The sequence below is a fragment of the Labeo rohita genome, chromosome 5 (assembly GCF_022985175.1).
Source record: "Labeo rohita strain BAU-BD-2019 chromosome 5, IGBB_LRoh.1.0, whole genome shotgun sequence".
Taxonomy (NCBI): domain Eukaryota; kingdom Metazoa; phylum Chordata; class Actinopteri; order Cypriniformes; family Cyprinidae; genus Labeo; species Labeo rohita.
Window position 1 is genome coordinate 13,219,557 of NC_066873.1, and position 576,716 is coordinate 13,796,272.

Here is a 576,716-nt window from a genome sequence, read left to right on the forward strand (position 1 = left end):
CATAATCTATTATTACCCCTCATTTTAATTATAAAAACACTTTTAATTGCTTTTAGTTTTGTTTACATTTTTTTATTTTTAATCATGAAGCTACAGGACGACAGAGCAGTGTTTAGAAATAATGAAGACTAGGGCTAGATAAAAAAAAATACATTTTTCGATTTTAATAGATTCTCGTTTTAATGAGCCAAGATCGATTCTTAAATCACAATCGCTCTTTTGCAATAGGCTGAGCTATGTGCTTTGTTACTTTTGATATGAAAGTATCAGATTTACATCATGTGTGTTATATATCTGAGAGAGAAAACACAAAAAAAAATCACAAATTTAACCACTGTGTGCACCAGCAGTTTTGCTAGCATATAATTGGGAAAAATTTGATTCCGCGTCCAAACAAAATATTATTGAAAGCTCATTTTTTGAGATATCAACCTTAAATTTGAAAAACAATTTGTTTAGATTTGTGGCTTTGATTTTCTAGCAGGTTTAGAGTTCAACATGTTTCATAAAATATTTACTTTATATAAAATATTGTTCATAAATGATTTTCATAAAACTAAACCTCTCTAACTTTATTTCACTTTTTAAACTTTTTTTTTATTTCAAAAATTAAAATGAGAACAGACTCCCAAGCTTCAAATTTTTATGGGTTTTTGTCCACTATGGACCTATGAGTAACTGTTTTTTATTGACGCACAATATACATACATTTATATATATATATATATATATACTGTATGCGTATTTATATATACATAATAAATATACACAGTATACACATATATTAAGTGAATAACTTTTATTTTGGATGTACTCTGAATGACTAATTTGCTGTTTAAAACTACTCATATGTATGTCTGCAGATATAAGTAAGTTTAGATAGTTTTCATGAATGTTTAGTGTTCGTGGTATGAGAATGATTGCTGCGAGACGCTGGTGGAGTGAACGAGTGAATGACTCCGACCTCTGTCTTGTTGCCAGATCAAGCTATTATAAGCAGCTTTGGACTTGTCTTTTACACTTAATTTGATACTTTAGAAAATGAATAAAGTGGAAAGTTGCATTTTAGGGTTAGCGATATCTTCACCCTATCTTATTTGCAAAATATATGAACTTTTTTTGTTTGTTTGTTTGTTTGTTTTTCAGTTTTTATTTGTTTTCATAGCAATATCTGGCAACACTACATCACCGGGACTTAAACTGACAGTAATCAAAAAATCCCATGGACAGGATATTGCTGACAGGATTCCACATTTGTTTAGGCGAACACAAAAATAACATCATGATATTTTCTGTCAGAAATGTTATCAACACTACAGTAGCAAATACTGCACATTTAACACTAGTGCTCAGATCTGTATAACAAGAAGGTTACAGAATGAAATGAAATATACAAACACTAGCAATGAAGAAGTCTATGCTATTTTATTTAGTATAGTAATTCAATTGTCACAAAGTCATGCTAAAAACATTGATAAGAGCACTAGACAAAATGATCATTTACATGGTCTATTCTACAGAACTGGTCCAAACTCAGAGTTCGAAACGTAGTGAAAACACTTTTTCCACAGATTTTGTATTTATGTAAAATGGTATAATATTCAAGGTACACATTTCTAGTAATTGTGCAATTAATTCTCATATTGTATTTTCCCGAAAGTTTTGCAATATTTGTCTTCTCCCCAAATTTCTCACTACTGAAACACAGTAATACATCATGTAATAAGAAGGGTTATATCGACCTATTAAGATTTTGCTTACATCGATCTTGTAAATATTTTTTTCTATTCTATTAAGAAGTTTTCAGAGGTAAATCAACAACAGTTTCAATTTTAACAATATTTCAAGTGTGATTTATGAGATTTGTTGTATTTTGAATCCAATTTTTCTTTGTAAAAGGCAAAAAGTTGATCATATCGATTTCAAACCTAAGGGTTCATTAGTTTGAGTATACACTGAACCAGAAAATATCATAACATCTTAGTTGAGAATTCAGCATACTTTATTTTTGACAAAACATCCCATGTTTCCCATACATATATACACACACACACACACACACACACACACACATATATATATATATATATATGAAGAGTTCAGATGCAAAACCAGCTAAATCCATCTGATGTCGTTCTTTAAAAAATGCATTTTTATCATGCTCAGATGTATAGGTTTCTATGCAAGTACCGGTACTTCTAATTGGGCTGAGGCTGGTATTTTAGCAACTTTGATGAAAAAGTATTTGATAGATACGATAGCAAAAATTTTATTTTCATAAGTTGATATTTAGGAGTTAGTGTTCGGGACAGCCACCTCCCATTTGCAAGTACCCACTAAATGATGAGTTTATACATATTAAACTTACTGATGTTTTAAATATTATTGTGGGTTTCAATAAATAATAAAAGGCTCTTAGTAAACATTTAAGATTTGAATACTTAACTCCTTTTTAAATGTGTTTTTGGTTGTGGGACATCAGTTTGCACCAGTTCTGTAGAATGGCCCATACAGCAATGGTAATTAATGAAAACTATAATAGTATAATGTTTTGTTGCATGAATAATAAACAACTGATTAAATAATCCATCAGTCTGTCTCTTTTAAAGTGTTTAGTTCATATAATGAGTTGTAATTGTAGGGGTTATTATAGCACAAATCTTAACTCCACCCAAGATGTATGATATATGAAATATATATATGAATATATGAAAAGGTTGTACACCTAAAAATCCCCAGAGGGCAGCAAAGCTCTAGAAAAAAAAAAATGCAACGATGCAAGTAATCCAAATCCTTCACTATTCAGAGTTCACTTATTTAAGAAAAAAAAGTAATTTCTTTAAATAAAAAATATTAAAATACAAAAAAAAATAAATAAATAGGGTTAAAAAATGATGCATAAAATGTATATAGAAAATTACAAAACAAAAAAAACTAAAACATAGCTAAATGACAGTCTGTTTTATTCGCTGTCTCTGTTCCATGAAAGCAGTGATGGAGGTAAATACTAGCGTGTGGGAGCACAGTGCTTCCTCTTACTTTCATCTGGGTTTGACCTCTCATGCAGCTGTTAAAGGTGTGGCACACACTCCTTTAAACTTGAAGCTTATGTTGTATGAAAACAAATTAAAGGAAATTATCCATGTGTAAGAAAACAGCATCATAATTAGAGGAAAGTGAAAACCATGTTTTGCCTAATATATAATGAAAGCTTTTGATTTCACACTGCCTCTGATCTAGACGTTTCTATGATCCACGCAGCTGTGTCAGCACAAGAACAACTATTCACTGTGTGCATACTTTTATGACACAGTGCACCGGTGTGTTTACGCCACAACATGTTTACTCAGTAATGCGTCTACAATTACTTTTAAGAGTTATTTCCCCGGGACGGCTCTGTAGGTATGACACAGACACCGCAAAACATTCACTTGGTACAGGATCTACTGTTGTGTTTTTATACATTTACTTTACATTCCAATTAGTAAGGCAGTCAATAAGAAAGCCAATGAGCTTCCAAAAGCAGATGTTCAGTGAACACAAATGATCTGCGCTGATGAGTCACACAGCTTCGTGAATGAGCGTGTAGGTGAAGGAAAGGACTCGCATAGGAGCCGCTGTCTCAGACGCAGACAGGCAATAGGTCAAGTGGGTGATGGTGATGACGCACACAATCCAGATGTCTTTACTATGAGGAGGATGTTTGCACACGGAGGTTGTCGTGTAAAAGGAAACTTTAAGTCCATTTAAAGACGCAGAACATCCTGAAATATGAAAAAAAAGGCACTAAAAAATTATCAAAAATAATAATACAAGTAAAAAAAATACTGAAATATGTTTAGATAAAACGTTTTGACAAAATAGACATTTTCCGTACTGTCAGTTTACATCTGTTTTGATAAATTAAGCTAAATGCTAGAAAATAAAATATTCCAAATTAGTATCAAAATCACATAAAAATGCCGTATCTAAATAAATAAACAAACATAAAGCTAAAAACAGACATTTCCAATATTGTTTTCTCAAAATAAATTAAATGTAAAATAATCCTGAAATATGCATCGAAGCTTTATCATATCTCAATAAATAAATGCAATGTTTAGATAAAATAGACATTATTCCATACTGTCAGTTTAAATCTGTCTGTTTTATTAAATTAAATTAAGTGATTTCAAATTAATATAAAAATCATATCTTTATGTCTACATAAATTTATATTATATTTATATATACATTTGTATTATATATATATATATATATATATCAAAAAATTTGACATTTCCCATATTGTTTTCTCAATAAAATAATCCTGAAATATGAATCAAAGCATTATCATATCTAAATAAATAAATATACATAACGTTTTTTTTTTATTTATTTTAATAAATAAATAAAAAATATACATTTCAGTTTTTTATACTGTCAGTTTAAAGGTTTTATTAAAATTAATTCAAATTAAATTCAATTAAATGTTCAAAATTAGTATCAGAATCATAATATAAAAATCTTAAATCATAAATCTAAATGAATACATAAAAAAATATACATTTTCCATATTGTTAAAGTAATTCTGTTTTCTCAAATTAAATTAAATTAAATGTGAAACATTATATTAAATGTATCCTTAATTATGTTGATTTATCAAACATTGCCTGAATTAACACTGTCAAATACATAAATGAATAGATAGATAGATAGATAGATAGATAGACAGATAGATAGACCGTTTCCATATTGTCAGTTTTAATGTCTGTTTCCTCAAATTAAATTAAATTAAATTAAATTAAATTAAATTAAATTAAATTAAATTAAATTAACTTAAATGATAAAAAATAAATTTAATTATTTATTTATTTAAAATAAATATTAAACATTATAATATATGTATCCTGAATTATGTTGATTTATCAAACATTGCCTAAACTATCAAACATTGTCAAAAAATAATTAAATAGACCTTTTCCATATTGTTTTAATGTTTGCTTCCTCAAATGAAATGCAAAGAAATTAAAATTCTGAAATATGCATCACTATCATATCTAAACAAATAACTAAAATGTACAGTTAAAAATATACAGTACATGTTCCATATCAACAGATAAAATCTGTTTTCTTGAATTAGAATAAAATAAAATAATGTGGTATTTTCTAATTTTCACTTTTAGCAGATATTTTGTGACTTTCAGGTTCTTTCTCGTAAACTTTACATAAATAATTAAAAAAAAAAAAAAAAACCTGTAAATTACTAAAGAAATACATGCACTACTTTACTGACATCAAATTGCTCATATTAGCTATTTGAGATCTTCAGGATGCTTTCATTCACACCCATAGATGGTGCTACAATCACACTGTTTAGCAGTTATTAAAGAGCTGCACCGTCTGACCAAACAGTCTACATTTGGACAGATAGAGGGATGGTAGGGAAATGATGGGGATGTGTTTCTGCAGTTGTGTGAGTTTGAGGGGTGGGAGAGCACTCTCAGTATGAAGGGAATGTGAGGACAGGAATCACCCTCCGCTAACTTCGCCCTGGCTCATACGCAAACATCAATAAAGCCTTGACCTTCTTAGAAAAGAGCCGTACTACACCTGTAATGACGCAGACAGGCAAATGCCTCTTAAAACTGTGACAACAAACAGATTTTCAGTGTGAAATCTGCGTGAGTCTGAGTTTTCTTTGACGTGGAATGTTTGTTTTCACTGTAAATGAATCATGCAGAAATGCACAAACTTGTGTATTTTGGAGGACAAACATCAAGTGTTTTGTTTTTGTTTGGATTTATTATTATTATTATATATTTTGATACGCCTTAAAACGGTATGTACACAGAAATGTGAATTTTATGTGCACAGATTCCTTGGCTCATGATTTAGACATCCCGCATACCTTCATTTATTTCTCCCTGGAAAAGTTTTGTGCCATTTTGGATTTTTTAAAAAACACATTTTTTTGCAGACAAGTCCTAGTTTTGTTTTGCCAGATCTGCACCAAATTTGGCATCCATTAAATCTGGAGTGCCTGTATAAACACAATCATGAAAAACACACCGAACTTTGAATTCAGCATGTCTGCCAGACACCAATAAATAATGTTGGTTGTTGCTTATTTTGTTAAAACTGATAATTAAAAAGTATCTCATGAAATCTGGTGCATGTACAGTACAAATGAACAAAAGTATAATTTATCAGTCAATTGGATAAACATTAAAACGTCTGTAACTGGAACTATTAGTTCAGTTACCTTGACATTTTGTATGCCATCATCTATCAAGATCCCAGATGAGGGCAATCCAAAACAAAACCTGACTCTATTTAAGGACAACTTTCATCTTATTTGGACAGAAGGCGGCGCTATAACAGTGGACAAGAGGAAATAACATGATTGTGATTAATGTTAATGAATTGGTTTCAACATTAAGGCCTGGTTTCACAGACAGGGCTTAGACTAAACCAGGATTAGGCCATAGTTCAATTAGGACATTTATGTATTTTTGATAAATGTGCCTTAGAAAAAAAAAAAAAAAAAAACATGTGCATCTTGAAACAAAACAAAGGCACTGATATATTTTAAGATCAGTCAGTTGAAACAGCTCAGACTTACATTTTAGTCTGGGACTAGACTTAAGCCTTGTCTGTGAAACTGAGGGTATATGTCAGTAAAAAAAAGACTATAGCTTTAGAATATGAACATTACTGAGCTTTTAGGCTGAAGGGGATCGTATTCAGATCATGGTAATTATTTCTCACAGTGTTATTTTATTATTAAGCTCATTATCAAAACCAAGCCTTGGTTTTTTCATTCAGAAATGCAACAGGCGACGTTTCTGGAAGAGGTTCACATTCAGAAACGCATTAAACTTTCAGCATTCCTCACTGTTCCCTAAGGTCCGTCATTATTTTAATTAAGTATGTGTTCGTTCTTGATTGATGGCTAAATTCAGATAAGTGCAGATGCGACGTGCTGTCAGGTGCCAGCAGACAGAACGTCAGGAGCACACGGACTGCACTTTTTATGGCTGCGCTCTTTCTCTTTTTTTCCTGCCGTAAAGGATGAACTCATCGCTAAAAATGGATCCCGGTTCCTTCCTCATCACAGGCCTCATCATCAGCAGATTGGAGAACGGGCGACGAGCCAGGAGTCTTCATCTCTTAAAGGCACCCAGCCTTTTTCTTTTTTGCCACTCTCTCTTTCTTTCTCCATTCACTGTTCTTTTATGTACAGATATAGGCTACTCACATACAGGAGCGTCTGTAGCCATCAGTATCTGGCACAGGCCTCCCATCAGTGGTTCCCATATTTTGATTGATATATAGACATAAATAAATAGCCTAGCTGTACAGAATCGCTCACAACCTCTGTGCAGAATAAACTTGCTGACAAACTGATCTGAAAATTGTTTCTTACATAGATCGTAGGTAAATACTGAGAAACTGTTCCAAACGATTCAGTGCATGAGTCAACTGAATGAATCAAACTGAATCGCAAACTATTTCTGACCCTTTTACAAACTAGTTTGACTGTTAAGATTTATTCATTTGCAATTTGGAATAGCTAATTGCTTGATGCTACAAAGCTGATAGAAAACACACATGACATAACTGCTAAAATATTATCTTCAGGTCGCTATATAATCTCCACTGTCAGACAACCATTCATCAATAATAATTTTCATTGGGGCTCGTGCCCCAGTAAAAGGGATCTAGCCCTGCTCAAATTTTCACATACGAAGGTTCAGCAGACTGAGGCGTATTTTATTCAAGCATAGAGCATTTCCATCTTATTCTTCAACATGGAAGTAAGTGTGTGGGTGAGACGTCCGGTTCATTAGCCGCTATAGGGAAGTAAAGAGAAGAATAACAACGTGTGGTAAACAGTAAAACTGTTTCCACTACAAACCAGTGTGTTCATAATTAAAATAATATGGTAAAACACACCAGTTTGCAATATCAAGCAGCAAAACTAGCTTTTTTGTACAGCTAAAAATAGCTAGACGCCAATGAGACCAGAAGCCAAACCCATCAAATTTACAAATGGGGAAAAATAAGATGAATACATTTGAAGTCAAAAGTTTACATACACCTTGCAGAATCTGCAAAATGTTAATTATTTTACCAAAATAAGAGAGATCATAGAAAATGCATGTTATTTTTTATTAAGTATTAACCTGAATAAGATATTTCACATAAAGGATGTTTACATATAGTCCAAAAGAGAAAACAATAGTTGAATTTATAAAACTTACATACACATGAATCTTAATACTGCGTTGTTACCGGAATGATTTTTTGTTTAGTGATAGCTGTTCATGAGTCCCTTGTTTGTCCTGACAGTTAAACTGATTGCTGTTCTTCAGAAAAATCCTTCAGGTCCCACAAATTCTGTTTTCAGCATTTTGTGTGTTTGAACCCTTTCCATCAATGACTGTATGATTTTTGAGATCCATCTTTTCACACTGAGGACACTGAGGGACTCATATGCAACTATTACAGAAGGTTCAAACACTCACTGATGCTCCAGAAGGAAGATCGTTCCTGGAGATTGACTTTCCTGCAGAGTTTAGGTCCAACCCTAATCAAACACACCTGTCTGTAATTATCAAGTGCTCCTTCAGATCCCAGTTAGCTGGTTCAGGTGTGTTTGGTCAGGGTTGGAGCTGAACTCTGAGCACCCCCGCATTAAGAGCTGGGGGTATAAAACGTTCAGAATTTGAAGATCAGGATAAATTTAACTTCTTTTGTCTTCTGGAAAACAAGTAAGTATCTTCTGTAGCTTCTGAAGGGCAGTACTAAATGAAAAAACAATGATATTAAGGCAGTATAAGAAAAATCTTCATTCTGTTCAAAACTGTCACCCCTGGCTCTTAATGCATTGTTTTTTCTTCTGGAGCATCAGTGAGCATTTGAACTTTCTGTAATAGTTGCACATGAGTCACTCAGTTGTTCTCAGTGTGAAAAGATGGATCTCAAAATCATACAGTCATTGTTGGAAAGGGTTCAAATACACAAAAATGCTAAAAAAACAAACAACAAACAAACCAGGAATTTGTGGGACCTGAAGGATTTTTTCTGAAGAACAGCAGGCAGTTTAACTGTTCAGGACAAACAAGGGACTCATAAACTATCACTAAACAAAAAAAAAAAAAAAAACACAGCTGTGGATCGTTTAGTAACACAGTATTAAGAATCAAGTGTGTGTAAACTTTTGAACGAGGTCATTTTTATAAATTCAACTACTATTTTCTCTTGTGGACTATATGCAAACATCTTTTATGTGAAATATCTTATTCAGGTCAGTACTGAATAAAAAATAACATGCATTTTGTATGATCCCTCTTATTTTGGTAAAATTAACATTTTGCACATTCTGCAAGGTGTATGTAAACTTTTGACTTCAACTGTAAGTATGAAATTAATGTCCCTAAAAAGTCAAATTTCAAATCTCTTGTATACGCTACTGGTCTGAATGCCACAAACAAGCGGAGGGATACGATAGGGAAACATCCCAGTGTCACTGTACTAAATGTCGGCAGATCGAATTAGAAGACTGAACTGAAAATTAATTGACAATGAATATTTCTCTCTTTCAATAACAAGAGAGAGAGGGTTATATACTGTAGGACAGACTGTTACTGCCAATGCTGAGCTCTAAAAGAGAACAGGGTTTACGCCATCATTTCATGACTCCATCATCCAGAGAAAAGTCCATCAATAGATAATTTTGGGGTCATTTGGCCGCTGTCCAAATCAGTGGGTCAGAACTCATATTATGTTTGACAGTGATCTACTGCTGCTGACGACACTGAGAACGTTCACAGCCCACACAGAATAACGGTGTAAAGTTTACAACGTGTAAATTAAGTTGTTAGGCTGTTATTTACTTCACTGTCACAGAGACTCACCGAAGATCATATGAAAAGCAACCTGGTCCATTTCTAAACTATAATGGTTTAAACATATGGGCGGCCCTTCAGGTTCTGTGTATAGCAGAATCATTCAGTTCTTTTTGCTGTGTTTGCCTGCCTTCTTTCAGAGCCTCAAATGTTTCCTATTATGTCTTTCATTTTTCCCGCTGTAAATACTCCACTCTCAAAAGCCTCTGCCAATGTTTGAAATACTCCAAAGTTTTCATTTTGCATCATTCACCCCCAAAGTATGCTTAAGTCAGTCTCCTTTAAACAGTGCCATGAACTGATTAGAAAAATATGGACAATTATAGACAGCTTAACCTCTTTTCGAAAAAAACGGAGGCTGGTTTGTATTTCCTCAGTCTCTAACCTGAGTCCAGAGAAGAGCCAAGGAAAATAAATGTTAATGGTGTATTCCACAGTGTGGGTTTTATATTATTAACATTAAGGGAGCTTCCAAAAAATATATGTGGCAAAAAACATAAAAACAGTCTCGTCGACCATGCTGGCATATCCCTGGTGCCTCCAAAGGTCATTTTAGGCTGACTCCACTGCAGATTTGCAAGCTTTGGAAGGCAGGAGACCAAGATATGGTAAGGCAGCAGGCTCCAAATATAAGTTTTATTGAAATATTTACTGGGCTTTTGGCGTAAGGAGAGAGCAGAGAGAACAAGAACAACAAACAAATAACAGAAACAAACATTCATTGCTAAGAACACAAAACAATTTAGCTGCTGCTGGTTACTTGACGGTTTATACAAATTTCCTTTACCTGCTCAGTGACTTTTAATGATATTATTATTTTAGTCAGAATTTTAAAAAGTCTGTTATGTTTTGTGCAGTTCATGGTTAATCAGTTTCGTATTTTTAAATGTGTATTGGTTAAGACAGTAATATTGTGAAATATTTTTACAATTTAATTTTAAAATTTTCTATTTTAACACACTACCAGTCAAAAGTCTGGTACAGTGAGATTTTTAATGTTTTTTTTTAAGAATTCTCCTAACCAAGCCTGCATTTATTTGATCTAAAATACAGAAAAAAAACAGTAATATTGTGAAATATTTTTACCATTTAAAATAACTGCTTTCTATTTAAATATATTTTAAAATGTCATTTTTTCCTACATTTTCAGCATCATTACTCCTGTCTCACATGATCCTTCAGAAATCATTCCAATATGCTGATTTGCTGTTAAATAAACATTTATTATAATTATTACTATTATTATTATTATTATCAATATTTAATGCAGTGTTTTCCAGGATTCTTTGAAGAATAGAAAGATCCAAAGATCAGCATTTATCTGAAATAAAAGCTTTACTAACATTACACACTATACCATACAAAGGCTTAGAGTCAGTATCGTTTTTATGATTCATTATTTTTGTTTTTATGATCGTTTTTTCTATTCATTAAAGAAACCTGAAAAAAAAAAAAAAACTGAAAAAAATCTACTCAAAATGTTACTGTTTTTGCTGTACTTTGGATCAAATAAATGCAGGCTTGGTGAGCAGAAGAGACTTCTTTAAAAAACATTACAAATCTTACTGTTCAAAAACTTTGGACTGGTAGTGTATTTTACAATATCTGTATATATGACCGCATAAATATCTGTATATCTGTAAATATATTATAATTTCTGTTATAACAAAGCTGAAATTTTAGAAGCTATTACTCCAGTCATCAGTGTCACATAATTCTTTAGAAATCATTCTAATATGCTGTTCTGGTGCTTCAAACAGTTCTTATTATCACTGTTGAGAACATTAATTTGAAATGAAGTGTTTTGTAATATCATAAAGTTTTTTACTGTAACTTTTAATCGTTTTAATGCACCTTTGCTGGATAAAAGTATTAATTTCTTTAAAAATAAATAAATAAATAAAAATAAACCTTACTGACCCCAAACTTTTTTGTGTATCATCAAATATATACTGAAATATATCAAATGAACCAGAAGTTGTTTGTGATATTTAGAATATGTATGGAAATATCTTAAAGGGGTCATTGGATGCCCATTTTCCACAAGTTGATATGATTCTTTAGGGTCTTAATGAAAAGTCTATAACATGTTTTGATTAAAATTTCTCAATAGTAGTGTAAAACAACTCCATTTTTACCTTGACAAAATCAGCTCTGTTCACAGCAACCCGTTTTGTTGCATGTCTCTTTAAATGCTAAAGAGCTCTGCTCACTCCGCCCCTCTCTTCCATGGGGTAACGAGCAGTACTGTTTACTTTAGCCGCATTTCGCTGCGGAACTTGCTAACTAGCACATTATTAGCAAAGGTGATTTGCAAAAATTTATACTAGAACCTTACACTCACTTCTTCTGAAGGTGAAGCTGCATCACAAATGATTTATGTGAACATATACACATTTAGGTAGATCGGGGCGCATTCCCCTCAAAAACAAAACTAATCCTCTGTGTCTTCAGCGGCTCAGATGTCAAGAGTAAATGACGACTACTATGTTCATTATTACATCTAACAACAGAACACCTCAATCGCTTTGGGAGACATTCTTGTCTTCCCCTGCACTGGAGTCAACAAAATGGCCTGTTTACAGCTCACTCAGGATGGGTCTAAGGCAGGGGTGTCAAACTCGGTCCTGGAGGGCCGCAGCCCTGCAGAGCTTAGATGCAACCCTAATTAAACACACCTGATCCAACTAATCAAGTCATTCAGGCTTAATTGAAAACTGCATAGTATGTGTGCTGGAGCAAGGTTGGAACAAAACTCTGCAGGGCTACGGCCCTCCAGGAACTGAGTTTGACACCCCTGGTCTAAGGTAAGACAGCCCTTGTCAACAAACACTAACTATGAGAATGTAGCAAAAGTTTTTTTCTTTCATGTGCCCAGTACATACAGTAAGTTATCATGCTCAGTGTTTGAATTTATACTATTTCGAAATCGTGCATACTTTAAGGTGATTAGAAGTCTCGAGTCACCTCTAGATTTTTCATAAGAGGATAACCATGAGGTTTCCAATGAGAAGCAAAACAAGAATTTCCTGCTTTCGAGAACATTTTTCTCTCCCAAACAAAATTCCATGCTAATTCTAAACAGCTGTGTATCGCACCTCTGATACTGACAGCATGCGTGAGTTCACAAAACTATGTTCTGCACTGGCCCTGACCCAATGCCCTACTTGAGTGAGTCACCTGATCCAAATATTACCCAGCCGCCAGGCTTTTGTTGCTTCTTTACTGAGTAATGAAACTGGTGCAGCAGCAGTTCACTTCTCTGCTCAATCTTCACCCAGCTGACCTTAGATCCGCACAGTCATATTTCCTCTATTGTGTGATGTCATGGTGCAGATAAGAATGACAGTCAGGCAGCATTCAAGAGCTTTTTTGGCAGCACATGCTGTCAGAGTGCTCTCAGGGGAATGGACTCGGCCCAAGTACTGGGAAAGCAAACTTGCAAAACAAAGCTGCCAATTCCTATCCCTTTCTTTCATCTGTGATCTAGGAGATGCAGACAGATTTGTGTAGGAAAACACAGATGCACAGACACACGCAGCAGGGTGACTCCAAATATTGTGGATACAATAGTCTGGACTAGTTAAAATGGACTAAATTACATATTGGACGCAATATTGCCAGTTGCTTTGCCTGTTTGTGCTCCCCCCCCCAAAAAATGAAACCAAAACAGATTCAGCCATTACAAGTCTCTAAGCATATGTTAGCATATATATGCATATATAGGGCTGCACGATAAATCGCATGTGATTGTCATGCACAGCTCCTCAGTAAAACTGGTTCTATGAGTAGTAGTAAATCTCCATCACATGCGTTCAGCTGGGGGCGGCAATGAATACACAGAGCCGTAAATCACTGACAAGCTACGCAATATCGCGTTCATAATCGCAGATTAATCGCATTCGATTATAAGCATGATTTTGCATAGTTTGCCAGTGATTTGCGGCTCTGTGTGTTCATTGCCGCTCCAGCTGAACGCACGTGATGGAGATTTACTACTAATCACAGAACCGGCTTTACTGAGGAGATGTGCGCGACAATCGCATGCGATTGCGACATGTCATATATATATATAGACATACATATATATAATGTCAGCTAAGGTTAAAACGTAGATATATTGTTGTCCTGACATGTATCCTACCTCGTGTGTCTTGAGAACATCTGCTGTCTCTTCTTTTCAGGTAGCAATAGATCTGCCGGGATCATAGTTTGAATGATTTCAATGCCTTTATCATCCTTGAAGACAAACACAAAATTAGAATAATTTTACTCTCAATTAAGCAACACTTATGGACAGCTTTTTTTTTAATGATTCATGATGAGACAACTTTTACTACTACAAACCTAGTATTAGCTATTACCTGACAAAAAACCCCACTGAAACTTCAAAATAAGTTCAAGTGGAAATATAACTGTGTTATTTTTCATTTGGGCTGTGTATGCATGATTTGATCAATGTTTAGATTTAAATTTAAGTCCAATAATCAAAAAATGTATTGTATTGCCTCAGAATAAAAAAATGCATGTATATATATGAGAGTTTTGATAATTTTGTAAAGTTTTTGCTGGCAATTTGGTGATTGGAAATAGGCTAATTTATTTAACCTCAACAACATACACTGTACTGTTAACCAGTGACATCACTTGGAGCAAGAAAATCGTCTAAAAAACAAGTTCAAACGCGCGTTTTGATCTTTCATGGCAAACATATTTTGTTAAAAATTGTTCTGTGATTTCAGGAGGAACAGACAAAAACTGTCTACAACAGAGGCAACAGGGAAAGTTACGATTTCTGATAGGAGCTGCTCACATTAGGAAGTACAGGGTGAACTGAAGAAGTTTATTAAATACTGTAGATTCATCTGCATTTTTTCACAATATATTTCACCTATATCACTATGGGATTATTTTTGTGCCAATAAGAATGAACGTAACTTTATAAAACTGAACGTAACTTTCCAAGAAACGATCAAAAATATGCCACTGCAAAAGAAGAAAAACACAATGAAAATGAAAAAATGAACTCAGTCGCACGAATTTAACATGCTCTTCAAATATGCTTCATTCTTTGTTAATGATTTTCAAAGAATCGTTTTCGCGAATCATGGATTCTGAATGCGTTGCCACAGCTTTCGCTTACGCTTCGCAAATTTTCGTTTGCTGTTTTGGCACAAACCTCTCGTGGGGGGCGGGCTTAACAGCGATCTACTCTGATTGGCTAATGAGCTTTTGATGGACAGTTGCTCTCTGACCTGGAAGCACGGACGGTGACGTCAGTGGCGCAATACGTCGTGCTTTGTTTATAGAAACTATCAGAACTGTTGCACACTGTACATGAATAAAACTTTTATCGATGTTATTGATTAACGTTACTTTAGCAACACGAACTTACTTCAAGCTGCCCTGAGGGACAAGCTGAGGTGGAAGATGATGCTGCTCCGTGTCTGTCCTGGGAGCTCATCTTCAGAAACTAAGAGAGGACCGTAGGTGAAATACTAATAACATTAATACTTAATATAAACAAAGCACACCGCAACAACTTTCCAATATGCGCGCCACTGACGTCACCGTCCGTGCTTCCAGGTCAGAGAGCAACTGTCCATCAAAAGCTCATTAGCCAATCAGAGTAGATCGCTGTTAAGCCCGCCCCCACGAGAGGTTTGTGCCAAAACAGCAAACGAAAATTTGCGAAGCGTAAGCGAAAGCTGTGGCAACGCATTCAGAATCCATGATTCGCGAAAACGATTCTTTGAAAATCATTAACAAAGAATGAAGCATATTTGAAGAGCATGTTAAATTCGTGCGACTGAGTTCATTTTTTCATTTTCATTGTGTTTTTCTTCTTTTGCAGTGGCATATTTTTGATCGTTTCTTGGAAAGTTACGTTCAGTTTTATAAAGTTACGTTCATTCTTATTGGCACAAAAATAATCCCATATATCACCATGCATCTGTTATTTTCTTTTGGCAAAGTGTTTTTTATTTATTTATTTATTTATTTATTCCAGTTATTTTAAGAAGGCTTTGACATCAAAACATAAGTGACACTCTTTTAATATTAAGTAAAGCTAAAAACATAAATTGTTATCTTAAGAAATAATTTTTGTATGTTCTGTATAACATTATTATTTTATTTTATTATTATTATAATTATTTATTTATTTATTTACTTTTTGCATTTTACCTCTGCCATAGCTTGTTTCCTTCTAATAAAACTGGAACTGCATACTAAATATTGTTGGCTGTGACAAATTGCTTGTTTCTGTCATAGATTTATCCATGCCCATGGCCAGAAGTTTCAGCGGACCTCTTATCAGACAACATCTCCAAAGCACTATAAACCATATGACTAGTAAGTAAAAGCTCAAAAAAACATATACCACTGATAAAAAGTTTGAGGTTGGTACCATTTTTTGTTTTTGAAATAAGTCTCTTCTCCTCACCATAGCAGCATTTATTTGACAAAAATGCAGTAAAACAGTAATGTTTTGAAATTTTACTACAATTTAATTTTAAATTTAATTGCTTTCTATATGAATATATTGTAAAATGTAATTTATTCCTGTGATCAAAGCTACATTTTAACCATCATTACTCATCTTCAGTGTCACATGATCCTTCAGAAATCATTCTTTTATACTAATATGCTGCTCAAGAAACATTTCTAATTATTAGCAATATTGAAAACTGTTGTGCTGCTTCTTTTTTTAATACCCAGCTTGTCAAAGTGTACTAAAGGAAGAAGAGCTTTTTTTGTATAAACTTTGGAATAGCCTTCCTGATAATGTTTGGGGCTCAAAAAGCATTCGCACAACACATCTCATAATCTTGCACTCCAGTTATATGTGATGAAATAGTAAAAAAGTGCACATGATTATCTTTTGTCTTAAATAATTTGAACAACAGCTATGCTAAACTTTTTCCTTTTGTATTCTATCTCAGGATGCCCATCCCAAGGTTCTGCAGCAGTTCTAGTTTGGATCCAGCCTCACTTCTGAAGACTTCAGGAGACACCAGTACTCACAAAGACTTCAGATGATGGCAACTACAGCTGGACATACAAAACTGTCAAATATTATCCTTACATTGTAATCACTGCCTTTAAAGGTAAGTTCACAGATTTTCAATCTGCTTTGTGTTGTTACAATGTCTGTAATATTTGTAAATGAACAACAACTACTCTTTCTCTGTTACATGTATCTAGATAACACTATTTATAAGCAAAACTTTGCGTGATGACGAAAATGATGTGACTTGCTTTGTGTCATCAAAATGATAAAGTGACATGTGTTGCATCATCAAAATGACAAAAAAATTTAGTTGTGTCACCTGGTCAATAACTGCTTACAAATAAACTGGGTATGTCGGAGAGAGAATAAACATTGTTCATATTCATACATTACCAACATCATTACAATACAAAGTGGGCTGAAAATCGGCGAACTTACACTGTAATAATGTTGAAGAATAGCATTATTTTGTGTATTTAACTGAACACATGCTTTATACTGGTATAAATTTTGAGCTTTTGGCAAATGGACATTACTTTGTCACCTCGGGCTGATTAAAGAATTTTTTTACAGTTGTAACCTTGAAACATGCATGTTCTATAAAGCTGTATTGAAATGATAATTACCGTGAGAAGCTCTACACATATGACAATTAACCATGGCTTGACTATAGTAAAACTATACAACAATGTCTTTTTGGTTCAAAACATGGTTTTAATGCCATACTATAATAATGTTTTAGAGTAAAACCGTGTTAACCATAGTTTATGAAATCTTGTAAATTCTGGTAAATTTTGCTATGTTTTGTTACTATGGTTTTACTGCAAATGCTGTAGTAAGACCATGGTTATTTTTGTATTTACTATGATTTTACTGCAACAGTCATAATTCATCCATGGTTACTGTAGTAAAACTATGTTTGATTTTGTTTTTACTATAGTTTTACTGCAAATGCTGTGGTAAAAGCATGGTTAATGTAAAGGTACAAACAACTGTGATCTGAATGCTCCTCATTTGTAAGCCACAGTGGATAAAAGCACCTGATAAATGTAAATGTATTCATATATTTAATATTTTCATTTAAAATATTATTACATTTGCAACTTTTTGAGAGTGGTGTATATGTTTTCAATTTGTTATTGTGTGGAAGGACATGAGGCATTGATTATTAGCCACCGTGGGCTGCCAGCAAAAATTTATTATAAACCAGCGGCCCATAGCGGACCACTGAGTGACAAGCGGCGGCTCCCACCGGTGATCCGCTAGAAATACGATGAGCAAAACGCCGGTGAACCGCGGGCGGTATCGGCCACTGGCCCGCTGGGCCCATATTTGTTGGGGTAAAACCATTACAAATTCTGTGAGGGTTTCCACTGTCTGGAACTATTTGGCAATAATATTTTTATTTGAAAATATGCACACATTCACTCTTAATCATGCACAGACCTGCCTTTCTTGTCACATTCAACTACGATTTTCAAATCAAAGCAGCGAAATCTGACAAACCCAGCGTGGTTGCATGATGATTTCGACCACTTAACATTTGAATTACATATTAAATGTTTAGCTTCTTACCTCGTACTCTTTCACAATTAAAACGAGCGTCACAACGGAATTCTCAATCGGCTTCTGTGAACAGTAAAGCCCACCTTTGATTTGATTGGCCATCTTAATTATTTTTGATAATAATAATAATAATTCTGTACCGACAGAGGGCATCACTGACTGACAACCTTGACCTAAAATCAGCCGGTTTGCAGCATATCGGTAGCACAGGATTGGTTTGTAGAACAGGTGTATGTAAATGAACTGTTGCTTCAGATGTTAACTGTAATAATGCTTATGGTCTTTTCGAGCTAATAGGGCTATATTGAAGTGGTTAATATTCTGTATTCTGACGAGACAACTGATCTAACACAAAATATTTCATTTCTTTATGTAATTATGCAGGAAATATTAAACAGTATACCTGGTGTTCATAGCAGAAACTGATTCAAATACACAATACATATTACAATACAAGCCATATTGCACTATATTTAATGTATCATCTATAATAAAGCTTCATGTTTAAGTCCTTATAGTCAGCATTGTTTCTCTGAATAATGTTATGATGAGTATTTCCTTTCACCCACAGAGGCCGCTTCCACGATAGTTGATTGACATGAGCGTCTTTACCTCAGATCAGCTGTAACAGTCCAACTTCCATGTTTTGATGCCGGAGCAGGGATGTAAGTTAGACAAGAATTGAGCGATTGAGGTGTTGTGTTGCTTAATGTAATAATGAATGTAGTGGTCGTCTTTTAATCTCGACATCTGAGCCGCTGAAGATGCAGTGGATTACGTTTGTTTGTGAAGGGAATGCACCTCCCGATCTACATATATCCGTCTGTGTTTGCGCGAATCATTCGTGATCCAGCTTCACTTACAGCAGAAGTGAGTATAAGGTTTTTTTTTATGAATCTTTGCGATCGCCTTTCATAATAATGTGCTAGTTAGCAAGTTTAGCGGCTAAATGCGGCTAAAGTAAACATGCTTGTCACTCCACAGTTCCAAGAGAGGGGCGGGGCGAGCAGAGCTCATTTGCATTTAAAGGAACAACCCCTTAGAATCAGATGATTTTTCCAGAGCTCATTTTGACAAGGTAAAAAGGGTGTTGTTTTACAAAACCATTGAGAATTTTTAATCAAAGTATATTAGAGACTTTTCATTAAGACCCTAAAGAATCATATCAACTTGTGGAAAATTAGGCATCCGATGATTCATCATGTGGAGTGGATTTGACTGATGGCACTCTAAAAAGTGTGCAGACATATTCGCCAAATTAGAGATGGTAAAAGTGGGTGGGTCCGATATCATTGGTCTTCAAAAGTGGGTGGGTCCTGTCCCACCCACATTCAGTGGTTCTGACACCCATGTGTCAGAAAGTGGTAATACAGATTTTGCCTTCTTAGATATTGCTTTGGTCTCTGTTGCTATGGTTACTTGTAAGGAACATGGGCTTAACTCCCCTTGCACGTTCATACAGACAATATTTGAAAAGCGACTGTAAGCTGCTGTGTGAACGGGACATTTCGAGAAAATGTGGTTGTCAATCCCAAAAACTGACAGTCTGAACGTGGCCTGCCTTTATGTAATAAAAGCTTGTGTATGGATCCGCCCGCTTCTCATCTTGTTCGCTCCATAACATTCACCTATATCATGCATCTGTTATTTTATTATCTGTTAATGCAAAATTATGTTTTTTTTTATTAGTTATTTTACGAAGACTTTGACATCCACACGTAAGTGACACTCTAAGTGACATAAATTCTGTGATCTTAAGAAATTATTTTTTGTATTCTGTATATTATTCTTGGGTTTAAACGTGTTTGCATTTCACCACTACTCTAGATTGTTTCCTTCTAATAATCCTGTTGTTGGCTCTGTGACTAATTACTTGTTATTGTCCTAGACTCATTCATGCTGATGTCCTGGAGCTGGAGCGAACCTCCTATCAGACAACATCTCCAAGGCACCATGAACCATTTGACTAGTAAGTAAAATGCTAAAATGTTTGAGGTGAGGCTCATTTTATAAAAATGCAGTAAAACAGCAATATTGTGAAATATTACTACAATGTTAAATAACTGTTTTCTGTGTGAATATATTGTAAAATGTAATTTGTTGCTGTGATCAAAGCTGAATTTTCAGCATCATTACTCCAGTCTTTCCAGTCATTCTAACACACTGCTCAATAAATATTTCTACTAATCAGCATATTAGAATGATTTCTGAAGGATCACGTGACACCAAAGACTGGAGTAATGATGTTTCACAGGAATAAATTTCATTTTACAATATATTCACACAGAAAGGTTAATTTAAACAGTAATAACATTTCACACTATTACTGTTTTTACTTCATTTTTGTTCAGATAAATGCAGGCTTGTGAGCATAAGAGACTTCTTTCAAATATGTGTTAAACTTTTTACAGACCCCAAACTTTTGAACAGTATTGAACAGTTATGATGATGGCCTATGTTCCTCTCACTTAAATGATACTGTGGCATATGTAATCAGTTCTATAGAGACTGTGTCTCTACCCCAAATAATGAGGATGAATAATAGCAAAATAAACAAACATTTGAGCACCTGCAACAATGGTGCTTGGCCCTTTGAACTAATAATCGCTGGACTATTGATAATACCCAGCATACCAAAGTTCACTAAAGAAATTTCTTTCTTGTATTTTACTTCTAAACTTTGGAATATCCTTGCTGATAATGTTTGGGGCTCAGACACACATTTTAGCCAAGCATTCACACAATGCATATCATAATCTCGCACTCCACTTATATGTCATGAAATAGTACCAGTACCAGAAATAGATGCCAGTACTCACAAAGACTTCAGATGATGGCAACTACAGCTGGACATACAAAAGTGACAAATATTATCCTTATATTGTATTCACTCACACTCACAGTTTAAGGGTAAGTTCACAGATTTTCTGCTTTGTATTGTTACAATGTCTGTAATATTTGTAAATGAACAATATTTACTCTTTCTCCAAGTTACTTGTATCTAGGTAACTCCATTTGTAAGCAAAACTTTAATAGACCTATATGTATGGGCACTTACTATGTACTTTCTCAGACCTTCCAGAATTTGGTAACCGCGCCCATATGATTTAGATTTTACTCATCAAATGTTGATATTCAAATTAAGTACTGTTATAACAACATATCAAACACTTTACAGTTTTAACTGCATGAATTATGAATTAAATATAGACTAAACCATATTATAGCTACAACTGTCTCTGTTACCTTTGTTCTTTGATTGATTACATTTGCTGCTGTGACTTTAAGACCTGCCTCTGCTGCACACGACATGGATCTGACATGCATCTCATTCTCTCACAACTCCTTAAGTCCATTTACAACATTATTTAACTCATTTGAGACTTTGACATCCACACGTAAGTGACACTCTAAGTGACATAAATTCTGTGATCTTAAGAAATTATTTTTTGTATTCTGTATATTATTCTTGGGTTTAAACGTGTTTGCATTTCACCACTACTCTAGATTGTTTCCTTCTAATAATCCTGTTGTTGGCTCTGTGACTAATTACTTGTTATTGTCCTAGACTCATTCATGCTGATGTCCTGGAGCTGGAGCGAACCTCCTATCAGACAACATCTCCAAGGCACCATGAACCATTTGACTAGTAAGTAAAATGCTAAAATGTTTGAGGTGAGGCTCATTTTATAAAAATGCAGTAAAACAGCAATATTGTGAAATATTACTACAATGTTAAATAACTGTTTTCTGTGTGAATATATTGTAAAATGTAATTTGTTGCTGTGATCAAAGCTGAATTTTCAGCATCATTACTCCAGTCTTTCCAGTCATTCTAACACACTGCTCAATAAATATTTCTACTAATCAGCATATTAGAATGATTTCTGAAGGATCACGTGACACCAAAGACTGGAGTAATGATGTTTCACAGGAATAAATTTCATTTTACAATATATTCACACAGAAAGGTTAATTTAAACAGTAATAACATTTCACACTATTACTGTTTTTACTTCATTTTTGTTCAGATAAATGCAGGCTTGTGAGCATAAGAGACTTCTTTCAAATATGTGTTAAACTTTTTACAGACCCCAAACTTTTGAACAGTATTGAACAGTTATGATGATGGCCTATGTTCCTCTCACTTAAATGATACTGTGGCATATGTAATCAGTTCTATAGAGACTGTGTCTCTACCCCAAATAATGAGGATGAATAATAGCAAAATAAACAAACATTTGAGCACCTGCAACAATGGTGCTTGGCCCTTTGAACTAATAATCGCTGGACTATTGATAATACCCAGCATACCAAAGTTCACTAAAGAAATTTCTTTCTTGTATTTTACTTCTAAACTTTGGAATATCCTTGCTGATAATGTTTGGGGCTCAGACACACATTTTAGCCAAGCATTCACACAATGCATATCATAATCTCGCACTCCACTTATATGTCATGAAATAGTACCAGTACCAGAAATAGATGCCAGTACTCACAAAGACTTCAGATGATGGCAACTACAGCTGGACATACAAAAGTGACAAATATTATCCTTATATTGTATTCACTCACACTCACAGTTTAAGGGTAAGTTCACAGATTTTCTGCTTTGTATTGTTACAATGTCTGTAATATTTGTAAATGAACAATATTTACTCTTTCTCCAAGTTACTTGTATCTAGGTAACTCCATTTGTAAGCAAAACTTTAATAGACCTATATGTATGGGCACTTACTATGTACTTTCTCAGACCTTCCAGAATTTGGTAACCGCGCCCATATGATTTAGATTTTACTCATCAAATGTTGATATTCAAATTAAGTACTGTTATAACAACATATCAAACACTTTACAGTTTTAACTGCATGAATTATGAATTAAATATAGACTAAACCATATTATAGCTACAACTGTCTCTGTTACCTTTGTTCTTTGATTGATTACATTTGCTGCTGTGACTTTAAGACCTGCCTCTGCTGCACACGACATGGATCTGACATGCATCTCATTCTCTCACAACTCCTTAAGTCCATTTACAACATTATTTAACTCATTTGAGACATCATTAAATATTTTTATATTTAATAGAAAAAACTTTTTTCTTCCTCCAAGCCAGAGACCTGGGAGCTTAAGGGTGTGAGCATAATTTGGTGTGAGCATAAGTACTGGGACAGCTGAACTTAAGGCAGATGTAAAAGACTAAAGCTATTATTTTGTTGCAGATCCTTGCGTGCAATCAGAGCAGTGAGCCTGCGACACATAGACATCATCAGACTCTTGGTCTCATCCTTTGAAATGTTTTTCCCAGCCTTTAATGCAGCCAATTCCAACTGTTGCTTATTTTGGGGAGTTTCTGCCTTCAGTCTCCTCCTTTAGTCTTTAGTCTCCTCCTGGAGATTGATTTGGGTATTCTAAGACTTTAAATTGAAAGTAGCAGTGTGGCATCCCTGCCATTCCTCTTCCTCTTCCTATCTCTGTCTGGTCCCTTGATGGTCAGCTTATCACCTCTACTACTTACTCCACTCCCAGTGTAAGTCTAAGTGTCTCCAGCAATCACCATGAGGTTACCAAGCTGTACCTCTGTGACTTTCTGAGTGCCCCAATAGTTTTGGGGCACCTGTGGCTGGTACAGCATGGCCCTCATGTGGATTGGTCCAGGAATTCTTTGTTGGCCTGGAGTCAGTCCTGTCTAGTGTCATGTCTGGGTGCTGCCTCTACTCCTGGTTCCGTGTTCCCTGTTTTGCAGGTCGAGGCAGCAGATTTGACCGGTGTCCCAATGGAGTACCATCTTTGTCAGGTCTGCAGCAAGGCCCCAGCCATGTCCCTGCCTCCTCACCAGCCATATGACTGTGCAATCGACCTCCTCCCAGACACTTCTCCGCCCAAGGGTCATCTTTATTCCCTGTGGGGTCCTGAAAGCATCCCCATACCTCTCATGTCATCTGCCTTTGAACTATTGCAGGGTGCTAAGGTTTTCACCAAGTTAGGCCTTCACAATGTCTGCCACTTAGTATGGATTTGTGAGGGGGATATAAACAATGAACACATTGTGGAAGACAGTGTTCAACACAGCTACGGGACAATACGAGTACCTGGTCCTTCCTTTTGGTCTGACCAATTCCCCAGCTGTCTTCCAGGCTCTCGTTAATGATGTGCTGAGAGACATGTTAAATAAATTTGTCTTTGTGTACCTGGATGATATCCTTATTTTCTCTCCATTCTTACAGGTACACACTCAACACGTCCGCTAGGTCTTGCAATGGCTGCTGGAGAACCAGCTCTTTGTCAAGGCGGAGAAATGTGAGTTCCACGCCAAGTCAGTCACATTCCTGGGGTATGTAATTTCAGTCAACAGGGTTAAAGCCGATCCCGCTAAGGTAAGGGCTGTTGCCGAGTGGCCAGTTCCCAACACCCGTAAGGCTCTGCAGCGGTTCCTGGGTTTCATTAATTTCTACAGGTGATTCATTAGGCACTTCAGTCAGTTTTCTGCACCCTTAACGGCTCTCACCTCAACTAAGTTACTGTTCTGCTAGAACACCCAGGCTCAGACGGCCTTTGATGAATTCTTGTTTCATCTCTGCCCCTGTTCTCTCCATTCCAGATCCATTGTTAAGGTGGATGCCTCAGATGTTGGTGTAGGCATGGTCCTGTCTCAGCGGTCCCCTAAAGATTGGAAGGTGCATGCCTGTGCCTTTTTCTCCCATCGACTGAGCCCAGCAGAGCATAATTATGATACTGGCAACAGGGAGTTGTTGGCAGTAAGGTTGGCCTTGGGGGAGTTGCGCCACTGGTTGGAGGGATCAGCGCAGCTCTTCTTGGTCTGGACAGACCACAAGAACCTGTAATATATCCGTTTGGCCAAGAGGGTGAATTCACACTAGGCCCACTGGGCACTCTTCCTTGGCAGGTTTAACTTCACTCTCTCATATCGGCCTGGGTCTAAAAATGTCAAACCCGCCGTGCTCTCTTGACAGTTTGCTACCCCCGGGGAAGAGACTCCCACTGAGACCATCCTCTCCAGAGGGGTGGTGGGGGGCCCTATCCTGGAGAATTGACTAACACGTGAAGGAGGCCGGCCGAGAGAGTGAAGTGCCAAGGGGGTGTCCTGGGGGTCGGTTGTTTGTGCCGGCTGCGCTGCGCCCTGAAGTCCTCCACTGGGGACTGGCTACTCCCTTGCAGCCATTTTGATAGCATCCTCCAGCAATCTGTCTGCGGCCTTGTCAGGTTTGGGCATCCTGCGACTCCCTGTCGCCCCTGCTGGATTGATGTGAACTCTTCAGATTATCTGCCTGCCTGTGTTAAGTGCTGATTATTTTCAATAAAGAATTGTTTGTTCCTGCAAAGTGAAACCCGTCCCAGTTCCTGACAGGGACAGCCATGCATGCCCATGCCACTACACCCCCTCCACCATGCTTTACAGATGAGGTTGTGCCCAGCAAGCAATAGCCGTAATTTCACCGTCTCAGTTAACTATAGACCTGATCTAGTCCGGCTATGTGTAACCCCCTTCTAGCCCAAAAAACCCTGAATTTGGATACTTGTTGTTTTTTGCCAAAATAACATGTGAGATGTATGATATTCCATCATGTAAGCAAAGTCAACAGCGTTTACAAGGTGTTTAGTTTCATGTCTTTGACATGTTCTATGCCTAGCCTGAGCGTAGCCTCTGCTTAGCTCATAGTCAGACTGGCTATTTGTAGCCCACTGATAGTCAAAACTGATTTGTTGTAGTTTTTGTAATCACAGAGCATGGAATGTTGGGAGATGTCATTGTCACAAATCATGCTCACGGATGAGTTAATGTATTACTTTTTTATTAACTTACCTGTACATTTAATAACAGTATTTTATGTCATCATAATGAATTATCTGCAAAGAACAGGAAATTTGATTCAATATTAGCCTTTTACTGATATGTGACTATTTGTCAAGATTTAAGCAAACATGCCCGCGCAGGCCCGCTGCGGGTTAACTGTGGGACAGTGCGGGCAGAGCAAGCCCACACTAAACCCGCTGTGGGCCCCCTGTGGGTTAGCCCATGCGGGGCCCATAGCAGTTTGCTCAATTGGGGCCCAATGGGGATTTTCTGTGGGTAAGCCCACAAGAAAACCCAGAACAGTGCATTAAGAGCCAGGGGGTATAAACTTTTGAACAGAATGATGATGTGTAAATTATATTTATTAAGTATATTTTATTTACAGATTTTGTTTTTCCATTTAGTATTGCACTTCAGACTACAGAAATATTTACATGTCTCACAGAAGACAATATAAGTGCAATTTACCCTGATCATCCAATTCAAAAAGTTTACACCCCCTGGCTCTTAATGCATTGTGTTGCTTTCTTGAGAATCAGTGAATGTTTCCATCTTTTATAAAAGTTACTGTATGTATGAGTTCAACTGTCCAATTGAAAAGATGGATTTCAAAATCTTACATTTACTTCTGAAAATGGTTCAAATATGCAGATGCTGCTGAAAAACCAAATAATGTGCAGGAGCTGGAGGATTTTTCTGAAGACCAGCAGGCAGCTAAACTGCTCAGGACAAACAAAGGACTCATAAAAAACTATCACAAAACGTAAAAACAGTTGTGGATTATTCAGGAAACAACACACAGAATTAAGATTCAAGGGTATGTAAACTTTTGAATGGAGTCATTTTTATAAATTCAATTATTATTTTGTCTTGTGGAGTATATATAAACAGCTGGTATGTGAAATAGTTTATAATCAGGTCAGTACTAAATAAAAAAAAATAATATGCAATTTCCATGATCCCTCTTATTTTGTTAAAATTATTAACATTTTGAAGTAGTTCAAAAATCCAAAAAACCAACCTCAACAGGACACCCAATATATATATATATATACATGCAGTTTTTGTTGTAATAATGTATTTATATTTGTAAATAAATACATTGTAGGCTATCATTAAATGAAATTTATTTGAGACAAACCATGTGAATAATCAGATCATTGACTGATTTGTTAATTTATTCATTGTTATTGCTGGTTTTGATTAGTGACATAATCATGTATTAAATATTTCTAAAAGGAAAAAGAAATATTTAATGATATAATACATTAAATGGCGCGTCAGCTCTTCAGCACGTGATTAATTCTAGCCAATGAGAACTGGAACTGCTGGAACTCTGCATCGTTAATGAGCGGTCATTCAAGCTTCGACTGGTACCACCCAAGCTCTACTCAATCAGGTAATGCAAGATTTTTAATTTCTTGGTTTATTTCTGAATTTTCTATTAAAATTCGTCAAGGTGGTCGTGAATGAATTAATAGGAATTAAATTACACCCGTTTTAGTGGTAAATTTGATTACAAGTGAATTGTTTAAACGACGAACGGTCATAACGGCCGAAAAGCCGTTTTCTGAGGTAATGTTAACGTTAATCTCTGAGGTAATATATCCTTTAAAATTGCACTTGAATTCACTGAATTAAATAAGTTTACGTCCATTTTGGTGTTAATTTGGATTATTGTCGTTTTCCGTTGCTGTTTACGCGATGAATTAATAATAGCGGAGCAAGATGGAGCTAATATCTGTTTTAAAGTCTTAAAATAGCAACACAAACGGGGATTTATATATAGCACAATACAATACCTCGGCTACATGCTTATAAAATCTTGTTAGATATCATTAATGTATCTGTTTATAACAGATAGACATCAGTAAATTCTCCGCGCTGACCGGTAACGTTAACTGTTAACGTTAGGACAGTTTCACAAATAATATACAGTAACTTACTGTGCAAAAGTCTTAGGCCACTAGTATTTTCACCAGCTAAAAAATGGTTTAAAGTAAGTTATTTCTATCTTTTGCTGTAGTGTGTCAGTAAAAAATATCGGTTTACATTTCCAAACATTATGTTTGCTATTAATTGTAATAATCTGGTGAGATTTTTGTTTGCACAAGGAGTCTGACAACAGCCAGTGCTCCACACTGATCTAATCTCATCATCATCCAGTCTTCCTGGAATGACATGAAGAAACAGAACAAACTGAAACAGAGTAAATCCAGAAGAACTGTGGCAACGTTTCCAAGATGCTTAAAGAGACCTACCTGCAAAGCTACCTGAAAAATTTTGCACAAGTGCACCTAGGGCAAAAGCTGCTGTAAACGCAAAGAATGGTCGCACCAAATGTTGATTTCATTTAGTTAATAGAAGGTAAATGATAAAGAAAATCTATTCATGACAGCATCCTCATTTTACAGCATTTTTACACAAGTGCCTAAAACTTTTAACAGTGCTGCAGCTTTGCAGGTAGGTTTCTTGAAGCATCCTGGAGACTTTGTCACAGTTCTTCTGGATTTAGTCTGTCTGAGTTTGTTCTGGTTTCTTCATGTCATTCCAGAGACAGACTGGATGATGATGAGATCAGATCTCTGTGCAGAGCACTCGCTGTTGTCAGACTCCTTGTGCAAACAAAAATATCACTGGATTATTACGATTAATGGCAAAATGAATGTTTGGAAATGTAATCTGATATTTCCTACTGATACACTACAGCAAAAGACAAACTTTAACTGACTTTAAACCATTGTTTAGCTGATAAAAATACTAGTGGCCTAAGACTTTTGCACAGTACTGTACATTTGGTTAAAGATTATTACAAAGATACAGCCATATTACTGTCATGTTATTGTTACTTAAAAATTGATATATCATACGATTATATCAGTACTATCTTTTGTAGGAGTCTTAAACAAGTTGTGGTGTGCACCGAGAGAGAGAGAGAGACTCTCGTTAGAGTACAGTACAGGTGCCTCTCAAACAAAGCTATATATAGCCCAGGAAATAATATTAAGGTAGCATATTCATGTATTATGATTTCTCCTGGCTGTTTAACTGTAACCTGTGTAATGCTTGACTTATTTTTATTTATTTTTTCTTCCTTTTACATTCTCAGATATTATTGTACATAGTGTTATTTATTTATTTATTTATTTGTTTGTTTGTTTGTTTTATACCATTAATGTAATGTTTGTCTTCTTTCTCTTTTGAGTACTGATTTCCATCTAGTCTTGAGTGCAAAGTTTAGCTCCAGCCCCAATCATGTACAGCTGAACCAGCTGATTTAGGTCTTCAGGATTACCATAGACTTCCAAGCAGGTGTGTGGACAGGTTGGAGCTGAACTCTGCCAGATGTTGGTCCTTCAGGACACCACTGTTGTAAGTGATCACTTGATTAGTCAAAACAACTAACTTTTTAAGTTGTATTGTTTTATTTCACTAATATTCTTTTTTTCTCTCTCTCTCTTTTTCTCCCTTTGGCTGGTCAACTTCAGCTAAACAAAGAGCCACCAGGTTGCTGCATCTGTAATGTAAGTACATTTAAGTTTATGTAAAGCTGCACATTCATGCATCAAGTTAAAGTCATTAGTAATTTCTTAAAGTGCACCTTCCTCCAAAAATTAAAGTTCTGTCATCATTTACTCACTCTGTTGTTGAGTATTGCTTACTTTTGCAAAAAAAAAGAAAAAAAAAATTAGAGAGATTTAGAAGAACATTTCAACTATTTTTGTCTGTACAATGAAAACAACATTGGATGCCATTGACTTTCGTAGTATTGCCAAAAAACACTGAGACAATGTTGTATTATTTAGGTTTTTTTATATATATATATTTACATTTTATTCGTTCTTTTCTTTCTCACTTAGATGATGGAACAAAAAGTAGGCTGGCCACAGCATCTGAAATGGAAGGAGCAGAAGAACAGCAATCAGGCAGAGCTCTACTGTTGCCCCTTAGAGAATTGATTTATAATTTACTTAACGTTCTGATTTAGTTATAATTGATCATTGCTCTGTCCTATAAAATTATTTAATACATTCCACTGTTCAGTAGTTTGGGGTCAGTATTTTATTATTATTATTTTTTTTTAAATCTAAGAAATAAACGTTTACTTTTTAAAATGTTTAAGAAATTATTTTTATTCAGCAAGGATGCATTAAATTGCTAAAAACTTCTACATCGTTGCACAAAAATCCTATTTCAAATAAATGCTGCCCTTTTAAAACCATTATTCAAAGGATCCTGAAAAAATATAGACCATTTCGCTAGATGTAAACATACTGGTCCCGATACACTTCCTGTTTCTTTTTTTTTTTTTACTTTACACAAACATCACAAAAAAGTACAACCAACATAACATTTGACTGGATGAAAATGTTACATTAGCACCTTTAAGATGTATTTGTATATGTGAAATAAAATAAAAAACAAAAAAACAGGAAGCGCTTCTGGACCAGTGTTGTTTACATCTAGCGAAATGGTCTATATCATGGTTTCCTCAGAAATATAAAGCAGCACAACAGTTTTCAAGACTGCTGATGATAAGAAATGTAGTTTTGGTAAGCATAAGAGAGTTCTTTCAAAAACACTGACAAATCTTACCGACCCTAAACTTTTATGCATGAAATATATAACACTGTGCAAGTGGTTTTTGGACATGTTATTACAAAAATCTTACATATTGTGCCTTTAAATTAGCATTATTGTATATTTTTTTATAGCATTATTTAATATGCCAAAAAATAATGCTAATTTAAATGTTTCAAAAGTTTACTTGCATTTCATAATATGATGCATCCCACAAGCTGTTAAATATAACATTCATACACATTACACAATATTATTTGACTGTCTTCCAAATGCAATTACAATTCGTAATCATAGCCCTACTGAGACATGACTACTGGCAACGCGAGACCTGAAAGTTAGTAGAGATCGCTGCTGCAAGATCCCGTGATAATCATTTCTGCTGTTTGAATTTTGTTTTTACACGCGAGAGCACTAAGTTTACCTATCAGAGAGCAACGGGCAAACAAACAATAAAGGACATTCCTACTTGGTCTTGTAAGTATTTGTGTTTTCATTTTGACGTGTTCATTGTTTATACATATTATTTGTTATCATGTGCACAAACTGTACATTTTACGGTTGGAAAATGAGGAGATCCAGGCAACAATGGTAAAAAAAAGAAAGAAAAAGGAAAAAAAAAAACTCTCTCCAAAACAACATTTCCTCTCTAAAGCTCTCATTTTTGACAGTCAATAACTTATTTTAACTATGATATTGAATTTATGACAATGGCTTGTTACAGAGAGAGCATGAGCTCACTGGATAGAATATCTTTGTCAAATCTATGTCAAAAAAGCTTTGCTTAAACAATTTTTTTTTTTCGCTTCCCAGCAGCAACAGAGTTGGATTTGAGGAACTGCCATTAGGAAGCATTTTATACGAGAAATAAAGCCAATAATTAATAATTTCTTTTGAGTTCACTGTTGGTTGTTTTTGTAAACCAACAAAAAGGGTTCATCTTTTTTGTTTTTGTTTTTTTGTTTTACATTGTCATTTATCTGTAATGTTTTAATGTTAAGTGTGATGACATACTCTTGATTTGTATTAGATTTATATCTTAAAAATCTTTTTTTTTTTTCATTTTTATATTTTTATTATCTTAAGCTGTTAAATTCCACATTTTTATCGTAATATTTATATTTAAGTGTATTGTATTTATAATATTTTATTTTGTCATTTTTTTTTTTTTTTTTGATTTTTTATAATTTTGTATTGCTGTTAAAGTTAAAAATGTTAGTTTTCTTAATAAAAGCTGTATATTTAATTTGTTTGGATGGATGGCCATTTTGGTGTCTATTAGATGTGTATGTAGGCATTCATTAGCTGTCTGTTTGATGACTAGTCTATTTTTGGGCTAGTTAGATGTCTATTAAATTTTCCCTGACAGCCCAAATTCAATCTTGTTTTAGCCTAGACCCATATTCACTGTCTATTAGACTATACTTGTAGTCGTTCAATAATGTCTAGTCTATTAAATTTTCACTGACAGCCCAAATTTTGCCTTGTTTTAGCCTAGACGTCAGGGCTGTGTTTGAACGGCTAATAGACGTCTTTTAAATGCAAAATTGCTTGCTGGTATAGTTTAATAATAGCAGGGCACACTGTATGTTGTAGAATTAATTATGAATTTAAACGTTTAAATCATAACTGTTTCAAAATGCGTGCAGTGCTGAAATCATTGTTGAAACATTTGCAGTTAGCCTACTGTACAAATAAAAACAATTACAACACAACATAATGAGCCTAAATAAACATTGCAGAACTTTTTACGACGAATTAAAGTATATGGGCATAATTTACAAAGCATAAGTCTTTATTCGGATTTCAGAATGCGCACATCACTATTGCAATGAATACGAACTATAAACTTTTTAATTCCGGACGTTAACAAATAATAATTTACATGCTCAGGGCGAATATGTTGTAAGAATGTACAGGAGACAAAACAGTGCATTAAGAGCCAGGGGTATAAACTTTTGAACAGAATGATGATGTGTAAATTATATTTATTAAGTATATTTTATTTACAGATTTTGTTTTTCCATTTAGTATTGCACTTCAGACTACAGAAATATTTACATGTCTCACAGAAGACAATATAAGTGCAATTTACCCTGATCATCCAATTCAAAAGTTTACACCCCCTGGCTCTTAATGCATTGTGTTGCTTTCTTGAGAATCAGTGAATGTTTCCATCTTTTATAAAAGTTACTGTATGTATGAGTTCAACTGTCCAATTGAAAAGATGGATTTCAAAATCTTACATTTACTTCTGAAAATGGTTCAAATATGCAGATGCTGCTGAAAAACCAAATAATGTGCAGGAGCTGGAGGATTTTTCTGAAGACCAGCAGGCAGCTAAACTGCTCAGGACAAACAAAGGACTCATAAAAAACTATCACAAAACGTAAAAACAGTTGTGGATTATTCAGGAAACAACACACAGAATTAAGATTCAAGGGTATGTAAACTTTTGAATGGAGTCATTTTTATAAATTCAATTATTATTTTGTCTTGTGGAGTATATATAAACAGCTGGTATGTGAAATAGTTTATAATCAGGTCAGTACTAAATAAAAAAAAAATAATATGCAATTTCCATGATCCCTCTTATTTTGTTAAAATTATTAACATTTTGAAGTAGTTCAAAAATCCAAAAAACCAACCTCAACAGGACACCCAATATATATATATATATACATGCAGTTTTTGTTGTAATAATGTATTTATATTTGTAAATAAATACATTGTAGGCTATCATTAAATGAAATTTATTTGAGACAAACCATGTGAATAATCAGATCATTGACTGATTTGTTAATTTATTCATTGTTATTGCTGGTTTTGATTAGTGACATAATCATGTATTAAATATTTCTAAAAGGAAAAAGAAATATTTAATGATATAATACATTAAATGGCGCGTCAGCTCTTCAGCACGTGATTAATTCTAGCCAATGAGAACTGGAACTGCTGGAACTCTGCATCGTTAATGAGCGGTCATTCAAGCTTCGACTGGTACCACCCAAGCTCTACTCAATCAGGTAATGCAAGATTTTTAATTTCTTGGTTTATTTCTGAATTTTCTATTAAAATTCGTCAAGGTGGTCGTGAATGAATTAATAGGAATTAAATTACACCCGTTTTAGTGGTAAATTTGATTACAAGTGAATTGTTTAAACGACGAACGGTCATAACGGCCGAAAAGCCGTTTTCTGAGGTAATGTTAACGTTAATCTCTGAGGTAATATATCCTTTAAAATTGCACTTGAATTCACTGAATTAAATAAGTTTACGTCCATTTTGGTGTTAATTTGGATTATTGTCGTTTTCCGTTGCTGTTTACGCGATGAATTAATAATAGCGGAGCAAGATGGAGCTAATATCTGTTTTAAAGTCTTAAAATAGCAACACAAACGGGGATTTATATATAGCACAATACAATACCTCGGCTACATGCTTATAAAATCTTGTTAGATATCATTAATGTATCTGTTTATAACAGATAGACATCAGTAAATTCTCCGCGCTGACCGGTAACGTTAACTGTTAACGTTAGGACAGTTTCACAAATAATATACAGTAACTTACTGTGCAAAAGTCTTAGGCCACTAGTATTTTCACCAGCTAAAAAATGGTTTAAAGTAAGTTATTTCTATCTTTTGCTGTAGTGTGTCAGTAAAAAATATCGGTTTACATTTCCAAACATTATGTTTGCTATTAATTGTAATAATCTGGTGAGATTTTTGTTTGCACAAGGAGTCTGACAACAGCCAGTGCTCCACACTGATCTAATCTCATCATCATCCAGTCTTCCTGGAATGACATGAAGAAACAGAACAAACTGAAACAGAGTAAATCCAGAAGAACTGTGGCAACGTTTCCAAGATGCTTAAAGAGACCTACCTGCAAAGCTACCTGAAAAATTTTGCACAAGTGCACCTAGGGCAAAAGCTGCTGTAAACGCAAAGAATGGTCGCACCAAATGTTGATTTCATTTAGTTAATAGAAGGTAAATGATAAAGAAAATCTATTCATGACAGCATCCTCATTTTACAGCATTTTTACACAAGTGCCTAAAACTTTTAACAGTGCTGCAGCTTTGCAGGTAGGTTTCTTGAAGCATCCTGGAGACTTTGTCACAGTTCTTCTGGATTTAGTCTGTCTGAGTTTGTTCTGGTTTCTTCATGTCATTCCAGAGACAGACTGGATGATGATGAGATCAGATCTCTGTGCAGAGCACTCGCTGTTGTCAGACTCCTTGTGCAAACAAAAATATCACTGGATTATTACGATTAATGGCAAAATGAATGTTTGGAAATGTAATCTGATATTTCCTACTGATACACTACAGCAAAAGACAAACTTTAACTGACTTTAAACCATTGTTTAGCTGATAAAAATACTAGTGGCCTAAGACTTTTGCACAGTACTGTACATTTGGTTAAAGATTATTACAAAGATACAGCCATATTACTGTCATGTTATTGTTACTTAAAAATTGATATATCATACGATTATATCAGTACTATCTTTTGTAGGAGTCTTAAACAAGTTGTGGTGTGCACCGAGAGAGAGAGAGAGACTCTCGTTAGAGTACAGTACAGGTGCCTCTCAAACAAAGCTATATATAGCCCAGGAAATAATATTAAGGTAGCATATTCATGTATTATGATTTCTCCTGGCTGTTTAACTGTAACCTGTGTAATGCTTGACTTATTTTTATTTATTTTTCTTCTTCCTTTTACATTCTCAGATATTATTGTACATAGTGTTATTTATTTATTTATTTATTTGTTTGTTTGTTTGTTTTATACCATTAATGTAATGTTTGTCTTCTTTCTCTTTTGAGTACTGATTTCCATCTAGTCTTGAGTGCAAAGTTTAGCTCCAGCCCCAATCATGTACAGCTGAACCAGCTGATTTAGGTCTTCAGGATTACCATAGACTTCCAAGCAGGTGTGTGGACAGGTTGGAGCTGAACTCTGCCAGATGTTGGTCCTTCAGGACACCACTGTTGTAAGTGATCACTTGATTAGTCAAAACAACTAACTTTTTAAGTTGTATTGTTTTATTTCACTAATATTCTTTTTTTCTCTCTCTCTCTTTTTCTCCCTTTGGCTGGTCAACTTCAGCTAAACAAAGAGCCACCAGGTTGCTGCATCTGTAATGTAAGTACATTTAAGTTTATGTAAAGCTGCACATTCATGCATCAAGTTAAAGTCATTAGTAATTTCTTAAAGTGCACCTTCCTCCAAAAATTAAAGTTCTGTCATCATTTACTCACTCTGTTGTTGAGTATTGCTTACTTTTGCAAAAAAAAAAGAAAAAAAAAATTAGAGAGATTTAGAAGAACATTTCAACTATTTTTGTCTGTACAATGAAAACAACATTGGATGCCATTGACTTTCGTAGTATTGCCAAAAAACACTGAGACAATGTTGTATTATTTAGTTTTTTTTTATATATATATATTTACATTTTATTCGTTCTTTTCTTTCTCACTTAGATGATGGAACAAAAAGTAGGCTGGCCACAGCATCTGAAATGGAAGGAGCAGAAGAACAGCAATCAGGCAGAGCTCTACTGTTGCCCCTTAGAGAATTGATTTATAATTTACTTAACGTTCTGATTTAGTTATAATTGATCATTGCTCTGTCCTATAAAATTATTTAATACATTCCACTGTTCAGTAGTTTGGGGTCAGTATTTTATTATTATTATTTTTTTTTAAATCTAAGAAATAAACGTTTACTTTTTAAAATGTTTAAGAAATTATTTTTATTCAGCAAGGATGCATTAAATTGCTAAAAACTTCTACATCGTTGCACAAAAATCCTATTTCAAATAAATGCTGCCCTTTTAAAACCATTATTCAAAGGATCCTGAAAAAATATAGACCATTTCGCTAGATGTAAACATACTGGTCCCGATACACTTCCTGTTTCTTTTTTTTTTTTTACTTTACACAAACATCACAAAAAAGTACAACCAACATAACATTTGACTGGATGAAAATGTTACATTAGCACCTTTAAGATGTATTTGTATATGTGAAATAAAATAAAAAAAAAAAAAAACAGGAAGCGCTTCTGGACCAGTGTTGTTTACATCTAGCGAAATGGTCTATATCATGGTTTCCTCAGAAATATAAAGCAGCACAACAGTTTTCAAGACTGCTGATGATAAGAAATGTAGTTTTGGTAAGCATAAGAGAGTTCTTTCAAAAACACTGACAAATCTTACCGACCCTAAACTTTTATGCATGAAATATATAACACTGTGCAAGTGGTTTTTGGACATGTTATTACAAAAATCTTACATATTGTGCCTTTAAATTAGCATTATTGTATATTTTTTTATAGCATTATTTAATATGCCAAAAAATAATGCTAATTTAAATGTTTCAAAAGTTTACTTGCATTTCATAATATGATGCATCCCACAAGCTGTTAAATATAACATTCATACACATTACACAATATTATTTGACTGTCTTCCAAATGCAATTACAATTCGTAATCATAGCCCTACTGAGACATGACTACTGGCAACGCGAGACCTGAAAGTTAGTAGAGATCGCTGCTGCAAGATCCCGTGATAATCATTTCTGCTGTTTGAATTTTGTTTTTACACGCGAGAGCACTAAGTTTACCTATCAGAGAGCAACGGGCAAACAAACAATAAAGGACATTCCTACTTGGTCTTGTAAGTATTTGTGTTTTCATTTTGACGTGTTCATTGTTTATACATATTATTTGTTATCATGTGCACAAACTGTACATTTTACGGTTGGAAAATGAGGAGATCCAGGCAACAATGGTAAAAAAAAGAAAGAAAAAGGAAAAAAAAAAACTCTCTCCAAAACAACATTTCCTCTCTAAAGCTCTCATTTTTGACAGTCAATAACTTATTTTAACTATGATATTGAATTTATGACAATGGCTTGTTACAGAGAGAGCATGAGCTCACTGGATAGAATATCTTTGTCAAATCTATGTCAAAAAAGCTTTGCTTAAACAATTTTTTTTTTTCGCTTCCCAGCAGCAACAGAGTTGGATTTGAGGAACTGCCATTAGGAAGCATTTTATACGAGAAATAAAGCCAATAATTAATAATTTCTTTTGAGTTCACTGTTGGTTGTTTTTGTAAACCAACAAAAAGGGTTCATCTTTTTTGTTTTTGTTTTTTTGTTTTACATTGTCATTTATCTGTAATGTTTTAATGTTAAGTGTGATGACATACTCTTGATTTGTATTAGATTTATATCTTAAAAATCTTTTTTTTTTTTTTTCATTTTTATATTTTTATTATCTTAAGCTGTTAAATTCCACATTTTTATCGTAATATTTATATTTAAGTGTATTGTATTTATAATATTTTATTTTGTCATTTTTTTTTTTTTTTTTGATTTTTTATAATTTTGTATTGCTGTTAAAGTTAAAAATGTTAGTTTTCTTAATAAAAGCTGTATATTTAATTTGTTTGGATGGATGGCCATTTTGGTGTCTATTAGATGTGTATGTAGGCATTCATTAGCTGTCTGTTTGATGACTAGTCTATTTTTGGGCTAGTTAGATGTCTATTAAATTTTCCCTGACAGCCCAAATTCAATCTTGTTTTAGCCTAGACCCATATTCACTGTCTATTAGACTATACTTGTAGTCGTTCAATAATGTCTAGTCTATTAAATTTTCACTGACAGCCCAAATTTTGCCTTGTTTAGCCTAGACGTCAGGGCTGTGTTTGAACGGCTAATAGACGTCTTTTAAATGCAAAATTGCTTGCTGGTATAGTTTAATAATAGCAGGGCACACTGTATGTTGTAGAATTAATTATGAATTTAAACGTTTAAATCATAACTGTTTCAAAATGCGTGCAGTGCTGAAATCATTGTTGAAACATTTGCAGTTAGCCTACTGTACAAATAAAAACAATTACAACACAACATAATGAGCCTAAATAAACATTGCAGAACTTTTTACAGGATGAATTAAAGTATATGGGCATAATTTACAAAGCATAAGTCTTTATTCGGATTTCAGAATGCGCACATCACTATTGCAATGAATACGAACTATAAACTTTTTAATTCCGGACATTAACAAATAATAATTTACATGCTCAGGGCGAATATGTTGTAAGAATGTACAGGGAGACAAAAAAACATATATAAAAACGCTGACATGTTGGGTAATGTTTTTTTTTTTTTAAATATTTATATATTAATTCAATTAAATGAATGAGGATACTAGGGAATAGCAATATGGTGTCCTTATCCCCTCACTCGGGAACGCGCTCACGTGGTCGTCACAGTCATTAATTCCATTAGAATGTTCGGATCATACAAATACTCTAAAATTCCATAGCGCATTTATAACGTGTTATCAGCGAGTGAGTGTAAGTATGGTTTCCTTCCACAGTTTCTCCTAATTTTTCATGAATTGGAAAAAAATAATATTTTCTCAGTGTACATTTAGACTAAAATACACTTTATAATGAGACTGAAGATAAATAAAATCAGCAAAAAGAAACGTTCTCTCACATTCAACTGCTTTTAATTAGCAGCAAATTTCTTAACTTGTAAATATTTGTATTAGCATAAAAAGTTGAACAACTGAGACATAAATGCTGTTAGTCAGTCATACAAATTTGTCACACTGAACAATCCAAAGCTGCTTAGTTTGAATGTTTCTATGTGAGCTGTGTTTCATACATTTCTACACTAGTGACAGTGAACCTGTTTTTTCATGCAAAATTTGGCTGAAATTTCTTTAAAATGACTGCACTTTAAGGGCTGGTTCAAGCGTGATTTGAATTCAATTTAGATACGTTTTGTCCCATAGTAGATGGTTTATGAACAGAGATGATAACACCAGTGATGACTTCTCATAAAAATGTTACTTATTTTTCATTTTTTTCTCACATGCTTTTAAAAAGATGGTGTCAGGGACTACAGAAGAAATTCAGCTTTGTAGCTAATTCTGGGGCTGTCATTGACTGTCCATGTTCCCTTACAGATAAATAAATAAATAATCATCTCAACATACTTAACCATCATCCCATAATCATATGATCAGACTATATAATCAATAAGTCATGACATTAAAAACAACATTAAAATTGCATACAAAATAATTATAAGGGTCTCAGGCCAAACTCAACTTTTTTTATAACTCAAAGTCAATGCTTGTTTTGTTTTCAACTATGCTCATTGTTTTTCTGTGTTAACATATGGTATATTGTGTTAACATATTGAATATATTTTTATCACTGCACTGCTTCACCCTGCTTTTAATATGTCTTATACATGAGTGCCACATTTTTAAAATACCATGTCAAGTTCACAAAAGGCCCCTAATGCAACCTGTTGTGGGATTTTGTGTTTTTACTCAACTTAGCTCTTTTTCTCTTTCTCTCACAGTGTTTCACAGATAGTGTTGCAGACACAAGCAGACTAGCACAATTCCAGATTTTATAGATTGACCATCTTACATCCTTTGAAGCAGCCAATCCATGTCTGCCTATTTCCGACAAGGAGCAACAACAGTAGCACCCATGTCAGACAACTGTTCCCAGCAGGAAGCACCCATGGCCAGATTGTTCACTCTGGGATTGTCTGTACCTGCCTTCTTCCATGAGGAAGAGGCAGGTACAGAAAGGGCGATCACAGGCTTGTCTGTTTCAGGAGCACTGGGAGTATAAGCCTCAGACCCGCTTGAGACAGAGAGCACCCAAGTCTGTTAAGCCTCCACAGACATCACCTGTGCTTGAGTATTCCCCACAGGAGCCCATATCAAAGGGAGATCCAGATTGTTCACTAGGGGATTATGTTCCCCACAGGTGAACCTGTGCCTGCAAATTTCCCCACATGGGGGAGCTTTTGTGTCCATTGAAAGGGCACCCCCTTTGCCTCAAAGCAGCGCTCATGTCTGTCATGTCTGTTTCAGGAGCGCCGGGGCTATAAGCCTCAAGCCTCCTTGAGACAAAGAGAACCCAAGCCTGTTAAGCTCCCTCAGAGATCACCTGTGCCTGAGGATTTCCCACAGGAGTGTTCCTCAGAGGGAGCACCTATGCTTGAGCGTTTCTCTCAGGGAACACCAGCTGAGACCCCACAGGAAGAACCTATGGTTGCAAATGTCCCAGAGGAAGGGCCACATGGAGCACCCATGCCCAAGTTGTTCACCCTGGGAATATCTATACCCGCCTTGTCCACAAGGAACTTTCATGTTCGGAAAGGGCGATCACAGTGTCGGGACTATAAGCCTCAAGCCTCCAAGAGACAAAGAAACCCAAGCCTGTTAAGCTCCCTCAGAGATCACCTGTGCCTGAGGATTTCCCACAGGAGTGTTTCTCAGAAAGAGCACCTGTGCTGGAGTGTTTCTCTCAGGGAACACCAGCTGAGACCCCACAGGAAGAACCTGTGCTTGCGGATTTCCTGGAGGGAGGGCCACATGAAGCACCCATTCCCAAGTTGTTCACCCTGGGAGTATCTATACCCGTCCTATCCACAAAGAAGTACCGACTGCATAAGCATCAAGCCTCCTTGACACACAGAACACGTCTGCCTGTCATCACTGCAGAGAAATCACCAGTGCCAGAGGAGGGAGGGCCACATGAAGCACCCATTCCCAAGTTGTTCACCCTGGGAATATCTATACCCGTCTTATCAACAAAGAAGTATCGGCTGCATAAGCATCAAGCCTCCTTGACGCACAGAACACGTCTGCCTGTCATCACTGCAGAGAAATCACCTGTCATCAACGCAAAGAAATCACCTGTGCCAGAAAGTTCTTCACTTGACGAAGCAACGGAAGAGGCAATGGAACCCTACAGCTCCCCATCTAATAAGGCTGCCAAGGCTCAGAAAGAAGCACCCATGCCTGAGTGTTCTCCAGAGGAAGGACCCATGGTTATGTGTTCCCCAGAGGTCGAACCCAACCCAGAGGTCGAACCTTGTGTGTGTTCCCCAGAGGTCGAACCCATGCTTGTGTGTTCCCCAGAGGTCGAACCCATGCTTGTGTGTTCCCCAGAGGTCGAACCCATGCTTGTGTGTTCCCCAGAGGTCGAACCCATGCTTGTGTGTTCCCCAGAGGTCGAACCCATGCTTGTGTGTTCCCCAGAGGTCGAACCCATGCTTGTGTGTTCCCCAGAGGTCGAACCCATGCATGTGTGTTCCCCAGAGGTCGAACCCATGCTTGTGTGTTCCCCAGAGGTCGAACCCATGCTTGTGTGTTCCCCAGAGGTCGAACCCATGCTTGTGTGTTCCCCAGAGGGAGGTTCCCCAGAGGTGAACCCATGCATGTATGTTCCCCAGAGGTTGAACCCATGCTTGTGTGTTCCCCGGAGGTTGAACCCATGCATGTGTGTTCCCCGGAGGTTGAACCCATGCATGTGTGTTCCCCGGAGGTTGAGCCCATGCATGTGTGTTCCCCAGAGGTTGAACCCATGCTTGTGTGTTCCCCAGAGGACAAACCTGAGCAGAGGCCTCAAAGAAGGAGAAAAAAGAGGAACCAAAAGCAGCAAGTAAGATTTTGCTCATATTATAGATCTCTTAACCCTACCCCAAACCTGAACATAACTACTAAAATTACCTTACTTACTATTAATTAAGTAGTAATTAAGTAAATAGTAGTAATTAAAAATTTTTTAGATGAAAATCTTAGTTAACAATGAATATGTGTTCCCTAATTTTAAAGTATTACCAAACTCTTTCAAATTCAATTCATACTTATTCTGTGACTGGTATCATAGCCTTTTAATTCATAGACCACTCATGTTGAAATGGTTAAAGCATTGCATGACTTTGTCTTTTTTTTTAACAGGTCAACTCTGATGTATATCGGCTTCCAAGGAGAAGTCAGCAGTGGAGACCACAAAATGCAGACCAAATGCAGAGAGCTCATTGGAACCCTTACCCAAGATCCTGTCCATGGTCCCAGCCCAGATTTTGGAGACAGCAGAGCCATCATGCACCTCAAATAGGACCATGGCATCTGTGGCAAAGAGCTCAGAGGGTTCACCCAGGAGCACAACGGTGGTTCCAGCCCCATCCATGGAGGCAGCAGAATGCTTATGTCCCTCACTCAAAACCATGGCATCCGGGGCAAAGAACTCTGAGGGTTCACCCAAGAGCACATCCATCGTTCCAACCCGGATTGTGGAAGCAGCAGAACCCTCATGCCCCTCAATCACGGCCATGGCATCTGGGGCAAAGAGCTCAGAGGGTTCACCCAAGAGGACATCCATCGTTCCAACCCGGATTGTGGAAGCAGCAGAACCCTCATGCCCCTCGATCACAGCCATCACATCTGGGGCAAAGAGCTCAGAGGCCTCACCCAAGAGTGCATTTACATTTTCAGTCTCCTTTGTGGAGGCAGCAGAATGCTTATGCTCCTCACTCACAACCATGGAATCCAGGGCAAACAGTTCAGAGGGTTCCCCCAAGAGCACATCCATGGTTCCAGCCCCCTTTGTGGAGGCAGCAGAACCCTCATGCCCCTCAATCACGACCATGGCATCTGGGGCAAAGAGCTCAGAGGGTTCACTGAAGAGAAAATCCATGGTTCCAAACCGGATTGTGGAGGCAGCAGAACCCTCATGCCCCTCGACTATAACCATCACATCTGGGGCAAAGAGCTTTGAGGCATCATTTGAGGCAACTTAGTCACCTAATTTGTATATGACCATTAGTAAGAGATTATCTGTGTATTAGTAAGAAAAAAAAAATGTGTGCATTTGTAAACAAACAAACAAACAAAAAAAAAATCTGTGCATTTGTAAATAAACAAATAAATAAAAAAATGAAAAAAAGTAGAAAAAGTTCTATTTATTTATTCGTCTATTCATTTATTAAGGACAAAAATACATAAATGATGTCATTGCTATATAAATTTTTCACTGAGCCGTTTTCAGATCACGTCACAATTTTTACAATTAAAAAACCATGCATTTGTCATCAATGCTTAGTATCATAAACACACTACTTACCATTCATAGGTAATGATAAAAGGGATAAAATTAGTCTGTATTGACTTAGGTCTAGTCAATAACCCCTACTGTTCACTGCTGTACACTAACAAGGGGTATGTATGTATTGTGCAAATATGTTAACCCAAACACCCCTCAACACATATCTCATTTCAGAAAAATTATTAAAAGCATTACAGTCTTTTTATTGGATCAGAAAATATTTTGCAGTGAGAAAGGACCTAAATCCAGATGTCTTTGGTTCACTCAAAGCCGCCCCAGACAGAGCGCTAACTTTTACAGTATCATAACATGAGACAAAACAGTGTTGTAAAATATAATGACCAAAATTCTAGAGCTTGTCTCATTAGTAAATGGAAGCAAAGTCTTAATTTAAGGTATGCTGTTTCTGTCACTTTGCCACTGTTTCATGTTTGTGACTTTAAAGATGTGTAAAGTAAGGCAAATGGACGTTTGAAAAACTAACTGCTGTAAGTGATCCCCATACAGATCAGCTCTGAAAAGTTTCATGGATGTTTCAATAATTCACCAATGAAAACTTTAAAGGGACAGTACCCAAAAATGTGTCCTTTTGACAGTACCTGGCCTGCTTTACACAGTAAGATAGCAGTTCAGACATTCTGCTTATCGTCTCCTTACAGTGTGTGTCCTACAGAATAAAGTCATAAATGTTTAGAACAGCATAACAGTCAACATCTTTCAGCATAAACAGATGGTGCAGGTTATGTCGTTTGTAGCTGCTGCTGTTGCCTCACAAAAAAATAGGATGACATTTGAAATTCATGACTGCTTGGGTGTGATGGTTTCTACTATTTGCCTTTTTTTGAAAAGTCTCACAAGGTTGAACATGTCTATGGGGATTAGAGAGAGCAGAGAGTGATGAGGTGGTCATGACGTTGGAGAAAATATGAGCTGGTAGGGCTCATTTTTGCTTTAACATTAATGCTGAAATTATACGGGGAGAACTATTTAAGCAACTATGCGAGGATAATGGCCCTGTGTCTTCATCGAGTGCCAGGAGAATTCTGGAAAGTAACACAATCCGCTGGAATCCCAGCAGCAGACCTGCATTGTATTTGGGCTATTTTTCAGCAGCAGTGAATTCTGCGGGTCTAAGCATAGGCCCATAAAAATATCACATATAGGCCCTGGGTACATTCTGTACCACAAACATCACATTTCACTCATACACAAAATGGGGCTGAACTGGTGCTACAGAGTTTTTACTTGCTTTTAATTTTCAAAGCTTCCTACCAATGCACATTTAGACTTTATATTTTTATCAGGGAATGTGCATTAATATAAAAGTCAGCCTCAAATTATTACTGTTTACATTTATTATAAGTATCACAAGTATCTAACATGCTGTTCATAAAGCTCTCTCTCTCTAAGCATCTCACATGTAAAAATGTTATTTATAATTTTCTTTTTATTTATATCAAACAATTCTCATAATTTAATTTTAGATCTGGGCCATGGGTAAAACAATATACATACAAAGGCATTTGAAAAGTAGCAAAAAGTATGATGAAACCATGGTTTAAAAAAACTAAAGTATTTGTTTTGCGTCCTTTAAGATAAGGGAAAATGAGGCAGAGGTACAATGTTCAGGATGTTTCCTATCATTTTAAATGATCTGAACGTATCTATGACAAAGGGTTCTGAAATGATGGCTTCTTATAAAAAAGTGTTCCTGTGGCTCAATTTGCCCCACGTTAGGGGTAAGTTGACCCGAGTCAGTGGGTAAGATACACCATCTGGGTTTAAACTATCGGACTGAATCTGAACCCAAGAATTTTTAAAGATGAGTTATCTCTTTTAAAAATGAATTTAATAATCAAATGTAATTTTTCAGTCATAGTTCTCTTCTTAATCTTGAAATGAAACCAATCAGCTGAGGTTTCATTTTCAATCTGTTATTTTTTGCGTTTCTGAAACAATATGTTGAACACCAAAGTTTTAACATTCCCAGAAACAACTAAACAGAGAGTTTGTTTAGTAAAATTAAATAAAAACTGAACTAGAATGAAGGAATAAACTTCACTGAAATTACTAAACTTTTTAGACAAAAGATTCTTGGCATGGTATAGCTTTTCTGCAATGTTGAACAGGACTATAGGCGGAAAGATATATATGATTATAAAGTGAGATCTTCTGGGTCTCAGAGACGGATTTGGTGCACTTGTACACTGTTCCTATTAAATAAACTACAAATAATATGTATAAACTAAACCAGTTGTATAATATCACATTAAAATACCGTCAGAGATTTAACAACTTCAGTGCCTTATGGTGGGGTAAGTTAAAGTGCTGGCTCAACTTACCCCACAGCATTTGGCTCACTTTGCCCCATAGCTGGCATCTTGGAAAAAACTAGCTTACCAATTCAGACTAATATTTAGCTAAATCATTTGCATAGTTTTATATGTTGCTAAATCACCTATATGCATCAGAAATATTAGACCTGGATAAATTTGCTTTGATGTAACAGTCATTACATCTCTTATGCTAAAATTTTAAAGTTTTTAAAGTAAATTGGTGCTCTCCTTTTCACAGTCTGAAATCAGAAATGATGTGTGATTCCAAAATACATGATCGCATGACAGTAAAAGTGTACAGCTGCCAAGATACAGGACGGTGGGTCAACTTACCCACTGGCTCAACTTACCCCCGGCTTGGAAAATAGGTTAATTTGACTAGAAACACCAAAGACCGGAAATGTAAAACATCGTTCCTGTCGGGTGGACTTGCAAGTTCAGGAAAAAAGGTGGAAATCCATTTCTCAACTAACGTCGTACTGACAAATAATTGGTATAGAAACAATTTTCATTCAGAATTGTTCGATTATTCACTTTAATAGAAATATCAAAAGCATTCAGTGTCAAATGAAATAATGCCTCCGTTACGCAGCGGCCGTAAAGTGGACTACATGTATACGATCCTCATAAGTTTCCATTTAAATAAACCACCTGATACAAATAAAGAAACAGCTATTTCTTCTCATATCCTGTAGGCTTGTTTACAGCACTTGTATTTTCACACTAACCACCAGTCTTTAGCAGTTGCGTTTTCTTTCACCAGTTTCCACAACTGAACCCGGAATAGAGCTGAAAAATAACAAGCTCCGCTGCTCTGTATAATTGTTCCCCGCCATTGCCTGAGGTCAAGTGCATTTCCAAAACTGATTTGCTTTTCAGTTTTTCCTCTCTTGTGGAAGACGGGGGAAAATCCCTCCGTGAAAGAGGGACACCCGCTCTGATTTCAGCCGTCCTCTCAGCTGCAGTCGGGCCTCTGGGTGACCTCGTGAGGCTGGGACTAAACTGGCTGCTCTTAAAACCACAAAGCCACAGTTGTCTCGCTCAAGCCAATTTTACTGCCTACTCAGAGTGGCCTCCGATTGCAGGAAAACACAAACACAGTTGGCTGATGTGGCCGGGGCAAATGTGTTTAGCTGACTTAAAACGGCCAATGGAAAAAGGATGCGTTGCAGTTTGACTGTTAATTCAAGCGCAATGTAAAAGCTCTCTCTTTCTCTATCTAAAGCATTAGCTGAGCTCACATTTGTCAAAACAAATAACCTCTAGTATCAGTTCTGTTGGGATCTTAGTAGCTCCACTGATGAATGGGAACATTACGGCACAACACGACACTCTGAAGAGAACAAGAACAAGAAACAAAAAACAGAACAAGATTAGTGGATGTCACAATAAGAGCAAATCCATGCTGGAATATCCTCATGTCACTATCCTGAGCCTGTAACTCTTGCAATGGTCAGTGTTTCTGGTTAAATCATCACCTGTTGCTACATCCCAGTTCACACGTTCCATTGCAAATAGTATGTGAGACTACAGTGTCCCAAATCAGAGTACACTGTAAAAAAAAAATTCCATTCATTTTACAGATATTTCTGTTAACCCTAAAACACAATGCAGTAAAGTGTAAGATTCAAATAAAGGTAAAACCCCTGTAAAAAAAAAAAAAAAAAAAAAAAAAAAATCAGTATGTGACCCTGGAGCACAAAACCAGTCATAAGGGTCAGTTATTTTTTATTTAAATGCATACATACTCTAAAAAGTCAATAAATAAGCTTTCCATTGATGTATGGTTTGTTAAGATAGGACAATATTTGACCGAGACACATCTGTTTGAAAATCTGAGGAATCTGACCTCACCTTTGAAGTTGTGTGAATTAAGTTCTTAGCAATGCATATTATAAAAATTAGGTTTTTGATATATTTAAAGTAGGAAATTTACCAAATATCTTCATGGAACATGAACTTTACTTAATAACCTAATGATTTTTGACATAAAAGAAAAATCTATAATTTCGACCCATACAATGTATTGTTGCCATTTTTTTTCCCTTTTTTTTGTTTTACATACACTGATGTTCAAGTTTGGGTTTAGTAAGATTTTTTGTAGTATTTTTTTTTATTTTTTATTTTAAGTTTCTTGTGCTCACCAAGGCTAATTTGACCAATAAATGTTACTACTTTAAAATGTTATTTAAAAATTTAATAGTAATGATATTACATTTTGTATATGAAACATGCATAAATAAATCATTTACAAAAGATCAACAACGTTCTAACATCCTTTTAAAAAATTAAAATGTTCATTTGTTTGTGGAAACATTTTTTTTTTTTTTTCAGAATACTGTGATGGATAGACAGTTTGAAACCATTTACTTATAAATTTATTTTCTGTAACAATGTAAAAGTCCTTACTTTCACATTTTTGAATAATTACGTGTTGATGAATAATAATTAGAAAAATTACTGACCTCAAACTTTTGAACAGTAGTGTGTGCACAAGTCTTTTTCAGTTGATGTTACGCACAAACCTATGTGCAATATGATAATAATGTTTTTTTTTTTTTTTTTTTTTTTTTTTTTTTTAGACTTTTATGGATGTAGAAATGTCAAGAAGCAGGCAAAGCTTAAGTTGACACACCAGAATTCACCTGCATGAACCTAAAGGCAGTAAGAATTCTGCTTATTAATTCGGCTAGGCATTAGAGTTAACATGTAAACACAAGAAATGTGCAACAAAGGGGTTAGTGATGTTATATCAAAGTTTCATTATATGTCCAAAATATACATATATAAATATAAACAACAGCGCAAACTGAGACATATGTGATACTCCCTGAGACAAACAGGCAGGAATATTTTATACATTTATAAATTTTTAGCTTGTGAAAGAGGACGGTTACATTTTTCAATTACCTTAATTCCGGTCTCTTCCACTTCAACACTTTTTCCCTGTGTTAAGAGAGCTTAAAGGGATAGTTCACCCAAAAATGAAAATTCTGTCACCAATTACTCACCTTCACGTCGTTCCAAACCTAAAAGACCTTCAGAACACAAATTAAAAGGGTCATCAGATTCCCATTTTCCACAAGTTGATATGATTCTTTAGGGTCTTAATAAAAATTCTATAATATACTTTGGTTAAAAATTCTCAATGGTTGTGTAAAACAACACCCTTTTTATCTTGTCAAAATGAGCTCTGCAAAAATCATCCCATTCGGATGGATTGTTCCTTTAAATGCAAACGAGCTCTGCTCGCCCTGCCCCTCTCTTCTCTCTGTGGAGTGACGAGCCTGTTTACTTTAGCCGCATTTAGCGTGAAACTTGCTAACTAGCATGTTATTAGGAAAGGTTAATTTCAATGCAACTAAAATAAGTTTATTCAACTTGAAATGTTAAGTTGTACTAAGTAACAATTTAGATATTTATGTTTGCTAAACTTAACAGATGGGTAAGTAACCCAGCTGCCTTCAAATTTGAAGTTGATTCAACTCAAATATCTAAGTTGTCACTTAGTATAATTTAACATTTCAAGTTGAATAAACTTTTTTTTAAGTTGACTGAACTTAAAATTTTAAGGCAGCCAGGTTAAATTATTTTAAGTTGACTCAACAAATTGTTTTTTTACAGTGCATGTGCCACATTATGTACACATACCTGTACAATATACTGTACATATTTTTCATTTTCTGTAACATTTATCACATATCATTTTTACAATTATGCAGCAGTGCGCACCTCTTGTGTTGGTGCATGTCCAGCATTGAAGAATCAGTCTGAATGAACAATACAGTGGCGTTCATGGGAGGACTAATAAAAAAAGTAAAACAACCCACACACTTAGATATAACCACTTAGTTTCATCAAAATAAGACTTAAAATGGCCTGAAAACAGCAGATATTTTTAGTTGAACAATCAAATTTGTTGAAATTAAAGACATGTCAAGTTTATTATGAAAAACATCAATTCATGAACAAAATATATAATTGTTTAAATAAAATGTATCGTTTAAATCATTACTGCCTTGAGTTACTATTTTGGAATATATAAAAATAAAATACCTAAAAACACTAAACCGATGAGATTTACAGTGGGTACGGAAAGTATTCAGACCCCCTTAAATTTTTCACTCTTTGTTATATTGCAGCCATTTGCTAAAATCATTTAAGTTAATTTTTTTTCCTCATTAATGTACACACAGCACCCCATATTGACAGAAAAACACAGAATTGTTGACATTTTTGCAGATTTATTAAAAAAGAAAAACTGAAATATCACATGGTCCTAAGTATTCAGACCCTTTGCTGTGACACTGTCGGTTTGCTGTCTATTTCTTCTGATCATCCTTGAGATGGTTCTACACCTTCATTTGAGTCCAGCTGTGTTTGATTATACTGATTGGACTTGATTAGGAAAGCCACACACCTGTCTATATAAGACCGTACAGCTCACAGTGCATGTCAGAGCAAATGAGAATCATGAGGTCAAAGGAACTGCCTGAGGAGCTCAGAGACAGAATTGTGGCAAGGCACAGATCTGGCCAAGGTTACAAAAAAATTCTGCTGCACTTAAGGTTCCTAAGAGCACAGTGGCCTCCATAATCCTTAAATGGAAGACGTTTGGGACGACCAGAACCCTTCCTAGAGCTGGCCGTCCGGCCAAACTGAGCCAAGTACAGGGATATCCTGGACAAAAACCTTCTCCAGAGTGCTCAGGACCTCAGACTGGGCTGAAGGTTTACCTTCCAACAAGACAATGACCCTAAGCACACAGCTAAAATAACGAAGGAGTGGCTTCACAACAACTCTGTGACTGTTCTTGAATGGCCCAGCCAAAGCCCCGACTTAAACCCAATTGAGCATCTCTGGAGAGACCTAAAAATGGCTGTCCACCAATGTTTACCATCTAACCTGACAGAACTGGAGAGGATCTGCAAGGAGGAATGGCAGAGGATCCCCAAATCCAGGTGTGAAAAACTTGTTGCACCTTCCCAAAAAGACTCATGGCTGTATTAGATCAAAAGGGTGCTTCTACTAAATACTGAGCAAAGGGTCTGAATACTTAGGACCATGTGATATTTCAGTTTTTCTTTTTTAATAAATCTGCAAAAATGTCAACAATTCTGTGTTTTTCTGTCAATATGGGGTGCTGTGTGTACATTAATGAGGAAAAAAAATTAACTTAAATGATTTTAGCAAATGGCTGCAATATAACAAAGAGTGAAAAATTTAAGGGGGTCTGAATACTTTCCGTACCCACTGTATACTTAGTTTTAATAAACAGAATAGCCTATTAATTGCATTGTCAATGTAAAAATACAATATACATTTTTATTCTGGTAGTGTAAGTAATGTTTATTTAATCAAGAAAATGCGACTGGGACATGAATTTACATTTAATTTAAATGAAAAAATAAATCCTTATTTCAGAACACCACTGCATGCCACAAAAAATGTATACACTATATACATTTTACACTATAAATTGAACTGACAATGTAACAACTAAAGATGCTTGAGGTATCCTGCTCTTTAATATTTCCCATATTTAGAGGTCATTTCAAAAATATACTTACAGGTGGAGCAGTATTATGGACATCGGGTTTCACAAAGCAATGAAACACAAGCAGTACAATTCCATTTCATTAACCAGTGTTTATTTTCTAAATAATACATATCAGGAAAAATAACATTGATGTACTTACTGTTAATAATGTTTGAGGAGTTCATGAAAATATACAGTACACTAGTCTGCTCTGTGACAAATAATATCACAATATTATATATATATATATATATATATATATATATAAACAAACAAACGAATGAACGAACAAACAACAGTGGCAAACTGCTCACATCAGAGATACTCATGAAAAATGACAAATGGTACAAATCAATTGGATATTAAAATAATATTGTGGTAAGTGCCCAAAACAGTGCATTAAGTATTTATACTGAACAAAGTGGGTTATTTATTGATTCTAACCAGTGCTTACGGAGACCGTCAGTGTATGAGGTCAAGCCTTTTAGGGTCATATTTGAACAGGTTTGTCATTATATCTGGTCTTGATTTGTATGTCAGTGCAGTCACAGAAGAATTTGCAAATTTGGAGACCAAACAATGACACAAAATGGAGCAGGGCATCGAAAAGAGAAACATATTTGATTTTGATATAAAGGTTTTGAAAAGAACAACAAAAACAGCACAAAGAACGAATATTCAAACGACACACAATGGGGTAAATTATCTCTTGTAGGATAAATACATCAGAATCAAATTTTTACATCTCGGACTTTGGGAACACGGTTCTGATCATGCAACTGTAATCTTCAGGGAATGGGATTGAAGAAAAACATGCTGAACTGGCATAATACTGACGTCCAGTCATGTACAAAACAGAAATACAGAAGCTATAAAGTAAAATCCCAGGATGTGAAGTGACCTTCAGGCTATTCTTCAAGCAAACACAGCACAAAAATAAAGGTTCTTTTAAAGGTTCTTCACACTGATGCCATAGAAGAACCATTTTTGGTTCCACAAAGAACCATCTCTTTCTTACCTTTTTATAATCTGAAGAACCTTCTTTTGCCACAAAGAACCTTTTGTGTGACAGAAAGGTGTTTTAGATGTTTAAGGTTCTTTACGGAACCACTTAGACAAAAAAGGTTCTTCCATGGCATTGCGAAGCACCTTTATTTTAAAAAAGTATAGGGAAATCTGTAATGGGTTTAGATCACAAAACAGGACATCAATTTGCTGAGGTACAACTTCATCTGCATGTACGGACATGTGGATGAAAACGTAGGGAATCTATACATGAGGCTTTCTATATGTGGCCAAACATCAGCAGCTGAGCCACCACAAGCAGTCTTTCAGTTTCTCTCACCTATTCTACTATTTACACAAAACCACATGAGCCCCACGGCTCCAGACCGGTTCAATGTATCTACTCAGCAATTGGAAACGGAACCTCTCCGACCAATTTCCCCAGAATATACAAACATATGGAATCTAAAACACGGCTGGAAGTCAATCCGGCAAAGGAACGCTTTGTAGGATTTTCCGAAGGTGACATTTCTAGAACGTTTTCCTTGTGCATTACAGGCTTTTAGTTATTACTCCCACAAAATGAGTGGCTGGGAAAACGGGGCATTTCTTACGCCAGACCTTCGCTTTCTAAGCGGAACAGAGGAAACAAACAGTAAGGAAAGACTTTCGATCACACCAAGTAACACTGGAGACATATAAAAATAACTTAGATGAACTGTGTAAATATAAATAAAAAAGACAACATTCTTAATAATAAATAATTCTATTATTTACAACATTGTATATTGCTAAGAGATTTAAATTACTAAAATACTGAATAAGTAAGCAGCAAACATTACAGGCATGAGGTACAGCAAAATAAAAGATCCTGTTAAGTTTACAGTAGACTGTTTCACCAAACTTCATTTGATTTGATCTTGTTTTTCATGGCTTCAGAAGAAGAATGCATTCAGCTTTTTTAAACATTTCCAGGAAATAAAAAAAAAGGACAGAAAAGGTTGATCACTGTTTGAGTAAAGAACTGTACTGTAAAGCTCAGTAATGATCCATTTTCAGTGATATCTGAAAGATATCGGTAAGATTGCACATATACTGGTATTTGTTCTAGGCACTCTTTCCAAGTGATAGTTGAATAAAAGCAGCAGTATTTTAGCATTTACTATGCAATAATAGCATACAGTATAATACTAGAGACTAAATATGACATGATCTTTTACATCGAAAGAAATGACGACAGAGCTGCTGTGTACATGAATAAATAAGTCATCAGTGACTGTCACCACCTACTCTGTCACCTCACCGTTTTCTCCTTTGGATATCCTTTAATGATTTTAACATATGTATTTGCAATCGGACTACACACATCTCTCGCCGTTTTAACCAAAGGTAGTGAGAAGAAAGAGAAGAAAATAAACACACACTATAAAGTACTATTCAATGATGTCATACACTAAACGACTATTTCATTTAACAATTATGATAACCTGTCTGACCATAGCAGCTTTTTTATGGTAAACTTTTTCTTTTCTTTTCTTCTTTTTTTTTTTTTCGTTTTCATCAACAAACTGTACAAAGACAAGTGCAGCAACTGTGGTCAAAGATAAAAATATTGATTGACGGAGATACGGAAACAAAACCACCAGACATAAATATACACAAAAAGCTCTTCCTACCTTAAACTCTTCACTTATTGTTAGACACTAATGCCATAGAAATAACCTCTTATCGCTGGCTGGGCCGACAACGCAACCTGTTGGGATATCCTGGTTTGATAAGTAGCCTCACTTCTGCTATCACAATAGTTGTTGTTTCTATGCTACACTGCTGATGTAATGTTAAAGACGTTTTTTTTTATAAGAGCTCAGGGAGATGGTGAGGGTGGCTGATAAATGCTATTTGATGTTGTTTCTAAAAGTGGTTTGTATACTAATGTGTAGATATTAACTATCACACCACCATAGACTATCATCTCCAGTTACACTGGTGTACATATAAATAGAAATCTTAACAACGCCTGTTATTACACTTACTACAATATAGCATATTTGCTATAGTGTTGAACTTCAAGCCAGTTGTTACATACACTGCTGCTACGCGCTAATGTTATCGTTAGTTATTTTTCACAAAAATAATGAGCACCACAATAAGGGAGCACCGATGGCATATCTGCCAATGAGATATTTCTGTTACAAAATGTCAGATGAAAATTTAAGCCTAAAATGATACCTAGTTTAACTGCTATTTTCTTTACAAATATAATGCTACATTAGATTGCGCTAGCACAAACACTGTGAGGCTAAATGCTTATTATATTCAACAACGAAGCCTAAATTACATTCTTTGTGTCAATATTTAACTCATTTTTTGGATAATTTGGCATGAATGGACACATGGCTTCTAATAAAATATGTTATTGTCCTGAATGAAAAGCTGTTCTTCATCAACAAGCAAACGCTGACTGGCTGACGCTGACTCCATTCTATTTGTATTATTAATTGACCCTTCGCAGGGAGTTTGATTGACAGGCGATCTGACCAATCATAACGCAGAATCTGGCATTTTTGTCCGACAAGCAGTCAACTAGAAAAAAGTGTGTGTTGACATCTTTCCAAAGTTGAAACAAGATACCTTCTGATGTTCATTCATGTTTATTTCACGCTATATAACTAGTTAAGAGTAATAGATGATCGGCGTTACAGCGATTTGTCAAGCAAGAGCCACAAAATGCTATTCATTGTTTGATATTTGTTTTAAATGACAAGATGTGAAAGCTACTACTTTGTTTCATACCTAAAGTACCTTGGTCTGTATTTTTCACTGCGTGAGAATGTATGGCGTGAGAGCGGATGGCTTGACGGACATAAGAACCGTAACGGAGGGGGCGGGTCTTTGCGAAGGGTCAATTATGTCTGGTATATGCTGTGTCAGTGTGTATATAATTGTTTTTCTCTTTTAGTCAATCATCTCAGTGGCCGCTGAGTCTCTAATAGGGCTGTCGATCTATTAAAATGATTAAAGAGCAGGTCATATGGGTTTTTGAAAAATATCTTTTTTGCAGTTTGTAACAGTTGTTAATCAAAAAGTGCATTATACATTAAGATATTGTCTCTCAAAAGAAAGAGTTGACTCAGAAACAGCTTAACGAGTTGCCATATTTATGAATCTTCTACGTTACTGTTTTATGTCAATAGGTAACACATTCACATAATCCCAGCCTGTCTGCAAAATACGAACACACTGCCGTGCCCACAAACATTTCCGCTAGTTAGTGTGTTTACATCATGTGGAGAAGACGTTGTGTTCTGCTCTGTCAAAGCAAGTTTGTTTTGTTTTCATTGCCAAAAGATGATAATGTGAAGAATCATTGATTAAAGTTCATTTTTTCCACGATACCACAGCAATACAATTTGAAAATGTTGTTGTGTGCTCGTCATTTTACAGAGGATTTCTTCTCTAATCTTGGCTTTTATCTTCTTTGGCTTGTAATCTTCTTTATTTAGACTAACAAGCATCTCTGAACCACAACCTGTAAGTACAATTGATACATTATGTGTACATTCTCAGTTGAGTGCTCAAAATATCTTTTTTTGTGACGTATACCTAGAGCAGCTTTAGGTTTCCAGGTAAACCACGGTATTACTCTATTACTGAAATAGTTCTGATAATTCGCTGTGAACTATTTCCTAACAATGTGTTGATTAATGTAGACCGTCATTCTAATAACTACGTTTAACAATAAAGAATGTAGCTTAGACATATTTTGGTTTACAAACTGTGTTGGTTCATCAGTTAGTCACATTAGCACGCGGCTAACATATCCACCATTATTGTTTTGTTTTGTGTTTACAGTTTAGCAGCTAAACTTTAGCTGTGGGCATGATTCGCTTGCATAAGTGTTAAACAAAATGTTTTTATGTCATTATTTTAAGGATGGATTGGAGCATGATATTATTGTTTTATGTAAAGGTGCATCAGGGTTGCCAGATTTTCACAACAAAATCTGCCCAATTGCTACTGCAAACTAGCCCAATCACGTTTCGAGGGGTTAAAATACACACTTTTTGTCGGGGTTCCCCTGGTAAATTAGCTTTCTAGGAGCTAAATATGACATTACTCGGGTCGCTTCAACCTGCGCACATCGAAAACAACCACAGACTTGGCAACACAGATGGAAGCGCTTGCAAACTTGCTCAGGTACTCCTCTATGTGCCAATCACAACAGCCTTGGCCAGCTGACCAATCAGAGCAGAGTAGGCATATGGAAGGGAGGGGTTTACAGACATTATGCTCAAAGCTGAGTATGTTCTGAGTAAATTACGTTTTCTGACCTTAGATGCATTTAAAACTGTTGTAGGGGACTCCAACACAATATTACGCCACTTTAAAAAAACATATGACCTGCTCTTTGATTACATAATCAAATTTGTTTCATAGTTATAATGCGTAGCATTGACGCATTCAGTTCCAAAGAATATGTGTATTTGAGTTTGGCAATTTATGTGGATGATTTGTTAATATAACGATGCCAGACAGAGCTAGAGAAATTCTATAGTCAATCTAATTATTAATATTAATTATATTTATCAAATTGCACCAAACATGCAAGACAGGAAATGCGAATTGAATAGCACTTTATGGAGGTAATCTTACTTAAGTAATAGATGAATTTCACCGAAAATGCAAATGACTTTTGTTAAACATTAAACAACTGATTTATAAATAAATTACCCATGAAGAACATCCTTCTTCATTTACTGAATTTCAATTAGCTTTGAATGTCAGCTTTAGAAAATAACACAAAACAGAATGAAAGCATTCTGTCAATTAGTACGTGAACAGCTGAAGGGTCGATACAAAACCGCCTTTTTCTGCAGAGAGGAACTTGTTAGTAGATCTACATGTATAAAGCTGTTTGCATGTGTATGAATGTGTGATATAACTGCATTTTGACCAGAGGTAAAATCTATGGCTGTCCATAGACTGAATTGGCTGCATGGCCACAGCAGCAAAAACTAGCAGCAACAGCTGTGCTAACACAACTTCTTTCACAAGCTCTCTCTCTCTCTGGATGTAACTCACTGGATCAACACCTCCTCTGATGATTTTTCGGCATCAGATTTGTGCATTTCTTGCTGATATACAGGATTTTGTGATTTAGGGCCACAGCAGCTGCACTCGTACATCTTCCTATACACTGTGAAACATTCCCATCATCCCTCAATGTTTCATACAGGCGCTGAGGTCGTCAGCCAGATTTGTACGTTTCGTAGTGAGTACGAGCAGCTCAAACATTCAGAGGAGTGCAAGCCATTCGTGTGACACAAATTTGGATTTGACGTTAAGGTCCATCTTTGATATCAGAATTGATAAATACAAGAACACGGAGAACAGCTGATACGAGAGGACGCAGCGAATGACTAAACTTTCATTGAGACAGTCTCGGAGGTCAGGTGTTATGGGGCGTCGTGAAAACATCAGAGGTCCTCTCATTCATCAGTTGGCTTTAGTTTGGTGGTCTTGATTCGACTCGACTGGAATTATCCCAATCATCTGACTACAGTCAAACATTAACAGCTGCATTTTTTTCCTTCCCCCCCCTTCTTTCTCTGGCTCTACATAAAAACAACATTGCCATGGTTGCGTTTTACAAATAATGATCAATGAAAGCAAACATAAAACAACAAAACTGTCAGCCCAGGCTTGTTTGAGCTTTAGTTTGATGACATCTACGGTTGCTATTGCCATAAGTCATTCATATAAACTTCCACTTCTTGTCCTTTTGCGAAACCTGTTGTTGATGTGTTCGGTTGGTTGTTTGTTTTTGAGTGTCATACCCTCTTAAGTTGTTGCTGTTTGATGAGGAAACGAGGGCATGTTGGAGTGCGGTGTGAGTGGAAAGGCCCTCTTATAAGCAGCATGTAGAGAAGAATGGTTTCCCAGCAGGCCCCCTGGGTGCCACGAGGGGTGCCGAGCTCAGCCAATGGACCTGTGGCGGACTCCTTTGCTGTTCTCCTGGGCGTCGGGGTCTCGACACGCACAGTCTTCTCGCATGTCACATGACATAGGGAATGGAATCACCTGGCACAGAAAAAATATCAAAGAGAGTTAAGTTCAAGAGTTTGAAGTGATGATCTCACTATTTTACATCAGTGTTAGGACAGCAGACAAGGTTCAGTGTGTTTTATTAATCATATTTTGGAGATTCTGATCTAACGGATACTTCACCCAAAAATCAAAAGTTTTCCATAATGTACTCAACCTCATGCCTGTATGACTTTCTTTCTTCTGTGGAACATAAAAAACTGAAGAACATTGGGATCCAAACAACATTGGACACTGAACAAAAAAAAAAAAAAAAAAAAAAAAAAAAAGTAAAAGCACGTTGTGTGTTCCACAAGTCAGGTTCATTTTAAATGGTGAGGGTGAGTAAATGATGACAGAATTTTCATTTTTATGAGATCTATTATGTTGTTTAAGATGTTCATGACTTTCTTTTCTCAGTCGAAAAAAGAAAGGAAAACATTCCAAGATTTTTCTCCATATAGTTTCAGTGCAGCTTCAAAGGGCTCTACATGATCCCAGCTGAGGAATATGGGTCTTATATAGCGAAACTATTGGCCATTTTCTAAAAAACAAAAAAAAAAAGAAAGAAAATGTATATACGTTTTAACCACAAATGCTCATCTTGCACTAGCTCTGCAATGTGCGTCTTCGACTTCACATATTATGTAATCACGTTGGAAAAGTCACATGCGGTTAGTTCTTTGTCTTTGTACTTCGGTTCAAAAATGAAGGGTAGGGTGAAAAATCTCATTATTGTCCTCCAATTTCAAAATCGTTCAACATTGATGTTTTACCTGTTTTTGCAAAGAACGTTTGACTTTCTATGAATGTTCGGCACTTCTGCCTACATCACGTGTGACCTTTCCAATGTGATTTTGTAATGCGTGAGGTCAAGCTAGTGCAAGACGAGCATTTGTGGTTAAAACGTATATAAATTTAGATTTGTTTTAGAAAATGATCATTTTGCTAGATAAGACCCTTATTCCTCGGCTGGGATCGTGAAAAGCCCTTTGAAGCTGCACTGAAACTGCAATTTGGACCTTCAACCTGTTGGCTCCCATTGAAGTCCACTATATGGAACAAAACATCCTGGAATGTTTTCCTCAAAAACCTTATGTTCTTTTCGACTGAAGAAAAAAATTGGGGTGAGTAAATTATTAGGAATTTTTTATTCTGGAAGTGAACTAATCCTTGAAGTTATTAAGAAAGAGCAATTACTTAAAATGACTATTTTCCTCCCTAAATCTGATATAAATATGAATTGCAATTTTTCATTTACTTTGGATAAGTGCATCTGTTACACTAAAAAATGTCTTTACATTATACAAATAATTTCAAAGAAACTTCATGAAACAATGAATTAAACAATATTTTAAAGTAGAAAGACTGAAATAGTATTTTCTTGTAAAAAGTACTCCAATAATTTTTTTACATTTACAAGCTGATTTTTTTTAACAGTGCAGATGAATAAATGTAAATGTCACAAGTTCAAAGAATGAAAAAAAAAAAAGGAAACAAACTAAGTTTTTTTTTTCAAGAACATAATTGAAAAATGGTAGGAAAATTCCTTACAATTGACCATTGTGGTGAGATGTGATTTATCAAATATCGATCAAAATTATTCTTGCACTTTTGTCAAATTAGATACGGTAAGAGCTGAATGCGTGTGTGGGTTTAATGAAGTCTCTGACCAAAGCACGATGTGCTCTCATTTTATAAATAACATTATTATCCTTTTATGTAGTTCTAACTGTTTTACCATTTGGGAAAAAAAGGATGCGGAACACTGCGTTTTTCAAATCACTGTTTGTCAGCGAAAACAATTCCATAGAACCATTGGTCTCCACGGAATGGAATTCACTTTTTGAGAATATGATCCACACCTGCACTTCTACTTTACATTAATGCGACGGTATGCTCATCTGAGCTTGTTTGTCCTTTTGATGTCAAACAGAAAGAGGTATATTTTCAGTCCCTGTGAGCTATACTGTATGCGCGCACTGTCAGATCGGTGCAAGCGCGCTTGGATCCGTGTGAGCGCGGAGTGAAAAAAGAGGGAACGCAAGAGCGTATATGTATACAGAGGAACAAGGGATCTCTTGTGTTCGGAGCGTTGAGGGAAGGAATGCCCTCTCCTTGCCCTGTGAAATACACAGGCCTTTCCTTTTGGTGTCCCCATCCACTGTAGGGGATTTTCCCAACTGTAAATCTAGTCCATTCATAGTGCCCACAAACTCTGGCTGACAACATTCCCTCCATTGCCACACTCCTCATTACAACCGACCAACACTTCTCCAGTTGTTAAGTGTGCGTGTGTATGTGTGTCTTCGAAATGTTTTCGTTGCCCTCAGCCATCCCTGAATTGTTTCCAGGGAAAACAAACAAAACACTGCAAAACAAAAATCTTTCATGAAAAAATACTGGCCGCTTTTTTTCTTGAAGTTTCGACAACAGTACAGTGCAAAGGCGAATGCGAACATTTCATCAAAACATTGAGTTGCATCTGAAATCAAGTGTCTTAGATCAGAGGTTTTTAAATATTTTGAAGCCAAGTACCCAGACTTATTGTTGTTAACCATGAAAAAGAATGAAAGAAAGTAAAAAGGCCAAATAAACACACAAATCCCCCAGTGGTGAAAACTACAAATTTTATGTTGTTTATTTGTCTATGTGGTGTTTTTAATATGCTTTTAGACAAACCAGTCCATTAACCAACACCATTGCTGAGTATTTTCTCCTTAAAACTGTAGTCTCCCAAAGGCTGTCACAGAAATGCAGTTTGAAACTGCCCTTTTTTGCTACATTACAAACTTAAGTAACAAATCACGTCAAAGGACAGATTCCTATCATTAGCACGCAAAATATACCAATAGGATTATCAGCACAAAACCAAATATTAAATAGAGCATATAATAGAGCATATAAAGCAATAAATAGAGAACAACCGCTAACTTGAAAAATAACCCGCGGCAACAGTGTAAAAGTAGCCCGGAGTCAGACGCACCTCTCCCGCATTGCCGTCTGCACTTTACTCGCATATGCTCGTGGGCGCGAACTGGAATCACAAACTAAGCTGCATTTGAGCCTTCAAGGCATTTTGAGAGCACAACATTGTCAAGTAAATAACTTTAACAAATGTTACAGTATCTGCTGTAGTTGTCCGCTAGTAAAAACATAGTTTTATCAGTCATCATCCGTGTTTCGCCATTATATCGCGTTCACTACAGTTCAGTTAGTGGATCACGGGCCTCTGGCTGGTGTGACTGCGTGGGGAAAATATGCTAATTTGCATATTCATAGATCCACGTATAGTAAATGAGGCAAAGGGTGTAGATTACATTAAAGTTGTTTTAAAACATGAGAAAATTATTTTCACAAGAAAAAAACATTTAAATATGTCATTCTGATGATCAAAGATCAGTTTTAAGGGATAAAAATTTTGACTACGGGGGACTTTAACTAAAATGAAATATAAAAACTTTTTTTAACCTAATTGCTATCAAGTTTAACTTGATGTGCTAAAATAACTAAAACTGAAATCAAATGAATAAAAAACTATACAGACATTAATAATAATCATAAAAGTAGTAGTAGTAGTAGTAATGGCAACTAAATGACTAAAATTTAACTAAAATGTAAATATGAAAATATCATAAACATAAAATATGCACCTTAAAACTAATTTATAAAACTATAAATGTATATCAATGATACTAAAATAACACTAAGAAAAAAAGCAGTAACACTTTACAATAAGGTTCCATTAGTTAATGTTAATGTGTTAACGAACACGAACAATGAACAATACATTTATTACAGTATTTATTTGTTAATGCTAGTTAAGAAAAACAGCCATTCATTGTTAGTTCATGTTAGTTCACAGTGCATTAACTTATGTTCACAAACATGTCTTTTGATTTTAATAATGCATTAACAAACACTGAAATTAACATTAAAACATTTAATTTCATTTAAAGACACACTATAGGCCTATGTGCAAAAGCAAAAAATGCTTTTGGAAAAAAAAGAAAAAAAAAATGTTATTGTACCAAAGCCAAAAGGAATGATTAAAATAATATCTGAAAAACGTTATTTTTATTATATTTTATTTTACATTTGTTTTACACTATTTTCCTTTTTACACTATTTTTTTTTACTTCTACAATGGAAATGTTAAGCAAGGATTATATGAAGTCTAATTATCTGTGGCACAAACACCACATGATGAGTTACCCACCCGAAGTTTAATACTCAAGGTATTAGAGCATGAATTTGTCCAGCTACAGCTAATATGCTGTTTGCTTCCAAATAAATGACTTCTGAACTGACGTTAGGTGACGCCAATGCAAGCAAGCTTACTTTTAATGTTCGGTTCATGCCCCTGAGACCATGACATCTGGATAGTATAAATATCAGCATTTCACAAGGGTCAGACAAACTCTGACATAAGCTTGAAAGAAGTGAGGTTGAGAAGTCTGCAGGAAGCTTATGACAGTAAGCTGAGCTGTCAGTGCACTTTTCCTTCAGCAAACCTTGCAACCGCTGAATGTTCTCACAACATCTGACCTTTTCTGTATTGCTGTCATTAGGACGGTGGTAGAGGAACTGTGATTCCTCAGTAGCCTCTGTAGATTTGAACAAATGTAATAAAGCTCATTCAGAAATGATTTAATATTGTTTGTTTTTGTCACACAAAAATAAGTTTAGTTGAGTCAAAACTCAAATTTTACAGACTGAAATGAACAACTGGCAACCCAACACAGTACCAAGACTGTTTGAGACACAAAAATAAACAGAAAATGTCCTTAAAAACAAACTCTAAACTATAGTCATATTTAGCAGCACATTGTCTTTATAGTTTGAATGTTTGGTTTGTAAATGTCTCTTGAAATTTGACGGTAACCAATAATTTACTGCACAAACAAACCATTTTTAGCTAGTTAATGTACTCTGCATTTGGGTTGGATGCACCAGTTGAGATCCTACAACTGACATACGACAATTTTCCTGAAATGTCATTTCTATATCGCTCCTCAGTGCTCTCTACACAATGGAAGGCAATGTAGTTTCATATATAGGGTGCAATTCCACGTTTAAGCTACACTGGTGCACAGAAATCTGGAGGACTTTGGTAGAAAATTGTTTAGCGGCACCATTAGACACATCAACTGGAAGCAAATTAAGTTCTCCCGTCATGACCTCACCACTAAAATGGAAGACCTCATCATTACAAGGCATGGATTCAAATCCTGGTCATCCTCAAGTCCAGCAAACTAATAGGATGCTTTGTGTCAATGTTGCTTTTCTGTCTGCTCGTAGCACGTCAGAGGCCCGGGTTAGTTTTTCCTAATTGCTCTGTGGGGCTTGTGAGGGCAGTTATCCGCTATTGATGGTGCATTTGGGAGGAAAAGACCTTGGCTGACAAGAGCCCTGACAAATACAAGCAATGTATACTGTCAGTTATTGGAACACTGGATTGAAAAATATACAGTCCTTCCAAAGAAACAATGAAAACAGCCCACCGAAGACCACCGAAAACGACACAAGCCCACAGAGCTCCGGGGGAAGCCACCAAATTCTGTTTACTAAATCCAATAAACCATCAAATGGGGAGAGAAATCAAAACATCACTGCAGTGCTGTCTGTTAGGACCTGATATGACCCCAATCTACCTTTTTCAGGTCACTGTGGATAATGACATCTTTGTAGCTCCCATACAAAATAAAAGTACACTCTAAAAAATGCTGGCTTATTTTTTTAACCCAAATGCTGGCTTCAGCCTGTTGGGACATTTTATTGGGTTGTTTTTAATATTTTTACCCAGGTGCTGGGTTATTTTTTTTTTTTTACCCAAATGCCGGGTTGAGCCTGTCTCTGACGAAACATCCCAGATGCTGAGTTACAGTCAGAGCGCGGGTTTTTCAGTCTTCTACGGGAGAGAGCGGTTCTCAGCGCTGCTGATTTGGTGCACTTCTTTAGTGAAATAAAGGTTTGTATACATTTTATATCATTTATACAGTCTTTTCTGTGCTGTAAATTGTATTATTTTACGCAACGCAACATAAGGACGAGATGCCAGTCAGCTGCGTCACTTCGCATGATGGACTTTTGGCTTGCATAAAATAAATGGATTTTATTCGTTATAGTACTGAGTTTAATTTAATTTGATGTTGAAATATGTTCTCTAATGTCAGTATGTTTGTTTATGGGGAGGTTTTGGAGCCAGTCACGGCATCTTTCAGCTGCGAGTGAAACGTGAGGCCGTGGTCTGAAGTTTGCAGTTACACCAGCGAACAGCAGCCCTTCACCGGCTCAAATTTCGACAACACACGTGCGTGAGAAATAGCGCTATTTCGGTAAAAAGCGATTACAGAGAATGGTTGAATACAATAAAATGAAAATGCTACTTTTAAATGTTACATTTTTTATGTCTGAAATGCTTGTTAAACAAGTTTAAATATATGTAATATTGTAAACTATGCTGTTTTCAACCAAATAAATTCAATTTGTTTTGTATTTTGTCCATGTGTTCTTGCTTAATAATAAATGTTAATCTTTTGATTATTGCTGTTGCCTCTAGTAATTCTGTGTGTTTTTGTAAGTTCCAGACCATTTCAAGCCAGCAATATAATCATTTTTAAACAATGGCTCACTTAAATAAAATAACCCAGCATGTTTGGTAAAAACATTTAACCCAATCAGCTGGGTCAAAATAACTCAGCGTGTGTTCTGTCCAATATTTACCCAGCGCTGGGTTGCCAAATAACCCAAGTTGCATTGTTTTTAACCCAGCATTTTTTAGAGTGTATATATATGTCACAAGTAAATGACAACTTTAGCACACTATAAACATGGTTTATTGGGAGGTTGAAATATTACTCTTAAAAATGCTACTGACCAGTCATACCATGTTCTCAGGCAAGCTTAACTTTGATCTTTCCTAATGTGCACAACTGTTTAAAATTGTAAAACGTTTTCAAATGTTTTTAATATAAATCTTATGCTCACCAATATGGAAGCCCATTTCCTCTACTGAATAAAAAGTAAAAAAATTCTGACTTTTTTTTCCATAGAATTGTGTTATAAAAACTCACTGTGAGAAATAAATGTTCTCAGAGCAGCGACTTCATATCTCACAATTCTGACTTAACTCACAATTGTGTGTTATAAAATCAGAATTAGAGAATCAGAGATATAAACTTGCAATTCTGAGAAAAAGAGTCACATTTGACCCTTTGCAAACAGCTTGACTGACAGGCGATTTGACCAATCATAGCGCAGAATCCACCATTCTGTCCAAACAAATAAATCAGACAGGAGAGTACATTAACTTCGGTGCACTTAAAGTTTTTGTTGGAATTTCTTAAAAAAATGACAACATTTTAAAGCTGAGACATTGTTTCATAACAGAAGTAACCTGCTCTGTCTTGTTTGTTGGCGTGTTGTCAGTTTTCTCTTTGCTGCGCAATATACTGTATTTTTCATTGTGTGTTTGTCAGACTAAGCAACTGACTAAGGAGGGCAGGTATTTGGGAAGGATCAGTTGCGAGCAATTCTGAGAAAAAAGTAGACTTGTGAGTTTATATCTTGCAGTTCTGACTTCATTTCACAGAACTGTGACTTTATTTCTTCTGAATTAATAAATCACAATCATGAGTTTATATCTCACAATTCTGAGAAAAAATGTCAGAATTCCGAGATAAAAGTCTAAAGTCGAAAGTCTAAAGTAAACTAAAGTCGCAGTTACCTTTTATTTTTTATTCAGTGGCGGAAACGGACTTCCATACGCCAAGGCTGCATTTATTTAAAAATACTGTAAGAACAGCAATATTGTAAAACTGAAATACATTTTAACATATTTTAAAAGCTGAATTTTCAACAGCCATTTCTCCAGTCTTCAGTGTTATATAATCCTTCAGAAATCAAAGTTCAAATGAACAGATTTTATTTGAAATAGAAATCCTTTGTAATATTATAAAAGTCTTTACTGTCACTTTTGATCAATTTATTGTGCCCTTGCTGAATCATTAAAATCTCTACTAAAATGTTACTGACCCTAAAGTTTTGAACAGTAGTGTAAGTTTATGTGTGTTGGGGTAGTTTTACCCGCTAAGTTAAAAAAAAAAGAAAAAAAAAAAAACAAAAAAAAGATAATTATAATAAATTGTATATATAACATATATAAATAATAATCATTTAATTAATCCATTAATTAAAAAAAAACCCTTCTGGGTAAAACCGGTTTGTGGTTTAGTTAATTTTTATGATGACCCTTTTTAATTACACTTACTGTATATTATGAACACTAAAAGCACTGGGGTCAGTTCCAGATGGTTCCTTTTCTGGTTCATTTGAACCAAACAAGGTTAATTTGAAGTGAAAGCTTTAAACCTTTTAGCACAATTTTAACACAGAAACTCTACAAAAATACAGCACCTAACCCACCCAGTGATGAAACCATTATTGTTTTGCTTTTTAAATCTTCATCTTAAGTTGATGTTAATGAATTATGTCACCCTCAATGCCAAATGAAAAATATCAGTGCAAACAATTATTATTTTTTCAAGAGAAACATCAACATGTTTTCGTTTATGAAATGCTCAAGATCACTGTAGTGTGGATGGTAATTAGTTCACAGCACCATACTGAATGTATTGTAGAAATGTTAGGAACAGTTCTGTTTACTTACGGTAATCACTTTCAAATGAGTCCTTGCTCTTTTCAGCTGACTCTGAGAAGTGTTTGCCTCAATTCTGATGTGAAATTGCTACAGTTCAATCATGTTACTTGCATAGTTTTACAAAAAAAGTCAGATAAAAAGGCCTGAAATGTCACAAATCATTCCCGCTCACATTTTACACGAAAATGACGTTATTCACAGAAATCTTTAAATAAAGCTTATCTGAGATAGAGAACGCAGCCAAGAGAGGTGGAGCTCAGCACAGGGTCAACTGGGTGAACACGATAGCCATTACATAATGAAAGTAATAAAATGCATTATTACTCCTTAAAATGCCACGGCAAAGATGAAAATTAAGCATTTATTGGCTTCTCCGAGTGCAAAAATTACACTGGGCAGACGCGCTTACCCTGCGGTGGAGCAATTTGCTCAATTATTTGCTTTTGGCAGCAAGCTTTCTGAATTCATATGTGAATATTGTAAAACTTTTGTTTGTTCTAAACTTACAAAGAAAGTCAAACTCCTTACTCCCAGCCACTTATTAGCACAATTTCAAGACTGACAATGCATCGGCCGGCTTCTGAGAGGAGGAGGATGTGCAGTTAGTTTTATTATTTGCTTGGGTAATCCTCTGCCGTGACAAAGCAAACGGCCCCCTGAGTTTACACGTTTCTATATGATTTACAGCTGCCTTTAAATGTTAAGGGTCCAGTTCCAACTGCCGTTTCTAGACCTTTCACAACAAGTTGTGTACTCTGCCGGGAAATGCGTCATCACACATGCCAACTTTTTTTGTTCTGGCACCACGCGCGGGTAGAGCGATCCAGTGTGCTTCCAGAGTTCGCTGTTGTAACTTTGGAGAAGTTACTTCATTCTTTGTCTGTCAAAAGAGAAGTTCACTTTCTCTGGCAGCCAGGAAAACTTGCTCAAGGAAAAAGCAAGGGAGGATCAAGTGAAAGAGGATGACAAGTCCATTGGAAAAAGAACAGTACACAAGCGTGCAGAAAAAGCCTTTCTAGGGCTATTTACCACCCTCGGGATTAAGCTCACGGATCTTTCTCTTTGTTGGAAAGCGAGGTGAGCGTCCATATGGAAATGCTATATGCAACCGTTTGTTGCCATGGCTTTGGAAAAACACCCAAACATATATGTGCGTGCTTCATCTACAACGTCTACAATGCATTGTGGGTAGGGTTCAGAGAGTTTCCCCCGCTTCTGTGGGTGTCCTTAAAAATTTCCTCTCCAAGAAGATAATTATTACAACGCAAGACATATTAGCCTGTCTGAATCTGCAGTAACGGCGCAGATTATGCCCTTTACAGCTGTTTATTTACCGCTTCTTGAAGCGTAAACAAGGAATTTGACTAATTAAACCTCTAAAGAATAAAAAAAAAACGTACCTTTTTGGTTTTAACAGTAGAATGGCAGCAGTCTCCTCCGTCGTAGTTGCAGAACGCTCGGTTGTTGATGGCGTCGCAGTAATTATCACCCATGAACGGCTGGTGAGAAACAGATAAAACTGCTCTGTGACATACAATTACCAAACACATAAACACAAATAACATAAAATAAACTCTTCTTGTGGTTCATTGTCAAATGATAATGTGTTCCCCCATAAACTCCATCAATAAACTCACATAAAACCAGAAGGCACGAAATAAAGAGACAGCCATTCACACTTGCGTACATCCACAACTGTGTAAAAATAGACACACAGACTTGAGTCTGTTGCAATTATGTTGCCCTGGAAAAATTGAGTTAGTATTCCCGGGCTTGTGGATGGTGGAGGCCGCTTTTAATGGGGAAACCGAAGCCCTATTAAACTTATATGTGTCTCCCTTGGGAGTTACTACACATTTCCATCTTGACAGGCACAAAAGGTTGCCCAACACACCTGTGACCTTTTCCAGTTTGAAATCATCTCTCTGGCCCGACCCAAAAGCTTTCAGAGGTCTGCTAATTACCACCCACTGAAACTGGGTCAGGATGAGTTGGGTTCAAAAGTCTGCCGCTCTGGCCCGAAAATAAAAAATGGACTGGTCATCTCACCGCCACAGCAAGACTTGTTATAAATGAGAGAGAGGTGCAGATTAATCGCACTTTCAGAATAGCAGCGCAGTGTCTTTGGCAAGAAAAGTCGCGTGGGTTTTGAAGAAATGACGTTTCTTCAAAGAGCAACGTGCAGTAAATGTAAAAACGTCAGTTTAGCCTTTTCAGAGGCAAATGATTTTTCAAAAGCTCCTTCTAGGAGAAGGTAGCCGTTTTTTTTTTTTATTCTCACTTGAGGAAGTTGGGAATGTGATACCCGCTAAATGAGGTTTCCAGGTTCGTCTAAAATGCAAAAAGAAAACAAATTGCTCTTAAAAACAAAGGTGGTAACAAATCCCACTTGTCTGCTTTTGTTGGCCCTGTTAAACCTGACTCAGATTAGGCTAGACTGGCCCAAAGAGCAAAGGAGAGGAAGACACTAAGCACAGCATGTTTATTTATGTATTAGACTTCAAAGAGCGTGAGAAGATGGCAGAAACAACTGTTCAAGGTCAGGCTCCAGAGAACAGACCTCCATGATTGTATAGAGCTTCAAGCTATGGCTGGGAGATTACCTTGAAACCGCTATCAGGGGCATAATGTTGTTCTCATGCAAACTTACAATGGGAGTTCAGATATAGTGAACAGACACTTAACTGAATAATAAAAATAAATCCATTCAAATTCATTAAATAAATACAATGAGGTTAAATAATAGATAATACAAATTAAATAATACAAATTAAATAAAAATAGCTGATAAATATATCAACATATAAGTATAATAAAATAAAAACAATCTGAATAATTTCTTTATTAAATTTAATTATGAAGAAAATAAATAATATATATAAATATATTAGAAATATGCAAGGCAGGTCTTACTTCGCATCCCTTTATGCAACGAAGGGCCTCTGGGCTAGGGTACCACTTTAGTCCCATGGTGCATACAATGTTCTGTATGAGAGAAGATGACAGAATAACAAATTTAATATTTAGAGTTAACAATGTACAAGGTCTTCAGATAATACAGTTCTATTAAATAAACAAACAGCAATGTGAGGGTTTTTCAACAACACTTAAAAAAAGGATTTAAATAAAATAAAACAAAGATTACTGGACTATATCTTACAAGAAAATACTACCCGAGTCTTTCCACTTCAAAATTTCCTGTTTAATTTGATGCATTATTTGTTTTTTATTTGTAATTAATTGTGAAATTCCTGAGGGAAATTGTTTCAGCTGTTTTTTTTAGATAAATTGACAAGAAAATGTATGTGATACATTTTGCCTACACAAAACTCAATAACTGATCAGTTGCAGTGGTAGGCGGTCAAATGTAAAATCATGTCCCTGCCACATTTTCTTGGTTAAATAAACATTACTTACAGAAAGAAAGTATGAACAATTTCATTATATATTTTTACATTAACAGTCTAATCAATCTTCTATTTAGTAAAGCCAAGTATGAATCTCATCAAGATTTCTTTAAGCATTTTCTTTAAGCATTTTATATTTATTCCAAAATAATAACTTAAGGAAGTAACAATTTAAACAATATATTTTTCTAAAGAAACACTGTCCTCCCTTGCTCCCTTGCTTTCTCTGAGGAAACACCACTGGTTAGTTGCAATACAGGTGCAGAGGTAATGTGGACATTTTTAGCATTTTTCTTTAGTGCTCTGTGTAGTTGCTTACATGTCAGACCTCAAAGCCTCTGTAATATTCTGATCCCTACATTTTAAAGCGCATTTAAACCCTTACCTGGCAACCCAAAACCTTGAGTTTGTTTACCTAAAAAGTAACAGCACAGCTTCCCTCAAAAGGACTCATGATTTGAGGCATCACTGATATCTACCGCACACCACAGGATGAGTTACCCGCTGAGGTTCAGCACACAGGGTCAGGGGTTTGTTTAAACCCTTAGCAAGAATCGCTAATAAGCCTTCAGGCTGGCAGGGATCTCAGTCTGAATGTGGAGAACGTTTGCTCTGTTTGTTGACAGATTTCTTAGCCTAACACATAGAACACAAACAAATAAAATCCTCTATGAGCTCAGTGTTCCGGTGGCGATGCTTAAATCAGCTAGGAATCAATGAAAGAGCTCGGCTTGAAGGATTACAGTCTTAAGAGCTTGGCTAAGTAGGGGACTCATTAAACTCCAGGAGTGCTACAAAGCTCCCACCCCTGCTGAGGAAAGCAAAAGGGGAGCGGCGGACCTCGGCGGCTCAGCCTCCTGGGTTAGCGCAGGTAGAGAGGATGTTTGGAGAGGTGAAATGACGCGGTCTGGGGGAACTCCAGATGCAATGAGGAATGGAAAGGCTGAGCGTAAACAGAACATTTCCAAGAAAGCAGGCCTTCGCCCTGCTGGCCAACTGTGGCCGTCCACGCACACATACACACACGTTTAGTATTCAGTGTCACACCAAGGACCCAAGCGGCTTGTTTACTCAAGGCCTAATTTAAACCGTCTGCTCCTGAACTTGTGCTTGTTTTTATAGTTGCTCCGCAGGCTTGCGCTGCACCAGTGCTACCTGCCTTCTATTAAATAGACTTTTATACTATCTGCATCAGAGACCGCTTTACACTTTTTAAGGCCTTTCGTATTTTCCGTCCTATACGGTCAAGGCACAACATTTCCTGTTGGCTTCCAAGCTCATACCGCCTGATTTATGGAGAACCAGATGCGTACATACAGCAGGATGTTTCCCTCCAAGTCTCGGCATTTGAACGCTATCAATAAAAATGACAGAAATAAACGGCGCAGATTCGATCTCCAACAAATTCTGTGAAGAAACTCCAAGGACCTTGTTGGGTCAATCCCCTTGCAAGGTTGATTTATCCCGGAGAAAACCTACGATATGGAGGATTAGGCCTGGAGGAAACTATAGCAGGGCGGTAAATTTGTTTGTGCTTCCTAAAGCTCCGCTGCAGCTTAAACAATCAAGTAAAGAACCACATGGCGCAGACCACATAGAAAAAGAACGAAAAGCACGACCACACCAAAGAACGTCCACAACAGCACAGAGAAGGAAATGCAAATATGGAATGAATAATCCAGACAACCTCATAACCGCTGGCGGGCATGACGTCACCCAAAAACGTCATTCAGTAGTCCATATATAAATGAATGACATGGTAAATGCGGAAATGGATATTCCTTGAGACCTGTCTGGCCTCTGTGACCCTAGCCACAGCTATTGATATACTGTCATATGAAAATCACTAGTTTCCACAAAGATACTGAAAAACCAGCCACACTTTTGTCTCCTTCCATGAGTTTCTACGAATCACAGGCTGTTTTTGAGGTTGGCATCTGTCAGCAGGACACAAAGCAAAAACCTCACCGTTGAGATAACATCACTTGTTTCTCATCTTACAGACTCAAGGACTGTAAAAGTGAGTGTTGGTGAGAGGAAAGACCCATTTGAATGCTACATCTGGAATACGACAATGGTTTTAACAGTCACCATGTCGTCATTGCAAAGGTTTAGCATTCTTTGGTCATCAGTGACCGCAGATTGAGGTGAGGAGAAAACATTTGGTTTGCCTATTCATCATACTCATTGTTTCTGAAGCAATCCAGGTCTAGTCTGTGACTCTCTCAGGAAATATGAAAAGGAAATATGCGTTATTACTGTCTCAAGCTTTTGTTTGTGTCTACTACATATTTTGTGACAAAAGCTTCCTGAGGGGAAGTGCCCGAGTATTGGCCATGTCCAAACATATTAATGCAGCCACATCTTCATTCTGTTATTGTACAGATGGAATGATTGTTTGTGGGTCTGACAATTATTTGCTTTGGAGCAAAACCTCCGTCTTGTGTTTCTTTCACCTTCCTCCAGTCATGCTCCTCTGGGGTATTCCAGAAAGCAGGTTGCGTGACATACCCAGGATAAGAAAACGGATAACCTCAACTAGGGCTGGGCGATAAATCCACAAAGATAATTATTGCACAATATAAATGTCCTTGATAAAGGATAACAAGAGTTCGATATAAAACGAAAGAACAACACAAATTCAGCCAAGAACACAAATGATGAAACAGACAATCAGGAGAAACACTGTGTGTAACAATATAGTCAGAAGGCTTTTTAATCTACAAATTGCCATGATTTACCATAGATTTACTGTAGTAGCACTAACTGCACAGCGGTACTGTGTCAGAAATGTGGGTATATTTGTGCCGAACGTAGACATGTATTAAATGTACTGAATGAGAGTAATGGAATATAAGTACAGTATTTTTTTGTGATTAAGCTATAGCGTTTATGCATTTATACTAAATGTATTTAAACTACTGTTTTTCATACAAATACTTAGAAACCATATTACATTTTTACCATGGTATTGAGGTGTTATATTTGTGGTTTTAACTGTTGTTATCATGTTCTAAATGTACGCTACTATGGAAGAGCAGTGGTTAATTTAAAAAAAAAAAAAAAAAAAAAAAATTTGAATAATTAGTTTGAATAATTAAATTTCACCATATAAAACTGAGGTTGCTACAATTTTTTACAGATATTACTGATTTTGATAATGAACATAAATCTGCATCCGAAACTACTATCAAATGTGTATTTTTAAGAGACAAAAAGTGTTATATTATTATTATTATTATTATTATTATTATCAGGCAACACAAACCTGTTTCTTGATTTAAGTGTTTGAAATGTTCTGACCATAATAGTTTAAAGCCTTTAAAACTTTAAAATATTTTTAATAGTTTTACAACTTTCACATCATAGCAAAAAATCTGCCTTTAAACTTGAAATAAATAAAAATTAGACATTTATTGTGATAATTATTGATATCGACTGATATAAAAAAAATCTGTGATCATTTTTTTGGCTATATCACCCAGCCTTAACCTCAACCTTCAGTTCCAAAAACTGAGATAACTGAGGTTAATAAAATAATATATTTACCATCAAACAAACAATATAAGATTAAAATGTGAGATTAAAAATGACTGCACAACCAGCAAGTAGAAGTGCGCTCCAAAACAATGACAAAATTTGCATTTAGAAGATATTCAGAAGTATAACACACAGAAGTATATTCAGTCTCTAACTTCCACCAATATGGATAAATGATTTTGATGACATCACCCTGCACTTCAGCTTCTCGTCAAACTTTCTGTCCAATCAAATGCTCTCCAGAATCTGAAGCGTCCCGCCCTCTACACTATAAAATAGGTGCTGTGGCTGAAATCGGTCACTTGTTCACAGAGTTAGCATTGTCTGTATGGTGAATGGCAGTTAGTGCACTATATAGGGGATAGAGAACGATTCAGACAGTGTAAATATGCTTTCCATTGGGGCAAATTAAGTCTGGTTTTGTGTTGTGTCGCGCGAACTGCCGCAGAGCACACACAGTCTGCTCCGGTCCAGAGACACAATAGCACAAAGCAGATCACATGAGTCACAAAACGTATCAGACCCATTTGAATTCTACACATAATGGTGTATTTTATAGCGATATGGTTGAGATTAAAGGGGAAACGGTTAGACAAACAGCACTAATGAGTAGAAGAGATAACAATGGCGCCATGCACCAACATAAATGGCTACACATTTTGCTTTAGCAACAGTTTAATATTAAATGTAAAGGGGTAATCTATTAGACTGTGGCTGTCATAAGCTGTCAAATGTGGCTTTACTGAGCTCAACAGCTCAAGCCGTGGTAAAAACAAACCGCTACTGGCTGTTTAAAAAAGTGGGCGGGGCTGCTCGATAGGTCCCGCCCTGCATTTCTGTTTCAGTTCTTTAAGAATGTTAAATCACCATTAAACAAAAGAAGAAAGTTGAGAATGTCTTGTGTTATTCACCATGAATGTGCTGAGCTCACTGAATTTACCCCCAGATGCGTTTTTGGAACCAGTAACTGTGACTAAGAAACATTTGGGTTAGAGAGTTTGGGGTTTATGTGATGGTAAGTTAACCCTGCTTTCCTAAGAACGGGGAAAGGGCAAATGTCACCAGTGTGAATGAGCGTGTGTGTGTGGTCCAGTCTTTTTCAGTCAGGTAAACATAATGATGCATTGGATTTTGTAACAGCCTAGAGCACAAATTTATCATGCCCATTTTTGTTGTTAATGATCAATCTGAGCATTAATCTTTAAGCTTTAAGTAACAACTGTCGACTACTCTGGTGTGTTTACATCTTAAGGTGTTTATTTTGACTACTTTTAGTGCTTAGGTTACAACCTTTTGCTGAACTATCACACAGTAGATGATTTCTGAGAAGTTAAGTCATAATCATTTGTTAAAAATACTCCATGGTGTTAAATATAGGTACTGAATTACAGAAATGTTTGAAGGTTCAGCTTGTACTATAACCAGGTTCTCAAACATTTACTAAACAAATTCAGTGTAACATTTATCAAAATGATGGCAAAGTTTAGAATATGAGATAAAACTAAGAAGGCAAAACATTTATTATAGTAAAGCCCACCCAAATCCCACAATGTTTGTGCTCTCACCTTAACTTTGGGTGGGTTCCACCAGTGGTCTTTCATCACGGCTGTAACACTCATGTTATTGGGCAGGAGGACCACACTGCTGCTAGCATCTCTACAGGCCACCTCACACTCCTTCCCTGTTGGGCATCACAGGCAGGTGTTATTCATGAGCATGGTATATTGACATCTGCTTCAGGGCAAAATTAAGTTTTCTAAAAATATATGTTCCATTAAATACAGCGGAAGTCAAAAGTTTACATACACCTTGCAGAATCTGCAAAATGTTAATTATTTTACCAAAATAAGAGGGATCATATTTTTATTTAGTACTGACCTCAATAAGATATTTCACATAAAAAAACATTTACATGTAGTAGAGAAAATAACAGCTGAATTTATAAAAATGACCCCGTTCAAAAGTTTACATACATTGATTCTTAATACTGTGTTGTCACCTGAATGATCCACAGCTGTGTTTTTTTTTAGTCATAGTTGTTCATGAGTCCCTTGTTTGTCCTGAACACTTCTTCAGGTCCCACAAATTCTTTGGTTTTTCAGCATTTTTGTGTATTTGAACTCTTTCCAACAATGACTGTATGATTTTGAGATCCATCTTTTCACACTGAGCACAACTGAGAGACTCATACGCAACTATTACAGAAAGTTCAAACACTTACTGATGCTCCAGAAGGATAACATAAGACTTTGATAAGACTTACTTCATTTAAAAGTAGACATTTCAAGCTTTCTATAGATATATATCTCAAAGGACATATATTGAAAGGACACCCTGTATATTTTCTTTATTTAAAAGAAAAAACACAAAAGTCTGTTGATATGGTGAGTGTACACAAATAAAAGTAAACCCTTTACAGATTCAGGTGATGTATTACTTTTGAACAGAATGAAGATGTGTACATTTTTCTTATTTTGCCTAAATATCATATTCTTTTCATTTAGTACTGCCCTTCAGAAGCTACAGAAGATACTTACATGTTTCCCAGAAGACAAAATAAGTTACATTTACCCTGATCTTCAAATTCAAAAAGTTTTCACCCCCTGGCTCTTAATGCATCGAGCTTCCTTCTGGAGCATCAGTGAGTGTTTGAACCTTCTGTAATAGTTGCATATGAGTCCCTCAGTTGTCCTCAGTATGAAAAGATGCATCTCAAAACCTGAAGGATTTTTCTGAAGAACAGTGGGCAGTTTAACTGTTCAGGACAAACAAGGGACTCATGAACAACTACCACTAAACAAAACAAAGAAACAAAACAAAACAACACATTTGTGGATCATTCAGGAAACAACACAGTATTAAGAATTTAAGCATATGTAAACTTTTGAATAGGGTTATTTATAGAAATTCAACTATTATCTTATCTTGTGGACTATATGTAAACATCTTTTATGCGAAATATTTTATTCAGGTCAGTAATAAATAAAAAATAACATGCATTTTATATGATCCCTCTTACTTTGATCAAATAATTAACATTTTGCAGATTCTGCAAGGTGTATGTAAACTTTTGACTTCAACTGTAAATGTGATTCAGGTATGCTACCGTTTTAAATTAGGGATCGGTATGATTTGTTTATGTATTTTTTAATCAAAATTTATGTTTACGTTGTTTTTGTGAAAGGTTATGGAATTTAACATTTAAAAGTAAAAACTAGCTCAGATTCACTACAAACTGATATTTCACCTGACAGATAAAACTGACTATAAAAGAGAGACAGTTTATGTTAATGGTTACTATACTGCCCCACAAAGACAAGACACATTAACTACATATTTAGTCAAAATTGAGTTATTACCAAAAATCTGCTCTCCTATAAAATGTGACAGATGGGTTTGACTCGATCTCTGATTAAGACAGAACAGAGTATGAAAATTTGTGTGAAATAACTCACCACCCTTGTGGCAATGTTGCAAGTGCAGTGCATGCTTGTGTGTGTTTTGGGCTTAAGAAGTGAAAAGCAGATAGACAGAGACCTATGCCATGTCCATCCTTGCAGCTGAGATGGATAGTTGGGCTGAGATTCTGCGGAATGGAGCACTGGCCTGTCAGGTTGGGGCAAAGACGAAAAGAACCAGTCCAGTTCCCGTCCTTTCTGCATCGGATCACGTTGGTGGAAGGACCCTGGAAAGACACAGGCAACATTTCTATTAATCATCAGACAGGAAGCTCACTAAACATCACCACTTGGCAAAAAAACATATGTGGTTGGATATAAGGGTGAAGGTCAAAGATGGGCATGACCTTACGGTTCAGTTGTCTATATTACGTATTAGAAGCTGTGTAGCTGACAAATGAAATGAAGCACATGTAAGATCTGTCAGTCTACCAGCCATGCTGCTGATGAATAGCCAGAGGGACAGCACAGAACGATCGTGATGCTTAAAAGTGAGTGATAGGGTGCGCGTGATGAATGGAAAGCGCTGCAGACAGTAATGGGAGGTGATGGACTGAGATGTTGATGGAGGAAAAGAGAAAACGAGGAGAGGAGAGAGAGAACACGACAGACCTGCTTGCAGCGGCTGTGCTGTCTCACCGTGTGGTTAGCCCTGTTGCAGTCGATCCAGCAGTCACTGTTGAACTGAAAGCCGTTTGTGCACTTGTAGGTACCGTGGAAAATGGGAGGAGGCGGCTCACATGTGACGGCCACACACTCTCCCGACTGCCAGGTTCCATCCTCTGTACACTGACGCTTAAACGCACGCCTGTGGTATGTCACAGGCACTGACCTACAACACGTTCATTAAGACAAACAAAGACAGATTTAGTGGAATTCTCCATCATAGTTTTTGAATATGTAAAGCCTGGAATACACCGCATTACTTTTGCCCAGGTTTTTGCCCTGATTTGAGGTCTGAAAGAATTGACGCTAGTTGTCTGCTGATTCTGGGTTGTCAGAGTTTTTCAGTGTATGAAGTAGGGCTGCCCCCTAATAGTCAACTAACTGTTAGTCGACGAGAAACGTCTTGGTTGACCAAAATTTTATTAGTTGCTTAGTCGCAGAAAAAAATAATTCCACAGGAATGGCGTAGTCATGCAGTCTGTGACAGGCAGATCATTAACGGCTGTGTGATAATATAGTACATCAGGCAGGACATCCATGGCTTTTCATCTGAAAAAGGTAAGTAGTAACAACATTACATGGCAGCTCAATCGAATTTTAACCTAGAAAAAGTGTCTGTGCGGAGTGTGGAAGCTGCATAGTAGAGCGCTTACTGACAGATGGAGGCGCTGGTGCGGTCCCTTGCTTTTAAAATACTCTGTCATTTTTGGTCATACAGATAGAAGTAATACATCTTTCGAAACTGTAAAGACATTGCATTTATTTGTGTGCACTTTGTAAAATAATTCAAGCAAACAGGACACGCTTTCTGCCATCTCAGTCTCTGTGAACTTACATACAGGCACATCACAACTGCAGAGATGATCAGTGTCAGTGTCGACGACTTCATCTCTTTAGCCGAAAACAAAGAAAGCACTAGTTTATCAACAAATTATTAAAATGCAGTCTCCTTGCTGTTTTTTCCTGACACATTCATAATTATTATATCTGCCGGTGTGCTGTGGCAAGCTTCTTGTGTGCGCTTAAGCGCATATTAGGCTATGTAGACAATAGGCTTATTATTATGATTTATATGGTTTATTAATAAACGCGTGACTAATAGTATAAATAAAAATCTTTAGTCGAGGGCAACCCTAGTATGAAGCCTAGTTTTTCTTAAAGGAGACTTATGATGCCCTTTTTTTACAAGACCTAAGTCTCAGGTGTCCCCAGCATGTGTCTGTGAAATTTCAGCTCAAAATAGCCCACAGATCATTTATTATATCATTTTGAAAATGCCTATTTTAAGTGGGAGCTGAAACAAGTTGTTTTCGTGCAGGTCTCTTTAAATGCAAATGAGCTGCTGCTCCCCACCCGCTTTTGCGGAAGGGGAGGGGAAAACAATCCAATGCTTTCCACTGACTTTGTATAAGCTGCCTCCTTGTCATTTCTGATTTATAACAAAAAAGAGAACAATGTCTAAAAGCTGCTATGTGACAAGGTGTACAGTAAACAAGCTAAAAAACCCAGGACTACCTTTTTAAAAGCTGTTGACCCCTCCCAAAAAAAACGAGCGTTTAAGGATACACATAGTTGTGAATGTCAGGGTATTTCATGCTGAGCCATTAAGTTGGATAATTTCTCCAGCAAAAGGAAGGTAAGGAAAAGTAGCACTGACGTAGACCAATAAAATTTTGTTTCTCAAAATATCTCCTCTTCTTAGATTTACATAGGGTGGTCAAATAATCCTTTGACATGGTTAAAAATAATGATTGTTTCCTGACACGATTAAGTTTCCCTCCAGTGGACAGTATGACACTTTTGTGTCCTTAAACGCACAATTTTTGGGGTCAGCAGTGGATACAATCGTAGTTCTGGGTTTTTTAGCTTGTTTACTGTACACCTTGTCACATAGCAGCTTTTAGACATTGTTCTGCTTTTTGTTAAAAGTCAGAAATGACAAGGAAGCAGCTTTCCGCAATACAAAGTCAATGGAGAACGTTGGACTGTTTTTCCCCCGGTGTAGGCGTGGTCTCTACTGGTCTGTGACTTTCAAGCTTGTAACTCAGATACACTGCTAAAAAACATCTGTTTGGTGTTGATTATCATATCTATCGTGCTGAAATCAAGCATTTTAAACCCATTTTAGTTTAAACTTTTGATATACAGTTTTCTGAGCGTACACATCTGAAGCATGCACACAGAAAACGGCTGTCACACAGCATGTGAGTACAAAACTAAATTCTCTTTCATGTTTTATTGCGCTTAAACAAATACAAATACACACAAGTTTATGTAAAAAAAAATGAATACGTTACAAAAACAGTCGGTTATGTCTGTGAAGGTAAACAGCTGGGAAAAAATGTTTATGTTTATATTAGATCTGTGTGGCAGGCGTGTAATATACAGTAAATAAATCAATAAATCCACTGCTCTTTTGTCTCCTCTGAAGCTGGGACACTAAATAGTGTTCTGTGCTCGTCTGATGCTACCTTAACTTTTGCCATGACGTTAGAACTGGTTCACAGTTGTTGCTTGTGTAAAAGCAATGGCGGCGACATGGGTGGAAACATGCAGATTAAGAGGCGGTAATATTATAATAAGACCCCCTTTCTACGTCACGGGGGGGGAGCAAAATGTGAGCAGCTCGTTTTTTGTTTTTTTTTACAAGCTTGCAGAGAAAGACTTACCAAAACAATTTACAAGGTGGTTCTTTTTCACATTTTCTGGGTTGGTAGATGCACCAGTGAACCAATTTAAAAATCATATAGCGTATTCCAGCCTTAAAACAGCTTTTAATAATTGACTGCTCTCAGAATAAAAGGCTCATGGCCCACCCACAGTCTGCTCATGGACCATCTGATGAATACTGCACTTAAAACTGGCAAGCGCTTTCTAAAGTGACAAGCTCTAATCTGACTGGCTGCCTTTCCACAACTTCTGGGAGTCAGGCTGCACAGGATTTTATCAGTCAGCAAATTATCACCGAATAAATATCCATCCATCCTTCTATCCATTTTCCAAACCACTTGTCGTATGCAGGTCGCAGGCCAAGTAAATACCCTAAGTAGAATATAAAATTACTGTATATTGCACTTTTCCGAATTACGTTAAATATTTGCACAGAAATTCTGATAATAGTCACATTTCCGTTCATTTTGAGTTAAATGGCACATTAAAACCAATCTAACTGTGGCTGGTTTCTTTACATGTTGGTAACACAGTCGCTTCCTGCATAAATGGGTTGTTTTTGGCCAGAATAATCTAAATTTGACATTTAAAGTGGACCAGATTTATGACCATAGTCAAATGCCTGGCTACGCGTGGCTATGTGAGTAATTGACCAACAGGGTAAATAATGACTATGAATTTATCCAAGCTTTCAAACAACTGATACAGCCATGAATATTTAATCGCCACAACACGATTAGCTAAATCTGCAATGCAATAAATAAGAGGATGACACGGACTGAATACAGAACTCATTAAAGTTAATAAACGTAAGTTATAATTATGCATTCAAGTAGATGCTGTCTCACCTCTTGCGTTTGTCTATGTGGGGCACATGGTAGCCAGGCTTGCACTTGTACTTGCAGAAAGACCCAACTTTGAGGCCTGTGGCATTGCAGCGCTTAGTCTGCAGGACAGCATTGGGTACAGGAGGAGGGACCGGACAACGCAGCTCACACAGAGCCTCGGGGAAGGACCACATGCCATCCTCCATACACGTCAGCACGTTATTACTGCCTGCGGAGACAAAGAAGAAACAGGATGGACTGACTTCAGATCAAAAGTACTTCAATTTGAACCGTTTTCTCAGTGTGCATTGTTTTTTTGCAGTTGGTGTCAAAACCACATTTGGCATTTTACAGAGCTGACCTCTATCCCAAAGGCCTTTAGTTTTAGGATGTGTCAGGGTCTACCCACCCACAAGCTGAGCAGGCTCCCGGCACTGAAAAGTGCACTTCTTGCCGTAGGTGGTTCCTTCAGAGAACTCAAAGACAGCCGGGTGCACGTGGTACTTGTCAGGCCGCCCGCAGTCCACAGGTTCACAGGTCACCTGCTTGTTCCATTTCCCATCGGCGCAGGTGAGGGTCACCGTGGATTCAGACTGTTGAGGAGGAAAAAACATAAAGGCAATAGTTCAGAAAATGGGAAAAGAACATTTTGTTTTCTCTGGGTCAATTCACTGCAACCGCAACAATCCGTCAGTCCAGACCATATCAAATAATGCACAACTGGTTTAATAACACTGTATAGACTTATGGACCACAAAACCAGTCATAAGTGTTTCAAAATAGAGATTGATACATCTTCTGAAGTTGAATAAATAAGCTTTCCATTGATATATGGTATGTTAGAATAGGACAATACTTGGCCGAGATATAACTATTTGAAAATCTAGAATCTGAGGGTGCAAAAAAAATAAAAAAATCAAAATATTGAAAAAAAATCACCTTTAAAGTTCTCCAAATGAAGTTCTTAGCAATGCATATTACTAATCAAAAATTAAGCTTTCATATATTTACGGTAGGAAATTTACAAAATATCTTCATGGAACATGACTTAATATCCCAATGATTTTTGGCAATGAATTTTGCCCCATATAATGTATTTTTGGCTACTGCTACAAATATACCCATGCTACTTAAGACTGGCTTTGTGATCCAGGGTCACAAATGTAAATTAAATATATTTATGTATCTTTTAGTGAAAGGAAGCAGTGGGAAGCTAACAATCCGAGTTGGTGATAATAAATGGCTCAGGTATAGCATATAAAGCTGTCAGACCTGAGTCAGAGGTCATTTTTGCCGTTTTACTAAGTCATGTCTGACCTGTGCGATGTCTCCAAAGACATCCGCGCTAGTAGCAGAGCCACAAACCGCACACATCCCGGACCCCCCATTAGAACAAAACAATTAAACGTAGGGGGTCGCGTTTCGTTTCAAAAAAATTCTGTCAAATCACTGCCATGACATAATGCTTGTGTTTCATTAGTGATTTGAAACCGATTTTTCTGTTGGAAAACCCTGAAGTTCGCCAAGCCCAGTTCTGTGAAACTGAGACTGATGAAGCAGATCTTCATTTTTCACATGAGAGTAAAGTTACAAATTGTCACGAATTCATGATTGTTCATACACTTACAGTAAATTACAATAGCCTTTGTTCTGAGCGCTAACATTAATAACATACCAGCTGGTGTTTTTAAGGTAATGTTGACAGTAATACGTCAACAGGTAATTTTACTGGATTTGTTATAAAAAGGATAAATTAATTTATTCCAGCAATGAGAGTACAATTTATTCCTCTAACCAAAATAGACACTGCATATTTCAAAAAGTGCATGAGAACATGCTAAAAAAATCGTATGTGTTAAGTCCTTTCTCTTTCTCTCCTCACTCCAGACCAACAATGAAGACTGGTCTGCCTATAGTTTGTTTGGACTATTTAGTTGTCCTTGTCTCTTGAGTAATATGTGGGGACATTTACTGACCCATTATTGACTCAATACATAAATCACCGCTTTTATTAACACAAATCCCTTGCTGTGCCTGCAAAAAACCAACGAATCAAACTGTACTGTGTACGAAGCAGGAATAACAGTCGTGAATTTGTCACCAGCAGCACAACACTGCATTCTTCTACTAGTTTTTCAATGAGTCTTCAAATGTGTGAACCATGTAAAAAGTTTGTGCTTTTAACGCACGACAGCAAATTCTTAGCCAACAAAATTATTGTGAGCTAACATGATGTGGGTTATGGGATTGTTGTACTTTTTTTGTGTGTGGTATTAAGCATTAAGTAAAAAGTGATGTTTAACATAAACCATACCCAGCGGCTTGGACACGGGCCGTAGGTGGGCTTAGAGTCCAGACTGTTTTAATGAAGCACAGAGTAAAACATGCACTTCTCCACAGATTTCTCCTTTTGTTTATGACAAGTGATGAAAGCTGGCTGGTTCCAAAAAAAAAAAAAAAATGTCAGCTATGTTTATTGAAAAAAATTTCGTGAAGCCAAACAGTTTTTGCTGGCAAGGCACAGATTATTGTGGCAAATGTTCTTCAACTTGCATCCACAAAACAAAACATGTTTTAGATGTACGAACAACGCTTTTTGTTGCTGCTTTACTGTGACCTGGGCTATTTTTTTTTCTCTCTCTCTCGTCTCTTTTCTCTTTATTTGAAATTGCAGATTTAAATGGGCTGGAATGTGGTGAGCTTATCTAATGTTCTGTACCCTCTCAGGAAATGTACCAGCACCTAAAACTGAGCAAAGCAGCGGGAAGCATTTGAAATGCAATCCAGACACAGTTACAAAACACTTTTTTGCCCCCTTCTTTCCCTCTTCCTTTTCTTGCGCTGAAGCTCTCATTGAAAACAGCTCACCATGGAAGTGTGAGTCTTGAATATTTGAGGTGAATATCTGAAAAAAAAGTACCAAAGTAAGCACAACAATAAACTAAGCAAAGCAAAGCAAAACAAAGAAAAGTAAACAAAAACTAAGAGCCAAAAAGTTAAACTAAGCAAAACAAAATGAAAACAGAACAAAAAGTAAAAACAAAAATAAGACAAAAACAAGTTAAACTAAACTAAACTAAACAAATTAGGTGAAACAGGAAAATAAAAGTAAAATCAAAACTAAAAACAGCAAACAAAAATAACGAAACAAAGAAATGAAGCACAATTAAAGACAAAAGTAAAAACTACACAAAAATCAGACAAAAAACTAAAACCGAGACAAAAATAGCAAATAAAAATAAATGATGCAAAAGCTAAAAGTTAAATTAAACTGTAATATCAATAGGCAAAACAAAAAACGTAGTAAAGCAAATGCTAAAAACACTTAGTAAAACAAAAATAAAACAGAAGGAAATGATGCACAATTAAAGACATAAGTAAAAACTAAAAAAAAAAAAAAAACACTAAAAGCAAAAATTAAGGTGATTATAAAAACAATAAGGAAAAAATAGCGAACAAAAACGACGCAAAAGCTAAAAAGAAAAAACTAAGCAAAACAAAATGAAATTGAGTTAAATAAGTTAAATAAAATAAAATATAAATAAATATAAATAAATAATATAAATAAAAAGTTAAATAAAACAGAATTAAAACGCAAAACAAAAACAAACTTAGTCAAGCAAAGGCTAAAAAAAAAAAAAAATCAAACTAAAAAAAACAAAAAACAAAACAAGAAATGAAGCACAATTAAAGACAAAAGAAAAAAAAACAAAAAAACTGACAAAAAACAAAAACTAAGCAAAGCAATAACTAAACTGAGTATAAAAACAATAGCAAGCAAAAAATAAATGAGGCAAAAGCTAAAACTGAAAAACTAAGCAAAACAAAATAAAAACAGCAAAAAGTAAAAATAAAAGACAAAAACAAAAATAAGTTAAAATAAATGAAATAAAATGAATTAGGCAAAAACAAAGTAAAGCAAATGCTAAAAAAAAGCCGAACAAAAATAAAACGCTATAAAATGAAGCACAATTAAAGTAAAAAGTAAAAACGACAAAACAAAACTAAGCAAAGCTTAAAACTAAAATGATAATAAGAACTAATATGATTATAAAAATAAAAAAGACAAAAATAGCAAACAAATATAAATGATGCAAATGCTAAAAAAAAACTAAGAAAACTAAACAAAGCAAACAAAAAATAAATTAAACTAAGCAAAGCCAAAAGTTAAACAAAACAAAACAAAAAATGAAAACAGAGCTACAAAATTAAAGACAAAAACAAAACTAAGTTAAAATAAACTAAGCAAAACAAATTAGGCAAAACTAAAATAAACTAAGTGAAGCAAAAGCTAAAACTAAAAACAGAAAATCAAAACAAAACCAACGAAACAATAAAATCAAGCACAAAAACAAAATGAAAAAAAAAAGACAAAAAAAAGCATTAAAACATTAAGACAAAACAAAATGAAGCATAACTAAAACTAAACAATAAAAAAAAAAAAAAAAAAAAAAAAAAAAAAAAGAACAATAAAAACCTGAAACAGACGATAAGTAAATAAATAAATAAATAAATAAAAACAAAGACAAAAGCACAAGACAAAAGACAAAAAAGGGTAAAACTAAATTAGGTAAAGCAAAAGCCAAAAGTAAACGAAACAAAATGTTTATAAAAAAAGTCTATTTGACTTCTTCATGTGAGGGCAGCAATGTAATAAAAGAGCTCATATCACTGGCTCAATAAAATCCCAAACAGAACGGCAGTCTCAATCTACTCAACATCTCCCCCTAGGGTCAGAGAGGCCGGCGTCTATGTCATAACAATGCCAAAAAGCGTGTTAGTCCACATACCTGCCTTCTTTATAAAACTTGTGCGAGGCTACAGAAGTACATAAAAGTGTCATCTAACTTTCCCTGCCCAGACATCCCTGGCTCTCTCGAAGCCATTTCAAAGCTCAATGGCAGCTTAGACACGAGGTTTATTAGCCGGCACTGGCTGCATTACAGGAGCTGTAAAAGCAATGACCACAGTCACATGGGCTGTGTGGGACGAAAAGGAAAACATAAACTGTTGTGGTCGAACAGAAGAAACACACACATGCAGGGGGCTGTTTAAATGCCCACCTGTACGGTACGTAATCCGTGTCGCACGCACAAACCAAAACACACATAAACACACGCCACTCCTGCTTGCAAGTTATATCATGACGGCTCGTGACGGCTCGCTCCTTCTGGTGAACGCAGGGGAAGGGGACTGCCGTCACGTCGGGGGGTGGCAAGCTGCGGGCGGGGGGGCGAGAGGGGTGTCTGCGTGCGGAGTTTCCTTCTTTTAAAACTTTACAGCTGCTGATTCCTCCTCCACTGAGTATTTAACTACCACTGACTACTGTGCCTAATTCAACACAGATGCCTCTGTTGGCTTTTCTTCTACACCCCAACCCCATCCTGTGTTTCTCTCTCGGCGCACTCGCACACGAACGCATAGTAACACACGTAAGCAAACACGCTCGGCACACACACACAAACACGCATAAGCGCTAAAAAAAAAAAAAGAAGAAAGAAAGAAAGAAAGAAAGAAAAACAGGGGGTAAAACAAACCTCTAACTCTCCGCTTCCCTCTGCTCTGTTGAAATGTTGTTTGCCTAACAGTGATTTCAGGACATGCTCTGCTTTCAATAACACCTTGGCAAAAACAAGCGGCCGGCAGCCAGGAAGCTGCGGACACAAAGACATGACACTGTAGTGCTGCTTGTTGCTGTAGTTATCTGCTCCCAAAACTGTCCTCCGTTCATGATGGGTTGCGAGATCATAACCCTCCATTGCTTGGCTTGGCCCGTAACCTTATAAACACGCATTCATCTCTGTCTGTAACAGCTCCTAATGCTGGTTTTTTTTTCAATAGGACCATATTGGCACCCTCTCAATGATGTTACGGTAACAGGTTAATGATGAAATGGCTAATTTGTCTCTGACTAAAGCCTTTAGGAACACACATTATGAGCTCCCTGGAGATGGCTGATAAGCTGTAATGACTGTGCTGGGATCAGCACTTTCGCTCTGTAAAGGTACGAGGGCTCCCTCGCACTGCCGTCATCAGCTCACCCGCTCACACGCAAGTCTTGGAAATCCATCCACGCCAAATTTTTTTAGCCTTTATATGGTCACATTTTTGTAGGGTAAACTCTACAGCTGTCATAATCTCATGCCTGTTTACAATCACATGTATGTTTTGATATTATTTAATCTTCTGGACATACCCACATAATATGTCCAGATTTTATTTTATTTTATTTTATTTTATTTTATGTTGCTTGTCTATGAAATCAATCTAATAATTTTTATTTTAAAAATAAAATAAAATAAAATAAAATAAAATAAAATAAAATAAAATAAAATAAAATAAAATAATACATCTGGAGATATTGTGTGGGTGTGTCTAGCAAATTAAATAATATCAAAACATATACATGACTGTAAACTGGCATTTGTTGAAGTGATTTTACATCATAATGATAACAGAAGGAGACATAAAATATATTAAATATAATTAAAAGTTATCTAAAATATAAAAGATTATAGAAAAAATTAAACAAATAACAGAAATAAAAAATAATTAAAAAAAATTGACTAAAGGAGTCTAAAGAGTGATTTTTATTAAAAATATGGAGAAATGAATTAACAAATATGTTCTGTGTATTTTCGTACTGAATTTGTAGTACAATATATATACATATTAACTATAACTATAAATTATTTTCTTATTATTTTGGTCTTGTTTTCTAGTACAAATATCTAAACATTCTTGAATCAAGACACATTTACTTAAGAAGCAAAATGACATATTAAGTCTTGTGATATTAAGTCTCATTTTCAGAAAAATGTATCAAAATTTTCATTTTTACTTGAAACAAGAAAAAATGTCTGCCACTGGGGTAATAAAAAATATCTTAATCGAACGGGATAACAAGATTATTTTTCTTACCCCAGTAAATGTTTTGTTTTAAGCAAAAAATATTTATTTTAAGGTGTCCTTGTTACAGTGCAATTATACATTTATGTACTGGGTAATATTAATTAACTACATGCACTTACTATATGGGTAGGGTTAGGATTAGGGTTTGGTTTAGGGTTACTTGCATGTAATTATGCATAATTTACTGTAACTATAATAGTAAGTACATGTAACATGTAACAAGGACACCTTAAAATAAAGTGTTACTTTTTTTATAATCTTAACTTAATATCTTATGTCATTTTGCTTCTCATGTAAATGTATCTTGATTTAAGAATGCTTAAATGTACTAAAAACAAGATTAAAATACTAAGAAATCAATTTTTTGCAATTAAAGTCAAATAAAAGCTAATATAAATGATATGAATAAATTATATATACATAATACTAAAATAAAACAGCATCAAATGGGCCTGATTTAAAAACTACACCAAATGCTAAACAATCTCACAAATGCCAGTGAGGTTTAGAAACTGCACAATGTGTGATTGTGGGTGAAAGGAGGGTGATGTTATTTTAAAACAGGTATTTTTGTTTCACTTTTACAGTGCAGTGCTGTAAACATAGCGCTACTACAGTTACAGTTGGGGTAAAGGTCGTGGCCATCTTTATGAAAACTCTCCCCTCTTACCTTACATAACCGCACTAGACATCTCCCCAACGGCCCCTGAAGCCCCCAACCCGGACCCCAATGTGCACCGCTGTTAAATAAGCCGAGGCCTCCCAAAAGCAGAGAAAAACTGTCTGCTGCCTTTCCTTCCAAATGCGTAATAACTCACAGGCCAAGCTTCTCAGTCGACTGCGGCTGCTGGCAGAAACCCACCCAACATACAGTAGAGCCCAAGTGCTTACAAAGAACACACAGCACTTTCTCGTCTTTTCTTTTTTCACGTTTGCATTTTCCCTTTTCTTTCTTCCCCTTGTTCTCCTTCTGTCAATATCACAAGAGAACAAGCACTGGAAAACAGAGCAGAGTTGTTTTTGAAAGACCAGAGCTGCAAATGGCCCAAAACGTTCTTTGTGAATGGGCGGGGTGAAGGATGGCCGAGGGCTTGCTGAGTCGGTACAGCGCGAAACACTTGGCCAGGTGGATTGCCATTGCCACCACTGGCCCTTTTGTGTGGGGGACCGGGGTCAACGGGTTGCAGTAATCGCTGCTCGTCGCTTAGCGAGGCTGTTACTGGGCCGGCAGATCTGCAGTGCCGCTGATCCGTGCCTGTGCCTTAAACGGGGTCCTCGGGGAGTGCGGTGGCGGCTGAGCATGGTGCTCCACTGTTTTGAAGTTAAATAGACTCAAACAAATTGCATCCTGACCGGCTACACTCTGACACTTTCTTCACACGTTCAAGCAGCGGTGAACCAGAAAATGCAAGCGCAATTAGCAGATGTGCATGGCACACACACAAGCAGGCCCTCGTGAAAAACAAACAAAAATACAGTTAACTAGTGAACTGTTTGACTGCATCAGGTCTCGCAATCTGAACCCGAAAGGTGATTACAAGTAAAGTGAGCCACTTTTTGACATTTATCGCAATAATTTACCCAATTAGACACAAGTCAATGGTTGAATTCAAGCTGAATTCATTAAACTGACAGTCCATAAGTCACTGAATCACATTTCTATCATGTTTGACTGTTGATTTTTTTTATACTTTTATTCAGCAAGAACCCATTATTTGATCTAAAGAGACAGTAAATATATGTGATCCTGTACCACAAAAGCAGTCATAAGTAGCACAGGTATATTTGTAGCAATAGCCAACAATACACTGTATGTGTTAAAATGATCAAGTTTTCTTTTATGCCAAAAATCATTAGGATATTAAATAAAGATCGTGTTCCATTAAGATATTTTGTACATTTCCTACAGTAAATATATTAAAACTTAATTTTTGATTAGTAATATGCATTGCTCAGAACTTCATTTGGATTTTCTTAATATTTAGATTTTTTTGGACCCTCAGACCCTCAGAAATATTGTCCTATCCTAACAAACCATACATCAATTGAAAGCTTATTTATCCAGCTTGCAGATGATGTATAAATCTCAGTTTTAAAAAATTGACTGTTTTTGTGGTCCATGGTCACATATTTATAATGCTACAAAAGATTTCCGGGTAACACTTTACAATAAGGTTCATTAGTTAACATTAGTTAACTACCTTAACTAACGTGAAGTAGCGCGAACAATTAATTACAGTATTTTTATTAACCAACATTAACAAAGATTAATACATTAGTTAACGTGAAATAAGAATGAAAAATACTTCTACAGCATTTATTAATCTTAGTTCATTTCAGCATTTACTAATCCAAAATCACAAGTTGTGTTTGTTAACAGTTAAAGCACTGTGAACTAACGTGAACAAACAATGAAAGACTGTACTGATAACTAACATTAACAAAGATTAATGCGTAGTGCAATAAATGTATTGTTCATCGTTCGTCTATGTTAGTTAATACATTAACTAATGTTAACAAATAACACCTTATTGTAAAGTGCTACCAATTTATATTAACTAACATGAACAAACAACAAACAATACATTTATTACAGTATTTATTTATCATTGTTAATGTTAGTTAAAATAGTTAGTTCAATGTTAGTTCATGTTAGTTCACAGTGCATTAACTAAAGTTAACAAGCACAACTTGTAAACATTTGAATGATACTGCAGTAACACTTTACATTAAGGTCGAATTCTTGCTATAAACTAGTCGCTTATTAGCATCTATATTACTAGCATATTGGCTGTTAATTGGTATTTTTAAAGCACATATTAATACTTATTCTGCATGACCATATTTTTGATCCCTTAATCATAACACATACCTAAACTACCTTACTAACTATTAATAAGAAGCAAATTAGACGTTTATTGGGGGTAAAGTAGAAGTCAATAGTTAGTATTGAGAATTGGTCCCCAAACTTAAGGGATGCCCAGTACTGCAATTATTAGTACTACTACAGTATTTATAATAAAAAATGCCACACATATATGTGAATGTCACAATAAAGTAGCAGTAATTTTTTTCAGTAATTTGTTTGGAAATTTCCAAAAGCAGGACAAACTCACAGGATGCAGCCATATGCTGAGAGGGAAAAAAAGGAGCATGTTCGTGTTAGCCAGACAGTGATTTCTGGAAGGAAACTTCCTTTCCATCACTCACAGATGACTGTTGAGGTTGCTGTTCAGTCAAAGTGTTTTCTAGCCTATTACAATAACAACAACAACAACAACAACAAAAAAAGCCTTCCAGTCAGAAGGGAGGGCCAGAGTGAGAGTAATGTTTATGAAAAATCTACAGCTTCTCTTTTATTTGAGCCACATGGACCATTCCAGCAGTTCCAGGCAGAGAGAAAGACATAAAAACAACATCAAGCCAATAACAGAAAGCCCACTGGCCTGAGTGCCAGCTATTGTGACCATTCACTTACTGTCTCACAGTTTGGTTAGCAAACCCTACGTGAGCCATAAATCTTTACTGCTACTTTCTCTGTATGTGGTCAGGGCATGAGTCAATGATTATTGTTTAATGTAATATAAACCGCTGTGTGTGTGCGAGTGTGCCTGTGTATGTTTGTGTAGTGTGCTTCTCTATGAAACCTGGTCAAAATACTTGGCAAAAAATAGAAGACATTTTATTGCAGGAAAAAAGCACACACACAGAGTAAGCGCACGCTCATACGGTGAAACATCCACAAAAAGGCGATTAACAAAAGTGTGTTACCTGTGTTTTGATGATATCATCATCCCGTTGGATCTTCAGCGTATAGCCTCGGTTGCAGGTGATAGTGCAGCGAGCGCCATTGAAGTATCCAGGACTGCTGCACTTCATCTCTGCATTACTGACCATCGGCTTCTGACATTCAATGGCGTCACACGAATAATGAACGCAACTGAGGGATTACAGAAAGAACTTACGCTATGACAATGTAAAATTAACTTATCAATTCTACAATTTGTTTACTTTAACACTCTTGTATTATAGAAGCAAATCTGTGCGACAATGAAAAAAAGTCATCCAATTAATTACAGACTTTGCTTTACCACACAAAAAAATGCTGGGTTATTTTTTTTTAACCCACATGCTGGGTTCACCTTGTTTTCTTGTCATTTTTTTGGGTAATTTTTAATATTTTTTACCCAGGTGCTAGGTAGTTTTTCTGTCACTAGCCGCTGGGTTATTTTTTGCTACCCAACCGCTGGGTTGAGCCTGTGTCCGATGAAACATCCCAGTTGTTGAGTTACAGTCAAAGCAGTTCTCAGTGCCGCCATGCACTTCTTCAGCGAAATAATGGTTTGTATACATTTTATATTATTTATAAAGCATTTACTGTGCCGTAAATTATATTATTTTACACAACGCAACATACAAGGATGAGATGTCAATCAGCTACATCAGCAGCAGCAGTATTTTTGCATGATGGAAACGCCTTTTGCCTTGCATAACTAACTTATTTTATTCAATATAAAACTGAATTTAATTTGATGTAAAATATGGTTAAAATATTTTCTTCAATCTCACTATTGTTTGTTTATAGGCAGGTTATGGAGTCAGTCATGACAACATTCAGCTATGAGTGAAACGCAAGGCAAAGTTCCCCCTGAAACGCAAAGTTCCCCCTTCACCAGCTCAGATTTCAGCAACATACCGGCACAACAATTAGCGCTATTTCAGTGAAAAGTGATTAAAGAGAATGGGTGAATACACTTAATTTAAAATACTACTTTTAAATGTTACATTTTTTATTTCTAAAATGGATTGTTAACAGAGTTTAATGGTATGCAATATTGTAAATATTGCTTACAATATTATGCTGTATTCACCCAAATAAATTCAATTTGTTTTATATTTTTGTCTATGGGTGTTCTTCTGACATTCAATGGCGTCACACGAATAATGAACGCAACTGAGGGATTACAGAAAGAACTTACGCTATGACAATGTAAAATTAACTTATCAATTCTACAATTTGTTTACTTTAACACTCTTGTATTATAGAAGCAAATCTGTGCGACAATGAAAAAAAGTCAATCTCACTATTGCTTAATAATAAATATTCATCTTTTGATTATTGCTGTTGCCTCTATAATTTTGTGTGATTTTTAATTTCCAGCCCATTTTAAGCCAGCAATATAATACTTTTTAAAGAATAGTTGACTTAAATAAAACAACCCAGAATGTTTGGTAAAAACATTTAACCCAACCCAGCATGTGTTCTTTCCAGTATTTACCCAGCGCCGGGTTGCCAAATACCCCAAGTTGGGTTGTTTTTAACCCAGCAATTTTTAGAGTGTAACTGCTACATGACAGAATTTAGCAATGGCCCCTAGCCAGATAAACTCATTTTTAATGAGCATTGGGTAGTTGTTAAGTTTAGGGATGAAGAATAATTTCATGCAGAATATGTGCTCTCTAAGTACTAATATACAGCCAATATGCTAGTAATATGCATGCAAATAAGCAACTAGGTAATAGTGAGAATTGGTCCTTATACTAAAGTGTTACCGGTATTTAATTATTAATAATAATGATAAACAACACAATAATTAAATGCAAAACATACATCAGAATTTACTGTATAGTACACTATTGCTGGGTTAAATACAACCTAGCAGTGGGTGAAATATGGAAAAACTGAGTTGTTTTGACCCAGCAGTTGGTTTAAATGTTTAACCAAACCTTCTGGTAGTTTTATTTAACTCAGCTGTTGTTTAAAAATTACTATATGGCTGGCTTAAAATGAACTCAAATTTTTTAAAAAATCAGACACATAATTACTAGTGGCATCAACAATAATCTAAAAGTGAACATTTATTAATAAGCAATTTTTAAAAAGCGTTTATTATTTATTATTATTTAATATTATCTTCTTAATAAACGTTCATTTATTAAACATATTAATAAATGTTAATTTCCAACCAAATTTTGGGTTCATGTTAAGCAAGAAATATAGTCATTTTTTTAAGCAATAGTTGAGTTAAAAAAAACTACCTAGAAGGCTGGGTTAAACATTTAACCCAGTCGCTGGGTCAAAACTACTTAATCGCTGGATCTGTCCATAATTCACCTAGCGCTGGCTGGGTTGTTTTTAACCCAGCATTTTTTAGAATGTAGTGTATCTGTATCCGTTCTGCTGTTGCACAATTTTAACAAGAAAACAAATTTACGCAATCTCTCATAGCAAACAAATAATTTATATCACTATAAATGTGTTTAAATTAGAGCTTTAAAGTTTTCTTACAAGCAATTGTGAATCATATTTAATGGGTGAAAAACAAAAGCTTTGCTGATGACTCTGAAGATATAGCGTGACGGAGAAAAGGGTTTTATTGTTTTTTCTTTAAAGACATCCTCATTATTAATCATTTTATTGCCATCTTCTACGCATCATGTGCTTGTAAAGTGAAGAAAATTGATTTGTTAAATCACATTGTGCAATAGAGGATTAAACAAATGTGTCATCAACATATCTTCAAAACTTGTCACAACTGCAATAACATGATACCGAAAAAAATTCAAATGCTGTAATTACAGATCTAAGACCACATCTAAGCGCTAGTGGGCTGGCGAAACATTTAGTCTCTGCACTGACATGAGAGGGAGCGATGGTAGATTTATCTCCTCACCTTTGGCCCATGGGGTTGTAGATTTCATTGCTCTGGCAGCCGCTGATAGTGATGGGGTCAAAATATTGAAAGGAGCGCAGCCCAACACCTGAGATGGCCACCAGAGGAGAGCTGAAGCTCACTATAATAGCTTTTGTCCGGTAGAAAGCCACACTCAGGTCGTGACTCACGGGAATCACCAGTGGATTGTTCCGGCAGCTCAGCCTCCAGTCACCTACAAAAATACAAAAATTAACTTCCGCTTTCGTTTTCTACAAAACATACAGATTGGAGTAAAAAAAAAAAAAAAAAAGTGTTCAGAGGGTACTGAGATTGGGGTGAGACTGACCGAGAGGGTGGGTTTGATCCTTAGTGTCCACCAGCTGAACAGTAATGTTGTGTTGTCTCTGGTCGATGTCGGCTGTTCCGTCAGCGGCCAGATGGATAATGACCGCAGCAGCCACCATAGGATGGGCGTAATAGGCCTTTTGGGAGACGAAAAACAAATGCTCACTGACAGTCAGTTCTATCATTTAATTGCAAATTGTGACTGCTGAATCAAAATCTTTTTTACAGCAAAAAAGTATATTCACTAAAGAAATGTCCAATTTCAAGTTTTAAAATTCTCTAAAATCCATAGGTTTCCCACGACTCTTGGAAACCTGTAAATTGATAATAAAATGTTTTAACCTAAAATCTGATTGGTTTATGGGTCATTCCATGAAAACTGTGCATTTTCCACTTGGAAAAATGAAAAAAATAAATAAATTAGGTTTAATCGATATTTGTTAAATATCCATGAAACGAAGATACCTTAAAATGACAAGAAATTGTATTGTGTCATCTCAAGCTATGTAAATTATTATTTTATGACTATTTTTCTACCTCATGTTTTGGTATTTTTGTCAACCCTGTTACCGACACAAGGCAAGCGTTACTAGATACTATAGTTTAATTAGAACTCATATGCCACTGAATGATATAGGCATTAGCTCAATAATATACCGAGGGTGACTTTTAAAATGTTTGAATTTTACACAGACAATCTTTAAAAACAGGCTCAAACCTAGTCAGTGTCATCCCTGTTACCCACATGACAATTTCAAACAAATTTGCTAATTGCTAGTTAATAGTTAAGTTCACAAAAGCACATATTGTACATTTTGAAAGGATTTTACTTGTAGATATTGATTATACTAAAAGTAGGAAATGTTTAAATTTACATTTTAAAAATAGTAACAGGATTGACACTGCATGATGGCCACCACTCAGTCAAGCTTCATTAGTCATCAAAAACAGATCGTCATACAGGAGTGAGAGAACCATGCTTGTGTTTAAAGTGTTGGAATCCTGGTTGAGAGATGATGTAACCTCCCAGAAGTGATGTCACCTGGGTGTACATTATTTTACAAGGTGTTTCTGATGAGGGTAACAGGGCTGACATGAAATCAGAAGACACCAATAAAATGTTTTATATTTTGTAGAAAAGCATACTTCTGTCAAAAACATTGCTTAATAATGAGACTATATTTAGAACAATATGCAAATGTGATTTTTATATCATTTGGCCATCATTGTGCAAATTAAAAGTCCTGCTGAAAAAGAAAAATTATAGTGATGGACAGGCCAAAAACCAGCATAAATTTTATTTCAATTATTTCAATTAATATTTAATTGACTTTTTGTTTTATATAATATTGATGAAATCATACATAGCATTGTCATGTTTTTAAACTGCACATGTATTTGTTGTTATATTAAATCTATGTTTGATTATTTCTTAGGGACGCAAAAGGCACAGATTTCGTGGAATGACCCTTATGAGAATGTTGTTTCAGCAGTTTGTACTACTTGGTGAAATCATAAGTCACATGATTATGTAGATTTATGCACCTGATGATGACATGACCTCAGTCTGTTCAACTGAAACCAAAAAGACATTAGCATGGTAGCCATCTCTTACCTTCAGCCAATATTGTGAAGTCCAGCTGTGCTGCTGAGACTCCTCACAAGGAAACCAAGCGTACTGAGACACGCCATGTGACAGGTCAAACACCTTCGACTGACAACTCTGAGTGAACAAAGGAGGAGATATTTATTTTTTTGTGAGGAAACATACAAGATATTTTTTTATACTTGCTTTTTTATACTGACTTGATGTATGTATGTATATATAAATAAATTGATCAAGGTTTCTATTTCAAATGAATGCTCTTCTTTTGTTTCCAATAAACTAATAAAATAAAAAAATATATAAAAATTAAGAAATTTCTACAGTTATTTAGCAAGGTATTAAATTGATCAGGGTTTCTATTTTAAATGAATGCTGTTTTTAGTTTCCAAAAAATAAAATAAAATAAAATAAAAAATAAAATAAAATAAAATAAAATAAAATAAAATAAAATAAAATAAAATAAAATAAAATAAAATAAAATAAAATAAAAATTAAGCTGCACAACTATTTTTAACAATGATAAATATAGGAAGTTTCTTGAGCAGCAAATATATTAGCATAATAAAATGATTTCTGAAAGATCATGTGATCATGTGGCACTGAAGTCTGGAGTAATGAGGCTGAAAATTCAGCCTTGCCCTCACAGGAATAAATTACTTTTTAAAATATATTCAAATAGAAAACGGCTATTTTAAATTGTAATAATATTTCACAACGTTACTGTTTTTACTGTATTTTTCAAATAAATACAGCCTTGGTGAGCAGAAGAGACTTCCTTCAAACACAAAGAAATCTTACTAACCTCAAACTTTATAACATATTTTTGGACTACAAACACAAAGGCATAAAAACAGAGTAATGATGAGGCCACAAGCCTGCATGTCCACTATGAAAAGGTAATTTAGACCATCTGAAAGCTTACAATTAGCCTCACAAGCGGCCAGGTTAAAGTGCCACTCCAGATCCGTCTGAAAGCCAGTGAAATCCGGGTGAGCAGGGTGAACTGACCTACTACTCTTTTCTGAGAACTGTGAGCAAACCGCAATGAGATCAAAACTGGCCTGAACTCCAGCGACTGTTGAGTTTCAGAATTACTCCTGTGAAGACGTTTGACTCTCTGTGTGAGAGTGAAGATTACCAATCATACAAGTCTTCAGGAGGGCACCTATAGGACATTTTAATCAACTTTTTTTTTTTTTTTAAAGTAAATAAACACAGTGCTTTTCTATGCAGATTTTTATTTACTGTCCCGTTTTTATTTTTTTTTTTCCAAGTCCATATTTAGATGGAAATTTCACCCCGTTTTCAAGCAGAAGCCTGTTTTTAATAGACCATTTTTAATAAATGCTGATCTAAATGCCTTTCTAGTGGTATTTTTAACTGAACAGCTAACTCCTAGTCCAAGTCTTCTAAACTCATCGCCCTTGTTACACGGTGAATAGCACTGAGTGTATTTCATTTCACTGTAGAATAATGTGACAGAGAACCTCACTGAACCCCTTGAACCCAACTGTGGGGTGACAGCGTTGCAACGCTAGGTGACACTGGAGAGCTGCACCGAGTGAATGGCACTAATTATGTGTTCAGTGTTTGTGTATGTGTAACAGCAGCGGGAGCAGATCAGGGCAGCAGTGCTGTCGCTTAGGCTGGCTCCTATGTCTGCGCAATAGACGTCCCCAGGATTTTTGGGGTGGTACCGTATGCAGAGGGTGTTTTCTGCACGGTCAGCAGTACAGGTGTGCCGGTAACTGTCTGGCCTTTACGCTGACCTCATTCCCCTTCAAACATTTATCTCTCTTTTTAACATCTATTCACTAAGAGCTTTAAGGTGCTTCAAACCTACTTCAAGTTGAAAATCAGCATTTTAAAAATTCATTTTAACTTCATTTACTTTTTTAAAATGAGTCATGAATTTATTTAATAATTTAAGAAATCATTTTTGTACCTTATTAGCAAAAAAAATGTATCCCTGTCATCTTGCAAAATGACTTCCCAGAGTATTTGGATTCTGTTTTTGTTGCTTGACTTTTGGATCCAAATAAAATAACACAATGTGTCTGTGTGTGTTTGTGTGTGTGTCACTGGTTGAGATTTTTTAATTTTTTTGAAGTATTTATTTGAATTATTAATATAGTTATTATTGGGCCTATTCGGTTTCATTTTAATTTTATTTAAAGTTTTAGTTGTTGTGTGTTGTTTTATTTATCTCATTTCAGTTTAACTTTTAGTTATTTGAGGTTAAACTAAATAGAAATGACAAATGTTGTCATTTAAAATAAATAAAATATGTAAAATCTAAAACGTTTTTTCAGTTACTTCAGTTAGCATTTATTTTGTCAAGTAATAAACGCGTTTTTATGGTTTTAGTTAATTATAATAATGAAAAGGTTTGTGTATATATATAAACAATTAATCAATTAGTCAAACAATTAATTGCAAAATAAAAGTTTTTGTTTACACATTTATGTGTACTGTGTATATTTATTATGTATACGTAAATACACAAACATACAATGTATATTTTCAAAATATGTACATGTATATATTTTTATTCATTTTTAGTAATATTTTATATAAATATATTTAATACATAACCAATTTAGTTTCTTAAATATATACACATAATAAATATACAGATTACACACACATATGGTACGTAAACAAAAACTTTTTTTGGATGCAATTAATCGATTGCCAATACAGTCATGCCAATAAAGCAACTTTGAAAAAATGTGAAAAATTTGAAATTGAATAAATAAATTTTATATATATATATATATATATATATATATATATATATATATATATAAAACAATAAATAAGTAAAAAAAATGTATGTATATATATATATATATACACACATATACATATGCATAAACAAAAAGTTATATTTTGAATGCAATTAATCGATTGACATTTAATTAATAAATTAATATATATATATTTATATTTATATATATATATATATATATATATATATATATATATGTGTGCGTAAACTAAAAGTTTTATTTTGGATGCGATTAATCGATTGACAGCACTATACAGTCATGTCAATAAACCAATTTTGATTTTAAAAAATGTGAAATATTTGACATTTGGAAAAAAAAAACAAAAACTTTTCTTTTGGATGCGATTAATCGATTGACATGAAAGAATGTGAAAAAAATAAAAAAACCATTATATATATGTCTTAAATATCTAGAAAATATATAAAAATATATATATAAATAAATAAATTTAACTATATATATATATATATAAACAATAAATAATTAAATAAATAAATAAATAAATATATATATGTGTGTGTGTGTGTGTGTGTGACTTTCAAGTCGATTTGACAATTAGCTATTTTAATGGAAAACAAGTTAACATAATGATAAACAATGAGTTTTGCAGTGCAGTATAACGTCACGATCACGTAGTTCATTCTTGGCCAGTAATAGTTTTTTTTTTTTTTTAATTGAAAACATTTCAGCAGTTGTTCTTACTTTTCACATAGACATAATCTTTCTGGACAGAAATGAATTTGTCTCTCGAAGTGGAGTCATCTTACAGTTCACAGATCTAGAGGTGATGTAATATTACATGAATTAGCCTGAGAGACCGGCAGTTCACTTCATTCACTACTCTAAGACAGCTCTGCGGGGAGAGAGCTGACTGGAGCAGGGGGATTCATAACATCTTTTTCATCTCTAAATGCCTTATAAAATTTGAATGAAACCGTTACAAAATTAGCTGTGAAACTAGAGAATTCTGATGTAATGCTTAAAAGAGACTTAGAAAGGGAGAAATGGGGTGAAAAAAGAGAATGAGAGGATATTCGTTTCTGCACTCCTGGCTTAATCTCATGAGATTCCTCTCTCTCTCTCTTTATCGCTCTCTCACAGCACGCCACAGTAACCTCAGTGACACCGTTCCCCACTCCGTCAACCCCCCTCCATTGATTCAAGCACACTACTGTACGCAGACGGACCTGCAACTCCGCTGACCGCTGTGCCACACAATAAGCGAAGAAGCAATTAGTCATTCCGATACGCCGCTAACATTGATCACCGACCGGATTCACTTAAGCTTTAAGTCGAACGAGGCGTTGATTTACATTCATATAAAATACTAAAATCGAGAGTACAAACTCACAAAGGTGAATTGGCAAGACTAACTATTCAAAGTCATTGTAACCCACGTGCCACCATTTCCCATTATGAGCCACGATACGCATTTTCTAGCAACAATGAGGTTCAAGCTCAACTGTGAAAAATGGCCATTTCTCAGTGCCATAAATCCTTAGGTTGCGCACAGCGTGATAGGAATAGTTTTGTGACATGATTAATTCAGGAGCTTGCACGATTTCGGGCGCAGGAGACTCGCGCTCCACAAACATCACGAGAGGGGGAGAGGAGGAGGAGAAGTGGCCAATAAAACTGTAAAATTACAAATGTATCATGTTGAAATATCCAGGGAGTAAAACAACACAGTTTTTTTTTTTAGACGTCCCTCAGAAAGAGCCAATTCTTTACTACTTCCATGTGTGAAGGGTTAGAGCAATGTCTCAAATCTCTCCTTAACACAATCTGCTTCTCAGCCATTTATTGTGAAAAACTGCAGTTCAGTCTGACTTCATCATCAATATAAACATAATATTTTAGATTGGAGATTTTTCTGTGTTTTTAGTCAGAAGAGCCACTTGCGTTCATAAATAATAACTGCTTGTTTTAGTACGCCACTATTTCTCTTTAAAAGACCCCATGAAATTACTTGACAAGCAGTTTCCTTTCCTTTTTTCTTTTGAAATACAGCTAAAATAAAATAAAATAAAATAAATCGATGAAAACTAAATCGAATAAGTTTACGCTGAACCACCAAAATTGCTAACCGGGCATACATATAACTAAATCTAAAAGAAATGTAAATGAGACCTAAATAAAAATATTTTTCAAAAGAAATTAACTAATAAAAGAACATAACAAAATACTAAAAATTGTGTATACATACATACACTGCTGTTCAAAAGTTGAGGATGAATATGATTTTTTTTGTTTTTTAAAAAATTGATTAAAAATACATAAACAACGGTAATATTGTGAAATATTATTGTAATTTAAAATAGTGGTTTTCTATTTTAATATACTTTAAAATATTATTTATTCTTGTGATTTAAAAGTTAAATTTTCAATATTATTACTCCTGTCTTCAGTGTCACATGATCCTTTAGAAATCATTCTAATATGCTGCTTAATTTTTTATTTTTATTTTTTTTGGTGAATAAAACATTAAAAAGAACAGCATTTATTTACTATATAGACTGCCGTTCAAAGCTTGTGGTCAGTAAATTTTTTCTTTCTTTCTATGAAAGAAATTAATACTTTTATTCAGCAAGGATGTGTTAAATTGATAAAAAGTGTTAGTAAAGACTAATATTGTTAGAAAAGATTACTATTTTGAATAAATGCTGTTAACTTTTTATTCATCATAGAATCCTAAAAAAAGTATCACAGCTTGCAAAAAATATTAAGCAGCACAACTGTTTCCAACATTGATCATAAATCAAGATATTAGCATGATTTCTGAAGGATTGCGTGACACTGAAGATTGGAGTAATGGCTGATGAAAATTCAGCTTTGCATCACAGAAATAAATTATATCTTTATAAGTATATTAAAATAGAAAACTTGTTATTTTAAATTGCAATAATATTACATAATATTACATTTTCTGTTTTTTGATCAAATAAACGGAGCTTTGATGAGCATGAGACTTCTTTAAAAACATCAAAAATCTTACTGATCCCAAATTTTTAAACAGCAGTGTGTATATATTTACAATACTAAATGTCAATCAACATTTCATGGCGTCTTCAACACATCCCACACCGTATGTACGTGCAGATATGCCTGTAAAAGTGCCTTTTTAGGCATACTCACCTTTGTCACTGCAGGATATCCAACAGCCACCTCCGCTGGACAGTGTATCTTCTCCTCATTGGACACCTGCACCGCAGTGGCCCATTGATCCAGGAAGCCGCTCGGGGTATAGAGACCACAGTCCCTTACGCTCGTCTCCCGCTCAAAGTCCTCACACACACCATCACCGTCGTAGAAGTAACACAAGCTGGGCTCATCTTCAGAGGAGAGAGATAGAGATGAAGCAGTATGAGAGCAATACTGAAGCTCTGCATTAAAGTCCTATCTCAAATGCTGAGATCAGCAGACTGTTTGAGCTGCTAGCAGTTATTCATGTCCTTAACTTTATCCCAGGGGTTCTCAGACAGTTTCAGGAGGCAGACAACTTCAATAGTGAAACATAAATGGCAAACCACCTAAAATGCTTTACCTATCTACAGTATATATATATATATATATATATATATATATATATATATATAGATATTTCTATCATGACAACTCTCTGAAGAATTTAGCATGGTAATGGATATGACAGTGTTAATGTATTTGGTCTTGGCAGGATAGATCTTCTACTTTGCTGAAATGCTGTTGCTGTTGGCTATTGCTGTTGTTGTAGATTATTGCTGCTGCTGCTGCAAAGCAGGTACAGGAACTTGCTACTGCCAATACAGACACCGACAGACTGCTGTGAGTATTTGAAACATACTGCTGCTGCACAAATAGCGTATATGTTACCCTGGACCACAGTAGCACAGGTACATTTGTAGCAATAGCCAACAATACATTGTAAAGGTCAACATTATTGATATTTTTTTTATGCTAAAAATCATTAGGATATTAAGTAAAGATCATGTTTAATTAAGATATGTTGTACATTTCCTATCGTAAATATATCAAAATTTGTGCAGTGCTAAGAACTTCATTTGGACAACTTTAAATGGCGATTTTCTCAATACTTTGATTTTTTTGCACATTCAGATTCCAGATTTTCAAATAGTTGTATCTCAACCAAATATTGCCCTATCATAACAAACCATACATCAATGGAAAGCTTATTTATTCAGCTTATTTTAATTAAAAACTGACCCTTATGACTGGTTTTGTGGTCCAATGTCGCATATAATAACCTATAGCAGATCTACACAGGTGGAGCTGGGGAGGTGGATGGTTTCACAGGAACTCTGAAAGCATACTGGGAACTGCTCTAATGAATGCTAACCAGCCATTTAAGTGTAAAGCAAGAAGCTCATTGGCTGCATAAACAACAGCTTGTGCCAAGTAGTTTAACACTGTGAATATCATCAGTTTGTGTTAACGACTTATCAGCCTGCGCTATGTATAGTTTCATTTCTATAATTTGTAATTTGCTTGGTAACTTGCTATCTGTTAACTTTATAATTGTGTGGGTAAGTTAATGATGAGTGATCTCACTTTTCGTACATAAAAAAACAACAACGCTAATTTGAATATTCTCTAAATAAAAACCAGTTTATCAATCAGCCAAATGAATTACATTTACACAGTCTGTATAATATGCAAATAAATACATTTTTGTGGGCAGGTTGTAACTTGTTGGCATTTTAACGTTTAAAATTATAACAACACATCTTGCACTCACGTCTATGCACGTCTACGTCTATTCTTACATGTTGACAATATATATATATATATATATATATATATATATATATATCATGTTTTATGAAGATATTTTGTAAATTTCCTGCCATAAATATATCAACACTTAATGTTTGATTTGGACAACTTTAACTGTGATTTTTTCAATATTTGGATTTTTTTTGCACCCTTAGATTCCAGATTTTCAAATAGTTATAACATTGGCCAAATATTGCCCTACACTGTAAAAAACAATTTGTTGAGTCAACTTAAAATAATTTGTAACCTGGCTGCCTTAAAGTTTTTAAGTTCATTTTACTCAAAATAAAATGAAGTTCAGTCAACTCAAAAAAAAAAGTGTATTCAACTTGAAATGTTAAATTATACTAAGTGACCACTTAGATATTTGAGTTGAATCAACTTCAAATTTTAAGGCAGCTGGGTTACTTACCCATCTGTTAAGTTTAGCAAACACGAATATCTAAGTTGTTACTTAGTACAACTTAACATGTCAAGTTGAATAAACTTATTTTAGTTGACTGAACTTAAATTTTTAAGGCAGCAGGGTAACAAATTATTTTAAGCTGACTCAACAAATTGTGTTTTTTTATTTTTTACAGTGTATCCTAACAAACCAAACATCAATGAAAAGCTTATTTATTTACTTAATTTGAGCATTATGACTGGTTTTGTGGTCCAGGATCACATATATTTAAAAGAAAAAAAAAAATAAAAATTAAATAAATAAATTATATATATATATATATACACACACACACACACACACACATATACATATATATATATATATATATATATATATATATATATATATATAATACACACACACACACACACACATAATTTTATAATTTTTTAATATATATGTGATCCTGGACCACAAAACCAGTCACAAGGGTCATATATAAATGATAATAATATAATCTTCCAAGTGGTGTCAACCTCAGCTGATATTTAATTTAGCTGAGTACAGGACATTCTGTTTAGTTTGTCATAAAGGTTGTTTAGAGCACTCATTGTTTTACTTGGCATTACTTCACAGTGTTAATACATGGCCTATTTTTTTACTGGCTTTCAAACAAGGACAGTCATAAATCATCATTCATGATGACAGATTGATTATCTTTTATGACTGTACTCCATGTATCAGCAGCCCAGACGCGCTTCTAGCAAATTGATCACCTCAATTAAAATCCCACTATCGTTATCAGGTGAAGGACTTCAAGCTTCTTTTTAATAAGAGGTCTAGCCTTTTAAAATGTTGATTTGTGTTGTTTGTTCTTTGTTTTGTGCCCTGATGTGTCCCGTTCCTGTCTTCGCCCAGGCCCTGAGGTGTCAGCAAAATTTGAACGCGTATAGCTGACACCAAGGGAACATGCTTTGAATTGCAACGTTGTGTCACCTGTTCAGTCCAGCCATCCTGGTAATCAACAGCTACGAGGTGTCAATCATGGCAAACAGTGGTCAGGAAACAAGTTTGCAAGATGTGCACTTATCAAATCAAACACTCTTTCCCTGGCAAGCTACAAAACAATATTAACAAGGACAGACTATGTAAAGTTAGAGGCATCCTCAGGCGCACAGCAGCCGCAGTACATCATTCAGAGGAAGCTACTATGTATAAAGGGCAGCAGGATCCACGCTGCACCTTGTCACATCACTTCCTGTGCTAAAAAAGCAGGGGAAGTGTTTTATTAATACTGTGGTACCGCGTACGGTTCGCGTGACACGTTCAAAACAGACCGTTGGAAAATATCAAGAAGCACAGGGTTGATGTAACCGTAGATCTTTGCCCTTCTGCTTGATCAGAGGTTTGTCTTGGGGTTTGTTCAACATAAATGTAAGTTGCTCAAAAAACACTAAGCTGAGATAAGACATTTTATTTCTGTCCAGCATTCTACTGTTTTGGACAAAACAGCCGACCAAAAATTGAGATGTTGTTTAAAGTAACATAGAAAGCGCCAACTTTCCACACAAAGATGTACAAAAATGATGTAGCAAAGCAAATGGAATGTGCTCAATGTCAGTGACTATTATATTTAAAGGAATAGTTCTGCAAAGAAAATAAATATTCTGTCATTTACTCACCCTCATGTCGTTCCAGATCTAACTTTATTTTAATTATTTTTTCAGTGAAATGCAAAGGATGAATTTTGGAACACTGCACTGGTTGCTCTTTTCCATGCAATTTCAATGAAAAAATGAACAGAGACTAGGGGTGTGCTGTATTAACAAAAAATGACATTTTGAAATTATTTGAGCGTGTCTTACAAAACTTTACAAAAAGGGAATGATTCCTTTAAAAGTGGCAAATCAGCAGCTGCATCCAAAATTGGAAACTTCCCTACTATATAGTAGGCAAAAAGTATAGTTCATGACATATTATTTCTTGTGAGATTCTGAAGTACACATCCAGCTGACTTACTATCCCATGAGACCATGGGAGAGGAGTCATGAATGGTAGTGTGGCAATGTAGCACTAAAACCCTATTACAGTTGTCAGACTGGTCACGGATCAGCGAGAATCTCCACATAAACTGATCATAGAGAATTAAAACTTGGATGGATGGTAGTACTCACACCGCCTACAACATGACCAAGGCTTGTCCCAATCAGTCTGACAGGGCCGCTTCAGCGATCAAAAGTATGAAATTGCTCGTAACTCCTAAACTGTCAGTCGTAGGCTTAAGTGTCTTATGTTGCTGGAATTCTTAGCTCATGGCGGACAAAACACAAAATTTTCAGGTAAACTTGGTCCTTTTAATGAGATCGGACCAACAGTTAAAAAGGACTCAAAATCGTGAACGCGCATCCTAGAGCCTGTGCTACACAAGCTTTTGTGCTTAAAAAGTATACAAATTTTTATTTTTGGAAAAAAATGACAATGTTTTGCAAGATAAGACCCTTCTTCCTCGGCTGGGATCATTTAGAGCTCTTTGAAGCTGCATTTAAACTGCATTTTGGAAGTTCAAAATTGGGGCACCAGTGAAGTCCATTATATGGAGAAAAATCCTAAAATGCTTTCCTCAAAAAACAGAATTTCTTTACGACTGAAGACAGAAAGACATGAACATATTGGATAACTAGGGGGTGAGTAAATTATTTGTAAATTGCTGTTCTGGAAGTGGACGTCTCCTTTAAAGAACCATCTCTTTCTTACATTTTTATAATCTGAAGAATCTTCTTTCTCCACAAAGAACCTTTCGTGAAACAGGTTAAAGGTTCTTTATGGAACCATTTAGACAAAAAAGGTTCTTCTATGGCATTGTGAAGTATCTTTATTTTTAAGAGTGTAAGTAATTACTAATTCAAAAGCAGTGCTTTCAAATGAAGCCACTGTCTTAATGAGTGAGTCATTGTGTCATTCATGCAATTGACTGGTTCACACCGCTGATTCCTTCAGGAACAGAGCAAGTGTCATTATGAATGAGTCACTGAATCATTGACTCAACTGATTCATTTAAAACTGCAGATTCTTTCAGGAACCAAATACAAAACGCCACTGTGTTTTGCTCAAAAATTTACAACTGTTCTGCTGAGGCTTTGTTTAGAACAGCGGTTTTCGAACTGGGGTACGTGAGGTAACGGAGGAGGTGGGGAGTTTTGCCATTAATTTATTTCTACCCCAACTTAAAGTAATATTAAAATGAACATGTATTTCTGACAAGCAAAATGCCACGTCTAATGTAAAAACAGGAAAATGGGTGTGCCGTAAATAAATACATGATATCCAAACAGCTTACCTCATCTTTTGCGGTCAAAACTGACGGCATCCACACAAGCAGCGTGCATGTGATAGGATGCCCGCTCAATATGCTGCTCTAGCAAATCGCACTGCTGTTAAATGTATCTTAAAAAAGTAGATCTTCACTTAACAGCATGAAGAGCAAATACTGACATGGACTGTACACTGAGATCGATTTAAACTCTCTTCGATACAGATACAGTGCAAGTTATTGTTTTCATGTTTAAAATACGAGAATGCAAATTTCCCTGAATATCCAAATGATGGCAAATGTGACAATTTTTACAACAGTTCAACAAAAAAAATGAATATAGGTATTATTAAATTAACATTTACATTTTAAATGAAGTCTACATTTTAAACAGAATAAATATGCAACAAAATAATAATAGCTCCAACTAAATTTTTCCAACTGTGTTTCGTTAGTGAACGAATCTGCAGCTTTAAACGATTTGGAGAGTCAGTGATTATTATTAATATCCTATTCATAAGCATTTTGCTTCATTACTGAATAAATGAATGAATGACGCGATGCCTGGCTCATTAAGACAGTGACTTGCCGCCACCTATTGACGGTTTTATTTTTAAATCTGCACTAAGAATCACTTCGATTTGCCATAATTTATTACTTTATTTATTATATTAATAATACACTTAATGGAATGTTAAGAATATGACATAAAACATGATATACAATTAATAAGGATAGAAAATGCACCTGTAAATCAATTTAAGGGGGCAAATATTGTCCTTTAATAGAAAAGGTGTGACTGCAGTCTAAGTGGAGAGAGGGGGTACGCAGAAGAATGTTAAAATGCCCCAGGGGGTACGCTGCTGTAAAAAGTTTGACAGTTTCACATTTTCAGTTGTGCTAATATTTGAGAAAAACAGCATGCCTACTTGTATAATATTGCTTAACTACTCTCAAAAATAAAAGCTCTTTATTGGCAGTGATGGTTCCGTGAAGAACTTTAAGCATCCACGGAAACTTTCCATTTCACTAAAGGTTCTTTGTAGTAGAAAAATGTTCTTTAGATTATTAAAACATTCTTCAAAATAAGAAAAAAAGGTTATTTTAAGAACTGTTCACTAAAATGTTCTTTTGGGAACATAAAATGTTTTTATGGCTATCATATGAATTAAATACGAGACAAAAACTCATACATACTCATTTTATCCCAATATCTTGAATTTTGAGGACGCTGTAATAGTCACGTATTGAAAGCGTGCACTGTGATTTCAACATAGTTTCTCTGTGACGTTTATGCTTTCTCTCTTTTTTTGCATTTTTATAAGTGATAAATGTTCATTTTTGTGTGAACTGTTCCTTTAAGGCAGTGAAGGCTGAACTCATTGAACCTACTCCAAAAAAAGCGGAACTGCCAATTAAGCACTGTCGGGTACTAGTGCAACCTCAGACTTCCAGAGGTGTCCTAGAGGTCAGACAAGACTTCAGCTAGATGAATGTTGGCTACATTCAACAGCGAACTTCAAAAGCCCTTCTTATCTGTTCTTCTTTGCTGCCTCCTTTTCTTCTCTCTGTCTTTTTTTTTACTCCACTCCAGCTTTCCGTCCACACGTTTAGAAGAAAAGGGGATTGTTGCATTACTGCTAACAGGAAGAAGTGCCACAAAGCCTCGCTAGTGCTCGTTAGGCAGATCTGAGAGCTCTACAGCAAAGAGTAAAGTCCTTTGTGAGGGGACTTAAATGTCCGTAAGAGGGTCCAATTATGTGGCCAATTGTTTTGACAGAACTGATTAGCTCACAACTTAAAGCACTCCATTAACATCACAACCAGCTAACAAGTTTTGTGCTATAAAAGGATAGTACAACAGAACTTTCTTGGTCTTTCACACATTGTCAGTGTAGGACACTGTGTGACACTGATGACAGGCTGAAGCCATGAGATTGATGGCTGGGCAACCGGGCAGAACTGACATCAATAGAGCGCTGAGAAGTAATGAGCAATACAGCTAAATGCTGCTGGAGCACAACATCAATCAAACTGATGCTACACTTCATATACCTTTTGTTTATTGTACTTTCTTGTTGAAATAGCTCTAAAAATAAGCCAAAATGAAAATCCTGTCATTATTTATTCACTCCCGTGTCATTTCAAACGCATATGCTGTTATTATTATTATTTTTTTATTTTTTGCCATACACACAAACATACACAAATGATGGTCACATACCAACACAGTTGAACAGCGGCTCTTTCTTGCACTGGTTTGAACAGCCATCTCCATTAGCAAAGTTCATGTCATCACATTGTTCTCCGAGATATCTGAAAGGCATACATACTTAAGTCATTAAAAGAGTAACATTACACAAATCAACCTTACTGCAACACTGCTGCTTTTAAAGGGGTCATCGGATATAAACTTCACTTTTACATGTTGTTTGAACATTAATGTGTGTTGGCAGTGTATGTACAAATCTACCCTATAATGATAAAATCCATGCAGTGGTTTTTAATTAATCTGTAAAAATAATATCTCCTTTTTTAAATCGAGCCATTTTCAAATGCCTGTCAGTGTGGCGTCACACCAACAGAAGCCGCTCCCAGGATACTTGACTGACATGAGCGTCTTACCTCAGATCAGCTGTTACAGTCCGACCTCCATTGTTTTGATGCCGGAGCAGGGATGTAAGTTAGACAAGAATATCTCAAATTGAGTGATTAAGGTGTTGTGTTGCTGGATGTAATAATGAACATAGTGGTCGTCATTTACTCCCGACATCTGAGCCGCTGAAGATGCAGTGGATTACGTTATGTTATGCATTATGTTTGTGAAAGGAAAGCCCCTACATAAATGCGTCTATGTTCGCGCAAATCATTCGTGATCCAGCTTCACTTACAGCAGAAGTGAGTATAAGGTTTTTTTTTAAATTTCTGCAATCACCTTTCCTAATACTGTACTAGTTAGCAAGTTTCGTGGCTTAATGTGCTAATATCAACTTGTGGAAAATGGGCATCCGATGACCCTTTTAAATGAATCAAAAATGAACCTTTTGTCAGACACGGTTCAAAACAGCTTTTACCAAAATAAGAAATAAAGTAAGGTTTATACTTAAAATGAGAAAATTCTGCTAATGGAACAAGACAAATTGTATTTCAAGTTACAGCCTCTGTAAACAACCTCACACAGTAATTTTGCTAAAATTTTAATGAGCCATTTAATTCAATTCAATGACCCGTTTTGTTAAAGGATTAGTTCACTTCCAGGTTTCTGGAATAACGGTTTCTGAGGAAAACATTCCAGGATTTTTCTCCATATAGTGGACTTCAATGGGGATCAACAGGTTGAAGGTCCAAATTGTAGTTTCAATGCAGCATTTGTGGTCAAAAAAGTATATAAATTGTTAATTTTTTTTAAGAAAATGACTGATTGTTTTGCTAGATTAGACCATTGTTTCTCAACTGGGAACAAGTAGCAATTTGGACCCACTGGTTCCAATTTAAATTCACTACATGGAGAACAATAAATTCTTATTCTGGAAATAAACTAATCCTTTAATTATGTTAATTACAGATTGTTTTATACACAACTCTAGACCTATTTTTATAACATGGCTATAGCTATTGAAGCCCACAGTGGTTGCAATTATTCCACATGGGTATATAAGTTTTTTATTTCCATTAGTAAATGCAGTGAGAGTTTAAAGAGTGAACTCACTTTTGGATGAGTCCGTCTCCACAGTAGGGTGAGCCAAGCTGGTGAGAGAGAGGAGGAGATGGTTCACTTTCTGATCTTCTAGACACTGTCAGCACATGGTAGGTGTACGTCTCATCCGGCTTTAAGTCCCTGGAACACAAAAACAAGGGCTATTAGTATGTTTTTAAACTTTTGTGCAGGATGTAAATTATTGGGTGGTTTAGAGAAACCCAACTCCCCCAATGCTAGATATGAACTCGGAATTGCAACTTATAAAGTCAAATTTTGAGGGAGAAAAGTCTGATATGTTCTCAGAACTGCAAATTTATATCTCACAATTCTGATTTAATAACTCGTAATTGCATTTTATAAAGTTAGAATTGTGAGAATTACAAGATATAAACTTGGAAATCTGACTTTTTCTCAGAATTGTGAGATATAAACTTGCAATTGCAACTTATAAAGTCCAAATTTGATGGAAAAAAGTCTGATGTGTTCTCAGAATTGCAAATTTATATTTCACAATTCTGACTTAACTCGCAATTGCATGTTAGAATTGTGAGAAATAAACTTGGAATTCTGAGATAAAAAGTCACAACTGCGAGATACAAACTTATATCTCACAAATTTATATCACACAATTCTGACTTTATTTCTCAGAGTTTCAAGTTAATATTGTAGATTTGCAAGTTATGACTTTAAAACTCAGTCAGAAGAAGTCAGAATTGTGAGATAAAAAGTCACAATGACCTTTTTTTATTTTTTATTCAGTGGCAGAAATGGGCCTCCATAAAATAAAATAAAAAAACTAATAAAAGCGAAACAGCACAACTGCGTTCAACATTCATGATTTAAAAAAACATTAAAAAAATGAAGCCTTAGTGAACATAAGAGATTATTTAAAAAAAATAAAAATAAAAATCTTACCAACCCTGAAACTTTTAAACAATAAGGTGCATGTGTTTCAACAGGGTTTTCAAATGTTTTATTAGAGATAAAAGTTTGATTAAAAGTTAGAGTACTGCTGCCAAACAGACACTGTTGAACAGATATATTGCTCACATGCTTTCCATTAGTACTTTAAGAAAACATGACAAGAACTGTCATCATTTATCGCTTTATTATATATTAGCACTTAAATCCTGCACCTGTTCCCAGCTTAAGTTGAACATGCACACTTTTCTATAACATCTCCATATCACAAATATATATCGCAAAATCCTTTGGTATAAAGAAAAGTCTTTATACCTTCAAAAGCAATCTGCTTACCTCTACCTACGTTAACACTCTTCAAATATTTACAACCGAGAGATGGAAAATTACTCTGGAATGAGTGTTTATAAGACAGTTATAGTGTTTGCTATTATACAGGGCGATAAGCACTCAGCGCATTTAATTTAAGGGATTTCGTGCGAAACAAACTGTCCCCTTTCATCCTCAAGCACCAACAATTAGATGCTAAGAAAGGATGGCTATTGTAATGTGACTCTACGTAGAGTACAAAGCGTGCTGTACACACTCTGTTCTCTCGGCGCTCGTCATGACTGTAATACAACCCTTCAGGTACATGAAGCGCAAGACTCAGCGCAAAGGAAAGCTCTAGTCATCATCTGTGCTGGTATCAGGCCTCGGCGTAGGATACAGACCACCCAAATAAGCCAAGACCCCTCGTCCCATAAAATGCATTTCCTCTCTCGTTCTATTTGTCTTCAGCTCACAATGAAAAGCCAAGAATAGAGCGACGGAGAATGGAGCGCAGGATCAATTGGAGAGGCAGAGGGGGAGGTACGGTGCATTTCTCTCGGACAATACGCCCATCTGTCTGCGTTACTAGTCCTTAACTCCACTAAAAAAGAAAAAAAAAAAAATCTTCCTGTTATCGACCCGGCTGCTTATGGGGCTCGGGTTAACGAAAACATTTTAATCACGACTCAGATCAACCCCTAAACCTCTGTCTGCACATATGCTTCTCAGATCCTTTACACCGCTTTAACTTTCCGCCTGCAGGAACACAAAGTTGGAGGGATCGCGCAGTGTGCGGAAAGCCTCACAGCTGGTTCAGGTATACTCGACTCAATCAGCTCCACCATGAGGCTCTAAAACCCCACGAGCTCCTCCAGCTGCAGACTTCCCAAACAGTCAAATATGGGTCAGAGAGCCTCAGTGGTGTGAGAACCGCCGAGTGCCAGAGGACACTTTGCTAGAACTGCACGCGGAGTCTGAGCCAACCCCCAAAGGCAGGAGCTGGAAGATCTTGGCCCGCAATGTGGTCTTGTGGCTGTGTTTTTCTAAGACATGTTTGTTGTGGAGAGGCAGAGCAAAGCTAAAAGAGTACTGCTGCTATCCTTAACAGCCACAGTGACTCCTGAGGTAGACCGTTGGCTTGGCTTCCACAACGAGGAAAGGATATTTTGCCTGTTGAATCGAGTAAGTATCAATTTAGCCATCAATGTCTTGTGGCTGCATTACGAATTTGCGGCCAGGCTGTTTGTTTGTGAAATCATAATCATTTATTTGAGCAACTGGAGCTTTTGCACACTACTAAAAATGCTCACAGAAGATCATTCTTAAAAATAAACCCGCATGCAGATATAAAACTTTTTAGATATTCGCCAGCAGACGACGAGGTTCAAATGAAATTTTACTCGAGCTCAAACGCTGCAGTCTGTCACAGCACCTTCCTGGCTTCGTGTTTTCGGACGATAACAACATTTTTCAAGCCTCTGTGTTGGAATTTGTGGCAGCTCATGACATCATCGCTATTCCCGTGCGGGATACCCCGCAGTAGTGTGGGAAAACAGCGCAGCTCCCTTCGGTCTTAAGTCAATAGGGTGGGAGCGTGTAGCGCTGACAATGTTCAGGAAGCACAGGGGTAGTTAAACAAGACGGTAACCAGACACTAAATCTCTGGGTATAAATATGACCAGTTTCACTTCCTGAAATCATAATGGGTTGGTTTCTATCAACACTCATAGGTTTTTCATCTGTCCAGAGTTTCTTTTCATTCCCAAATTATCATATGGGTTAGTGACATATAAGGGGCCAGAATGAGACATGCTGTTTTTAAAAGCTAAACTTATGTTGTATTTTTAGAATGCTGTGTCATACACAAGATACACAAAAGACACGAGAAGTGAGCGCTATGGTTAAAAAAACAGCATGTTTACATGCAAAAAACTGGAAAAGGAATGCAGTGGAATGCAAAAACATGTTCTATGTAAAAAAAAAAAAAAAAAAAAGGAATTCTGTTTAGAAACAAAATTTTAGAAAAAAAAAATTGTATTCATGGAAGTTTAATTTTTGACACATTTATAGGATTTTCATGAAAAGTAAATTTTTTTTTACTTTAAAAAATGTGGTGTAATAAAGTAAAAATTATTAATTAATTATAAAAGATTAACATTTTGCATGCATATTGAGTACTTTATATCTAATTGCGAGTTTATATCTCATAATTCTGGAACAAAAAAATCAGAAAGTCGAGAAAAGATTTGTGGAAAAAAAAACTGTGCATACAAAATATGAATTATTCATTAATAAATATAAAATTTTTGGGGAAGTTGCACTATTACATCTTCCAACCTGAACCAACCGTAAATCATAAAGTCAGCATTGCGTAATATGAACTTGTGTTACATAAAGTCAGAATAGCAAGATATAAACTCCAAATTTGGAGAAAAAAAAACCCCTCAGAATTGAGTTTATATCATGCATTTTTGTTTAATTCTAAAAACAAAAAGTCACAAAAAAAAGGTCTGAATTGTGAGCTGTGGGAAAAAAAAAATGGACATACAAAAATATTTTTTTTTTTTTGACAAATATGAATTATACATTAATAAATAGCAATTTTTGGAGAAAATTGCACCATTACATCGTACAACCTGAACTAACTACAAATAATCTGATATTTCCAAAAGACTTTTGACACACAGACATGGGGGTCTGCAGAGGTCCTCTCTATGATGTCATTTCCTGTTTTTTCCCCCCAATGATATTTTTGCATGAAATTTTTGACTGTACCACATGACATGATTTTTTTTTACTTTTATTTTTATTTTATTACTATTATTTTGTAAAGATTTTTTTTTTTTTTTTTGCATTTTAGCCTTTACTTTGATAGGAAAGTAATGACAGGAAGTGAAGAGAGAGAGAAGGACGGGATCAGGAAAGGTCCACAGGCCAGGACTTGAACTCGGGGGCGCCTGGAGTCAGCATGCTGCCCACAAGGCTATTGGCACTGACACTGACACTGAATTTGATTTTTATCAGACACAAATTTCTCAAATATTTCTTTATGAAGATATAAGGACAGGTGTATTTAAAAAAATGTAAAAACTATTTTTTTATTCAAAAACATGTTCATCATAAAAGAGGTGTACTTTATTAAAGTTCTTTTTTATGCTTATTTGAAGTGTGAATTCATCTCTTTGTGCTGACTAAGAAAAGAAACGTTTAGAAACATGTATCTCATATGGAATGAAAACCTGTTTTTTTGTGCACTGTGGTCTGTACTTCAATGCAGCTGGACTTTGAAACAAACTAGCAGAAGAGAGAGATATACAGGATCGTCTTTTCTGGTGCTTGTAAATGAGCTCTATAGAGGAGCACACTCATCCTCCTTAGTCTTTCTGAAGGTACTCCTCTCTTTCAGCCCAGATGCTGGAAAAATCATATTATAGTATTCGCTGTATACCTTCAAAAGAAATCAAAGAGATGCATGTCATAATGCTAAGCCCTCTGTGCAGCTGCTCGCTGCTTGAAGTGTTTAGGAGAATGATGATCTAAAAACTTAATTACTTCAAAGGACTGGAAATAATTTGTCATTTAAAATCAAAATCAGATTTCATATGGCTAAATAAAACAACAACACAACCTCAATCGTATAATTTACCAAACCACAGATGTTTGGTCAGACCGCAACTCAACCCAAGAGATCCATCAAGTGCTGCTTACTATATGCTCGATGAATGAACGAGAAACACGCTGCTTGACAGCTCTGGGGAAATGTTGGACAAAATTCTTGCAATGTTGACCTTCAAGTAGGTAAGACGTAATCTCTTCAGATTACTACAGGAAAACAAAAAGACACTGCACAAACACAGATGTCTAACCCAGAATGTCTCACTTGTGAATAGACACTATTCTGAAGTCATTAATCGTGTGTATTTCACAGCTTTAAAGCAATTATCCATTATTTCGAGTAGACGTCACAGTGACGTCACTTGCAGCTGCGCGCGCACAGTGTTTGCAGAAAAACACTGGTAACAAGTGGAGGTAAATGGCTAAAATCCATGGAATAAGAGAAAAAAAAATATTTTTGTGCCTTTTGATGTCAAAATCGGAATGCAAATAATTTGTATAGAATACTGTCGTCAAAGACGCCATTTGAAGCTAAACGCAGATGTTTAAACGGACAGACTATGGATGAAAACTGCTATGATTACTCTACTTTTAAAGCATAAATTTGATTTAAACAATAGGTCTACATAATATTCACATACGCTGTTCCTAGGGGACATATTGTATCAACCCTACAGTTACAGCATTAAATATTATTTAAACCTATTACTGTTACAATTTTTACATAATATTTATTTATTTTATCTCACAATTCTGAATTTTTTTTTCTTGCAAATGCACGTTTATATCTCCTAATTCGGACTTTATAACTCAATTTAACTTAAAACTAGTGAGTTTGATCATTCTGAGGGGAAAAAAGGAAAGAAGTGTGGGATATAAACTTTTTTTGAGCCGAGGGGAAAAGGAGAGAATGACGAGTTGTTTTTCCTTATTAGACTTGTGAGATATAATCTCGGAATTGAGAGAATAAAGTCAGAATTTTGAAATATAAAATCAAATTTATCTTTTTTTATTTTATTCCATAGCTCCATAGACTGCCACTTGAACCGCCCACAAAAAACGTCATCCCTGTTTCGGATTTGTAAGACTATCCCGCTATCTAATGTCAATTTCGTTGAATAACAGTGGTTATCGCTGGGTGACAAGCTCTTGTACACACAAATTTTTCTATAAAAGTCAGTTTCCGCCTCTAGAGATAATTGAGACTTTTTATCTCACAATTCAGACTTTTTTTCTCACAATTGCGAGCTTACATCTCGCAGTTCTGACTTTTTGTCTCAGAATTATGAGATATAAACTCACGATTTGCAAGTTATGAAGGTTATGCAAGTTATAACTTGCAATTGCACAAAAATAAATTCACAATTCTGAGAAATAAACTCGCAATTCTGAGAAATAAAGTTGCAATTCTGAGGAATAAATTGCAATTCTGAAAAAAAACCTTGCAATTCTGATATATTGTCACAATTCTGAAAAATAATCTCACAATTCTGAGAAAAAGTTGCAGTTCTAAAAAATAAATACAATTCTGAGAAATACATTGCAATTCTGAAAAATAAACACGATTCTAAGAAATAAATCACAATTCTGAAAAAAGTCGCAACTCTGAGAAATAATGTCACAATTAGTAAAAATAGAGTCGCAATTCTGAGAAATAAACTCACAATTATGAGAAATAAACTCGCAATTCTAAGAAATAAAGTTAAAAATCCGAGAAATAAATCGCAATTCTGAGAAATAAACTCGCAATTCTAAAAAAAAGTCACAATTCTGAAAAATAAACTCACAATTCTGAGAAATGAATCACAATTCTGAGAAAGAAACTCGCAATTCTGAGAAATAAACTCAAAACTGAGAGAAAAAGTCAGAATTGTGAGATATAAACTCATTTGTGACCCTGGACCACAAAACCAGTCATATAGGTCATTTTTTCCAAATTGAGATTTACAAATAATCTGAAAGCTGAATAAATAAGCTTTCCATTGATGTGTGGTTTGCTGTGATAGGACAATATTTGGTTGAGATACAGCTATTTGAAATCTGGAATCTGAGGGTGCCAAAAAATTTAAATATTGAGAAAATCACCTTTAAAGTTGTCCAAATGAAGTTCTTAACATTGCATATTACTAATCAAAAATTAAGTTTTGATATATTTACAGTAGGAATTTTACAAAATATCTTCATGGAACACGATCTTTACTTAATTTCCTAATGATTTTTGGCATAAAACAAAAATCGATAATTTTGAATTTGTGAGATATAAACTTGCCATTCTGAGAACATCTTTTTTCTCCTTTCAAAATTGGACTCGTAATTGCAATATAAAAAAAGGGAGAATTGCAAATATTGCAAATAACTTTTACTCGCCTTTTTCCTTAACATTTTCCTCATCCTCATGTCTTTTTTTTTTTGCATAGATGTGGTCACTATGAATTTAATAAAAATTTTGCATAAAGAATGTTCAAAAACCTTTTCATTTTGCATTTTACAAACGATAATGTAGGTCAGTAAGTTACAAAATTTACATTTTTTGGGTGAACTTTAAAATGCACAAGACAAAGCTAAATTTGCACATCCTGTGCATGCATACAACATGCAGCATTGTGGATCATGTGTGTTCTTTTACAGCACTTGTCTTGTTGGCCTGTGACATAACCATATTGATAAGCCTGCAAATGAAAACACGGGTGTGTAAAGGAGTATGGCGGTTCTCGGAGGCCATGCTGTTTAATCACTCTCCATACTGTAGCAGCAGTGATCTATAGCGGCTGTGAGATCGGATATTACAGCACATTCCCCTGCTACACTGAAGAGCTCTCATTAGGAAGCCTGCCTCTTTTAGCCAGACACCACTTTGATTGGGGCTGCTTTCACTGGTCACAATGAGTGATTGCCTGCCTCTATTGGAGCCGAACTAGTCTTGCACCTGGAGGATGAAATGGCCATGTAATTTTGAGCCACTCTGGAGCTGACAAAACATTTTATGGCCCTTGTTTTCCTGGACGATATGAAAACGATCTCTAGTTAATTGTCACACCGCGATGAAGGATCAGCACTGTGTGGACTCAGAAAAGGCCACCCACATTGAGAACCGAAAGGGAGAAGATGCGAGAAAAACAGATAGTGGACAATAACAAAAACAATCGGACAAAATAACTGACAAGAATTTTGCCTGTAGTAATACTTTTCAATTCAGGTAGCAAACTCTTTAGTGATCAAGCAAATCTCATCAAATGATTCCTGTTAATTTAGTAACTTTTGTTTTACTAGTCTTTGGGAAACAACTCCATATCTATAACTTAATTACAGAAATCAGAACTTTATATATATTTTTGGCAACAATTTACAGTGAGGTGTCATTTGTTAACATTAGCAAATGTATTAACTAACATGAACAAACAATGAACAATACATTTATTACAGTATTTATTCATCTTTGTTAACATTAGGTAATAAAAATACAGTTGTTCAATGTTTGTTCATGTTAGTTCACAGTGCATTAACTAATGTTAACAAACAATTTTTGATTTTAAAATGCAAAATGCTAAAATTAATATAAACAAAGATTAATAAATGCTGTAGAAGTATTCATGTTAACTAAAGTATTTGAGTAATGTTAACTTATCAAACCGTATTGTAAAGTGTTATCATATTTTTAAAAAAAAAATGTTTACTTGCCCTGCAATCATTTTCACTTGTTCTTCAACAAAAAAATTATTTTTATAATGTACTATATGAAGTTGCATTAAATTGGTAAACTTATATAGACATTTACATTTATAATGTCACAAAAGATTACATTTAGATTACATTTTAAATACTAAAATAGTGTAATAGAATAGAATAATTCTATTTTAAATATCATGTTAGAATGATATTAACGTATTAGAATGACTTCTGAAGGATCGTGTGAAACTAATATTATAAAATATTAAACTGCAAAAATATTTCAATTATTCAATAATAAAAATAGTACTAATATTTCCCAATATTACTATTTCACTGTATTTTGATCAAATAGATCAATTTAACAGAATTACATTTATACTGTGGTTTTTAATTTCTATATATTTTTTCTCATTTATGTATATATATATATATAGAGAGAGAGAGAGAGAGAGAGAGAGAGAGAGAGAGAGAGAGAGAAATTATATTATTTAATTACATTGTGCAAGGACCCTTAAAGTCACCAAGTCAAACATGTACAGATGGTACTCATTTCCGCGACGGTAAGTATGGCGGTAATAGGCATTCTCGTTGGCTCCCGACTGTATGAGCAACATAACACCATTTATTCAACTCAGACAGACCCCAGTCCTTACTGTTATTCATATCCAATCCAACTTCTGCAGTAAATTCCTTTAGACTAGCCTCAGTGCGATAATAAAAAAAACAGTACTCAAAAAAGTCAGAGATCTAGAAGTTACTGTAAAATTCCCATAAGGAGCCTAACTCGAGGAATCGCTTGTGCCGATACTGAATAATGAATTTCCTGGATTGGGCTTTTAGCTGAAGTGGAAGTATTTCTAAAATATCCTGTATTACTCCTCACAACAGCTTTCTTAACAGCACTTTCGCTGTGCGTTTAAGAATTTCAGATGAGGGGTGTTTTTTTTCCGCTGATCCCAGAGCGGTACAGGCCTGCTGATACACTGATACATTTTCTCACCATCTGGTGAATACAGCTGTGCTGCATTAATATATAAAACAAACCGTTTCAATTAAAAACCACATTATCTGAGCAGATTAAGCTGTTGGCTGATGAATCTGGATACCTCGCTAACACAACTTGGACTGTGCTACTACAAACTAAACACAGCTTTAATATATGTTTGGATATGTCAGTATAAATACTACTTTAATTCTGTGAAGATCTGTTAAGACTCTTTTCAATTCTAAATATTATATATATAATAATATCTGGATATTTATTTGTTAAGATGAAAAGATCTGCACGTCTTTTCCTAACGTATTGCTGCTGCAGCTGTCACTGTATTTACTGTAGTTTCACTTGTCAGCCAACTTTCTGGAAACAAGAAAAAACACCCAAAACAGCCCAGTGTGAGGACGGTGAAGTTCAGCGAGTTCATGTTGGGTCTTGCTTATATGCACTGAGTAGATTTTTTGTGAAAGCTAATGTACATTATTGGCTGCCTGCCAACTGAGGTGTGGTCTTTTTCTGTTGGAGGGTCCAGCATTCAGAAGCTCTGAAAAAAAAAAAACCCAACACAATGCTTGCCTACTAAATGGTTAAATTCTTCATTAATGTCCTGTTAATAACAGGCATATTTCCTAGAAAGAAATGATGGATGCTAAATAGGCAATTTTTTCCCAGATTTTAAGAAGTAATTAGATAATAATTCTTTAAATTTCATGATTGTAACTTTTCAAAAAAGTATCCCGAAATTGTTGAATAAAATCGTAACTCTCAGATTTCTTCCGAAGTATCTTAATTTGTGTTGCGATGATGAATGAAGGTCTTACAAGCTTGGAATAACATGAGGGTCTTCCGAACTAATTCTTTTTCTTGAATCAAAAACATATAGCACAAGCAGTGTAGTGTAATTCACAAACAAATTACTTTTATATATTGATTATTTTTAGTGGATCAAAAACATAGCACATGCTGTGTAGTCCTACTCACAAAAATCTATCTATCTATCTATCTATCTATCTATCTATCTATCTATCTATCTATCTATCTATCTATCTAATCTATCTATCATCTATCTGTCTGTCCATCTATCTATCTATTTATCTATCTATCTGTCTGTCTGTCTGTCCATCTATCTATCTATCTATCTATCTATCTATCTATCTATCTATCTATCTATCTATCTATCTATCTATCTATCTATCTATCTATCTGTCTGTCTGTCTATCTATCTATCGATCTATCATCTATCTGTCTGTCCGTCTGTCTATCTATCTATCTATCTATCTATCTATCTATCATCTTTTCGTCTGTCCGTCTATCTATCTATCTATCTATCTATCTATCTATCTATCTATCTATCTGTCTGTCTGTCTATCTATCATCTATCTGTCTGTCTGTTTATCTGTCTGTCTATCTATCATCTCTGTCTGTCTGTTTATCTGTCTGTCTATCTATCATCTCTGTCTGTCTGTCTATCTATCTATCTTCTATCTATCTATCTATCTGTTTGTCTGTCTGTCTATCATCTATCTGTCTGTCTATCTATCATCTATCTGTCTGTCTGTCTGTTTATCTATCTATCTTCTATCTATCATCTGTCTGTCTATCTATCTATCTATCTATCTATCTATCTATCTGTCGATCTATCATCTATCTGTCTGTCTGTTTATCTGTCTGTCTATCTATCATCTCTGTCTGTCTGTCTATCTATCTATCTTCTATCTATCTATCTATCTATCTATCTGTTTGTCTGTCTGTCTATCATCTATCTGTCTGTCTATCTATCATCTATCTGTCTGTCTGTCTGTTTATCTATCTATCTTCTATCTATCATCTGTCTGTCTATCTATCTATCTATCTATCTATCTATCTATCTATCTATCTGTCGATCTATCATCTATCTGTCTGTCTGTCTGTCTATCTATCTATCTATCTGTCTATCTATCATCTATCTGTCTGTCTGTCTGTTTATCTATCCATCTTCTATCTATCATCTGTCTGTCTATCTATCTATCTATCTATCTATCTATCTATCTATCTGTCGATCTATCATCTATCTGTCTGTCTGTCTGTCTATCATCTATCTGTCTGTCTATCTATCATCTATCTGTCTGTCTGTTTATCTATCTATCTTCTATCTATCATCTGTCTGTCTATCTATCTATCTATCTATCTATCTATCTATCTATCTGTCGATCTATCATCTATCTGTCTGTCTGTCTATCTATCTATCATCTATCTGTCTGTCTGTCTATCTATCTATCATCTATCTGTCTGTCTATCTATCTGTCTCTCTGTCTATCAATCTCTCTGTCTATCTATCATCTATCTGTCTGTCTGTCTATCTATCTATCTTCTATCTATCTGTCCGTCTATCTATCTATCTATCTATCTATCTGTCTGTCTATCTATCATCTATCTGTTTGTCCGTCTATCTATCTATCTATCTATCTATCTATCTATCTATATCTATCATCTATCTGTCTGTCTGTCTATCTATCTATCATCTATCTGTCTATCTATCTGTCTCTCTGTCTATCAATCTCTCTGTCTATCTATCATCTATCTGTCTGTCTGTCTATCTATCTATCTTCTATCTATCTGTCTGTCCGTCTATCTATCTATCTATCTATCTGTCTGTCTATCTATCTATCTATCATCTATCTGTTTGTCCGTCTATCTATCTATCTATCTGTCTATCTGTCTATCTATCATCTATCTGTCTATCTTCTATCTATCATCTGTCTGTCTGTCTGTCTGTCTGTCTGTCTATCTATCTATCTATCTATTTATCATCTATCTGTCTGTCCGTCTATCTATCTATCTATCTATCTATCTATCTATCATCTATCTGTCTGTCCGTCTATCTATCTGTCCGTGTCTGTCTGTCTGTCTATCTATCTATCTGTCTATCTATCTATCTATCATCTATCTGTCTGTCTGTCTGTCTGTCTGTCTGTCTGTCTGTCTATCTATCTATCTGTCTATCTATCTATCTATCTATCATCTATCTGTCTGTCTGTCTGTCTGTCTATCTATCTATTTATCTATCTATCTATCTATCTTCTGTCTATCATCTATCTGTCTGTCTGTCTATCTATCTATCTCAGTTGGAGTATATCTATCTATCTATCTATCTATCTATCTATCTATCTGTCTGTCTGTCTGTCTGTCTCAGTTGGAGTCTATCTGTCAGCCTGTCAATCTGTCTGTATGTTTCTGCTGTCATCAAAGAGACAGAGGCTCTTCAAACACTGGGCCACTCAGAATTTATGAGTATCCCATGAAGTTAAACTGGCTGGGAGCACTTCAGCATGTATCTCTCAGATGACAACAAGCTGGCTGTGAAATTCTTTGAGCTGACCTGAACCCCTGGCCCAGAGAGTAAAGGATATGTTTGAAGACCTCACACATAGTACCTAAGAAAGGTTCATACAACGGCAAAACACATCAACACATGGCAAAGGCAAAGGCATCATGTGCCAGTATTCCTAGAAATGTCTTGAACAGTGTTAGTGCTATATAAATGGCGCATTCAGTCATTATTTGTTTATGTTGGCGGTCATGTTGACATGCAAAAGAAAACTTTTCAGAGCCTCTTTAAGAGTTCATATGTCTAAGCTTGCCAGTACAAATAATTTATAGTACAGGGATAAATATTTTATCCTTACTAGGGGTGTAACGATACACTGATCATCAATAAAACGACTAACAATACAAATGTATCAATGCAATGGCTAAAAATCTTGAAATTTCGCCCAGAATGCAATTTTTACCGGGCGACCCCCCTTGAAACGCGATTGGGCTTGTTTTGAGTAGCAATTGGGCAGGTTTTATTGTGAAAACCTGGCAAACCTGCTCACTGCACAAGTCAGTGATGAGCTGTTATCAAATGATTCATAATTTATTTTTCTGTATTATTTAAAAACTATTGCGTTTTTTTTTTTTTTTTTTTTGGTTGAGAATGTCCCAACTATCACTAAACAACAACAACAACAACAAAAAAAAACACCTGTGGATTATTCAGGTAACAACACAGTATTAAGAATCAAGTGTATGTAAACTTTTGAACGGGGTCGTTTTTATAAATTACTATTATTTACTTTTTTTTAATGTAAACTTCTTTTATGTGAAATAACTTATTTCGGTCAGTACTAAATAAAAAAATTAAAAACACACATTTTGTATGATCCTTCTTATTTTGGTAAAATAATTAACATTTTGCAGATTCTGCAAGTTGTATATAAACTTTTGACTTCAACTGTATATAGATGTCAAATCCAGGGTTATTACTGTTAACTAAAACTAGTACTAAACCTATTAAAACTTTTTTGATAAGTGAAATAAAGCTGAATTAAAACAAAATATGCATATTATATGAAAACTTAAAGTAATTTCAGTTGAAGCATTTAAAATACTAACAGGAAATAAAATAAATATAAAAACTAAAACTGAAACAAAAATAAATTAAACCTTAAAAGTAACATATTTAAAAACTAAAATTACTACAAATGTAACTAAAATGAAAGCTAATTAAAAAACAATAATAAAAACTACAGTAGTATAAATAATATATACACTCCTAATCCTTACCTGTCCACATATCTCAAAGTGGGCTCCTGAAGGATCAGCCCATGTGGTGAATGTGTGAACGGTGGCTGACGAATCAGTCTATAGCCTAGAGGATGACATGACTGGCACAAAGGATTGTCTGGCTTTGAGGCAAGCAATGTGGCATCGATTTCCAAGTGCTGCTCCATGGTGAAGAACTGCACCCCATACACCTCCTCCTTCACATCTAGCTTAAGCGTCAACGGTGCGTCACAGAACACATACTGTGGACCCAGCGAGATGTTGTTGCCACTGAGAGTCAGCAGAAGGATGTCATGGATTGCAGGGAGTCCAGTCTCCTCTGGAGAGAAGAAGGTGACCCAAACGGTAAGGGAGTCAGGCACCAGTGGATGGGTAAACTCAAGCTGCAGCATACAGCCCTGGGGTGGGCAAGATGCTGAGCCAACACTACTCGAGTCTAGGCCGGCGTTGGGGCTCCAAGTGCTGACGCTCGCTTCACAGGCCTGCTCTACGTCTGGTGGACCTAAAGAGGATGGCAAAGAATGAAACTAAGACTCTTTTTTTCAGTCAGCATGTTTCAAACTTGGTAGCACAAGTTAATGTCATTATTTCCCCTTATACATTTTGAGGTTATGAAAATGAGAGGGGTATATTGATGCTGCCAGGACGTTAGCGTGCTTGCCAGGGTATTGCTACGCTGTTGAATACCCTTAAACTCAAAGTATGAACAATAGCAATATTGCCAAAAAGAAAGAATGGATGTTCAATAGACCCACCATTTTTACAGCCTGTAAGTAGCCCTTTGAAATTCTTTAAGTTTCAAGATTGTCAAGAAGTTATCCTGAATTCATTACTAGGAAAAAAAGTTCACAACTAGGGTTTGGAGAAAGAAAACATGGAAAACATTCGCAGATTAATTGGAAATGTCTTTACATCACACACAAATGACTCTTATGAACTGTTGATGTTTGTTTTTAGTGAATCAGAAACATACAGCACAAGCCACAAACAAACAAATTACTCTAAATGAGTCAATCCTTATACTGAATCTTTCTGTCTAGTGAACCAAAGGAGGGCAGCAAAAGATGAAAAACTCTTTTTTCTAGGTGATTAATTGGAAATGTTTTTCCATCTAAATGTCTTTTCAGACTGCACACAACAAACACCACAACCAGTGTTGTCTGATTTACACACAAGTGACTCCTATAAACTGATTCTTTTTAGTGAATCAGAAACATACATCATAAGAACTGAACCTTTCTGTTTGGTGGACCTAAGGAGGACAGGAAAAGATGAAAATCAAAACTTTTTTCTCTTGCTGATTAATTGGAAATTAATCACAAATTAATTCACAAACAAGTGATTCTAAATGAGCCAATTCTTAAAAGGAATCTTTTTTTATGTTGGGTGGACCTCAGGAGGACAGCAAAAGATGAAAACCAAGACTCTTTTGTCTAGGCGTTTAATCGGAAATGTTTTTTCATCTAAAATTCCTTTCAGACTGCAGACAACATACAGCATGACCAGTGTTGTCTGATTCACACACAAATGACTCTTATGAATTGATTATTTTTAGTAACTCAAACACATACAGTGCAAGCAGTGTAGTCCAATTCACAAACAAATTACTCTAAATGAGTCAATCCTTCTACAGAATCCTTAAAAACCAAGACTGTATTCTCTAGTCAACATGTTTCAAACTTGGTAGCACAAGCTAATGTCATGTTATTTCCCCTTAAACACTGTGAGTTTATGAAAATGAGAGATTGATGTCGACAGGATGCTAGCGTGCTTGCCAGAGTATTGCAATGCGGTTAAACCCTTAAACCTAAGTATGACCAATAGTAATACCCATGTTTGCCTTAGCAAGCACTGCTAATTATTTACAGATGAACATAAAAACTGTAGATATGATCCTGAACGATATCAGTTGCAATGACTTCTGCTATTACATATGATTACTGGGTTCTTGGATTAATGAATGGCATTTCAAAAACAAACAAACAGTTTCTAAGAGGGCCAAATGATGTTCTTCAGTGAGGTGGCAGGAGGTCATGGGGAGAATTCTGGCCCTGGGCCCAGTTTTTCCTTTTTAGAAACTGTCAAGAGGTCATTGTGAGGCAGCTAAAGGGGGAGGGGCCCAAACAGGGGGTGAGCTTGACAGGGAGGCCCCACTGAAGCTCTGAAGGAAAATGTGCTTAAATGAGACCTACAGCAGTGGCCAACAGCTACAAGCCTTTGGCTATACTAAGTAAAGATAATTATACATTTATATGATACTGATGAGTTTCTGTAGAGGATTATTCATTTAATTCCATCCACCTTCGCTTAGATATCTCAAAACAAATATTTCTAAAATATTAAAAATATATATTTCTAAATAAGAATTATTTAAAACACCACTAAGAAGATGCAAACAATACAATTTGGACACTCATAAGCCTCACTTAAATATAGTGTCCGAATTGAGGGGGGGGCTGGGGGGTCCCGGACCTCCCATAAGCATTAAGGGACCCCCCATAAAACCCAAAAAGATATACCTGGGGGGGTCCCCTGGTGTTTCGATAAAACTATAATACTTAAAACATAAAACTACTGAAAATGAAATAAAAAGATTTGATTGCTGTATTAAATTTAGACCTGCTCATTAAATCGTATTTTATTTTTACGCGTTTTTACAGCGTTGCGCATTATAGCCAATCACACACGACTCTGTTGAGTTTAGAATGCAGTGGCCAATCAGAGGCGTTCAGAACAGTCATTGCTGAAACCTAGAGTTTTGTTCAGACTGAAACTCGCGAATTCCCCCATCATAAGTAACAAAGTGCAGATGTACGAACTATGTAAGTAAGAGATTCATTTATCATACAGTGTATGGACAGCTTCATTGATTATAAGAGGAGGTATGAGTGCTTAAATACTAGCTAGAGTCATTCTTTCACTTCTTCTTTGCTTAGTGATTGTTTGGTACACCTAATTCACTGATCAAAAATACGTTTTTATCTTAGAATTAGGCTCTCTCGATGATAACAAGGACAAAACCAAAATATTCATCATATTTATATAAGGTTTATTTATTTATTTTATTTATTTTTTTGAGCGGGGGGGTCTGGTTAGGGGGCTTTGACACAATTCGAACACTGCTTAAATATGTATGATTGCATTGGCCATGAAAATACCAAATTGCACCTGAAAATATACGCAGCTAGAATTTTTCTTAGAACGAGTCTTATTTTCCTGAACCTTTTTGGCAAAGACTTCTAACCAACTGGTATTGAAGTGATTTTAGTGTATGTATGAAGTCAGTTCTCCTGAAGTTCACACGTTTCCTAGGAAAGTAAGCACAGGTGTAGCTCATCACATTAACTATGAACATGTTACACTAAGGCTAAGGAACCACATCCAGAAAGTGTCCAATTATGTTTTTTATTTTAATTTTGAACGTTTTTGTTTGAAATAAAAACATACTAAATTAAATTGTGGATAAAGCATGCTTATATTCTTGCACTGGAAAAACTTCAATGCCCAGTGACTGCCATATTTGTATTTTAGATCTGCTCTGCTGTTTTATTTATTATTTATTTAGTTTTATTTTTTCCTGTCTAAAATGTGTGAGTGTATTACGTATGACTGTTTATGTTGTGATGAAAAAAAATGCATAATAAGATTTGCTTTGCAGTATCTTTCTTTTTGATATTTGTTAATTCTGTTTAATGTAAAGACATTTAAACAATTTAAGTGTAGCTTAATCATTCCTTTTTGAAGCTACTTTTGCTTTTACAGTGCTGGTTTTTGATCTGACTGGTTGTATGACGAATGGAAAAAAAGGTGAGGTAAAAGCTTCTTTCACGTTTATTTTGGTTGACCTCAGTCAAGCATCATTTGTAGTCTGACTACAAGTTAAATGACAAATGGAAAAAGCGTCGGGCAAAAGTTTTGTTAATGTTTATTTGGTTGACCTCAGCCAAGCATCTAGGTAACCTCCCTCGCACGTCTGACTCAGATATCACCGTTGTTCTAGGGTGGGTATTTGTTGCTCAATTAGATGGCCAAAACAAACGGGGATGTTCTGAAACAAGATGCATTTTTGCAGTATCAAATGCACAAATTTTTGCTAAGTGTCTCCCACATAGATCCCCCATGTACCTCAGCTGCTGATCAAGGGAATATTAGAAGAAATATTAGATGGAAAAGGGGGAAAGGACAAAGCCAGAAATAGTGCAAGCCATCAAGCAGAACTGGACTTTCCAAAACAAACCAATAAGTTATATCACACGCCTCACATCAAACTAACCAAAAAGTTCAGATCTAAATAAAAAAGGTTATTGATAGCCACACTGGAAAATCTTGCCGGTCAGCAAGGCTCGCTGACACAATCGGGATCTGGGCAACGGGGGCACGGCAGGCAAGCGAAGCGTTGAGGTAAGAGTGGGACGGAGACACAAGTCATTCCTAGCATTCCTGGTTTTGTGTCTCACATTCATTCTCGTCTTCTTCATGTTTTCAATCAACTGTGGGATCTTTCTCATGAGCACAAGAAACCACAGAGTAATTTGCTTAGCAAATCGGGTTGACTTTGCACAGCACTCTGCATCCATCTATTTGTTGTGCTCGTGTTGTTCTTTTATTGAATTCCAGCAACACGATAAGGGTATCGCTGCCATAACGCTCGCTTCCAAAAAGTCAACTAAGGACACTGGAACGGGAGGGGGAAAAAATGGCTTTTTAACCTAGATGATTGAGGACAGGGAGGGCAAGCACTGGATGAGGTGAGCACTGCAGGCAGGTGATTTTCTGAGAGCACCGAAGGGCAGAGGTTCAAGCCAGCTGCAGGTTGTCAAAGTCAGGTTTTGTATCCGATTGTAAACAGTGGAAAGATGGCCCGGGCAATGGAGTACATCGGGGAAGCCATCCAAGTGCAAAGCATAGTTAAGGCGTTGTGGCCATGGCAAGCCTGGGCATGCCTTCTCAGCTGACTGCGTGTAGCCACTGCTGGGCCAACTTGGCTTTGAGGGATACAAGCATGCACTTACGGCTCTGCCCGCCACAAGCCTGACTCACCCATTTTTAAAAGCAACCCAAATGAAGCGATTAAGTAATTAAACAGAAAAACAGCCAGCCTCTGGAATGTAGGTCTCTGAAGTTGTTTTCAACATTTCAATGTCAAGTCCAATTCACTTTTTCAAGAGTTTTTGCAGTAATATATGGCATATGCAATAGCGGGCATATGTCATGGCCGTCAGGGCCTAGTGCTTCTTGAGCACTTGGGCAAGTCATAAAGGCGCTTTGCGCTCACGAAATAAACTAAGAAAAAACGGATTCCTCGGAATTCCGGTAAGAATAGCCTGAGCGTGGCCGTTTGGCTTCGTTCTGTGATACCAGATCAAAGGTTGAACTACGAGGGCAAGATCATTGATACAGCGCAGGAAAACATGACTCATTCCCCGTGGTAAAAAACATTCATTTATGTGCGCAAAGCTCTATGGACCCATTCTTCCATATGTCCACATTTTTCTAGCCTTAAAATAAACACATGAGAAAATCGAAATTTACGACAACCCCTATGACTAATTTTTTCCACATTTTTAGTTCTGCTCCTCATAGATTACTTTGCTGTTCCATCCAATATTGGCCTCACTTGGCAACCTGCATTGGGTGCAATGCTTTAATCATTTATCCCACTCAATAAAACTGCACATTAATGGTTTTGAACGGCACTCACCAATTGAACACAATTTCCAAGTGTCAACAGAAACAGGTCCCTTTCAGTGTGCCAAAGCAGTCAGCTTAAATCCAAACAGGAAACCTCCTAAAATGATTCAAGTAGGCCACTAACAAAACCACTAAATTATCTGTAAGGCTCATCATACACAATGAGATTTATTATGACTTAATGTGTTTGTGAATTCAACCGTTAAAAGTTATAACGCTATTGTTATGTTCTAGAACATTTCGTGAACAGCACTGCAATAAAATTTTAAAAAGCTGTTAGAGTTAAATCAATTAAAAGAGCTTGTACCTTCGATTTTGGACTGGGGTGCGTTTACCGTAAAATTATGTAACTGAGTGATTAACTACCATAGTACAATGTATCATTAGAGACACTAACCAACCAGCTACGACAACAGTCGCACCTCCATCGTTTCAACGAGACAGGACTGCTGTTAATGACATCATGTGCAGGTGGTGGAATAAGAACTTCTACTAATTGATTGATTCAAGATTTCCAAGATGCTGCTGTAACAAACATGGCTACTTCTGAGGACTACTTCACTGTTTTTGGGAAATGCACCCTAGAAAAAAAAATTCTGACTTCAAAATGCATATCAGCCAAAGCTGGAATGCATCCATTGTGGGGTTTTGGATAACACTTTAATTTAGACTAAGGACTCAGTAGTGTTATTGAGTCTTACCTTCTGCTTCACGAGGGCTCCAGTGGCCAGAGGGAGCGCAGGGTCTCGGAGAAGAGGAGTTCGAGGCGTACTGCAGGAGCACTCCACCTTCAGTACATCGGTCACAAACTGATCCCACTTCTCTAGGAAATCAACAGACAGCCAAGATAGCAACTTAGACACAGTAACACCACAATAACCTCTTGATGGCTTTACAAATTGATAAAACCATTTTTTTTAACCAGTGGGTGCCATGTGCACTACTGCACTACATAAACTTTAAACGTCATTGACGTGATTGACCTTGACTTGCTTAGCATCTTGCCATTATTTTTTATTGGGGTACTTACATAATATAAGAATTTCTGGAATGAAGTAATAAAACCTAATTAAACATATAAAAATTAACTACTGAAACAAGCCTTGAGGACACTCAAAACATCACTACATCAATTTAGTGCATATTATTTTCTATCAGGTTTCTCTTTCATCATGTAGTTTGTACAAAATAGAGCCCATTTTTTTTTGTTATAAAAATTATATAAAAATTCTACACACAGTTTAAAACCATAATTTTCAAACTGTCCTAAAATAAAATTAAATAAAAAAAAATAAACCAGACTGGGTAGTAGGGTTCAAATGTTGTACAACATATCATTTGCTGAATATTTGCAAGATATTTTTTTCATTTAATACATTTTCTTTCTTCTGAATGACAACAGTACAAATAATGCTACTTCTAAGGATTCACTTAGATTACATTTTTTCATTATGGAGGAATTATTCTGGCAATACTGTTATTTTATTTGTTTTTAATAAATATTTTTAATAAACCATTTTGCAATTAATCTATCTAGGAACATCTTTGCCTCCTAGTTCTTTTCACCTGTCTAAGTAGTGGCCAGTGAGGGCAGGGAACCACTCTAGTGTAATCGAGTCTTGGTCCTGTGCGGTTACTCGAGGAGGCAGAGGAACAGGAGCTGGTTTACAGCCAGGTCTCCAAGACTGGTAGATCAGATCCAGGTAACAGTGCATCCGGGCCACCTGGTTCAGCGTGAAGGAATCTGTGCAGCCATCATCTTTATAGGAACAAAACGAACAAAGAAAACTCACTTTACACTGATTTTACATTTATTTCACAGATTTCCTGTCCAGAAAATGCTAAAACAAAAGTCTGCAAAAGTCTACTCAGCAGACAAGTTGATATATGTCTCACCAGCATAGCTCATGTAATTGTTGAAGGGGGTGTTTGTGAAATGACGTCTGCCGCAGGTGTCGTTGCCTGGCTCGGGATCTCTGCAGTACTTGTACTTGGGTGTGGGATTGGTATCCACACACAGATCTCCCGTCTCAAGAGACGGTTCAGTCTCCAAGCAGGCATCGTTACAGGACTCCACCTCTGAGATTCCCCTGAAGACGTGGTACAGTCCAAGGCTGTGGCCAATCTCATGGATCATAGTGTGAGTGTGGCCAAACGTACCATAAAATAAAGGGTTTAATACAATCCCACCTCAAAAAAGACAGAGCGAGAACAGGTACTGTAAGCATCATCCTTTTTGTATAGCTGTTAAAAGTATTTTTTAATGATGACATTAAAGTTTATACATTTATTTATTTACCTAAATGTGTTAAAGCTTCTTTATCCCAGGGCCAAGTTCCCACACCAGCCACATCTTCATCAGATGAGTTAGCAAAGAAGATGTTTAAGTGTGTAGATCCATCCAAATTTAAAACCTCTTTTAGCTCCTTCACGTTCATGTAAGCCCTATTGACCAAAAAAAGACTTATTAACACACAAAATATTCAAAATGTTTTCAAAATCATAAATGTATATTATACAGTAAATCAGACCTTATAATCACACATTGAATACTGTACAAAATCATTTTCAGAAAAGTTGACCGAGCTGCTACTTGTCCTTTTGTGCATATATTATGTTTCCAACCATCTAAAATATATAAAATGTAAAACGTATCTGATGTCTTTTACTGAAATATGTAGTAGAAAACCCATGAAAGATTTACGTTATTTTAAAAATCCACATCGTTTTAAATATATTTTGGACTATGGGAGGTGCCATTATTTAGATGAAATGAAATTAATGCACTATTTTAAATAGTTAATTAGTCACTATTTTTACCGCAACACAGCTCAGAAAATAAAATACTGACATGATATCACACTGTGTGGCATTTGGTTGTAATTTTCAGTCGAAGGGCAACAAGACAAATTATATAAGTCTTCACTGCTTTCTTAGCGATAAGAAGAGGAGAAAAAAATGGGAAGAAGCTTGTTAACGAATAAAACTTTCTAAAGACCTGCGTTTTTGTTTTCTCCACTTTAGCCCGGGCGCCTTTGAGGCTTTTAGTAGACCACAGTTATTGAAAGAGCTTACAAATGGCAGAGACAAGAAATGCTAGATGCCATCCTGGCAAGATGTAAACATGTTGACGCTTGTCATGACGCCGCGGCCACTGAAGGAGTTTCTCATTGCAGATTTCACTCGATATCAGGGGCGTTTAGACTCCTTGCTGGGAAAATCGATAGTACGGCATTTGGTTTAAGCCTACGCTTATATCCATCGCCACATATAAGCTCTTTCAGTAGCTGTGGTCATTGTATCAGTATTTTATTTTCCGAATTGCGCTGCGGTAAAAATAGCAACAGGTAGCACTAGGTAGTTCACGAGTGCATCATCGAAATAATGGCGCCCCCCATAGTCTAATACATGTATAAAACAATGTAATCTTTTAAATAACGTAAATCTTTCATAGGTTTTCTACTACATATTTCAGTAAGAGACATCATTTATGTTATATTAAGCCATATAAGTCTTAATACCCAGGGTTCCCTTTAAAATGTCAATATTGACCTTTTATGCTTATTTACAGTGGCTGCGTAATACTTATATGGGGCCGTATGTCCCGCAAATGTCACTGTGTTCTACTCAACTAACTGTCTGCATAGAAGACAGGAAGTCAAGAGATGTTTTTTTGTTAAGTTGTTCTAATGAGTTACATACAAAAATGACATGACCAGTATTGTCTGATACACCGACAAATGACTCTTGTGACCACATCAAGAGCCATGTGGTCATGGTCATGCAACTCACACTGTGTATTTTTGAGTCATAAAAATATAAACTCTCTCATAAAAGTGTGGTCACATTTACCACTTTTGGGCAATTTTTGGTGGGTGAAATTCAGTCATTTTAATTGAAAATCATACAATCTGGAATTTTGTGTGAGGATGAAAGATTTCCCTGCACAGATTTCACATCAGGTTTTTCAAAGATTTTTTGTGTTAACCAACAGAAAGCTGCTGTTTTGAAATTGACCTCTGTGTAAGCTGTGCTTAATACATCTCTTTGCTATTGGCAATATACAATGGAACATTTCTGCCCAAGATATTTCACAGAAATGTCACTTAAAATGTTTGTGGTTGCATGAAATATACCCAAATGAATTGGAATCAAACTGAGAGCTTGTGAGTCGAAACTGAATCAAATATATATGAAACACTGGTATATTTTTGTACTCATCTCTCTGAAATTCTAATTTAAAAGTGAATGTAATTACCCAATTTTGATGTCATTTTTATTAATGAAATGCATCAGTAAGGATAGATGGGAAAGTAAACACAGAAAGTAAACAGAGCATGCATGTGTAAATGTTTGTCAGGAAAAGCAGTGTTCTGTAATTTAACAGCTCTAGTGAGGCTGTCACACAGAGTTTGTATTTGGATGGAAATCTGAGCCCCGCTCTGCAGCCAGCGCTGAGGTCAGAGGTCACTGGCCCTGTCTAGTTAGGAATGCATTGTGTCATTTGGATAGTTCCAAACACGGCCCCCTTAAAATGCTTATTATTTCACCTCAAACACACTGGGCATGTTATTCCCATGCAAGCCATTCCCCTGCAGTGATAACTGTCATGCAAGTCAAACAAAGACAAGCCTCTCTGGAGTGATGAATGCTGGCTTGCTGGAGACATACATTTCCATAAGTACAACAGCATGTAACCATGCATATATTCATATTTGCGCAGACGTATAGTATTTCATATCGCCTCGCTGCTAACCTCCTCTGTCTTTATGGGAGGCCCTGCTTAATTCTCTCAAAACATTTCCCTTTCGAAAAATACTGGAACAAAAATGAACTCCAGTGCTTTCAAATGTAGTAAACACCCACCTCCACTATTCATTGAGAAAAAAAACCCCAGCCAGGTCTCATTCCTCATCTTGAGAGCAACATCTGTTAGCCAGTTCACCGTGAGGACCAATCAAACACGGTATCTGTTGTCATGCTGCTAAACCCTGGGTTAGCTGAGACATTATGAAAATGTATGTATTACTTTGTAGTTCTTCTTGATGTATTAACCTTCTAAGGAAGAGCCGGGTTTAGGAGACGGGATGACCATTTCCTGGTATTTATTTTCTCGTAAGCCTTATACTGTGGCACTATGTCTTGTAAAGTCATCACTCTCTGTCATAAAAGAGAAACACTAGAAGCCTCATGACAGTTCAAAAGAAGGAGAGTAAGTCTAGTAAACAGTCTTTTGCATTTAACTACTGGGCTACATTTCCAACCATATACCAAATCTTAAAGCATGATGGTTATTGTAAATCTCATTTTTAAAATAACACCAACAATCAGACACAATATGCTCAGTATCGACTACTTTTTGAGGGAATGCATTAAAATGTGTCCATGATAAAGAAAATAAATAGAAATTGATAACATATTTTTGGGAGGTTGCACCACAATTTCCACACCCTGAGCTTACGCAATGTTTTATTTTCATGCATTTTTGTTGGTTTGTGGATGATTGTTTTTCAAATATGCATGAGCAGTGACGCAGTCATATTGTTTATATACTACTCATCAAAAGTTTTGAATAGTTAAGATTTTAATGTTTCTTATAAATCATTTATTCCTGTGATGCCAAAGATAAATTTGCAGCACTCATTACTTTAGGCTTCAGTGTCACATGATTCTTCATTCTAATATTCTCATAATTGAATAATAAAAACACAAGAAGAAAATTTTTTTTTAAAACATTCTCATCATAGAAGATGTGCATTCAAATCTTATATGCGACCCTGGATCACAAAACCAGTCTTAAGTAGCACGGGTTTATTTGTAGCAATAGTTTTCAAACAGTTGTACTTCGGCCAAATATTGTCCTATCCTAATAAGACCATACATCAATGGAAATCTTATTTACTTCGCTTTCAGATGATGTATAAATCTCAATTTCAGAAAATTGACTCTTATGACTGGTTTTGTGGTCTAGGGTCACAAACGCATTTTTCAATAATGTATTTTCATTATATATTTTAAAATAAATTACTAGAAAAAAATATGGTTGTCATTCCATTAATCCATCTATAGAAACACAATAAAAACACTAATATAGTGAAATGTTAATGCAATTAAAAATAACTGTTTTCTTTTAATGTTTTTTTTTTTAATGTAATTTATGCCTGTAATGAAAAAGCTGAATTGTCAGCACTCATTACTCTAGCCTTCAGTGTCACATGATCCTTCAGAAATCATTCTAATATTCATAAAATTGAAGAATATAAACACAGTATTAAAAAATAAAACATATATTTGACAACTTAGATATTTGAGTTGAATCAACTTATAATTTTAAGGCAGCTGGGTTAAGTACCCATTTGTTAAGTTTAGCAAACACAAATATCTAAGTTGTTACTTAGTACAACTTAACATTTCAAGTTGAATAAACTTATTTTAGTTGACTGATTTTAAAATTTTAAGGCAGCAGGGTAACAAATTATTTTAAGCTGACTCAACAAATTGTTTTTTATTTTTTTACAGTCTATATGAAAATCTGCAAAGAAAAATTGAGAAAATCATCTTTAAAGTTGTAGAAATTAAGTTCTTAGCAATGCATATTACTAATCAAAAATTAAGTTTTAATATATTTACGGTAGGAAATTTACAAAATATCTAAATGGAACAACATCTTTATTTAATATGCTAATGACTTTTGGCATAAAAGAAAAATCTGTCATTTTAAACCAATTAATGTATTTTTGGCTACTGTTACAAATATACCCATGCTACTTACGACTGGTTTTGGTCCAGGGTCACAAATGCATTGTTCTATAGTGTATTTTCATTATATTTTTTTAAAACAAATCATTAGATCTGAAAAAATTATGGTTGCCATTTCACTGATCCATTGATCATTGAGAAATGCAATAAAAACAGTAATGTGAAATGTTAATGTAACATAAAATTGCTGTTTTCTATGAACATATTTTTAAAATTTATATTTAAAAAATGTATTCTTGTGACGCAAAGCTGAATTTTCAGCAGCCATTACTCCAGTCTTCAGTGTCACATGATCCTTCAAAAATCATTCCAATATTCTATTAACTGAAGATTAAAAACACAAGATTTAAAATTAAAGATTAAAGATTTCAAAAATGTAGAAACATTCTCATCACAGAAGAAGTGAAGTGAAGTCAGAATCTATTTTAATGATATATTTTGAATAAATTGCTAGATCTGGTTGTCATTTCATTGCCACATCTACCACTCCTCTGTGTGACTGAAAGCATACGACAGAGATGTGATAATGTTGCACAAATATGAACAAACATGGCAGAGGGTGTGATGTTCTCTAGGCAGAACATTGATGATTAGTTGTGGTGGTGACGTTACAAGCCAACACAGCTGCCAATGAGACGCAGCACAGCGTGGAAACATCTTGTGTGGTGCACATCTCAAATTACCTGCTTCATTCCACACATATTCAGAAAACAACTCAAAATAGAATAGATATTCTTGCAAGGAATATTACTGTGACGATCATAGTAAAATAACTATTTATTTTTTGACTTATAAGCATGCATGTTACAGGTTTATCTTGACTCAGACTAGTAAGACTGAAAGTACTGGCACCAAAGTAAAACTATATATTGAAATACTTGGAATGACATCATGTTTTCTTTAAAAAAAAAAAGAAAAAAAGGAAAATGGAAAAAGAAACCATATCAAAAGGCGACTGAGGCTCGCTTGTGAAACTGTGGAAGCCAGCTCAGGGGACAAATCTAAGGAGAACAGATGATATAAGGTTTCCCTCCTAATAATTTCAGGAATTTCATTATTTCCTATGAAAATATTTGGCTGGCTTTTTGGCTGTACAGAAGGGGAAAAAGGGGTCAGGGAGTTTCACGGTGAGATAAATAAGTCCGCTATAGAGTAAGTGCAAAAAGAGCTTGTTTTTTAAAACGTAGGCCTCTGCTTTAATAAAAGTTCCACTACTGTAGGTCAAAGCCACCTAATCTGAGTTCAATTAAGTTTAATCCACTGGCTCACTTGCAAAAACACAACACGAATCAGATGTGGACGTAGGCCTACTACAAAAACAGCAGGCCAAAGTATGCATATGTCCAGCCAAAGTATGCAGGCATCAGTGGTCATGTATTGCACAATGCTGCTGAGGATCATTTGAGGTTTTTTTTTTTCTTCCCTGATTCTGCTGAGTAGGAAAGTGGGTGACACTGGCAGTACAACGTATGAAGCCACATAATGAATCACTAGGCTCACATTCGGAGGTGATCACCTCCACGAATGCCAAAATAGTCTTCCAGGACAGCCAGTCCATTCACATCTACACATGTACAGTACAGGCTTGTGTCATGGGAAGGCTGTCCATTAAACGAGCAAGAAAAAAGGGGGGTTGGTACGGCAGACGTCACTGCTGATCAGTTCCGCCTGGCTGCACTCAGAGTGCTCCAAGTGGTGTGTTGACGCATTTATATTTAATGCCTATTAAATGCGTGATTATGGCTTCATCCATTTACACCCATGTATTATTCATCTGAATCAGTAAAGACGGCCTTACATCCAGATGTACCGAGTGTGGTTTTGCGTAGAGCTGCTCGGGGCGGGTTGGCATGGCAGTGTTCACCAGTTGGCTGAGAGGGCTATAATTTTCTCAGCCTTTCAGGGATCTTTTCATCAGCTCCAAGTACATAAGAGGAGTGATCAATCATCTATACAATTAGCATCATGCACAACCAGGCGTGAAGTTCACAGGCTCGTGGGATAATTTGTAGCTGACCTCTACAGGAATAATATAATTCACAGACAGTTACCATAAAAGGGGCTAGAAGAGAGGAGGATACGTTTACGCAAGGTTTACGGAAAATGAGGCCTGTTTGATACATGAAAAAAAAAAAACTGAAGTAGATAAAATGCAGGAAATACTGTGCTAAAAGAACACGGTAAACAATCACTTTCACGGTAGCCTCTCAAAAAAATGAACGCAATGTACAGCCTTAGTATGGATCTTCCTATGCACATCTGAGATTGTTTTCCACAGGAAACACCTGCCCAAAGTCATTTAAAACATTTATTTCTGAACTGTCTATTCCTGTGTCCTCCATCACTTCCATGTTTCTGTCATCTGTTATACCACAGTTTTCCCTGTGGCTAATATGGTACAAACAAAAGAAGTTTTTAATTGTTTTGAGGTTTACTTATTGCACCACATTTTTTGTTTCAGTAATTTAAGTCATTTCATTGCACCAGGTTTAAACAATATTTTTTTGTGCATTTCATACACATTCGAACTGTTTGTGAATCAGTTCAAACTGTTCAAAATGGATATTATCAATGCAAAAGGTTTTACAAAAACATAAATATTTCTATTCCTATGCAGAGTTTTACATATATATATTTCATATACTCCGTTATTTAAAATTTTCAAAAATCATGTTTTTTTTTTATCCTGCATTCCAAGTAATATTGGATTTTGATTAAATAATAGTACAGTAAATAAAAAAATACAACTAACTAACACAATAAAACAATGAAAACATGGTAACACAATAAAAAACATGATTATTAAAATGAATAAAAATCTGTTTTTGCAAATGAACTATATTTCATTTCAAAACTATAATATATATATTATTTAGGGGCGTGAAAATGTAAAGTGTAAAGAACCTTGCTGCCATATATATATATATATATATATATATATATATATATATATATATATATATATATATATATATATATATATATATATATAATTAAATAGCACATTTAATAGCATATTTTTAAACAGCATTTTTCCTTGTTATTTGCAAAATACCTTAAAAGGACCCATAAAGGGACATGGCCATGGTAAAAACAATCAACAAAAAAATAAAATAAAATAAAATAAAATAAAATAAAATAAAATAAAATAAAATAAAATAAAATAAAATAAAATAAAATAAAAATAAGTTGATGGGAGGAAAATTATTTAATATTTTATTACAATTATTAAAATGACTAAATTATTATTTAATTAAAATGAATAATCATTTCAATGCTTTTGCATTCTTGCAAATCTTTTGCTTTCCCCCATGAAATTTTGTGTTTTTGCTCGCAAAGGTTTTATGATGGAAATAATACTATATTATATTGTTGTTGTGAGTAAATGCAAAGTTTCATGTTCATGTAATGCAAATGTTTTGTGAGAGAACGCAAACTTCATAGGAACACAATAGACATTATAAGAGTTTTGCAACTAATTGCAAAAGCATTTCCTCCCATTTCATATTTTTTCCATCACCATTTTCCCTTAGGGGTTGTGTTAAACAGTCTGAAAACATGCCTTGATCATTTTTAACAATTTTTGTTTTATGCATCAAACAGTGTAAATGTATGTGGCAACAGTGGCTTTTTTGAAAATATTACCCTTAAAAAACTGATTAAGAAAAAAAAAAAAAAATCAGCCCTTTGAGCTATTTCAGATTCATAAATACAGAGATATACTGAAGATTAAAGGCGGAAAAACATTGAGAGCTGTTTCCCCAGGCCTAAATTCATGCTGACTCAACATGAGCTGTGTACAGTCACATTTGATGCGGACAGCCAGACACACAAACACTGACACTGCAACAAAGCATCAGCATTATTTGGTTCTCATAAATCTCTCACTTTATTTAAAAAGGCAAACATGTTTGAAATGCAATTAAAGCTCTGAAACTAGTTCAGTGCAAGTGAGTAAGTGTGTCCGGCGCTGTTAACGCTCTGGAGTGGAAGTCCCCAATGAAAAGGGCTCCGTGCACAAATGAATCAGCTGGCCTCACAGTGGCATGTTAAAGGACTATTTAATTGCTGCAGTTTAAAAAGAGGAAATCCTTCTGTCCCCAGGGCTTAACTCTTTATCCAAACCTACTCCTGAACACCAGGGGTTGGACCTTATGTGTGTGTGGCGTTGCGTGCGATGAAGAGGGAGATAGATCTCCATGGCTTTTTTTGGTTGCCACTTGTGTAGACAGGTTGTTTCTCAAGCCTCCAGAAGAAAAAAAAGGTGCGAAGAATGTGCTTTTCCTGTCTAAATTCCTGATAAGGTAACCGGCTATTAGCCAGCTTAGGTTACAAGCAGAGTGGCTTAGATTATGCCCAGTCTCACACTGGGCTAATAGAGATACTCTTATTATTTAAGTTGGATCTCTTCTTCAAGAGAGCCCTGGACAAAGCAGGAGGCAAAGACATTGCACAGCGGTACAACATACCTTTGACTATTCTGAGACAAACAAGTATGCACTTAAGATATGCTGTTAGGAAAGCAATGCATCATCTTTTCTCTCTGCAGCTAGTGTTGTGACCTTTGAATCATCAGTGATCAGTGAAAGCACTGCATCTAAGTTAAATACTTCCATTCAGTTGAATTTATTCCTGAAATTCATGTCAATTCAGGTAGAGACGACCATGTTTATGTAAAATCTGCATAATGTCTGAACTGAACAGCTAGTTTTTAAAGAAACGATGATGTCACTCTCTTTTTGACACTGAGAGCTCGTCTGAAGTGCTTGAAAATGAGCCAGATGTACGGGTCTTGACTCATGCAATTATACAGACTTTATACAGACTCATTTTTTATACTGTCTCGCTCTACCATCGTTTCTCTCACCAGCTCTGCAGTCTCGGGGTAACCCAACCATATCATTTAAATGCATCAGCTTAAAGTGCATATTGAAAATGATGTCTTCGTCATTGGTGGTTTACTAATAAGTGTCAGTGTTGTTACATTGATGCCAACCATTTTTTTGAGTTGGCAAAAGGTTTCTCTGCAGCAGGGGTGGGAATCTTTCGGTACCTCACGATTAGATTCAAACAGATTCTTAGGGTCATGATTGAATTAAAAATCGATTAACAATTTTTTTGATTTTTAATCATGATTCAAGATTTTTCATCTTTTTTTTTGTGCACACTGGACATCAAACGCACCAGTATTTTAATACAAATACACACCATTCTATAGTATAGGCAGTCCTGACTTAAGAAATCAGCGTTCCCTATTAACTATTAACTTCCTAATAAATCAAAAATACTTTAATCTTCCTATTAGGGATGTGTCCAAATCCGAACAGTGTTCAGAAAAGAAATAACATACTACGAAACCCCCAAATACACAAAGATGGTGTAAAAAAATACACCAATGCTTTCTCTCACAATTATATCATTGGGTAATTATACTGTAGATAAATTGTGGGCATCAGGGAGCCGGTATTAATATGCGGGGGATTGAAACTGCTTTTGAATGCGCGTTGGCTTTTTACTTTCACTTTCGGGATTCGCGATCACACGGAGCGTCAGTGGGCCTATTTATCACATATTTTACAAGATTAGATGTTTGTCAGTGTTGCTCAGGATCTGCAAATCATTCACCAATATCCTATCAATCATCTCTCCTTAGTCTTTAAGGAGATTTATGGTGGTTTAAAGGAAGGTTTATGTGGTAAGTGAAATATATATCATGTACTTTAATGTAACAGGCTACCACTAGCAAACAGCTAACCATGTCACTTCAATGGCTCCACAGAGCGTGTTGTTCATTTTCCGTGCCCTTCCAAATACGGATTCACTCTTTGAGCACATCCCTACTTCCCATAATTACAAAAGATCAACAATTAATATATTTTTCCAAACACTTGCCTTCGCTGAAACGGGCAGTATATATTTGTTTTTCCTCCTCCATTGCTTTTGCTATTTTGTACCGACAACATCATGCTATAATTATTATATTTATTAGAAAATTTATTAATAAAATTTGTAAATCGATGCAAATCTCTAGAAGACTAAATCGCGATTCATATGTGAATCAATTTTTTCCCCCACCCCTACTATGCAGTACTGTGCAAAAGTTTGCGGTCAGAAGGATTTTTTAAAAAGAAATTTATACTTTTATTTAGCAATGATGCATGAATTGATTAAAAGTTACAGTCAATACATTTATAATTTTACAAAAGATTTCTATTTCAAATAAATGCTAAAACAACAACAACAACAAAAAAAAAAACATAAATCAGCATAACTACTTTTAAACTGATAATTATTTTTTGAGCACCAAATCAGAATATTAGAATAATTTCTGAAGGATCATGTGACACTGAAGACTGGAGTAATGGCAGCTTTGTCAACACATTATTTAAAATGTAATTATATTAGAAAATAAACTGTTAAACTAGTACTGAACAGTTACTTTTTAAATTGCAAAAATGCGTCACAATTTTACTATTTTTACTGTATTTTTGGGCTTTTGGATGATAAAATGGGAAAACACTTCAGGAGTTTCACAGTCATCAACTGCCTGGTTGAATTTTAGAGGATTTCCATGAGACGTGTCACATTTTTTAAGGGATAGTTCATACAAAAATGAAAACTCTGTCATTAATTTCTCACCCTCATGTCGTTCCAAACCTGTAAGACCTTTTTTTTTTTATCTTCAAAAACACAAATTCATATATTTTCAAGGCCCAGAAAGGTAGTAAGGACATTGTTAAAATAGTCCATGTGACATCAGTCATTCAACAGTAATGTTATAAAGCTACAAGAATACTTTTTGTGCGCAAAGAAAACAAAAACAATGACTTTAACATTTTCTTCTCTTCCATGTCAGACTTTATTGCGCGTTCCCAAGAGTACCACACATGCAAACCACTGATGTCACATGGACTATTTCATTAATGTCCTTACTACCTTTCTGGGCTTTGAATGTGTCAATTGTGTTGCTGTCTATGCAGGGTCAGAAAACTTTTGGATTTCATCAAAAATATCTTAATTTGTATTCTGAATATGAACGAAGGTCTTACAGGTTTGGAAGAACATGAGGGTGAGTAATGAGTAAAGGTCTGCCTGGAAACAAAGCCATCATGAGCCAACCCCCCTCATGGCAGAATAAATCTGTCACGTTTACAGCAACGACAATAAGAGCTTATAAGAATCAACTAAATGCTAGGGACATTCATTCATACAAGAATGAAGATAGCATTCTTGAATGAATGATTTATTGGCTGCACAGTTCCTTACAGTTTACATTTTCACGGCTCTAAATATGACACAAAACAAAACAAACTGCAATTGGTTGCTTTGCATGCCTGTCAGACATCCTCTTGGTGGTTCTTGGCCAATTAAAGCTGCTATTTGCAAATAAAACTGAGCTATTTGCTTTAAAATAAAGGCAACTAAGTTATTATTCGCTAAAACCCAATTCAGTATACAGTATCACATACATTACCAAAAGAATACAGATGCGAAAAACAGGTTAATAAAACCCAGATGTTATGTGGACTTCTTAATAAAAAGGTCTGTTGAAAATTGCAGATTTTAAAGTTGACTGCAACATCTGCATGAGTCTTAGGCAAAAACAAATTCACCACAGCATTTGATTTCATTGTTCTGTTCTTGCACAACTCTTTGTTCATGCATTCTTGTACAATCAAAAAGGAATGTCAAATCACTTCGTTATGCAGCCTTCGGCAAAGCTCTCCAGACATACCATAATCAAATCAAAACAAGCAACAAGTTGGAGTGCTCTCCGCTTGACCACACGCTCTAGTCTCATCTCACACACGAACACACTCAAACGTCAACAGGGCAAACTGCAATTACGGCAACTAAAAAACAAATACAGTCAACTAAGGATTTGTAACCGCAGACGGACAGGAAGCAATATGATTGTGCAATTTGCGAGCAGTACCACAATGCAATGAGGTTATGAACCTGGAACCAATATTTTAATTTATATAACCCCTCAAAGGTAAGTGATGCCTTTTATATTTAATTCGTTCAGATTTACAGATATTGAATATGCAATCATTCAACAATATTCAGTTTCTGTTTCCTGAGAATAAAACTTTCATCTTGAACCTTCACATGCCTCTCTCTCTTTTTTTCTGGCACAGATCCCTAGTTGTCCTTAAATAGCCTTGTTTGTTCTGATTAAATACACTAAACTACACTAAATGATAATCAGCGCTTTTGCTTTCAAGAACCCGCTGCAGACGTACAGTGGGTTTCAAAAGTACACCTGTGAAAATGCTTCATGTAATACATTTGTTTTTTTTTTATTACAAACACATTTTCAGCACTACAATTTAAGTGATACGCTGGATTGGAAAAATGAACATGAATTTCATAATGCATGGACGCCTGTTTTTCTGCCATTTACTAAAAAAAACCTAAAAAGGTAGTTACGAAAACACTATAAATTTCAGTAAGTTAACGTTATATGTAAAAATCTTGTCTCCGAAAAATCTAGTTAAGGTTGCTCAATATATTTGAGTTTACTCAGAAGCCAGTTTATAAAAATTTGAATATAATACGTAACTTTAAGTAGATTTTTCTTGAGGCAATAAGTTAGCAAGATTTTTAGCAAGTAAAAAAGATAAAAGTTAAAAAAGAATTCGGAGTTTAAATCTTGCAAGACTTTTTATTTGAATTCTAAGTTTACATCTCGCAATTCTGTTTTTTTTTCAACACAACAAAAAGAAAAGATAATCGTGACTTCTCTCACAATTCTGTCTTGTACTCCTCAGAGCTGCAAGTTTATAAGTCACAATTCTGTTTAAATCTCGTTTACTTCTTGCAATTCTGTTATTTTCGACACAAAATAAAAGAAAAAAGGTAAATGTGAATTTTATCTCGCAATGCTGTCTTGTATTCCTTAGAATTGCAAGTTTATCGTACTTCTGAGTATGTAAGTATATATATATATATATATATATATATATATATATATATATATATATATATATAAATATAAAACAATTGACTTTTTTGGGAATTGCAAGAAAATTGTGAGATACAAAGTTGCGATTACCTTTTTTTATAGAAACAAGCTTCCATAAGTTTGTCCATTTTGCTTTAAAGGAGAACTCCACTTTCAGAATAACAATTTACAAAAAATTTACTCACCCCCTTATCATCCAAGATGTTTTAAACTTCCAAACTGCTCCGGGTGTGTGTTCACGGTGTGTGTGTGCGTGTTTGTTCACTACTCACTACTGTGTGTGTGCACTTGGATGGGTTAAATGCAGTGCACAAATTCCGAGTATGGGTCACCGTACTTGGCTACACGTCATGTCCTTTCCTTTCCTTTCCTTAAATGCAGCTTCAAAGAGCTCTAAATGATCCCAGCTGAGGAAGAAGGGTCTTATCTAGTGAAACAATCGGTTATTTTTTTCGGAAAATAAAAATTTGTTTACTTTTTAAGCACAAAAGCTTGTGTAGCACAAGCTCTGAGATGCACGTTCACGACACTATGTACTATTGAATCATGTCGAAAGGTCACACGGAACGTTGGCTGAACTACAGACCCAGTGTTTACAAAGCGAACACGCAAAGACTAAGGAAGTGCAAGTAAGTCAAACGCTGTTTGCAAACAAAAACGTACAACGATGTTGGACGATTCTGAAGTTGTAGAAGAAAATGAGATGGAGTTTTTCACCATACTCAGTACACAGACGATGAACTTAGACGTGATTTCGTAGTGTCGTGGACGCGCATCCCAGAGCTAGTTCTACACAAGCTTTTGTGCTTGAAAAGTATACAAATTTTTATTTTTCAGAAAAAAAAAAAAAAACAGATCGTTTTGCTAGATAAGACCCTTCTTCCTCGGCTGAGATCGTTTAGAGCCCTTTGAAGCTGCTTTTAAACTACATTTTGGAAGTTGAAAATTGGGGGAACCAATGAAGTCCATTATATGGAGAAAACTACTGAAATGCTTTCCTCAAAAATTATAATTTCGTCACGACTGAAGAGAGAAAGACATGAACATCTTGGATGACAATGGGGTGAGTAAATTATTTTTAAATTATTGTTCTGGAAGTGGATTTCTCCTTTAAGGACAGCAGCACTGGGTTTAGCTCGGTTCAAGCCCTTTCCAAAACTGTTTTTAATTTTGTCCATAGCTTGAATGAAACCAAAGTTATGGTTATCTTAAGTTGGCTGATAGCTATGATTTTCAGGAATAGAATTTTGAGAAAAACGGGTTTAAAGTGAGACGGCTTTCACTTTTTGAATTAGGTTAACGAGAGCTGTCTGTCAAGTCAGGAGTGCTATACTTCATCATTACACAAACAGACTAACATCTGTTTTCCGTTGTTTATCATGGGCATAGTCCAAACTTTTGATCACCCCTTATATGTTTCGATAGCACAAATAGTGTACCTTGTAGTTTAGAAAAGTGGGCGCAGCGTAACTGTTTGCACACTGTGCATAAAACAGACTGTCATGGGACTCCTCCTCTTTAGTAACTTCATTATCCGATCCTTCATCTCTGGATGTAAAATAGTCCATTATAACATCATTGGAACAGCAAGTGAACAGCTACAGTACTTCAGACTGCATTGTTGAGCTCCGCCATCTCATGATATCAAAAAAGTAAATAAATAAAACTGCGTGCTGTAGTTTACACAGGACCGGTGGAGAATACACCTTTATTAAAGGAGAAGTCCACTTCCAAAACAAAGATTCACATATAATGTACTCACCACCACTGTCATCCAAGATGTTCATGTCTTTCTTCAGTTGTAAAGAAATTATGTTTTTTGAGGAAAACATTTCAGCATTTTTCCCCTTATAATGGACTGATATGGTGCCCCGATTTTGAACTTCCAAAATGCAGTTTAAATGCGGCTTTAAACGATCCCAAATGCGGTTGTAAACGATCCCAGCCGAGGAAGAAGGGTCTTATTGAGCGAAACAATCGGTTATTTTCATTTAAAAAATACAATTTAAATACTTTTTAATCTCAAACGCTCGTCTTGCCTTTCTCTCCATGAACTCTGTGTATTCTGACTCAAGACAGTTAGGGTATGTTGAAAAACTCCAATCGTATTTTCTCCTTCAACTTCAAAAATCATTTCAAAATCATCCTACATCGCTGCAGAAGTACCGACCCAGTCTTTGCAAAGTGAATATGCAAAGAAGATCAAACACCCTTAACAAAAAAGGTAAAACAGCGATATAGGGTGATTTCGAAATTGAGGGAGAACATGAGATAGGAGTTTTGTCATGAACCTTATCAAAAACAGTTCAAGCAGAGTAAGACAAGATGAGCGTCTGTCATTAAAAAGTATATAAATTGTATTTTTTTAAATGAAAATAACCAATCATTTCGCTAGATAAGACCCTTCTTCCTCAGCTGGGATCATTCGGGATTGTTTAAAGCCGCATTTAAAATGCAATTTGGAAGTTCAAAATCGGGGCACCATATCAGTCCATTATATGGAGAAAAATGCTAAAATGTTTTCTTAAAAAACAATTTCTTTACGACTGAAGAAAGAAAGACATGGTGGTGAGTAAATTATTTGTAAATTGCTGTTCTGGAAGTGGAGTTCTCCTTTAAATATGTTATGTGGTTCATTTTGAGGTTAACTGTTTTTGTGGTGTTAAGAGAAAATACCTCACCAGCGTGTTCTTAACATAAGAGAATGACACAGTCATTTCTGCTTGCTGCAATAAATTGTTTTTTTCTGCACTAAACAAAGTGAATTTCGCCAAGATATTTTCAGAGATGATAGACAAGATATTATAGAATAATAACTGAATGAAAACCCCATTTTGACAAAAAATTTACGTTCAACCTACGTTCAACGTTTCTTTGCTTACTTTTTTTTCAAAATTCTAATTTTTTCAATTAAAATTCCCTTCTGAATCCAAGATTGTCAGTGTAATCTCAGACATCTGAAGCCCACCGTATGTCACAAAACTTACAGAGTGTGTAAGGTTACAAGAACTGTTGCTGAAAAGAGTGGAAAAGAGATCTTTGGTTTGTCCCACCATCCAGAGAACAAATACAGAGCTTTACCCCAACAGTATCCAGTGCCCCCACAACCTCAACATATTTCTGGAAGGTTCTTTTTCCTGAGCAGGACTCCCAGAAGAGTCTCTAATGCTGTAAGTAATAGTGTTGGAGATTCTGCTCTAAGCTGTGATTGGCTCCTCTGTTTGTCCAGGGGGACATAGTTTCCATTCCCACTTACTCTCTATCAAATCACTTTTATAAGCTTACAAAAAAGGAGAACTATGTCTAGCATCTCCTCAGTCTTCACATCTGGTCACCACGAGAGTAGTTCATTTCACCCACAGAGTAAAACGTGATTGGTTGCCGTGCTCTGATTCGGTGCCAAAACGGACTCCGGGGACACATGAAACACATAAGAACAGGCCTGAAACTCACTAGTAGAGACACACCAAACAGTGCGCACCAAACCATAAAGCCGAGACTCATCCTTCACCGTGTTTTATTGTCCCTCAAACTGCATCCATCCCAGTATACGTTAATTCATGCTCCAGAACTCCGACTCCAGTTCAGCAGTTAAGATATTTTCAGGATGTCACGTCATAATACATTAATGGAACGGAATTAAAATAGCTGAAAGCTTCACACATAGGAATGAAAATTATAGTGCCCTGGAGTTCACGTCTGGTACTTGCAAAATCTTTAAACAGCTATGAACTACTAACCCTTCAGCTTCAAAAGAAGAAGAAAAAACTGTTGTACATGGGTCAGTGTGAAATAAGAGTGTCCAAGATAAAGAAAGGTTTACATATCAGGTTATATCATTCATGTTGGATTTGTAGGGTATTGACTTTCATAACATTTACAACAAAAGTTTTAATGTAATGACTCTAAAAATATCATGTGGTGTAACCATCAAGTAAAAAGGGCATTTTGTACAAACATTTTGCTTATACATTGAATACACGTACACATTTAATGCATTAAGTTCATAAATATCATCATCAGTTTTGGGGAGATAATCTTGCCTTGCCATAAAAAAGTAATTTCAATGTCATTCTTTTAACAATGTCATTATGATATTAGGAGAGTATCATCACAAAATGTTTAACTTTATGGCTAAAAAAGCATTTAAAAGCATTTTAACTTGATTTCGAAGGTCTCCGTGACTTTTGTGTACACAATCTACTACATCCCTTCGGCTGTCTTGATTGTTTTCACAAAGGTCTTTTAGTGCCATTCCAAAAAAGAATTTTATCCAAGTAGTTTGCTACACTGTTATAAAGATTGATGTATGGCTCATTACACAAAATTGGTATCTTTTCCACTTGAAAAATAAGTTTAATCAATATTTTTTAAATATCCATGAAATTAAGACACATTAAATTTACAAGAAATCGTATTGTGCCATCTCAGGCTACGTAATTTATTATTTAATAACTATTTTTCTATCTCATATTTTGATATTTTCGTCAACACTGTTATTGACACAAGCATTAATAGTTACTTTTGTTTAATTGGAACTCATGTGCCACTGAATGATATAGGCATTAGCTCAATAATATACCGAGGATGACCTTTAAAATGTTTGAATTTGGATTGACACTGCATGATGGCCACCACTCAGTCAAGCCTCAAAAATCATCAAAAATAGATCATTATACAGGAGTGAGAGAAACATGCTTATGTTTTAAGTGTTGGAATCCTGGTTGAGAGATGATGTAACCTCCTAGAAGTGATGTCACTTGACTGTACATTATTTTACAAGGGTTTTTTGATGAGGGTAAACAGGGCTGACATGAAATCAGGGGACACCAATAAAATGATTTATATTTTATCGAAAAAATGCATACTTATGCCAAAAACATTGCTTAACAAATGAGTCTATATTTAGAACAATATTCAGATGTGATTTTTATATAATTTTGCCTTCACTTTGCTAACTAAAATTTATTTAAAATACACATATGCAATTTTTATATTAGATGTCGTCTAAAGGTTTAAATAAACTGTTCCCATTTAAAAAACAAAATTTTCTGATTATATTTCTGAGTATTGAGCAGCGTTATTTTTGCCACTTTATAGGCCTTGAACAAATAAATACACACACATGTATGTGTCAAAATGCCTGTCTTTGCAAGTATCCTCAAAAACATAGTAATTTAGGTCTTAAGGGAAAGCAAACAGCTGAGAAAGAAAACACATGTGTAACAGTATATTAGATCCTGGCAGCTTTTAAAGAGACAGCAGTCATTCATGTTAATCAAACAACAAAGGAGAGAAAATCTCTCAGTGCTTTTGACTAAATTACTTTTGTAACTTTAATAAGAAGAAATATACACTACTATACACTACTAATGTACGCTAAGTCTCTTCGGCTCACCAAGCCTGCATTTCTTTATCCAAAGCATAGCAAAAACAGTACATTTTGAAATATTTTTACTACTTAAAATAACTGTTTTCTATCTGAATATATTTTAAAATGTAATTTATTCCTGTGATTTCAGTGCTGAATTTTAAGCATCATGGTCCTTCAGAAATCATTCTAATATTTTTGATTTGCTGCTCAAAAAACATTTATTATTATTAATAGTAGTAGTAGTAGTGGTAGTAGTATGTTGAAAACAGCTAAGTAGAACATTTTCAGGTTTCTTTGATGAATACAAAGTACAGAAGAACAGCATTTATCTGAATAGAAATCTTCTGTAACATTATAAATGTCTTTATCATCACTTTTGTTCAATTTAAAGCATCTTTGCTAAATAAATGTATTAATTTCTATAATTTCCTTCAAAAAAAAATTATACAGAATCCAAGCTTGTGAATGGTATAACGTATAATGTTACAAAATGTTTTAATTTCAGACAAATGCTGATATTTGAATCTTTCTATTCATTAAAGAATCCTGAAAAAAAAAATGTACTCAACTGTTTTAAATATTGATAACAGTAATAAAATAAATGATAATAATAATAAAAAAATGTTTCTTGAACAGCAAATCAGTAGAATGATTTCTGAAGGATCATGTGACACTAAAGACTAGAGTAATGATGCTGAAAATGTAGCTTTGATTGCAGGAATAAATTACATTTTAAAATATATTCAAATAGAACGCAGTGCTTTTAAATAGTAAAATATTTCACAATATTACTGCTTTTGCTGTATTTTGGATCAAATAAATGCATTTTTTTTTTTAAAAAAGAAAATTCTTTAAAAAAGTTAAAAATGTTACTGTTCAAAAACTTTTGACTGGTAGTGTTTTACACTATTTAATTTACACAGTGAAGAATATGCAGTGTTTTTATAAATTTGATTAATTTATACAATGTAGGTACCATTTCTTATTTATTTGTTCTTATTTCTTTTTCTTACTCTAAGATTTTTTTTTTTTTAATTTAGGCTAGTATTAGTTTTTTGTGATACAGACAGTGGTGACAAGAATTATGACATTTCTAAGGTACCATTTTGATATTATAAAGACATTATTTAAAGAAAAAATAACTATATTGTGATATATAATGTTACTGTGAAATAAAATTAGAGAAAAAGATTTTGGTCGTATCGCCCACCCCGACTGAATATAGTCAGCTATTTGACTGTTTAATGAATAATTATCTAATTAATCAGTATTTAACATTCAGTGCATCTCTAAACTAGTTTGAAATAGCAGTTGAGAATTACCTGTAAGGTGACGCAGGATTGAAGCAGGTCTTGGTGACATCAGTGATGTTGGGGTTACAGCAGTCCCCATGATCATAATAGAAATTGTCCCAGTTACACTCTGGGTCGCAAACCCCGTTCCCCTGCTTGTATTCGGGACAGCGTGCGGTCTGTCTCTTACAGTACCCGGCATCGAAGCCAGTAAGAGTGTGGTTACATTCTGGATCGCACTCTTCATCGCCCACTTTGCTGATATCGCAGTTGGCCAGTATGAGGCGGTTACGTAAGGACGAGTTGTAAACGTTGTGAACGGTGCGCTCCCAGGAAATATTGTAGGCGCGGAAAGCGTTGTTCAAATGCTGGTGCTGAAGATTGATTTGGTGGTCTGTAATCGTGGGCCACTGTCCATCATCGTCGTAAACGTTTATCACTCGATAGCGCACCGTCTTGGGTTTCCGGAAGCTCCAGAGCTGGTAGTAGTTTGTAATCACCTCCACATTGTCACACACGGTCTGTCCGCAAGGTGGAGGCTTCAGCTCGGCGTCACTCAGGACAGCCACCAGGCTTCGGTCCGAGTACTCCAACCGGGGGAAGCTGCCATCTTTCACCGTCAACCACCTTCTTGACATGCTCTCGAAGTTCTCATGGATGACCAGCTGAGAGAGGTCACCAAACTGACTCAAACTGTGACCCATGTATCTAATGATCTCACGCTGGCTCAGGGCCCGATGCCACAAGCTCAAGTGTTCCATCGTACCCCTGTAGTTGTGGTTTAACGCGTTGCCACCGATCATTAGCACTTTGCACTTTTTGGTGAGTGGACTGAAAATCTCACCGGATTGGTCTCGACTTACAGCAACCTGCGCCCCGTTTACGTACAGCTTCATAAAGAAGCCATTGTAGGTGACGGCCACATGTGACCATTGATTGGGAGTGTAGGGTGCATTGGAGGTGATCGTGGTGAGCTTGTGGGCTCGGTCCGTCTTGAGGGAGAAGAAGAAGCGAGGGTCACGGTTGGCTTGGTCGCTGACTGCTTTGATGCCAAGTAACCATCCTCTATCGCTGGATGCGTAGAAGCATTTATCATAGAGACCTGCAGGAAGATGACATGTATTAGATACAAGAACAAGCAGAGAATTATGTAGTGTGGTCACACACACATACATTTTATGCAGCTTTTTTCACCAATTATATTACAATTTGAGTGAAAATGAATGAATTAACATGAATTTTAGGATTGTACAGTATTTGATGTTAATGTTGCTTTAATGACAGAAGTTTTCAAGCTCCATGAACTCCACTGGTTTGCAATAAACCTGATGATTAAGTTCTTCAGCATGATTTGAGATTCAGTAGACGGAAAAACATCTGACGTCATGGGATTAAAGTCACTAATTAGTGACAAAAACTACAGATTTTTATATATTTCTTATTCATTTTTCATCATATTGTTTATTTATTTATTTATTTCAAAATCTTAAAACTTTGTTTATTAAGGTTTACCATTCAAAATGTTTTTAAAGAAATCTCTTATGTGCATCAAGACTGTGATCTTATAGAGACTTTATCTTTATTAAAAAATACAGTAAAAACTGAAATATTGTGATATATTTTTACAACTTTTCTGTTTTAATATACTTGAAAATGTAATTTATTCCTGTGATAACAAAGCTGAATCTTCAGTCGTCAGAGTCAGTCATTTCTTTCATTATTATCATGTTGAAAACAACTGTTTAAATTTTTTTTTTGGAAAAACGTGATACATTTTAGGGTTTCGGTAAGTACAAAACTCATCTTGATCAATTTAATGCATCCTTGCTGAATAAAGCATCAATTTAATATTTTTTTTTATGTTAAATGATTCTTCAGAAATCAAAACATTTCTTTCATTATTATCTTGTTAAAAACAACCATTTAATATTTTTGTGGAAAAACGTGATACATTTTAGGGTTTTGATGACTACAAAGCTCATCTTGATCAATTATAGCATCCTTGCTGAATAAAAAGCATAATTTATTTTTTTTTGAATGTGTAAAGATGTCTTTTAAAATATTTCCCTGAATATTAAAATGATTCTTCAGAAATCAAAGCATTTCTTTCGTTATTATCTTGTTAAAAACGAGCGTTTAATATTTTGGTGGAAAAACATGTGATACATTTTAGGGTTTCGATGACTACAAAGCTCATCTTGATCAATTATAGCATTCTTGCTGAATAAAAGCATCATTTTTTATGTTTAAAGATGTTTTTTTAAATATTTTCCTGAATATTAAAATGATTCTTCAGAAATCAAAACATTTCTTTCATTATTCATTATGTTGAAAACAACCGTTTAAAATTGTTGTGGAAAAACATGTGATACATTTTAGGGTTTCTGTGAATGCAAAACTCATCTTGATCAATTTAATGCATAATTGCTGAATAATAGCATTAGTTTAATTTTTTAATGGTTTAAAAATGTTTTTAAAATGTTTTCCTGAATTTTAAAACGATTCTTCAGAAATCAAAACATTTCTTTCATTATTATCATGTAGAAAACAACGGTTTAATATTTTTGTGAAAATACATGTGATACATTTTCGGGTTTCGATGACTACAAAGCTCATCTTGATCAATTATAGCATCCTTGATGAATAAAAGCATCAATTTATTTTTTATGTTTAAAAAGGTTTTTTAAAATGTTTCCCTGAATATTAAAACGATTCTTCAGAAATCAAAACATTTCTTTCATTATCATCATGTTGAAAACAACTGTTTAAAATTTTTGGGAAAAAATGTGATACATTTTAGGGTTTTGATGACTACAAAGCTAATCTTGATCAATTTAAAGCATCCTTGCTAAATAAAAGCATCAATTGTTTTTTTTTTTTAACGTTTAAAAATGTTTTTGAAAAGGTTTCCCTGAATATTAAAATGAATCTTCAGAAATCGAAACGTTACTTTCATTATTATCCTGTTGAAAACAACTGCTTAAAATTTTTGTGAAAAAAATCATGTGATACATTTTGGGGTTTTCGATGAGTACAAAGCTCATCTTGATCAATCAAATGAGTCCTCGCTGAATAAAAGCATCAATTTATATTTTTTAATGTTTAAAAATGTTTTTAAAAGGTCTCCCTGAATTTTAAAACATTGTTTATACTTAAATTTGATTTAAAAAGCTTTCTATTTGACTCCACTGTATCGGAGTGAGGTTTTCTGCTCCAAAAATGCTAGACACACATAACACATATTGATTTGTCCAGAAGCATAATGAAAGGTGCACAGTAGTAGTTCGGCAAACTGACTGACGCAACACCACAGACGTAAGTTATCACAGCCTGATGCGGAGAGTGACGAAAAACTGTATGTGTTTGTCCAGAAAAGTGGGGAACACAACGTGGTTCCCATGATCAAATCATTGCAAGAGTCCAGTCCAAGGACTACAGGCCTACGAAAAAGCATCTGCTAGCAATCAGGCCCAGACAGTGTGGTCTTGTATCAACAGAGCAAAGGTTACTTGAATTTTCAGTCTATTTTCTTGAAATGTGCCTCAGCAGTAGGGATGTTTGAAATCAAAAATGGTCCTTTTTCGGCACAGTCCGTATTATGATAGGGGCTCTAAAACCCTTTCTTCCTGTTTCGTTTGGAAACCATGTGCTGAGCTCCAGAAGGAAACGTATTCTTACATTTAATGGGTACACGTCCTTCATAATCATCCAGAGTGTGTAAAAGCGGATTTCGTAGGAATCACTGTGCTGCAGAAATCAGATACAGGCCATATTCTACATGTTTAATTCCTACATTTCGTTTCAATTTAATCAAACAAGTCCTACAAATCCACACAAGCAGTGCTGCTTAATCCAGTAAATCGCTGAGCGATGAAACCCAAAGTCGAAGACAGAAAAGTAAGGATCTGCGACCCCCATTCTGTCCTCTGAATCAGGCAATCTCTCATCTCCCACAGCAGAGAGAAGTGTGTTTGTTAGAGGTAATTGGTGAATAAGCAGTAAAGCGTTACCAGGGTAGCAGAGGAAAATATGTACAATATGTAACGTAACTCCAAATTTACACATGCCTCTGCAACAGGGAAACGCATTTGGACTGAGCCGCTCAAATCCATTTAGTGAAGCCGAATGCACGAGGATCTTTCGACCGCTAGGATTGACCACTTTAAAGAGATCATTCATTCGGGAGCGCCTTACTAAAGAGCAGACAGGAGCATGTAGTTCCCTCTCACTTCTGGGCTGCCAGCAGAACCACTGCCAGCATCTATAAAAATAAATTGTGCCATAAAACTGAGGAAATTACAATCTGTGAAATCCTGGAATGAGACCACTAAGTGGGAAATAACAAACAGGTACATTTCTTGCCAGCACCGAACTTTAGACATGCAAGGGGCTCAGCTTAGGCAAAGGGAACGGGGTTCAACGAATGGACGGACGCACTAGAAAATGCTAATTTTATACTGATCGCAACTGAGATTACATTAAAACCATCAGTGCATAATAAATACTGTACAAGGCTTTAACTGGGACAATGCATTAAATACTAATGTACGATCAAGAGCGTGGAGAAGAAGTCGCGCACGCAAAAACAAATGCTGCTTGCTTTGCAAATTAACTTACTTTATGAAATCAATCCACTCATTAAACTAAGTACATGCTGAAGTTAAAATGTAATTTTGGAAATTAATGCAGCTGGCTTCGCGTGCCGAATACGCCGATCCCTGTAATCCTTTCCAATATTTCATGAAAGCATCCATTTTGAGTTCATTCAATCTCAGTATCCAGCACCATGGACAGAGCACTACAAAGTGAGCATTACGAAATGAAAGACAAGCGCAGCAGCTCTTTGGAAAAATTGATAGTCACCTGTAGTGTCTTTATACATTTATTAAAACATCTGTAAGTCTATATTGAATTTTTTAGACTAGCTACTTTTTAGACTTCATTTTATGGGTTCAATATACCTTTTAAAGTGCAGATGTAATTTTTTTTTGTTATATTTCTACTCACAGTATTATTATACTGTGTGAGTGGAAAACATTCAATTATATGAAATGTTATTTATCAGTACAATAGGTAATACTTTACAATAAGGCTCCATTTGTTGTGTGTGGACTAACATACAATGAAAATACATCTAAAACATTTATTAATTAGTTAATGTTAATTCTAATTATTAAAGCCAAAGTTGCATCTGTTAATATTATTTTATGAGCCTCAGCTAACATGAACTAAAAAGGAACAGCTGTATTTGTATTTACTAATCTTAACAGATTAACAGATACTGTACCAGATGCATTTGTCATTTTTAGTTAATGCATCAACTAATGTTAACTAATTAAACCTTGTTCTATACCATATGTATGAATTTATATGTGTGTGAATATATATTTTTTTTAATATTTTTGGTAACACTTTACAGTAAGGTCCCATTAGTTAATGTAAGTTAATGTATTAACTAACATGAACAAACAATGAACAATATATTTATTACAGCATTTATTCATCTTCGTAAATGTCAGTGTAACACTTTACAACAAAGTGTCATTGGTTAACATTAGTTAATGTATTAACTAATGTGAATTAATAATGAACAGTACTATTTATTAATCTTTGTTAATGTTAGTTAATAAAAAAGCAGCCTTTCATTGCTTGTTCATGTTAGTTCAAAGTGCATTAACTAATGTTAACAAACACAACTTGTCATATCAATAATACATCAGTAAATGCTGAAATTAATATGAACTAAGATTAATAAATGCTGTATTGTTCATTCTTAGTTCATGTTAACTAATGTAGTTAACTAATGAACCTTATTGTAAAGTGTTACCATGTTGGTTAATGTTGACAAGCATAACTTTTGATTTAAATAATGCATTAGTAAATGTTGCAATCAACATTAAGATTCATAAATGCTGTACTGTTCCGTCTTAGTTAATGTTAACTAAAGTGGTTAACTAATAAACATTATTGTAAAGTGTTACCATATTTTTATTAACCTGTATCACATCTTCATAAACCTCTCACAAAGTATGCATTACCTTTGTAGAAACATGAAATATGTGTTACTGACTACACTAATCAAGCATAAATCATCCTGTTTAGTAACATGATAACTGAATATTTACATTTTTATGGCCATCATTACAAAACTGTAAGTGGTGCTATTGACAGTTTTATGAGGTGCTTATTAATTTATTGCCATAATGTGCCATAAAACATTGCATCCTGTGTGACAACAATGCAAGAAAAAGCTAAATGTACATTTAAAATCAGACGGCGTACAATTTCGGATGAACAGTTGCCGCCTAACATCAGCAGACATGCTGTAAAACTTCTAATAAAAATGTCATTTGTCTGTGAACAGGCTCAGCAGCTCTCTGCGCACTCTGAGGATCTGACTGACTGAAAGCAGCAGTTCATTCCATGATGTTTTGTGGCAAGGACTGTAATATCTTTACAAGTAGAAGCAATAACAAAACCACTTGAAGAAAAGATGGACAAGGCACTAATTTTATAGCTTCCTCCATCTGGACTGACACTTAAAGCATTTCCTTCTCATAATCCCATACCTGAAGAGTCCTGACTCCCAAACAGCACATATTTGTGGGTTAAAAGCTGACAGCAGATATACGAGGGCCACAACTTACACGGACCGCAAACATTTAATGCTTTGCTTAAAATGAAATTTGCTGAACAACACTATTAGATGCGCAGTTGGAGAAGCTATATAAACTCTGCCAGCGCCCCCTCGTTGCTTCTTAACGTTACTGTGACTAAGGAGATCATTTTGAGGACAGAGCACTGGACTAATTTTAGATGACTCACTGACAAGATGTATTCAATCAATCCATTATCATGCAGCCCTCTGGAGATATAAAGCTTATTTAAAGACAATGTACCCAACTGTATATAACAACATTAATTTTCAATGTCCTGAGTCTATGATTTGCAATTTAAACCATGCATCTGGAAATCTATCAATGAATTGTATGTGCATGTCTCACTAATTATTTTCTTTATTATTTATATATTTTTTTAAATCTTGTATTATTTTAACTTAGATATGAAGTTAACTTTTTACATTTAATCTATATAAGACTTTCGTGTCTGTTTGTGAAAATAAAAACCTAAGCATGTGGCAGATTTCTAATGACATCGGAGGGAGTTTCTTTACATATATACATTTTCAACAGCTACATGTGGGTTTGCGTTTTATTTAGCCTTGTAGTGACCCCCAAGCATTTTAGAGAGATAATAAAAATGATTTGATTTGTATATCATTACAGTACATTTTCCTTTACGTTCCCACAAAACTGCGTGCTATAGGGGGTTCATGGGGTGCACGCAAGATTCATAAACCGACTCCACGGGTATTACGCTCTCTGTTGGCTGGAAAAGGGATGGGGGAGAAAAAGAAATCACATAGATTTGTTTGAAGAAGAAGAAAAAAAATACAACCGAGCAACTAACACGCCCACCTATGCTACTCCATCCCCATAAGAATAATGCGTAATGTGCGTAAGTAGAGATTTTTCAAGGAAAAAAAACGCACGGATTTTGTTATTCGATTAAAACTACAAGCGCTTCGTTAGTGGTACATGCATACTTCCAAAGCACATTTTAAAATCAAATATAACTATAAATAGGCGTACATCTTGAATAAAGAGGAATAAGCACCGCTGTAGGGTTCAGTTTGCTATATAGGGTGTATATGTAGTATTTAGTGCAGAGCAGAGCACGTAAGGAACACAGTAGCCTATGCATCAAAGGGATGACGTATTTGTTTAAGCGATTTCTGACACAGACACTTAATCATACAGCATCACACAGACAAATGTACAGACTGCGCCGCTATCATGATTTTTTTCTTGGCAGACACTTTTAAAGATGTAAAAAAAATATATATATATAAATATTAATAATAAACAAACAACATTCTTTAAACGCCACGACTTAAATGGCAAACCAACAAATACGATATTGGGGTATTGCAACTGCTTCACATAACATCACAACGAACCGTCCAAAGAATAACAAGTAGAAAAGCAATTTAAATAGGTAGCGTTAAAACTACAAGATGCTAGCAAAAGTTGGGTGGCGATAACCTGCCAACCGCATGCAAAACCCAAGAGAGTTTTTTGCTAGTAAACAACAAGAGCGAAGGCGCATCTCTATATGCCGTCCTAGGAGAGATCGGTTATTGGTGAACTATTCTCGGTACATTAGCTCATAAATAGTGAAAGTGATCTAAAGAAGTGTTAGTGGCAAGTGTTTATGCAACTATTCGCACGCTGGATGTGATTTATGAAGCACGGGCATGCTGCAGTTAGACTATGAAATGATTTCTGCAGTGAAGAATATAATGCAAGTCATAATTAAGCAAATCAAACCTCCGATAACAGCTGGAGAGCGCTGCCCACCCTCAGGTTTGATCCACATTTCCAGGGTGAAATTACCCCGTGGCACCTCTGCATTGGGTTTCAGACGCAGTTGGTCTCCTCGACCGGTAAAGTAAACAGCCCTCCGCCGACCTGGGCTGCTTTCCCCCGCCTGTGACAGGCGAGGGGAGCGCCGATCTATCCCGGGAAGTGAGCGTTTGCCCCGAGGCAGGCGTGTGGCACAAGGTCCTGGGAAGGTACTTCTGGCTTCCCTGATGCGTACCAAGTCTCTTTTAGACCTTACTGATCGCCGTGGAGTCCCACACTCAGATCCAAAGCACACGATAAAAAGCAAAAGGCATAGGAGCCAAGTGCAAATGGGCAAAAGTTTCATTTTCAAGTGGAGAGAAGAGATTTTGGTCAATGGATAGGGGATTGGATGACTTCAAAATACTAAATAGCGCTCGTCTTTGGAGATCTTTCCCGGTCTTTTGCTTTTACAAAAGCCTGTCAAGACGCGTATTCAACACCAACCAAGACGGCAATGCTGTCTTATTTTTTCCTTTATAATGTTAAGCCACGACCCCCTTTCCTTGCCCCTTTCAAAGACACTTCAACACAGATTGAGGGGGGAAAGGAATATGTTAATTCATCCAAGTGCTCCACCTTCCCAATTGAATGGATCCCATTAAACTGCAGGGATGACTGAGTAATCAATCAGTGTGGAGAGGTCAAAATCATTTCCCTTTCACTTTTTCTTCATCCGCATTTCAAATAAACTTGGCAAAAACGCGGTCCTCAAACACCACACGCACAACTCTACGCGGACATGTATGAGTATTTCAACGGGGCTTCAGTGCCGACACCGGCGTGTGTTTCTTCACAGGGATTCGCGTACGTTAAAGTTGAAATAACACACAATATCCCCGCTCTCAATCCAACAGTCCGAGTGGGAAGAAAAAGACAGGCTTTGTCAAACGCTACATGTTTCGGGCAACTCTCGTTCGTTACGTCACACTGTTTTTATTTGGCCGAAAGCATACAGTGCGAATAGCCGGGTTCATTCTGACAGGAGTCGCAGGTAACCTGCTTGCTGTTTTGTTTCTCAGTGCGTATCTGAACCGGGACGGTGTTTTTATTTTGCGCACCGCTGCGTTGAGAACCCTCTAGCGGCTACACCATGAACTCTCAATAAATACCACAAGAAAAAAAAACAAAAAAAACAAAAAACAAAATATGGTCAGGCACGTTAAATATTTTTATTGTTCTTTCCTTTGTCCACAACGACCTATTAACGTGCGCAGCGCTGGCTGAGAAGGCAGACTGACAGAAAGCCAAACGCAGGCTGCTGATGAGAAGAACGGGAAGGTACAGTAGAAAAGATGATCAAGATTTCAAGACAATTATCATTTTTTTGTGTGCGATTTTAAAGATGAAAAGCTGACACTAAGGAACAAAAATTCATTTAAAAAATAAAATAAAAAGGTATGTTTTAGTTTTCTTTCTCCACAAGGATGCATTTTTGATCTGCCCCCAGTTAAAATTTGTAACTTTTTTTCCTATATTTTTGGTGTACCATCTACAATTCTATAAATAAATAAATAAATGCACTCATAAATGACATCATCCTTTCAGGATGAACTCTAAAGCACAAGTAAATGTTTCTTTTTTTTATTATTATTATTACTTAATGTTATATTTATTTTTCTAATAAACACCTTGTCATGACCTTAAATACACAGATAATAATGGATAAATGAACCGTTTAACAATTTTTTTTTTTTTTTTTTTTTTGTCAGAATACATGTTTTAAAATCCTAAAGCACACATTTTGTGAAATGGCCCTCATACGAGTACTCAGATGAATTTAAGGAGCATATACTGTAAGCACTGATAAACAATAGGAAGCCTATACAGTAGTTACGGGTTGGATTACATATGTGACACCTAGCACTACAGTATCAAAGCATTTCCAGCCAGAGTCCTCTTATTGCTTTTCCTTATTGAATGTCAGCAGCAGAGGGAGCCTGGAAAATGACTGAACGCACTTCCTACATTGTCTGCTCCTGATCTCAGTGTTCTGGTTCTCACAGCTGCAGAGGGACTCCTTGCAAACATGTGACGTCAATACTGCTGAATATCAATGGGCACTGGTGCTAAAGGACCAGCGGGAAACCTGGGGTGAGCCACTATAGAGCCCCTCATTCGGCAGGTTCTTACCTCAAAAGTTACTTTCAACCATTCTTATTCAGCAGGATGTCCAAATCACTTTAAGCCCTTTACTCAGGAAGGTTTTACACTGATACGCTGAAGAAGCTCATCTCTTGTCACTTGGATGCAGTGGAAATGGATGCAGGCAAGTATTTGAAAAAAACATTTATTTTCCCTGCTACTGACCTTATACAAAGCAACTGATTTTTACTGGGCAGAAAGAAAGCTGCATTTTTATTTATTAAGAATGACAACAACAAATAAGTAAAGGACAGCAGGAATAAAGCATCCAAAATGTAAAGACTGACACAAGCACATAAAAATACAATATATAGGTACACATTGAATGCACCGTCACTTTAAATAAAAGCATATGCTTATGTATAGGTGAGGTCAGATCTGCAAAATGTTAATTATTTCACCAAAATAAGAGGGCTTATACATAATGCATGTTAGTTTTTTTATTTAGTACTGACCTGAACAAGATATTTCACATGAAAGATGTTTACATCCACTAGAGAAAATAATAGCTGACTAAATAAAAATGACCTCGTTCAAGTTTACATACGCTTGATTCCTAATACTGAAAGTACAGAAAAATCCTTCAGGTCCAACAAATTGGTTTTCAGCATTTTTACATATTTGAACCCTTTCCAACGATGACTATGATTTTGAGATCCATCTTTTCACACTGAGGACAACTGAGGGACTGATATGTAACTATTACAGAAGGTTCAAACGCTCTCTGATGCTTCAGAAAGACACAGCATGCATTGCTGGGGGTGAAAACTTTTGAACAGAATGAAGATGTGTTCATTTTTCTTATTTATATATTTTTTTCATTTAGTACTACCCTTCAGAAGCTACAGAAGATACATGTTTCCCAGAAGACAAAATAAGTTAAATTTACCCTGATCTTTAAATTCACAAAGTGTCCACCCCCTGCTTTTGATGCATTTCCTTCTAAAGCATCAGTAAGCATTTAAATTTTCTGTAACAGTTACATATGAGTCACTCAGTTGTCCTTAGTGTGAAAAGATGGATCTCAAAATCATACAGTCATTGTTGGAAAGAGTTCAAATACACAGAAATGCTGAAAAACCAAAGAATATATGGGACCTAAAGGATTTTTTAAGGACTTTAGTTTAATTGTTCAGGACAAAAAAAGTGACTCAAGAACGTGACTCAAGAACAACTATCACTAAATAAACAACACAATATTAAGAATAAAGTGTATGCAAAATTTTCTATTTTCTCTTTTGGACTATATGTAAATGCCTTTCATGTGAAATATCTTATTCAGGTCAGTACTGAATAAAAAAATAACATGCATTTTGTATGAGTCTTCTTGTATGAGTAATATCCAAAATATGTAAAAAAAAAAAAAAAAAAAAAAAAAAAAAAAAAAAAAGACAAACTTACATAATTAATACGTGTCGACATAATTTCAATGTTACAACTCCATATTATGAACATGTCTCTTTCAATGTAAACATTTTGTGCTACTAAGAAGGTACAAACAGTAGGTTTGTGGTAGTTTTTAAGTATTTGCAACTGGATTTATGCAGCCAGTTATTATTTTATCATATATCTGCTCTGGTTTTGCTATTGCACTGTAGAAGTCTGACTCACTGCTTTACATTCAGCATTTTTAGCGGGGGTACTCACTGCATTAAAGAAATTAAACTTTACAAATCATTCAGAGATAACGTTAAGAGAGCTCAGCGCTGGTCCTGTATTGTGATTAATAGCGGGTTGCGTAGACAGCTGAAGATGTCATCAATGACGTACATATCCTGGTTTTTACTCTCTGCCTGCTCCCTCATCTGCAATCAGGAAATGCAAGTCAGTTAATTTGAATTGATCCTGGCTTGTCTCCTACCTGGAGACCTACTACAACTAAAAGTCTAAGCGCAATTAACCAAACACTTAATCTTTCTGCTGATGCTGAGGCATAAGGATTTCGTAACGTATTTGATGCTCACTCTAGGCTAGAATTTTTTTTTACTTATTATTTTATACAAGACCATGACTTTCTCTTTTACACCAACACTGGCTTTGCCTTCACTGCAAATACAAATGAATAATCTTTGTGGAATTTTCCAGCACCTGCACACAGGGCTGGGTCGGAGAGAAGCTTCAACGCAGTATTGTGTAATAACAACGAAACAAACTCTCTCATTCCAGGAATTGTCATATTTCTACTCCAGGGCTATTAAGAGGTATAATACTTATTGGCAATAAAAGAACAGCTTGTCCACATAAAATCTAAATGCAAGTGAGCCCCCATTACAATTGTGAAATAAAACTTTTTATGATTTATCAGCAGATTTTACTGATGAATTGCAATTTGGGAGTACAGAGAGGAAATGCAGAACGTTATCCAGCAAATATCTTCCCACAGGAAATGTAATGCAGAATTACTGTGGTAATTCATGAATATGAAAAGGACTGTCGCTGATGATAATTTAAAAAAGTTTGCATCTTAATCTCTGAATCTTACGCAAGTCAAACGCATACACGTGTGGATGGGTGAACAAGCGCATGCGCGCACAAGCGTTTGTGCGTGTAGTAAGGGAAATTCCACCTGGTGTTTATTGTACCCATCTTTCAAAAAGATAACCATCACAAAAATGGAAAGGGATGCATGTTCTGACATCTATTGTATCTGATCCAATAGAAGAATATGGGCATTTCTCATTCATTCCAGAGATCAAGGTGTTACCCCAACGGAAAAGATCAATTTGTAGTTAGGGAGACTATGGAAAAACCCTGTACGCAGGCCAATGCAACATTTTGTAATGAGTGATGGAACAACGTATTCATTTAATTTCAGCTGCATGAAGTGCTTGTCATTAGGATGGTGTTGGCAAAATAACCACTCACGCAACTAGTCCACATATTTGTCGGCAAACTTCATATCAACCGAATGGAAGATCTTACTGGTGTATCAACAGCACCTGGTGGAAGATACTCACTACAACTTCTGATATAATGTTGATTTGAATATCTGCTAAAAAAGTATTCTTTGATAAATACAATGTTCAGGAGATCTTTACCATCACTTTTGATCAATTTAATGAATACTTGCTGAATAAAATATCGATTTTTCCAAACATTTGACCGTGTATGCACTGTAACAAGTAAATATTTTTGCAGTGTATATTTACCCTTGTCTGTAGAGAAAGAAAAGCAAGATATGAAATGAAGCACTCCTCAAAATCTTCTGATGAATTATTTGTTTTTCACACTAACAGCCCATCACACAGTTACCTAATTTCATTTACTTCAAGTTTAATTCAACAGAGATGGAGAAAGACCGCCACCTGTAACTCAGGCAATTGATGTAGATGAATATTTAACAGAGCCCAAGGCAAGAGCTCAGGTAAGAGTGTAGCGACAAACTGAAGCACTTAAAAAAAGCTTTCATAAAAGCAGCATGATCAGTCTAGACTTTTTCGTCACTGTAAGTTAAGCTAAAATTAGTCTGTCGATTCTGACTCTTAAAGGGGTAGTTCACTCAAAAATCATTAATTACTCACCCTCATGTTGTTTCAAACCTGTAAGACGTGTTCATCTTCTGAACACAAATTATGGTATTTTTTAAGAAATCCAAAAGCTTTCTGACCCTGCATAGACAGCAATGCAACTACTAGGTTCAATAGGGATGGGACGATAATTCGTTGCAACGCAAATCAAGAAATGATTCAGCATCAATTTGAGATTTTCCGAACACATTGCGATTCTTTCTCAAATCGATTCTGAGCTTAGTTTTAAACAGCAGATTGCACTGCTTGCTTTAGAAACAGCCGTGCTCTGCTTGTTTCCAAATCCTTACACGCACTTGAACCTAAAATAATCATTTATACAATTTAAAAAGGTTGAAGTGAATTACAAGGGTGTTCACAGTTGGGTTGTGTTTACAATAACCTCTCATCACAAAAGCGAGGTGAAATTACATGACTCAGCCAAACGCACAAGTTCTCTTCAGCACTCTTCTTCATGAGCATTTGAGTGTGCGGATAAAAACTAGATTAAAGCGCCATCTGCTGTTAAAATCTAAGCTCAGAATCGATTCCAAAGACAATGGCGATGCATTCGGAAGATCTCAGAATCGATCCATGAATCGATGTATTGTCCTATCTCTAACATCCAAGACCCAGAAAGGTAATAGAGACATTGAGAAAACAGTCCATGTGCCAACAGTGGTTCAGCTGTAATTTTATGAAGCTACAAGAATACTTTTTGTGCACAAAAACAACAGTCGTGTTCATGACAGTACTCCTACCAGGGACCAAAACTTGTTGCCACACTTTTTTTGCCCTTTGCCAATGGCCAGTGACCTGAGAAAATTGTCTACACAGGGTCAGAAAGCTCTCGGATCTTAATTTGTGTTCTGAAGATGAACAAAGGTCTTACTGGTTTGAAACAACAGAAGGATGAGTAATTAATGACAGAATTTTCATTTTTGGGTGAACTAACCCTTTAAATGAGACGTAAGTAAGCTTAGCAGAGGCAGCATACATTTGATAATCACATTCTCGTTATATAAGAAACAAAAACAAATTTCCCAGAGGACAGTGGCTTTGCTTGGGTCTCTAATTACTGCTGTAATTGATCTGTGTTTCTAAGCAACGAAAGCTTTTAATGAATCAAATAATTTCTCTCAACTTCTGAATCAATATTTCACCACTGAGCCATTCAGACAAACATCTGCTCCACCCATTTCCTTTTGCAAAGTTGGCAAGTTTGATGTCTATTTATTCTCTGGTTAGGGAAGGAGAGGAAGGAAAGAGAGAATAGTATATAACATCATTTTGTTACTAAAACACTTATGCGTTCTGGCAGCATTGATTGAGCAAAAGTAACACATTTTACAGGAGCGACTGGGGCCAGATGTCACACCAAGAAGTTTTTAAGTCAAACGTCCAATCACACAAACGCATGTTTGCTCTAGCATTGGTTTTGAATTGGTTTCCATACAATATCATCATATTGTTGTAATATTATATAATATATTGCTAATAATAACAAGAGAATACAATTTAAAAGAAAAAAAAAGTCTGAAAAAGTCAGATTTTAAAATGAAGATTGAACTGTATTCTTAGGGCAAGAGCATTTCAGTGTCAGGGCGGGGCAAGTTGTCACACCTATAATCAGTGTAGGTTTTATATGTTGAACTTTAAAGCTGCAGTTCGTTGTCACCATCTTTTTTTGAAACCTGCAATTGCAGTTATTTGCTTAAAAGAGAAGTTCTCTTCCAGAATAAAAAAATCTTGTTAATTTAGCCTACTCACCCCCATGTCATCCAAAATGCTGATGTCTTTCTTCAGTTACAAAGAAATTAAGGTCTTTGAGGAAAACATTCCAGGATTTTCTCCATACAGCTCTACATGATCCCAGCTGAGGAATAAGGGTCTTATCTATATAATTTTTAACAACAAATGCTTGTTTGCACCAGCCCGACCTCACGCATTACGTAATGAAGTTGGAAAGGTCTCACGTGACATAGGCGAAGTACCGACCCAGTGTTTACAAAGCAAACTTGCAAAGAAAGTCAAATGCTCCTTACAAAAAAAGGTAAAAATGACGATGTCAGATGATTTTGAAGTTGAAAGAGAAAATTAGATGGAAATTTTTGGCCCTACCCTACCTTTTTGAACTAGAGTACACAGACAAAGAACTAACTGCACATGACCTGTCCAACATGATTATGTAATGTGTGAAGTCATGCTTTGGCATCGCAGAGCTAGTGCAAGATGAGCATTTGTGGTTAAGATGGCCGATCGTTTCGCTAGATAAGACCCTTATTATGCAAAGTTAGCTCAGATCATGTCAAACCATGCAAATTATTTTTGTTAACAACACAAAACAATGTATTTGTGTATTAGTGTTATCTGTAGATTTCATTTTCTGTACGGTCTAACATCTAATTGTCATGCCATTCAAATGCCATCAAAATAAATGGTTAGTTTAACCTTAAAAAGCAATTTTTAAATTTCCTTTTTTTTTCTATTTTTGATTTCCATATACATGTTTGCTGTTTCATTAAATGTTTTGTGACGGGTCATCGAATGCAAAACTCACTTTTACATGTTGTTTGAACATAAATGTGTGTTGCCAGTGTTGTACACAACCACCGTATTATGATAAAAATCCTCCCAGTGGTATTTTTGTTATCTTTATAAGAGATATCCCCCTTTTTCAAATCATTCCATTCTCAGCTTCTAGTTGGTGTGACGTCACACAGACAAAGGCCGCTCCCAGGACAGTTGATTGACACGGCCATCTTATCTTAGACCCGCCCTGACTGAGCTGTTACAGTCCAACCGCCATTGTTTCAACGAGCAGGGAAAGACAAGAATGTCTCCGATTGAGCGATTGAGGTGTTTTGTTGTTGGATGTAATAATGATCACAGCAGTCATCATTTACTCCCGACATCTGAGCCACTGAAGACACAGAGGATAACATTACTTTCATTTTAGAAGGAAATGTGATTCATCTACATAAATGCAGATTCATTCATCATGCAGCTTCAGCTACAGCAGAAGTGAGTATAAGAGTTTTTATGCATCTTTGCAAATTTGCCTTTCTTAATAATGTGCTAGTTAGCAAGTTTCGCAGCTAAATGCGGCTAAAGTAAACAGACCGGCTCGTCACCCCACAGGGGCGGAGTGAGCAGAGCTCATTAGCATTTAAAAAAAACATGCAATAGAACGGCTCACTGAACAGGGCTGATTTTGACAGGAAAAAAGGGTGTTTTTTTTACACTACCACTGACAATTTTAACCAAAGTATATTATAGACTTCTCATTACGACCCTAAAGAATCATATCAACTTGTGGAAAATAGGCATCCGATGACCCCTTTAAATTTTGCTGAAAAACGTAGCATAGTTTCCAAAGTCTATTTTCGTGCTCCATGATCTTATTTTGAGCAATAATGGTAAAGATGTTAAACATATTTATTGTAGTCAAGATTTTAAGGTTTGTCTAAAATTAAGAATTTGATAAACCCACAAAAAGAAATAATTCGTAACAGTAAAGAGACTACATCATCCATTTTACTATTATACATTTTCCGATTTATGTTGAAGGTAATACTTTGTTTACAATTTAATGGAAGGAAAAATATCATTTTTTTGGTTCTGCCTTCTTATTATACTGTATACACATCAGGGATTCGGCAGCGAACAAAAACTTCCAAATAAAAGCCAACATAAAAAGTTAAGTTGTGGTGCGTTGACAGACGTGAAGTTCTCAAAGAGACAAAAAAAAAAAAAAAAAAAAAAAAAAAAAACCTCACCTCTGTACTGTGTCGTAGTTTGGACACCCATGTGGCCTTTCTAAAAACACTATCAACACTGATTCCCAGAACGAGATAATACAAACTTTGATAAAGCAGCAACACAAACCCTTCAAATTCACCAGGGACGCTTGATGGTAGTCATGGGTGTACGGCATTTGAATGCGTTTGTGTTTTACTCTGCTTTATGTCACAACCAGGTCAGTCAATCAGCCCTGAGGGAGGAAGGTTGATAAAGGAGACCACTAAGATTGTGACCAGTTCCTGGAAATCCCTCCTCATAGGGCCTGTTTCCTCTCCCTGCTGCCTCTAATGTACTACTCCCATTTTACTCACGCTGTACTATAGTAGGTGTACTATAGAATTTCTTACATCAATGAGTTTCAGACATGATAATAACTGCTGATAAGCCTCAAAGACACTGGATTTCACTAGTATGTTGAAAAGTGTGATAAAAGCATTTCACCAAGCAACAGATTATATAATAAGTGTGATCTTTGAACTGAACTGAATTGAATTTAAAATGTATTTTAATTTAATTTAAAAAGTTTAAAATATACTTAGTATAAAAATGTTAAGATTAAATATATATATTTGTGGCTTTTAATTTAAATTACATTTACAGTTAATTTTGTAGTCACAATTTTTTTTTTTTAATACAGTTTCCCAGTTTCGCTTTAAATACTTTAATTTTATTACTAATAATACACTGGCCACAACACCAGGTTTTGGCCTAAGAAATGTTTGTTTTTTTTTTGTTTTTTTTGACATAACAGCATGTACATCGGCTGACCTAGATTGTGTGTGCGCACAACTATAGTGACTTCTTCAGGTGTTTGGAGTGAAAAGCCCCCTCATGTGGACAAATGAATATTTCAGTTCTTTACATAAGACAATCCCTCCGAGGGCATTAGATGTCCCCACTTCAGAGACCTGTGTCCTTTGCTCTGAAAGACGTAAGGGAACACATGAGTCAGGACGTGTTCCTCTGTGTGACAGTTATACTGCTTGGGTACAACGTGGTGGGAACATTCAGAGCCCAACTCCCTCAGGTCACCCTGCGGCGCGGGTGACAGGTTATCCTTCCGTAAAGAGTGCATCCCTGTGATGTATAGTGCCAGCTCCGGCACTGAGCACAGCACAGATTCTGACTCAAAAAAAGTCAAGCCAGCACCTGAAGAAAAAGTGAGCTAAGTATCTTGTAGAAGAAGAGACAGGAAATGTTTCATACCATTTAGACTAAGAGAAAAATGTATACACAAACGGTTTATTCAAAAGTTTGGGGTCAGAAAGGTTGTTTACTAACTCTTTTGCTCACCAAGTCTGCATTTATTTGATTAAAAATACAATAAAAAAGGCAAAATTGTCAAATAACATTACAATTTAAAATATCTGTTATCTATTTGAATATATTTTAAAATAAAATTTATTCCTGTGATGGAAACGCTAAATTTTCAGCAGCCACTACTCTAGTCTTTAGTGTCACTCCAGAAAGTTTTACTAACACTTCCGAACAATTAAATAAATCCGTACTAAATTAAGGTATTTAGTTAGGATTGGGTTGTGAATTAAAATCTGACATAGAATATGTGCTAGTAGGACTAATTCAACACACAACCTTTACTATGAAGTTTCATCCACATTCATAACCTGCATTCCTGTCGTTTACATAATTCATATATAATTGTTGGTTCCAGATTTGTCCTGGTTTTGATCTACGATGCAGAGGAGCACAGGTGTGCTCATATGCTTGATGCACAGGTTTATGTATCTTCCACGCAACTAGTACCCTGGGGAACTGTTCTTCATGAACCATGAAGCTACAAAAAAATGCTCTTCATTGTTTTCATATGGCTTTTAAGTTTATGAGACTTTTTCACTTATAAGTCTCTTACTGGTTATGATTGATCCCTTTAAAGTACATTATTACGATACATTAGGCTGTCAAAGAGGCTGACGTCTTGCCATCACAATACCTCTCATTCATCATTCGCACTGTCTTTTCATCTCCCTCCTGAATTGACAGAACATCAGAGAAAGATAAAACAAAGTGGACAAAAAAAGAAGCTCCTTTAGGCAAGAAGTGCATACTTGTAAGAACTGGGTCAAGGACAAGGGAATGCTTCCCAGTGGTCAGATGGCAACACATGCAACGGTGTGTTAGTGCACAGGCCGATCAAACCAGTTTTTTTGTTTTTATTTGGCCATAGTTCAGCCTAGGATTAGACTGAAAAAAGACTGAGAAAAAAGAAAGAAAAATATAGCTGCAAGCAGCAATTATCAAAATTCAAGTGCTTTGAAGGCATTTAAGCAAAAAGACATTATGTAGCAAGCTTTTTTTTGTTGTTGCAAATACAGGCAATTTACCAATTTGCAATATTATGCTTTGTAATGTTTATGGCTGTTATTGCGCCAGCTGTGGTCCGATCTCCTTAAAACTTTGCATGCTTAAGAATCACCTGTCGCATGTGCTCACCAGGTTTCATGAAGTGTTGAGTTTTCCTTCAGACCAGTGGTCTCTAACTCAATTCCTGGAGGGCCACAGGTCTGCACATTTTCGCTCCAACCCTAATCAAACACACCTGATATAGCTAATCAAGGTCTTCTGGATTACTAGAAACTCCAAGCAGGTGTGAGTTGGAGCTGGTTGGAGCTAAACTCAGCAGAGCTGCGGCCCTCCAGGAATTGAGTTTGAGACCTCTGCTTTAGACTAAATTTGGACAGGCCCTTTTAAACAACTCTGTTATAGATTCCCAAAGGGAAAATTTCAACATTTTTTTTGATAATTATTGACCTAGAGAGTCCAGAGAATTGTACTGCAGTGGGTTTTTTCCAGATTGAGCAAAAAACCTAGGACTAGTTCGCAAAAGTAGTTTTTTACATCTTGTCAATCATTTAACAAACGATTTGACTGACAGCAGTGGTTCTACAGTCAAAGTTGTCCAGAATGAGTTGTTCTATCATATGATACAAATGTCGTGTGTATGTTTGAAAAACTGTTTATGCCCTTAAAAAACATGATAGGGACTGATTTCTTTCAAATTTCTTACAGAACTTTGTGGCAGTGAGTCAAACAGGCCCACTGATTTTTGTTCCGATCGGCCTCTGTTAACCATGTCTAATAGGTGCTCAAACTTCATCAGCCAATGACTGCTATGTTTTTTAGTGATACCAATTGGCCAAGCTCTGCGATTTTTGTCTTGTGACCTCAGATTGAGCTCTTACATAAGTGTTCTGAGTTTGGTGAAGATGTCTAATTCCGTTCAGACATTTTACTAAAAGTGGCCCTGCCACTTTCGAACATTTAAAGTCTCAAACCCAAAGAGATTTTTTTATAAAAAGTTAAGACTCAGCCACGCCTTCCCAAAACTGTGTTTTGTTGCAAAAGCATGAAAGTACTTTGTTTGGCCTTCCAAATTAGTACACTACCTGGGAGAGTAGCCTACAATGCCGGCTGTGCACAAAGGCTGTTTCTATAAAGTGGGGCAATTTCAACACTTGCCATTGTCTGGCACTTCTGACACACAGAGTACGTTTTCATATTTAAAGAATTTGTTACTCACTATTCAAACACAATTTTTTAGCAGTGTAGAGTAGTGCTTGTTTTTTGTCATTTCTATGATCACAAATGCAGACATGGTTTTATGTTTAGGCGGCGCGACGCAACGCATTGCGTAAAAAGACAGTGTAAGCCATTATAATCAGTAATTATGCCCCCACTGGATGCAACATAGTGTTGGGCGATATATTCAATTTTCATATCATCCTATCGTCAGAATGAGAGATAATCGATACATGATATTATCGTGGCAATTTATTTAATCATCTACTTACTTAGCTTCATTGCCGGCAAATGAACCAACACCAGCATAAGGCTAAAAGCAGCTTAATGTTTTCAATATGACTTAGTGTTTAACATGATGATAATTTAATAGAAATACTGGAAGTTAATAATGCTTACAATTCATTAGTTATTCAAAAAGCAGCTACAGAAAACGAGTAACATTTAGGTTATCAAAGAACATCATCACTGACTAGCCTAGTCTAGCCTAGCGTTGGGGGCCGTTCCCCCCCAAAACGAGTTACTGTGCCCCCCTTTTCCATCCTCTCCTCTCCTTGCTGAACGGGATCGTTTTCAAAAGTGAGGTAAAACCGGAAAAACAGCATGCATAAGAAAGCGATTGTATGCTTTCGCGATTGCACTGCATCAGTAAAGTTAGGCACCTAGTCTATTTCTGAAGGATAATCAAATCGTCTTGCTATCGTCAAAGGCATCAGCAACAGGCGATATCTCTGACTATTGTCGATACACGATACTATCATTTATCGGCACGACCCTAATGCAATAAATGCCTCATTTATAATGGGTTTTACTGTTTTTGTCTCATCACACCGGGACACGGCATCACAACATGGTAAGGGTGTAAGGTTTCTATCACACGCTTAAGTTATTCGGCATATCACAACGCGCCGGTTAGCTGGCTAATCAGAGCACAGCACGCTTTTCAGAACGATGAGCTTTGTAAAAATCGACGCATTTCAGAAAGGTGGGTTCGAGAGAAGAGAAACAATAAGGTACAGTATGTGGAAAATAATGTTTTTTTGAACCTCAAATTGAGTAAACACGTTGCATTACACCAAATACACACAATAATTTTTTTTTAGCAACATCATAAGACCCCTTAAAAAAAAAGGTTACATTACAATGCTGCTGATGAGAACCAATCTTTGAAAAATTGCGATCTGATCTAGATCATGATAACAATCTCAATGTGCTTCACCTGCAGAAAAAGAAAACAGAATTTGTTGCTTTCTGACAATCTGCATAATGAACTGCGTTTGTTCTTTAGTCTTTGAGAGGAGTCCATTGTACTGTTGGATACACCTCTTTCTTGCATTTACATTGTTTGCCCAGGTATCAAAATATTCATTTAGGAGGAATAACAAAGAATTTGCAAGTAAACTGCCATTGTCATGACATTTTGCCAAGTATGGTAACCCATACTCAAAATTTCTCCTCTGCATTTAACCCATCGATGTGCACACATACAGCAGTAAGTAGTGAACACTGCTCACACACACCATGAACACACACTCAGATCAGTGGGCAGCTATTTGCTCCAGCGCCAACTGGAGCAACTGGGGGTTCGGTACATCGTTCAAGGTACCTTAGTTGTGATATTGAAGGTTGTGTAATCTAATATCAGAAACAGCCAAAATTTTATCAGTGAACAAAAACTTCGCTAATATCACCAATCAACTCTTGAAATAAAAAGATACATTTTTTGAGCATACCCTTAATGACAAATTATCTGGACAGAATTTTGCATACATTACATACTTCTAGTGAGAAACTAATAAGGGGGTGAGAGGTTAACAATTCCTCCCTAAAAAAAAATAATAAATAAAATTTTTACCCCCACCCCAATCAGGGCCACCCTAATGTACATCCTAATGATTCAAATCGTTTGTCCGGTAGTGTATAGCGCAATAGTACAACTGATGTGTAGTCCAAACCTCAAGACAAGAAAAGATGAGACAGAAACACATTACAGTATAACTAAAATGTTAAAGTGTTAAAAAAAAAAAAAAGAAAAAAAAGTTTATTCTGTGGCACCTAAAAATAATTTGTCGCCTAGTTTTGTTTCTTATAGAAGCCAATGACTTCTTAGTTGATTTTTTTTTTTTTTTTTTTTTGTCTGGAGCCCTGTTACTGAATTAATCTGAACTACTTATTAAGGAACTAATAATTAAGAGGAACTGAATCTGAAACAGAATCATTAAAATTCTGTTTTCCATTTCTAGGGACATTTTAGGCCTCTGTTCGTTGCAATGGCATCACTATAAAACCTAATTGTACATCTAATCCACTCAAGAAGCAATTTTATTTTGGCATGAAAATTGAGTTTAGCAAATGCTGTCTGCATTTACTGAATCATACTGTTCTGTTTAACTTAGAACAGCAGAGTAGCATTAAGTAATGAGAAGCATCACATAACCAAGAACAAACCAATGAAATGCAGTTACACAAACAAACTTTTACTTTATCTGTTTTGTTTTTACTAATATTTCACATAACAGCTCATTTTTTTGTTGTTGTTGTTTTTCTCCACAAAGTCTGGATGTGATCTTTCTACCAGATCTGAGGCCTTTCCTCTCAGACAATGAACCAAGAGGTGGAAACTGGAGCTGTACAGTAGGAAAACTAGTATCTCTCCCTAACATTGGTGCTTTAGTTATGTATTTATTTGCTGAATGGAAAGTAGACTTTTAAAATCTGAAACCATGTTGTTTTAAAGTTGGGGTCCAGGTAGCTCACACCGAATCCATGAGAACTTAAGTGGCCGGTATTAATGAGGGTCATACTCAAACGTAACAAACAAGTGGTCCTTTTAGAGAGCAGCACAGACTTTGTCTGTTTCTCCAACCCTAAGAAGACGGCATGATGGACCTCGGCCAATTTACACAAAGTTAGTTCCCCCCTGTGGTCTGGAAAGTGTACCTATAGGAAACTGTAAAGACCTTAACCTAAGCCTCCAGCCTGAGCGCAGTGCAGGACAGCTCCTGATTTCGCAAATCAAACAGACCACATAAAAATGAAGGATATACCAGTTCCATATGGAACCCCAGGAATGACATTTAATTCAAATAAACAGTTTCCCCTTCACAGACAGGCGGATCTCGGCTCTGCAGCCCAAACAGGGCAATGTGAGGAAACATTTGTGCCTGCTGAGGGAAGAGATACTGTTACACTTTTGCCCTGGCTACTAACTTCACCTTTAAACCCCCTCCATTCCTTCTTCCCTGCTCCCTTTACTTAGTCCTCACGGCTTCAAATCTCTTATTGTTCTGTTTATGATAACCTCTAATCTTTAGATTTACACTCCTGTATTTTGGATTAATTGTTGCATATGGATAAAAAATGGTTTTTATTTCTATAGACAGCTTGTTTTATTGTGATTTATTCACTGATTCTTTAAAACGACATTACAAAGGCGCCAAATAAATGAAGTAAAACATTAAAAATAATATTATTAATAATTAAAATACTTTCACATACTACTACTAATTATTATTGTACGCATCACAAATAATAATAACAATAATGATCATAATAATAAATAGTAATAATAAATAGTGCTTTATTATTAGTAGTATTAATTATTTCACTAATAATAATAATTATATTATTATATATTACAAAATATACAATACGAGTTGACATGAGTTTTTGCAGGATGGGATGTCGGGATCACTGCATAAACATCTCAGAGAGCCACTTCTGGGACAGTTCAGAAACATGCTGGTATAAACACAAGCACTGACTAAAGTGGCTGCGATCAGCTCCGGTGACCGTGTCAGAGCTGGAATGCGCCGCAGCTCCTCTGTACTACTAGTTTGAACGCGAGTAAACATGAATGAGCAATCAGTGTTTCAACCACAGAAAGATGGAAATAAAACATCAAGTAGCATTTCATTTACCTCAGGCATGTCATCAGTGTCGACAGCTCGTTAGTTCACTAGAAAAATTAAGTCTAGAAAAGAGCATTTCACAAAATATTACACTAAATACTCATTATATTTTACTTTACCTGTTAGTGATGTCTTGTATGTTTGTATGTATGTTTACATTAATCTGTTATGAAGGCACTGTGTAATTTAATATATTTTGACAAACAGACATTTTAGAATTTATAAGTTAATTTAAAAACTGCATTATCTGCATTAAGTTAAGTGTTGATTATTATATTTAAAACTAAACTGTAATTACATTTAAGCTTGGGTTAAGCTGAGGTAGATTTTTATCACAAGAAAATTTTAATTGTAACTGAATGTATTTAAAGAAAGAGCAACTTATTCAGTAAAACACTATTTAAAAAAAAAAACAGCTTTTTAACAGTCTGTAAAAACATACCTCAGATTTCTTGTCAAATCTCTTTGTACAGTCAACCGCAAAGCTTTTTAGCATTTTAGATGCATTTTGTGTGTTCTGTCGTAGCATTTGTCACATGCATACCCTCTACCTCATTATAAACTTGCTCAGGTGCAAGCAGTCAACTTCTAGATTAAACACCAGGCTAACTGCCCCACCTGACATCAATAGTAGTGGTGCTGATTACTTCAGAATAAAACGAGCTGTTTCGTGAAGATTCCACTGTTAGTAGTGCATGGTATGGCAAAGAATTCACCATGGTTGGGAAAGTGCTTTCAAAAGTCCTCCACCATAAAGCTGTAGAAAGGCAAGGTTAGGAGAAGTTAGGAGAAGGCTTTAGCTAGGCCTTGGAGTACTGTTCAGAGCATCATTAAGAAGTGGAAAGCGTATTGCACCACCAGCACATTGCCTAGATCAGGCCGTCCTTCCAAAGTGGATGACTGAGCCAGGAGAACATTGATAAGAGAAGCTACCAGGAGGTCAAAGGCAACTTTGAAGGACTTACAAACCTTTATGGCTGGGTCTGTTCAGTCTGTGCATGTGACAACTATATCCCAAGCTTTACACAAAGCCTTTCTCATTTGCGCTATGCAAAAACACATTTGGAAGAGTCTGATACTTTCTAGCAAAAGGTGCTATGGTCTGATGAGACCAAAATTTTGGACCTTATTAGACTGAACTCCAAGCACTATGTTTGGCAAAAAGCAAACACAGCACACCACTGTGAAGCATAGTGGTGGCAGCATTATGTGGTGCGGGTGTTTCTCTTCAGCTGGGACTGGGCGAGTGGTCAGGATTGAAGGGAAAATGGATGCTGCCAAGTACATCCAAATTCTTCAGGGGTATGATGATTTTCTATAGGCACTGTATATCGTATATATGCTTACTTAGTATCATCATTATTATCAGTAGTAGTAGTAGTAGTATTATGCACAAACCCCATATTACAAAAAAATGCTGAAAAATAAAGAATATAATAAAGAGAGACAAAATGGCAAATATATGAAGAAACATAACCATATAACAGGGCATTTTACAGATGATGATGATGATGACAATAATAATAATAATAATAATATTATCGTACTACTACTACTGCTACTACTACTAATAATATTGTAATTATTATTATTGTACATTTCACAAACCATTTACATGACAGAAAACTGCTTAAAAAGAATATAAAAATGACAGACAAAATGGCAATGATACAAAGAAACACAAAAATATTGTGTGGATTTCACAAATAATAATAATAATAAATTATATAATATTATTATGGAAATTCACACATGATGGAAAATACTTAAAAAGAAAGAATATCAAAAACAAACAACAAAAAAAGGGGAGAAACAAGTGCAACCAATTCATTTAGTCACAAAAAAAAGAGGCAGAGCACAGTTTTGAAGGTGGGAAGAGATGAAATTTCAGAGATACTGCGGGAGAGAATTCCAGTGTCCAGGGGCCACTGAAAGACCTACCACCCATGGAGGACAATCTTGAACCGTTAATAAATTGGCTCCGGAGGAATTAAGTGTCTGAGCTGGAGAGTAGGATGAATAAGATCTGCTAGATATTGCGGTGCAGGACCATGAAGGGCTTTAAAAACTGTAATTAGAATTTTGTACTGTACACGATAAGCCAGAAGAACTGGCAGAGCATCTCTGTTAAAAAGGCCAGTCTGTTTTGGATCTTGGACTCCAGAATAAGATATTGTTGTGGTTAAAAAGACTGATCAAAAAGCTTAACAAGCCCACCAGCCAGAACAGAAACTGGAGTGGGAGTGATTTCCTGACTTTTTAATGACTCAGCTTTGTACGTATTGTATTATTTGAAGCAATTCAGATGGAAAACCAGTTGGAAGTGAGTCATAGCATCATGTCATGATTGAGTAGAAGCAAAAAAGACAGAATGAAGACAATATTGGTTTTCCCCATCTAACTACTGTAATAGTCCTGATGAAGATGGAGGTTTTTATAAATGGATTTTCTTCATCTTTAATTTGTGTATTGCATTAGAAGTCAGTGGGAGAGTGAATAGAGATATAAAGAGGATTCATATAGCTGTCTTTCAAACTGATGAAAGAGCACAGTCTGCCAACTGATCAATTGATGAATGAGCTCAAGGGACAGGTTGCTCTTTTACAGCGAAGCACAACCAGAGGCCTCGGCCAAATCCAGAACGAGAGAGAACAAGCTGCTCTAAGACTGTCATAAAAGGACAACTTTAACCTATTTTGATGGACAATGAACTGATCAGAGTAATCCTTTGGTGCTCTAGTTGCCTCACTGTGTCCGCGTCAACATGTAAACATGCTCCATATACTGTAGGTTCTCACAAATACCATAGAAATGACTCAAATCCGTTTCAATTAGAATCACAAGATTATTCCAGGGGAAAATTAAATCCGCTACAATATAAACAGCGGGAGACAGCGTCTGACAGATGTGAGTGAGAGGATATAGAGATCATAGCTTATCCACCCCGACAGAGGTCAATCAATGATCTCCCTCGCTCTTCCTGAAGGTATTGTGCATGAGGCTGACAAAGCCAATGGGTAGAGGTTGACATCAATAAATGAATTCATTTCACCGCAAATTGCATTTCAGGTCCCTTCTACTCCTCCTGAGTGCTTGTGTATCCCTGCATTATGTTGTTTGGATGCCAAATTGTGATATGTCATGCTTGTTCGAATGTCACTGACATTTTCTGGCTAGTATTGGTATATTTTGATTCATTATGTGCTTATCTGCAGAGTAAGGTCAGATGACTGCCATTTTCTGTACTTGTTCAGCTTCTTTAGTGTTCTTCACATTTGATATTTAGGGTATTTGGGGACAGTTGTTAAAGGGACAGTTTCAGTCCCATTGACAGTTGTTCCAAAAAAGTATGACTTGTTTATTTTTGTGCATACATAAAAGACATTCTTCAAAACATCTTAATTAGTCGATTTTCATTTGTCTTTTTGTGCAGTAAACATTTTCAAATATGCGACCCAGGACCACAAAACCAGTCATAAGGGTCAATTTTCTGAAATAGAGATTTATATGTCATCTGAAACCTCAATAAATAGGCTTTCCATTGATGTATGGTTTGATAGGATAGGATAATATTTGGTCAAGATACAACTATTTGAAAATCTGGAATCTTAGAGTGCAAAAAAATCTAAATATTGAGAAAATCGTCTTTAAAGTTGTCCAAATGAAGTTCTTAGTAATGCATATTACTAATCAAAAACTACGTTTTGACATATTTATCGTAGGAAATGTACTGTTTATAATATCTTCATGGAACATGATCTTTACTTAATAACCTAAGGATTTTCAGTCATTTTGACCCATACAATGTTTTTTTGCCTATTGCTACAAATTTACCCATTCTACCTAAGAGTTTTGTGGTCCAGGGTCACATATGGCTTTTCATGGCCAACAAAAACGATTCTCGAACTTCTTTGAGTACTTGACCCATGTCATACATCAAACTGTCTACAAAACCCCTCTATGGGCCACCTGATATAATCACAGTGGACGTATAATGTAAACTTTTATCTTTAGCTCTGCTTTTTAGGAAAAAGTTCTGTTTTCTTAATTCCAAACTGAAATGGGTTACTTGTCATGATTTATTGCGCTCATTATCCTATACTCATTTTCAACTACTGTATTTTTAGGGCCCTATGATTTCCAAATCAAACGTGGACAGAATAGTGGAATCTAGTTATAAAAATGGAATTTACTGTTTAACATGGAATGTCACGGAATTTGCCATATTTTGGTTGAATAAATCGAAAGTAGGTCAGTACACTTTAATCAAAACGTGAAATGGACTAGTGTCTGTGAATATTAAGCTGCTAAAATGCTATTAAAATATGAATCCTCCTTGAATTTTTACACTTGCATAAGATATGTGACTGCTTACACAAGCATTGACTACACAATTCCTCAATAATGTTTTTTTTTTCCTGCCATTAAAGCTTGGATAACGCCTTATTTACACTGCACAAGTCTGCAGCGCATTATGGCTCAAACACGACCACCGGAGCTGATAGCGGCCACTCTAGTCAATGCTTGTGTTTATACCAAGCACGCCACGGCATGTTTCAGAAGCGTCCCAGAAGTGGCTCTCAGTGCTGCTTCTGTAAAGACAGACGCCTACATCTCCTACAATTAAAATGAATGGCTACAACACACTTTTTACCTTGCCAAAGTAAGCTCTGCAAAAATCATCTCATTCTGGTTGAGGCTGCTTTAAATGTTAATGAGCTCTGCTCGCCCCGCCCCTCTCATTTAGCCGCTAAACTTGCTAACTAGCACATTATTGGGAAAGGCGATCACAAAGATTCATAAAAAACCCTTATACTCACTTCTGCTGTAAGTGAAGCTGGATCATGAATGATTCGCGTGAACATAGACAGATGTGTGTGATCGGGAGCAAATTCCCTTCACAAACAAACGTAATCTACTGCATCTTCAGCGGCTCAGATGTCGGGAGTGAATGACGACCACTACGTTCATTATTACATCCAGCAACACAACAACTCAATCGCTCAATTGGAGACATTCTTGTCTAACTTACATCCCTGCTCTGGCATCGAAACAAAGAGGGCGGACTGTTGCAGCTGATCTGAGGTAAAACGCTCATGTCAATCAACTATCGTGAGAGCGGCTTCTGTCAGTGTGACGCCACAATGACAGGCATCTGAGAATGACTCGATTTGAAAAAGGGGATATTATTTTTACAGATTAATTAAAAAGCACTGCATGGATTTTTATCATTATAAGGTAGATTTGTACATACACTGCCAACACACATTAATGTTCAAATAACTTGTAAAAGTGAACTTAGCATCCGATGACCCCTCTAAACTAAAACTGATCCCCTCAATATGTAAGTGTAGTTTTTCAGCTTCATTTCGCAACACTTTTTTAATCGACATTTATAAAATATCATAAAAGTTTTGCACAAATCTGTAATGGAAATGCACCTACTGAAGTGCGTGTGATGCACGCAGTGTTTTCAGCCTCTGCCACCTCAATACACGAGTAGATGCTCACATAATCTCTATACCTGCTCTGAGAGTCACATAATGAGCATTTTACCGTTTCTTGTGAGAAAGACTATCGTCATATCATATACAAACTAAAACTAAAGGTCTTCACAGCAACCCGTCAAAATAAAAGTTCAGTTTAAATTGAAGAAATTGTGACAGAAATAAATTAGTCAATGTAATGCTAATACTACTACTAATAATAAATTATTAAAACATTATTTTTTAAGGAATATTTACCAGAAAAATTATTTAACAGAATTTATTAACCCGAAAAATCTAAATACACAACACAGTCTTTGTGAAAAAAGATAATACAATAACACAATAAATTATTTTTTTTTAAATAAAATTAATTAATTAGGGATGCTTTTGATAATTAAAAGTTAATGAAATTGGAATCCAAAAACTTAATTTTAGACAAAAAATTAAACATTTTATAGGGCCTTAAAATGTCATTTTTGTTAAACATTTAATAAATTGCTGTTAAATTGTGTCATGATGATTTCAATTAATTAAACATGCTTTTTTATCAATAATTTTTACATTTTAACCATTAAAACAGAGTCTAGAAAAATAAAAACGGAAAAAAACAAAACCAGAAAAAACAATCTGGAGGGGGGAAAATTGAATTTGGGAAAAAAAATTGGGACTTCTTAGGGGCCTATATTTTTTGAATATGGGATGTGATTGAGTAAACGTTGTAACAACCATTTATCTCCCTCTAAAGCTTTAATTTAGCAACACCCAGAGATCCACTGGAGTGAAGAATGTGTGTTGTTGTCAATGTCGCTCCAGTGCGTATTCCAGCCATGTGTTGTTGTATCCATAGTTACTCCTAGATTGCATCCTAATTTGCCAGGCGTTCTCATGAGACCACCCACTTCAAACACCCCCCCACCCCATGTGTTTCTCTAGAGTACTGACCCCTGTGCCCCGCTCCACCGTGTTGGCCCCTGCTCTTTCCATACCCCCGTAACCTTCCGCTCAGACATGAGTCTTGACATGGGACGTCTCATTTTCAAATCAATGCTTTTTGGCCCTGCCCACCTTGAACGTTCAAAACAAATGCATTAAAACAGGGGTCCCCTCTCCCACACCCTATAGCCACTGACCAAAATCAGCACTTCAAAGTAGTTTAGCGCCGACACAGACCAAATGCCAACAAATGCCTGAAACGTTAGTAAACATTCAACTCTTGGCTTCACACCAAAGCACTGAATGTTGTGAGCCTTCCATTCAAATTAAGTTAGAAAAAACAAACAAAAAAAAAAAAAGCGATATCACATCCACACAGAAAAATCATTTTCACAGTGTATATGTATTTGTTTATACATTTTGAATCGTTTCCAATGTAATATCTGGAAATAGTTTGTTTTTTCAGTTTTTTTCAGCTTTTTAATCCCTTCAGCATCCTTCCAGTTTTATCGTTATTGCCACACCTTCTATGTTATTGGTTTCCTGCTTGTCAAAAAGCAAAAGAAATCTGACAGATGCTGAAATATGAAACTAAATAAACAACAAGAGAGAGAGAAGACAGATTTCTTAGAAGCTGTATTTCCATGTCCCTGTTAGAACTTGAGAGAATTACATGTAATGATTAATAGCAAGGACAAAGAACAAGATATTAGACCTTGGGGTAGAATAACAACTTGTAAGACAGAATGTAAAAAAATATAAAATTACAAAACCAACACGTCTGATAGGATGACTGACATCTATATTAATTAGAGTCCTAAAAGCTCTCAGCATACTAAACTTTCTGGCGAGCTGTCGGCTGGAAAGTATGGCTCATCTTTCTGGAATGAGCACTACCTAATTTAGTTAAGCTCACCCATAAATGAAAATTCTGTCATCATTTACTCACCCTCATGGCATTACAAACCCGTAAGACTTTCTTTCAACCATAAATGAAGATATTTTAATAATACCTGAGATTTTCTATGCCTCCATTAAAAGTCCGTTGCACCAAAACTTTGACGCTTCACTAATTTAATCCATATGAATCGGGCAGTTTAGTCAGAAGAACTGTTATTACTTTATATCAGGAGTGCTCAACCCTTTTCCTGTAGAGTTCAGCTCCAACCCTGATCAAACACAACTGAACCAACTAATTAGGATCTGAAGGAGCACTTGATAATTACAGACAGGTGTGTTTGATCGGGATTGGAACTAAACTCTGCAGGAAGGTAGATCTCCAGGAACAGGGTTGGGCACCCCTGCTTTATATGATGAACTTTAGTCTTCTGTTCACATATAAGCATCAACGCAAATGGTAAACAGAAGCTTAAACATGTTTAAGAAAAAAAAACTCATTGGTTCATGCATTAAAGGAGAAGTCCACTTCCAGAACAACAATTGACAGATAATGTACTCACCCCCTTGTCATCCAAGATGTTCACGTCTTTCTTTCTTCAGTCGTAAAGAAATTATGTTTTTTGAGGAAAACATTTCAGGATTTTTCTCCATACAATGGACTGCTATGGTGCCCTGAGTTTGAACTTCCAAAATGCAGTTTAAATGTGGCTTCAAACGATCCCAAATGTGGTTGTAAACGATCACAGCCGAGGAAGAAGGGTCTTATCCAGTGAAACGATTGGTTATTTTCATAAAAATAATAATATTCACACACTTTTTAATGTCAAACGCTTGTCTTTCGTCTCTGCGTGAACTGTTTTTTTCAGATTCATGACAGTTAGGGTATGTCGAAAAACTCCCATCTCATGTTCTCCCTCAACTTCAAAATCATCCTATATCGCTGTTTTTTTTTGTTAAGGGTGTTTGATCTTTTTGCATGTTGACTTTGCATAGACTTTGTTGGAAGGTTTGCAGCAATGTAGGATGATTTTGAAGTTGAGGGAGAAAATACGATTGGAGTTTTTTGTCATACCCTGTTTTGAACCAGAATACACAGAGTTCAGACAGAGCAAGACAAGACGAGCGTTTGAGATTAAAAAGTATTTAAATAGTATTTTTTTTAATGAAAATAACCGATCGTTTCACTAGATAAGACCCTTCTTCCTCGGCTGGGATCATTTACAATCGCATTTAAAGCCACATTCAACCTGCATTTTGGAAGTTCAAACTCGGGGCACCATATCAGTCCATTATATGGAGAAAAATCCTGAAAAGTTTTCCTCAAAAAAAATAATTTTTTAATTATGGAAGTAAACTAGTCCTTTAACTTTTGAAGCATTTTGATGAAATGGATTTTCAATGGAGGTTCAATAAAAAAAAAAAAAATTCTTAAATTGTGTTTCACAGTTGAACTCTTCTGAGGGTGAGTAGTAAACGACGACAACTTTCATTTTTGGGTGAACCACTGCTTTAAGCTAAAACAGCCCCTCAATATGGAAGTGTAGTTTTTCCAGCTCTTGCTACTGCTTTTACAACATCACAGTAAGTTATCAATCTGGCGCTGCCTGTGTGGGATGTTATGTCACAGAGGATACAACACCTACTAAACTGGAAGTCCACATATGGTTTGTCTTAGGGGGTAAAATAAACACTGCGTTCTGTTTTTGTTCTCCTGCGAACATTAATTCACTAAACTATATCCAAATAACCATACTCAGCTGGCATTTACAGTAGTTGGGGTCCTTGATCAAATAAAAGGTGATGAATTACTCCACAAAAACACTAAAATTGCTCCGAGTCCACATTGGAAGTACTTAAAACTGCCATACATGTCAGGCGAAAGAGATTTAACATAAACTTTATAATAAAACAAAGCTTGTTTATCCATCGTTCCCTATTCCCTCAAGCGCAGGAAGTTCTGCACCATCATATCTGTTTAAGAACTGACTTTGACCTCCACCCAAACCTGCTGAAATGGCACAGCAGGCTGGAGCAACCTGTTCCATCGTGGACGGTAACCTAACATATCGATTGTTCTAGGAGCAGAGTGCACTGGCGGTGAGCTGGAGGACCGTGTGTAGAGAAGCAGAGGAGACACCTGACTGGGGAAGATTTTAATGGACTCTGGCAGGTTCCTGTGGCCATGTCATTGTGCATAAAGTCAGCCTGCCGAACCGCTCATCTCCCCACAGGAGCAACACTAGCCTCCGAATCTGACTGACTTCCACCATCGCTCTGTGCCGCCTTCATACGCTTGATTCATTACGCTCGTGTGGCTTTTATCAATTGGCTGGCCATAATTTCTTCCGGGTTTGAATATAGCTTCTCAATCATCTCACAATGAGTCCTAGCGAGTTCCATATATATGACAGTGGATATATGTAGGTCATGACCAGACTGGTCTGCTAGGAAACTGTAAATCTCAACGGAAAGGCACTGAAGATGTGGTAGTCCAGCCTGACTAAACATCTTGGTTCAATAATTTTAATTCTGGTGACCAGATGCCTGAACTAATGCAGAAAACATGTGAACGTATGATTACCCAGACAAGTTACAAAATGGATATTGTCTGCACAAACCCAGATGTTATGTAGAAGCAGACATGGAAAATGTTGATATTAATGCCCCCTAGTGATGCTCTAACAAGTAACTGTCTGGTATTGACATTTTAGCATCTTTTTGAGTACTCGCCCTCAGTGCTGTACTTTCCTAGCTACTGGTTTAGAATCACGCATTCTATATTCTGCTGCACGTTGCTTTTATAAAGACGAGCACACATATGTACAGTAAGCATTGGGGCAATAATGCCCTCTAGTGCTATCCCATGCCATCACATCAAATTTAACACCGAATACGTGCGTTTTCAAAGTGCAAATGGGTGTTTGTTCTCGTTTGTGATATTAATTGTCGAATGCGGCTGCAAGTCAGTCCTCGCACAGTTATCGGAGACAGACTTCGTTCGTCCTTCTTACAAGACTGCAAAATCTCTGCAACACACAAGCACAGCACACAACTCCAGCCGATGATGTCATCTCTAACTGACCCATCCCCCATCAGAGAGGAAGATTCAGTGCAGATTTGAGGGCTTGTGCACTGAGATACCTCAATGGTACTGATTAAGGTATGCTGGGAACATCCTCTCCTCATTTTCTCAGTCAAAGGGGCCCAAAAGGCATTTATTTTAAAGACACTAAGGAGATATTTATGACGTTTATAAACACAGAGCTCTTAGAAATGACTTTTGACATTATATTTTGATTATTTATGTCAAACATGTTATATGTCATAAACAACAAGTCAAATACACTGTATTTAAATTTGAGATTTAATGTCAAAAGACATTTATGATTCTAAGAAGAAATCAAAGTCTAACTTTTCCTCAAAGCTTTCCACTGCATCCTATCTAACGATCTTCGGGAGTTAAACCAGCTTTAGAACAATATGAAATTCATTAACGATCAAAAGAATAAGAATTTGTTTTGTCTCACCACTGATGAATTTACTAAAAAATATTTTAAAATGACTGTTTTCTATTTTAATTTATATCAAAGCATAATTCCTGTGACGGCAAAGCTGAATTTTCAGCAGCTGTTTCTCCACTTTTCAGTTTTACATGATCCTTCAGACATCACTGTGATATGATTTGGTGCTCCAGAAACATTTCTTTGTATTAATAATGTATTATCAATTATAGTATATTCGATCAGTTGTACTACTTAAAATTTGTGTTGAAACAGTCCACAGAATCTTTATCATTAACCATTTTCCATATTTCAGCTAGTTACCAAGTTGCCATTTTTCATTTTCATTTAATTTGCAACTAAATAAATTAAAACGGATAAATAAATGATGAATTAATAAACACAACTTAAAAAAACTGTGAAAAATACACACAAAAAAAAAAAAAACTTTTCGAATAAAGTGCAAGCAAAACACATCAAACAAAAATCTAATTTAAAATATTAACAGTGGTGGTGTTCTGAAATGAGCAGTTATTTTCATATACTATAATAAATAATACAATTTATATACTTTTTTTATGTCAAATGCTCATCTTTTTTTATGTCAACCTGCTTTTTCTGGTTCATGACAGTTAGGGTATGTCGAAAAATTTCCATCTCACGTTATCCCTCAACTTTAAAGTCGTCTTATGTCGCTGTTTCACCCTTTTTGTTGAGGGAGTTTGATCTTCTTTGCATGTTCACTTTGCCTGGGTTGGTACTTCTGCAGCGATGTAGGATGATTTTGAAATAATTTTTGAAGTTGAAGGAGAAAATATGATTGGAGTTTTTCGACATACCCTAACTGTCTTGAGCCAGAATGCACAGAGTTCAGGGAGAGCAAGACAAGACGAGCATTTGAGATTTAAAAAGTATTTAAATTGTATTTTTTTAATGAAAATATCTGATCGCTTTGCTAGATAAGACCCTTCTTCCTCGGCTGGGATCGTTTACAACCGCATTTGGGATCGTTTGAAGCTCCATTTAAACTGCAATTTGGAAGTTCAAAATCGGGGCAGTCCATTACATGGAGAAAAATCCTAAAATGTTTAACTCAAAAAACATAATTTCTTTACGGCTGAAGAAAAAACACATGAACATCTTGGATGACAAGGGGTTGAGTACATTATATGTCAGTTTTGGTTCTGGAAGTATACTTCTCCTTTAACAAAACTCTAATAGCATAAAGCAACAGGGGTGTTCTGAAATGAGGAGATGAGGTTCTAAATGAGTTGTTGTTGTTGTTTTTTTAAATGTGAATTCATGTCCCAGTCACATTTTCTTGGTTAAACATTAACCAAGAAAAATGAAACAAAAACAAAATCCATTTTATATTTTTAAATTAACAATGTAATTAATATTCTATGATTTAAAGCCAAGTATGAATCTCATCAAGTAGTGTATTTTACTTTTTACATTCATTCCAAAACAATAACTTAAGACAGTAACAATTTAAACAATATATTTGTTTACGAACTTACGTTCAGCTATTCTTCTTAATAGTCCAAAGCTTGATAAGTATTGGTCACAGACATGGAGATTTAATTTAAATTTCACTAATCTGATTACTCACTATAAAAACTCCCACAGATCATGTTTTCATGCCTTTTTAAGCCTTATTTTGACTAACAAAGTGGTTATATCTAAGTTGTTTACTTACTTTTTAAAATGAGTCTTCCCCTTAATGCTATTTTATTATTTATTCAGACTGATTCGCGAACGTGGAACGTGCATGAACACAAGAGGCGGGATTTACCGCATTAATGAACCAATCATAGCCGATCATAACCAGTCATATCCAATCATATCACAATGGAGGCATTGCCTCCACTCACGTGACTACCTCCCATTTATTCTCAATTACCCCCCACCAAACTCACCGCATACTTTAGGATGTCTGTTAAAACTCAATGGGCTCAGGAGAGGCGAGACAGACGTGGACTCCTGCTGTCTCTTTGTTGGACAATTTTACGCTTTTTAATGTTAGATTTTGTAATATTGGCATTTTATTTTTGTACTACAATTTTTTCTTCCTCATTCAATATTTTGAGGAGACAATGCCTCCCTTGCCTCCTCAGAGGAAATGCCCCTGGTATAAAGAGAGACATTCATAGTTACATGATGAGCATTTAATGTATGAGTGAAATAAAATAAAGATTGATGACTAGAAAGGAAGACTCTTTTGAAATGCCTTATACCTTATATATCTTTTGATGTCCCTCTCCCACTGTAAGCTACAGAGATCAGTCTTCCTTAGCACTCTTAGTTCTCTGACATTTAGGATGATATTTGCACCGTGCTGAACGTAAGCCTATCACCTCATGTCTCTCCTCGGGCCGTCTGAGGAGAAAGTCTCGCCTTTGAGAGGTCTCTACTAAAGGATCCTTTTGTTATTTCTCAGTGAACCCGTGAGCGCCAGACTTAAAGAATAAAATATACGTCTGGACATCAATGAATAATAAACTGTTGTTTAAGATAATAAAGATGAGCGAGCTCAGTCTTTAAGGCCACGCTTCCTTGATCATGTGCCAAACGTTCTCTCGAGATCAACTACGGTTTCAAGTCCATAGGTTGCTTGTGAACTTCAACGCTTCTGCCATATGTACGTCCCGACGTGAACCTATAGCCACATGCATGCACAAAAAGAGTCATTAGCTGGGCAGACGTTGTCTTTGGATCCAAACTCAACTAAAACTGTTATCTCTGTCAGTGGTCTTTAAGTCCTGAAAGAATGTATAAAAACAACCATACATGTCTTTAAAATAAAACATACTTTGTCCTTTAGGGATGAAAAGAGAGAAAGATCAGTCCTGCCAAAGAAAACAGCCTTTGTGTGTGACAGATTCACTTTTGGGCTTAAGGAATCAAACTCTGATGCTTAAATCCGAGAGGCTTGTCAAAACGACATTTTCATCCGAACCATTCAGCAAATATAAGAATCAAACTGAGGTTTCGTCTCACACTTTGGAAAACTGGCCACCTAGAAGCGAAATGCACTAAATGACTCACAGGATATTTAACATGAGAGATGTGGCATATGAAAATGGAAAAGGACACATGCCTGATAGACATAATGTGTGTGGTGACAGGAATGAGTATCTGATTGATGGGTGGCTGCTTTTCCTAGGCTTGTTTGGGATGTAACAGAGGGGGAAGTACAGATGTGGTGTCAAGCGGGCTTGCCAGGGCATTACCTGTCACCATAAACAAACTCTCCTCTCATAAACAATGAAATAAAATCCTTCCTTGGACTTACCTGCGGTTCTGTTTTTGCTCTCCTGATTGAGCATAGATGGGGAAAATCCAGTGAGCTTCAAGCTGCCAAAGCTGCAAGCAAAAGAGGGTTGGTAAGCTGCCATCATAACTGCAAACAGATATAAATCGCACGAAAAGCGAATCTCGTGGACTCGTGAGCATTTAAATCCTGGCGAAACTTCTAAGGGCCTAAATTACTCATTTACTGCAGTTATAGATCACAAAGAATGTAGTTATGCAGAGAACATGACAAAAATGTCAGATATGGGAAGGCCGTGGAGGATTCCCGCCAAACATAATGTTATGATGTGAAAGACTTTTGTTTATTTTCACAGCACGGACATAATGAGGAAAAGGTGGATTTACAAGAACAAGATGCGTGACAACCACAAGGAAAAGGGTTCAGGTATTTCTCCGAGGTTCAAAGCTGCAAAATCAGCCTGCTTTATCCACTCTCATAAAGTTAGTAATATGACCCACCAGGAGCCCCCACCTCCCAGGAGTAATACACACTGATCTATACAGATTCAAGTACAACACGTACCCTACTTAACCAATCAATGTTATAGTCACTATGTCCTAACCTTAATTACAGTGAAATTGAATGCAGGGCCCAGAACAGCCTGGGTGCCTTTTTGAGGATGTGTACTGATGGTCTGCATTTTATAAATTTGATATGTATCATCTGAAAGAAAATAAGATTGCAAAAATTAATCACACGGTGCAGCGCTTCAAATAGACCGTTGTGTTTATGTACATTAGAATAATCAATAGCAGAAAATAGCTAGTACTGTACGGATAATACCTATTCAGAGTTCACATCGTTTTTAACTTCCAAGAAACGGGTAACTTACACCCGAACATTGCACAAAAGGTTATTTGTAGTGTTAAATACTTGTTTTTTTCAATAAAAAGGTTCTTGACACTGTCATAAAAACAAGCAATATCACACGAGCCACGAATATCGGTTAATTGTGTATGTGGTAATCACGGTTAGGCTATAAACGACTGTGATCCTGTTTTTAAACAACACTTCAAAAGATGTTAATATTTTGTAACATGAACGCACATTACCTTTGTTTGTTTTTGCTCCGCCACTGTGGACATTTCCAAACAATCCACTCCTGAACCGCTGGGCAACTCGGAAAAGCAGCATCAACTTCCCTAAATGATTAGGTGTTTTTTGAAGTAATTTGCTGAATGACTCATGACTAATTCATAAAAGCAATACACTGTTGAATGAATCGATGTTTCAATGGCTTATTCATTAAAAAAAAACATCGTCTCCACCTAATGGTTTAACGACGTAACAGCACTTGGACTGTTTACTGTTTGTATCACTCCGCTTGTATTTTTACGCACTGCGGAGCCCTTAACATTACATGCGAAAAAAAGATTATCGTGGTTGTAAATTGACTGTTCCTACGATGTAACTAAAATAAAAAGTGGGAACTAATTAATGGAGCACTAATTAAAAAGACGTGGGAACACTTAATTCGTGGCCATCAAGTTATGTGCGGGGGTCTGCACAAAAACAGACAAGTGCAGTGATGCCAACAGGGAAAAGTAGTGCTGTTGGACATGATGGCTGGGTCCGATATCGCATACTAGGCCTCAGCTCAAGACCTGAAATGGGTTGTTGGGGGCCTCCAGGAACTTGGTTGGGAACCACTGAAATAAGGTATGCATGAGATCTAATATTTTTTATAAATTATATATATATATATAATAATAATAATAAAAGACATGTATGTTTAATTGTTTTAAAATGATGAGAGTTAAGAGTATCAGCAAGTGCCTTCTTGAGCTACAGCACAACATTAAGGGCCGATATAAAAGGGGAACAATACGTCATTTGGGCTGATATCGTTTTATTTTTAACAGTATATTGACACTATTGTCTTCAGTGTGCCATAGCAACCACACTACAAATATTCATTAAACTGAAAGTTTAGCGAATATTTAATTAAACAATGCAATTAAAAATGAACTGATCATATTATATAGGTGTGTGTTTCTGTGCCTTTAGTGTGCATGTGTGTGCATGTATGTGTGTATGCTTGCAAAATATTTTTTTATAGATTATAACATTTACATGTTCGAGCACACACACACACACACACACACACACACACACACATAAAACTGCACCTTTCTTTCCCTTTCTCTCTTCTTGTCTCTCTGTTTCCTTTCTTTGCTTGTTCTCCTGCCATACTGCCTGCAATGCATTTTATTAAGACTGTTAAGATTTTGTAGGGACACATACTGTATCTAGGTCTATAAACCTATTTTCACCCTCAATTTCTGTGTGAAAGTGTGTGTATGCAGCCCATGTTACTATATTTTTCTTTTCTTTCTCTTTCTCTTCTCATTTCTCTGTTTCCTTTCTATGCTTGTCCTCCTGCCATATTATCTGCAATCCAATTTTTTAAAGACTGCTAACATTTTGTATGGATGCATATCTAGACCTATAAACCTATTTTCACCCTCAATTTCTGTGTGAAAGTATGTGTGTGTGTGTGTGTGTGCAGCCCATTTCGGCTGAAAACTGTGGCCCATTTTAGCTTAACCAGCCATCTTAAATGATTAAGGTTCTTTTTTAATTAAATTTTTTTATTTGAAAGAGCATGTCAAAACATTGGTCATAAACCTTTGCTTTGTTGGTAAGCTTACTTGTAATTGCTTTAGTACCCTTATTAGTGATTAGCTTCATGTAACACTCTGCCCTGCCTGCCTTACAAAACTCAGGCCAATCAGAATTATCATTACATGTCTACAAGTGTTGAAGCTGCTTTCTATATAGTGTGAATGTGTGTAGTAAGAATGTAATCCAGACAGCACAGGTATCTCCAGTATGTCTTTCAAAGAGGCTTTGTCTGGAAAGCATCTGCTGTGTACAAACATCTGATGAATGCTTTTTACATTATAAATCATTAACATCCTAAAGACATTTTTTTAAATTTCTATGTAACATCCGAGTGACGCATTGCAGGTATGGAAAAACTGTTAAAATGCTTTTTACAGATGAAAACACACCCATAAAATAGACATGTCCATTGACGAATCCTCTCCTGTAGCCTCATGGGATAATAAAATGTGTATGTATTGCAGAATCTTTCTGTATAAAGCCTAGTAGCCTTTTTTCAAACATACTACTCTATTCACATATGTTCTTTGCCTACTATGTAGTAGGGAAGTTTCGTATTTCGCCACACAGCCAAACTAGAACTAGAACAAACTGTTGCATAGGTTGTTTGTTGCACAAAGAAAAAAAAACTTAGGGGCGTCACTGGCAAAACTCCTTTTTGGTTTTTGCTGGCACCTTTATTTTTAAGAGTACATACTGTAGATCATGTTTTCCAATAGTTAAAGCAGTACCTTCCTTCTCTATGCACATCTGTGTTTTTGACATCTCAACAACAAGATTAACAGAACAAAAAATCTCAGACGAAACAAAATTTGGATGATTTTTATTTGATGCTTTCCAAGACATACAGACAAGACATATTTTCTTTCCAGTGTTTTGACAGTTGCCATTTAGAGTTCCAATTTCATTCGGCAATCTCTTCAGCTCCGGCTCACCCAGAGAGGATGTGCTTGATGAAGGACGTGTAGTTAATGCAGCCGTTGGCGTCTTCTTGTCCGGTCATCAGACGGTCCACCTCATCTTCTGTCATTTTCTCCCCAAGCGTTGCCAAGACATGACGGAGCTCAGCACCCATCACTGTTCCATTTCCCTCTTTGTCAAAGACTCTCAGACCCTCAACAAAGTCCTCAAATGTCCCCTGGTCTTTGGCTCTTGAGATATGCTGCAGCATGGGCAGGAACGTCTCAAAGTCCAGGTATTTGGTGTTCATGTCTTCAGCCTTGGGCTTCCCCAGCACAGTCAGGACATCAGCGTTGGTAGGGTTGTGACCCAGGGCCCTCATCACATCTCCACACTGGGCGTACCTTATCTTCATCTCGCCCGTTGGCGTCTCGTCAAAGAGTGTGAAGGCATCCTTGAACTCTTCGATCTGGTCAGCGGTAAATTCCAGCGGGATGCTTTTCAGGTCCAGCTCAGGCTCTTTGGGGGTCTCTGGAACTGGGGCAGGGGCTGGCGCTTCTTCTTTCTTCGGCTCTGGCTTTTTAGGCTCTGGTTTCTTGGGTTCAACTTTTTTTTGGTGCCATTATGCCTATGCTCAGAGTGGAGATGGGAAAAGCTGGGAAGTGTGTCGTAAGAGCCCCTGTTGGGCTTTTATATTGCCATGTCAGAGAGTGTGATAAGCCTTATCAGAACTGGAATAGCGGCAGACTATATAAGGAAATGAACTGGAACAGACTTGAGTGCTGCGCATGCCATATTGAAATGCTTCTGTCCAGTAGATAAAACCAGACCGACCACCCTGTTACCTCATCGAAATTAAGATGTTCATGTCTTTCTTTCTTCAGTCAAAAAGAAATGAAGGTTTTTGAGAAAAAACATTCCAGGATTTGTCTCCATGTAGTGGACTTCAATGGGTTGAAGGGATTCCTTCAATGGGATTCCTCGTCTGGGATTGTGTAGAACCCTTTGAAGCTGCATTAAACCTGCAATTTGGACCTTCAACCTGTTAATCCCCACTGAAGTCCTCTAAATGGAGAAAAATCCTGGAATGTTTTCCTCAAAAACCTTAATTACGTTTCCACTGAAGAAAGAAAGACATGAACATCTTGCATGACATAGGGGTGAGTAAATTATGAGTAAATTTTTTTTCTGGAAGTGAACTAATCCTTTCAATAGCCCAAGTCAGCTTTATCATAAGGAAAATTATGTTAGCATATACAGACCATAGAGTAATTGTTCACCTAAATGAAAATTTGAACTTAAGAACTGGATCACTTTGATTCATTAACTAATCCTTTTGTTCAGTTTTGTTAACTGGATCATCCGAAAAGATGTAAGAGCAATTATTTGTTGAATCAGACCGTGCTATTTCTCTCATAACCATGCCATGGAATGCAAATGTATAAAGAGAGTTTTGGGGAATACCAATTTAAAAGCTAACCAACCTTTCTTACATGACATGGAAGTGAGTAAATGATAACACAGTTTTCATTTGTTTGTGAACTATCCCTTTAACATACATGGGCTAGTTTATCCAAAAATGAAACTGTCATAACTTTCTCACTGTCATGTTGTTCCAAAACCATCTTCCATGGAACACAAAAGATGATATTGTGAAGAATGTTGGTAACATTCCACTTTCATTGATGGACAAAAATATCTTCTCAAAATATCTTTTTTTGTGTTCATCGGAAGAAAGAATATGTGGAAAAGAAAATAATTATTAAGAGTGGAAAAGCTCAAGAACATACAGCAGATCAGAGTTAAAGGATTAGTTCACTTCCATAACAAAAATGTATACTCACCCCCTTGTCATCCAAGAGGTTCATGTCTTTCTTTCTTCAGTCGTAAAGAAATTATGTTTTTTGAGAAAAACATTTCAGAAATTTTCTCCATATAATAGACTTCTACCCACGAATGTAAACTTCCAAAATGCAGTTTAAATGCAGCTTCAAAGTGCTCTAAACAGTCCAAGCCAAGGAAGAAGTGTTTTATCTAGCGAAATTATCGGCTATTTTCTTAAATAAATTAATATACACTTTTTAATCACAAATGCTCGTCTTGTCTAGCTCTGCGATGTGCCTGTGTCCAGTTCAAGACAGTTAGGGTATGTCGGAAAAACTCCCAACTCATTTTCTCTTCCAACTTCAAAGTCGTATTTCATTGCTACATTACATTACCAACCCAACCCCTTCACAAAGTAAACATGGAAAGAAAATCAAATGCCTTTAAAAAAACAACAACAATAATAATAATAATAATAATAATAATAATAATAATAAATAAAACAGCGAGGACGATTTTGAAGTTTTTCGACATACCCTAACTGTCTTGAACCGGACTCATACGTTATTAAACAAGACAACCATTTGTGGTTAAAAAGTGTACAAACATTAGTTTATTTAAAAAAATGACTGATCGTTTCGCTAGATAAGACCCTTCTTCCTTGGCTGGGATCGTTTAAGGACCTTTGAAGCTGCGTTTAAACTGCATTTTGGAAGTTAAAACTCGCGGGCACCATAGTCCACTATATGGAGAAAATTCCTGGAATGTTTTCCTCATAAAGCATAATTTCTTTACGACTGAAGAAAGAAAAACATGAACATATTGGATGACAAGGGCGTAAGTAAATTATCTGTAAATTTTTGTTCTGAAAGGGAACAAAAGCCCTTCAGAAAATTAAACAAAAATGTCCTGTGGTATTTCATATGATAATATATCAAAAGTACCACATACAGTTTGTGTGGTAATTGTGTAGTATTGTGTTGTTTTTTGGGACATTTTACTACAGGATTTTGTATCAGTATGTAATAATCCTGTATGTAATATTCCTGAAAAGTGGAAAAACTGCATTTATGTCACATGTAGATGCAGTAGCTCAATTTGTACATTTAAAAACCTGTAAAAAGTGTAGAGGAGTCTGCTATCGTACCATTAAGAGCTTCTAGGACTTTGCCAAACAGGTGATAAGGGTGAATCTATTCTGAGAGGCAGCACATACCAGCACTCCGTCACAGCGATGCTGTTTATAACACAGTATTTTAAGCACACTTAGCACAAAATGAAGATACTGTGGTCTTTTTATGGGAAATGTTATCTAGTGTAGTTAAAAGCATATTCAAAGCTCATATTTTTCTCATATTCTTCATTAAAGATTTTTCTTTATTAATTAATTTATAAGTTAGAAGTTAAGAATTCATAAGAATTCATTCTTAAAATGGCAGTAGTAGGTATAATTGTGAACGGCTATGAATGAACACTTTAAAACCTGGGAGGACATTGAACAAATTCTGTTTAAGGAATAGCCTGCCATCTAGTGGGTGATTTGTGAATTTGTACAAGCAATGATTACATGAAATATATACCAATGTTTAATTAACTTTACTACTTGTTTCCCCACATTTCTGTGTATCATCTTTCAATAAGTGTGTGTTACATTTCAGTACTCCTCAGCATTTAAAGTAGCAGCGTTTTGGCACTTGAGTGACTGGTCAAGGTCTGTCAGCAAGGGCAGAGAGTCTGTGTTCACTGACGTCCCACTGTGAAAAAGTGGCACAGCTGGAATGAACATCTATTAATGAGAACACAGCTCGAGGACACGTCTCTAGCACCTCTCTCTTTCTCTCTCTCTCTCAGCTCATATTGAGAAGTACAATAAAACCACAAAACATATGGAAATTAGTTATTAATTATTAATCATTTACTCCATTTAGTGTTTTGGCAGGAATAGATGAAGTAATTTGTTTGAAAACATTTTATGTTTATTGTATTTGACACTGTATTATACTTTGGTGAGTTTTTTAACAGCTCACATTATTTCTGGCTTGAGCTCCAAATATATATTAACATTATTCAAGTAAGCAACATTAAAATTCAGAAACAGAAAAGGTTCTGCTCTAAAAAGTCATTCTTATTAAATTACTGTAAAAGTTGTACAGAGAAGATTCACAGTGAAATACAAGGCAACAACAAGTGTAAATTATACAGTGTATTACATTACTTCCTGGACCCTTTTCCCTGATCCTCGATTCTGACCCGCAAGTTTATTGATGAAAAATCATGGTAAAACAAAATGTTTGGCAGGCTGCTTTTGACATTTTGGATTTAATGGCAGCAGCTGTTTGGATGTTTAGACGTCCCTCTAAAGATCTTCAGTACTGCTCTGCAGGGAAAAAAAAATAATGTTTATGAACCATGCAGCAAAAACAGATTCTTAAAACACAAATTGTGGCTTATAGTGTGACTTTTATTCAAAACCTACTGCATTTGGGTCGCTAGGAAACAATCTCTCCTTTACAATGGCACAAATGTCTGTGAAAATGTCGTCTTCTTCTCGATCGGCATCGATCTGAACAAGCACAGTGAGACAGAATTGTGTTTTTTAAACAAAGGCAGTGTCTGTACTCATCTACAGTACATCCCGTTCTGTTAAAACCAGCTGAATTCAACAGTTAAACAGATAAGAATAAGCAAAGAACAGCATCTTACCCTTACAATAAGTCCTCGCTCCTGGTAGTACTTGGCAATGAGTGTGATATTGTGTTTGAAAGTATCTAGTCTCTTCTCAATAGCATGAGTATTGTCGTCGGGACGGCCCTGCTGGGATGCTCTTTTCTCCAGACGCTGTCGGAGCTGCTGATTGGAGCAGGCAAGCAAAATCACCAAGTCTGGGGAGCCAATCTGACGAAATATGAGTGGCATTCACATTCACAAACGCTGCCATAACATACAAAGACACTGGTTATGTAAGTTATATACTGTATAGACCATCAAAACGCTAAATATCTGACCTGCTCCTCAAAGGTAAACGCCTGTGAGATCTCTCTGGGGAATCCATCCACAATGAATCCTTTAGCATCCTGCTTTTTGATAAACTGATGTTTTAGCTCTTCAATAGTTGTTTCCTAAAGGATATTAGGTTAGAACATGAGTAGGGTGACTACAGTTCCAAAGTACTAAAGACTACAGTACAATACTCAGATGTACTCGATTTGATTAAAAAAAAAATACAGCAAAACAGTAAAAGTGTAAAATATTTTTACAATTTCAAAGAACTGTTTTATATTTTAATATACTTTAAAATGTAATTTAATTCTATGATGGCAAAGATGGATTTTCAGCATCATTACTCCAGTCTTCAGTGTCACATGATCCTTCAGAAATGATTCTAATATACTTATTTGCTGTTCAAAAAACATTTATTATTATTATTATATATTTCAATCAATATTTAAAACAGTTGACATTTTTTTCAGGATTCTTTAATGAATAGAAAGATCCAAAGATCAGCATTTATCTCAAATAAAAAACTTTTGTAACATTATACACGATAACATTCAAAAGCTTGGAGTCAGTATATATATATATATATATATTTTTTTTTTTTGGGAAAGAAATGATAGAAATGAATACTTTTATTTAGCAAGTATGCTTTAAATTGATCAGAAGTGATGATAAAAACAATTATAATGTTACATTGTATATTTCTGATAAATGCTGTTTTTCTGATATTTCTATTCATCAAAGAAACCTGAAAAAAATCTACTAAGCTGTTTTCAACATAATAATAATAAATGTTTTTGAGCAGCAAATCAGAATATTATAATAATTTCTAAAGGATCATGTGACTGGAGTAATGATGCTAAAAATTCAGCTTTGAAATCACAGGAATAAATTACATTTCTAATTATATTTGAATAGAAAACAGTTATTTTAAATAGTAAAATTATTTAAAAATGTTATTGTTTTTTGCTGGTTGATCAAATAAATGCAGGCCTGGTGAGCAGAAGAGACTCCTTAAAAAAAAAACATTAAAAATCTTACTGTCCAAAAACTTTTGGCTGGTAGTGTATATGCCTTTACTCTAAATTTTCATGTGTTAATGTGTCCATTAAAACAAAAAAAACTTCCTGACCCCAAAATTTTGGTAGTTTAAGGTAAAATCAGTGTTGATAATCAATCATACATGTATCTGTGAAATTCACACAACTGAGGGTCAAATTGCCAAACCTGAGGTGCCAGTTCTCCGTTGGCAATGATCTGAGCAATCAGCTCCCATTTCCTGTCACTGGGGGCATGATGTAGCAACTGATTCCTTAAAATTTCCCCCACTGACACATGTTCGTAATCATAGCAGTGTGCAAGTTTAGCTGTCTGAGTGCCCTTCCCACTGCCCGGGCCACCTGGAAAATATTATAGCAAATCCCACTTTACATCACAGAAACAGTACAATGGAAATGCTAATTTCAAATTAATTAAGGTCAAGGTCTGCTGAATTTCATTTCATCCTGCTCAAAGAGTTGGAATTTAGAATAAGATGAATTCAGAAAAAGATTGAAACAGACTGAAAATGACCGGCTGATGAGCACTCACCTATGATGAATATGATGTGTGGTCGTGGTTTTGATGGGTCAAAGACATCATATTCCTGTATGAGCCCTGAGGACTCGGTCATATCTGAGTCACTTTCTATGGAGAACTGGGCCTGGATTGGTGGCAGCCTGTCATATCGACGGTAAGGTCCAGGGACTGGACCAGGACCACTGTCTGTGGAAGAAAATGAATTACAGTCATTGTTTCTACAGTTGAAGTCAAAAATGTACGTACACCTTGCAGAATTTGCAAAGTGTTAATTATTTTACCAAAATAAAGCGATCATACAAAATGCATGTTATTTTTTATTTAGTACTGACCTGAGTAAGATATTTCACATAAAAGACGTTTACATATAATCCATAAGAGAAGATAACAGTTGAATTTATAAATTTGACCCCGTTCAAAAGTCTACTTGATTCTTAATACTATATTGTTATCAGAATGATCCACAGCTGTGTTTTTTTTTTTTGTTTAGTGATTGTTGTTCATGAGTCCTAAACAGTTACACTGCCTGCTGTTCTTCAGAAAAATCTTTCCATCTTTTCACACTGAGGACAACTGAGGGACTCATATGCAACTATTACAGAAGGTTCAAATGCTCACTGATGCTCCAGATAGAAAAATGCTGCATTTAAAGCCAGGGATGTAAACTTTTGAACAAAATGAAGATGTGTACATTTTTCTTATTTTGCCTAAATATCTTTTTAATGTAGTACTGCCCTCTAGAAGCTACAGAAGATAGTTACATGTTTCCCAAAAGACAAAATAAGTAAAATTTATCCTGATCTTTAAATTCAAAAAGTTTTCACCCCCTGGCTCTTAATGCATCAAGTTTTTTTCTGAAGCATCAGTGAACGTTTGAACCTTCTGTAATAGTTGCATATGAGTCCCTCAGTTGTCCTCAGTGTGAAAAGTTGGATCTCAAAATTAAACAGTCATTGTTGGAAAGGGTTCAAATACACATAAATGCTGAAAAATCAAAGAATGTGTGGGACCTGACTTTTCTGAAGAACAGCAGGCAGTTTAACTGTTCAGGACAAACAAGGGACTCATGAACAACTATCACTAAACAAAAAACACAGCTGTGGTTCATTCAGGAAACAACACAGTATTGAGAATCAAGTGTATGTAAACTTGAACGGGGTCATTTTTATAAATTCAACTAATATTTTTTTTCTTGTGGACTACATGTAAACATCTTTTTTGTGAAATATCTTATTCAGGTCAGTACTAAATAAAAAATAACATGCATTTTGCATGATCTCTCTCATTTTGGTAAAATAACATTTTGCAGATTCTGCAAGGTGTATGCAAACCTTTGACTTCAACTGTATATGACCACAGATGCAATCTCAATTCACTTATTTGATAGAAACCCACACAAATCAGTGTGGTTAGAATTTTATTATTGAGATATCTGGGTAATTTTCAAACACTTGAACCATGTTTAACCTTCCTAAATGTCTTTGCAATGCTTTTAATTTTCATTTTCACAGCTGTCCTTCAGATTCACACTATGAATAATGGTTCCTTAGCTACTGGCTTTTTATCTAGCAAATGTGATTTTAAGTGGTTTTAAGTCATTTAAGTCATTTGAAAAGAGAGGTCAATGTAAAAAACACATTAATATAATTAATTTGGAGTTTTAATGCCTTAATTAAGCATAAAAGCTAAAAAGTATCACAAAAAATATGATGGTTTAGATTCAGTAAAATCCGTTTCCAGTGAATCTTTGCATGTTAGCAAACTTTCCAATTCCAACCTCAAGAGTAGCCATGCTATAAACCTAACAGAAATACTATTGCTAAGAAGTGTATTCCTTTAAAGTAAAAATTAAAGCTTACCATCTCAATACATACATGGTTAAAGAGACAGTTCACCCAAAAATGAAAATTCTGTCATTAATTACTCACCCTCATGTCGTTCCAAACCTGTAAGACCTTCATTCATCTTCAAAACACAAATGAAGATTTTTGATTAAATCCGAGAGCCTTTTGACCCTGCCTAGACCCTGTTCGAGGCCCAGAAAGCTAGTGAGGACATTGTTAAAATAGTCCATGTGACATCAGTCGTTCAACCTTAATTTTATGAAGCTACGTGAAAAAATTTTGGTGCACAAAGAAAACGAAAACAACAATTTTATTCAGCAATTTATTTTCTTCCCTTTGACGCCACATGATGTTTGTCTGCCACATGGACTATCTTAATTTGTGTACTGAAGATGAACGAACCCTTACGGGTTTGGAACAACATTAGAATGAATAATAAATGACAGAATTTTCATTTTTGGGCAAACTACACTATTAATGGAAATTAATAGTTGCATTCCCTTAGAGAAATTAACATATCAGTTAAGACTAAAATTTGGAATTCTATGAAAATTATTAAAGCTCTCTCGTTAACTTTTTATTCATTTTTGTTGTTGTTAATAGTTTCTTTATTTTCATTCGTATTGTTCGTTTTTCCATCCCTTTTTTCCTGTACACTGTAAAAAATAAAAAACACAATTTGTTGAGTCAGCTTAAAATAATTTGTTACCCTGCTGCCTTAAAATTTTAAGTTCAGTCAACTAAAATAAGTTTATTTAATTTGAAATGTTAAGTTGTACAAAGTAACAACTTAGATATTTGGGTAAGTAACCCAGCTGCCTTAAAATTTTAAGTTGATTCAACTCAAATATCTAAATCGTCACTTAGTATAATTTAACATTTCAAGTTGAATAAACTTTTTTGAGTTGACTGAACTTAAAATTTTAAGTTTTAAGTTGACTCAACAAATTGTTTTTTACAGTGTAATGTGATTTGTGTATTTTGTTGTTTGACGTTAATAAAAAGCTAAATAAAATGAAAATAAAAAAGTTACATTTTAATGCATATCCATCGTGCAAATAGATTTTTTGTAGCTTGCTAAGATAATTTGTCTTCAGACTGAGTGAATTACCGAGTTTGCAGGGGGCTTTCTTTCCCTGTGCCGGGGTGATTGGTGGTAGAGGTTTTCGATCAGGTGTAATAAAAGTGTCCCAGGCCACACATTCAGGACCCCCGAGGTCTCGTGTTTTCTGCAGGCAACTCTCCAAGAATGCCAAAGGGTCCTCAGGCCTGTGGTACATCAGCCCTGTTAACATACTCTGTGAACACACACAGAATTCATATGAAATGCTTATATATGCCTAATATGACTCTGTATTTCAGAGTGTAGAATTCCAGTGCATCTATCTGTGTAAATGACTTCTTACACCATATGCATCACTGACAATTGTGACAAAAGTCTTTTCTTGCATAAGAAAACATATTTTGTTTATGATCCACACAGAGCTAAACGATTTCTGAATGGCAAAAAGAGAAGCAATGAATAACATCCAGGGGGGAGAAAATGATACTTGCAAATTGTTGTTCTATTCATCCCACACGTGTTAGCAGTTCATACTCTGGGGCCATTCAGAGGGACATGGAATGGAAAATCTGAGCTCCAAATAATCAGCTGTTTGCTTCTTTTGATGCAAATAAAACTGCTCGAGAATTTACATCTCAATCCTCACGGGTATCAAACAGCTAAAGACACATTCAACCACTGAATAAAGGAACAGTGTCCGAACAGAAACAAAACAAAAGGTTGAATTTGTTAGAGGTATCAGTTTAATAACAGACCACAGCATTTTGAAGGACTAACGCAGTATCGATATGGAGAAAGAACATTAAAAACAAACTAAGCTTTAACTGTAAAAAGAAATAACCTGCTATTGTTACATAATCAAACCCTTAAATTTAGTCCAGAATTTCATCTTACTTTCTGGCCATAAATATCAGCAACTGCATCAAATAGCATGCATTTTTTCTTAGTTTGGGTTTTTTCCTCCTCGAGTTTGAGCCCTATTTTCTCCTATATCATGCTATATGAGATAGCTAAGAAAATAGTTATGATCTGAAATGAAGTGAACTACTTTAGATACACTTGTTTAAATATTTCTTATGCTGTTTTTTACACACAGTCACAGACGGAAGAGTTTCAGAGATGTATATCAAGAGGTATGCGCCTGAACCCAAACCTGCGTGTTTGCATTCCTCAGTGAACTGCGTGTTCGGGCACATGCGAGAATATTACTGTTTCAGAATATTACTGTTTCAGTCCTTCTCTCCCCCTTGCTCTCCATTGTCCACATTTCCTAAGATGAGTCACGTAAAGTAAATATAAAGTACACAGCTTGTTGCCTTGGTGACAGGCAAAGTGTTGATGTGCCGAAACTCATGTTTACAACCTTCACCATTTACGTCCTGACTGAACAGATGTCGTACACATGGTGATGACCTACAATATTGAGCTTCCTCATACATAGAGTCAGTCTGGAGATGGGAAGCCTGTCAGAAGTGTGTTGTGTGATCCTCCACGGACACAGTATTTTGTATGCAACTGCATATCTCCCACACAAGCACAAGCACTTGTTGACGCTGTCTGAGGAGAATCTTCCCTCTTGCTGACAAGCTTGAGACCCTCCGCTTTGCCATTACAGCACCCTACTTGAGAATCACCATAGAGACACCTTGAAGTATCTAATTTACCATGTAATTGTGCATGCTGAATAGACACAGACTTTTGATTAATTCATGCTATCAGCTCACATCTGATGTACAGCTCTAGTAAGCTCTTTCCCCTATAGATTCTTGATATAAAAACTGTTGACAGTAGAAACAGCGATCATTACCTATCATTTATCATTAACTCTTAAGAACTCTGAGGAGAAGAACTGGAAGGTGCATAATATGAAGGCACACATATGCTCACCTTGAAAACAGACTGCATAATCAGCTCTCAGAGTGCCAGATGTTTCCAGATGTGTTGTTCTCTAATTGTCGTTGGTATATTAATAGTAAAATATATGAAAAGGTGATTCTGGCGGTGATTCTTACCTCAAAAAGGTGAGGGATCTGTCGTTTGGAGAGGTAATCCTTCGCGTCGTTTGTGTTCATTCTTTCCGGTTATCCAGAGCAGCGTTTGTAAGTCAGTAGAGCAGCAGCTGTGTCTATCCGCTCATCTGTTGCGTTTCACCCTCAGAGCAGCTGTGCTGTCTTGCACCATCGCATTGGGTTGTTCTCCGCTGCTTTGACGCCGATGACCTCCGGGCGATGTTTCTATTCATCAGTTGTTATAGTCACGCTCATGAATCCTAAGCTCAAAGTGACCCGTAGTAACGTGTAGTCGCGAGTAATAGTCTAATTGACTAGTATCGAGTATCCTTGGTGTCAATAAAAAAAAAAAAAAAAAAAAATATATATATATATATATATATATATACATACATACATACATACATATATGTTTATTTATTTACCGCATTAACCATTTTTTATTTAGACTATTTATTAACCACTAATGTTTTTGTGATGTAAGTTTTTCTGTGTGCGGTTTTTCTATGTCACTATACAGAATTTATTATTGAGTGAAGAGACTTATTATTGAGTAAAGAAATAACTAAACAAATAAGGAGCGCTTCTTATGGCAAATAAATAGATAAATAAATAAATTCCGATTACTGATAATCCATTACAGGTTACAAATGACATAATTTGAATTACACATATTAGGTAATGTATTCCGACTTTTTAAAATTACTTTTAGATTACATTTGACCTAAGAAAATATTTTCCATTCTTTGTCATCAACATCATAAAGTGCATTAAACATTATAGTCTACGCTCTTAAAAATAAAGGTTCTTTATTGGCATCAATGGTTTTATGAAGAACCTTGAACATCCATGGAACGTTTCACATTTTTAAAAAGGTTCTTCAAAATGGTTCTTTTAGGAACTGTTCACTGAAAGGTTCTTTGGAGAACCAAAAATGGTTCTTCTATGGCATCACTGCAAAAACACCCTTTCGTTACCCTTATTTTTAAGAGTGTACATTATGCCAAGGATTTCCAAACTATGGTTTCTGGGGTGATGAAAAGCTAATAATTAATTAAATCATAAAAATGTCAAATTAAACTAATTGTGTGGCCTCTCCATTTTCCATGTACAGTAGTTAGTCATCTGTGCCGCTCCAAAAACTGAAAGACTTTCTAAACATATATAAGCAGTTGGATATTTTAAGGAAAATTTACTACCCAGCACGGATCATTTATGACTTCCTTCATTCTCTCATTTTACGTAAATTTTGGCCAAATTGTAGTAAGCTACTTTGTTCCCTCATTTTAGTTAAATGAGTTTAGAAATGCTAAATTAAACGGGGAATGATTTATTACAATGTGGCCACAAATAAATCACAAGACAAATTAATAAAACCTGGCCACAAATTAATAAGTCAAAGTCATGTGCATGTCATGTGTCTCTGTGTGATGACTGTTCTCAAGCAAGTCTTAAATGAAAAAAAATTCACCTCAAATTGATTGAGCCAAACTTGCTGTGTCTGCACAAACAAAATGAATCCATTTGATTTTTATGTGTGAAATTAGATCCCTTTTTGAACTTTAAAAATCTGACTTTATATTTATACTAAAGGAGAATATATATACAGTGCCCTCCACTAATATTGGCACCCTAAAATAAACGTGCATTGTTTATCCTTTTAATCTTTCATTCAAAAAATTCACAATATTCTAACCTATCATTGAAGTAAAACAATGGAAAGCAGGGGAGAAATCTCATTATGAATTAAATGTTTTTTCTCTAGTTCATGTTGACCACAATTATTGGCACCCATTTATTGCAACGTCCTTTATTCAAGATAACAGCTTTAAGTTTTCTCCTTTAATGCCTGAAGAGTTTGGAGAACACCTGACAAGAGATCAGAGACCTTTCCTTCATACAGAAACTCTTTAGATCCCTCAGTTTCCCAGCTCCATGCTGGTGCTTCTTCTTCTCAGTTCACCTCATGCATTTTCTATAGGGTTCAGGTCAGGCAACTGGGATGACCTTGGCAGAAGCTTCATTTTGTTCTCAGTGACACATTTTTGTGTTGATTTTGATGTTTGATTTGGATCATTGAGATATTTTAAAGAATTGTTGGTCCCCATTGACTTCCATAGTATGTAAAAAAATACTATACACATCAATAGTGAACAGAAACTGTTTGGTTACCCACATTTTTCAAAATATCTTAATTTGTGTTCAGCAGAATAAAGAAATTCATACAGGTTTGGAACAACTTGACTGTGACTAAAAGATGACGAAATCAAGTCTTTTTTACACTCTTTGATCGAGATCCCACACTCTGTCACACTTTTGTACCTAAAGAGTCCATATTAGTACTTTAAAGGTACATATTAGTATCTAAAGTGTACATATTAGTACCTAAGAGGTACAAAATTGTACCTTTTGAAAAGGTACTGCCCCAGTGACAGCTTTGGTACCTTTATTTCTGAGTGCATATTCATAAAATTTAGGAAAAACTAAATTGATCATACTATCATCCCCACTGAAAAATACCATTAAAGACATACTAAAACCATACTAAAACATCACTTTTATTCCAATGAAACAAAAAGCCATGTTAAACAGTGCACCTTGAAATGAGTCTATCCACTTTGCACAGACTAACAGTACGCACTTTTTAATGCTAAAGATGGATTTAGCCTTTCTTAAACCTTCTGAAAGAAGTCTGTTACTATTAGTATAACTTATATTACTTATCAGCAGAATTAGACAACCGAATGAACTGATCCATGAGCCATATAACTTCAGTGTCATGCCAAATACAATTGCGCCCATCTGTTGGGAATCAGTTCATTCATATTCAGTGTGTGCTGAAACACACTTTCCACTTGAGTTAAATGAACACGCACCTGCTTGGAGATTATGTGCCGCCGTTGTTTGTCACACCGATCTATATTGTGCTGTGTGACAGTAGTTAGTAATATTATCCTTGGAAAGCATCATGTTATTCATTTTCCATGGTATTGCTTTGCTTGAAATCTGCACAAACACTTTTGTCAAAGAACAATTGTTGGAACATACAAACAGGTGAGTGTTTCCATTCCCTCCGAATCACATCTGTCGGGTTTGGATTCACCTCAGGGTATCTCGACTGTAAAAATACGAAACGATTCGACATGATATAATCCTACTAATTAAAATAAACCTATATTACTCCCCCCTAACCCCAGCCTCGGAAGATCTCGCAAAATGTGCAGCCAGAGAGTCAGAGTTTGCAGAAGACTTTGTGGAAGTCGCATCAGAAGTGCCACAGTCTCTAGCTCGAGCCCTCAGAGGTTTCGGACTTATAATTTAAGTCTGTTTCATCCTTTTCATCAGAAGGAAAAGAAACCCGTTGTTCATCCATGCGTTTGGATTGCACTCTCTGAATTAGGCTGAAGAAGTCCTCATCTGGGTCTGGTGCTGGTGGCAAAGAGCACCTCTGATCGTTGATTCTGGAGGACTGGAGGGGGACAGAGGTGAGAAAGTTCACAATATGCAAACAGAGGAACTCTGAGTCTCGCATCTGATATTGAATTTCAATTTCTACTGTGTTACCTGATACTTTATGAGCATGTTGAAAAACTCATCACTAGGTTCCGGTGGACTACATGCCTCGCACAAGTGTCCCACATTGTTCTGTGCTATCCTGATGCCCAGCCGGTCCCCTATACTGGCTCTCTGGTCGTCCAGTCTGCGGCCCTGCGAACTGGCTATCAGGTCAAAGAACTCCTCTGTCTGGGTAAGGGAGATGAGGGAGGAGGCTCCAGACAGTAAAGGGGACTGGGGCATGGAGGACTGGGGCCCAGACGAGGCCTCTTGGGCCTGGGCGTTGGGCTGTTGAGGGTGCTGGCAGCGCCGGTTCTCCATGCCGCTGCTTCTAGGGTCTCTGAGCACAGTGAAAGGGCAGACCTCATTAGAGGTGACTGGGACTTACCCTTAAAAAAATACAGAGCAGAAAATTAAACATTCATGCAGTGGTTAATGAAATTGCTTGTTATGATTTTTGATTCTGAAGCACATGTTGAAACAGAATGTAAGTAACCATTTCAGAAAGTGTCAAACATAACAGACAGCGTTTTGTTTTCACAGAGTGATGCAAATATGACGTAAAAACTGTATTTAGATTATTAAACATGTTTAAACTTAGCAACTTTTTTTAAAGCAGACTTGCTTCTGTAAGTTTGCGAAATTTATCTGGCAAATTAACTTATTTTAGAGTTAGAGTGATGCATAAACTGCAGACCAGCAAAGTTTGAATGAACTGACAATTTTAAATACATTTTGTATTAAAAGTAGCACAAAAGAATAAGAGTAAATAATCTTAAGAAATTCTAATTTTAAAAATAAAAGTAACATCACATAAAACATGAGATATTTGACTAGAAATGCATGACATATTTTACATATGACAAAGTTTTAAAATGACTTACAGTTTTATCCTTTTCAAAAAATCCCAAAACAATAAAGTTCACAAAGGCGCTCTCTACAGGGACTTCATCTGAGAACAGCCATACAGCAATTGCCACAGACTCTGGCACTAAATGATTTTCTTGGCAGACATGACACGCAGACCTTTCTCTCCCAAGACTGAACCGTACATGTTAGTGAACGGCTTGCAAATCTTAAAAACATTAAAAAAAAGAAAATAAATAGAAGAAAAAAAGCCTTATATTCCAGCAGAAATGAGGATGACTTCCCTATCTTCCACACCCAGGTTTCCTGTGTGCTTGGCTGTCTGTTTTTCGAGGGGGAGAGGGAGAGAAAGGGAGAGTGAGGGGGGAGAGAGATAGAGAGAAATGGGGCGCAGTTGCCCCTCTCCGCTTACATCATGGTTGCTATAGGAACTGGAAATCGGCTTCCAAATCTCGCTCCCGTTGTTCGCTCAAACACAGACATATACACACCAACAAAAACACACACTGTCTGGTGCACACACACACTGGCTTGCATTCCTGCATTGTTGAGTTCCATTCATTGCCTCCTGGGGGATCAGTTGCCTCTCTCTTTCCACAGTCAGGAAAACTAGAGCACAATTATACCAGGATACAGTGGCCAAGATTACTGATGTATCTGTCATTTTCATGTCTTTGTTTCAAGCGATGCTGAGCCACTGTCAGCAAAGGACGAGGAGGAGGGGGGTCGCTTGGAAGCTACCATAAGGAGGAGGCAATAACCAATGATTCTGGGATAAACCAAAGCAACATAATGTTGCCTGGGGCCCTTCGTCTGAAATGAATGGATGAATGCCACTCCATTTAGAATTCCCCAGGGGGAATAGAGCAGTCTTTCTTGGGATTCCCTCCAGTCCAGCTCCATGTGCCAGCCAGCAGGCAGCTACGAGAACAGCTCCAGTTTATCAGTGCTCTCCACTACTCTCTACTTCAGTTCACTACATTGCATGTGCAGTAGCAGGCAGTTCATTGACAGAGTGTGTGTGTGTATATATATATGTATATATATATATATATATATATATATATATATATACACATATACATACAGGGGTGCACATAAGTTTTCCAGTCTGGTTGTCATGAAAGCACCTGGACATCTGGTTTGGTGCTCACACTGTTAAAAAAAAATAATAAATAAATAAAAATAAAATAATAACAATAATAATAATAATATATTTTTTTATAAAATAAACAAAATGTGTGTCTGTGAATGAAATGTCACAGTTTTGCATTTTGCTCTGATATTATAGTCAGTTGATCTAAAATGGTAACTGCATTAACAGCTGTCAACCATGAGTGGTCTGAACTTGTTTACCCAGTGCATTTTTTTATTTTGGTCATGTATGCACACTGGCACACACTTACACCCAGGTGCGTCTCAATAAAATAGAATATTGTGAAAAAGATTGTTTATTTCAGTAATTCAACTCAAATTGTGAAACTTGTGTATTAATCAGCGTGACTGATCAGCGGTTACAAAATATGTTACCTGCAGTTATTGCTTCAAAAAGGGGTCACATCAGATACTAAAAGCACACATACTTTTACACCTCCAAATATTTAACACTGGATAATTTTTCTCAATAACTAAATGACAAAATATATATTTTTGTCTTGTTTGTTTGATTGGATTCTCTTTGTCAACTATAAGGACTTGTGTGAAAATCGGATGATATTTTGTGTTATTTTTATGCAGAAATATAGAAAAGTCTAAAGGTTTAACAAACTTTTAAGCAGCACTGTATATATGTGTGTGAGTGTGTGTGTGTGTGTGTGTGTGTGTATGTATAGAGAGAGTGAGAGAGAGAGAGAGGGGTAAAGAGAGGTAGATTGAAATAATCTGTTTCAGTGTTTCCTGGGCCTGCAAAGAGTTCCTCTAAAACCCTCCACCTCTCCAGCTCCACCTGTCTAGATCTGCTTTGGGATTTATATATGCCTATTTATGCAGCACCAGCATCAAAGTAGCATGTCTGTTAATCAGTTGACCATATGCATGGATTACTTCCTTGCTTTAGACAAGCCAGCTCAGTCATTTCCGGTCAACTGTACTATGCCGTAATAGGTGTGTCCTTTGCTCGTTTTCTCTACATAATCCATTCATAATTTGAAGAAAAGTTTTGTTTGTCAAGAGGACCAAACTTCCATATAAACCATTTCACAAACAAATGTAATCCACTGCATCTTCAGCGGCTCAGATGTCGGGAGTAAATGACGACCACTACGTTCATTATTACATCCAGCAACACAACACCTCAATCGCTCAATCGGAGATATTCTTGTGTAACTTACATCCCTGCTCCGGCATCGAAAAAAAGAGGGCGGACTGTTACAGCTGATCTGAGGCAAAACGCTCATGTCAATCAACTATCATGGGAGCGGCCTCTGTGAGTGTGACGCCACAACGACAGGCATTTGAGAATGGAAAAAGTGAGCTTAGCATCCGATGACCCCTTTAAATGATTCAGACTAAATTCAGAGTAAAAAAACTACAGCAGTAACAAGTTTGTGTTGGTTGAATATAGGCTATTTAATAGCTTTTACAGTTCAAGTAAAACTTGATGTTATGTAGTTATGTAAAAAGATGTAGTAGATGTAAATATAAAATATTTCAAATTTATATTGATTCATATTGAATGCATTATTTAATTCCTATACCATTAATATTTAACTTATTTAATTTGTAGTGACCCATAAGTATTTAAATAATTCACCCTTCACCCATTTTTTCATCTCGACTTTAAGAATGAAAAGTGAATCTTTGAAGTGAATTTTACTGCACAGCTGTAGAGTTGAAAAATAATAAAGTCTTTAAAATATTACAAGATTTTAAAAATGTGTTCATGACTATGAAGAAAAGTTATTGATTATCAAGAATACTATTAAGATGTCACTGAAGAGAAGCATCGTTAGTTACATTAGCCTAAACAGTTATGATAGTGTTTAGCTGTCAGTATTTAAATGCACAACTATGTGTCTAGGTACTCTTCTGGGATTTCCACATGAAACTGAACGTTCATGGCGCTATCATTGTTTACGATGTTGCAGTTATTATTTTTCTCAGTTTCTGATAAGAACGAGACGGGAGAGGAGTCTCAGGAGTCTCCACTTATATATAGCACATATAAAATGAGCTTCACCAGAAGTTTACGAGCTGGCTTATCATTATGCGGAAGTTCTAAAGAACGCTCCGTGCATATGGTCAATTGGCAGTAACAAGTCCATACAGAAGTATCATCAGTGTGCATAGGACATCTAGTCAACCAAGACTATATACACTATAGACAAAGTGCAGGACAGTTTTGTCTGCCGACCTGCAAGACGTTGGCAGTCTCGAATTTTAATTTTGTCTGTATTTTTTTTTCTACTTTGACATTACAATACTACAAAAAGAAATCTGTTAATAAAAATGTAACAGAAGTTTAAAAATCCTTTGCACAACAGAATCATATCTCACTAATGACAACAACAAGGAACAAACAACAAAGGAATTAGTGTGAACCTCCTCAAAAGTTGTTAAAAACAGCTAAATCAGCCAGGACTTCATCTCGACACGGATAAGAAATCTTGTTGCCGGATCCAATAAAAATACAACTTGCATTTATTGTTTGCATAGTCTAAAGGAACTAGTCACGAGATAGGAAAATTTATTTTATTATAAAATGTAATTTTAATTTACTAGCCTGTTACTCTATTCATTGTATTTAGCACACTAAATAGGTCCTGTAAAGTTAATTACACTGTATCACTTAAACCTGGGCAAACAGAGTGCCAGTCACAGAGACGGTCACAATTAACAAAGCTTCCAGGTGATTTAAAATATGTTATCATCCAACATAATGGCAAATAGGTTTTTCAACAAATGTAAGTCAATATTTGCATAAATCCTGCATTGTTCTGCAAAATTACATATGCTGACACTGTTGTATCCATTAACGTGTAAAAAAAAAAAAAAAAAATCACAGATGTTTTGTATAGGGCAAGTGAGACCCACACAAAAATGCCCTTCCGGTGATTTGGCTCTCATAAAATATATATTTGTGAAACCTCATGTCGCTATTAAGCCAACAAGGTCTTTACGGTCTTTAGACGAACCGCTGGAGTGAGAGCAAACATCACCTGTCTTTTTAAATGCACTGCCAGAAGGAAGCTTTTCAACCATCCATTAGGTAAGTGCTCTGCCAAACAGGAAAATCCATCAGCTTTTGTGAACAAAGCCATTGAGCCATACTTGCCCATTCAGCTATCACTCTCCATTCATACACAAAGGCGTCATAGATGGATTCAAACTTTCCACAGACAATATCTGATACAGCATATGTTACAGCATTGTGCAAACAAATGCATCTATTTGAGAGCATACTCTGTTAGTGTATCCAAATTTAGAAAGGCAGAATTACTTATTGCGCTCTTTATATAAATTATATCTATAATCTATAAATAAACACTGTGCTAATATTGAATGGCTGTAAGGGCAAGAACACACAGTTGTTGAACCACCCAGCATGACTGTGCAGGATGCCTGCACATTTGCACCTGGGTCCCCCCAATTAGATGCCTATTATTATCACAGCTACTGTAAACACTTTGAAACATTATCCAGTTTGTTTTTAAAGTAATGCTTTGTATTTTTGTTTTATATTTTGTCAGGCAAATCATGCATTATGTCATTTCAAGCTTAAAGGGGTGATTCAACCAAAAATGAAAATTCTGCCATTAATTGATCACCCTCATGTCGTTCCAACCCGTAAGACCTTCATTCCTCTTTGAGACTATGGAGGGTCAAAAGGCTCTTGAACTTCATCTAAAATATCTTAATATGTGTTCAGAATATGAACGAAGGTTTGGAATGACATGATGGTGAGTAATTACTAATGACAGACTTTTCATTTTTTGGTGAACTACCCCTTTAATTATGTAGCTGTGTTACGAAACTACAAAATGATAATCAGAAGCATATCCTGATTATATTCCCCCTTTCACACCCTTACTTTCCTGCCACTGCTCCACTACCCTATTGCAAAAAGTTTCCCAAATATTCTATTTTCTATTCTCTTTTTATTCAACTTATCTCTTTTTTCTTTTTCTCACAGTGTTTCACAGATAGTGTTGCAGACACAAGTGGACTAGCACAATTTCACGATTTTATAAATTGACCATCTTACATCCTTTGAAGCAGCCAATCCATGTCTGCCTATTTCCGAAAGGAGCAATAACAATAGCACCCATGTCTGACAACTGTTCCCAGCAGGAAGCACCCATGGCCAGATTGTTCACTCTGGGATTATCTGTATCTGCTTCTTCCATAAGGAAGAGGCAGGTACAGAAAGGGCGATCACAGGCTTGTCTATTTCAGGAGCTCCAAGAGTATAAGCCTCAGGCCTACTTGAGACAGAGAGCACCCAAGTCTGTTAAGCCCTCACAGACATCACCTGTGCTGGAGTATTACTCACAGGAAGCACCCATGTCCCTGTGTTCACCACGGGGAGCTCCCATCCCCAGATTGTTCACTGTGGGATTATCTATACCTGCCTTTTCCACAAGGAACATTAGTCTTCAGAAAGGGCGATCACAGCGCTCATGTCTATTTCAGGAGCGCCAGGGCTATAAGCCTCAAGCCTCCTTGAGACAAAGAGAACCTGAGCCTGTTAAACTCCCTCGGAGATCACCTGTGCCTGAGGGTTCCCCACAGGAGTGTTCCTCAGAGAGAGCACCTATGCTTGAGTGTTTCTCTCAGGGAACACCAGCTGAGACCACACAGGAAGAACCTGTGTTTGAAAATTTCCCAGAGCCCATGCCCAAGCTGTTCACCCTGGGAATATCTATACCCATCTTATCCACAAAGAATGGAACAATGGAACCCTACAGCTCCTCATCTAATAAGGCTCCCAAGGCTACGAAAGAACCACCCATGCCTGAATGTTTTCCAAAAGAAGCACCCATGCTTGAGTGTTCTCCAAAAGAAGCACCAATGCCTGAGTGTCCTCCAAAAGAAGCACCCATGCCTGAGTGTTCCTCAGAAGAAGAACCTATGATTGTGTGTTCCCCAGAGGATGAATCCATGCTTCCACCACATCCATGGTTCCAACCCTCTTTGTGAAGGCAGCAAAACCCTCATGCCCCTCAGTCATGACCATGGCATCTGGGACAAAGTGCTCCGAGTCCTTACCCAAGAGCACATCCATCGTTCCAGCCCAGTTTGTGGAGGCAGGAGAACCCTCATGCCCCTCGACCACAACCATCACATCTGGGGCAAAAAGCTCAGAGACCTCACCCAAGTGCGCACCCATGGTTCCACCCCCCAGCCTGCACATTTGCACCTGGGTCCCCCCAATTAGATGCCTATTATTATCACAGCTACTGTAAACACTTTGAAACATTATCCAGTTTGTTTTTAAAGTAATGCTTTGTATGTTTGTCTTACATTCTGTCAGGCAAATCATGCATTTAGTGAATATTGCATTATGTCATTTCAAGCTTAAAGGGGTGATTCAACCAAAAATTAAAATTATGCCATTAATTGATCACCCTCATGTCGTTCCAACCCGTAAGACCTACGTTCCTCTTTGAGACACAAATTAGGATTAGGATATTTTTGATGAAATTCGAGAGCTTTCTGACCTCCATAGACAGCAAGGGTCCTACAACAGTCAAGGCACGAAGTGTAGTAAAGACTCAGGCACCCATGCTGAGACCATGGCATCTGGGACAAAGAGCTCTGAGGCCTCACCCAAGAGCACATCCATCGTTCCAGCCCAGTTTGTGGAGGCAGCAGAACCCTCGTGCCCCTCCACCACAACCATCACATCTGGGGCAAAGAGCTCAGAGGCCTCATCCAAGTGCGCAACCAAGTTCCAACCCCCTTTGTGGAGGCGGGAGAATGCTTATGCCCCTCAATCACCACCATGGCATCTGGGGCAAAGAGTACAGAGGGTTCAACCAAGAGTGCATCCATGGTTCCAGCCACCTTTGTGGAGGCAGCAGAACCCTCATGCCCCTCGACAACAACCATCACATCTGGGGCAAAGAGCTTTGAGGCATCACAATTTAGAGAAGCAGTCATCTAACTAATTTGTATATGAGCATTAGTAAGAAAATATCTGTGTATTAGTAAGAAATTATCTGTTCATCTGTACAAAAAGATCTGTGCATTTGTAAAAATAAATAAATAAATAAATGAAAAAAAAAGTTCTATTAATTTCTTTGTTCATTTATCAATGATAATATATTGACATCACTATAATATAAATGTGCCAGACTGAGCCATTTTCAGATCACATTTCACAATTTTTACAACAATCATAAACAAACAAAAAAAAAAAAAAAAATCAATTTTATCAGTATTTGTCATAAACACACTACTTATCATAGCTGTATCCCATCTAGCCTTAACCATTGTTTTCACTGCTTTTAAGAAAGTTTAGATCTTGAAAAAAAGTTCAAAAAAGTTCATTAGCATCTCAACTGTTCAGACAAGGGGCCTGTACCATGATGGCAGTTGAACAATATATATATAAAAGCGCTATCTGTTGGTTCATTGTGTACGATGTTCTTCCAAGTCCAACCAATCTGCTGTGTTGTGGCTTATCAGACACCGCTGCATGCCAGCTATGTAACAAGAGAGGCACACTGGAGCACATCCTTAGCTGCTGTCCGAAGGCCTTGAGTGAAGGGTGGTACCGCTGGCGTCATGATCAGGTACTCAGGGCTCTGGCAGACATAGTCAGCACGGCAATCATTAACTGCAAATACCAGCACACCCCCAAGAAGTCCATCACCTTCGTTAGAGCTGGGGAGATGGCACAACAACGGCAAAGTCCACCTGGAGGGCTTCTCAACACTGCTCAAGACTGGAAACTCCAAGTCGACCTGGGGAGACAGCTCAAGTTCCCAGAATACATCTTGTCCACTTCATTGCGCCCAGACATGGTGATAACATCTGACGCATCAAAGCAAGTGGTCCTGGTCGAGCTCACTGTCCCCTGGGAAGACAGAATGGAGTAGGCCCACGAGCGTAAGAGGGCCAAATACGCCAAGATAGTGGTGGAATGCCGTAACAAAGGCTGGAAAGCTCGTTGCGAGCCAGTTGAGGTTGGGTGTCGGGGCTTTGCGGGTCAATCTTTACCCCGCACTCTTAAACTCCTTGGAGTAAAAGGGCAGCTGTGCAGAAGAGCCATCAAAACCATCATAGAGGCTGCTGAGAAGGCCTCAAGATGGTTATGGATCCAGAGGGGGGGATCTGTGGAGTAGTGGGCAACTTGGACACAAGTCGGGGGCTGATCACCCCCGGCTGGGTCGCCCGAGCGAGGGTGTTTGATGATCAAAGACCCGAAACACCCTATGACCTCGGGTTCATCACTGATGATGTGTCCAAGTAGCACCATGTGGTGTATTGGAGAACTATTGTATCTGGCTTTGCCAGTGACCGCCGGGAAAGACTGGATGACCACCATGAATAGGATGGTGACGACTGGAGAGACAGTTGACTGCTCGGAAAGACGGCAACCGGGGCAGCAAGGGCTAGCACCCCAAACTGCAGCTCCTGTGAAGGAGCACCCAAAATAAGCTACGACGAACCCTCCCAAAGCATACCCCCAGGGATTCCCGAGAGGGGGGGGGAGAATGAGAATCCCAAACGGTTAGATTTACTGGTAACGACCCTAGATAACGGACATTCGATAAAGAGCACATTCTGCATCTGCGGCAAGGTTTGCAAAAACCCAATAGGTCTGAAAATCCATCAGACCAAGATGGCCTGCCTGAAGGGAGGACGAGTAAGGCAACGCACAGGTATAGTGGCACACACCAGTAATAAAGTGCTTGTCACTGACCCTGGTCAGATGGAGGAGGAGCCAGGCCCGGAGTCACCCCACAGTGCCCGGAACCTCCAAGCTGCACCAGTCCCCCTGCAGAGCGGAAAACCAGAACACCGTTGGGTGAAGTGGCCTGCTGCCAACAGCAAGGAGTGGCCCCAGCTGGATGAGGACATAGATAAGATCATGGAGATAACATCAAAGGGCGACGTAGACTACAAACTCCTGGCTATGTGCACCTTTATAACGACCATCGGTGCAGAACGGTTCGGGGTGGCAGAATGGCCAACAGGTAGCAAATCAGCAAGACCCAATCGGCGGGAGCACAAGATAAGCCAGCTGAGGCAGGAGCTGAAAACCCTTAAGCGCAGGTTCAGAACTGCAAATGAGGAGGAGAGAAGTGCCTTGTCTGAGCTCAGGAAGATCTTGAGAACAAAGCTTGTCACACTCAGACGAGCCGAGTGGCACAGAAAGAAAGGAAAAGAGAAGGGCAAGAAGCGCAAGGCATTTATCAACAACCCGTTCAGCTTCACCAAGCGACTTTTGGGACAGAAGAAGAGCGGCAACTTGTCGTGTCCTGTAGAGAAAATCAATCACCACCTCAACATCACCTTCGGTGACCCTTTAAGGGAACAAGAGCTGGGCCCTTGCGAGGCATTGGTTAAGCCGCCAAAGCCCTCGGTCAAGTTTAACACCTCAGAGCCCACCCTGAAAGAGGTCAAGGAAGCAGTGATGGCTTCCAGATCAAGCTCCTCTCCAGGACCCAGTGGAGTCTCATACAGAGTCTACAAGCAGTGCCCCAAGGTCCTCGTGCGACTCTGGAGGATCATTAAGGTGATCTGGCGAAGGGGAAGGGTTGCTGCCTAATGAAGGTCAGCCGAAGGAGTCTGGATTCCTAAGGAAGAAGAGTCCAGTAACATTGAGCAGTTCCGCATCATCTCGCTGTTGTCCGTGGAAGGGAAGATCTTTTTCAAGATATTGTCCCAACGGCTAATGGAATTTCTCCTGAAAAACGATTACATTGATACCTCAGTGCAGAAGGGGGGAGTCCCAGGTGTACCGGGATGCCTGGAACACACTGGAGTGGTAACCCAGCTGATCAGGGAGGCAAGGGAAAGTAGAGGAGACTTGGCAACACTCTGGCTGGACCTCACAAATGCCTATGGATCCATTCCTCACAAGCTTGTCGAAATTGCATTGACAAGACATCATGTGCCAGAGAATATCACCAACCTCATTTTGGATTATTACAACAACTTCCTACTGAGGGTAACATCGGGATCGTCAACATCTGCCTGGCAACGTCTGGAGAAGGGTATTATAACAGGCTGTCCCATCTCAGTGCCACTCTTCTCCCTTGCTATGAACATGATTGTGAAATCAGCAGAGGTGGAGTGTAGAGGACCTTTATCAAAATCTGGCACTCGTCAACCCCCCATAAGAGCCTTTATGGACGACCTCACGGTGACGACAACCTCTGTTCCCGGCTGCAGATGGCTACTCCAGGGGCTAGAAAGACTTGTCTCTTGGGCGAGGATGAGCTTCAAGCCTGCCAAATCCAGGTCTCTGGTCCTGAAGAAAGGCAAAGTGGTTGACCGGTTTCGCTTTGCCATAGGAGGGACACCAATTCCATTGGTGACGGAAAAATCTGTCAAGAGCCTGGGCAAGGTTTTTAACAGCTCCCTAAGAGACACAGATGCACTACAACAAACTAGGGCTGATTTGACAACATGGCTTGCAGCAATTGACAAGTCGGGGCTACCTGGAAAATTTAAAACCTGGATCTATCAACATGGAGTTCTACCAAGGATTCTTTGGCCCCTGCTTGTCTACGAGACGCCCATATCCACTGTGGAGAAGCTCGAACGTACCATCAGTCAGTTCCTCCGGAGGTGGCTTGGACTCCCTCGATCCCTCAGCAGCATTGCCCTGTATGGCCATTCCACCATGCTGCAGCTTCCCATCAGCGGCCTGTCAGAAGAGTTCAAGGTCACACGCGCCAGAGAGTTGATGATGTACCGGGACTCCTCTGACAAAAAGGTTGCTTCGGCAGGAATCCTGGTGAAAACCGGAAGAAAGTGGAAGGCACAGGAAGCAGTCAACAGAGCTGAGGCACGGCTGCAGCATAACGTCCTGGTTGGTAATTCTGCAGTGGGCCGAGCAGGACTAGGCAGCTTTCCCAAACCCCGCTATGACAAGGCTAGAGGAAGGGAGAAACGCCAAATGGTGCAGGACGAGGTAAGAGCAGAGGTGGAAGAAGATCGCAGGATCAAGATGGTGGCCATGTACCAGCAAGGCGCCTGGACAAGGTGGGAGCACGCTGAACAGCGTAAAGTCACCTGGTCAGAGCTCTGGAGACGCGAACCCCAGCACATCAAGTTCCTTATACAATCTGTGTACGATGTTCTTCCAAGTCCAACCAATCTGCATGCCAGCTATGTAACAAGAGAGGCACACTGGAGCACATCCTTAGCTGCTGTCCGAAGGCCTTGAGTGAAGGGCGGTACCGCTGGCGTCATGATCAGGTACTCAGGGCTCTGGCAGACATAGTCAGCACGGCAATCATTAACTGCAAATACCAGCACACCCCCAAGAAGTCCATCACCTTCGTTAGAGCTGGGGAGAAGGCACAACAACGGCAAAGTCCACCTGGAGGGCTTCTCAACACTGCTCAAGACTGGAAACTCCAAGTCGACCTGGGGAGACAGTTCAAGTTCCCAGAATACATCTTGTCCACTTCATTGCGCCCAGACATGGTGATAACATCTGACGCATCAAAGCAAGTGGTCCTGGTCAAGCTCACTGTCCCCTGGGAAGACAGAATGGAGGAGGCCCACGAGCGTAAGAGGGCCAAATACGCCGAGATAGTGGTGGAATGCCGTAACAAAGGCTGGAAAGCTCGTTGCGAGCCAGTTGAGGTTGGGAGTCGGGGCTTTGCGGGCCAATCTTTACCCCGCACTCTTAAACTCCTTGGAGTAAAAGGGCAGCTGTGCAGAAGAGCCATCAAAACCATCATAGAGGCTGCTGAGAAGGCCTCAAGATGGTTATGGATCCAGAGGGGGGATCCGTGGAGTAGTGAGCAACTTGGACACAAGTCGGGGGCTGATCACCCCCGGCTGGGTCACCCGAGCGAGGGTGTTTGATGATCAAAGACCCGAAACACCCTATGACCTCGGGTTCATCACTGATGATGTGTCCAAGTAGCACCATGTGGTGTATTGGAGAACATTTAAAATAAATTATTTATAATAACTGTTAAACTAAAATTGAATTAGTAATAATAATATAAATCACATATTAATTATATAAATAATATAAAATAACTTTAAGTAATTAGCATCTTTAATTTGGAGCAAGAGAAACTGGGGGATTGACTTTTTTGTGTCAGACGTGTCACTTTGCTCACATCTGATTGGTCCAATGTCAGTTTTAGATCTCTAACCCAGAACATAACCTGCCCCAGAGCAGGTTATCCATGGAGTGTAAGTGACTATGGCAATGAACACTGCTAAAAGCCAAGCCACTTTCATGGTACCTAAAACCCAGGATTGGTGCGAACTAAACTGAAACTTACCTGGTTAGCCAGCTAATCCGGCTTCATGGTACAGGCCCAAGGTGTTACATTTGGTAGTATAAAACACTCGCACGACAAAAAAGAAATGCTGGAAATAGATTTTTAACTCTTTACCAATAAACTAGCAGACACATACCAAATAACCAACAAGAACAGACAGAGACAAAGGGAGAACTAAGGGTTTAAGCACACGAAGCAAACAAAGGAACTGATGAGTTCATTAACAAGACACAGGTGGATATAATGATGTCTAAAGATAACTCAGGAAAACTAGGTCACAGGGAGAAGAACTAAAATCAATGAAAACAGAACATATTAGACATGTTACACAAGGTAGACGAACTCTTGTTTACGAAACTTTGGGCTTTTAAAAAAAAAAATATATGCGTACAGAGTTTTGATATTTTTGTAAAGGTTTTGCTGTCAATTTGGTGTATGGAAGTAGGCCTAGGCTAATTTATTTAACCTCAACAACATACACTGTACTGTTAACCGGTGACGTTGTTCACATGGAGCATGAAAATCACCTGAAAACAAGTTCAAATGCATTTTGATCTTTCATGGAAAACATATTTTAATAGAAGATTGTTCTGTGCTTTCAGGAGCGACAGACAAAAAATGTCTACAACAAAGGCAACAGGGAAAGTTCACAATTTCAACGTTTCTGATGGGAACTTCTGACTTTAGGAAGTACAGGCGAAGTGAAGAAGCTCATTAAATAATGTCTTATGTATTTTTCAGAATATATTTCACTGTCAGAGTCCTGTCCGGTCTGCCCGCCACCAGAGGTCGCCTTGCCATCATATTGACACTCACACTACACAGATTGTTGCACTACACCCTGGGCTACATTTCCCATGTTCCACTGCACGGATTGCACTTGCACCTGCAGTCAATCAGGCACACTATAAGACCCAATCCCAATTCTATTTTCTACCCCTTTGCCTACCCCTCGCCCCTTCCCCTTGCCCCTTGAAACGAAGTGGAAAGGGGAAGGGTAAAAAATTTCCCCCTAAGAAATGGGTCACCACTACTACATTGTCATACGTCATCATACGTTGTTGCTAGCTCCTAACGTTACATCAGAGGATATGAACCATCCCTATACAGAATATAAGTTACAAAAATGTTGTCATGTTGCAAAAAGTACGAATAGCGTAAGCACCGTTCATTTACATGTACACATATGGCCATAAGCAAAACAAAACAATGCGTTACCACATGTGTGGTTAAAGCAAATTGCCTTGCCACTGGACTTTCAAATTTGTTTCTAACATGCAGTCAAGTCACCGGGTATATGACATAAAAATATATTTTCTAATATTGTGCAATCAGTGCTATCCTCTAGCAAACTTTAGTGATTTTTTGCAAAAGTTTCTTTACAGAACATCACCGTAAACACAAACACAAGATTGAAGGTAATATACATATAATGAAAAATTGTCATAAAAATCCTTATTAATGGCAAAAATTACTTACATTTATGGATCTGCTTGCTGGAGTGAGCAGCCATGTTGGAAATTTCTCTTGGCCCTTCGTTTGAAGTGAGGTCCCAAAAAATCTTCGTTTGGAGGGCTATCTAGCCCTTCCCCTTCCCCCTACCCCTCCAACCAAAAGAGACTTGAGACACCCCTACCCCTACACGTGAACGCACCAAAAGTAAGGGGAAAGTGTAGGGGTAAGAGGTAGAATTGGGATTGGGCCTAAATAGTCACCATCATTCTGGGTTTCTTGCTTTTGTCGCGCTCCTCGTAATAGCAACATTACAGAGCAATTTTCAGTTTCATAGTCGAGTTACGTCTTGTTTCTTGTTTAGTCATCCGTGTCTTGATCCTAGCCTAGTTATCTCATCTTGTCTGGCTGCAGTCTGCCCTGGACTTTCTGCCTGTCCTGGATTAACCTGGATAAAGTTTTTAAATATTTTGTGCTGTAAAAATAGCCTAGATATTTTTTTTAATCAATTGTTTTCATCAAAACTGCCAGATATGTATATTTGGACATAAAAATAAGATCATTTCAACTACTTGATTTTGTTTCCACACACGAGGTGGCCCACAACCCTGGTGAAAAAAACAGCATATGCTGGTAGGTATGTTTTGATGCTGGAATGCTGGTTAGGTAGGTTTTGATGCTGGTTTAAGCTGGTCCTTTGCTGGTTTATGCTGGTCCTTAGCTGGTTTATGCTGGTCCTTTGCTGGTTCATGCTGGTCCTTAGCTGGTTTATGCTGGTCCTTTGCTGGTTCATGCTGGTCCTTAGCTGGTTTATGCTGGTCCTTAGCTGGTTTATGCTGGTCCTTAGCTGGTTCATGCTGGTCCTCGACCAGCAACATGACCAGCAAAAACCGGCAAAGGACCATCTTAAACCAGCATCAAAACCTACCTAACCAGCATCCCAGCATCAAAACATACCTACCAGCATATGCTGTTTTTTTCACCAGGGAACGGCGGGAGAATTTTACAAAAAGAGAATCCTTATCTCGCCATTATTTAATACTACCAAACATTTAAGCATTTTACATATTAAAGTTGGCCACAATATGTGGATTACGATTAAGCTCAGAATGTGAGGAAACGTGGTCACGACGAGTATGTTTGTGTTCAAACCGTAACAATGAGAGACTGACAGTGACGCTGAGAACGGTATGTCATTTAGAAACCATATACTTAACACGAGTCTTGCAGAAACTTGCAGGGGCAGGTTGTATAAACAAGTTAACCAATTGGTTAACTTGTTTTCTGGATTAACCTAATCTACATTTTTATGTAATCAAAAAAAAAAAAAAAAAAAAAAAAAAAAAAAACCCCGACCATTATGTCATAAAGAAACGAAATTGGATGACGAACTTGTAAGATCATTCTAAACCTTTTATGCAACAGCCCCTGCTCTTGGTTGTTGTGTAATTACAGCGCTCTAGCGTCAGTGTCCATAACTGCGTTTATGGAGTCTGTTACCAGGAGCTTTAATATCAACAAAGTCACTGACAGACCGTACGAGTAGCTCAAGTGACCGTGCTCTTGCAAATTTAAGGGTAGGATGGATTTATCTTGTTAAATATAGTTGATGATATATAATCGTTTAGTCTGTTTTTATTGATTTATGCGATCTGGTATTTTCAGGGCTTTGGGTTAAACTCGGTCCAATTCATGTAGTTAATAATAGGCAACAATATAAAATCAGCCACTACGGCAATTTTAGCCATAACATACTTGTTATTTGAATGTGACTGATTTGAACAAATAAATAATAAATTATATCTTACATAGGATTTGCTATTTCAGTTATTTGAATAAGCCTAAAAGAAACAGTAAAATGCCTAATTACATATGATTTCGTATTCTGTGCACACTCTGATTGCCATAGAGAAAGTGTTATATTTGATTTCATAGCTGTATAGAGCAAAATTTCTAGGGTAATTATATACATAAAATAAAAAAAAATGCAAAACTGTATTAAAACATTATATAAAATACATACACTCTACTTGCAAGCATATAAAATGAAAATAACAGACATGTGTCATCCATAAATGTATTATTTAAAATAAATTATACTATTTTATAATATGTAATAGTTACATTATGTTTCTGTAACATATTTTAGACTTTATTTAATCTGTGTGAAATTATCATTTGATTTATTTTCAGAAACACAGCATGCAAGACACTGCATCAAAGCGTCTTGGGGCAAACATGGATGCATCATCAAGTTATTTAGATAGATTCCGTTACAGGTGAATATTTCATTTTTATACATTTTAAAATAATTTTATAATTTTTCGATCACTGAAGGGTTTTTGTACGAAGAGTTAAAATCTCATTTTCAGTCCACTTAGGATCACGTCAGAGTGTGACTCATCCGCTGTGCCACATTCAGGATGTACTTTCCTCCTGGGCTCTTTAAATATAGTTGATCCATATAAATCTGTGCAAAAAGGATTTTGCAAAGAGCATTTATCAAACAAACCTAAAACGAACGCGTCAAAGACACCTCAAGTTCTGCTGACTATGAGTCATTCCCAAAAGTTTCCACAAGATGACACTCTTTCGCCAAAATTAGACTCACTATCTAGCGCAGAGCTTTTGAAGAAAAATTTACCTACATCCAAAGCCTTACACAGTCTACGAATGAAGATCCAGGAACAGAAGCTGAGGAGAGAGATTCAAACACCAGCACCTGGGGAGAAAGATCAGCAACATCTTACTAGAAAAATTTGCAGGGTGACAAACAAAGGTCTGCACTGTCACTGAACTTTATGGTATATGCAATTATGGACATGTATTTAAAAAAAGATATAGAGGTAACATATCAATTAGATGACGTATAACTGCAAGTCTGTGTTAAATTAAATTACTATGTAATTTGATGTAATCTCTTCTGCTAGAAGCAAAAGCATCATCAGGTACACGTGGAGTAATCAGATTGCCTGTAAGGAAAAACGCTGTAAGCTGTTCTTCACCTAATGCAGACTACCAAAGATCTGATCTCCGAGGTGAGACTCGTGAGGAAACTATTTAATATAATGCTTCCTGACCCAGAATATAACATAAAAATATCTCAGAGGTTTCAAGGCACCTTGGCCTACTAAATGCCTTATGTAAGAGAATAGAACAATTCAATTAAGCACTGAAACTACACTCTCGGGTAAAAAATTATACAAAAACTGTACCTTATAGGGATACAACGCCTTGTCACTGGGGCACATCTTTGTACCTTATTTGACCCTAAAAGGTTCACATTAGTACCTTAATGGTATAGATTACTACACTAATAAAGAGCACAATCTTGTACTGGGCTTAAAACAACCCAGCGACTTGGTTGTTTTGACCCATCGGTTGGATTAAATGTTTAAACTAACCTTCTGGGTAGTTTTATTTAACTCAATATTTGTTTTAAAATTACTGTATGGTTGGATTAAAATCAACTCAAAATAGATTGTAAATTAAAAATGAGACACAATTAACTAGAGGCATCAGCAATAATCAAAAGATGAACATTTATTAATAAGCAATTTAACAAATGTTTAATATTTAATTATTATTTATCCATCTTATTAATAAACATTTATTTATTGAACATACATGCATCAAGTTTTTTAGATGCATTCCGTTACAGGTGAGGTTACACGTACAGGTTAATTTCCGACCTATTTTGGGTTCATTTAAAGCAAGAAATATAGTCATTTTTAAGCAATAGTTGAGTTAACTTAAACTTTTAACCCATCTGCTGGGTTGAACCCGATAGCTGGGTTTGTCCATATTTCACCCACTGCTGGGTTGTTTTTAACCTAGCATTTTTTAGGAGTGTGAATAAATTATAATTAAATAATAAACATTTTCAAAATTGCTTATTAATACATTTTCACCTTTTGATTATTGCTGATGTCTCTATTACAACCTATTTGGGGTTTATTTTAAGCCAGTCATATAGTAATTTTTAAATAATACTTGAATTAAATAAAACTATCCAGAAGGTTGGGTTAAATGTTAAAATGTTTCTGGAACAACTCAATCGCTGGCAACAACCCACCAGCATTTTTTTTTTAGAGTATATTCATTTTTGTACTCTATTTTTTAGAGTGGATTTATTTATCTAATTATAACAAATATATTTAAATGATATGAGGTAAAATGCGAACTGAATTTAAAGTTTCGGACACTTAAATGCATTTTATTTACAATTAAAGGAGAAGTCCACTTCCAAAACAAAGATTCACATATAATGTACTCACCCCCTTGTCATTCAAGATGTTCATGTCTTTCTGTCTTCAGTCATAAAGAAATTGTTTTTTGAGGAAAACATTTCAGCATTTTTCATCATATAATGGACTGATATGGTGCCCTGATTTTGAACTTTCAAAATGCAGTTTAAATGCGGCTTCCTCGGCTGGGATCATTTACAACCGCATTGGGATTGTTTGAAGCTGCATTTAAATTGCATTTTGGAAGTTCAAAATTGGGGCATAATTTCTTTACGACTGAAGAAAGAAAGACATGAACATCTTGGTTGACAATGGGGTGAGTACATTATATGTGTATCTTTGTTTTGGAAGTGGACTTCTCCTTTAAATGAAAATGTAGTTTAAATTTATGTTTTTATATTTAAATTTGTAATTTAAACAAGGACCCACTTAAGTACATCTTTAAATGTAATATCATAATTCTATTGTCTTTTATTTAATTAACATATTATGTACAAGTAATGTTTCTTCAGGATTCTTTCAGGATTTGAAGTACACTGCAAGTGCACATTCAATACATTCTTTTTCACAAGAGAAGGTACTATGTGCAACTTTCAGGGGTACATGAAGTACAAATGTGTCCTTTTAATTACAGGAATAGTTCACCCAAAAATCAAAACTTCCAAGATGTGGATTAGTTTGTTTCTTCATTGAAACAGATTTGGAGAAATCTTTGGATAAGTGTTTGCAAGAAACAAATCTAGCATTAAGGCATTTTGACTCTTATTTTAACTTCACAAGACAATTAATGGACTGGAGTTGTGTGAATTACTCATGGACTATTCAGATACAAAAGATACAAAAGTGTCAGAAACAAGCCACTGTACCCTTAAAAAAGGTACAATTTTTGCACTTCTTTTTTTACCTTTTTCTTTCTAACCACGCAGCAGAGCACTCTACGTACATATCCGCCTGGAGGAAAGCCCAAGGGCTTGTGAAACTAATTTTGAACTCACCTTGCAGTGCTGTTTCACAGGCTGAAAGAGTCAGCATTAAGGGTAGGCCGTAATTCAATTGCACTGAGTGGGCACACAGTATCAGACTCAGCATCTTATGCATACTTATGTCATATTTAGCGTTCTTCGAAATTTGCTCCGTTCTAATGCATGCCTTTTCTTCATAGATCAGAACAAGAAGGCTCCTGTTTTGAATGCTCAAACAAATGGAGACATAAGTTCAAACCAAAAGGATGAGAATTCATCTAAGAAGCATCCCAGCTCATTGAGGTCTCAAGCTCAAGTCTTGTATTCGCCAGCACCTGGAAAGACATTCATAAGCCGTGCAGTTTCCTCATACCCAGTCAAAGCAGTTCTGTTGGCACACAGAAATCTTCACCCACAAAATTCCACCTCAGAAGTGTTTGCTAAAAACTACGACATTACAAAGACAACAAAAGTTGCAGGTAAAGAAAATGAAAGCCAGACGAAATCAAACAGCAAGCCTAGACATAACATCCAAGAGGTGTGTGAATATATGCATCACCAGGCCATCGAGAGAAGGAGAAAGGTGCTGCAAATGAGAAAAGAAGCACAGCGAGAGGACAAGAGGAAGCAAAGGAATATGCATGAAGTAGTTAAGCAACAAAGGCAAGCGCTCCACAGGGCCAAGAGAGAACAGCAACAGGGGTACAAGGTATGTAAATGAATGTTGTCTAGAAAAAGCAAATGTTCTTACCTAGACAAATGAAGAATTTAAGGACCTTCATGCTGTTGCAATAATGAGATAAAAATGTGCACTTACACAGAACGGAAGCAGTTCCGAGGAGAAGAGGAGATGTGCTCATGTACCTGACTCAACTGAAGAACAACTGTCTGTCTTTCCTAGACAGAACCAAAGTGTGACAGTGTGAGTCCACTGCAGAGCCCACTCTACCTTTTCTCAACCTCAAGAGGGCAGTATTGAGTCAGCAAGGGTTTAAATCACAGAAATAGACACAATACGTGACCAAATGTACAGTATGTGGACATGAAACACCACACCCATATGTGCTTGTTGAGCAATTCATTAAAAAACTTAAGGATTATTAGTAAATAAATTTGAACTTAATTTTTAGGTAGCAAACAGGATAAAGAATTGCAATGCAAGTTCAATCAAACTTAATTGAAATGTAAAGAAATTCATATACCTGTAATGTTAGACTATAAAATGTATAAAAAATTAAAGATGGGTGGATAATTTATGATCATTATCTTTCTTATATGCTGACTTGGTGCTGAAGAACCATTTCTTATTATTATCAATGTTAAAAAAATATTTGTTGGTGAAATAATATTTTCATGGAAACCATGATACACTACTTTTCAAAAGTTTGGGTAAGTAAGATATTTAAATGCTAAAATTAATCAATACCAGGGTCGGAAATTAACGAGGGCTTGTGGCAAAAATGCCAAAGTGGCAAACAAAAATGTCCCTGCACAATTAAACAATGTATTATGACCGTAGCATTTAAAATAAAAATAGGAAATTAAAAAAAAATGTCAGTTCGTGGGATTACCTTTACATTGGCTGACACAGCATCAGTTTGTTTTTACGCAGCGTAGTACAGCGTTGAGCCTTATAACCAATCAAACGCATTTCTGTTGAACTTAGGAATGCATTGGCCAATCAGAGGCGCTTCGATTTGTCAGTGCTGAAACGCATCAATCAGAAGGTGTTTACATTAGTCGGCGCTGAAAACGTTTTTATTTTTTATTTTTATTTTTTAACTGAAGTTTTTGCATAACTTGCGCTAGACTAGACCAAAGAGTAGACTAACGTCATGAACATGCATAATATAATAATAAGGTGATTATAAAAATTGCCCTCAAATGTAAAAAAATGCCCCTGGAAATTAATTTAAAAAGGTGCAAATACAGGTGCAAAAATTTTTTTTTTTTTTTTTGACTCTGATCAGTTTATTGTTCTCAAGTAAAAGTAAAGACATTTGTAATATTTTGTTAAATAAACTGAAGAATCCTGAAAAATATAAAATGGTTTCCACAGAATTTTTAAGAAGTATTATTTTCAACATTTATAATAATAACTGTTTTTTCAAATCATCATATTTGAATGATTTTTGAAGGATCATGTGACACTAAAGACTGGAGTAATGATGCTGAAAATTCAAATAAAGAAAGAAAAATAAAGTATATCACTATAAAAATCAATTGTAGTAATATTCCACAATTTTACTGTTTTCATTGCATTTCACTGTTTTTCAAGTAAATGCAGCCTTGCTGAGCATGAGATACTTATTAAAAGAAAAAAAAAAAGTCAAAAAAGTAAAAACCTTGATTACTCCAAAATTTGAACGGTAGTGTAGATATTCATTATTTCATTTTACTTTAGATTTATTTCAGTTTTGTAACAATAACAACACTGTTATGCAACCGTTTTAATGTGTGATTTTTTTATCCATGCTAGCATCACTCTCATCTGTAATCAGTCTGCTAGTACTTGGATTCCTAACACATCTGCCATCTTTGAACCAGCAGAGCTGAGCAGGTGGATCAGGGCTCAGGCACACTGGGTGAAGCTGGCAGTCCTGTGAGTGCAGCTGATGTGAGCTGGGCTCAAAACGCTCTGGCAACTCACACACACAGAGAGGAGGCTCTCAGGAAGACAATCAGTGCTCTAGATACACACATGGACGATGAGGCAGCCTGGCTGCGAATCACAAACCACAAAGGGGCTCTGAGACAGTCACAGCCCGCTGGACAGGGCATCTGTGGAGCCAAATCAAGAGAAACTCTGTCTGATACTGCATCTCTGGATACAGACACAGAGACAGACCACAGACAAAAAAGAGTGAGCATTAAAAAAGAGATTAAAGATGAAAAAGATGAAGTAGGTGTGTGCTCTTAAAGTATATGAATCAGGCATTAGGTATTTAAAATCTTTGAAAGAAATCTAGCGTTTTTTTAATATGTATATATTATGCACTGCAGATTTTGGACCACAAAATGACCAGACAGAAAAAGGACAAGAGGAGCAAAGTGACAGCAGTGAGAGCACTGACTCCACAAGCAAGGTGATCAATTAAATAGCTTTAAAGGGGTCATCGGATGCAAAGTTCACGTTTACATGTTGTTTGAACGTTAATGTGTGTTGGCAGTGTATGTACAAATCTACCCTATAATGATAAAAATCCATGCTTAGATGCCTGTCGGTGTGGCGTCACACTGACACAGGCTGCTCCCATGGTAGTTGGTTGACATGAGCGTCTTACCTCAGACCAACCTTAAATCAGCAGTAACAGTCCAACCTCCATTGTTTCGATGCCAGAGCAGGCATGTAAGTTAGACAAGAATATCTCCGATTGAGCGACTGAGGTTTTGTGTTGATGGATGTAATAATGGTCATAGTGGTCGTCATTTACTTCCGACATCTGAGCCGCTGAAGATGCAGTGGATTATGTTTGTTTGTGAAGGGAATGCACCTCCCGATCTACATATATCCATCTATATTTGCGCGAATCATTCGTGATCCAGCTTCACTTATGGCAGAAGTGAGTATAAGGGTTTTTTTTATGAATCTTTATGATTGTCTTTCCTAATAACGTGCTAGTTAGCAATTTTAGCAGCTAAATGTGGCTAAAGTAAACAGGCTCGTCACTCCACCGAGAGAAGAGAGGGGCGGGGTGAGCAGAGCTCATTAACATTTAAAGCAACCTCAACCAGAACAGGATGATTTTTGCAGAGCTGATTTTGGCAAGTTAAAAATGGTTTTGTTGTACACAACCATTGAGAATTTTTAACCAAAGTATATTATAGACTGTTCATTAAGATCCTAAAGAATCATATCAGCTTCGTGCATCTGATGACCCCTTTAAATTAGGGAACTTTTGGGTGTGTGTAATTACTCATTTAGTGCTGTGGTGTTTATTGAAATACCATGCAATACCATACAATATATTGTCACTATACCATTGTGCTTCCTATAGGATAGACTCTCTCTAGCACAGTTACAAAAAGCAAATATGCATTAAAGGCAGCGCAAGGTAAGTGTATGTCAAAGTATTGAACGCACATTTATGTCTGGCTCCTCTATTAATGCGATTTGTAGTGGAGTGAGCTGAGTGAGTTGTACAGCCAGCAGCTCCACAGCCACCTTTCTCTGGCCCAGAGCCAGCAGTTCCTGAGGGAAGAGGAGCTGAGGGCACGGCAGTACAGCGCCCTCTTCAGGCTCAGAGAGAAAGCGCTCTGGGAGAAGACCCAAGCTGAGCTTGACTGGTTGGAGCACTGCAAAAAGTGAGTAACAGAAGACTTGTAATGACGCTACATGATCAGAAAACTAAAAAGATTCTGTTAAACTTACATTATAAAAGGATGTAGTTGGATTATTGATGCAAATGAGGATTACTAGAAAGATATAAAGAAAGGATAAATATAGAATGGATAAGAAAAGCAACATTGTGTTAGCAGTGGCAGAACCTTATTATCACATTAGGCTGCTGATCATCACGTGCGCAGTTTGCACCTTTCACAACACCACTCTTGTCACAAGATGAACATCTTTAACCTTTGATTCAGTAGTACAGAAAATACGTGTGTCATTATGTATTATTGCTTTTTAAATTTTATTTGCATGTGTAGCCTTGAGGTGATTTATTACCTGAGCTGATTACATTTTAGTAAATATTTAGACATCCCTACCTCCCATTACCGGATGAGCAATACCACATTTCACTCTGTAGCATCATAGAGTAAATGTTAGTAATTTCATTTCTTTTCTTTTTTCTTTTTTTTTAACACTTATCCATATAAGCAAATATTTTGGTATATGCGACCCTGGACCACAAAACCAGTCTTAAGTAGCACAGGTGTATTTGTAGCAATAGCTAACAGTATATTATATGGGTCAAAATTACTGATTTTTCTTTTATGCCAGAAATCATTAGGATATTAAGTAAGGATCATTTTCCATGACGATATTTTGTAAATTTCCTACTGTAAATATATCAAAAAGTAATTTTTGATTAGTAATATGCATTGCTAAGAACTTCATTTGGACAACTTTAAAGGCGATTTTCTCAATGTTTAGATTTTTTTGCACCCTCAGAATCCAGATTTTCACCTAGTTGTTGAATCCGCCAAATATTGTTCTATCCTAACAAACCATACATCAGTGGAAAGCTTCAGATTATTCAGCTTTCAGATGATGTATAAATCTCAATTTCAAAACACTGACCCTTATGACTGGTTTCGTGGTCCAGGATCACATATAGACTAATATTTTAAATATGTATGTCTATATATATTTTTGCTGTTATTGTTGCAGCCATTGTATGTAAAATGTCCATATTGTTATATAACACACTTGTTTTCATTAGTTGTGGAACAGCAGAAGATGATATACTTGCTTTGACTAAACTCAAGCAAAAGCAGAAGAAAGTCATTCACAAGTTCCAACAAGAGCAGGTGATTTTTTAAGTTTGGGGTCAGAAGGTTTATTTATTTATTTATTTTTTTTTCTGGATTAAGAATCTAGAAATATATATATATATATATATATATATATATATATATCAGGGTCAGAATTTCACTTTTCCATTAAGGAGCAATATTTACCCTCTGGAATTGATTTCCAGGGGCATTTTTAACATTTTGTGAGGGCAATTTTTATAATCACTTTATAATTATAAAAACCATATGTTAATCTCAAATACTTACATTTACCCGATTACATTAATCAATATTTTAAATATTAAATATTGATTTTTCTGAATTATACATGTAAAAACAAATACAAACAAATACAAAAAATACAAATACAACAGATACAGAAAACCCATTATGAAACATCATGAAAAACATCATCATAAAAAATTCAGTGAAACTGAGACAAGAAAAACATCTATGTTATTAAATAAAATGAATCCTGAATTTTATATATATATATATATATATATATATATATATATATATATGGACAAAAATACCGGCACACTTGCAATTCTGTCAGAAAATGCAACCCTTCTCTCAGAAAAAATATTGTTTTGGTACTCGCATGTTTTTTTTTTTTTTTTTTTTTTTTGTTTTCATTGTAACAACACAGAAAACAGAGAAGAAAAGTCAAATCTGATACAGTTCCACACAGAACCCTTGGCACCCTTAAACTTAATATTTGGTAGTACCCCTTTGGAAAAAATAACTGAAATCAGTCACTTCCTGTAACCATGAATGAGTTTCTTACACCTCTCTACTGGAATTTTGGACCACTCTTCTTTGCAAACTGCTCCAGGTCATTCAGATTTGAAGGATGCCTTCTCCCAACTGCTGTTTTGAGATCTCTCCACAGGTGTTCTATGGGATTCAAATCTGGACTCATTACTGACCATTTCAGAACTCTCCAGTGCTTTGTTTGTAACCATTTCTGATTGTTTTTTGAAGTGTGTTTTGGGTCATTGTCCTCCTGGAAGACCTATGACCTCTGGCTTTCTGACACTGGCCACTATGTTGCACCCCAAAATTCTTAGGTAATCATCAGATTTCATGATACTGTTCACACAGTCAAGGCATCAAGCATCAGAAGCAGCAAAGCAACCCCAAAACATCTTTGAACCTCCACCATGTTTGACTGTGTCTTTTCTTTGAAGACCTTATTTCTTTGTCTGTAAACAGTGCCATGATGTCCTTTACCAGAAAGCTCTACTTTTGTCTCATCTGTCCACAGTACGTTTTCCCAGAAGGATTGTGGTTTTGTCACATAAGTTTTAATAATTCGTTGTAATTATTCATTAATTTTGCTCTTCTGTCCACATCCAGGGAGGTTAGCTACAGTGCCATGGGCTGTAAACCTCTTGATGATATTGCACACAGTGGACACAGGAACATTAAGATCTCTGGAGATGGACTTGTAGCCTTGAGATTGTCCATGTTTTTCCACAATTTTTTCTCTTAAAATCCACAGACAACTCTTTACACTTCTTTCTTTTCTCCATGTATGACACACAACACAAAGGTTGAGTCAACTTTTCTCCATTTTAACTGGTTGCAAGTGTGATTACTATATTGCCCACACCTGTTACTTGCCACAGATGTGTCTAAATACAAATAACAGGAGCATCATATGGTTGAAAAGCAATTATTTCTTACAATTTTGACAAGGTGCCAATAATTTTGTCCAGTCCATTTGAGTTATGTGTGAAATTTTTTTATCAAGTTTGACTTTTCTTCTCTGTTTTTTTGTGAGCATGTGAAAACCAAAACATTTGCAACTGGAACAGTTTTCTGAGAGAAGTATTGCATTTTCTGACAGAATTGCAAGGGTGCCAGTATTTTTGGCCATGACTGTATATCAGGGTCAGAAATTAACTTTTCCATTAAGGAGCAATATTTGCCCTCTGAAATTGATTTCCAAGGGCTTTTTTTTACATTTGTGAGGGCAATTTTTATATTCACCTTATAATTAAAAGAGCCATATGTTGTCTTTAATGTCAAATACCTAAATTTACAAAATTACTTTAATCAATATTTTAAACTGTCAATAACAATAGACTGTTTAAAATTGTAAAATTGTAAATGTTTGCTTTTTATTTTGTAACACTGATTATTAATATATATTAATAAGATATAGAAAACAATGTAAAACATTTTAGTTTCATTTTGGGCACGTCACATTCTGGCTTAATGGACAAACATGTGAATAATGACGTTAACCAAGTCTAGCACATGTTATGCAAAAACTCCCATTATAATCATGGAAGCTGCGAAATTAATCTTTATTTACATCGTAGACATAAATAAAAAAGCTGTATTTACATGATCGCAAGTTCTCATCAACAGCTCCAGTTGATGAGATTGTCAGTGCTGACTAATCTAAGTGCCTTTGATTGGCCGAGGCATTCATAAGTTCAACAGAAATGCATTTGATTGGTTATAAGGTTCCTACACAAAACAGCACGTAAAATCAATCTGATGCAATGTGAGCAAATCTAAATGTAATTCCACAAACTTCCACTTTTCATTCATTTTTAAACTGATTAACCCCTAATTGATTAAACTGTTGTCAGTAACAATAGACTGTTTAAAATTGTGTAAAATTTAAAATTGTCACATTCTGGTTTCATGGACAAACGTGATTTATGACATTAGCCACGTCTAGCACAAGTTTAGCACAAGGCAGCTTTGGCGTTTTCAGCGCTGACTAATCTAAATGCCTCTGATTGGCCAATGCATTTATAAGTTCAACAGCAATGCATTTGATTGATTATAAGGTTCCTCACTGCACAAAACAGCGTGTAAAAGCAATCTGATGCAATGTGAGTGAATCTAAATGTAATTCCGCAAATTGACACTTTTATTCATTTTCACATTTCATTTTAATTGCGACAGCTGTAATATGTTGTTTAATTGTGCAGGGGCATTTTTTGCCCCTTTATCTTGAATTTATGGGGTATTTTTGTTCATGTTGGTGGCATTTTTGCCACAAGCCCTTGTTAATTTCTGACCCTGATATAAATGTATCATGGTATCTACAAAAATATTAAGCAGCACCACTGCAGCAACACTGACAATAACAAGAAATGTTTCTTGAGGACCAAAATCTATATATTAGAAGGACACTAAAGACATAGCAGAAATAAATTACATATTAATATATAATAAAACAGGAAACAAATTTTAAATTGTAATAATATTTACCAATAATACCATTTTACTACATTTTTGATCAAATAAATGTAGCCTTGGTCAGCATAAGATAATACAGACATTGCAAACAATAATATTTGTATTATATATGCTGATTTGTTTATGCTAGGCAGAGATCCACCACTGGCAAAACCTGTACAGATCAGGCCGGCAGCAAAGACGGTTGCTTCTCCACCATCAAAGAGACATTCTTGATATCAAACAGTCAGCTGTTCACTTCAGACAAGCACTGCAAATGCAGACTCTGCCAAAGAAAAATGGAATCACCAAGTCGGAGAACACTGCCAGCACTATGGTATTGCATAAATCAGAAATCTGCTCTTTTTCTTTAGCGATATGGGGTAAAGTCCATATGAAGCACAGCACTTGCAAGCCATTTAATTAAATAGTTTGAAGTATTTACAAAAGCAGCAGGATATTCAACAATAGTGTAATGATCGTGGATTGAATGTATTGTGAAAAGTTGGCATTTCATACCAGAATAGAAATAGATATGGATTAAGTATGGAATGACTGGTTGGAAAAGGGATTGGCGACATCAGATATTTTGAGGTGGAGCTATTACATTTTTATTAAATCTTAGGAAGATAACATTGCAAAAAATAATGTTCTTTTTTAGAATTTTTGTCTAGTTTTCAGGTACAAATATAATTCTAAAAATTCATAAAAATACTCAAAGATGCAAGGAAAACTTGAAATATTAAATCTAGCTTTCTGATAACTGTATAAAAATTAAGCGAGTTTATGCCTAAAATAAGAACAAATGTCTGATATAATATCTGATACAGTATCAAATATCTGAGAAAATGAATCTTGTTTTCATTTTGAATTAAAAATACATTTATATATTTTTTCTTTTTTTTTGAACAAACTTGCTTAAATTTTTATACAAAAGCAGACTTAATATCTTAGACCGTTTTGCTTCTCAAGCAGTGATATTTTAGTATTATATAGATACTTTTAGAGTATTTATTAATATTTTAAATTAATTACTGTTTAATTAATTAAACTGTTTTCTGTTTTCATTTTACTTTTAGTTAACATTTAGTAATTTTATTGTGGTCTTGACATTTGTGTTTTTAAATATGTCTACTTATTATTTATAGATTTTTATTTCAGATTTAAGTTAAACAAATGTCAGATCAAGTTAAACAAATGAGAAACGCATTAAAATAATAAAATTGCTTATTTTATTTATTCGCTATAGGTAATTACAATAACACTGCTCTCTTGTAATTGGTTCTTGATTTAGGAACATTTAGATATTTATACCAGAAAAATAAATAAATAAATAATAAATAAATCAATAATACCAAACAAATGTGTCCCCTGGCAATATTTGTCCCGTGGAATTGATTTCCAGGAGCATTTTTACATTTGTGAGGGCAATTTTTATAATCACATTATTATTATAAAAACTATATGTTGTCTTTAATGTCAGATACTTACATTTACCCAATTACTTTAATCAATAACAACAGACTGTTTAAAATTGTATCCAAATTATAGATGTAAAAACCAGGAGCTCATAGGGCTGAATTATTGCTCTTTATATTGTAATAATGATTATTAATATTGATACAGAAAATAATATAAAATGTTTTTGTTTTGTTTTGGGCACATCACATTCTGGCTTCACAGACAAACATGTCGGTCCATGGCGTTAGCCAAGTCTACAGAAGATATGCAGACACAAGTTATGCAAAAACTCCCATTATAATCACTGAAGCTACAAAATTAATATTTTACTTACATCGTATCTGGACTGTGTTGTTACGAGGGAGCTCTCATTAACAGCTCTGCCATTTTCAGCACTGACTAACCTAAGCGCCTCTGATTGGCCAGTGCATTCCTAAGTTTAACAGAAATGCGTTTGATTGGTTATAAGGCTCAATGCTGCGTAACAGTGCGTAAGATCACTCTGATGCAGTGTGAGCAAATTGAAATGTAATTCCGTGAATTGACACTTTTTATTTATTTTTACATTAATAGGGTCAGTTTTGATTTCATGTTGACTTTAAAAAAAGTCCAAAATGCAACAGTTCCCAGTGTTGTCACTGCAACAATGTGATGAACTGAACAGCAGTGCAAAATCGTGTGGTAATTACCTAATGCTTAGATGCCACATTTAGCAGTTCTGATTTTTATGCTGATGTTTTGCAGGAGGAAGAGGGTGCTATGCAGCCTGGGATTAAGCCAGATGCTAGAACCTCAGATGAAGCACCAAGAGAGGAAGGGAGGCAAGTGTGATCACTATTATTCCATCATTTATCATCGTACTCTCTCACAGAGGAGTAGTGGGATGCTTACTTCCCATATACAGTAAGCGGAGGCAGTGCCAACACATTTATGTAGGGTAGCACCTCAAGAGGAAATACTGCAGTGCACCACTTACTGTCTGGCAAATCCTGCATGACACACAGCAGAGGAGGAGACATGGCAGAAGTGTGTGCATATCATGAGCTTGTTATCTACAACATTTACTGTCTGTCTTGGCTATGATGCACCACTCAGAGTAATTACCCTTGGAAAGAGAGAGAAATGGAAGGAAGTCGGTGAGATAGAGTGGAGATAGATAGATTGACTGAGAGTCCGAGAGAGAGAGCGAGGAGGGGGAGGCTGGATGGGAGGAGAGAGTTATTGGATGAAAGAGAGAGAGAGTGAGTGAAGCAAGCAGGAGGAAGTTAAAGAGAATAAAAAGAGGGCATAGCCGTAGACAGAGATGCAGGATGACTGCTCTCTCAGCCACCGGCTCGACTGCAACTGCGAGTTGACACGATATTTGGGGAGTGGCAGCAGCGTCTCGCAGGGGACCTGAAGGAGGACAGTCTACTGTTCCTCTGGCTGCTTGCTCGTGACTGAGCCCCTTTGTGATGGCATTATGCCAGTCATGAACAGGTCAGGGTAGGTGGACGGCATTTCTCTCTCTCTCTGATTCTCTGATTCTCTTTCACTTTCTCTGTTTGCATGAGTAGGCATTAGTTCTGTGTTAGTTATATAATTTCAATCAAATTAAAGCAGTAGTTCACTCAAAAATGAACATTCGAAGTACTCACTTATGTACATTATTTACTTTTTCCAAGTAATTACAATGAATGCAGACTGAGGCTTTTGTATGAAGCTGAAAGCCTCAGTCCAGCCTTAATGTAATTGCACAAAATTACAAAAAATTATTCTATTAGATCTTTTATTTCAGATGATGTCTTTTCTTTCTTATGGGATAAAGATGCCATTGTTAGCTGGAAAAAACTGATGTTATAATTATATGGGTAAAGTTCAATTTGTTAACATTAGTTGATCAATTGACCCTTCGCAATGACCCGCCCCCCCTTCGTTACTGTTACTATGTCCGAGCAAGCCATGGCGTTCTCACGCTACACATCATGTTCTCACTCAGCAAAGAGGACACTGACAACGCGCCGACAGACAAGACACAGCAGGTTACTTTTGGTGTGAAGTCTCAGCTTTCAAAATTTTAAGAAATTCAAACTATAAATACCATTTTGTGGCTCTTTAATTGCTGAATGTGTCGTGACAGATCACCGTAGTGCGTCAGTTCAAGCTGCAGGTGAACTGATCGTCTTTTCACGTTTACAAGTTCAAGCACAAAATAAACATGAATGAACATCAGAAGGTATTTTATTTCAACCTCAGAAAGATGTGAATACAGTCAAGTTTCAATCCACTGAAGTAAATCTACTCTCCTGTCTGGTTTGTTTGTTGGACGTAATTTCTGATTCTTTGTTATGATTGGTCAGATCACCTGTCAATCAAACTCCCTGCGAAGGGTCAATTAACAATACTTTTACAGTATTTATTAATCTAGCTTCATTTATGTTTACATACACTCTTATTGATGGTTCCATATAGAATATTTAACGTTATGGAACTTTTCCACTGCACAGAAGTGCGCTGGAGGATAAAATGTTCCGTTCAGTTTCCGCCACTGAAAACAAAAAAAAAAAGGTTATTGTGACAATTCTGAGAAATGAAGTCAAAATTGTGAGACATAAACTCGCGATATAAAGAATTTTCTCAGAATTGCGTGATATAAATCCGTAATTGCGAGTTATAAAGTCACAAATTGTGTAACATAAACTCGCGATTGTGAGTTATAAAGTCAGAATTGTGATATAAACTCACAGTTACGAGAAATAAAGTCAGAATTGCAAGATAACTTTTTACTTTTTTCTCACAAATGAAGTTTGTATCTCGCAATTCTGACTTTTTCTCACAATTGCAAGTTTATATCTCAAAATGCAATTCTGATTTTTTTTTTTCTCAGAATTGTGAGATATAAACAAGTTATAACTGATATATTGGGAACTGACTGATATATTCTTCTGACTGATATATTCTCAGAATTGTGAGTTTATTTCTCACAATTCTGACTTAATAAACTCGCAATTCTGAGAAAAAAAGTCATAATTGTTTATATCTTGCAGAATTTTGAGTTTATTTCTCAGAATCGCGAGTTTGTCTCTGAGATTTGTCCCAATCAGGACCTTATAACTCACATTTGCCAGTTTATATGACACAATTCTGACTTTATTTCTGAGTTTAGTATCTTTAGAAATGAGTTTTTATCTCACGCAATTCTGAGAAAAAAGTCAGATTGTGAGATAAAAAGTTGCAATAACTTTTTTTAATATATTTTATTCAGTGGCAGAAACAGGCTTCCATTAAAAAAATTGCATACTGTAGGATTTGCTTTGAAAACAATTTTCATTCAGAAATTGCTAGTAAATTGTTAGAAACAGCAACACACTGAATTAAACATGATATTTTGAAATACTAAAAAAGTATCTGCTGATATGCTTATAACATACTTTAAAAATTGCAATTAATTATGCAATTAGTTTCCACAAAGTGGAAAAAGGTTCTTCAAAATATTCTTCACGCTAAGAAAAAAAAATGTTGACTGAAAGGTTTCTTGGGGAACCCAAAATAGTTATTCTACTGCATCACTACAAAAACATATACTAAGACATTTTTAATATTTAAAGTTGTAAAAATTTATTTTAGTAAGTCTATTAATAATGAACAGTACTTTTTTTTTAGTTAAAACTAACCTTGATTAATAAATCATCTAAAAATATTATTCATTGTTAGTTCATAATATGTGTTGTAAAATGATTGTAAAATGAAGCCTCAAATGTGAGTGCAAACTTTACTTGTTTTCCTTCAGCTTGTTGAGTAAGGCAGGTTTGAGGAGGCTGTTGTCATCAGATGAAGTGTGGACGTTAGGAAGGAAGAGGAACCAAGTGGAATTCGTCCCGGCCGAGCAGGATATTCTGCAAGTCACAGAATCAAATAATCCTTCAGCCATTCCCTCTCACAGATACAGCCGACAGAACCAAGCTTCTCTTCATCTTATCAGTCCAGAAAGAATCAGCAAGACCGAAGGTGGAAGCACTTCATGTCAGCGTGACTCTGTGAAGGCTCTGAAATCAGGAGCTGAAGTTAATGGTGGGTAGAGGGTTCTTTTGGGATTTTGAAGCTTACCGTAAACACGTCTCTTAATAGAACGTTAAGTTATCAGGCTTCATCTTCATTCCACCGGTCAGAAAAAGTAGTCAGACATCATACGGTCTGATTTTACTTTTTCTCTTTGATAGATGTTTTCTGTTGTTATTGAGTGGACTGCAATTCACAGTGAGCTGATTTACAGTATGTCTAGTTTCTGCTGACTCATGCTGTGAGCAGAATGACTCATTGCCCATACTGATTTACTGTGGCATTTATAGCATATGACTGCACATAAACAATGCAAAACTGGAAAACAGTTACACTGTCGAAAACTCTGAGCCAGTCCTAATGGGATCAAAGAGAGGTTCTCTTAGAATCAAATAATATATATTTATTGGATTCTACAAATAAGACTACATTAACTCAAATTTGAAGAAAAAATATAGTTTTCCCTGGTTACTGTTGCTCAGGATGTCCCATTGGAATTAAAGTGTTAGTTCACCCAAAAAAGAAAATTCTGTCATTAATTACTCACCCTCATGTTGTTCTGAACCCATAAGACTTTTGTTCATCTTGAGAACACAAATTAAGATATTTTTGATGAAATCCGAGAGCTTTCTGAACCTGCATAAACAGCAACGCAACTGACACGTTCAAGGCCCAGAAAGGTAGTAAGGACATTGTTAAAATAGTCCATGTGATTGTCCACGGTATTGTCCACTTTAAAGGCATCCTGGTTTCACCTTTTAATGCAGAAGCTGACAAGCACCCTTGTTGTTTGTGAACAGAAGCCAATAAGTCCATTTTAGCCATTTGGCATGTAATCACATCCATATAATCTATGGCATCTATGTCATCAGAGGTGATTACAAATATTAAACAAGGGTTATTAAACTCTAAAACATGAAATGTGGAGTTACCTGCTTTTGCCAAAAAATGACTGCTGAAATTATGTGTTTTTACTATAAAACTAACTTTTAATATGTAAAAAAAAAAAAAAAACTTTCAATGAACTTTAATTTTGTAAATTACCTGTATTTAAGTTATTACTTAATCAAAACAACCCAGCTACAGTTTGATTGATATTACTTGAAATGCGCAATTAAAAAAAAAGTGATTTCTGAAAATAAATCGTTTTTGCAAATGAACTTTTTTTGCGAAAGTTTTTTTTTCTGTTTCCTGTCAGTCTTCGACGTGTGTACCACCCATGCACACGTATGCTTTGTGGTACACATTGAAGACCGCCAGGGATGAGATAAAAAGTTGTTATTTTTGTGCAAAAAGCTGTCAGATTTCATCAAAAATATCTTAAATTGTGTTCTGAAGATGAATGAAGGTGTTATGGGTTTGGAACAAAAAGAGGGTGAGTAATTAATGACAGAATTTTTTTATTTTTGGATGAATTATCACTTTAAGGTCGGGGCTTAGCAAAAGCTCTGTTAGGATTGGTTCCAAATTCCATATTTGATAACACTTTCAGAACTTTGCTTTCAGAACAAGACACTCAGAAGAAGGTGCAAGGGCTTTACGAAGACACCTGCACACTCAAGAGAGAAAGACCACAACATCCAGTCGAAGTGCCAATGAAGCCGGTATTAAATATCCCGCATTTCACACTCAACCATGAGCCTCATTCAGATTCACTCAGAGCCCCAATAGTGTCCAGTTTGTCATCTGACAAAAAAGATGATCTCCGACTGGACTCTAAGAAACCCAAGGAGCATGAGGACATAAAGACAACAAACTTGGTCAATGGCGGCGCAACACCAGACACCACAGCTCTAAATGTACAGAACAATCAAAGACTGCACAGTGTGCTTACGCTGAACAACAACCACAATATCTGTGACCAGAACGCCGGAGGGCAATGGAAGTCATCTCTTTCATACTCCAAAACCAACGAGTTTCCTGAACAAAAAACTCAGGCGTGTACAAATGAGACCGTCACAGACAATTCACTTATTGAAAACTTAATACTGGAAGCAGTAAGTGTGGAAATAAGAAAGACTGAGGATAGTCCATCTTGTGACGTCAGTCTGTCTGAGATAGATGAGAAGTCAGAGGCAATTTCGTTTCATAGTGAAGCACTTGCTTGGTCTGAGGAAGAAAGGGACTGTCTCGATGAGGGGAAGACTGAAGCAACTCAAGCAAGTAGTTGTTCTTTAGTTTTTGCAGAAAAGTACACTGTGGTAGCAGACGATTCTCAGCCTTATTTGAACAATAAACAGGAAGGACGCTGTTCACCACCATGTTACGAAAGACAACCGACTGTAGAGTCGACCCTGTCAGAAATTCTCTCTCCTGTAGATGAAGTTTTGTCTTACGGAAGTGCAGAACTCCCTCCTTCCGTTAAAGGAGGAGCCGCGTCAGGTTTTGACAGCTACGGTTGTCCTCCTCCTCCTCCTGCCTTTGAGATTATTACATGGACCAGTGAGGATGAACTTCCAGCTCCACCTGATTCTGTAGAAGATCTCTCAATTAACAGTGAGAACCTCCCTCCTCTCCCTGTGGACTTCTCTCTGAAAAGAAAAGAGTCTCAAAGTCTAGACTCGAACAGTCTGAGGGAAAAGGAGGTAAACAATGATACTAATGGAGCTCTCTGTGAGGACAACGACTGTTCGGAGTACACCAGCTCACTTCCTGAAGATGTGAAAAATGAAATCTCGGATCCATTGTCAACCTTTCAAATTGGAGACAGAGTTCTTGTGTGTAACTCCAGACCGGGTGTGCTGAAATATAAAGGTTTTACGGCATTTGCCAATGGGTTTTGGGCTGGTGTTGCATTGGACGCCCCTAATGGAAACCACAATGGAACTTTCAGAGGTGTGAAGTACTTCAGCTGCAAAAAAAGCCACGGTGTCCTGGTCAGAGCTGAGGACGTTGCTCCTATACACAGAGAACATGGTAGTGATGTAGAGACTGGGGTGGATGAGGATCCGTTCTCGGATGAGGAGCCGCCTAGGGCAAAGAGAGATAAACAGCAGAAGGACACATCGTCGGCAGATGGACAAAGAGGACGTACACGTAGTCAGTGTCCTCCTAGAGATGAGACCACATGCATACAACAAAAAGAACCTCAGGAAGACACGTCAGATGAAGCAGGAAACCTTTCACATGTCTCTAAAATGCCCACGCCAAGTGTAAGTAACTCCAAACACTTAAAGGAATAGTTCACTCAAAAATGAAAATTCTGAAACCATTTAATCACCCTCATGTCATTTCAAACCAGTTAGACTTTATTCTTTGGAATGCAAAATGAGATAAGATAAATGTTGCTCTTTTGCATACATTGAAAGTATGTACACTACCATTCAAATTTTTTAGGTCAGTACGATTTGTTTGGTGGCACAGCAACAATGATAATGATAAGCCTTATGTACTAATTTGAGGACATAAGTCTCTGCTTAAAATGCCTGACAGATAACTTTTCATAGCTTGCTAAAATTGCCACTTTTAGGGTATGAGCCAAATGCGCCATTTTTGTGTTTGTCCTTTTAAATGCAAATGAGCTGGTGCTCCTGGCCCCCTCTTCAGCAGAGGGCGTGGCTTCAAGAGCTCATGCTCTGGCATACAGACACGCACTGAAAATGTCAGAAACTCTGAGTAGCAGTGTTCAGCCTTATATGTTCGACCCAGAATCCGTTTAAAAGTCAGTCATCTGATTGTACTGTGCGTAATGCACGTTTATGAATGACACAGTCTGAGAGCACGGCGTGATAAAAATAACAACATAGCTGCTCTCATGGTGCCATCACGTGCTATTACAAACTTTAGAAATCTGGAATCGTGTGTTCAGACTGTTTATGATTTATTGGGATTATAAAAAATAAGGGTGTGGATTTTTACCATTAATGGCTGGTTCAAACACTTTATAAAAGTGATTTTTTTTTTGCATAATATGTCCCTTTTAAATGGGACATTGTTTTTTTCCCCATTTTCCACAAGCTGGTATGATTCTTTAGGGTCTTCATAAAATGTTTGCATTCCTCAATGATCGTGTAAAACGACACCTTTTTACTTTGTCAAAAACAGCTCTGTTCACAGCAACCTGTTTTGGTGCATGTCTCTTTAAATGATAATGAGCTTCGTTTTTTTGTGTATTCAGTGGTGCATTACCATAAAAATCAAAACGAATCCACTGGCAACTGTATCATTTTATTGTATGGAAAAGAACAGCATCAACATTCTTGCAAACAGAGTCATACAAGCATTGAATAACATGAGAATGATTAAATGATGACAGAAGTTTCATTTTTGGGTAACTGTTACATTAACAAACTTCATATATCACACAGTAATTGTACCTGTTACTAAGCGCCTGTATTTTACAGACCGGCGTTGAGCTCCATCATAATGGACAAAACAGGAATCATGCAGATGCTAAACTAACAGAAGAGCTGGATAAAGATGGAGTTCACTGTGCTCAGGATAACAGAAAGAGACAAAGGATTAAATCAGTGCACGACAAGCAATCTACAGATACTGTAAGTTGCCAAAACAACTACAGAATTTGCTTTAGTGAAGAATGAAGTGTCTGTGTACAATAATACATGTGCATGACATTTTCTATTACGGAGTGTCTCTTTACACTAAGTGCAAATAGCCTGCCTTGTTGGCCGAAGCTATTTACACTAACTCCACCCACGAACACTGCAAAAGATGATTACCAAACAATGGCTTTAGTGGTGTACGTGATAAAGTGTGTGCTGTGGTCTTTTTGATGCAAGCGACCGAGTTCGAATCCACTTTTTGCCAAACTTTTTTTCACCCTTTTTCAAATCTCATATTACTTGCTTTTATGGTACTTTCAATAAAAATTAAGGAAATAATCAAAGTTAAAAATAAAGTGTTGGGTAGGGTTGGGGTAGATGTAGGGAGGGCTTTATTGTCCCAATAAGGTGGAATTGATTTAACAATATGAATTAAAATTATAATTTGCACTCAATATGTTATTATTGCATACTGGTTTATAATGTACTACAATACTGAGGTGCAGATGGTTGCCACTATTTGCAATAAAACATCAGAAAATACTGTTAGTTTAACAGTAGTTTAGTGTAAATAGAATCAATTGCTAAGAAAATATGCTATATTCGCTTAGTGTAAATAGCATCTAATTGCTATCTGCACTCAGTATGAATAGCTTCTATCGCTATTTACACTTAATAGGCACTGCTTTTTTGTTATTATTACTGCACTTTTCTCTTTTTGATACTCAGGATATCAGAAAAAGTGAGGATGGTCATTTTATGCCATGTGTGTTGGAGCAGTGGCATCAGGCCCAACCCGACACTCCACCAAAGATAAAGGTGCCGCCCCATGAAGACGCCATCGTCTACAGATTAGTGGATTCTGCAGTGGAGATTCTGTGTGGCCAAGCGAATGAAGACACACTTGACCTTTACGAAACACCAAGCTATTTATTAGATGATGATAGTCGCAAACGTTATCGGCAGGTTAGTCTATAGGAACATAACAGATGACTATAAAAATGCTAAATGAATGAGAGAAACAAAGCTTTAATCTAAACCTGATTCATTTTACACTGTAGGTGATCTTTCAGTTAACATCTGATGTACTTCATGAGATTTGGAGTGACCTGTTAAGGACAAAACAATCTGCCCAGAATGTAGATGATCAATCCCTGATGTCAGCTTTGCAATCCAGTCAAATTTCAGTCACATTTTTAAAGGTAATTTTATTTTATGTTAAGATAACATTTTGATTAAGGTATTTTAAGAACATTTACAGTATGTTAATCTAATGTTATTTACAGGCTGCTGTGAGAAAAGAAACACAGAAAATTCTGAATTTAGAGCGAAGCGAGCAACAGATGACAGAGATGCTCCAAAAACTGTGCAAATACTGGTACGCCAAGAGAGACAGAGTGGACTTTATACTGGTGTGTGTAAAGGCACTCCTATAATAATATGCTTGCTTATGAAATTAGTGGTCTTGGTGTAACCTTGGCTCAAGTATTATTTAAGATCGCAGTATATGACAGTAGAACTAAAAAATGTCTCAATTTGTCTTTTTATCTTCTAGATTCAGGAGCTTCATAATGAGGAGAGAACTTGGCTAGACTACAGAGCTGACCAGTACACTGTGAAAATGCATCTGACTGAAGAGATTTTCAGCCTTCTTTTGGATGACACAATACTAACCCTAAATCATATGCACTTTTCAACATAAATGACAAATTTCAGAACTTGCATCTTTGATATGTTTTTAATTTCTTTTTGGGTGAATCTCACAAATCCTGTCAAGAACATTTTTAAGTCATGTTTCACAAATTATATTTTGCTTAACATCAATGTATAAACCCATAAACCTGTTGCAGGACCATGAAGTTTTCTTGGAATATGAAATTATTTTCATGACAATTAAGCAGATTTTAACCTAATTTCAACTTTTGCAATTACTGTAGACTAAGGTAAAAAATGATATTTGAAATACTGAAATTATAAAGTATTTATTTATACATTATAAGTATAAGTAATAAGTATTCATACGTTATATTAGTATCGGTCGTACTGCTTCTGATTTAAAAAAATAATGTTGTTTGTTTAGTTTAATGAACTAAAAATTATACTGTATCCACCTTTTTTCCCCTAAGACTGGGTGTGACCATTTGTAAATTTTATGGGTCTGGCTTCCGGTGTCATCCGCATCCAGCTATTTTTAGACAGCTTAGTACAAAACAGCTCGTTTTGCAGCTTGATATTGCATATTGGTGTGTCTTACCATACTATTTTAATGTATTATCTTAATTATGAGCACACTGGTTTGTGCAAACTGTTTTACCGTTTACTGCACGTTGATATTCTTCTCATTATTTCCCTATTGCGGCTAATGAACCGGAAGTCTCACCCATAGGCTTACTTCCGCATTAAAGAAAGAAGGTGAATAATGAGAACCTGCAAATCATCATGTAGGATAATGGGAATTACAAAAAAAAAAAAAAACACAGAGACGAAATGTGTTTAATGCCCATACAATGCGACCAAACGCACATATCAAAACTATAATAAAAAATAAATATATAAAAAAGCATTTTTTTTTCTTTTGATTTTCTGGCGGCTGGTTACATCAACCTGTTTTTTGTGAGATTTACTCGTTTTTATTCACTAATATTTTAATCATTATTTTAATGATTTTTAAATCCAAATCAATGTGTTCAAAATCAAAGTGTTTGTATTGAACTACAGTACAATTAATAATGAAATATATTTCATGCACAGCAACACGTGTGGTGGTTTTTTTTTTCCAAATAATGATAAAAGCAATATAAAGAACTTTCAGAGTAGCATACGCCGCACCGCATACATGATATGCGTCGCTCATACGCAGATAGGATGCGCAAGATAATCGTATGCGTCCTCGTAGCGCAGTGACGACGCTCTAGAAGACGCACGTCCCTACTAAATGTAGTCATCCATAGGAGCGAGCAGAATCAGTGTGAATGTAGAGAATTCATTGAAGTGAGTGGCTTCAAATTGTATGGCGTTTCTTCCATCACCTCCAATGGCAGTTGCGTTTTGTGTTAAGCTCGGTATTCTGTTGGGGCTGCTGTTCGGACAGGCTCAGTCAGCTCGGTTATACACTGAAGAGGATCCAGTGGTCATACTGAGCAGCGACAGCCTGAAGCAGACCGTGCTCAACTCCTCCAGCGCCTGGCTGCTTCAGTTCTACTCGTCGTGGTGCGGCCACTGTATCCAGTACTCGCCTACATGGAAAGCACTGGCTGGCGACGTGAAGGGTACGTGAATTTGCATGATCATCTTCCTGTTCATTCACTCTTTTGGGGAAGGACAGTAACATTTCCTTAAACGTTTTACTGCGTTCACCTCAGGCACGCGAGTGTTTACAAAGAATAGGATGGAAAGAGGTTATTTTGGGATGATCACCCATACAATGGTGCCATATTGTACAATAGTACATTATATTATGGAAGTACAATGGCACTTTGATATATTCCATGGTGCTGAGTTATTGCCATATCTATATCTTCACAAATACTATCATGGTAATGTCCTTAGACTTGGTATTACCTTAATTTTTAAGTGCTTGATAAGTGTGTGTATGTGTTTGTGTTTTCTGTCAGGGCTGTTTGGCTTGTTCTACCATATCTATCATTTTAAATGGTGTAAATGAGTTGTTTCCTTGTACATTATCACATGGGTTTTGCTTAATGAGGCTTATAGTGTTTTTGTGCATTTAGACTTAAGTACAGACGTGGACAAGCATGGGAAGTCGATAATCCCTGGTTTGTTGATACACCTGCATGAAAATCCACGGTTGTTGCTGACTGTTTTCTTTATTTATCACTGCGCTCAAGGCCTTTATGTTCACCCACAACACACACACTGTCAGATAAATGTCTCCAGGTAGTGTACTCTGTTTATTTTTAGCCGTTTTTTTTTATTTTTAAAAACTGAAAGGGTTTACCACAACTGAACATGTACTCATCTTTTTTGTAAGCTGTGAAGCTTCAAATGTAACACAACAGCACCATAAATGCATAAAAGTCATTCATATGACTTTTTATGGCTATATTGAGTCCGTGAACTATATTGATTTAATGAATCAGTTGATGTGGTTCACAAAATCTCTCTGAATTATTTGTTCATGAATCCTTCTGATCCAGTTCTTGAGTTAAACACTTTTGTATGGTTTTGTAAGATTTGGGTCACATTTAGAGCATTGAAACTCAAATGTTACTGTATTCGTTCATTTCCATTGCATGAAAGACATATATTTGTTCAATATTTCTCTTTTTGTTTTTGAATAAAGGCACGACATATTTAGGTTTGTTATGACATAGTAGCAAGAGTTGGTATGTGATGACAAAGTTATAATTTTTGGGTAATCCTTTAAATAGTCAAATAGTGTAAATAAATAAATAGTGTAACATGCATTTTCGTAAATGCTCTCAATTAGTATAACATTTTATAACTGAATGTATGATAATTATACAGAATTATACAGTCAAACATTTTTGGGCAGTGTGATTTTTAAGTTTTTTTTTTTTTTTTTTTTTTTTTTTAAGAATTCTCTTTTCTCACCAAGCCTGCATTTATTTGATCCAAAATACAGCAAAAGCAGTAATATTGTGAAATATTTGTACTATTTAAAATAACTGCTTTCTATTTAAATATATTTTAAAATGTAATTTATTCCTGTGATCAAAGCATCATTTTAAGCATCATTACTCCAGTCTTCAGTGTCAGATGATTCTTCAGAAATTATTCTAATATGCGATTTTTATTTTTTATTATTATTATTATTATTATTATTATTATTATTATCAATATTTAAAACAGTGGAGTACTTTTTTTTCAGGATTCTTTAAATAGAAAGATCCAAGATCTGCATTTATTTGAAATAAAAAGCTTTTGTAACATTATACACTATACCATTCAAAAGCTTGGAGTCAGTATTATTATTATTATTATTATTATTTGATTACAGAAATTAATACTTTTATTTAGCAAGGATGCTTTAAATTGATCAAAAGTTATAATAAAGACATTTATAATGTTACAGAAGACAAAAGATTTCTACTTCAGACAAACTGTTTTTCTGAACTTTCTATTCATCAAAGAAACCTGAAAAATTCTTCAAAAACAGAAAACAGGTATTTTAAATAATAAAAATATTTCAAAATATTTCTAATAAATGCAGGCTTGGTGAGCAGAAGAGACTTCTTTAAAAAAAAAAAAAAAAACAAAACAAAAAAAACATTAAAAAGTCTTACTGTTCAAAAACTTTTGACTGGTAGTGAATAGCATGTCAAACCACAAAGTTTGTGTTTGTGAAGGAGCTGCAGGTGGTTCACAAGTTTATGAAAAGATTAATTAAATAATAAAAATATAAAATAAAAAGGGATTTTAAAATATAAATAACCTCCTAAAAAATGTAAATATTGTTTGTTTGTTTTTTGTTTTTAACCTGCATATCATGTGACTAATCATATCAGTTAAAATATATCCTGTGGTGTGAAAGAGATATGTCTACCTTTTTAAATCCAGGCATGACCAAGTTGTGTATACAAAAAGCAGCAACAAAATGTCAATAGTGAAACACTTTAGTTTGCCCAACTTTTAATGTCATGAGACCTTATATATAAAGCTTAAAATGTCAACAACACTGATACACAAATAGTGTTAATAGATTTTAAGGGGATAGTTCACCCAAAAATGAAAATTCTGTCATTAATTACTCATCCTCATTTTGATCCAAACCCGAAAGACCTTTGTTTATCTTCAGAACACAAATTAAGCTTTTTTTATGAAATCTGAGAGCTTTCTGTCCCTGCATAAACAGCAACGGAACCAAGTTCAAGGCCCAGAAAGGTAGTAAGGACATCGTTAAAATAATTTTTGTGCACAAAGAAAACAAAAACGAACAACTTTATTCAACAATTTCAATTTCTTCTCTTCTGTGTTATTCTCTGCTGTGCGCAGAAACTCATTTTACGTAATCCTACCAAACTTCTCCTGCACTCTATGTGTTAATGAATTTGATTTTAGAGGTTTAGACCTGATAGACTCAAAGATTTCTTTTTGTTGCTTTCATTTTCTGTTTGTTGGTCTGAGATGAGTGCTTTCTGGAAGCAGCTTTGGTTGGATGGGGAAAGCCCACCTCTGGTCAAGCTGTGGCTCCCAAAGCTACTCTGAATAAATAATGGGATTAACAGTCACTCTCTCTTCAGCCCTTCTTAGAGCTACAAGACCAGCCTAATTGCTAATAAAAATGCTTAGACAGCAGTGCTACGTGTCTGCTGTGCTCTAAGCTAAAAGACCGAAGCTATTCTGGAGGAAGCCACTTGTGTTGGGTGCAGTGAAGCGTGACAGCGATGAAAAGGTCACTGTAGACTGACACATTTAATCTAAATGAGGGCAAATGCATTTAACACCTTGTCGCAAAGATGCTAAAAGTGGTAGAGCTGTGAAATTAGGTAGGGTTAGTTTTTAAACCATCAGTGTGACAGTTTCAGAGTTTTCTCTCACTGTTTTTAGGCGCTTTTTGAAGTATCGCATCAGAAACGAGTGATGGAAATGTAAAATAAAAAAAAAAAATTCCCTTTTCATGCAAATAATGGGAGAAATTCCTCCATGGGCATCAAAAAAGATGCGCAGTGCGATGGGCTAAATAGACTAACCATTCATTCTTAAATGACAGCATTTATTGTGTTTCGTTTGCTCACTTATTATATGTGACCCTGGACCACAAAACCCAATCTTAAGATATGTCAAAAATCATTAGGTTATTAAGATAAGGTTCCATGAAGATATCTTGTAAATTTCTTACAGGAAATATATCAAAACTGAATTTTTAATTAGTAATGTGCATTGCTGAGAACTTAATTTGGACAACTTTAAAGGCAATTTTCTAAATATTATATTTTTTTATTTTTTGAACCCTCAAATTCCAGATTTTCAGATAGTTGCATCTCGACCAAATATTGTCGTATCCTAACGAGCTGAGTCGTTGGATGCAAATGGTGTTTATTCGCAAATGTTTTATGCGATCTTTTCAAATTCTGAAATGAGTAGTAAGTTTTTAGTTGGGTCCTTTTTGGCATTATTATTCAGAGGAAGTTTCAATAGGTATCATAAAGGGATAGTTTACCCCAAAATGAATGTTCTGTCATCATGTTGTGCCAAACCTGTAGAATCTTTTTACGTCTGTGGAACATTAAAGAAGATATTTTAAAGAATGTTGGTAACCAAAAAGTTTTGGTGACTATTAACTTGCATTGTATGGGATACTCAGACATTTTTTAAAATATGTGACCCTGGATCACAAAACCAGTCATAAGGGTCAATTTTTCAAAATTGAGATGCATACATCATCTGAAAGCTAAATAAATAAGCTTTCGATTGATGTATGGTTTGTTAGGATTGGACAATATTTGGTCGAGATACAACTATTTGAAAACCTGGAATCTGATGGTGCAAAAAAATCAAAATATTGAGAAAATTGCCTTTAAAGTTGTCCAAATAAAGTTCTTAACAATGTCTATTACTAATCAAAAATTAAGTTTTGATATATTTACAGTAGGAATTTTACAAAATATCTTCATGGAACATGATCTTTACTTAATTTCCTAATGATTTTTGCCATAAAAGAAAAATCTATAATTTTGACCCATACAATGTATTTTTGGCTATTGCTACAAATAAACCCCAGCGACTTAAGACTGGTTTTGTGGTCCAGGGTCACATATGTTCTTTTACTGTATACTTTCATAAGAAATCAAGTTTGGAATTCAGTTGTGAATGTAACTTGCTTTCCCCCCAAAATCATCAAAGCTTCCTTTTTCTAGGCTTAAATTGGATCCTAAATCCCAGCTTTCAAATATTTTTGTGGTGTTTTTTGGTTATTACTTTCTTAAGAAGACCAGAATATGGTTGACTCATGAATGCATGTGTCATTATTATCATATAGGTACAGCATATACACTACCAGTCACAATAAGAGTAAGAATTTAATGTTTTCTAAAGAAGTCTCTTCTGCTCACCAAGTCTGCATTTATCTGACCCAAAGTACAGCAAAAACTGTAAAATTTTGAAATATTTTTGCTGTTTAAAATAACTGTTTTCTGTTTAAATATATTTTAAAATGTAATGTATTCCTGTGATTTCAAAGCAGTTTTTGTTACATCATTACTCCAGTCTTCAGTGTCACATGATCTTTCAGAAATCATTCTGATTTGCTGCTCTAAAAACATTCATTATATTATTATGTTTGAAAACAGCAGAGTAGATGTTTTTTTTTCAGGTTTCTTTGATGAATGGAAAGTTCAGAAGAGCAGCATTTATCTAAAATAGAATTTTTTTGTAACATTATAAATGTCTTTATCATCACTTTTGATCAATTTAAAGCATATTTGCTAAACTATTAATTTCTATAATTTCTTTCCCAAAGAAAAAAAAAAGTTACAAAATAATGTTACAAAAAACCTATTTCAGATAAATGCTGACCTTTGGATCTTTCTATTCAGCAAAGATTCCTGAAAAAAAAGTACTCAACTGTTTTAAATATTGATAATAATAATAATAATAATAATAATAATAATAATAATAAATGTTTCTTGAACAGCAAAATTATTTCTGAAGGATCACGTGATACTGAAGACTGGAGTAATGATGCTGAAAATGTAGCTTTGCTCACAGGAATAAATAACGTTTTAAAATATATTCAAATAGAAAGCAGTTGTTTTAACTAGTAAAAATATTTCACAGTATCACTGCTTTTGCTGTACTTTGGATCAAATAAATGCAGGTTTGGTGAGCAGAAGAGAATTCTTTAAAAAAAACATTAAAAATCATACTGTCCAAAAACTGGTTTGGCTGGTAGTGTATGTTCTGGAATGCCATGCTTTGCTTTTCCGCTTCATTGAACTGGGAAGGAAGGCATGATTGTGGCCTTTGGATGACTAACGTTGCGAGGACAAGTCTTCTGTTGAATGCTTTCAGTCTGCCTTTGTTGGCACAAGCTGTCGGCTGGGTGGCTCGCGAGTAGCCGCCTACCAGCTGTTACCTTCACAATGAGGGTCAGATGGCCCTATTGTGCGGACGCGACCCCACTGTGCATTCCCCCACACATCCCAAAACCCACAGAGTCTCACCCTCAGGTGAAGAATAGAGGGCTAAAGTGCCCCCGGCTGTCCCTCGTCTCTCAACCAAATTTTTATATCAGCTGCCTTCTTCACACCCCATCTGCTTCATCTTTCTGACACAGATTTTACAGCTGTTCAGTTTACGAGTTTGTGGTAAAAACAAACCACCTGGCTGCAGAAACTTGGGTATACAATGTATGAAATCATGCTTTAAGGCAATAAGACTATATTTCGTCTCACAAAGTTTAATGTGAGAGAGTTAATATCTACGTTTCCGATGTCAGAGCTCAAAACCATGTAATGCATCAAATGATTTTAGGCGTCCTGCCAGAGTTCCTTTTACCTGTCCACTTAGGCTATCTGGCATCGGTTCTGGGTGCCAATACAGATAAAACATTTAGTATAGACGTCAGCTTGTGTTTTACAACACAGTTGAAGAAAAATTACTGGGCACAAGTCTCTACAAATGCTATTCTACCGCTACGGCTGTAAGCTTGCGAAATATCTAAAAAGGGCATTATTAAACGGAAAACAGGTATTGACATTATTTGGTACTTCATCACTTGATTTAGTTTGTTGTCATTTCACCCCAAAATGAAAAATTATGTGATCATTTGCTTTGTAAACACATTAGACACTTATTCATCTTCAAAACACTGATGAACATATTTTTAGTGACTGAGAAATTTATGTTGCTCGATTAGAAGTTCATTATGTCAAAACTTAAACTTCAACAAGTCAACAAGTCACTTCAACAAGTTCAGAAAAAGATTGTAAAAGTAATCCAAATGAATGGAGCATTAATCTGTGTTCCAGAAGCTTGAATTAAAGGAGAAGTCCACTTCCAGAACAAAAATGTACAGATAATGTACTCACCCCCTTGTCATCCAAGATGTTCATGTCTTTCTTTCTTCAGTCGTAAAGAAATTATGTCTTATCCAGCGAAACGATCGGTTATTTTTATAAAAATAATAGAATTTATATACTTTTTTAATGTCGAACACTCATCTCGTCTTACTCTACCTGGACTGTTTTTTTTTAGGTTCATGACAATTAGGGTATGTCGAAAAACTCTCATCTCATGTTCTCCCTCTTCAAAAACTTCAAAATCGTCCTATGGCGCAGTTTTTCCATTTTGGCTAAGGGTGTTTGATCTTTTTTGCATGCTCACTTTGAAAAGACTGGGTTGGTACTTCTGCAGCGATGTAGGATGATTTTGAAATTATTTTTGACGTTGAAGGAGAAAATACGATTGGAATTTTTCAACATACCCTAACTGTCTTGAGTCAGAATACACAGAATTCGGACAGACCAAGACAAGACGAGCATTTGAAATTAGAAAGTATTTAAACTGTACTTTTTTTAATGAAAATAACCGATCATTTTGCTCGGTTGGGATCATTTACAAACCCATTTGGGATCGTTTGAAGCCGCATTTAAACTGCATTTTGGAAGTTCAAAATCGGGCACCATATCAGTCCATTATATGGAGAAAAATGCTGAAATGTTTTCTTCAAAAAAGATAATTTCTTTACAACTGAAGAAAGAAAGACATGAACCTCTTGGATGACAAGGGGATGAGTACATTATCTGTAAATTGTTGTTTCTCCTTTAAATTTGTTTATTATATTAAGATAAACAATTTGAAAAATTGTAATTGTTTATCATATAAACCAATTCTGTGAAGGTTTGGTATAAATGTCTCGAATCATATAGATTTAAAATCAGTTTAGTGAATTTTTGATGGAATGGACTTTTAATGGAGGGACAAAATCTCTCAGGTTTCATTAAAAGTAATGTGTCATTTAGTGCTGAATAGAAGTCTTATGGGTTTGGAACAATGTTAGGGTGAGTTTCTCTGTAATTTTAGATTTGTATTGTTTTGTGTTTCTGAAATGTGTGATTTGTTTCTCTACTCTCATAGACTGGTCACAGGCCATTCGTATAGGAGTTCTGGATTGTGCTCATGAGAAGAACTTCGACATCTGTAAGGAGTTTGGAATCCACTTCTACCCCACCTTCAGGGTATGATCGTGCAAATGATTTTATTTATTCTTTCAGCGGATTAAATCAATACAGTAAATCCTAACTAGGCGTGTTCAGTATGATCAAAAAAATCATTAGATGCCCTTTAATAAAAATGACGTAACCCTTTAAATATGAAACTAAAGCTGTAATTAGGTTTTGGCAAGTCACTCTCTTAATGAGTGAGGCAATGAGTGATTCATTCAGTTGATCTTTTCAAACAGCTGATCATTCCGCATTTTAAAAAAGAGATTGTCTTTATGAATAGGTCAATGAATCATTGACTTACCTGATTTGTTTAAAAAAAATATATATATATATATATATATTCAGTAACAAAACAATAGCTGTAGATTTGTTTGGAACTTGTTTTGGGCATAATGGAGCAAAAACAGACAATACTGATAATATTTTATCTAAAATGTAACATACAATAAACAAGAAATTTATATTTTATTAAATAATAATCACATTTTATTCACACTGATAATAGATAAAAACGGCACTCGTTCATGTGATATTACTAAATTATATCAGATGAAAATTTGGCCCATATTAATTATGGGGGATTTTAACAAGATTTTAATAGACTGCTTCATGCAGAACATGTACTTCAAGCATATTTTTGTTTGGTTTTTGCCATAGAGATATCTTAATGGTCCAAATTTCTGCTCTACAATGCTGTACATTTAACGTAAAATGTTCATACCAGTCAAAGGTTTTTGAACATTAAGATTTTTAATATTTTTATTAAAAAATTTTCTTCTGCTCACCAAGCCTGTTTAATCTAAAATACAGCCAAAGCAGTAATATTGAGAAATATTTAATCAATATTTAAAACAGTTGAATACATTTATTTTCAGTATTCTTTCAGTAAAAAGATCCAAAGACTTTTATTTGGCAAGGATGCTTTAAATCGATCAAAAGTGATGATAAAGACTTTTATGATGTTACAAAAATATTTCTATTTCAGATAAATGCTGTTCTTCTGCACTTTCTATTCATCAAAGAAACCTGAAAAAACTCTACTCAGCTCTTTTCAAAATAATAATAATAATAATAATGGTAATAATCGTAAATAAACTGCAAATGAGAATATTAGAAAGATTTCTGAAGAATCATGTGACTGGAGTAATGATGCTAAAAATTCAGCTTTGAAATCACAGGAATAAATTACATTTTAAAATATATTCACATAGAAAATAGTTATTTTAAATAGTAAAAAAAAAATACTGTTTTTGCTTTACTTTGAATCAAATAAATGCAGGCTTGGTGAGCAGAAGAGACTTCTTTTAAAAAAAAAATGTAGTGTATATGTGGTTGTGTATATTATAGATAATTTACAATAGTCACCTAGTCATCTAGTTGTCTATTAACAGACTAGCTTAGAGAGGCTGACTGGAGTATTTGTATTTATTTATTTATTTATTTATTTATTTCAATTCATTAGCATGCTGACAGCCTGTTATACTGTGTTTGCATTTAATGTTGCATTAAATGCATCATGTTACCTATGCGGTTTACTGAATGTTTTAATATGCTGTGGTACGTTAACTGTAAAAAAAGAAAACAAGACCCCTGCCTTTTGTTCTTTTGGTAACACTTTATAATAACGTTCAGTTGTAAGTAATTTATAAGCAATTAGTTAATGATGAAATAATCATTTACAAAACATTTATAAAAGATTACCTAGTGATATGCTAACAATTTATGTATGTTTTGTTAATTCATTTACAAGTAATTTACAAATAATTAGTTAATAATTAACTAATCATTTACAAAACATGACTATGCATTTATAAACGATTAAGTGATATTAATATTTTTATCTATGCTTTGTAGATTAAGTTATTATATAAGTAGATTAATCATTTATAAGTGATTAGATAATGATGAACTAATAATTTACAAAACATCACTATACGTTCACAAATGACTAAGTAATATTCTAACGATTTACAAATCTGTCGTAAGTTATCTTTTAAAAAATAGAATCATGAAATAATCAAACAGATCCTTAGTCAATGGTTAAGAAGTTATTAGTAAATATATTATTAATCAATTATAAATAACTGAAATGTCAATCATTGAAATGTTTACCCTCCATTGAAGATCACATCATGAATAAATCATTTACAAATCTTTCTGAATCCCCTAATCTAAAGTGTAAACAGTTCATCAGTTGTAAATGTTTTACTCATCATTCGTAGATCTTTCCCCCCAGCGTGTATACCCACACAACCTGTAACCGGCAGGTTTGTAAAACATTTACAACTGATGAATAGTTTACACTTTAGATTAGGGGATGCAGAAAGATTTGTAAATGATTTATTCATGTTTACACACAACAGGTTTTGAATATTTGTTGTGTGTACTGCAGTGTAAGGGCTGACTGGTGAGGGTAAAGATGGTAAACACCTGGAGTATTTTAGCGCTGTGCACCTGATGTGATCTTCAGTGGAGGGTAAAACTGGTTCACATGTAAACGTTGTTCACACTAGATCCCACGCACTGCACACAGAACACAAGTCTGTACTGATGAGAGAAAGGGTTTACACGTTTATTCACTTGACGGCAAATAATTTATTATTATTTAAAAACAGAAAATAGTTTTAGAATAATTGCATTTTTGTGCTTTTCGACATATCACTCATGTATTGTAAATGATTAGTTCATCATTAACTAATTACTTGTAAATGAACTTGTAATTGACTTGTAAATGAATTAACAAAACATACACAAATTGTTAGCATATTACTTATTAATCATTTGTCAATGTTTTGTAAATGATTATTTCATCATTAACTAATCACTTATAAATGACTTACAACTGAACCTTATTATAAAGTGTTACCGTTCTTTTTGTTGTGCTCATTTCTAGGCGTTTTTGTCTTATCTTTGTCTGATCGAGGTCAGGTAAATCTGAAACCTGCATAATTATACAATAGACACATGTATTACTACACCCTTATCAAATTTCATGTTGACAGAAACATGCCTAGTTAGGGCACGGTAAAAATTGACATAAATGACATGTTGTTTTATTGTTTTAGAGATTTTATTTGGGAATAATTTATTTTTTTTCCTTTTTCTAGTATTTTAAGGCACATGACACCACAAATGATTTTGGGAAGACATATCGTGGTAGGTTTAATCATTTTAACTCTAGTTAGAGTTGAAGTTTTATCAGTTGCAGTTGTTATTATTGTGGAGCTAACTTGAATTTCTGATTTTGTTTTATTTGCGCACTGACAGGGGCTGACAGAGAGCTTCAGACAGTGAGGCAGTTGATGGTGAACTTCCTCCAAAACCACACAAAACATGACTGGCCTGTGGGCTGCCCTCCCCTTGACCCTGCCAGGTACCCAAATCTACAATATTACCACCCATTTTTAATCATCTTGGCATACACATTTCTTTTCAGACGTTTTTAATATTTAAAATGTTCTGTCTCCAGCTTCCAGAGGGAAATTAGGGATGTTTGTTTAGGGCTTCGTTTCTAGACATAAACGGAGTGCCTCCGTTTCCTATTAAGAAACATTGAGTTTGCATTCTGTTGCAGGTCTGAGGACATCCTGTCCTTAATGGGGAAGAAAACGGAGTTCTATACTGCAGTTATAGTTGAGGACAAAGACTCTTATATAGGAAGAGAGGTATGAAAAAACAACAAAATGTTTAATTAATCTGTATTTGTAGGATATAAAGCAGTATAAAGTCATGTCATAATTTATTCACCCATATGTCTTTCCAAACTGATCTGATTGTTACTGGCCAATGTTTTAATTAGCCAATCTATTTTCAGTTGGTTCATTATATATAATTAAAGCAGGCTCTGTTGAATGACCGAGTTTTTTTCTCAGTGCAGTAAGCATGACATAGCAGCAGTTGTGGGCAATTTTTCTGTTGTAAGCATTCACTTCAAATGAGACTTCAGATATGTACTGTATGCTATTTTGTTTTATTGATATTAAATGAACAGTAATGCATTCATTCAAGGGTAACTGTAGTCATTATGCTGAATCGCTGTACAGCTAGAAGGGGAAAAAAAATGCAAATGCATGTAAAAAAAATATATTAATGGCAAGAGACTTTGTGAAAATGAATGCGAAAAGAGGAATTTTTCGCAGAATGACCAGGCTGCTCTTTGCCATAACGTAAAGGTAGATAGACACTCTAAACCACTAAAAATATAATAAAAGTATTATATTATAAAAGTATTATATTATAAAAGTATATGGGCCATTCTATAGCATTGGAATCATCTTGAAAAAAATATTGTATGTATGCAAATTGTATAATATCCGAAGTATACATTTCTAGTAATTGTGCAGTTAATTCTTTTATTGTATTTTCAGAAAGTTTTGGAATATTTGTCCTTTCCCCAAATTTGTCACTACCGAAACACAGTAATGTATAATTTAATAAAAAGGGTTATATTGACCTATTAAGATTTTGTTTATATCTACCTTGTAAATATATGATTTGCTATTTTATTAAAACGTTTTCAGAGGTAAGCCCATAACAAATACAATGTTATCAATATTTCAAGTGGAATTTATGAAATTTCTTGCGTCTTGCATTTATTCTTTATTTGTAATAGGCATAAAGTTGGTCATACTGATTTCAAAATCAAGGATTCATTAGTTTGAATATACAACGAACCAAGCACTATCATAACATCTTTTTTGATAATTCAGTATACTTTTTGACAAAACATCCCATGTTTTGGTCACGACAGTAATGTTTTGGTAGCCACATCACATTACAGAATTTTAACTTTCATAATAAAACACTACAACAACATACTAAAATGCAAAAAAATTGCACAAGTGTACTAAAATTATTTCCCGCAAATAAAGGATTTTGCGTTCCCTTTTGTCACTACCGAAACATTGATGACATGTTTTGGTCGTGACTGCTACGGTAGTGACCATTTTAGATACTTTTGAGCCCAGCTCAAAGATGCTAATCAGCACATGGTTAGCTAGCACAGTTCTAAACAGTTGTACACACACAAAAACCAAGTATTATGGAATAACTCCCAGAAAAGTGTTTAATTACAGAAAAAGGTGTTTGGTAGTTACGTTCCTTAAAGTTACACACAGATTTGAAGTAAACACATTTACTTCAAAATGATGGGTCTATCTACTCACCATGTAGCTATGAGAGAGAGAGACACATAATTATTTCCTATCAAAAATGTAGGGGTGTAGTTAAAATCAGTCTCAGCCAGTGGACTAAAACATACACTGTTTTGGTAGTGACATGAAAAATACGGGACAACTTTTTTTTTTTTTAATAAATTTTTTTTTTTTTTTTAAGATAAAAAAGATATTTTTAAAAACACAATGAAATAAAATGCAAAAATGAGTTCAATATAATTTTCACAAGTTGAGATTTACAGGAGAAGTCATTTCCAGAACAACAACTTACAAATAATTTACTCACCCCCGTGTCATCCAAGATGTTCATGTCTTTCTGTCTTCAGTCGTAAAGAAATTATGATTTTTGAGGGAGGCATTTTAGGATTTTTCTCCATGTAATGGACTTCAATGGTGCCCCGAATTTTGAAGTTTGAAAATGTAGTTTAAATGCAGCGTCGAAGGGCTCTAAATGATCCCAGCTGAGGAAGAAGGGTCTTATCTAGTGAAATGATTTGTCATTTTTTTTCGAAAAATTAAAATGTGTGTACTTTTTAAGCACAAAAGCTTGTGTAGCACTAGCTCTGGGATACGCGTCCACGACGCTCCGTATTACTGAATCACATCGAAAGGTCACGTGCGACTCGCTGATTCTTTGGTTGGCATTTTCCACACGTGTCTCGTTTGAACGTGGTCTGCCCGAGGCTTGAGAGACTTGTCGCCATAGCAGTCTCCTCTCTGTCTAAATTCATCATACTCTAGCTCAAAAAGGTAGAGTATGGCGAAAAACTCCATCTTATTTTCTCCTACAACTTCAGAATCGTCCGACATTGTTGTACCTTTTTGTTTGTAAACAGCGTTTGACTTACTTGAACTTCCTTAGTCTTTGCACGTTCGCTTTGTAAACACTGGGTCTGTAGTTCCGCCTACGTCACGTGTGACCTTTCGACGTGATTCTCTAGTATGTAGCGTTGTGGACGTGCATCCCAGAGCTAGTGCTACATGAGCTTTTGTGCTTAAAAAGTATACAAATTTTAATTTTATGAAAAAAAATGACCAAACGTTTCGCTAGATAAGACCCTTCTTCATTTAGAGCTTGTTGAGGCTGCATTTAAACTACATTTTGGAAGTCGGGGTACCCGAAATCAAAATCTGGGGCACCATTGAAGTCCATTGTATGGACAAAAATGCTGAAATGCTTTGGTTAAAAAACATAATTTCTTTACGACTGAAGACAGAAAGACATGAACATCTTGGATGACAAGGGGGTGAGTAAATTATTTGTAAATTGTTGTTCTGGACGTGGACGTGGTTCTTTAAGGGTTGGCATCGGCACAAACGCTTCCCAATTGAAAGTACCCAATAAATTATGATTTTATATATATTTAGCTTGCAGATATTTTAAATATTATTGTAGGTTTCAATTGTTAATAGATAGATTCAATGGTTAATAGATTTGAATACTTGAATGCTTTTTTAAATGTGTTTTTGGGTTGTGGGACAGCAGTTTGCACCAATTCTGTAGAATTTCCCATATGCACTATAATTCCTGTAAAGCTTTACAGTAGCTTTGTGAGAAATAGATTGAAATTTAAATGATTTTAAATGTATTATTCAATGCAATATTTTCCTTATATTTAAATGCGGCATATTCATGATACACTACAGATCCAAAGTTTTGTGTAGTAGAGAATGGCACTTCATTCCTTTGAAACACATACTGATAAATGTCTGCAAAGAAAGAAGTTCTCCTGTGTATAATGAATGGACCAAATCAGAACTAGTGGAAAACAGGATTTTCAGTGAATAATCACAGAAACTTAGATCTATTCTTACACGTAGCTATTATATTGTTTTAGAAAACTTACATACCACTTTCATGGTACTTGTTTTTTTTTGTTTTTTTGTTTTTTTTTTGATTGTTGGTAGTCTATTTTTGCTTTGAGAAAGCAGTTTAAACCAGTGGTTCTCACCGAATCTGTATTTTATATATATATATATATATATATAAAATAAAAATATAAAATAATAATAATTAAAAACACTAATACTAAAGTACATAAGACATACATTAAGCTGACACCGTATTTGTTAGTGATGTCAGCTTAGGACAGCCTTTGAATATAGTCTTGAGTCCAGAAGGTTGACAACCACTGGCTTAGACAATCCAATAAAACAAGCTTATTTTGTGTTTCATGGAAAAAGGAAAATAACATAGGTTTCAAATGACGAGTGGGTGCATAGATGATGATCTAAATGACCCCTTTAGGCATAATTAGTGATGTGGCTAGAATTGTAATGCTCTATTTAATGTTTTGTGCTCTTTTTAACTAGGTAATTTTGGACCTAATGCCATATGAGGGTTTGGCAGTGAAGAGAGCTCTGAGCTCAGACAAACTTCTAATGGAGAAACTAGGGATAAGCTCAGTTCCCTCAGCGTACCTCTTCTATCCCAATGGCACGCACACTGTCATGAATGTGTACGTTAACTGCCTCTGCTGAATTTCATTTTAACTATCAAATAGAGGTCCTGTTTATGTGCATTTGATACATTTTTGTTTGTGTTAACAGTCAGAAGAGGCTACGCTCTTCTCTTCCTTTCTCAAACTCCTCCCTGGAGTACATAGGAAACAGACCAACTCGGCCCTGCAGCGTCCTCAGCCTGGGAATAATGGACAGGGAACCCAGGTGGAGTGGAAAGAGTTTGAAAAGTAAGTTTTATTGATAGAGTTGAGGTCAAAAGTTTTACATACATCTTGCAGGATCTGGAACTGCAGTAACTATTTTGCCAAAAAAAAAAAGGTATCATAAAAAAATGCATGTTATTTTTTTTTAGTACTGGCCTGAATAAGATATTTTACATAAAAGATGTTTACATATAATCCACAAGAGAAAATAATAGTGGAGTTGTAAAACTGACCCCGTTTAAAAGTTTACATACAATTGCTTCTTAATGCTGTGTTGTTACCTGAATGATCCACAGCTGTTTTTTTTTTTTTTTTTTTGGTTTAGTGATAGTTGTTCACAAGTCCCTTGTTTGTCCTGAACAGTTAAATTACCCGCTGTTCTTCAGAAAAATCCTTTGGGTCCCACAAATTCTTTGCTTTTTCAGCATTTTTGTGTATTTGAACGCTTTCCAACAATGACTGTTTGATTTTTGAGATTCATCTTTTCACACTGAGGACAACTGAGGGACTCATATGCAGCTATTACAGGGTTCAGACGCTTGCTGATGTTTCAGAAGGAAACACAATGCAATAAGAGCCAGGGAGTGAAAACTTCTGGAATTTGAAGATCAGGGTAAATCACTTATTTTGTCTTTTGTGAAACATGTAAGTATCTTCTGTAGCTTCTGAAGGGCAGTACTAAATGAAAAATAAGAAAAATGTACACATCTTCATTTTGTTCAAAAGTTTTCAACCCCCCTCCCCATGCATCGTGTTTCCTTCTGGAGCATCAGTAAGTGTTTGAACCTTCTGTAATAGTTCCATATGAGTCCCTCAGATGTCCTCAGTGTGAAAAGATGGATCTCAAAATCATAGTCATTGTTGGAAAGAGTTAAAATACACAAAAATGCTGAAAAACTAAAGAATTTGTGGGACCTGAAGGATTTTTCTGAAGAACAGCAGGCAGTTTAACTGTCCAGAACAAACAAGGGACTCATGAACAACTATCATTAAACAAAAAACACAGCTGTGGATCATTCAGGTAACAACACAGTATTAAGAATCAAGAGTATGTAAACTTTTGAATGTTGACATACTTATAAATTCAACTATTATTTTATCTTGTGGTCTATATGTAAACATCTTTTATGTTAAATTTTATCTTATTCGGGTCAGTACTAATTAGGGATGGCAAAAACTAAAAAATTTCTTGACCGACCACCGAGCCTCATTAGCCGGTTGAAACCGGTTAACCGATTAGTTTAAAATATGGTACGCTATTTGAAATAACAGCCATTTCGAGCCGCGCCTGCAATTTCGCAACTCTGTCGCATCTCTCTGCCGCTCTGCCTCCCGCACACACACACACACACACTGCCACTCACGTCACTTTTTTAAAATCCCCTACAGCGCGAAACATGAGTCCCGCAAACGCGGCGCCGAAGAGCTTGTTGTATGTAATTGTAGGACAAATGGCTCCTTAGTTTCAAATGGTTTGGGTACAAGGTGATCGCTTTGAAAATAAAGGCGTTTGTCTAGGTTAGAAGCTCATTTGAAACATTGCCACGGCTCATTTAAGAAAATGACAGCTCCGAAGAGACGCCGCTCTAACCTCGAGTGTTTTAGCCTGTTGCCTTTACTTTTCGCAAACCTTGTGAGCGCGCGAACCCAAACGCTGTGACCTCGCGCCAAATGTTTTTATTGGTTTATTAAGTACAAACAGGCGAGTTATGAAAAATTGAGTGTGAGGGATAATTTGTTCACTTAACACAAAAAGATGAGGAATGAGATGGCTAACTGTAGTAGCGTATAGTCCACTGTCTATAATAGCCTAATTTAGATATCACTTTTTTTTTAACCGACTACCGACAACTTTGACCGGTTAACGTTGATACGGTCAACCACCGGTCAAACGGTCATCGGTTAACATCCCTAGTACTAATTGAAAAATAACATGCATTTTGTATGATCCCTCTTATTTTTGCAGATTCTGCAAGGTGTATGTAAACTTTTGACCTCAACTGTATAGTGTTAAAAAATTTGGAGCTGGCAAGGACTAAGGATTAAATTGACCAAAAGTGACAATAAAAATACAATGGATTTATATTTGAAATAAATGCAGTTAATTTGAACTTTAAATTCATAAAAAACATTCTAAAAAATGTATCATGGCTTCCACAAAAATATTAAGTAGCATAACTGTTTTCAACATTGATAATAAGAAGGAACATTTCTTGAGCAGCAAATCACATATTAGAATGATTTCTGAAGGATCATGTGACACTGAATACTGGAGTAATGATGCTGAAAATTCAGCTTTAAATAAATTACTTTTTAAAATATATATATTTAATTAGGATATTACAGTTATTTTATATAGTGAAATTGTAATAGTATTTCACAGTGTCTTAAAACTGTTTTTGAACAGTAATGTAAATTTCCTGTAAGTGAAGTAGCATTTTAGAAGATGAACACCCATATGTTTTTTTACTTGCTTTTCTATAAGATGAGGTCATCAACATTAATGTTTCTTCAGGTCTAAGGTATATATGGCAGATCTGGAATCTGGCTTACACTATCTACTAAGGGTTGAACTGGCCACCCACAAGACCTTAGAAGGAGAAGAACTAAAAACTTTCAAGGACTTTGTAACGGTTGTCGCCAAGGTAGTGTTGTAACACAAACACAACTTCTTTTTGTACGTGAGCTGTCTTGTCGCACTGAAATTGTTTTCATTAGAGCGTTGAAATTTACAGTGTTGTGTCTTACTTGGCCTATTTGATTGTAGCTATTTCCAGGTCGCCAATCTGTGGTGAAACTCCTCGAGACGTTGCTAGAATGGCTAGTCAGTTTACCTTTGGAGAAGATCCCCTATGATGCTATCCTGGACTTAGTTAATAACAAGATGAGGGTAAGTCCGTCACCCACTAAACTGCTTATTTGCCTCCTGATGGCATGTAAGTTTTTAGTCTTTTTTGTGTATGTGACAGAAGCATAAATCTGTATCTTGGTGGTTTTAAAGAACTCTGTATTATTCTCAGATCTCAGGGCTGTACCTGAGTGAGCAAGTGCAGTGGGTTGGATGCCAGGGTAGTAGTGTGGCACTAAGAGGATATCCCTGCTCCCTCTGGACTCTGTTTCACGTTCTGACTGTGCAAGCTGCCAACCGACCTGATGCTCTAGCCAACACTGGTATGAGCAGGGAAATCCCTTCCTCTTAATCAACCAGAAACATGCGTGAGATGATCTCAGCAGTTGCTATTGTCATTGTAGATTAGTAAATTGAGACTAAAAGTTAAGTATAAATAATTCTGTAATAAAATATGTTGCTGTTTGGTCTGTAGCAAGTAGGTTGGTAGGTGTTTTCTATTAGATCCTGTTCTTCATTGCTACAATCAGTTTAAACCCAACTTCTTCCTCTCAGGGTTTGAGGATGATCCCTTGGCTGTGCTTCAAACCATGCGTCGCTACATTGGGACCTTCTTTGGTTGCCAGGAGTGTGGGAAGCATTTTGAGGAAATGGCTCAGGAGTCTCTGAACCAGGTCAAGTCTGTTGATCAAGCAGTACTGTGGCTGTGGAGAAAACACAACCAGGTTAATGCAAGACTGACAGGTAAGACAGAAAAATACTGTATAAATGTGCATTTAGATACTCATGAGTGACAAAATATGTACATTAGCATTCAAAGGTTTGGGGTCAGTAATTTTTTTTAATAATATACAAGTATTATTTCTCTTCAGCAAAGATGCATTCAATTGATCATTAACAGTAAATACATTTATAACGTTACAAAAGATTATTTCAAATCAGTTCTGTTCTTTTGAACTTTCTGTTCATCAAAGAATCCTGAAAAAATGCCACAACAAATATATTAAGCAGCACAGCGTTTTTCAACACTGATAATCGGCACCAAATCAGCATATTAGAATGATTTCTGCAAGACTGGAGTAATGACTACTGAGACATTCAGTTTTGCTATTACAGAAATAAATTGTAACGTAAAATATATTCAATTAGAGAACAGTTATTGTAAAGTGCCTGTATTATGCCATTTCCAATATTGCCTTTCATGCAGTGTGTAATGTAGCAGTATGTAAATGTAAATGATATGCAAAGCTGTAAAGTGCACAATAAATAAAGTTATTGTCTCCCAGAAGAAAGAATAGACTCTAATTGGCCTGAATGAGTCGAATCACACTTCCATGATGGCCACACGTAATGGAGAAACACATTTGCATTATGCTCAACTAAGTTCTACGTTGGCGGGCAGCAAACGGCTTGACCCACCCTCAAACACGTCATTGACAACTGCTTTTCTAATCTTGGGGAGTTCAAAGCAGGATTCACAAAACGCTTGATCTTCAAAGATGGCTTAGTACTCAGTTTATTTGCACCAGCTGGCTCCGCTGAATCACCACCTGTAAGTGTGATAAATAATAGATGTTTATAATTTCTATCGAGCATTCAGAATGCAGAACTATGACAGTCATTTCGGACACGCACTGTACGTTGTAGACCAATCACAACAGACATTGCCATCTGACCAATCAAAGCAGAGCTCACGGTAAGGGGTTTAGAGAGACTGAATCTTTGAAAAGCTTAGAACGAATAGTTTGAGAATCGCTGGAAAATGAGGTGACGTTAAATGCATGTATTGAGGAAATTAAACCGTTTTTTTTAACCTTGCATGTATGTAAACCTCTTGTCGGAGATTCTCAAAACAATATTAGGAACTTTAAAAATGGCATAATAGGGGCACTTGAAATTGTAATAATATTTCACAATATTCTTGTTTTTACTGTATTTTTGATTAAATAAATGTAGCCTTTATGAGCATAAGAGACGTATTTCAAAAACAATATAAAAATCTTACCAACCCCAAACTATTTGACTATAGTGTAGTGTAGAAAGAAAGGAAGAAAAAAGGGAAACCTGGGGGAAAAAAAAGGGAAAATGGGGAAACAGACAGGTGACAAGAAAGGAATTAGACAGGACAGGGCAGGGAGAGAAGAAAGGAAGAAAGGAAAGGAAGAAAGGAAAGGAAGAGAGGAGGAAAGGAGAAGTGAGAGGAAGAAAGAAAGAAGAAGTGAGGGGTAGAGAGAAAGAAGAAGTGAGGGAAAGAAAGAAAGAAAAGAAAGAAAGAGAGAAAGAAAGGAAAAGGGAAAAAGAGAAAGAAAGGAAAAGGGAAAAAGAGAAAGAAATGAAGAAGAAAGAAAGGAAAAGGGAAAAAAGAGAAAGAAATGAAAAAGAAAGTAAGGAAGTGGAAATAAAGGAAAAAAGGAAAAAGAAAGAAAGGAAAAAAGAAAGAAAAATGGGGAAAAAAGAAAGAAAGGGAAAAAAAGGAACTGAAAAGAAAGGAAGGAAAAAGAAAAAAATAAAGGAAAAAGAGAGGAAAAATGAAAACGAAAGAAAGAAAAAAGAGAAAGAAGGGAAAAAGGAAAACAAGAGTGAGAAAGAAAGAGGGGAATGCAGAATTGGGAAAAAATGTTATAAAAATATGAAGACAAACATAAGGACAGAAAGGAGGGAAGAAAAAAGAAGCACCGGAGGAAAAGAAAAGGGAAAGGAATAAAGAATTGAAATTGGAAGGAAAAAACTTGGGGAAAGGATGGGGAAAAAAATACAGAGAGAGAGAAAAAAAAGATGGATGGGAAGCAAGAAAGGAGGAAAGACATGAAGGATGAAATGCAAAGGTGACAAAAAAAGAAAGGGAAAAAAAAGAAAATAATCAAGGGAAAAGTATGCAATTAGGACTGGAAGGGAAAACATGAAGGGAGAGAGCAAGATAGGCAGGAACCAAGAAGCGAAGCAAGAAAAGGCAAAAGGAAGGAACAGGGGAAGGAAGGAAAGGGACAGGAGGAAGGGAAAGAAAGAAAAAGAACTGGAAAGAGAATGAAAGCATGGGAAAGAAGGAACGAAACAGTGAAGGACTTCATTGATGCACAAGGAGAAATTCAGGAAGAACTGTAATGATATTTTTATGTCCAAACTACAGATGTAAAGTTCTTACAGTCCTCATAATCCTCATAGCTGATTGCATTTGTCATGCAGGTTCAATGAGCGAGGACCCTATGTTTCCTAAGACTCAGTGGCCGACTCCTGATCTCTGTCCCACATGCCACGAGGAGCAAGAAGGCCTTCATGTCTGGAACGAACAGATGGTACTCGCCTTCCTCAAACAACACTACGGTGCCTCAAACATCTCCCCAAAATACTCCAGCAACAGCCCCGACAGACCCAAAACCATAACCAAACCCAACAGCAACGTTCACCTCAACCAAAACCTAAAGCCATCTCCCGACAGCGCTCCTAAACACCAGAAGAGGACTGACACCAATGGTGCGGGAGAGAAGCACAACGGTGTCCAGATAGAAGCTAGGCCAGGGATGACGTTCCTGGGTCTGGGATTCTCCAGCGTGGACATGAGTCTCTGCGTGCTCCTCTACGCCCTGTCCTGCGTCTTCCTCATGTTCATGTTTTTCTTCTTCCGCTTTCGCTCAAAGAGATGGAAAGCCAGAAACTACCGGCCTTACGTATAGCAGCTGGAAAACTATGGATAAGGTGAATGTAATATATGAAACCCCTGCCAAGTGTTGAAGGAGACTTTTAATTTATTTGATTACTTTTGTTTCCGTTTTTGTTGTTTTTATGAAGTGTTTTGTAATGAAGAACTTGTCTAATGACTGATGAAAGTTTAACTCGTTATCAGGCCTAGTTGTGTGAACAAGCACCTGTTAGCGAGGATTTCTCAACCCTAAACAAACAGAGAGATTGATTTAACAGGAGAAACTATTTTATTATAGTAAAAGTAACAACCTAGGTCAAAGTATATTTTTATGAATATTCTACATTATTTATAGAGATTTTTATTGAAATAATATATCCTAAGTTTCTCACAGGGTATATATCGCTCTCTATGAAAGTCACTTTGTCCCCATATTTCTGTTTGATGGTCCAAAAAACACTTGGGAATGTGATTTATTCTGTCGCTCAAGGTCGCTAGCGGAGAAGCCAGTGACACGTAACACACTGCCTGTCAATGACCAGATGTGGAAAACCCTTGGTTTTGTTACTCTCATGGTCCATTGAAATATGCTATTTGAACTGTTTTTTTTTTTTGTTTTTTTTTAAGTCTGCATGTGAAGTCACAAAAAGAGCTACAGTGGTGCATTAATTTTAAACATAATTTCTGTTGTTTTTTTTTAACCTTGTCAAATTGCTTCATAATTGGTTGTATTGGTCCAATCAGCAGTTAGAGATTTATAATGACTACAATAATCTCTTCCAAAAAAATAAAAAGGTATCAAATTTTCAGATTAGTTTTAGCGCTCGGTTACACTGAGCGCACTTAGTGAGTAAACCTTTATTCATAATCTCTGTTTTGTTTTTATTATAGATTAGAGACTTCTTTTGAACTGGAACTTATTTCAATAATTAATTTTTTTGTCTAAGTCACTGTAAAAATAAATGCATTCTGTTGTGAAGCTCATAAAAAACACAACATATATGTTGAACCTTAAGGAAACGATTATTACAGTGTACTCAGAGTAGTGCTGTCAAACGATTAATCACGATTAATCGCATCCAAAATAACCGTTTTTGTTTACGTGATGTGTGTATACTGTGTATAATTATGTATATATAAATACACACACATTCAGGATATATTTTGAAAATATATACATGTATATATTAGTGCTGTCAAACAATTAATCGCGATTAATCACATCCAAATTAAAAGTTTTTGTTTCCATAATATGTGCATATTTAGTACGTATATATAAATGCACACACATACAGTATATATTTTGAAAATTTTTACATGTATATATTAACATTCATATAATTGATATTATATCTAAATAAGTGTAATATATAAACAATATTTTTCTTACAAATATACATGCGTGTTTGTGTGTTTACATGTAAATAATAAATATACACGGTGCACACACATATTATGGGAACAAACTTTTATTTTGGATGAGATTAATCACGATTAATCATTTGACATCTTTCGGATATATTTATATTCATATAATTTATATTATATATATAAATATATTTATTATATAAACATTACATTTGTCATAAATATGTACATAATAAATATACACAGTACACACATATATTATGTAAACAAAAACTTTTCAATGTGGATGCGATTAATCGCAATTAATCAGTTGACAACTCTGAGGATTCCTGATCACACACGGTTATTGTTCAACGTCTATATTACTACAGCAGTATTTTGATTCAAAGTTCAGAATTAAAAAGTGTTGATATTGTAAAACTTTCCTTATCAGCATTTGATTTGTGAATTGAATTGTAATGTGTTTTGCTTCTAATATTTATTTCATGGAGCAGTGTTGATGTGGACCTGAGGCTAAATATTTATGAAGCATTTTTAATAAACTACGGCTTCTGTGTTGTGACAGTGTATGTGCACATAATGGTGGCCTTCTAAGCTGCTCCAAATGAACGGCTGTAAATGACATTGCATTTAGCTCTTATTTCCAGTGCTTTAAGAATTATATTTTTATGTAAAGACTATTTTGGGGGGTTGTTCTGTATATATGTCATTTGTTCTTTCAGGCGAGTCGTTGCATTTTGTATGAAGAACACTGTACGTTGTCTTTCAAATAAAAATGTTTAATTCCCGTCATTTTCTAGTTCGTAACTACCAACAGCGCAGCTGCATCCATGTACACATTTGATGTTTTTTATAACGCCATTAAGGTGGGTTGTAATGTAAACATGTTTCTTTTTGAGAACATTTTTCTAAAGAGCAGTTCTTAAACTATCATTTATCAAGAGCACAGTCAGAAGTACCGTCCTGAGAACACGGTGTAACTGCAACTTCAAGTCTAAGCACACTGGGAGGTCATTTAAGTTTTCTACTGCTGCAAGTCTGTGTCTGCCCTCTAGTAGGCAGTATGGAGCATGCCTTTCCCCACCAGCTTAGACTGCAGTCTGTTCTCCCCAGGGACATCATACATGTGACCATACTAACGCTGTCTATTACTAGAGCTCCAGCTGTCAACTTAACAGATGTCTGCACAGGCACGCTTGTTTCCAAACGTGCAATAACTTGCTATGTTCATCTCTTCAGACGGGAAGAGGACATTTTTTTTCTCAATGACGGTGTCTGTTTCACACTGGAAACAAAGTTTGAGGGCAGTTTCTTCAGGAGACAGCTTAACGTGTCACGTTTAGCTTTTTTCCCCCCAGCCTGACACAGTTTCACAGCTTTTTAAAGAGTCCAGACAGACAGCTGGAATCAAGTTTTGCAGTCTTCGCAGGGCGTGCGTCTGCTACACTTTATTGATTTATTATAATTTTTTGCTGTTGATATTAGCCAGAAGACTGGAACACGTCAGTTTGTCTCTAATAGCGCTGACTCACGCCGTAGCCCGTCGGCGTCTCAGCATTAAAAGCCAGCGAATCAGAGACAGAAGCATAGCGCCTTCTTCCCCACTTTGCTGAGAGACACTGCTTTACTGCCCCACTGCTCTGTACTCAACTCTTAGTTGCACACTACAGTCTTTCAGCCATCCGCCTCAAAATGCTTCTCGGTTTGATGTAGTGATCTGACATTCAGGGCAGCTTTGAGGCTGAGTCTCTCTCTTTTCTTTCTCTTATCGGTTGAGTATCTGTCTGATGCCGTGTTGGCACATCTGATTGGGTATGCAGACTCTGTACTGAGCATGCCAGCCTGTGACAGGGACTGCAATGCAGAGCTGCTCTCCTGGCACACACCATTTGTCTGCCCTTAATGTAAATAATCCTGAGCACGGAGCCGATCATGGCAGAGACTGCTTCTGATGGATTACGTGTCTGGACGGATTCGGGTTGGTGCATGCAGGGTGCACGCTCCCGTTCTTGTCTTTTCTTCGCGTGTTGACGCTCAAATAAAAGTGAGCCATAGCTCTCTCTCTCTCTCTTTCTGTCTTGCCTGTCTTTTGTCTCCATCGCACATGAACACGTTTACTCTCTGCAGGGCAGTTATCCGCATCAGGCTCTCTCTCTTTCTCTGTCTCTCTCTCTCTCTCTCGCTCGATCTCTCTCTCTCTCTCTCTCTCTCTCTCACTCTGTGTCCTTAAATGACTTTCCTTCAGTCTCACTCCCTCCCCCTCTCTCCCTAGTCTCTGTGTCTGTGCCTATAGCCTCTCTCCCCCTTTCTGTGACATACAGTAGATGGTGCATCGATTGCACACAGACGCTTGCTTTCCCTCTCGCTGGCTCAGTCCTGTGCGGGGAGGAAGCGGACGGATTGAGACGTATCTCTCTGCTTCTCAAGCTACCTTTCCTCATGCTGAGCTGCTGTGAGGAGCCTGCCTGCATTCTCTCTCTCTCATCTCGGAAGATTCTGCTATAGAGGTCAGGTAGTGGCGGGGTGGAGAGGGAGGGTGGGCGGGTGGGTTTGTGGGTCACTTTTCAGCTTCTTTTGAATACTCCAGGCAAGCTTATGCTGAGTTGCCAAACATGCAGACTCTAGTAATGTTGGGGTGAAGAGAGCTGTTTACCAAGGGAGTTGCTGTGCAGCATTTCTGTCGCATTTTTCTGCTGTGTCTGCACCAGATAAACATTGTGTGACTTTTGAATCTAGTCATTTTCTGTTTGTTACCTCATCAAGCCGGTCCACCTTCATTTTGACTTTCTGCTATCTTAGATGTCTGGTGAGAACCTCCTGTCTTCTCCAGAGATCTGAAACGGGCATTATGTCTCAACTCCTGCACATGGAGATTCCAAACTTCGGCAGCACTGTTCTGGACAGCCTGAACGAACAGCGGCTGCTGGGCCAGCACTGCGATGTGGCCATCATGGTCAACGGACAGGCCTTCAAGGCCCACCGCGCCGTCTTGGCGGCCAGCAGCCTCTACTTCCGTGATCTGTTCAGCGGTAGTGCCCAGACACTCTTCGAGCTGCCCTCGTCCGTGGCCCCGTCCTGCTTCCAGCAGATCCTGTCCTTCTGCTACACGGGCCGGATGACGGTGAGTGCCAGCGATCAGCTGATGGTCATGTACACCGCAGGCTACCTTCAGATCCAGAACATCGTAGAGCGAGGTATGGACCTCATGTTCAAGGCCAGCGCTCCGTACTGCGACTCGCAGACATCTGCCACAGACGATCCCCCGAGCCCAAACAACAACAACTCCTCCCTGTTGCTAAGCGACCAGCCCACAACTGTCTGCAAGATCAAGGAAGAGAAGCTGGAGACCCCGGTGTGCGCTCAGAACGGGGAACTAAAGCACTCCGAGGAGGACAGGGGACCAAGGGGCAGATCTTCAAGGAATGGCACTCTTTTCTACACAAGTGGAGGCGTGAACGGGGTCATACCTGTGATGCACGCTTACGAGCACTCGACCCGAGATCACGCCAGTCCCGGTGCCTCTAGCCTCCCGACCACAGACAGCCCAACTTCACACCAAAACGAGGAGGAGGACTTTGAAGACGACTCATACGAGAGCCTGACCAACGGGAAGATCTTCGGGGGATCGTCCGGGATCTATGGCAGTAAATGTCTTTTAATGGACTTCTCTTTTGCTCCGTTTCAGCTCGAAACACTACGGATTTATCCCTGTGAGTGTGATCTGTTGTCTCTCTCCCCAGTACAAGAGAAGATGGAGGTGTCCTCCCTGCCTCTGTCCTTGGAGAACCGTTTCTGCGTACTGTTAGGAGGAGACAGAGAGGCTCTGCCTGCCGGACTCATCAGCCAGATCGGCTACCGTTGCCACCCCGCTCTCTACACGGAGGGCGACCCTGGAGAGAGGCTGGAGCTGATTGCAGGTGAGGCCTGAATAATAGCAGCCTGTCTGAAACTCCATGTCCATCTGAATTATTTATCAGTTCAGACTGAGTCATTTGAGTCACTGATTCAGAGCTAAGGTCTCCTTGTTTCTCTGTTGTTGGTGCTGGGGAAGGATCTGGTGTCTTCATGACTCGCGGGCAGCTGATGAACTGTCACCTCTGCGCCGGGGTCAAACACAAAGTCTTGCTGAGACGCCTTCTCGCTGCTTTTTTTGACAGGTCTAAAACCTTACAGATGTGTAACAAGTGTGCATGTGCATCTGTCTGAAAGACCAAGAGCTCAGCTCTGCAGTAAAAAATAGCCAAGCAGAGATGGAATCAATGTTCTCACATTCAAATGTTTCAGTGTATTGTGTTTGATAACTATAAGGACCGCATGGTGTTTTGGAAAAATATTGTGTGTGTGCCCTCCAGTGGTTGACTATGGTATTTTGACTGCAGGAACACACTGGCTGACAGCTGTGGGACTGGAATACGTTCCTCCAACTGTGATCCGAATCGCAAGCCACTGGACAGTCGCATACTCAACACAGTGAAACGTGAGTGACCCTTTCCTATGCTGTTACAGCAAGCAGAATTGACTCTATTTAATATATGCTCCTAGTTTCACGGTGTATGATTCCTTGGTTTGCTTTTTTAAAGTTTGTCTTCAAAATCTTTCACCACAACTTTCCTTGCCTACAGTGTCCACTTTTCGTGATCCTATATGTTACACTGTAGAAGTGAAATAGTTTAAATGTTGACTTGAAGCATTAATATTCCTTTTTTCTCCCTGCTTTATCATTAGTCTACTGTCAGAACTTTGCCCCTAACTTCAAAGAAAGCGAGATGAATGTGATCGCCGCAGACATGTGCACCAACGCCCGGAGAGTTCGCAAGCGCTGGCTCCCCAAGATCAAGTCCATGCTTCCAGAGGCGATCGAGGTGTACAGGGGGACTGCGGTCCTGAGCCAGGTGGAAGGAGCTACCCAGCCAGGCGGTGGCTTTCCCTTTGAGTCAGAGTTCAAACACCTGGCAGCGTCAAATCTGACTCTGGAGCAGCATCTCTATGGAGACTGCAGAGAGACACTGAGGAATGGCTCTCACTTCAATATGGAAGAAAGGTCCCAAAAAGGTGAAGAAGCCAAGACTGAGCCATCCCGAGCCAAAGAGCCAGACAACCCGCAGGAAGTTGAAAGGCTTCCGGAGAGCCCCGAGAGAGCGGCCAGCGTGCTCGCCCTCAACCCTGCCAGCAAGAAAGGGGAAAAAGAGCGTGCAACCAGCAGCCCCAGATCACAGAGAGAGGAACAGAACAGACAGAGACCACAAAAAGACGATCAGTGACTTCCTCCACTTCATACTATTAAAAACTGGTCTGCAGCTTCTCACACCAAAAAGGATCACTATCAGTAAAGGCAAACCTCTAATGCCACTGAACATTACATTAAAGCTGCATGATCATGGGAACTGGACATTTTCCAGGATAGACTGAAAAACATCTTCATTAACTACAGTTGTGATAACAAGTTTACCTACCCCTTGCAGAATCTACAAAATGCTTTTTAAAAATAAATAAATAAGGGATCGTAACAATTCCATTTTAGTTTATTACTCACCTTACAAAGCCTTTTGAGAGATATTTACAGTTATTCCACAAGACAAAGTAATTAAATTTATACAACTGAGCCTTTTCAAAAGTTTACACACCCTTGGATTTTAATATCACATACTGCATCCTCAAGCATCACTGACTGTTTGTAGGTCTTCTGGTTTGTCCTGAGCAGTTAAGCCGTTTTTGACAAAGCCTCCAGGTCCCGTAAGTTATTTGGTTTCCCAGCATGCTCTGCACATTTAAGTTCTTCTACAGTAGCTATATAATGCTGATATCCAGTTTTGCTGCTCTAGACAATTGAGGGACTCATACAAAACTTGTTTTGATGCTTGAGGCAACTTATAATATTAAGAATCAAAGGTATGTAAACATCTGATTAGGATTTTTGTGTAATTTATTTAGTTTTTCTTTACGCATCTGTTATGCAGCTTCTTCAGGGCAGTACTAAATTACTAAAAAAACAATTTTTAAGATCTTGTTTTTAAAGAACACTAAATGTTGATTCCCCAAGGGGTATGCAAACATCTGAGCACGACTGTCTAAGAAATCGTAAGGATCTTTAATGAAGCCATTTAAATGAAGCATACGTAAATACCGGCACATATACAAGCCCAGTACATTAAGGCAATCTGCAGTGCGTTTTTTATGAATGCATGTGATGCATAAGCTCTGGCATTTCTGACTAAATACTCTTGCCAATTACAGAAACAAATGGATCATGGACTTTTGCATGGCAAAACAAGTGAAGGACAAAGGCTCTCCTTAATATAACACGACTTACATGCTTCAGAAATCAACTATACTGCTTTGACTCCAGCAGGACAGTGGGGTTGCTATGTACAAAGCTGACTGTGGGACTGCTGAGTTCAGTACAGTAAGGGAAGCTGAACAGAGAACAACAGTTCTCTAGAGAGTAGCCTGGACTCTCAGTTTTCCCTCTCAAGCTTTTTAATCTTACTCTTGTTCTCAAGCTGCTGTATAGTAAATGCTTGCCTGTTTTTTTGCATATCAGCTGGTCTGGACATTTGAAACGTGATTGTATGATTGTTTTTGGAAGCGAAATAAAGGAAAGGATTATTTTGAGGGATAATTAGGTTATGCCTATTATTGTTTGTTAAAAAGGACTTTTGCTTGATTACAATGAAATTGATTTAACGTGGATTAAACGTGAAAATATTAGCATAGTTTTACTTGAATGCGGAAAAACAATACATGTGAAATGTCTCAATAAGGTCAGAGATAGTTACAGACTTCATTATTGTTAATAGGATTATCATTTTTAATCTAATATCTCATTTGCCTACCTGCATTACTCAAATATCTTAAACTGAATTTTGTTCAAGTCTACAGACAGATTTTCGTCCTTAAATACATGGATGAAGCTCTGCATCTGTTCCCCCAACAGGCAGTTTTGTCTCCTTTACCCTGCAAAAGAACAACATTGTTTATTTTCCAGACAGCATTGACTATGTTCTTTGAATTATTAAACTACTAAGATGGAACAGATTCAGCAGCTGTCCAGAAAATAACCTGTGATTTGGGCGAGGTAAACAGCACATTGTGGTGCGTGTGATGATTTTGTGATGATCTTTAGATGGCACATCCTGATCTTTTTCCAGATGCCTCCAGATGTTGCTGAAATCACGAACGGCACAACATCTCTCGCAGTTTTTCAGTTGCTCGTTCTCTAGCCGAAAGAGATTCCAAATAAAACGTCTGGTTGAACAGAAAGAAACAATTAAGGAGGTAAATACAATGAAGTGAATTTTACAATTACAATGAAATGTTTTGACATAGAAAGACTTAAATAGTTTTTTTCTTGTCAAATATAGTGTAATAATCTTTTTTTGCAGTTTATTGCTCAAAGTAATCCTGAAAATTTCTCCTATGAGTCAGCAGTCACTCTAAAATTTAAATTACAGCAAAATGTAATTTGCGCTGATCATCCAGGATTACAAGTTTCCATACTCGCTGTCTTGCTGCTTAGAGCGTGTGACTGAAATCTAACCTGAGGACTTCCAGTGGTGCCAGCAGGGCACTTGCTGTGGCAGCTGCAGCTGAATCCTTCATCTGAGCCAGGAGGATATTTATAGCCCAGGAGACCCGCAACAGCACATCCGCCAGCATGGCTGCATAGTAGTATGACTGAAAGAGCACATCTCTCAATATTAAAGAATATTCAAGAGCTGTTGCGGGTCAGTTTGACCCCTTATAGCCTCTAACAGAGATTGAATGTCAGCTTTTCAGCCTGAAACTCATGAGATGCCAGTGTAAAATGCTTTCACTGTCACTGTCACCACACAAGACTAAGTAACAAACAACAAATTGTGACTTTTAAGCTGTGATTTGTCATGTATGGCCAAATCGAGCAAACAATATCTATGCCTGATCTTACACACAGCACAAAAGGGGTTAGTACACTGCTATCTCTAAGTTTTTCTAACCCAGATTGAGATTTAATATCTAATTTCTGTTCAGTGTGGGTCAGATAGACATTTATGGGTATGTGCAAAGGAAAAGTTCACCCAAAATGTGTAAATGTCAATTTTGCTAACCATCATAACTCAATCAATAAATCTTTATTTCTTATAAAATGATATCCTGCTCAGTTTTGATATAGTGAAAGTCTATAAGGATTGGGGATGTCAACAGGGTTGCCAGATCTTACAAAACCAGACTATTGGCCAATCAAAACTAGCCCAATGACCAATTACACTTGAAAAACTTGAAAATCAACAGTCTGTTTTCCATCTTGGGGGTGCTAAACCTTTATGTATAAACTTTTTGACAATTTGCAGTTCACAATATGACGATATGATAGTCTATGGTCTGTATGGCAGCCCATAGAACTGCTTGCAGGAAAGTTATGAATTTGTCACACGGGTAGAGGATAGTCTCAAAATTTTTTCCCCTCGTAATCGTGTTAACGAATTTGACAAAATAAATTCAAAAATGGACATGAGGCCATATGCTAACTACGCATTTTGAGGATTTGGACCAAACTTGGTACATGTTATACCAAGCATGACCTGAGGGCATGAGTAGTTTCGACACAGCACCACCTAACGGCCAAAAATGATGAGTGATCTCGTTCAATTTGGAGAAGCATACCGAATCAAATGATACCTAATTTTCCTGTGTCAGCCATTTTGAGGGTGGACCATTTTGTAGTACAATGCTGTATTTTTCAAACGCTTTTGCATATTGTGGTGAATCTTATGAATCTTATAGAACCACTTGTGGGATAGTTATGAAATGTGGTACACAGGTAGAGGATAGTCTCAATAATAATCATAGCAAATTTTGAGTATCTATCTTTAACTTTCTAGTGCATTTTTCCCTCTTTTCCTCTTGTAATCGTGTTTAAAACAAACAAATTTAATGAAATTCATTCAAAAATGGACATGAAGCTATATCCTAGCAATGCATTTTGAGGATTCGGACCAAACTTGGTATGTTTTACCAAGCATGACCTAAGGGCACATGAGTAGTTTCGACACAGCACCACCTAATGGTAAAAAGATATTAAAATTTGACATATTAAAATTTGACATTTCTGAACAGTTTGGCCAAAAATAATGAGTGATCTCATTTGATTTGGACCGGCATACCTGAATTTTGTAGTACAATGCTGTATTTTTCGAACGCTTTAGCATATTCTTATGAACCTTATGAATCTTATAGAACCGCTTCTGGGATAGTTATGAAATTTGGCACACTGATAGAAGACAGTTTCATCATTAACCACAGCAAATTTGAAGTAGCTAACTTAAACTCTTTAGTGCCACCAACTGGCCAAATTTGCACTCATGTTTCTGCTAATAACTTTTGAACCCTAAGGTCTAAAAGCAGTATTTTTTATAATTTTTAATTTTACGAATAATCTACATTTTCACACTCGTCCTAGATGGTTCGTCCATGTTTCACAAAAATTGGCTCAGATCATCTTCAGAGCATACTGGCAAAAAAGTTATCAATAGCTTTTTGATTTACCAAACCATTTTCGGAAAGCAAATTTGACGAAAAAATGCACAAGGCTGTATCTCTGCAGCGTTTTAGTGGATTCTGACCAAACTTGGTATGTGTTCTAACGAGCATGACCTGGGCACATGAGTAGTTTCAGCACAGCATCACCTACTGGTCAAAAGATATAAAAAACAGACATTTTTGCTTATATTTTGCTGACCAGTTTGGCCAAAAATCATAAGATTGGTCTTATTGGACGGGCGATACCTAACTTTCCTATGTCCTACTTTTCCTATGTGACGGGCATTTTGAGTTTTGTAGTAAAATTCTGTATTAACAAATGTCTTTAACAGGGTTCTCCAAACCTGGCCCTAAAGAGTTACCAAACTGTGGATGGTTGCTGCTTGCAACTATATTTTAGTCTTATTATTGTTACAATATGAATATGGAAGAGTAAAATATTTGAATACAAACCTGGCTGTAAAGCTCTAAAATTAAATAATTAATTATTTCTTCTAATCCATATTACTCATACACTATATTCCAAGTATTCCAAAGGCAATACTATAGGATTGTATAAAGATAAGACCAAAAGTTTGTGGTGAACCATTCCTACAATATACCATATACTATATATTATGCTGACAAAGACAATCTCAAAACCAAAAAGCTGTTAATAGAAATTGTGTTACAAGTGTCTGCTAACTTTTACCTGTTGGGAGAACAGCAACTCGTCTTTTAGCAGGCCATTTCCCTCAAGTAATCCCCAGTCCATCCTTAAATCCCAACTCACTGTAACTAGAACACCTGTACAGGTAGCCATGGCCCATATATACAGGTATATCCTCCCTTCCACAAGCAGAGTAGATCTCTCTGTCACACACACAGACTGAGCATTATCACACTACAAGGTCCTTTAATATCTTAGTGACTAATTATTTGTTTTTTCATTATGCATTGCTTGCAGTAACCATTAAATATGCTTAGAATAGTTATTTCTTTGAAATACGAGAACACTTATAAGATAAAGGTGCACTCAGTCATTTTATGCTCTTGTTTGTCTTCCTAAATAACTAATACAATCAGTGTAGATCACAAATTACAGTAAGTGCTCTCTGTAAATAATGCTTAAAATATTATACTCAAACAGCTACTCTATAATCTACAATCTCAGAATTTTCGGTTACTTGCTGGAAATATTTATATCCATTTATTTGAGTGTGTACCTCTGGCCATGTTGTAGAGGCCGGCGAATGTAACCATAAGAAACACAGTGAAGTATTTTCCTGCATTCAGGAGATGTAGCGTGTGGCCAGTGTCCCAGAAGCACCTCAGGCATTGTGCAAATCTCAGCCATGGTGGAAAACACTGGATCAGACAGGTTACAGCCATACTATACTGTCCACAGTCTAGACTCACTGTAACAAACACAAGAAAATCTCAACAAAAACATGACAGGAATTATAAAGAGGTTTCTTGGAACATATAGTTCTGCAAACTTTGATAAATAAGTCTGTCCTAAAACTTAATATTACTAAGACACTTTGATATGAATCCCATTTTCATTATAATATATAATATATAATATAATATAATATAATATAATATATATAATATAATAATACCGGGGGCGCAAATACACCAGCAATTAGATGGTTACCTGCAGATAGAGAGCTGTCAGACCACATATCTCTCCAGCTGATCTGATAGGTATAGAAGCACAGCAGATCCCTCAAGCCAAGAAACAGAGGGCTCAGACTGTTGAATTGATCAGCTAGCCAGCATTCTGCAAAGCCCACAGGCTGGAAGGGGGCTGCCAAGACCTTACTCTGTATAATATGGACATTTTAATGCATAATGAGGATACTGCATATGATGATGAATTCTCTTGAGAACACTGCTGATAAAGTGTACTATTGGTAAAACTTTGTACAACAAGACTCTACATATAAATACATATACCCTGGTTATTAAAACAGACACATTTTCAACATGAACATTAAAGTGTCTGCCAAGGTCAGCTATAAAATAAACTGTGAAACAGGACTGTTTTGTACCCACAACATTCTGAAATATAATTTATATGTAAAAACTGCTGTATGTATTTAAAAATATATGCTTTATTTAAGAAATATCACACAAACGTTGTTGCAGGATTCAACACAGCACTGATAGTCACTGCCACTGTTAAATACAGCCCTGCTAATATTCAGACCAGCAGCACACTTGCAAGTGTGGTAGTGTTTTTAATGTATATACAATATTAATAAACAAAACAATTAAATGAAGATATTCATATTGAAGAAAGTTATATTAGATGTAACAATATTAAATGTTTTTCCCGTCTATTTTTGCTCTGCCAACAAAAAGTGTTCAAATGAATCCAAAGGAGAATAAATCATAGGGCATCTTTGCACATGAATGAATCAGTTTGTGTTTCACGAATCAGTGAATCAGTGTTTTTGAATGAATCAGTTGAATAAATAATGCCACCACCCACACTTGCGGTCTGAGCCACTTGACAGAGTGGGTATGCGAGAGAAAGTAAGTGTACAAGATTGTCTTTGGTTGGAAAAATGGCAAATCTCAGTTCCCTTAATGCACACTACAGTTGAGGTCAAAAGTTTACATCCCCCTTTTCAGAATGATTAAAAATTTTATTTATTTTACCAAAATAAGAGGGATCATACAAAATGCATGTTATTGTTTATTTAGTACCTGAATAGGATATTTCACATAAAAGATGTTTACATATAGCCCACAAGAGAAAATAATAGTTGAATTTATGAAATTGACCTGGTTTAAAAGTTTACATCTCCTTGATTCTTAATACTGTGTTGTTCCCTGAATGATCCAGCCGTGATTTTTTGTTTAGTGATAGTTGTTCATGAGTCCCTTGTTTGTCCTGAACAGTTAAACTGCCTGCTGTTCTTTAGAAAAATCCCACAAAGTCTTTGGTTTTTCAGCATTTTTGTGTATTTGAACCCTTTTCAACAATGACGTATGATTTTGAGGTCCATCTTTTCACACTGAGAACAACTGAGGGCGCATATGCCGGGGGGTTAAAAACACTCTTTTTACCTTGTCAAAATCAGCTCTTTTCAGAGCGAGCCATTTTATTGCATTTGCCTTTAAATGCTAATGAGCTCTGCTCACTCCGCCCCTCTCTTCTGTGAGTTGATGAGCTGCTCTGTTTACTTTAGCTGCATTTATCAGTGAAACTTGCTAACTAGCACATTATTAAAAAAGACGATTTGCAGAGAGGCATAAAAAACCCTTATACTCACTTCTGCTGTATGAAGCTGGATCACAAATGATTAGCGCTACAATAGATGGATTTATGTAGATCGCCGGGCAAATTTCCTTCAAAAACGAAAGTAACCTTAATCCCCTGTTTATTCAACGGCTCAGATGTCGGGAGTAAATGACGACTGCTATGTTCATTATTACATCCAACAACATCAGTAGCTCAATCTGAGTCATTCTTGTCTTCCCCTGCACACAATGGCGGACTGTTCTCAGCTCACTCAGGGTGGGTCTAAGGTAAGACGGCCGTGTCAATCAACTGAAGTGGAATGGGTTTTTTGACGTCACACAGACAAGATGCTGAGAATGGCTTGATTTGAAAAAGGGGAAATTACTTACAAAGATGAAAAAAATACCACTGGAAGGATTTTTATCATTTTGTCACACACTGCAAACACGCATTTATGTTCAAACAACATGTAAAAGTGAGATTTTCATCCAATGACCCCTTTAAAGGTGCATATTAGTATTTTAAGTGTATATTAGAACATAAAGTATTATATTAGTATCTTTTGAAAAGGTACTGTCCAAGAGACAGTTTGGTACCTGTTTTGTACTGCACTATAAAAAACAATTTGTTGAGTCAAATTAAAATAACTTGTAACCTGGCTGCCTTAAAATTTTAAGTTCAGTCAACTCAAAAACAGTTTATTCAACTTGAAATGTTAAATTATACTAAGTGACAACTTAGATATTTGAGTTGAATCAACTTAAAATTTTAAGGCAGCTGGGTTACTTACCCATGTGTTAAGTTTAGCAAACACAAATATCTAAGTTGTTGCTTAGTACAACTTAACATTTCAAGTTGACTAAACTTATTTTAGTTAACTAAACTTAAAATCTTAAGGTAGCAGGGTAACAAATTATTTTAAGCTGACTCAACAAATTGTGTTTTTTATTTTTTACAAAATGTGGGTGTACTGATTTAACCTGCAGAGAAAACTACAGAAAAATTTCCACCACTAAAACACAGACTAACAGTCTGTCTGAGATGCACAAAAAAACAAAAAAAAACAAAAAAAAAAACAACACACACACAGACAAGTGGAGTAAATACAAACGAAAAGTCCCTGCATTAATCATATCTTATTCATATCTTACCATTGTGACCATGAGCCAGCGACGAGCCTGAGTGTGAAATATGGAGAAGGGGTTTAGTAGCAGAAACAGGAGGAAGCTGTGAAAAAGTAGTGGGTGGAGGTGTTGTGGGACCGACAGCATAGCAGGGTGAAAATTAGCCAGTACACTGATGCACCAGCACACAGTCAGACCCCCAGATATCTGCATTACACAGGCAAACATATGAGGCCTCAGCACAGTAATCACAATATTACTAAACATGCTCAAATATGTAATTTCACTGTAACTCACCTCAAATATATGGTAGTATGAGAGGTGATCTCTGGGATCCAGTCCAAAGATGAGCGTGTGATTTATTGCTGATATATTAAAGCAGTACAGGTTCAGTCCGATCAGGAACAGAAATTCTATCAGCAGGAAACTTCCCTTGTAGAGCTGCAACTGAGGCTTCAGGGGCTCAAGGTCTGTTTCGTTTAACACTTTCGAGATAATTGGATATGTTACCTACTTAGAACATAACCACTAACAAATAGACACAGAGAGATATGACTGGAAATATACCATTCTATCATAATTATATTTTTGCATGCAGAGTACATGATTAGTGAAGAGAAATGGGGGAAATGAAAGATTTTACGAACCTCTGAAAGCTATAGTGGTAAGTAAAGCCATGATGAGGCCACAAGCAAAGCCAATCCGAAACATTATCCACACTCCGACTTTCTTTGTACAGAAGAACAAAAAAACTATAATGTGTACACTGTAAAAAATGAGTGTAATTTTAACTGTAAAATACTGAAATAATGCTACAGAAAAAATGGTAATAGGTGAAGAGTAAGTTCCTGTACTATATACGGTTTTTGGAAGTATAAACAAACAAATCACTGTTTAATTTACAGTAAGAAACTGTAAAACAGTGTGACAGTCCACATTTGAAAGTATTTTGTTTAAATAATCACGTTTCTTAATAGTTTTTCTTATCAGTTTTGTAAATTTGGGTTTTATGTTACATCTTATGTTGTTTAATGAATCTTTATTGCATAATTGTTGTGTTACTATGATGGTGTTTTGTGTTTGCGTGAATGACTTTTTGTATATTAGTATATATTTCATTGTGTGGGAAAAGCTATTTGTGATGAACTCTGATTCTTCAAGTGAATTCCCTTACCAAAAAGTAGTATACTTCAAGTTTATTTTATTAAGTATACTTAAGTAAAGTTCAAGTATATTTTTAAATATACTTTATGAAGTATGCAAATATTAGTGTACTAGAAGTATACTCGTAAGTGTACTATTTCAATACTCATTGGGACTAAATTGGCCCACTTTCTAGTATATAAAAGAATACTTTTAAGTATAGTTTAAGTATAACAGTAGTAAACTTTGAGTACACAAGTTTACATCAAATTTTTTAACTTGTACTGCAACTAGGCTAAGTTTCAGAAATAAAAAACAAAGAAATAAACAACATTTTGAACAAAAAGCTGAGAAAAGACTATGAATTGGATTCAGAATGATAAACAAAACGTAGATAGAGTCGATCAACACCTCAAAGCTTTACAGCCATTATTACATCTTCACTGGTTGAAATTTTATTCCATAACGTTACAGTTTTGATGCTGTTTTATGTCTGATGATTGTGTTAGATTACACGTGGGAGCATGTTGTTTAGGTTTCTTCTTCAGTTGTGTTTTCTGGGAAATTCTGTACAGAAGATCCCCCTACCATATAAGAATGAAAACAGATTCTAGGAGCACAAGTATAGCTCAAATATATTTAGACTTTTTTCTAAGTATAAGTCAAGTATATTTAAATGTCATTTTAAGTATATTTCTGAGAAGTACATAAAAAGTAGACTAAAAGTATACTTTCCTATTTTTAGTTTAAAATAAGTATACTAACAGAACAGTTAAATAAACTTTGTTTTCGTAAGGGTTCCTCCTTTACCACCTGCATTTTTATGGTGGTACAAAACAGATTTTAGTGTTGATAAATTTGCTGTTTTATATTTAAATTTTCTTGTTTGTAAATTACAGTTTTATACTATAAAAGGTACAGTTTGTTCTGTAAATGCGTTTACAGTTTTTCTGTATTTTTTACTAATTTATTCTGGCAACCACAGCTGCCACAATTATTTTGTAAAAACTCTGGATTTTTATTATTTTTTAACAGTGTATGTCAGGGGTGCCCAACCCTGTTCCTGGAGATCGACTTTCCTGCAGAGTTTAGTTCCGACCCTAATCAAACCCACCTGTCTGTAATTATCAAACGCTCCTTAGCTAGTTCAGGTGTGTTTGGTCAGGGTTGGAGCTGAACTCTTCAGGAAAGTCGATCTCCAGGACCAGTGTTGAACACCCCTGGTGTATGTTAAATTAATTTATCTTTCTATGTGAAATTCTGACTAAATTGGCTTCAGTGGTCAAAAACGGCTTAAGTTTTAAAAAAGAATGGGAAAGCACTAAAAGGCAAATGGTTAATATAAGGACAATAGTGACCCTGAACCACAAAACCAGTCTTAGTAGCCAAAAATACATTGTATGGGTCAAAATGATTGATGTTTCTTTTATGCCAAAAATCATCAGGATATTAAGTAAAGATCATGTTCCATGAAGATAATGCTGTAATTATTTTTAAGACTTAATTTTGATTAGTAATATGCATTGCTAAGAACTTCATTTGGACAACTTTAAATGTGATTTTCTCAATATTTTGATTTTCTTTGCATCCTCACTGATTTTCAAATAGTTGTCTCTCGGTCAAATGTTGTCCTATCCTAACAAACCATACAACGCTTATTTATTCATTCAGATGATGTATAAATCTAAATTTAAAAGGCCAGGCCCAGAGATCGCTTGTGATGCTAATGCTGGTTCTTTAATTTGCATATTGTCTGTAGATCACCTGCAGAAATTTCCTCTCCCGTGGGTGCTTTTATGGCATTGCGGTCTCATGCTAATTCGCCCTGTTTAGTAATCATGAACTGGTAAACATAATTCAGTACACTTGCTGATTCAGAGCCACTAGTTTTATTTCACAGGTGAGGCTTTTTGTTCTTACTGGTGTTTTGTCCATTGGTGGGATTTCAAGTCTTTTCATCGCTCTCAATTTGTCACCCCCTTCCAGCTGAATCATGAACGTCTGTAGAATCACATTCAGTTATTTATTCAGGGACTGGATGTCTTGTGATAAATAAGGTGAACTAAAGGAACAGTTACAGTGCTACATTCTCACCTCCAGCTTAGACATGAGGTGTTCACATTTGCCTCTGTCTGTGTTGAGCAGGGATGTGTCAAGCATCTCATTTCTCCATTTTAGGCCACGTTCACAACTAAACTTTGAATCGTACTTTATAGTGACCTTGCAGAAACACTTGTAGTTGAATTCCTAGACATTTGAGCACAATTCGGCATATTTTATGCTGCCATTTTAGTTATTAAGGAAAATATTGTACTTGTAACTTTAATGTTAAAAATATGGATCTTCACCTGGTATTTCTGCAGAAAGGCCAAGCTCAGGTAGAGTTCACCAACTGCCATTTTGATTTGTTTTAGATTGGTGCTTCTTCTTTTGGTAGGTGGGAAAACACTGATGACACGATTATCACCTTGAGCTTTGGAATCACAAACTTCCGGAGCTACAATTCCAAATGTTGCCAATCTGTTGTGAGCTTCTGATAGTTTCTCTATAAAACAGAAATAGCTAATAGTGCGAATATACATGCATATGTAAACAATCCACACAGTGTACTTTAGAGTTGTCTACCTGAATAGAAGAGGTTCACCTTGTTCAGCTCTTCCTCACAGCTTTTGAAGAACTCCTCTGTCACAGATCTTTGACTCTTTCCTGTAAAGTGTTTTATTATTACTGATAGATGAATGAAAGTTTAGTCATAATGTTATCCATTTACTCTCTGCATACAGCCATTCACATCTCAATCCTTTCCCTTATTAAGCATTCAGCTTTGCGAAGTTATTAATGATTCATTTGACCTGCTTCACCTTTGATAGTGTGAGGATACCTGCCATAGAAAGTTGAAATCTATCATGCATTTAATTTAAAATGGAATAATTTATGAGATTATACTGCTGTATATGACAGTCATAAATATGCCTTGGCAGCATTCATTTTTTTAACTCATTTTAATAGTGTAAGAATCATGCAAATATGCAAAAGTCTAGGATACATTATTTTAATAGCGGAATACTAGAATTCAGCAGTGAAAACGACCCAACGTGCTTATGCTCTTACCGTAACAAATGAGGTTAAGCCTATCTTCCTTGTTCAGCAGAGATTTCAGGGTCTGAAAAACAACATGCTGTCATTTATTTGGTTAAGTAATCACGTTAAGTTAAATTTTCAACTATTAGAGTCTATAAAAGCTTGAAAGATTAAAACAAAGAGTGTATCCAGGAACAAGAACCCGAACTCACCTCATAGCTTATATATTGCTTTTTCCATTCAGGAATCATTTGTAAAGCTGGGTGGTTAGAAAATGTCATTAGGATTATCTGCGAACCAGCACTGAGTGATCTTCAGTGTTTCTCTAGGTGTGTTTGTGTGTGTGTGTGTGTGTGTGCGTGTGTGTGTGTGCCACATAACAATAGAAAGTATGAGATGTGGAGGGAGGGGCAGTCACAGTGCAAGAGCACGAAGAATCACTAAACTCATGTATAATTCAGTGGGTCATCTAAGCATTTAAACACACTTCTCATACAGTTCTAGATCATGATCCTTCTTATTTGACGCATCTTCTCTCTTTAGCAGGTAAACAAAGCATTTAAGAAACATATATGGGCAATTTTAGAGAATTGGTGCAAATTGCTGTCCCATAACCAAAAAACACATTTAAAAACCATTTAAGTGTTTCAATCTTAGATGTTTACTAAGATCCTGCAATTGCACTTTATTTTAAGATGTCACTGTTACATTGTAATTATACATTTAAGTACCTAGTAATATTAAGTACTTGTACTTACTATGTGGTTAGGGTTTGGAATAGGGTTTGGTTTAGGGTTACTTGCATGTAATTATGCATAATTAATTGTTATTATAATAGTCAGTACATGTAACGTGTAACAAGGACATGTGTATCTATTGAAACCCACAATAATATTTTAAATATCAGTAAGTGTAATATATACTGTATAAAATAATCATTTTAGTTTCAACTGGGAGGTGGCTGCGCCGAACCTAACCCCTAAATTTCATCTTATGAAAATATTTAAATAATTAAGAGTATATATGTAACATGTTATGTAAAATATCTGTAATATATTATGTAAAAAAAAAATATGTCCTACATTTTTCATGTCACTACCGAAACAGTGAATGTTTTAGTCCATTGGCTGAGACTGATTTTAACTACACCCCTACATTTAAGATGAGGAAATATTCCTCAAGTCTAGTCAAGTCAAGTAGAGCTTTATTGTCATTCCGCTACATGTGTGGACATACAGTGGAACGAAATGTCGTGTCTCGCAGGACCACGGTGCTACATAAATAAACATACAACAATAGACATAAGAGCAATTTTTAAACCTATACATAGCTAACTTACAGAAGAGGTAATCTAACTATACGTATAAACAGTTGACTATACACATAACCTAAGACAGACTATACAAGTACTTTTCATAATATTGTACAATGTTGTGAATGATATTGTGCAAAAGAGGTATTTAAGGTTAAAAATCAAGTAGTGCAATGTGATTTGTAGTGCATTCACAAGTAAACATTTGTGTTATCTTATTGAGTCCTTGTAACATGGAGTGTTAATAAGAAAGTGTCTGGTGCATATACAGTAGAGAGAAGAGTGTGTTTCTACGGGTGGTTTGTCCAGCCCACTCACCTGTGTGTAGCACACTCAGAATTGCAGTGTTCCTGTGTCCCTCTCTCTCATAGCTACATGGTGAGTACATGTACCATCATTTTGAGGTAAATCTGTTAAAAAGTATGAAAAATTTGTGTGTCACTATCGAACACCATAATTAAACTGTTTTTTGGGAGTTATTCCTTAACATTTAGTTTTTATTTGTGTACAACTACTCAGAACTGTGCTAGCTAACCATGTGCTGATTAGCATCTTTGAGTAAGGTTCAAAAAGTATCTAGAATTGTCACTACTGAAACAGTCACGGCCGAAACATTTGGTGACGTTTCGGTAGTGACATCTTTTTTGTTTTTTTTGGGTGTTATCCCATAAAATTGTCACTACCGTAACACGGTCATGACCAAAACATGCCATCATTGTAACAGTAGTGACAAAAGAGAACACACAATCCTTTATTTGGGGGAAATAAACTACATTTTAGAACGGTTATGCAAATTTGTAGTATTTTAGTATGTTTTATAGGAAATTCTCTAATGTGATGTGGTCACTACTGAAAATGTGCAGTCACGACCGAAACATGGGATGTTTTGTCAAAAATAAAGTATACTGAATTATCAGCTAAGATGTTATGTTTGGTTTTAAAGGGGTCCTGTTATGCTCTTTTACAAAGTCTTGATTTTGTTCCGGGGGTGTACTAGAGCACACTTTCATGCTTGGTGGTTCAAAAACGCATTATTTTTAACATAATTTACATTTTTACAATACATCTCTCCCAGCCTGGCACATAAGGCTCGATTAGTCCCGGGTTTAATGAAGGCCTGCCTTCCGAAAAACAAAATGTGTTGTGATTGGTTAGCTGTCCCACTGCATTGCGATTGGTGAACAGCTTAGACGGTGTTTCAGCACTGCCACGCCTCTTGTCAAAGAAGCAAGTTCAGTGTACAACTGTTAGCGCAAGCTAGATTAAAGTGATTCTTACGTTTTAAATATGGATATTTTTCTTACAAAATCGCATTGATTCGCTACAGGAGGCCAAAGCTTGGGAGTGCCGGGATCAATTTTAATATAACTCCGATTGCATTCGTTTGAAAGAAGGAAGTCATACACCTAGGATGCATGGAGAGTGAGTAAATAATACGCTACAGTAGTGCTGGGTCTTTTCATCAGCCTGCGAGATCGTCAATACATGATATTATCCTGCTAATGTATTTAATTATTTACAAACTTAGTTTCATTGCCTGAAACCAGCTCCAGCATAAGGCTAAAAGCAGCCTAATATTATCAAAGAACATCAGCACTGATTAGCCTAGCCTATTCTAGTGCAAGTTTATGCATTTTAAAAAACACTCGCATTATAAGTGAAGCTATCTACACTATATGATGAATAAATCTCTTACCACACACTGCACACGTCTGTGGTGCGTTACGGCTCTGACGCACAACTGGAGTAGATCGTGGCTTCGGCATGTGTATCGACCCCCTGTACTGCACACGTCTGCGGTGCGTTACTGCTCTAAAGCGCCCACTCTAGTCAATGCTTGTGTTTATACCCGCTGCGCTGCGGCTTGTTGAAGCAGTTCTCCGCGCTGCATCGCTAAAGTTAGGCTAATCCCCCACCTTGTCCCTACCCTCCCTCCAACAATTTGAATTTCCGTGGGCAGGATTTATTTTAATGATATTCCAATGGACTGTGTTGTGACATCATTGCATGCCGAAAACAAACGTTGTAGTCCAAAGGAGCCGTTTGTTGTAGTTCTTGAAAAGGGCTATCTCCTTTTGGAGTGGACTTTGAGATTTGTGACTTTGTAGATCTTTTTTATGCCGAAAGATACACACCACACACTGACTAAAGTTCAAAAAGTGAAAAAGCATAATATTACCCCTTTAATGCATATTCAAACTAATGAATCCTTAAGTTTGAAATCAGTATAACCAACTTTTTGCCTTTTACAAAGAAAAACTGGATTCAAAATACAACAAATCTCATAAATCACACTTGAAATATTGTTAAAATTGTAATTGATTTACCTCTGAAAACTTTTAATAAAATAGAAAAAATATCTATTTACAAAAATGATGACAGCAACATCAATATGCATCAATAAGGTCAATATAACCCTTCTTATTACATTACATATTACTGTGTTTCGGTAGTGACAAATTTGGGCAGACGACAAAAAAACGGTAATCTACTGGCAGCTGTGGTTGCCAGCATCTTACTGTAAAAATACAGTGTGCTACTGTTTTTGAAATTAACAGCAAAATGCCGTTTTGCCATCTACAGTATACAGCTGCAATTTAGCAGCACATATCTGTTAAATTACATACAATATGAGAAATAACCACACAATTACTAGAAATGAGTACCTTGGTTCTTTTAAAATTTGCATACATACAAAATTTGTGGAAAAAGACACATTTTTTTCAAGTCGTTTCCAACTCTGACTTTGAACTAATTCTGTAGAATGGCCCATACATGTCTTTTTTATTGTTGTTTCATGATTTATCTTGTGTGAAACTGTATGTGCTGAGTTTCCTTATCCAGAATTTTAATCCTAAAATAAAGTTTTAGGATTGTGAAAAATGTATAACAAATAAAGACTCTTTGTCAGATGTTTTTCCATTGAACCTCAAAATGCTCTTTGGATCATTTTAAGTAATGCTGGAAAAATATGATCGGCAGATTTCAGACATATTTACAGAGTTCATGTTGCTGCAAAACACACTTGTATCATAAACTATAATTAATTGTAAATAGAAAAATTTAAAATGCATAGAATCATTTTCAGCAGTGCTTTTAGAATTTTGGACCCAGCTGAATATTAAAGTCAGAAAATTTAGAGGCAGTAAATCAATAAATAAATTGTTCTCATCCAGATATTTACATCAAAATGAAAACAGGTATACTTACAGGTATATATTCATTCTTTACAGCACAACATTAAAGAGTATTTGTGTGTTAAAGTTTCAAATCAAGGAAGTTACATAAACTATCTAAGATCTTCTTAATTAAAACCCTGTAATTTCCTGGAGAAATAAAGTGTAAGAAGTAATCTGTACAGATATACGCCTACGTAAGTCTTGGGGGAACTTCTTAAAGTTGGCATGAAAAGAAGAATCACCATATCCATTTTCTGCATTTCTAAATTAAACAGATTTCTAGTCACTGATTCATTTATATTTACAGTAAAATTACTAAACAATGTGATAAATACGGATGTCCACAGAGTCTCTGCAGATACAAGACTTTTGAGATTTAAATGAATTCATAAGAGTACAAAATAGGACAACTTGGAGTATTTTAGAATCAGGTCATATAGTCCCTCTTGAGAGGACGCTCTCAAACAAAGAACAAAGTTTGTGTGATTCAGATACAATTATTGGTCATAGTTATCAAATAAATCAGTGCTATGAAATTCAAATGTATTGTGAAGCAGTTTTGCTTGTATGACAATTTATTTAAACTGACAAACAAAATGAGTATTAGGCTAGTGAAGTTTTAGTGAAGTTTTTAGTGAAGTTTTGATTTGCAAACTGTGGCAACAAAACGCAAAAAAACAGTATTTATTGTTACACACTGATTTTATTGTAGAATATCCATCTTATCTTCCACATAATGGTTCTCCACGTCTAAAATGAGATGAAGTACCTGAAACAGCTTGTGCAACTGAAAAGCTGCCTCTTAAAACATGAGAAGACAACTAAATTATTCACAGTTCCAGTTCAAGGAACATCTTGTAAGATGCCATGGACACAAGTGACGTTTGCAAATGTGTTTCCTGTAATTGCACAAAATAAAAGGCAACATTGTTTGTAAAACATTGGCCACACCATACTAAAAATAAATATAACTCTGTTATAATCGGCTCATACTACATGAACAAACGATTTCAGTTTACGTTAAAATAGGAATCCTCAAATCTGGCTCCAGAGTTCAGCTCTAACCCTAATCAAAGACACCTGGGTATGCTAATCAATGTCTTCAGGATCATTAGAAAATCACAGATAGGTGAGTCTGGAGAAGACTGGATCTCACAAGATAAATATGAGTATCCCTGCTTTAGAATAATAGATTTCATAAGGCCACATTTTAGTCCATAGCCAAGTATGCAAAGGCCACACCATTTTTTCTTACAGATATTACAATATCCAAATATTAAAAATATTTAAAAACAACACAGTACACAATATAACAGATGTGTGCCCTTAAAGGGACAGTACACCCAAAAATAGTAATTCTGTCATCATTTATTTCCTCGTGTTGTTCCAAACCTGTATGATTTACTTTCTTCTGCAGAGCACAAAAAAAGATATTTTGAAGAATGCTGGTAACCAAATGGTTTTAGGTTCCACTGATGTTATTCATAGTAAGTCAGTGGGATTCAAATCTGTGTTGTCACCAACATTCTTCAGAATATCTTCTTTTGTGTCCGCAGAAGAACGTCATACACATTTGCAATGACTTGAGGTTGAGTAAATGATAAGAGAATTTTCATTTTTAGGTGGACTGTCCTTTCAAACAGCCTATCAACCATCAATAAATACACAAATAATACATTTGTTCCTTTAAAACTTTAAATCAGCAACGCTGTTGACTATTATTCTCACTCACTTCATGCCATTTTATATTTAACTGAGCATAATTGAGTCATTTCAGTTTAAGAAAGTAAATATCCTTCATGGGATCAATATTTTGGAGGTATGACCACAATGGGCTCCCCATTTCTAGGCCGCCACATTAGAACCTGGGCATCGTTGGCATTAGGCTTAAGCAAGGCGTTTGTTGGAATAGGCTCATTTCTGGCTAGGACTTGAGGCTGTTCCTGGATCAGTGGCTCCACAACTATAGCTCTTTGACCCAGAGGCTTCATTGGATCCACTTTAATGCAGAGCTGCATCCTCCAGCGGATGGTTCGAAGAAGTATCATCTCAGCTGTGGTTTCGTTCATGGCTACCAGCCATGTGGTGAAGCGTTGGTCCCTCTGGATGGAGCTCAGGAGAGGGGGGCTGCTGGTGGTGCCCACCGGGACACTCCACGTCACACTTGGGCAGAAGTTGTCATTCATGCTGACTGTGAGTTTGGTGCTCTTCTTAGTGGGACCCACTATTGTGTACATCTCAGTGGTGCAGCCGTACCAGGGGTAATTCACACCATCTGAATCACTAATGGCCTGGATCTGCCCACATTTCAGCTCTGGGAGCTCCCAGCTGGATCTAAAGAGAAAAGATGAAACTTATTTCTCTGATGTTGCTCTTAAAGTTGAGGTCAAATGTTTATATACACCTTGCAGAATCTGCAAAATGTTATTTATTTTACCAAAATAAGAGGGATCATACAAAATGCATGTCTTTTTTTATTTAGTACTGACTTGAATAAGATATTTCACATAAAAGATAAATTTAACTTATGGGTAAATGTAACTTATTTTGTCTTATGGGTTAACATGTAAGTACCTTCTGTAGCTTCTGAAGGGCAGTACTAAATTTAAAAAATATGATATTTAGGCAAAATAAGAAAAAATGTACACATCTTCATGTGTTCAAAAGTTTTCACCCCCTGCTCTTAATGCATCATGGAGCATCCATGAGTGTTTGAACCTTCTGTAATAGTTGCATATGAGTCCCTCAGTTGTCCTCAATGTCAAAAGATGGATCTCAAAATCATACAGTCATTGTTGGAAAGGGTTCAAATACACAAAAATGCTAAAAACCCAAAGAATTTGTGGGACCTGAAGGATTATTCTGAAGAACAGCGGAACAAGTGTTCAGGACAAACAAAGGACTCATGAACAACTATCACTAAACCAAAAAAACACAGCTGTGGATCATTCAGGTAACATAGTATTAAGAATCAAATGTATGTAAACTTTTGAATATTATCATTTTTATAAATTCAACTATTATTTTCTCTTGTGGATTATATGTAAACATCTTTTATGTGAAATATCTTATTTAGGTCAGTATGGTTTTGTATGATCCCTCTTATTTTGGTAAAATAATTAACATTTTGCAAATTCTGCAAGGTGTGTGTAAACTTTTGACCTCAATTGTATACTGAAGTGAGTTAATACACTCTTGCATCAGCGATATACCCTAAATATTTAAGCTAATTCTTGTTTTTCACCCAAGTTGTCATATTTGTTATATCTGATTAAATGTAACATTACATCACTCGCTCTCTAATGGATCCTCTGCTGCGAATGGGTGCCGTCAAAATGAGAGTTCAAACAGCTGATAAAAACATTACAATAATCCACAAGTAATTCACACAGCTCCAGTTCATCAGGTGATATCTTGTAAAGGGAAAAGCTGCATGTTTGTAATAAACAAGCCCATCATTCACATGTTTTTAATTTAGACTGTTCCATTGAGTCCTCATATTGCTTTTAGATATTGCTTTATCCAGTGATGTTTTTATCAGCTGTGTTCTGACGGCACCCATTCACTGCAAAAAAAAAAATCCATTGGTGTAAAGCTACATTCTTCCACATCTGTTCAGATGGAAAACAAACTCATTTACATCTTGAATGGTCTGAGAGTGAGTCAGTTTTCATTTTTGGGTGAACTACTCATTTAACAGTAAAAGAGTAAATAGTATTTGTGTTACAGTTTCAAATCATGGAAGTTAAAAGGACTACATATAATTTTCTTAATTAACAGTTTGCTACAGAATGAATGTTGTGAATAGATCATCTTAGTAGAAATAAAGCCTCAGCTAGTTTTCTCAGGACTGACGCTGGTAAGGGACAAGCCTTTTGTCCTGGTAGGGGTGTGTTCAACGTTACTGCTTTTAAGGAAACAATCTCAGGAAATTGCACCATAAACATCACTAACATCCTGAAAAATCGTTTTTTACATAGTTCCTTAGCAGCATCATGTCACCTAAACTACACAGAAGAAAGTTCAAATCAAATTTTTACAATATTTCAAAAGTTCATTTTTACAATCAAAGTTCATTTTTACAATATTTCAATGGTATTTTACTGCCATGTAAACCAAATGACAGACAGTAGCAATGATTTTAATAGACATCAACTCTTTTTTTCGTTTCTGATAACAGATATGCAGAACTGTATTATTGTTTTATTTCTGCTTAATATGCAAAAATAGTTTGCAACTTATATAAGTGCAAATGTATTCACATCTTTGTTTTGGCTTTGTTTTGATTTTTAAGCGTCACTTTTTCAACTGAGAATGAGTGATTGCTATTTATAAAGTTAATTTTTTTAAATAACAGTTAAGAGTAATTATCCAAACATTAATACATTAAATAGCATATTTAACCAATGAATATTGTTAGATGCAAATCTTTAGAGACCCATATTGTGTGCCATTTATGGGTTCACTTAAAAATAAAAGTTCCCAAATGGGGGTTTTGTAGCAATGCAGAAAGACTGTTTTGGCTTGCACAAAGAAGCTATAAAGAAACGTTTGTGCAGTGGAAAGTTTCCATTAATGCTAATGGTTCTTCCCAGAACCATAGATGTCAATAATAAACCTTTATTTTTAAAAGTGTTAATGGCAATCTGAATATCAGCCTCTAGATTCTTGGGGAGCATAACGATTTCCACATTTTCTTTTTTAAAAGGGCCCAAAGTATTGTCTATTTGTACAACGAACACACTTACACTCCTTCATTCCCATATATATTGAAGAAATCCATTTGATTGCAAGCCTGGATCCAGCCCACAGTCCAGATCTCTTTGCAAAGCATGGGTGGCACCTGCACCTGAGCTGATGCCCTGAAATAAGGCGTGCGGTATCGCAGAACCACATTAGACGACTCATCGATGACAGTCGGACTGGGATCAATGGAGGCTTGCAGTTCCAGGACTGTGATGTTCTCATGAAAACTTGGCTTGAGTTTTACACTCTGTACACATCCCATGGTGGAGGCTCTTCAGACTGGCAGCACAAACACCCATCAGTATCCAAATGAAGCAGCAATATTCATGATGAGAGAAAACAGGCCCAAGTCTGTGGCCACAGTGCTATGACATGATTCCTGGCATGTCAGCATAAAGAATCATTTCACATGTCTTGTAATCTCCTAATACAGCATTAGTAAATCCCAGGTCTTTCCCTTCCTTCAGTCAAGCTAAAATAATTTAACCTTACATATTCAGTCTTATATTAGAATACATTTACATTTAAATTAATAAATAGCTATATCCTGTTGGTTGGTCAAAAATGTATGTCAGCTCATACGTGCCTTTGATTTAAAACTAGAAATGTCTAAGAAGCACCTGATAGGTACCGTCCAATAGTGCGGCATTAGGACCTGTTACGCTGCGCTCCAGTCAACAGTCCTACGCCGTTGAGTCGCCCCATAATTCAAAAGGTCCTTCAGGATGACAAGAAGAACAAGCAACATTGCTTGAAGTTTAAATCCAGAGTTCCGTTACAGGTCGAGCTCCACGCTGCGTCTTCTGGCATAACTTGAGACCACAATTTCTGGTGTCAAATCAAATATCGATGCTCTTAATTTCTGCGTCATATCTGAGAGATTTAAAGAGCCTGACCAGCCGGGTTACTTTGTGTCGCCCTTGTCCTATTAAAGGCTGGTCAGGTTCCTCTGGTGTAATACAATACTTCAGCTGTTGGCTTTTTTTATCCAAGCGGCTTAGAATTAGACTTCCCTTCTTGGCGACGTTTTGCATCCTGGGTAGTGTAGTTTTGAGTCGGAGACATTCCACAGTTATCTGGTTTCAGTAATGATTTTTATTTTTTTTTAATCTGCAAAAGAAACAGATGATGAACCATTTTATGAGAAGCATAACGGGCTGCAGTGGATGACTGTTATTTATAAAGCCTTATTAAGTCCACTGTATAGGCCTAGTGGAGCTATAAATTTCAGTTGCTTTCACAATAAGCTTTAATGTTTACAGTTTTCCAGATGCTTTTCTCTGAAAATACCCATGCAAAGCAACAATAAAATAACAAATAAACGGAGTGAGATGTTATGGAGTAACTGAGTTTTTGGTATATTTGTTATAAAGGCTTTTGTTTAAATGTAAATGAAATTTCTATTTGATAATAATAGTTTAGGCACTGCATTTCTAAAGTGGCACAGTTTTAATTATATTTAACATTGTTAGATGTTTTTTTTTATTATTTCTTCTGCTCACCAAGCCTGCATTGTTTGATCCAAAATACAGCAAAATAGTGTGAAATATTCTTACTATTTAAAAATAACTGCTTTCTATTTGAATATATAATATATATAACGTCATTTATTCCTGTGATCAAAGCTAAATTTTCAGCATCATTACTTCAGTCTTCAGTGTCACATGATCCTTCAGGTATCATTCTAATATGTTGATTTGCTGTTCAAAAACTTGTATGATTTTTATTATCAATATTTAAAACAGTTGAGTACATTTTTCAAGATTCTTATACACTATAACATTAAAAAGCTAGGAGTCAGTAAAATAATAATAATAATAATAATAATAACCAAAAAATGTTTTATTTATTTGTTTTTTATTTTATTTTTTCAGAATATAATCAAGGATGCTTTAGTTTTTCAGAAACCAATCAAGGATGCTTTAAAATGATCGAAAGTGATGCTAAATAGATTACAAATGATTTCTATTTCAGATAAATGCTGTTCTTCTGAACTTTCTATTCATCAAAGAAGCCTAAAAAATTCTACACAGCTGTTTTCAACATAATAAATGTTTTTTTTTTTTTTTTTTTTTTTTTTTTTTTTTTTTTTGAAAAGCAAATCAGAATATTAGAATGATTTCTGAAGGATCATGTGACTAGAGTAAAGATGCTAAAAATTCAGCTTTGAAATCACAGGAATAAATTACATCTTAAAATATATTCAAATACAAAACAGTTCTTTTAAACAGTGAACATATTTCAAAATTGTACTGTTTTTGCTGTACTTCGGATTAAATAAATGCAGGCTTGGTAAGCAGAAAAGACTTCTTAAAAAAAAAAAAAAAAAAAACATTAAAAATCGTACTGTCCAAAAATTTTGACTGATAGTGCACATTTTTTTTAAAAATAAACCAAAAAAACCCCAAACAAATCGTCTCTTTAATTTATTTTTTACGCAGCGATGACGCGTTGCAGCTACAGTACAGTGCATTAAAAAAACACAACAGATAGATAAATACAATAATTTTGTCTATGCATGTATTTCTTTTATATATATTTTTTAAAAGCAAAGACAAGGAGATTATCTGAGCTGAGTGTCATTTGTTTATCTTGATTTTCGGGAGCATGTGGATGCGTCTCATGTATCCAGGCGGCTGGAATGTCTATTTTTAGTATAACTGGAATAGAAGTCGCAACACTTAGAACAGAGCAAGACATGATCTGGGAATGGACATGGTAGACCGTTCACTGACTCTCTGTGTGAAGAACAGGACAGTAAAACACATTTAGGCTGGAAGGTGCGTAGAGAAATCAAAATGCCTGCGAACCAGACTCGATCCAGGGTGAGGGAGCGAAACAATGTGCTGAACAGACCCGAGTTTATGTCTCTAAATCAGCCTTTGAAGAGCGGTAGCGGTGAAGCTCGCGGCACCGCACGGAGGCCGCCGCAGAGACAGCAAAGTCAAAACCAGCAGGGCGCAAATGCGCAGCACGAGTCGCCCGAGAACAATAAGGAAAGGAAGGAATTACCAGAAGAGGACTGCATGCAGCTAAACCCCTCATTCAAAGGCATCGCTATGAACTCTCTTCTGGCCATTGATATCTGCATGTCTAAACGGCTCGGTGTGTGCGCGCACACCACATCGTCGTGGGGAAGCGTGCGCTCTATGGTCAAGCTCCTCGCACTCACTGGCCATGGCATCCCGTGGATCTTCGGCACAATTGTGTGTCTCACAAGAAGCAACACGTTGGCGGGTCAAGAGGTTTTGGTCAATTTGCTACTAGGTAAGTTTTAACGCATTTCTGACGAGGAGTAATAAACAAGCGCTCTGGAGAACGTCCGAATGTTATCAGAGTCTGAAAATGTGTGTGGCTATATAAACATTACTATTTTGGTCACACATACGGTACTGTGATTGAGAAATGTGTCCTTGTAAACCACCATAGACCGAGTGTCTGACAGAAAGAGTATATTCTATTGACTTTTGGGCTCATTTATGCTAATTTGGGACTATTTAAATTCTTATTCATTTCAGTGTTAGGTAGTCTATGTGTAATGCTAAATGCATTTGTATTTGTAAAGCTCTATCTGAAAGGTGGACAGGGATTTAAATGTGATGTAGCCTACATTTTGGTTTCCCACGGTTTACATCTGAATATTTGATTAAAATGACATTCAGATCAATTATGTACATAACTGAGAGTGAAAATAAGAGAATGACTATGAGTAAGATTGTAATTATGATCAAGTATGACAAGCACAAATAATTTTGATATGAATTTGAAATCACGCTGTGCTCACACTCAGGGTTTTTAGCAGCTTGTGAAGATGCTGTTGGGTTTGTAGGTCAGTGGATGAGGGAATACAAGGATATGTGTTCAGACTTACAAACGCATGTGACTAGTTCATTGCACTTCAACATAATGAAAAGATTTTCATTTAATACTCTAGAATTTATTATTTTTACTACCTTTAATTTCACTTTCTTTAAAGGGAATCCGGGGTATAAATACTTGTAAGGCTTAATATAATGTAATTGATGTCTCTTACTGAAATATGTAGTAGAAAACCCATGAGAGATTTACAGTGTTTAAAAAAAAACACATCGTATTATATATATTTTGGACTGTTGCCATTATTTTGATGATGTCAAATGGTTGCGCTTGGTGAGCTACTGGTGCTACCTGTTGCTATTTTTACCGCAACACAACACAACATTGTGTGGCTTTTGGTTATTTTTTACAGTCGAAGGGCAACAAAAGAAGCGATGTAAGTCTTCTCTGCTTTTCTATTGATAAGACGAACAGAAAATAATGGAAAGATGCATGCGGATGAATAAAACCTCCTAAAGACCCACGTCTTTCTCTTCAATTTAGCCCTGATGCCTTTGAGGCTTTTAGTAGACCACAACTACTGAAAGAGCTTTTAAAAATGGCAGAGACAAGAAACACTAGATGCCATCCTGGCAGGATGTAAACATGCCGACACATTTCAGTAGCTGTAGTCATTGTATCAGTATTTTATTTTCCGAGGTGTGTTGCAGTAAAAATAGCAATAGGCAGTAGCTCACCGAGTGCCATCATCGAAATAATGGCGCCAACATTGTCCAAAATATGTGTAAAACAATGTGTATTTTTAAAATAACATGAATCCCTTATGTGTTTTCTACTACACTTCTACTACTTCCTTTCAGTTAGAGGGATCATTTACGTTATATAAGGTCATACAAGTGTTAATACCCGGGGTTCCCTTAAAAGGATCTAAATTGAAACTGAAACCCAAGAATCAATATTCTCTCATCATTTACTCACCCCCATGAGTCAGTAAATCTTCCCATATGAAGATTTGAAGTAAAATATTTTAGCGTGGTTGGTCCATACGATGCAAGTGAATGGTGACCAAATCTTTGAAGATCCAAAAGCTCATGACTGTAATGTAAATGTGACCTAGTGTTTTAATCCATGTCTCTGAAGTGATATAAACCTTAAAATATCAGTCTTGCTAGAAATTTTCCTATTATTATGGGAAGATACCAGCCTCTTGAGCTCTACCATTGGAGAAAGTTTAAAGGTCAGCTTGGATCATGTGTGCTTTGATGACCAATCATATTATAGCCTGAATGTCAATGAACATCCAGTAAACAAAGCCACTAGAAGGCAAGCCTGCAACCTTTAGCCAAAAAAAGTGTAATGGCTAAAGCTAACGCTGCACCACAGGGAAGGAGGCCAGCTGCTGTTTTTTTTTAATGGAAGTCAATGGAGGAGAGGCTTCACAATGCTGAGTAAACAGCTTTTTGAGGTAATTTTTGAGGTAAATGCTAAACAATAGTAAAAATTGAAAATTTGGCTTTATAAGAGAAGTCACAGACTTTTTGCAACAGGTGTGATTCAGCTTATGCACTTCATTCATTCCTAAGGTATCCGTAAATGCAGACTGTGTCGCACAACTCTGACTGAAATTCAATGATGTCAAGGCTGTAATGTGATTGGTTATCAAGCCACACGTGATCCAAGTTGACCGTTACATTTTCTCCGATAGTAATACATCTCCCAACAGTAAGATAATCTCTGCAGTAATTTGCTGTTTGCAGATACCATAGAAATCAATGAGAAGTGCCATACACCGAAGCCCTGTTTACACTAGTGCATTTTCGTTTTAAAACAGCATTTTAAAATAAAAACGATCCTCGTCTACACTGGCATTTTCACTGCATTTCAGAAACAATCTGTCCACACTACACAACCAAAAAAACAGCGAATGCCAGGAGTTGTGCACTTAAAAACAAAGCCCACTAGACAGTAATCATGTGCTGATTCTGAACACATCTCTCACTGACAAAGGAGTATAACGTTACTTTAAAGGCTTGCACACTCAACTGTCTGCGAAATAGAGCTTTGTGCTCTTGTATCCTACCTCTCTCATTCGGCACAAATCCAAATATTCCATAATATTTCCATATTTGCAATGCATCCAAATGATAAACTTTTATTTATTATGTAACTTATAGACTTTGTACTTCAGTCACGTTCTAACGGTGACACAGTGAGGTGGGCGCGCTGATGTTTTGTTCACTGTTTTTATTTTGATAAAGTACCAACTGTGCTGTCAAGTTAGCAATGCTAGAAGCCTGGAACTGATATGTTTTGTGTTTGTGTGCGCCGGCCTGATTACTTCAACTTTCCTCACACCAGCAAAATCAACAAAAATCAAATAGGATGTCGCTTTCTGCCATTTGAGTTTCCTTTCTGTCACAAAACTGGACTGAAACTCAGCAAGTATAGGCTACGTTATGTGTGGCACAGTTTTTTCCCCCTTGTCTATCAGTATATTTTAAGTATTTCTTCCATGTATGTATATATGTACTGCAGATTTTATAGCCCATATATGACATTAATTTAATATAATATTTAGTATTTTCACATGTCGGTGGAAAAAAAATGTAATTTGTATTACTGTCTGTTTAAAATAAATGAAAAGAAACCTAGCATAGTAGATTTGTTTTTTTGTTTTCTGTTGTACCGAAAACCATACAACCATAGATATGTATACAGTTACAAGTGAGCATGATGTTATTGTTTACATGGTCGTCAAGGATACGCAGAGCGAATGTGGGCAGCCATGCCATGGTTTTTAAAAGTCTCAGTTTTGGTCTGTTTACACTGAAACACAACCCTGAAGTTTTCAAACTACAACAGCGTCTGCAACATTTTCAAAAGAATCGAATTTCAAAGGGGTGGAAACGCCGGAGTAGTGGAAACGACGGACGCAACACTAGCAAAAAGAAATGCACTAGTGTAAACATAACCTGAATCCTACCTGTCACAAAACTACCTGTGGCTTCTCTTTTTCATTTTCTAAATATATTTTGTAAAGCCTAAAAATAGACTAATCAATGTTTAAACATATGTTTAATGGCATATATTCATTAAGAGAAAAGATTTTTTCCTCTCAAAATGAGTTTATTCACCATACTAGTCTCTCCTCCACTGACGTCCACAAACTTTTGTCTCCTCCACAGTGCACAGCGTTAAGGTGTTGTCACATTTGTCAGCAAATTTTCACGAGCAAAAGCTAGTCATTTCAATAGAAATCCATGTGATGCGAAAGATTTCCTCATGAAGATTTTGAAAACTTGGAAGTTTGCCTTAAAGGAGAAGCCCACATCTAAAACAGAGATTCACATATAATGTACTCACCCCATTGTCATCCAAGATGTTCATGTCTTTCTGTCTTCAGTCGTAAAGAAATTGTTTTTTGAAGAAAACATTTCAGCATTTTTCTTCATATAATGGACTGATATGGTGCACCGATTTTGAACTTCCAAAATTGTATATAATACAATTTATATACTTTTTAATGTCAAATGCTCGTCTTGTCTTACTCTGCCTAAACTGTTTTTGTTCCGGTTCATAACAGTTAGGGTATGTCGAAAAATGTCCTCAACTTCAAAATCATCCTATATCGCTGTTTTACCTTTTTTGTTAAGGGTGTTTGATCTTCTTTGCATGTTCACTTTGCAAAGACTGGGTCGTTACTTCTGCAGCGATGTAGGATGATTTTAAAATGATTTTTGAAGTTGAAGGAGAAAATACGATTGGAGTTTTTCGAGTTCAACGAGAGGCAAGACGAGCATTTGGAGAATAAAAAGTATTGAAATTGTATTTCTTTTTAATGAAAATAACTGATCATTTCGCTAGATAAGACCCTTCTTCCTCGGCTGGGATTGTTTACAACTGCATTTGGGATCATTTGAAGCCGCATTTAAACTGCATTTTGGAAGTTCAAAATCCATCAAAGTCCATTGTATGGAGAAAAATACTGAAATGTTTTCCTCAAAAAGCATAATTTCTTTACGACTGAAGAAAGAAAGACATGAACATCTTGGATGACAAGGAGGTGAGTACATTATATGTGAATCTTTATTTTGGAAGTGGACTTCTCCTTTAAAGTGGCTCTGATTTTTTTCTTGTCACAAAAGTCTCAAGTTCATTAGTTCTAACATGATATTTTCGAATACGTACAGAGATACATTGGACAAAGCTTTTGAACTAGTAACAACGGATTTGGATCTGTGACAAAAGAAAGTAGCGGGACTTTGACTTCTACTTATTTATTATCCACCTTTTTTCATGTAAGAGTGGGTGTGGCCATTTGTAAATTTTATGGGTTTGGCTTCCGGTCTCATCTGTGTCCAGCTATTTGTAGCTGTACAAAACAGCTCATTTTGCTGCTTGATATTGCAAATTGGTGTGTCTTACCATATTATTTTAATGTATTATCTTGATTATGAGCACACTGATTTGTGGTGCAAACAGTTTTATAGTTTACTGCACATTGTTAGTCTTCTGGGCATCTCCCTATAGCGGCTAATGAACTGGAAGTCTCACCCATAGGCTTACTTTCACGTTGAAGTAAAAGGTGGATATAAAAGCAGTATTACACTCACAAGAGTGTTATAGCTGTCGGTGTGATGACTTGTGGCCAAATCACAGCTATAGACATTCTTGTGAGTCTGATATTGCTTTAATAATGTGAATGAAAATGTGATTGCTTTACAGCTCTCTTACTGGATGTGATGACTGTAGCAGGCATGCAGAAGTTGGTGAAGCGCAAAGGGCCATGGGAAATGCCGCCCAGCTTCCTGGACTACCTGGCCATGGACATCTATTCTTTCCCAGCAGCCCATGCAAGCCGAGCAGTCATGGTGTCTAAATTCCTGTTGGCTCACTTGGTGCTTGCAGTCCCTCTGCGTATTTTGCTTGTGTTATGGGCAGTCCTCGTTGGCATGTCCCGTGTGTTGCTGGGTCGCCACCATCTGACAGATGTCGGATGTGGCTTTGCCTTGGGATTCCTTCATTACACTTTAGTGGAGATGGTGTGGCTGTCTTCCAACACTTGCCAGACTCTAATATCCATAGGAACATTCAACTGGAGCCCCCTCTACTGATCAGCACACGTCTTTTGAAGGATTTCAAAAGTCGCCGTATGTTTTTTTTTCGTCAGTTCAGGTTAAGTGCCCTACATTTATTCTAAAAAGTACTTTATTAAAAACATTACCCTAAGCAGCACACATTCATACGCTTGATCTGACCATTTCTTGTTCCATTTCTGCCAAAGCAATATCAAGTTTGGAAAAACGCTTTGGAAAAGCATCAGGTGCACAGTTTTTCCTTTCGCTTTAAAAGAAAGGATGTTGATGCAAGTATTTTTTATTGCTAACACTGATGAAGGCCAAATCAGTATGTGTGATTTATATCAATCGGCTGATGGATTTTATTGATCACAGTAAGTGAGCGAAACATTTGCTCAGGGACTTTATCAAGCAGCATAATCAGAGTCATTTCAGATTTCTATTTTCTTGGAATTTTACAATGTATTTGAGAAAATGTTGTAAATGAAACCATCATGGATAATTTGAGAGTTTTTGGACTGTTGTCTGGAATTTGAATTCAGTCAGACCTTTCACGATACTCTGAATGCATCACATTTGTATGAATATAACTATGTAGGCATTCAAATTGAACATTTCAAGCACATTTTTCACTTTTACCAAAATGTTGTTTGTACGACATTGTATGTTGTTTAATTCTTATCGCTGCAAGCCCCAGATGTGCCATTTTATATGATTTCCACGCCAGGGTTATGTATGGAATAAGTGAATCTCTTCAATGAATTTGATACATAATTGTTGTAAACCAAACATCTTGTTGTGCTGTACAGATTAAAAAAAAAACATAAATGATACATGAATCAAACAAGTTGTACATCTTTTATCAACAGCTTTTATTAATTTTGAGTAAAACTGTGAAAATATGTGTGTATGCATGTGTGTGTGTTTTTGGATTCTTCATGCCTAAAAATGCAGATATGAATACTTATAACTCTACGCTATCTATAATGAAATGATTATGCGATATGAATAAAATGCAGTTTATGTAACATGATGCCAACTTTGTACATTATAAGATTATAAAATCTCAAGAAAATCTCAAAAGCTGTTATGATGAGTGATCATCTGCAGATGGAAGATGAAAGACAAAGAGATGAAGAAAGTCTTGACAGCTGATGTGGTAAAATTACTACAGACACGGATTGTGTTTGCAATGCATGTTTTACATAAATGTGCTAGAGATCAAGCTTCTATTGAAATGGTTGCTTAATATCTCAGCAGCTGTCGATGTCAGTCTCCCCACCCTCTTTTGCTTATAGCAGTGATCTGCCAGTGCCTGACCCTGACTCAGCAGTCTATAAATACCAGCAGGGGTCAGTCTCTGAGTCCATGTTCATGCTAGCGACTATTAGAACCCCAGCAATGCTCCTGTGACCTACATACACTCACATATGCAGACTGTTCACTATTGATTTAGATTTGATTTTTGTTTAATAAGCTTGATCACATTTTGTGTTTTTTTTTTTTTTTTTTTTTTTTTTATAATGGAAGAGGAAACGTGTTTCTCTACACGTCCTGGTCATTTATAGAGTTTCTTTGAGCAAAATTCCATTGCAGATTGAGTAAAATTCCTAAAGGTATTAAAGTCAAATTCAGTAGAACAAAAGTGCTATTGTTCTTTAAGATTACAAGAACACAAAACACCTTTGATCATTTGATCAAAGCACAAATGAAAATGCATACACTGCCGCTCAAAAGTTTGGGATAAGTTTGTTTTTAATATTTAAGTCTCTTATGCTCATCAAAGTTCCATTTATTTGATCAAAAATACAGAAAAAAAATATGAAATATAATTGCAATTTAAAATAGTGGTTTTCTATTTTAATATACTTTAAAATATCATTTATTCCTGTAATGCAAAGCTGAATTTTTATCAGGCATTACTGAGTCACACATTGTGCTGCTTAATATATATATATATATATATATATATATATATATATATATATATATGGAACTTTTTTTTTTTTAGAATTCTTTGATGAACCTTTTCTAACAATATAAGTCTTTACTATCACATTTCATCAATGTAACACATCCTTGCTGAATAAAAATATTTTCTTTCAAATAAATAAATAAAGAAAAAAGGTACTGACCCCAAACTATGAACAGTAGTGTATATTGTTAGAAAATATTTATATTTTAAATAAATGCTGTTCTTTTATATGTTTTATTCATCAAAGAATCCTGATAAAAAGCATCACAGGTTCCAGAATAAATAAATAAATATATATATATATATATATATATATATATATGATTTCAATTTTTAACATTGATAATAAATCATATTACAATGATTTCTGAAGGATCATTTGGCACTGAAGACTGGAGTAATGATTCTGGAAAAAATATATATTCTATTTTAAAGTATATTAAAATAGAAAACCACTATTTTAATTTGCAAAAATATTTCACAATATTATTATTACTGTTTTTTTATGTAGTTTTAATCAAATAAATGCAGCCTTGATGAGCAGAAAAGACAGAAAAACAATAAAAATCTTACTGATCCGAAACGTTTGACTGACACAAATATACAAATACATACTTTGTATGTATGCTTGTTTTATATATACTTTATTTGTTTTATATATATTTCATTTAAATTTAATTAAATTGCAAATCTGTAGGTTTAGGCAATTTTTTCATTAACATAAAGTAACAATTATGAAAGTTTTAAATTGATGTTAAATACAACTCTGTTAATTAATATGCCAAGCCTTTGTTTATTTTATTATTAGGCTTTATTGTAACTTATTATTTACAGAGAGGACATGGGCCAAAATCAAACCCTTACTGGAGATTACATTAAGTTTAACTCTATTAATTGACAGGTATTAATATAATTATTACCAATTTTACTGGAATTTTATCTGTAATTTAGAATTTGCTTGAACCTGTTTTACAATTTAATTGAATCCTTAATCTTACATTCCAAAGATACTTTTATTGGCTAAGCAAACAAACAAAGAAATGTTGTTACCTAAAAACCATTAAAAAGTAAAACACTGCTCTTAGAATATTATATTCAAAAGCACTTTGGTCTATTCTCAAATAAATAAATAAATTTCAATCGAAAACATAATTTTTAATGAAAAAACATATTAAAACAAACTTTGTCATTCCATTATGTTGTTGCGTCAGATGCCACGCAAGGCAAATTAAAAGCTTTGATAACTCATAACGCAGTTAATTAAATATAAGACAGATAAAAACACAATTGTTTGTTTCTCGGCACCCTTTAAAATAAATATTAACCTACACACAATACGATTCAGGTTAATGCACGTTAAAGGGGCTTGTTGACATGTGCCTCATACCGTGACGTATATCCGGTTTAGTTCACTAGCATAAAGATCAGGGACGTGCCCGACAACTTGTCCGCTCCGTTGTTGCCTAAAAATCAAACACTTCTGCAAATAATTGTCGACAACATGGCAGAGAGTGACTGGGATACAGTGACTGTTTTGAGGAAGAAGGGATCGGCTGCGCAGTCGAAGTCTAAGCAGGTATTTCACAGCCATCTGCTAACATAGTTTGCTGACGTTATTAGTTCACGCTCGACAAACACATTGTTGCTGTGACCTGCTTTCACATGTTTCGCCTCGAATAATGAGCAAAATTGCTTTCATTTGTCATTAAGTTTCAAATATCGATTTGGGAATTAATACAGTAGAAATATTATCGTATTGTTTGTCGAATTAGGCAGGATACGAAACGTGGTGGAAGCCTTAATAACAACAGTTCACGGATGTTCGTGGAGTTTCGCTTTACATAACGCTAACAGTACTTTTGTTTCAGGCTATAATTTCTGCTCAGAGGAAGGGAGAAGCCGTCGAAACATCTAAGAAATGTAAGAACATAACCTTTCGTACATAATAAATGTGTATTCCAACTGGAACTAAATGAAAAATGTCTTTTTCAAAGGGGCTGCTGGACAAAACAAACAGCATGTTGTGACCAAGAACACAGCCAAGCTGGACAGAGAGACAGAGGAGCTCAGCCACCAGAGAGTGTCTCTGGAAGTAGGGAAGGTGATCCAGCAGGGCCGTCAGAATAAAGGCCTCACCCAGAAAGATCTGGCTACTGTGAGTATTTGCATGACTTACCTTATGATTCATCTTTAATTTGATCATTTACATATAGTTATGTAAAATATAATTGTGTGTTTCTTGCAGAAAATCAATGAGAAGCCACAGATCATTGCAGAGTATGAATCTGGGAAGGCCATCCCCAATAACCAAGTCATGGGGAAGATTGAGCGAGCCATTGGTAGGATTTTGATTTTGCTGAACCATGCGTCACTGTCACATAGGCTGTGTCTCATATTTTTAAATACCAGATCATTGTAGAAATGCCTTATTTGTAGGCCTGTGTGTCACCTGCAATTAAGCGTTTTCATGATGCGTCAACAATCGGCCATATTGGTGGCACTGAATGTAAACTGCTACTAGGGCTGCACGATTAATCAAATGCGTTTATGAGGCGCACTTAGTCAGTAAAGCCGAATGCAATTCATCTGCGATTATGAGCGCAATTTGGCGTAGCTTGTCAGTGATTTACGGCTCTGTGTATTAATTGCCGCTCCAGCTGAACGCACCTGATGGAGCTTTACTACTAATCAAAGTACCGGCTCTATCGACTAAGCGCGCCTCATAAACTCATTCGATTAATCGTGCAGCCCTAACTGCTACTGAACTGAATGGAACTTGCAAATTTTGCTGATTATTGCTGCTGAAAGTAGTCAGTTATTGTCATGTTTTGGGCTGTACTAATCGGTCAGACCAGGAAAAACATTTGAAATATTATAGACTGGCAAAAGTTGTAACAAATCAAGGAGAAGAGTGCAAAAAACTGTCTGAGGAACAAAAGGCATTTGTGGTTGGCCAAACTGAACCAGGATTACCAGGGCAAGAATCTTGACAACATTCGTGTTTGTTCTTATCATTTCTGGTAGGTGAAATATTAGGCTAATATTTTAAGTAATATTGCTTGTACATATCTTTACCACATGTTAACTTTAGTTTGTCAAAGTATTGCGCTCTGTCCTGCTTACTGAGTGCTTCTCTATATGATTTAGCAGCTTCCACACTTTTTTCCTCTGGTTTAACATAAACTAGCAGGACAATGTATTCAGTAGTACATTAACTGTGCAGTCAATGCTGTTGTTTACATCTGAGTATCTCCAATATGGCCACTGATCAAACCGTGATGCAAGCGCAAACCCTCTATATATTCTGCAAAAAAAAATCTCTCATAATGGGAATCCAAGATAAAAATCAACTGGTGTTCAGCCTGTCATGTGACCTCTTTATGGATTCACCATTTGTGTCATTTTTACTATTTTTGAAGTCTCTTATATGCACTAAGGCTGCATGGAAAATACAGTAAAACAGTAATATTGATAAATATTATTTTAATTTAAAATGGTTTGTTTTTATTTTAATGTTTTCAAATCTTATTTTCTTCCAGTGATGGCAAAGCTGATTATTCAGCATTCCTTTTTCCAGTCTTTTTCCTAGTAATTTTTTTTTTGTAACATAAATGTAACTTTTTTTTTTTTTTTTCAGCATAGCTTTTTTTTGTAACATCATAAATGCATTACAATAAAAAAAAAAAAAAAAAAAAATTTATAATGTAATAAATGTAACACTTTTTTTTTTTTTGGTAACATGATTAATTTTTGTAACATTATAAATCCATTACCAAAAAAATTCATGTATTCTTTTTTTTTGTTTGTTTTTTGTTTTGTTTTATGTATGTGTGTGTGTGTGTGTGTATATATTTTATTTATTTATTTATATATTATATTATTATTATTATAATATATATATATATATATATATATATATATATATATATATATATATATATATATATATATATATATATATATATATATATATATTGTATTGATCCCAGACTTTAAACATTAGTATAGATCGTTTTAAACATTTGTTAAAAGAACTAGTTTCTAGTAAAGTAAATGAACAAGCACTGCATTCCTTTTGATCAGAACAAACAACATTTTAATTCATGCTGTAGCCTTTGTTTCTTTTCCCTCATTGTTGAAATATTTTCTGTTTCATTTTTAGGCCTGAAGTTGCGTGGAAAGGATATTGGGTTGCCTCTCGATTCTGGTCCTAAGACGAAATGAGAACAAAATCCTCGAAAGATCCACCATTCACTGAAACCTTTCAGTACTTGTATGATCTTTACAATTAATCGTTATTAATTGCTGCATTACTTCATATTTTCTCAATTCAATGGTGGACCAGACACTCTCATATTGCCACCTACACAAAAGGCTTATTATCTAACGTTTTATGTCAGATGATGAAGACTTGGATTACTTTTTTTTTAGCTTGCTCACTGCTTTGAAATAAAAACTTATTTCTATGTCTGATTAAGGTGTCTTCTAAATTACTTCGCATTTTGTTTCCAGCTAATGTAATTCTATAACTAATTAGAGAATCTCAGTTTAATGTTAAACGCTGGGTTTAATATCAAATATGTTTGCTGTGCGAATTAACTTGCGCTCGGAACTATTAAAAACGGCTGTAGTTTGCAGTCGGACTCACATTCATGCGGACGTTGTTGCCACAGGCAGCCGCCGGCGTTGTTGGAGTCTAACTGGCCGCTGTGTTTTTTTTTTTTTTTTTTTTCTTCCCTCAAATTATTACACAAGGAAAACCGTGAACGGTTGAAGAAGTCTGAGAACAAAGAAGACTTGGTTTTCGTAAAACTACTACCGATATTTCAACTTTAATAAGTGGCGTCGCTTATTGCTAACTGCATGAAGCACCGCCAGCCAACAAAATGCAGAGAGGATTAGCATTAAAGCCTCATTTTGATTACGCGCAACTGGTGAAGACAAGCGTTTGAAGTCGCTTTTCTTCCTCCATCAAACCTGCAGCTTCGGGACACTGTTCTACAAAAATGATCAAAACCCAGACGACATACGAGATGTTCACCCTCATGCGAGATTCAACACGACGTCTGGCCGCACTTCATCGTTGCTCGCAATGACGGAGCGCCATCCTTTAGCCGAGAAGGCGATGTCGGAGAGCTACGCTCGGCTCCGGTTCAAGGACACATCTCTGCTGATTTGGCAGCAGCAGCAGCTGGAGCTGGAGAAAGCTCCTCCGACCAATTACCTGAGCCGCAGTCAGAGCTCCTGGTACAGCCAGTACGGCAACCAGGCAGTTGTGGTACGGGACAAAACAAGTCTGAAAGACTCCGATAGCACTGGACAATCCCGGATTTGTGCTGTTATGTGATCGCGGTATTCTTCTTGTGACTGAAAAGTCGCTTCACACATTTGAGTGTTACTGTAAAGTCAAAAGTAACGTTACTGTGATCCGTCCACATGTCGTTTTACAGACAGTCGGTGGTAATGTTTACACTGAGCTTCATGAACAATAGATTATACAGTATTTTTAAGTTTTATACAGCGCAACAGCAGTATCATTAGATGAACATAACTGGTTTATTCTCGTTGGGCCTACAGACTAACTAGTACCAAAACTCAATTTAACTTATTCAAAATCCAAATTTTAACCCAGAATAAAAGTGAACACACATATTTCACCTCATTGGATACCCCAATTTATCAAACTCTGTTTAATTGCTTTAAAGTTAATGTTTTTGTCCTTGGTAGCTTGAAGAACTTGGGAAAAGAAAAAAATTTGTTACTCAAGAACCAACTGACTATTTATCTATCTGTCGCATTGCGTTATATGTGTAGCAGTGTAAATAAACGAGATGTATATGTATTACTCCTATATCTGGTATTTTATGGGTTTGCCTTCTGGTCCAGCTATTTTTAGCTGTACAAAACAACTGGTTTTGCTACTTAATATTGAAAATTGTTGTCTTACTATATTATTTTAATGTTTTATCTTAATTATGAGTTCACTGGTTTGTAGTGCAAACAGTTGTACCCTTTTCGGCACTTTGTTCTCGTTGATACAGATAATGAGCCGGAAGTCTCACCCATAGCAGTGTTGCCAAGTCCGCCGTTTTCCTGCAGAATTGGGCTACTTTTGCCTCCGGTTGTTTTTCCTGTCCGTGGGTTGAAGTGACTCCAGTAATGTGATATTTAGCACCTGGAATGAGAATTTAACTAGGGGAACCCTGCCAAAAAATGTGTATTTTACCCCCCGGAATGCGATTGGGTGGGTTTTGTTGTGAAGACCTGGCAAACCTGACCTATAGACTTACTTCCACAATGAAGAAAAAGGTGTATACATTACTGAGAGGAAACAATGCTTTGTTACTTTGTTTCATTTAATGTAGAAACATCTACAGTTTTGTAACGTGAATTACACACAAATAAGTTTTCTCTTCTAGTGGTGTCTACTAACACATTTATATTATTAAATATGTGATGCTGGACCACAAAACCAATCATGAGGGTCAGGGTCAATAGTTTGAAACTGAGATTTATACATCTAAAAGCTGAATAAATAAGTTTTCTGTTGATGCATTGTGTGTTAGGATAGGACAATATTTGGCCGATATACAATGATTTGAAAATCTAAAATCTGAGGGTGCAAAAAAAAAAAAAATAATAATAATCTAAATATTGAGAAATCGCCTTTAAAATTGTCCAAAAATTAAGTTCGTAGCGAAGCATATTACTAATCAAAAATTAAGTTTTGATATATTTACCATAGGAGATTTACAAAATATCTTAATGAAACATGATCTTTACTTAATATCCAAATGGTTTTTGGCATAAAAGAAAAATCGATAATTTTAACCCATAACAATGTATTGTCAGCTACTGCTACAAATATACGTGCTACTTATTACTGGTTTTATGGTCCAGGGTCACATATGAGATATGAGCAATCTTAATAATACACTAATAACAGACCCTTTAAGTATTATGTTGTATCTGTATTATTTCACTTTCTTTTATGGAGCTTTGATGCTCAAGATTTAAATGACTTTTATCAACTAAAGTTGGTACATTTTTGGACAACCTGACCTCATCACGCTGCTCAAACCAGTATTTTTCATCTTACTCTCACATTTAATGTCTTCTAAAAAGAAAATATATATTGAAAAAACATTAAATGCACTCAAATAAATATACCTAGATAGTAAAAAGACACTCCTATGGGTTTTTGTGATTTATTTACGAAAAACGAGGGGCTCAGTGTCCAAATCTCAGATTAGCTTATACATCAGATATTACCATGTAAGTCTGTGCCAAAACATACTTGTCAACTTGCTTGAACTTGCTGAACTTAACATATGCAGCGCTACCAATTTTTAAAATTTTACTCGAAAGAATGACATTTACATGTTATAAACTGCTCAAAAAGTTTAAGAAATATACTGTAAATTGGCATGCAATACACAAATGTTCTCTCTCTTTCTCTCATAAAAAAGAACTAAAATACTTCGACCCGAGACAGAGCTGACGAATAAGTAGTGAATATACATTTATATCTGTAATTATATATCCTATGTATCTTTATATCTCTGTCTGCATCGTGAAGCTCAGTTGCATTTACTGGGCTCTGCTGGAGGAATCGAGGAAGAGGAGCTGTAACAGAAATCATTGTAGAGACAAGGTAGGTTATAGTCACAAGGAACATGTAATGCAATACAGTGGTATAATGAATAAAATCAAAACATAATTAAAAGCATCCTACATATAAGAAGAAAACCCATGAAGTCACTTTACATCACGATTTTTTGATGTGTTCTCATGATTAAAAAAAAAAAAAAAAAAAATCTATACACATTGGCTTCAACTTGATCAGTTAGGACCGGACCCATTTGACTTTATTTTTAACGTGCCAGCTAAACTTAAGGCAACAAGAGCACATCCAATGACTTTGAGGGGTTCAGAGTTGAATTCAAGGCTGTGAAATGAAACAAAACCAAATGCCACAAACCCTGCAGCCATGAGAAGAAAATGAAGAAAATAACCTCTAATACATTCATATTTTTTTTTTTATAAAGATTATCAGTCATGGTCCATTTCCAAGCTATTCTGGATACATGGCAAGTGTCTAGGTACCATTGAAAGCACTCAATACACCATTTGAGAAAAACTAAAGTAAAATAAACTTATTAAAATTGAGAAACATACATTAGTTGTAATACTTTCAACTAAAAATAACTATTGTCAAACACATCCTTCTGAAATTACATCTAGCACTGCTGCTTGAAATCTTTTCAAAGTGTTCAATTTTGTCCTTTCGTCACGGAAATCTATTAATTGGCGACTCGGTTTTTCCAGAGGCTGATGTTTTTTTTCAATCTGCAGCCTTGTCGGTGTATTTTGCCATTATTTTACATAACCACACCTCCATTTCATATATAACTTTGATTGTCCTATGAGTGGACTTTAAGTAAAGATGAGGCATATCAGATAGAAAGTAGGAAACGAGATACTCAGGGCACCTACATATTAATAGTAAAAAAAAAAAAAAAAAGTACAGAAAACAATCCAAATAGAAAACAAACAAATGAACGAATGATATAGATTAAAAACGAACAAACAAAAAAATTCAGACATAATTCTACATCAAATACTGAGCCGACAGCACCGGAAGAGAAAATTTACAGTGTTAAAATAGCCAAAAATGATTGCGAAGCCTCCGGAAACAGTTTAATAATGATACTGACCGTTTCCAGATGCGGTCTAGAGAGCTAGTGAGTTACGCTGAGCCAAATTTCTTACATTTAAACTGGTCGACTGGAAAGATTTCTGTCGGAAACACGCATACCTTTGTGCCTTTTTGGATTAAAAAAAATAAATAGATTCTCTTAAAAATTGTAACAATGACGAGTATTATCATAGTCAGCAAAATAAATGTGGAATGAGTTGAAAAGTCATGCCAACATGACAGAACCACACCAGAGTGAGAGAGCCGATAATTCGTTGTTTGTTCCTTCAGACTTTGAGACTTTAGCTACTCGATCGGTAAAATGCAGCCAGGCATTTGTCAGTTTTTTCCACTAATGCATGTTTTCAGTATGGATCTAACGAGCAGCAACCTAAAAAAGAAAAAAAAACAACGGACACACACAACCGTTTTCACCTCCACGACTGACGTATTTTCAAAAATATTTTTTTTTTTGTCTTTTGTGGTTTTTTTTTCCTCTGGTGATACCAGGCGTTTCCCTTTGAGGGCCAGCGAGAACCTTAAAACTGCTTCAACTATCCAACTCTCCTCTTTGTCTGAGCCTTGAGCATCCTACAAACTATTTTAAAATATCCTCTGCCATCTGCAATGCGTCTAGCTCTTTAGAAAATGGGCCTTCAGAGAGATACTATCATGACAACACACACTACTCGTTAGAAAATAGAGGAAGTTGAAGTACGCGACGCGCCGATCGGAGTTCAGTCTGAGTCGCTGCTCTCGGAGCTGGAGCCGCTGGAGCTGCTGCTGCCCGAATCTGAAGAACTGCTGCTGCCACTCAGCCGAGATGGCCCGCCCCCCTGCGCTGACCCCGCCTTCTCTGCTGGGAACAGGGAAGAGAAGTGATTGCGAGGTTCAATATGTGGGAGACAAACAAACACTGAATGTACAGATTTTATGCAGCTCATATCCGTTAAGACCTTTGTCCCTATATTGTTATCTTAAACGCCTTTACCCACACCTGCAGCTGTGTATTATGATAAAGCAGAGACATGCACAAAGAAAGCAAAGAACTGATCTCGAAAGGACAGGATGTATTACGTGCTCACCAAAGCAGCTGATATCAAGTGAAGACAGTTAGTTACAGCACATACACAACCACATTCATCAGTTATTAGCCTCTCTAGTAGGTTTAACCAAATTTTATGCTTTGTCCAAACCAGGGCTCAACAACAAGGATTGTATATGCCAGTTGTTGTTTTTTTTTAAGTTTCTTTCTGAAAGAATTATCTTGTGCTCATAATTTATGTGATCAAAAAATATGGTAAAAACTAGGGATGTAACGATATTATCAATAATGATAAATGTCACATGACGATATGAAACGATTAAGGGTGTGTATTGCCAAGAATCTGGCGATATGATATGTATTGCGATACGATATGTTGCCATACTGTAAAGAAAGCAATATATTGGGATATTTCTTATTTTATGAATAGGACATAATTTTAGGAAAGCTGTAATTAAGAACACACCATAATATGCAAACCATTCAGTTATTGAATCACTTTTTTTGCAGTACGAGTAAAGGGGGAGAATAAAGTGCTTGCAAGATTCTTTAGTTTTTAAATGTATAAAATGTAAGCTTTTATAAACAGACCATATATTTTTAGACCCTGCTTTATAATTTAAGTTTACAATTGTAACCATGTTAGATCATTTTGATCTGAACTTAAGAATTACATCTGCTTAATATTAGTAAAAAAAAATAAAGTGCTTTCAGGATTCCTAAAGAAAACAAAATAATTGTAAAACAATAAAATAAATACAGACATTGGACATTCTGAAAACCTTTTTGTTCTGAAAATTTTGCAAGTTTTTTAGATCGTAATTATGCTCCCCGTGGAATCACTGAGGCCACGAAGCGAGCACCGCCTCAACTGCACAAAACAGCCCCACCACGAGAGAAGGCGGCTACCCAACTGTGAAGGCCCTTTCGCCTGACGCTGCAAGCAGCGGAACCACGGTGCAGGCGCCGCCTCGGCTACACGGGGCGTTTCTGCTGCACAGATGGGTGGCGGCCGCGCGGCAGTTCCGCCGCGAACGTTACCTCAAAAGTCGAAATGATGCCACACTTTACACCGAGGCGGGAGCAGGAACTATTCTTTCATTCTCCATTAACGCTAACATTAGTGGCGTGCCCTTACGCTAGTATTTCCTGTCACTGTTTAAGTTCAGAGATAAGAACACTGTTAATATTGTTGTTAATATTATTATATTCTAATTAGTTTGGCTTCCTAAAACACCAGTGTGAATGTAATTTGGACTGAGACAGTATATCACAAATAAAAAGAGGGTTGAGTCACCTTTAAAGTTCAGGTACAAATTAATGTACTTAATTTCTTCTGACTTATGGTTTCTTAGTTAAGATCATGGGTTGGAGCTCTCAACGTGCATTATATAGAATATATAATATATATAATTTAACTTGAAAATGTACAAAATGTAATTTATTTTTTTTTCCAAATCTTTGTCTTTTTTAAATATCAAAAAAAAAAAAAAAAAAAAAATTACAATTAAAAAAAATAATTTTCTCCTGTGATGCTGAACCTCAGCATCATTACTTCAGTCTTTAGTGTCACACGACCCTTCAGAAATCATTTTCATTATCAATGCTGAAAACAGGTGTGCTGCTTAAATCTCTGTGAAAATTATGACTTTTAAACCTTTTTTATAGGATTTTTTTGGTGAGCAGAAGTTGAAGGGTTCAAAAGAATAGTTTATTTTGAACCTAAAATCTTTTGTAACATTATAAATGTCTTTACTGTCACTTTTGATCAATTTGATGCATCCTTGCTGAATAAAAATATTAATAAAAAAAAATCATACTAAGAAAGACAATTGAAAACTATTAAAATTAAAATAAAATAACTTTGTTAGCCAGTTACAGTTCACTCAAAAATGAAAATTCTGTCATTAATTACTCACCCTCATGTCACTCCAGACCCGTAAGACCTTCATTCATCTTTGGAACACAAATTAAGATATTTTTGATGAAATCCGAGAGCTTTCTGACTCTGCATAGACAGCAACACAACAACCATGTTCAAGACCCAGAAAGGTAGTGAGGACAATGTTAAAATAGTCCATTTGACATCGGTGGTTCAACCATAATGTTATGAAGCTATGAGGACACTTTTTGTGCACAAAGAAAACAAAAATAACTTTATTCAACAATTTCTCTTCTGTGTCAGGCCTTCAACGTTTCAGTTGCGTTGCTGTCTATTGAGGATCAGAAAGCTCTCGGATTTCATGAAAAATATCTTAATTCGTGTTCCGAAGATGAACGAAAGTCGAGTTTGGAACGATATAAGGGTAAGTAATTAATGACAGAATTTTTGGGTGAACTATTCCTTTAATCTTGCTAACAAGTTTAAAAAGGTAAACAGAATTCGCTAGCAAATTTTAGAGAAGAAATAGAACTTATGGCAAGAGAGAGTCCCATCAACTGTTCCGAAACTTGGGTCAGCGGTCCATCCTTGTTGTTGAGCCCTGAAAACCCTTTTCAGTGTGTGAATAGCATTACATATGAAGGCCTGAGAGAAGCCCTTCAATCAAGTTAGTCAAATTAGTGAAGCAAAAAGCCTATCCTTATCTCTGTTTTCTTATCCTACCCTCCTAAATCCAGCTAACCCAGTTTGGTCACCTGTCTGCTCACATCTGCACACTACCACACAGGTACCTTTTTTGGGTGGTTTCTTGTTGTTGTTCAGTTGTCCGCTCACGTCCTGTAGCCTCTTTTCTAACTCTTTCTTCTTTTCCTGAACCAGTTCCTCTTTAGACTTGGCACTCTTTTTCCCAGTGCCCGCTGCAGGAGACACACAGCGGTGACCGGTGAGTAACGGGTTGCCCTCGTAGCCCACCGCCGTGGCAACAAGCAGCAAAAAGCACTCTACTACACTGGTTTTTAACTCCATGACGTCAAATTTATGTTTAAGAAATCAGACTCGTTGCGAGTTAAGCCCATGGCAAATGGCAGCATTTGTTTATTACCATTAAAAATTAATTTAGCCGTGTCCCTCATTTACTCATTACTCAAAAAAGAGGGTAAAAGTTCTATTAAGGCACTAACAATGGAAGGGAATGGGGCCAGTTTTTGCAAATTACTTTAGAAAACGATTACATAACATTATGTGAGTTGTAAAGTTCTCATAATTTTTAGAGTTATTTGAGGGTTTATGGCAGTCATAATTGTGTAATTTAATATAACTTTATAAAAGGTAAACAATTTCTTCACACTACAACCATGTTTTGTTTACATCTTGTTCATTTTCCCCCACCGAGGAATTGATTTTCAATGCTAACTTATAAACATTTACAAACAGAACTACTGAGACCTGTGAGGTGGTTAATCGATGGAACATGCTTTTGTTGAAGCCATCAGCCAGCATTATTTCAACTTATTTAAAGGAGAAGTCCACTTCCAGAACAAAAATTTACAGATAATGTACTCACCCCCTTGTCATTCAAGATGTTCATGTCTTTCTTTCTTCAGTCGTAAAGAAATTGTTTTTTGAGAAAAACATTTCAGGATTTTTCTCCATATAATGGACTGATATGGTGCCCTGATTTTGAACTTCCAAAATACAGTTTAAATGCAGCTTCAAACGATCCCAAATGCGGTTGTAAACGATCCCAGTCCAGGCAGAGTAAGAAAAGACAAGTGTTTGACATTAAAAAGTATACAAGTTGTATTATTTTTATGAAAATAACTGATCGTTTCGCTAGATAAGACCATTCTTCCTCGGCTGGGATCGTTTACAACTGCATTTGGGATCGTTTGGGGCCGCATTTAAACTGCATTTTGAAAGTTCAAACTCACGGGGACCATAGAAGTCTACTATATGGAGAAAAATGCTGAAATGTTTTTCTAAAAAAAACAATTTCTTTTTGACTGAAGAAAGACATGAACATCTTGGATGACAAGGGGGTGAATAAATTTTGATTTAATTTGATTTCCGATTTAATTAATTCGATATCAGTTATTCTGGATAACTACATTACTAAAATATCTACGGTTAAAATGAACCCATTTGTATACAAATGCTTAAATTACACTCAATACGTTTTTAGAATAATAATAAACTTGATAGATTTATTCAAAACATGTATTAAATATTGAAGAACAGTAAAAATTATAATGAATATGTTATATGGTGCATATATTTAGCAAAATGCTCTTCTCTGCAGATAATTTTTCTAATGAGATTATGGTCACCGAATATGTTTTTTTCTGAGGTAAATGTGACGTTAAGTGACATTGTTTACAAGATGCTATATTGACATCTTTCCTCGGTTGAAACAGTGATTGAGCAACTATATGAGACAGGATATGGATTTCGATAAGTACTCTTTCGTTTAACATACATTCGGTTAGATTCATGTTTATTTTGTGCTATAACTTGTATTAAAGCGGAAGAAACGATCAGTTCACGTGCGCTTTGCACTGCCTCTTTTTTTTTATGAACTGAGGAGCTACAACGATCTGTCACTTTCAATTTTGTGTTCAATTAAACAGCACCAAAATGGCATTTATTGTTTGAATAGTGTAATAAAATGTACAGAATTTGAAATCTGAAACTTTGTTTTATATCAAAAGCAACAAAGTACAAAGCTTATTACGATTTAATTGGATGGGAGGTGCACTACAACGTTCTGTTCATTAACTGAAAATAGGCTAGACTAATTGACCCTTGGGATTTAAGATCAATAGTTTCGTAAAAATGAGAATCGATTAAAATCAAGAAATCAATATTTTTATTCAGCTCTAATTACTAATGTTATAACTCTAAACAACTTAAAATCTGTACTATTGATCCACTGATGCCATATTTTCAGTTGATTATCATTGATAATTGTGCCTGCTTGGCAAATGAAAAAGTGTCTGGCAATAATATTGTAGATCATTGGATTCTATTTTTTTCCCTCATTAAAGCTGTTAATTATTCTAATGTTTACGATTTGATCCTACAACTTTAATTTGTTTTTGGAAAAGGAGGGACAAGTGGAAATTACTTTTTCTGTGGTAATCAACATTACACCACAAATGCTGTCGATTGACCTTAACTTATACTGAACCCAGAATATTCCTTTATGAAGTATGTGTAGCGCAGTGTGCACATTAACTACAAATACACTGTTCAATTTGGAAATCAATGGTCTGATCAAAAGTTCTCTATTGCATACTGATGTACTATTTAAACCCTTGAAGCTTCACTTGAAGGTATTAATACCAGGGAAAGCACATGTAAGATAATCCACCAAAAGTCATGCAACACATTGGAGAAGGTGAGTGCTCCCAGCTCAAAGGAGGAAATAGCACAGCCCATTTCAGCTTTTAGAGCAGACGGACCAGGCAAGAAAAGAGAGCTGCTTGGCTATAAAATACTGAAGTAAGCCTAGACTAGAAACACATCTTCAGAGAAGAAAAAGAAAGGCACTTACGTAAAGGTTTACGTTGCTTTTTCTGTAAACAGGACTTGACGTATCGTTCGAGCTCACGCAACGTGGAAGGCTTGAGCGTTTCAAAGTCGATCTCGATCTCGTCCGGGTTGGAGTCTCGCAGCGACGGCTCGCGCGACTGGATGATGTGGACCACGCGGCCCAGTTTCTCACCCGGCAAACGGTTGATATCCAGGCTGAGCTGCCGTTTCTCGTCGTAAGACATGGGAAGAGACTCCTCCTCGTCAGACTCATAGTTTGCAGAGCCAGGTTTGCCCCCCTTTTTCGGTTGCCTGCAGATTAAAGGTGTAGTTTGCACGAAGGTTTCGTAACCTTAACTCTACACACAAGACTGAACTGGCATGTTGAGATTGACATAATGGCGTGACAGTTAGCTCACATCACCACTACTTCAATAGTATAACTTAAAACTGCCTGCTTGGCCTATTAGCAAGTATTTGCCTTTTTGTTTTATTCTGTGTAGCTTCTGTTTTCTATGGAAGCCTGTTTTCGCTAAGTGCGAGATAAACTTTAAAATAAGAAATAATGTCAGAGAGCAACAATTCTGCAATAATGAAAGATTGTGACACAATTGTGACATTTAAAGTTATGCCAAGAGATGCACTACCAGTCAAAACTGTAAGATTTTTAATGTTTTTTAAAGAAGTCTCTTCTGCTCACCAAGCCTGCATTTATTTGATCCAAAGTACAGCAAAAACAGTAAAATTTGAAAATATTTTTACCATTTAAAATAACAATTTTCTATTCGAATATATTTAAAATGTAATTTATTCCTGTGACTTCAAAGCTGAATTTTTAGCATCATTACTCCAGTCACATGATCATTCAGAAATCTTTCTAATATTCTGATTTGCTTTTATTATTATTGTTTAAAACAGAATTTTTTCAGGTTTCTTTGATGAATAGAAAGTTCAGAAAAACAGCATTTATCTGAAATAGAAATCTTTTGTAACATGGTCACCGTTTGATCATTTTAATGCATCCTTGCTAAATAACAGTATTAATTTCTATAACGCTTAAATGCTACAATGCTTTAAAAAGATCGAAAGTGAAATTAAATACATTTATAATATTACAAGGAGATTTCTGTATTTTTAAAAAGCCACTCTTCTGAACTTTAACTTCTGAAATTTATTTTTATTATTTTTTTTTTTTTTTTGAACAGAATAATCAACATATTAGAATGATTTCTGAAGAATCATGTGACACTGAAGACTGGAGTAATCACAGGAATAAATTTCATTTTAAAATATAAAAGTTATTTTAATAGCATTTCACAATATTAATATTTTTACTGATACATTGTATTAATTTTATTTTTACTGACTTTTGATCAAATAAATGCAGCCTTGCAAACGCATAAGAAACTTTCAAAAACATTTTTTAATGAGAAATGACAAAAATTTACTTTATGTTTATAATCTGAGGTGGAAACAGGTTTCCATAGTTTTCAGATATTTTAAAGGGATTCTGAATAAATATAATGCAAAATAAAATGCATTTCTGCCTAAAACCTCTATAATAAAATATAGATTGTATAATGTTGCCTGGTATTACAACGAATGTCTAGTTATTTGTTATCATAACATTCCTTCTAGATATGACAAAAAAAATCCATAACCGCTATAAACAGGATTAAAAAAAGATGAAAACATTTAGTTGTAAATATGCAGAAACAGGCTAACCTCGTGGTGGATGTGCTGTTGGGTTTCCGCGCGGAGGTCTTTTTCGGCTGAGTTTGTTTATTCGGTTGTGCGGACTTGGCCTTTTTGTCCTCTTCCACCTTGACCTTGTTCTTGTCTTTATCTTTCTCTTTGTCTTTTTTCTTCTTCTCCTTTTCTTTCTTCTCTTTCTTTTTCTTTGGTTTGCTCACAGGACCCTGTGACAGAGCGGCTAGCTGTTCATGAACAGCCTTCAGCTGAGGAGGAAGGTGGAGGGAATGGTTAGCAAGCAGGGGGATGGGGCATGCTGCATCGATGCTAACGTAAAAGACTAGGATCTTAGCTGTGCGGGGACAGATGATGGGACTGGTGATGAAGGGAAGAGTTTGAAGGATAATGAATGACATTTGTCACCTACATATCTCCCATTTTCTTTGAAATACTCCCCCCAAAAAAGAAGACTCTTATTTTAAAACATTTGCCAAGCTTCACAAAATTCTGCTCAGATCTGAATTCTTTGTAAACTTCAAAATTACAGCACATTATTTAAACAATTCTACAAAGACAATCTTTCATTTAGTTGTCAAGTATTTCTGAAAAACCAACATGTAAGCAGTTTAAAGCCAATGAAATGAAAATTCACCCTAGGGCTGAGCAATAAACAATATCATATCGAGCTTGCAATTAAATTTAAGTTGATAATGATGATAAAATCAGGACATTTTATCACACAGCAGAATGTAACAACGGCCATTAAGTGGCTAATAAGTGACTTCTGTGTGTCTCTAAATGAATGGCGCGGTTTCGTCTACTCCACAATATGGCAAGCCAAACACACCAAAAGTGGAACAAAACAGTGCGTTATTAAACACTTCGCACCACTCTAATCTCAGCCTTAGACGTAAAGCCCAAGGACCACTGGCTGAACATCTGATGCATACGGCACACTTAGCTGGAAACATTCAAGAGTTTCAAAGTCGTCATCGGATTGGTTGAATTATACAGGATTTCCAGGAGACGTGTGCGTCACGTTCTTTAAAGTTCTGCCTGGAAACAAAACGCGTGGCACCAAACTACTTCAGGAAAGTAGATCTTATCAGGATTAACTAAACACTTTTCAAATTTTTTTTTTAAAAGTATGTGAAAAATTTAAAGTTTGCAGCATAAAAATATCATTATCATTAAAATATGTCAGAGAGTTTTACACTGTTATTGTGGCGGCATTTCCACGCTGCTAAACTTGATGCGGCACAAAACGAAACATGACTGGTTGCTTTACCTGTCAGTCAACACTTGGCCATTCAAATCAGCTAAGGCTCCCAGACCTTCTGCTGTCAGTCTAAAGGTTTGGCTACGCGAGACTAGTACCACACATTGACCTGTCATCGGTGCAGCTTAATGGAACAAGTGGTGCGACCGACTTGTTGACCAAAAGCGCAGGGAGGATGTGTTTGCTAGTGCCACCAAACAAAGAGGCGCAAACTTAATCTCGCCAGCGCTGATCTAGTAAAACAGTCCATTGAGCCGTGCCTATGACAGGTCAGGACGGCGCAAACTCACACTTTTGGGCTGTTTGGCTTCCCACACCACAAACTCAAATGCATGTGACGTTCTGCATTTTCAGTGATCAACATCTCAATATATGAGGACATGAACACACAAACGTCATATCCAGAGGTGGTCTGAGAGTCACTTTACAAGCTTTTCAGTTTTATATAAAAAAAAATATAAAATAAAATAAAAAAAAAAAGTGTCAAAAACACACAGAAATTTTAAGATCTTCCTGACAAACTGCCAAGATAAAAGTTTGGTTCAACTTGAATAAATTATGACAGAAACATATTATTATTATTATTGTATACTAAAAAATTTAATAATAATAATAATAATAATATTCTGCTGTGCATCATCTTATTTGACAAAAAGCAATGTTTAATTGTAAACTTTTATATTTTCATTTGATTACATTTTAAAAGACTGATTTATTCATAAATAATTAATACAATTTTTATAATAAATTTATTTCATTAAGTAAACATTTTTGATTATAAATTTGTATTACATCATAAAACACAGAATCCAGAAAAAATAAAACAGAAAAATAAAATGGATTTCATTGGGTCCTAAATGAAAAGGAAGCTACTCTGAAATTTATCTGTGACCCTGGACAATAAAACCAGACAATTTTTTGAAATTGAGGTTTATACATCACCTGAAAGCTGAATAAATAAGTTTTCCATTGATGTATGGTTTGTTAGGATGTTTATGTAAGAGAATATTTGCCCGAGATACAACAATTTGAAAATCTGGAATCTGAGGGTGCAAATAAATCTAAATATAGAGAACAATCGCAATGCATATTACTAATCAGATATTAAGTTTTGATATGTTTATGGTAGGAAATTTACAAAATATCTTCGTGGAACATGATCTTTACTTAATATCCTAATGATTTTTGGGATAAAATAAAAATCAGTGATTTTGACCCATTCAATGTTTTTATTGGCTATTGCTACAAATATACCGGTGCTACTAATGACTGGTTTTGTGCTCCAGGGTCACATTTGTGAGAAAAACAAGATCTGTTTAGATTCATTCTCTAAGAAACATGTGGAAAGCAGTTCCTGATTTCTGTGAAAAATATCAATTCTCTATGATATGGAAAAAAATATATTATATTTTTTGCCCATATCGCCCAGCCCTAATTCACCTTTTTCCCCCCAAATGCAAACTATTGATCTGAATGATTCATTTGTGCATGTTTCTGACTTCTTTCTGGTGACATGGTAGACTTCTCCTATCACTTCGTCCAACTAAACCCTGCCCCTTTCTTACAATCAGCTGGAAGCTCACATACAAATCTGCCTCTATCCACTAAACAACCAATGAACAGAATCAAGTCCCCATCCTATTTTCCTTTCTTAAAAATCCATTCTACTTCTAATCCATTTTATTGTGGCTTTAAACCTCCTGTAAAGAATGAAGAAGTCTCTACCGTGATGATTCGGAAGCACTGGAGACCACATCCCGGCAAAGAATTTGGATTCTCACTGACAAACGTGCCAATCAATGTCATTCACAAAGCAAAGAGGAAAACAGAGCCAAAAGACTAGCTGAGTGACAAAGCAAGCTCACTTGAGGGAGATGCCCAGCTCAAATACACCCCTTAAAGCACCACCTTAACCCTCTACCGCTCACGTAAGAAGAAGCTACGAAAAATGGAGGAGTTAGTGGGGTGGGGGACCGGGAAGTACAAATATCATTCACCTGAAAATGTTTGGCACACCCGTTTTTTGTCCCCGCCCTGTTACCATTGGGGTGCTCCACAACGAATCGCTGGTAAAAAAGCCAAAGTGAAATCAACGGACAAAACAGTCATTCTCAAAAATGTATTTTAACAACAGACTGTGTCATGATGAGAGCACAGTAACTACAATTGACACCAATATGTTTGACACAGACAGATTAAAAATTGCCATCTGAGGTTTGACAGCATGCAAGCCAATGTATACCAAGATGCCAACACAAACTGCAGAGGCGGTAGAGGGTTAAACGTTCAGTCCAGGGTGAAAATGAGCACTCGTTTCCAAAACGTTACGAAAACAAGAGACATTAGGGAAAAACAAAAAAGTCCAAATGACTCAGTCAGACTGAGGAGGTGGTGGTGAATGTGAGGGGGAGTGGATGTGGCCTCTGCCTGTCTCTCCACCCTTGGTTTGGATCTTGGTCCTCAAGTGGTGACACCCACCTGTTTGCCACTCACCTGTTCCTGCAGCTCAGCCAGCCGAGTGGCCCGTTCCTCCTCCGAGTCCGAGCTGGAGCTTGAAGAGTCCGCGCTGCTCTCGCTGCTGCCGGTGCTCTTGCTCACCACCGCCGTGGCCGACACCGCGTTGGGCGAGGACGGCTCCGCGGGTTCATCGGGCATCTTCGCGAATTTCATCTCAAACACATCCTGCAGGACATGGACAAATTTGGTTGGTGAGATCTGAAAGCACATGATAAGGCACAATGGCTCACTGTCAGTCGTCGCACCTGGAGTTTTCTTGCCATAGCAACAACCTCGTGATCAGGCGGGTTGTATTTGTAACAATTTGAGAACATTAACCGAATATCTGCTGCGAAACTTTGGGCGTCTTGGTATTCTCGACCGTCCATTTTTTTCTGAAAAGAAAACAAAAAGACATTGTATGGGACACAGTTTAGCTTTAAAACAGTAAATGTATAATAAATAAATAAATAAAAATTAAAGCATAATATAATACATCTAGGATATAATCATTCAAAGAAAAGCTTAATACATATATATAACAACTAATATATATATACTGAATTCAGGTTAAGAAAGAAATATACCTTTACAAATAAAAAAAATATAAATAATCTAAACAAATCATCTAAATATATATATGTGCATGTGTCTGTATAATAAATGAAAGAAAAGTGTATTATATAAATGTAATAATACATGCAAGTGATTATTTCTTTTGAAATATTTACTATATATATATATATATATATATAAACAACACACACACACACAATAATTCAAATAATATAAATCTAAATCTAACATTATTGCCCTATAAAAACTGTTTATTTTTTCCCAAATTCTGTTTTTTCCATTTGAATTTTTCTGGATTCCATTTTTTTTCAGTTTACATTTTTTTTAGATTTTGTTTTAATGGTTACATTTTATTAATCAAAAAGCATGTCTAATTAATTGAAATCATGAAAATTACAATATTAAACAGTATTTTATTAAAAGTTTAACAAAATTACATTTAAGGCGCTATGAAATCAGAATTTCTCAAATTCAGTTTTACTTTTTACCAAAATCTGTTTTCCATTATTTTTCTGGATTCCATTTGAATAATTTCATTAAATATTAATAATTAAAAGAGCATCTCTAATTAATCAATTTTATAAAAAAAAAAAAAAGATTTATTATTATTTTATTTATTTATTAGCATTTTTTTTTTTTAGAAATACTATGTTTTTATGTATTTATATTTTTCTGCTGAAAAATTCTGGTAAATAATAATAATAATAAGTAATATTTCTGTCACAATTTCTTCAAGTTAAACCAAACTTTTATTTTGATGGGTTGCTTTTTTATATTATAGTGTAATAGCTTATTATAAATGTAGTCATTTTGAATATTCACTATATTTTTGTGTAATAAAGTTCATGTATGTAAATAAAGGTATTAGATTCATATAAATATTTACTATTATATACAGGGGTGCACATAAGTTTTTTAGCCTGGTTCTCATAAGAGTACCTGGACATTTGGTTTAGTCCTCACACAGCACATAATGTGACCCATTAAATATAACTATAAAAATAAATCAATAATAGTGATGATAATATCATTGATCTTTATTTACTTATTTATTTATTTTTTTTTTAGTATATTTATTTTTATATTATTTTTTATAAAATAATAAACAAAATAATAGTGTGGTAGTACTCTTATATTTTCAAATAAAAATACTATTATTTTATAGTAAACTTAAAAATAAAATGATAATATTTACTTTTTTGTATTCATTTTCATAATTTTCAAACCTAAAATTAGTAAGCTATTAAAATTAGTAAAGCTATTTTGGCGGGTTGCCGGCAAGTGTACGCCAAGTCTGCAGTTTTCCCGTGGAATTGGGCTACTTTAACACTGTTGTTGCCATGAGTTGTTTTTCATGTCCGCGGGTTGAAGTGCCCCAAATAATGTGATATTTAACCTCTGGAATGCGAATTTTATATACTTAAACAACTTCTGACGTGACATGGTGAAGTTGTGCCATACTTTGACAGTGCTGAGGTCCATTGGTTGCTTGATGATTTCATGATAGTCATGCAGCTCAAGGGCCTCTGCATCTACAGGCTTGTAGAAGGGCCAGGCGTAGGCTGCATGCTTTTTTGGAAAGCATCTCTTTAAGGATAGTGTCACAGTATTTGAGATGATCGTTGAGCTTGCTTTTCTTGTTGCCTTGCTGTAGGACATCCCCATCTTCCAGGTCCTTTTTGGGAGGCTTGATGGGTCGACCTGTGCTCTCTCGTCTGGAAATAACTTTACTGTGTTTGGACTCCAACATCGCAGTGGGCGACTCACTTCTGCTGGCAGTAATCGCGCAGGTTGTGGGTGTGGTAGTGTCCGCTTTCCGCTTCACCCCTTTCTTCTGAGGAGAAGTAGGTCGGCATGTGTGTTAGAACACGACAGAAATAAGAATGTGCAAAACAAACAAACAAAAAAAAAAAACAACTGACAGTGGGGTGTCTGACAGACTACACTTAAGAAAGCCTTTTATAAGTCTGGTTTAAGGTCAAGCTGACCAGACACCCATCAGACATGTTTTTTTGACATATACAGTTACTGAACAAAAAAATAGACTACAAATCATTTTACTGCACAAACTATCATAGCCTTCACAAAAAACAGATTCTGCATAATGATGGGAACATTGCTCACAGTAGGCGATGTGAAATGTATTGCTGAAGGCAGTGATTCGGTTACAAAAGCTGTTTTGATGGCTGAAACGGAGGTGCTTCAGGAGATGAATTTAGAGATGTCACATCTCAAAAAAATTTTTTTTTAGTGTGCTGACAATCTTACAGCTACTTTTAGACTGTTAACACACTAAAGCACAGCATGCTGTCAGAAAACTAAAGACCTCTCAAAGAAGTTGCATCTCTAAATTCATCCCCTTTAAAGCCTGGCGGCTAAAAATATTTATAGCTAAAGAACAACTGGAAAGAAAAAAATGTTAATAGTAAAAATGAAAGAAACCAATAATATATTTTTTTTAATAAAATGAACAAATACATAAAAAAAATAGTCAGTTGATGTATATAATAATGCAAAAAATGCATTAAATATATACAATAAACATCTAATGTATGTTTTTTATATATCTGTGTGTATATAATAATGCAAAGAAAAACATATATAAATATAATACCTATCAAATTTTATATATCAGGGCGTTTCCTCTGAGGAGGCAAGGGAGGCAGTGTCTCCTCAAAAAATTGAATGAGAAAAAAAATTCATAGTACAAAAATAAAACAACGCAAATATTACAAAATATGACATAAAAAGCATATGAATCACTTGTTTTTCTAAAGTAAAACCGTCTAACAGTGACACCAGCAGGTAAAGTTCCAGCGGGAGTCCGTATCTCTCTCTTCTCCTGAGCCCATTGAGTTTTAACAGACCCCCTAAAGCGTGCAGTGGGATTGATTGGGGTAATTGAGAAAAAATGAGGGAAAGTCATGTAAGAGGAGGCAAAGCCTCCATCGCGATATGATTGGACATGACTGGTTATGTTCGGCTGTGACTGGTTCATGCGATAAATCCCACCTCTTGTGCGTGTTCTGTCTTCGCAAATCAGTCTGAATGAACAATATAATAGCGTTAACGCAAAGACTAACGTTTATCTAAATACAGTAAATATATATGTTTATGTAGATACAGTAATTTCTTACCATTTATAGATAAATATATAAATAATAATAATTATAAATAGAATAGTCATACTGATCTATCCCTAAAACAAAACTTTTTCTAACCTCCTAGCTACAAATGATCTCATACTCTGCTATGACAGGAACAATGAAAAGGACAGAGCCAATAAAAAGCTGCTGCTTGCACATAATTTTAACTGGTCTTACTTTGAGAACAGGCTGTGCGGTTGGGATCATGGACGTGGCAGGGGGCACAGCTTGGACATTGGAGGTGATGGTCGAGACTGGAGTCGCAGCTATTACAGGAGTCTGAGCCAGCTGTGGAGGGGAGCTCGGACATGACGAGGATGGAGAACCAGTAGTCAGTGCTATTGATTGTTGGTTTTCTGTTCGAATGTGATAATGACAAGGTCAGCTGGAATCTCTCCTTCAGGCAGCACGTCACTGGTAACTTCAAAGGTTTATCATTTGTAACATCCAGTCAGTTACCTGAAGCAGGGGGTGCTCCAGGTTTCCGTGCTTTACCCTTCGGTGGTGGGGGTAAGAGTTCCACCTCCTCCTGGGGCATCTGAGCTACCTTTTGGAGGAAAATCTTTTCCAAAGCTTGAGCCATGAGAACAATGTCGTCTGTGGGCTAGGACAATATTTCAAGTGAAATTCATTTGAAATCACATATTATAAAATGAAATGGCAATGAAAAGATTATTATAAATAAATATTAGGGACTTAAATCTACCTTGTTATAGATGTAACAGTTTGTGAACATAGTGTTAAAGTCCTGCATGCATTCTCCAGCGGTCCAATAGTAATTATTCTCAAGTCGCTTCTTTATGGTTCCCATGTCCATTGGATTCTTGATAATTTTATGGTAGTCCTATATGACACGGATAATAAATTAAACAAGCTGTAGTGCACTACACTCTTAAAAATAAAACGTTTTTTTATTGGCATCAACAGTTCTATGAAGAACCTTAAATATTCAGGGAAATTTCAAATGAAGAAAAGGTTCTTTATAGTCGAAAAAGGTTCTTTCGATTTTTAAAATGTTCTTCAAAATGGTTCTTTTAGGAACAGTTCACTGAAAGGTTCTTTGGGGAACCAAAAATGGTTCTTCTATGGAATCACTGCAAAAACACCTTTATTAAGAGTGTAGGCAGATGAAAAACAAACATTTAAAAGTGATGTGTACATTTTTGAATGTTCAAATACTAAATCTATGAGCAAGTAATTTCAATGGACCCTGTTCACAAGGCTGTGATGACGTGTTTGAATGGTCATCATCATCATATATTCTTGAAAGTTTCATATTTAGATTTTTTTTGAAAAATGAATGTACATTTATAACATTATGCTTTGTATTATATCACCTTTTCATCAAGTTACAAAAAAACTAGTTAACGCTAATGCAAGCGTGTTTCTAATGCTGTATCTATGGGAGGGATGGTAAATTTGACATTGTTCTCTCTTCTGACTGCCAATATCAGTCTCTCTCAATTTTTTTCCTTTGAATCTAAGTCGTGAAAACACTATGATAGAGGTTTTTTTCTTTTGTTATTTGAGCAAATGGGAATGCAAAAAATATATTTGTGGTACTCTCCCATTCAAAAATATTTTACCCATTTGTGGTACTCTCCCATTCACTGCTTTTGGATTTTACCCAACTATGACTTCCACTATGAGAAACCCGAAAATGTGAGAAAGGTCCATTTTATTTCCCAGAAATAACAGTCTACACATATTTTTTTTCCATAATCCCAATACCACAACAGCAGAAAAAAAAGTCTAGACTCAAAAACACTGACTCTGAGTCTGGGGCGGGACTATCTGCTTGCTCAACCAATAGCAAATGAGGGACAATATTTTTGCAATTCCATTTGTTAACACTAGAGGCAAAGAAATTACACTAGCCATCATCTTCAAGTCAAAAATGATCACACTAAAATATGTCTTATGCTCACTAAGGCTGCATTTTTTTAGAATGAAAAATTAAGAAATATGACTACAACTTCAAATTATTACTTTCTGTTTTAAAATATAATTTATTCTTGTGTCAAAGCTGATCATTATCAATGTTGAAAACAGTTTTGCAGCTTAATATTTTTGTGGAAATTTTTCAGAATTATTTAATGAATAGAATGTTCAAAAGAACTGCATTTATTTTAAATATAAATATTTTGTAATGCTATAAATGTGCTTACTCGTACTTTTGACCAATTTAATGTGTCCTTGCTGAATAAAAGCACTAAGTTCTTGTTTGTTATTGTTTTTTAATCTTACCCCAAATGTTTTAATGGTAGTGTATCACAGTTTCCACAAAAATATCAAGCACAACTCTTTCAACATCGGTAATAATAAGTTTCTTCAGAAGCAAATCAACATAATAGAATAATTTCTAAATGATCATGTGAAACTAAATCAGCTTTGCCATATTTATAAATAAATTACATTTTAAAATATATTAAAACATAAACATTTATTTCAATTTTCAATAATGCTATTTTACTGTATCTGAGCAAATCATGCACACTTTGTCTGCATTAAAAAAAAACAACTGTTCCAAACCAATAATGTGTACATAAGTGTAAATTAATGAAATAAAAGCCAAAAACAATTTACTCACTGGCAGATTCAACTTGATGGCATCCACAGGTGTGTAAAAGGGCCACGCAAACTGATGCTTCCATAGAGTTTTGACAACCACATTCTGCATATATTGTAGCTGGTTGGTTTTTCGGCCAGGCTTACTAGGGTTCGTGACCTCAGGAGGGGGAGGGTTTACAATAGGTGGAGGCACCTGGGCAGGGGATGTGACTACCGACATACTGCTCAGTTAAGGGGAAGTAGTCGCTTGAATGACGTCTGTACGTCTCTTAGCTCAGTTACAATGATCCTCTTGCTGCTCCTTAGTCCCCCCTCGACACACACATCCCATCTCAGGACCTGAGTGTCAGCACGCTGTCAATGAATGCAGAGAAATAACTTTTTAAATATACATGAAAATAAAGTGTCACACACATATACGTATGTACATATATGTGACCCTGAACCACAAAACCAGGCTTGAGTAGCACTGGCATATTTGTAGCAATGGCCAACAATACGTTGTATGGGTCAAAAAGACTGATTTTTCGTTTATGTCAAAAATCATTAGGATGTTATGTTCAGATCATGTTCCATGAAGATATTTTGTAAATTTCCTATCGTAAATTGAAGTTTTGATTAGTAATATGCATTGCTAAGAACTTCATTTGGACAACTTTAAAGGTGATTTTCTCATTATTTTGATTTGTTTGCACCCTCAGATTCCTGATTTTCAAACAGTTATATCTTAGCCTATTCTAACAAACCAGACATCAATGCAAAGCTTATTTATTCAGCTTTCAGATGATGTATAAATCTCAGTTTGAAAAAATGGACCCTTAAGACTCCTTTTCATGGTTCACGGTCACACACACATACATATATATATTTAACAAAATGAGCCTCACATTATACTGCTATAAGGCTATATTATTTTGCATTATATTGTCATAACACAATTTAATGTAAAACTTTATCAAGACATCATGGTGTAAGTTGACGTGCATGTTGTTTACAAAAACAGTATTTGTATTCATTAATATTTTATAAGCATTCATACACAGCAAATTAATTTTAAAATCATTTTCAGGTTACTTTTTGTACATTTACCAGCGAAACGCGATGCATCTTCACCAGTAAATTCGTTAAAAGTCTGAACTACAATATCGGGGGTTTGACACAAATGAATGACAAAAAAAAAAAAAAAAAAAAAAAAAAAAAAAAAAAAACTGGAAAAAGCTGAAAATTTCTGTGAACTTGTTACTTCATTCGAACTACTTTCAATAGTTTTAAATCCCAGCAAAATGAACACAATTTCGTTTGCCTACGAGAGGCCATGAAAAATCGCAGGTTTCGTCGGAATTAAAGCAAAACATCAGCTAGCAAATTGCGCCCCTGCGCGCCCTTAAACGGAGCTCTCGAACTGTAAATTTGACTGGAAACACATTTGCAATCGCGCGTTAAAGTAACTGCATCAGGCGTGTGTATATAAGTTCTTGAAAAGATGGCGGGCACGGGAGAGACAGGGCATCGAGTGAGGAATGCCGAGGATCGAGCCCCACCATGTCTTTAACACAACCATTGTGTGTGCATGCCGTTCAGCCAGCTAGCTACTCAGCGGGCTAATTTGAAATCATCCCGCAACGCATCCTCCAGCCCGGTTTTTACACTTGATACAACGAGAAAAAACAGCGCAAACGATTACGGCGAGCTCTACGTTCTCGGATCGAAACGGCTGAGCCTGAAAGAAGGTTTTGTTACATTGTTGCAAAGCGCCGCTCATCAGCTCCACTCTGTCAGAGGAGATCCTGCTAGCCACATTCAGCTGTGTTTTCCCCCCAAAAGACCAATATACATCACCGAAACTGAATATAAACTGCGATCGGAATGCGCTAAACGTAAATATGCATGTTATACTTTATTACTTTCACTCCAAGCAGCTCCGGTAGCGTTTTCCTTGCAGATTTTCGGGTAGCTTTTATTGCGAAGAAGCATAATAGATGGCTGGGGTCGACACTGGTTGGGTAGTGTTGTGCGCATGCGCGCTGCGTCGCACGGTATTGTGGTTGTTGTTGTGTAAATGAATAACTGTCGCTCTCTGCGCCGCTCAGCCTTTAACGTTCTCATTCCAAATGGCCTATACAATTTTTGTTTTGTTTTGTTCTTTACAAATATGTGACATTATTGTAATATAATGTCAGCATTAGGTGTAGAATTTGTTGTGTGTTGATGACCACCTGACAGTGGTGTTATTATATATATATAGGTTCTATCTATCTATCTATCTATCTATCTATCTATCTATCTATCTATCTATCTATCTATCTATCTAACTATCTATCTGTCTATCCATCACAAACCCCACCTTGTTATTTAATACTCGTGTAATTACATTGTAAAAAGTGACAATGTAGATAAACAGGTAGATACATACAGACATATACATTTTAGTATTATTTTATTAGTATGTTATCTAATAAAATACTGATATTGTTAATATGATATCTAATAAATGCAGTGTTGCACTTGTTTTCTCAGCATTGGTGAAAAGAATTTCACATATCAAAATAACATCATATTTCTAAATGCCCTGTAAATAAAATAAAATAATATAAAATAAAGTAAACGTTCATATACATAGATATTATTTTATTAGTATGTTATCTTATAAAATGCTGATATTGTTAATATACTAATAATATCTAATATCTAATAAATGCATTGCTGCACCTGTTTTCTCAGCACTGGTAAAAAAAAATTGTACATATCAAAATAACATCATATTTCTAAATGCCCTGTAAATAAAATAAAATAAAATAAAGTAAATGTTCATATACATAGATATTATTTTATTAGTATGTTATCTTATAAAATGCTGATATTTTTAATATACTAATAATATAAAATATCTAATAAATGCAGTGCTGAACCTGTTTTCTCAGCACTGGTAAAAAAAAACTGTACATATCAAAATAACATCATATTTCTAAATGCCCTGTAAATAAAATAAAATAAAATAAATGTTCATATACATAGATATTATTTTATTAGTATGTTATCTTATAAAATGCTTATATGTTTAATATACTAATAATATAAAATATCTAATAAATGCAGTGCTGCACCTGTTTTCTCAGCACTGGTAAAAAGAATTTTACATATCAAAATAACATCATATTTCTAAATGCCCTGTAAATAAAATAAAATAAAATAAAGTAAATGTTCATATACATAGATATTATTTTATTAGTATGTTATCTTATAAAATGCTGATATTTTTAATATACTAATAATATAAAATATCTAATAAATGCAGTGCTGCACCTGTTTTCTCAGCACTGGTAAAAAGAATTTTACATATCAAAATAACATCATATTTCTAAATGCCCTGTAAATAAAATAAAATAAAATAAAGTAAATGTTCATATACATAGATATTATTTTATTAGTATGTTATCTTATAAAATGCTGATATTTTTAATATACTAATAATATAAAATATCTAATAAATGCAGTGCTGCACCTGTTTTCTCAGCACTGGTAAAAAAAAAATTGTACATATCAAAATAACATCATATTTCTAAATGCCCTGTAAATAAAATAAAATAAAATAAAATAAAATAAATACATTTTATATAGATACATACAGTTTAGTATTATTGTATTAGTATGCAATCTAATAAAATACTGCTATTGTTAATATAATATCTAATAAATGCAATGCTGCACTTGATTTCTCAGCACTGGTAAAAAGAATTTTACATATCAAAATAACATTATATTTCTAAATGCCCTGTAAATATAAATAAATACATTTTATATATATACGTACATTTTAGTATTACCTTATTAGTATGTTATCTAATAAACTGCTGCATATTGTTAATGTAATATCTAATAAATGCAGTGCTGCACTTGTTTTCTCAACACTGGTGAAAAGTATTTCACATATCAAAATAACATATTTCTAAAAGCCCTGTAAATAAATAAATAAATCCCAGATCAGTTTTGTACAGAGCGAAATGAACACCATTTCTTCTGTCAGTGGAAAGATTTTGATATTTTGCAAAAATATTTAAATAGAAACAGATGATTTTGTTCACAATTTATTCAGAGAAACCAAAGCTGTAAAATTATACTTGTCGAATAAAGTAAAGAAAAGGACATCCACCATCATAATCTGAAGTTGTCATTACATACTGCACATGCGCGGTGGCGCGCGTGTAATTTCTATTTGGCTCAGCAAGTGTCCCGAAGCGCCTTTGTAAACATAGTTGTTTTGGGCGACGAGTTTGAAACCGGCTAGGTTCAGAACCGTTCAGTAAGTTTCTGTTCGTGTTTCGTCGCTTATGTGATATGGAAACCTGAGCTGAATGCGTGTCCTGGGTCTGTTGTTAGCCGTGCTAAGTGTGTGATAGGCGTGTGCGCGTAAAAGGGCGGCAACTACATAGATATTTACTGTTCTAACTGATTTATATGTGTCTGGCTGTCAAAACATATACGCTACACCATTCGCAGTTCTGAAACATTTGACATAGTAAGAGGAAGTAACGGGCTTGGCTGCCATGCTATTCTAGCGAGACTTTTCTTAGGCCATTTGCATTTTGTAACACTCCAATGCTGTCAAGTGTACAAGTTTGTTTTGATGATGGACAAACATTTTATGAATTCCTCTTGTTCTTCTCTTCTGCTTAGAGCCCCTGTATTTGACCCACATGAGGTGCAGTGATGGCATCAGAGGAAAGAAAGCCGGACACAGAAACACATAAAACACATTCAACATCATCCTCTAAGGTAGAAAACCTGCCTTTTGGTTGATTTGCTTTTTTTTATTCAAAAGTTAAGTTGTTCCTCTGTTGATACGTCTTTTTCTGAAGTCTGCTCCTGTGAAGCCAAACTACTCATTGAAGTTCACCCTCGCAGGTCACACAAAAGCTATATCATCAGTGAAATTCAGCCCTAGTGGCGAATGGTTGGCAAGTTCATGTAAGTAGTACTGTTTATAATGTTCAGTTTTAATTTTCAGAAAGCAAACCAATGTCTGAAGATTTTGAAATGATAATCTCTTTTTCAGCGGCAGACAAGCTTATCAAAATATGGGGCGCTTTTGATGGAAAATTTGAGAAGAGTCTTGCGGGACATAAACTTGTGAGTTTTAGGTTGCTAAAAAAAAATTCTCAACAATTTTTCAGCGAACTATTCCTTTATAGACTCAGTTTACCCGAAAATTAATATTCTCTCGTTAATTACACATTTCTCTCATGTTGTTTCAAACCCGTGAGACGTTTGTTCATCTTCAGAACACAAACAATGGTATTTTTTTAATGAAAACTGAGACACTTCTGTCCCTCTGAAAATCTATTCCACCAAAACTTTCATGCTACAGACATTGTAAAGTAAGCACATACAAAGTTGAGCTGCTGTTGGTCATAGTTGATGAGCTGTTTATGTTTATTGATCTATAAAGCAATTGTTTCTTTGGATTTGGATTGAACTGCTTGATTTCTATTGATTTATTGTGTGGTGGAGACTGACACAGAAGAGAAGAAATTGTTGAATGAAGTCGTTATTTTTGTTTTCTTTGCGTGGAAAAAGTATTCTCGTAGCTTTGTAAAGTTACGGTTGAACCACTGATGTCACATGGACTATTTTAATGATGCCCTTACTACCTTTCTGGGCCTTGAACGTGTCAGTTGCATTGCTGTCTGTGCAGGGTTCCGAAAGCTCTCAGCTTTCATCAAAAATATCTTAATTTGTGTTCTGAAGATGAACGGTCTTTCGGGTTTCGGGTAAGTCACTAATGACAGAATTTTCATTTTTGGGTGAACTGTTCCTTTAAGAATCTTTATGTTCCAGCAGTTATATTTCATTTTGCATTTACAGGGAATATCAGATGTGGCCTGGTCTTCAGATTCAAATCTTTTGGTGTCTGCATCAGATGACAAAACATTGAAGATCTGGGATATGAGTTCGGTAAAACTTGTCAGATAATTTTATCTGATGCTGTAGGTGTCATCCATATCAGTTTCTGAAATTTGAAACCCTAATTGTCTCATGCTTTTGAAGGGAAAATGTCTGAAGACACTGAAAGGCCATAGCAACTACGTCTTCTGTTGTAACTTCAACCCACAGTCGAACCTTGTTGTTTCTGGATCTGTAAGTAAACAAACAGATGAATAATTTTTTAAATGAATAAAAATAAATATGACACAGTGTTTGTCATTTAGTGATTGAGTGATGTGGTTCATGTTGACAGTTTGATGAGAGCGTACGGATATGGGATGTCAAAACAGGAAAGTGTCTGAAGACCCTGCCAGCTCACTCAGACCCCGTCTCAGCGGTAAACAACAGTTCCAAAAAAATATTTTTGTTAGTTTGCATGCAGATTTTGTTGATGTCGGTTTAATGTAATGTTTCCAGGTGCACTTCAACAGAGATGGATCTCTAGTAGTCTCCAGTAGCTATGATGGTTTATGGTAAGTTGAGTAGTGCCGTCTGTTAAAAGCTTTTTTTCAGCTTTTTTTGCTAGCTTACTCTTAAATGCTGACAAACCCAAAACATTTTTTTGTGTTCTGTTATTAAACATTTACTTACGGCATCTTTAGGTCAGCCTCCATCTGTACTTATGATTCTTTAAGACTGATGTGATTGCATTATTTACCTGTTCTTAATGTTATGGACTGTATTTCAGCCGGTTGTGGGACACTGCATCAGGACAATGTCTGAAAACTCTTATAGGTATGTAACTGTTTTCTGTTTACTGTACACTACCAGTCAAAAAAAAAGTTTTTGAACAGTAAGATTTTAAAAGTCTCTTCTGCTCACCGATCCTGCATTTGTAAGTACAGCAAAAACAGTAAAATTTTGAAATGTTTTTACTATTTAACATAAATGTTTTCTTTTTAAATATATTTTAAAATGTAATTTATTCCTGTGATTAAAGCTACATTTTCAGCATCATTACTCCAGTCTTCAGTTTCACATGATCCTTCAGAAATCATTCTAATATGCTGATTTGCTGTTCAAACACATTTTATTATTATCAATATTTAAAACAGTTCAGTACATTTTTCCAGGATTCTTTGATGAATAGAAAGATCCAAAGCATTTATCTGAAATAGAAAGCTTTTGTAACATTATACACTATACCATAGTGCATACAGTCAGTATAATTTTATTTTATGTTTTATTGGTATTAATATTTTAATACTTTTTATTTAGCAAGGATGGTTTAAATTGATTAAAAGTGATGATAAAGACATTTATAATGTTACAAAATATTTCTATTTCAGATAAATGCTGTTCTTCTGAACTTTCTATTCATCAAAGAAACCAGAAAATTCAAAATTCAGATTCTTTTAAGATTCAGAAAATTCTATTCAGCTGTTTTTAACATAGTAATAATAAAAAAATAAATGTTTTTTGAGCTGTAAATAGGAATTTTAGAGTATTTCTAAAGAATCACGTGACACTGAAGACTGGAGTAATTATGCTAAAAATTCAGCTTTAAAATCACAGGAATAAATTACATTTTAAAATGTATTCAAATAGAAAACAGTTATTTAAAATAGTAAAAATATTTCTAAATTATATTGTTTTCGCTGTACTTTGGATCAAATAAATGCAGGCTTGGTGAGCAGAAGAGACTTCTTTAAAAAATATTAAAAATCTAACTGTTCAAAATCTTTTGACTGGTAATGTATGCACTGGAGAAGCAAGAGAGCATGATATCAAGTTTTCTTATCATCGTTGGACTTAGTTTTAGCCTTAAATCGTGAGTTTTGTTGAGATACCAGATGGCAGGATGGTGTGCTGCATAATTTGGATAAATGTAGCCTTTCTAAATGCAAATTAGGAGAGTGTGTTGATGGTGAACTGATCTGTGTTATTTCCAGATGATGACAACCCCCCTGTCTCATTTGTGAAGTTTTCTCCAAATGGAAAATACATTCTAGCTGCAACACTGGACAAGTAAGTGAACTCATCCCCCAAGTGACTTCTTTTTTTTCCATTCGGTGCAGTTTCTGAGACAACATTAATTTTGGAAAAACTGCTGTTATATGCAAACAGTTGTTATATAGTATATAAAAAAGGCATAAACAAACTGATGTTTTTCCTCACAGTACATTAAAGCTCTGGGACTACAGCAAGGGAAAGGTATGGCATAAATGTTGACTGCAAATCATGTTTATAAAAATATTTGTGGTAAAATTAGTAGTGTGTGCACGTGTGTGCACGTGTGTGTACGTGTGTACATATATATATATATATATATATATATATATATATATATATATATATATATATAATATTCAAAAATGTCCTAATAAGGTGAAACCTGTTTAACACCAACTAGTGAGCCAGAGGGCAGTGGTGATGTTGTGTGGGTAATATTTCATGTTTTAAATAATCTGTTGTACCTTTTCACTTTTTAGTGTCTCAAGACATATACTGGACATAAGAATGAAAAGTATTGTGTGTTTGCCAATTTTTCTGTGACTGGAGGAAAGGTAGGTTTAATATGACGTTGTCAAAGTATTTGATTTAACACAGTTATTTTGAATAAACCAGTTTTTGAATAACCTGAATCTGTCTTGCTCTCATTCAGTGGATCGTCTCAGGCTCTGAAGACAACATGGTGTATATCTGGAACCTGCAGACCAAAGAAATTGTGCAGAAATTACAAGGGCACACAGGTACATGACATTACACCTCCCAGGCTCAAATAAACGGCAGCCTCTTTCATTTTGTTGACATAAATGTGATGTATTTTTGTCCTTAGATGTAGTGATCTCGACAGCTTGTCACCCTACAGAGAACATCATTGCCTCAGCAGCCCTGGAGAACGACAAGACCATCAAACTGTGGAAAAGTGATTGTTAAGTTAAAGCACAGCACTTCAGAGGCTTTAGTAGAAACTTCAGACTGATGACTTCCAGTAGTGTCTGTCTTTTACAATGGTTTGATAGCACCTAATGCAGGGTTATTATGTGAGAGATGGGCAGGTCCTGTCTGCTCAAAATAGTGACAGTCTCACTCGAGCCTTTTCACCCCTTAATATACTGTAATATTTTCAGTTCATTTTAATTTATTACCGAAGAACAAATATTTTCTATCAAATCATGAATTCTGTTGTTTTATTGATCTGGTTGGATAAAATGTACTTACGGTAGACATACCAGAAACGGATATATATAAATGTTTTTGTTAATCCAAGAGAATTTTCAGAACTTTTTGCCATCAAATGTTTGCCTTTTTTCCTGATAATGTTTGCATTTCCTGATAATTTACTCACCTCCATGTCATATTCAGTGCAGCTTCAAGGGGCTCTACATGATCCCAGCCGAGGAATAAGGGTCTTATCTAGCAAAACTATTGGTCATTTTCTAAAAAAAAATACAAATTTATATACTTCACGCTTTACGTAATCGGGTGGAAGTACCGACCCAGTGTTTACAAAGCAAACGTGCAAAGAAAGTCAAACGCCCTTTACAAAAAAAGGTAAAAAAATGATGTCAGATAATTTTGAAGTTGGAGGAGAAAATGAGATGGAGTTTTTTTTTTTTTTTTTTTTTTTTTTACCCTACCCTACCCTACCTTTTTGAACCGAAATACACAGGTTAACCACCCATGACCTTTCCAACATGATTACATAATGCACCAAGTTGCAGATGTGCATTGCAGAGCTAGTGCAAGAAAACCATTTGTGGTTAAAAAATATATATATATTTTTTTTAATTCAGAAAATGACTGATCGTTTTGCTGGATAAGACCCTTATTCCTTGTTTGGGATTGCATAGAACCCTTTGAAGCTGCACTGAAACTGCAGTTTGCACCTTCAACCCATTGGCCACCACTGAAGTCCACTATATGGAGAAAAATCCTGGAATGTTTTACTCAAAAACCTTAATTTCTTTGCAACTGAAGAAACAAAGATGTGAACATCTTGAATGACATTGGAGGTGATTAAATTATCAGGAAATTTTTATTCTGGAAGTGAACTAATTTTAAACATTATTTTCCACTATTTAGGCTTTAGATTTGTCTTCAGTTTTATTTTTATGGTTTTCATGGCTTTGATCCATTGAAGCAGTAGGTAAATTTCCATAAAAAAATTATAATAGAAATCTATATAAATGTTATTGCAGCAATATTCTGCTTTATGAAACTGTGAAATCTATTTAATGTTTATATATATATATGATATCTTGTATATCATCATTTATTCATAACTCTAAAATAGTTCTTTTGTTTGCTGACAACAGTATAACAGTATTTTTTACAATCTGAAATTTAATAGTCCTTTGAACAGACATAATATAATAGGACAATACACAATACACCCTCCATTTGTCTTGTAGAAAAGAACAAGTGAGCCGTCCTCAGCGTTTAGGTGAGGGTACCATGAAAACAAATGGCAGAGGAACAGAGAAGCCTTTTGCACGTAAACCTTTTCCTCAGTTCAGGTTTGAGGGTCACGGCTGCACTTAAAAATGAATATTTACACCAACAATGTGTACAATATAGAACAGACGACAAAATGATATAGAGAAAAAAATTACACTTTGTACAAAAATAGATAATTCTCTTAAAATGCATCATGTCCTGTGATGGATTGCTGTCTCACAGGGAAATACGACAGATGTCTGATGGTGGCACATCAGGATTGTAGCTGAAATCAGATAAGACGTGGCTGGGTCCTGATGGTCTAACAAACCCTGTTTGACTAGTCCAACACAGTGCAAACCCAAGAGCGCTTTACATTGTCTCTATACCTCAGCAAGGGGTCTTTAGTTCTTGTCTGCACATTCTAATATGCTGGTTTTGGAGTAATGAAAGGCCAAAGACGTCCAATGACAGAACAAACAAAATCCACTGATCTTCCCTGACGGCCGATTCAAATTTCTCCCTGGTCAAAGCATAGAACTTCAGGCTCAACACATAGAACAATCACATAGACAGTATATGCTGTTTATGTGCATATTAAACTGAATACTCATGTTGCTATTATCACGGGCAGAATGTGTCGTCTAAATCAGTAGGTGTTTCGCACTTGTCTGATAATGACAACTGCTGCTACACAGCTCACATACCTCCCAAATTCCAATAATAGTTACCAAAATTCATCGTCATCATGAAAACACTGGTTCAATCTGCAATTGAGGTTTGATGCGTCAATACAAATGTTATGAAATCTATAATTATTACAGTTTCTTCCTTATGACCCAGATAAGACTGCACAACAGAACCAAAAATTGCATTTGTATCAACCTGAGGCTTAGAAATGGTTGTTTTGCAATGTTTGCCAAGCATTTTCATGTAATAGCAAATGAGTGCAGCTGCAATGTCACAACTTTTCCAATAGGGGACAGGCATGGCACTTCCCAAACCTCACGATTCCCTGAGGCCAGACTATCATCTGGATTCCTTTAACTCGTTGCATATTTTCAAATCGCAAACACCCACTTGCTGGGAATTATCAGATGATATATATAAACATTATTGAAAATCTTTGGAAATACTTAATACATATTTATGCTGAATTATAGAGGCAAAACATCATGAAAAATCTTCCGCTTTTTTCTTTTACACAATTCTAACAATAAATCATTGTATTTTCATCCAGCGCGAGTTCAGCCAGGAGTACACCTGCTTTTCATTCTTTTTAGAACTTTCTGTTATTCATAGGCCCGTATATCTTCCAAAAAGAAAAGGACTTCAAGCCAAACTGAGTGCAGTTTTATCCTCTTCCTCAGAATCCTGACGTATGACAATACCGCTTATAGAAGCCATTTCTAAGTGCCTGGAAAAATGGTCCTGTTAACTGCGCAGTTTGAGCAAGAGCTTCCAATGGCAGATACAGTAATGTGTTTTTTAAGGACAGCTGCATGAAGAAGTGCATCCGAGGTATTTTGTTTCCTCTCATGAAATCTGAATATTCACAGCACAATGATTGTGAGTTCAGAGATGAGGCGGTTTGGCTGTGTACTCAATGGAAAGCAGAGGTAGACCTCTGTAAGGCAGAAGAAATGAAAAACCGAAAACTCCAGAACTCCGTGAGACTTCCCAAACGTGCATGCAAACCTGGAAAAAACCTCACTTCATCCATCCCGCGTGGTATATTCCATAATGAGCGCTTACGCAGTATTTCGTGGATTGCACAATGTTTCTGATGAAGCGCCAAGGTAGCTCAGTCCTCTCCTGTGAGATCAGAGATGTGTCCTCCGGCCTCCTGTAGTGTTCTGTACACGGGCAGCACCCTCTGTCAGAGGGGCGGAGATGACATGAAATCATTCCCTTATGTCATTTGGTGTGGCGCTTCGAGCATTTCCATTAGGAAAGTGTCGATGGGTGTGTCTCCGATTAACTTGAAAAAGAAGAGATGTTCAAGACACTTCAGGCCGATGGAGCGCAGGGCAGGCAGACGCAGTAACAGCTTGGCGAATCTGTCCGTGAAACAATAGATGTCAGCGTTTGGATGAGCACAGTGTAATACTTAAGCTACTAATATTTGTATTCAGCAAGGATGCGTGAAATTGATCAAAAGTGAGAGCAAAAACATTTATGATGTTACGAAAGATTTCTGTTTCAAATAAAGTTCTTTTAAACATTCTGCTAATCAAAGAATCCTGGAAATATGTTTCAAAAACATTTCCACAAAATGTTTTTGAGCAGCAAAGACTAGAGAAATGGCTTTGCAATAACAAGAATAAAATATAGCTGCATAGCAAGCCTGTAACCACCTAAGTCAATGATTTAAAAAAGCATTTTTTTGGTAAATCCAGGTAATTTACCATAGAAATGTTTTTTTTTTTTTTTAATGTTTATGACTGTTAGAGCGCCAGCTGTGGTCCGATCTCCTTAAAACTTTGCATGCTTGTTTAGAATCACCTGTCGCGTGTGCTCAACAGATTTCATGACGTTTTGTGTTTTCCTTTAGACAGGCCCCTTTTTTAAACGACCCAAAGGGTAAATTTCAACATTTTTTTGATAATTATTGACATATAGAGTCAATTAGAGAATTATACTGCAGTATTTATTAACCTAGGCCTAGTTTGCAAAAGTTTTTTTATTTTATTTTTTTTTACATCTTCTCAATCATTTAACAAACAATTTGACTGACAGCAGTGGTTCTAGCGGCAAAGTTGTCCAGAATGAGAAGTTCCATCATATGATCGGCATTCAGTTATCGGGTGTAAGTGTGAAAAATTGCACAATGTACAATAGTTTACGCCCTTGGAAAATGCGATATCGCCCTCCAGTGACCGACTTCTTTCAAATTTCTCAAAGACCTTTGGGGCCGTGGGTCAAACAGGCCCACCGAGTTTAGTTCCGGTTTTGATCAAGCGAAAATCTATGACTAGTTCGCAAAAGTGGGTTTTTCAAAAAATGCGAAATACCCAGAAATTTTGCCAGGCTCACGATCGAATCTGAGGAGTACATTTTGTCTCGGCTGAGGCAAGGATTCCAACGACATAAGACACTTGAGCCTGTGACTGATGGTTTAGGAGTTATGAGCGATTTCATACTTTTGTTCACTGTAGTGCCCCGTCAGGCCAATTGGGGTGAGCCTTGGTGATGTTGTTGGTGGTGTGAGTACTGCCATCCCTCCAAGTTTTATATTTTCAGTTACACGTGGAGATAGCTAATCCATGACCTCTCTAACAATTACAACAGGGTTTCAGGGCTATGTGCTTGAACCCCTTTTAAAAATATAATACATTCTAAACAGTTATCTTATAATAATATTTCACAATATTACTGCTTTTTTCTGTATTCTGATTAAATAAATGCAGCCTTAAAGGAAAAGTTCATGTCCAAAACAAAAATTTACAGACAATTTACTCACCCCCTTGTCATCCAAGATGTTCATGTCTTTCTTTCTTCAGTCGTAAAGAAAAAACTTTTTGGTGCAAACATTTCAGGATTTTTCTCCATATAGTGGACTTTAATGGAGCCCACGAGTTTGAAATTCCAAAATAGCTCTGCGTGACCTTCGTGTGCATTCCGGGTCAATACAGTTAGGGTATGTCAAAAAACTCCCATCTCATTTTCTCCTCCAACTTCAAAATCACCCTACATCCCTGCAGAAATACCGACCCAGTGTTTACAAAGTGAACATGCAAAGAGGGTCAAACACCCTTTACAAAAAAAGGTAAAACAGCAATATAGGATGATTTTCAAGGAGAAAATAAGATTAGAGTTTTTCAACGTACCCTAACTGTAACTGAACTGGAATACACAAAACTGGAGTTCATGCAGAGAACATTTTATTTTAGAAATTAACCGATCATTTCGCCAGATAAGACCCTTCTTCCTTGGACGGGATCTTTTAGAGCCTTTTGAAGCTGCATTTAAACTGCATTTTGGAAGTTCAAACTCGAGGGCACCACTATGGTCCACTGTATGGAGAACATTTCTGATTTTTTTGACTGAAGAAAGAAAAACATAAAAATCTTGGATGATAAGGGGGTGAGTAAGTTATCTGTAAGTTTTTAAGACCTTTAATGATATAGTAAAACTGACTTTTCTCACATGCAAGACAATGGGTTGTAAATGTTTCTGACTTTAAATGACGTTAAAAAAAAATCCCATGTTCACTCTAAATCTAGGTAGGCCTCTGTTAAATCTCTGTAGCATTCTTTTTGTTTTGTGCTATTACTTTTATTTTTATATTCAAGTGAAATGATGAAGGGTGCATAAACGTGAGGGATGAAAGATAAGTGTGTATGTGTGTTTACCTCCCAGGCTGATCAGGGTATTTGTGTTTACAGTAGGCCTCTAGAGATGCATACACTCTTTCCCTCAATGCCTCCACTTCTGATGGATTAGACAGGCCTTTTGAATCTAAGAGTTGATAAAAACACAAAAACCACAACTACCTAAGATAAAGTCGTTCATTCCAGCATGTTGGGCATATTGTATTTGGCAAAGTCCACAGCATTGCATACCATCTTCACAATTCAATGCACTTGAACTGACCTTTTAGTATTGTTTCCAGTATGATTAAATGGAAAATCTGCTGTGATTTTTAACAATTTTTAATCTCTCTTTCTAGACTCATTATTTGACCGGACTGATGATTTTTTATCGCACACCAAAATTACTATCTTTATTGTTTGAGGATGAACATAGAGGTCACATGACAACAATATGGTCACAATGTTACATTAAAGGAATAGATTACCCAAAAATGAAAATTCTGTCATTATTCAGCGTCATGTTGTTCCAAACCCGCAAGACCTCTGTTCCTCTTTGGAACACAAGTTAAGATATATTTGATGAAATCCGAGAGATTTCTGACCTTACGCAACTACCACATATAAGGCCCAGAAAGGTAGTAAGGGCATCATTAAAATAGTCCATGTGACATCAGTGGTTCAACCTTAATTTTATGAACACTGACACGGAAGAGAAGAAATTGTAGAAAAAGATTGTTATTTTTGTTTTCTTTGTGCACAAAAAGTATTTTTGTAGCTTCATAAAATTACAGTTGAACCACTGATGTCACATTGACTATTTTAATGATGTTCTTACTACCTTTCTGGGCCTTAAACGTGGCAGTTGCATTGCAGTTTATGCAGGGTCAGAAAGCTCTCGGATTTCATCAAAAATATCTTAATTTGTATTCTGAAGATGAACGAAGGTCTTACGGGTTCGGAACGACATGAGGGTGAGTAATTAATGACAGAATTTTCATTTATAGGTGAAAAAACCCTATAACTTTTTTATTTTTAAAAAAAGTACGCAGTACTCAGTTTATACTGCTCGCTATAAGCTAGCCATACTGCGGTTTACAGTCATAGGAATCTCATTTACACTTTCTGGCTTTATTCCAACACATTTTTTAGGAATTTGCCAACACAAATAGCAAGAATCAAACTGAAGTGGTATTTTAATCGCACTTGCATAAGAGTGCTGTGTGCACATGTGTTTGTTTAAGTATACATTACTATACCTGGATTGAAGAGAACAATGGCCCGCAGGCATCCAAGTTCAGTCTTGTCCATTTGCATGTCTCTCATCTTTGACACAAGCTCCGTCAGCACTCTGTAAAAAAGCGACAAAATCTTTACGCTCAGAGGCAACGCAGCCAGTCTGATTAATCGCAAATTCATTTTCTCCAGCATACCCCTAAAAATGCCGGGAAATGTTCTGTAACATGTTAAACATGACCAGTGAGTCATCGCTCCACCTTTATATTTAGTTTTCATATCGCCTTGAAAATCAAAGTCATTATGTCTTATATAACACATTCATCTCTACTGCCGACGGACCGGGCAGCATATATTTCATTAGTGAGGACACCAGCATATCTCACGCTGCCAGTGAAACATTATCACAGCGCTACATAAAACTGCCATACGGCTTAATGTAAAAATGGCATCAATCAAGAGTAAGATGTGGAGGACACTTTCATGATGCAGCGTCTAATATCATTATAGAGGTTATTTTCAAAAATTCATGTGTGCATGACCTACGGCTGTCACAAATCTTTCACAGGGTGTACCATGAGGACACTGAAGGGTCTCTTAGAAGATCACAAGACCATACCCTCCATAAACTGAATGCTGACATTGAATTTAAAGGAATAGTTCACTCAAAATGACCTCATGTTTTTCTAAACCTGTATGAGTTTCTTTTTTCTGTCAAACACAATAGGAGATGTTTAGTATAATGGTGTAGCTGCTCTTTTCCATATAATTAAAGTGAACGGGACTGGAGCTATCAAGCTCCAAAATGACAAAAGAGTATCATAAAATTAGCACTCACACTCTGTCTCATACAGTCAAACCAAAATGTATTCAGATACCTTCAACACTTCTCATATTATCACAGTTTGTTCACTACAGTTTAGAAATGGGAATAAAATATGACAAAAACTCATGAGTTGAACTGTGTCAGAACATTTTTATCTTGATAATGTTAGATAATTTTGATAGAAAGGTATGTAACATAGGTCAAAGGTCAGGTCAAAGTGTGGTCCCAAATCAGTTTCACTGTGTGAAGAATTTTTAGTAAAATATGTAAGAGGTTACTTTATTTTGCTATCCTTACTTACGTTAATGAACTATAGTGTCCTGCACTCACTAGTAAAAAAATATATAAAAAACTATATCTGGTATATTTTTAAAACAACCAAACTAACCAGCTACAAGGTGAATCTCAATATTTCAAATGCTGGGGGGAAAAAGTATTTGAAAAGCTGCCAAAAGAACAAAGGTACAAGATACTCAATGGCTTTAATGTGGGAATGAATTGCGAATGACAATCAAAGTAACAAAGGGAAATAAATATAAAACTATAGATGTAAACCATGTGAAATTAATAAAAATATTTCATGTTTATATATCACCATTTATATATTTTTCTATTAGGCCACTACAGAGATTTTGGCATGATTTGCTAGTTTCAGTTCAGTTTCAGTTCAGTTAACGATTATATAAAGATATGCTGAAATAAAACCAACACACATGCCATCAATTAACAACCTTGTAGCTCACATTCAGTCTGTCTTTATGGGTTTACAAGTTATTGTTAAAAATCAGCTCACTTTTACTTCAGATTTTTTTTTTTTTTTGTTTGTTTGTTTGTTTCGTATTTTTAAGGTGCCAGTTTTGTCATTTGTAACATTGATACTTGTCCACACTAATACATTTTTGTTTGTAAACACATCTTTTTCTCTCCATTTTGGCCTTCTGTCCACACTGAACTGTGCAATTCTTTTTGCAAGATAATTTTATTTATAAAAATATCTCATCATTCATTACTGATGTGTCCAAATCGCAAAAAATCACAAAAATGGCATCTTAGTGTATACGGAAGACCTAAACGGAGAGGTAAACATGCGTTTTCGAATGAAAATGTATTAGTGTGGGCAAGGCCTTAGTCATGTGACATATTTTGTAATGATAGATATCTATGGCCTTGTCCACACATACACATCCACATCCACAAATTTTATAAACAGAGTTTTTCCTCCTTTGTTAAAAAAAAAAAAAAAAAATCTTGTCCACATGAAAGCGTAAAAACACTATAAAGCGCTATCAAGAGCATGTCTACTAGGGACGGGTATCGTTAAGGTTTTAACGGTATTACTACTCTTACTGGTACTGCTTATCAATCCAGTAATTTAACCTTTAACGGTATTCTTATCGGTACTTTTTGTTTTACATTTTTATATATATATATATACAAATAATTTTTTTGGGGGGGGGGGGGGGGGTTTGGTACCCATCCCTAATGCCTACACTCTGGGTGCTGGGTAGTTTTCTTTAAGCCCAGAGTTTCCAAATTGGGGGCGTGTCAGTGAAAAAGCGTGTGGGATGCAATGGACGCAGCCAAAGATAATAGATATGCAGCGTCTGTACTGACAGTAAATTTGTTGAAATGAATTATTTTTTTATTTCTATATTTTTATAATATAGTTTATAACATCGCATTTTTATAACTATAAGTTACATATTCAAAATATTCTATTATTGTATAATTACCATAGAATATATAATGATGCAGTTTACATCACCTTCATAAATTTAAAAACAACAAAAAAGCAAAAACACAATGCCTGTAGAAAAGGTAAGATCTGGTGCGCTTCTTTGGCGAAATAAAAGTTTGTATACATTTTATTTCATTTATAAAGTCTTTACTTTGCTGTAAATTGTATTGTTTTACGCAACGCAACATAAGGACGAGATGTCAATCAGCTGCGTCAGCAGCGGTTGCTTCGCAGGATGGAAACGACTTTTGCCTTGCATAAAATAAATGGATTTTATTCGTTATAATACTGAGTTTAATTTAATTTGATGTTGAAATACGTTCTCTAATGTCAGTACTGTTTGTTTATGGGGAGGTTTTGGAGTCAGTCACGGCATCTTTCAGCTACGCTGAGTAAAACGCGAGGCCGTGGTCTGAAGTTTGCAGTTACACCGGCAAACAGCAGCCCTTCACCGGCTCAAATTTCTGCGACACACCGGCATGAGAATTAGCGTTATTCCGGTAAAAAACATTTACAGAGAATGGTTAAATACACTAAAATTAAGATGCTACTTTTAAATGTTACATTTTTTATGTCTAAAATGCTTGTTAATGTGAGTTTAAATGTATGTAATATTGTAAACTATGCTCTGTTCAACCAAATAAATTCAATTTGTCTTGTATTTTGTCCACGTGTTCTTGCTTAATAATAAATGTTCATCTTATGATTATTGCTGTTGCCTCCAGTAATTCTCTGTGTATTTTTTAGAAGTTCCAGTCCATTTTAAGTCAGCAATATAAGAATTTTTAAACAATAGTTGACTTAAATAAATTAACCCAGCATGTTTGGTAAAAACATTTAACCCAACCAGCTGGGTCAAAATAACTCAGCATGTGTTCTGTCCAATATTTACCCAGCGCTGAGTTGCCAAATAACTCACGTTGAGTTGTTTTTAACCCAGCATTTTTCAGAGTGTACATTTCAGTGTGTATGGCAACATTTCAGAAAACGCTTAAAAATGCTAGTCCATTTTAAAAGAAAAATGCCATTTTCAAATGCATCTGGATTAATGTAGATGTAGCCATAGTAAAAACAACAGCCAAGCCATATTCTTCACCTTTTGTGTTTCTCAGAAGAAAGAAATTTGTACAGGCTTTTTCTCTGAAAGCTTGGACATTTACTAACCTGTCAAAGATGGCTCCCACACCAGCAGTATGTGCGCTGTTTCTATGGACGTGAAGGCCTGTAGCTAATAATATCCCATCTTTCACTGCTATGGAACGATGCGAAAAAGAGGCGATCAGGAGTTCATTCCAGCCTAGCAACAGAGGACAGGAGCACAAAAGCACATTGATAACCGAGCAAACAAACAAAGGTAACATGAAAGAGAGAAACACGTGTATTTGTGTCTGTCTGTGTGGCTTTGTCTGTTGTGTTTGCTTACACTTATAGCTCAATATCAACTTAAGTGGTACGTTCTTAAACAAAATTGAGTTTTAATGAGGACATTTCAAGTTGTTTAACACATCGTCACAGCATTACACGCTGCGATCCCATTTCTGAGGCTCTGAATAAAACGCACTGAATAGAGTTTGATTGTCCTCGGGCAATCTACAGCCTAATGAAATAAATGCAACATGTGAATGGCGAGAACAATCCAGCCTCTTATTCTCCCTCCGTCTATGTTGAAGCCATCATCCTTAACAGAATAAGGACTCTCACTCCAAGATAATGAGATGGAATTCCTTCTTTAATCGATGCTATGGCCCGAGGCTGGATCAAATGTGTCTCTGAATCCACATAAATGCTTTTGGAATAGACTGTAATGTCACATAACCGTAAACATACTCATTTCATTAGCTGATGCTGTTTTCAGCTGTAACTCCATAGCTGGAAGACTAGATGTACGGCACCACGGTCACGTCAGGTTGATGTCTGCAGGACTCGAACAAAAGCGGTCTGTGTTTATTTACTGACGCACCTGCTCGCAGGAGGATGACTTGATCGTCCAGCGGGAGATCAGAAAAGTGAGGTATCCGCTTGGCCCACTCCACTAAGGTAAAGAGTTGCTTGTCAGCTGCTTGGCAGATGTTTGTAACTGGGTCATTTGGCTGGAGAAAGAGAGAAAGTGGGGTGAACTCTATGGCAGGATAGCTTTCTTGGATACACACACTTATATATACATACACTGCTGTTCAAAAGTTTAGGATCAGTAAGATTTTTAATGACTTTTCTGCTCATCAAGGCTCCGTTTATTTGATTAAAAATATAGAAAAAAAACAGTGATATTGTTAAATATTATTGCAATTTAAAATAGTGGTTTTCTGTTTTAATATACTTTAAAACATAATTTATTTCTGTGATGCAAAGCTGAATTTTCATCAGCCAACGCTGCAGTCTTCAGTGTCACACGATCCTTCAGAAATCAGAAATCATTCCAATATGCTGATTTATTATAAATGTTGGAAACAGTTGTGCTGCTTAATATTTAGTTAAGTTAAATAGAACAGCATTTATTTAAAATATAAATCTTTTCTAACATTATAAGTCTTTACTATCACTTTTTATCAATTTAACACATCCATGCTAAATAAAAGTATTAATTTCTTTCAAATTTACTGACCCCAAACTTTGAACGGTAGTGTATATTGTTACAAAAGATTTATATTTTAAATAAATGCTGTACTTTCAGTTGTTGTATTCATCAAAGAATCTTGAAAAAGGTAACACAGGTTCCAAAAAAAAAAAATTAAGTAGTAACTGTTTCCAACATTGATAATAAATCAGTATATTAGAATGATTTCTGAAGGATGTGACACTGAAGACTGAAGTAATGATGCTGAAAATTCAGCTTTGCATCACAGGAATAAATTACATTTTAAAGTATATTAAGACAGAAAACCACAGTTTTGATTAGCAGTAATTTTTCACGATATTACTGTGTTTTCTGTATTTTTAATAAAGTAAAAGCAGATGAGCAGAAAAGACTTCTTCAAAAAATATTAAAAATCTTACTGATCCCACACTTTTGAACGGCAGTGTATATACACACACGTGTGAGGATGGATAAAATATAATATATAAGCATTTAAATACTACTGTTCACAGTGTTTTTGTTTTAAGAAATGAATACTTTCATTCAGAGGTGCATTAAATTCATCACAACGGACAGTAAAGAAGTTACTAATTATTTACACAAAAAATATTAAGCAGCGTAACTGTTTTTATAATAGATATGATTTAATAGATTGATTTCTGAAGGATCTGTTGAAGACTGTTGAAGATTCAGCTTGCCATCACAGGAATGAATTACATTTTAAAATATATTTAAAAAAAATATTTTAATAGAAAATAGCTATTTTGAATTGTAACAATATTTTACAAAATTGCGGTTTTTACTGTATTTTTGAACAAATAAATGCAGGCTTGGTGAGCATCTTTCAAAAACATTAAAAAAAATTACCAACAACAAACTTTTAAACAGTAGTGTATTTCTACACAAACATACTGGAATAAGGACAATATGTTTTTGCAAACTTTGGTTTTGAGTTGTATTGTTGACTTCACCGTGTGACATGTTACTTTATGTTATTTGCATTCAGCATAGATATCACCAAGAGAAACTCGACTGTCAAACTCAGTGATGTGAATGGAAAATGAGCAGATATCTTGTGGCAAGTCTTGTGGAAATCATTCCTGTCATTTGCCCCCAATGGAATATTTTTATTTTCGGTTTAACTCTTGCTCTCTAAAAGCCTTTCCTTCTGCTTGAGTAACCTAAACTCTCCAACCCAGAATCAATCAGAGCAAGCATTCATGAACCAGCAGCCTGGCATGTCACAGCAGTCTGTGCATGTACTGCTGTTGTCATGGAGCAAATTCGGTCCCAGTAGGATCCCGAAATCACATCATCACTGAAACATCATCATCATCATCATCATCATCATCATCATCATCATCCACCCAAAGCGAAAAGCTTTTTCGTTTTAGTGGTTACATACCCTTGTGAAAAAGTAGACTCTAACATTCTTTTACAAACAGCATGTATAACAGAAATAATATACTTTAAAACAATATACTTAAGTGTGTTTTTGGACACTTACGTACTTGTTAACAGCTATTATTGAAAATATATTATGATTTAAAATTATATTAAATGCAGTCATTGAAATTTTGATTACTCTTTGATCCATTTAAGTAGGAGTTAAACAGATAGTTCACCCAAAAATGAAAATTCTGTCATTAATTACTCATCCTCATGTTATTCCAAATCCGTAAGACCTTTGTTTTCTGACCCTGCATAGGATGCAATGCATCTGACACGCTTTATGGCCCAGAAAGGTAGTAAAGACGTCGATAAAATAGTCCATGCGACATCAGTGGTTCAACTGTAATGTTATGAATCTACGAGAATACTTTTTGTGTGCAAAAGAAAGCAAAAATAACAACAATATGGTTAAAGTCTACTTTCAAGTGTACAGACGAGCATTTGAGGTAAACTAAAATGTAATTCTTTACTGAAATGTGTATGTTATGTATTTAAATATATTTGTAATTACACATTTGTAAAGATGAGGTTGTAATGTAGTATATTTTAAATAAACTAACTTTAAATACCTTACAGATAAAATTATAATCAAGCACTTTACATGTTTTAGAAAAAAAATAAAACAAAATGATTAAAATGTACTTTAAAGTAAAATGTTTAATTTGACATTATAACAAAAACTGCACTTCTTTTTAATTTCATTTATTTTAAATGTGTTTAGAAACATAGTCATGAAGGTGTACTCTCTTTAAGTAGTGTTTTATTTCATTAATATTTTATTATCTCCAAATACAGTTTTTTTTAAATAGTGCACATTTAATGCAATTAAAGGGATAGTTCACCCCAAAATGAAAATTCTGTCATTATTTAATCAACTTCATGTTGTTTCAAATGTATGAATTTCTTTCCTTTGTTGAGCACAGTTGATGGTAGCCATTGAATTCCATAGTATGGAAAAATAGGGGGGGTCATTCTATAACTGTGGGTACATCTCATGTTCGTGAAGTATATTTATAAAATATTTAAATATAGATGTTCATATCACAAAAAACCTTGGTATTTCGCTTTTAGATTTTGTAAAGTTACTCACTGTACTCTGCATTTAAGCATGAAAATTACCTCAAATATAAATTTATTTTAATATTTTGCCTTCAGTTAGATTAGGTTATCAAGACATTTGGGTATGCACTTCAAAAATAATAAATGTTTATTGCGATATAACTTGTTTTATTTGTGTCCGGAAAACCACTGTCAATTAAGTTACCCACTAGAAACCCCCCACCCCCACCTCCTATTCTCGCATAATTTGCACAGTATGATGATATTTCTGCTAGAAGCACATGGATGAAACACTAGAAGTTATGTTCTCTCTTTCCCCTAATATTGGTTAAACTAGCAAACCTGTGTCAAAAGTAGATTTATTGACTGTCAACAGTGTTAACAAGCAGTGTTGGGGGTAACGCATTACAAGTAATGCGAGTTACGTAATATTATTACTTGTAATTATAACTAGTAAAGTAATGCATTACTTTTTAATTGACAAGAAAATATCTGAGTTACTTTTTTCAAATAAGTAATGGCAGTTACTTTTCCCTCCATTTATTGATTAAAAGCTCTCCTTTCCCCATGTTGAGAGAAATCGGGAGTAAGATATTAGTTTTAGAATAAATGTGAACATGCATTAATTCATCTCACTTACAAAAACTGATTCGGTATTCCTCAAAATGAATAAAAACAGTGAAATTCAACTCAGAATATGAAGCAAACTTGCAATAATTAAATATGTTAAATAACACACATATCCTTTATGCATTTAATTGCATTTCATTAACCAATGTCTTTGCTGCCAACCTTTGATGATCCAATTCAATCATACTAATAAGCAAAAAACACTCAAGATAATCTAACATTTGATTTCCTTTTTTTTATTGCTGAAGGGTTGACATTTTTTTCTTCTGCTGTCTACTGTACAGACGTGAATTTACTTTTCTCAAAGCCTGAGGCTTTTGGTTTGAAAAGGCTTTTACATTTGCCAACAATAGAACTTTTTATATTAAAAACAAACAAGGAAGCCCTGCCCAGATTTAAAAAGTAACGCAAAAGTAAAGTAACACATTACTTTCCATAAAAAGTAACTAACGTACTTAGTTACTTTTTCAGGGAGTAACTCAATATTGTAGTGCATTACTTTTAAAAGTAACTTTCCTCAACACTGTTAACAAGTATTACTGCTGCAAATAACAAGACAATTTAATTCAAACTTATGTTTTGTTTATGAAAATATATTTCTAGTATTTCTAGGCTTCCATGTTGAGTATAGGCCCAAAACACTAAAAATGTCAACCAAGTTACCTGTCAACTGTGTTACCCAGTAGAGACAACATGGTGCACAGTAGCAAACATAGATGGTATTTTATGCACATATTCCTACAGATCACATTTTTATGTATGTGTGAGTTTTTGGGAAGAAGGAAAACTTTTTTCTTCACATTGTCAAATTCTAAATGTACCTTTATTTATAGAATGACCCATGGAAGTCAATGGCTACCATCAACTGTTTGGTTACCAACATTCTTCAGAATATTTTTATTTTCTGTTCAGCAGAAACAAGAAAGCCATACAGGCTTGGAACAACATGAGGGTGAGTAAATGACAGAATTTAGATTTTTGAGTAAACTATCCCTTTAAGCGATATCACTTCCCTATCCATTTTATCAAGTGTATCCATGAGTTTATCACCCACAGACTGAAATATCATAACAAAAAGATATCCATCTGTCTTAAAAGTCTTCTAATCTACACAGCTTTCAGTTCAGATCTTCACATCTTAACAGTTTTCCAATCAACCCAAAAGGAACTCAAATTCATTAGAGCCCTATTCATGTACAGTAAGAGGACCTTCCCCAGGGCTCAAGGACAAACGCACAAACAGCCATTAAAAAACAACTGTGGGGGAAACAAACAATTTGAAAATACAAAGTAGGGAAGACAAAGCATATGGCTCTTTCTCCCTGACCTCTAGCTGATTTAGAGCTTACAGCTGCACAAAACAGAGGACAAATGTGCACAAGGCATAAATATACACACAGTGCTAGCCTCCGTGTGTCTAACTGACATGCTTAATGGCCAAGGCTCTTATCTAGTGACATGACAATGTGCTTCTTCTGCAGTATGTCCCCTCTCCAGGGGTCTGTATGGAGGCCTTCTATGCCAAAGTGCATTGCTATGTAGCCGAATCCATCCAGTGGGAGTGGGAACATAAAAATAGCCCTTCTTATTCACAAACAGAACGCTTGAATCTGCATCGGCTCTTTCTTGGACAGCTTTTTGTATATCTGCAGGCAGGTTGGAACCTTTCTCTAGTCTTGACATTCAGAAAATGATCAAGCCCAGCCAGTTCACTGAGGAGCAATTGTGAGGTGCAACTCTGAAACGGCACATTTCAGATGAGCCAAATGTTCTCCATAAGTTGAATGTCACTGAGTGTGATTTAGAGGGAGAGATTGGCTTACAGAATTGGCAGGCGCACTCAGGTTGGCCTCCACGTAGGTCTCCGTCTTTGGTTCCACTGCCAGTTCGGCTTCCAGAATCTTCTCCACGGGCATGTCCTCGTTGGCACAGCTGCCGAACTCACCCTCGCTCCGCTCCTTCGCCCGCTGCCGCTCCTCCTGAACGGCTGCACACGTGCAGGAACAAAATTAGAACGGCTCACATGTGCGATACGTACAGTAACATACACAAACAAAACCGTGACCTTGCGCACAATAACACGCAGCTGTTTTTGGTTTGCTCTTAATCTACACATTTCCACAAAAACAGCCTGGGCTGTTTTTCATCGAGCTGCATATGCATCCAGACCATTATTCACTGACTTCAGAGGGCTGAGAGTTGAGGAGGTCAGCCTACGTTTGTAGCAACATTATTAGAAATATGTATTGGGCTCTTTAAAATATGTATATTTTATCTGGGCGCGATCCAGTGAAAACATGATTCTGTGCTTCTATTCAGTCTACGGACATGGGCCATAAAACCGTCCCTCGCTCAAATGATTGGTTATGCAGGTTGACAACATATTGGTGTGTGTGCGTGAATTTGCGTACGTTGTGTACACAGAATATACGCTTGTTTGGCCTGGTTCAGAGGGTCTAAACCACACAGTCGGTCTACTGTGGTCTGGAATTGGTGGAAATGAGCCCCGTCTGCCTCGCCGTCAGGCTGTGGAACATTTCAGCTTTCCCTTCTGTCTGTAAAAAGCCCTGTTTTATGACTCTCTTTCTGTTCGACAGAAACCGCTAGCAGATCATGAGGGGAATTCTTGAGTGGGAGCCGTGGAGGTCAGCTGAAGGATAAAGCTTTACTCCAGGAGTCACTGAGAGGTGAGGAGAGAGGCACAAGGAAATTATTTTAGCTTTATTGTCTTCAGAAACAGAAAGACAGAGAGAGTGACTCGTGGGGGAGAAGTGTGTCAGGTTACCTCTCTCAGAGGCCTCAATATAGGGGGTCCAGCCTTAAGCTCTAGACCATTTTAATAGCTTGAAAAATATTTGTATCAGGTTTATTCTTCATGGCCTTTTCTACTCTTTTGGGAACAAAGTATAAACTGAATTGAACTGAAACCTGATAACAACTGTCCTCCACGGAAAATGTCACAACACAACTGATGTTAGACGTAAAACAATTAATAGATGCAATCAGTTTCCACATGCTTAACTTGTTTTACTGGTGTACACAGTGCTGCTGATTGTTTACTGTGCTTTCTTTTATTGTATTTTTCTATTTTATTGTGGTGCCCTGGACCAAAACAATTATTACTAGAATGAATATCATATTTAGTCATAGCCATATTTCTGAAAAGTGCATGCAGAAGAGCATATTAAAAAGTGTGAAGCGACAGTAACTAAGTTTAGTATTAGATGCACACATGCATCATTAGCTGGGTTTCGATTCAAACGTAAAGCAAATCTTTTCAAACTTCTCAAAAAAAAGAAAAAAAAACCTAATGCAAATTAGGTGCATTTCCATTGAGCGATGACGGTGGTATTGGAAACCTACAACCCAATTTCAGAAAAGTTGAGACGTTTTATGAAATGCCATAAAATCAAGAATATGTTAGCTGTTCATTCTCTTTAACCTTTATTTAACTGACATCTCCATTTCCAATGTTTTCAGTGGCCAACTTTTAATTTAAGTTTGTAAATATAACCAAATTTTGATTTTAATTGCTGCAACACACTCCAACAAAATTGAGACAGAGGCAAAATAAAAGTGAAAAGGTTATAGAATATCCAAATTAAACTGTTTTGAAATGGTTTACAGTAAGCAGGTGAAATGGAAATAGGTGAGGATATCATGTTTGGGTATAAAAGAAGCATTTCATTGGATCATCATTTTGTGTCAAATTTCATGACAAAATTGCCAAGTAAATAAAACAAATTCCTAATAGAAATTCACAAAGAATTTAGGTCTTTCATCACCTCACATAATATTGTGAAAAGATTCAGGGAATCCAGAGAAATGTCAGTCTGTGTAGGGCACGGCAAAGGCCTCAGGTGAATGTGCATGATCTTTGAGCCCTCAGACGGCATTGCATAAGAAACCGTCATGCTGCGGTGTTAAATATAGGCACATGGGCTCAGGAGTACTTTGGAAAAATGCTGTCACTTAACACATTCTGCAGCCGCATCAATAAACTTGAATTTCTGTTACTCTAGCAGAAAGCTATACATCAGTTCTATGCAGTGATGCCATGCATAGTTCTCTGGACCAGAGCTCATCTCAGAGCTCATCTCAGAGAGCCAAAAAGACAACGGAAATGTGTGCTGTGGTTAGACGAGTCCACGTTTCAGCTTGTTTCTGGGAAAAATGGACCAGTACCAAAGACCAAGTGGACTATCCAGACTTTTATCAGCGACAGATGCAAGCACAAATGCAAACGACTGTCTATGGGGGTGCAGCAGAGCAAACGGCATTAGTGACTGGAATATGTGTGAAGGTAGCGTTGAAATGGAGGCATGTATTGGCATTGTACAGACACATATACTGCCATTATGATGACGTCTTTCATGGGAAGTCCATGGTTATTAGATCAAGACAATGCCAGGTCTCAATTTGCATGTGCTACAACTGTGTGGTTTCATAGACGCAGATTGAATGTGCTAGACCTGCCTGCCTGCAGTCCAGATCTGTCTCCTATTGAAAATGTATGACCGGTCATGTAAAGGAGAATCAGACAACAATGATCACAGACTGCTGAGCATCTGAAGTTTTTTTTTTTTTTTATCAAGCCAGATTGGACAACAATTTTGCTTGCAAAACTTAAAGTATTAGTATCCACAATTCCCAAACAATTAAACATTGAACTTAAAAGGAAAGTTGATGTCGCACTGTGTTAGACATGCCTCTGTCCAATCTTTTTTGGAGTGTGTTGCAGCCATGAAAATCTAAATTTGTTCATATTTACAAAATAAAATGAAAAGTTGGCCACTGAAAACATTGGAATTTTTTTCTTTGTACTTTGTACAATTAACTAAAGGTTAAAGAGAATGAACAGATAACATATTCTTGATTTTATGGCATTTCCCAAAACGTCCCAACTTTTCTGGAACTGGGGTTGTAGTAACCCCAAATAAATAAAATAAATAAACAAAATAAATAAACAGAAACAACCGATTAGTTACGCGGACTTAAAGGGGTCATCGGATGCAAAGTTTATTTTTACATGTTGAGGGGCGGGGCGAGCACAGCTCATTTGCATTTAAATGAACAATCCATCAGAATAAGATGATTTTTGCAGAGCTGATTTTGACCAGGTAAAAAGAGTGTTGTTTTACACTACCATTGAGAATTTTTAACCAAAGTATATTATAGACTTTTCGTTAAAACACTAAAGAATCGTATCAACTTGATATGACCCCTTTAATATATAATATACATCAGAATTTATTCGGCAAATGTGTTTCCATCTCCCATTATTTGCATGAACTCTTTTTTGCAAGCCAAAAAGCTAGCGTAAAAACTTTTTTGCAAACTAAGGGATTGTTTTGTTTTTTGTTTTTTAATTAGGCATTTCCATCACTTGTTTCTGATATGATACTTCAGAATGTGCATTAAAAACATGGTGAATGAAAACATAGCTATTGACTGGGATCCCAATCTTAAAAACAGAACATGAGGGATAGTGTAAATATGAAAATCAAAACTTTTTTTTTATCATCCTTATGATAAATCACTTATTGTATTCCTTGTTTGTAAGCTGCTTTGGATAAAAGCGTCTGCTAAATAAATACATGTAAATGTTATAATTTCATCATATTCGGTAATATAAACACTGATAATATTTACAAGATGCATATACAAATACAAAAATTACATAAATAAATAAATAACTTCTTCCAAGCTACTGGAATATTCTCATACATGAAAAATTCTGAATATATTCTGAATAAATACATGTGCATTCCTTTCCCAGTATTCTCTGGTGGAAATACAAGCTCTTGCCATTAAAAGAAATTACTTTTAGATGATTCTAGAAAATGTGTAATTTAATCAACACATTAATCAGTCGCCTTCATTTTCTTGACAACAGCACACAGTGAACTTCAAATGGTAGGTCATTAGTGCTTTCAACCATCTGTACTGTGAACTGATTAATGTTTTTTTTTGAAGTCTTTAAAATGAATCTGCCGCTCCCAAAAAAGTGTTAAGTCTCAAAACTGCCTGTGTCTCATTCAAAAGTACTTTTATTTGGACAAAAGTAGATAAAAATGAACATTAGATATTCAGAATAAGGAATAATATTCAGTTTATGACCGATCCATAATCAGAATATGGCCAAATTCTGATATTATTTGGAATTGTCATGTGCATGTAAATGTACTCAGTCACTGAAAGAAAGAAGCGACGCACCTTCTCTCTTCATTCCCATGGCTAAGCACTTCTGATAGCGGCAGTACTGGCAGCGGTTGCGTTGGCGTTTGTCAATTATACAGTCCTTGTTGTCTCGGCAAGTGTACGTCAAATCCTTTCTCACCGTTCTCTTGAAGAAGCCCTTACAGCCCTCACAGCTGTACACCCCGTAGTGTTTACCTGCCAGCAGACACATGCTTTAGTACTCTTCCCAGCAGGGTTATCTTTAATTGGCATTTAATATCAATAATTCAACAGCACCACATCTGTTTTTGTCACACACTACTTTGAAAGACAGCATATATAGACCAATTTCATGACTGCAGTTTAACACGTACAATAAATTAGATTATTAAACAGCTCTCTGGAATACTTGATTCTGATTGGTCAGTTTGAGCATTCTTTGCTTATGCAATATTGTATGACAACTATTAAAATGTATATGTTGTTCCTGGCAACTAGCCATGCTAGTCTCTTATGTCAGTTAGTGCATATGGCTCTTTCTTCCCACAAAATAAAATAATAAAATCTATTTTCAATCAAATTAATATTTTATGTGGATTTTTTATTAATTTGCTAAGTAGATGGGAAATAACAAATATTTCTCATTATTTATTTATCAATATAAATGTGCTGCTCATACTGTGATAATAGCTATTTCATTGTGTAGTAACAGATACAAATTCCGTAGTGAATTATTGCAGTTTTGAATCGTCTTGTGTTTTCCTGTGTGTGTGTGTCACCTGATGAACGGTCTCCGCAAATGGCACAGATGTGTTTAGTGAGGGAGAGGGATGTGCCTGTGGGCTGCGCTGGGACCTTCATCACCCCGTTCAGACCCAGAGGGGGTTTAATGTCCTCCGAACTGTTGACTGCATTCATGGGTGAACTCAGCTAAAAAAAAAAAAAAAAAACAGATATCAAACCATAATGAAGTTGCTAATAACTGAATTAATGGACTGTTGGAGATGGGAGTAAATCACATATTCCCTTAGATCATTACAGCCTATAAGCAAACACACTGTAACTGTGTGAATCTCATAATTTACATATGACAGAGAAAATTCTGATATTTTTGAATACGCTACTGCTCAAAAGTTTGGGAGCGGTTCGATTTTACTTTTTTTAGTAGTCTCTAATACTCATCAAGGCTGCATTCATTTGATCAAAAATATGGTAATACTGTGAAATATTTTTATGATTTAAAATAATTATTTTCTATTTTAATATGTTTTATGCTATTTATTCCTGTGATGGCAAAGCTGAATTTTCAACATCATTACTCCAGTGTTCTCTTCATAAATCATTCTAATATGTTGATTTGCTGCTTAAGAAACATTTCTATTATTGAAAAAAGCTCCTTAGTATGTTTTGATGAATAGAAACCACTTTTTTTTAAAAATCAAAAGACAAAAACAGTCTGATCCCAAACTTGAATGGTAGTGTGTAATTCCACATTAACATGTCTGTTGGAACAGAATCAGTTGCAAATGACATTTATTCTTAATTGCCCAGAACTGAAGTCACAAAAACTGTGATGACAGACAAGCGGACCTGTGAAAGACTCGACAGACACACCTACAGGAAACATTATGATGAAGGAATGTTCGCTATGTTTTTCTTGAAAGGCTGATGAATGCAATTTTACAGCTTCCTAAAGCGAGGAAAAACAAAAATGATTCACCAACGAAAGTACAAATGATTCAGTCTATCTAACTATTTCTAAACATAACAATAATTATAGTTTTTTTGTCAAAAACAAAAGGCAAAGTGCATGTATGCGTCAAGTGCTGAAAATATCCAATAGTGTTGAAATGTCAAAACATTTAGAGACAGACAGCATGACGATTTGGTTCATGAAGAATTACAGACTACTGTGCTCATTTGAACAAAAACCCTGTCCTGGCATTTCCACACCTCAGATTGTGTCAGCATTATTTTGTTTGCACTATCAAAGAAAATCTGACTCATAACAAATGTTTTTGGTTTACAACACATGCCCACACCTGTGGTCAGTACTACTGGCGTAGATACTGTATGACATCAAAGCCCTGCATACAGACTACTGACATTCACATTTAGCATTACACAACGTGATGAATTAGCATGAAGCTTTTAATCCTGTAACCTAAATGAGATCCTAACTGCTTACCTTATGAGTCAAGAATTAAGCTAAAATGTTACAACAAAATCATACAATAAATCTAAATGCAAATTCACTGCAAACTGTGCCATGTATATACATACTGAAAACAAAAGACCTACCAATGCAATTGTGCTGGTAAAGGAGTGGCAGGAACCCAGATACATACCAAAATGCACACACCTGCACGTAACGTTTACAGTCACATGCACCTGCACACACATGCACCCAAACAGATCTACCTGTTGCCGTCTGCTTCGTGTCGCATGCAGGCATGGCTCTTTTGACATGTCCCGTTCAGTGGCATAATCTATCTTAAGGGGGCTCTTGTCAAATTCTGGTGGGGCATGTGAGCGTACACACATACATCCCCCACTATTTTGGGTAAACTGTAATTCAATATGTTCCTGGATTCTCTGTGTGCCAGTGCCACACGATGGTAGCCTCTAGATTTAGACCAGAGACACAGAGCAGATTAACAGTCTTAACTTTAAGCCCTGAAATAGAGTCTCAGATCCCCACATTCATGCACTCCAGACTCAGTAATCATGAACCGTGCCTAAAAATGCACAGAAAAGCTACCAGCCAGATAAAACATGAAATATCTATACAAATGTAGCTGAAAAAGTAGAGCATGACTCTAGCAACACTAAGGTTATGGGGTTGACTGCCAGGGACTGCATTAATATACAGATTGGATTATAAGTTTGGATAAAAGCCTCTGTCAAATGTCTAAATGTAGGAATCAGAGGTGCCACACAAATATGTTGAAACTGAGGTGAAACCAGTGGAATTCCTCACATGGTGGCTGAAGCAAAACATGATACGACCAATAAACAAAGCAGAAAACCAAACAAAACATAAAACACATGAGACAAAACCTACAAAAAAACTAAACCTAAAAACAAAACAAGAAGCAAAGCAAAGCAAACAAATCAAAGCAAACAAAACAAAACTAAGAAAACTAAGCAAAACAAAAGAAAAACATGAGACAAAACCTACAAAAAAAAAAAAAACAAAAGCAAAACAAGAAGGAAAGCAAAAGCAAACAAAGCAAAACAAAAAACGAGACTAAACCTACAAAAACCAAACCCAAAAACAAAACAAGAAACAAAGCGCAAAAACATGAGACAAAACCTACAAAAAAACAAAACCCAAAAACAAAAATAAAAGCAAAGCAAACAAAAAACAAAAAACATGAGATAAAACAAAAAACAAAACACAAAAACAAGACAAAAAGCAAAACAAACAAAACAAAAACGAACAAAAAATATGAAAAAAACCTTCAAAAAACAAAACCCAAAAACAAAACAGGCAAAGCAAACAAAACAAAAACATATTTTAGCTTGTAAATGATTTAGTTTAATTTTGTTTTTCTTTAGTGAACTGAACTTCACAGGGAAAAAAAAAAAAAAAAGTATGTTAAAAAGCAGCTTTGACATTTTCATAATAACTCCCTTTTGTGTTATGTGAAAAAATGTGGGCATTACGGTTCTCTTAGAAATAATTAGGAAGTAGCAAGACTTTCCGTACAACATATGCCAAATCAGGCTGGGAAAATACAATCTCTTATGGTTCTGTGGAAAGAGCGAATGACTGACATTTTCATAACCATGAGAACCATCTATGACGTCCAAATGAAAATAAGTAGCATGTCCAGAGAGTGGAGACAGACATAATGAGCAGAGAAAAAATAAGTTTTGTTATTGTGTCTTACACCGTAGAGCCCACAAGAGCTGTTGCAAGACAAATCACATGTGCCATGTGATCATCTCATGCCTGCTGCTTTGAGTGTAGAGCTTTTAGAGTTGTTAAATCTGTCCATGAATTAGTGTTGCTGCATTGCACAGTCATGAGATGCTCTGCACATCAGTCTCTGACATAAACATCCCTAAAATAGCATCTGTGCTCTGAATCAAGCTACAAGCCTTTCTCTATATGATGCACATTTGGTTTAAGTAATTATAGGGGGTTTAACACAAATGCATTTACATATGCATATTTACATTTTTAGATAAAGAAGTTTTACATCACAGAAAATGTGAGTGAAAATGTGAGCTATTAGTTGCAATTTTAATTTTTTATAAACAAAAATTAAATCCTCTATATTAGTAGGTGGTACACTACTGTTCAAAAGAACAGAAAGATTTTTAAGAAATGCATACTTTTATTCAGCAATGGTGCACTGAATTGATCTAAAATGTAAGAGAAAAGCAGCCTTGGTGAACATAAGAATTTTTTTTATATATATTTTTTTACTTACTGACCACCAAAATTTTGTTTTAGGTAGTATATTAAAAAAGAAAAGTGTACTTTTGAAAAGTTTTTTACTGATCCAAAACTTTTGAACAGTAGTGTACGTGCACAAAAGTAGCAGCTAACTGGTCGTTTGCGTATCTGTCTGTATGTATGAGGAGAGAGAACTGGCTGGGTGTTAAAAGAGTTTCATTCTGACACACACCACATGGCTAAGCTGCAGATTTTAACAAGCCAGCTCATTTCCCGTGCGATTGGGCCCTGACCAGGCCCCAACTGGGCCTCTTCTGAACCCATTTAGCATGCCAATAAAAAGTAGAAAGCCCATGTGGCACACTAAGGCCGTGTTTGACACCATGCGGTCAGAGATCAAGCACTCTGACGGGGCTAATGAGGATGAATGGGGGCCAGGGCACCTCCAAGACGCCACTCCTTAAGCCCATACGCCATTACTTAAGGCAACATCATTAATGTGAAACTCCCCCCTCTCCATTTAGTAGCCAAATTAAAGCTGTCTGACATGAAACCTAGGTGGGGGAAAGAAAAAATGAAGTCCATTGTGTTTATGCCAACCCAAACTTGTTTTTAATGGGAACTTGTTTCCATTTCAGGGTACAACAGTAACGACTCAACACTTTACTACTGGTAGTGGGAGGGAGGCGATACGAAGGAAAAAAAATGTTCAGATGAAACCCTTCACAATAACATGTTCATAACGAGTATAGCGTGTGGTTTATCTTAAACTATATTGCAGGGATTTCAGTTCTCATATACCATCTGGTGTCTGATAAAACCCTGCGGTCTTCAAATTAATTTATAAAAGGCTGTTATTTGATATGACTTGAGTAAAACCAACTAAATGGTTTTACCGATTCTCAAATGACTCTGGCAGGCACTCAGTGATTACATTATGCCAAAGTCTGACTCAAATCCATCTCGCTTATCTCTACAGATTCAAAGCTATATGTTAATGATTACATTTGTATTTTAAACACACTCATATAAAGCATTTCTAGATCTTCAGTCCAATGAAAAAAAAAATTAGTGTTCAAAACATTTTTGTTCAGTCAATTATATCATCATTTCTTTAAAACATGCCTATATGTTCCTCTTTACACTGCCACAATATTGCCATCAAATGACAACATGCTACTATGAAAAGTATTTAACTAATAAAATAAATGAACAATGTGACAAATTCTCATAATTCTTCTAAAATTAAACCTTTAAACGTCAATATTAATTAGTATTGTAACCAAAAGGTAACATCTGAAGCATTTACTTTATTATTACTTTTAATGACATTTTTATGCTGAAAAACACAATTTTGATGTAGTTAATGAGAGTGTGTGAAGTAAGGCTGTCACAATTCCTAGATTCAATTCGAGTACTTGATTTTAAAAAATCCTTAATAGCATTTTGCCTGTGTCGAGTATCTGGCAAAATACTGGAAGTGGTGCATTCCAGGAACAGGAATCCATGAAATGCATTATTAGACCGTTCAAAGGCTGCATGATATATTAAACCCATTTAAAAATCAATTTAAATAAATATACGCGCTTTAATTATTACCATGCACCATTACCATTTTTTTATTACCACCACACAAAAAAAATAAATAAATAAAAATAAATATTTTACATAAAAGATGTTTACATATAGTCCACAAAAAAAAAAAAAAAATTAATAATAATAATAATAGTTGAATTTATAAAAATGACCCTGTTCAAAAGTTTACATACAGCTGACTCTTCTGGGGGTGAAAACTTTTTGAATTTGAAGATATGGGTAAATTTGACTTATTTTGTCTTCTGGGAAACTATAAGTATCTTCTGTAGCTTCTGAAGGGCAGTACTAAATGAAAAAATATGACATTTAGGCAAAAGAAGAAAAATGTACACATCTTCATTCTGTTCAAAAGTTTACACCCTGGCTCTTAATGCATTGTGTTTCCTTCTGGAGCATCAGTGAGCGTTTGAACTTTCTGTAACAGTTGCATATGAGTCCCTCAGTGTCCTCAGTGTGAAAAGATAGATCTCAAAATCATACAGTCATTGTTGGAAAGGTTTCAAATACACAAAAATGCTGAAAAACCAATTTGTGGGACCTGAAGGATTTTTCTGAAGAACAGCAGGCAGTTTAAGTGTTCAGGACAAATGAGGGACTCATCAACAACTAACACTAAACAAACAAACAAAAAAAAAAACAGCTGCTGTGGATCATTCAGGTAACAACACAGTATTAAGAATCAAGTGAATGTAAACTTTTGAATGGGGTCATTTTTATAAATTCAACTATTATTTTCTCTTGTGGATTATATGTAAACATCTTTTATGTGAGATATCTTATTCAGGTCAGTACTAAATAAAAATAACATGCATTTTGTATGATCACTCTTATTTTGGTAAAATAATTAACATTTTGCAGATTCTGCAAGTTGTATATAAACTTTTGACTTCAACTGTATGTATTCTTCAATGACTAAAATCCAGCTTAAAGTTTATTCGAAACTAGTAAGAAATAACACTGATGCAGCTAACTGTCACATAAAACAAGATCAGGAGTTCCACATGAAATTACTCTAATAATTTTTCATTTCACTGAAGCGTACACAAGAAATAACATGTTCTTCTCTAAATACTTGAGCACAAATTCCTACTTTAAGGGTTTATCTGTTTATTTCTTATCTGTGTACCCAAGAAAGTAAAAAACAATTATCTACATATGTGCTTAAATATAAAAGATCTAACCAAGCTATTTTCCTGGAAACCAAATGTAGACAATAATAATAAAAAAAGTGGAATTACATCACTTGGAAACTGTAATATTTCTTGTATGATGTCTCATAAAACCCAGCTCATATTGAGAGGGATTTAACAGAAATCCAATAACACCACAAAATTTTTACAAGTAGCTGCATTTTCCACCAATGAAACGCTGCTTCAGCAGAGCCTTTTAAGCTATGTGTTATTAAATAAAGCCCAATCATAAAGCCGATAGCGCTGATGTTGAATTGATTCGATTTTCTGTGAATAAGCAGAAGACTGCAGCCTGCGAGAAAAGCTCATTTGAGGTGATTTTTCAAAACACCACTAAACTCTGATTGCTAAAATTAATGAGGTAAACATTGCGTACGCATGTGTGCGCCATATGAAAAATGCAGTGAAACTATTTATGCATTTCTAAAGACCTTGAATGTCCAAACTTTATGATTACTAGCATTTTTCACCGCTGATAAATTTTAGCACAGCTTTTTGAGCTCTGAGTTATGCAGACAGCCTTCGCCACTATTGCCAAATCAATTACATTTGCTACGAACAAGCAGATGATCACGTCTCTTTGTAGCAACAAAAGCCCATTAAAAGCAATTTCTCAAGACCCTACTAAATCGTCTGATTGATTAAATAATGATGAATAAATGTTTGTATCGCTCTGTGTGATTTTGTGCATCATGTACTCATGCAATCAAACCCATTTGCGCAATCAGACTCTTTAATATAGATCTTTAATTTCCAGCAGAGTTCAGGTCAAGTTTAGCCAATTCAGCAGGAAAATTCAGTTCAAGTTCAGCCCGAGCGCACGCTGAAAAAAATATTGATCCGCTGCGAGCCTCTAAAAGAATCTGCAATAGTACTCTGCGCCACAGCCCACAGCAATTCATGCTGAAGCTGTTGAATAAGTCCACAGTAAATGCAGCGATGTCTTACCTGTGGGCTCAGACTGGGTCTGAAGGTCATGCCGGTGGAGGACGGGCCGCTCATGGAGGGATGGCCCATGGGCGAGCTGATGACGGGGAACGGTGAAGGTAGGCCGTTGATGGGTGAGCTGAGGGTGCTGATGGGCGAGTGCAGCTGACCCGGGCTGGAGCTCATGGCGGATGGGCTTAGCAGGGGAGGGTGGAGAGGGTGGTTAGTGATGCCTCGGTGACCCGCGGAGGAGCTCAGAGGAGACGACGAGAGCTGACCGGAGGAGTCTGCAGGACGAAGAGAGGAAAAAAGTGTTAACCCACACAGGAAATTTCAGGAATATTTTGCTTTGTGAGGTAAACAATGGCATTGTGTTTTTGTGCTGTTTATTGTTGAATGAATGCTGGATGAATAATGTAGAAAAAGGTTTAAGAATGTGAACAGAATGTACAAATACCTGTTCATTTTAAAAGCTCTTATCACAAATGGACACATTTTTTTTATGAGTTTTATGGACATTTTAAGCATTTCTTCTGCTCTACAAACTTCCACTCTAGTCCAAAAATACCACATATTGAATCTAAACAGCAAAAATGTTGTCCTTTTTTTTTAAACTGTGCAATTAAAGTCCCTTTAATTCAAGGGGTCAGAGAATGGAAGCCCATTTCTGCCACTGAATAAAAAATAAAAAAGGTAATTGCAACTATTTATCTCACAATTTCTGACTTTTTTTCTCGAGTTATAAAGTCAGAATTGTGAGATATAAACTTGCAATTTTAACTTTTTTTCTCAGAATTGCATAATATAAACTTGAACTGCAAGATATAAACTCACAATTTTGAGAAATAAAGCCAAAATTTCAAGATATGAACTCACAATTCTGACTTTTTTCTCAGAATTGCATAATATAAGCAATTGCGAGTTATAAAGTCTGAATTGTAATACATAAACTCACAATTCTGACTTCATAATCATTGCGAGCTTATACCGCGCAATTCTGACTTTATAACATGCAATTGCGAGTTGTTAAGACAGAATTGTGAGATATAAACTCGCAATTCTGAGAACATATCAGTCTGTTTCCACTCCTCAAAAATGAACTTTATAAGTCGCAATAACCTTTTTTTATTTTTAATTCAGTGGCGGAAATGTGCTTCCATATCAGAGATAGTGTAATAAATAAATAAATAAATATGACAAATAACATAGTTTAATTATATTAGATTAGACTATATTGTAAAATAATATAGAAAATAATAAAAATAAATAGATACAATAAATGAAATATATTACAGTTATTTTCAACGCAGAATGTCATGGAAATAATGAAATGATAAAACATTATATTATACTAATATTAAAAATGTTAAATTGTATAATACCATGTAAAAAAGTATTAAATTGATCAAATGATCAAACTTTTACACTGATTAAAAATTTCTATTTTAAATAAATAGTTCTTTTGAATTTTATATTCTTCAAAAAAATATATATATATATTTTTAAATATTAAGCAGTACAACTGTTTTCAACTCTAATACTAACAAGTGTTTCTTTAGTCACAAAATATTATAGTAATTCTAAATGATCACGTGACATTGAAGACTGGAATAATGGCTGCTGAAAATTTTGCTTTGTATAATAGAAATAAATGACATTTTATTTCATAATATTACTGTTTTTACTGTATTTTTCATCAAATAAATGTAGCCTTAGTGAGCATTAGAGACTTTGACAAAGGCAAATAATTATCATGTATTTAAGTAAGAAGTATAATCATGAAAATGATGTGTAAGGACTCGTACACACTCGTTATGCTCTTTGTCTTTGTTTGTGTGTGTGTGTTTGCTCTTCCATATGCACATATATAGGAACAGTCAGTTGTTTTGTTGACACTGTCTGCTCTAATAACACAGTGGACTTCAGCCACAACTTGCCTTCTCTTTACAGAGATGGTAAACACATGCTGAGAAAACACAGAGGACTTAATTACTCATCCTTGTTTTCCCCCAACAGCTACAAGACCTTGAGTAAAAATGAAAACAATATCAATCTTCCCATACATGCAGCAACACATCTCAGGAAAAGGCCAATGTTCAAGTGTCATAGCAAATATTGTACTGAAACATCATCGTCACGTCGGCTTATTTTCTTACTCTCTGTATTGTGAAACTTTCTGAAGGCCATTAGTCACTCAGCGTGCTTCTCCAGAAAAAGAAAGTCTGTAATATGATTTTTATTCCTGTCTATTGAAAACAACAATCAAGTTATTCTATTGAAATCAGCCAGGCTCTTTTATATCACATGTTCTAACAAGTTCAGAGAAAAGTAACCTATTTCCTCTAAAACTGAAACTACAGTGTGAGAAAACAAAAGGATTGCTGATCAGAACATTATGTTTCATATACAGCTGTGCGGATCATTGAGCCAATGAGATTGTTACTGTGGGTGGGTCTACCTGTTCTTTTTTTTTTAAAAATTGAAAAATACATTTTCATGTCACGACTCACATCTGGTTAGAACATGGTGTGCAGCTGTTACATCAAGAGATATAAAACAAGTTTACAGTGACTTTAAAGGAAAACTTCATCCAAAAATGAAAGTTCTGTCATTACTCACTCATAACCTGTAAGAATTTCGATCATCTTAAAAACGCAAATTAAGATATTTTTGATGAAATCTGACAGCTTTCTGACCCTGCATAGACAGCAACACAACTACCACGTTTAAGACCCAGAAATGTAATAAGGACATCGTTGAAATAGTCCATGTGACATCAGTGGTTTAACCGTAATGTTGAAGCTACGAGAATCATTTTTGTGCACAAAGAAAACAAAAATAATTACTTTATTCAACAATTTCTTCTCTTGTCAGTCTCTGAAGATGAACGAAGATTTTACGGGTTAGAAACAACATGAAGATGAGCAATTAATGACAGAATTTTCATTTTTGGGTCAACTATCCCTTTAAGTTTATAGAAAATCCATGTTAGGACTGAATAGTGGTGATTCGTAGTAGTGATGGGAAGTTCGGATCATTTTACCGACTCGGACCTTTGAGTCTCGTTCAGCATATGACTCGAAAAACCCGAAGACTCGAAACAGGTGAACTAATTCCAGTACAGAACCTAATATAACGTTCAAAATGAACGAATCGTTCAAGAACGACCCATCACTAATTCGTAGCATTGGGGACGCGCATCCCAGAGCCTGTGCTTCACAAGCTTTTGTGCTTAAAAAGTATACAAATTTTTATTTTTCGAAAAAAAATGACTGATCGTTTTGCTAGATAAGACCCTTCTTCCTTGGCTGGGATCGTTTAGAGCCCTTTGAAACTGCATTTAAACTACATTTTGAAAGTTCAAAATCGGGACACCAGTGAAGTCCATTATATGGAGAAAAATGCTGAAATGTTTTCCTCAAAAAACATAATTTCTTTACAACTGAAGACAGAAAGACATGAACATGTTGGATGACAAGGGGCTGAGTAAATTATTTGTAAATTGTTGTTCTGGAAGTGGACCTCTCCTTTAATCGTGATTAATACACACATGTGCATCTATATATTTAAGAAAAATTTTATATTTATATATTAAAAATATTTATATATAATATCAATGATATGAACAGAAATATATACATGTAAATAAGTCAAAGATGAAAAAGGGTTTAAGCATAAAAAGTGTAATACTGCTTTAAATAGTTCTTGTTGTTTTTCTTTATATATATATAAAAAGTTTTCTTTTCAATTTAATTGCATTTTTAATTTTTTTGTTTTGTTTTTCTGAGCAAAAAAAAAAAAAAAATCATACCTGTTTCACTCATTTACAGAAGACACCCACTAAAATGTCATTAAGTGTAACAATCTTGTCAGGCATATTTACAACAAAAATCAATTTATGGCATAATAAAAGATGAATTGCTTTCACCCTAAATACTAATTAGTTAGTTGTCAGTAAGACTTTCTTACTCATTTAAAACACAATACAATTTAATATGCTTTAATATGCTCCCTTATACTTTTATATATTTTAATATGTACTTGTCAGAATAAGCATGTTGTTTACATAAACATTGTGTTACACTGAATGACAATGTAACATTATTCCAACCAAATTTGGACATTTTCTTCTCCAAAAACTCATTTAAAAACCTTAAAATGTGCTTTTTGTGGACATAAAATCACTTTTGTAAATTTCTTTGGATGTCTTTGACCCAAATACATGTAAATATATACTCAAAATATATACCGTATATGTGTGCATTTATATATACAGTGGGTACGGAAAGTATTCAGACCCCCTTAAATTTTTCACTCTTTGTTATATTGCAGCCATTTGCTAAAATCAATTAAGTTCATTTTTTTTCCTCATTAATGTACACACAGCACCCCATATTGACAGAAAAACACAGAATTGTTGACATTTTTGCAGATTTATTAAAAAAGAAAAACTGAAATATCACATGGTCCTAAGTATTCAGACGCTTTGCTCAGTATTTAGTAGAAGCACCCTTTTGATCTAATACAGCCATGAGTCTTTTTGGGAAAGATGCAACAAGTTTTTCACACCTGGATTTGGGGATCCTCTGCCATTCCTCCTTGCAGATCCTCTCCAGTTCTGTCAGGTTGGATGGTAAACGTTGGTGGACAGCCATTTTTAGGTCTCTCCAGAGATGCTTAATTGGGTTTAAGTCAGGGCTATTCAAGAACAGTCACGGAGTTGTTGTGAAGCCACTCCTTCGTTATTTTAGCTGTGTGCTTAGGGTCATTGTCTTGTTGGAAGGTAAACCTTCGGCCCAGTCTGAGGTCCTGAGCACTCTGGAGAAGGTTTTCGTCCAGGATATCCCTGTACTTGGCCGCATTCATCTTTCCCTCGATTGCAACCAGTCGTCCTGTCCCTGCAGCTGAAAAACACCCCCACAGCATGATGCTGCCACCACCATGCTTCACTGTTGGGACTGTATTGGACAGGTGATGAGCAGTGCCTGGTTTTCTCCACACATACCGCTTAGAATTAAGGCCAAAAAGTTCTATCTTGGTCTCATCAGACCAGAGCATCTTATTTCTCACCATCTTGGAGTCCTTCAGGTGGGCTTTCATGTGTCTTGCACTGAGGAGAGGCTTCCGTCGGGCCACAAAGCCATAAAGCCCCGACTGGTGGAGGGCTGCAGTGATGGTTGACTTTCTACAACTTTCTCCCATCTCCCGACTGCATCTCTGGAACTCAGCCACAGTGATCTTTGGGTTCTTCTTTACCTCTCTCACCAAGGCTCTTCTCCCCCGATAGCTCAGTTTGGCCGGACGGCCAGCTCTAGGAAGGGTTCTGGTCGTCCCAAACGTCTTCCATTTAAGGATTATGGAGGCCACTGTGCTCTTAGGAACCTTAAGTGCAGCAGATTTTTTTTTTTTTTTTTTGTAACCTTGGCCAGATCTGTGCCTTGCCACAATTCTGTCTCTGAGCTCTTCAGGCAGTTCCTTTGACCTCATGATTCTCATTTGCTCTGACATGCACTGTGAGCTGTAAGGTCTTATATAGACAGGTGTGTGGCTTTCCTAATCAAGTCCAGTCAGTATAATCAAACACAGCTGGACTCAAATGAAGGTGCAGAACCATCTCAAGGATGATCAGAAGAAATGGACAGCATCTGAGTTCAGTATATGAGTGTCACAGCAAAGGGTCTGAATACTTAGGACCATGTGATATTTCAGTTTTTCTTTTTTAATAAATCTGCAAAAATGTCAACAATTCTGTGTTTTTTCTGTCAATATGGGGTGCTGTGTGTACATTAATGAGGAAAAAAAATGAACTTAAATGATTTTAGCAAATGGCTGCAATATAACAAAGAGCGAAAAATTTAAGGGGGTCTGAATACTTTCCGTACCCACTGTACATAAGAAATATACACAGTATATACACATATATTTTGAAACAAATCTTTTATTTTGGATTCGATTAATTGTTTGACAGCACTTGCACATTAGTTGAACTGTTTTTTTTTTCTTGTTTTTCACTCAAATGTAAAATAATAAAGCTGTTTTCAAATTTATGATAGACTTTGTTTGTTTTGAATATAAAAAAATATAAATATATATTTCGCTGAATTATCAAAGGACTAATTCTGTTTCTATGATATAAAATTACTCCTAGGAAAGATTTAAAAGGATAGTTTATCCAAAAATGATATTTCTGTCATCATTTATGATCCTCATGTATTTCCAAACCTGCTGTATAACTTTCTTTCTTGTTTTTTTTCTACACAAAAAAGATATTTTTTAAAGAATATTGGAAGCCAAACAATTTTGGTCACCATTGACTTCCATGATCTGGTCAAAAGACCCCCAAAAACACTGAGATATATCTTCATTTATGTTTCACAGAAGAAATAAAGTCACACAGGTTTAGAACACATACATTTTCAGTTTTGGCTGAACTATCCCTTTTATAATGCACATAACAATGTGAAACCAAACCACTAGAGTATCCGAGCAGCTAGAGTAAGTTTAAGATTTGTCAGGTTGGATTTACGCCAGGAATTCTTTCCTCCAACCCAAACCAGCCCTGCAGTCTGTCAGCAGCATTTCTTCATGAGAACTCGAAAGTGGTGAATGGACATGTTGAATAGTACAAAAACGTATCTAAACCGAGCGGAAAGCTCGCGTGCGCTCATGTTTCCTTTCAAAGATCTGGCTGAAAGCCCTCGCTGGACAGTTTCAGTGGGTTTTGATCTGGTTTCCCACCCCATCTACATGACAGAGTATGAGTCTGCAACAAATGACGGCTGCTAATGTGTGTCTCTGATGACACACCACACACATGAACACACCTGCTCCTCTGCCAACATATAACAGCCCACAGCACTACACAACTTGTGGGCACAGGCACATACAGGCACGTACAGTACATTCACATAGGCTACGAACATCAACACACACCGATGTACACATTCCCAGAGCACTGGAAGAACATTTCAGATCATAAACAAGGTGTGTAGGAAGATCATTAGACAGCTCAAAGTGTATTCCCCCCTCTCTCTCACATACACACCACAAAACTAATTCTGAATGAGAACCGGTGCTATTCTGAGGAGCAGAGAATTGTGGTTTTCTCCCTAGGATGACCACATGCTGACAGCAAGGCTTGCAGCTCAAATCCATCGTCTGAAAACTACAGCATAAGTATGACTGGTCTACAAAATACTTTTAAACAATATTCTCTCAGAAACTGTTTTTAAATTTCACAAATAATTACAACAGTGTATTGCAAGACTCCCGTTTCACACACAAGTAGTATAATATATCCAGTTTCAAAGCGAAACCCTTGAATACACAGATAATGTCATTACTGTCTCAGCCCTGAGTTTTGGCTCTGTTTTATTTTAATATAGACAAGCAGTAGACGCTCTGTGTCAATTAAGAAAATGATTTGGTCTTATCATGTAAACACAACAATCTTGACTCGACCGCTGTATAAATACTGCCACATAAAATGTTTACACAATCGCCACAAACACCTACTCACTGAAATGTAAATCAAGGGTGGGAGATAAACAGACTAGGGGATATGGATATACCGCCAGCCTAAGCAAAATGTATTTGAGCAAAACATCGTTACAGTTCGCTAATGAGGCAGCAAGAAGCGGCGCACAGGCCTGATTAGTCAGAGGATGAGGGATGATGTGAAGGCAGAGCAGAGCGTTGACTTCATCACAACACACTTCTGAACCGCGTGGACTCACAAATGGCAAGATCAGAACTCACAATGATATTGAATTTTATTCAAGCAAACACTGTAAAAAAGGATTGATTTTGACAGTAAAAGACAGTAAAAATGGTCCAGTAAAAACCTGGTAATTGGTTAACAGTACGTTTTCGTACTATATACAGTGAATAACTGTAATTACATTTACAGGTTTTTTGGAAGTGAAAAAGAACAAGTAATTGTATAATTTACAGTGAATAATTTGATGTTTCACATTTGATGTTTTTTTGTTAAAATAACGGTTTCTTCTTATTTTAATACAAAATGCACGCTATTTTTTATTTAGTTCTGACCTGAAAAAGATATTTCACATAAAAGATGTTTACATATAGTCCACAAGAGAAAATAATAATTGAATTTATAAAAATGACCCTGTTCAAAAGTTTACATACACTTGATTCTTAATACTGTGTTGTTACCTGAATGATCCACAGCTGTGTTTTTTTGTTTAGTGATAGTTGTTCATGAGTCCCTTGTTTGTCCTGAACAGTTAAACTGCCTGCTGTTCTTCAGAAAAATCCTTCAGGTCCCACAAATCCTTTGGTTTTTTAACATTTTTGTGTATTTGAACCCTTTCCAACAATGACTGTATGATTTTGAGATCTATCTTTTCAACTGAGGGACTCATATGCAACTATTACAGAAGGTTCAAATGCTCACTGATGCTCCAGAAGGAAAAACAATGCTTTAAGAGAAAACTGAAGGTGAAAACTTTTGAATTTGAAGATCAGGTTAAATTGAATTTATTTTGTCTTCTGGAAAACATGTAAGTATCGTCTGTGGCTTCTGAAGGCCAGTACTAAATGAAAAAAAAAAAGAGAAAGATATTTAGGCATCTTCATTCTGTTTAAAAGTTTACACCCCTGGTTCTTAATGCATATTTTTTTTTCTTTCTGAGACACTATGAGCGTTTGAACCTCCTGTAATAATTGCATATGAGTCTCTCAGTTTTTTCCACAGTGTAAAAAGATGGATCTCAAAATGATACAGTTATTGTTGGAAAGGTTTCAAATACACAAAAATGCTGAAAAAAAACAAAGAATTTGTGGGACCTGAAGGAATTTTCTGAAGAACAGCAATCAGTTTAACCATTCAGGACAAACAAGGGACTCATGAACAAAACACTAAACAACAACAACAACAACACAAAAAAAAAACACAGCTGTGGATCATTCAGGGAACAACACAGTATTAAGAATCAACTTTTGAACAGGGTCATTTTTATAAATGTAACTATTACTTTCTCTTGTGGACTATATGCAAACATCTTTTATGTGAAATATCTAATTCAGGTCAGTACTAAATAAAAAATAACATGCATTTTGTATGATCGGTCTTATTTTGGTAAAATAATTAACATTTTGCAGATTCTGCAAGGTGTATGTAAACTAGTACTTCAATAGGTTGCTATATTAACATAATATCAGTTAATAAAATTGTTGTTGTTTTTTTTTTTTTTTTTACAGTGAATTTAACTTAAGTCTGTAAAACCTAAAATACCATATTTTTGGTATTTTTTACAGTAAAGTTCTTGTGACCACAGCTGCCAGTATTTTACTGTAAATTTTAGAGGGTTTTTTTTACAGTGCAGAAAGAGTGAGAATTTTTATTGGTAGTTCAACCTTCTAATTTGTTTTAATTTAATTTAATTTTTATTTTTTTATGAATTTTCATTATATTTATTCATATTATTATTATTTTTTTTTTTTACTATTTTTATTATTAATATTATTTTAATTAGTTTTATGTAAAACATTTTGAATTAATATTGTATTATTTATGTGCAATATAAAAACCTTGCCTATATTACTTTATTTTATTATTTATAATAATAAATGCTAATAGACTGATTATTAAGCAAATTCAAGCTTTACATTTTATATATGTTTTAAATAAAATTTCATTAAATAATTTTATTTTATTTTATTTGTTAAAATTGCATGTTTACTCTATCTCTACTATTATTCTACCAATGGTTAATTTTGCAGAGCTATGCTGCAAATGTATTGCCAAAATAAATTTAAAATTTTGTGTCAAGCCAATATAACGGCGTGCGCACACTAAATGCAAAGCAAATATTCTCATTTTCTTATTTTAGATGTCATCTGTGCGAAAATCATCACATAATTTTCTCTATTTTCTGATACAAACGGAGGTGTCATGCGAATTTTCCACTCAAGCTGAAATTTTTCAACTTGCACGGAAGACACAACTGAGGCATATATCGCTCATTTGTGTCATCCAGTTCACTTCGTCTATTCACGTCTTTGTATTGATTTTGTATGTAATCTATTTGCTTTTTTTGTGCATACATCAAACTGAACGGAACTGAAGCTGAAAGAGTATGAGTGAATACATCTTGATATTTTCTTAAGAAATGTTAGTTGGTTAGAAATGTGTTTGTCATATATAACTCACCACTGCAATGAAGGGTGTTGTTGGTTATTTCCAGGTTGTTTGGAGTGTTTTTCAATGTCTTGCTATGCAGTATGCATTGCTGTAGTGGTTGCTAAATCTGGTTGCGAAATGTCTCTATGACTTCTTGGTCCCTTCTTAAATGCAAGCCTATATGGGATTTATTCACCTGTTTTATCATCTGCTCGGCATCTGCCAGTGTAAGGGTTATGCCTTTGTTTAAATCCCTTTTTCCTACATAAAAGACCTATTAATATAAAAATGCACGGTGATGAGTAATTATTGACTCAGTACTGTTGATGAGGTCAAGACACGGTAACTCTGCAGATGATTACGGACTGATCTTTTCAAACAGGTACAAAACAAGGCACTTGAGCAAAAAGCGGGGTGAATCAGTCGTAAACAACCCAGATGAGTCTGTTTTCAATTCACTCTGAGCTTGGCAGTGCTACAGAGTCATTTGAATATAGAGGAAGAGAGTGGTTTCGTGGCTTCCTACATTCAATCAGCACAGTGTTTAAATCAAACCCTCGCTAATGTGTTTAGTCTGACGCTTCCTGAGCACCTTATTTCTTCTCTCTGTTTCGTCTTCCTTCACAGATCTTCACAGATCTACACAAACACAGGCTCGTACCACACAGTGCGTGTGGTCATCAGGTCCAGGAGGGACATTTAGTCGACATAATATGCATTACATGCTCACTCACACACACTGTCTCTCTGTTTCTCACTCTCACACATAAACACTCACATATGCTTTCATATAGTCATACGCACGTATCCAATGCACTGAGAATTAATTACCTTGCTAATTTGGTGACATACTGTAGCAGTCTGGACTAAAGATTCATACGACCGTTTCAAAATCCCCAGATAATCAGCACTAAAGGAAAAATGCAGTTGTTCATGGTGGTGAGTAATGCAAAACAAGCAGAAAACATAATAACTAATGTACATGATTCATCTCCGGCTGTCACTTTTAATGAAACCTTGAACAAAGACAGGATAAATATTTTGAAACTAAACATCCCGGATGTCCTCGACAGGTTTAAGCCTAGGTGAGACACAAAAACTTTCGAATTCTTTCAAATTATTTCATGACAAATGACAAAAATGTGATGACGTGCTCTGAAATTAAAAACAGATAAACAGGACCTGCGATTTACAACGCTTCTCATCCTGTTCAGAGAAGAAAATGAAAAATGATCTGATGATCTCTATGGATCAGCATTTGCATTTTTTGTCTGGTGGTATAAACTAGAGACAGCCACTGAGATATCTAAAATATTCATGATCCTCATTCCCCCTCTGGGTTTTCTTTTGAAACGACCACCATGATGTTTCAATCTCAGTTCCAGAGAGAATTCATTTTTAAACAAGCTTTTATCTAAAACTGACAGACAGAGGCTGTACATCACGTATGTGACAAAGTGGTCAGCATAAAAATGTTTTGTGAACAAGTTCAACTGGATGCTTGATATAAATCTTCCTGCTTTCATTTAATTTAGTATCACTGAGAAATTTCATATGTGAGTGACTAATAGCAATCAACATCTCAATAGACGCCAAGTTCCCACACTGATTCCCATGATTTTACAACTTTTGTTGGCAGAGATGGTGACTTGAGTCTGGGACTCTCAGATGATAGATGTCAAAAATTTTATTGTAGACTTGACTTAGACGTTACTTTCATTTTTGAAGAGAACGCGCCCCCGATCTACATAAATGTGACTATGTTCGTGCAAATCATTTGTGAACCAGCTTCACCTACAGCAGAAGTGAGTATAAGGGTTTTTTATGCATCTTTGCAAATTGCCTTTTATAATAATGTGCTAGTTCACAGTTTTGCGGCTAAACGGCTAAATGTGGCTAAAGTAAACATACTGCAACAAAATGCTTTTCTTACTTAGATTCTTTATCTTGTTTCCAGCCAAAATGTCTAAAAATTCTTAAATCAAGAAGGATTTTCTGTACAAGCAAAAATTATTGTCTTGTTTTCAGAAAAAAGACATCAAATTTAAGTGAGTTTTTGCTTAGAACAAACAAAATAATCTGCCAATGGGGTAAGCAAAATAATCTTATTTTAAGCAGAAAACAAGATTATTTTGCTTCCCCATTGGCAGATAATTTTGCTTGTTTCAAGCAAAAATTGACTTGTTTTTTCTGAAAACAGGACAATAATTTTTGCTTGTCTAGAAAATCCTTCTTGATTTTAGAATTTTTAGATATTTTGGCTGGAAACAAGACAAAAAATCTAAGTAAGAAAAGCATTTTTTGCAGTGGTACTGCTCATCACCCCACAGAAGAGAGGGGCGGGGTGAGCAGAGCTCATTAGCATTTAAAAGACCATGCGACAAAACAGCTTGCTGTGACAAGGGCTGATTTTGACAAGGTAAAAAGGGTGTTTTTTACACTACCACTGAGAAATTTTAATCATGTATGTATGTTAGTAAGTATGTTATAGACTTCTCATAAAGACCCTAACGAATCATATCAACTTGTGGAAAATGGACATCCGATGACCCCTTTAAAAGTACATAACAGTATCACATACCTTTTTTTAAGTAATTTAAAGGGACAGTTCAACCAAAAATGAAAATTCTGCCATGATTTAATCACCCTAGCTGTATGACTTTCTTTCTTCTGTCAAACATAAAATAAGATATTTTGATATGTTTTTTCCCCATACAATAAAGTATAAAGTATCTTTAGCAGAAGAAAGAAAACAATTCAGGTTTGGGACGACATGAGGTTGAGTAAATGATGACATAACTTTCATTTTTGGGTGAACTATCCCCTTAAATTATCAAGGAAATGCCCAAAAATGTTACATACAATACATGTTTGATAATTAAATTATTTATTTCATTTTATTTATTTATTTTAATCTGATTTGAAATTTAGTTTGGACTCTGCATCAGTGATTTGCTGGTTCTTGAACAAGACTGTTGTCAAACAAAGAGTAATACATTTTTTTGTTATGCCAGTAAAACATACTTAATCTAACTGAATGTAAAATAATGCATTTATTTAGGTATTTATTTCTGTAGTAAAGTAAAAGTGAGTGGTGCAAAACATTTCTGTATGCTCTGCATGGTTGCTAGGCAGCTACTAAGGTGTTCTGAGTTTTGATATGGGATTTTTATTGTCTGCTGGGTGAAAATCATACAATAGGTTCAGCTGCTTAAGTGGTCATATCGCTCCTCAACAAGCCGCACAATTCACGTCTATAGCCAAAACTGTGTAGGACGAGTTAAAGACCAAATCCATAAGACCTTTGGTCATCTTCAAAACACAAATTAAGATATTTTAGATGAAATCCGAGAGCTTTCTGACCCTTCACAGACAGTAACGCAACTGACATGTTCAAGGCCCAGAAAGGACTTTGATAAAATAGTCCATGTGACATCAGTGGTTCAACAAGCTACGAGAATACTTTTTTGTGTGCAAAGGAAACAAAGATAATGACTTTATTCAACAATTTCTTCTCTTCCATGTCTGAAAACTGCCAGATTTCATCAAAAATATCTACATTTGCGCTCCAAAGATAAACAAAGGTCTTAGAGGCAGTGATGGAATAACGGCGTTATAAATAGACGCTGTTACTAACGGCGTTAAGTTTAATTTTTCAGTTCATATGAATGGATGCGCAGCGTACCTGTATTTGACAAACAGTAAACTGTAGTGTGAAGGCACACAACTCACCGTCGCTTTGTCTCACACACACGCAAAGAAAGATACAGCGAGAGAGTCTTATATACCATGCAGAATTGACCCGCTACATGTAAACGATATGCTTCGTTGTATTTTCCTCTTAAAATAATACAGTTCCCTTGGAATTCTTCAGCTTTTAAGAACTGCCGGTTTCTCCGGTAGCAGGCAGAACAAATACGCAAACGGCAATCTCATTGGCTGGCGCTCACCTATTATCGCCCCTGTTTTGATTTCAGCAGATCAGTTCAAGCGAACGCAGACAATGTGATTAATATTGATGAACCCAGCAGCTCATGGACCCATTACTAACTTAGTTACTATTTGTGAGAAGTAACTAGTAACTAATTGTAACTAAATTGGAAAGACATAAGGGTGAGTAATCAATAACAGAATTTTCATTTTTGGGTAAACTATCCCTTTAAATACTCTGCCCAAATACAAGCGTAACCCTAAAATCTGATTGGCTGATAGGAATACTGTCTTGGTACCACCAAGGATGTTGATCCAGGAAGCTGCTGCAAATTTTTGAAGTTAGAACGGATTGTTTTAGTTGAGCTAATATAAGCAGCAGAACCCAAGGTGATGCACCTGTTTAAATCTCTAGTTGACTGTGTCAGATATCAGGCCAAGCATCTGCTGTCCTTGTGTTGTTGGCATGCTAAATGAAACATTTTCTTCATATCATTTGCAGAAACCTGCAACTCATGCTAGCAGTGCTAATGTAAAGGCTACAGTCAGAGCACAGCTCCAGTGTCTGTGTGATTTCAGGGCATGGGAAGCTGGTCCCTGAAACTCAAATGTTATCAGTTTCCTCTACAAGACTAGAGTGAATGAGACAATCAGATAAGCGTCTCTGTAGCGCAGGGAGAAAGCTCGCTCTCTATAAGCCACCTGTGAGATTGAGCCAGCGCTATCTGACACACTCGGCTACACGTGTTTGCACAGAGATGGACAGATATGAACCGCTGGTACGGAGAGAACTGCTCCAGGAGTCCAGGGGCCATACAGTGAACATACAGTGGCAACGTGTCTGAATAGATCACAGACATTACATGCTTTGAACTCTGAATGAATGACTGATTTTAAATATGGTCTAGTATGACTGACTGAAATTTTTATAAGATAAGACTAAACTGGAGATTTTTAAACTGGGGTACATGTATCAGAATGGATATTTGGGAATATTAAAATAAAATAACAAGAGAAAATTAGATTATATATAATAAGAATTAAAATTACCATTCACGATTAAATTAACCTACATTTTAAATATAAAAACCTAAAACATTTTTTATTTTAGATAGATGGCAAGACATTTCTCATTTACATTTACTTAATTACTAAAATTACTATACTCTCAGAAAAGCAAAATGAATTGCAAAATGTACTGTCAAAATTATTTTTGTAAAAGTACAAAACATGCAAATTTAAAACAAACAAACAAACAAACAAACAAACGTAATAAAAAGCTCAAAAATAATAATAATAAATTAAATCTAAAATATATCAACAATGCTAAAATAACATTGATGTGTGTACAATTGTTTTAATTAAAAAAAAATTATTGTACACTATATTTACATTTACATTTTACCTCTAAAAGTCTGGAATTCAATTAACTGAAGTATTTGAAATAATACTTGCATTATATTAAACTAATCACCAACCTAAGGTTTGAGTATAACGAATGACTTCCATCAGCCACAAATAAAAGATTCATGTCTGCTGATTTGAAGTGTGCTGTAGATTATAAGCTTCTCCCTCTATGCCTGACAATAGACCATCATCTCTACAGACTTCTTTATTCTCTTTCTGCTTTAAATCGGGACAGAAGATATCCTGTCATTCTCTCTCAGTGTATCCCTCCAGTAAGATCGCAGGCTGTCCCACTTTTAGGTTTCAAACACACACACACTCAGACACACTATTGCACAATCACCGGTGGGACTGGATGTCTGGCCTGATGCCCTGAGAACTGGAGCTTATACTGTGTGTCTGCCAATCTGAGCCCAACAAGCTGTTTTGGAGGGAGGCATGTGCATTTCATTTCATTCTCACAGACCATCAATGTCCTGTGAAAAGGCCAATCTAAACCTCACTCACTGAAGAGTCTTCTGAAAAAAGCCTTTGTCACATTGCTTTTGTTAAAAGATCAAGAGTAACTGTTCCCAGATTCTCCAAGCAAAAAGAGCAAGAATACACAATGAAAAATGATATTGTTTTTGATACAGATTAGTGATTTGTATTGCAGATAATGTTAATTTTCTTGATCTCTTCCTTTTGACTGAAGTTAAAACAGAATTGATAGGTGCAGTTTAACAGTGGGATGTCAGAAATGAGATAATATTTCATTGTGACTGTGCCAGAGAGATAAAGAGCTCAGCGAGACCTCAGGAGCTGATTAAAGCTGATATAACTCCAGGACTGATAGCTTCCCTCCAGCTTCTGTGCTCCTCTAAATGCCATGTGTGCACCATATCCACAGTCAGAATTATGGAATTAGATTGAATATTGAGATTTGCAAACTGCTGCTTTTGACTAGGTTCATGAATTTTTTCTAACTACTTTTATGATTTTTTTGAAACAGATTTCTGCTATCATCATTTATTTTTGCTACTTTTCAAATGTGTTTTATGTATGAATTGTATTTTGTTCTTGTTTTTCAATCACTTTCAAATGTTAAATAGCAAGCACTGTTACATCTTTAAACTACAGTATGACAATCTAAAATGAGAGTGAAATAAACATAATATAATTTAGAATTTCAATACAAATTATGACTATGCCTCAGGCAGGGTTATTATTTGATAATAACAACATCTTTTCATTTCCAATTACGTTATGTACTAAAATAACTAAAACTCTTTAAAGCATAAAAATCTATAAAAATCAATAAATATATACATACATGCTCAAGGATAATATGACTAAGAAAAATATTTATATTCAATGTGATTTCATGATAATTTGTATGTATTTTACGTAAAATGTGGTTCTGCAAAACATACATTTACTTATGTTTTAACAAACACTAAAACATACAATACTGACATATTTACAGAATCTAAACATACAATACTGATGTATTTTCAGTACTTTCTCAAGCCACATTAATAACTGCAGGGCTTCAGACCGGACTAAAATATTAATTTGGGAGTGAAGTTTTTGCTGAGGGCGCCACTGGCGACTATTTAAATTTACATATTATGACTTAAAAATTTGCAAATAATGCCTTTTTTCTGATCACCCATTCTGATTTTCCAATCACACATTCACGTATTAAAATACTGATATACACAATACTGTTGTCACGTACAATACTGATATACTGACGACACCTAAAATGTAAATTATTTATGTAAGACCAACTTTACAGACTTGACAATGAATCCTTATGAATACTGAAATCGTGGCATTAATTTTATTATTATTGTATTCGGTTTTCATATTAATGGCATTGTGCTTTCAGTTGCATTATTAAATTGCTTACTCATTAATTTGAAAGGGTAACATTTCATTCTGTTCTGTTATTTATGCTTCCAACTCCTTTCAAAGTATACATAATGTTAAACAAGACTACACTTTAAACTCTTAATATAACATTTCTGCAATCGTTTAACCATTACTTTGCAATACATAAATTATTGTGATTGCACTTAACTGTCTGTCATATTTTTCTTTGTAACGTACAGAATTAGTTATGGCAAGGTTTAGATGTAGGAGTGGAAATAGCGACTATAAAAAATATTTTTAATGCTATATTGTTGCTAGTGCTATCAAACGATTAATTATGATTAATCACATTAAAAATAAAAGTTATTGATTACATAATATTTGTGTGTGTACTGTGTATATTTATTATGTACATATAAATACACACATATACACACACATGGTATTTATTTTTAACATACATAACAAATATACAGAGTACACACTAAGTAAACAAAAACTTTTATTTTGGATGCGATTAATCACGATTAATCATTTGACAACACTAATTCTTACTAAAATGGTAATTCCCCTGCATATTTCAGTCAATTATGTTTAATATCTTTTCATATTTGCTATAAAATGGGTAGGTTTAGGTTTGGGGGTAGGTTAAGGGGTATAAAAAATTCTCTTAAATCACTTAAAGATAAAATGATAAAACTGCACTGATATAATTATCATAATGATATAAAAGATTGCTAAATATTTAACATTTTTTTAGCTAAAAATATGTAGCAATTTCTACATTTTAAACACTGAAATACATCCAAATTGTATGATTTAACATCTATAAAAACATACAAAAATGTACAGTTTGTGCTTATAAATGGTACGTACCAATACCTACGTATAAACAATGAGACCAGTATGCGATATTGCATATTCTTTCCAATAAAGCTGTAATTTTTGTCAAATTATTTAAAAATTGTGAAAATATTATTTGTGTGTATTTATTTATTTTTTTTTTTACATAAAATGCCAGCTACGAAATTACCCTTAGCAAGACAAAGAAACCAGCTGTGCCAAAAATGTTATTAAAAATGTAAATTCTATTTGTTATCTACATCATAAAATTGTATTTAAATAATATAATGTTGGAAATAATACATAATGTGGGGGTAATGACCATGTTTTTTTTTTCTTTTCTAAAAAAAAGGAATTCTCCTGTGATTTATGTACACGTATTACTGTGAGAAGACAAGCTGGAAAAAAAAATTGTGCGAGTGTGAAAAGTGTTTCAGTAGACTTCTGAAAAGTTCACATGCTAAGAAAAGTTCACAGCTAAAGAAACATCCAATTATAAATGATCAACGCTGTGTTGGACTATTTTCATTTTCAATTTCATGTCAAAGAGTACCGCTCAGCTCATCATTGACTACAACAGTCAATTTTTATTTTTTTCCAGTAAATCTCAATCACCAGCAAAATATTTCGTTTTCCCTCATAAGCATCTGTCGCTTGAATCATCCAACACATTACACATGTGATGTTAGCTCAGCCCGCAGCGGCACCTCCGTCTGCTTTATGGAGACAACTGCCTCGATCATCAGGAAGAAATTAGCCGAAGCACTAAGCAGCACAATCTTATTGGCTGCTGGAGCCGTCCGCTCCATTTGAGGTCAGCCCAGACATTCCAATGGATAATCTTTTCCATCCCTCCACTCTCTTGTCTTTCTCAGTCTGTTTGCCTCAAAGAGCAACTACAGCACAAGGCTGGCTTTGTGTAGCCTCTTCACTAGCGTTTTCTGACTTAGAGTACCAGTACGTTTTAAGTGAACCGTACAGAGCTGAAATACATATCGGCCTTCGTTCCCAGCTCTCCCGGCACCTTCCAGTAAAGTTATTTTCTACAGCAAGCTAGTAATATGAAGCCACCGAATTAGGGCCATCACCACATCACAAAAGTTCTGGAGAGTAGCTAAGCTATGTTTGCTTCTGGAGCTTCGCCCACTTTTCCCAGCATCCCGTTCTTTGTTCTGCTCGCTCCCTCTGAACTCGCAACAAAAGGCTGTAATTATGGCAGGCACAAACCAGAGAGAAAGAGCCATATTATAGCATTCTCTCACACTTCAAATACGGCCGCTCGCTAGGAGTTATAGGAACCTGTTTAGATTTATGCCAGCTGTGGAAATGACAGCTGCTGTGAACTTCTGGGATGGTCGTTTTGATGCAACCCACACATTTCATGCATTCTGAGCCACAATATTTACACAAGTCCTCATGTTAAATGCCTGAGATACACAATCTCGCCTAAACATGCCGGTGAGCAAAAGCGTAGCTTTGATACACTACATTTTAACCGGTAACACTTTACAGTAAGGTTCCATTCGTTAACATTAGTGGACTACAATAGGTAGCATGAAATAACAATGAAAAGGACTGTTAATCTTAATGTTAAAGGATTAGTTCATTTCAAGAATAAAAATTTCCTAATCATTTACTCACCCCTATGTCATTCAAGATGTTCAATGTCTTTCTTTCGTCGAAAACAAATGAAGGTTTTTGAGAAAAACATTCCAGGATTTTTCTCCATATAGTGGACTTTAATGGGAGCCAACATGTAGTTTCAGTGCAGCTTCAAAGGGCTCTACACGATCCCAGCCGAGGAATAAAGGTTTTATCTAGTGAAGCGATTGGCCATTTTCTTTAAAAAAAATTAAAAATGTTATATTTTTTATCCACAAATACTCATCTTGCACTAGCTCGATTTCACACATTACGTAGTCACATTGGAAAGGTCACATGTGACGTAGGCGAATGTACCAACCCAGTGTTTACACAGCAAATATGCAAAGAAAGACAAACGCTCTTTGCAAAAAAAGGTAAAACAACGATGTTGGACAATTTTGAAGTTACAGAAGAAAATGAAATGGAGTTTTTTGCCCTACCCTACCTTTTTTTAATCTGAGTACACAGATGAAGAACTAACAACGTGTGACTTTTCCAGTGTGATTATGTAATGCTAAAGTTGTGGACGCAGAGCTAGTGGAATACGAGCATTTGTGGTTAAAAAGTATATACATTCTTGACCACCATTAAAGTCCACTATATGGAGAAAATCCTGGAATGTTTTCTGCAGAAAAGCTTAATTTCTTTGTGACTGAAGAAAGAAAGACATGAATATCTTGGATGACAAGGGGGTGAGTACATTATCAGGAAATTTTTATTCTGGAAGTGAACTAATCCTAACTCAAGTTTTTAATGTTTAATGTTTACATGTTCTACCTGGTGTTTTTAAAGGGTTACTCCACCCCAAAATGAACATTTTGTCATTAATCACTTAACCCCCATGTTGTTCTAAACCTGTAAAAGATTTGTTCGTCTTCGGAACACAATTTGAGATATTTGAGATATATAATATCTCATGAAATGAAGACAGTGCAACTGTGTGGTGCAGCTGACACAGAACAGCATACGCAGTTTGCGTCCAGTGGATACTCTCCAAAATGGCGCGGAGGAGATGAATTGTTGAATAAAATTATTATTTTTCTTTTCTTTCCGTACAAACAGTATTCTCGTTGCTTCATAATATTCAGATTGAACCACTGATTATTTTGACAATGTCTTTCATACTTTTCTGGGCCTTGACAGTGTTAATTACTTAGCAGTCAATGGGACAGTCACAAGCCTCCCGGTTTTTATTCGAAATATCTAAAAGGGGCATCGGATGCAAAGTTCACTTTTACATGTTGTTTGAACATTAATGTGTGTTGGCAGTGTATGTACACATCTACCCTATAATGATAAAAATCCATGCAGAGGTTTTTAATTAATCTGTAAAAATAATATCCCTTTTCAAATCGAGCCATTCTCAGATGCCTGTCAGTGTGGCATCACACCGACAGAGGCCGCTCCCAAAAGCTTTTACAGATTTGGAACGACATGAGGTAAGTGATTAATGACAAAATTTTCATTTTGGGGTGGAGTAACCCTTTAATATGCTTATAGACAAAACATGCAAATTTACCAGTCAACGCCATTGCTGAGACGTTTCTCCTTTTAACTGCTGTGTACTAAAGTATGTAAATATGTAACCAATCACTTGCGGCTTGAGGCTTTTCATATCATTAACAAGGTGTTTCCACCTAAAGATGTTGACTTTTAGGTAGCTGTTTGAGATGGCGAATGGGAACATGGTTTGTGTAACATTAGCAACACATTATTAGCTGTCATAATGACGTCAATTACTGTTATGGGTCTGACGTTGTAAAGAGTGATACATAAAATGCATTACCATTCTGACACATTGACTTGCAGACAACCCTGTATAATTTGCGTTTCCTCTTCTACTTCAGAATCAGTTTCTGCTTTAAACATATATGTCTGAATTAATTCAATTTTGCATCTTGCCATTGTTTAGCATTTACTACTTAAGCTAAACAAGGTAAAGTAAAATAGATAGTCCAATCTGGTGTGACTAAGTGGAGGCTGGGGCTAATTTGCATATTCATGATTCCATATTCGAGTAATTTTTAAGGCATTAAGAAATTTTAAGCATATTATTTTGATTATCAAAGATGTGTTTTAAGGGATAAAATTAGTGACTCCAGGATTTTACATTTGCTACTACATTAACAAAATCAAAAGTTGCATCTATTAGAGTTAACTCACCCAAAAATGAAAATTCTGTCATTAATTACTCACCCTCATGTCATTCCAAACCTGTAAGACCTTCGTTCATCTTCAGAACACAAATTGAGATATTTTGGATGAAATCTGGGAGCTTTCTGACCCTGCATAAACAGCAATGCAACTGACACGTTCAAGACTCAGAAAAGTAGTAAGGACTTTGTTAAAATAGTCCATGTGACATCAGTGGTTCAACCATAATGTTATGAACCTACGAGAATACTTTTTGTGCAAAAGAAAACAAAAATAATGACACATGGACTATTTTATCAATGTCCTTACTACCTTTGTGGGCCTTGAAAGTAGTAGTTGTATTTCTGTCTATGCAGGGTCAGAAAGCTCTCGGATTTCATCAAAAATATCTCAATTTGTGTTCTGAAGATGAACAAAGATCTTACAGGTTTGGAACGACATGAGGGTGAATAATTAATTACAGAATTTTCATTTTTTGGGGGAACTATCCCTTTAATCATATTCAGTGGACCTGAGCTAACATGAATTGACAATGAAAAGTTATATTTTTATTAACTAATGCTAACAAAGAAAAAAACAAATACTGTAACAAATGTACTACTCATTGTTAGGTAATGTTAACATTAACTAATGGACTGTACTGTAAAGTGTTACCAATTAACTTCATATATTATCTCTGAAAGTGACAACCAACTTTGAAAAACCAACAAACCTGGGGGAAAAACAAACTTGCTGCATGACAGCTGAAAACCAACTGAAAACAAAGAGACCTACAGCATGTGAATACATCATGTTGAACACGTCACATGCAGGAATAGACCAGTGAAACGTGTCCATTAATGCAGGGGCCAGGGGAGACGCTGTCTTTATGGGTTTTGTTGTAACATGTTTGAACTAGAAACTATTTCTCATGAGTGAAACTGTATCTTGAGCTCTGTTTGGGAATGACAGGACTAGATATCCTACACTTGGAACGAGGACTGATTTTGCCCTACAGCGTTGAATCACTGACGTTACGGGTGGATGATCCAGCGCTGTAGGGCAAAATCAGTTCAACGGAAACCAGATGGCCTACCTCTGAATTAAAATGCTGATTGAATGTGTCTATGTGGCAAGCGCAGGCGCTCTGATGTGTTTGTGCATGTGAATGTGTGATTTATACCTGTGGATATCCTGCGCTGCTGTAGCGGGTATGCACCCGTGAAGCCGGAGCAGCCATTGGGCGAACTGCCAGCGTCGCCCGGCCGGCTCCGCAAACACGGCGGCGCTACTGAGCAGGGGTTTTTCAGGAGCCCTGTGTGTGTGACACAAGAGAAGTGGGTGAGTCACTCACTTCCACTGCAATCAGGTGAGGATATCAGGCCAATATGTGAAAGAACACACTACACTTTATTCAAAACTGTTACAGATGAATCTCAACTGAGCTGTACTTGAACTTACATGACAGTACAAAAGAAAATATCAATTTTGCAGTTTGGTTACAACTGAGGTCATAAGTTTACATACACCTTGCAGAATCTGCAAAATGTTAATTATTTTACCAAAATAAGAGGGATCATACAAAATACGTTATTTTTTATTTAGTACTGACCTGAATAAGATATTTCACATAAAAGACATTTACATATAATCCACAAGAGAAAATAATAGTTACATTTATAAAAATGACTCAGTTCAAAAGATTATTCCATTGGTTCTTAATACTGTGTTGCTGCATTAATGATCCACAGCTGTTGTTTTTTTTTTTTTTAGTGATAGTTGTTCATGATTCCCCTTCAGGTCCCACAAATTCTTTGGTTTTCAATCATTTTAGTGCATTTGAACCCTTTCCAACAATGACTGTATGATTTTGAGATCCATCTTTTCACACTGAGAACAACTGAGGGACTCATATGCAACTATTACAGAAGGTTCAAAGACTCACTGATGCTACAGAAGAAAAAACGATGCATTAAGAGCCAGGGGTGTAAACCTTTGAACAGAATGAAGATGTGTACATTTTTTCTTACTTTGCCTAAATATATATGAATATTTCATTTAGTACTGCCCTTCAGAAGCTACAGAAGATACTTACATGTTCCCCAGAAGACAAAACAAGTTAAATTTACCCTGATCTTCAAATTCAAATTCAAAGTCTTCACCCCCTTATTGCATGATTTTTTGTTTTGAAGCATCAGTGTGCGTTTGAACCTTCTGTAACAGTTGCATACGAGTCAAGTGTATGTAATCAAGTATATGAATCAAGTGTATGTAAACTTTTGAATGGGGTCATTTTTATAAATTCAACTATTACTTTCTCGTGGACATGTAAATGTCCTTTATGTGAAATATCTTATTTAGGTCAGTACTACATGCATTTTGTAAGATCCCTCTTATTTTGGTAAAATAATTAACATTTTGCAGATTCTGCAAGGTGTATGTAAATTTTTGACCTCAACTGTATCAGCCAACGTCGCTAAATGTTTCCTAAGAAAATAAGACACGATTCTGAAAGAAAAACGATTTTGGAAGAAAATTGGTGAGAAATGTTGAGGTTCACATTGACTTTTAGTTGTAGACTCAAGCATTCTAGCAAATCTGCACACAGTTTAGGACATTATTAAGATCTTTTATGAAACTAGACATATGCAAGATTAAAAGGGAAAGTCTGATTTCCATTTGCTCTCCATTTAATCTTGTTGTTGTCTGAGATAAAAAGAACAGCACAAGAGATCTCATATGGGATTTTTCTTTCCTGAGGGAGTGTCTTGAGCGTGAAAGCCTGTTTTTCCTAATTCCTACGGATTACACTTACTTTTTACGAACATTTTGGAGCATCAAAGTTGTGATGGAATGGACTTTAAATGGAAGATCATTTAAAATATCTTGAGTTGTATTTCAAAGATGATCAAAACAAATAAACAAAACAACATGAGGCTGAGACAGAAACTGGGCTTTCATACTTGTACTTACTTGAAACATCTGCAATTAACAAGTGTCGTTTTCTACAAGTTCCAAATACACTTTTCAGCATTTCAACAATTGCGTATTGTCATATAAAACCGGAAGTCAGTTTTTACGAGAAACACCCATGTTTGAGACTGTGAATGTGTGTGGCCCGCGCTACATATCTCTGATTGATATGGAAATAACTTGACCTCAAGATGTTTTATTTGTTCGCAAGTAAAATTGCAAGTGCCTCATTTTCAACCATCTCTGAATATAAACTTTCAGACCACCCAATACTCTCGACTCACTATGACCTTGAGCAACAAAGGACACCAAGTCACACACACACACACACAAACACAGACTAAAGGCAAAATCTGCAGGCTCTCTTTATGAGACCCGGGATATTTGCTCCTTTCAAAGCCCTCATTTACGAGACCTTGATGAGAGCCCGGGCCACGCAGAGCAGATTCCTTTTTTCAAGGTTTCCATCTCATCTCTAAGACAATCAAGCTCAAGGTCAAAGATCAAACCTGCAATTCAATTCATCATGAACGTCATAAAAATCTCTCTTTCAAGGGTTCTTGATTAGCTCTTTAGAAAGAGGCTTGAGGGATGGACCACAGTACAGGCAGAAGTTGTTGCCTTAGCCATGTGATCATTAGCCAACCTTCAAGTGTCTTTTGGTAGCCTTGAAAGCTGCATTAGAGATGCAAAGAGGTCGAGTGGTCTCAGTTTTAATACTACTTTATCTTCTTTGTGATTGATTAGAATGTGTGATTTGATGACAGCATTTGCAATGAGTTCTGGATACTAAGCTGTTTGTGCAAAAGATCAACGGCTGGATTTGACTGCCAGAATAATGAAGATCTGGTACATACATGCTACTATTTACATAAGGCAAGCAAAATATTTTTTTCAAGGACACTAATGCTTCGATAAGATGTAGTAATGACTGCCTGAGGCTGTTTTTAGGTTGTGCTGTGTCATATCCTGTCAGTAAATGGGAGCGAGAATAACTTCTTTGGCAATGCGGTTGAAATAGTCAAGATAGTATGCTGGAACAAAAGGTCTGATCCATAACCTTTCATGAGACGCTGCCAGCAAGAGACACAGAGATGTTACGATGGATGGGGAGAGAAGCAGTCTAAACTAAGAAAGGCTTTTAAAATAGCTGCAGAATTCCAACCATCCTCCTTATAGCTGCACGCATAAACATAGACGCAATCTTTACGAGACGCAGACAGGAAAAACAGAGCTGTAAGAAAATGGGTCAATGACACAATAATGTCCATGAAACACATGTGCCAGTTTCTTAGAAATGTTTTTATGTTAGCCTCACGTTTTGAAAAACTTTTTCTGAAATATCTTTTTTTTTCATGAAAAGTTAGAATTTATTGACTTAGTATAATATATATATAGTCATGTGAGAGGTGCAATATTATTGGTTATGACTGGTTATGTTCGGCCATGATTGGGTCATGCAGTGTTTGTGCACGTTCGCGAAAAGGTCTGAATGAACAACATAATGACGTTAAGAACAAGAATAAACGGAATCAAAATATGATCTGTGGGAGTTTTTAGTGAGTAATCAGCTTTGTGAAATTTGAAGTAAATCTCTGTGTCTGTGACCAGTATTTACTGAGCTTTGATGACTGATGATCTGAAAAATTTAATAATAGTTAAAAGTTAACTATTAAAAAGAATAGCTGAACATACAGTTTTATGCGAAAGTTTGGGAACCCCTTGCAGAATCTGTGAAAAGTGAATAATTTTAACAAAATAAGAGAGATCATACAAAATGCATGTTATTTTTTATTTAGTACTGTTCTGAATAAGATATTTTACATAAAAGATGTTTATATATAGTCCACAAGACAAAAAAACTGAAATTATTAAAATAACTGCCTGCAAAAGTTTCGGAACCCTTGGTTCTTAATTCTTTTGTTTGTTTGTTTGTTTATTTGTTTTGTGAGTTTTGTTTTGTTGTTCATGAGTCCCTTGTTGTTCTGAACAGAGCACTGTTCTTCAAAAAAGTTTCCAGCATCTTTTGCATATTTGAGCCCTTTACCAGCAGTGACTGTTCCATCTTTTCACACTGAGGACAACTGAGGGACTCAAACACAACTATTAAAAAAGGTTCAAACATTCACTGATGCTCCAGAAGGAAACACAATGCATTAAGAGCCCGGGGGGTGAAAACTTTTTGAATTTGAAGATCAAGGTACTTACGGGAAAACATGCAAGTATCTTCTGTTGCATCCAAAGGGCAGTGCTAAATGGAAAAAATATATATGAAGAGTTCAGATGCAAAACCAGCTAAATGCCATCTCAGTCAAAAATGAGATATTAATACTGAGTGAATGCTCCTGAAACATAGTATACGTCCATCAAATACTTTTACTTCAAACTCGCTAAATTCTAGCCTCAGCCCAATCAGAAGTACCAGTACTTACACAGAAACCTATACAAAGTAGCCAGAAAGAAATGCTTATTTTAAAGAAATACTTCAGATGGATTTAGGGGCTTTTGCATCTGAACTCTTCATATATTTCAACAAAATAAGAAAAATCTTAATGCAACATGTTTCCTTCTGGAGCATCAGTGAGTATTTGAACCATTGTTAATAGTTGTGTTTGAGTCCCTCAGTTGTCCCCAGTGTGAAAAGATGGATCTCAAAATCATACAGATACTGCTGGAAAGGGTTCAAATATGCAAAAGATGCTGGAAAACTGAAGAATCTGCAGGACATGGAGGATTTTTCTGAAGAACTGTGCTCAGTTTAACTGTCCAGAACAAACAAGGGACCCATAAACAACCATCACAAAACAAAACAAAACAAAAAAAGGTAACCACACACAGTATTAAGAACCAAGGGTTCCCAAACTTTTGGAGAGGGTTATTTTAATAATTTTGGCTTTTTTTTTTTTGGTCTTGTGGACTATATGTAAACATCTTTTATGTAACACAATGCATTTAGAGCCGGGGGGTGAAAACTTTGTGAATTTGAAGATCAAGGTACTTAACATGCAGGTATCTTCTGTTACGTCCAAAGGGCAGTACTAAACGGAAAAAATATATGAAGAGTTCAGATGCAAAACCAGCTAAATGCCATCTCGGTCACAAATGAAAACAAAACAAAACAAAAAAAAAGGTAACCACACACAGTATTAAGAACCAAGGTTCCCAAACTTTTGGAGAGGGTTATTTTAATAATTTTGGCTTTTTTTTTTTTTTGTCTTGTGGACTATATGTAAACATATTTTATGTAAAACATCTTACTCGACTAAATATTCTGTCGTGACTAACATTTTCACCAATTTTGCAAGGGGTTCTCAAACTTTTGCATAAAACTGTAAGTTCACAAATAAAATGTATTGTTTAAATTGCTACTGCCTTGAGTTATTATTTCGGGATTAAAAGTAAAATGAATTAAAACATTAATTAACTTTAATAAATAGAACACTATTTTACTAAATAGAATACTATTTAACAATTACATTATTAATGTAAAAATATAAAATAGTTTTCTTTTTTTTTGGATAGTAGATGTAAGTAATATTTATTTGACCAAGAAAATGTATGTGTGCATGTACATATATTCATGCATTGATAAAATACACATTGATTAATAGCACTCAGCGTCTTTTACATCAAACAACTCCAGCTCACGATCTTGGTCTTCCCTTCTAAAAGCATCTCTTATGAAGCACTGTGATCTACTTAGCTGCTTTTAAGTCTGACGCAGAAAATCTAAATTTAGAACTTCATATTATTTGCTTTGTTTAAGCTGGTCGAACTAATGTCATTAGTATATCTTAGTTACGATGCATGGTGGGTCACGGTAAAAAGCCTATGATAAAAAAAGACATCCAGTTTTTATAACTATGAAGGCTTCATCTTCTGCAAAACCATACAGAAGTATTAAAGGGATAGCTCATCTGTAATTTACTCACCCTCCACTTGTTTCAAACCTTTGAATTTCCTCCTTCTCATGAACACAAATTCAGGAAATTTTGGGAGAACTATCCCTTGTGACTTCATGTTACACTACACAAATTGTTGTGCTATTAAAATGCTCTCTAGACCAAAAAATGGAATCTACAATCACCTGCAAGAGATTATAATGTACAGTAGCCAATCATAGTTCAAGAATGTGAAGTAACTAAAGGCTATTGGTTATTAACATAAGGGACGAGTACTTCAGTATGTGCTTGTCAATTGATTTCATGGAAAGGATTATGGGAAGTCTGGAAATATGGTTTTTAAACATTTCCAATTTATTGGTCATAAGAAATTCCCTGAAAACGTGATCACTCAGATCCAATTATGAGAGAGGAAATGGAAAAAGAGGGAGAGAAAAGCTTTCAGAGCAATGGCAGAAAAAGCATCCAGCTTATTGAAATCTACTCCAATATTTCATCAGCCCATTTTTTTCTATTTCCTATGGAAGGAACAGCATGGAGTGTTTATGGCTGTCGGAGCGTCCTGTCCATTAATCTCTCCGTAGATACACCAATCTGCCTCTCAACAGTAATGGTTCAATGAAATTATGTGGAAAAAATACTACAGAGAAGCTTTTAATAACTGATGTCTTCAATACAGAACAACAAATTCAGTCTTGAACATCTGACCGCTCGCACTCAAAATAACCAGCATGCGCATGTAAGCACACGCACACAAGCTTTTCTAGATATACGACTGGCTGACTACAGGATGTGCCATCCTGTTTTTTCAGTCTGTCTGCTTCGCTAGTGATGTGTAAAATATGAGGTCCATATATCCCCGGTGTAAGACACATGAGTGCCTTTGAGTTGAGTTCATTTGGAAAGTATGTTGGCTATACCAAGAATAAATTTTAGGAAATATTTGGCTCACTTGCAATCATAACATTAATTATGTAGTGGGGAAGAATTATTTAGGGCAATTTGGAATCCTGAAAGCGTCCAGAGGATTAAAAGAGAGAAATACTTAAGGTTTTGGAAACCACAGATTGGAAATAATCGGATGAGTTCCTCAGAAGATGTTATAATTATTATTTGCAAGAAAAAGAGGTATATTTTATATAGATCCTCAGAGCAGATCTGACAGGAAGAATGAAGGAAAGTTAGCGTGGCGGTGAAGCTGTTCAACTCTCCCTGTTCATTCATACCAAATCTCTCTCTAAATCTCCAAATGGAATTTAAATTCTCAGACATTGCTCTTTCAAAGCTCAGGAGGCTTTCATACCATTGTATGTTATAGATCTTACTGTGACTGATTCATCCGTTTATATATTTCTTTAACTTTCCATCTGGAAACAAAGATGCCATGACGTCAGTCCCCCTCATGGAAGAGGAAAGCCGTCATCTTTACAACTGTGACAATGAATGCTTATCAAGATCAACTAAATGCTGGATTTTCAAAAGTATATGAAATATGTAAAGGTCACAGCATAGACTCTTTAAAATATGACCAAGAGTTTTACAAGACTCTGTTATTGTGGGGACATTTCCACGCCCCTAAACACGCCACAGCGCAAAACGAAACGTTACTGGTTGCTTTATCTGTCAGTCATATGGCCTCTTGGGTGGTTCTTAGCCATTCAAAGCGGCCAACATTCCCAAACCTTCTGCCGTCAGTCTGAAGATCTCGAAGTAACGCATTACTTTTACATTTACAAGGAAAATATCTGAGTTACTTTTTCAAATAAGTAGCGCAAGTTGCTTGTTTTCCCATTTATGCACTGACACCTCTCCTGTCCCTGTGTTGAGAGAAATTGCAGGGGCTGAGGCACTTCCTTCAGGCTGAGGCTTGTTAGTTTGTTAGTTTCACTTTTGGTGTGAAAGCCTTTACAGTTGCCAAAAATATCACTTTTAGGTTTTTTTGTTACAGTTTTTCTTGATTGCTAAAACACTATAACCAGTCTTTTGAACTAAAATTTCAAAACCATAATGCCATTTTTCAAAAAGCACACCCATTTCCCTGAACTATAAACACTATTCCCCTGCTTTAACACATGAGTCAGATTTGGTGAACTGTTACTGCAAAACTCTACACACAAATCCCTACATTTCTCAGTGCTTACACCATGTGATCATTTAGAAAGCACTAGCATTCAATATTGTTCACTCGAGTCTGCAAAGTTTGAGCTCAATTAGCACACAATTACCCAAGTGGAAACACTAGGAGTCAAAATCTATCACACACCAATCAGAACCTTCGATGGAGATAAAAGTGCCAAAGTCAGCTTAGTTTGGTGCATTTCTCAGATCAGAAATGAAATTCTCAAAACTACTTGTTCAACCTCCACATCATCTAGTCACTTGTGCACATTGTGCAATTTTTTTTTTTAACAAGTTGCGTTTGCTTTGGTATATTCATGCAGCTGATTATGCAGCTGATTTGTCTGCGGTTTTCATGTTGCTATAGTCTTTCCCCTCAAAACATCAAGTCATTAGCTCATTGTATATGTCTTTGCAGTAAATGCTACATTTTTGATCTAGCTGTCAAGCATATTCTACACATTTCTATTAGACTTTTTGTAAATTTGCCATGAATTGTTCAAGTGAATACTGACTTTCACTAATGTAGAGACTACAGATCAACCGATGATAAAGCAGTTCTCTGAAATAGCTCAAAGGTACATCTCAACATCTCATGAACCTTCAGTTGGGAAGCATATATAGACAGAGGACAACACAGGAGTTACAAATTCTGGACTTTCTAATTTATATTTCGGCCTTTGCCCATATTTCTCTTTTCTATTTCACAATGACTTTGTAATGTATTTATATTTTATTTTTTTTTTTTATGTTGATTTTTTTTTTTTTTGTCAGACCACTAGTAAAAGTGTAACTGTGTATCCTATCTGGTCTTTTTCAATCAATATCCCGCATACAGTAATATGCAATTTCGAAGACAAAGAATAGGAGGTGAAAGAGGAAGAGGAGGAGAAGAAGGAGGAGGACGACGACAACAACATGGAAGAGAAATAGGAAGGGCAAGGGCAAGAAAACAAGCAGTCTTCTATATTTTAGCTGATGCGTGCCAGGGTTATAACCAATTAGAGTGTGATGTTGAGGAGGTTGTTTGGCCTGTCCCAGACCAAAGACATGGATGCTGGGGTAGAATAATTATTTTTGTTGTTGTTTGCTGTTTTGTGCTGTACTCTACAGTACAATAAATTAAGGATTAAAACACTTGCAAATGCATACATTTGTTGTATTCATCATTTTTTTTTTCCAAGCAACAGTTATTACCAGTTTTCGTAGTATTGTTTTCAACTGATCTCATCAGTGTGTAAAACTGTGTTGTAGTGTGTGTGTTTTTGAGGGTTTGTGTGTCATGTCTAAGAGAAAAGTTTGTTTTTTTCAGCAAGATTGAGTTGTTTTGAGTGGAGAGCTTCATTTTGACCTGAATATAGTAAGTTCGGAGAATTGAGTTAGAAGTTACGGATTTGTGTTTAGAGTTTCGCAAAAGCGAGGCATAATTTCAAGAAATGTGTTTAAGCAATTGAGAAAAACTGTATTAAAAAAATAAGCAGGCCCAGCTCAGGTGGAAAAAAAGTAACTTGTTAATGGATGTAACAAAATTGTTATTATTATACTTTTAATTAGTTTGGCTTCCTAAAACACCAGTGTGACTGTAATTTAGACTGAGACAGTATACCACAAATAAAAAGAGGGCTGAGTCACCTTTAAAGTTACAAGTCAATTCACTGACTTTTTTCTGATTTGAGTTTTCTTAGTTAAGAATATGGGTTGGAGCTCTTAATTTTGAACTCTCAAAGTGCATTAGATAGAAGACATTAACTTTAAAATGTACAAAACTTTCATTTTTTAAAAAAACATCACAATGTTGGCGCCAATTGCCTTGTGGGCAGCGTGCCAACGTACAGCGCCGTTGTGCTCCGGGCGTCCCGTGTTCGAATCTCGACTCGAAGACCTTTCCCGATCCCACCCCCCTCTCTCTCCCACTTCACTTCCTGTCAGTTCTGATCTGTCCTGTCTCAATAAAGGCAAAAATTAAAAAAAATATCACAATAAATATCGTATTGTGCGATATTATTGTATCGTGAGATTTTGATAACGTTACATCCCTAATTACTTTCTATAAAAGTAACTAAGTAACACAGTTAGTTACTTTTTATGGAGTAACTCAATATTGTAATGCATTACTTTTAAAAGTAACTTTTCTCAACACTGTTTGCTAATCATTTTTACTGTATTGCTAAAGAGCAATGCTTTTTTGTATAATCTGCAAATATTACAGAATATTTACTTGCAATTGCTGTCCTACTTGTTGGCAGTGGTGTTTTAGACCCTATGGAAAGACAATTTTGAGTGCAACCTAGATGCACCACTCAGTGGTGGGCTGTTTTTCAAATAAAATAATTATTCCTGAAGAATAGTGTAAGAATACTATAAGTCTGGTCTCTTAGTTTCATCTCAGTGAGCTTCTATGACATTTTACGCGTATGCAGCAAATTGATTTCAGATGTTTGGCTGCAAGGCGTTTTTGAGTACAATGCCGACATTTCAAAATCCAATCAACAACTGATGCTAAGAATCAAGTCCTTGTCCTGCATTTATTTGTTTTGCAATATTCCATTACACTTGTACGTCACAATACAAAGGAAAATCTGTCACTACTTACTTTTAATTGCAACCTTAATGAAGTTTTCAGTTTCAATTTTGTCTCAGTTACAATTACCACTAATCTCCTGTAACACACTCCATCATAAACACACATACACACACAAGAGCTCTATTTATTCTATAAATGGCTATTTGACATAAAAGCAGACAACTGTTTAACTGCATTAATTAGCGTGCATTTATGCATATTCTCATCTCAAGAGCCGATTAAAGCCTTGTCTCCAGCAGGTAAATATCCCCATTCCAGGCACACACATACACACAGACGCATCGCTCTGACATCCTGTTCCTCGCCTCCTCATTGTTCTCTTATGACTTCCTGTTGTACCAAATCACACACTCACCAATGTAAACAACTTTGAGAGAAAATAACAGTGAGCGAAAAAAAAGTGTAAAAAGAAGACAGCAAACGCTTCATGTCCTGTCCTGTAAAACATGCCGTCGGTTGCATCACTTGGAAAGCGAAAACAGGAAAAGTACAGTGAAAGAAAGGACAGAATATCATATCATTCCATCAACATTATGTCATGATACTGTATCACGTTACAAAACAATTAAATCGGACGGGTCTGATGGCTTGGAAAATCATCTGACCGGATGAGGGCAAAGGGTGAAAGGTTCATTCGTTCCTAAACATTCTTTAAAGTGCAACTCTAGTGCAACCTCACCCCAGAGACATCTAAATCAGTCTGGAAGGAAACGCACAAGCATAAAGGAACCGAAAGAAATGTACAGCACAATTCAGTCTTATCTTTCACGCCCAAGGAAAAAGAAAAACCTATGCAATCTACAGTGATGTCATACACAAAACATACTCCAGCCACTTCAAGGAGGACAAATCGTCTCTCATTCTGTATACAAATTAAATAAAAAACAATGACATGATTTAATTTGAAAACACAATGCAAGATGTAAAGAGCCATGTTGGGAATCAAACATCTTAAAAACAGATTGTACTGAATGCATAATGTAAAAATGTCTTTAATGACCTAGTGGAAAAAAGATGGACAGTTTGCAGTGTCCTTCAGGATTTGTTTTAATGAGTTTACTTGGGCAGGCTAATTAATTAGGCAAACCAGAAAGTGTTTGGATTGAATGTGAATTTGGGATGTTCTCAAGGCCTTAAGGTAGCAGAGCTGGAACAAAATCTGGTCAGTTATGCACCTCCAGTTCTCTTCCAAAGAAATAGTGTCGACCTTGGGGCGAACACACAGTACATACAAACGAGCAAGCACTTTACACGTACATGAGAAGGTGTCATATGTCAAAGCCATACATCATTTTAAAGCGAAGTGACATCTACAGCCGCAGTTGTTGAGAATACGTGGAAGTGCCGTTCTGTTTCTCATTAAAAACTAATATTAAATAGATGAAAAATAACACAGATTTTAAAATGATCCAGCACTTTTGTGGATGTCCTTAATCATAAGAAGGGAAAGCACATTGTTTTGCTTCTTTTTAAATGGTTATGCAACAGCCATTGGACCAATCTAGCCACATGAGTCATGACTCAATTATGTTATTAGGTACAAAATGGAGCTGGCACATTTACACAATCAGCATTTGGTGCAATTACTAGTGCAGACGTAGAGAGACATAGTACGGCTGTTCAGTGTTGTTGTAATGACTCAGTCTTCTATGTACTTTGACAGTGTAAAGTTTAATGAAAACCTAGAAAAGAATGTTGCTCCCGGGAATATAAAAAAGGAGAATGTGAAATCTTATCCGCACTTTGGTAAAGTTGCAAATTTGAAAATGTCCTTTATAAGTGAGCTTTAATATAAACCTTAGCTTCACAAGGAAAAATATCATCATTTATTTAATTTAGCACTTTTGTAATGTAACAAATATTTAAAATCACTGTTTGTTTAAAAAAACACTTCTGTGCAAAAACAGTACATATATTTTACGCTTAGAATCTAATGATGGCACTGAAAATAAAAAAAAAAGATTCAGTCATAAATTGGACATCAGCTTCTCTCACACCATATAGAGCTAGAGAGGATGTCAATATTTTTAGTGACGTCTGGCTATCACATAAATATGGAAGCCTGTTTCTACCACTGAATAAAAAATAAAAAAGAGTAATTGCAACTTTTTCTCACAATTCTGATTTTTTTCTTGCAGTTGCAAGTTTATAAATTGCAATTTAGATTTTTTCTTTTTTCAGAATTGTGAGATCTTAACTGCCAAAAACTAAACTCATAATTGCAAGACATAAACTCGCAATTCTGAGAAATTAAGTCACAATTCTTTTTATATCTTGCAATTCTAAGAGCATCAGTCTTTTTCCCCCTCAAAACTGGATTTTTTAATTTGTAACAGCAAGTTTATATCTCACGATTCTGAGAAAAAAAGTCAAAACTGTGAGTTTTTATTTTGCAATTCTGACTTTATTTTTCACAGTTGTGAGTTTATATCACGCATTTCCGACAAAAAAAGTCAGAGTTGTGACTTTATATCTCACAATTCTAAGACCATCAGGCCTTTTTCCCCTCTAAATTTAAATTTTTAATTCGTAATTGCAAGTTTATATCTCACAATATTAAGAAAAAAAGTCAGAATTGTGAGAAATAAACTCGCAATTGCGAAAATTGCCAGATACAAACTCGCATTTGCAGCAAAAAAAGTCAGAATTGTGACTTTCTGAGTTTTTATCTTGCAATTCTGACTTTACTTTTCACAGTTGTGAGTTTATATAACGCATTTCCAACAAAAAAATCAGAATTGTGACTTTATATCTCCCAAATCTAAGAACATCAGGCTTTTTTCCCCTCAAAATTCGACTTTTAAATTCGCAATTGCACGTTTATATCTCACAATTCTAAGAAAAAAAGTCAGAATTGCGAGAAATAAACTCACAATTACAAGAAAAAAAGAATTACCAGGTACAAACTCCCATTTGCCAGAAAAAAAGTCAGAATTGCGAGGTTTTATCTCGCTACTCTGAATTTATTGTTCACAATTGTGACTTTATATGACACAGTTCTGAAAAAAGTCAGAACTGTCAGAATCTAAGAAAATCAGGCTTTTTTCCCTCAAAATTTGGCTTTTTAATTCGCAATTGCAAGTTTATAACTGTGAGAAATAAACTCACAATTACGAGAAAAAAGAATTGCCAGGTACAAGAATTGTGACTTTTTGAGTTTTTATCTTGCAATTCTGACTTTATTTTTCACAAATGTGGGTTTATATCACGCAATTCTGACAAAAAGTCAAGTTTTCATTTTTATTCAGTGGCAGAAACAGGCTTCCATACATAAAGTTTTTAATAGCTCAGTGTAAAACTAAAAATTATTCAAAATCTGAACAAGTAATCAAAACACCATATGTTTAAGTTGAAGGACTAAAACTAAAATAAATATAAATCTAAATAGAATGACAAAAGCACATAATTAATTCATAAAATGAATTAAACTAAAATTAAAATGAAAACTGTAAGCTGTAAAAAATAAAAGCTAATTTAAAATATAAATATAATTAAATGTGCTGTATATATTACTAAAATGACACTGCTATGAGTTCAAAGGACTTTAAATATAATGAAGTCATTTGGACAACTTTTTTGATACTTTTTCCGGTATGGCCTTTTTGAAGCTTGAAAGCTCTGGTTTCCATTTAATGTAATTTACATGAAAGGAAAGACCAGTATTATTCAAAACCAACATTTCCTTGCAGCCCCAGTGGGTCCTTTCATATATTTTCTGAGACTATGTTATGAAATACATCAAGTTTATTATGAAAACTGTAGAGGCAACCTCACATGAAAACTTTAAATGGGTCAATACTTGAGGTATTTGTATAGACATGAAGGGAAGGCAACCAAAATGTTCAAAACCACGTGTCGCATCAGTACTGAGCTTCCAAAGTGGTTTGAACAGCCTTCAACATTCTTTAATGTCAGAAAAAGTGATTTAGCAAACACATGTGGTGGCAGACGCTCATTACTGTGACAGTAATAGAGCTAAAGACACACAGCGCAAGTGTGTCTCCTGTCAACATGTACAGAATATGAAGGGGGACAGAATCTCACGCTTGGTTGGACATAACAGTTCGCACACATAAAAATACTCCCAACATGCCCAGCAGGAACGATAATTTACGTGACACCTAAGTCGCCATAACTAATCTGCTTTTCATTCTTTACCTTTAGTCTGTGGATAAGCAATTTTGCTGTAATTTAAAGAAATTCTGATTCTGTCATCAGTTGTCATCAACAACCAAAACATACGTCAGAATATCTTAACAAGAAGAAAGAAACACAGAGATTTGAAAACAACATAATGGTGAGTAAATAATGACAGAATTTTTAGATTTAGGTGAGCTGTCCCTTTAAATGAAACAAGAAAACACCCTTTTTGCATCGCAAAGACCATAAAGTCTCTTTTCTAAAATAAGAAACAATGATTCAACTAATTATCAAAGATAAATAAAACAAAATTGCACTACAGGCGATTCTAAAACAAGCCAGTGACTCAGAGGAACTGAACTTCCTTTCAAATTGCCGTCTTCTCCAGGGTGCAAATTGGATCCGTCTGTCCCGTAGGGTGTAAGTGCAGCAAATAACACTTGTCTGAGTATCACATGAACAGTAGTTTGGGGGCCCCGTTACTGTTTAATGGAATTTTTTTGGTGTGTATAATTTGCTGCTCTCGTGGGAGAAGAAATGCAAGATCCACATCTCCATCAGATCTTATCTGAATTACGGACTGTTTTGCATTCGGCCTGTAACATATCCTTCAAAAGAGCTGGAGTGTGTATAGGACGAGGAGACGAAAAGAGCAGTAAAAGGCAAAAAGGGAGGAAAGGATACCTTAAGCAGACATAGCAGCTTTTTATGGACAGTATTTACAGTCAGTGGAGGTTTAAGTTACAATATGTTCTGACTTGCACTTTGTAGAATGTGCTGTCTGAAAGAAAACCCATAAAACAGATGAAAGCATTAAACCATGTGCACAAGGGTAAGCTTAACATAATCGTGGGAAAAAAAAAAAAAAAAAAAAAAAATATATATATATATATATATATTCAGATACAAAAGCCTCTAAGTCCATCCGACGTATTTCTTTACATTTTTTCTGGCTACTTTATATAGGTTTCTATGTAAGTACTGGTACTTCTGATTGGGCTGAGGCTGGAATTTAGCGAGTTTGAAGTAAAAGTATTTGATGGATGTATACTATGTGTCAGGAGCATTCACTCAGTGTCATTATCTCATTTTTGACAGAGATGGCTTTTAGCTAGTTTTGCATCTGAACTCTTCATATATATATCAGAGGTTGCACTAGACTTTAACATTGTCTGTCATTTTGACGGACAGGGTCGTAAAAATTCCGTCATAATCTATTATTACCCGTTATTATAATTTCTATATTTCTATTAGAATAAAACATTTAATTGCTTTTATTTTTGTTCACATTTTCATTTTTAATCATGAACCTACATGACAACAGTGTTTAAATACAACAAAATACGCTAGGGTTGGGTAAAAAAAAAAAAAAAACGATTTCTCAATTTTAATAGATTCTCATTTTAATGAACCAAAATCCATTCTTAAATCACAATCGATCTTTTGGTCTATGCTGTTTTCAGTTGATGAATAAACAGTACATAGTGCATCTTTATTTCCAAAAAATAGCAATAGGCTAGGCTTTGTGTTACTTTTGATAAAACAAAGTGTCAGATTTCAAATTCTGTCCATTTCATTAGGAAATTCAAGCAATAAATACCGTTTTGGCGCTCTTTAATGTGGGGTAATAGATCGTTGTAGCTTCTGTGTACTTGCCTGTGCGTAATCAAACACATAGGAAAACTTTCGTGACACTTCCGTTTTTGTTCTAGATCCCGAGCTCTGCTGCTACATTGGAGCGCATTCGCAACCAACTGGACAGGGGTCCAATAGATCACCCTCAGTGTAATCTGTCAAAATGACGGACGCCCTTCAGATTTTTCCGTCACTGATAAAAAAATTCAGAGAATTTTCGGTTAACGCAACCTCTGACATATTTTTTTCTCGCAAATATGTCACATTAACCGAAAATTCTCCGAATTTTTTTTTATCAGTGACGGAAAAATCTGAAGGCTGTCCGTCATTTTGACAGATCGCACTGAGGGTGATCTACTGTAAATTGTAGCTGCAGTCCCACTCCTGTTCAGTTGGTGGCGAGTGTGCTCCAGTCTGGCAGGAGAGCACCAGATCCAGAACAAAAATGAAACTGTCACAAATGTTTTCCTAAGCGTTTGATTACGCGCAGGCAAGTGCACAAAAGCTACAACGATCTATCATGTCAAATTAAAGAGCACCAAAATGGTGCTGCTTTGATTACATACTGCTTATGTGTGCAGACTGAAACAGGCCTCACATAGGCTACACTATACTCAGGTCAGCAGACAGAGGTCAGTTTGCAAATATCAGTGTCATGTGCAATGAAGAAGTTGACCTCAAAAGTTTGCACCTGGTAATTAGACAGCTGGACCTCTCATTAACTTGTCTGTTGCAGCATGTAAAAACAAAGATAGACACAGACTTAAACATATTAGATAATTACACTGGCGGTGACCTGTCTCTAGACAATGTGCAGCGTTAAAGTCAGAGGAGTCTACAGTCTGCCTACACACACACACACACACAAACATACACATCCTTCACACTCTAAATGACATGGTACTTATGCTGGCATAAAGATGGAAAGTGGGGATGGGAGAGGTATTGTACATTCTTTAGATTCTCCAAATCCATTAACTTAAACTGAATTACCATGCATAAGGTCAAGTGTAATCCCATTAACACCGCACCAGAGAGAAAAGGAACTTGTCTGGTCTAAAACACTCTTTCAAAGAAGTTCTTAATGCCTGCTATTTTCTACATTTGACTGAAGTTTGGTGTTGATGACAGAATTCACCTTCAGAAATCTTTTATAAATCAAATACACACAGACACACAAGGTGGAGACAAAACAGTCTTGAGGCCACTATTGACAATGCATTTATTTTATTGTGAAAAGTTGAACTGAGAAAAGTAAAAATGTTCATTACTGTTTTAGTAATTATTTTGTCCTTCTATTGCTTTAATGACAGCAGCACTCAGGCTCCACAAGGACTCACATATTTAATGCCACAAATGTACTAACATTTGATAAATGGCCTAGAAATAGTTCAGAACTGAAAATATTAAATGTTCTCAGGAAGCTTGTTTTTGTTATAGGTTTAAAGGCTCACAGCTTGAATTATTTTCTTGCAGTTCTGAGGGGTTTTTTGCAGTTCTATGGAAGCCGCTTTTCATCACTGAATAAAAAAAATGGGTTATTGTGACTATATATTTCGCAATTTCTGACTTTTTTGCGAGTCATAAAGTCAAAATTGCATGATATAAACTTGAAATTGCTAGTTATAAAGTCAGAATGGCATGATATAAACTCACAATACTGACTTTTTTCTCACAAATGCAAGTTTGTGTCATGCAATTCTGACTTTTTTCTTGCAACTGCGAGTTTATATCTCGCAATTCTGACTTTTTTTCTCAGAACTGTGGGATATAAACAATTTTGAGTTATAAAGTTTGAGAGGAAAAAAGACTGATATGTTCTCAGAATTGCGAGTATATATCTCAAAATTCTGACTTAACTCACAGTTGTGTTATAAGGACTGAATTGCAAAATGTAAACTCGCAATTCTGTGAAAAAAAGTCATATCTCACAATTCTGACTTTATAACTCAAAATTACAAGTTTATATCACAATTCTGACTTTATAACTCTATTTATAACTTTAAACAAAAGAATCCTGTGTTTGTATTTTGCAGTTCTGACTTTTTTTCTCAAAATTTTGAGATATGAACTCACAATTTCAAGTTATAAAGTCCAATTCTGAGGTGAAAAAAGGCTCATATGTTCTCAAAATCGCATGTTTATATCTTACAATTCTGACTTATTAACTCGCAACTGTGTTATAAAGTTAGAATTGCGAGACATAAACTCAAAATCGCAATTCTGACTTTGTAGCTTTTTTCTGACTTTATAACTCATAATTGCGAGTTTATATCTCAGAGATGTGAGTTTGTATCATGCAAATCTGAGAAAAAAGTCAGAACTGTGAGATAAAAAGTCGCAATTACTGTACATTTTTTTAATTTTTTATTCAGTGGCAGAAACGGCCTTCCATAAAATCCATAAAGTTATAAAGTCTCAAAATTGTTCTCAAAATTCAGAGTTTATATCTCACAATTCTGACTTAATAACTTGCAACTGTGTTATAAAGTCAAAATTGCGAGACGTTAAATCACAATTTTGAGAAAAAAGTCACAATTGCGAGAAATAAACTCATAAAATCACAGTTCTGACTTTAGGCTATAACTTGCAATTTGCGAGTTTTTATCAAGCAATTCTGACTTGATTCTAAGAATTGCGAGATATCTCACAATTTTGAACAAAAAGTCAGAATTGAGAGACATAAACTCATAAAATCACAATTCTGACTTTAGGCTATAACTTGCAATTGCGAGTTTTTATCAAGCAATTCTGACTTAATTTCTCAGAATTGCGAGTTTATATCACAATTCTGACTTTATAACTAGCAATTGTAAGTTTATATCTCACAATTTTGAACAAAAAGTCAAAATTGCAAGTTTATATCATGCAAATCTGAGAAAAAAAGTCAGAACTGTGAGATAAAAAGTCGCAATTACCCTTTTTTTTTATTTTTTATTCATTGGCGGAAACGGCCTTCCGTACAATTCTCATGGAATGAGAAAAAAAGTCTGAATTTGTGAGATATAAACTTACGATTGCTATAAAATTGTGAGATATGAAGTCACAATTATCTTTTTAGTTAATTGTGTCAGAATTTATATCAGAGTCAGAGTTTATATCTTGCATTTCTTACTTTTTTCTCAAGAAACAAGAGACTTGTAAGATGTGAAAAGTTACCTTTTTATTTTTGTATTCTGTGGTGAAAACAGGCTTCCATTGTACTTTTAACTTTCTTTCTTCTCTTTAAGTGTTTTAATATCCTAATTTTTTGTTTATTTAAAAAAATCCCAGATTTTCAATGTGGTGTCACAGTTTTGGTCCCCACTGTTACACTGCATGCTAAAGCTTACTCTGTATGTATGCAACCAAACAAGGACCACAGTACAAGGTGCAGAGTTGCCTTTATCAAGGAGTCACACATACACTGCATAGAGCAAATGATTAACAGGGCAGCCGATCAAATATACCCCCTCTGCCATCACTCATCACTTTCAAACGGCTCTAAGTGCTGATGCTTAAATTGCAACAGTTTGTACAACAGTGAAACAAGAGAAGATCTAAACACACACTCACCCTGCAATGTGTGTGTGTGTCACCTGACACTTCAGACAAACTTTCTCAAGTGCAGTTTGGCCTTCTCTGAAGCCCTGTCTAGAAACAGCCCACACTGCTTTTGATTTGGACACAGACATTGGCTGGAGGGTGTCTGAGAGACGCTGTCACTTTAAGCAATTAACTTTCCCTTTAAAGCCGCTCTTATAAAACTGACAGCTGCAGACATTCACAAAGGACCAATCACCTCTTCAGAAACACAAAACTGCTCTGCCGTAAACCAAACTGGTCTCTTTTATTGGGGTGGTCCGGCATCCCGTATACACCCCCCTCACTACCGCAGACGGGCCTTCTTACAATGGGACCCTCTATTTCTTAATAACGCTCATGGACTTGGGACGCTCCAGGGAAAGGTTGTGGCCCCCAGAGACCTATAGAGAGCAAACTTTTAAAATGCCAGTAAAGTTGCGCACATTAAGCCTCGAGACCTGCTGTTTACACTGGGATTCCAACATGCAGGAGGAATGTATAAATAGGTGGCTTGGAAAATGAATTTTGTTGCAACAAAATTTCAGTGCAAGTTTACACAACATGCTCTGTACCATCACATATGTCATGAGTTATTACTTTCTAAATCTCAATGTCTATAGTCAAATTATGATTTTCCAGTCATCACACGTCATCTCATTTAAGAGACAGAGAGTTAACAGAAGCTGATGTGGTGTAAGAGGAGCTCAGGTAGGAACGGATGACTATTGAACTCCATCATGGCAGATAATTACCAAGCAAACTGAAGAAAAAAGAAAAACCTTGATAAATCCAAAAGATCTACTAAAATCTTCAAATCTCAGCCTTACTCAGAGCTTGGTGTACCGCCCTTTGAAGTGGTTGAAATAACTACTGAAGTGTGCTGACATCGATTTGTTGAGGTTCTATGGCAAGCCATTTTAACATTTATTCGTTTAAAGGGACTACTTTATATTACTAATATCTTATATTACTAATAGTTTAAAAATACAAATAAGTACTGAGTAATATTAATTAACAACCTGTGCTTACTAGAATTATGGGTAGAGTTCGGTTTACGGATAGTTGTTTGTAATTATGCATCATTTACTGTTATTACTATAGTAAATACGTACAAATAAAGTGTTTGCCAGGAATTTTAATAAGGCTGTGAGAGATAGAATTACAAATCTTTTAGTGTACTATACTGCTGTTTAGAAATATATTAACCTTTGCTACTATTTTGTTACTAGTCACTATTCTGTAGCTATTTTGCTACTGAATTCTAATGGGATCTGTTCACTTCTGACTAATAGCTCTATTTATTCTATTAAATGTAAGCATTATTTGAAACTCTTCAGAGAGCAACTATCTATATCAGCTTTACTAGTATTTATTAGATGCTAGAACTGATTAATGAGACACTAATATTTATCACATTTGCTGTGATAGCATTTATCCCACTAGTTGCTTTTTTACTTGCTGTTATGTTAAGACTAGTCAGAATTGCTACTTCGTAGTCACTTTATAGTAAGATTCAAATATTATTACTAAATTATATTATTACTGGAAAAATTGCAATAGCTAGGTATATCAATAACAACTGTAATACAATTAGTCTTAAGTGAGTAGTTTAAATTTGAACCACAGATCCTCATTGAATTAAATACCAAAAAAACTAAACAAAAAAAAATTACTACCAGTATCAATGGAATAATTACTAGTTATCACTGTTAACATAGTGACTGCGAGGAAATAAATAATTAAACGGATGCAAAGTACTCGGGACGTAAAACTACAATTAACAACTGTAATACACACTAGTCTCAAGTGAGAACCACAGATGCCCATTGAATTAAATGCCAACAACAACAACAATAATAATAATAATAATAATTAATAAAATAAATAAATAAATACCAGTAACAATGGAATAGTTACTAGTTGTCACTGTTAACATAATGACTGCAAGGAAATAAATAAACACATACAAAGTGCTAGGGACGTAAAAAAAAATAAATGTGTCAGTTTACAAAAATATTTGTTAAAACAGCACCTGATAAATTATTAGTAAAATTGCAATAGCTTGGACTAACAGTAATAACTGTACTAGAAATTGGTCTAAAGTGAGTAGTTTAAATTTGAACCACAGGTCCTCATTGAATTAAAAACCAAAAAAAAAAAAAAAAAAAAAAAATGTACTACCAGTATCCATGGAATGATTACTATCTATCACTGTTAACATAGTGCCTGCAAGGAAATAAATAATTAAACACATGCAAAGTACTAGGGACGTAAAACTAAATGCTCGTTAGTTTATAGAAATAGTTCTTAAAACAGCACCTGATAAATTACTAGTAAAATCGCAATAGCCTGGACTACCAATAACAACTGTAATACACACTAGTCTAAAGTGAGAACTTTAAATTTGAACCACAGATGGCCATTGAATTAAATGCCAATAATAATAATAATAATAATAATAATTAATAAAATAAATAAATAAATTACTAGTTGTCACTGTTAACATAATGACTGCAAGGAAATAAATAAACACATACAAAGTGCTAGGGACGTTAAAAAAAAAAAAAATGTTAGTTTACAGAAATAGTTGTTAAAACAGCACTTGATAAATTATTAGCAAAATTTCAATAGCTTGGACTAACAGTAACAACTGTAATAGAAATTGGTCTAAAGTGAGTAGTTTAAATTTGAACCACAGATGCTCATTGAACTAAATGACCAAAAAAAAAAAAAAAAAAAAAAAAAGAATCAATTTATTACCACTAACGATTGAATAGTCACTAGCTGTCACTGTAACACAAGGAAATAAATATTTAAACGCATTAAAAAGTTCTAGGGACGCAAAAATGAATGCTCGTTAGTTTAGAAATAGTTGTTAAAACAGCTTGCCATAAGCGTTTAGAGTGATAAATGTGACAGCGCACAAGTGAAGAACGAGCGCGCTTCAATAAACTATTAACATTCACTGTTTGACTGAAGTCAAGTCTGCACTTCAAGAATTATTGGTCACACACTATATTTGATCTAGCAAGACTCATTATCCTATAAGTATACGGATGATAACAAATACATCATTGATATAAACTTATAAAAAATAATGACAGTCTCGCTCATCATCATTTTAAACTCTAGTAGCTCGCTTGCTTCTTACTTCTATTTCATTCCCCGTAACTCGTCACGAAAATGAAGAAATGTTATTATTTTAGGGAAAACAGGTTTAAGGCACTCACACACATATGAACGTAAACATGCAGAACAGTTTCGTTTCGTTCAGCACTTCTGAGCAGAAACTGGTAGATGCCTGTACCTCTGCATGACATTAGCGTTAACATAATAGAAACCATATTTCCCTAGAGTCAAACTCACCTAGAGACAAGAATGGTTTGGTTTCCATATTAGCGCATGCCAGCTATGTTTCTTGCAGATAGTGATTTATTTTCCCCCAGTGGGCACGCTATAAGATCCAGTAGGAAACGTCGTCAGACTGAAGCCAGAGATCCGCTGTCAGAATCCACTTAATATAACTAAAGTATCTACTTCAATCGGCTCCATCCAGTTTGTAACTCCGCGAGAGCGCTCGCTCACTCACTCCCAGTATTCCTTCAGCGATCAAGCACTGCCTCACCGTAGGGACCCTACCAAGGGGGACTCTGACCACCAGCACTTTCGCAGCGACAAGCCACTTCTACCTTTTACAATCTGGCACTGCTACTGTTGCAAACACCCCATTCAGACTAAAAGATAATGACATTAAAATGTGTATTTAGCAGTATTTATACTGGCATGACTATAGACGCATTCGTTTTAAACGCCATATTGAATTAAACAATTAAATCTGTGAGAGATAAGAGTGTTTACAATGACATGCACTGTATCCACCTTATTTTTAATGTAGGAGGGGCGCGGTCATTTGTAATTTGCATGTGAAAAGCTTCTGTGTCATTCGATTTTAGATATTTTTATCTAAAACTGGAGTTTTTGTCTACTGGACCTTTTTTAAAAATGTTTAATCAGATATGATAAAGAACAGTACAGTCCATTGCAATTGTATTCATCACAGCCTTTAAATTTACATAAAAAAAATAAATATGGCATTACACTGACTAATGTATATTGTTTCAAATGTTTAAAGAGAAATTAAACCAATGCTGTTTTGACACTGCATCAATACAATTTATCTGGACTGTTTTCTATTTCTTGTTTGGACAGGATGGACAACCTCAGGGTTGTCTATATATAGGAAATCCAAAAGTGTTACTGTGTGTGTAGCTGGTGTTGTATCCTCCAGGGAATTCATCATTAATTAATGTACATGCCACATTAAAGATCAAAACCATTCATTAGCATTATGAAATGAGTATTTAAATGAATATTCATAGATTAATATAGATTGAGGGTTGACTCAATGCCAAGAGGGAATTAATTATGATGTGAGGTGGAGACACTTTCTAATAGCTATATAATATTAATATAAATTTCATGGCATGGTGTATTAAAACCTGACATAAATGTACAGTTGGCGATAAAGAGAAATATGAAGAAAGGTTCTGCAATAAAAATGAACCTACAGTTGAAGTCAAAAGTTTACATACACCTTGCAGAATCTGCTAAATGTTAATTATTTTACCAAAACAAGAGGGATCATACAAAATCCATGTTATTTTTTTTTATTTAGTACTGACCTGAGTAAGATATTTCACATAAAAGACATTTAGTCCACAAGAGGAAATAATTTAAATATATAAAAATGACCCTGTTCAAAAGTTTACATACACTTGATTCTTAATACTGTGTTGTTTACCTGAATGTTACTACAGCTGTGTGTGTGTGTGTGTGTGTGTGTATGTGTGTGTGTGTGTTTTTAAGTTATCATTTATTTATTTATTTATTTATTTATTTGTTTAGTGATAGTTGTTCATTACTTCATGACTGTATGATTTTGAAATCCATCTTTTCACACTGAGGACAACTGAGGGACTCATATGCAACTATTACAGAAGGTTCGAACTCTCACTGATGCTCCAGAAGGAAACAATGCATTAAGAGCTGGTGGGGGGGGTGGAAACTTTTGGAATTTGAAGATCAGAGTAAATTTCACTTATTTTGTCAAACTGTCAAACTGTGAAAATTCTAAAAGTTTGGAGCTCCATAGACAGATGCTGTAATTAGCTGTGTGATTATATTTGATTTTTGTTAAATGGCTTGAAATTTCTCTACTGTTGTTCCACATTATTCTGCACTACTTCCATGCAAACTTGACACCTCTCCAATAGTGCTTGTCTGAGCAAAGAAAATGCTGCCTCAGATCTAATTAAACTGTAAGTTTAGAGGTCAAATAGCTTTTCAAAGCAAATGGCACAGTTCAGCTTCTGAGTTCTAGCTATACTGCAACTCATAGCTGTAAAAACGGATGAGGAGAGAGTCATAGGTTACAATAACAGCTGGTGAGATTGAAAGAGCATACTCACTTTTCAAACAGCATCTTACACTGAGGAAACCAAAATGGCTTTCCAAGAATGACTGCAATTATTTCTCAGTTCAGGCACCCTTATAGAGAGAATGTATTCGGCCTAATAAATCTGAATGTGGTTCATTTTGAATATATCTATGCAATAAATGCATTATAATGTTCAGTTCAGTTCAGTTTAAGAATTCAGTCTCTATTTTAACGCATCATTGAATGCTCATCATTCGTTCACCTTCAAGCTGTTCCAAATTTGTATGAGTTGTTGAACACAGAAAATATATTTTAACAAATGTAGGTAACACAACAGTTGATGGTAGCCACTGATCTCTATAGTATCGAAAACAAAAATAAAATGAAAGTCAATGACTACCAGCAAATGTCTGCAAAAATTGCTCAACAGAAGAAAGAAACCCATAATGCAAGAAACTGATAATATAAACCACTTTTAGGAAAAAATTAGACAAGCACAGTATTTTCTTTTTCCTGTGTATGACAGAAGAACTGAGTTTGGTCAGTGGAGATCTTAGGTTCACATTCCTCACTATCGATCAGGAGCTAGAAACAGCCCTGAGGTCAGTCTGTCCTGTTAACTTCAATACTCATACTGGGAAAAAAGAGTGAAAAATAAGAGAGAGACAGAAAGACGAAATTATAATAAAATCAATTAAAATAAAGGATAATAAAGAAAATACAGGAAAATAAATAAATTAGTAAATAAGTCACACAGATATACCTTCGCAACAAAAAAAGAGAGTGAGACAATTAATTGTTTTCCTAACCTCTTTATCACTTGGCTGTTACAGGTTTTGTAATTACTCTGTCAGAATATGTCTATACTCTCAGGAACTATGCTTTCCTATAGAGATTTACTAACAGTGATGGTGCAGGCCAACAAACAGGGCAGCCGAAATGAGCACAACCCTCAAAACAGGAGCAACTCCATCAAACAGTGGTATTATCAGGGGTTAGTGATAGAAAATCCAAATCCTTGTGCAGTGTGACTTTCTCGGGGAGACAAATTGAGATGTGTCTCTCTGACTGATCTCTTAAGGATCAACGCCAAGTGCAGGGGCTCAGTGGCAGGAGTGATTTAGTGCGTCTCACTCTCTCCGCTGGTCAGCCACTGTGGAGGAAAGAGAGGGGCAATCAGCCTCGTCATAAATCTCTACACTTCCTCCCACCATCACCAGTTCAAGAGAAATACCCCCCAACCCCCTCGTACACAGCCCATTAAACCTGTTTGCCCCTGGACACACACACACACAAACACACACACTCACGCTTAGACAATCCGCTGAGGTCCAACACAGCAGCATGTAATCAGTCATTTCATGTCTGTTCAATGCATCCATCATGAGAGTTCTGGAAAAAAAGTCTCATGAACTAAATATAAAAATGTTTGGATTGCTGAATGTATGGAAGCATTATTGCAAGGCTACAACTAAAGAGACAGCTCATGGAAAAAGAAATATTCTGTAATTTCTTATTTACCCTCATGTCATTTCAAACCCATATGCTGTTAGTTTTCCTGTTGAACACAAAGGTAGCACTTCAAGAAGACTTGGATATAACTTAAGTTTACAAATCAAACTGTGTGTGTGTGCGATTATATATATTTCAGTTTGAAAGTTTGGGATCAGTATGATTTTTGACAAGGACATTTTTAAAAGAAATATTAAATATTAAATATTGAATATTTAATATACTTGAAAATATAATTTATTTCTGTGATGCAAAGCTGAATTTTCAGTATCATTACTCCAGTCTTCAATGTCACATGATCCTTCAGAAATCATTTTATTATGCTGATTTGTTATCAAAGTTGGAAACAGTTGTGATGCTTTTTATTTCTTTGGAACCTTTGATATTTTTTTCAGGATTCTTTGATGAATAAAAAGTAAAAAAGAACAGCATTTATTTAAAACGGAAATCTTTTCTAACACTACTTTGGGGTCTTTGAAAGAAATTAATTTTATACAGCAAGGATGTGTTAAACTGATAAAAAGTAATAGTAAAGACTAACATTGTTAGAAAAATATTTCTATTCTAAATAAATAATGTTATTTTTAACTTTTTTTCATCAGAGAATCCCTAAAAAAAATATCACAGGTTCCAATAAATAAAAAAATAAAATAAAACAAAAAATCAGCATAATAAATCAGCATATTAGAACGATTTGAATGATTTCTGAAGGATGATGTGACAATAAAGACTAGAGTAATGATGCTGAAAATTATATTTAATATTCTAAAGTATGTTAAAATAGAAAACTGGTATTTTAAATTACAATAATACTTCACAATATTACACTTGTTTTTTTGTTGTTGTTGTTGTTTTTTTTTTAAATAAGAGACTTCTTTAAAAAAACAAAAATCTTACTGATCCCAAACTTTTGAATGGTGGTGTATATACATATGAAAACAAAAAACTGTTTCAAAATGTTAATAAAAACTATAAAATTATCTCAATGATACTAAAATAACAATGGTTTGAGGTTAGTGAGATTTTTAATTTTTAAAAGAAAATAAGTTTATAAATATTTTTCCTTTTTTTAAATATAAAATAAGTTTATTTTGTGCTCAAGAAATATTTCTTAATATCAATGAAAACAGCTGTGCTTTTTCTGAGATCTATGAGACATTTTTTCTGGATTCTTTGATGAATAGAAAGTGAAAAAGAACTTTTTTAAAAAATAGGATTTTTACATAAAATTACAAATGTCTTAAATCAATTTAATGCATTCTTGCTGAATAATAGTACTAATTTAAAAAATAAAATAATATTGCATTTATAGTGTATGCTATTTTTAAATATAATGTTACATATTGAGTTAAGCATTCCTTAAACTTTGGGCTTTAAGTTATGTTTGACCAAATCCATCTTTCAGTCAGATTATCAGATTTTTTTTTTGCTTCGACAAGATTCATGTTTTATTCAAAACTCACATCCAAAATTTACAAGGGGTGAGTATTTCCCAGCAGAGCACAACACAAAATGAAATAAAAATACATAGTACTGAAATACATTGTTCAAAGCGCTGAGGCCCAGTTCCGCTGTATGAGTCGGAAGATTTACTGCTGTGAATAATTAGTAAGTGAAGTGTGGCTGACTTCTCCACAGCCCTAGATACTTGGCACACTCTCTCCCTGTTTGCATCTCCACCAGTGTATCCAGATGGTCAACTCACTATGAACTCCCTGGGCTAGCTACACCATGCAGCCTGCATATTATTTATCAATAAATGCTGTCCTATCAGGTGCTGGGACACCAAGAGCACTCAGCGGTTAGGAGACAGTAGGGGGGCAAACATGTAAACACACACACATATGCACACAGACAAGCGTGCATGAGTGTGGACTTACACACACACACAACCACAGGCTCCGACACTGACCCAACATCTGCTTTTCATTAGCATCCAGCACACACACGCTCCCTCTCTGTCTCCCGCTCACTCGCTCGCTCTATATACATTCACAACAACAGCCTGCTGTTGCTCAAAGAGCTGTCAACAGTTAGGACTTTCTCAAGACGTAAAAGGCACAGAGAGAGAGAGTGAGAGAGAGAGACAGAGGGACAGAGGCAAACAAAAGGGCACCATATGGAGAGGGTGCTTAGAAAACCACCTGGCTCTATGATATGAGTGCCAAGTCTGTAATGTGAACGACCTGTCCTTAAATACTTAAGCTACAGATGCGACCAGTGGGTGAGACTCACCTTAAACTCGCTTAACCAAATGTAAGAGCCTACAGTAATAATAAATGTAAAAAGTTTTACAATTATGACAAACAGAGGGCTCTAAAAAGTATTCGGACTGATGTATTATAAAGCAAATATAAACTAAGTGGCATTTATTTTACAGAAATACAAAACACACTTTTCAAGCTTTCAAGCTCTTACAAAAAAAAATAAAAAATTAAATGATAAAAGCAATAGATATGCTGTTCAAAATTAATATAAAAATGTATTGTGACACTGATTCGTAAAGTGATTAACTACATCTGTGTGAACTTGAGGAGAGCTAACTTTATGCGTTTACTAAATGTTACAGGACCTGTTTCATGTATTGGAAAGAGAATTATTATAGTTGACTAATAGTAAAACCATGAAATTGTTCTGTGGCTTGAAATAAACTTACCATCAATGTTTTTCAGCTAGATGCTAAAGCAGCATTCTTATTTTCATTTAGTTCAACTTGATGTAGTAAAATAAGTAAAACTGAAATAAAATGAATAAAAAAATAGACAAATAAAACAAATCTAAAAATGACCAAAAAAAATGACCAAGCTTGAAAACAATCTCAATTAACTGATAGCAAAAATAGGTTAGATATTTTAATATTTTTTAATGCAGTGAAATGTATGTGCATCTTAAGTGTCCACAATCAAATGTTCAAATGTTACAATCAAATGTTCAAATACACAATATTTACTCACATATATAGTCACTTTTGTTGTTTTTCATCATTTTTAATGCATGGAAGAGAATTTTAATTAAAACGAAACAATAAAGCATTTATTGTCCTTGTTTACCACCGTCACACATTCATAATTTAAAGCTTTCCCAAGCCCACTGTTGATTTACAGCTGCTTACAGTATGTTGGCCATCACAGTCTCCCCTAGACGGCCCCTCACACTGAGATTCTGCCATTTTGTAATGGTGTGGAGAGGCCACAGTCAGGCGAACTTCACTAGAGAGTGGGTCAGAGTCAGGTCAACTCACAGGCACTCTACCATCATCAGGCCAAGAGTCTGGTGTAACCCCTCACCCTCGCATGCCCCCTCCAATGAACAAGCTCATTAGACTGAATTGGAGCCATTTGGAGCTTAACAGTGGGCTATTGGTGCAGTCTGATGGTGTTACTCCAAGTACAATGGGAAGAGCTTCTGTATTTTAAACATTTAAAGAAAAGTTCATATGTGATGGGTACAGCTTTGACTGTTGTTCTGTTATAACGGAGAAGAGAAACTGTTTGCTCTGACAGTGAATTGCTGCTATTCTGGATCAATAAAGACTGAACCTGAAGGCATGTGAATTGCATTTTGTTACATCATATTTAGTTGATAGATACTATTGCTTTTTAATGTGTTCAATTTTTTGTGGCAGTTTTTAGTTATTGAAATGATTCCTTAACCCCCCTATTTTTTTCAGTAATACTTGGCTGAAAATGTACTCAACCTGAGGCCATTCAAGATGTTATTTGGCTGTTTCAGCTGAACAGATTTGGAGAAATTAGCATTACGTCACTTACTCATCAAAGGATCCTCAGCAGTGAATGGGTGCTGTCAGAATGAGAGTTCAAACAGCTGACATTAATTGTTGGAGGTGCATTGTGTGGATTATTTGTACTTATTTTGATGTCATTCTGTCATGATCTCATTCTGACGGTACCCATTCACTACAGAGGATCCACTGGTGAGCAATTTCAGATGAAAAAACAGCCTCATTTACTTTACAGAGTGTTGGATCTGGTATAGTAAATGTATTGTCTTCTACATGACATTCATACATTTTAGCATGTCCAAAACCTTTTTGGGACATCTGTATATATAGTATTTAATGAAAAGAAAAAACAAAATAGATTGGACATTTCCTCTCAGCTTTTTTTAATGAAGGACATAGATATAGATATTAATGTAGATATTAATTTTATATTATGATTCAGAAAGACTTATATCTGGCCTGGTTGTTTTTCCAGTTGTTTTTTTTTTTTTTTACTGCAGTATTACTTCTGCTATGAGTGAAATGTAACAAATGTGTTCAGATTCCTCAAGCCCCAAAACAAAAGGAAAGCAAGGGGGGAAAAAGTGATGTGGTTTGATGACTTATGGATGATATACACACTTTATTCTACAGGAAGAACTATATGAGTTTTTGGTAGATATGTGAAGTCTTTTTTATTTTTAAATTTTAAATGTTAATAACCCTCCTAAATATAAATGAAAATATATAAGTAATATTTAACATAGTTTTCAGTATGGTAATTCTTGAGATTTGAATACAGTTGAATACAGACTTGATTTTTTTTTTTTTTTTTACAAATGCAGTCCTATTGGTCAGGGATGCCAAAATATTAAACAAATGAACTGTACAATAAGAGCCTTTTCTCTCTCTCTCACTTCCTCTTTCTGTGTGCCCAAATAAGGTTCCCTGTGATGAATGATCAGAGGCACAGATGCTGTGATTATAACTTTGCCAGATATCTCTGGGGATGCACAATTTCAAAGTCATCCACCAAAAAACTGGAATTTACAGTCCTTACCAGCTTCACACCTCTGGCAAACTGCATGTACATACATATGTACAGTATGTATTCATTCATTCATTCATGTTTCTGATTCAAGGTTAAAGGCTCTTGCAGAAACTCTTCATGATCCCAGCTGAGGAATAAGGGTTTTATCTAGTGAAATGATCGGTCAATGCATTAAAAGCCGGGGGTGGGGGGTTGGGGGGAGGGGGGCGGAGGTAAAAAAACTTTTGGAATTTGAAGATCAGGGTAAATTTAACTTATTTTGTCTTCTGGGAATCATATGAGTATCTTCTGTAGCTTCTAAAAGGCAGTACTAAATGAACAAAAATATGATATTTAGGCAAAATAAGAATTGTGCACATCATTCTGTTCAAAAGTTTATACCGCGAGCTCTTAAAGGGTTACTCCACCCCAAAATGAAAATTTTGTCATTAATCACTTACCCCCATGCCGTTCCAAAGCCGTAAAAGCTTTGTTTGTCTTCGGAACACAATTTAAGATATTTTGGATGAAAACTGGGAGGTCTGTGACTGTCCCATTGACTGCCAAGAAAATACCACTGTCAAGACCTAGAAAAGTATGAAATACATCGTCAAAATAGTCCATCTGCCATCAGTGGTTCAACCATAATTTTACAAAATACTTTTTGTACGGAAAGAACACAAAAATAATGACTTTATTCAACAATTTGTCTCCTCTGCATTACCGTAGCGCCATTTCGGCTGTTTGGTGTCAGCTACGTCATGTGGATACGCTGTTTTGGTTCGAATCAAAGCGTAAATAAACGTAGAAAACGTATCTGTGTTGTGTGGCTGACACAGAACAGCACACGCTGTTTGCATTCAGTGGATACTCCTCAAAATGGTGCTTCCGTGACACAAAGGAGACAAATTGTTAAATAAAGTAATTATTATTTTCTTCGCATACAAAAAGTATTCTCGTAGCTTCGTAAATTTATAGTTGAACCACTGATGGCAGACGGACTATTCTGACGATGTCTTTTATACTTTTTTGGGCCCTGACAGTGGTATTGGCAGTCAATGGGAAACTCACAAACCTCCCGGTTTTCATCCAAAATATCTTAAACTGTGTTCCGGAGACAAATGAAGCTTTTACGGGTTTGGAACGACATAGGGGTAAGTGATTAATGACAAAACTTTCATTTTAGGGTGGAGTAAACCTTTAATGCACCATATTTCCTTCTGGAGCATCAGTGAGTGTTTGAATCTTCTGTAATAGTTGCATGAGTCCCTCAGTTGTCCTCAGTGTGAAAAGATGGATCTCAAAATCATACAGTCATTGTTGGAAAGGGTTCAAATACACAAAAATGCTGAAAAACCAAAGAATTTGTGGGACCTAAAGAATTTTTCTGAAAAACTTTTGAAAATGATTTTTATGAATGTAACTATCATTTTGTCCTGTGGACTATAAACGTCTTTTATGTGAAATATCTTATTCAGATCAGTCCTAAATAAAAAATAACATGCGTTTTTTATGATCCCTCCTGTTTTGGTAAAATAATTAACATTTTGCATATTCTGCAACGTGTATGTAAACTTTTGACCTCAGCTGTATATAGGCCTACCCTACACAATTTATCTTCTCAAATGAAAATTCAGAGATTTTTTTTCCCTGAAATATGACTGACCTAACTCTTTACCAAACATAGAGGCCATTTCTTTTATTAACTAAGCACAACAGTCAAATATAGATCATTTTTATCCATTTCTAAAATTTGGGAAGTGCAAAGATGCTCAATGTGAAACTGAGTCAAATTTGGCTCCATGTGACTATTGTCAAGTCACACATGCTTAGCACGTGAGGAAGTGTGCCTGTACAAATTGTGCTTTTTAACAGAGTGATCATCCTTATGTGAGAGACCCAGATGCCATAATGTGAGTGTGACTGTCACTGCAGCGCTTCTGCTGTTGCTTAGGATGACACTTCTGCTTCCCTTTTTACACCCCATACACATCACTGCTCACCCAGCTCCCGACGTCAAAGCAGCTCAAAATAACACAAATCACGACGCTATCACTCTAATCACATGACTTTTGTGTCTTTCTGGCATTTGGGACTCAAATTCATTGGAAAAATGAAACTATATGGGAACAGACGTCATAACATAATATGATCAAGGCGAAGCACATATAGTAAAGAAGAAAAAACGAATTAAGGTTTTGCCATGACAATACAACATCACAAACACTACAACAACTGCAAAAATGATTTATAGTTTAACAGCTCAAATAAAACAAATAAGTTTTACCAGAAAAATAAATGTAAGAGCTTTAATAAAAACAAAACTGTAAATGTCTTACTATTGATTTTCACTTTTATAAAAAATGAGGTAAGTAAAAAAATATTATTTATTTTTATTAATAATAAAAACTGTGTTTTGAAAGTGTCCCTGGTGAAGTGCTGACCAGACATTGTCATTTGATCTTAATTCTACCCTGCCACACAATCCACTAAATTACAATGACATAAGCCATTAGCCAGCACCTACAACCTCGCAATCTCCTCTCCCATTTCTGGCACAGAAAGCCGCAAGGTTTTTTTCACAGCTCATGTTACTGACCCAAAGGGAACATCTGAACAGTCTTGATAGTCCTAGAGGACAGTTGAAAGAGAGAGACTGGAAAATTGGATGCGTTTAAAATTATTAGACATGATAAGATACAGAGATAACAAAGATTAAGGTTGAGTACTGTATATAGAATTTTAAATTCTACATTTTTCAGTTGCGCAGCCACATGCAATTTTAAACAATCAGATCAGATACTCACAATTGTAGTGATTGTAATCCTGGTAGGCTGCAAATGACGCAAAAGAAAATGATGTTGTTTACCCAAAGCATATATTCTTCTGCTGAGAATTGGCTATTAAGTCCTTCTAAAGCTGTCTTGGTGAAGTCCAAAAGGGAGTATTAGCAACTCTTCTCATCTGAGCTGAAAGCATACTGTCAAGACACAGTGTGTGCGCAGCTCTTTCAAATGCCATCGGCCTTATATCATTCTGAACATTACAGAGTGGTTTTCTCTCTCAGAGATGCGTACATTACAGAGACCAGACATTACCAGCGATCCTATTGAGTTTCTCTGTTAATTACTTCCTGCGTCAACAGCCTCAGGCTCGGCTCAAACTAATACAAAACAGAGAAAAAGAGAGACACATAAAAGCTTTCATTAAAGGTCTGTGATTTTGATCTGTTTTTCACTTAGAAAGAAAGAAAAACATACACAACTGAGATCTTATCAACATATCAATTGCTTGTCATAAACAGGTTTTTGCTTAAGAGATACTACTCACCCTCAAGCCATCCGAGAAGAAGGTGACTTTTTTTGTCTTCAGTCAAACAGTCAAGAAAATTTTTAGCTGAAACTGCGTTCCTTGGTGATTCATAAATTCAAGTCAGTGGCTGTCCATTTTTGAGTTTTAAAAATATATATATCAAGGAACACAAAATAAATACCCCTGGCTCTTGACAATATTGAGGTCTTATGAAGCAAAACAATTGGTCTGTGGTAGAAACTGAAAATTATTTACAACTTTATTGCCTTTAAAGGGATAATTAATTACTCACCCTCATGTCATTCCAAACCCGTAAGACCTTCGTTTATCTTTGGAAAACAAATTAAGATATTTTTGATGAAATCCAAGAGCCTTCTGACCCTGCATAGGCAGCAATGCAACTGACACGTTCAAGGCCCAAAAGGATAGTTTGAATTTGAGGGTAGTTGAGTATGGAAGCCTGTTTCTGCCATTGAAAAAAAAAAAAAAAAGGTTATTGCGACTTATCTCACAATTCTGACTTTTTTTTTCTCAGAATTGCATGATGCAAACTTGCAATTCTTAATTTTTTTCTCAGAACTGTGAGATATAAACTCACAACTGCGAGTTGTAAAGTCAGAATTATGAGATTAAACATGCAGTTCTGAGAAATAAAGTCGCAATTGCATGATATAAACTTGCAATTGCGAGTTATAAAGTCAGAATTCCGAGATATAAAGTCGCAGTTCTGAGAAATAAAGTCAGAATTGTGAGATATAAACTCGCAATTCTGTGAATATATCAGTCTTTTTTTTTCTCCTCAGAACTGGACTTTAAAACTCGTAATTGTGAGTTTGTATCTTGTAATTCTGAGAAAAAGGCAGAACTGCGAGATACAAAGTCGCAATTGCATGAAAAAAGACAGAAATGCAAGTTTATATCTTGCAATTCTGACTTTATTTCTCGCAATTGTGAGAGTTTATTTGACACAATTCTGAGAAAAAAAAGTCAGGCATGCGAGATGTAAACTCAAAATTGCGAGAAAAAAAAATCTGAATTGTGAGATAAAAAGTCGCAATTACCTTTTTTATTTTTTATTCAGTGGCGGAAACGGGCTTCCATAGCTGAGCCCAAACGCAGTTAGAAAAATGAAAAATAAAGAAGTATCATTCAAAGAAGACAGCAGAGGTTATAATAATCTATAAATGACATCATGAAATAATAATAAAAGCCTATAGCATTCATTATGCATGTTATGTATCACAATTTTTCCAGCAGTCAGTACTGGAGCCATAATAGGTACATGGTGTGCTCAGCTGTAAGGAGGCCTACAGAATTACATAATGCTCAGTGAACCTATTATGAACCCTACAGAAATTACCTCAGAGCACAGATGCCTGACTTTGTCATGATCGTTCACGTTTACAGTCTTTTTAATGTAAGCAGAAACTCTACACTGGTGTACTTAAAGTCATGTAGTATTATCCAGCATCGTGCCCTGGAGACGATGCCCATACAATGTGTGAGACATACAGAAACACTTCTTCAACTATTCCCACACTTCTCCAATCCAATAACATCAAACAACCTTGTTCTATGGCCTCTTAACCATACAACAGAGCACTCGTGTACATGACAACGATAAACAGTCCCAGTATAAACTCAGCCTGCTGTTTAGATCTTTGCAAACTGAAAAATTGGAGACAATCAGTTGACGGCCATGTTGCGCTCTCATGTAAAGCTGAATGCTCTGTTGTTCCTCATTGTATAAAACCATATGTAGCAATTAGCGGTTGAGAACACTAAAGCACTGTCAGATCTGTGGTGAAGGAGTAGGAGGGGAAGAGTGGAGAAAATTACCCATTATGGTTGAAATGTCCGCTCTGAATATGTTTGATTGAGCCAAGTCAAGATGTACAATGAAACAATTGTTGTGCCCAGCATATGTTTCAAAAGACAACGTAATTGTTAACAGCAGCGGTGAGGAAGTGTAACTTTCCTGTGTTTATTTATTGATAGAAAGATTTTGAAATCATATAGCTCATTCATAGAAAAGCAAATGCCTCTGCTTCAATCAAGAGCTAAGCAATACTTTCTAGTGCTGAACATTCAATCGCCACAATAACTCCTATTTCTTTTGTGATATAAGGTATAAACCATTTATTCTGACAGCCTTGTTTACTGAATGTGCATGAATAATTTTTCCAAAGAATGCAGTGTTTTTAAAGTGCTTTAACTGGACTATCAAAAAAGCAGTGCGATTACAAGAATCATTTAAGGCGAGAAAGGAGAGAGAGAGAGAGAGAGAGAGAGAGAGAGAGAGAATATTAAAAAAGAAATAAAATTAATAAGTAAAATATTACTGTTCTCTCATCTTTTTTTCGCTTTTACCAAAATTCAGTTAAATTAGTTAATTCGGCAGTTTAAATGTTATTCATGTCTCATCAATAATACCTGCTAATGTTAAATTTAAAATTCAAACACAACAGAGTGGAAGAAGATCAAAAGAAAAAAACAGAAAAGGGCATATGGGGAAGGTATAATATGTATTAAACAAATTACAGATGAAATGTCATTAATATATTGGTTGTTTCTCTCAGACTGGAATGAGATTAGAGCTCAGAGACATGATTGTGTCAAGGCACTAATCTGGGGAAGAGTTCAGAAAAAAATTCTGCTTGAAGGTTCACAGAAGCATGTAGCCTCCATTATCCATAATAGAAGAAGTTTGGAACAACTAGGACTCTTCCTACAGCTTGTGCTTCAGTGCTCATTAGCTCAGAGGCAGTGCACAGTTTTGAGAGTCTGGCAGAAGCATATACGACTGCCTTATTTCATACGCCAGCCCTCAAGCCTGTCTCCGCAATCTCTCTTTGCTAATTTGTGGATGAATCATGTGTTGGAGTTAAAAGATGAAACACTTCTTCCTCCACTCTGTAAGAGCTGGCCTCCTGGAGAAACTGAGCAATTGATGGAGAAGGGCCTTGGTTAGAGTGGTTGACCAAGAAGCTGGTGGTCACTCTAGTTGAGCTCCATGATCATATATGCAGATGGGAGAAACTTACTGAAGGACAAACATCACTGCAACACTGCACTGATCTGGTCTTTATGATAGTGTGGCCAAACTCAATCCTCTCCTCAGTGAAGACACATGAAAACACACTTTGCAACAAAAGACCCAAAAACCTCTCAGATTGTCAGATTGTGTTGTCATCCCAACATTAAAGTGTGCTGGTAGCAGCTTTATGCTGTGGGGCTGTTTATAAGTGGCAGGGACTGAGGGACTCGTCAGAGTAGAAGGAAAGTTCAACACAGCAAAATATAGAGATATACAGCCTTAATGAAAACCCGGTCCAGAGCGTTCAGAACCTCAGACTGGGCTGAAGATTCACCTTCCAGCAGGACAATGACCCTAAGCACACAGCAAGAGTGACTTACAGACAACTCTGTGAATGTTCTCGAGTGGCCCAGCCAGAGCCTTGGCTTGAACGCAATCAAACATTTCTAGAGAAACCTGCAAATGTCTGCTAGCCCCCATCCAAGCTCACAGAGTTTGAGAGGTGAAGAGGTGAGAAGAAGAATGGCAGATAATTACCAAATGCAGATGTGCAAAGCTTGTCGCATCATACCAGAAAGTCTTTAAGCTGTAAAGTGCTTCAACTGACTTAAGGGTATGAATCAGGGGCGAGGCCAGAAATGTTTAAGTGGGCGGGCCTACATAAAACCGGGTGGACAAGGTGTAGCGTATGTAAAATTGCATATCAAATTGCCAATAGAAAATACAGCACAAACATTAAACGCACATCACTTCTAAAGCATTGATTAACACTAATTTTAATTTCAACATTTACTAATACATTATTAAAATTAAAATTCATCTGTTAACATTCGTACCTGAGCTAAAAAAAAGTTGTATTTTTATTAACTATCTTTAACAAAGATTAATTAATACTGTAGCCGATGTATTTATCATTGTTAATGTTTATGTGTTTCTTTCTGCAAATGACGCATCTATTTAGCAGCTCAAACACTGAACCTTTGCTAATATGATGCTTACACATGCTCAGAAGTTACCAATCTATAAATCCATCACCCGGTGATCTGGTTTCATTTGTAGGCGCTCCAGATTCAGTGCTGAATTAAGTTTCATTTGGGATATAAAATATGTTTTAAAGACTGAGGTTTGTTTCGCTATTTTCAAATTCAACATTACTTTCAAACCCGCGCATTTTACTGTGTCCTTACGTCGTAAACATAAATGTGGGTGGGACTTACTGAAACAGGCCAATTATCGTTTTGACAAGCGTATGGCATGCACCTATAGGGAGAGGGAAAATTAAGAAACTGCCTGTAATTTACCATGTTTAACTATACATTTATTATTATCGTTTAATAAATAGCATTCATTTGGAAAATTACCAACTTCTCACTGGGTGGGTCAGGCTGAAGCTCACTCGTAGCTTCGCCATTGGTTTGAATACTGAATGCAACGTACTTTTCAGTTTTGTGATTTTAACAAATTTGCAGAGTTGTCACAAATCTTTTTTTTTTTTTTTTTTTTGCTTTGTCATTATGGTGTATGAAAGATTGATGTGGGGGAAAAGTTATTTAAAGGAGTTTCACATAAGTTAAACAAAAAGTGAAAAAAAAATGAAGGGGTATGAATACTTTTGCAAGGCACTGTATACATGTAGTAATAGCAGTAAATTTTGACTTTGTGGGGTCATTTTTAGGTCCCAATGAGGTAACAAGCTTATAAATCATACAAAACGAAAGTTAGAAAATACAGTTTGTACAGTATAAAAACCATTATGCCTATGGAATGTTCCCAAAATGATAAGAATACCAGTGAGTGTGTGTGTGTGATTGATGTTTGTTGATTTGGTATGTTGCTGCAGCCTAGTTTGACCTGGATGTATGTCACAATGGAGGACAACAAATCTTTAGTTACTTAGTCACACACTGTGGTTATAGTGAGGGTACACACTGAATCTGCAGTATGAGAGATTGAGCGAGGTGGATTGTGTTATGGGCTGACATGTTATCCCATAAAAACAAACGACAAGATAAGTGTACTCCTGCTCCGCATTAAAAGCTGTGATATCTCTCAGAACTGCCAATAGTTCACCTATCATTTGGATGAAATTTGTATAGTCTTGGCTGCTCTGTACACTAGTTTGCCTTGTCAGCTTAAAAAAGGCATTCTTAGTAAAATAAATCAATGAAAATATCTTGTATAAGGCATCATGGGCTTGCCTCCTCTAGGTTGTGGCAAAATTTCAATCTGCCCTAATTTGCCATTAATCTGTAGTGTCTGTTTTCTGTCAGAGCCTACTGCGGCTGTGGGTGATAGCTCTGAGATTCATACGCAATAACAAATGAGGTAAAACTCAATGCATTAAGGCTGACAGGATAATTCTTTACAGCATAAAAACTTGTTGTTCAGCATAGACTGAGATTCTCAAAACTCATACAAAACAGCATAAACTGTAGACTGGACTCTAGGACTGTAGAATGGGTTCTTGTGACTAAAGACACAACAATGACCTGGCAACCGGCCAGAACGCCTTAGCATCATATCAGTGGGTTTTGTACGGGAAATGTTATGGACCACTGCACCAGTAAAACGTACATTTTAACATAAAGTCAAACAGAGTAAAATGCATATGCAGATTGGCAAAGTATTTTGCTTTTTAAATGAGGCAAACATTGACAAATGACAAAGGATTGAATTTTATAACTTGATTTATGCCTTGGCTCAACTGTGGATCTGGCATTGATGGATACTGAACAAACTGAAACAAATCCACTCAAAAGCATCAAATGGATTCTAGATTCTCACCAAATTCAGTGTAATCAACGGACCATTTCTCAAAATGTCTGTAAAAGCAGTCCTTCCAGTGTCAGAGGCATATGACAGCAGACGTTAAAGGACAGTGAGTACAGCTTGTGCTTCAGCGCTCATTAGCTCAGAGGCAGCGCACAGTTTTGAGAGTCTGGCAGAAGCGTATGCGACTGCCTTATTTCATACGCCAGCCCTCAAACCTGTCTCCGCAATCTCTCTTTGCTAATTTCTGGATGAATCATGAGTCGAGTTAAAAGATGAAACACTTCTTCCTCCACTCTGTGAGAGATGGCTCTCTCTGCCTGTGTTTTCTCAAAGGCTGGATTAAACAAATCAAAACAAGCCATGAGCCTCCGCGGATCTCTTCCCGTTTATTTTCATAAGAGCTTTCACCATGAGACAGGCCATTGCTCTTAAAATGTTCTCTGAATCTGTCGCCTCTTCAAAGGACTCACATGAAGAATCATTGTACACATATTATAAACATGATTTCTAGCAAAGAATGAATCCTAATAAAATATTGCACTAGTCAGGCATGTTTCATGGCTCTAATTACGATGAACACAGTGGACTGAGCACCACAGTTTCTCTGCTGTGTCAGAGATTCTGTCAAGTTGAACATTCATGCCTGTGTCAAGAGACTGTGAAACACTGCCATCTCCTGTAGCTCTGAGCCCTATTTAGACATCATTTAGAGATTTTCACTTCTCAGCCAAGAATTCATATGGATCAGCAATTATACAAGTCATCTCCTACAAAACTGTGAAATGGATATAACTACTGACTCTAGCTGAAACAAACCGCTGAAACTTTGTTTAAGATTATGAAAAAGTTGAAATTGGAGAATACCAAAATGATTTAGTATTGACTGCTTGATCTAACTGAAATGGTAATAAATTAAATATCTTTTATAGCATTTTTTGAAATCGTCACAAATTTTGGATTCTTCAGTTTAAATGCATGAATGTCATGCATGTATGAATCTAATGTGCATTAGATAATAAAAGTATTGCATTGGTATTTATAAATATGTTTTAAATACTGTATGTTGAACGACAGCACACTTTTCGCAAGGCACACTTTTCATGTTATATGGATCCTCTCCATTACCATCTCCGGTTGAAACATAAAATTGCATATACTTGAGAAATCCACCTTATTTTTTCCTTAAGCGCCTGTGTGCCCAGTTGTAAATTGGCCTGGCTTTTGCCGTCTCATCTGCACCCATTTCTAGCTGTACAAAACAGCTCTTTTTGCTGCTTGATATTGCAAATTGGTGTGTCTTGCCACGTTGTATTAATGTATTGTCTTAATTATGATCACTCTAGTTTGCAATGCAAACAATTTTACTGTTTACTGCATGTTGTTATTCTTCTCCTTATCTCCCTATAGCGGCTAATGAACCGGAAGTCCGCGTTTAAGAATAAGGTAGATAGCACATAGACCCATGTATTTTTTTTTTTTTTTTTTGCCATCACGTGTTTTAGCACAGCTCTTCTGGCGGTAAGTATGACTTTTAATAAGTCCTATATTTGAAAGTAAAGAAAGAAATGAAGTTTCCTATCTGCCGCATTATTTTGGATCCTACTTGGCACGGGCTCTGTTGCGTTCCCCTTCTTGATTGCAGAATTTTTGGAGTTTGAACTTTATTTGTTTTGACATTTGGTCATTAGTGGTTAAAAGAGGATTGTCGTTTAGAACCTCCAATGTAAACGCTAACAGAAAAACGCTAACACCCACTCACTCAATAACCAAACCTTCTTTTTGGTGTTTACGGACATGACGTAGCCTAAGTTCAGAATTAACCGCGAAATCCGACCCGACAGCTCAAAACATTCGAGGTAAGGATTCGAAGTAAGACAACAACAGTTTAATAGCCTAATGTATCATTCAATAACTGAATATTGTTTACATATATTTGATTGTTTTGCTTTAAACAAAAAACGTTTTGCAGTGCAATAGATGTCTTATATGAGTATTTAAAATAACAAGTATTTCAGCACTTTCTTGGTTGTCAAACATGCATCATGTTCAAAGTTAATGTGCTAAACTACACCTGTGATTAATCTGCTAGGACACCTGTGTGAACTTGAGGGGAACTGACTTCATACGGTAAGTACATCCACTAAAAATCAACTTGAGTTGGTTGCAAAAATATCTAAGAAAAAGTCTAAAAGCAGTATAATTTCAGATACCATATTGTTTTTAAAATATATGCAATTCCTGAACACATCTTCACACATATGTAAAGGGCATCAATTCTTATGTCATTTTTGGCTGAGCAAAATATTTTAAAATGAAACAAATGGTTAAAAATAATTTTCACTTCTATGCTATATAAAACGTCCATCTGAGGCTTACAGTGATTTTTTTTTTTTTTTTTTTTTTTTGATGATGATGATGATTTAATGACCCAAAGAAAACTGAAGATCTGACGTCATACGTGAAGGTTTGGTTTATCCACATAACACTCCATGGTGTGTGTTCACATCTTTTATAGTTATATTTTTAAATTCCCTTCTGTGTGTCATACATCGGAAGTGTAGCTGCCGTGATTTTGTCCTGAAGTTCGAAGTTCAAAGTTATTTCGTCCACAGTATCATCTTCTGAAACAACAGAGAAAACGTCAATGAGCAAATAGGCAGCAGTGTGCTTGTCCGCCAACGGGTGGCGCTGTTGCACAGATCAGAGTCGCAGCAGTGGATGTTGACTCCCGGCAGCTCCTCCGTGTGGCAGTGTCGGGCTGTTGCGCAGCCACTAGTCAGCATGACTCCCAGTGCAACTGAAACAAAACAAACAAAACAGTGTTTTTGAGAAACCACATGTTGGGTGACACAGAATTAACATCAGAGTGATTTTATTAGAAGGCATGATCCCAAGCATGTCGCAACAGAACTATTTAGTTTGTAGTTCTAAAACCTGGAGGACAACCAGCATTTCTGAGCCATTATGGGTTCAGGGGTTAAGAATTTCCTGTGGGTTTTTAGAATGACGGTTGTGGATTTATGAGTAGAATTAATGTCTGTGGTTAACTTTGCATGAAGAGACTTATGTTTTCTCCTACAATATAAATTACCCACAGTCAAAAATGAATTATGAAGCAACTGTTAAAAACGTAATTTACTATAGTTGTAAGAACTCCAGCTACCAAAAGTGAGTGCACATGCTTGCTTAACTTTTTGACAACCAATCTTATATAGCAATTTATAAGTAACTTATATTTTTCAACAAACACAGTAACTTCAAAATTCATGTTTGATGCATGACTGTGTCATTTATGAATAGAACAAAACATGCAAACAAACCACCAACATTATTTTACTTAATTAAAATGAGATCTTTCTGGTGTGGTAAAGTATAATAATTATTGGTGTTGATTTTAATCAATCATAACTTCCGGAGAAAAATAGCACAGACACTGGACATGGATAAAAGGAATAGATAGGCCTATGTGTTGAGCACCTGTGTTTGTGCATGCTATCGAAAGAATTATACTTTGACATGCATTAAATGTGCTATGTATGATTTTTCTGGCACTATATAGTCTCAGAAATAAAGGTACGAAAGCTGCCACTGGGGCCTTTTCAAAAGGTAGACTACTGTACCTCGCAGAACCTGATTTTACCAAGTGCGACATGTTCCTGGATCAACATCTTTGTTGACCCTGGAACAACATTGTGATTAACAAATCAGATGTGAAAAAACAGTTTATAGTTTTTATGAATTTTAGGCTTACAATCAGTGTTTGGTGCATGTACATCAGTGTCATTCATCTATCATTTCCTCTGATTTTAGGGATTACTCATGGGTAAGGTTAGGTTTAGGTGTAGGGATGTGGTCAAGCTTACATTTTTGGATTTAAATGTTGTTCCAGGGTCAACAGAATATGTTGACCCAGCAACACATCTAACTCAGCAATATCAGGACGTGCACTGTACCTCTTAGGTTCTAATATGTATGTCTTATGTCTAATATGTACCTTTTGAAAAGGTACCGCCTCAGTGACAGCTTTTTTACCTTCATTTCTGAGAGTGTATTTCGCATCTCAGACTAAAATAAACATGCACTTTGGCTGCATCTCTACTCTCCATTTGTCCAACTGCAGGGCCAACGAAGCTTAGCTCCAACCAGCTCCAACTCACTTGCCTTGAAGTTTCTAGGGCTGTGTTCAAAATTGCCCCCTTAAATAGGGCACTATTTGAAGGGACAGCCATTTGTAGTGGCACCACAATAATGAGCATACAACCAGTATACACTCACCAGCTACAGAATACCCATAATGCACTGTGCCAAACTAATTCCTGTCTGGCAAGAAGATGGTGCCTGCTGCTAAAACATTTATCCATTTTCCAAACCGCTGGAAATTAATGACACCAGAATGACCAAAAAAAGCCCTAACAATTCAAAATAATTTAACACTAGTTACATATATTAAGGCTGTTGCGACTAAAATGAAATATTAAAATGAATGAAAAGTGTCAATTAGCTGCATTACATTTAAATCTCTATACGTTGCATTAGATTTCCTTTTGTTGTTTTTTTGCAGTGCTGAGAATTACAACCAATCACACATATTTCTGTTGAGCTTAGAAACGCAATGGCCAATCAGAGGCATTTAAATTAGTCAGCGCTGAAAACACCAGAGTTCTGTCGCTTGCACGCATTCACTGACTGAATTCTCTCACTATAAACAACAAACAAATACGATGTAAGTAAGAGATTTCTCCTCATAGAAGTTTCGGTGATTGTAACGGGAATTTGCGCTAGACTAATGAACCTACATATGTCATAACATAATGATACATTGGCAGATCATTAGCTAATGATTGATTAAAGCAGACAACTGGAAGTTGAAGTATATATCTTTGACCACTGTGGTAATTAACATATGAATTTAGATCATAGTTTAGATAGTTAATATAAGTTATTAAGGAACTAATACATTATGACACATTTAACTAATAACAATATATTCAGTACTTAATCTATGAATCATATAGACTGTTCATTAGTTGCTGATATAGTAATCATTAATAAATGGTTTAGTTCTTCATGAATTATACATTAACTTGATTATCTATGCAGTTATTAAGCATGAATTAATGCATATTTGTGCACCCATATTGTAAAGTGTTACCAAAATATCCATATTTAACCCTTAATAAACACCTTAATCTAGCTTGCACCCACTGGTTGTACACAGAAGCTGCTTCTATTTTTTGAATGTAGAAAACACAAAACAGTTTGTTGTTATTGGTAACAGTTGATTTAAGTAACTGGTTACATTTAAGCATTTGACTTAAAAGACAACACAGATAAAATTAATACGGTAGTTATGCAAATTGCCCTTTGAAAGGTTTATTTTTTGTTGTTGTTTTTTTTTAGAAAAATACTCTCTGTCCCTATGATGCAAGTGGATAGACCACTGATTTACAGATTCTTATTTGCATTTCTTTATTTTTTCTTCTTTAACACCTTTTTTGCCACCTCATCCACACTCTCATTCGCCCCGCACTCCTACATGCACTGGAACCCACAACCATTTAAATCTTCATATAGTATATCTTGTCCATTTAAACCTGGTCTTCATATAGTATATCTTGTTCACGTTATGAATCATCTCACGCATGAAGTGACGTCACTTCATGCATGAGGTTCACAGCACGATTTCATCACGCTTCACAACATGTTGACATTTACATCAAGCATAAACTCATGAATCCATGTATGACAGTTGGCCAGAATCAGTTGTTTACAGGGATGATTTTTTTCCATTAAATGTTTGTGTTTGTCTGAAGCAAGTATGTCTTTTTATTTAAACATTTTATTATCTTCTAGTAACTCCTGCCAAGTTTCACATATGATACAGTCACAGATTCCACTAAGGGACTGTTTACATAGAAACAAGACTACCCACAGTAATTATATCTGTAACACAGCCATAAGTTTGTCCAACTACAGTGCAGCCGTAGTCCCACTGGTAATAGGATAATTAAGACAACCTCATAGCCTGAATAACACATTTTTCTATAGAGGAATCAGTAATACAAGTACACAGTGCTCCATTCATAGACTTCTGCTGAAAGTGCACTGCGGTAAACACAATTTTGTGCAGAATTTGAACTTTGAATCAGAATAATTGTCAGTCGCAATCAACAACATGTCACAAATACTGTAATAGAGTCTTATTTTGAAGCCATAATAATATACCTTCGACTCAAAGGAGAAGCTCTGGCCATACCCTGCAGTAAAACAAGTGGCATGAAGACTTGCTCAGGATTGAGTCATGTGACAGGTCTGTGATGTATGCTGAGCCGTGGAGGCAGACAGAGCTGGCTCGACTTGTGAAAGTGGATAACTCTGGAGGATTACGGCTGGCCGATGATCCAACAGAGAGAGAAAGAGAAATCCCTGATGATCGCTGTCCAAATGCTCTTATCAGCCTTATCAATTTGACTGTGTTTGTCTGTCACCTATCTGGAGGGCTGTCTGTTTGAGAGTCTGGCTGTGCTTTGTCAATGCCATTTGGGTCATAAATGCAGTCAGGTTTTCAGATTACAAAACATTTAGCTTATACAGTGATATCAGGAAAAGTTGTGCTGGAAGCCTCAACCTTCACAGACAATTCACAGACAGTGTTAGCAATGAGAGTGTGTTTAAAACACCACTTCATGAAGCTTCAAAACATTTACGAATTGCTTGTTTCGAATCAGTAGTTTAGAGCTTGTATCAAATCCGCTAAATAACATGATTTTTGCAAATGAGGATTCATCAAATCATACTGTTTTGAACCATGTTTTTGAAACTTTTAAAAAATTCCAGTGGTTTGCAGCTAGATTACATTAATCTGGTGAAACCATGATCACGTCTTGGCCTGGTTAATAACGGTTCATTTTAGAATTCATTTACAAATTCTACTTAATTGCTTTTAAATTACCTAGTTTGCCAAATGGGTCAGTTAAAGCGTCCGTTCATCCAAAAATGAAAATTAGCCCACGATTTACTCACCCTCAAGATATCCTAGGTATATATGACTTTCTTCTTTTAGTCGAATCCAATCTGAGTTATATTAAAAATTCTTAGTCCTAGCTCTTCCAAGCTTTATAATGACAGTGGGCAGGTGTTTCTGTTAAACAGTCCAATAAAGTGCATAATCCATAATAAAAAGTGCTCCACACAGCTTCAGCGAGTGAATAAAGGCCTCCTGTAACGAATCAATGTGTTTTTGTAAGAAAAAAAATCCATAGTAAAACATAATAATCGCTTTTTTCTTGCTTGCACCAGCTGTCATACATGCAAGCCATTTCGGGCGTATGATGTAGGACGTATGCTTTGCAGATGTGCCACTGATCTTGCAAAAACCAACGTTTGTTTACAGGAGCAAAGGAAGCAAAGATTTCCTACTTTAGCAAAGGAAAACCAGTCTCCTCTTGGCTTAAATCAAAATCCTCCAACATTTTTCTTTACAGATCCTCCTTTTGCAGTTCTAATTTGTGACCGTTGTTTTGTTCTCTTCAGTTCGCTTCATGCGCAACGCCGGCGTCCTACATCATCCACCCAGAACGGCTTCCGTGTACAACAGTTATTATGTTTTAAATATGGATACAGGAGGCCTTTATTCACCCTCCGGAGCCATGTGGAACACTTTTTATTATGGATGGATGCACTTTATTAGACTTCCTTTGGACTGTTGAAGAAAAACACCCACCCACTACCTTTATAGAGCTTGGAAGACCCAGGACAATTTTTAATGTAACTTTGAGTGGATTCAGCTAAAAAAAGACAACTAGGAAGCCTTGAGGGTGAGTAAATCATGGGCTAATTTTCATTTTTGGGTCAACTAGCCCTTTAATAATGGTTAATTTTTATTTCATTTACAAATTTTACAAATGATCATAGCCAGTCACCTTTTGACCGTATTTATCTCCAAAGAGTACATATTATTACCTAAATGGTGTATTGTAGTACCTTTTGAGCAGGTTCCCCCCCACAGCCTTTGGACACCCAAAACAAGGGCTATATATTAATAAAACATAACTTTTACTGAACCATCATATTTAATGGTATCAATTATTTGTAAATTACATTTAATAGATTACATTTTTATGAAAATTGAAATATGAAAATGCAATTGGTGTGTGAAAGCTTTCCTTGTACATGTTTAGACTGTGTTTTCACTGCATTTACACCATGTTGACCAGCAGGTTATATTTAGAGTGATTCAAATCATTTAATAATTGGGTCATTTGATTCAGAGTCTGCCATCATTACTTAAAGGAGAAGTCCACTTCCAGAACAAAAATGTACTCACCCCCTTGTCATCCAAGATGTTCATGTCTTTCTTTCTTCAGTCGATAAGAAATTATGTTTCTTGAGGAAAACATTCAAAAACATTTTTCTCCATATAGTGGACTTCAATGGTGCACCCAAGTTTAAACTTCCAAAATACAGTTTAAATGCATTCATAAAAGCTTTAAATGGCTTTCCAGCCGAGGAAGAAGAGTCTTATCTAGCAAAACAATCTGTCTTTTTCTAAACAAATTGACAATTTATATACTTTTTAACCTCAAATGCTCGTCTTGTCTAAGTCTGCGTGAACTCTTTTTTCCGGTTCAATACGGTCAATACAGTTAGGGTATGTCAAAAAATTCCCATTTCGTTTTCTTTCCAAACTTAAAAATCGTCGTACATCGCTGCGGAAGTACCCAACCCAGTGTACACAAAGTGAACATGCAGAGAAGATCAAACGCCCTTTACAAAAATAAAGGCAAAACAGCATTGTATTACATTTTTGACATTGAAGATAAGAGTTTTTCGATATACCCTAACTGTATCGACCCGGATTGCACAGACTACGCATGCGCACCGCAGAGATGAGACAAGACGAACGTTCTAGGTTAAAAAGTAAATAAATTGTCAATTTGTTTCAAAAATGACTGATCGTTTTGCTAGATAAGACCTTTCTTCCTCGGCCGGGCTTGTTTATAGCCATTTGAAGCTGCATTTAAACTACATTTTGGAAGTTCGAACTTGGGAGCACCATAGAAGTCCACTATATGGAAAAAAATTCGGGAATGTTTTCCTCAAGAAACACAATTTCTTTTCGACTGAAGAAAGAAGAACACGAACATCTTGGATGACAAGGGAATGAGTACATTTTTATTCTGGACTTCTCCTTTAAGGCAGTGGTTCCCATCCCTGTTCTTAGGGCCTCCCAACACCTTTTGAATGTCTCCTTTGTCTAATATAACCAATTGGTGACAGACCATTGGTGGCAACGATCTACTTACAATCTTAAAAATAAAGGTGCTTTAAAAGGTTTTACTCAGCGATGAAATAGAAGAACCATTTTTGGATCCACAAAGAACCATTCAAAGGTTCTTTAAAAAAACATTTCTTTCTTCCCTTTTTATAATCTTTGTGAAACAGAATGGTTCTTCAGATGTTAAAGGTTCTTTATGGAAATATTTAAACAAAAAAGGTTCTTCTATGGCATAGTGAAGCACCTTTATTTTTAAGAGTGTAGGCTTACAGTTATTTCGGAAAGTCCAGCCTAAGTCTTCAGGTGCATTCATGCCATATCGTAATTACTATGATTATTAGATACCAACTTGTAAAAAGCGTTCACATCCTCATAGAACTTGCAATTGCAATATGTGAACTGGGAGCTACGTATTGATAGTTCGATAGTTCCTAACCGAGTCCAAGGGTGTGGACAGCTCCAAGTACAACATCATGTGTCATCTCAAAATCACGGTAATTACGATATGCGTGAATGCAGCATTGGAGTCTAATGAGCTAATGATCTGAATCAGGTGTGTTTGATTACAGAGACGTATAAAATGTGCAGTTTTGGGGGCTTTCATATAAAGGACTTTTTTAAAGAAGCATTTCTCTGCCACCTTTGCAGTTTAAATTTGGCATTAACGCATTACATAAAGTCAAAATCCAAGTAGGAATTGAAGATTCATTAGACTTTTAGACAAGCTTATGCAGTAGGTGTTGGTTTTTATAACTGATTAGAAGAGGAAGGTGTTGGAAATACGGGTTAAAGCAGGTTAATTAGGCAGAGGGGCAGGGAACACTGTGATCTCTAACTTCACTCGTTCTTTGCTCAGGAGCGATCATCCGCCCTCTAATGCTCCTTGCGCTGCCAAAGTGCGATGACAATTACACGCAGGGAGTCTCATGAAGAGGATTAAGGTGGTGCCCCTGGAGTTCTGTTGCTCAGAGGATTTCAGAAATCCTCTGAAATAAATTTGATGAACCAAAAACGACCATTATGCATTATTCTCCATTGATTAATGCTCATGGCTGTCTCAGCCACAGGAAGCCAAACAGCCATTTCTGATTGTTGATATATTAGTGGCTACTGGTGGGCGGTTGTAGTTGAGGGCATTCTTACCACTTTCGGTTCTGATGCAGAAGCGATGCTTGAAGCCCTTGTGGGAGTGGGAGCAGGTGATGACTTCGGGGCTGGAACAGCCTACATCCACATACCTCTGGTTATGCACAATGTTACAAGCATAACATTGCAGCCCGTCAGCTGTAAGGCAGAAAACAGATCTTTGTTTGCATCTGAGTTAGGGAGAATACTGAAAAACAAGAACAAAAGCAGCCAACTGTATTTCGAAATGTGCAACAATATCTTACTTCACCATCATTTTCTCAATGATTTTACTCGCTGTAGCTTTAGATGAAGCAGAGATGCGGTTATAGTGACTGAGACTGAATTTAGCCCCGAGGTTTTAAGTCACTCAGCCATGTGCGCAGATCCCTGCTGTTGATACACATGGGTTTAGCTGCACGGTGCCTCTAGCTACATCATGACAGGTGGTTGTTAGGCTAATGTAGTGCTCTTCGTCAGTTATGTTGTGCGTGAAGGCCAGTACATAACATCTTATTAATGAAACACCTCAAAAAGCATAAATCATTTACATCAACAAGGAAAAGCATTCACTTGCATGCATTATTGATGTCCCGCTAATCTTCTGAATGATTTGCAGTGACATGCAATCTCTATCTGGCATCATGCTTTCAGACTATCCAGTAGAAATCTGCACGATGTGTGTACAGCTTTTGACAGGCTATTGGCTTTTTCTCATGTATGGTAATTTATCATTTCGGGTAATGTGATCTCCTTGTCCTTTTTTAAAAGGCAAAGTTCATCTGGTGGCGGTGGTTTACTTTATATAACCCCCTCACTGGAATCCGTTCAGACAGAAATGTTGTATTTGCATGTAAGATGAGATCTAAATGAGGTTAGTGAGCTTTAGGAGGCAACACTGCAAGCAAACAAAGATATTTGAATGCATTACTGTCATATGGCTTGGATACATTTGGCATGGAAAATTATACCTCATTGTCAAATACAAAAAGTGTGTTTGTTAAGAGTAATGCAGTGATGAATGTATGGAAATCAAAGAGCAAGTTCAATGGTCAAGTGGATTATTGACAAAAACAAGTGCATACAAGACATACATTTTTTAGCATAAATTAGAGAAAATACAAGAGAAATACACTGAGAAAATACAAACAGTTTGGAAAAACAAAAAAAAAGGAAAATAAAAAGAAAATAAATATTTTTGCCTTACTACCTAGTAAAAACAAATATCCTGATAACAGGATACATTTACTGGAGATGAAAAATTGCATAAAATATTTTGACTTGCTTTCAAAGAGTGTCTTGAATTAAGCTTATTTTTCTTACCAGATAGCATTTATAAATCTGACAAAATATAAAATTAATGTCAAAAAATAAATAAATAAAAACTAAAAATATAAAAGTAATAATAATAGTAATAGTAATAATAATAGTAATAATAGTAATAGTAGTAAAAAAATAGTAGTAACATTAATAGTAGTAGTAGTAGTAGTAGTAGTAGTAGTAATAATAATAATAATGATAATAATAATAAATGAATGGGGAAGTAAAATAAAGAATAAAGAAAATAAGAAAATCCAAGATAAAACTATAAGTGTCTCAAGAAAATATTTTTATTGTAAGGAATGTTTTATACACTACCAGTCAAAAGTTTTTGAACAGTAAGATTATTATTATTATTATTTATTTATTTTTTTAAGTCTCTTCTGCTCACCAAGCCTGCATTAATTTGATCCAAAGAACAGCAAAAACTGTAACATTTTGAAATATTTTTACTCTTTAAAATAACTGTTTTCTATTTGAATAAATTTTAAAATGTAATTTATTCCTGTGAATTTTTAGCATCATTACTCCAGTCACATGATCCTTCAGAAATCATTCTAATATTCTGATTTGCTGGTCAAAAAAACATGCTGAGTAGAATTTTTAAAGATTTCTTTGATGAACAAAAAGTTCAGAAGAACAGCATTTACCCAAAATAGAACATTCTAAATGTTTTTATATAACTTTTGATCAATTTAAAGTATTGTATGTACTCTCAATATATAGATATAAATATAAATACATATGTACATCATTTGTTATGTTTTCTTCAGTGTGACTGACACAATTCAGTGTGACACAATACAAACATACACGCACACCTACCTTGTGACATGAGAAGTGTCAGCAATGTCAAGAAATAATAAAGTCCAAATCCATGCAGCAGGCATTTCTGGAGAGTCATGGGTACAGCTGGAGGAAAAGTCACCCAAGCAGAGCAATGAAGGGCTGGTAGTGAGATGAATCCTCCTGGGAGAAGAGCTCTCTGCCTCTTTCAGCATGAGCCACCACTCTCAAACAAAACACACTGACACTGATACTCCAGAGGAAAAGGGGAGGGGCTTCATATCAAAAAGAAATATCAATAATGAGCCGTTAAGAACAGACTACATGCGTTACATCCAAATAAAGAGCAGTTATTTGTCCCTGGTTTCTCCCATCCTTCCTAAGCCCTAGAGAGGGAGTCTTCAGTCCCTGGCAGACGCGCACAGTCTGCCTGAGACCCTCCACTGGATCAGAGGTAATTTGCTCATTGATAATCCCAAAGCCCCAGATAAACACTTTCACGCCCAGCTTCTCACTGTGACAGAAGAGTCAGTCTCGATGCTCTTATGTGTGTGGTATTAGTGCGTCTGAGTCCTCAGGCCATATTGCATTTAATGAAAATTTAAGAAGCAAATCCTCACTCGAGAAGTGATGTTTAATGAAGGAGTGGGTGGGTTTTTGGAACAAACACAGACACAAATCAAAAGCGCTCGCTGTGCTTTGAAGGGTCCAATCAGTTTCAGAAGTGATTAGATGGTGACCCGAAACGCTTTCATATACAGTCATTAATGCTAGATGTCTCTCCCTCTCTTCTTCTGCCACTCTTCTCTATCTTTCTCTTAATAGAGTTTTTCTTCGTAACACTGGCTGTCGAGATCAAGAGAGCAGAGGTGTCTGGCATGTGTGATGTGTAGCAGGTCTAAATGGGGAAGTGGTAAGGATGTCATCAATATGCATATGAATTAACGCATTGCACTTAAAGGAGATGTACAGTATGTGGGCACATTTTATCCGTTTACTCTTTTTCCAACCCACATTCACATAGTAAAACTAGATTTTTATACATTCTGAAGAAAATGTGAGTGTTATTTGCCCTTGCAAAATTCACTGAAATTCTATAAAAAAATGTATTGGATTACAGCATATTCCCTTTCTCTATTTTCTGAAAAAGTAAAATAGATTTAACAGGACATTTCATGGTTCCAAGGCTTTCCTTGGTGGTCTCTAGGCATTGCAAGGTGGCTGATATGTGATTCCCAAGTAAAGGGCCCAGCTCCAAATCTCTATATTCTGATCTTGATATAACGCCCAAGTGGGAATTTAGAATAATAATAACGGAGTGTCTATTTAGACTAAGTGCAAATAGCCAGCCTTGTTGGCAGAGGCTATTTACACTAACTCTACCCACAACGTGTGGTTGGGCTAGTTAACATTACAAAAGATGCATGCTGAACTACAGTTACAGTAGCGTAGGTGGTAAAGTGTGTAGCAGTGACTTTTGGTGTGATTTAATCCAGCTGCAGTCCATAACCTTTTTTGGTTAAAAATGATACAAAATCCATTTTTGAGCAAGCACATATAGTTTTCAAAACTATCGCCTTACTTTAGCCAGATTCACAACGGTTATCTTATAATAATGTTTTCTAATTTAAGTGGTACTGGTAGATTTTTTAAAGAAGGCATCCCGGCTACACTGTAAAACACAATTTGTTGAGTCAACTTAAAATAATTTGTAACCTGGCTACCTTAAAATTTCAAATTCAGTCAACTCAAAAAAAGTTTATTCACATTGAAATGTTAAATTATACTAAGTGACAACTTACATATTTGAGTTGAATCAACTTAAAATTTTAAGGCAGCTGGGTTACTTACCCATCTGTTAAGTTTAGCAAACACTTAGTTACTTAGTACAACTTAACATTTCAAGTTGACTAAACTTATTTTAGTTGACTGAACTTAAAATTTTAAGGCAGCGGGGTAACAAATTATTTTAAGGTGACTCAACAAATTCTGTTTTTTATTTTTTACAGTGTAGGCTATATAGCATGTTAGGATCCTGCAGGTGGCGGATCGTTTATTGTCCTTTCTCACAGCAGCTGGAATAATTAAATTTACCATTCTGATGGCGAATTGTAATCCAAAAAGGTTTATGTGTTTAACACAAGCGACTGAAATTAGATATTATATTCCAGTTTTAAATGTGCATCTGATTACAGATAGCCTACGTGGGATTACACAAGTTTTGTGTTTTAAAGGGAACTGGTTCTAAGGAAGTATAATTTGTTTTTTGGACTAAAAGAATTTCTTTATATGAAATTCGAATTCTATGACAATTAGAGATTAGACTGTAGAAATTAAAATGTAACGCTAATACACACTACATACACATTAAAGAAGTCCACTTCCAAAACAAAGATTCACAGATAATGTACTCACCCCCTTGTCATCCAAGATGTTCATGTCTGTCTTTCTTCAGTCGTAAAGAAATTATTTTTTTTAAGGAAAACATTTCTGCATTTTTCTCCATATAATGGACTGATATGGTGCCCCGATTTTGAACTTCCAAAAAGCAGTTTAAATGCAGCTTCAAATGATCCCAAATGCGGTTGTAAACGATCCCAGCCGAGGAAGAAGGGTCTTATCTAGCGAAACGATTGGTTATTTTCATTTTAAAAAATACAATTTAAATACTTAGCTGTGTTTCTATCCACTTATTTTTATGCGCATTTTGAAATATATCGCATAAAAAACGCTGTATGGAAACGCCAAGATGCGCATAAATTCTAAAAATGTGCATAAAAAAAAAACATATACGCACAACTGAATGGGATAAACTTTCTATCCGATAGGAAAAAAAATGCGCATAAACTATGATGGAAATATTTACCAAATAAATTCCACCATGCGAATCAAAAAAAGTCATCTGACTTTGCACAATGGGACGGTATAACTTCACTAACCAGCAGACCGATCTCATTGCACAGCATTTGAAATGTTGTTTTGGTCATTCTGAATTGCCTGAGCAATGTCTGTCATCATAGTATTCTGTATATCTTACACGATTAACTGTCTTACACAACTCTACTAAACAGCAGCATCCACCTCCGAAAGCAATCACCACATTTATTGTGTTTAATCTGCTTGCTCTGAGGCACAAGCAATATAAAAAAATAATATATTTAGTGGCTTCTCCTACTTTTATTAGTGATTTTTGGTGCCAGTTTATCAGGAAGTGACAAATTTGTTGTCTTTGCCTCCTTGAATGGAAACGGTGCTTTATTCGCAAATGTTTTATGCAATGTTCCAGTTTTGCACCCAAGTTAAATTCGCATCTTTGGAAACATAGTTAATGACAGCCACACGTACCCCTCAAAACATTAGATTCATCCGCGCTGAAGATGTGCCGGTGCACAACCCACGCAAGGAAGATAATTCTGCAAATAGCTGCAATTGCAGGTTTCTAAACAGAGATGGCGACAAAGGCAAAGCTTATGGACTGCAGCTTTAAAGTGCTCTATTTTCACGCACTAATTTTAAACTTAAGTGTACTAGTATATGAAAGATAGGTTCAAGTGTACTACAAGTGGGAACTAAATTAACTTTTTAAATACAGAGACAATATGTTCATATTCATAGTGTCTCAAAATAGCATGGTTGAGTTCTCTTAGATGATCTGAAGTTTATCTTAAGAAGTACTAAAGAATAATTTTATTATATTAAGTACAAAATTAACGAAAATAGAGCGCTTTAAGCACATTATGGAAGTGTACTTTTTAACTCTCTTTTCACATCACATATCCAAAATGCTAAATGCTTCTAGATTTTTTTTTAATCCTAAAACCTTCTGTTAACTTCGAAGCTGAAAATGGATTTTTAATGATAGAGTTTCTCACCCTGCTGTAAATATGTGCTTATAACGAAAATAATCTTTCATTGAGTTGTTTTTTTAATGTTTATTGTATTCAAATAGTATTAAAAGCCATAATAATTCTTATAGAAATTCATATTTCCATTTTTCTTTCAAAAAAGTATAATAAGTTATGTGCACACTAAACGCAAAACAAACGTTCTCGTTGCGTTCATCTAGATTACTTGTGGGATGTTTTTTTTTGTGTTAATCATTGCGTTAATAAGCTAAGTTAATAAGCTTTTTGCTGATTGGCTTGCACGACAACATGCACATTGTCTATTCGAGTTAAAATTTTAAGGCATATATCGCATGTTTGCGGAAATCGTGCAACCCAATTGCTGTCACCCGACACAAATTTGCGTCTGTTTGTGTTTTTGCATTGACTTTGTATGTAATCTACTCGTGCAAATAATTAGATTCACTTTTGATGTGCACACAGTGAGGTACTTTAGAAAATACTATTCTGCTAGTCAAAAATCATTAATCTAGTTATGTTTAAAATGAAAGGTAAATTTAATTTAAAAGTTAATTTCCAGGTTTACAATAGATTTTGAATCGCAGATTTCAATTTATGTTGCTTAAAACTTTAATATTCTTTTATGGTTTAAAATACTTTAGATTTTTTAAAAATGTTATTTATATTCTTTTATGTTATTCAAAATCAAAGACTAAGACTAAACTGTATTTCAAAGCAAAACCTAAAACAGTTTGTGAGGCACTTTAGTAAGAAAATAATCTTTTCCGCAGCACAGAGATGAAGCATAAAGAAAGCGTGAGTGGAGACTGAAAAGGTCTATGTCTTCTCTCCTACTCTGTTTGGCATGATCCAGAAGTGCAGAGATTAACCCTGCAGATGAGGAGCAGCTTCCCAAGTAGCTCCTGGCTTAGCTTTGGGTTACACATAATTGCTCTTAATAGCTCTGCATGAGTCTGTTGTTATTTAGGACAGCAATGGAGTGAGTGACAAGCATGCGATGCAGGATTCTGAATCCTCCATGCTGTGCAGGCATGAAGACAAAGATAGCTGAGGCACCGGCCCAGCAATATTGGCAAAATCATGAGAACACAAAAGCATGAAATTTTCATCTTGCTCAGAGGATCCAAAAAACAAACCTACTGCTATATCTTACGTCTTTCAGATGGTGATGAAAGATTCGCTGTTTACTGCAGTACTTGCAGCTATTCATCAGGTGTATGAGGGTCTTATAGTGACATTAATCAGTAATCCCTGTTATAAATGTGCCTGTGTGAGAAAAATATAATAGATTCTGAAGACTATCCGATTACTGTAATTTCATTTAAGCTTGATGGTCTCACATTAGTCTGTGGCAGGAATTCAGATGAGCTTATGCATTATTTGTTCTCAAATCAGGCGATATTGTTGGAAAATTGTCCAGTTGGCATGAAGGTGGTACACAGTAACCTTATTCAGAGCTAGACTTAAAAAAAATAATCATTAATCAAATAGTTCTGCATTTTCAGCCTAAAGATAAATTATAGTGCATTGTAGAAGATATTATGCACTTCTCAGGAAAAAGGCTGCCACAATGATGACATCTAAGACGTCTAGAAAAGTCTCTGAAGAACAAAATGCAACAGACAAGCATCTTCTTTTTTGTCCATTTTTGTACAGTAGATTGCGGCTCTTAAAACAGTGATTGCCGCAGGGCGAGTCTACGGCTGAACTCCGGTGACTCAGCCTGCAGTCCAGCCCTGCCTGTTCGCTTTCATATAGATCAAAATAAACTGGAGACAACTCACAGTACTCACTCTGAACATCAACTCAGTAGTTCAGCAGTTCTCTCTGACATGTTGTGATGTGTCAACAAAGATTTGGAGTACTTGATAGACTATTCTATCCACAGGAGCTGCATATTTTACCAAAAAAAGATATTATTAATGTTGTTCGCACCTGAGACATTCTTAAAATAATTATATTACATATAAATACATGATATAGTAATCATAATTTCCATAAGTTCCATAATTAAGTACAAGTAAAATAAGTATAAGTCAAGTCAGGTTTATTATACTGCTTTTCACAATATATACAATTTTGGCTTTACTGAAAATCAAAGGGATAGTTCACCCAAAAATGAATATTCTGTCATTAATTACTCACCATCATGTCGTTCCAAACCCATAGGACCTTTGCACAGTGCCTTGCAAAAGTATTTATATGCCTTCATTTTTTTCACGTTTTGTTATGTTGCATCCTTATGGTTAAACTGCTTTAAATTACTTTTTTCCCCACATCAATTTACACTCCATACACCATAACGACAAAGCACAAAACAGGTTTGTAAAAACTTTACAAATTTATTAGAAATAAAAAAGTGAAATGATTCCATTGCATAAGTATTGATACTCTTTTCTGGGACACTTGGAATTTAGCTCAGAAGCACTCATACTGCTTGTAGATGTTACTACATTTCCAAGTGGAGTTAAACTGTGGCACATTTATTTGAATGAGTATGATTTGGAAAGGCACACACCTCTCAGAAAAGGTCTAACAGTTGAAAATCCATATTAGAGCAAAAATCAAGCCCTGAGGTCAGAGACACATCACGTTATAAGGTTTACGTCAAGGCACAGATCTGGGGAAGAGTTCAGAAAAAAATCTGCTACATTGAAGGTTCACAAAAGCACGTAGCCTCCATTATCCATAATGCAAGAAATTTGGAACAACTAGGACTCTTCCTAGAGCTGGCCTCCTGGCCAAACTGAGCAAATGATGGAGAAGGGGCTTGGTTAAGAGTGACCAAGAAGCTGATGGTCACTGTAGCTGAGCTCCATGATCATATATGCAAATAGGAGAAACTTACAGAAGGAACTTTTACTCCAATCCGTTCTTTATGGCGGTGTGGCCAAACTCAAAAAAAAAAAAAAAAAAAGCACCTAAAGGACCCTCAGACTGTGAGAGACAAGATTCTCTGGTCTGATGAACCTCAATTCCAAGCGTCATGTCTGAAGGAAACCAAGCACTGCTCATCACATGATGAGTGAAGTGTGCTGGTAGCAGCCTCATGCTGTGTGACTGTTTTTCAGCGGCAGGGACTGAGGGACTCAAAGCAGAAGGAAGCTCAGTGCACCAAAATATTAATGAAAACCCAGTCCAGAGCATTCAAAACCTCAGATGGGGCAGAAGATTCATCTTCCAACAGGACAATGACCCTAATTGTCCCACACAGCAAGAGTGGCTTATAGACAACTCTGTGAATGTCCTTGAGTGGCCCAGGCAGAGCCTTGGCTTGAATGCAATCAAATATTTCCGGAGAAACCTGAAAATGTCTGCTAGCCCCCATCCAAGCTGACAGAGCTTGAGAGGTGAAAATGGCAGATAATTGCCAAATGCATATGTGCAAAGCTTGTTGCATCATACCCAAAAAGATCTGAGGCTGTGCTTCAACTAAGTACTGAGTTAAGGGTATGAATACTTATGCAATGTACTTATTTCAGTGTTTATTTTTAATAAATTTGCAAAGTTGTCACAAATCTGTTTTTTGCTTTGTCATTATGGTGTTTGGAGTATAAATTGGTGTGGGGAAAAAAGTAATTTAAAGCAGTTTAACCATAAGGATGCAACATAACAAAATGTGAAAAAAATGAAGGGGTGTGAATACTTTCGCAAGACACTGTAATTTTGATCAAATCTGAGAGCTTTCTGACCCTGCCCAGAAATGTAGTGAGGAGATCGATAAAATAGTGCATGTGACATCAGTGGTTTAACTAATTTTATAAAGCTACGAGAATACATTTTTTGTGTGCAAAAAAAAAAAAAAAAAAAAACATTTTTCAACAATTTATTCTCTTTCGTTTGCTGTCGGACTTCATCAAAAATATCTTCATTTGTGCTCTATGGGTTTGGAATGACATGAGGGTAAGCAGACTGAGAGACCACAACAGCAGGTGCTTTTAATTCTTAGCGATAATAATGACCTTTCAGAAAATGAACCAGCTAAAGAAGTTGTGCTGTGTGGCTATAATCAGATTTGAGAAAGCATTTCATTGGTGCTCTTGAAGAGTCAGAAGCTTAAAGTAATCCGTAAAGTGCAAACAAGTCTTACAGTAAGTGCCAATAAGCAGCTAAAGGGTATCCTAAATACAGTCAGCTGAGGGCATGCTGTCAAATCAGGCACCAAGAGTGTCACACTGTGTAATGGCATTACATGTCCACTAGAGAGCAGAGTGGGTTACTAATCTACCCCAAGCTCTGATTGTACTGTAGGATGCATTTGTACTGACGGAGAGGTTTTAAATAAACCCTATTTTTTAGTGGTATGTTTGTTGATTTCAGTACTGTGGCTAATGATTTGACCTTAACAAAGGTTTTTGCCTGTCAATGAGCTGCTGATTTTGCAATAGCTGTCCTTTTGTTTCTTTAAAGAGACAGTTCACAAAAATGTTTCTTTCTTCTGTTGGATACTGAAGCATGAATAGCATGTGCGGAAAACACAATGAAAGTCAACGGGCTACCATCAACTGTTTGGTTACCAACATTCTTCAAAATATCTTCTTTTGTTTTCAACAGGAGCAACATGGGAGTGAGTAAATGATGGCATTACAGCAGTCTGAAGCAGTCCAGCAGCAGTATATTTTCTGTTTAGTAAATATAGGCTAAATTCTCTCCTTGCACATTCGGGGCCCACTGCAAAATGTACAGTGCCAATTTTCAGTGCCAGACACAGAGTGAATATTCTCTCCCTCAGCTCTCCATATAAAACATTATTATTTGACACATAATTTAGTCTGGACTCTGGACAATAAGCATCTATGTCCCCAAGTGCAGTTCACAATGTTGGCCAGCAGATGGACAGTGTCATCCATAAAGATATTTTGATGGACAGACGAAAATATGAAATAAAGAATTACTCAGTTATTATTTCAAGAATAAGTCCCATCTTACCTTATGTTTCCTCTCTGTATGTGTTGCCTATAAAAGTTAATTATTTCAGTGATGTCTTTCCCAAGATGTGTCATTAAGTTCACCTAATGTGTTAAACATAAATTAATGTCTAAAATTAAACTGCAAGAAGTTCCAGAAATCTTCACTTGTGTTAATGTGAAGAAAAGAAAAAGTCACATACAATGTGGGAGATGGTATGAGGGTAAGTAAATGTAAGACACTTTTCATTTTTGGATGGAATATACCCTTGACCAGTTAACTAGTTGTAGTTAAGTAGACCTAACTCAAATGAAAATGTCATTTTTTCTGCTTACTAATTTCAGTTAAATTGATATATTGATGCAGTAACAAAAAAAAAAAAAAAAAAAAAACCCTTTTGGAACAGTTTCAAGGTCAGTCGTTAAATAGATGAAACATTCTTAGGGGTGACCAGGGTTAGAGGTGAACTTTACAGGATTTCTAGGAACAGGTTTGGGCAGCCCTGCTGTACATCAAGAAAAAAAGCTAAAACTCTATGAATCTTCAAAGAGCTTTTAATATTCTTAATAACAGCTGTTTAAATGCCCGGATAAGTTTCCATGCTTTGACTAAACATACATGTTAAATTATTCAAGTGCAAGAGCTTATGGGTATTTCCCAATGCCCCAGTTTTTCTGCTTGATCATTTTGAGTTATTTACACTTCAAATCTTTTATTTATTTATTTTTTTTTAAACAAAACTACATTCCAAGGACAACTGAATAAGCACTATCCAAATTGGGGCAACCAAAATTGCAGACTGTCTGAGGCCCTGTCCCAAATGCCACACTTCAAGTCCACTTGCAATCCTGAGGACATACAATGGCTGCCATGTGCAGTTGTTCATTAAAGGGATAGTTTACCCAAATGAAAATTCTGTCATTAATTACTCACCCTCATGTCATTCCAAAACCATAAGACCTTCATTCATCTTCAGAACACAAATTAAAGGAACACACCACTATTTTTAAAAATAGGCTCATTTTCTCTCTCATAAACAGTTGAGTTTTACTGTTTTTGAATCCATACAACCGATTTCCGGGTCTTAGCATAGATCATTAAATCTGATTAGACCGTTAGCATCTTGCTCAAAAATGACCAAAGGGTTTCGATATTTTTCCTATTTAAAACTTCTGTAGTTACATCATGTACTAAGACTGACGGAAAATGAAAAGTTTCGATTTTCTAGGCTGATATGGCTAGGAACTATACTCTCATTCTGGTGTAATAATCAACCCTGATAGCACACGTACATCTCTGACACATCTATTTGACATCTGCAAGACGTAGTTTGCTCATCTGCAATACGTCTATTGGACGTTTCCTAACAGATGTCAAATAGACTTCTATTAGATGTCTTTAAGATGTTTATGATTTAGAATGTATGTAAAACTGACACAGAAATCTCACAGATGTCTGCCAGACATTTGTACACAGCAGATGCTTTCCAGATCAAGAGATCTTTAACAGACATCTTGCAGACGTACGTCTGCTATCTGGGAAGGAACTTTGCTGCCGCACCATGGGTGCAGCAGGCACAATGATATTACGCAGTGCCTGAAAATAGGCTAACTTCCGTCAGCATAACCAACGTGACCACCTGCTTGCAGAGGGAGACTATTTTCAGGCGCTGCGTAATATATGAATATGAAGGTGAGTGATTAATGACAGAATTTTCATTTTTGGATGAACTATCCCTTTAAGAGTGGTCCATTTGGTCCATTAGGAAGGAATTTTCTGACTGTTAAAAGTGTATTCTATGTAGTTTGATCGTGTAGTATCAATGAAATCTGGACATACTACATCGACCTTGTAGCTTTGTCATGTGACATATAGAGCCAGATTTGTCATTTCACTGCAATCCACAACTCCTCTCCCATGACTTCATGGGAAAGTAAAGTGTCCATTGGATGCACACTTCAGAAGCTCAGCGGAAGTAGAACAGTAGGTCATCTGGGGACTTTTCACCTCACTGCCTTGGAATTATAAGGTCTATCTGCATTCTGAGCACTTTTGAGATATTTAGCTTCTTGTTATATTTAGCTTTAGCTTGATATTTAGCTTGATATTTAGCTTTTGGAAAATTTACTATAAGGAATTTACAAAGCTTAATTTTCAGCATTATTCCAGTTTAATATGATCCTTCAGAAATTATGCTAATATGCTGATTTGTATGTATGTTGAAAATGGTTGAGCTGCTTAATAATTTTGTGGAAATTATGATACTTTATTAAGGTTTTTTAGTTGTTGTTGTTTATGAATAGAAAGCTCAAAATAACAGCATTTATTTGAAGTATAAAAATATTTTGTAACAGTGTAGAAGTCTTTACTGTAACTTTTGACCAATTTAATGCATTCTTGCAGCCATTTCCTAAAAAAAAAAATTACTGACCACAAACATTTGAATGGTATATGCCATGATATTTACAGGGTTCCTAAACATACTTGTGAGAATACCATAGTATCATTTAAAATGGTTTTCTAGTATGTACTACAATAGTAATACAGTGCCATGTTGTTTTTTTTTTCTTTTCTTTTTTGTAAGTGTAATTTACAGAGTTTATGAAGCTGCTGGGCTCTACTACTTTAATATGTAGCAGAGAAACATGAGAATATTATATTAAGCTTGAGACGCATATTGCAAAAGCTACAACATCCAAACTAAAAAAAAAAAAATTACAGATGTTGAAACAAAATGTGTTACAACACTCCCTGGTCTCCCCTACATATTAGATGCACAATAAAATCTTAAATAAATTGATTTTTTTTGCTGCTGAGCTCTGCAATGAAATGAAAACATTTCTATTCTGCCGTTTCATTCACGCTAGGCTAAATCTCAGCCCTGGTGGTCAGTGGTTTGTGCCATTTTAGCAAATGCATATGAAGGCCAAAAATGAGCTATCACCCCCACGCTTCAAAAACTATTATTTATATGATTGTGCAGCGCATATTGATTTAAAGGAATCAATATCAAGCACAAGGCCGTCATAGAGAAAGGCAGCTGATCTCTTGTGGTGAGCTAAAATAACTGCTGCTCAGAGTGAGCAGCTTTAAATTCCAGTATGTTCTATTCAGAGCAGACGAAACTACATTCTGACAGATTAGAAAACAGATTACAATCACATTCTGACAGCTCAGAATTTAACATGAGTTAGTGCATAAAGCCAGTTATATTATCTGGTGAAAGCCTGGATTATTAATTCAGCACTAATGAAAAGCTATTTTCAAATATTCACTTTTAGTACAACCACATCTGTGTGAAGAGTACTGTGTGAACTATTACAGATTGTGATTTGTTGTGGGTATGAGTGCTTAGCGGTTGCTCTTTTTGAAGCACATTGCATATAAACTATCTTTAGAGTTCAGGGTGCTAATTGCTGCAGGCGCTTATGGCCTTGTAGCAACACTGAAAATCAATATCAGTCACCAGAGAGAGAGAATGAGGAAAAACAGAGAGTGCGGGTATGTGAGAGAGAGAGAGATAGAGAGGGAGCAACGAGTTGAGCAAGAGAATAAGGCTCAAAAAAGCCTGAAAATGAATTACCTGTTGGGTCTTTACACATTTAGCTCAATTACACCATGTCACCTTCACCTGATAAACTCAACAAGGTAGGAAAATTCAATCCCATTTACTATCAGCGCTCTTCTGCATTCAAATGGGTCTGAGACCACACTGCAAAAATAATTTTTCTAATTAGTATTTTTGTCTCACTTTCCTCTGTAAGCCTGTTTCTTCTGCTAAATAAAAATAAATAAATAAGGTAATGATTTTGTTTCTCTCACATAATTGTGAATTTATACTCATTAACAATTTTGATTATTTGTTTTTGAATTCTGAGTTTACATCTCCCAATTCAGCTTTTTTTCCCCACATCATGGAATAAAAAAACAAATAAGGTAATTGCAACTTTCTCATAAGTTTTTCTTGCAATTGTGAGATTATACCTCACAATTCTTACTTTTTTAGTGCAATAGTGTTTATATCTTACAATTCTGACTTCATTTCGTGCAAAATTGAGTTTATATCACACAATTTTGACTTTTTCCATTGCAATTGTGTGATTATATCTCACAATTTGGACTTTTTCCATTGCAGCTGTGAGTTTATATCTCACAATTCGGACTTTTTTCTTGCAATTATGAATTTATACCTTACAATTCTGACTTTTTTTCGTGCAGAAGTGAGTTTTTATCTCACAATTCTGACTTTTTTTCTTGCAATTGTGAGTTTATTTCTGACAATTCTGACTTTTTTCTGCCAATTGTGAGTTTATATCTCACAATTTGGACTTTTTCCATTGCAATTGTGAGTTTATATCTCACAGTTCAGACTTTTTTCTTGCAATTATGAATTTATACCTCACAATTCTGACTTTTTTTGTGTAGAAGTGAGTTTTTATCTCACAATTCTGACTTTTTTTCTTGCAATTGTAAGTTTATTTCTGACAATTCTGACCTTTCTTTTCAGAATTGCGAGAATATATCTTTTGTAAGTTTATATCTCACAGTTCTGACTTTTTTCTCAAAACTGTAAAAACAGCTGAAATGGGCTTCCATGCTTTCCAGTAAAAACCCATAAAACTAAATTAAAATTACTTGGAAACAAAAACATGTAGTAAAAGAACATCATTTAGTACATTTAGTACAAGAACATCAAGTATAAAACAATTTGTTTACAGAGAACTGTTTTACATTTCTTCAATTGAGCTTTTTTTTTTTTTTAACCCCACTGGCAGTTTATTTATTTATTTATTTTACCCACAACCTCATTAAACTTTATTTGATTTGTGTTTAATGAAACAAGCTAAATTAACTTGAGAAAATGAGTAAATTTAACTGGTACAGCTAGTGAGAACATATCAATAGCAAATTGTTTTAAGTGGAAACCTCATTAATTTTTATTAGGTTTATGTTATTAAACAAGAAAACGCAATTTGCCGATGGCAAACAAACAAGATATATTCTCTAAAAAAAAAGCAGTAATACTTCATGCAGTACGGTTTTCTTGCATTATTGATATTATTACTAAGGTATTTTGCTTGTCCAGTTGTTTTAAGCATGCTCAGACATTTCTTTGATGGAAAACAAGACAAAATGCCTCTAAGGGAAATGATTTTTTTGCGGTTCAGGACCTTCAGAAATTCTAAGCAGTTCAAAAGCTCAATGAACAAGACTGAGAGCTCACCGCCTGTGACTTCAAACGCCGCTGCTGTAATCCTCATTTAGGAAATGACCCTGAATGACTACAAGAGAAAAGAGAAAATCAATATCCTTGAGTACTGTGTCAGACAGCCTCTGAACTGAAAAACACGAGGATGAGAGCAGGGGAAACACAAAGGCATTTGAAAAGGAGAGTTTGATCACTTCCAGAGAGCAGCGGCTGAACTGAAATCTGACGGTTTTAGGCCTTTTTCTGTCTCGTGAGCTTGTAATTGATAACGCACTTGGCTGCAAGACCGGAATCAAACAATGCAATCATCAAACGAGCTGTCTCAAAGAATAAACATTACAATATCCAACCAGACTTCTGTGACAGCACTGACATCCGAATTACATTTCAAAACCGACTCACTAGCGATTCGCATCATTAACGGAGCCTAGATCAGCGAAGGTGACAGTTACGGCCTCTGTTGTCCTATTAGCTTCCTCTAAATCCTGTCAATCCTGAGTTCATCCCAAACATCAGATGGTTTATGATTTCTGTGCCACCCAAATGAAACTATAAATCCAAAGAGATGAAAGCTTTATTGGCTGGCTGCAGCGTTGCACCAACAATATATCGTTTTATTTTTCTCTATGTGATGTACTTTCACGGGACCGGGCTAACGGGGCCGACAGCTTGCAGTGAAATGTTATTCTGTGATTCAAATGTGAATTAGTACAGCAGAGGACGTGGTGCTACAGACGTCTCAGCTGTGCTCTCGGAGATGTTTTTCTTTCAAACGCTATTCATTATGCATGCTCAGTCAACAGCCATGGCCATAGAGCATTTTCAAATGCTAATTGTTGCAGTCGGCTCCAGCGAATCTGTTCAGTGTGAAAGAAAGAGAGAGCTCGAAAAAATAATTACCGGTAACGATCCTTATTTTCAAATATGCATTTTTATTGGCTGCCATTTTGTGCTTAAGGGCAGCTTTAAGGGTGATTTCGAATGCAAAACAAAGTACAAACTATATCTTCTGTTCATAAACGGAACTAAAAATAGCATGTCTTTCTCGAAAACGCTGGTTACTTTTCTGTTTCTTCAGTCCTCTTCGACAGAACATTCATGGTGAATTGCTAAACAGCATAAATAGTTGTTCACACACAATTTTGATTAGATCTCACTTTGGCTCAGAGAAAAGAGAGCAACGCTCAAGAGGATGCAGAAAGATCACTTGGATCATGTTGCTATGACGACGGGGGGAGTGTCAGGTGTGAGAGTGATTAAGGAGATGTGCAGGGCCACATTTAGAGATGCTCGATATACACGGGGAGACGTGGGGGAACGAAAACACAAATGTGACCGGGAATCTGTTTATCTTAAAGTCTGACATATTTGCTATTCATTTCTGCTCTTTTTACCATGTATCATGCTGTAAATTGTCCGTCGGTGGCTTGATTTATTAGCTTTATAGAATGGATTAGTGTTTTATTTATGGTTTTTGTGGGGGAAGGGAATCATTTTGCCCGTTTTTTTCTGCAAAACAGTCCTGAGGTGACAGGAAACATTAGGCAGACACAGTGGGGGATGAAATCGGGATATAAACACAAGACGTCTGTGCAAGTGCTATTAATAAGTGCTGTGTAATGGCATCACTAATACATTGTACCATATTAGTCTTCAGTTAATATTAGTGACTTTTTTACATTTATCTCTACCTTCAGTATTGGATATGTTGAATGTTTAATTTAGATTATCTCCGCCATTATTTAACACGCACTTAAGGTTAATATTTAAAAACAATAAAGTAACACTTTATTTTAATGTCCTTGTTACATATTTTTCATGTTATTTGTAATTCCAACAAACTAAACCAAACCCTTAACCTACATGTTCTTAATTAATATTATTCACTATTTATTTGTTTGACCAACAATAATTAACACTGTTAAATGTGATATTTATGATGTACAGTATGAAAAATGGAAATTTATTTTGATTTAATAATGTTGTGATCCCTTTATTTTAAATATATTTAGAAAAAATAGTGTCTGATATTTGTCAGACAAATATCAGATTTTACATAATGTCTGATATGTATCATTTAACAGCCATAAATGAAAAACTGAAAATATGTAAATCATCATAATATAATGATCATTATAATAGCAGTGTTAAATGTTATATTTATCAAAACAAAATAAATTTCCATTTTTAATACTGTACATTATAATGCTGTGGTGACTAAATTCACTTGTAGCATCGAAAAATGATTGATCTTAGTTTTTAGCGTTTTATTTTTAATATATTTACAAAACTAGTATAGTATTTTAATATCTGATATTTGTTATTTAACAGCCATGAATGAAAATATATGTAAATCTTTATAATATAATAATCATTACAATAACACTGTGAAATGTGATATTTATCAAATCAAAAGCATTTCCATTTTTCATGCTGTAAATTATAATGTTGTGATGCCTAATTCAGTTGTAACATTTAAAATGATCAATTTCAGTTTTTATTGTTTTATTCTAAATGTTTTATTTTATTTTTTATTTAGAGAAAATAGTATAGCAAATGATACTCTGCTGTATAATTTAACATCCATAACATGAAAAATATGTAATACATTTATATGTATAAATATATTTAAATATATAAATATATTTATATTTATATTTATATATAATGGTTATTTATTTATTAATAATTTACTAATAAAATTATTGATTAGTATTCTGCTATTTCTGCTATATAATTTAACAGCCATAACATTAAAAATATGTGCATGGTTATAATATATAATCATTATAATAGTAGTAATATAATATATATGCATTTAATAATTGTCTTTTATTAATAATTAAATAATAATAAAGTAATTATTTAATAATTTACTATATATAAACATTTTTTTTAAATTATTGATATGTGTATTCTGCTATTTATGCTATATCACTTAACAGCCATAACATGAAAAATATGTATATGATTATAACATATAATCATTATAATAGTAATAATTTAATATATATGCATTTAATAATTATTATTTATTAATAATTAAATATTAATTGTGTTATTATTTAATAATATAATAAATAAGCATTTTTTAAATTATTGATATTCATATTCTGCTATTTCTGATATATCATTTAACAGCCATAACATGAAAAATATGTATATGAATATAATATATGGTATATGATTATTATGTATAATCATTATAATAGTAATAATTTAATATATATGCATTTAATAATTATTTTAAAAAAACAGTATAGAATTGTAATCTGCAATAACATGAAATATATCCATTCCTATGCAATGTGCAATATCTGCCAGGCTACGTCTATAACAATTTATGTATGTTTATGGTTCAGTTTAACTCGACCATCCCAGAAGATGATAGATTTTATTGGTTGTTCATGTTCTTGCATAAACATCCATCAAAGTGCTTCAGACAAGGCGTTCAACAGGCATTTGAGTGCATTATGAGGAAACGGAATAGACCAATCAGCAAACCATGTCACAACTTACAAATGCGGCTTCAAAAGTCAATTGCTGTTTCTTAAGTGACAAAGAAGTTTTAATATGATCTCTCTGGACCTTTGCCAATCAATTCTGCATGCTCATCATATGAGTACAGGAAAATACACCCACTCTGCTACCACCCATACAGGAGCCATCTGCTAGCGTGGAAGGGACTGGACTAAATGTAACACGCACAGCCCAGGTAACAGTGCTTTTCTTGCACAGATATGGAAACATCATGACCATGCCAAATCTTGCTCTTATACCGGTGATCGAATAAGCCTTGCAAGTTTAGACAGGAGAAAAATGACAATATCTCAATAGATTCTCTTCAGACGTGTCTGGCCGTCTGTAAAAGCTCCCCTGAAGCTATACTATGAGACCTTTGATAAAGTGGTTCGACAACTCGCACTGAATTTGTGATTTACTCAATTTGGCTCAAGGACTTTGCTTTAACAGGAAGATACAGGATAATGGAAATTGTGCTGCTATAAAAAAAAAAATATATTAAACGAAACACCAATACACTCAGCAACCCAAAATTCAAGGCATTGTTCATCAGTCCCTATTGTGACCTCCTCTGAAAGTCAGCGCATTATGATGTCATGATTGTGACGGCCCGGCGGACCCTCACGAGTGATGCATTTAGCCCTGGCCGTGCAGGTGACATGCATTATATTCACCGAGGTGCAGTCTCTCTGCTTCAATCTGCTTTTGATGTAATGCAGCTGGCAGCTGGTTCTGGCTCAAGACTCGGCTGTATTCCATTATACATGAGCGGAACGCATTAACACTAGGAACAATGACAGCTCAATCCATAATAGAGTGTGTTGAACTAGAAATGTACATTAATGATCAGGCTTTAACTCAGAGCTTACCAGGCCTCAGAGAGCAAAGCAGAGCAGAGCTCAGCAGAAATTCATGGCTGTTTCTTGGTTGAAAATGGATAAATGCAACGGTGACAGAAATAAAAATGAGAGGTTTTTGAAGATGCTTAACTGTACATTGTCTTTCTGCTTTGGTTTTGACTGTAGAGGGGAAAAAGAGAGAGAGTTTTGTCACTTACTCACCCTCAAGTTGTTCCAAACCTGTATGACTTTCTTATGCTGAACATAAAAAGAAATATATTTCTAAGAAGTGAATAGGGACCAGCAACTGTTCGGTAACCTACATTATTCAGAATATCTTCTTTCGTGCTCAACAGTAGAAACAACCTGAGGGTGAATAAATGGGAGCAGGTGGAGCAGAGAGGCAAAACTGTCCTGTTCAGGACTTCAAGTGGAGGTCAGTTACATCTGTAAACAGACTATTGTAGTTTACTTTGTTTACTTAGTTAAGCATTAAACTGCTAGAAAATGTTAGCAGTAGCAGACAATTACTGCAATAAGCAAAAGTACATAATTACTATTGTAAAGAGTAGGAATTTAACAGACAAATATTCACATTGTTTTATAACAGGTTTAGAGGTCGGACAACAGCAGTGGTTTCACTAAAAATAAAACCAAAAACCATGGTTACTATAGTTAAACCAGTAACCACAAGTTAACAGTGGTTTTGCTACACTATATAGTTTCACCATGGTAATTGTAGTAAAACTCTGGTTATGCAAATGGTAATTCATCTGCCAAAAAACATGGTTACTATACTTTTACACTGTACAAAATAAAAAACACAATTTGTTGAGTCAGCTTAAAATAATTTGTTACCCTGCTGCCTTAAAATTTTAAGTTCAGTCAACTAAAATAAGTTTATTCAACTTGAAATGTTAAGTTGTACTAAGTAACAACTTAGATATTTGTGTTTGCTAAACTTAACAGATGGGTAAGTAACCCAGCTGCCTTAAAATTTTAAGTTGATTAAACTCAAATATCTAAGTTGTCACTTCGTATAATTTAACATTTCAAATTGAATAAACTTTTTTTGAGTTGACTGAACTTAAAATTTTAAGGCAGCCAGGTTACAAATTATTTTAAGTTGACTCAACAAATTGTTTTTTACAGTGTAGGCCTAAGGTCAAAACATGACCCATGATAATGCAAAAACTTTTTTCTATAAAGATATATTCAAGATGTAGCCACGCTTACGAAAATTAACCACGGTATTATATATATTATATATTATAAGGGTATTATTGTACTAATTTTGACATTTAGGCAAGATAAAACAATAACATGTAATAATTTTTTCATTTATTCAAAAATAAATGTATAGCTACTATGTGTAAACAAATTACAATGGGGTGGTTGTTTTGCAATAAAGTGGAGATGTGTTGATGAAAAAGCTACAGGTACAAGAAAATTAGTGAAAAAATAAACATACATATGAGAGACAGAAAGATGTCAGGGAAAATGAAGAGACTAAAATAGTAAATGGAAGTTGAATAGATAATCTTTAATTATTTTCAGATTTAAGGATTTTAAACTTTATATGAGATGATGCTGGCCATAGAAAAAATATTGTTGTCCGTGGTTTCAAAATTTGTTGTGGGTGTATGGGATGGCCTGGATGAGTGTGAGATTTCCCGGCCTGAAATTTTGTCCCAGTCTGCCCCTGGTAAGAACACACAGTATTTTATTATTTCACACACATTTCACATTTTAACTTAAATGACACCTATTATACCACTTTTTACAATATGTAATATAAGTCTCAGGTGTCCCTAGAGTGTGTATGTGAAGTTTTAGCTCAAAATATCAACCAGAACATTTATTATTATTATTATTATTATTATTGTACCATTTGAAAATGCCTAGTTTGAAACACTGTTTTCGTTCATGTCTCTTTAAATTCAAATGAGCTGCTGCTCCCTGCCCCCTTTTCCAGAATAGAGCTGTGCCATATCAGATTTGAAAAACTGTTTTTGTGAAGTTTAGGCTTACAATCAGTGTTTGGTGCTTGTACATCAGTGTCATTCATCTATCATTTCCTCTGATTTTAGGGATTACTCGTGAGTAAGGTTAGGTTTAGGTGTAGGGATGTGGTCAAGATTAAATTTAAAATGTTTAAATTTAAAATGTTGTTCCAGGGTCAACAAAATATGTTGACCCAGGAACACATGTAACTCAGAAAAATCAGGACGTGCCTGTCACACAGCATTTGAGTACTAAACTAAGCTCTCTTTCATGTCTTATTGCACTTAAACTGTCAAATATACACAAATTAATGTTAAAAACACATGAGTTACAAAAACAGTCGGTTATGTCTGCTAAGGTAAACAGCTGGGAAAGAAATTGCATGTTTATTATATCTTTGTGGCAGCAGCTTAATATATACAGTAAATAAATCAATAAATCCACTGCTCTCTTCTCTCCTCTGAGGCTGGGTCTCAAAATAGTGTTCTGTGCTTGTCTGTGCAGCCAACGACTGAACAGTTAGCATGCTTTGCTTGAACTCTTGCCATAGCCTTAGAACTGGTACACAATTGTCAAGCTGTGGGTGGAAACGTGCAGATTAAGGGGCGAAATCTGAGTGGCTCATTTTTTCACATGCTTGCAGAGAAAGTTTTACCAAAACAAAGTTACTGGGTTGTCCTTTTTCACGTTTTCTTGGTTGATGCACTGGGACCCGATTATAGCACTTAAACATGGAAAAGGACAGATTTTCATGATATGCCACTTTAAAGTACAATACAAGTGCACATTTGGTACCAACAAGGTTGGTAAAAAAGCTTTGCATTGAATCCATTATCATTAACAGCTTTTCTGCCATTATACTTTATGATATCCTGTTAACTATATACTGAAAAACAGAAAAAGCAAGGTGCTCTAAAAAGAGACGGGGTGCCTTTCTCTTTTTTGAGGAACTGGCTTAGCATGAAAGCTCTGCCAATTATATACAAAGCTGCAGCTGTTTGACCCACACCACTCTGACACCCACCTGGGTCCAAAGAACCTGTCTAAGGCTTTTCTTACCACTTTTAATGCTTTTACCGAGCAGCAAGAGAATTGAAGTATTCAGAAGAAATGGGAGTATTGAACTAGACTTGTTGTTTACACTTGACTTGTGAGAGGATCGTAAATGAAAGCTTCTCATCCCTCACCCCCCCCAGATCTATTCACACAACACAATTCTGCTAGTGACCTTTCTGTTCAGAACCTCCAAAACCTAGGATAATTGGCTGCGTCGGAAGCTACCTTGGCCTATGCACAATATAAAAATGATGTACTGTTCAAAACAATGCAATTTGCTGGTTATGTTACGGCTGAAGTTTAATTTCGTACATTTCCGTGCTCAGACAAAAAGAAACACCGGTTGCTCCTCTTGTTCCTTAAAACTCTTATTTCCTTCTTTTTAAGTGTTGATAGCTCCCAGGCTTTTTGTAACAACACCACTGGGGTATGTCGTACTCACTTACAGAGTGTTTTATGATCAATCATAACAGCTACGCAAAGTCTCTGTTGTCAAATCAAAGCTAAATGTAATTGTGTGGATGCGGCTTTGTTTATGCTTTAACCCCTCTTCGATCTGTGTTTGAGTCCATAAAGGCTGACACGTTATTGCTGTTTTCTTCTGTCTCCTTTTTATGTCTCTCAGCATTTCTTCTTTAAACTTGTGTGAAATGATGGGGGGTCTTTGCTTGTGCTGGCTGGATGCTGTGGTTAGCTTGTTTAACAGCTTCGAGGCATACTGCGCTCCAGTGAGCTGTTTCTTAGATGAACAACTGACAGGCTCGTTCACACCCTACAGTACTGTCAGTCTAAAACATAGCAGAGTCATTACCTAAGATTAAACACAATCTATCAACTGCCTGTGGAAAATTATAAAGTCTGAAGCAGACTCCACAGATGGTTCAGTAGTCTGACAGAGTTTAAAGTTAACTTTGACTGTAACTTCTAAAATTATTATTTTGTACCTTGTACATTATTTTTGTCTCAAAATGTGGTGGCAGATATTCCAATATTACTTGTATAGTGTTTTTCACAATATACACTGCCCTCCAAACGTTTGGAAACACCCTAGAAAAGTGGGGTTTTGTACAATATTGGCATAAATCCTTTTTAATTTGAGATAATTTTGCACTGATAAGGGACAACACAAACTACGAAAACATATTTTATTACATAAACAGTTTATACATAGAAAAAACTTCTGGGCCTAAATTCGTTGTGTTCTAAACTCAATTGGCAATCAATTGTTGAAGTTATTAAGGTGTGCTGACCCAAAAATCTTGGGCCAAGTTTAAACCAGTATCCAGGCATTACAGCTGGCAAAGAGGCATGTCTGACTTTGACATGTATATATTGCCATTATTATATAATCATGAAATGAAAATTATTATTGCTGATCTTCAGTGATAATATCAAGTTACTTTAATGTATTTGCACCAAAAAATGATAAGGATTTATGCTGATTGTCAGACCCTTTGGACTGTTTTTGGTTGTTTTTCCCCCGTGTATGCCCTTATTTGGTCTTCCTGTTCCGTTTTCAATTCATTACGTCACTGTTTGATTGTTCACACCTGTCTCCCCCTTGATTAGTCTGTGTATTTAAGTTTGGTTGTGTCCTCTGTTAGATCGTCGGTTCTTGTATTGTCATCCAGTTAGAAGTCTTTCTTGTAAGTCATACCACTCAGTTTGTTTTGTTATTCAGTTTATGTTTCATGCGTTGTGTTTGCGTTGGTTCCCTGCTGTTTTCTGTCTGTTCCAGTTCATGTTTTCACATTTAGCAGATCAGAGAAAATGAAATCACTAATATCATCTAAATGTGGTCAGTCCAGTCATGTCGCACCTTCTGCAAATCATTTGCTTTTACCCTATAAAGTCTACACTGTATCATATTTTTTAACATGATCTAAACTAAAAAAAAAAAAAAAACACAGTTGTACACAATCTGTCTTCTGTTGTCTCATTGATATTTTATATTTATTAGAGAGTAAAAGGCCTTTTAGTATAATTGTAAAATCTTCATGTTGTGGTTCACGTGTGTTTTTGCTGTGAAATGTTTACTGAATTTTATGAAGTAAACGTAACAATAAATTTTAAAATATTTTTTCAAGATGAACATCGGACCAAAGCAACAAGGATTATGTGATTACATGACATCATTATTTTTCAAATAAATAAATATGCAATACAAACTACAGAGCTTTGATCACAAAAACTACCTTAAAAGTAAAATACCATCTTACTAAGTCATATTATTGCAAAATATAGATTTACATGCATTTTAAAGGAGAAGTCCATTTCCAAAACAAAGATTCACATACAGTGTACTTACCTTGTCATCCAAGATCATGTCTTTCTTTCTTCAGTCTTAAAGGAATTATGTTTTTTGAGGAAAACATTTCAGCATTTTCTTCAGTTATTTGACATACCCTAACTGTTATGAACCGGAAAAAAACAGTCCAGGCAGAGTAAGACAAGATGAGCATTTGACATTAAAAAGTATGTAAATTGTATTATTTTTCTGAAAATAACTGAGCATTTCGCTAGATAAGACCCTTCTTCCTCGGCTGGGATCGTTTACATCCACATTTGGGATCACTTGAAGCCACATTTAAACTGCATTTTGGAAGTTCAAAATTGGAGCACCATACGGTGCCCTCCACTAATATTGGCACCCTTGGTAAATATGAGCAAAGTCGGCTATGAAAATAAATCTCCTTTGTTTATCTTTATGATCTTACATTCAAAAAATTCACAGAATGCTAACCTTTCATTGAAGTAAAACAATTAAAAGTGGGGGGAAACTTACGTTATGAAATAAATGTTTTTCTCATATGCATGTTGGGCACAATTATTGGCACCCTTAGAAATTATGAGTAAAATATCTCAGAAGTATATTCCCATTCATATTTGCATTTATTTAGCACACTAGAATGACTAGGTGTATGATATTGTCCAGCAATAACTTCCTGTTTTACAGGATTATAAATATGAGGAGCACAAAGGCCAAATTTCCTTAATCATCCATCACAAAGAATAAAACCAAATAATATAGTTCTGATGTGCAGAACAAGATTGTTGAGCTTCACAGAATAGAAAGTGGCTGTAAGAAAAGAGCTAAAGGATTGAAAATCCCAATTTCCATCATTAGGACAATAATTAAGAATTCAAATTAAACTAAAGATGTTACAAATCTGCCTGGAAAAGGATGTGTGTCTATATCGTCCTAATGCATGGTGAAGAGAAGAGTTTAAGTGTCTAAAGATTCTCCAAGGATCACAGTAGGAGAATTGCAGAGATTAGTTGAGTCTTGGGGCCAAAAGACTAAAAAAAAAATTCAAACAGCTCCTACGTCACCACATGTTGTTCAGGAGGGTCTTAAGAAAAATCCTCCTTGCTCATCCAAAAACAAACTCTAGCATATTCAGTTGTCAGACACAACTTGAATTTCAAATGGGACTGGCTTCTGTGGTCAGATGAAACTTAAAATAAGAGCTTTCTGGCAGCAAACACTCAAGATAGGTTTGGTACAAAAAAGTACCCCATGCCCACGGTTAAATATACTGCTGGATCTTTAATGTTGTGGGCTTATTTTTCTGCCAGAGGTCCTGGACATCTTGTTCATGGCATCATGGATTCTAGCAAATACCAACAGATAAAAAATGTAAACCTGACTTCATCTGTTAGAAGTTCTATAATGAGCTGTGGTTGGATCTTCCATCAGGACAGTGATCCAAATCAAACATTAAAATCAACACAAAAATGTGTCACTGAGCATAAAATGAAGCTTCTGCCATGGCCGTCCCAGTTGCCTGACCTGAACCCTATAGAAAATGCGTGAGGTGAACTGAAGAGAAGAAGCACCAGCATGGAGCTGGGAAACTAAAGGATCTGAAGAGTTTCTGTATGAAGGAAGGGTCTCTGCTCTCTTGTCAGGTGTTCTCCAAACTCTTCAGGCATTAAAGAAGAAAACACAGAGCTGTTATCTTGAATAAAGGACATTGCAATAATTCGGTGCCAATAATTGTGGTCAACATGAACTACAGAAAAACATTTATTTCATAAAGAGATTTTCCCCGTGCTTTCCATGGTTTTACTTAAATGATAGGTTAGAATATTGTGAATTTTTTGAATGAAAGATTAAAACGATAAACAATGCAGATTTATTCTTACAGCTACCTTTGCTCATATTTACCAAGAGAGCCAATATTAGTGGAGGGCACTGTATCAGTCCATTATACGGAGGAAAATGCTGAAATGTTTTCCTCAAAAAACATAATTTCTTTACGACTGAAGAAAGAAAGACATGAACATCTTGGATGACAAGGGGGTGATTTCTCCTTTAAAGTCACTATGAAATCAAAAATTACAATTGTAATTTTTTCACACAGTGTTAAAGTATTTATTATAAATGATTTATCTGTTTATTTTTTTTCTTGTAATCTTTAATCAAAAACATTAATTTCTCCCCCACTCAACGACATGTCTTCTCTTTGTGACATGAGACTTGAAAAAATAGATGAAATATGCTGACTGTTTAATTGCTTTTAGCACCCATGCCGGGAGTTTGATTATCAGGCGTTCTGACCAATTTTAATGCCAAATCAGTCATTTTGTTCGACAAACAACCAGACAGGCAATAGATTAACGTCAGTGGAGTCGAACTTGAAAATGGTGTATTGACGTCTTGCCACGGTTGAGGCAACATACCACCTGATGTTCATTCATGAGTATTTCATGCTATAACTAGCAGGAAGAGATCGATTCACGATTGAACCACTAGAACTGAGGCACTACAGCGATCTGTCACATTAAAGAGCCACAAAAAATGATATTTATTGTTTGAATTTCTTTCAAAAATGGCCAAATTTGAAAGCTTAAAGGGGTCATATGATGCGATTTTGTGTTTTCCTTTGTCTTCAGAGTGTTACAAGCTGTTTATGCATATATGAGATCTGTAAAGTTGCAAAGATTAAAGGCTCATAAAGTGATATTCCTTATACATGTTAAGATGCAGCCACACCTTCTTAAAATGGCTCATTCAAACTTGACCCCACAAATCTGTCACTGTGTGGGAACATTTGCATAAAACCGCCCAAATGTATGCGCAAAGAAAGAAGCGTAACTTCTATTCTTGCTGTTCCAGAACAGTACAACGCATATATTCGAGTGTGTGCAGCGCATTTTGCAGAGTACTGTTTCCTGAACCTGGGAGAGTATCCTACAATCCTGGCTGTGTACACTATAAAATGGGGCAAGAACAGTCTGGCGCTTCTGACTTACAGCCTGTAACTACGAGAACATGGTAAGGGGTGTAACATTTCCGTCACGTGCTTGAGCTATTCGGCCAATCACACACACAATCGCACGCCACACTTTTCAGACTGATGAGCTTTGTAAAAATCTCCTGTTTGGGTTGTTTATCAGACAAAATGGCAGATTTGGTATTATGATTGGTCAAATCCCCTGTCAATCAAACTCCCAGGCCAAGGTTGAAATCCCGCCCAACATTCCAGGCGTTTCACTCGGATATACTTCAAAATAGAAAAGACTATCACAACTTCCATTTCATGCATTTAAGTAGTTTGCTATTCTGTTATAAAGATCTCACTGATTTACAATGCTAGCTTTCAGAATTTCATCTTATTTTTTGGCCATATAAATATCAGCAGCTGCACTGCATTACATATTTTTGCTCATTTTGGGCCTCTGAACAAAAACTGAAGGCTTTTCCACCTCCATAATGTACTATATCATACTATGTGATAGCCTGGTAATATGATAAAATAAAAACTGCAATCTGGACTATTTCGATTTTTTTTTTTTTTTTTTTCTAAATTTTTTTCTAAAGTTTCATTTGTCAGGCTTTACAGGGTGAAACTGAAACTGCTGTACATTATGTTGCTCGAATCCCAGGTGATGTTTTTCCTGGGGAAACAAAATATGAAAGCTGCTATTTCCATGCAATAAAAATGTGAATTATGATTACTGGCTGTCAAGTTCTTCTGCAATTATGTTTGGTTTACTAAAGATTTAAACATGGATTTGGTCCCATGGTCCCATGAATTCGAAACAAAAACTGTGCCAGAAGCCTTTTTGTGCCCCAGAGTAAAAAAGGTGACTTTATATCACCCAAATGTGAATTTATACCTCACAATGTGACTTTATATCTCATATTTGTGACTTTGTTTCTCATAATTGCGACTTTATATCACCCAATGTGACTTTATGGCTCACAATTGCGATTTTCTAACTTGCTATGACTTTTTTTTGTTTGTTTGTTTGTTTTGCGCTGAGTGAAAACAAGATTTCATACATCTTACACTTAACATACGGTTTCTTTTTTTTTTCTTTGGTCATGTTTTATCTCACTTAAGGTACCAATTTAGCCAGGACTGGCACTAGTCTCTCCTTAAAATACTGTGTGCATGTTAAAATAGGTGCATGATGCTTGTCCTTGATGTGCTCCCAAAACTTATCCTGCTTCTTTACATTTAGCAATGTCAAACGCATTCATCTCCATCTTAAATGAATAGTACAAGGTTAATAAGCCAACTAATGCTATGAGGCTAATTCAAAAAGTCAAGCTCTCAACCTAACCAAGACTTCATCCACTGGGAGAAGTTGCATTAATCTGCTCTTTAGTAAGTTGCCAGTGCCTTCATGTCCTCAGCAGCAGTGCACTGTGGGTAAGGAAAAGAACCAGAGTGAGGTTCTTGTTTGGTTACTGGATTAGAGAGAGGCAGATGGTCCCCACAGTCAGATCTGGACCGCCATCCTCCTCTTCTTGGCAGCAAACATGACAGCCTATGACTCAAGTCACGGCGCATTTGGAACCGCCTGTACGTGTTGAGTTAACGGAAAGGTTTCAATGACTAATTTAGATTTGCAATTAAAATTGGAGATACTGCGAATGAACAGTCAGTGTGGAAAGACCTTATAAATATTAAAGAGGCCTGTTAGTCATTCTTAAATATAACAAGTTCACTTCTTGTTATTTCCAGCAAGCAAAAGTCTGAGCATACGGAGGTGCTATCTGTTTCCCTGAAGAACAGCATAATGGAGGCAAAGGTCTTTTTAAATGATTGCTATAGTATTACTATGAAGCCTTTTTACTACTAAGGACAGGAAATGTAAGCTCGGTAAGAACTTACAAGACGAGGAATCAAAAGTAGCAGCCTCTGATCTTGATTAGAGTTCACCGCAAAAAGGAAATTCTGTCACCATTTACTTACTCTCATGTCCTTTTAAGACTTCTTCAGCAGAACACAAAAGAAGATATTTTGAAAAAGGTTTTTGTCCATACAATCAAAGTCAAGTGTTTTTTTTGGATGCCATGATTTCCACTGAATGTTTCACAGGTAAAAAGAAAGCCTTGAATGACATGAAGGACAACGTGGGGCTTTTAGGCTGACTTTAAAAATATGGACAAAAACAAACAAACAGATATTTTTCAAAATATCTTCTTTTGTGTTCCACCAAAGTAAGAGAGTTTTAAAATTACATAAATGTTACCAAATAATGATACAATTTTCTTTTTTGGGTGAACTACCCCTTGAAAGGAGACTTATTATTTTTCTCTTTACAATATTTAATATAAGTCTCTGATGACCCCAGGATGTGTCTGTAAAGTTTCAACCCAAAATACCCCACAGATCATATTATTATTATATGATTTTGAAAATGCCTACAAATGAGCTACTGCTCCCGGCCCCCTTTTCCAGAATACAGTGGTGCCTACATATTCTGCCAAAAACATCTGTTTGGTTTTGATTATCATGTCTATTGCACTGAAATCAAGCTTGCACACAAAAAGCGGCTGTCACGGGGCATGTGAATTCTAAACTAAGGTAATAATGTCCAGAGAATTAAAAATCTGTAAGCATTTATTTTTGTAGGAGTTTAATACAAAAGATAATGTAAGTTTTGTGCTTGTTTTACACTTGCATAAATTAATTAAAAAAAATGCATAAATATAAAATTGGTACAAAATCAAATTGGTTACATAACCTACTGAAAATATACAACAGCACAATCTAACAAGGCTACACCTGTTACTCCTAAGTAGTCTCTTCCAAATTGTTGAACTGTATAAATTAGATATATCTTTCACCATTTTGATCTCTTTCTCCAGGGATCTGACTTGATGCTTAATGATGTCAATGATGTCTGTTGTTTCCATTTTACCTGTTTGCTACAGTATATTTAATGGTTATTACATATTTGTAATATCTTTGTTACAGTAGAAACCACCCCCTTTAAGGACTGTTTAATTTTTGTCCGTGAAACAAAAGTTAAATGTGTCCAGAATAGTTATCATAAACCGGACGGGACTAGTTTTCCAGAGGAACGTTAGGGAAATTTGTGTTTCACAGACGTAGGCTAATTTGTGATTTTAGTCCTGTGCAAATCTGCCAGGTCTGTGTTTTTCTCACATAACAAAATTACCTACTGTTTTTCTGCAAACTCAGTGGTCCTCTGAGAAATCTAATCCAGTCCGAATGTGAATGTTTGGTTAGGTTTTTTTTATTTGCGCACCAATCTTACACATGCTGCACCTATAACTATGTGTCGGACGAAAAAATAAAACAAAACATTTAATAAGGAGAGTCAAATCACGGAAACTGCTGCTGGCCATTTTAACATCCAACATCAGCGTCAGGTAAGACAGATTTCTCTGCTCATTTTCTCTGCAGCCACTTCTATAAACTCATGTGAAGTTTATTTAAACAATGTTTTTACAATAAATTAAAATTATATTAATACATATTTTATTATTAGACATAAGCATCGTATGTGATGGACGCAACCACACCACGTCCAGAACCGACCTCTGTAATGAACACAGTTAGTTCTGTCCGAATTGGTACATGAAAATCGAAGACGTTGGGTGATGGAGGCGTTCTGCATAACTCATTTATAGCCAAATCAGGATACAGGGAGTTTTTGCTTAAAGGGGTCATCGGATGCTAAGTTCACTTTTACATGTTATTTGAACATCAATGTGTATTGGCAGTGTATGTAAAAATAATATCCCCTTTTTCAAATCGAGCCATTCTCAGATACCTGTGGTTGTGGCGTCACACCCACAGAGGCCGCTCCCACGATAGTTGATTAAGATGATGTCTTACCTCAGATCAGCTGCAACAGTCCCACCTCCATTGTTTTGATGCCAGAGCAGGGATGTAAATTAGACAAGAATTGAGCGATCGAGGTGTTGTGTTGCTGGATGTAATAATGAACATAGTGGTCGTCATTTACTCCCGACATCTGAGCTGCTGAAGATGCAGAGGATTACTTTGTTTGTGAAGAGAATGCACCTCCTGATCTACATAAATCCGTCTATGTTCACGCAAATCATTTGTGATCCAGCTTCACTTACAGCAGAAGTGAATATAAGGGGTTTTTTTATGAATCTTTGGGATCACCTTAGCTAATAACGTGCTAGTTAGCAAGTTTAGCAGCTAAATGCAGCTAAATGTGGCTAAAGTAAACAGGCTCGTCACTCCACAGAGAGAAGAGAGGGGCGGGGCGAGCAGAGCTCATTTGCATTTAAAGCAGCCTCGACCAGAATGAGATGATTTTTGCAGAGCTGATTTTGACAAGGTAAAAAGGGTGTTGTTTTACACTACCATTGAGAATTTTTAACCAAAGTATATTATAGACTTTTAATGAAGACCCTAAAGAATCATATCATCTTGTGGAAAATGGGCATCTGAGGACCCCTTTAAAATGAAAAAGAATATAATCAGTAATTATGAACTACAAAATTATAATATTGTAAAAATATTGTTAGCGGATGCTAACTGGCTAGATAACTGGCAACGTGATGCTAATTTGAGATCATTTTTAAATATAAGTCCAAACATTTTTATTCAACTAAATAGTTAGAATTCATTTGATTGAAAAACCAAGGATTTTATGTTCAGTAAGCCATATGCCCCCTGGGACTAGGCTTGAAAAAAAAAAAAAAAAAAATCTACAGACTATTACTATTCTTATGTCATATATAACTGTGATGTTCTACAAAACAACAAGCTTTAAAAGATGTTTTTCTTACTGCTAAAAATTAGATTACTTACTGTGATATCCATTTTCTCTCATGTACATCAGTGTAAGCTTTATGGTGAATACTTCCACATCACTCTTGTCAAAGTAGTCCATAGTTACAACAAAAAATTATCTTGACTTCATCTAGTGGTTATATTGGGGAAAACAATACAAAATCTTCGTCACTCACATACAAATAACTTTTAGATGGAAGCATGAAAGAATGAGACTTTCTCTCTGTCACAATACTACAAACAGAACAGCTAGTCATTGTGCGCTGTTATTGATACTGGGATTTTTACAGCATACAGTGGAACCAAAGATGTCTAAGAACTTATCAGTTCAAGTCTGCTTCACTCTGACATCACATGTCATAGTATCTGTTCCAAGTAGCAGAACACAGGAGTTTAAACCCTCTGGATGTTTACTTGGAAACAAAACCTTTCACAGCCACTTCTAGCCTCATACAGTCATGTATAAGAATGAAAAATGTGCAAATCTGCATCAAAGATTTCCACTACAAAAAAATGAAGCACATTATACTCCTATCCTTTGTGTTTTAGATCCTACATCAAAGGCTTTGTTAGTCCTTAGCATCCTATTGAAATTGTTTCAGAGAGGGTTTGTCCTCTAATGAGACTGTTAAAGAGTTTTAATCTTGCTCTATGGTGCCACTGAATACTGGCAAAGCTGAAGACTGAATGCTGTTGATTAGGATAAGCGAGATAATAAGATCTCCTTTTGATGCATGTCACAGCGTGATTTTAATTCACACTTCTATTTTTGAACTGTCTCTTTGGATACCAGTCCTTTGGCTATTGTTATGGAAAAATAACTGCTCTTTTTTATATTTGAAGACTTGCTAAAATCCTCCTCCGATACGGTATCATCAACGACACACTTGACCACAAGGTTGTTCACTCTGGCCGTCTTTGACATGTTAATGTATAAAGCATCCGCAAAATCCCAAGTAACCAGGCAACCAAGAAAAAAAAATCTTCAATTATAGAATACAGCACTTGTGCAAACTAAGATCTCTTCACCGAGACGTTAAATGATGAACATGGCAGGGTGAAAAGATACAGGAAATTGATGTGTGCGAAAAGCAGCATGACCTGAAATTCTGTAAATGAAAGAAGCTGATGTTGAATCTCACTCCTCCAGAGGCATCAATCAATGTCCAATGTGAGAAATAATGAATGTTCCTCTGTGTTCCTCTGAGCTATGATTAATCTGCAAGCCCAACATTATGTAACTCCATGCATTCATTTGCCCCCTAATTCTGCTTTCCCTTTCGCACAAACATGTTTGAAGACGTTTGTCGTTAGCGTATGATTTTATAGAAATCTCTTTGAAAAAGAAAAGACAAATTATGGCAGCAGATGCGAAGGTATTGAAAAGAAACAAAAGCACTTTGTTTATTTCCACTGATCTCAAAATCAAAAAGAGAAAGAGACTGAAAAGTGGGACATCTCCCCAAGCTTGTCTCAAAACCTCTCAAGGGCTTCGTTTTTCCTAAGCAGGGAGTCTATTTATGCATTCATTTATAAGCCTGCTTCAAGTATTTGCAGTGGAAAACAAACTATTTGCTAGACACTGATGTAAGTCCCTGCTGTGAGAGCACATTTATCTTATATGATAAATTTGATATCTGCTATTAGATGAAAAGAATATACATGCACAAATGTTCTTATCCCTGTGCTAACAAGCACAATTCGATGCAGGTGGGCTTCCCTAGAGTCCCCTGCATCGTGGACTGTCTTATACTGACAGGGAATGGTTTGTGAAGCTGCATGTCAGAGTTAGTGTCAGAAATGGTAGTGAGCAGCTCTGGAGCACCTCAGCCTCATCCTTCACACAACACATGTCCTATATATCACTATTTCACACTACCTGCCGAAGTTTCGCAACAATCTATTGCAGACTGCATCGCAAATGGAGTCAAACTAAAGATTCACAGACCGGAGAGTCCACCTACACAGCTACAATGTTCAAGTCAACTATGCAGTATTTTCTGAGGCGGTTTAGGTCTTTCAACATATGTAGCAGGATAAAAGAATTCTCCAGGCGCTGTGGTAAACTAGAAGGCTAACGTCGATATATAAACCTGGATTCGCACATCTATCCATCTGTCTGAAGCAGTGGTTCTCAACCTTTTTGACTCCAAGGCCACAAAAATATTCAACTGCCTAGTGATTAAACATTAAAGATTATGGATTTTTAAAAATATTTACTTACAATCTTTACTCTATAAAATATTTCGAAAATATATATGTGACCCAAAACAAGTCTTAAGTAGCACTGGTATATTTGTAGCAAAATCCAAAAATACATTGTATGGGTCAAAATGATAGATTTTTATTTTATGCTAAAAATCATTAGGATATTAAGTAAAAGTCATGTTCCATGAAGATATTTTGTAAATTTTCTACCGTAAATATATCAAAACTTAATTTTTGATTAATAATATTTCTCAGTTTCAAGAAATTGACCCATATAGAAATTGGTCCAGGGTCACATATTCATAAAATGTAATTTAACATTTTTTAAAGGGGTCATCGGATGTTAAGTTCGCTTTTACATGCTGTTTGAACATTAATGTGTGTTGGCAGTGTATGTACAAATCTACCCTGTAATGGTAAAAATCCATGCAGTCGTTTTTAATTAATCTGTAAAAATAATATCCCCTTTTTAAAATCGAGTAATTCTCAGATGCCTGTCATTGTGGCGTCACACTGACAGAGGCCGCTCCCACGATAGCTGATTGACATAAGCGTCCTACCTCAGATCAGCTGTAACAGTCCAACCTCCATGTTTTGATGCCGGATCAGGGATGTAAGTTAGACAAGAATTGAGCGATTGAGGTGTTGTGTTGCTGGATGTAATAATGAACGTAGTGGTTGTCATTTACTCCCAACATCTGAGCTGCAGAAGATGCATTGAATTACGTTTGTTTGTGAATGGAATGCGCCTCCTGATCTACATATATCCGTCTATGTTCGCGCAAATCATTCGTGATCCAGCTTCACTTACAGCAGAGGTGAGTATAAGTGGGTTTTTATGAATCTTTACGATCGCCTTTCCTAATAATGTGCTAGTTAGCAAGTTTAGCAGCTAAACGCGGCTAAAGTAAACAGGCTCGTCAGTCCACAGAGAGAAGAGAGGGGCGGGGCGAGCAGAGATCATTTGCATTTAAAGCAGCCTCGACCAGAATGGGATGATTTTTGCAGAGCTGATTTTGGCAAGGTAAAAAGGGTGTTGGTTTACACAACCATTGGGAATTTTTAACCAAAGTACATTATAGACTTTTCATTAAGACCCTAAAGAATCATATCAGCTTGTGGAAAATGGGCATCCTATGACCCCTTTAAATATAAAAAAGACCTGGTTATATTATAGATCTGAAGATATTATGCACCTGAAAGCTGAATAAATAAGCTTTCCATTGATGTATTGTTTGTTAGGATAGGACCGTATTTGGCTGAGAGACAACTATTTAAAAAATCTGAAATCTGAGGGTGCAAAAAAATCTAAACATTGAGAAAATCAACGTTAAAGTTATTAGCAATGCATATTACTAATCAAAAATTAAGTTTTGATATATTTACGGTAGGAAATTTACAAAATATCTTCATGCAGCATGATCTGTACTTAATATCCTAATGATTTTTGGCATAAAAGAAAAACTGATATTTTTAATCCATACAATGTATTTTTGGCTATAGCTACAAATATACCCATGATATTTAAGACTGGGTTTGTGGTCCAGGGTAACATATATTATATCAATAATATTCAAAAATGGGTGTAATGCAGTACCCCAGGAGTTCTGCTAATTATTGTCTGATTACAAAGTAATTAAAAAAAATACAATATCGAGTTAACTTTAGCTTTAACTGAAGTTAAAAAGTTGACATAATATGCATTATCCACTTTTTCCCTGTAATAGCAGGCTATTTGTAAATTAATGCATCTGGCTTCTGATGTCATTCGCTTCCAGCTATTTTTAGCTGTACAAAACAGCTCATTTTGCTGCTTCATACTGCAAACTGTTGTTCCTTACCTTATTAGTTTCATTTATTATCTTCATTATAAATACACTGGGCTGTAGCACAAACAATTTTACTGTTTACTGCACATTGTGATCCTTCCCATTATTTCCCTATCACTGCTAATGAAGCAAAAGTCTCACACATCACAGAAAACTGCTTACTTCCGCATTGAAAAAATAAGGTGGATGGGCCAGGCTTAAAGTTCAGCAGTTTTATATAATATCTAACCTGAGGTTTCTGCTCTCACTCATCTCCATATGCACTATGGGGCTCCTTGGCATGAATAAAGACCCCTTGAATTATCCTGTTAATTTATTGACATATTATTTGCATATGTAAATGTAAAAAGTAGTCTTCAAACAAAGACTGTTTGCACATTCTGTTTGTTGTAGTACTGCAACACCAGGTGTTAATTCGACCTTTAATACAAGGAGTTTACTCTAGACTGTTGTGCTTCTTAAGGCCACTGTGGTGATGACATTTAGCCTATTGCTCTTTTGGGGGAGTCAATTACTGTCAGTAAATGGAGAAACCTTAACGATGGCATTTAAGGTCGTTTGTATTGATTAAATGAGGATGTTAAAACTTTAATATCCTGAATTTGTTTGCAGGTTGGTTTGGGCTAAAAATAACATTTATATATTTACTGAGATTCCGTACACTGCCATTCAAAAGTTTGGGATAAGTACGATTTTTAGTATTTTTTTGTTTTGTTTTGTTTTGTTTAAAACATGATTACATTTTATTTTAATATATTTTCAAATATATGTTATCAAAGCTGAATTTTCAGCATCATTACCCCAGTCTTCAGTGTCACATGATCCTTCTTTTTTCCTTTATGCCAAAAATCATTAGGATATTAAGTAAAGATCATGTTCCATGAAGATATTTTAATAATTTCCTACTGTAAATATATCAAAACTTAATTTTTGATTAGTAATATGCATTGCTAAGAACTTCATTTGGACAACTTTAAAGACCATTTTCTCAGTATTTTGATTTTTTGCAGTCAGATTCCAGATTTTTAAATAGTTGTATCTCGTCCAAATATTATCCTCTCCTAACAAACCGTACATCAATGGAAATCTTATGTATTCAGCTTTTCGATGATGTATCTCAATTAAAAAAAAAAAATTGCCTTATGACTGGTTTGGTGGTCCAGGGTCACATACGCTGATTTATTATTTTTATTATCAATGCTGGAAACAATTGTGCTGCTTAATATTTTCTGGAATCTGTGACAGTTTTTTTAAGATTATTTGATGGATAAAAATATTAAAAGAAAAGCATTTAATCAAAGTAGAATTTGCTATCACTTTTTATCAATTTAACACGTCCTTGGTAAATAAAAGCATACATTTCTTTCAAAAACAAACAAACAAACAAAAAAAAGAATAAAAATGTACTGACCCCAAACTTTTAAACAGTAGTTTATATTGATACACAATGTATTGTATTCACAATGTATTTATTCCTGTGATTTCATACAAGATTTCTATTTTAAATAAATGCTGTTTTTTTTTTTAACCTTTTATTTATTAAAGAATCCTGAAAAAAGTATCACAGGTTCCAAAATATATTAAGCAGCACAACTGTTTTCAATATTGATAATAAATCAGCATATTAGAATGATTTCTAAAGGATCATGTGACACTGAAGTCACATCATTGTGAGTAATGATGCTGAAAATTCAGCTTTGCATTACAGGAATAAATTACATTTTAATATATATTCACATAGAAGACAATTCTTTTACTTTAAAATAATATTTCAGAATATTACATTTTTTTCTGGATTTTTGGTTAAATAAATGCAGCCTTGTTGGACACAAAAATCTTAAAACAAAACAAACAAACAAACAAACAAACAAAACATTAAAAATCTTACTGAACAACAGTGTACATATTCAGTACTTAAATATACACATTAAACAACTACAGCCAAAAATGTGAAATAATTAGGATTTTTTAATTTAAAAAAAAAAAAAAAACATTAAAATGCTTATGATAAAAAATACAGTAAAAATTGTGACATTGTGGAACATTATAATTAAAAGAACTGTTCTGGATTTAATATTTTTATTTAAAATTACTGATTTTTCTTTTATGGCAAAAATCATTAGGAAATTAAGTAAATATCATGTTCCATGAAGATACTTTGTAAAATCCCTACTGTAAATGTATGAAAACTTAATTTTTGATTAGTCATATATATTGTTAAGAACATTATTTGAAGAACTTTAAAGGCAATTTTCTCAATATTTAGATTTTTTTGCACCCTCAGATTCCTGATATTTAAATAGTTGTATCTCGGCCAAATATTGTCCTATCCTAACAAACAATACATCAATGGAAAGCTTATGTATTCAGCTTTCATATAATGTATAACTCTCAATTTTGAAAAAATGACCCTTATGACTGGTTTTGTGATCCAGGGTCACACACACACACACACACACACACATATATAATTATTATTATTATTATTATTTTTAATTTAATTTACTCCTCTGATGGTAATGCTGATTTTTCAATAGCCATAATGTCAATCTGCTGGCGCTTATAAGTGTATATTTATATACATAATACATTTTTATAGTTTTACATGGCAAATAAATAGGCTATTTAAAAATGTGTCCACTTTATTATCAAATATTATTATTCTCAGTGGTACCCGGTCCCAAGGATGACGCAGTCTCCATGGCAACCTCATCACTGCTTTTATTGTCCTTACAGTTAAGTAGTCCTGGCACTCGTGCTGTGAACTGCGCTGATTCAGAGCTCATGTCCAGCAGCGAGCGCAGATTATGAGCGCGCTCTCCACTCCAGCAGCTCGTCTCACGCTGCTCTGGGTTTTTGAATTTCCCACGCCAGTTCGTGTCACATCCGGTTCAGCACCACTGCTTGGCCCCGCTTCTCAAATTTCCTGCCCACACCTACTCTCTCGTATTAACCAGCCAAGTTTGTCTAGTGATGAAGTAATATTTTCGCCGCTTTCGTGCTCATCCCTACATTCGCGATCGGATCGCCGGTCCAGCAAGACAGAGGACGAGGAGGCGTCGAGAAGCTGAGATGAGATAAATATGCAAAGAGGCGGCTCTGCAAACCATTCCAATCTCATTTTTTCCATTATTTTGGCGCTGAATTAAAACACATACGTACATTCAAGAGGAGCATCTGATAGAGAGCCGGACAGCTGCACAGAAAACAGCTCTGCATGTGATATCCCCGGATCAGGTGGCATCGGCGGCAGAAGATGCAGCCTGCAAGCAAGCTCCTGAGTCTCACCCTCCTTGTACTGATGGGCACTGAACTCACCCAAGTAGGTTTATAAACGCCATTTTCAGCGCACATCTCAGGCTAATTAGGCAGATAGGCTCAAAATAAGCCGGTTTCGTCTATTATCAGAAGGGCAGATTAATCTATTGGGCAGCAGAGATCGGCATGGACTAATATGATTAAACCTCATTTGGACGAAAAATCACAGCGGGGTTCTCAGCTTTTATGCCACATGGCTAGAGGGTTTTTTCTTTTAAACTCTAACTTTTATGTGGGATGTAGGCTTTAATGTGGGTGATTATGAATGTCTTTACAGCGTAATACTTGACAGTTTTAGTATTTGAAGATAAATGCGTCTTGGTAGCCGTAAAGTCTCCCTTAGTGCGTGTGTGAGAGACTGATCATCAGTATCATTTTATCATTTGTATGATTATTCCTATTCAAGATAAAACACTCCAAGGCTTGTTCAGTGTATTCTCATTATCCACACACTGTGATTGTCTGACACTCTACAGTCTCACTTTGAAGACAAAAATAGCAAGTAAATTGCTTTCTCCACACTCCACACTGATGCTTGCACTTCAGTAACTAGTTTTTCTGTACGCCTTGACATTGAATTTCTGTTGGCGAGTTAATCAAATGGTAACAGCTGTACTGAAGCGACAAGGTTATTAATGCACAAAAAAATAATATTCCAAATGTAATTCATTTTGCCTATTTTCCATTTTCTCCATTGTTTGTTTTGTGTACAAAACAAGGCTTGATTACATTTATTTTTTGTTTGTTTGTTTTTTGAAGCATTTTATTGTACCTTAATATTACAAGCAGCTCTTTTAAACAGGTTTAAAAATGCTTCAATTCATTATAGAACTGTGAATTATTGGATGATCAGTCATCTGAAACTAAGTGCCCTGTGCCATAATTTGTAGTCTGTCCCATTATGAATCACTGAACAAAATGAGATCCTGTCAGATTTCATTAAAATTCAGGTTGACACAAAATATATATTATTTCCTCCCTTATTTTGTTAACCATGACGTTAGACGCACTTCATGTCATGCTAATAATAATAATAATAATATAAGTTCATTATTAGTTTAGACAGTATTTTTAATCTTAAATCAAAATGTTAAGTAGTTTCACATTCAATTTTATAAAATTGATTTTCATAAATACTGTGTGATTGCCCTGCACAGGAAAAAAAAAACTTCTCATATGCAAATCAGTGATAGATCAGATATTCCCTTTATCCATTAGTGCAGGTATTGTTAAAATGTAAACAAAAAAGGACAGAAAATGAAAAAGAAGAGATGAGCTGAGAGTTGAGTCTGTCTGTGAGTGCTAGTTTCTCACTAGTTCATTTACAACGTGTTTATGGTGCATTTGTGCATAAAACAAAGATGTAAAATAATAATAAGATGCATGGTTGGGCATGAGCATGTGTTGAAGGTCTAATCGGAACTTTTGTCCAAGAGAAAAATGTTAAACTGAGAAGGAAACCTGTACTGCCCTCTGTTGGCTAAATGATACCATGACATTCTGAGAGATGTCTGCTGTCAATGATCAGCTATCCTATTAAAACCCCCCTAAGTGACATGAAAAGCACTCATAAAGCACTCTGTTTTAGACTCCGCATAAGTGAGTTATCTTTTTAATCTAACATCTGTTGATGTTTCAGAGTTTAATGAAATGCTCAGAGAGCATTAACAATCATAGCTACTTTAGAGAACATAAATAATGTTGGTACTGTGTACTGCATGCGGTAGACAGAGCCTGTGGATGGCTGCAATATCACACCGATGATGAGCCGCAACACAGCGGGCGAATTATTCAATGGGGTCGACTTTAAAGAGAAACTTCAGCTAGTGTTTTTTTTTTTCTCCACCACCCTTAAACGTCCGCCTTTAAGGCGCTTGTGTATATTAGGCTACCTAAATGTATAACAAAACGATGCATGTTTTGCCCCGTTTAGTATTTTTTTTTATCAAGTAGTCATAAATAAATCAAACATCGCTTAACAGCACCTAATGCTACATTTACAGTTTTGAGAGCGGGTTACTGTTTGTCTGTTGAAATCCGTTTTTAACTATGCATGTCAGTGTGAGAGTACGGAGAAACTTTGTAACAACGTCTTAAGTGATTTAGTATATTCGTGCGTCAAGCGCCGGGAGGAGGTTTGTGATATTTATGAATATTTCACCAGTATAGCGGGTGGGCGGAGGCACGGAACCAATGAGATGAGATGGTCTGCTGAACTGCCGTCATTATTCGCGTGAAGAGAGCAGACAGAAGAGCGCTCTTCTCCCAAACCGAAAGAGCTTGAGTAATTATAAAGTTCAGTATAGGATAATGCGAGTCGAAATGCCCGAGATGAATTCATTCACACTGGGTGCTTTACAGAAGCACATCACCTCTGTGAGCAGCGCAGGTTACCAGCACAGTTCTCTACTGGAATGTGTATAATGAAGGTTACTGGGAAAGAGAAGAGCAGAGATGTCGGTGCCTTTGCTGAAAATTGGAGTAGTGCTCAGCACGATGGCGATGATCACCAACTGGATGTCGCAAACGTTGCCCTCGCTAGTAGGTCTGAATAGCACTAAATTAAGCGTGGCACCTCCGGGTGTGCCGGACCGGAGCACTGGCGTGAGTTTCCTTATTCTCTTTGTTCATGTTCGTGAGCTGTGAAAAACTTTAAATTATTTATACGTTATAAATCACACTGTTTATATAATGTAAGTTAGTAAATGGAAAAATTATGTTGTTCATAAAGTACTCAGTACTCCGACTCCAGATTATATAGCTTGTATATTTTAACAATGTACCCTGTTAATTGGCTGTACCGTGGTGGTACCGTGTAAATATCATAGTAGCCTAAATAAACATGGTAATTATTTAGTAGCCTTCTATAGATTGAGGTCCCTTGGTATACCTTCTGATACCATTGTAGAAGTAAACTGTTTAACTCTTTAGATTTTGTTATTGTGTCGTGGAAAAAATTGTAAGACCTCAATTATTCATTAGGACAGCATGGCTTTAAGTGGACCTATTCCTCTTTTATGTCTCTGCATGATTCATGTGGTGTAGCAACACAAAAGGAAGCAAATAATGACAATAAAAAAGCTATAAACTCATTTTTTGACTTTGAATTTTTGGAAAGAAGAGTAAAAATGCAATCATTAGTTTTATTATCAGTGTTTTATTTTAAACATCATGTATTTATCAGAAAGGTGTTCGGGCGTTAATGAGACGAGGTTCACAGAGTGCAATCAGGGAATTTGAGTGTGTCGCTTTTATTTGTCACCTGCTATCCTGTGTTGAAATCTATACTAATTAAATCAGGTGTTTGTGAGCAAGGATATAATCTTTTCTTTTTTATTTCATTTTCTTATATAATACCTTCACTGTTTTGGTATTGTGATAAGCTCTGTCGTCAAACAGCAAAAACATTAGATTTTATTATAATCTGAATTCAGCATTACAATGGCATCAGATTTGCAGTGATGTTCCTTGGGTTTAATAAAAAGCGCTTTCTGTCTGCGATGGTTATGAATATGGATTATTCATTAGATTACTCAGGATTAGGACAAGACATACGGAAACGCTCACCCCTCCAGATGGCTGTTTTATGTAAAGCCACTGGGTCATAAAATCCCCTTTGAGAAAAGACCATTTCACATCAAAGCACCAACTATGAAAATCCTTAAAAAGTGTGTTGTGTCAGTATGTATTGACCACTAATACACTGCTCTGCTTCTGATGGGCAAGGAGAAACAAAATGTGTGCAAGGGAAATAAAGTAATACTGAGATTTTCCCCCTGGCCTAGTATTTGTTAATCATTTTCATTTTATTTTGATGAAACTCATGCTTCCATTATCATCACAAGTCATCCTTACAATTACAAAACCTTATCATCCAGCTAAATAATGTTACCTTGGTGACATTTTCAGCAGTATTAAACAGCATTTCATAAACCACAGGCTACCAATGATTAAGCAAAAACAATCCATGTATGATTATTGTGATGTAAAACGTGCACTGGCATGACAGTTTCCATCAACTGGCCAGAAACTCTTTCACTCTGACCCTTGTGTAGGGTTCAAGTAAATAACCTTTGCAAAGACTGCAGTGGGAGAAAGAAGAAAAGTGTTTCCCATAAAGCACATCCCGATCAGTCACTGACCTTTTTTTATCTTCTTTGTTTTGCCCCTTGCCCAGGTGCTGCCTGCTAACCCAGAGGAGTCGTGGCAGGTGTACAGCTCAGCTCAAGACAGTGAGGGCAGGTGTGTGTGCACTGTTGTGGCTCCTCAACAGACCATGTGTTCACGGGATGCCAGGACCAAACAACTGAGACAGCTCTTGGAAAAAGTAACCTTTGAAAATAATCCACACACATATCCAGCTCGCCGATTGCCTTTCGTAAATCTTTTCAGCAAGGCTGTCACTCAACCCATAGCTTATTATTCTTCTCTTCTGTTCTCTTTCTGTCTCCCAGGTCCAGAATATGACTCAGTCCATTCAGAATCTTGACCAGAGGACTCAGAAAGACCTGCAGTATGTGCAAAGAATGGAGGTGCAGTTGAGGGGCCTGGAATCAAAGTTCAAACAGGTGGAGGAAAGCCACAAGCAGAATATCGCCAAGCAATACAAGGTGCGCACAAATACATGAGCTCATCCAGACCGGTGTGGTTATTCCATTGTCTGTGTCGTATGTCATTCGTGTTTCAACCGCATACAATATATCTCATTTACCAAAAGGTTAACTCACTTATTTAATTCAGCTCCCAATACTGGCCTTTAACATTACATTAATGAATCTAGTGAGCATATTCAATTTCTGTACATTTACAAGCCAAGTGAGCTAGGAATATTTGTTATGAATGATTTTGGACGCCACAGGCATTTTCCCCACAAGACGTGAATTACAAAGTACGTTTCATTGTGGCGACATAGCATCTTTTCCATCTTAGCTATTGTTAGCTGTCCGACATCAATTGCTTTTGCATGCTAATGAGGCCGCTGCTATTTTTCTAAATAGAGGCGCAGTGATTTTGTTGCACGTTGCAATTTGTAGTGTGTGTATCAAGCTCCCAAAGCAGCATAGATTTTATAGATCCATCCAGGACAGTCTCTTAGCTCCTTTAGCATCACCTGGCTCTCTTTTAAAGTCTTTTAAAGCAAAATAAAGTATTGAGTATTTTGTTCTAGTTGAACTGAATGTTATGGTCCAGATGTGGCACCTCATATTCATTTAGCAAGAAAGTACTCAAAACATTTTATGGCTTGACCTTTAAACATTTATTACATGAAGGCATCAAATATTTGGATGCAATTGCTGGAAAAGGTCATCTTAAACACCATCGTATGATCTTTATACCCACATGGGAGTTCATATGGTGAATGTTTTCAGATGTTTACGTATACAGAGCATATACAAACATGGCATTTCAGCCGAAAAAATAGGAATACATATAGAATTTGATAAATAGAATAATGGGGCCGGATGAAAAAGACAGTTTTCTTTGTTTTGACAAGGATGATTTTGCACTTATTGATCTTACTATAATGTAATATGATATAAACTAGCTTTCAAATGTTTGGGGTCAGTATTTTTTTATTTCAGATCTATTCTTTTTTTAATATACTAATTCTCTCTTTAGATGCATTATATTGACCAAAAGTGACAATTTACAAAATTAATGTTACAAAATATTTCTAGTTTAATAAATGTTGTTTTTTTTAAACTTTCTAGTCACTTCAGAATCCTGCAAAATGTTCCACAATAATTTACAGAGTAATTTGTCTAAATGAAGTTCTTAGCAATGTATACTACTAATCAAAAATTAAGTTTTGATATATTTACGGTATGAAATTTACAGAATATCTACATGATCTTTACTTAATATCCTAATGATTTCTGGTTTAAAAGAACCATTGCTACAAATATACCCGTGCTACTTACGACTGGTTTTGTGGTCCAAGGTCACATCTTAGAATGAATAAAAAAGTTATTTTAAATTGTAATAATATATATATAATTCATTCCCACAGCTTATTCATTTGTTCCCTTGTATTTTAGTAAATCATGGTTATGTTGTACTAGTTTATTCCTTCATTTTAATTAAATCAAAATGAGGAAACAAAAAACAAATTCACTAAAATGAGGGAACGGGATAGTATAATGAGAAAATGATTAATTTTAATACATTAAAATTTTTTTTTAAAAATCTTACTGTCCCCAAACTTTTAAATGGGAGTGTATGTATAGTTTTAATAATTTGCTATTAATATTATGTTCTTTATTCATCTATGTCTAGATTTATGTGTACAGTATAAACATATGGCAGAACCCATCATGATTATTTGCACTTGTGCAAATAATTTCAAGCATGTGTTTGTGTTAGTTCATCCTATCAAATGATGTTTAAAATAAACTGTTGCATCATTTCTGTACAAACAGCTGTATCTGTGCAAATGTGTGTGTTAGAAAGGCTAGCGAGTTAGTTATTCAACCAAATTTCATTTTCTTGCTTGCAGGGCTAACTTTATGAATTAAATCAAAGCTGCAGAGACTGAAGAACAAGTTCAATCCCATTGTAATCCTCAACTGGTCAACTGATTGCATCATTCAGTTTATTTTAAATACAGAGCACCTTTGAATTCCGTTCGCAGTCTTTTTGTGCATGCCACTATTGCAGCCTTCCATGAGTAGATTTTCTTATGTTATGACATCTCCATGTCTACAATTCAAATTTGTTTATGCACATTTGGATCTTTTGAAACAAGGGAAACTATTGTTGTATGTGAAGCATGTAACCCTCGACACCTTGCATTTTAATGAAAAATAAAGAGAGTTTTTTCAAATTTTGGCTGGTGTACTGAGACCTTGTTTTATGCCATGCTGAACTCTACATCTGTTTGCTAGGCACACTCAGAAATGGTGATAGGGTAGGCAGACAGGGCAAGTGTAGGGCAAGACAGGTGTTTGGACACAATCGTTGCACGCATGCCTACTGAACCAAGCCTATTTTAACCTTTCAGGCCATAAAAGCGAAAATGGAGGAACTTAGGCCAATGATACCAGTGTTGGAGGAATACAAGGCCGATGCAAAATTGGTAATGCAGTTTAAAGAGGAGGTCAAGAATCTGACATCAGTGCTAAGTGAACTGCAGGAGGAGATCGGAGCCTTTGACTACGAGGAGCTTCACAACAGGGTGTCTAATCTTGAGGAGAGGCTTCGTGCATGCATGCAAAAATTAGGTAGGATGAGTTTGAGCACAAACACAAACAACTTTTATATTGCAACCAAAAAAGTAGATCTTTTTTTTGTTCTTACACACTTTAGTATGCAAGAAAATATGCTACATTTTTACTAGTTCACTTTTTTAAACCACAAAAACAGCTACTACCAAAATGTATTGGTTTTGCTTTTATACAGTTAAATTAGGAAATTAAAGACTGCACAAAACATCACATTTTTTCTATTTAAAAGAATAATTCACCCAAAAAAGGAACATTTGCTGAAGACATAATCACCCCTAGGCCAAACAAGATGTAGATGGGTTTATTTCTTCATCAAACAAATTTGGAGAAATTTAGCATTACTCACTTGCTCACCAATGGATCCTCTGCAGTGAATGGGTGCCGTCAGAATGAGAGTCAAAACAGCTGATAAAAACATCACAATAATCCACAATTAATCCATATGTGAATCCATTGTGAAGTGTTTGTAGCAAACAAGTCCATCATTAAGGTTTAATTTTAACTGTTGGTTCTTCTCAAAATATGAGTCCATAATCCATAATAATGCTTACTCCAGTAAAATAAAAGTCTATCCTAATGTCCTCTGACATCAAAATCCACCAACATATTTGTTTAAAACTGTTTTCCCTTTAAACGGTGCTTGTTCTGTGCATATTTCTCAACTGATTCAGACTGGAGAAGGCATATTATGGATAAAAAACTTGTTTTACCTGGAGGCAAAGGTTTGAAGTTAAAAATATCTTAATAAAGAATTTGTTTATAAAAAACACATAGCTTTTCACTTCACAAGACGTTAACTAATGGACTGGAGTGGTGTGGATTGCTTGTGGATTATTGTGATGTTTTTATCAGCTGTTTGGACTCCCATTCTGACGGCACCCATTCACTGCAAAGGATCCATTAGTGAGCAAGTGATACTAAATTTCTCCAAATCTGTTTCAATGAAAAAACAACTAAAATCTACTTTTTCGATAACCTGAGTCAATTTTAAGCAAATGTTCGTTTTTTGCCGAACTATTCCTTTAAAAAAATACATGGTCACAGCACATTTGAAATAGCTAACATAGTGTATATATTTATTGAAAATGCAAATTCAAGGACGCTTCGCATTACACACATTAGTCCTGACTGACTGAATGATGATTGAACAAAATAAAAAACACTGTAATTTATTGTGCTGCTCGGAGGCATTTGCATGCTGAATTTAAACAACACAACATATACACCGGTCTTCCTTTATCCCTGTCATTTTCCCTGTTTGAAATGCTGCATCTCAGCTAATCTGATACAGATAGTAGCAGCAGATTCAGATGTTGCCTTATTCTGAAGTGAGGAATGGATCTCATATGGATGTTAGACACAGACGTGACTAATGAGAGGCTGCTGTGCTGTTCTCTCCTCTAACAAATGCCTTTGGGTCCACCTGAGCCATGGCATGAATTCATAGCGACTTTACAGGTTAATTAAATAACATTATCAAAATTCAGTATGGCACAGTCTCCGACACGTCTCTGATTTATAAACAAACGCTCATTTGAATGAACATCATACGATTTTATCTAAAAACAAAATGCACATTTTTACAGAAACCTTAATAACCATTCATACGCTGGAATATAGGTCAGGAGCTCTGTGTAACAATAGAGAATTGCTCTTGCTTCTTTTTGGAGCATTTATTTTAGATTCAGACGAATAACAGATTTAGTACTCATGCATAATGCAAATGCAGCCTTCCTTTGATTGATTAAAGGAGGACACCATGCTGGGTTTTGGTGCTTAACAATAAATACCAAAAAAAAAGAGCTGCCGTTTTAAGTTTTCCACTGAGCCAAAAGCTACATGCAGTGATAAAGAGAGCCATCTAAATATGATCATGGGATTCTATTGAAAGATTACTGCTCTCAGTATAGTAATCTCCTGAATTTCTAATGCTGCATTTCGCAAGGGAGTTAAATCACTGGATGGGGGCGGAGAAAAAAACACTGATCATTTGTTCACCGGTATAAATAACGTGGACTTCAATCATAGTTAATATTACATTCATAGTTAATAGAGTTTTGAGAGAAGCCTGAGCCAATTATTTTGTGATTGTTACCCATAAAATTTTAAGCAGGTTCAACAGTATTATGTATCCTATAATTAATATGCCTGCAATTCATGTCAGCCCATATTCATTTAAAGCCTTCATGTAATATTTGCACTTTAACTAATACAAAAACATTTATCATACCATTGACTACTTTCCATGATATTCTATTCTATTCTATTCTATTCTATTCTATTCTATTCTATTCTATTCTATTCTATTTTAAGGCTGTCAGTTTAACGCGTTAACTTAATTAAGTTAAGTGTATGAAAAAATAATGCAATTAAAATATTACAATGCAGTTTATACACTGGTTCTGCCCCCAGACCTGTACATCATCATCTTATATCACGAGTGCTGATTTTGTCGCGATCTATCACGAGTTTAAATGTAATTTTATACAACAGTTCAATAAATAAGAAGTTGATATTGTGTTATATTTTTAAACAATATTATGTGTTTTTGCTCAATTTTGCAGAGAACATATTACCTTTGAAACCATGCTGGCAGATTTAGTTTCTTATTTAGAGTATCATTTCATTCAAAATAATAATAATAGTAATAATAATAAAAACATCAAAGGGATAGTTCACCAAAAAAAAAAAAAGATCATCATTTACTCACACTCATGTCATTGCAAACCTTTGTTTTGTAGAATATAAAAGAAGGTATTTTGAAGATTGTTGATAACAAAGCTGTTTTGGCTACCAATGACTTTCATTGTATGAACAAAAAGTACTGAGATGTTTCTCAAATTGTCTTATTTTATGTTATGTTAGTTATGTTAGGCCGCCTAACTGTAACCGCCTAACTTATGCAGCCTAAATGTTTATGTGTAATAAATTCTACGTTGAATCAAACACAAAAATAGCTTTAAATAATCTTTTGTGGGTATTTTCACACTAAAATTTATTTCGCAATTAATTAGATTAATCGGAACATCATGTAATTAATTAGATAAAAAATTTAAATCGACTGACAGTCCTAATTATACTATATTATGTTATGTTATGTTATATTATATTATAGTTTAAAAGTTGGGTTTGGTACATTTTTTTTAATATTTTGATGACAAAGGTCTCTTATGTTCACCAAGGCTGCATTTATTTGATCAAATACAGTAAAACAGTAATACTGTGAAATATTATTACATTTCAAATAACTGTTATCTATTTTAATATATTTTAAAATATTAATCCTAAAAAAATGTATTCCTGTGATGGCAGAGCTCAATTTTTAGCAGCCATTACTCCACTCTTTGGTATCACATGATCCTTCAGAAATGTATTTATTGATTTTTAATGGGCTTTTAATATGCCAAATGCTCAAATAACATTACTTCTTATGATCAGTGTGAAAAACAGTTGTTCTATTTAATATTTTTGTAAAAACTGTGATACGTTTCCAAGATTCTTTGATGAAATGCAGCTTTTTATTTGAAATTTGATTTTTAAAAATAATTTAAAAGATTTTACTATCACTTTTGATCAATTTAATGCATCCTTGCTGAATAAAAATATGAATCTCTTTAAAAAAAAACAAAAAACTTTTGAACGATGGTGTTTATGTTATATTTACATACATATATACATATAAAATTTCAGCAAAATTCTTGATTCAAAGTCAACAACCATTTAAAATACTATTTATTTTCTTGGAAAGGTGCATATGTTGTGTTGTAAAAGACAAATTCACTTGGTTGCTAAGAATAAAAATCGCCAAGTCAAAGCAAAGACTTATTCATATATTAAGAGTAGTATTGAGACTCTGCTAAGCTTCTCTAACAGATTATTCCATTACGCATAGCACAGTAGATTTAGCAAAAGAAAACATGGGCAACATTTAATGCCATGACATTATGTAAATATCTGAGAAAATTACATAAACATATTATCTAGGCAGCAGTAGTCACACATTAGCGATGTATGGCTGTGAACTCAGTGTTGCTTGCTTTATATTTCAACATAATTGCATCAACAGTCAGTGTCATGAGCACTATAGATCTTCAATCCACTGTATAATCAGTTGTACTACTGCTTTCTTCACTACGTTATCACCTAAATACACAAATGGAACTGCAATTTATCGCCTGTGACAGACTTTTCAGCTAACATTTGGCCATCGGGTCTGGTGTAAAGATTGACCACCTGTGCCGAGACAATAATCAGACTGGTAATTATGTGAATATTATGTACCATAGAATGTCTTTGAATGTAGGTTTTGTCCGCAGAAGTATGTCTAGAATGGAGAATTGGGGGAATAAATTGCGACTCACTCAATCCCAAAAGGATTATGGAATTGCACAGGTCAATATCAGCAGATTATGAGTAATCACATATAGAGGTCAGTCTGTTCAAAGGCTTTGCAGTGACTTCAGTATAGGGTCAATCAATCTGTTTCAAACAAAATAGACATAGTTTAGTGGTTTGCAATTTGAAATAAGAGCACAGTATAAAATAACTATGAGATATGGGCAGTCAGCCGGTCAAAATAAACTCAGAAAGTTCTTATATCAACCTGAAAGGGTTATTTAGTGACAATGACTGGCTGACTCACCAAATAAGTACATGAAGTATTGATTTGAGTTTTTTATCATGAAAGAAGCAAGAGAGCGCAGAGGGAAATTAGAGACCGGTTGCCAGGGACAACTGTCAGATATACAGTTTCACGTCATTGTGACCGCAGAATTCCGTGATTGACCAATCAGAATCAAGTATTCTAGAGAGCCGCGTAATGACACCAGGGGTCAGTGAAATACAAAACAGTTCTTTCTCCAGAACTGGCTCCGGTGAGGTTTTACATAAACCAGGGCGCTGATCACATTTCAGTGCCAAGAACAGAATATTGGAAAAATATCATGGGAAACGGAGGAGTATCTATAAATGTACGTTTTATTTAAAAGCAGTTGCTTAGCCCTAGTGGACTGCCAGAACGGCACAGCCAGAGAGAGAAAGAGAAAGGGAAACAGCATCAGTTCTCCGAAAGACATAAAGTGACAGAGAAAGATAGAAAAAGAGCTTCCAAAAGAAGTATAAATGAGAGAAGAACACACTTCCTTGTGTATGAGGACTCTTACAACACTGCAGACGTCTACACAAGTTATGCTCCAGTGCGTCTGTCTGACACTGTGTCAAAACAGGGAGTATGAGAGGTTCACTGATGCCTGCAAACTTCTGCCTGAGTGCCTAACACACGGCAGAATATGACAGGAACTCCAACGCCTCCCCCATCCACCACAAGGCCATTTACCAGCGCAAAACATTGAAGTTTAACAACATGTCGCTCACTCATAAGAAACCAAAGTAGCAGCATGGTAAAACGAAATGGAAGTATTCACCAGAAATGAAAATTGTCATTATTTACTCACTCGCACGTCATTATAAATCCATATTACTTTTTTTCTAAGAGATGACAGCTCTTTTCTACGCAATGAAAGTGAATGGTGACCAGACTACTGCAATTACAGCAGTCCATGTGACTCATGCACAATATTCCAAGTTATTCATTTGTTTTTAATATGCATATTCAACTGTGGCACATCACAATTATGAGACACATGAGAACAAATGACGTTTGGTGTCATTGGCGCTAAACCTGGTGTGATACATCTTAATGCAGAACACAATATCATCAGTGAATAAATGAGTTGTTAACGCAAACTGATGGTATTCACAGCGTTAAACTACTTGGCACAAGCTGACTGGTTCATGCAGCTAATGAGCTTACTGCTTAACATTTAAAAGTGACATATCAAGACTTTTTCAGTGTTTACATGCTATAATCAGGTCCCCAGTGCATATACCTACCCAGAAAACGTGAAAAAGAACAACCTAGTAGCTTTGTTTTGATAAGCCTTTTTCTGCAAGCATGTGAAAAAACTAGTGTGTCAGATTTCGCTCCACCCATGACGTGGTAATGGGATCTTTTTATAATATTACCACCCCTTAATCTGCACGTTTCCACCCATGATGCCGTTATTTTGTTTTCACAAGTGACAATGGTGTCCCAGTTCTAACACCAATGCAAAAGTTCGAGCAAGGCATACTAACTGTTATGTCGCTGGCTGCACAGACGAGCTCAGAACACTATTTAGAGCCTCAGAGGAGACAAGATAACAGTGGATTTATTGATTTATTTACTGTATATAAAGATGGTGCCACACAGATCTAATATAAACATGCAATTTCTTTTCCAGCTTACCTTTACAGACATAACCAACTGTTTTTGTAACTCATGTGTGTTTTTAACATAAACTTGTGTGTGTTTGACAATTTAAGCGCAATAAGACACGAAAGAGAACTTAGTTTAGTAGCTAGTATATTGAAACTACTTTCAATTTTTTATTATTATTTTTTTTTTTTTACAATTAACGTTACAAATAACTGAATAATTGTTAATGAAGAATTATAATAAAGTTATAAGTAAATATAATGAAGTAATAAGTATAATATTTAGGGTTTAAAACAAAATATTGTAATGCAAACGTGATTTCAAAGAGCAGAGTGCATTTAGGTTGATTGGGACGCATTTTCCAAGTCATTTCAATGGCAAAAAGTGTCCCAAACATTTGATTTTGTAAACTATCCGATACGCAAAATAATAAAATCTAGTTATATAGTTGTATTGTCTCAAACTGACTGTCTAAGTGAAAAATTGCTACAAACGTAACATCAATGCAAGAACAGAATGTACACTGTAAAAAATAAATAGTTGAGAAAAAATAAGGCAACTTGATGCAGTAAGACTTTTGACTTCTCTCATCAATAGTTTTTAGTTTTTCTCAGTAAAGATACTTTGTTTAGCCAACATAAATTTGTTTGTTCATGCAGTGCTGATGGTCTTATTTGCTAACAGAAAAAGTCATGTAACAGCAACTGAAACAACAATTACTGTTGTTGAGATAATCTATTTTTTATGTGTAAATTTTTTGTGTATTTACAAATTACAGTGAATTATTATTGAAACCTTAATGGACAACTTAGTCTAATATGCAAACAAAACTGTCTTTGTAAAACATCTTACAAGACTAAAATATCCAGCAAACAGATATAAGTGGTTGAACATACTCTAGGCTTCAAAACTAAACACGCAAACCTCAAGAACGGTTGCAATCAACAAATTTTAAAAAGATGAGCTCTTTACATCACAGTGCAACAAATAACTAACAATAATGACAAAACAACAACAAAAATGTAAATTATGTCAGCGAACAGCAAAACAATAATCCTATAACAGTAACTACATAATTTATTTATGCTGCAATGCATGCTGGGAACTCACAAACCCTTAACATTCCAACAATATGAAATTCTTTGATCAAACAACTGTGTTTGACTAGATGGGACAACATTTGGGGTAATTTTGTTGGTCTGACAAGAGTTTTTATGTTGTTTCAAGAAAATAGCTTTTTTTAGTATTTGAGACTCAAATAAAAAAAAATCACAGCATATGCAGTATTTACAGACTGTGAATGGAGCCGCTCTGAGACGTCAATCATCAGCTGTGTGAGTGAACACTGTGTTTTGTGTGGAATCCCGCCCCGTATCATGATTTTATTTTCTATTCCATTAGTGTTCATTACAAAACTGTGGGGGGATGGATTATATTATGACGGCTCATCATTGTAAAATACACATTTGATATAGAGCGTAATAAAGTAGGAAAATTAATCAGTTTAAAAAGGCTATTATTCACCTCATGTAGGTGCTTTAAGTCTTCAGCATAGACCGCATTTTAATCTTTGTTTTGCATAAATTACAGTTGATTCATGTGAAATATACACTCCTGTACATCTTTTGCAAAATCAGACTGTAAAGCTGAGAGATGTGTGATATCACAACAGATGGCGGTAATGAACAGATTTAGTTTGTGACTAGTCAGAAGAAGACACTGTGCTACTTCAGTGCATTACAGACTCGTGACTTGTCAGAACGCAAAACAGAATGTGGCTTTTGGTCACGACACACTGCTACTTGCTGGAAAAAGTAGTTAGATATTGGAATATTTTAAAAAGTAAAGGTCAGAAGTCCAAAATGTTCATCCGAAATTTTCGCACGTTAAAAAATAAATACGACCTCACATTATGACAATCACATTTACACACTGCCTCTGAAACTTTCGGCCGTCATAAAAAAAATTTAGATCAGGTTCAATTTTTTGCGTTTTTCGATTCCGTAGCAAGCATTTTGAGAGGTGTTTTGACAGATCAGAGCCACCCGTACAAGCGAGCGCCAAAATCCAAAATTCAACTGACAAGTTCATCCAGAACAAAGCACTGTAAAGGTCCTTAAACAGTAACACTGGTCTTCTTTATAATTTGTGGCTCCAGTAATGTTAGAAAAGCATCAACGTTTACTAACATCCTAAAGTAATCTTTAGCTGGCAGTCAGCCGGGATATTCCCGCAGCTCGGTACCGAAAAATGTAGTTACGTTAGTTGCATTGCTACTTGTAGATGTTTTTTAAGCAGAGTATCTGCGGTACGAGCTAGAAAGGCACAGCCCTATTCTGGAAAATGAGGCGGGGAACAGGAGCTCATTTGCATTTAAAGAGACATGCACAAAAACTGTGTTTTTCTGCTGCCACTCAAAATGGCCATTTTTAAAATGATATAATAAATGATCTGTGGGGTATTTTAAGCTGAAACTTCCCAGGCACATTCTAGGGACACCTAAGACTTATATTACATATAAGGGGCATAATTAGGTCTCCTTTAAATGGCTGGTTAAAATTCACTCTGGCATTTCACAGTTCCTCTGAAACCCTCCACCTCCCCAACTCCACCTGTATAGATCTTCTACAGGTTATTATATATGTTATTTGTATGTCTTAAATACTCACAGCACTGTATCGGCATATGTACTGTATTGGCAGTAGCAAGTTTCTGTATTTGCTTTGCACCAGCAGCAATTCAGCAGTGTAGCAGATCTATTCCACCAAGACCAAATACATTAACATTGTCATATGCATTACCATGCTAAAATCTTCCGAGAGTTAGAACTTATATTTCAGTGTTTTTTCTTCACACAACATTATCATATGGTTTAAGGAGACTTATATGGCACACAAGTCTTGCGGACTAATTTTAGGGTCTTCTATTGTGCTTGACAGCCCCTGGTCACCATTCACTTTCATTGTATGGAAAAAAGCAGCATGAACATTCTTCAAAATATCACTTTTTATGTTTTATGGAATAATAAAGTCAAACATGAGGGTGAGTAAATGATGAAAAGTGATGACAATAAATGTTGATTTTTACTTGTTACTGTGTTTTACTGTTATCAGCTTGTGGGAAGCTGACAGGAATAAGTGATGCGATAACCATAAAGACATCTGGATCAAGATATGGGTCCTGGATGACTGATCCGCTTGCTGCTGATGGTGATACGAGGGTGAGTTCATCAAATCTTCATTGTTTTAACTGAATTCCTCTGGAGTTTTTGTGTAAGAGAAGAACAGCTTTAATCGCTTCACATCCCTCACCCTCACTTAATTCACAACTGGTTTTGTTTTTTTGTTTTTCATAGCTAAAATGTCTTTGACTTCGTCTTATCAGCACTCTTTTTGCCCCTGCAGTATATTTTCTTGTAAACATGCCAAGAGTGTGGTTTATTAAATTACCGGCACACATTAAGATGCAAATGATAGGTGTAAATCTTGCAAGATTTCATTAGTGTGGCAGCAAAGTCATTCCCAGTAAGAGCTGAATGATGTCTGTTAATTCCTGCGCCAGTATTTCCCGCGCACAAAATTGCTGTTGGTTTCATATCTTTGTTTTCAGGCATACTTTAATATTCTGTGCTAAAAAGCAAAACCTTGTATGACTATTTTAGTTCCCTGCCTTTGTACAAGCTTTTCTGTCTTTCTCCAATTTCTTGAACAAATCAAACACATCCATCTTGGATAGATGTCAGTAGCGAGTAAGTTGCTTGACAACTAATCCATGATCCCATCATATATTAATGCAACAACTTCAAAGAGGATGGCTGAAGGTGAAGTGGTGGAGTTTTTAGCTCCTTTGAGATGGATCGATCTAGTAGAAAAGCCTAGAAACAGAAAGGCATCTGGCCTGCAGATCTGTCTTTGCCTTAAATGATTGATGAAGGGTCAGAGAGTTGCCCTTGCGTGAAGCCTCTGATAGCCTTAGTATTTATTTTAACAGTGAATACACACTCCAAAGGGTCAGACAGTTTAAAAACATGCTTGTTTTAAGAATTGGATTTTCAGAGCAGGAAAAGGATAATAGGCAAGTAAAAGAACTAATTTAATACATCAGTCCCAAAGACTCAGATTGCATTCTGACCTTGACTGTGAAGGGATCAATGACATAAAAGAACATCCACAATAAAGAAAAGGAAAAAATCACATGTGCCAAGTGAACGTTATGTGGTGTAACCATCCAGTAAAACGTAACATACTTGAACACATGATTGCACATATTTAATCATTATATAAAAATATATTTAAATATACTTTTCAAAGTAAAACTTTTTATAAACAAATATCATGAATTATCAATTCATAAATATCATAACATTTTTGGAGAGTCACAAACACATGACATTTTACAACCAGAACTAACTTTGCCTCATCATAAAAGGTCAAATTATCTGATATTTTAAGTCGTTTATTGATCTGATGTCAAGTTTTTTCTTTTGTTTTGCAGTAATTGCACCACTTGACTTTTACTTGGTGGACATAGGTTTTTCAGATTTTAATAAGCAGTGAAGTAGTTTAATTACTTTATTCTACAAAATAATAATGAAAAACTATACTAAATTGCTTAGTAAGGTATTCTTTAAGAATTTCTTTTTTCTTTATGATATCAGGACAGTTGTATGTACAGTTTGCCCTCAAAAATATCAAAATAAGTTTTATGTATTCCCATTCCACATGTACATACTACATTAGTAATAACTATGTGCTAATCCTAAACTCCCCCCATAACCTTGTGAACCTTAACCTTAACCCATAACCTTAACGGATTTGTTTACATCCAGAATAAAATAAATAAATAAATAAAAAAAACCCCAGATAATTTACTCAACCCCTTGTCATCCAAGATGTTCATGTCTTTCTTTCTTTAGTGCAAAAGAAATTAAGGTTTTTGAGGAAAACATTCCAGGATTTTTCTCCATATAGTGGACTTCAATGGGAGCCAACAGGTTGAAGGTCCAAAGTGCAGTTTCAAAAGATGAGCATTTGTGGTTAAAAAGTATATATACCTTATTTTTTATTTTTTTTAGAAAAAGGCCAATCAATTTGCTAGATAAGACCCTTATTCCTCGGCTGGGATCTTGTAGAGCCCTTTGAAGATGCATTTAAACTGCAGTTTGGACCTTCAACCTGTTGGTCACCATTGAAGTCCACTAAATGGAGAATAGTCCTGGAATGTTTTCCTCAAAAACCTTAATTTCTTTACAAATGAAGAAAGTGCAGCCCCATTTTCATTTGCGATGTAAAGCGTATACACACTGATGTGCATTCGTTTTTTTCCAACACCAGGTGTGGTACATGGACGGTTACCACAACAATCGCTTTGTCCGGGAATACAAGTCCATGGCCGACTTCATGTATTCAGACAACTTCACCTCACATCGCCTTCCTCACCCCTGGTCTGGCACAGGGCAGGTGGTCTACAACGGCTCCATCTACTTCAATAAGTTCCAAAGCAACACCATCATTAAATTTGACTTCAAGACAGCCACGATCAGCAAGTCCGGTCAGCTGGATTACGCCGGCTACAACAACCGTTACCACTATTCCTGGGGAGGTCATTCTGACATTGACCTAATGGTGGACGAAGGTGGGCTTTGGGCCGTCTATGCGACCAATCAAAACGCAGGAAACATTGTCATCAGCAAGATCAACCCGTTGACCCTGCAGGTGATCAAAAGCTACACCACCAACCACCCAAAGAGGAGTGCAGGCGAGGCCTTCATGATCTGTGGGACTCTTTATGTCACCAACGGATACTCAGGAGGGACAAAGGTCTACTATGCTTTCCATACTAACTCCTCTACCTACGAGTATATCGACATCCCCTTACAGAACAAGTATTCCCATATCTCCATGCTGGATTATAACCCTAGGGACAGAGCTCTTTACGCATGGAACAATGGACACCAGGTGCTGTATAACGTCACCTTGTTCCACGTCATTCGCTCTGAAGAACTCTAAAATGACATTCTCCATCCCTTTGACATATATAGTAGCACTGATGGAGTTTATTACTGAAAAATAGAGTAATGCCTGATGATTGTTCAATAAAAGAAGACTTAAAAATGTATCAAAAGTAATAGTCGATGGCAACATTATCAACAGCTGCCAAAAGGTCTTTCTTTCTTTTTTAAGCTTTCCTTAGATGATTGTGTTTGAATTTTCACTGCAAAAAATCTATTAATTAGTATTTTTGTCTTACCAGTCCAGTAAAAATATTGAAACATTCTTAAAACAAGATCAGTTTACTTAAGAAGCAATAATGCGTAACTTTTTTAAATTTAAAGGGGACATCGGATGCTTATTTTGCCACAAGTTGGTATGATTCTTTAGGGTCTTCATGAAATGTCTTCAGCATACTTTGGTTAAAATTCCTCAATGGTCATGTAAAACCACACCCTTTTTACCTTGTCAAAAACAGCTCTGTTCACAGTGACCCATATCGGTGTATGTCTCTTTAAGTGATAATGAGCTACCGCTCACTCCGCCCTCTGTTGTTTTTTGTGTATTCAGTGACAAAACACCTGCATTGCTTATGAGACGTTGCTACAGCTATTTGAGCACGAAGAAAATGGACAGCGTACAAATGGCTGAGGGCGGGAATATGCTAATAAGAGACAGTCCATCTGTGGTCGTGGGTGGGGCTTGAGCAATATGACATCATACTGCTCAGAAAGTCAAAACGGCTTGATAATTGAGATGTTTAGGTATTTTGAGGATTTAGAAAAAGGAATAAATGAGACTACTAAGACACATTTATATTCAAACACCATTTAAAAGTGAATCTTGCATCCGATGTCCCCATAGCTGAAATTATAAATACTGTATAATATCTGAAAACAAACCCAGTTTTGCTTCAAGTAAATTTATGTTGTTTTTAGGTATATTTAGATATTTTAACTGCAAAACAAAAACACTGATTAATCACATAATTTTTTACGGTGTTCTTGTACTTGTACAGCTTTACGAACATGATTTAGTTACACACTAGAGGGAAAAGAAGAGTGACGCAAGAAAGATGTCATTTAGTTACCCAGTTATGTCCTTTGTATCGAGAGCAATCAAAACTATTTAACATCAACTAAAGAGCCGAAGGCACTGACTGTTGGAGGCACTCTGTTAAAGAACTGCAGCGTGTTGTTGTGACTGTATGTAGTTCCTGATTTCCGCAACGATTTGCATGAACATTTTTAGCACTACGATTCACATGATTGTATTTCTTTTCTAGCAGTAGTATGAACCTTGTATGTGAAAAAGAGATTAGATTAGTGATGGGTTTGCTATTCTTGCCATGTTTCATTTTTTGCTGTATCTTTTGTGTTCTTTTTTAAATTTGTGTTCATAAAGTGACTCTTAAATAGTAGGATGGATTGTAAGAAAAAGAAGCCAAGAGTATATATATAGATATAACTTGTCAGCAAAAAAAAAAAAAAAAAAAAAGACAATGTGAAAAAATGTATTTACAAGGTATTATTCTTTGACTGTATTTCAAGACAGATTCATGTGTCAGCTGTTAGAAGAATTAGACGGCATCATCTAAAACTGTTACGCTTGCATCCGTGTTGTACTTGCAATGTGATTCATATCAATAAAGCCAGTCTTTATTTTACACTTCTCGCCTGAAGGAAATGAAATCATGCTCCATATGTGTATATCAAATTACAGTCTCCAAAATATAGATCTGTATAAATAAAGAAAACCGTAATCTCCTCATTTGTCTGCATAGAAAAGGATTTCTTGTGGATAATGACCCGACTCCAGCTTCCGAAGCTTCTGGAGCCAGGGGAAATGTCAAATGGGACTGAATAGTCTAAAGCAAAAAATAAGACCAGTCTAAAGGTGGATATCATTACCAGCCTATATTCTTTCTCCATGGCAACGGGGGCAGAAAGTGATGACCTCATCTGTTTGGCTGCAGTGAAAGAGCTGATCCGGAAGCAGTGGGACACGCACTAAAGACAGAGCAACTCATTAGCCCTCGGCTCTTCTCTAAAGGCAGTGTCAAATTGAATTGTCTGGTCTGTCTGCGCTCAGCAAATGCACATTTAATTCAAGCCACCGTGACACTGGCAAACTGCTATTCAGGGAAGACATCAAGCACTGAAGGTGCTTAGATTTAATGGTATTTCTTTCTTCTTTCATCTCAAGGTAGCTATCAGATCAGCTAATCTAATTCCGCTCAACTCGTCAGTGCCACGGAGCCACCGCGTAATTGAGCTTCTTTGTTACGTTCTTATCGTGATGATAAAAAGTTATCTTCATTCTTTTTAATTGTTTATAATGTAATTATTTCACATCAAACGTCGTGCTTGCAGGTGCAAGACAATTAAAGGGATAGTTCACCCAAAAATTAAAATTCTCATCCATTTAATTACCTTCATGTTGTACAGTGTTGTTTTAGACTCTATTTTTTGGACAAAATCATTTTTAAAGGGGCCATGGCATGAGAAATCAAATTTGCCTTGATCTTTTAACATATAAGAGGTCTTTGTACCAATAAATCATCCTGCAAATTTCATAGCTTAAAACAGGGGGGCCCGCGAAAGAAAGAAAGAAATTAATTTCTTGGATGACAAGGGGGTGAGTACATTATATGGGAATCTTTGTTTTGGAAGTGGACTTCTCCTTTCAAGGACAGGCCCCTTAAAAACAGGTCATTTTAGACAGAGGGTCAGAATGAAGGTTGAAAATAATCATTTTTCCATATATTTATTTATTTATTTTTTGGTTGTTTGTTTTTGGTGCAAAAAACTTTATTAAAAGTACAAGTAAACTTTAAGGAACATATTAAAACAATAAAAAATAATCTAAAAAATAAAATAAAAAGGAATAATGTCATGTCCCCTTTAAGAAAAATATCTTCTTTTGTGTTCACCGAAGAAAGGAAATCATACAGATTTCAAGCAATATGAGGGACAAAATGATGACACAATTTTCATTTTTGGGTAAACTATTCCTTTAAAGGGTTAGTTCTCCCAAAAATAAAACTTAGCCCATTATTTTCTTACCCTACAGACATCCTAGGTGTATATGACTTCCTTTTTTTAGACGAATGCAATCGGAGTTATATTAAAAAGCCAGTCATTTCTAAGCTCTGTCATCAGTCCAAAACAAGTCCAAAAAAAGTGCATCCATCCATAGTAAAAAAAAAAAGTGCCTCACACAGCTCTGGGGTGTGAATAAAGGCCTCCTGTAGTGAATCAATATGTTTTTGTAAGAGAAATATCTATATTTAAAACGTAATAATCACTTTAATCTAGCTTGCGTTAACAGTCATACACGAAAGCCTTTCTGGGCGAATGACGTAGGCGTAGGCGTAGCGCATGCGCCTGTGAGTCTCGTGAAAACCAGCGTTTGTTTACAGGAGCAAAGAAAGCAAAGTTTCCTTACTTTAGCAAATAAGGAAAATCAGTCTTCTCTTAGTTCATATCGAAATCCTCTGACATTTTTCTTTACAAATCCTCGTTTTGAACTTCGAATTTGTGACCGGTGCTTTGTTTACCTTTCTCCACAGCGTGTCCGCGTTTGTCATGTCTGAGCGGTGCATGTGCACCACCAACGTCCTATGATATCCGCCAGGAAAGGCTTCCGTGTACAACTAGTTGGCGCAAGCTAGATTAAAGTGATTCTTACGTTTTAAATATGGATATTTTTCTTACAAAAATGCATCGATTCGCTACAGGAGGGCTTTATTCACCCCCCGGAGCTGTGTAAGGCACTTTTTATTGTGGATGGATGCACTTTATTGGACTTTATTAGAAACACCCTTCTATCCCTTTCTAAAGCTTGGAAGTGCCAGGATAATAACTTGATTGCATTCGTCTGAAAGAATAAAGTCATATACACCCAGGATGCCTGGAGGGTGAGTAAATAATAGTCTAATTTTCATTTTTGGGTGAACTATGCCTTTAATACCATATTGAGCCATATTGCAGTTTTTTACAGGCAGTTTGGCTGGGTAGCTTGGCCCTGTTAACCCCTGCTGGTAGATGGCGTGACTGGCACCATCTGCCTGCAAAAAGCATGTTTCTCCATTGAGGACCATTCAAAATTTGCTATGCAGTACATTCTGATGAAGACGTTTTTGCAAGCAACAAATAAATATTTCAGGTTGGAGCCAGCAGTATGAACCTCTTATTTTCATATAGAATGAATACTTCATGGAAAGTTTTAGACTTTATCTTTATCTTAGACTTTGTTTGTTTATGCGTACTTTGCGGAACATTTGATTTTGTATGCTATGCTCTATCCATAGTTTATGCATAATTAAGATAAGCCATGAAACTCCCATTGAGATGAATGGGGAAAGTAAACAAATAGCTCTCTACAGGTATTATAGGCCTTCTTGAACCTAACCACCTCAGATTTAATTAAACATTAAGTTAAATGCATCCTCAGGGAGTTTAAAGTTCAGAAATTAATAGAAATAACTGGCAGCACTGAAGACAGGTTTCTAGTTCAGCCCTTATAGCAAGCACAAAAATTAGTGCACTTAATCTGATCTTTTTTTATTCTCTAACTTGTCCTTCTTGATGTATTTGGCAACTCTGACCAGCATAAACATAATGGTCCTAAAGTAAACTCAATCAGTTACATGCTATGACCTTTAGATTTCTGTACATGACCCCTGTATAGCTTAATTATCGAGCACAGATGGTGGACAAGTGACCGCATCAACCACAGCAAGACATCCGACCATTTAACAGCTATCTAAATAGCGATCTGGCTATTGGTTACCATTATACAGCCTACTGTAAGTGATGAGAGAATGAAAACGAAAATAACGAGGGCTTGTGGCAAAAATGCCACCAAAATGATCAATAATGCCCCATAAATTCAAGACAAAGGGGCAAAAAATGGCCCTGCACAATTAAATAACGTATTACGGCTAGAGTTGGGTATTGTTAGAATTTTATCAATTCCGATTCCGATTCCAACTCTGCTTATCGATTCCGATTCTTTCTGATTCCCAGTTTCGATTCCAATGTGAATAAAAGATGATATCAAGCATATTTATTCTGTTTCTTTTTTGTTAAACATTTAGTTGCAGCTGAATACCATGAACAAAAATCAACAGGGTGCATAAAAAGATTCACTTAGGAAATTTTGCAAAATAGAGCTGTGTGATTCTGGATAAATTGTGTTGTTGTTGTTGTTGTTTTAAATGGAAGTTGTGGATCTCTTACGATTCTGAAGAAAAAAAACATTAGACAAATAAACAAAATCACCTGTAGGCCTACTTTATAGGTGATTCAGTGATTCACTCAAGATTTACTTGGTTCAGTACTGGATGAATCAGTGTTTTTGAATGAATTATCAAAGACAAATACATTATTAACAGCCCCCTTTCGCTACCTACTGGTATAACAACGTAATCGATGACTCTTTAACGTTATTTGGAATGCCAGACTAACTTTCAAAAGGATGATTTACTCTATTTTGAGCGTACATATCAGAGTTTATATCCAGACTATGAACTTTTATCCCAGTACTTCTGTGATTATTTGAATGTTTGTAACACAGAAATAATGAACTGTGTGGTTGAAAATACTGTTAAACTGTTCATATACATCATTCATATAGCCTACATGACAGTGGCTCTCTTTAGGTCAGCAGCAGCACGAAAGCAAATTTGAATGCTCAAATCACTCTAGTATGATCGTGTGCTGCATGGAAAAATGGTTGAGGAATCAAACAGATGAATCATTGTAATTTAGGAATAGAATCACGTTGGTATTTGAATCGTGTTTGTGACCTTAACAATCTGTTAAATTAAAACGCTTTGTCATATTGGTGGTGACACCTCTATTGCAACATGTTTAGCTTATCACAAATATTATACTTGCTTTTTCGAATTCTGATCACAAGTGTAGCCATTCTCAGGAGTGCTATGCGCTTAGATATAGGAATCTCTAGCCGGATTGAAATTTTAATTTCATAATAAGTATCTGATTCCTGACCTTAAGTATCCAATTCTGGAATCGGAATCGATTTTTGATACCCAACCCTAATTACGACTGTCACAATTAAAATGAAATGTGAAAATGAATGAAAAGTGTCAATTTGCGGAATGACATTTACTGTACATTCGTTCACACTGCATCAGATTGCTTTTACGCGCTGTTGTGCAGCGTTGAGCCTTTTAACCAATTAATCGTGTTTCTGTTGAACTTAGGAATGCATTAGCCAATCAGAGGCTCTTAGATTAGTAGGCGCTGAAAACGCCGAAGCTGTTGTTGAGTGCGCACGCTTGTGAATTCCCCTTATCATAAACTACAGTGCAGATACAGTGTAAATAAAAGATTAATTTCGGAGCTTCAGAGATTATAACGGAGTTTTGGCATAACTTGTGCTAACGCCATGGACCGAATTTTTTATCTATGAAGCCAGAATCTGACCTGCCCAAAACAAACAAAATGTTTTATATTGTTTTCTATATCGATATTAATAATCATTATTAAAATATAAAGAGCAATAATCTACAATAATGATAATATTGCCTATGACCTCCTGTTTTTTACATGCATAATTTAGATAAAAAAAATTTGAACAGTTTATTGTTATTGACAACAGTTTAAAATATTAAAGTAATTGGGTAAATTTGACATTAAAGACAACATATGCTTTTATAAAAATGCGATTATAAAAATTGCCCTCACAAATGTAAATATTGCACCTGAAAATCAATTCCAGGGAACAAATATTGCCCCTTCATGGAAAAGTTCGTTTCTAACCCTGTTGAAGACAAACCAGTTTTTTCTTTGGAATAACATACAATCATTTATATACATTTATTAAAGACCATTAATATGCATTAAGAAAGAGAGTACTGCACATTTATATTTCATCTTGAAATGTATCATCATCCTATCAAAGTTTACTTCAATGATAAACTAAAGTTAATTGATTATCAAAACTCTCAGACACTGTCTGTTTCTGGTGTTCTGAATTCAAATCAGTTCAAAACATTCTCCTTTCATCCTTTAAAAGCCATATTGTCTCAGAATTGTCTGCTAGCCCAGTTTTAGGTCAGCTGCTCAGATGTGCTGTTCATCAGGATGTGAGACGTGAGGCCAGTGGGGTTCGGTTTGTCCCTATGGACGTCCTAAATGTGCACTTATCTTTTTAGCTACAGCATTGGCTTTCTTCCTCTAACAGCTCTCCTCTCTCTTACTTCTCTTCCTATAGTAGGAATGGCTTTTAAGTAAATCACACAGAGTGAACCGCATTGTAAAGAGCATATCCCATGTTGCCTTCCTCCTAATGCCTCTGAAGTGGAACTTATCTTTTATAAATATAAAAGTACAGTTTACTCATATTACTTAAGCCATTTATCCAAGCCTAAGTAATAGTCACTTATTAATAACCTTAGTACAATTTTCCAATACTTTGGTAGAGTATACAGTATACTGTATTTATGGATGGGATGGATTGAATCAAGACCAAAAAGATGACCATGAAATCAGACTACAATGAAATCATAAATTTAGCTTCTTTTGATCTCAAATCACGCTTAAAAACCAACAGGATTTTTCCATTAGCTTTTGGATTATTCCATAGGATAATACATTGAAAATGTCTTGAGTTTATTAACCACAGGGCCTATTTAAGTCATTTTCAAAAAATAAAAATGAACTGGAAGTGTTAACATGCTCGTTTTTGGGTTTTGGCCTATGTCATCCCTGTAGCAGCCTACTGTGAAAAATATTTTACATAAAAAAACACTTGGTAAGATAAGGGTTCAGAGACCCTTATTCTAAAAACATGTTTACTGCACTGACTGCATTAAATATCAAGAGAAGTGGCATATTCTCTCATTTTTAGAGGAACTGAAGCATTTACATTATGAAAGCAATGAGCTAAAGGTTATCTTTAGAAGCACGGATAAACTGCAAACATGACCAAGTCAATGCATTATTTAATAGAGGTTTTAGACAAGCAGTACAATATTCTTTTGCTTTTTTTTGTTCCTCTTGCCTTGCTGCCTGTTTCTCACCTCACCTGGGATGTGTGAGGGTGCTAAAGTGTTGCTGTGCATACCTCTGCAGCAGCCCAGAGCAACACCTCTCTCCTGACTGATAATGGCTTTTCAGAAAACGGAGCATCTGCTGTTCTATTTTTACCTTCTTGATTCCCTCTCCGGTTCTGTCTTCAGGGGGGCTGAGCTATCGTGAAGATATACTGTCTGAAGCACCGAGGAACATCTAGAAACCTGTTTGGCAACATAAAATTCTGGGAATCCTCCTGTCAAGAGCGATTTCTCTGAGGGATGAGAAATTACATGGATGAGAAAATAATTGACAATACAAAAAATACAGCAAAATGGGATCAAAAGGTTTGTTTTTTGTAAAACAAACACTGTCTGGCAGTAACGCTAGCAGATAATGTTTCAGAGGGAAGCTTTTTCCAGGCCTCTTGGGGTTGTTGATTCTCATTGAGCTCAAAGGGTCATGGTGTGGATGGCTAACATGACCCCATTAGACCCTACTGGTTAATGCTGTAATTAGATCATCAAAACCATCTTTCTCCAATGTGTATTCTAATACAATATATATATATATATATTATTTCACTTCTCTTGATGTATGTATGTGTTGTATCATTGTATATTTGTGTGTATGTATGTGGGTGTATAGTATAAGCAAATTTACATTGCAAATATTTAATATTATAGTAAACATTTTCAGATTCAATCATCAGATCAGAATCAAAATCTCTCTCTTTTTCTTTATTTAAAATTTCTGTGCATGGTGTGGTTTGTTATAAAACAGTCACGTGTCATTACTGAAATTTTCATGTAGAAATTTAGACAACATAGAAGTACAGTGTAATTTGTATAAAATGCACAGTGAATTAATAATTAAAATAATTGTTTAAACTGAATTAACAAAATACTTTTTTTGTAGCAATTTACCTACTGACTTTAAATTTGTTTATATAATTTACAGCCCTCATGAGGTATTAAGATATGCTGTCATTTTGAACAGAATTTCAATCTATCAACCCATATATCATGACAAATTTGCATATTAATTTAATTTCATCTTAGTTCAGGATTTGTTGTATCATAAGTTTAACTAGGCTGCTTGCAAAACTCAAAACGTCTGTTACCCACGCAGACAAATTGCACCCTGATTATACAGACTGCGTATGATATTGTTAGGATTCTGGACTTTGTGTTCTGTGTTTTACCCCCAGCCTTAGTTCCTGTTTCCATATTTGGTCATTTTCCTGTTCTTGTTTAGTTTGATTGTTAATTAGCCCCACAACTGTTTCTGTTTCCACTGATTACGTTCCAATCTTTATAAGCCCTGGGTTTTCCTCTTTTTCTTTGTGTTGCCTTGATGTTGAATTTGTTGTCATCAGTTGTTTCCTGCGTTCCGTCTGGATTTATAATTAAAGATTTATTTGGGGTTTCTCTATCACTGTGCACCGAGGCTACCCGTGACACATATTATATTTACATGTAACCTTTTTTTTTATATATTTACGGACCGGGAAAAACATTTGGAGTATAGGCTGCCAAGATTTATAACAAATCATGGAGAAATTTGCAAAAAACTGTGGAACAAAAGGTGTTCGTGGTTGGCCAAACTGAACCAAGATCTCCAGGGCAAGAATCTTGACAACATTAGAGGTTTTTTTTTTTTTTTTTTTTTTTTTTTTTTTTAAATAATTTTCTGGTCAAGTAGGTGAAATATTAGGCTAATATCTTAATACTGCTTGTACATCTCTTTATCATTTATTAACTTTGCTTGTAACATATTTATAATATAATTAGTAAAATTGTGCCCTTTCCTGCTCTCTCTATACGATTTGGTAGCTTCCACACGTTTTTCTGTGGTTTAGACAACATAAAGTAACAGTACTCAGTAGTACTTTAACCGTGCAATCAATGTTGTTTACATTCAAGTATTTCCAATATGGCTGTGCTTCCGGGTAATTGACCAAACCGTGACATAAATGCAAACCCTCTATTAGGCTATTCTATTTATTAAAACCAGGTATAAATCTCATCATGTTTTTAAGCATTCTACAGTTATTCCAAAATAATAACTTAAATCAGTAACAATTTAAGCATATTTTATTTAAACAATAATGGGCCAGTTTTATTAAACGGCAAATTAGCGTGAGAGCGCAATTCCAAAACAGCGCCGTTGAGAGGGGAAATTTCTGTGGGTGATTCACTAACAATGTGCAAATTAAAGAAAACAGACACAACATCTCATTTACATATAGACCAATGCAAAAAACCAAGCGCAGCGTGAAATAAGCATAGTCACAAATTAAGAATAAAGAGATAAAGCAGCCACAGTACGTTGAAAAGAACCGGAGGCCAAAAAGTGAAGGTTTGCTAGAAGTTTTGATAGACCTGGTATTGCGTGACTCCTAGTTGAGAGTTCCAAGTCCTCTTTTACTTTAATGAAGCAAATTAAAAATAACAAGGCTTGGCAAGTGATATGTTCGGATAATGTGTTCTTCTGGCATACCAAATAAATGAATATGTGTGGAAAAATCCTCTTCCTCTACCACGCGCACTCTGTTCTCTGCAGTGCCTCCTCCTAACAACAATAACTGCAGCAATTTCAAGCACAAAAGAGTTTAAGACGTTTTTTGAGGCGTTAAATTATGTCGCAAATGCCAGTTAGTGTTAGTAAAACATGTTGCGTGATTCATTTGAATACTCTCATCCCATAAATTTTGTGTCTGAAAGGGAAACTCCAAAGCATATTCAGTAAAGTCAGGCACAAAAATGACTGTGTCCACACATTTTCAGCACTAACTCTTCACTTTGTGTCTTGACCTGACAGTACAATTTTAACGCCAAAAGACGGTTTGTGCTGGTACAAGCTGCTAGTAAATCTGGCCCTATTTTATTTATAAACTGATGTTCAGCTGTTCTTTTTAATAATAAACGTATTTGTGATGTGAGTTGAGTTGTTTAGCCTATTTGCTTCTTATTAGTCTTCCCATTAACGGCATTATATTGTTAATTCAGATTCGCAAACGCGGAATGAGCAGGAACACAAGAGGCAGGATTTATATGCCTTTTATGTCATATTTTGTAATATTGTTTTATTTTTGTATTATGAATTTTTTTCCCATCCAATTTTTTGGACACTGCTTCCCTTGCCTCCTTGGAGGAAACACGCCCGATGTGATGTAATCGTGTAACTGTATAAAAATGAAAAGGAAATGGAATATGGCTCTATATTGAATTTAAAAAACTCAAACACAGACAGGGGACTTGTCTCCTCATTTTAGATGTTCACCACACGCTAGTGCTCCTGTCCCATCATCACTTAAAAAGGCTCAGCCTGAGGACTACACGCTAAGTAATGGTGGGGGGGTCCGCTTTGATGTCCCGCTGCCTCATCAATCGGAAAGCTCTGCCCGTCTCATCTCCAGTTCAGCGAGAGCACCATAATCACACCTGACTTGACTAAAACAATTGAGTTGATTCTTTTTATTCAACTGATGTTCATTTACGCATTTTTCTGATTTGTTAGGATACAAAAAGAGTATTAAATTAGTTGAGGAAAGTGCTTACATCCAGAATCACAATAATGTGGTGCTAAGAAAAGAAATCTGTGCTTCTGTGCACCACCTGTGCTCAAGGGTGATTAGCAGAGATGAATTTTGCTGATTTGCATATAATGGATCTTCAGAAGGTAGGTTGTTCTCATCCTGCATGCTTTCATATGAATCCCACTCATTCATAACTTAGTAGCTGAATCTAAAATGACTTGTTTCTTTGATGGATACTATTTCAGGATCAGGAAGGAAGAAATTATTTAAGAACTTACATCACAAGGGGAAGAGATTCAGAGACTTCAAAGATGTTCGAACACAGGGAAGCATGTGGAACAGCGTGCGTTCTGTCAAAGAGAGAAAGAGAATGAGAAATTAATCATTTGGCTTGTGCAGGACCACTTTAGTGGGAGACAATACTTACTAGACAGTAATGATGGCTTTTGAAATGCACTTGTCCAGGTACAATGATCACAAGATGAAAGACTCAGGTCAAAAGAAAGGCTGGGATGAATCAAAACTTCCTTGTGTATATTCTACTCAAGTATGTTTCAGAACAAAATGCAGTTGTTTCAGATTAGATTAAACACTGCCTGGCTTCCTGTTCGGGTTTATGATGTTCAAAACATCTAGCTACAAGCTTTGTTCCCTCCCTGTACGTCTTTGATACAGTTAGAGCTCTGTGTTTCAGAGTGTTGCGTAAGTATCCGTGCGGTACAGAATTACAGAGACATAAACCTGACACACAGCATGTATCAAAGTGGAATTATGTAATGATGTACCACAATAGGATTTCATTCCCATATCTATTCACCTTACTTTGACCACAGTACTCTATATCACAGCACTAATTTCTGTATATATCTAAATTATATATATGGGAACATCAGCACTAGTCGCCCATAGATATTTCTTTTTATGAAAGTCAGTGTCTATGTAAACACATTCTGTTTAAACATTTTCACCATTGTTGCCCAAGAAAAAAAGATATAGCCCATTTAACACACATTCAACCAGTAGGTGGGAATATTAACACAATTTTGTCACAATGGGAACACTCTCAGAAAAAGAAGGTACAGCTGTTACAGGGGTGGGACCCTTTCAAAAGGTACGCAATTTATTTAGCCCAAAAGTGTGCATAGAAGTACCTTTCAGGGATAGTATACCCAAAAATGAAATTTCTTTGAACCACTGTTGTCACATGGACTATTTTACAGGTTTTTTTCAACTGCTTACACACAACTGCTTACAAACTTTGCCATTTTTCAGAACTTCACACACAAATTCAAGAATTGCAAACACAAAATGCAAAATGCCTTACATCTATTGCAAAATGAAGCACTGCATTCAAAATATCACAAACACATCTCAAAAGCAAACATTTGTCATAAGTTGCAAACACCTTTGTCTTAATATTTTTAGACACATCATATACACCAATTATTCAAAACTTAAATCCCTACTTTCATGAGTTCATGTGGACATTTCTGTACAAGATTGAACGTATTTGGCAAAATTCATAGTAAACAAGAAAGCAAATTTGAAACCGAACTTTTTTGTTTTGTTCTGTTTTACTGTAAGCATTTGTGGTTGTGAATACAATATTACACAGTACGAAAGAAAAGAAATACACTACCAGTCAAAAGTTTTTGAACAGTAAGATTTTTAATGTTTTTTTAAAGAAGTCTCTTCCGCTCAGTAAGCCTGGATTTATTTGATCCAAAGTACAGTAAAAACAGTAAAATTTATAGTTATTTTTTCAACTGCCTACACACATTTTCAAAACTTTACTCCTCTTTTTCAAAACTTTACACACAAATCCAAGAATTGCACACACAAAATGCAAAACGCGTCACAGCAAAATTATGCACTGCATTCAAAATATCATAAACACATCTCAAAAGCAAACATTTGTCTCACGTTGCAAACACCTTTGACATAATATTATATTTTTGGATATATCATATACACATAGTTATTCAAAACGTCTAAGGTTACGTATGTAACCCTGGTTCCCCGAAGGGAACGAGACGCCGCGTCGAAACGCTTTGGGAACGCCTTCAGCGTGACCGCGCTCTGAATCACGTGTGCAATCAAACCAATGGAAGAACGAAACGTCACAGGCGGGTGACGTCACTGACCAGGAAGCATAAAAGCACGTGCGCCAGAACGAGCGTCAGCTTCCAGGAGAGAAGCAGCGCTCGCAGGGACGCAGGAGGATGGCTACGAGACGCGGCGTCTCGTTCCCTTCGGGGAACCAGGGTTACATACGTAACCTTAGACGTTCCCCTTCAGGAACTCGAGCCGCGTCGAAACGCTTTGGGAACGAGATGCCCACGCCGCCAGACCCCTAGTCCCTGCCTAGGATGTGCTAGGACAAAGGACAGAGGTACCAGGTGAGACCCGCAGGTCCAATTCATAAAACCTAACAAAGGTCAAAGGTGAGGACCATCCCGCAGCGTTGCAAATATCTTGCATGGGAACCCCAGCAAGAAAAGCTTTGGAGGCAGCCATGCTCCGGGTAGAATGGGCTCTGACCCCTAAAGGAGGAGGGAGGTCAGAAGCCTCATAAGCAGAAAGGATAGCGTCCACTACCCAGCGACTTAAAGTTTGCTTAGAAGCAGGGAGGCCCCTTTTTGGGGGGCCATAACAGACAAATAACTGGTCTGACTTTCTCCACCTGGCAGCCCTGTGGACGTATGCATCCAGCGCTCGCACTGGACACATACAATTAAGCTTCTGCTGGTCAGCATCCCGAAAGGGGGGAGGACAAAAGGCCTGGAGTACGACATCCGTGGTGTCGAGGTGGGGACCTTAGGGACATAACCCGCTTTTGGAAACAGGAAAGCTTTAGAAAGGCCTGGCGCGAAGTCCAGGAAAGAAGGGGCCACAGAGAGGGCCTGAAGATCCCCAATTCTCTTAAGGGAGGAAAGAGCTAAGAGAAGGACAGTTTTTAAAGTAAGGAATCTGTCCGAGATTTCCTCAACAGGCTCGAAGGGAGGCCTGCAGAGAGCCTCTAACACCACAGACAGGTCCCAAGAGGGGACACGAGGTCGTACAGGAGGCCTGAGCCTCAAAGCACCGCGGAGGAAACGTGTAACGAGAGGGTCCTTTCCCACGGAAAGACCACCAAGAGGGGCGTGGTAGGCCGCAATGGCCGCCACGTAGACCTTCAAGGTGGAGTGGGATAACCCTGCAGACAACCGGCTTTGCAGGAACTCCAGCACTGAGCCAACTGGGCAGTTAACTGGGTCTTGCTGGCGGTGTCCGCACCAAGAAGTGAAAAGTTTCCACTTCAAGGCGTACAGTTTCCTCGTGGAGGGAGCTCTAGATTGGAGGATGGTCTCAACAACCTCAGTTGAGAGACCGGAAGCTAAGAGGTGCGCCCCCTCAGAGGCCACACCCAAAGCTTCCACAGCTCCGGCCGGGGGTGAAGAATGGTACCCCCTGCCTGTGAGAGGAGATCTCCCCTGACGGGAATCTCCCAGGGAGAGCCGTCAAGGAGAGAAATCAGGTCCGAGAACCATACTCGGCCCGGCCAGTACGGGGCTACTAGAAGAAGGGACACCCCGTCCCGGCGCACTCTCTCTAGAACTCCCGGGAGCAGAGCGATCGGGGGAAAGGCGTACAGACGTAGCCTCGGCCACGTCTGCACCATGGCATCCAGCCCCAGGGGAGCTGGATGAACTAGAGAGTACCAGAGGGGACATTGCGTGTTCTCCCTCGTGGCAAACAGGTCCACCTGGGCTGGACCAAACACTCTCCAGATCTGCTTCACCACCTCGGGGTGAAGCATCCATTCCCCGGGCCTCGGCCCCTGTCTCGACAGGATGTCTGCTCCCAAGTTGAGATGCCCAGGAACATAAACTGCTCTCAGCGAGAGGAGTTTGTCCTGAGACCACACAAGGATCTGGTGCGCCAGCTTGTACAAGGGGCGCGAACGCAGACCTCCCTGGTGGTTGATGTAAGAGACCACCGAGGTGTTGTCGGTGCGGACCAACACATGGCTGTCTCTTAGGTCCGGGAGAAAGTGTTTCAGAGCCCGAAACACGGCCAGCATCTCCAGGCAATTTATGTGCCACGTGAGTTGCCGACCGCTCCACAGACCGCGGGCAGGGTGGCCACTCATGACCGCTCCCCAACCGGTGAGGGACGCGTCCGTCGCTAGCGTTACGCGGCGACAAGGAGCTCCCAACACCGGGCCCTGAGACAAGAACCAAGGCTTCCTCCACATGTCCAGGGCACGTAGGCAACGCCGCGTGACCCTGATCATGCGAAGTGGGTTTCCCCTCGGGAAAACTCCTTGGTCTTGAGCCACCACTGTAGGGGTCTCATGTACAGCAGGCCAAAAGGTATCACGTTGGACGCTGCTGCCATCAGACCCAGCAGTTGCTGGAACTGCTTGACAGTGAGTGACAGGCCTTCCTTCACTCTCTTGACTGCAGTGAGGATCGACTCGATCCGAGCAGGAGACAGACGTGCCTGCATCGTGGTCGAATCCCACACCACGCCCAGATAAGTGGTCCTCTGTAATGGAGAAAGCACACTTTTCTTGGCGTTCAGTCTTAACCCCAGCGCTTTCATGTGAGCGAGAACGACATCTCGATGCCGAACTGCCTCCATCTCCGACTGAGCTAGGATCAGCCAGTCGTCGATGTAATTAAGTATGCGGATGCCCTGGAGTCGCAGAGGAGCCAGAGCTGCATCCACACACTTCGTAAAAGTGCGGGGGGGAGAGTGCTAGGCCGAACGGAAGAACCCGATATTGGTAAGCTTCGCCCCTGAAAGCAAACCTCAGGAACTTCCTGTGATGAGGAAGGATGGAGACGTGAAAATATGCGTCTTTTAGATCTATCGTGACAAACCAGTCCTCGGACCTGATCTGAGACACAACTTGCTTGATGGTGAGCATCTTGAACTTCAGTCTCTTGACTGAGCGGTTCAGCAGACGCAGATCTAAAATGGGACGCAGGCCCCCATCCTTCTTCGGAACAATGAAGTACCGGCTGTAGAACCCGGACTCTCTTTCGTGAGCAGGGACCACCTCGATGGCCTCCTTCCTCAGGAGAGTGGCTACTTCCTGTTCCATTACCAGACCCTGCTGGGGGCCCACCAGAGTGGGAGAGACCCCGTTGAACGGCGGTGGTGGTGCGCCGAACTGAATGCGATAACCTCGCTCTACAGTATGCAGGACCCAAGCAGACACATTGGGCAGTAGTTTCCACGCTGCCAAATGATCTACTAAGGGAACCAGGCTCTCGAGGCTGGCCTCTGGTGTTAAGGGGGCCGCTGGAACGGTGTCCTAAAACGGTTGCCCGGCAGGAAGCACCTGAACCAGCGGTCCCAGAGACCCCCGCGGGGGTGGCGAGCTCCCCAGCCCCGCTACGTTGCCGGGCGGGAAAAACTGGGGTGGATGCTCGCTGGAGACCGCTGCGCCCTGAAACACTGGCAGGGTTGGCAGGGCGATCTCCCGGGGGCACGGGGGGGACCCGGACACCGAATACTGCGGTGCTACCCGTTTCCCCCCCAGATGGGGCTTAGCCTGGGAGGTCCTCGACCTAGAGCGTTTGACCACTCGCTCTCGATGGGGAGGAGTGCGAGTGGCCACGCTCTGTTTCTGAGCTTCCCGGTACGAGGAGCTGGTAGACGGCTGGGGCTGCTCCGTCACAGCAGCCCCGCGAGCCGGATGACGGCGAGGGAGGAACCGCTGGAACGCCGCCGCTTGCTTACGCGCCTCCTGGTATCTGTCGACGACGGAATTGACGGCGTCGCCGAACAGACCAGCAGGCGAAAGCGGGGCGTCCAGAAGGAAGACCCTGTCCTTCTCTTTCATGTCGGACAGGGTCAACCAGAGATGTCTCTCCGCGGCCACAAGGGCTGCCATAGACCGCCCAATGGCACGGGCGGTCTCCTTAGTGGCACGGAGAGACAAATCAGCGGTCCTCCTGAGCTCAGAGATATCGCTATCTTTGATCTCCTCACCCTCATCCAGCTCTTTAAGCAGGTCAGCCTGGTACGCCTGTAACACCGACATGGTGTGCAGACACGCACCAGCCTGACCCGCAGCCGTGTACCCCTTGCCCACCAGCGCTGAGGTGACTCGCAGCGGCTTGGAGGGCAAGACCGGAGCCTTCAGAGACGATGCAGACTCGGGGGACAGATAGCTCGCGAGCGTCTGTTCCACCCGAGGCATCGCTCTGTACCCTCGCTCATCCAACCCCGCCACATAACCGTAATTATAGGAAGCGGGGATGAACAAGCGGGACGAGAAGGGTGCATTCCATGATCTCGACACCTCAGTGTGGAGATCAGGAAAGAAAGGAAGGCTCCGGCGTGCTGGAGGTGGTCGAGACCGCAGAAATCTCTCGTCCAACTTACTTTTCTGCGGTTCGACTAATGGCTCGGCGGGCCGATCGATGCTGAGCTTGGCCACCGCCCGAGTCACCACCTCCAGTAGCTCCTCGTACTGGGGAAACTGAGGTGCTGCAGCCTCATCCACACTCACCACGTCAACCTCCTCGGAGAAAGATATGGCGAGCGTGGAGGCCGACCCCCGGGGGGAAGAAACCGCAGCGCGGGCTTCCGATCCCGAAGGCCGGGCAGCGGATCTGGTGGGTGAGGCAGAAGATAGGGGGTCACCCGTCTCCATACCCTCCACCAGATCCAGTTGCGAACCCCACGAGTGCAGCCGCCGCTCCGCCTTGGCGGAAGCGGGACCGGACCCGCGGGGAACGCTGATGAAGGACCCCTCCGCGGAGAAGAGGTCCTTCCGGGAGCGGAGCAGACGCTCGAGGGCCGATGCCGCATGCTCCGCTCCCAAGCAAGCCACGCATAGAGCGTGTGTATCCCCGCTCGAGATGTAACGAGAGCAGGGAGGAACACACGCTCTAAAACCTGGCTTGCTAACGTTTTTGGTTTTTTGTGATTTCTTAGACATCTGTTCCAAAATAAAAGTGGTGCAAACTAGCAACCAAAAAGGGAACAGCACAGACACAAACACAGAGCGCTGCTGAAAGACAGAAGCTGACGCTCGTTCTGGCGCACGTGCTTTTATGCTTCCTGGTCAGTGACGTCACCCGCCTGTGACGTTTCGTTCTTCCATTGGTTTGATTGCACACGTGATTCAGAGCGCGGTCACGCTGAAGGCGTTCCCAAAGCGTTTCGACGCGGCTCGAGTTCCTGAAGGGGAACCTAAAGCTCTTCTTTCATGAGTCCTATGTACATTTCTGTACAAGACTGAAAGTTATTGGCTGGGAGATGTTAAAAAATTCATGGTATACACGAAAGCAAGACTGAAAACAAACTTTTTTTTTATGGCAGTTACTGTATTGAAATGCAGAAGGATGCACTTCTTATGTATGCCATATATCCATTTCAACATTACAAATTTACAGATTACTGGGATATTGATTGAAAGAGACTCGATAGGATTCACAGTTACAATGAGACTTTACTACGTCATTGTGATATATATATATCACACCGACAGAGGCCGCTCCCACGAGAGTTGATTGACATGAGCGTCTTACCACAGGTCAGCTGTCAAAGTCCGACCTCCACTGTTTCGATGCCGGAGCAGGGATGTAAGTTAGACAAGAATATCTCCAGTTGAGCGATTGAGGTGTTGTGTTGCTGGATATAATATTGAACGTAGTGATCGTCATTTACTCCCGACATCTGAGCCGCTGAACATGCAGTGAATTACGTTTGTTTGTGAAGGGAATGCACCTCCCGATCTACATATATCCATCTATGTTCGCGCAAATCATTCATGATCCAGCTTCACTTACGGCAGAAGTGAGTATAAGGGTTTTTTTTAATGAATCTTTGCGATCGCCTTTCATAATAATGTGCTCTTTAGCAAGTTTAGCGGCTAAGCGCAGGTAAAGTAAACAGGCTCGTCAATCCACAGAGAGAAGAGAGGGGCGGGGCGAGCAGAGCTCATTTGCATTTAAAGCACCCTCGACCAGAATGGGATGTGTTGTGTTTTGCAAAAAGTGTTTTATAAAATTGAAAACCAAGATTATGTGTGTAAGCAGTTGAAAAAAACTGTAACAATGCCCTATACTTTTCTGGGCCTTAAACGTGGTAGTTGCATTGCTGTCTATGCAGGGTCAGAAAGCTCTTGGATTTCATCAAAAAATATCTTCTTTTGTGTTCTGAAGATGAATAAAGGTTTTACGGGTTATGAGGATAAGTGGCCTAATTAATGACAGAATTGTCATTTTTGGGTGAACTATCCCGCTTGCACTTTATTTTATGGTACATGTACTTACATGTATTTAAAGAGTACTTAAGTACTGGTAACGTAAGGTACCTACATGGGGTAGATTCAGGGTTAGCACCTAGTTATTACCTAGTTATTGTAATTACTTTAATAAGTACATAGTATGTACATGAGGAACAGGACTGTAAAACAAAGTGCTACCACTAACCCTTTAAAGGTAAATATTAACACCTAAAGTGTATGCTATATGAAGAGTTTATGTGCAAAAAACGATAAACGTCACTTTCAAATAAACTGAACTGAACGCCGTGCATTATTCTCCACACATAGCGCGATCTGAACCCTAAAGACGTTGTGTAAAAAAAAACGGTATTGTCCACTTTCAAGGCATCGCAAGTTCACGTTTTACTGCAGAAGCTGACAAGACCCCTTGTTGTTTGTGAACAGAAGCTGATAAGTCCATTTTAGCGAATCAGCGTGCTGCATTCAGGTCAGGTGACCAGGCTGCCAGTCATTTTGAAAAGATGCACTAGATGAGAGGAATTGCATCAAACTGACTAAAAGTGAACGAGGATGCGTCATTTCGATGAACTTGATGAACCTGTGATATCTTCTTCAGGGCATAAAAAAAAATGAAAGCTGAAACTTTTTTACGGAACCTTGCTAAAGCAGCCCGTTACAATGGTGAGGGAAAAGCTGCTCCCCGTATCCACATGTTTCCTACGTCCCATGAGGCCTTGTTTGAAAAGTGGGAGCATCTTCCGGTTTGTAGTAAACAAGCGGGACGTGACACTCATTCATTCAACAGCTGACAGTAGTGATGGACAAATGAAGCCTCATGAAGCACTGACATTTTCCTCTGACTGTCTTGGAAAAAGATTCAAAGTTTCAAGTGTGTCGAAAAAAGTGCGATCTGGTGGTTAGTAAAAAATAAAGCAGCCAAAAGCCTGTGAAATAAACACAGTAGGACGAAACATTCACGAATTCCACAGATCGACTCACTTTACATGCACAAATATAAGTCTAACAGTGTGTGTGTTTGTTTGTTGAATTTCTGTCTCTGATAAATTAATTTACCCATTAAACTGTGGTATTAAATGCTAGTATGAATATCTACATGATGTAATAGAAGAATAATGTACACATTAAGTGCATATGGCAAATATTTAATTTTCCTGAAATAATTTGTATTTTTCATATTACTTGTATGACTGGGTATTTTAAAATATAAATGAATAAGTAAGATCTGGGGAGAGAAAATGAGGCTTTGTTTGTAACTGGTTTCGTGATTTCTACGGTAACAACACAAGCCTAGAATCGAGGCTTCATCTGGCACACACCTTAACACACATAGCAGCCATATCTGCTGTCATGACCAGAGTGGAGAACGGATCTAAAATTAAGCGCAATTTTATGCTTTTCAGCTTGAAACAACACAATGGCGAAAGCAGAGTGCTGAGGAGCGCTCACTGAATGGAACATATACGCTGTCTTCGAACTGTAATCAGGGTGTAATATTTCAAGTTCTTTTGAACAGACTGAAATACACACAAAATGTGCAGAGCAGTGGTTCACTTACAAGATCAACTGGCTGAGATCAAGCTATGGTGTGTTTATTTTATCTGGCAGATATATCAGTGCCACCTACTTATTAAAACTGCAAAAAAGAAATTAATTCGGTCCTGTGTGTGGTACAATAGAAGGCGGAAGTATGATTTGAGTGTGTATGTGTAATGTTCTGGCCACACGACTGAGTGCTCAAATGAACGCAATAGATTCAAATATTAGTACAATTATTCTAAGCAAGTGCAAGCAGGTCTTAAAAATATGAACGCAAATACAGTCGTTTTTTTCAACTAGTGATTTGTATTTATTGTCATTGTACGCTATTTAGCGTGACTTAAACATGGCGGACACTACCCAGAATGCAATGCGCAGTGACATAGATTCCCATGCTCTATTGCCAGTGATCACAACCACACAGTCTATGATCACAACAACAAAGCTTGTCAGGCATCTACATTGTCAGCTGATGAGATTACAAAGATAAAATGAGTGTTTTTTACTTTTTTATTCTTTTTTTGTAACTCTGAAAAATGTGGAGTTATCTGCTTTTGCCAAAAAACGACAGCTGGTGTTATCTGCTTTTGCTATAAAACAAACTTTTAATATGTAAAAAAATATACTTTCTAAGAACTTTAATTTTGTAAGTTACCTGTATTTGTTTAAGTTATTATTACTCAATCAAAATAAACCAACCACAGTTGGATTGATATTACTTGGGATGCAAAAAAAAAAAAAACTTTACCCTGCAAAAAGCAATTTAAATCTGTATTTTTGGCTTGTTTTTCATTAAAAGTATCCAAACATCTTTTAAACAAGATATTTTTGCTTGAGAAGCAAACTTGTGTAAGATATTAAGATTAAGATTTTACAGGTTATACCTTAAAATGTTATTTTCTTTCTACCCCACTGGGCTTTTTTAGCATAAACCTCAAAAATGTTGTTAGATTTATGCTTAACCAAAATAAAAACAACATGGTGATATTTTTAGCGGAAAACAAGAGAAAAGTAATTATTAAGAAAGTGATTTTTTAGGTTATTGTGGAAAATAGCAGTGTTGCACCACTGAGCACTTAGCAACACTCTTCACCTGAGGGATCTTTTGTTCTGTTTTCTTCACTCACCAATCAATACTGCACTTTCTCCTCAGGATAAAGATAGTTCAGGAGATTGAAATACACGTGACGTGCTATCAATTCAAGAGCCGTTTCAGGCTGCTATTTCTAGATGTGCACAAGGTTTGAGAGAGGAAACCTCTTTCCCTTTCACACAGTATGATATTTCTAAGGAGCCTACGGAAAGGATGACATGCCAGAAATAAACGCTTTACTTGTTTTGCTATTTAAATCTTATTTTCTGTTCCATTTGTTTCTGAAATCCAATTTCATCAAACTGCTGTTTTCTGTCTCAACAGAAAGAGAGCCGTGTTCAATTACCTTCCTAGAGCTCTCATGATCCCACCGCTAATCTATCTGACCTACAGCTGACTTTGTGTTTTCCTCTTTTGGAAAATGCAATTTGGAGATGAGGCATTTTGTCACTGGCGCAACCTGTCTGTGACAGATAGTTTGAGCCTGTTGTCTAACTGAGAGAAAGGAGAAAATGTGACGAGAAAGAGTGACGAGAAATGAGGAGACACAGACATACTGACAGAGAGGGAAGGAGAAAGCTGAAGTGTCCGCAGGAATAATTCCTGCGTTATCCTTCAGCATTAAGGTTGAGCTCTCACAGAGCATGTGGTTATGTCTCAGGACATCGCATCTGAACCACAGTCTGACATTGTCAGAAAGCTCCAAATTTATTCTGTTTTAAAACACTTTTTCTATTTAAAGAGAAAGTCAGAAAAGCAGATGCTAAAGGGTGAACTTTTGCCTCTGCTCAAGTTTGGTTTAGAATTATTTCACCTAAATTTATATAATAGGCTGTTTAATGGCAGATCCTATTGTAACATTAAATTCAATATACTAAATTATTTAACATGTGTTGAAAATATACAGAGTAATAGACTGTGCTACAATAAACTATATAATAAGGAATTGCCTCTGTACATATAATGAAAAATATGACAATATATTTACTTGTTCAGTAATACACTTCTATATATAGAAGTGTATTATGCATGTACATACAACAGTTCTTTCTTGATTGGCTAATAAGAGTGCAATATAAGTCCAACAGCCATTTCACTGTTTTTAATTGTATCACTCCACTTGTGGTACTTCTTACAGTGAGTGTCATGGCGGATGCCCAAATCCACTGTAATTTTATAAATATTACTGTTTTTGTGTCACGGAATGTAGTTTTAAGATGTTTTCAGGTTGTAGTTCAGATATGCAGTTTGTTAATAAAGATAATGTTTTCGGACATGTGAGCTCCAGGGTGTCGGCGATCATTTAGTGCTCATGAACCCGCCCAAGAGCGCCTCACCACGGCCAGATCTTCTGGAATTTACCACCGGCTCTGATGTCTCTATAGTGGTTAAACATGAGACATAATTCATTTTGAGTAAAGCTAATGGGTAGTCTCTGGTCTCATATTTGTTCCAGAGCACATAGTTTTGGCAAAAATTTCATCATGTTTATGTAAATGCAATGCTGTATATCAGAGCGCTGCCTTTGTATGTTTGACTGAATTGCCTAGCAACTTTTATGATGGCTGTTGTTGTTGTTTATTAAATTTTAATATTCAATAAATAATGTTTTATATAAAATATAGTAGTATTTGAAAGTGTTCAGTACTGAGAAACAGTGTGTTCGAGATGATGATTTTAGTTACATTGTTCCGCCATTAGATGGCAAAAAGAGAAAAATAAACATGGTTAGAAACAGAAGTTATTTTTAGTTTCAACAACAGCTTGATGCAGCTAACAAATGCACTGAGCAGCGCTGTCTTCAGAAATCACCCTTAACAGATGAAAGAGTATTAACATTATGACAAAGATAAGGCTTTCCTCAGCGGACATTCAAACTAATGCTTCATCATGAATACACTGTAAAAAAAAAAAAAAAAAAAAAAAAAAAAAAAAAAAATTGTAGTTTTTACAAAATAATTTTGGCAGCTGTGGTTGCCAGAATAATTTTGTAAAAAATACAAGAAAAAAAAAAAAAACTGTAAACACATTTATGACCAAAAACTGTACGTTTTACAGTACAAAACTGTAATTTACAAACAAGAAAATTTGAATGTAAACCAGTAAATTCAACAACGCACACCGCTATTAAAATCTGTTTTGTACCTTTAACATACTGACATCCACCATAATAATGCAGGTGATTAAAAAGAAAGCCACATGAAGAATCAAAGCTCATCACAAGTAGCTTTGCCACAAGTAGAAGTATATACTAGTATATAAAAGGTGCACAGGGTCATTCACGCAAACACAAAACACCATCATGGTAACAAATAACACTTAAATAATGCAATAAACATTCATTAAAAAACAGAAGATGTAACATAAAGCCCAAATGTACATAACTGTTAACACAAACTATTAAAAAAAACATGATTATTTAAACAAAATACTTTCAAATGTGTAGTGTCACGGAAATTCTGGGAATATCCGTTTACAGTTTTCAACTATAAATTATACATTGATTTGTTCTTTTTTACTTCTAAAAACTGTGCAATCAACAGCATTTTACTGTAAAATTACATGAAACGTCTAGTTAGATATTTGACAGTTTTCCCCTGTATTTAGAACATGCTGTTAACCTATTATCATTTTTTTTCTGTAGCGTTTTAACAAAATTTTACAGTTAAAATTACACTTATTTTTAACAGTGTATGAAGAATGAATGCTGTGCAGATGAAGGTAATCCCAATTGCTCAATCCATCTCTCTCTCATAATACTCTACTCCACATAATACAGTGAACATTTAACAGTGGTTCTCAACCTTTTTTGGGCCGGCACCCCCCTACCCATTATCCAGGTCCCTCACCGCCCCCCCATCAAATAAATCGTAGTCTAATTGTCCTCACTGAATATTAAAGTTGATTATTATTATTTTGTGTTTATAATAAGGACTGCTATTGTATGTACAGTAATTCAAATGTATGGGGTCATTATGATTTTTAGGAAATTACTTTATTTCAAGGATGCATTGAATTGATCAAAAAAGACAGTGAAGTACTTTTTTTTAGAGTAAATTATTTTAAAATAAGTGTAATAACATTCATTTACAGAGTCTTTAAGCATGTTGGTGGTTTTCATTGCAACAGCTTCAGTGTTGTTGAGATGTGGATATATCTTGTTGCCCCAAATTTAAAAAGACTAAATAAAAATGACACAGTGAACATTGTTATTTTGGTGAGTAAATACCACATTTACTCATGCTTTACTTTACTTTATATTTACTACTTTACTATATTTTATAGATTTTGTGAGAATATTTCAAAGTTTACTTTAAAAAAACTAGGGTTGTACCCCTAATTCTAGAAAAGTTGGGACATTTTGTAAAATGGTAAAATCTGTAATTTGTTCATTCTATTTAACTTTTATTTAAATGACAAAAGTACAAAGAAAATATTTCCAAGGTTTTCACTGACCAACTTAAATGTATTTTGTAAATATAAACATATTTATTTATATTTATTTATTTATTTATTTATTTGAAGTATGCATCCCACTGCAAAAAAGTTGAGACAGAGGCAAAATAAAAGTGAAAAGGTTATAGAATAACCAAATAAACTGCTTTGAAACACAGCAAGCAGGTGAATTGGTAATAGGTGAGGGTATCATGTTTGGCTATAAATGGAGCTTCTCAGTCTTTGCAAGCAAAGCTGGATCATGGCTCAAAATTTGTTTATATTAACAAAATAGAACTAAGTTGGCCAGTGAAAACATTGGATTTGTTAAAGTCAATTAAATTTCAAATCTTGCTTTTTTTGTCAGTGTGTTGTGCCAGCTATAATAATAATAAGAAATGTTTCTTAAGCAACAGTCGGCATAATTTCTGAAAGATCATGTGACACTGAAAGCTTAGCATGAGAAGAGAACACATTTTAAAATATATTCAAATAAAAAGTTTTTTTTTTTTTTTTTTTTTAATGGTAGATTTACTGTTTTTAATTTAGGCTGTTTTTTTTAAACAAACAAATTCAACCTTTTTTATGAACCCATTAACAAATCATACTGACCTTTTTTAATGGTAGTGTATATTATAGGCTATATTTTATTTAGAATATATAGGCCCATTTTGAAAGCATGTATCTTAACCCTTAAAACAGCTCATACATAATATTATTTTTAATGTCATTAAATGGCACATGACATTTATCACATTTATGATTTATCATTTGAAGTATCATTATCATTAGAAGCAAAAAAGGAGCAAAAAAACAACGTGGATATATTAGCCTATAATTGTGAGCTTTGAATAAACTCCTTAGAAATTTGGTATTTAAACCAAGAACGTGATTTTGCCAAGTACACCATGTTCCTGGATCAACGTCCTTGTTAATCCTGGAACAACATTTCAATCAGCCAATCAGAACTGAGGGATAACTTTTCAGGAAATATCAGTTTTAGGCTTACAATAACAGTTTGATGTAGATGTAGAAAGTGCGTTTTGATGTATCCAGTAAAGACAGCGTTAGGATGTGACAGACCATTTTCTTTTGCAAGTTTCAGCTCATACATCTTTGGTTTAAACTCGTCTTGACCAAACGCCCCCCAGGAACAGCTCAAAAATATTACTTCCAGCGCCTCCCGATGCTGTCCGAACGCCCCCGTTGAGAAACGCTACATTAATACAATAAGCTTCCAATGAAGCAACACAATGTTCTTTCATTATTACTTCTAAAGTGACATTTTCCAATTAGTAACGGAGGCTTGGACTCAGCTGTTAAACTGTCAAATGTAGATTAGAATCTGTGGCGGAAGGAAGTAGTACTACACAAAAGAGGGTTTTTAAATACACTCCATTGTTCTTTCTTATGTAATCGGCACGCTGTGATTACTTATGGCCAAATCACAGCGGTGCCAATCCACAGGAATATCTCAGGTCTACTTGTGTGATATTGCTCATATATATATATATATATATATATATATATACAGTGTTGGGGAGTAACTAGTTACATGTAATGGAATTACATAATTTAATTACAAAATAAATGTAACTCTAATTAGTTACAGTTACTGAGAAAAAATGTGTAATTAAATGTGTTACTTTTTAAAATGTTAATGATTACAAAGGGGGTTACATCTAAGAAAAAATTTCACACACACCCACATACATATTTAACTGGCTTTTCCAAAATTGCATTTAATGCTCTAAAATAAGACACCAAATGTTTCAGGAGTTTAGGACACAGAATAGTTTTTTCTTAACTGTTTTATTTCCTATTTGGGTTTATGCATATACTTTATTTTTTAAGATTAATTGTTTTTTTCCAAGGCATTGTTAGATGCCAGAAACCAGTATCATTAAACTATTTCTTGTTTTGATTTCAAATCTGTATTTAACCTCAGAATGATCTCAAAGTAAATAAGAGGTGCTAAGTCTGAATTTGTGTGGCTGTGCTTTAAATTAAATTATTACACGGCTCTGTGAAATGCTTGTTTCTGATTGGTCAGTCATGACATTCCAAGGTGTGTTATTCCCCGATAACAACTGGTAAAAGCTAATAACACAGACTCATCTGGGCAACTTAATTCGGCGCTATACGCGTGGTAGTTTTTCTTAGTGGAAGCTTTGCATTTGGTTAGCTAATAAAGTATTAAAACTCATTTCAATATTATGTGTACAATTTCTTAATTCTGTCAACTTGCCACTTGCTAGCAACTGATTTCTTCATGGAAGCTTTGCATTCATATATTTCAACTCAGATCAGTGTTTTGTGTCTAATTATTTACTTTTGTGGCAAGCAGTTGTGTAATAAGTGGGATAATGTACATCCAGACAGTTGTTATTACAAAATAAAGATGTATTATCCCTTATTATAATCTTAATTCAAATGATGAACGTCTGACAGTAATCAGTTTTGAGTGCTTCTGTAAGGTTAACTCTGCCTGATTTAAATGTTTTAAAATGATTAACAGTTGAAGATATTAGAAATTTAGAAAAGTAATCAAAAGTAATAAGTTACATTAATAAAGTAAATGAAAAGTTACATTACTTATTACATTTTAAATAGAGTAACTTGTAATCTGTAACCAATTACATTTCCAAAGTAACCTTCCCAACACTGTGTGTGTATATACAGTGGGTACGGAAAGTATTCAGACCCCCTTAAACTTTTCACTCTTTGTTATATTGCAGCCATTTGCTAAAATCATTTAAGTTCATTTTTTTCCTCATTAATGTACACACAGCACCCCATATTGACAGAAAAACACAGAATTGTTGACATTTTTGCAGATTTATTAAAAAAGAAAAACTGAAATATCACATGGTCCTAAGTATTCAGACCCTTTGCTGTGACACTCATATATTTAACTCAGGTGCTGTCCATTTCGTCTGATCATCCTTGAGATGGTTCTACACCTTCATTTGAGTCCAGCTGTGATTATACTGATTGGACTTGATTAGGAAAGCCACACACCTGTCTATATAAGACCTTACAGCTCACAGTGCATGTCAGAGCAAATGAGAATCATGAGCTCAAAGGAACTGCCTGAAGAGCTCAGAGACAGAATTGTGGCAAGGCACAGATCTGGCCAAGGTTACAAAAAAATTTATGCTGCACTTAAGGTTCCTAAGAGCACAGTGGCCTCCATAATCCTTAAATGGAAGATGTTTGGGACGACCAGAACCCTTCCTAGAACTGGCCGTCCGGCCAAACTGAGCTATCGGGGGAGAAGAGCCTTGGTGAGAGAGGTAAAGAAGAACCCAAAGATCACTGTGGCTGAGCTCCAGAGATGCAGTCAGGAGATGGGAGAAAGTTGTAGAAAGTCAACCATCACTGCAGCCCTTCACCAGTCGGGACTTTATGGCTGAGTGGCCTGACGGAAGCCTCTCCTCAGTGCAAGACACATGAAAGCCTGCATGGAGTTTGCTAAAAAACACCAAGATGGTGAGAAATAAGATTCTCTGGTCTGATGAGACCAAGATAGAACTTTTTGGCCTTAATTCTAAGCGGTATGTGTGGAGAAAACCAGGCACTGCTCATCACCTGTCCAATACAGTCCCAACAGTGAAGCATGGTGGTGGCAGCATCATGCTGTGGGGGTGTTTTTCAGCTGCAGGGACAGGACGACTGGTTGCAATCAAGGGAAAGATGAATGCGGTCAAGTACAGGGATATCCTGGACGAAAACCTTCTCCAGAGTGCTCAGGACCTCAGACTGGGCCGAAGGTTTACCTTCCAACAAGACAATGACCCTAAGCACACAGCTAAAATAACGAAGGAGTGGCTTCACAACAACTCCGTGACTGTTATTGAATGGCCCAGCCAGAGCCCTGACTTAAACCCAATTGAGCTTCTCTGGAGAGACCTAAAAATGGCTGTCCACCAACGTTTACCATCCAACCTGACAGAACTGGAGAGGATCTGCAAGGAGGAATGGCAGAGGATCCCCAAAACCAGGTGTGAAAAACTTGTTGCATCTTCCCAAAAAGACTCATGGCTGTATTAGATCAAAAGGGTGCTTCTACTAAATACTGAGCAAAGGGTCTGAATACTTAGGACCATGTGATATTTCAGTTTTTCTTTTTTAATAAATCTGCAAAAATGTCAACAATTCTGTGTTTTTCTGTCAATATGGGGTGCTGTGTGTACATTAATGAGGAAAAAAATGAACTTAAATGATTTTAGCAAATGGCTGCAATATAACAAAGAGTGAAAAATTTAAGGGGGTCTGAATACTTTCTGTACCCACGTGTATATATATATATATATATATGTATGTATGTGTGTGTGTGTGTGTGTGTGTGTGTGTGTGTGGTGCATTTGTGATAAAATATATCTAATTTTCCACCCACAATGTTGCAATGGAGATATCGCGATATGGTTGGATATGCTCAGCTGTGATTGGTCCACGCAATAAATCTCGCCTCTTGTGTTCCCATAATATAATGACATTAATTGGAGACTAATCTTAAAAAAGTAAGTAAACTACTCACACACATTTCACCACTTTGTTATGTCAAAATAAGACTTAAATTGGCATAAAACACAATCTGTGGGAGTTTTTAGTGAGTAATCAGTTTGGTGAAATTTAAAATAAATCTCTGTGTCTGTGACCAATATTTACCAAGCTTTTGGTGACTGACGGTCCGAAAAATTCAAAAATACGTAGCTGTTAAAGAGAATAGCCAAACATATGTTCAAAAATATAATACATATTGTTTTAATTGTTACTGCCATTAATTATTATATTGGCATAAATGTAAAACGCTTACAAACACTAATTTGATTTTTGAACTTGATTTTTTTTTCTTTTCTTTTTCCAATTATCCATAGCAAACTGACTAGTGAACTGGTCTCAGGACATATAAATGTTTAATTAATTAGAGACAAGGAGAAATGAGGACAGTAGAATCTAATTAGTACCTAATCAAACTGATTCATCTTTTTTTTAGCATTTTTGTGAAGAAGGAATCTAGTTTCAACCACAATCGAATGAGAATCAAATTTTGAATATTTTTTTGTAAACAGTATATCTTTTGAGTCTTTTTTATGTGCGTTGTACAGTATGTTAAACATGTTTTGCTGCACTTCACAGTCTGTTTCTATAGCTGCTGGTTATTCATACCATTTTTGTACCTGTTTCGTGGTTGTCTTGGCATGCTTGACAGACAGTGAACAGTGTGAGTAAATCTCATGCTGAGTTTCTATTTCAGCGCGTTTCTTCAGTTGGTTTGTCTGGGGTAGATGGGACTGCGTTAGGACTATGTTAGATGGAGTGCAGCATTTGTGCACACTGCTGCAATAAAGCAAGTGTCTGCATGAGGCTTCAGGGGCTCAACTGTGCATAGAGGACAAGCTGACAGTTCCATCTGCCTCACAATTTCTCCACAGATGTCCACACACACACTTGCCCGTACACACACACACACACATACACAAGCACGCACGGCAGAGCTGTTTTGTTCAACCCATCACTCATTACATTGCTGTCTTGCTTTGGCATCCGTTTCTGGCAGTGTCATACGGGGCAGCAGCAAAAAGATCGACGGGTTTGAGAGAAAACTAAAGCCGCCCACCCGGTTGTTCTTCCCCATTAGTTTAACAAACTATTGAATGTTTGAAAAGGATATAAGGATTGCAGTAGCTTTAAGGAATAGTTTTGTCATCATTTACTCACTCACATCTAGTTCCAAACTTGTATGCTGTTATTCAATAAGAGTTCATAGTGACCACTACAGTCAAGATCCAAAAATGACAACTTCTATTTGCAGAGTGATGTTCCAAGAGGTCAGTCCAACAACACTGGGACTTACCAATGTTTGTATCACTCCACTTGTCTTTGTTTGGATGTTCCAGATAAACTATGCATTAGTGGTGAGGATTTTTCAGTGACATTTACATTCATACGGTAGTGACAAGAGACTGTCTTTATGCATGAGTCATTGAAATATTAATTTAACTGATTAGTTTAAAACATTCATTCAGGAACAAAACATGTCACGGATGTGAGTCATTTCATCATTCATTCAATTGATACATTTAAAAGTATTTTCAATGACTGACAGTCATTGAATCATTTACTCACCCGATTCACAGATTTATTGTAGCTCAAAGATCTATTTCCATGACTTCTGCTGTCACTTTGTTTGGAACTATTTTTGTTTGCAAAGCAAAAACAGACAAAGAAATTGGCAGTTTTGTGTCTAAAAATGTAAAGTTAATCAATATTAATTTTCTGTTGTGCATGCATATGCACGCAGTCTTCAAATTTAAGATGTGTGATGACATGCTGTTTAATTTGCTGTAAACGTCTGATTAAAATGACAATCTGATTTTGTTTGTTTTTGTTTTGTGGACAGTGTGTATTTTTTTCTTTATTCTTATTGTTCCATCTTGGTACACATACACTGAGGCAATACCTGCTTAAAGGGCTAGTTCACCCAAAAATGAACATTCTGTTTTCATTTGCTCACCCTCAAGTTGTTACGAATTTGTATGAATTTCTTTCTTCTAATAAACACAAAAGAAGACATTCTGAAGAACATAGGCAAACAAACAATTTCTTTCTTTCTCTCAATGTCTTTACTACCTTTCTCAGCCTTAAACATGTCAGTTGTGTTGTTGTCTGTGCAGGGTCAGAAATGTTATAATTTGTGTTCTGAAGATGAACGAAGGTCTTACAGGTTTGGATCGACATGGGGGTGAGTAATTAATGACATCATTTTCATTTTTGGGTGAACTAACCCAAATGTCCCCTTACAATAACTTACTGACACAAATGTGCGATGTAACCTTGCCTACTCTTCATCCATCAAACTCTGTCCACACAGAGTGCATTCTGTGCTATTTTGTAAACGTCTTTAAAAGCAATATCACACTTTGGTGGAAGGGAAGATTATCAATGATTATCAATTTATATTCTGGTCTGTTCCTCGTGCAAAGCTATAATGTCTTTGGAAGTCCTGAAATACAATTCACGCAATGTTGAGTGCCTTTATGCTGTGTTTTAGTCAGTTTTTAAACGTGAGAACTATGGTCCACAGAAATAAAACCACATAAAAGGTTTAAAGGGCACCTATATACCCCTTTTGACAAGATGTAACATAGGTCTCAGGTGTCCCCAGAATGTGTCTGTGAAGTTTAAGCTCAAAATACCCCACAGATCATTTATTATATCATTTTGAAAATGCCTATTTTCATGCATGTCTCTTTAAATGCAAATGAGCTTCTGCTCCCCGCCCCTTTTTTCAGAATAGGGCTGTGCTTTTACTGCTTGTACATCAGATACTCTGCCAAAAAAATAAAATAAAAATCTGTTTGGTTTTGATTATCATGTTTACTGGACTGAAATCATACATTTTAAACCCAGGTTAAACTTCTGATGTGTGACCCTGGAACACAAAACCAGCCATAAGTGTAAATTTCTCAAAATTGAGATTTTACATTATCTGAAAGCTAAATAAATAAGCTTTCCGTTGATGTATGGTTTGTTGGGATACAACTATTTGAAAATCTGGAATCTGATGGTGCAAAAAAATCTAAATACTGAGAAAATCGCCTTTAAAGTTGTCCAAATGAAGTTCATAGCAAAGCATATTGCTAATCAAAAATTAAGTTTTGATATGTTTACAGTGGAAAATTTACAAAATATCTTCATGGAACATGATCTTTACTTTATATCCTAATGATTTTTGGCATAAAAGAAAAATCGATAAATTTGACCCATCCAAATGTATTTTTGGCTATTGCTACAAATTTACCCGTGCAACACAAGACTGGTTTTGTGGTCCAGGGTCACATATAAGGTTTTCTGAGCGCCCACATCCGAAGCACGCGTACAGAAATCGGGTGTCATACGGCGTGTAATTACTAAGTTCTCTTTCACACTCAAGTTTGTTTAAAACCGGCATAAGTTACAGTTGATTATGTCTGTTAAGTTAAACAGCTGGGAAAGAAATCAAATGTTTATATTAAATCTGTGTATTAAGTGACAGCAGCGTAATGTACAGTACTGCTGTCTACGCTGTATTAAACAATAAAATAAAAGCAGAAAATCACTGACTGCTCTGGACTGAATAACATCTATAGCTTTAAATAGACATTTCTTATTTGAATGCTGCTTTTAAATGCTCTAGTGAAGATAAACATGGTGGATTGTGTGCGGCTCACTTAGGGCGGGGTCTCTGCTAATACAGCAGTCGTGGGTGGGGCATGTAAAAGGTGACGTCACATTTTACGAATTCTGATTGGTTTGCTCTGAGACACTTATGATTTATGGGGATTAAAAACAAAAGGAGTGGGTAGATTTTTGTCATTATAAGGTGGTTGTGTTCACACACTGCCAACACACATCAATTTTCAAACAACATGTAAAAGTGAATTTTGCAAATCAGGTGCCCTTTAAAACATAAAGGTGAGTAAATAATGACAGAATTTTAATTTTGGGGTGAACTATTGTTTTACCAGCATAATTTTAAAATGAAATCATACAAAAGGCTGCATTGCTGTCAGTTTAATGAGGACACGAGGAAAAGGCGAGGGAAGGGTGAGATGTCCTTCGCTGGGTGAAGAGCAGGAGAGTGGGTGTGTTGGGAGAGATGTCAAAGGAAACAAGGGCCACATGGCGTTCACGCTGCTTCACTCAGCACGCTACTGCACAGACGCCTTGACAGGAACTTCGATGCAAGGTTAACAAGATGCAAAATTATGAACATACAGAACGGGTCAGTCTGTCTTTCTGCGTAGCATGGGAGCGAAGCCGAGCTCTCTTGAGATTTCAGACACCACAGCGCTGCAGGCTTTGCAGAAACAGCATTTACGCCAGCATCAAACGTGAGTGGATGGCAGCGTCAGTTGGAGATTGCGTTTGCAGTGGGATTTGTGTGAAAATGGAAAGGTGTGCTCGCAGCTGAGAGGAGACAAATAGCAGAGTGTCTCTCACTTGTTGTCTTTCACTTTCAATCATCACAGTAGCTTCTCGTCCCACGTGAAGGACGGAGCAAAGACAAATGAAGCATCTCCTCCACCAGCCAAGCCAAAAAAGAACCTTCTTAATAACATAGAAAGGCACAGAGTTATTACTTCAGGTTAAAATGTAAATGTCTTTTTTTTTTCAGTTTTCCATAATGTTCTTATAAAGTTAATAAATCTGGGCCCTCAGAAACGCCATTTAAAATCTTTATCACAATTCGCCATCAAAACGGATTTGATTTGTGTGTTCCTTCATCCATCTGGTTATTAATTCAATATTGGAACAGGAAATATGATTTTCGTCCCCTTTGGTCAGCTTCAAACAGCCATTGTATGAAATAACTCTAATGCTCTCGATCTCATTGTGATTTCCTATCAGCCCAAAGACTGGAATGGTGTAATTTACATCTCATTGTCCTGAGAAGGAAAAGAAAGAAGAAAGTCACGCTTTTCAATTTAAAAGGGAGCGTTTTTTCCCCTCTGTAAATTAAAGAAAGGCGGCTCTACCGATGGCTTCAGCCCTTCAGGTGCCTGACAATCACTGAATCGGGAAAATTGCTCAGCCTCCCAAGAGCACCATGTACTCTCTAAAACAGCCAGAGACGTCATTATCCCACTCCTTTTCCCATCTGTAGGTCGACTAGATATATCATACCGCAAAGAGCGAAAAGAGAGGAAAAAAAACTGCAAATTGGCGAGAGTCGATGTGTGAAAGCAACGCATTACAGAGAAGCTCTCTTGTTGTGTAATTAGATAATTTATGCAAAATCATGCATAATGAAAAGTGATTCAGGGTGAATAATAATGAGGCCTTTGCAGAATAAGACTGTGTAGGATCTGAAGATGAGCAGATGATCTTAAATGGAAAAGAACTGCGAAAACACCTCTCCTCCACTGAGGTGCCTTTGTCACTGTGGGATCTCATTGCTTGCTTTGCCGCAACGGGGAGAAAATAACAAACTTAAAGCCCAGTTCAAGTAGGAGAAAATTAGAAAGGGGTAAATTAGCATCTTATATAACATTATCAATTCCCACTAAGAGCACTTTATGAGGACACATACCCATCATCGCGGTAGCTCAAGATTTCTTGGTTTAGGTTCAATAGTCTCCTAGCAACCGCTGTGATGAGGAAAAAAATAATAATAAAGTTGAGCAAAACAAGGTCTATTATGGCCTAGTTTTGTGCACTGTAAAAACGCTTTTGTCATCGTGTCATCTTTGTCTCCATCCATATAATTTGTAACAGTCTGTCATTTTACTTGATTTTCAACATCAGTCATTAAATTTAAAAAGTCCTCAAAAATAAAGTCCAATGAACTTAACAATCCAAAATTTTATTTTGATTTAAAAAATTTAGTGGAGTTGCTTACGTACATTATTTCAGTGTGGTAGAATGGTTTCTTATAATCGTTGAGATTCGTTGCCAAATGCAAATGAGAAGAAAAATGCCTTTTCCCCAAACCGTTTTGTTGATTACATTGTAATATGATAAAAAAAAAAAAACCTTCACATGTAATAATCACCTAACAAAAGCTGCACAAGAAACAATGACAAATCTTGTTATACACTCTAGTCATCACAAAAAGGCATTTTTATGGACATTAGTCACAGTTACCAGTTTAATCAAAACATTGCAAACAAATCCAACATTTATTCACAATCGCTTCTACAAAGGACTGATTTTAATTAACAAGTGTTCAATAGAGGCTGATTAGGTGTGTGCATTTGTTTGGAATAAAAAATGAGCTAATCACAGTTCTAGTCAAGGGCGGGTAATGAATAACGACAGTGCTGTTAGCGCTTTGTCCTGTTCAATTAGGACCTACACTTCTTTACAAAAGTACAGAAACAGCGTCCTCTACTGGCAGACTAGCAGACTATCAAAACAACGACAATACAAACGTACAAACAGCAGATAGATACTCTCGACACATTTGTAAACCAACACAAGCATGTTTGTTATTTAAAATTAGATACAACCAATTTTTACTGCCATTGCGTCTGTTAAAATGTACAGGAAATAAGGAATATCTCGTATTAGACTCATATTAGATGAAGGTTCTAATGGAATCTATGATTCCATTAAAAACGTTTAACATCTGTTAAAACTTTATCTTGCACAAAAGGTTCTTTACAGTGGAAAAGATTTTTAAAATGTTCTTCATGCTAAATAAAAGATTAACTTGTCACTGAAAGGTTCTTTGAGGAACCCAATTGTTCTATGGCATTGCTGTGAAACTTTTTAAAATCTTTAAGTGTATAAATGAAACCTGACAAATTTATATTGATACCACATATTTAAAAAAAAAAAAATCATAAAAAAGGACAGTATGTACACGTTATATACATTTCGTCTCACACAGCTCATTCCGTTGATTCTCCATCGCTTTCCTGAGAGTGAAACTGACAGAGCTCTGAAGCATCGGTCGTACTCCCTTCCAGACAGTGTCTCTCCTGAGTGTAGTACTCAAACTCATTTTCTTCTCTCCAGGACATCTCCTCACTGTGGTAGCCCTCCAGATCCTCAGCATTAGCGTGACTAAGAGCTAAGCTCAGGATTTCCTTCTTCTCCTTGTAGAAGCGGAGTTCCCTGCCAGTTCTCCGGGCCTCCCCCAGCTCCTTCACAGCCAGCTGCAGCTCTTGGGAAAGCAGGCCAGGGGATTGCTGCTCTTTCTGTAACCAGTCCAGTGCCATGTGGCTGCGCGTACGCTCGTCCAGACGCTGCTGGGAGTAGTAGTGGATGACGTCCTGTAATAGAGATAATTAAATAAGAATGGAAATGTGTGACATAAAATTGACGGCACTAAATCTAATGACAGTAGTGACAGTAGTGTCCGGAAACTTACAACACCTACAGGATCTTGGTGAAAAGCTTTGCACAGCACCACCTAATATTATTAAAAAAAAACTAGTAAAAGCTATTCTTACCTGACGGCTGCATCTCATCTCCCGAAAAGCCTTCAAAGTGCCATTCCAGTGCAAAAGTTGAAAAACTGTCATTATTTCCTATTTAAAAAAAAAAGAAGAGACCAAAAAGTTCATAGTACACTACAGTTTGTATTGATGTGTATGAAGTTCATTTAAGCCGATTTAAAGGGCTGATTCATCCAAAAGTGAAAATTCTGTCTCATATCGTTCCAAACCGGTAAGACCTTCATTCATCTTCGAAACAAATTAAGATTTTGATGAAATCCGAAAGCTCTCTGACCCCCTTGACTGTAGTAGGACCCTTGCTGTCTATGCAGGGTCAGAAAGCTCTCGAATTTCATCAAAAATATCTTAATTTGTGTTCTGAAGATGAACATTCCGAAGATGAACACAAAGTCCTACGGGTTTGGAACAACATGAATTTTCATTTCAGTATTAGGATCAAATATTTTGGTACATTCGCCAGAACGGAAAGTCCTGCAGCATAAACAAATTCGTCGAGACATCATCACATGGTGTTATTTTTGAATTATGCTCATCATATTTAACACATTACAGTGTCTAAACAGATGCCGTAATGCTTTAGCATTTTTCTTCACTTCAGACTGGTGTCGTACTGAGCATTACTGTAGATGTGTGAAACAGCGGCTCATTATGCATACAGTGTGTGAATGATGTTTTTTTTTTCTCTATATATACATGAACTGGTGCTCATCTATAGGCTCTGGAGAACATCCACAAATAGCTGCTGCAGTGTTTGTAATAAAAAATGGTGTCTTGCCACACAAGTAGTCTTAAATTTCAGCCAATTAAGCAAGAAAGCTGCTATTTGTCCTGTTTTCACACTTTTGACAGAATGTGTAGTATGAGTAAAGTTCTGACAGCTTAAACATTATAAGCATTTACTAGCAGTTATTATGAAACATCAGCATGTGAAACATCAGCCTAATTATGGAGTTTTTAATGCTAATAAGCTCACACTATCACACTATAACAGTTCATCGCAATGTACCTAAAGCTTACAAGCACAAAAGCTAAAACCATAACAATAATGTGGTTCATATGAGCTGTGCATTGAAGTATTATGATCGTTTTCTAGAAACTGACTGAAATTTACCAGTCATTCACAGATAATCTCCACTGTCCCCTAGTAGTGTAAATATACACTACTATTCAAAAGTTTGTGGTCGGTAAAGATTTTTAAAGGGCAACTCAAAGGGCAACTCTTTCCAAATCCATAAGACCTTTCTTTCATTTTCAGAACAAGAAGATATTTTTGATGAAATCCAAGAGTTTTCTGACCCTGCATAGACAGGAACACAACTGACACATTCCAGGCCCAGAAAGGTAGTAAGGACATTGATGATATAGTCCATGTGACATCAGTGGTTCAACTGTAATGTAATTAAGTTACAAGAATACTTTTTGTGCACAAAAATACATTTTTCAATTTCAAGAAGAAATTGTTAAATACAATCATTATTTTTGTTTTCTTTGCACAAAAAAAGTATTCTTGCTGCTTCATAAAATTAAGGTTGAACCACTGATGTCACATGGACTGTTTTAACAATGTCCTCACTACCTTTCTGGGCCTTAAACATGTCAGTTGCGTGGCTGTCAATGGAGGCTCAGAAAGCTCTCGTATTTCATCAAAAATATTTTCATGTGTTCTGAAGATGAACGAAGCTCTTAGGGGGTTAGAAATTATTGACAGAATTTTCATTTTTGAGATGAACTATACCTTTAAAGATAAATATTAGCACCTAAAGTGTACATATTGATACATTACTGGTACATATCTGTACCTTTGAAAAGGTTATTAGTTACAGCATTTGTACTTTTTTGATGAGAGTGTAGGCTATACTAATTATCAAGTATTTCAAGACACTGTAGCTATGACCACTTATGTTCGTTTTGTTGTTGGACAGCGTCACTTTAGAAAAACTAGTGATTTATACACTTTTTAATGTCACATTTCAAAGCATTTGTGTTGTCACGAACACACCTCTGGTATAAATAGATGAATCATCCACAATAAGACCTAAAACATGCATTTATAAAATGAAGTTTCATGGGTAAAGTTTCATCTCAGCTTTAAGAATTAAAAAGGTTAAATCACTTGGATTATTTTAATGATGTACTTACTACCTTTCTGGGCCTTGAATGTGTCAGTTGCGTTGCTGTCAATGCATGGTCAATGCAAGCTCTTGGATTTCATCAAATGAAAATAATTTTTGTTCTGAAGTTGGTTCTAAGGTCTTACAGGTTTGAAGTTTTTATGGCGCATATCCTATCTGTAGCTTTAATGATCCAGTGCCATTCATTGTCATTGCATGGAAAAGATATCTTCTTTTCTCCACAGTGAGTAAACCGATTTTAAATGAAATAAGGGAGAATAAATTATGACAGATTTATGGATGAACTAATACTTCACTACCAGCAAGATTTCTCTTGGTCAACCAGCTTTGGCAAACGTTCCAGCTAGACCAGCAACCAACCAGCGTAAACCAGTCTGGACCAGCTGGTGTTTTTCAGCAGGGTTACATAAAGGCTGTTTTTTCTAACCTGAAATTCCAGCATGGTTTTCCCAGTGTTGAACTCCAGCATGAGACAGTACGCTCCTATACTGGTCCCAGGGTCAGACGCATCTGCGATGTTACCCTGTGAACAGTGGGACACAATGACTTACAGACGTGTCATCACTCAACCCGAGCAGACACAAATACAGAGGGAGGTCTGGGTTTCATTAGACACCCCTTTGCTTTGTTATTCAGTCGGAGCAACTTGTCTTTATTGTTGGAGGAGAAAAGGCCAAGACTGCAGAGGATAAATGACATGAGATTGAAGGAAGACCACACATACACACACACACACTCCCACAGAATGCGAAAATCTTGGCAGCTACATTCAGGTTTGGGGTGAGGGAGGGTGACGTGACTTCTTTCTTTGTAGAGGTTTTTTTTGGTACAAAGCCAATTTATCATTGGAATTGCTTCTTGGCTCTTCATTATATGGAATGAGGTGGAGCATGTGGGATGGAGCCAGTGCAAAGACATGGATCTATAACTACAGTGGGTGGCCTTCCATACTTCCAAATTTTACTGTTTCTACATACTGGAAAGCTTTTAGAGCTGTATACACAAAAAGTAATCTACAACTGAGCAGGAATGTACAGATGAGATTTCTTGCTACTGTTAATAATGCACTCATCCGTCAAAAAGCCCTAAACATTTTGTAAATCTCAGCAGTGTTAACTGCAAACTCGATGATTTGTTGATAAGCAGCTTGATAGTAATGAGACTCACGCTGGTGGTGCTGACAGCTTCCTTCACGCTGCATGATATGAACTCGGGAGTGATACGGCGGCAGGGCAACTCATTAAATGTGGAGTTCATCAAAGCGATACGAGCTGCGTCACGTCTGGCCTCTGCTTTACTGTAGCAGTACTGTCAGAGAGAGAGGGGCTTTCAATTCGTCATCATCATGAAATGCTGAAATATGATACTGATTGGGCATACTTTAGGATTTCTTTCATTCTTGATAACATAAACACTCTGATTGTGCTTCAAAGAACTAGTTCACCACAAAATGATATGGTCGCAGTGGTTAACAGGAGAAAGGGAAGGTTATCGGTGAATAATGACTTAAGCTTCAGTCTATTTCTAATTTTACCACTTTTTACATTCTTTTCTGATGCTTGAAAGCTTCACTCTTCTGGACAAGAAGTGTGCTTAAAAGAATAGTTCACCCAAAAAAAAAAAAATAAAAAATTCTGTCATTATTCACTCACCCTCATGTCATTCCAAACTTTTTGAGTTTCTTTCTTATGTTCTACAAATAAGAATTCTGTCATGACAACTCTCGGAGGGATTGGCATGGTAATGTACATGACATGTAAATGTATTTGATCTTGGCGGAATAGATCTGCTACGCTGCTGTTGCTGCAGCAGAGCAAGTACCGAGACTTGTTACTGCCAATACATCCACAACATGCTGCTGTGAGCATGTGAGATATATTGCTGCTGCACATATAACATATTATGAATAACCCCCATAGCATACATGAATCACCTCATAGCAGATCTATACAGGTGGAGCTGGGGAAGGTGGAGGGTTTCTGATGCATGCTGCAAAACTGCTAACAGCTAGCACTAGTCATATATTTGAATGTTGAGCAGTGAGCTCATTGGCTACTGATACAGGAGAGAACCAGTCAGCTGTGCCTTGTGATAATGATGTAATTAGGTCAGATTAAGTAAGGCCTATCGGGATTGCGCCATCTAGAGTTTCATGCCAGAACTCTGTATTTATTTTGAAATATTTTGAAAAAATATTAAGAACCAAACCCCATTGGTCACCATTGACTTTCATTGCAGGGAAAGAAACACTATGGAAGTCAATGGGGACCATCAAAAGTTTGATTACCAGCATTTTTCAAAAAATATCCACTGAATGCACTTGTAGTGTAACCTACTTTAAATGTTAAAAGTACTTTTCAAAAAACTGTAATTGTAGATAACTGTAGATAGAAATATAACATTACTAGAAATAAAAGGCCAGTTACTTTAAAGTACGTTTTGAATCATTTAAATCTTTTTGTCATGCTATAAAGAAGTATATTTTTGTGTGTTCACTACTGTACAAAAGCACATTTTATTTGTTAAAAACTGTAGTTTGTAATAAGTTGTTCCAAACCTGTATGAATTTCTGTTCAAAACTAAATACGATGTTTTAAAGAATGTCGGTAAACAGTTGCTGTAGCCTGGTTACCAACATTCTTTAAAATATCATCTTTTATGTTTCCTTTATGTTTCACACAAGAAAGAAACTCATACAACTTGAGGATGAGTACATGTTGACAGAATTTTAGTTTTTGAACTAAAATTGAGTAACACAAAGGTTAGTTCACTAAAAAGGGTGAACTAACCTTTTTAGTGTCCAAAAACATTACATTCAGTTAAATATATTAATTGTATTCTTTTAAAGTATATTATATAGTGCTTCGCTTAAAAAATATAAATAAAAATAGCTACCGATTAAAAAAAACGAATTAGTCAAAAAAAAATCTGAAATTAATCACGATTAATCGCAATCCTACCTAACATTAACGTTTTTAAATATACTTTTATATTGCAAATATGAATAATTTAAATCTTTTTGCCATGTGTTAAAGAAGTATATTTTTATGTGTTCACTATAACATACTGTACAAAAGCACATTTTGTTTGTTACAAACTGTAGTTTGTTATTCACTGTTACATTTAAAGTTAATATTTCTAAGTATACTGAAACTTTATCATCTTCACAAAAAATTGCTAGTAAATTTTACAAGCAATTACAAACTAATATCAAGTAACACATCTGAAATAGAAAACCTAGAAATAGGTTTTTTTTATAATTACAGTTTTTACACTGCATATTTCTACAACAACAGAGGTAATTATTAAATTACATATAAAAAAAAAAAGTGGATATAAGTGGATAAAAAAGCACTCCAAAGTTCAGCTAATATAAATGTAAATTATTTCAACTATAATATAGTAATAAAAGGCATTAAAGGCATACTTTGTCGCACTTACTCACCCTCAAGTCGTTCCAAACCTGTATGAATTTCTGTTAAAAACAAAATAAGATATTTTAAAGAATGTTGCTGGATACAGCAACTGTTTGGTTCTTCAAAATATCATCTTTTATGTTTCTTTTATGTTTCACACAAGAAAGAAACTCAATTTGAGTCAAATGTTGATAGAATTTTAGTTTTTGGGTGAACTTACCCTTTAAGCGCCCAAAAACATTACATTCAGTTAAATATATTAATTATATTATTTTAAAGTATATTATATAGTGCTGTCAATCAATTAAAAAAAAAACTAATTAATCGCACATTTTTTTCTTAAATTAATCACGATTAATCGCAGTTAGTCCCACCTATCATTAAAGATTTTAAATATACCTTTATATTGCAAACATTTCACATACAATCTTCAAATTAATGTAGAAACAACATAAAAACAGTATACTTTTAATCTTGGTTAAACACTTTTTTTTATGACTGAAGGTATCATTGATACCAATATTGCTGATGTCTCTAGAAAATTGTTCAGTCTGAAGTCACACATCATCTCTTCCATGTCCAAACGCTCTAACAGATGCCATGAAAAAACAACAAATGACAGCACTAATATTATAATAAGTGTACTTCTTTTTCAGAAGGATAATCCCATTCATTCTCGTTGCATGGAAAAAAGCATCCAGCACAGCACTACCTCCTGCTGTCTTCCACACAAGTCATACAGGGTTGGAAAATGAGAGTGAGTAAGTAACAGTATTTTCATTTTTGGGTGAACTAATCCTTTAAGTTAAACTAGTCCTCAAAAGCATGTCTTAAACACAAAGCCACAGAATTCCAACTAACCACATCAAAAGATATTTTAGATGATGTTTGTGGACCACAAACACGATTAAAGACAGATTTGAGGCTAGTGCCGCTGAGATTAGTTTCTGGATTTGCAATATTGCTGAAAACCCTTACTGTGCAAAATAATAATCAGGCTATTACATTCACAAGCAGCGCTGGAATGAAGATGAATACATTTGGAGTTATGAGAATAGAAAAAATTAGAAACGTAGAGCAAAAATATAAAAGTTCTGGTAGGCCTATATGTTTCCCAAAAGCACTGTAAGCCTAAATAGATTGTAGAAACCCCTGGCACCAATAGTATCTACGATCTACTTAGGCTTACAAAGCTTTTGGGAAACACCGCCTTGGTCTTTGATCTTAAAAGGAAACTCCTCTATGGAATTGGGCTACTCTTTGAATAAAAATAAAAATAAAAATCAGTACAAAGTGTAAGAGTATTTTCAATATGCTCAATCCTTGATCAAACATTAGAGTCGATTCAGACATTGTGTCACTGGGGTGTTAATTCTCTGGTGTGCTTCAGTTGTTTCAAAGAGCAGCAGCTAGTCTTAAATTTTCTCAAATAACAATAATTTCAAATAGAAAAATAAATATATGGGATCTTTTCAAATGGACAGTTGCGATGACATTCTTTCATGCATTATAATACTTCTACTTCAGATTATCTAAGGAAGGACTGATGTCATAGTCTTCTCAGACGATTATAACAAATACGCAAAGTTCCTAGTTTATTTTTAATATAGTTCAATCAGAGAAGCAAAAAAACATTTCAGAATGACAAGATCTATTTGCATTCATGTCATGTGCTTCATATTAACAAATGAATAAATAAACTCATTATTTTTTTCCGAGATTAATTTCATAGAACATTCCATTTGAACTGAAGGAAAATGCCACACACTGATTGGCGGCTGGCAGGAGTAATTTAGCAAATAAGAACCACCTGTTGGCCCTCCTCATTTTCACACAAGAACCTTTTTTATGCCTCAACAGAATAGTACTGATGAGTTGCTGTTCATAAAGACACTAGATCTGAATTAGTCATCAAAAAAAGCCAGAACTGCACCAAAATGAAGGGATTCAAGTTCATTTTAAACAAATCGTTTGCTCATTATTAAAAAAAATACCTAATTATAATAGCAAATAGTGTCTGTATGAATACATCCTTTATGGTAAATGGCAAATGTAGTAGAAATTCACACTGGAATTGACTTACCTTAAAATTTCCAAAGCAGCTGCCACCTGGTAAGGTGACGTAGCATACGTACGGAGGGCCGGGTGAGGGAATGGACTCATAGACTACCAGATTCTCCGTCTCCATCATTATGCCTTTCACTTGTTTCTGCTCCCAAAACTGGTGAAGCATTCCCACAACATTCACTAGAAGCAGCAAAAGAATGTGATCACATTAAAAATACTTTGTTGTGTAAACCACTACAGGTAAGGAGCTATGATATTTCTCACATAACTTACATATTTCCCAAGTCACCTTTCGTACATTAACAATAGGGGTGTAACGGTACACAGACGTCACGGTTCGGCACGTACCTCGGTTCGAGTGTCACGGTTCGATAAAATTTCGGTACAACAAGGAAAAAAAAACCGAATCTACTGTGCTAGATTTCTTTTCATTTATCTTTAACAGACAGTAGTACGAATTACATTTTTTCCACCTACATGTGAAAATACTAAATATTATATCAAATTATAATGTCATATATAGGCTATCAAATCTGCAGTACATATATATATATATATATATATATATATATATATATATATACTTGACATATATTTAATTTAGTTAGCTGATAAACAAGGGGGGAAACGTAGCCTATCCTGAGTTTCAGTACATTTTGTGACAGAAAGGAAACTCAAATGGCAAAAACCGACATCCTATTTGTTTTTTAAGTTAATTTTGCTGGTATGATGAAAGCTGAAGTAATCGCGCCGGCGCACACAAACACAAAACGTATACATGAGCGCGCACGCCTCCCTGTGTCACCGTAAAAACGCGTTAGCATTTGGATACATCGTCAATATTAAAATATTATGGAATATTTGGATTTGTGCCGAATGAGAGAGGTAGGATACAAGAGCACAAAGCTCCATTTCACAGACAGTTGAGTGCGGAATGCTTTAAAGTAACGTTATACTCATTTGTCAGTGAGAGACGCGTTCAGAATCAGCACATGGTCACTGTCTAGTGGGCTTTGTTTTCAAGTGCGCAACTCCTGACATTGGCTGTTCTTCTGCCGGCGGTTATAAAACAGACTTGCATTACTGCGGGCGCCATCTTTTAAATTGAAGGTGAATTGCCTGTATTTGTTGTAAGGCCTCATGAATTTTTTTGGCATTTTATATTTATTCCAAAAAATATCTAGAGGCAGTAATTTATATGTGACCCTGGACCACAAAACCAATCTTAAGTAGCACGGGTATATTTGTAGCAATAGCCAAAAATACATTGTATGGGTCAAAATTTAATTTTTTCTTTTATGCCAAAAATCATTAGGATATTAAGATCATGTTCCATGGCTGGTTTTGTGGTCCAGGGGTCACATATTTTATTTGTGAACTTATATGGGGCTATTCTTTTTAATGGTTATCATACTAAATTTACCAAGCTGATTACTCACTAAAAACTCCCAAGATCATGTATTCATGTCATTTTAAGTCTTACTTTGATGTAACAAAGTGAAGAGGTCCACTTCCAAAACAAAGATTTACATATAATGTACTCATCCCATTGTCATCCAAGATGTTCATGTCTTTTTTTTCCCTTCAGTCGTAAAGAAATTATGCTTTTTGAGGAAAACATTTCAACATTTTTCTCCATATAATGGACTGATATGGTTCCCCGATTTTGAACTTCCATAATGCAGTTTAAATGCAGCTTCAAACGATCCCAAATGTGGTTGTAAACGATCCCAGCTGAGGAAGAAGGGTCTTATCTATGCGAAAAGATTGGTTATTTTCATTAAAATAATACAATTTATATACTTTATATTCTCAAACACTCGTCTTATCTGTCTCTCCCTGAACTCTGTGTATTCTGGCTCAAGACTGTTAGGGTATGTCAAAAAACTCTCCCGCATCTCCCTCATCCTACATCACTGCAAAAGTACCGACCCAGTCTGCAAAGTGAACATGCAAAGAAGATCAAACACCCTTAACAAAAAAAAAAGATACAACTGCGATATAGGACAATTTTGAAGTTGAGGGAGAACATGAGATGGGAGTTTTTCTACATACCCTAACTGTCATAAACCGGAAAAAAAACAGTCCAGGCAGAGTAAGACAAGATGAGCGTTTGGCATTAAAAAGTATATAAATTGTATTATTTTTATGAAAATAACCAATTGTTTCGCTAGATAAGACCCTTCTTTCTCGGCTGGGATCATTTAAAGCTGCATTTAAACTCCATTTTGGAAGCTTAAAATTGGGGCACCATATCACTCCATTCATTATATGGGGGAAAATGCTGAAATGTTTCCCTCAAAAAACATAATTTCTTTACGACTGAAGAAAGAAAGACATGAACATCTTGGATGACAAGGGGGTGAGTACATTATATGTGAATCTTCCTATTTACGCCGTTATATTGTTAATTCAGGCTGATTTGTGAACGCACACAAACACAAGAGGTGGGATTTATTGTATGAAGAAATCACAGCTGATCACAACCAGTTATATCCAATCATATCGCATTGGAAGCATTGGAGGCCTCTCACATGACTTTTCCCCATTTATTCTCAATTACCCCCCACCAAGTTCACCTGTTCATCTGTTAAAACTTAATGAGTTCAGGGGAGGTGAGAGAGACGCAGACTTTCTTTAAAAGTGAACTATCCCTTTAAGATGCTCTGTTATGATATTGTGTATTTTATTAAAATCTTGTCTGTTAGTATTCAGTCTTTTACCACACAGATCACTAATAAGCTACAGAGGCTCAGCTGTTTATAATGTCTAAGAGTCAAAGTGGTTTTTGACTGCTGTGTTTATTGAAATTATGCCTGTTCATCAAACAATCCCATTTCAGACAGTGTCTCTGCCAAAGCTTTCAGATGAAAGTTTTTACACTGATCTATGTCTGTGGTACACAGAGCCACCCGACACGTTAGTCATAATCATTTCAACAGCCAAATAAAACTGCATGTTAAAGTGTCTGCATCACTTTCTGGATTTACATTAAAAATAAAAGAGTTTTCTCACTTGTAATGTATGCTCAAAAGTTGATTCTGCCTGAAATATTGCTGGCTTGTCAGAAAAATGTAAACATTAGGTTATTTTTTTCTTCATGAGATTATAATTTAATCACCATTGTGTTGTTCTAAACCTTGTGTAGTTCTTTCTTCTGTGGAGCACAAAAGAGGATATTTACAATTAAAGTAAATGGGGTCCAAAACAGCACTGAGCCCCACTGACTTTCATTGTTTGCAAAAAAAAAAAAAAAAAAAACAGAATTTTGTTTTCTTAGAAGAAACACTGGTTTGGAACAACATGAGGGTTAAGAAATGATGAAAGAATATTCATTTTGATGTGAACCATCCCTCTAAGTGTATTTTTAGTGAGAAGTGACATTGTATTTCTCAACACAACTTTTACTCTCATTTACACATTATACACTTTTATCCAAATCAATCTACTGGAATCAAACTCGCAACTGTTTGAGCTACAGGAATGCTTATTAGGTTATAAATGACAATTTTCCAGAAACTTTTTAAATCACTGTTATGCTATACAATCACAGAGCGGCAGAGAAAACCAAAGATAAATATTATTAATCATTTTAAGTTAGCTCATTGTAATTTTACTCATTTACTTAGTCATTCCAGCTCATTTAATAATTATGCTCTCATTTTTAACACAAGTACTGTTTACATCCATGTCTGTCTTTCCATTTATACCAACACTGAAGCATCAGTGTGACGGCTGTCTGGCGTCAGCACATGGAAACATTTTCCTAGCAAAACAAACAGGTGCCCATGGGCTCTGTGAGGTGGACAAGCGTCACACATCAGGGAGTTGTGGTGTGATTTCAGTATTTCACACCCACAGTAAGTGCAATATTTGTGCAGTCTTGCTTTAATCATCTCAGGCATGGCATATAAAACACACCCCCTCTAAAGGGGTCAGCAATAATATTGAGAAGGGGAACCAGAGGTATATTTTTGTAAAAAGCCCATGTATTTGGGAAAACAGACTTGTTTTTACAGCATGAAAATTTCCAACTTGTTTGTTTGAAAGAGTCAGCTGGTGCGAGCACCGCCCTGTCTGTGTCTGTACACTTCAAAACACACTACATGAGTGTTTCATTCTGGTATATGAGCTGCCTTGCTTGTGGTTGTGAATGAGCTTTGGTTCAGTCAAAAGGATGTCTTTCATCAAAGCCCGATAAAATATGAGGTTATTTCACTCTGTGTCCTTCCCTGACTATCTGATAAAAATTAAATATCATTAAATATCACTGTAGTGAATGGCAGCCTCAGTCGTAGATGGCATACAGGGCCAATGTTCAGCACAGAGTGTGTTGTCCACACATTTCTCACTGAATACTTTCCTGTAAAATCACACAAATACACACACATACACTTGCATATGTAGTTTACGGGGACTCCACATAGCCATAATGGGTTTTATGTTTACTGTACAAACTTATGTTTAATGTACAAATGGGTTTTATGTATACTGTACTGTACAAACTACTGCCTTTTTTTTGGTAGTATGTTTACACTAGCATTCAAAAGTTGGTAAGAATGTTTTTGAAAGAAGTCTTTTATGGTCACTATAAGGCTGTATTCACTTGGTCAAAAATACAATAAAAACAGTAATATTGTAAAATATTATTATAATTTAAAATAACCATTTTCTATTTTAATATATCTTTGCAACATTATAAATTATGTTACTGTATTTTTTCTAGTTGGAAAAAGTAATACATTCTTTCCAAAACATAAAAAATAAAAATAAAAAATGCTCCCAAAGTTTTGAATGGCTAGTGTATATCAGTGTAAATATTAAATTCTAGCAAAAATTAGTAAAATCAGTAATAAAATCTATATTTTTAACAGAAATTATCAATAGAATAATAATAATCATTTTTTAAAAAGTATGTTTACACTATTATTCAAATGTTTGGGGTGTTTTTTTTTTATTTATTTATTTATTTTGGAAAGGAAGTAATATTTTTTCAACTAGAACACATTAAAATGAAAAAAAAAAAAACCCACAAAATACAGTAACATCACTTATACTGTTGCAAATGAGTTTGGAGTTGGTAACAATGTTTTCTTAGGGTCACTAAGGCTGTATTTATTTGACTAAAAATACAGTAAAAACTGTAATTTGTGAAATAATATTACAATTTAAAACAACTGTATTCTGCTTTAATATATATAGTTTAATGTAATTTATTCCTTTGATGGAAAAGCTGAATTTTCAGCAGCAATTATTCCAGACTTCTGTGTCACATAATCCTTCAAAAATCATGAAAACATTTGTGCTGCTTCATATCATTTCTTTTAGGACTCTTTGATGTATGTCCTGAAAATGGAAAAGAAAGCATTTATTTGAAATATAACTCATTTGTAACATTATAAATGATACTGTTTTTTTTTGTTTGTTTTTTTTGTTTTCATTCTAGTTGTGTTCTAGTTGAAAAACTAAAAGCCGCCCAAAGTTCTGAATTCATAGTGTTTATCAGTATAAACATTAAATTTTGACATAAAGTAATTCAATCCATATATATCTCCTGACAATCAGGCAATTTTAATTGTTTTATCTAAATTGTAAATAGAGCAAGACCTGTAGCCTTACATAATTAACGGATACATACTCATCATCTCTTCATATTCACTTTGGCTGAACCCCCTAATACTGAAATCTCAGAATTAATCCAGAGATAGGTATATTATTTATTTTAAAATAAGTTTTTTGACATTTAGTTAGTCTTGTTGACCCAGCAGGACTTATGTAGGGGAAGTCCCCTACATAATTCTCATCTATGGGATGCTGCATTGCTTCCTCATGACATTGAAGAATATGAAGTTTGAAGTTTGCTAGGTCTTACTCACAGTCTTTAAAGGTTCTGTCATCATCAGAATCTGGTCCAGACATGATCTCCATCTGCTAGTCCCACACGTCCTGCAGCAGTCCGTCTCCAGCTCTCACATGCTCTGGAGAAGTTCAAAACATCAGTTAAGCTCCATCAAAGAGTGAACATGAGGAGGTTCCCTATTAGCCTTCTCCTCTCTAGCCTCCTGAGCAGTCTGTGGAGCCCCCGGGGGTTCTCTTCAGTGGCTGGCCCACCTTTTGTCAAGGGTTGAACTAATTAGCTGTGAGGTTGGTAGTTGCACTGCACTCGCTTATATTCACACACACACTCTCGCCACATACACACACTCACAGCCTGTTGCACACTCCCACTCGACTGAGTCGACTAAGCCCTGGCCCAGGAATGCAGCCCCCTTCTCCATTCATTCACAGCATGCCCCTGCCTTCCCTCACAACACGCTTTACATATGCAGCGCCCAACTCACTGAACAAACATCCAAGATGGACAGCAGACAACTTCTGACTGTTTTATTGACCACTTAAATAGCTATTTAACTTAACAAGGTCCTGAAATTGGTGGAAAAATGCATTAAAACGTAATTATAAATTATGTAACACTCATTTCTGTTCATCATACATTACCAGTCGAATGTTTTTGGACAGTAAGATTTTAAATGTTTTATAAAGAAGTCTTTTCTGCTTACCAAGCCTGCATTTATTTGATCCAAAATACAGCAAAAGCAGTAAAATAACTGCTTTCTATTTGAGTATGTTTAAAAATGTAATTTATTTCTGTGATCAAAGCTGAATTTTCAGCATCATTACTCCAGTCTTCAGTGTCACATGATCCTTCAGAAAACATTCTGATATGCTGATTTGCTGTTCAACAAATAGAAAAAGATCTGAAGATCAGCATTTATCTGAAATAAAAAGCTTTTATAGCATTAACACTATACGTTCAAAATCTTGGAGTCAACATTTTTCAATATTTGATCAAAAGTGATGATAAAGGCATTAATGTTACAAAAGATTTCTATTTCAGATAAATGCTGTTCTTCTGAACGTTCTATTCAACAAAGAAACCTGAAAAAATTTTACTCCACTGTTTTCAACATAATAATAATAATAACAATAATAATAAATGTTTTCTGAGCAGCAAATCAGAATATTAGAATGATTTCTGAAGCATCGCGTGATGAGTAATGATGCTAAAAATTCAGCATTGAAATCACAGGAATAAATTACATTTTAAAATATATTCAAATAGAAAACAGTCATTTTAAATAGTAAAAATATTTCAGAATTTTACTGTTTTTGCTGTACATTGAATCAAATAAATGCAGGCTTGGTGAGCAGAAGAGATTTCTTTAAAAAACATTAAAAATCATACTGTTCAAAAACTTTTGTCTGGTAGTGTATTAGTGAAATTTACTAGCCATTTGTAAGTGAGAACTGCTTTAAAGGAGAAGTCCACTTCCAAAACAAAGATTCACATATAATTTACTCATCCCCTTGTCATCCAAGATGTTCATGTCTTTCTTTCTTCAGTCATAAAGAAATCATGTTTTTTTTAAGGAAAACATTTCTTACATACTCTAACTGTCTTGAGTCAGAATACACAGAGTTCAGGGAGAGTAAGACAAGACGAGTGTTTGGCATTAAAAAGTATATAAATTGTATTATTTTTATGAAAATAACCGATTGTTATGCTAGATAAGACCCTCCTCTCTCGGCTGGGATCATTTACAACTGCATTTGGGATCGTTTGAAGCTGCATTTAAACTGCATTTTGGAAGCTCAAAATCGGGGCACCATATCAGTCCATTATATGGAGAAAAATGCTGAAATGTTTCCCTCAAAAAACATAATTTCTTCTTTACGACTGAAGAAAGAAAGACATGAACATCTTGGATGGCAAGGGGGTGAGTACATTATATATGAATCTTTGTTTTGGAAGTGGACTTCTCCTTTAAGTAAATTACACCATTGTTTCTTCATTATAGGTAACATTGTAGATAACATATGCTAATATTAGACTTGATTTTAAAAGTGGCCGAAATATAGTGCATAGTTCATAATAACACTAGAAGACAGAAGTAAGACTTCATTTTTTTAGCAATGGTTTGAAGTTAAAAACATCTTGATGGATTTGTTACACACAAGTTTTCATAAGATGTCAATTGATATACTGGGCTCGTGTGGATTACTTGTGGATTATTGTGATGTTTTTATCAGCTGTTTGGACTCTCATTCTGACGGCACCCATTCACTGCAGAGGATCCTTTGGTAAGCAATTGATGTAATGCTAAATTTCTCCAAATCTGTTCTGATGAAGAAACAAACAAGAATGTAAATAAATTTTCCTTTTTGGATGGATTATTCCCTTTAAATAATAATAATAATAAAAACTCAATTGGCTTGGAAAAGTTAAGTATTTTATTTATTTGTTTATGTTTGATTTGGTATTTTGTATCTAACGTAATAACATCCAGACATTTGTAGACATCTTGAGAGTACAAATACTTTTTGACGCCACTGTGAGTAAGTAAAGTGCATATAGAAGTACTCAAGTTGTATTCAAACATTTGCTAGCTTTTTGTGGATTCATTGTTAACCCTAATGCAAAGTTTTGGTGTTTTGTTTTTTTAAACCATGATGTAATCTAAGTAATGATCCTGCTCAGACCACACTGTGTAGTCATACTCTATGAGAAAACATTTCAATTTAGCAGCTCTGAATGCTTGAATGGCTATTGTTCTGTGAACAAATCCAAGTAGCGGACAGCATTCCTCTGAATGGCGCGCTCAGTCTGGTGAACTAAAAGCGCACTTTATTCCCTCTTCTCCACTTAGCATCCGTGAGCCTACTTCCTCAATGTTTGAAGCTCAATTCACTTTACATCATTGCCTAAACCACATTTTTCACGAGTCTGATGCCCCTTTTTCAACTTTCTTGTGTCTCTCGTTCTTGGGAATAAGGGCTCCATTCAGAGTCAAGCTCTATTATGAGACTGCCTTGGGAAGAGAGAGAGAGGTGTTTAGCATAAATGACAATCACAGTATCACAGAAAAGGGGCTTCAACACTGAGACAAACACAGCTTTGGACGACAGGAGGAGATGTATCTGTTTGCAGGAATTCACAGATCGGTTTAATTGGCTGCATGTTGTTTGTGAAAAACTCCCAACTGTATTAAACAGTTTTTTAACTATTCTCTCTCACTTTTGGTGATAAATAGCTGCAAGGAATTCACTGGAATGAAAAGACCACCTGGTGTGGGGGACCACTGAGGTCGCTAAAAGCTTCAAGCCTGCAGCTGTCAGATCAAAACCAACCGGGAACTTGAATGTCAATCAAAAAAAAAAAAAGTTGTCAGGGTTGAGTGGCTCTTAAAAGTGTGTGTGTGTGTGTGTGTGTGCGCTCATTCTTTTACTTTTGTGACTTATTTCCTATTTCTTTGAAGGCCATGCTCCGTCTGTACAGGAAAAAAGGGGTGATCACACTTCATTTTTCTTTCCATTCACTTCCATTCATACACATTCTACTGCATTCCGAAGATTAGTTTAGTGAATTCTGTCCTGCAAAATTTGTATCACTTGAAGACGTGTGAATAATATAAGACTGATACATCATGGCGTGACCTCTTAGCTGACACGAACTTTACAGCTGCAGCATTTTGAACCTATAAAGTTTGCAGCATTGCGGAAAAGTGCAGCAGATTATTTGTTATACGCTGAATTCATGCTGAATGAATGCAAGCAGGACATCATGTCACAACTGTTGCTGTTTGAAACAGTGGTTTGGAGATTCAGTGAACGAGGCTTCATAACATCATAACTGTTTCGAATGGTTTCAAAATTTCAGTGGTTTGTTTGCTTTAAAATCCAATTTAGACATTCATTTTAATATGTGTTCTATAGTGTGTTATTAGCTGTAAACATAACATAGAATATATAGGAAATGTGTTTATTTTATTGTATTTCTTCAACATTACCCAAATTATATAATTTTCTTTGTGACTTCAACTACCTAATTATCACACTTAAAAACATTAACAAAAAAAGTGTCAAAATTGTGAAAATGTACGTAATTTGAGTTACTACCTCTGTACCTCTTGTTTTGCGCCCGACCAGCAGGCGTCGTGGTATTTCGAACGCGTAAAAACAGTGAATCATTTTGGAAGCAATTGGTTCAATTGATTCAAAGCTTCAAAAAGGTTCGTTTTTCCAATAACTAGTGTGACTGTTCTTAAAGGGATGGCTCACCCAAAAATTGTCCTTATTTACTCACCCTCAAATTGAATTTCTTTCTTCTGTGGAGCAGCTGACAATAGCCACTGTCATTTCTGTTTTTTTCTTTTCTTACTAAAAAATTCCATTCTTTTAAAGTTATCCACCTCATTTTTCAGTGTGAAAGTAAGCGAAATACGCAAAAGTATTTTAAAAATGTGCAAGACTTCCGGTTCACTAGCTACTGTAGGGGAAACATAAGGGGAAAGTGTTTTACCTCATTTAAAATATGTATTTTTTAACATAACATTGATTGATAGCGACGTGTCTGTGTTGTGCACTCCTAAACTTTTTTTCAGAGATATTTTCTTTTACTCATGATGCGGAGCAGACAGGGAAGTTGGTTTTATCAAAGAAAACGCTGAAAGTAAGTGTTTTACCTCATTTACATTATGTATTATGTATAGAATAATATAATATAATATAATATAATATTACTTTATGAAGATATTTGTATGCTGTTTGTGCCTAAACAAGCCTAAACGTTTCTCACAGATTTTAATTGCTACACTGTAAACCCCAATAAGTTAACAGAACTCAAAAAAATTAAGGCAACCGATTGCCTTAATTTTTTTGAGTTAATGAACTTAAAATAATATGTTCTCAGAAGTTAAAAATTTCAATTACATACTACTTGTAGTTTTTGATTATAGTTTACTTAATTTTTTTTTCATTGGGTCTACTCAAATATTTTAAGTTATTATGACTTATTATTATGAGTTTTTAATAATTTGTGCCACTGTATTAAGTTAACAGTACTTATAAAAATTAAGATTACTAAAAATTAATACTCAAAAAATATGAGTATTACTTAGCTCAATATTATTTAGTAGCAGTTAACTCAAATACTTTAATTACACAATACTCAAAATCACGTGGCTCAAAACTTAAAAATTTTGTGGCAACCGATTGCCTTAAAAACACTGAGTACAAGTAACTCAAAAAACTTAAGTAATGACTTTTATTGAACAGAATTTTCTAAACCTCTTCCATTTAACACAATAAAAATGAATATTTAAAATACAACAATATATTGTTTATTGTGGAAAATGAATTTCTACACACTGTAGAGTTAAAAAAAAAAATCCACAGTACCACAAAACTTTCAGAACCTCAAAATGCAAAAGCATTTCATTAACACATATCAAATGTAGATGTACTTTGGTACATCTCGATAAATGAAATAAGTCTTTTTTAACCTTTTAAAACAAAAGCTTTTTTGCCCTTAATTGCCCAGCCTCATCACTAAGAACAAGTAAATGTTGAATAAATGTGTGATATCAAGGCAAACCTGTAAAGACAATGTGTACAAGGATATCTGGCTTCAAACTGAAAAGGACAAGACAGCAGCAACAATAAAATTGCAAAATGTAAAGATTTTACAAAATGATTTCTTTTTACAGGTTTACATTCAATAACTGCTGTTAGTGATAAGGCTGTGTGCATATATAATGCCAAAAAATTAGAGCAGACAGTAACTGTGCAGACAAGTGTCACTCATTCAGAAGATGAGAATCCCTGATGTCAGCTGTGTTGCAGTTTGGAGCGTTTAGCCAAGCCCAGGCCCAGTTCTACAGGGGTTCAAGCAAAAGCACACTCACTTGAAGCCGTAATAATAGCATGCTGGAGGAGGAGATCTGGCAAACTATCCCCGGAACATCTTCAAGCTCTGGTTCATCAGACTCCTCCTGAATAAATGAGAGAGAGAAACAGAAATTAATAACCAACTAATCAATATCTAGTCTAATATATCACGTTTATTTATACAGCGCTTTTTAACAAAACAGGTTGTGTGAAAGCAACTTTACAGTTTTAAATAGGACAATAGTGACAATAATGTAAATAATGCAAAAGTTCCATGTTGCAGCAAAGTCAGATTGCAAAGGACTTATCTGGGTCAAAAAGCCGTCTAGATGACAAGTTCCTCACTGATGATCCACCTCTGGGGCTCAACAAGTTGACGTTGTCCCTGTTGACATTTAGGGCTGTAGAGGTCGTCTCTAGATGCTGATCAACCATCTGGGCTGGGTACACACTGGATCTGGTGGCTACGGTGACCTCGGAATAAGTAGAAAGAAATATTAGCGTAGAAACAGAAACAGATTTGAATTATAGAAATCTGTTAATGTGTTATGTCACGATCGGCTTTGCCTCGCTGTTGGGCAGCTTGTCGTTTTGTCTGTGCCTTACGGTTGCTGTCTGTCTGTCTTAGACCTATAGGTGGAGCTGTAACCTTGCCGGGCGGGTTAATTGATGACCTGTTAAAAAGAGGCCTTCCTGTTGGCTCGGTGTGCTCTTTCTCCTGTTCGGGCCGTCTGTCTGTGCTGCAGGCTGCAGCCTCGCTCCTCGCTCTTACCTCCGCTCACCACACGTTTCATTTTACTGATGAACACTACAATTTTGGTTAACCATTACATTTACTGATACCTTTTTATTTAGTTAATAAACATTATTTGTTCAATGTAGTAATCGGTGTGGTCTCCCTTTTATGTTACGATCACTGTACGAGCTAAGTGGTCTTAACAGTTACGTATAAGCCAGGTTAAAGAGATGGGTCTTTAATCTAGATTTAAACTGACAGAGTGTGTCTACCTCCCGAACAGTGTTAGGTAGACTGTTCCAGAGTTTGGGCACTAAATAAGAAAATGATCTGCCGCCCGCAGTTGATTTTGATATTCTAGGTATTATCAAACTGCCAGAGTTTTGAGAACGCAGCGGACGTGAGGGACTATAATGTGATAAGAGCTCGCTCAAGTCAATCAAGTACATTTTTTAACCCATTTTTATAATTCATTTCTGTTCAATTAAATACTGTTGGTTCAGCAGAAAGGTAAATATATGCTAATTACTTGAAGATTGGAGAATTTAAAGATTCATGAAATAAAAGATACTGTTAACAGAGTAGTTCACTTTATAAAAATAAAAAAAATAATAAAAACTGATAATTTACTCACCCCCATGTCATCCAAGAAGTAAATGTCTTTCTTTCCTCAGTCAAAAAGAAATTAATGTTTTTGAGGAAAACATTCCAGGATTTTTCTCCATACAGTGGACTTTAAAGGTGGCCAATGGGTAGAAGGTCCAAACTGCACTTTCAGTTCAGCCTCAAAGGTCTCTACATAATCCCAGTTGAAGAATAAGGGTCTCAGCTAGCGAAACGATCAGTCATTTTCTATAAAACATAAATATGTATATACTTTAACCACACCTTGTCTTGCACTAGCTCGACCCAACTTATGTAATCACGCACGTGTGACGTAGGCAGAAGTTCCGACCCAGTGTTTACAAAGCGAATGTCCAAAGAAGTTTAAACGATGTCGGACAATTGTGAAGTTAGAGGAGAAAACGAAATGAGTTTCAAACCCCACCCTACCTTCTAGAACCTAAGTGCACTGATGACAAACAAACTGCACATGAAGTTTCCTACATGACTTCCTCAGCTGGGATCGTGTAGAGCCATTTGAAGCTTCATTTAAACTGCATTTTTAATCTTCAGTCCGTTGACCACCACTGTCCACTGTATGGAGAAAAATCCTGGAATGTTTTCATCAAAAACATTAATTTCTTTTTGACTGAAGAAAGAAAGAGATGAACATCTTGGCTGACATAGGCGTGAGTAAATTATCTTTCTGGATTCTGGAAGTGAACTAATCCTTTTAGTACAATCATGTTAAATTTGTTTAGGCTAGAAAACAAGGTTAGGAATTAGACAGTTTTAAAGCATGATCACTGAAATTCAAATGCATCTTATTGCATTGTGTTGCTTTCTTGAGCATCAGTGAATGTTCTCACCTTTTGTAATAGTTATGTATGAGTTCCTCAGTTGTCCTCAGTGGGAAAAGATGGATCTCAAATCATACATTCACTTTTGAAAAGGGTCCACGTATGCAGATGCTGCTGGAAAACCAAAAAATGTGCAGGAGCTGGAGGATTATTCTAAAGAAGAGCAGGCATCTGAACTGCTCAGGACAAACAAAGGACTCATAAACAGCTATCACAAAAACATAAAAACAGTCATGGATCATACTTTTTTTTAGTAGAACACTAAAGACACTAAACACCCTTGGTGGTCCACTGGTGCTTGGCGATGTAGTGAGATCTTCTGAAACAAAACAATTGGTCTGTGTAAGAAACTAAACATTATTTACTACATTACTCACATAATGACATACAGTACTTTTCTAGTTTGTAAACATTACAATTTGTAAATGTTCACAAAGAAGACTCTTGAGCTCACCAAGGCTGCATTTATGTGCTCAAAAATACAGTAAAAACACTAAGTGTCAAAGAGTTTTAAAATAACTGTTTAAAATGTTTGTAAAAGACAAAATGTAATTTATTGCTGTGAAGCAAAGCTGAAACTTCTGCATTATTACAGAAAATGAGTATATTAGTATGATTTCTAAAGGATCATGTGACACTAAAGACTGGAGTAATGATGCAGAAAATTCAGGATCACAGCAATCAATTACATTTTAACATATATTTAAAGAGAAAATAGTTCATCCAAATTGTAACATTTCACACTATTACTGTATATTTGATCAAATAAATGCAGCCTTGGTGAACAGAAGATACTTCTGTAGAAAATGTGTAGAAAATCATGTGTGAACTGATGCCATTGTCGTTTACAACAGCAAGAGAGGACACATGTGCAGAAGGCAGTATAATAAGGAAGTAAATAAGACTAAACACAACTTACACTGCCAAATCATGCTGGTGCCTAACCTGAAAGAAAAGAAAATGTCAAAGTTTAACCCTCCATCAAAAACATCAAAATCTGAATTCCTTATATTTACAGTAGAGTTCATTACTATGTAGACCTGCCACAATATCATACGGAAATATCTATCCTAATTGTACAACATGGCACTTTTTTTTTTTTTAAATGTGAGAGACTTCAATAGCTACTACAGGCAATCTAGGGTAAAACTATATCTGCACTGCAAACCAGCATGCAATATA

The 576,716-nt window shown here is 35.9% G+C and overlaps 18 protein-coding genes, 3 long non-coding RNA genes and 1 pseudogene across 33 annotated transcripts in view; 11 read left to right on the forward strand and 11 right to left on the reverse strand.

Annotated features, from left to right (window-relative positions):
- The first annotated feature begins 29,246 nt into the window (after nt 1-29,246).
- Nucleotides 29,247-30,243, forward strand: LOC127166074 (uncharacterized). Its single transcript, XR_007827850.1, has 3 exons — nt 29,247-29,662; nt 29,779-29,814; nt 30,151-30,243. It is a non-coding gene; the product is annotated as an uncharacterized LOC127166074 (long non-coding RNA).
- Nucleotides 30,244-35,651: 5,408 nt separating this feature from the next.
- On the forward strand, nt 35,652-36,455 carry LOC127166075 (uncharacterized). The gene is made up of 3 exons (XR_007827851.1): nt 35,652-35,872; nt 35,989-36,024; nt 36,363-36,455. It is a non-coding gene; the product is annotated as an uncharacterized LOC127166075 (long non-coding RNA).
- Nucleotides 36,456-57,962: 21,507 nt separating this feature from the next.
- Nucleotides 57,963-163,608, reverse strand: pappab (pregnancy-associated plasma protein A, pappalysin 1b). Of its 2 annotated transcripts, none has more exons than XM_051111015.1 (22): nt 163,074-163,608; nt 154,714-155,785; nt 134,590-134,735; nt 134,187-134,480; nt 133,857-134,049; nt 132,992-133,113; nt 126,600-127,101; nt 112,511-112,639; nt 111,026-111,117; nt 103,466-103,662; nt 97,548-97,655; nt 95,934-96,069; nt 95,606-95,819; nt 92,703-92,871; nt 82,429-82,612; nt 82,041-82,248; nt 78,496-78,688; nt 77,936-78,083; nt 75,964-76,079; nt 70,365-70,436; nt 68,852-68,950; nt 57,963-58,786 (listed from the first exon to the last, which is right to left on the reverse strand). In XM_051111015.1, exons 1-22 carry the CDS (start codon nt 163,453-163,455, stop codon nt 58,682-58,684), a joined length of 4,881 nt encoding a protein of 1,626 aa, XP_050966972.1. In that variant the 5' UTR covers nt 163,456-163,608; the 3' UTR covers nt 57,963-58,681. The 2 variants fall into 2 exon arrangements, with proteins under 2 accessions (XP_050966972.1, XP_050966971.1); XM_051111014.1 differs by having other exon boundaries at nt 78,469-78,688.
- A 34,013-nt stretch (nt 163,609-197,621) lies between these two features.
- On the reverse strand, nt 197,622-198,390 carry cmlc1 (cardiac myosin light chain-1). The gene has a single exon (XM_051108770.1). It carries the CDS (start codon nt 198,127-198,129, stop codon nt 197,746-197,748), a length of 384 nt encoding a protein of 127 aa, XP_050964727.1. The 5' UTR covers nt 198,130-198,390; the 3' UTR covers nt 197,622-197,745.
- A 3,041-nt stretch (nt 198,391-201,431) lies between these two features.
- ak5l (adenylate kinase 5, like) lies at nt 201,432-209,243 on the reverse strand. Its single transcript, XM_051108984.1, has 8 exons — nt 209,033-209,243; nt 207,069-207,255; nt 204,126-204,299; nt 203,763-203,935; nt 202,544-202,657; nt 202,242-202,433; nt 202,015-202,101; nt 201,432-201,915 (listed from the first exon to the last, which is right to left on the reverse strand). Exons 1-8 carry the CDS (start codon nt 209,090-209,092, stop codon nt 201,895-201,897), a joined length of 1,008 nt encoding a protein of 335 aa, XP_050964941.1. The 5' UTR covers nt 209,093-209,243; the 3' UTR covers nt 201,432-201,894.
- Nucleotides 209,244-211,574: 2,331 nt separating this feature from the next.
- Nucleotides 211,575-233,399, reverse strand: gpsm1a (G protein signaling modulator 1a). Of its 4 annotated transcripts, XM_051110708.1 has the most exons (4): nt 233,355-233,399; nt 229,977-230,050; nt 212,594-212,924; nt 211,575-212,498 (listed from the first exon to the last, which is right to left on the reverse strand). In XM_051110708.1, exons 3-4 carry the CDS (start codon nt 212,903-212,905, stop codon nt 212,313-212,315), a joined length of 498 nt encoding a protein of 165 aa, XP_050966665.1. In that variant the 5' UTR covers nt 212,906-212,924; nt 229,977-230,050; nt 233,355-233,399; the 3' UTR covers nt 211,575-212,312. The 4 variants fall into 4 exon arrangements, with proteins under 4 accessions (XP_050966665.1, XP_050966667.1, XP_050966664.1 ...); XM_051110710.1 differs by lacking the exons at nt 229,977-230,050; nt 233,355-233,399 and adding an exon at nt 220,111-220,135; XM_051110707.1 differs by lacking the exons at nt 229,977-230,050; nt 233,355-233,399 and adding an exon at nt 213,469-213,837.
- Nucleotides 222,534-225,491, forward strand: LOC127165800 (uncharacterized; annotated as a pseudogene).
- LOC127165798 (uncharacterized) lies at nt 228,685-253,950 on the forward strand. 3 transcript variants are annotated; one of them, XM_051110703.1, is made up of 20 exons: nt 228,685-228,905; nt 229,522-229,607; nt 229,701-230,107; nt 230,259-230,366; nt 232,502-232,612; nt 232,738-233,246; nt 233,359-233,459; nt 235,088-235,443; nt 235,541-235,623; nt 236,658-236,842; nt 237,925-238,012; nt 241,356-241,541; nt 243,410-243,486; nt 246,435-246,715; nt 248,210-249,855; nt 251,047-251,199; nt 251,935-252,171; nt 252,267-252,407; nt 252,492-252,617; nt 252,761-253,950. In XM_051110703.1, the coding sequence occupies exons 2-20, from the start codon at nt 229,531-229,533 to the stop codon at nt 252,905-252,907; spliced, it is 5,019 nt and encodes a 1,672-aa protein (XP_050966660.1). In that variant the 5' UTR covers nt 228,685-228,905; nt 229,522-229,530; the 3' UTR covers nt 252,908-253,950. The 3 variants fall into 3 exon arrangements, with proteins under 3 accessions (XP_050966660.1, XP_050966661.1, XP_050966662.1); XM_051110704.1 differs by having other exon boundaries at nt 230,262-230,366; XM_051110705.1 differs by having other exon boundaries at nt 252,492-252,583; nt 252,761-252,883.
- Nucleotides 253,951-254,124: 174 nt separating this feature from the next.
- qsox2 (quiescin Q6 sulfhydryl oxidase 2) lies at nt 254,125-278,835 on the forward strand. The gene is made up of 12 exons (XM_051110893.1): nt 254,125-254,474; nt 262,267-262,367; nt 265,463-265,511; nt 265,623-265,728; nt 265,930-266,020; nt 269,843-269,992; nt 270,080-270,219; nt 272,711-272,840; nt 272,963-273,085; nt 273,216-273,366; nt 273,599-273,787; nt 276,227-278,835. The coding sequence occupies exons 1-12, from the start codon at nt 254,216-254,218 to the stop codon at nt 276,712-276,714; spliced, it is 1,977 nt and encodes a 658-aa protein (XP_050966850.1). The 5' UTR covers nt 254,125-254,215; the 3' UTR covers nt 276,715-278,835.
- Nucleotides 278,836-280,288: 1,453 nt separating this feature from the next.
- LOC127164765 (nucleus accumbens-associated protein 2) lies at nt 280,289-284,692 on the forward strand. Its single transcript, XM_051108822.1, has 6 exons — nt 280,289-280,555; nt 280,848-281,692; nt 281,789-281,965; nt 282,100-282,205; nt 282,428-282,525; nt 282,774-284,692. The coding sequence occupies exons 2-6, from the start codon at nt 280,897-280,899 to the stop codon at nt 283,307-283,309; spliced, it is 1,713 nt and encodes a 570-aa protein (XP_050964779.1). The 5' UTR covers nt 280,289-280,555; nt 280,848-280,896; the 3' UTR covers nt 283,310-284,692.
- A 249-nt stretch (nt 284,693-284,941) lies between these two features.
- On the reverse strand, nt 284,942-295,465 carry LOC127165119 (xenotropic and polytropic retrovirus receptor 1 homolog). The gene is made up of 11 exons (XM_051109440.1): nt 295,415-295,465; nt 295,161-295,313; nt 294,987-295,067; nt 292,221-292,433; nt 291,951-292,130; nt 289,204-289,372; nt 288,770-288,961; nt 288,256-288,416; nt 285,586-285,722; nt 285,135-285,293; nt 284,942-285,002 (listed from the first exon to the last, which is right to left on the reverse strand). The coding sequence occupies exons 1-11, from the start codon at nt 295,463-295,465 to the stop codon at nt 284,942-284,944; spliced, it is 1,557 nt and encodes a 518-aa protein (XP_050965397.1).
- A 5,856-nt stretch (nt 295,466-301,321) lies between these two features.
- On the reverse strand, nt 301,322-306,358 carry fam78aa (family with sequence similarity 78 member Aa). The gene is made up of 2 exons (XM_051108766.1): nt 305,387-306,358; nt 301,322-302,972 (listed from the first exon to the last, which is right to left on the reverse strand). Exons 1-2 carry the CDS (start codon nt 305,644-305,646, stop codon nt 302,444-302,446), a joined length of 789 nt encoding a protein of 262 aa, XP_050964723.1. The 5' UTR covers nt 305,647-306,358; the 3' UTR covers nt 301,322-302,443.
- A 1,673-nt stretch (nt 306,359-308,031) lies between these two features.
- On the forward strand, nt 308,032-315,311 carry plpp7a (phospholipid phosphatase 7a (inactive)). The gene is made up of 2 exons (XM_051111341.1): nt 308,032-308,651; nt 313,926-315,311. Exons 1-2 carry the CDS (start codon nt 308,183-308,185, stop codon nt 314,312-314,314), a joined length of 858 nt encoding a protein of 285 aa, XP_050967298.1. The 5' UTR covers nt 308,032-308,182; the 3' UTR covers nt 314,315-315,311.
- A 2,328-nt stretch (nt 315,312-317,639) lies between these two features.
- edf1 (endothelial differentiation-related factor 1) lies at nt 317,640-320,726 on the forward strand. Its single transcript, XM_051111324.1, has 5 exons — nt 317,640-317,829; nt 318,122-318,173; nt 318,248-318,408; nt 318,499-318,592; nt 320,416-320,726. The coding sequence occupies exons 1-5, from the start codon at nt 317,755-317,757 to the stop codon at nt 320,475-320,477; spliced, it is 444 nt and encodes a 147-aa protein (XP_050967281.1). The 5' UTR covers nt 317,640-317,754; the 3' UTR covers nt 320,478-320,726.
- Nucleotides 320,727-320,855: 129 nt separating this feature from the next.
- LOC127166205 (putative uncharacterized protein BRD3OS) lies at nt 320,856-322,098 on the forward strand. The gene has a single exon (XM_051111325.1). The coding sequence runs from the start codon at nt 321,346-321,348 to the stop codon at nt 321,598-321,600; it is 255 nt and encodes an 84-aa protein (XP_050967282.1). The 5' UTR covers nt 320,856-321,345; the 3' UTR covers nt 321,601-322,098.
- A 1,954-nt stretch (nt 322,099-324,052) lies between these two features.
- Nucleotides 324,053-345,173, reverse strand: brd3b (bromodomain containing 3b). The gene is given in 13 exon segments (XM_051111317.1): nt 324,053-325,807; nt 328,670-328,795; nt 331,432-331,721; nt 333,135-333,367; nt 336,874-337,062; nt 337,143-337,271; nt 338,914-339,027; nt 339,029-339,286; nt 340,776-340,954; nt 341,058-341,202; nt 341,305-341,442; nt 343,189-343,523; nt 345,074-345,173. Coding segments are annotated over 12 exon segments (2,121 nt in total). The 5' UTR covers nt 343,390-343,523; nt 345,074-345,173; the 3' UTR covers nt 324,053-325,688.
- On the forward strand, nt 344,905-354,294 carry LOC127166203 (WD repeat-containing protein 5-like). 2 transcript variants are annotated; one of them, XM_051111323.1, is made up of 14 exons: nt 344,905-345,046; nt 347,844-347,942; nt 348,026-348,134; nt 348,223-348,296; nt 349,032-349,121; nt 349,215-349,304; nt 349,405-349,488; nt 349,569-349,624; nt 349,840-349,886; nt 351,044-351,119; nt 351,272-351,305; nt 351,584-351,658; nt 351,757-351,844; nt 351,931-354,294. In XM_051111323.1, exons 2-14 carry the CDS (start codon nt 347,877-347,879, stop codon nt 352,029-352,031), a joined length of 990 nt encoding a protein of 329 aa, XP_050967280.1. In that variant the 5' UTR covers nt 344,905-345,046; nt 347,844-347,876; the 3' UTR covers nt 352,032-354,294. The 2 variants fall into 2 exon arrangements, with proteins under 2 accessions (XP_050967280.1, XP_050967279.1); XM_051111322.1 differs by lacking the exon at nt 344,905-345,046 and adding an exon at nt 347,344-347,469.
- Nucleotides 354,294-428,130, reverse strand: rxrab (retinoid x receptor, alpha b). 4 transcript variants are annotated; one of them, XM_051111319.1, is made up of 12 exons: nt 427,908-428,130; nt 408,807-408,849; nt 404,809-404,940; nt 381,686-381,951; nt 374,323-374,473; nt 373,580-373,759; nt 369,187-369,350; nt 363,608-363,737; nt 362,812-362,944; nt 359,107-359,198; nt 357,890-357,995; nt 354,294-355,594 (listed from the first exon to the last, which is right to left on the reverse strand). In XM_051111319.1, exons 2-12 carry the CDS (start codon nt 408,814-408,816, stop codon nt 355,447-355,449), a joined length of 1,512 nt encoding a protein of 503 aa, XP_050967276.1. In that variant the 5' UTR covers nt 408,817-408,849; nt 427,908-428,130; the 3' UTR covers nt 354,294-355,446. The 4 variants fall into 4 exon arrangements, with proteins under 4 accessions (XP_050967276.1, XP_050967275.1, XP_050967277.1 ...); XM_051111318.1 differs by lacking the exon at nt 408,807-408,849; XM_051111320.1 differs by lacking the exons at nt 404,809-404,940; nt 408,807-408,849.
- Nucleotides 428,131-447,233: 19,103 nt separating this feature from the next.
- Nucleotides 447,234-458,352, reverse strand: LOC127165832 (uncharacterized). The gene is made up of 3 exons (XM_051110748.1): nt 457,910-458,352; nt 455,783-455,923; nt 447,234-448,159 (listed from the first exon to the last, which is right to left on the reverse strand). The coding sequence occupies exons 1-3, from the start codon at nt 457,986-457,988 to the stop codon at nt 447,960-447,962; spliced, it is 420 nt and encodes a 139-aa protein (XP_050966705.1). The 5' UTR covers nt 457,989-458,352; the 3' UTR covers nt 447,234-447,959.
- A 37,799-nt stretch (nt 458,353-496,151) lies between these two features.
- Nucleotides 496,152-517,804, forward strand: olfm1a (olfactomedin 1a). 2 transcript variants are annotated; one of them, XM_051109636.1, is made up of 6 exons: nt 496,152-496,673; nt 500,847-500,996; nt 501,124-501,279; nt 503,670-503,889; nt 513,262-513,368; nt 515,482-517,804. In XM_051109636.1, exons 1-6 carry the CDS (start codon nt 496,608-496,610, stop codon nt 516,154-516,156), a joined length of 1,374 nt encoding a protein of 457 aa, XP_050965593.1. In that variant the 5' UTR covers nt 496,152-496,607; the 3' UTR covers nt 516,157-517,804. The 2 variants fall into 2 exon arrangements, with proteins under 2 accessions (XP_050965593.1, XP_050965592.1); XM_051109635.1 differs by lacking the exon at nt 496,152-496,673 and adding an exon at nt 498,708-499,273.
- A 34,618-nt stretch (nt 517,805-552,422) lies between these two features.
- Nucleotides 552,423-567,806, reverse strand: lix1 (limb and CNS expressed 1). The gene is made up of 6 exons (XM_051108981.1): nt 567,485-567,806; nt 561,625-561,788; nt 557,293-557,433; nt 556,553-556,648; nt 553,988-554,065; nt 552,423-553,807 (listed from the first exon to the last, which is right to left on the reverse strand). Exons 1-6 carry the CDS (start codon nt 567,534-567,536, stop codon nt 553,424-553,426), a joined length of 915 nt encoding a protein of 304 aa, XP_050964938.1. The 5' UTR covers nt 567,537-567,806; the 3' UTR covers nt 552,423-553,423.
- A 7,742-nt stretch (nt 567,807-575,548) lies between these two features.
- Nucleotides 575,549-576,716, reverse strand: part of LOC127165781 (uncharacterized) — a 1,989-nt gene continuing 821 nt past the window's right edge. The window contains exons 2-4 of one of the 2 annotated variants that reach the window (XR_007827815.1): nt 576,454-576,479; nt 575,779-575,853; nt 575,549-575,645 (exon numbers count right to left, since the gene is read on the reverse strand). This is a non-coding gene — a long non-coding RNA (uncharacterized LOC127165781). Of the gene's footprint in view, nt 575,649-575,778; nt 575,854-576,453; nt 576,480-576,716 lie in introns of both variants that reach the window. The other variant, XR_007827816.1, reaches the window with a different exon arrangement.

Coding starts and splice junctions, on each gene's coding strand:
- pappab (XM_051111014.1), bottom strand. CDS start 163,455: ATGAAACTTTTGCCCATTTGCACTTGGCTCCTATGCCTTTTGCTTTTT. Junction 95,820..95,933: donor GGATCAAACCCACCCTCTCG/GTCAGTCTCACC, acceptor GTATTTTTGTAG/GTGACTGGAGGCTGAGCTGC. Junction 82,249..82,428: donor GGAGCCTGCTCAGCTTGTGG/GTGGGTAGACCC, acceptor TTGTCTCCGCAG/GCAGTAATAACGTGCTGACG.
- cmlc1 (XM_051108770.1), bottom strand. CDS start 198,129: ATGAAGATAAGGTACGCCCAGTGTGGAGATGTGATGAGGGCCCTGGGT.
- ak5l (XM_051108984.1), bottom strand. CDS start 209,092: ATGAACACAAACGACGCGAAGGATTACCTCTCCAAACGACAGATCCCT. Junction 203,936..204,125: donor ACACATCATATTCATCATAG/GTGAGTGCTCAT, acceptor AATATTTTCCAG/GTGGCCCGGGCAGTGGGAAG. Junction 202,434..202,543: donor CGTTTACCTTTGAGGAGCAG/GTCAGATATTTA, acceptor ATATTTCGTCAG/ATTGGCTCCCCAGACTTGGT.
- gpsm1a (XM_051110708.1), bottom strand. CDS start 212,905: ATGGAGAACCGGCGCTGCCAGCACCCTCAACAGCCCAACGCCCAGGCC. Junction 212,499..212,593: donor ACATGCTCATAAAGTATCAG/GTAACACAGTAG, acceptor GTCCCCCTCCAG/TCCTCCAGAATCAACGATCA.
- LOC127165798 (XM_051110703.1), top strand. CDS start 229,531: ATGCAAGACACTGCATCAAAGCGTCTTGGGGCAAACATGGATGCATCA. Junction 229,608..229,700: donor TTAGATAGATTCCGTTACAG/GTGAATATTTCA, acceptor TCTCATTTTCAG/TCCACTTAGGATCACGTCAG. Junction 243,487..246,434: donor GCACCAAGAGAGGAAGGGAG/GCAAGTGTGATC, acceptor GTTTTCCTTCAG/CTTGTTGAGTAAGGCAGGTT.
- qsox2 (XM_051110893.1), top strand. CDS start 254,216: ATGGCGTTTCTTCCATCACCTCCAATGGCAGTTGCGTTTTGTGTTAAG. Junction 269,993..270,079: donor ACACTGTCATGAATGTGTAC/GTTAACTGCCTC, acceptor TTGTGTTAACAG/TCAGAAGAGGCTACGCTCTT. Junction 273,367..273,598: donor TGATGCTCTAGCCAACACTG/GTATGAGCAGGG, acceptor TCTTCCTCTCAG/GGTTTGAGGATGATCCCTTG.
- LOC127164765 (XM_051108822.1), top strand. CDS start 280,897: ATGTCTCAACTCCTGCACATGGAGATTCCAAACTTCGGCAGCACTGTT. Junction 281,693..281,788: donor ATCGTCCGGGATCTATGGCA/GTAAATGTCTTT, acceptor CTCTCTCCCCAG/TACAAGAGAAGATGGAGGTG. Junction 281,966..282,099: donor GAGGCTGGAGCTGATTGCAG/GTGAGGCCTGAA, acceptor GTGCTGGGGAAG/GATCTGGTGTCTTCATGACT.
- LOC127165119 (XM_051109440.1), bottom strand. CDS start 295,465: ATGGCAGTTGGTGAACTCTACCTGAGCTTGGCCTTTCTGCAGAAATAC. Junction 285,294..285,585: donor GCACCACTGGAAGTCCTCAG/GTTAGATTTCAG, acceptor CTGTTCAACCAG/ACGTTTTATTTGGAATCTCT. Junction 285,003..285,134: donor ATCATCACACGCACCACAAT/GTGCTGTTTACC, acceptor GTTCTTTTGCAG/GGTAAAGGAGACAAAACTGC.
- fam78aa (XM_051108766.1), bottom strand. CDS start 305,646: ATGGGATGTGTACAGAGTGTAAAACTCAAGCCAAGTTTTCATGAGAAC. Junction 302,973..305,386: donor ATATATGGGAATGAAGGAGT/GTAAGTGTGTTC, acceptor TTTTCTCTTTAG/ATCCAGCTGGGAGCTCCCAG.
- plpp7a (XM_051111341.1), top strand. CDS start 308,183: ATGCCTGCGAACCAGACTCGATCCAGGGTGAGGGAGCGAAACAATGTG. Junction 308,652..313,925: donor TTTGGTCAATTTGCTACTAG/GTAAGTTTTAAC, acceptor ATTGCTTTACAG/CTCTCTTACTGGATGTGATG.
- edf1 (XM_051111324.1), top strand. CDS start 317,755: ATGGCAGAGAGTGACTGGGATACAGTGACTGTTTTGAGGAAGAAGGGA. Junction 318,174..318,247: donor CGTCGAAACATCTAAGAAAT/GTAAGAACATAA, acceptor TCTTTTTCAAAG/GGGCTGCTGGACAAAACAAA. Junction 318,409..318,498: donor CCCAGAAAGATCTGGCTACT/GTGAGTATTTGC, acceptor TGTTTCTTGCAG/AAAATCAATGAGAAGCCACA.
- LOC127166205 (XM_051111325.1), top strand. CDS start 321,346: ATGACGGAGCGCCATCCTTTAGCCGAGAAGGCGATGTCGGAGAGCTAC.
- LOC127166203 (XM_051111323.1), top strand. CDS start 347,877: ATGGCATCAGAGGAAAGAAAGCCGGACACAGAAACACATAAAACACAT. Junction 347,943..348,025: donor ATTCAACATCATCCTCTAAG/GTAGAAAACCTG, acceptor CTTTTTCTGAAG/TCTGCTCCTGTGAAGCCAAA. Junction 349,489..349,568: donor ACTCAGACCCCGTCTCAGCG/GTAAACAACAGT, acceptor TAATGTTTCCAG/GTGCACTTCAACAGAGATGG.
- rxrab (XM_051111318.1), bottom strand. CDS start 427,935: ATGGAAACCAAACCATTCTTGTCTCTAG. Junction 357,996..359,106: donor CATTGTTCTCTTCAATCCAG/GTATAGTAATGT, acceptor ATCAACTCTTAG/ATTCAAAAGGCCTGTCTAAT. Junction 355,595..357,889: donor TACCCTGATCAGCCTGGGAG/GTAAACACACAT, acceptor TTTCACGGACAG/ATTCGCCAAGCTGTTACTGC.
- LOC127165832 (XM_051110748.1), bottom strand. CDS start 457,988: ATGACTCTCCAGAAATGCCTGCTGCATGGATTTGGACTTTATTATTTC. Junction 455,924..457,909: donor GACACTTCTCATGTCACAAG/GTAGGTGTGCGT, acceptor TCTGCCTTACAG/CTGACGGGCTGCAATGTTAT. Junction 448,160..455,782: donor CTGCATCAGAACCGAAAGTG/GTAAGAATGCCC, acceptor GTTTTGTTTCAG/TTGCACTGGGAGTCATGCTG.
- olfm1a (XM_051109635.1), top strand. CDS start 499,124: ATGTCGGTGCCTTTGCTGAAAATTGGAGTAGTGCTCAGCACGATGGCG. Junction 501,280..503,669: donor ATATCGCCAAGCAATACAAG/GTGCGCACAAAT, acceptor TTAACCTTTCAG/GCCATAAAAGCGAAAATGGA. Junction 513,369..515,481: donor CTGCTGATGGTGATACGAGG/GTGAGTTCATCA, acceptor TTCCAACACCAG/GTGTGGTACATGGACGGTTA.
- lix1 (XM_051108981.1), bottom strand. CDS start 567,536: ATGGAGATCATGTCTGGACCAGATTCTGATGATGACAGAACCTTTAAA. Junction 556,649..557,292: donor AAGCTGTCAGCACCACCAGC/GTGAGTCTCATT, acceptor CACTGTTCACAG/GGTAACATCGCAGATGCGTC. Junction 554,066..556,552: donor AAACCATGCTGGAATTTCAG/GTTAGAAAAAAC, acceptor TTTTTTAAATAG/GAAATAATGACAGTTTTTCA.